This window comes from Hyla sarda, chromosome 1 (genome assembly GCF_029499605.1).
Source record: "Hyla sarda isolate aHylSar1 chromosome 1, aHylSar1.hap1, whole genome shotgun sequence".
NCBI classification, from domain to species: Eukaryota; Metazoa; Chordata; class Amphibia; order Anura; family Hylidae; genus Hyla; species Hyla sarda.
Window position 1 is genome coordinate 393,079,057 of NC_079189.1, and position 469,691 is coordinate 393,548,747.

General features: G+C 43.3%; 6 protein-coding genes across 9 annotated transcripts; 5 read left to right on the forward strand and 1 right to left on the reverse strand.

Annotated features, from left to right (window-relative positions):
• The first annotated feature begins 20,073 nt into the window (after window positions 1–20,073).
• On the forward strand, window positions 20,074–50,208 carry RABGGTA (Rab geranylgeranyltransferase subunit alpha). Of its 2 annotated transcripts, XM_056525740.1 has the most exons (17): window positions 20,074–20,202; window positions 23,078–23,108; window positions 26,965–27,075; window positions 27,549–27,673; window positions 29,967–30,154; window positions 30,250–30,447; window positions 31,340–31,423; window positions 32,367–32,449; window positions 33,578–33,670; window positions 34,158–34,260; window positions 34,340–34,391; window positions 34,596–34,684; window positions 38,387–38,475; window positions 40,604–40,720; window positions 42,833–42,946; window positions 46,120–46,207; window positions 49,981–50,206. In XM_056525740.1, exons 2-17 carry the CDS (start codon window positions 23,106–23,108, stop codon window positions 50,127–50,129), a joined length of 1,686 nt encoding a protein of 561 aa, XP_056381715.1. In that variant the 5' UTR covers window positions 20,074–20,202; window positions 23,078–23,105; the 3' UTR covers window positions 50,130–50,206. The 2 variants fall into 2 exon arrangements, with proteins under 2 accessions (XP_056381715.1, XP_056381725.1); XM_056525750.1 differs by lacking the exons at window positions 20,074–20,202; window positions 23,078–23,108 and having other exon boundaries at window positions 27,062–27,075; window positions 29,972–30,154; window positions 49,981–50,208.
• Window positions 50,209–159,921: 109,713 nt separating this feature from the next.
• TGM1 (transglutaminase 1) lies at window positions 159,922–178,323 on the forward strand. Its single transcript, XM_056552243.1, has 15 exons — window positions 159,922–159,971; window positions 166,870–167,263; window positions 167,425–167,613; window positions 168,157–168,375; window positions 168,498–168,616; window positions 170,303–170,410; window positions 170,500–170,674; window positions 172,436–172,574; window positions 172,737–172,840; window positions 172,951–173,039; window positions 173,892–174,045; window positions 174,303–174,587; window positions 175,328–175,488; window positions 175,800–175,936; window positions 176,998–178,323. Exons 2-15 carry the CDS (start codon window positions 166,879–166,881, stop codon window positions 177,137–177,139), a joined length of 2,406 nt encoding a protein of 801 aa, XP_056408218.1. The 5' UTR covers window positions 159,922–159,971; window positions 166,870–166,878; the 3' UTR covers window positions 177,140–178,323.
• Window positions 178,324–207,480: 29,157 nt separating this feature from the next.
• GMPR2 (guanosine monophosphate reductase 2) lies at window positions 207,481–241,658 on the reverse strand. The gene is made up of 10 exons (XM_056525764.1): window positions 241,556–241,658; window positions 235,360–235,452; window positions 225,161–225,280; window positions 224,658–224,741; window positions 224,363–224,536; window positions 222,558–222,639; window positions 217,437–217,543; window positions 214,768–214,810; window positions 208,285–208,444; window positions 207,481–207,963 (listed from the first exon to the last, which is right to left on the reverse strand). The coding sequence occupies exons 2-10, from the start codon at window positions 235,444–235,446 to the stop codon at window positions 207,777–207,779; spliced, it is 1,044 nt and encodes a 347-aa protein (XP_056381739.1). The 5' UTR covers window positions 235,447–235,452; window positions 241,556–241,658; the 3' UTR covers window positions 207,481–207,776.
• NEDD8 (NEDD8 ubiquitin like modifier) lies at window positions 241,626–252,132 on the forward strand. Its single transcript, XM_056525778.1, has 4 exons — window positions 241,626–241,733; window positions 243,117–243,164; window positions 248,728–248,810; window positions 251,865–252,132. The coding sequence occupies exons 1-4, from the start codon at window positions 241,716–241,718 to the stop codon at window positions 251,947–251,949; spliced, it is 234 nt and encodes a 77-aa protein (XP_056381753.1). The 5' UTR covers window positions 241,626–241,715; the 3' UTR covers window positions 251,950–252,132.
• A 406-nt stretch (window positions 252,133–252,538) lies between these two features.
• On the forward strand, window positions 252,539–281,954 carry TM9SF1 (transmembrane 9 superfamily member 1). Of its 3 annotated transcripts, XM_056525804.1 has the most exons (7): window positions 252,539–252,649; window positions 252,751–252,900; window positions 273,264–273,580; window positions 279,405–280,005; window positions 280,107–280,292; window positions 280,469–280,742; window positions 280,885–281,954. In XM_056525804.1, exons 2-7 carry the CDS (start codon window positions 252,840–252,842, stop codon window positions 281,276–281,278), a joined length of 1,833 nt encoding a protein of 610 aa, XP_056381779.1. In that variant the 5' UTR covers window positions 252,539–252,649; window positions 252,751–252,839; the 3' UTR covers window positions 281,279–281,954. The 3 variants fall into 3 exon arrangements, with proteins under 3 accessions (XP_056381779.1, XP_056381788.1, XP_056381795.1); XM_056525813.1 differs by lacking the exons at window positions 252,539–252,649; window positions 252,751–252,900 and adding an exon at window positions 264,751–264,967 and having other exon boundaries at window positions 280,885–281,953; XM_056525820.1 differs by lacking the exons at window positions 252,539–252,649; window positions 252,751–252,900 and adding an exon at window positions 267,278–267,422 and having other exon boundaries at window positions 280,885–281,953.
• A 5,533-nt stretch (window positions 281,955–287,487) lies between these two features.
• Window positions 287,488–463,978, forward strand: IPO4 (importin 4). The gene is made up of 30 exons (XM_056525792.1): window positions 287,488–287,702; window positions 298,890–298,976; window positions 305,214–305,293; window positions 332,335–332,376; window positions 341,662–341,791; window positions 347,033–347,212; window positions 347,314–347,379; window positions 351,381–351,482; window positions 357,560–357,643; window positions 361,555–361,728; window positions 362,211–362,264; window positions 372,178–372,287; window positions 376,731–376,839; window positions 385,686–385,815; window positions 408,400–408,513; window positions 408,723–408,836; window positions 408,944–409,067; window positions 409,391–409,502; window positions 410,708–410,814; window positions 422,063–422,140; window positions 422,528–422,585; window positions 422,889–422,994; window positions 423,122–423,315; window positions 423,397–423,441; window positions 449,046–449,171; window positions 452,585–452,793; window positions 457,488–457,620; window positions 458,948–459,052; window positions 461,025–461,094; window positions 463,512–463,978. Exons 1-30 carry the CDS (start codon window positions 287,637–287,639, stop codon window positions 463,640–463,642), a joined length of 3,240 nt encoding a protein of 1,079 aa, XP_056381767.1. The 5' UTR covers window positions 287,488–287,636; the 3' UTR covers window positions 463,643–463,978.
• The last annotated feature ends 5,713 nt before the right edge of the window (window positions 463,979–469,691 follow it).

A 469,691-nucleotide genomic window follows, 5' to 3' on the forward strand; every position in this document is an offset into this window, starting at 1 on the left:
CACTTCCCCTGCACTTCCTTACCGGATCTTGTTGCCATTGTGCCAGTGAAAGCGTTTCCTGTGTGTTCCTAGCCTGTGTTCCAGACCTCCTGCCGTTGCCCCTGACTACGATCCTTGCTGCCTGCCCCGACCTTCTGCTACGTCCGACCTTGCTTCTGTCTACTCCCTTGTACCGCGCCTATCTTCAGCAGCCTGAGAGGTGAGCCGTTGCTAGTGGATACGACCTGGTCACTACCGCCGCAGCAAGACCATCCCGCTTTGCGGCGGGCTCTGGTGAAAACCAGTAGTGACTTAGAACCGGTCCACTAGCACGGTCCACGCCAATCCCTCTCTGGCACAGAGGATCCACTACCTGCCAGCCGGCATCGTGACAGTAGATCCGGCCATGGATCCCGCTGAAGTTCCTCTGCCAGTTGTCGCTGACCTCACCACGGTGGTCGCCCAGCAGTCACAACAGATAGCGCAACAAGGCCAACAGCTGTCTCAACTGACCGTTATGCTACAGCAGTTACTACCACAGCTTCAGCAGTCATCTCCTCCGCCAGCTCCTGCACCTCCTCCGCAGCGAGTGGCCGCTCCTGGTCTACGCCTATCCTTGCCGGATAAATTTGATGGGGACTCTAAGTTTTGCCGTGGCTTTCTTTCCCAATGTTCCCTGCATCTGGAGATGATGTCGGACCTGTTTCCCACTGAAAGGTCTAAGGTGGCTTTCGTAGTCAGCCTTCTGTCTGGAAAAGCCCTGTCTTGGGCCACACCGCTCTGGGACCGCAATGACCCCGTCACTGCCTCCGTACACTCCTTCTTCTCGGAAATCCGAAGTGTCTTTGAGGAACCTGCCCGAGCCTCTTCTGCTGAGACTGCCCTGTTGAACCTGGTCCAGGGTAATTCTTCCGTTGGCGAGTATGCCGTACAATTCCGTACTCTTGCTTCAGAATTATCCTGGAACAATGAGGCCCTCTGCGCGACCTTTAAAAAAGGCCTATCCAGCAACATTAAAGATGTTCTGGCCGCACGAGAAATGCCTGCTAATCTTCATGAACTTATTCACCTAGCCACTCGCATTGACATGCGTTTTTCCGAAAGGCGTCAGGAGCTCCGCCAAGATATGGACTCTGTTCGCACGAGGCGTTTCTTCTCCTCGGCTCCTCTCTCCTCTGGTCCCCTGCAATCTGTTCCTGTGCCTCCCGCCGTGGAGGCTATGCAGGTCGACCGGTCTCGCCTGACACCTCAAGAGAGGACACGACGCCGCATGGAGAACCTCTGCCTGTACTGTGCTAGTACCGAACACTTCCTGAGGGATTGTCCTATCCGTCCTCCCCGCCTGGAAAGACGTACGCTGACTCCGCACAAAGGTGAGACAATCCTTGATGTCTACTCTGCTTCTCCACGTCTTACTGTGCCTGTGCGGATGTCTGCCTCTGCCTTCTCCTTCTCTACTGTGGCCTTCTTGGACTCTGGATCTGCAGGAAATTTTATTTTGGCCTCTCTCGTCAACAGGTTCAACATCCCAGTGACCAGTCTCGCCAGACCCCTTTACATCAATTGTGTAAACAATGAAAGATTGGACTGTACCATACGTTTCCGCACGGAGCCCCTTCTAATGAGCATCGGATCTCATCACGAGAGGATTGAACTTTTGGTCCTCCCCAATTGCACCTCGGAAATTCTCCTTGGACTTCCCTGGCTTCAACTTCATTCCCCAACCCTGGATTGGTCCACTGGGGAGATCAAGAGTTGGGGGCCCTCTTGTTCCAAGGACTGTCTAAAACCGGTTCCCAGTAACCCTTGCCGTGACTCTGTGGTTCCTCCAGTAACCGGTCTCCCTAAGGCCTATATGGACTTCGCGGATGTTTTCTGCAAAAAACAAGCGGAGACTCTACCTCCTCACAGGCCTTATGATTGTCCTATCGACCTCCTCCCGGGCACTACTCCACCCCGGGGCAGAATTTATCCTCTCTCTGCCCCAGAGACTCTTGCCATGTCTGAATACGTCCAGGAAAATTTAAAAAAGGGCTTTATCCGTAAATCCTCCTCTCCTGCCGGAGCCGGATTTTTCTTTGTGTCCAAAAAAGATGGCTCCCTACGTCCTTGCATTGACTACCGCGGTCTTAATAAAATCACGGTTAAGAACCGCTACCCCCTACCCCTCATCTCTGAACTCTTTGATCGCCTCCAAGGTGCCCACATCTTTACTAAATTGGACTTAAGAGGCGCCTATAACCTCATCCGCATCAGAGAGGGGGATGAGTGGAAAACAGCATTTAACACCAGAGATGGACACTTTGAGTATCTGGTCATGCCCTTTGGCCTGTGCAACGCCCCTGCTGTCTTCCAAGACTTTGTTAATGAAATTTTTCGTGATCTGTTATACTCCTGTGTTGTTGTATATCTGGATGATATCCTAATTTTTTCGGCCAATCTAGAAGAACACCGCCAGCATGTCCGTATGGTTCTTCAGAGACTTCGTGACAATCAACTCTATGCTAAAATTGAGAAATGTCTGTTTGAATGCCAATCTCTTCCTTTTCTAGGATATTTGGTCTCTGGCCAGGGACTACAAATGGATCCAGACAAACTCTCTGCCGTCTTAGATTGGCCACGCCCCTCCGGACTCCGTGCTATCCAACGCTTTTTGGGGTTCGCCAATTATTACAGGCAATTTATTCCACATTTTTCTACCCTTGTGGCTCCTATCGTGGCTTTAACCAAAAAAAATGCCGATCCCAAGTCCTGGCCTCCTCAAGCGGAAGACGCCTTTAAACGACTCAAGTCTGCCTTTTCTTCGGCTCCCGTGCTCTCCAGACCTGACCCTTCCAAACCCTTCCTACTGGAGGTTGATGCCTCCTCAGTGGGAGCTGGAGCTGTTCTTCTACAGAAAAATTCTTCCGGGCATGCCGTCACTTGTGGTTTTTTTTCTAGGACCTTCTCTCCGGCGGAGAGGAACTACTCCATTGGGGATCGAGAGCTTCTAGCCATTAAATTAGCACTTGAGGAATGGAGGCATCTGCTGGAGGGATCAAGATTTCCAGTTATTATTTACACCGACCACAAGAACCTCTCCTACCTCCAGTCTGCCCAACGGCTGAATCCTCGCCAGGCCCGGTGGTCTCTGTTCTTTGCCCGGTTTAATTTTGAGATTCACTTTCGTCCTGCCGATAAGAACATTAGGGCCGATGCTCTCTCTCGTTCCTCGGATGCCTCAGAAGTTGAACTCTCTCCGCAACACATCATTCCACCTGACTGCCTGATCTCCACTTCTCCTGCCTTCATCAGGCAAACTCCTCCAGGAAAGACCTTTGTTTCTCCACGCCAACGCCTCGGAATCCTCAAATGGGGTCACTCCTCCCATCTCGCAGGTCATGTGGGCATCAAGAAATCTCTGCAACTCATCTCCCGCTTCTATTGGTGGCCGACTCTGGAGACGGATGTTGTGGACTTTGTGCGAGCCTGCACTATCTGTGCCCGGGATAAGACTCCTCGCCAGAAGCCCGCTGGTTTTCTTCATCCCCTGCCTGTCCCCGAACAGCCTTGGTCTCTGATTGGTATGGATTTTATTACTGATTTACCCCCTTCCCGTGGCAACACTGTTATTTGGGTGGTCGTTGATCGATTCTCCAAAATGGCACATTTCATCCCTCTTCCTGGTCTTCCTTCAGCGCCTCAGTTGGCTAAACAATTTTTTGTACACATTTTTCGTCTTCACGGGTTGCCTACGCAGATCGTCTCGGATAGAGGTGTCCAATTCGTGTCTAAATTCTGGAGGGCTCTCTGTAAACAACTCAAGATTAAATTAAATTTTTCTTCTGCATATCATCCCCAGTCCAATGGACAAGTAGAAAGAATTAACCAGGTCTTGGGTGATTATTTGCGACATTTTGTTTCCTCCCGCCAGGATGACTGGGCAGATCTCCTTCCATGGGCCGAATTCTCGTATAACTTCAGAGTCTCTGAATCTTCCTCCAAATCCCCATTTTTCGTGGTGTACGGCCGTCACCCTCTTCCCCCCCTCCCTACCCCCTTGCCCTCTGGTCTACCCGCTGTGGATGAAATTTCTCGTGACCTTTCCATCATATGGAGAGAGACCCAAAATTCTCTCTTACAGGCTTCATCACGCATGAAGAAGTTCGCAGATAAGAAAAGAAGAGCTCCTCCCGTTTTTTCCCCTGGAGACAAGGTATGGCTCTCCGCTAAATATGTCCGCTTCCGTGTCCCTAGCTACAAGTTGGGACCACGCTATCTTGGTCCTTTCAAAGTTTTGTGTCAAATTAATCCTGTCTCTTACAAACTTCTTCTTCCTCCTTCTCTTCGTATCCCTAATGCCTTTCACGTCTCTCTTCTTAAACCACTCATCCTCAACCGTTTTTCTCCCAAATCTGTTCCTCCCACTCCTGTTTCCGGCTCCTCGGACATCTTCTCTGTCAAAGAGATCTTAGCCTCTAAAAAGGTCAGAGGGAAAACTTTTTTTTTAGTGGACTGGGAGGGTTGTGGTCCTGAAGAGAGATCCTGGGAACCTGAGGACAACATCCTAGACAAAAGTCTGCTCCTCAGGTTCTCAGGCTCTAAGAAGAGGGGGAGACCCAAGGGGGGGGGTACTGTTACGCCGAGCGCTCCGGGTCCCCGCTCCTCCCCGGAGCGCTCGCTACACTCTCCCCGCTGCAGCGCTCCGGTCAGATCCACTGACCCGGGGCGCTGCGATTCCGCTTCCAGCCGGGATGCGATTCGCGATGCGGGTAGCGCCCGCTCGCGATGCGCACCCCGGCTCCCGTACCTGACTCGCTCTCCCTCGGTCCTGTCCCGGCGCGCGCGGCCCCGCTCCCTAGGGCGCGCGCGCGCCGGGTCTTTGCGATTTAAAGGGCCACTGCGCCGCTGATTGGCGCAGTGATTCCAATTAGTGTCTTCACCTGTGCACTTCCCTATATCACCTCACTTCCCCTGCACTTCCTTGCCGGATCTTGTTGCCATTGTGCCAGTGAAAGCGTTTCCTGTGTGTTCCTAGCCTGTGTTCCAGACCTCCTGCCGTTGCCCCTGACTACGATCCTTGCTGCCTGCCCCGACCTTCTGCTACGTCCGACCTTGCTTCTGTCTACTCCCTTGTACCGCGCCTATCTTCAGCAGCCTGAGAGGTGAGCCGTTGCTAGTGGATACGACCTGGTCACTACCGCCGCAGCAAGACCATCCCGCTTTGCGGCGGGCTCTGGTGAAAACCAGTAGTGACTTAGAACCGGTCCACTAGCACGGTCCACGCCAATCCCTCTCTGGCACAGAGGATCCACTACCTGCCAGCCGGCATCGTGACAGTAATTGTCCACTTATGACACAGGGTCCACCAATGTAGTAAACAGCCCTTCCCCTAGGCTAACTGCCTTGGAGCCTTTGAGATTTCTTGAGATTACTTTTGGGCTTTCTGCTATTTATAATTGTGGTGTCCCGGTACTGTATTTGATACTGTACCTGGTGTGCTGGGTCCCCAAAGTCAGAGTTCCTTGGTACCGTTGGGGTCCGCTTGCTGAGTTAACCCCTAGTCACCTCTTCGTTCTTTAATTTTATGTGTTACATGTATATAATTAGTGTAATGTATTGATCTATATAGTGTCTGCAGGACCTTAGGTCACATGACTAATGTTTCTACTGTTATGGTATGCTAAAGGACCTTCCAGGTCATGTGGGTAGTCACATGTTCTACCATAATCCTTTGTGTAAAGGACTGACAGTTGGGAATAACCAATCAGCTCAAGGCCAGCCCCTGCCCATATAAGGGAGCTGCCAGCCAATCCTTGCTCTTTTTTCTTTTGCTCTTCTCTTGCTCTCTTGCTCCTGAGCTGGAAAGCAAGCAGCATCTCTTGGGTTCCGGACTATCAGAGAGAGAAGATCCGTTCGATTTACCAGGCAAAACCAGGCCTGAAGCCTAACAATCCCGCAACTTACTAATTGTGAGTTACTAAATCAAATCCCCGCTAAAGCTTGTGTGACTGCTGGACCTAAAACAAATCCCCTAAATCCAGCGAAAAAGCATAAATCAATCTCCAGAGCTTATACTCACAAGGTCCCAACCAACTGTCAGGATCCTCATAGACTATACATATGTAAAGACTGTTCCTGTTTTACCTCTGCAAAAAATCTGCAGTAAAGTTTTCTACAGTTTTCTGAATCTCCGGTTGTGGGCAATCATTTATTCCTCCCTATTGTTCTTGGGACGGGTGGCGATATTGAGAAGCCCTCACCCTAGCGTCATGACAGTTAAGGGTTAAACCAGCACCCTTTCATCACTGCACAGCTACACCACATATACCCTATACCCCCACAAGCTTAACACATAATAAACTATACATAACTGCATAGTAAACAGTTATTGCAATGATAGCATTAAATAATTCATATTATGTCCAGACAGAACAGCAAGACGAAGGATCGAGTGGGGGAACATGAAAGTTATTAATGAAGTGACATATTATTATCATTTATATACACCTTAGAAAAACACTGGCCAACCTCTTTAATAAGAAATAACAGACTATTTGTGAATGTACCCAAGAAATGATAAACTCCAGCAGTAAGTCATCCACTCTGCAGCCAGATTCGGGTGGAATTCTTCTGGGCCCACATAGTTCATTGCTAGTTTACCTATATGGCATCGCTGCTGGCTCTTAAATTACTCTGCTGTATATTGTTTTGCATATTCAGGGATTAATAAAACAAGAAAATCGTTCATAGACATACATTTTGACATGCAAATAGTTTGTTTTTACAGTAAGCTAAAAATACACATGTATATCCCTCGTAAATACTAGTATCAGTATTTCATAGATTGACTTCCACTTTCTTATTTAACCCCTTAACGATGAAGGACGTATATTTACGTCCTCCGCCGGCTCCCGCGATATGCCGCGGGGTCACGCGGTGTCCCCGCGGCATATTGGGTCGGTCCCAGCGGCTATCAATGGCCAGGACCCACGGCTAATACAGGACATCACCGATCGCGGTGATGCCCTGTATTAACCCTTCAGACGCGGCGATCAAAGCTGACCGCCGCGTCTGAAGTGAAAGTATCCCGGCTGCTCAGTCGGGCTGTTCGGGACCGCCGCGGTGAAATCGCGGCATCCCGAACAGCTTACAGGACACCGGGAGGGCCCTTACCTGCCTCCTCGGTGTCCGATCGACTAATGACTGCTCCGTGCCTGAGATCCAGACAAGAGCAGTCAAGCGCCGATAACAATGATCACAGGCGTGTGGAGAATTGAAAGGGTTATGATTTTTAAAAGGTAAGGAGGAAAAAACGAAAGTGCAAAAACTGAAAAACCCTGCGTCCTTAAGGGGTTAATTTAGATTTTTTTTTTATAAGTTAGCAATGATCAGCATTATTTCCAAGAAAGATGGGGGACAACTATAATTGTCGGTGCTCCATATTTTCGGCTTATGATATGCCAAGAAACTTGCATAAAATGCCATGTTCCACATTTAGTTTTTCCCACTTTTTGCACCTTGCTATTTAACAGTGACTCTATTTAACAGTGTTCAGAAAAGAATGTGTGGCTTTGTTAACTCGGAAAATATGTCAGATTTTTGACACTTAAAACTGGTAAAGAAAGATGGCATAAAGAATACTTAAAGATGGCATAAAGAATACTTAAAGAGGCACTGTAATTATGAATTTTATTTTATATTTTGTAGTACTACTGATAAATAACTTTTTTTAATATACATTTATTATTATTTTTTTTTAATTTTACTAAAAATCTATCTTTATGCAGACAGACTACTCTGTATTTTGCAGCATACTGAATACCGGCCGTAAACTGTGTTGGTATCCACTGCAGCATTCAGCTGTTCACAAACTGCAACTCCAATGATAGGAGTTTTAGTTTTACAACAGCTGGGGGTACAATCTTTGTAAAACTCTGTTTTAAAACTGTGTATTCTCCAGCTGTGTAGCCTCCAGCTCTTGCAAAACTACAGACAAATGATCTTTGGGCATGCTGGGAGTTATAGTATTGCAACATCGAAAGGCAACACTGCTCTAACACAGTGCTTAACAAACACTGCAGCTCTAGCGGTTGCAAAACTACAACTCCCAGCATGCTTGAACAGCCAAATCCTCCACTGTACCTCCACTGTCAAGAACACTGTCTTGTCCTTGCAGATTTCCTGTGTCTCTGTGCTGAGGTAAAATACAGGAAGCGTGGGTGGAACAAGCAGGGCTCTGTGCAGGCTCTTGGCTTGTCAATCAGCCCGCTGTGTGAGCCGGGGGTGTGTCACAGAGCCTCAGTGCACAGAACAGCTAGTTGTCAGCTCTGAGGAGTGAGGGAAAGAAAGGGAATGTCCCCTCCTCTGAACTGCATGCAGTGTGAGCAACATAAAAAAGGGAATTATGAGCCATAAAAAGGATGAAAACAAGGAGTTAAGCACACAGACAGGATCGGCACTAGCTAAAGAGTAAGCTTGGAGATATTTTATCTTGTGACATGACTTTAAAAGTGTATTTAGAAGAATAGATTGCACATTTAAAGGGGTACTCTGGTGGAAAACAAATGTTTTCAGATCAACTAGTTCCAGAATGTTAAACAGACTTGTAAATTACGTATATTTATAAATCTTACTCCTTTCAGTACTTATCAAATGCTGTATGCTAAAGAGAAAGTTGTATAGTATTTTCCAGTCTGACCTCAGTGCTCTTGGCTGCCACCTCTTTCCATGTCAGAAACTGTCCAGAGCAGGAGAGGTTCACTATGGGGATTTTCTTCTATTCTGGACAGTTTCTGACAAGAACAGTGGTGGAAGCAGAGAGCACTATGGTGAGACTGGAAATAACTACACAACTTTCTCTGTAGTGTACAGCAGCTGATAAGTACTGGAAAGATTAAGATTTATAAATATAAGTAATTTACAAATTTGTTTAATTTCATGGCACTAGTTGATTTGAAAACATTTGTTTTCCACAGGGGAACTCCTTTAATAGTGCTGGGTGAGGGGGCTAGGGGGCAGTATAACACAAAAAACTCTAAAACCCACTAATGTTGGTGCCCACTGCAGAGGTTCCTGTTCTGTGTCAGGAGGAGGGGCAGATCTCCCAGCCACTCCTAGACTGATATGAAGAGCCCTGTATATCTATCAAGGAGGGGCTGTGAGGTTAGAGCAAGCAAGGAAGCGTACCAGGCTGTGGCACATGAGCAGCTCCGCTCCGCTTCCTGGACACTTGGCAGAGAAATAAAAAAGGCGATTTTATAAGTTTGGCAAACATCCTCAGCTCTAGAAAAGGTACAGTTTGATTTTATACCCCAGCACCTATTTAATGATGTCAGCAGCAAATACAGCTAACAGATTCCCTTCAAATGGGCCTGGTCATTTGGAAAAAACTTTGACATGTTCTCTCACAATGTAAGTCTATGGAGCATGTCTCGATCACGTGACTCAGGCGAGCAGGGAGAAGAAAGCACAGCAGAGCTAACTTATCCCAGCTGGTTCTACTGATCCTGAGTGTTCAGACCTTCGCTGATCAAAACTTTTGACATTTCGCAAGGAAACTTTTTTTTTTAAATGACAGGTACCCTTTGAGGGAATGTGCACATAACGGACTTTCAGTTGGATTAATCTGTTTGTTATCCTTATAAGAAACACGAGAGCATACCCTTGGATTTCTTACGCAGACTTCATAAGCAGCGAGGAAAAGTAACCAGACTACTGTTCTAGCCCATCAATATGACAATTTATTATTGCTGCAGACTCCGCACGGAAATGCATTGCAGTCTAGGAAGGCAATGTCCGCACAGAGGTTTTCAGTGCGGACATTAGCCTGTGTGAACATAGCCTTACACATGCATCCAGACACTGATTTCAAGAAAAATACTTGTCTATTTTTCAGCCTCCTCTTCATTTTAAGTATACTTATGTTCACACACAGTTTTTTGATGCAGTTTTTCTTTCAGGTTTTTTTTTTAGATAAAGAGAGAAGTGGCTTAAGAAGCGAAGGGAAATATAAAGGAAGGACTTTAACTTCTCCATCCCGCTGGATCCACTTCTGGCTTTGGCTCAAAAAATGATTAAAGGAAATTTTGCTTTAATTGCTGCATTGAAACAGTGACTTGTCATTTCTTGTGGGTGGTTGTGAGGCTCCCGTGGTGCCTTAGGTCTCCTGCTCTGGTCTCCAGGTGTGATCATGCCTCGGGCGAACGATTCGCTGAGCAGCAGTATGACACAGCTCAGGAAGAGGATCACACCAGAGGCCAGCACACTGGAAGCACTGCGGGAGGGCTGGAGGTGAGTACAGGTTTATTTTTTATATATCACACAATGGACATATTACCCCTTAAAGGCTAGGGACTCCGCTCGAGATGTACACTGCTCAAAAAAATAAAGGGAACACTTAAACAACACAATGTAACTCCAAGTCAATCACACTTCTGTGAAATCACATTGTCCACTCAGGAAGCAACACTGATTGACAATCAATTTTACATGCTGTTGTGCAAATGGAACAGACAACAGGTGGAAATTATAGGCAATTAGCAAGACATCCCCAATAAAGGAGGGGTTCTGCAGGTGGTGACCACAGACCACTTCTTATTTCCTATGCTTCCTGGCTGATGTATTGGTCAGTTTTGAATGCTGGCGGTGCTTTCACTCTAGTGGTAGCATGAGACGGAGTCTCCAACCCACACAAGTGGCTCAGGTAGTGCAGCTTATCCAGGATGGAACATCAATGCGAGCTGTGGCAAGAAGGTTTGCTGTGTCTGCCAGCGCAGTGTACAGAGAATGGAGGCGCTACCAGGAGACAGGCCAGTACAATAGGAGTCATGGAGGAGGCCGTAGGAGGGCAACAACCCAGCAGCAGGACCGCTACCTCTGCCTTTGTGCGAGGAGGAGCACTGCCAGAGCCCTGCAAAATGACCTCCGGCAGGCCTCAAATGTGCATGTGTCCACTCAAATGGTCAGAAATAGACTCCATGGGGGTGGTATGAGGGCCTGAAGTCCACAGGTGGGGGTTGTGTTTACAGCCCAACACTGTGCAAGATGTTTGGCATTTGCCAGAGAACACCAAGATTGGCAAAATCGCCACTAGTGCCCTGTGCTCTTTACAGATGAAAGCAGGTTCATATTGAGCACATGTGACAGACTGCTTGCAACATCCTTCAGCATGATCGGTTTGGCGGTGGATCAGTAATGGTGTAGGGTGGCATTTCTTTGGGGGGCCTCACAGCCCTCCATGTGCTTGCCAGAGGTAGCCTGAGATCCTCAGACCCCTTGTGAGACCATATGCTGGTGCGGTTGGCCCTGGGTTCCTCCTAATGCAAGACAATGCTAGACCTCATGTGGCTGGAGTGTGTCAGCAGTTCCTGCAAGAGGAAGGCATTGATGCTATGGACTGGCCCGCCCATTACCCAGACCTGAATCAGATTGAGCACATCTGGGACATTATGTCTCGCTCCATCCACCAACGCCAGATTGCACCACAGACTGTCCAGGGGTTGGCGGATGCTTTAGTCCAGGTCTGGGAGGACATCCCTCAGGAGACCATCCCTCAGGAGACCAATGTGGAGGCCACACACACTACTGAGCCTCATTTTGACTTGTTTTAAAGGGGTTCTCCGGTGCTTACACATCTTATCCCCTATCCAAAGGATATGAGATAAGATGCCTGATCGCGGGAGTCCCGCAGCTGGGGACGCCCGTGATCATGCACGCTGCACTCCGTTTGTAATCAGTCCCCGGAGCGTGTTCGCTCCGGGTCTGATTACGGGCGACCACCGGACTGGCGGCGTGTGACGTCATGCTCCGCCCCTCAATGCAAGCCTACGGGAGGGGGCGTAATTGCTGTGGAGACTCCCGCGATCAGGCATCTTATCCCCTATCCTTTGGATAGCGCATAAGATGTGTAAGCACCGGAGAACTCCTTTAAGGACATTACATAAAGTTGGATCAGCCTGTAGTGTGGTTTTCCATTTTGATTTTGAGTGTGACTCCATATCCAGACCTCCATGGGTTTATACATTTGATTTCCATTGATAATTTTTGTGTGATTTTGTTGTCAGCACATTCAACTATGTAAAGACAAAAGTATTTCATATGATTAGTTCATTCAGATCTAGGATGTGTTATCTTAGTGTTCCCTTTATTTTTTTGAGCAGTGTATCTGCTATTTTGACTGGAATGGACAACGCAGCAGACAGCGCTTTTGAGTCTGATTAAAATAGAAAAAAAGTCACAAATGCATTCACTAGATGACTCCATGCGGGCCATTGAAAGAAATGGTGCCTGCTGCCCTTTATTACCGTATAAGGCGACAAACTTCTAAAACATGGCCTAAGAGATGTGCGCCTCATGATGTATCAGACAAATCCAGTGGCAGAGGGACTTTGCTAAAGACTGGCATCTGAAATGCCGTTCTTAGTAAATTCCCCCCCAACATGTGTTTTATCTGTTTTGGTGAGTGTTTTTATTTATTAATTTTTTTTGTGAAAAACCAAAAGCCTCTTCTTTTATAGCAATCCTCAGCAGAGTGGTTTTTAGCTAGTGAATAAACCCTAACTTACACGTTCAACTGGAAAAAAAATCTTCGTTTTTGTTTTTTATTTCTTATTCCCAACTGAAATCAATATGATAAGGATATGGGGGGCGATTTATCAAAACCTTTCTAGAGGAAAAGTTTCCCAAGGCAACCAATCAGCTTGCTTCTTTCATTTTTAACAAGGCCTCTGCAAAATGTATGTGGTGTGTGAACAAGCTTGTATTGTGGCTGTTTTCTTTTCTTTTTACTAGCACCACATCGCCGCCTGCTGGTCTTTAGTGCATGATGCATGTGGAATAGGTTTGCTTGGACACTGAATTCATGCAATTTTTACAAATAAACATTTTTTTAAAAATTATTTGACAAGACTGAGGATCATGAAATTAGAGGCTGAGTGTTTCACAACCAGGGTGCCTCCAGCTGTTGGAAAACTACAACTCCCAGCAGGATGTCTGGGTATGTTGAGAGTTGCAGTTTTGCACCAGGCAGAGGCACCCTGATTGGGAAGCACTGTGTTAGGCGTTCACACATGCATATTTTTGCTGCAGATCTTCTGCAGATTTTGCTGCCCATTGACTTCAATGAACAGCAAAATCTGCTAAAGCAAATCTGCAGCAGAAAATATGTACATTAGGGTACGTTCAGATGTACAGGATCTGCTGCATATTTTCTGCAGTTGATTTTGCTACCCATTAACTTTAATGTGTAGCAAAATTAGCTGCAGAAAATATGCAGCAGATCCTGTACGTGTGAACATACCCTTAGGGTTGGGTCACATGTAACAGATCCGCAGTGTATTTTACGCTACGGATCCACCAGTGACCCGACCCATAGTTTGCCTCCAGCTGTTGCCACAACCCCCACACCTGTGTGACTGCTTGGAGTGGCAGATTGCCACTGCAAGCAGGCCAGGGGGGGGGGGCACAGCAGCCACACGGGGCTGTGAGTTCCTGAGTCACGGAGCAGAAGCTTTAACAACAGCTGGAGGTAAACCATGGGTCTGGTCACCAGCGGTTCTGCAGCATAAAATACACTGCGGATCTGTTACGTGTGACCCTACCCTTAGGGAGTATTCTCACACACTGGATCTGGAGTTGGTAAAATTCGGTTGTGGATTTTACAAGGCAACCAAAAATGCCTTGTAAAATCTGCAGTTGCAGATCCACAATTGTGGATTTTACAACTTCAAATCTGCATCCTTAAAGGGGTATTCCAGGAAATAAAAAATTTATATATATCAACTGGCTCCAGAAAGTTAAACAGATTTGTAAATTACTTCTATTAAAAAATCTTTATCCTTCCAATAATTATCAGTTGCTGAAGTTGAGTTGTTCTTTTCTGTCTGGCAACAGTGCTCTCTGCTGACATCTCTGCTTGTCTCAGGAACTGCACAGAGTAGAAAAGGTTTGCTATAGGGATTTGCTTCTAAACTGGACAGTTCCCGAGACAGGTGTCATCAGAGAGCACTTAGACAGAAAAGAACAACTCCACTTCAGCAGCTCATAAGTACTGAAAGGATTAAGATTTTTTAATAGAAGTAATTTACAAATCTGTTTAACTTTCTTAAGTTTTTGATATAAATAAAAAAAAAGATTTTTCCTGGATAACCCCTTTAACCACTTAAGGACCTAGGGCGTATGGATACGCCTTGACGTCCTGGTACTTAAGGACCCAGGGCGTATCCATACCCCCGTGGGAATTTCGGTCCCCGCCGCGCGCCGGGCGGGGACCGTGCCGGGGTGACTGCTGATATCAATCAGCAGACACCCCGCGCAAATGCCCAGGGGGGTCATCAGAACAACCAACCCCCCCCCCCCCCGTCGGCGAACGGCGCAAATCGTAAGTGAATTCACACTTGCGATTTGCGCCGATTCCGGGTCATATGGGTCTATGGTGACCCGGTGACCCGGAATAGAAGGGGGATAGCGGTTGTCTAAGACACCCACGATCCCCCTGTAGGCATAGGAGTGAGGTGGCAGGGTTGCCACCTCTCCTATCCCTGCTATTGGTCTGCTATTGATCGTCAGAGGCGACGACGAATAGCAGACCGGGGGTGGGGGGGTTAACTTTCGTTTTCCCGTCCTGCCCACCCACAATAGGCGGGGCAGAACGGGGACCTGAAGGGGACGTCCACTTACCCGTCCGGAGGCTGCGGCGACGTTGATCGGCGGGCAGCGTGACCTGCGTCTGAAGAGGACGGCTCCCGGGATCCTACAGAAGCCGGTAAGTTGATCTGGAGGGCTACAGTCTGAGACTGTGGTCTCTAACTGTAGCCCTCCAGATGTTGCAAAACTACAACTCCCAGCATGCCCAGACAGCTGCTTGGGCATGCTGGAATATGTAGTTTTGCAACAGCTGGAGGGCTGCAGTTTGAGACCACTATACAGTGGTCTCTAAACTATATCCCTCCAGATCTTGCAAAACTACAACTCCTAGCATGCCCACATAGCTGTTTGTTGTCTGGGCATGCTGAGAGTTGTAGTTTTGCAACATCTGGAGGTCCACAGTTTGGAGATCACTGTGCACTGGTCTAAAAACTGTAGCTCTCCAGATGTTGCAAAACTGCAAATCCCAGCATGCCCAGAAAGCAAACAGCTGTCTCGGCATGCTGGGAGTTGTAGTTGGATACCTCCAGCTGTTGCATAACTACATCTCCCAGCATGCTCTTCGGTGATTAGTACATGCTGGGAGTTGTAGTTTTGCAACAGCTGGAGGCACACTGGTTGGTAACAGAACCTAACTGAAGGTTTTCCAACCAGTGTGCCTACAGCTGCTGCAAAAGTACAACTCCCAGCATGCACGGTCTGTCAGTACATGCTGGGAGTTGTAGTTTTGAAACAGCTGGAGGTTTGCCCCCCCATGTGAATGTACAGGGTACATTCACACGGACAGGTTTACAGTAAATTTCCTGCTTCAAGTTTGGGCTGCGGCAAATTTTTCGCCGCAGCTCAAACTCCTAGCTGGAAATTCACTGTAACACGCCAGTGCAAATGTACCCTAAAAACACTACACTACACTAACTCATAATAAAGGGTAAACACTACATATACACCCCCTTACACTGCCCCCCCCCCCCCCCAATAAAAATTAAAAACGTCTTGTACGGCAGGGTTTCCAAAACGGAGCCTCCAGCTGTTGCAAAACAACAACTCCCAGCATTTCTGGACAGCCACTGACTGTCCAGGCATGCTGAGAGTTTAGCAACAGCTGGAGGCACCCTGTTTGGGAATCACTGGTGTAGAATACCCCTATGTCCACACCTATGCAATCCCTAATTTAGTCCTCAAATGCGCATGGCGCTCTCTCACTTCGGAGCCCTGTCGTATTTCAAGGAAACAGTTTAGGGCCATATATGGGGTATCTCCGTACTCGGGAGAAATTGCACTACAAATTTTGGGGGGCTTTTTCTCCTTTTACCGCTTGTGAAAAGGAAAAGTTGGGGGCTACACCAGCCTGTTAGTGTAAAAAAAAGAAAAAATTTTACACTAACATGTTGGTGTTGCCCCATACTTTTTATTTCCACAAGCGGTAAAAGGCTCAGGAATGAGAGCGCACCATGTACATTTGAGGCCTAAATTGGTGATTTGCACAGGGGTGGCTGATTTTACAGCGGTTCTGACAAATGCAAAAAAAAAAATACCCACATGTGACCCCATTTTGGAAACTACACCCCTCACCGAATGTGACAAGGGGTATAGTGAGCCTGAACACCCCACAGGTGTTTGACGAATTTTCATTAAAGCTGGATGGGAAAATGAATATCTTTTTATTTTTTCACTAAAATGCTGGTGTTACCCTAAATTTTTCATTTTCACAAGGGAAAATAGGAAAAAAGCCCCCCAAATTTGTAACCCCATCTCTTCTGAGTAAGAACATACCCCATAAGTGAATTTAAAGTGCTCTGCGGGCGAACTACAATGCTCAGAAGAGAAGGAGCACCATTGGGATTTTGTAGAGAAAATTTGTCCGGAATTGAAGGCCACATGTGTTTACAAAGCCCCCATAGTGCCAGAACAATGGACCCCCAACACATGTGACCCCATTTTGGAAACTACACCTCTCACGTAATGTAATAAGGGGTACATTGAGAATTTACGCCACACAGGTGTCTGACAGATTTTAAATTTTTCATTTGCACAGCCCACTGTTCCAAAGATCTGTGGGTGTAAATACTCACTGCACCCCTTATTAAATTCTGTGAGGGGTGTAGTTTCCAAAATGGGGTCACATGTGGGGGGTCCACTGTTCTGGCACCACGGGGGGCTTTGTAAACACACATGGCCCCTGACTACCATTCCAAACGAATTCTCTTTCCAAAAGCTCAATGGCACTCCTCCTCTTCTGAGCATTGTAGTTCGCCAGCAAAGCATTTTACGTCCTAACATGGGGTATTTCCATACACAGAAGAAATGGGGTTACAAATTTGGGGGGGCATTTTCTCCTATTACCCCTTGTAAAAATGTAAAATTTAGGGGGAAAACTGCACTTTAGTGTGATTTTTTTTTTTGCCATTTACACATCCGATTTTAACGAAAAGTTGTCAAACACCTGTGGGGTGTTAAGGCTAACTGGACCCCTTGTTACGTGCCTTGAGGGGTGTAGTTTCCAAAATGGTATGCCATGTGGTGTTTTCTGCTGTTCTGGCACCATAGGGGCTTTCTAAATGTGACATGCCCCCCAAAAACCATTTTAGAAAAATTCACTCTCCAAAATCCCATTGTCGCTCCTTCCCTTCTGTGCCCTCTACTGCGCCCGCCGAACACTTGACATTTTACTCGAGAGAAATTGGGTTACAAATTTTGGGGGCTTTTTCTCATATTACCACTTGTAAAAATTCAAAAACTGGGTCTACAAGAACATGCGAGTGTAAAAAATGAAGATTTTCTCCTTCACTTTGCTGCGATTCCTGTGAAACACCTAAAGGGTTAACACACTTACTGAATGTCATTTTGAATACATTGAGGGGTGCAGTTTTTATAATGGGGTCATTTGTGGGGTATTTCTAATATGAAGGTCCTTCAAATCCACTTCAAAACTGAACTGGTCCCTGAAAAATTCCGATTTTGAAAATTTTGTGAAAAATTAGAAAATTGCTGCTGAACTTTGAAGCCCTCTGATGTCTTCGAAAAGAAAATACATGTCAACTTTATGATGGAAACATAAAGTAGACATATTGTATATGTGAATCTATATATAATTTATTTGGAATATCCATTTTCATCAAATTTTGGAATTTTTCACCAAGAAATGATGCAAGTATCGACAAAATTTTACCACTAACATAAAGTAGAATATGTCACGAAAAAACAATCTCGGAATCAGAATGAAAAGTAAAAGCATCCCAGAGTTATTAATGCTTGAAGTGACAGTGGTCAGATGTGCACAAAATGTCCGGGTCCTTAAGGTATATTTGCGCTGGGTCCTTAAGGGGTTAACCCCTTAACGACCAAGGACGTATATTTACCTCCTTGACCGGCTCCCGCGATATAACGCAGGGTCACGCGGTGACCAAGTCATATCGGGTCGGTCCCGGCATGTATCTGATGCTGGGACCCGGGGCTAATAGCGCGTGGCAGTGATCGCGGTGCCTCGCACTTTTAACCCTTTAGACGCGGCGTTCAAAGTTGAACGCCGCATCTAAACTTGAAAGTGAAAGCTGCCCGGCTGCTCAGTGGGGCTGATCGGGACTACCGCAGAGAAAATGCGGTGTCCCGATCAGCTGGGACACGAGCGGAGTTCCTCTTACCTGCCTCTGGCGTGTCCCCTCGGCGATTGATTGCTCCAAGCCTGAGATGCAGGCTTGAGCAATCGACTGCCGATAACCCTGATCACTGCAAAGTTATGGCTTTGCAGTGAACAGGGTATAAGATCAGTGTGTGCAGTGTTATAGGTCCCTATGGGATCTATAATACTGCAAAAAAAAGTGTAAAAAAAAATGTTAATAAATGTTATTTAACCCTTTCCTTGATAAAAGTTCAATCACCCCCCTTTTCCCATAAAAAAAAAAAACACCATGTAAATAAAAATAAATATAAACATATGTGGTATCGCCGCATGCGTAAATGTCCGAACTATAAAAATATATAATTAATTAAACCGCACGGTCAATGGCGTACGCGCAAAAAAATTCCAAAGTCCAAAATAACGTATTTTTGGTCGCTTTTTATTTCATGAAAAAATGAATAAAAAAGGGATCAAAAAGTCCAATCAATACATACCGCCCCCATATGCGGAAAAATAAAAAAGTTATAGGGGTCAGAAGATGACAATTTTAAATGTATACATTTTCCTGCATGTAGTTATGATTTTTTACAGAAGTACGACAAAATCAAACCTATATAAGTAGGGTATCATTTTAACCGTATGGACCTACAGAATAACGATAAGGAAGCCCCCAAAAGTTACAAAATGGCATTTTTTCTTCAATTTCGTCGCAGAATGATTTTTTTCCGTTTTGCCGTAGATTTTTGGGTAAAATGACTGATGTCACTGAAAAGTAGAATTGGTGGCGCAAAAAATAAACCATCATATGGATTTTTAGGTGCAAAATTGAAAGGGTATGATTTTTAAAAGACGAGGAGGAAAAAACGAAAGTGCAAAAACAGAAAAACCTGTGGTCCTTAAGGGGTTAAAGGGGTACTCTGCCCCTAGACATCTTATCCCCTATCCAAAGGAGATGGGATAAGATGTCAGATCGCTGGGGACCCCAGGATCTCGGCTGCAGCACCCACCTGTTGCGGCTTCCGGAAACACTGGAGGCTTCGGCTTCCGACCAGGGTGACGTGAGATTGTGATGTCACGACTCCGCCCCGTGTGATGTCACACCCCGCCCCTCAATGCAAGTCTATGGGAGGGGGCGTCACGTCACGATCTTCCGTCACCGTGGTCGTGAGGCGTTAGGATGAGAGCCTCCAGCGCTGCCGGAAGCCGCATTAGGTGGGTGCTGCAGCTGAGATCCCGGGGGTCCACAGCGGTCGGACCCCCGCGATCTGACATCTTAACCCCTATCCTTTAGATAGGGGATAAGATGTCTGGGGCGGAGTACCCCTTTAAGGTAAGATTTTGCTTCCCATTGACTTCAATGAGTGGCAAAACCTTCGGGTTAGGGTGTATAAACACTTACAGTATCCTGTGCATATTTGATGCTGTGTTCAGGTCAGTTTACATTGAAATCTGCAGCATCAAATATTGTGTGAATAGACCCTTAGGCTTTAACACATTCCAATCCCATCCATGTAGTACAGCCTCCTGTTCACATACTGGGGAGATACTGCTCTCTTCGCCACACCCTTACCAGTGCTCCAGGACCTGTAGCTCTCCAGCTGTGGCAAAACTACAACTCCCATTATGCCCTATCGACCTTCGCATGATGGGAGATGTTGTTTTGCAATAGCTGGTGAACCTCCTGTTAGGAAATACCTCCCTCTAATATGGCCTAATAGGAGGCCATAAATACATCAGACGGGTTACTCGCCCCGTTATGCCTGCCTCTAGTGACGCTACTACTCTACACAGCAGCCTCTGCTTCTCTCGACCAATCACAGCTCGTGTCTGATTCCGTGACGTAGAGATTGCTAGGTGAAGCCGGGCTACTATTGGTCAGTTCTCCTCCCGGGAGGCGGAGCTTGACTCCTGTGGACGTCTGCGGGAAGTGGGAGAGTGCACCTTCCGGTACCGCAGGTCCTGAGCCGGCTGTCAAGCAGGTGGGTGAAGGCTGTCATGGCCTGTCATTATTCTTTAGTAGCGCTGAGGTGTCGTTACGTGGTCAGCTGTGCCGTGACGGATAACTGTAATGTGTATGGGGCGGTGTGCTGTACATACTATGGGTTATAGCAGTGTTTTCCAACCAGGGTGCCTCCAGCTGTTGCAAAACTACAACTCCCAGCATGCCCGGACAGCCAATGGCTGTCCGGGCATGCTGGAAGTTGTAGTTTAGCAACAGCTGGAGGCACCCTGGTTGGAAAACACTGGGTTATAGTGATGACTGTTGGGGACCCTGCATTGTATGTATAGATACTCCGAGGGGCAGGATCCAGGACACCTATGTGTCATGTCCCCTGGAATAGTTTTTTGACTATCTGTATAAAGCAGAGGTTTCCAACCAGAGTGCCTCCAGCTGTTGCAAGCCTACAACTCTGTGCACACTGGGAGTTGTAGTTTTGCAACAGCTGGATGCCCTCAGGTTTGGAAACACTTTAGTGACAGCTCCGACTGTAGGAGGTTTCCATTCACTGACTTTATGAAATGGTTACCCTAGTGATACACCACTTTAACCCTAAGGGGCTGTTCACAAGTGCGTATTTTCTGCTGTAGATTAGCTCCAGCAGATTTTGCTACCCATTAAAGGGTACCCTTCATCCAAAAAAACGTTTGATATATTATAGATTAATGTATGCAGAAAAACTTTCCAATTGCATGTTAAAATATGCTTCTTTCTATTAAATTTTCCACTTTGAAAAAATGACCACTAGGGGTCTCCCTACCAGTCCTTTTTTTTTTATAGATTTCAGACTCATGCAGGAGTCCTAAATCTTAGACTGCAGCCGGGACACAGACAAGCTCAGCACTGCTCCCTGCCAGGGAGTTTGTCTGTGTCCCGGCTGCAGTCTGAGATTTAGGACTCCAGCAAGAGTCTGAAATCTATAAAAAAAAAAAAAAAAGGACTGGTAGGGAGACCCCTAGTGGTCATTTTTTCAAAGTGGAAAATTAAATAGAAAGAAGCATATTTTTTAATAACATGCAATTGGAAAGTTATTCTGCATACATTAATCTATAATATATCAAAAGTTTTTTTGATGAAAGGTACCCTTTAAGGTCGATGGGCAACAAAATCTGCAGCAAATCTGACCATACCCTTTAACTATTTTCCTTCCCAGCCATGATCTGTAGTATTCATTGGTATACTTTTGGGGTAGATGGGATCGTTTGATCGCTTTTTATTCCATGTTTTATGCTGTGCAGAATAACTATACTTATATTTTCATAGTTCAGACATTCCTACACAGCAATACCAAATATGTTAATTTATAAATAGGAGAATATGGGGGTAATATTTAATTTCATTAGCAGGGGACTATATATATATATATATATATATATATATATATCTCAAAAACCTTTTTGGATGTTTTGATTTTTTGGGGTCTCCCTAGGGGAAAATGGAACATTCAATTTCTTACACAGTACACTGCAATTCTGTTGTATTGCAGTGTACTGTCATATTTACAATGTGCAGGCTGTACTACTGGAATTAAAGGGGAACTTTGCCCATTGCACATCATATAGAAATATAAACATTTACTTGCCTGTAGTGCTCTTGTGGTGCCTTCGTTGTCCTGCTTCGGTCCCTGGCTATGATCCTCTTCCTAAGTGCCATACGGCCCCTTAGCCAATCACTGGCAAATGTGGGACATCACTGCGACCAGTAATTGGCTGAGGGGCAGTGTGATACTGTGAGCACCACTGAAGGCATCATGATAACCCCTTTGACATGGCTGCCATGACAACCGATAAGGCTATGTTCACATCAGCGTTAGGGGCTCTGTTAGAAGCTCCATTCGCTGATTCAGTTGAAATGATGGGAGTTTAGTGGAGAAGAAAATGTTTTTTTTTTCTTCCTCCCACTAATATGCTAAAAAATACGGGATGTAAAAAAAAAAAAAATCCTGACCTGACCCCTTTTAAGGTGAATGGGACCTGTCAGGATCTGTTGCTGATCAGTCATACCCACCATCCAGCTGTATACATTTTCAATGTGAAAACCGTACAGAACCGTATTGAAAACCGTATGCATTGACTCTCCATTGGAACCATATGCCAAAAGATGCATCAGGTTGTTTCCGTTTTGCATCCTGTACGGTTTAGTAAAAATTTTTCCCGTACCCAAAACCATAGCCTACCACGGTTTTTGGTCCAGGTGAAAAACTGTATTAAACCGTATACTTTGTACAGTCAATGGGAACTGTACAGAACCATATGTGCGTACGGTTCCATACGGTTTTCACCATACGGTTTTTGACTTCCACAGTTTTTTTTTGGGGGGGGGGGGGGGGAATTTCAATCAAACAAGTGAAACTTTATTCATAATGGAGTGAAAAGTAAAAAAACGGATGCAACTGGACATCATTTTTTAAATCGTAAACGGTTTTTAACTGTATACGGGTTAACATTTGTACACACATTTTGGTAAAGTTTAGTCCGGTTTTGAGGAATCAGTTTTTCATCAAAAACCTGATACGGGAACTGTATTGCAAAAACGTGGTGTGAATGCAGCCTTATCAGTGTATGTAACGGAACTCCGTAACGCTGATGTGAACATAGCCTAAGTGCAGTAATCTAATACAGATTTTATGTGGACAGATCCACAGGTAAAATCTGCAGCAACTCTGGCCTTATGCTGAAGCTAAGGTGTATATTAGTACATTAGTCTTCTCCATAGAGTTTTAATATAATTTCATAAAGGCTTTGGAAATATTTTTAAATAAAAACAATAATACCCTATTTTAACTACTGATTTATGAGAAACAAGACTAGATCCATGATTTTCTGTCATATCTAACCATGCTTTGTCTATTGCAGGTCTTCTGTCCCTAACACCTGGAACACAATGGTATGTCTGACTTCTCCCAATGTCCTTTAGGTCCCTTTTATGTAGAATAATGCTGGCAGAACAGAAATATAGAAAAGATTCTTTATTGGAGGGAAAATCCTTTCAATACATAATACATGTGTAATCGAATTTACCAGGTAAAAGGCTTTAGCTGCTGTATGCCCAGGGCAATAGAGCCCATGTATTATAATTGGTGCAGACTGTATTTACATGCCCCATAGAGCACAGGACAAAAGGAAGTTCTTTAAAGAGAAACTGTCACTCGTGTCATGCTGCCCAAACTCAATGACAGATCAAATCTTTCCCTATTTGAATATAGGGAAAAGTCTGTCAATCAGGGCTGACAGACAGGCCAGATGACTCGTAGTGCCGTTCCCAAAAGCCTGAATTGCCAAAACGTTTTGGATTGAATCATATATCATTGTGATAAGGTAGCCTGGAAGTGTTTCATGCAGACTGTAGTTCTGGCAGCATGAAATTAGGGGCAGGTTACCTTCAAAGAGTTGTTAAAGTGGTAGACCCATGTAAGAATTTTTTTCCAAAGGATAGAGGGTGGTGGTTGGGGGGGGGGGGGGGCAGGGGGGGGGGTTTATGCCCCTAGCAGTTGGACAACCTGTGATTAGACACTTATCCCATGTTCTTTGGATAGAAGATGCATTTTACTATGTGGGACTACTCATTTAAAGGGTTACTCTGCTACCCAGTGTCCGGAACATTGAGTTCCGAACGCTGTGTGCGGGGGCTTCCTTGTTTGCGCCCATCATGTAATGTCACGTCCCGCCCCCTCAAAGCAAGTCTATGGGAGTGGGCGTGAAGGCCGTCGCGCCCCCTTCCCATAGACTTTCATTGGGGGGGCAGGCCGTGATGTCACGAGGGGGCGGGCGTGAACATGGAAGCTCGCACACAGCATTCGGAACTCAATGTTCCGGACGCTGGGTAGCGGAGTAACCCTTTTAATTGTGCCCAAACTGGTGGATAAAACCCCCCAAAAAACTATACTTTCTTTCCTCGCTCCCCCGTCACTGGCTTTCAGATAGAGCCAGTTCCGCCGCTCAACATTTGTAGGCTTGGGGTTAGCATGTGGAGTTCCCCACTCCACTCAGCAGTTGCAGGGGGGTTCTACGTCATCTGTTAATGGCTGAGAAGGCAGTTACACATGCTGACCCCAACCCAAAGAGTGCTGCTCAGCGGGACTGGGTACAATCACAAACGTTGAGGTGGGTGAGTGAGTTGGTTTTGTTTTTTTTGTTTTTTTTATTTAAACCATCTGTCTGAACACAGTTTAAATTTACTCCTCCTTGGTAAATAAAAAAAATTCTCGGCACTCACTGTTACTAACAAAACTTCTCTTCCATGTTTGTTCACACAACAGAAATACATACAGTAGTACGCAGAATGCGTTTTGGCAATAGCCGTTTATCAACCATTATTGCCGAAACGCGTTCTGCGTACTACTGTATGTATTGCTGATGTGTGAGTAAGAAGTTTTGCAAGCAACAGTGAGTGCCGAGAATTGTCTAATCTCCGGGCACCACGTCGATACCAGTGCCGACCTCATCTGTTCCTATATTCTCAATTTACTCCTTGGACCGGAGCACCCATTTAATGGTAGTGATATAAGGGATAGAATGTTCTACATTGGTACTCCTTTAGTTTTGTTGCACCATGGCATTAAATGGGCACTCTCATTAATATGTTAATCCTTATATGAAAATAAAAATGTTTCTAATATACTTCTATTTTTACATGTTTAATTTTTGTTTGAATTACCGGCCACTAGGGGTCTCCCTACTAGTTCAGACTGCATTTCCACCCCCTCATGTGCACTGAGTTTAGACTTCTGCTGGTCGGGCAGAAGTACAAACTCCAGAAATGCAATCTGGACACAGCTCGCTCTCTGCCTGTATATGAAACAGGCAGAGAGCGATCTCCTTGCACGGGCGCACACCCAATTTGAATATTGCCGCCCCCCTGCCTCTCCTCCTGATACTGTACTCTGAGCCCGCAGCGCGCGCGACCCTTAGAGCAGTGCGGGCATAGAAAGAGATGAAGAAGGGCGGAAGTGAGTCTCGGCAAGCTTCAGATGACGTCATGTCTGCAGGACCACACCCCCTTCCTCCCTCACACAAGCTCAGAAGGCATACAGGCCTGTATAAAGGTACAAAAATAAAATAAAATAAGCATTAGTGACCGCATGAGTCAGATGTTTTATGGACAGATTAGTTTATGATAGGCACTCTTTTTAATTAATATTTTTCCACAGTAGAGAAGAAATGAAAGGCTGCACTCACCATCAATTTCATCTGTGCTTTATTAGGATTCACAGCATGGGGATATACATCAAGCTAATGCTTTCACAGGACGAGCGACATATATTTTGCGCACCTTGCGCATCCTTAGGAACCAGATGTCGCTCGTCCTGTGAAAGCATTAGCTTGATGTGTATCCCCATGCTGTGAATCCTAATAAAGCACAGATGAAATTGATGGTGAGTGCAGCCTTTCATTTCTTCTCTACTGTGGAACAATATTGGATGTCTTACTGCTAAGGCTTATCGCACCACCCTATTAGTGCTTGTCAGAGTTCATCTACCATCTAAGGGGCCATATAATGGACATGATGAAAAGATTATAGGAGTGCCAGTTAATCATCTCCTTTTGGAATCTTTAATTAATATAATGCATGGGAACAGTAACAAGGCAGCATGTTTGTGCGAGGGTTTAATCTAATCTTCAATGGATCCCTTGGCAGGTACTTTGTACTTATAGCCCTGCAATGATGGCCAGAATCCTTGTGATTATTTTAGGATCTCCTAATCTCAAAATGCTGATGCTTAGGTAGAAAATCTTGTAATGTTTTTTCCCCATTTAAATGTTATTACTTTTTGTTTTTGAATTTAAAGAATGTGTTTGTGTCTGCTATATTTGGCATAGTCTGTTGGCAGACAGTCCTTAAAGGTTCTAGCCAATGATTTAGGACTGGAAAGTAGCAATTTATTAATTGTTTAGTTGTCCTGCTTAAATACGTCAATAAAATATGGCAAGGAGCATGCGTCCAAAATTTCAAAAATCTAAAAATGATCAAACCAAGGTTACTCCTCTTCCCATCTTGAAGTAAGGTTTAGGCCAGGTTCACGCTTAAGAAGCTCCAGATGGAAAACATCCGGCCAGAACTAGTCGGTGCTAGTACCACACAGATATTGTCCCCATAGACAGCAATGTCTGTGGAGCGGATTCCACCAGAACATTTGAGCAGGTTCGATGTTCTGGTGGAATTTTTTAATCAGAATTTTCTGTCTGAAATTCCGACCAGAAAATTCTGCAGTGTGAATGGGTTCACAAAAAACCCAAGGACATCACGCCCCCTCCCATAGACTTGCATTGAGGGGGCATGGCCATGATGTCACGAGGGGCGTGGCTGAGCCCCGCAGCACAAAAAAAGCATTCGGAACATTTACTTCCGAACGCAGGCCAGTGGAGTACCCCTTTATGTGGTGCTATGGGGCTTCTTATTTTATTTTGGTGCTGTGCCGGTGGAATTCTGCAGCTTGTCACCATCTTTTCCTACTTCGGTGACGTCCTATATATTAGGCTAGAGCTAGATCACTTTCTGGGGGAACGTGGGCATTTTTGGGACAGTAAGTAAATGATAAATTTGCAATTTGCTGGAGCAGCAAAGAGAGAATTATAAAAAAAAAAAAATAATAAAATTCCAGTTCACGATAACTTCCCAGAATGAATAAGGTTATTGGAGGTTTCAGTGGGTGGGCTATGCCCATTCTGTTTTGTTCTATGATTTCTCTGCACACCCCATATTGGCATGATCCTCATCTTAATGTAAAAATGTTTATGTTCAGCACGGACGGATTAAAGTGAAGACTACTTTGGAGCAACAGGAGGCTAAGCGTAAGGAGAGAGAGAAAAAATTACAACTCTATGTTAGTGCCACCCAGGCTGCGCTGAATAAGGTGAGTGTGCACTTCTAATCTAACATGCTTTTTCCATTTTGCAATGTATTCATTATTATTTTTATTTTTTACTGTAATTTTTATGAAAGAAATTTTCAGAAGTACAAATCCAAATAACGTGAAAATAAGACACAAATAGCATCATAAAGGGTTGAGACCCTTAACAGTTAGAGTGTAAGAAATAGCAAAATGATGATGATAGGGAGGACCAATGAAAACATATAAATCTAGATAAAGGCTATTTAGTTGTTTGTGTATGTTTTCTGAAACTTGACATATATATATATTTTTGTTGAGGAGATTGGCTAGATACCTGTCAATTGCAGTTTAGTTGTAAATGATCTTTCTTTAGCTGCCTTTTCAATAAGAAAATATTTTATTACCCTGGGTTTTAGATTTTCAATTTTCTGTGTCTTCTGAATTCTTCTGTAGGTATCTGTGATTTCATGACAGATTTTTGTTGTTTCCTCCAGCGAGAAGCCGGACAGTTGGATAAAGAAGCACTAGAAATAACAGCTCAGATATTGACGCTAAACCCAGATTTTGCCTCATTATGGAACTTAAGAAGAGAAGTTTTTCTTGCACTTGGTGCTGACAGGTGACATTTCTATCTGTATCGCTATTATATTGTACATGCTGCTAAAGGTGAAATGTTACCACAAAAGAGCAATTTCCATCTGTGCCTACGTGCTAACATGTGTTCTGTAGGTTAGCAAGGATGGGGGCAGAAGTTATACTTGACTGCAGGATTATACTTAAGCTCTATACACAAAACAGATACATTTTAATGAAGGCTCGTTGCAAAGGTAGACATACCCTGTTAACTCCTAAGACTGTAGAAAGCCACAGACATAAATGTAGTGGCAAACCTGACCCAAATCATGCAGAATTAGGTAAATCCTTGTGGATCTGTCAGCTTTGTACCAGGTAGAGAGATTAATTTTATTATATTTGTAGCAACTTAAGGCTAGGTTGACACTACGGAATACGGGGACGGCAACTCGGAACCTCCGTACTGAATTATTCCATCTGGAACTTTGCAAGTGTGAACCTATTCTATGAGTCAAACTGATATGCAAACTGCAGTACCTCCTCCCTTTCCTTTTTACCCTGCTTTGGCTGACTGACATACAGGGTTGGAAGCCGAGCACTGTACAGTTTGACTCTTCATCTGCTACAAAAAGGGTGCTTTTATAACTTTACAAACAGCGATTAGTAAAACGGTATGGTTAAAGGGGATATCCATTTATGAGAAACTTATCCCCTATCCACAAGGATCCCCTATCCACAGTGTCTAATCACTGGGTGTGCGACCGCTGGAATGCCCCCCATGATCTCCAGAATGGGGCCTGGTTTTCCCGCTTTGATTTGGATAGGGGATACATTTTTCATAGCTGGATTAAACCATTTAATTTTATTCTCCTAGTATCTATCTTCCCCCCCCCAAAAAAAGCAGTGTGCTTATCTTAGCAAATCCCTGGCTCTCCTGTGGTGACTGATCAGGGTGGACTAAGGAAATGTCACTTTTTACCAGCTTCCAGCGATTGCATGTTGACCCATGTGACTGCTGTAGCCTGTGGTTAGCTGTAGGCTAGTAAACAGAGACTGGCAGGAGACCAGGGAACCATCCTCAAAGGGGGCTAATAGGGGATGGATGAGATGAGTATAGTTTTTTTGTATGTTAAACTGTAGATTTTGCTGTGGATCCACAAGGATGAATGTTCACATGTACTGCATACATCGTGAAATTGATGCTGCAGATTTCATGCTTAGTTCTGCTATTTATTCAAATTGATTTATGGTATTTTCACTAGGGCTGAAACAACTAATCGATTACTCGGCAACTAATCGATTATGAAAATAGTTGTCATCTATTTTCAATATCAATTAATCAATGGTCGATTAGTTGCTCAGCCAATTTCTAAAGTTCACAAACACTTAGGGATTATCACTATGAATATATGCAACTGTGGTCCTCGGCAGCCTGTTTAAGGAAGAGGGGGCCCAGCACACATGATCTTCTGCTTCCTTCAGCTATTGTGAGTCCCCGGTTGTCAGGCTCTGTGCTAAAGGCCAGACTTTAGCAATAGTTGCAGAGAGAAGATGGAGAAAGTTGAAGATTATGTGGCTGGCCCCCTTTTCACTATATAGGCTGCTGGGGCATGTAGGATGGACAACCAGGGGATGTACTGCCCCTCCTTTCTGTCCACAGGTGAGTAACAGGGAGGGGGGTATAGCCCTTACATGGAAAAAAAGGAAAATTATATTTACGAGAATGATTATATGTATTTAAATATAAAAAGCTACTTCTCGTACCCTCCACAAAGCTCAGCATCTAGCTGATCCCACAAACTCTCTCTTAACACACAATGCATCCCTTACCTAAAACACACAGAAGACCTTAAGTCCGATCCCCTCCCCTCAGTACCTCCCTCCCTAATCTAACTCGCAAATTATCTTCTTCTCCACTAATGTTATTTTTATCCGATTAGTCGATTAATCGGCCAACTAATCTATTAGGAAATTAAACGTTAGTCGCAGCCTTAAAGGGGTACTCTGGTGGAAAACTTTTTTATTTATTTTTTTGCCAGAAAGTTAAACAGATTTGTATTGCTACTATTAAAAAATATTTTTCCTTCCAGTACTTATTAGCTGCTATATACTACAGAGGAAAATATTTTCTTGTTGGATTTCTTTGTTGATTTGTTATGCAGCAGAAACTCTGCACATTTTCTGCTTGTGAACGTACCCGTGAAATTTTCAGCATTAGAATTTGATTGCAGATTTCTTTCTCAGCTGTGTAGACTTTCTATCTCATGTAGTAGACCCAACTGTTCAATGGTTAAAGCACATAAATACTTTGTTGTTGTGTTTTTTCATTTGTACTTGAGGTCAGATGAAGAGATGCGATCCCTGTACTTGGCAGAGCTCTTCTTTCTAGAGAGCTGTCTACGTGTCAACCCAAAATCTTATGGCACATGGTATCATCGTTGTTGGGTCATGCAGCATATGCCAGAACCAGACTGGTCAAGGGAGCTTACACTTTGTAATCGATTTTTGGAAATTGATGAAAGGAACTGTAAGTAACTCTTGACACGAGACCAATCTTGTATAATATTGTGAAGTTATTTGTAACGTTTCCTTCTTATCTGTCCTTCTATTATTGTACCACAGTTCATTGCTGGGATTACAGAAGATTTGTTACTCAGTCATTTCATGTTCCACATGCCGATGAGCTGGAGTTTACTAGCAGCCTTATCACCAAAAATTTCTCCAATTACTCGTCTTGGCATTATCGGAGCAAGCTTCTTCCCCAGATTCATCCAGACCCACAGCATCTAGGCCGAGCGACTGAAAAAGTGTTACTATCAGGTGAGAAGACAAGACATTCTTGAAAAGTGGTTGACAAGACTGTGTTCACATTTGAAGAGGATCCCCAGGCAAATGTCTCACAAGTTACCAATAGCAGATCAGCAGGCTGCTGACACTCCTGAATGAAGTGAATGAGAGCTGAACTGGATTACCCTTCCCAGTATCGGCCACTGCCCAATGTACATAGAGGAGACTTCTGGCTCCATAAATTGTGTTTACATCTGGGCTCACCTGAAAAGCTGATCAGAGGTGGGGTTTGGGGTGTCAGCACCACCAATAAGCAATGGGTGGTCTATCCTAGGGATAGTTATCAGTGACCTTTGCCCAGAAAATCATTTAAGGGTGCACTCCCACTTGGCGTATACGCAGCGTATTTCAGGCTGCGCAAAATTTACGGCAGCAGCAGGAAATACGCATTCTTTGCTCACTATAATACACACAGGGCTTTCCGGCGGCAGCCCTATATGTGCAGTGAGTTTTGGAGGCGGAGCCGTGCATCACAGTCATGCCGGCACACGGCCCCGCCTCAGAAACTCACTACACACATAGGGCTGCCGCCGGAAAGCCCTGTGTGTATTATAGTGAGCAAGGAATATGCAGCATATTTCCCGCTGCTGCCGTAAATTTTGTGCAGCGTGAAATACACTGCTTATATGCCAAGTGGGAATGCACCCTAAATGTTGAAACCTTTTTGAGGTTCTGGAATGTGCAGGAATATCCACTCCTGTTAGTATAGACAATACATGCTTCTGTATATAAGGTATGCTGTAATATGAACTTGACTGCTGTGGTGGTGCAGTTATTATAGTTCTTCACTTGGTTGATATTTTGTGTTTTTTTGTGTATGTATGATGTGCATTGTAATATATTTAGTTTATATTTTTTTTTATAGAACTAGAACTGGTACAGAATGCATTCTTTACAGACCCAAATGATCAGAGTGCCTGGTTTTACAATCGGTGGCTTCTTGGAAGAGGTGAGCACCTTCCTTAAAAAGTCTTCCCTGGGGTCAGTCGTTCATCATATGTTACTGACTGCTTGTTTAGGCAGCTGATTAGGCACTTTCAGTAAACTACTGCTGAAGGATCCACATAGCAACCAGGACTAATGATGTTTCATTCAACCCCTAAGTTGGTTAAAGGGGTACTCTGGTGGAAAACATTTTTGTTTAAATGAACTGGTGCCAGAAAGTTAAACAGATGTGTAAATTACTTCTATTTAGAAATCTTAATCCTTCCAGCACTTATCAACTGTTGTATGCTACAGAGGACATTGTATAGTTCCTTTCTGTCTGACCACAGTGCTCTCTGCTGTCACCTCTGTCCATTTTAGAAACCGTCCAGAGCAGGAGAAAATCCCCATAGCAAACCTATCCTACTCTGGACAGTTCCTGACATTGACAGAGGTGTCAGCAGAGAGCACTGTGGTCAGACAGAAAAGAAATTCAAAAAGAATAGAACTTCCTGTGGAGCATACAGCAGCTGATAAGTACTGGAGGGATTAATATTTTTTAATAGAAGTCATTTACAAATCTGTTTAACTTTCCGGAATCAGTTGATTAAAAAAAAATTTTTTCCCACCGGAGTACCATCCAGGATTGGAAAAGTATAGCTGCATTCTTCCAGAAACAGTTCCACACCTGAGGTATTACAACTCTTCTCTATTTACTTCAATGCAACTGAGCTGCAATACTACACACAAACTGAGGACTAGAGTGGTGCTGTTTCAGGAAGAAGGAACCTATTTTTCTTGTATCCAGGACAGCCTTCTAATGGAATCTATAAGTAACATTTCTGCCAAAAATGTTTTCATGGGAATATGTCATGTCATGTTTTGGGATTTCCCCTAATACATTTGTTTAACATGCCCCCAATTGCCCTCAAATCTTTAACAATAATTTTTGTCCATGTATTTTCCAGCTGATCTCCCTATTTCTATCCGATGTATCTCTGTTGATGTACCTGGTGCCTGGATATCAGTAACTTTTTCTCAACCAGTTTTAGTAAGTATACATTCAGTGGTACATGTATAATAGAGCTATCTTTTTTACTATGAAATTTACTTCTGCATAAAGTAATATCATGTTGGCTAGTTATTTCTTTACTAAACCAGTGACTGCTGTCATAGGAGCATAGAACATACGTATTATTGCTCCGTTTTGTATATATAGCTGTAAAAGGACTACCATAGAGATACATGGGGCCTTCACCGTACCTCTGAGAGACTAAAAAAATTGTAGTATTTTGTCTAGATAAAAGAAACAACTTGAATGAAGCACAGGGATTTTTGCCAAAAAATGTGTATTACAATATATATATAATAAAGTTCAGTACAGTATAAAGAAACTACTTAAGCAATAGAAATCAATGCCATACCAAAAATTAGACAAAAGATGGCAGCGACGCTCACAGTATCAACACAGCAACCAATTAATACCTAAAACAACCACTGCTTGATAGCCCCGTGTTGGGGGGGGGGGGGGTTTGGTTGGTTTGGGGGTCAGGTGAGCTAAAATGGCGGTGGAGGGTCCCCTTACCTGCCTGGCTGTATTAGTGGAGCACCGATCACACTGCACAAAACTATGCAACAAACATAGCATTGTACAGTATATGCACTCACCCTCACTACCACCCTCACTTCATGCTTTTTGGTGGATGAGGTGGGCTTGTTAGCGCCATGTTGAGTCTTGTAAGTGGAAGGGACCAAGGAGGAGCAGCGGAGGAAGAAGCTGCAGGCTGGCCGGGAGAAGGTGAGACAGCCGGGATATGAGGGAGATCCTCTGTGCTGCTGTCAGCGGGCTGCGTAGTTTCTGTTGTGCTCTCTGCAAACTTCTTCCTCAGCTGTCTGTCACCTGATAAGCTGCAACGTCTGGAGGTCCATAGTCTGCAGTCCACTGCTCTACAGTGTGTACATATATAAAAAAAATAACAATGCCCCGGCCAGCCATGTCAGGAGCTGCTGTGATTGACAGACAGGGAGCTGCGCTGTGCTTGTCAGAGTCCCGGCTGCACTGAGAGTTTGGACTCATGCCAAGGCGGCATGAGTCCGAACTCTGAGAGACTTGCGGCCAGGACATGTAGGGAGACCTATCTAACTAGACATATGAGTCTTTGTCTCCATTGTGTTTTAGGTAAACAGCGATCTGATTCTGATTATTGATGAAAAACCAATAATGATCACATGGAAAACACCAGATGGAAGACAGAAGCCAAGTTTACTCTGGGTACTGCAAGCACTTTCTGAGCACTTTGTTTAGCACTATGTCTAATGAGCATACATTTTTTTTTTTTTTACATATTACTTTACATACATTTTTTTTTACCAACTTGTCACATTTTTCTCTTTATCATATGTTTTTTAACATTGTAGTCACAGCACATTTGAAGACTAGGGCATACAAATTTGGCATATATATTGACAAAGCTCCCAGTGCTTATTCCAAATACATTTGCAGTGGAGATAAAGTAAAATAAAAAAACTTACTGCATGTTGCTTTTTTTTCATAACAATGGGACACTGTAATACTTAACGCTTATACAGTGGCAACCATCACAGCCTGTTGTCAGAGTAATGCGCTAGGAAATTCTTCCCATGTATATTTCCGTGTGACGACTCGAGCACACTGTTAACATAGCCTTACATCCATCATACGTTCTAGCATTCACTGCTTCCAGTGTATTTCCTCATGTGTGTTTCTTTATCTTTGATAGATATGTAAATATGCCAAGGAGCGTCTCAGTGACCATTGTCAGCATAACTTCAAAGTTATCTGGAAAGATGGGGAAGCTCAAAAAGAGTGTGTGTTATATCCAGGTAAATACCGCTGAACATAGGTCAACAGGAAATAAAAAACTGAGAATCTTCTACAATTGTTTTGTTTCTTTTACTATAGGAAAACGGAGTACATGGGTCCGAGATTCTGCTTCAGAGGATAAGATCTTCAGGTAAATGTTGTTTATATAGGACTTTATAGTAGGAGCAGTTGTCTTGCTGTCTAGTCACATTTATTGTTTGCAAGGATTTTAGTCCCATAGTAGTGCTGCTCTGCTCTGTGTAAACAGGGTCTTACAATTTTGGCTGATTGATGTGGCTTTCTCTGTTCATACACCTAGAAGGAAAACATAACTGTAAAATGTTATGTTTTCCAGTTTGGAGCTCTCAGAGGGAAAGAGCAATGTATTGCAGCAAGAATTACAGTCTTGCAAGGAGCTGCAGGAGCTGGAACCTGAAAATAAGTGTACGTATGTTTAATACTCTACAGGAAAAATGAGTACGGTGAAATTCTTTGTGCGTACAAGTTCAGTTGTTTGCTTTAATGTCAGTATTTTGAAGTCTAAATCAGCTGAACAATAACCTTTAGTGCCAATTATGAAGCACCTAAGAACAATCATACCAAATTCCAAAGTAGAAAAGCATGAATGGTATAACTGTCATGGATAATAGATATTTGTGGGTCATGATCTTTACAGATTGGTAAGAGAGAGGTCGCTAGATAGCAGTAATTCTTCTTGCCTGCACTGTACTGATGGAAGTCCATCAATCCTTGCTCACAATTTTGTAAAGCACAAATCTTATATCATACCAGTGGCATGAAAAATTACGTTGGTAAAGGTGTCTTATTCCGAACATTAAAAATGAGACTAAAGGGAAGAAGAACTCAAAGCCAAATGGGCAGCCTCAAGCACCATTTATGTGGAATGTATTGTCAATTATTCTGACCGTATGCTGGTATGTGGCTACACAGGACAGCTACTCTAAGCTAAACTGTGATGTATATTTGTGTTGTCGAAAGATAGATTTATGTATAGTTTAATAAAACAAGATGTTGATACAGCAAGCAGTGCAGAAACATCACCTGCTTGTATATTTTGTTGTATCCGAGAGATGTTAGGAAAGTAAACCAGATAATTCTCTAACTGGCCATCCCATAAGCTATCCCATTCTACTCTACAGAGATGGGGGCTATTGCACTGGTATAAGAAAGGTTTGTATATAAGCCAGTCAACCCTTTTAATGCCAGTTTTCCCTACAGATATCAGCTAATAGTTAAGGGTCCGAGCAGGGGGAGTGCTTTGTGATCTGATCTGCCATTGTCACAGAACTTTTTGCACAAATAGGAGTTGTCCAAAGAGGAGCAGCTCCTCCAGCACAAAAAAAGATATAACCTGCCTGTGCTAAACTTCAGGGGAGCGTGTCGACACAGCAGTATGTCTTTTTACCCACTTGAAGAAAGCAGTCGGTCTTGCAGGGAACAGTACTATATTGCAGCTGCTGCATTTGGTTATACCACACCTGCATATATTGGTCAGTGGATGCACGTTCTTATAGCAACATTGTGCAACCATTGGCTACTGTGTGCTGGCTTGGTGGTCGAGGGACAATGCTCCACTTATTAAATGGAAAAAAAAACCTTTTCTTTCTGTAGTGCTTCTGAAAATATATTATAAGAGAAAATGAAAGTATTCATTATAAGGGTATGCATGGGATCATTGGGTCATAGGGTTTACTGAACCTTAAATATGGTAGAAAGAAATAACAAGCGTTTTGGAGATAAAAGGTTTGACATATATTGTTTTGTAATGCCGTTAGTACCCTGTAGGTGTCACCATCTGCACAGACTGACTTGGTGTATTGTAACCCAGCAGCAAATGTAGAGCTGTGCATTCATAGATGTAGTCACACACTGACTAATAGCATTTCTGATAATTGTACTGCCAAGAATTGTAGATATGGTCATATAATAAAATATTTTTATAGCATCTGGGATGCTAAAAGCATTCTGTCGTATTGTCTCATTATGTCTATAATGTGCTCTAATCTACTGACAGATCACATTAAAAGCCCCCACCTTGTGCCCATGATTGTGGAGGTAGCTTTGTTTACTAGATAGCTAAATATTCATATCCTATGATATATGGCAAAGATGTGTGTGTTTGAAACAGCCATAAATGTGCTCTATCCTTGGAGAAGCAGGACATGCACGTGTTAACAAATGGTGCCTCCTTTGCAGGCATGCTGGCACACTCCCTGAAATGATCTATATTTATTTATATCCCATTCCTAGAGCTTGAGACAGCGCTGCCAAAAACAAACCCTCGCCCAGCCCCCTGACCTGCTCGTAGCGGCAATCTGCCGCTCTAAGTAGCCACACTGGGGGCCTGCGAGTCGCCGAGTGCACTCAGACATCGCAGCTACATTGTGATTTCTGAGTGCACTTGGCGACTTGCAGGCCCCCAGTGCTTGGAGCGGCAGATTGCCGCTGCGATCAGGCCAGGGAGCAGGGCGGGGGGGCCGGGTTTGTTTTCAGCAGCAGCAGGATGCATAATATTGGATCTGCAGCGTAAAATACCTTGTGGATCCATTACGTGTGACCCTACCTTTTAATGTGGGTAACATATATAGTAGTTTGGAGTAGCTGTATTAGATCAGTGATGCAGATGCAAAATCATAGGATGTTGCAGAATCTTGTAATACCTTTTTTTATTGGACTAACAGTATTGTGTAAAGGCAAGTTATCGGGAGTCTTCCCTTTTATCAAGTCAAAAGCATTTCTGAGCACATAAGAAGAAAACACATATGTTACATCTTATGGCCCAACTTAGTGTGATTTCTCCACTGTGCTCAGGAATGCTTCTCTCTACACAATACTGGTTCTGTAACATTCTATATTTTTTCATATATATATATATATATGCATGGTGTATTCTATTGGCGAGTCTTGACTAATGGGCATGGGTACCATAAACATATTTTTATCCTGTGGATATACCACACATGTCCAAGATGGAAACTACCTTTAGGGTAGAGTCATTCGTAGCACATACCCAGCATATTTCCCATTTTGCAAAATCCACTGCTTAGCAGGAAATAAGCTGCATATTCTCCTATGAGCAGACAAACAGGCTACCCGCAGTAGACCTGTGTGCGCAGTGGGGTTTGGAGGTGGGCCAGTGCGTTACAGTCACGTTGGCATACTGGCCCCGCCTCCAAATCCTACTGCTCACACAGTGCCACCGTGGGTAGCCCTATGTGTCTGCACATAGGAGAATATTCAGCGTGTTTCCCACTGCACAAAATTTTGTGGATTATGTACAGCATCAATTACTCTGTGTATACGCTTTGTGTGACCCTACCCTGAGGGTGTATTCACACATACAGTATTTGCTACATATTGTACGGAATATTTTCTGCAGTTGATTTTGCTACCCATTGACCTCAGTGGGTAGCAAAATTAGCTGCAGAAAATATGCAGCAGATACTGTACGTGTACACGTATGTACCCTTAACAGGCTTTATTTGCAGATTCTTATGTGTATGTACAGAATACATGCAGTTACTATCAGCAATGCTTTAGACAATGCTTTCTTTCTCATGCTGTCACAGCTTGTTCTAAACCTTTTTATTTGCATGCTACTTGCCCTTTACATATATATGAGAATCTGCATCTTGCAATCCTTATACTTTGACATCAATTATATGATCCAGAAGTATTATTTTTGACTCCTGCTGTGTGTTGCAGGAATCGTTGAACTTTTTGACCAGTTAAATGGGTTGTGACATAAACACCAAAACACTCTTGTTAGCATATTGATTGGAACAGGTAAAAAGTGCAACACATCTACAACATAATACGCATGTTGTCGATTTGCAAGTTTGCAGCATACCCTAAAATCTGTGCAGATTCTTACATGTTTGTGGGGTTTTGAAGAATCCATTTAGTAGTATTGTATCTTGCAGCACAACATACCTAGTCACTGTCCAATGTGGCTCTGTCCTTCACAGTGTATCCAGTATAGACTATCCTGTGAGAAATCAATTAGCAAACATTCCATGAGAGAAAAAACTTGGCTAGGCCTTACTTGAATTCTGTGGGTTATTAGTCTACAAATGCTGTTTTATTCTATCACCTGATTTCTCCTCTATTGCATTTTATGTCTAGGGTGCCTACTGACTATAATTCTCTTAATGCGTGCCCTGGATCCGTTACTTTATGAGAAGGAGTCTCTCCCTTATTTCAATACTCTCAAGGTATATCATCATTGTGTTGAGAATTTACTGAAAATGCTGTATTTCTAGTGCTATATTATTTTCATGGTTCAAAAAATGTAAAAAGAAAATATTGCATTGTCATAATATCCAGACTCATTACTTAGTTGAAGCACCTTTTGCAGTGATTCTAGCCTGCAGTATGATGCCACAAAGTTTACTCACCTGGATTTTGGGATTTTCTGCAATTCTTGTCCGCGGATCCACTCAAGTTTTGTCAGGTTGGATGGGGACCATCAGTGGAAGTCATTTTCAGGTCAGGGCTCTGGCTGGGCCACTCACAGACATTCACAAGGTTGTTCCTAGGGCACTCCTGTGTTGTCTTGCCTTTGTGCTTAGTTTTATTGGGGAAGATTTATCAAAACTTGTGCAGAGGAAAAGTGGTACAGTTGCTCATAGCAACCAATCAGATTGCTTCTTTCATTTTTCAGGGGCCTCTTTAAAATTGATTGGTTTTTATGGACAGCTGATCCAATTTTCATCTGCACAGGTTTGGATAAATCTTCCCCATTGTGGTGTTAAAAGGTTTACCTTTTGGCCCAGTCTGAGGTTCATAGCACTCTTTATCATGTTTTCATTAAAAAATATATCTGATTTATCTGCTATATTGCTTTCTTCAGCTTTCCCTCAACACCGACCATTGTCTCCCTGTCCTTACTGCTGAAAAACACCCCCATAGCATAATGTTGCCCCCACCATGCTTCACTGTAGGAGTGGTGTTGGGTAGGTGATAAGTGCCTGGTTTTCTCCAGACATGACACTAAGAATTAAGGCCAGAAAGTTTTATCTTGGTTTTATCAGATAAAACCACTTCACCATAAAGCCCAGGTTGGTGGAGTGCTGCAGTGCTTGTTGGTCTTCTACAACTTTCTCCCATCTGCACACAGGATCTATAGAGCTCAACCAGAGTGACCATTTGGTTTCACTTCTTCCCGATTTCATGTGGGCGGCCATCTCTAGAAAAAGTCCTGTTTGTTCAAAACTTCTTCCATTCAAGAATTATGGAGGCTACTGCGCTCCTTCAGTGTAGCAGAATTTTTTTGGACCCATTCCCAGATCTGTTCCTCCACAAAATCCTTTCTCTGAGCTCTACAGACAGTTATTTCCACCTCATGGCTTGGTTCTTGGTCTGATCTGCATGGTCAGCCATGAGACTAATCTAGTCAACTGAATTTACCAGATGACTCTGATCAAGTTATAGAAACATCTTAAAAAGAAATGGGAGATCCCAGACCCAACTTTCAAGTGTCATAGCAAAGGTTTATGTATGTCCATACAAAATGTTAGTTCATTTTTTATTTTTTTCCATACATTTGCAAACATTTATAAAAATTTTGTTTTCACATTCTAATTATGGGGTAATGAGTTCAGATTAAGGATGGAAAAACTTTTTCATGTTAGTACAAGGCTGTAACATAATAACATTTGAAAAAATAAAAGGGTCTGAAGGCCATTTTGATTAGCGATTGGCTGAGCGGTCATTTCCATGTGTGCCCTCTGTGGCAAGGACAAGGCGTCATCAGAATGACGGCATCATGGCATTGAGGTAGGTATTTTTTTGTTGTTGTTGTTTTAGTCCAGTATATGCGCTATTCAAAAAAAGTGCTGGACAACCCCTTTAAGAAAACATATTGACTTATCTAACAATTTTGATCATTGTCAAGAAATTAGAAGAGAATGCTGTAGAACTACTGTTTGCTTGTGAATTACAATCACTGCTGATTCTATTTAACAAACATTAGTTTCAAAGTTGTTCCACAGCAGTTTTATAGGGGTGCAAATAATATGAATTTCTTGTTCACAAAGTAGTTTATGGAGGGGGATTTGTATGTTCTCTTATTTGTGGGAGGAAAGTAGCCCAGAAACCAGACAACCAGGTCACTGATTGTCTGCCCTATGTGACATTAGATTTGTTTCTGTTCATTGTATTTAGTAACCGGATGTTAGTATGAAGCAATAGTTTGAGAATTCCATTGAGGTGTGTAATTGTTGATGGATAGCAAACAATGTGGACGATTACATAACAGGGGTCAAACAATCATTCCACCCGTTGAAGAAAAAGTATCAATTGTGCTGTTAACTTTTTTAACTGTTTTATATTTTATCACAGGTTGTGGACCCTATGCGTTCCGGTTTCTATGATGACCTGCGCAGCAAGTTCCACATGGAAAATGCCATTTTAAAAATGGAATATGCAGATTCAAATGTGATCATTGTTTCAAATAAGGTAAAACAACAATAACCAGAAACTCCTGGGCTGAAGCCTAAAGTAAAAAAAATAAAATTATTCCTATCCCACCCCATAAACTTAGATTTTATTAGGTATAAAATAAAATTATGGCATATGTGATCCAAGAAATTAGGTAAAATTAAGTGTCACTGTACACGGGGATACTCCCTATAGTTATACAATAAGGTAATAAACCACACGCATTTATCATTAGGTGCCTACTGTAGACACAGATCTACCCTTTTACACTGCCTGTCTAATTTACACTCTTGCTCAAAATTTACAAAAGTTGTGCACATCCGTTTGATAAATTTTGCGCAAATATAGAAACGCCCCCCCTCACTCTAAAGCTTTATAAAGTACACAGAATGTCTGGGTTTAAAAAATATGTAACTTTGCTAAACAATCTGTCCCCTTACTTCTACATCAGTGTTTACCAACGAGAATGCCTACAATTGTTGCAAAGCTTTGCAACAGCTGGAGGCACCCTGGTTAGTAAACAAATTAGTGTGCGGCACGTGTATGGAGCAGAGCTGAATGTGTGATTATGTTTATGCATGACCACACACATACTCAGCTCTGCTGCATACACACAATCACACACTCAGCTCTGCTGCATATCACAATCACACACTCAGCTCTGCTGCATACACATGATCACTCAGCTCTGCTGCATACACACAGTCACACACTCAGCTCTGCTGCATACACATGATCACTCACTCAGCTCTGCTGCATACACACAGTCACACGCTCGGCTCTGCTGCATACACATGATTACTCACTCAACTTTGCTGCATATACACAATCACACACTCAGCTCTCCTGCATACACACAATCACACACTCAGCTCTGTTGCATACACACAAGCACACACTCGGCTCTGCTGCATACACACAATCACACACTTAACTCTGCTGCATACACATGATCACACATATACATAAACCCAAAAGTCATACCTCCTTCTCCCTCTCTGCACATACAGCTGTATGGTCACCATGGTTACATTCTACACAGGTGCAATCTCCTGCACTGATCAAGAACAGCAGGAGTTTGAATTTTATACGTATCTACAGTCTGTACAGACCAGAGTCTAATCTAAATATGTATTACATATTGCTGGACTTATTCTTGTAACATTTTAAGTGTCCTTCTTTATGGTGTATATTTGAGCAATAAATTCAGAACTTGGGCAAAATTTGTGCGTGGGAAAAAAAAAAATAAAAGACGCAGTTTATAAATCGATGTCCACCACATAATCATCTCTACCGTACACCGTGATTTAGAATTCCACTTGTAAAGTTCTATCAAAAATTATGTAAAAAAACATGCAAATATAGACAGTGAAAACTGTGTAGATATAATGATAAATGCCCCCTCTTAAATATAAGTACTCAGAGGCTGCAGAACTCTGTATCTGATACGCCACAGTGCTATCATTAAAGTGTAGACATTAGCTTCTTTAAAGGGTACCTCTCATCAAAAAAACTTTTGATATATTATAGATTAATGTATGCAGAATAACTTTACAATTGCATGTTATTAAAAAATATGCTTCTTTCTATTTATTTTTCCACTTTGAAGAAATGACCACTAGGGGTCTCCCTACCAGTCCTGGCAGCAAGCATTTCGGACTCATGCTGGAGTCCTAAACACTATGAGCTGCCAGTCTGCTTTGTTCACAAAGGAGAACACTCAGAGCTGCCAGCCTGCTTTGTTCACAGCCTGTTTGGCTGTGAACAAAGCAGGCTGGCAGCTCTGAGTGTTTAGGACTCCAGCATGAGTCAGAAATGCTTGCTGACAGGAGTGATCGGGAAAAATACAATAGAAAGAAGCATATTTTTCATTAACATGCTATTGGAAAGTTATTCAACATTCATTAATCTAAAATATATCAAAAGTTTATTTGATGAGAGGTACCCTTTAAGAGGCTAGTATTTGGTTAATGTTGGTCTGTTGGCCTCTTATGCACCCTTATGGTTTTTGCTTGGAAATTAAGGTAATGCAGATAATGTAGAGTCATATAAAAGCAGAATTAGTTATAGAAATATATTATCATTATAGATCTTTATTATCATTATCTAGTATTTCTTTTTTTTCCTCAGGATCTGACAAGATTGTATCACCTAGACCACTTGCTATTGGTCAGTCATTTGTGTCTGTCGAATAATAAGCTTCGTACTCTTCCCAGTGACTTATCCATGTTACGACATATTGAGGTATGTGTCCAGTGTTTTTTAGTTGTATTGGGGATTTTCTGTTAAAGGAGAACTCCAGCAAAAATTAACTCATCACCTTTCCACAGGATAGGTGATACATAGCTGATCGCCGGGGGTCTGACCACAGGGACCCCCCACAATTTCCGGAACAAGACCTGGCTCTAAGTGAGGAGCATGTGCTGCAGAGGGCACGCGCTCCATTCATTTCTATGGGAGTGCCGAAAATACTCGAATAAAGCATCATAAGTGCTCCCATAGAAATGAATGGAGCGCGTGCCATCTACCAGTAGACGACACACGCTCCTCACTGAGAGAGCCGGCGCCCCGTCCCAGAGCTTGTGTGGGGGTCCCAGCTGTTGGACCCCCAGCGATCAGCTACTTATCCCCTAACCTGTGGATAGGGGTGAAGTAAATTTTTTTCTCTGGTTTTCCTTTGAATTATTGTACATGGCTATTTAGTTATAGGTGCTTATCAGAGGAGCTACAGTTTTTGAACCTCTAACAAAATGTTTCCATGTAGGGATTCCTTATATTGTTTACAGTAAACGTAAAATCCAGAGCTACAGCTGTCTTCTGTGGGACCCCTAGCCTGGTTGGAAAAAGGATGCTTTTCTAGGATTCATAAATTGTATAATACTATCCTGCTGGTATAGGCAGATGTATAGGCTCGCACACTGATGCCTGTTACTTTTCTTATGTCCGCTTGTTGCGCTGTTATTCTGAAAAACTGAATAATAGTATTGTGCAAATGAGAGCATTTGGTGAACTTGGAGCTTTACTTAGCCTTTATGTGCATTGCTTTGGCTCCAGGGGAGATTCATTAATATACAAAAGTGTATACAAATATACAAAAGGTGTTGTTGCTGGAGCTGACTTTGTGGTACAATTAAGGGCTTAAAGTAAAACTGTCACTTGTTTTTCTCCCGCACTATCCACAGGTACTGATGGATAGTGCGGGAGACGCTGATTAAAATGAGCCCTACTTTGTCCAGATTTGCGCCGCTGTTCTCCCGCAATTGTAGTTTTATTATCTGTTGAAATCTTCCTGTAACTGGCACGGACGGGGCTTCAGCGCTTAACTGCCACTGATGTCAGCGCCGCTTATGAATATTCATCCCCCCTTCCCCAGTTAGGAGTGGTGAAGAGAGGGAGAACTGGAGGGAGGGGGGGTGAATATTCAGTGCCAGTTAAGCGCCGAAGCCCCGCCCGTGCCAGTTACAGGAAGATTTCAACAGATAGTAAAACTACAATTGCGGGAGAAAGACGGCGCAGATCCGGACAAGGTAGGGCTCATTTTAATCAGCGTCTCCCACACTATCCATCAGTACCTGTGGATAGTGCGGGAGAAAACAAGTGACTGTTTTCCTTTAAAAACATTATGCAAATGAGAGTAATTGATGAGATAGGGGTGTTTTTAATCAGTTTTTCAGATTATTAACGCAATGGGCAGACATAAAAAAAAGTTTCCCTTTAAAGGAATATTCCCATCTTGTGTTGGCTTCTCGGTCCTCTGCGGCCTGTTTGCGGCCACCAGAGGTCACCTGATTTGTATGTATGCAAGCTTAACTTTAAACAGCACCCAGACGTTTTCACTTAAAAGATTTAAATAAAAGAAAAACCTCATCAAAAGATTTCAGCTCTCTATATAGAGTTATAGCTTTAGAACTTCCAGAGTTTACTTTATCTTCTTCCAAAGCTGTATGGTGGCAAGAACAGGCTGACAAATTTGCACAACACATTTTGTATATTGCAGTAACTGAAACATCACAACTATGTCCAGATTCTAAAGTCAGATTAACTTGATTGAAATATGAAATATTTTGTCTTATGGGCATTACTGCATTTCAATCTGTCAAAATCTAAATCTGTAAAATTGTGTGCAATTTTATGCTGTCTTCTGTTGCTTCCAAACCCTTATGTGAACTTAGTCTTATTAGTCACATGATCCTTTAGGAGGCTTTTCTTGTATCCTATATTTATTCAACAGCCACCTACATGTTAAATTGTTCATAGGTACTCCACAATTAGTGATTTAATTTTAACATGTATTGATGTGTGGAACAACACATAACGTCTGCACTCTGGAGCTCCCACATGTCCATCCATTACAATCACAGATCTCTGCTCATTGACCATATTTCACTTCATTTCAGTGTCATCAGTAAGGAAACCCTTATGCACTGTAGTGCCCTTAACATGACATACTTCATAAAGTTCAAAAGACCATCAAGTTCAACCTATTGTGTCTCTGTGTTGATCCAGTGGAAGGCAAAAAACCCTGAAACCATGATGCCAATTGTCCCATACCAGGGGAAAAATTCCTTCCTGACTCATATATCAACTCTCTCGATAAATCTAGTATCCATCACCTGTAATGTGTATTCTCCAGAAATGCATCCAGACCCCTTTTGAACTCTTTTTTTTTTTTATGAAGTTCACCATGACCACCTCCTCAAGCAGAGAATTCCATAATCTCACTGCTCATACAGTAAAGAACCCCTGTCTGTGCTGGTGTAGAAACCTTCTTTCCTCTAGACGTAGAGGATGCCCCCTTGTTATAGATACAGTCCTGGATATAAATAGATCATGGGAGAGATCTCTGTACTGTCCCCTGATATATTTATACATAGTTATTAGGTCGCCCCTAAGCCTTCTTTTTTCTAAACTTAATAACCCCAATTCTGATAATCTTTCTGGGTACTGTAGTCCTCCCATTCCCCGTATTACTCTGGTTGCCCGTCTTTGAACCCTCTCCAGCTCCACTATATCTTTCTTATACACTGGTGCCCAGTACTGTACACAGTATTCTATGTGTGGTCTGACTAGTGATTTGTACAGCGGTAGAATTATTTCCTTGTCGTTGGCATCTCTGCCCCTATTGATCCACCCCATGATTTTATTAGCCTTGGCAGCAGCTGCCCGACACTGGTCACTACAGCTAAATTTACTGTTAACTAAGACTCCTAAGTCCTTTTCCACGTCAGTCGTCCCAAGTGTTCTCCTATTTAATACATAATCGCAGCCTGGATTTTTCCTCCATCTTTCCTCTTTCCATTTGTCTGTGTTGAACCATTGTACTGTGCAAATACCACCCACACTGAACTGCTGTTGTCTGTGTCCTTGTGGCAGTAGTTGTCGTCGTTGTCACACTTCCTTGCTTTTTTTCTTCTAAGGTGCTTGAAGTGGACAATAATGAAATTTCACATCTAGAAGGAGTGTGGAATTTGCCGAAGCTTGAAGAGCTGTCTTTGCAGTTTAATAGTATCCTTTTCGATCCATCGCTTGTTTTTATTTTCACTTCAAAGGTTTCTCCAATGCAAAGCCACAGCTATAAATAATCGCCAACTACTTTCCCTTAGACGGTAACCTTGGGTGGGGATGGCAGCTGATTTCCTGTGACATGGGCTCCGCCTATTTGATGAATATGTTTGTTGGTGTATACATATCCATACAGTATATGACGAAAACTCTTCACCTTAGTTTTGCATTGTATTTAATTATTCGAAGTCCTTCAGGTTTTCTAATGAATAATCCATGCAAGGGCTGAGATTTCTCTGCAGCGCCTTAGGTAGTTTATGCAGCTGCTTAGCAACAGGCCTATTGGGAAAGGAGTAGTCTGGTATACTAGGTAGCTGGGCAGGGAGGGATTTGGTACAAGGTGGAACTGAGGAAGAAAGATATCATGTAGCACACTTTCATTGGAATTGGAGAATCAGAGGTCTGGTAAAAAGTGGACTAGATTAGTGTAAGTCAAGGAGGATACTGTTTTAGTCTTTATTGTGGCCAGTATTTTTAGCCAAAATCAGGATTAAAAATGACACCATAATGTGTTTTGGTCGAAAAACTGTTCACTCTTCCAACATGTCTGCACTGACTCTCTTAGGCCTCATTCACACAGCAGAATTTTTGAGTGGAATCTTGCAGGAATATTCAGCTTGGTAATTCCACTGCAGCAGAGGGATTCTTTGTAGCAGAATACCCAATACCGGCGTCTGCAGATCCATTGAACCGTTCGATGTTTCTGCAAACTCTGCTCGGAAATGCATTGCCGTCTGTGAAGATAGCACAATTCCGAGCAGTCCTAGTGCCGCTGATTCAAGCAAATGTGCAGAATTCTGCCAATTTTTGGCTTTGTGAACATGATCTTAGTGCAAACTTTTTTTTTCATTTCTGTCAGTAAGTTGTCCAGTAAGTCGGCCAAAGGCTGTCCTGGAATGCTGGTAGTTTTTCAACAGCTGGAGGCCCCCTCTTTGGGAAACAATGGCCGAGATGGATGTGATTACAGACAAGTGCAGATGTAACATTGTCTGAATAACTTCCCAAATCCACATATACAAAGTCCAAAAAAACACTTTTCCATGCCAACATAGCAGCATTTAGGAGTTAAATACAGTCATGGCCATAAATGTTGGCACCTCTGAAATTTTTTAAGAAAATGAAGTATTTCTCACAGAAAAGTATTGCAGTAACACATGTTTTGCTATACACATGTTTATTCCCTGTGTGTGTATTGGAACTAAACCAAAAAAAGAGGAAAAAAAGCTAATTGGACATAATGTCACCCCAAACTCCAAAAATGGTCTGGACAAAATTATTGGCACCCTTAACTTAAAGGGGTACTCCAGTGGAAAACTGTTTTTTTTTGTTTTGTTTTATTTTTAATCAACTTGTGCCAGAAAGTTAAAGGGGTACTCCGGTGCTTACACATCTTATCCCCTATCCAAAGGATAGGGGATAAGATGCCTGATCGCGGGAGTCCCGCAGATGGGGACGCCCAGGATCATTCACGGGGCCCGTTTGTAATCAGTCCCCGGAGCGCCTCCGCCCCCGTGTGACGTCACGCTCCGCCCCTCAATGCAAGCTTACGGGAGGGGGCGTGATAGCTATCATGCCCCCTCCCGTAGGCTTGCATTGAGGGGTGGAGCGTGACATCACACGGGGGCGGAGGTGTGACGTCACACGCCGCCGGCCCTGCGGTCGCCGGTAATCAGACCCGGAGCGAACACGCTCTATGGAATGATTACAAACTGGGTACCGCGTGCATGATCCCGGGTGTCTCCATAGGGGATAAAATGTGTAAGCATCGGAGTACCCCTTTAAACAGATTTGTAAATTACTTCTATTAAAAAATCTTAATCCTTCCAGTACTTATTAGCTACTGAATACTACAGAGGAAATTATTTTCTTTTTTGGAACACAGTGCTCTCTGCTGACATCTCTGTCCATTTTAGGAACTGTCCAGAGCAGCATATGTTTTCTATGGGGATTTCCTCCTGCTCTGCTCAGGTCATGATGTCAGCAGAGAGCCCTGTGTTCCAAAAAGAAAATAATTTCCTCTGTAGAATTCAGCAGCTAATAAGCACTGGAAGGATTACGATTTTTTAATAGAAGTAATTTACAAATCTTTAACTTTCTGGCAACAGTTGATTAAAAATAAATAAATAAGTTTTCCACCGGAGTAACCCTTTAATATTTGGTTGCACACCCTTTGGAAAAAATTACTGAAATCAGTCGCTTCCTATAACCATCAATATGCTTCTTACACCTCTCAGCCGGAATGTTGGACCACTCTTCCTTTGCAAACTGCTCCAGGTCTCTCTTATTGGAAGGGCGCCTTTTCCCAACAGAAATTTTAAGATCTCTCCACAGGTGTTCAATAGGATTTAGATCTGGACTCATTGCTGGCCACTTCAGAACTCTCCAGCGCTTTGTTGCCATCCATTTCTAGGTGCTTTTTGACATATGTTTGGTGTCATTGTCCTGCTGTAAGACCCAAGATCTCAGAAGCAAACCCAGCTTTCTGACACTGGGCTATACAGTGAGACCCAAAATCCTCAGATTTCATGATGCCTTGCACACTTTAAAGGCACCCAGTGTCAGAGGCAGCAAAACAACCCCAAAACATCATTGAATCTCCACCATATTTCACTGTAGGTACTGTGTTCTTTTCTTTGTAGGCCTCATTCCATTTTCGGTAAACAGTAGAATGATGTGCTTTACCAAAAAGCTCTATCTTGGTCACATCTGTCCACAAGACGTTTTCCCAGAAGGATTTTGGCTTACTCAAGTTCATTTTCGCAAAATGTAATCTTGCTTTTTATGTCTCTGTGTCAGCAGTGGGGTCCTCCTGGGTCTCCTGCCATAGCATTTCATTTAAATGTCAACAGATAGTTCGTGCTGACACTGATGCTCCCTGAGCCTGCAGGACAGGTTGAATATCTTTGGAACTTGTTTGGGGCTGCTTATCCACCATTTGGACTATTCTGCGTTGACACCTTTCCACAATTTTCATCTTCCGTCCACGCCCAGGGAGATTAGCTACAGTGCCATGGGTTGCAAACATCTTGATAATGTTGCGGTCTGTGGACAAAGGCAAATCTAGATCTCTGGAGATGGACTAGCAACCATGAGATTGTTGATATTTTCCACAATTTTGGTTCTCAAGTCCTCAGACAGTTCTCTCCTCCTCTTTCTGTTGTGCATGATTAGTGTGACACACACAGACACACAATGCAAAGACTAAGTGAACTTCTCTCCTTTTTATCTGCTTTCAGGTGTGATTTCCTGTTACTTGCCCCAGGTGAGTTTAAAGGAGCATCACATGCTTGAAACAATCTTATTTTTCCACAATTTTGAAAGGGTGCCAATAATTTTGTCCAGCCCATTTTTGGAGTTTGGGGTGACATTATGTCCAATTTTTTTTTTTTCCTCGCTTTTTTTTGGTTTAGTTCTTATACACACAAAGGGAATAAACATGTGTATAGCAAAACATGTGTTACTGCAATCCTTTTCTGTGAGAAATACTTCATTTTCAACAAAAATTTCAGGGGTGCCAACATTTACAGCCATGACTGTATACTATTACTAAATAGTATATGACCATATTACAGACCAGTCTGGAATAAAGCGCCAGTAAACTTCTATAGAACTACTCTGTAGCATTGCAGATGATTCAAGTATTAGCATGTGTTTATAAATTGTCTCTGTGTAATTGTCAACTTGTAACCTTATTTTTCCTTAGAGAAGTATCTCAGAAATAGAGAATGTTTTGACCCTCCAACCTCTTTGTAGCTGTCCTCGACTATCAGTCCTGCGTTTACAAGGAAACCCCATCTGTGAAATAGCAGATAACCAAGATCAGCTGAGAGCTCTTCTACCACATGTGGCCCTTATTGAGATGTGACCTATTTATTATGCCAGTTATTAATGTCACAATATAAATAAACTATTTCTGTTGTCATTTTTGGCTTTTACGTTGATTTTTTTTTTAAAGGAGTGGGGACTTCACACTTTAGGACAGATAAGTTATTCTGACAACAAAAGAATTAGGAAAGATTACAATCTAGACAGCTGGGAATTCTCGTGTATGGAAAAGCTAGGCTTATGGCTAGACTATTCTCAAGAGTTTTTTTGTTTTTGTTTTTTAAATTATATTTAGCTTTTTTTGTTTTGGTAGCTACAGCATATTGGGGCCCAGTTACCACCTAGATTTGTGTTTACATGTGCACTTGTATATCTTAGGAACATGTCTACTATGAATACAGCTTTGTGGATGCCATGAAAAAATAGTTGAGAATCATAAAACTACAATGTACCCTACTAAGTGCAAAAGTTACATAACATATTTTTACATCATGGCCTTTACATGATACAGTGGGGATCAAAAGTTTGGGCACCCCAGGTAAAAATTTGTATTAACCCCTTCAGGACCAAGCCCATTTTGGCCTTAAGGACCAGAGCGTTTTTTGCACATCTGACCACTGTCACTTTAAACATTAATAACTCTGGAATGCTTTTAGTTATCATTCTTATTCCGAGATTGTTTTTTCGTGACATATTCTACTTTAACGTAGTGGTAACATTTTTTGGTAACTTGCATCCTTTCCTTGTGAAAAATCCTAAAATTTGATGAAAAATTTGAAAATTTTGCATTTTTCTAACTTTGAAGCTCTCTGCTTGTAAGGAAAATGTATATTACAAATAAAAAAAAAATTTATTCACATATACAATATGTCTACTTTATGTTTGCATCATAAAAGTGACGAGTTTTTACTTTTGGAAGACACCAGAGGGCTTCAAAGTTCAGCAGCAATTTTCCAATTTTTCACAAAATTTTCAAACTCACTATTTTTCAGGGACCAGTTCAGGTTTGAAGTGGATTTGAAGGGTCTTCTTATTAGAAATACCCCACAAAAGACCCCATTATAAAAACTGCACCCCCCAAAGTATTCAAAATGACATTCAGTCATCATTTTAACCCTTTAGGTGTTTCACAGGAATAGAAGCAAAGTGAAGGAGAAAATTCACAATCTTCATTTTTTACACTCGCATGTTCTTGTAGACCCAATTTTAAAATTTTTACAAGGGGTAAAAGGAGAAAATGTATACTTATATTTGTAGCCTGATTTCTCTCGAGTAAGCACATACCTCATATGTCTATGTTAAGTGTTCGGCGGGCGCAGTAGAGGGCTCAGAAGGGAAAGAGCGATAAGGGGATTTTGGAGAGTACGTTTTTCTGAAATGGTTTTTGGGGGGCATGTTGCATTTAGGAAGCCCCTATGGTGCCAGAACAGCAAAAAACCCTCACATGGCATACCATTTTGGAAACTAGACCCCTTGAGGAACATAACAAGGAATAAAGTGAGCCTTAATACCCCACAGGTGTTTCACGACTTTTGCATATGTAAAAAAAAAAATATTTTTTTTCACTAAAATGTGTGTTTCCCCCCAAATTTCACATTTTTCCAAGGGTTAATAGCAGGAAATACCCCCCAATATTTGTAACCCCTTCTCTTCTGAGTATGGAGGTACCCCATAAGTTGACCTGAAGTGCACTATGGGCGAACTACAATGCTCAGAAGAGAAGGAGTCATATTTGGCTTTTTGAGAGCAAATTTTGCTCGGGGGGCATGTCGCATTTAGGAAGCCCCTATGGTGCCAGAACAGCAAAAAATACCCACATGGCATACCATTTTGGAAACTAGACCCCTTGAGGAATGTAATAAGGAATAAAGTGAGCCTTATTACCCCACAGTTGTTTCACGACTTTTGCATATGTAAAAAAAAAAAAAAAATTTCCACTAAAATGTGTGTTTCCCCCCTAATTTCACCTTTTTGCAAGGGTTAATAGCAGAAAATACCCCCCAAAATTTGTAACCCCATCTCTTCTGAGTATGGAGGTACCCCATAAGTTGACCTGAAGTGCACTATGGGCGAACTACAATGCTCAGAAGAGAAGGAGTCATATTTGGCTTTTTGAGAGCAAATTTTGCTCGGGGAGCATGTCGCATTTAGGAAGCCCCTAAGGTGTCAGAACAGCAAAAAAAACCACACATGGCATACCATTTTGGAAACTAGACCCCTTGAGGAACGTAACAAGGGGTACAGTGAGCATTTGCCCCCCACTGGTGTCTGACAGATCTTTGGAACAGTGGGCTGTACAAGTTTTCATTTTCATGGACCACTGTTCCAAAGATCCGTCAGACACCTGTGGGGGGTAAATTCTCACTGCACCCCTCATTACATTCCGTGAGGGGTGTCGTTTCCGAAATGGGGTCACATGTGGGGTTTTTTTTTTTTTTGCGTTTGTCAAAACCGCTGTAACAATCAGCCACCCCTGTGCAAATCACCTCAAATGTACATGGTGCGCTCTCCCTTCTGGGCCTTGTTGTGCGCCCCCAGAGCACTTTGCGCTCACATATGGGGTATCTCTGTAGTCGGGAGAAATTGCGTTACAAATTTTGGGGGGCTTTTTTCCCTTTTACCTCTTGTGAAAATGTAAAGTATAGGGCAACATCAGCATGTTAGTGTAAAAAATAAAAAATTTTTACACTAACATTCTGGTGTAGACCCCAACATTTCCTTTTCATGAAGGGTTAAAGAAGAAAATACCCCCCAAACCTTGTAACACAATTTCTCCCGAGTACGGCGATACCCCATATGTGACCCTAAACTGTTGCCCTGAAATACGACAGGGCTCCAAAGTGAGAGCGCCATGTGCATTTGAGGCCTAAATTAGGGATTTGCATAGGGGTGGACATAGGGGTATTCTACGCCAGTGATTCCCAAACAGGGTGCCTCCAGCTGTTGCAAAACTCCCAGCATGCCTGGACAGTCAACGGCTGTCCGACAATACTGGGAGTTGTTGTTTTTCAACAGCTGGAGGCTCTGCTTTGGAAACAGTGGTGTACCGGATGTTCTTATTGGGGGAGGGGGGCTGTTTAGGGGTATGTGTATATGTAGTGTTTTTAACTTTTTATTTTATTTTGTGTTAGTGTAGTGTAGTGTTTTTAGGGTACAGTCACATGGGCGGGGGGTTACAGCGAGTTTCCCAGCGCAAAATTTGCTGCATCTCAAGATGCGAGAAACCCACTGTAAAAGCCTCGCCCATGTGAATGTACCCTGTACATTCACGGGGGTGGCGGGGCGGGGGGGGCTTTCATCAGCTGTTGCAAAACCACAACTCCCAGCATGCATGGTCTGTTAGTGCATGCTGGGAGTCATAGTTTTGCAACAGCTGGAGGCACACAGGTTAGGAAACACTGAGTTAGAAACAGACAATGTTTCCCAACCAGTGTGTCTCCAGTTGTTGCAAAACTACAACTCCCAGCATGCCCAGACAGCTGAAGGGCATGCTGGGAGTTGTAGTTCGGCAACATCTGAAGGGCCAGATGTTGCTGAACTAAAACTCCCAGCATGCCTGGACAGTCAGTGCATACTGGGAGTTGTAGTTTTGCAACAGCTGGAAGAGCACAGATTGGAGACCATTATACAATGGTCTCCAAACTGGGGCCCTCCAGATGTTGCAAAACTACAACTCCCAGCATGCATGGTCTTTTAGTGCATGCTGGGAGTTATAGTTTTGCAACAGCTGGAGGCACACAGGTTAGGAAACACTGAGTTAGAAACAATGTTTCCCAACCAGTGTGTCTCCAGCTGTTGCAAAACTACAACTCCCAGCATGCCCAGACAGCTGAAGGGCATGCTGGGAGTTGTAGTTCGGCAACATCTGAAGGGCTAGATGTTGCTTAACTAAAACTCCCAGCATGCCTGGACAGTCAGTGCATGCTGGGAGTTGTAGTTTTGCAACAGCTGGAAGAGCACAGATTGGAGACCATTATACAATGGTCTCCAAACTGGGGCCCTCCAGATGTTGCAAAACTACAACTCCCAGCATGCCCGGACAGCCAAAGGCTGTCTAGGCATGCTGGGAGTTGTAGTTTTCAGACTCCTAGAAGCAGCAGTGAAGATCTTCACTGCTGCCTCTGAGGACCACATACTTACCCGTCGCTGCTCGTCCACGTGGCCGGTCCCGCGCTGCTCCTCGGTCCCGCCGCTGGATCAGGTAAGTCCGCCGGTCCCCTCGTGTCCCCCCCCCTATCCTGCAGGTCCCCGCGAGCCCCTGCAGCGCTTCGTCCCCCGTTCTGCCCGACTTCCAGGGGCGGGCAGTGCGGGGGATCTGAACTTTCACCCCAGATCACTGTGATTGGTCCACTGGGACCAATCACAGTGATCGCTGACCAGGACCATCAATTGATGGTCCTGGGGGTGAAGCAGAAGTTGTCCCCTGCTGGAAACAGCGGGACTTCTGCCAGTTAACCCGTGCGATGCTGCGCATCGCCGGGTTAACTGCATGTCATTTATAAACGCCGGGATGCGCGAACGCACTGCACAACCCGGCGTTTATATATGACATTCTGCGGGAAGGGGTTAATGTGCATAAAGAAGCCAAGGAAAGATGGAAAAAATCTACAAAAGGCATCAAATTACAGATTAGACATTCTTTTAATACCGTATATGCCGGCGTATAAGACGACTGAGTGTATAAGACGACCCCCAACTTTTAGTTAAAATATAGAGTTTGGGATATACTCGCCGTATAAGACTACCCCTTCTACCGCGATGTACAGTACCTTGTAGTTCCCCCCACATCAGGTAGGCAGTATAGTTCCCCCCACATTAGGTAGGCAGCATGTTCCCCCACATTAGGTTGCAGTTCTTCCATATTAGGTTGGCAGTTCCCCCACATTAGGTTGCCAACTCCCTCACATTAGTAGGCAGTTCCCCCACATTAGGTTGCAATTCCCCCACATTAGGTTGTAGTTCCCCCACATTAGGTCGGCAGTTCCCCCACAATAGTAGGCAGCTCCCCCCACATTAGGTCGGCAGTTCCCCCACAATAGTAGGCAGCTCCCCCACATTAGGTCAGCAGTTCCCCCACAATAGTAGGCAGCTCCCCCCACATTAGGTCAGCAGTTCCCCCACATTAGGTCAACAGTTCCCCCACAATAGTAGACAGCTTCCCCCATATTAGGTCGGGAGTTACCCCACATTAGGTCGGGAGTTATCCCACATTTGTAGACAGTCCCCCCCCCCTCACAGACATACAGCCTCCAGCCATATACAATGTACGGCTGGAGGCTGTATGTCTGTACTGCCCCCACAGTGTTCTGATTACCGCTCCTCCGGCCCGGGGTCACCATCTACTGCTATGGACCATAGCAGCAGTCCCGGGCCTGTAGGGACGGTGACCGGATCACTGAAGAAGATGACACGCCGCCGGTCACTCACCAGGCCCCGGACGGCGTGCGTCCTCCTGCGATGGGCCTGCGGTCCTCCTGGTCCTCCTGCGTCTCTATGGTCGCAGGAGGACGTCACTGACGTCCCGTGCGTACAACCATAGAGGCGGAGAAGCGGAGTAGGACCGCAGGAGGGCGCGCGCCGGTCGGGGAATGGTGAGTGACCGGCAGACATCCCTATGTTCAGAAAAGATCTTTCAGGACACAGGGATGTCCCGCATTGGAAAAGCTATGATTATCTGCTCTCGTGATACTAAAAACCAGGGTGCCTCCAGCTGTTGTGTAACTACAACTACCAGCATGCCCGGACCGGCAAAGGCTGTCCGGGCATGCTGGGAGTTGTAGTTTCACAACAGCTGGAAACACCCTGGTTTTTAGTATCGGTAATTAGTTTTTATCTGCTCTGGCCGGCCCCCGCACACGGGAGCCGGCCCGGGCAGATAGTCATAAGTTTTCCTATCCCAGACCCCAATACCCGGCGTATAAGACGACCCCAAACTTTTCCGAAAAAAAGTCGGGGTTAAAAAGTCGTCTTATAAGCCGGAATATACGGTATGTCAACAAAAGTTAGATTTTATTTCTATCATTTACACTTTCAAAATAACAGAAAACAAAAAAAATTTGTCTGCAATAGTTTGGGCACCCTTTGGCAAGTATCACAGCTTACAAATGCTTTTTTAGCCAGCCAAGAGTCTTTCAATTCTTTTTTGAGGTATCTTTGCCCATTCTTCCTTACAAAAGTCTTCCAGTTCTTTGAGATTTCTGGGCTGTCTGTCACGCACTGCTCTTTTAAGTTCTATCCATAGATTTTCAATTATGTTGAGGTCAGGAGATTGTGAAGGCCATGGCAAAACCTTCAGTTTACGCCTCTTGATGTAATCCCCCGTGGATTTCGAGGTCTGTTTAGGATCATTATCCATTTGTAGAAGCCATCCTCTCTTTAACTTCAGCTTTTTCACAGATGGCATCAAGTTAGCATCCAAAACTTGCAGAAATGTTATTGAATCCATTTTTCCTTCTACTCGTGAGATGTTCCCTGTGCCACTGGCTGCAATACAACCCCAAAGCATGATTGATCCACCCCCATGCTTAACAGTTGGACAGAGGTTCTTTTAATTAAATTCTGTTCCCCTTCTTCTCTAAACGTACCTTTGCTCATTCCGGCCAAAAAGTTCATTTTTAACCTCATCAGTCTACAGAACTTGTTTCCAAAATGCATTAGGCTTGTCTATATGTTAATTTGCAAAGTTCAAACGCTGATTTTTGTGGTGAGGATGTAGAAGAGGTTTTCTTCTGATGACTCTTCCATGAAGACCATATTTGTACAAGTATCTCTTTATAGTGGAATAGTGTACCACAACTCCAGTGTCTGCCAGATCTTTCTGGAGGGATTGTGCAGTCAAATGTGGGTTTTGAATTGTTTTTCTCACAATCCTGCGAGCTGTTCTGTCTGATATTTTTCTTGGTCTTCCAGATCTTGCTTTAACTTCCACTGTTCCTGATGACTGCTATTTCTTAATTTCATTCCGAACAGAGGATATTGACATCTGAAAACGTTTTGCTATCTTCTTATAGCCTTCTCCAGCTTTGTGAGCGTCAACTATTTTCAGTTTCAGATTTCTAGACAACTGCTTAGAAGAACCCATGGTGCTGATTGTTGGGGCAAGGTCAGATGACTCTGGGCATTTAAAACCTTTGAGATTGACATCACCTGGTCTTCCCAGATGATGACTGAGAACAATCCATGACACTGGCAGGTCTCAGCTTTGCAAAGGGGGCAGTAAATGCTATAAATTCTGCAGGGTGGCCAACTTTTTCCAATGCCATTTTTTTGTTTTCTGTTATTTTGAAAGTGTTTGAAATGATGGAAATAAAATCTAACTTTTGTTGACATATTATAAGAATGTCTAATCTGTAATTTGATGCCTTTTGGAGATTTTTCCATCTTTCCTTGGCTTCTTTATGCACATTAACCCCTTAACGACGAAGTACGTAAATCTACGTCCTGGTGAGGTGGTACTTAACGCACGAGGATGTACATTTACGTCCTATGCATAACCGTGAGCATCGGAGCGATGCTCACGTCATGCGCGGCAGGTCCTGGCTGCTGAATCACGCGGATGTCCGCCATTAACCCCTCAGATGCCGTGATCAATACAGATCACGGCATCTGCAGCATCGTGGTACTTTGAATGGATGATCGGATCGCCCACAGCGCTGCTGCTGCGATCCGATCATCCAGCATGGCAGCCGGAGGTCCCCTCACCTTGCTCCGGCCATCTCCCGGGGTCTTCTGCTCTGGTCTGTGATCGAGCAGAGCAGAAGATGACCGATAATGCTCATCAGTGCTATGTCCTATACATAGCACTGAACAGTATTAGCAATCGAATGATTGCTATAAATAGTCTCCTATGGTGACTATTAAAGTGTAAAAATAAAAGTGAAAAAAGTAAAAAATAAAAGTGAAAAAAATTTGAAAAACCCCTCCCCCAATAAAAACGTAAATTGTCCCATTTTCCCTATTTCACCCCCAAAAAGTGTGTATACATATTTGGTATCGCCACGTGCATAAATATCCCAACTATTAAAATAAAATGTTAATGATACCGTACGGTGAACGGCGTGAACGTAAGAAAAAAGTCCAAAATAGCTGCTTTTTTAGAACATTTAATTCCCAAAAAATTTATAAAAAAAGTATTAAAAGTTTTATATAAGCAAATATGGTATCAATAAAAAGTACAGATCACGGCACAAAAAATTAGCCCTCATACAGCCGCTTATACGGAAAAATGAAAAAGTTATAGGTCTTCAAAATTGGGGGATTTTAAACGTACTAATTTGGTTAAACAGTTTGCGATTTTTTTTAAGCGCAACAGTAATAGAAAAGTATATTTTAATCGTATTGACCCAAGGAATAAAGAACATGTCATTTTTACCGTACATTGTACGGCGTGAAAACGAAACCTTCAAAAATTTGCAAAATTGCGGTTTTCTTTTTAATTTCCCCACACAAATAGTATTTTTTTGGTTGCACCATACATTTAATGGTAAAGTGAGTGATGGCATTACAACGGACAACTGGTCGCGCAAAAAACAAGCCCTCATACTAGTCTGTGGATGAAAATATAAAAGAGTTATGATTTTTTGAAGGCGAGGAGGAAAAAAGGAAAACGGAAAAATAAAATTGTCTGCGTCCTTAAGGCCCAAATGGGCTTTGTCCTTAAGGGGTTAATACAAATTTTTACCTTGGGTGCCCAAACTTTTGATCCACACTGTCCTATAGCTGACTACATGGTAAGGTAATAGAGCAGGTTTCACTGTTCTTTAAGCCAGTTTTACTCTATGTTTTGCTTCTGTGGTTTAGTTTACCCTCAAGTGACTTTTCTCTTCTGTACCTATTTGGGAGTGGATATTGCTGCAGTGTTTACTGACATTTTTTTCAGAAACTTTGAGGGAAGGGTTTTGGTTAATAAATGTTTATTGGGTGTAGTCGAGACTAGCTACAACCCATTATTTTAAAGTAATTATGCTGTCCATGGACTTAAACCTTAGAATGAAGAGGGTGGTGTTCATTCCTGATTCTCACTCCTGCACTTGTTCCACCTGTTTAGAACTTGGAAATAACACACCCAAGAGAAGACTTCCTTGTGAATCAGCACTAAAAAGTGTCTGGGTTCACATACAGCAGGCAATAGGATGAGTAGCTTTTATATGCAAGCACACGTGTAGTTATACAAATGATATTTAGGTTATAGTCTTCTACAATATTTGTGACGTTTGCATCTACTGATCTGATCTTGTCTGCTAAGTCAACAGTAAAAATATTTTAATGTTTCTTACCACGTGTAATGAAAGTTTATTTTGCTTTTGAAATGACCAATGACAGTAAGAATGCAAGCTTATATTTGGAATTACTTTGTGTAGAAATTTTTACCTAGTTTTGCAGCTGTACATATTTTTGAACTTGAATAAAGAGAAGACTACAGAGAAATAAAAAATAAATAAATAATAATATATAATTGATGTCCACCACTGAGACCCTGACCAAGCAAAACTTTGTTGTTTCTTAAAGCGGTCATCCACCATAAGGTGATCTTAGTCCGTACCTGCCAGACAGTAATGTACATGTGTAGGACGGATCAATGCTTGTCGGCTAAATGGCCATGTCATGAGATTACCATAACACTGTAGCTAGCTTTTTGTGAACTGGTATTTCCTGTTTCAGTTTTCTTCTTTTGCCTACAAATCCCATAATTCCATTTTCCTCCCTCCCACACATCAGCCACCCCACCCACTGAAACATAAATGAGCTGCATCCATTCAAAAGACCTGTGGTTTTCAATCAGGGTGCCTACAGCTGTTGCATTAGTTGCAGATTGATCTCTCTCCCACCAAGCGATCCCTCCTCCCATTGAAGCAGACAGGCTCCCTGTCATCAGCTGACTAGTCAGTCAGGTCTCGGCCACATTGCAACCTGGGAAAAATCTGAGGCAAGTCATTTTGTATGCTGGTAAAAATAAATATTGGGGTGAAAATCACATAAGAATTGTGAGAAAACAGTCACACCCAGGTACAGACACTATAGTATGAACTACACTAACTTTACAGCCCCTGTAGCATAGTCAAATAAAAAAAAATCCTGGAATACCCCTTTAATTATTTTTTATTTAATTTTTACATTTGGCCTAAAAATAAGCTGACACTTCCTGTTCTGTAAAGCTCCTTCACGGACCAGAACTCTGTTAGGAATACAGTGAAAGGTGACAGCAGTATATAGATTTCATGGGATACGACCAATCACAAGATCAGCCTGGTCACAGAGCATGACTTATAAATTCCATAAAAGTGAATAGGGTATGGTTCATAGGGCTTGCTGTAAAGCATATAACTAAATGCTGTTTAAGGGTGCTTTCACACGCTATTTGTTTTTGCGGGTTTGCCGCTGTGTATCTGAAAGGGGGGCGGGCTCTTCTCGGCTGTCCGCAGCAGATTTTCCATGGAGGAATTTACGCTGTGGAAAATCCGCTGCGAGCCCCAATGAAGTCAGTAGGGACTGCGGCGGATTTTCCGCAGCGTAAATTCCTACGTGGAAAATCTACGGACAGCCAAGAATAGCCCGGCCACTTTCAAATACGCAGCGGAAAACCCGCAAAAACAAATAGCGTGTGAACGCACCCTAAAGCAGCTCAGAAAAGATGGCTGCCCCCATAATAATGTTCTAAAAATGAAGTGAAACATGTTTCAGTATCTGTCTCTAATCGATGGAAACAAATCTAGACAACACATTACCTTTAAATGGAATGTGTCATGAGAAATTGGCCCAATAGGCCAAGATATGTTTTCAATTCCACAATAAACTTTACCGTATATACTCGAGTATAAGCCGAGTTTTTCAGCACGATTTTTCGTGCTGAAAACACCCCCCTCGGCTTATACTCGAGTGAACTCTCCACCCGCAGTGGTCTTCAACCTGCGGACCTCCAGAGGTTTCAAAACTACAACTCCCAGCAAGCCCGGGCAGCCATCGGCTGTCCGGGCTTGCTGGGAGTCGTAGTTTTGAAACCTCCGGAGGTCCGCAGGTTGAAGACCACTGCTGCCTTCGACATCATCCAGCCCCCTCTCACCCCCTTTAGTTCTGTACAGTACTCGCCTCCACTCGGCGCTGGTCCGGTGCTGCAGGACTGTCCGGTGAGGAGGTCGTCGGGTGGAATAGTGGTTCCGGGCTGCTATCTTCACCGGGGAGGCCTCTTCTAAGTGCTTCGGGCCCAGCCCCAGAATAGTCACGTTGCCTTGACGACGACGCAGAGGTACGTTCATTACCAATGTACTTCTGCGTCATCGTCCAGGCAACGCCTCTATTCCGGGCCCGCAGCGCGGAGAAGAGGCGCCCCCAGTGAAGATAGCTGGCCGGAACCACTATCCCACTGGACGACCTCCTCTCCGGATAGCCCTGCAGCACCGGGCCAGCGCCGAGCGGAGGCGAGTACTGTACAGAACTAAAGGGGGTGAGAGGGGGCTGGATGATGTTGAAGGCCGCAGTGGTCTTCAACCTGCGGACCTCCGGAGGTTTCAAAACTACAACTCCCAGCAAGCCCGGACAGCTGATGGCTGCCCGGGCTTGCTGGGAGTTGTAGTTTTGAAACCTCTGGAGGTCTGCAGGTTGAAAACCACTGAGGGCGGATGATGACAAGAGGATGATGAAGGGGGGGTGTGGGATGATGAAGGGGGTGTGGGATGATGAAGGGGGTGGGGATGATGACAAGGGGATGATGAAGGGGGGGGGGTGGGATGATGACAAGGGGATGATGAAGGGGGGGGTGTGGGATGATGACAAGGGGATGATGAAGGGGGGTGGGGATGATGACAAGGGGATGATGAAGGGGGTGTGTGGGATGATGACAAGGGGATGATGAAGGGGGGTGGGGATGATGACAAGGGGATGATGAAGGGGGGGTGTGGGATGATGACAAGGGGATGATGACAGGTGATGATGATGAGGGTCTGGATGATGACAGGCGGTGATGATGATGAGGATGTTAATGACGGGGGTCTGGATGATGACGGGGGGGACGATGTATTTCCCACCCTAGGCTTATACTCGAGTCAATAACTTTTCCTGGGATTTTGGGTTGAAATTAGGGGCCTCGGCTTATACTCGGGTCGGCTTATACTCGAGTATATACGGTATTTAAAAAATGTGCAAGATAAAAGAAAGCAAAGAAAAAAAACCTCTCTTGTATATAATCATTAGAGAAACAACATCCATATCTGCATAGCACTGATACAATAAGACTCATGGTAGAAAAGGAGATGAGAGAGAATAGGAATTTCAGGTGTGAGAGTTGTCATTGGACTACAGAGGCAGAAAAGGTTATAAAGGGTTGGTGAATTGTGTTTAGCTGATCAAATAGCATGCAGTGTTTCATAAATAATAGAGAGATAAGAGATCCTGTTGTGAGTAATGCTGGGGGGTCAATGTGTACTATCGCCTCCATGAATATTATTCAAATTCAAGTTGTTTTTTTTACACAATTATTAAGAATTCGTACTAAGATAAACACCTATATTTCTTCTGGTCAAATGTGGGGGGTTTTTTCAGGCAAAATTGGGCTGACGTATTAATGTGTCCAATGTGAAGAAATTGAGAAAAAAATAAACACTTTATTTCTTATTTTTCTTCCTATTGTAGCAACCAATAAAATGGACCTTCACAAATCATTTCTATAAACCTTCACAAGCTTCATTCATTGGCTGCCTCCGTTAACCAGAATTATGCTTCTGCATGAAGGCTAAAGGCTTTTATGTCTACACAAAAGATGTCATATATTTTCCCAAGATGCAAGTTTTTTTTTAAACTAACCCAAGTAGAAAAATCATAATTTCACCAGCTATCTGTCAGACTAGTAAATTTTATAAATGCACTTGTGCCTTATGCACACTCTGCGTGTCTTCAAAGGGGTACTCCGCCCTTAGACATCTAATCACTATCCAAAGGATAAGTGATAAGATGTCTGATTGCGAGGATCCCACCACTGAGATCCTACCGCGATCTCTGCTGCGGCACCGCAGTCATCTGGTGCATGGAGCAAACTTTATTCCGTGCATGATGACTGAAATCTTTTATCCCCCGCTGTGCCCGAGCTCTAAAACTATACATAATAACCTTTCACTTACCTGCCTACGATCCCCCGTTGCTCCGATATCGCCGTCCCGGTCTCTTCCACTTCCTGCAGCTCGGTGACTTCACTCTGCGCTCAGCCTATCAGCGGCCACGACGGGACATTGCTGCGGCCGCTGATAGGCTGGGCGCAGAGTGAAGTCACCGACCCGCAGGAAGTGGAAGAGACCGGGACCGGAGAACGATACGGCGATATCGGAACAACGGTGGATCGTAAGCAGGTAAGTGAAAGGTTATTATGTATAGTTTTACAGCCCGGGCACAGCGGGGGTTAAAAGTTTTAGCTTAGAACTCCTTTAAGGGTTGGAGTTCCCCCTTTAACTCAGGCCTCCCCAGTTATATAGCTGCAATTGGGAGGCCTTTGCTGTCCATCTTTTAACATTACACTTCTCTTATCTCCACTGTCTGAAAAAGAGTATATGTATTCGAAATGTTGCATTCAAACATCACATACACAGCTACAGTACTTTTGGGATATAATCCATAAAATAAGAAATGGCTGTTGAAAACTCACTTCCGGTGTGTTGCCTTCTTCATATCTATTCTTATGCTTGTAATTTTTTATTACACCCAGGTAAAAAAACAAATATCCACCATGCCATAAAAAAAATAACTTCATATGTAAAGGGATAGTTCATGCTGCCCAGGATTTATTTTCAACAATTTAATAACCTACTTATAAATGTCAGTTGTGTTTAAAAGCAGGAGCTCGTGCACTGCAGTGTTTAGATGCTTCTAATACCACAGTAATGAACACACTTGTCCAGAATGTCATTCTCCACTGCATTCCTCCATCTACAAACAAAGCAATTACTATTAAGATATTATCCACAAAAGTGACCACGGAAACAATTCAAACTATACAAACACATACATATGTTTGAAAGTAGAATGCAATCATAACATTTATGAAGTATAATCAGCTCATAAATAAAATCTTAAATGGGCACTGTCAGATAAAAAAACTTTTTATATGTTGTGTATCATGGCAAAACATTACCCTTTCTAATTTTCTAATATACTTTATAAGAAAATTGTATTTCCTTTTTATAGAGTTCATTGCTTATAAAATCATGGCTTTGTCCAAGCTGAAGCACAGGTATGGACAAAGTCCAGTAAGTGAAGTAGGGCTAGCACTCCTCTGTGCTCTCTCTTGTCTGATAGCACTCCTCTGTGCTCTCTCCTGTCTGATATGACTCCTCTGTGCTCTCTCTTGTCTGATAGGATAGGGTGAGCACAGAGGAGTACTATCAGACAAGAGAGAGCACAGAGAAGTTCTATCGGACAGGAGAGAGCACAGAGGAGTATTATCAGACAGGAGAGAGCACAAGGGAGTCATCTCAGACAGGATAGAGCACAGGGGAGTCCTATCAGGCAGGAGAGAGCACAGAGGAGTGCTATCAGACAGGAGAGAGCACAGAGGAGTGCTATCAGACAGGAGAGAGCACAGAGGAGTCCTATCAGACAGGAGAGAGCACAGAGGAGTCCTATCAGACAGGAGAGAGCACAGTGGAGTCCTATCAGACAGGAGAGAGCACAGTGGAGTCCTATCAGACAGGAGAGAGCACAGTGGAGTCCTATCAGACAGGAGAGAGCACAGAGGAGTCCTATCAGACAGGAGAGAGAACAGAGGAGTCCTATCAGACAGGAGAGAGCACAGAGGAGTACTATCAGACAGGAGGGAGAGCACAGAGGAGTTCTATCAGACAGTAGAGTGCACAGAGGAGTACTATCAAACAGGAGAGAGCACAGAGGAGTGCTAGCCCATCATCACTTACTGGACTTTGTCAATGCCTGTGCTTCAGCTTGGACAAAGCCATGATTTTATAAGCCATGATTTCTATAAAAAGGAAATATATTTTCTTATGATGTATATTAGAAAGGTTAATGTTTTGCCAAGATGTGCAAAATATAATAAGTTTTTGTATCTGACAGTGCCCCTTTAAATGATTTTGCACATGCAAAAATAAAAATCCCCCCCCCCTTCCTAAAAGACATAAACACATGGGACAAGATTGTGTGAGAACACTGCATAATTTCATAATCTATAGTAGTTCATATACAAAAAACCTTGCATCCATGGAGAGTAAATATGGATGGTGGATGTTAATAATGTAAAGTGGCTGATGGCAAAAGGGTATTGGCCAAATAAAGTTACTAGTGCTTTAGGCAATAAGTACTATCCCAATCAGATACCTAACAGTAATAGAATTTAGCAGCCCACACTGGTATCAAAAACAATTAAACAGTATTACCCAAGTTTTTGTATAACACAAACCAACCAACGTGTAAGTGCAGTGGAGTCCACAGTGTCCTCCCACGGACACCACTGCACTTGCACTTTGGTTGGTGTATATATATATCTATATATATATATATATATAAAAACAGGAGAATACAGCAGCACACTGCTAGCACAGATACAGATAAAACATGAAATGCTATGTTGCTACAATGCAAAAATGAAAAAATTGAGGTACTTTGCTCATCATTTGGCCAAATAGTTTGGACCATCCCCCAGCGATAAGGTGACCTCATTGGGACGGACCCTACACTGTGAATGTGCCTCTGTGCAATCAGTTACCAGGCTTGTAAGGTCTAGAACATCCAGCTCCTTATAAAGATGGGTGGGGTGCAGGAGCCAACATGGAGGTAGCCACTCCCCCATATGTATAACACAAAAAAGGATTAGTTGGCCAGCACATACTGATAACAAACTACTGCATGGACCCAGCATACAGGTGCACACTGCTAGGCTAAATATACATAAACAGGAGAATACAGCAGCACACTGCTAGCACAAAGATACAGATAAAACATGAAATTGCTACATTCACAGTGTAGGGTCTGTCCCAATGAGGTCACCTTATCGCGGTGGGATGGTCCAAACCATTTAGCCAAATGGTGTGCAAAGTACCTACATTTTTTCATTTTTTGCATTGTAGCAAAATAGCATTTTGTGTTTTATCTGTATCTTTGCGCTAGCAGTGTGCTGCTGTATTCTCCTGTTTATGTATATTTAGCCTAGCAGCGTGCGCCTGTATACCGGGCCCTGCAGTAGTTTGGTATCAGTATGAACTGGCCAACTTATCCTTTTTTGTGTTATACATATGGAGGAGTGGCTACCTCCATGTTGGCTCCTGCACCCCACCCATATTCATATATATATATATATATATATATATATATATATATATATATATATCACATATTTATTGGATGTAGGGTTACATTGTTCTCATCGTGAAAGCCTGTGACTCCCAGACATAACAGGGTTAAACTAGACTAGCCATCTCTGTTCCCTATGAAAATTAAGCTTTGTTTCCTGCCCAACTATCTTACCTTTCATTCTGTGACACATGACATCTTTTACAACCTTCTATGCTATGTGTAACATGCATACTCATGGATAGATTACATATTTTAATATCTTCTCACACTTATCCCAAGCAACAATGAAAGACAATCATAAATACACACCAATCTACTTTATAGCAAAGCATAGGTAGGTAAATAAAAATGAAAACTTCCTTGTGCTTTCATGGGAAGGAACTGTGAAGTATTTCCATGTAAGACGCCATTTACTGTACAGACTTTGCCTGCTTTCTAATTCGGAAGCCTTTAGGGTATGTTCACACGTGCAGATTTTGCTGCAGATTTTCATCAGTAGATTTTGCTACCCATTGAAGTTAATGGTTTGCAAAATCAGCTGCAGAAAATCTGCAACAAAATATGCACTTGTGAACATACCCTAAATGTTTGTCATATTGATGATCTTCATGGAGGAGCTACTTGGTCTCCTCAATTGGACGTTGCTATGTCCCCCAACCCCCCACCCCTCAGAACTGAGCTAAACTTCAACATCACCGTGTGAAAGGTCCTAGACGGGCTGTGGAGACGTTTCTACAAAACTACAAACGTTAGCTTCATTCAAATGCAGTTAAACATAAGTTTTGCTGCACGATTTTCTCTAAACCAATGTTTTACTACATGGATTGCATTCATAAGTATTGTTTTCACCACCCTTTTTGCCCATTTTGCTACTGTTACAAACTGGAATTCAAACAGATTTTTGCCATTTGATCAACACAACACGCATAGTACTTTGTGCGAAATACCTTTTATTGTGATACAAATCAATATTTGGTAGAACCACCTTTCGCTACAATTCTTTGCAGTTGGAGTTATGTTTTTAACAGCTTTGCACATCTTTTTGCCAAAAAATCTAAAGCTCAGTCAGAGTGGATTGGAGACCGTCTATGAACAGCAATTTTCAAGTCTTGCCATAGATTCTCATTTGGATTTGAGTCTCTGCTTTGACTGGCCATTGTAGGACATTAACACGCACTCATTTCATTGTAGCTCTGGCTGAATGTTTAGGAGTTGTTATCCTGTTTGAAAAATGAACCTCCGTTCTAGTCTTTTGCATTTGGATTTGGCTCAATCCATCTTGACTGACTAGTTTGGTGTGCTCAAAGTCATGGGCAGTGTTGGGTTTCCATCATACACAGCATTTTGCCTTGAGGCCAAAAATGTCAATTTTGGTCTCATCTGACCAGAGCACCTTCTCCCACATGTATGCTGTGTCTCCCACATGGCTTTTGGCAAACTCCAAACAGGATTTTTTGTAACTCACTTTCAACAATGGCTTTCTTCTTGCCACTCTTCTAAAAAGGCCAGAATTGTGGCATTCATGACTAATAGTTGTCTTGTGCACTTATTTTATAACCTTGATTTGTGCAGCTCCTCCAGAGTTACCATGGGCCTCTTGGTTGCTTCTGATTAATTTTATCCTTGCCCGGCTCGGTGAGATGTTCAAAGCTAGGATATCCTTTTTTTTTTTTTATAAGCGAACCATGCTTTGTACTTCTCCACAACTTTATCCCTGACCTTTCTGGTGAGCTTCTTGGTCTTCATGCTGCTGTTTGTTCAGTACTGCTCTGTGCAAACTCTCTTTACAGAACAGGTGTTATTTGTACTGAGATTAAATTGCAGATAGGTGGACCATATTTATTAATTATGGAACTTGGGAAGGTAATTGGTCGCACCAGATGTTTGTTAGGGGTTTCACATTAACCCCGTAAGGACCAAGCCCATTTTCACCTTAAGGACCAGATCAATTTTATTTTTGCATTTTCGTTTTTTCCTCCTCGCCTTCGAAAATCCATAAATCCTTTACATTTCCATCTACAGACCCATATAAGGGCTTGTTTTTTTGCGTGACCAATTGTACTCTGTAATGAAAATGTACGGGAGGGAATTTAAATGAAAACCACAATTTTGCGCATTTTGGAGGGTTTTGTTTTCACACTATACAGTTTACGGTAAAAATGACATGTGTTCTTTATTCTTTGGGTCAATACGATTAAAATGATACCCATGGCTAGATACTTTTATATTTTTGTACCGCTTAAAGAAAATTCTAATCTAAAATCGCCCTATTTTGACCACCTATAACTTTTTCATTTTTCCATATATAGGACGGTGTGAGGGCTAATTTTTTGCGCTGTCATCTGTATTTTTTTTAGATACCACAATTGCATATATAAAACTTTTAGCTAATTTTTTATAATTTTTTTTTAAATAAAATGTGACAAAAAAGCTGCATTCTTGGAATTTTTTTATTTTTTACGTTTACGCCATTCACCGTACGGGATAATTAACGTTATAGTTTGATAGTACGGACATTTACACACGTGGTGATACCAAATATGTTTATTAAAAAAAATTACGCTTTTTGGAGGTTAAATGGGGAAAAACTGACAATTTTCATTTTTATTGGGGGAGGGGATTTTTCACTTTTTTTTAAGTTAAGGGGTTAAAGGGGGTGAATACATATGCACTCTACACTTTTCAGATTTTTATTTGTAACTAATTTTGAAATCCTTGGAACATGTTATTTAGAGATTCTCTGGTATTGTGCCAAGGGACTGGCTCTAGGTCTTCCCCAGGAAACTATTGACCGGTAAGTTTAACGTGCATTGTGGGTAAATTGTTTGAAGGACTTATAAGGGATTACATACAGGAATACATAGGGGATAATAGTATTATAAGTGATAGCCAGCATGGGTTTACTAAGGATAGAAGTTGTCAAACCAATCTAATTTGCTTTTATGAAGAGGTGAGTAGAAGCCTTGACAGAGGAATGGCTGTGGATATAGTGTTTCTGGATTTTGCTAAAGCGTTTGATACTGTCCCTCATAGACGTCTGGCAGGTAAGTTAAGGTCTTTGGGTTTGGAAATTTTAGTTTGTAACTGGATTGAACACTGGCTCATGGATCGTACCCAGAGAGTGGTGGTCAATGATTCGTACTCTGATTGGTCCCCGGTAATTAGTGGTGTACCCCAAGGTTCAGTACTGGGCCCGCTGTTGTTTAATTTATTTATCAATGATATAGAGGATGGTATTAACAGCTCTGTTTCTATCTTTGCAGATGACACCAAGCTTTGTAGCACGGTACAGTCTATAGAGGATGTGTATAGGTTGCAAGATGACTTGGATAGACTAAGTGTCTGGGCATCCACTTGGCAAATGAGGTTCAATGTGGATAAATGTAAAGTTATGCATCTGGGTACTAATAACCTGCATGCATCGTATGTCTTAGGGGGGATTAAACTGTCAGAGTCACTGGTAGAGAAGGATCTGGGTGTACTTGTAGATCACAGACTACAGAATAGCATGCAATGTCAGGCTGCTGCTTCCAAAGCCGGCAGGATATTGTCATGTATCAAAAGAGGCATGGACTCAAGGGACAGGGACATAATGCTCCCCCTTTATAAAGCATTGGTACAGCCTCACCTGGAATATGCTGTTCAGTTTTGGTCACCTGTCCATAAAAGGGACACTGTGGAGTTGGAAAGGGTGCAGAGACGCGCGACTAAACTAATATGGGGCATGGAACATCTTAGCTATGAGGAGCGATTAAAGGAGTTACAATTGTTTAGTCTTGAGAAGAGACATTTAAGGGGGGATATGATAAACGTATATAAGTATATTAATGGCCCATACAAAAAATATGGAGAAAAACTGTTCCAGGTTAAACCCCCCCAAAGGACAAGGGGGCACTCCCTCCGTCTGGAGAAGAAAAAGTTTAGTCTCAAGGGGCGACACGCCTTCTTTACTGTGAGGACTGTCAATTTATGGAACGGTCTACCTCAGGAACTGGTCACAGCAGGAACAATTAACAGCTTTAAAACAGGATTAGATACATTCCTGGGACAAAATAACATTAATGCTTATGAAGAAATATAAAATCCCATCCCTTCCCCAATATCCCGCCACACCCCTACCCCTTAATTCCCTGGTTGAACTTGATGGACATATGTCTTTTTTCGACCGTACTAACTATGTAACTATGTGTGAAAAAATGAACCCTGTGGTACATTCCTAGTGTTTTCTTCTTTTAGTCACTGGATGATGACTTTTATTCCTTATCCAAAAGCCTATGGCAAAAATGTGATTGTCCATGTGTTAAAGGGTAGCTCCCACCATCCTATATATTTTTTTTCTGTCCCTGCCTATTGCCAATCTATCCCTAATCCCATCCCTGCTTTTATTTTTTTTTTTACTATATTAAAAAGAACTTTTTGTCTGCCTGGTAGCGTGCGCACTACCAGGCAGACTTCCCCAGCAGGCACCATGTCACTGATGCCTGCTGGGGGGCCGACTTCTGCCCTTAGTTCATCTATTCAGCTATTGGCTGTCAAGGCATGCTGGGAGTTGTAGTAGTGAAACAGGAGGGAGACCCCTAGTGGCCGGTTTTCAAACGTAAAATACACCCTCAAAATGAAAAAATAAATAATGAAAATATATTACAGATATGTTGTAGTATATAAGTACTACAACATATAAAATAAAGTTGGTGACAGTGCCCATTTAAGTGTTGTAAAAATTAATGATGTAATTTCCTGGACCATAAATAACAACTTTACAACTTACTCTTAACATTTAATCCCTTAAGGACTCAGGGTTTTTCTGTTTTTGCACTTTCATTTTTTCCTCTTCACCTTTTAAAAATCATAACCCTTTCAATTTTGCACCTACAGACATATATGATGTCTTTTTTTTTTTTTGCCAAATCATTTCTACTTAGTAATGACATCAGTTATGTTACTGAAAAAAAATGCCATTTTGTAAATTTTGAGGGCTTCCATTTCTACGCAGTGCATTTTTCGGTAAAAATGACACCTCCTCCTTATTCTGTAGGTCCATACAATTAAAATGATACCCTACTTATATAGGTTTAATTTTGTCTAACGTCTGGAAAAAATCTTAACTACATGCACGAATATTAAAACTTTTAACCCCTTAAGGACCAAGGACGTACCGGTACGTCCTTGGTCCTGCTCTTCTGATATAACGCGGGGTTACACAGTAACCCCGCGTCATATCATGGCGGGCCCGGCGTCATAGTGAAGCCGGGACCCGCCTCTAATAGCGCGCAGCGCCGATCGCGGCGCTGCGCGCTATGAATCCTTTAGCCGCGCGCTCAAAGCTGAGCCGCGCGGCTAAAAGTGAAAGTGAAAGTTCCCGGCTAGCTCAGTCGGGCTGTTCGGGATAGCCGCGGCTAATCGCGGCATCCCGAACAGCTGACAGGACAGCGGGAGGGCCCCTTCCTGCCTCCTCGCTGTCCGATCGCCGAATGACTGCTCAGTGCCTGAGATCCAGGCATGAGCAGTCATCCGGCAGAATCGTTGATCACTGGTTTCTTATGAGAAACCAGTGATCAACATAGAAGATCAGTGTGTGCAGTGTTATAGGTCCCTATGGGACCTATAACACTGCAAAAAAAAAGTGAAAAAAAAAAGTGAATAAACATCATTTAACTCCTCCCCTATTAAAAGTTTGAATCACCCCCCTTTTCCAATAAAAAAAAAAAACACAGTGTAAATAAAAATAAAAATAAACATATGTGGTATCACCGCGTGCGGAAATGTCCGAATTATAAAAATATATCATTAATTAAACCGCTCGGTCAATGGCGTGCGCGCAAAAAAATTCCAAAGTCCAAAATAGTGCATTTTTGGTCACTTTTTATATCTTTTTATGATCAATAAGTCCTATCAATGCAAAAATTGTACCGTTAAAAACTTCAGATCACGGCGCAAAAAATGAGCCCTCATACCGCCCCATACACGGAAAAATAAAAAAGTTATAGGGGTCAGAAGATGACAATTTTAAACGTATTAATTTTCCTGCATGTAGTTATGATTTTTTCCAGAAGTCCGACAAAATCAAACCTATATAAGTAGGGTATCATTTTAATCGTATGGACCTACAGAATACATATCAGGTGTCATTTTTACCGAAAAATGTACTACGTAGAAACGGAAGCCCCCAAAAGTTACAAAACAGCGTTTTTTTTTCAATTTTGTCGCACAATGATTTTTTTTCCCGCTTCACCATAGATTTTTGGGCAAAATGACTGACGTCATTACAAAGTAGAATTGGTGGTGCAAAAAATAAGCCATCATATGGATTTTTAGGTGTAAATTTGAAAGAGTTATGATTTTTTAAAGGCAAAGAGGAAAAAACGAAAATGCAAAAACGGAAAAACCTCCGGTCCTTAAGGGGTTAAAAAGGTCCTCTTCTGACCCCTATAACTTAAAATTTTTCCACATACCGGGATGTATGGGACAATTTTTTTGTGCCATGATCTGACGTTTTTATCTTTACCATTTTTCTTTTGATCAGACTTTTTGAGCACTTTTAATTCATTTTTAATTCAGTGTTTTTGGCGGTCAATTGCTCAAGTCTGGATCTCAGGCTTGGAGCAATCAATTGCTGATCGGATGCCGAGGAGGAAGGTTTGGACCCTCCTCGTGTGTCCTCAGCTGATCGGGACACCACGGTGGTCCCGATCAGCACAACTGAGCTGCCAGGATGTGTTTTTTTACATTTTAGAAGGGGGTTAATACCGGATATTACCGCAATCCGTGATGTCTGGTATTAGCCATGGGTCCCGGCTACCATTAGCTGCCGGGACTGACCCGGTATGAAGCAGGGTCACCGCTTTACCCCGCGTTATATCGCGGGCACAGGGTGTACAGGTACGCCTTGCATCCTTAAGAGGTTAAACTGACGTTTGTAGACAGATTGATGGAAAGGTATCTTGACAGTACCTGCAGCATAAAAAAAATGCAACAGTGGTTTATTCAAATGGAAAAGTACTTGTGAAAATAAGAACCTTAGCTGGCTGTAGACGAGTAATATTGAACTGTAGATTATTGTAGATTATTGACAAAACCAGTGATAAATCATCTGTGCGGCCAACACAGACATCAGATTTCTAAGCATATTAAGCACTGTTTTTATTTATGGTATATACAGTAAGCCCTTTTTATAGCAATACTGAGAGGTCTATACACTGTAGATATCAGCCGAACAGTTATTTTGTAAATGACTCTGTGATCTGAATGGAGATATGGGAAGGATCAGGTGCAAAAGAAATCGGACATGCCCAATCATTCTTACCCCTAACATCTGATGTTGGGACACTCGTCAGGTCATTGCATTGGCTCCTCCGGCCTATAGTCCGAGGGTTTCATATGATTTTTCAAAACATCCTTTGTACCACATAACGTTGTGAATTATGTAAGGCTGGATTCACTTCACGATTTGAGTGTCCGCTGCACAGATATGATTTCAGAAGCTCAAATCGCCTGAAACTGTATCTGTGCAGGGACAGGTACTGACAGATTAACTATTATGGGGCTGTGGACCCGATCGTACTCTGCTAGTGACTACGTTCTGGTCCTTTTCTCAGCAGGTCAGATTTTTGACACAGACTTCTGAAATCGTTTCTGTGCAGCGGACACTCAAATCGTGATGTGAATCCAGCCTAACAGAAGTGAAACAATACAAAGAGTATTCACTTATCTTTGCTCTCTGGCATGTTATTACAATAAACAACAAGGATTATTAAAGTTTAGTTTAGAAATTTTAAAATGTGTTGATACCAAATATTATTTTTTTTTAAACGCTAAAATTTTCTCATTGTAACTGTTTTCTTAGATTTTTTTTGTACATTATTATGGGGGCTCCCATCTTTCATGAACAGCATTTAGTTTTATGCTTTACTGATTTACTCGATGACATAGGCAACAATAAACAACACCTTTTGACTTAACATGAATTTGAAAATTACTGAGCATTCTCTGTGGTCTTTGCAAAGGTCATTCCACAGGGAATAGCTTTGAGCTTAAAGGGGTACTCCCGGGGAAAACTTTTTTTTTTTATCAACTGGTGCCAGAAAGTTAAACATATTTGTGAATTACTTCTATAAAAAAAATCTTAAATTCCTTCCAGTACTTTTTAGGGGATGTATACTACAGAGGAAATGTTTTTCTTTTTGGATTTCTCTTATGTCACGACCACAGTGCTCTCTGCTGACCTCTGCTGTCCATTTTAGGAACTGTCCAGAGCAGCATATGTTTGCTATGGGGATTTTCCCCGGACAGTTCGTAAAATGGACAGCAGAGGCAAGCAGAGAGCACCGTGGTCGTGACATAAGAGAAATCCAAAAAGAAAAACTTTTTCTCTGTAGTATAAAGCCCCTAAAAAGTACTGGAAGGATTAAGATTTTTTTATAGAAGTAATTTACAAATCTATTTATCTTTCTGGCACCAGTTCCATGGGAGTACCCCTTTAAGCTATTGTAAATGATGTCGCCTTTTGCTGTACTGATCACTTTCCAGCAGCCTCCACCTTATCCCCATAAACAACACAGGAAGTCTCCGCTTTGTTTTAGGCCTAGTGGCCAAAATGAAAACAGTAAGATTTCTGAATTACTTCAAAATAAGAAAATAACATCACAAAAAAATTCTCAAAAAGTATGTTTAGGGTGTAGCGCATATTTGATGCACAGGATTTGAAGTTACAAATGTTATGCTGAAGATTTTAATGTAAACTAAATGACTGAGCACAGCTTTAAATTTGCAGCTTCAAATCCTGTGCATCAAATATGCGCAGGATACTGTACATGTGAATCGACCCTTAAAGGGAAAACCAGGGGTAGCATAAAACAGGTGCAGGCAGCAATCTGTAACAGGCATTTTAGAGAAATCATAGTTAAAGAATGCTGCAAGGACCTCTGTATCGTGGTTTCTACTTACTGCACTTCTGGTTCCTCAGGTTTGCGGTGAAGGGGGGGGGATTGTGTGGTGTCGGGTAAAAGGGGGGTAGGGGTCTATAGATGGGGAGGAGGGGTGAGAGGTCTACAGGGTTTATTTGCTTTTTTTAGATGAGGGGTGGGGCGGATGAGTGTTACCCTTAGCAGTCTATGGTTCCACACAAAAACAAGAAAGAAAAAAACACTCTATTTTCTATCTCTAGTCTGGCCTTTTCTATTCTATCTTGAGAGTCAGATGTCTGGGGCTTATGTTAACTGCTACGGGCCTCTGGTTACAATATTCCTTCTTGGTTGCGGGTTGTCAGTATTCCTATGCAGTTTATGTTTCCATAGTTTGCCTTCACTGGCGTGGAGGGTCTTCCTGATGGTTGGGAATCCGTCCTTACCATGTTCCTAAGGCAGTTGGTACACGGGAGGGGGTGGTGGTCCCTGTAGTCTTGTCTATTTGTATTGTTATAGAGTTTTTTCAGGGGGGTTTCGTAATGTTTGGTCCTGGTGCACTAACAGGGTTCTTTTTTCTTATGACATGTATTCTTATCGTGTATGATCTAATTTTTTACCATCATGCTTATAGTATCCTGGAACGTGAAGGGGCTGAGGTCCCTAAATTAGTGCAGCCTAGTCCTTCGCCATCTGAAACTGCTATCACCAGATGTGGTATTTTTACAGGAACCCACTTGGAGACTGCTGATTTTTTTTAGAATGAAGAAGTGGTAGGTGGGCCGAGTGGAGGGGTCTCCAGTTGTTGACCGCAAGGCGGGGGTCCTTATCCTATTTTTACAAATCTTTTGTGTGTGATGTACTGACGGTGCAATCAGATACAGCGGGGAGACTGTGTAGTGTCCATATTAAAACTGCGGCTGATGAGTTAGTGTTATTTAATGCTTATGGCCCTAATACAGATGACGGCTAATTTTTTACTGATTTGGCCTCCCGTGTACTGATGGGGCAAGGAGGCCAGACTTTGGTGGCTGGGGATTTTAAAGCGGTCATGTATGCTGACGAGGATAGACAGAGTAATAGAAGACTGGTCTTACAACCTCGGAGCTATGATCAGAAGCTGTCTCACTGGGCGACTCAGATGGGCCTTTTAGATGTATGGCGGATCTTGCACCCTGAGGCGTGGTAATTTAGCCACTATTCCCATGCTCATGACTCGTGGTCGAGACTTGAATACTGTTTTGTTCCCTCTTCCCTGCTCCTCAGGGTGTAACAGATTCACATAGAAGACGTGGTGATCTCGAACCATTCCCCATTATTGATCCAGCTGACGGATGTCTTTCCGCGGGCAGGATGGACTTCCTGTGGAAATTCCCCATGGGGTGTGCCCGTGATGAACAATTTCAAGCCCTGCTTAAAGGTTGGTGGCACGGCTTTGAGCAAACAAATAGTACACTTATCTCCACACTGCAACTGTACTGGGATACTGCGAAAGCTGTACTGAGAGGGAGGATTTTGGGGTACTCGGCTTCTTGTAAGCGGAAAATGACCCAACAGATCACTACATTAGGCCAGACTTTATGGCAGGCATACACTGTTTTTCAAGTGTCACCTTCGGAGACTACCAAGTTGGCCTGGTCGGTAGCCAAAGCCAATTATGAATCATGCCTAGAGAGGAGGGATAACTTGACTTATTCTCAGATCGAGGCTACCCTGTTCCGCTATGGCAACAGACCTGGCCGACTTTTAGCCCGTTTTGCTAAAGGTACGTTTCCCTTAGCCCATATTCCTGAACTTATGGACACCTCGGGCACATTCCATAGGGATCCTAAAGCGGTTAAAGCCCTTTTACAGTTGTACTTCCAATCGTTGTGTGCTGATTCGCCCACCTCGGGATCTTCTTCCCGAGATTTGCTGGTGTCTGCCAACATTCCCTCTCTCACTGAGGAGGAGCTGGTGGCCCTGAACGCCCCAGTTTCCGGGGAAGAGCTTGACACGGCCATAAAGGGTCTGGTGGCCAATAAGGCCCCGGGGCCTGACGGCTTTTCGGGAGGCTTCTACAAAATCCTTAAAAGGGGAACTTTCACCAACACTGTTGAGTCTCTACAATGCCTACCTGCAGGGGAGTCCCATTCCTGCCTCCATGAATACAGCTTATATTAAGGTTTTACCTAAACCTGGTAAGGATTTACCCACCCCTGATGGCTACCATCCTATCTCTTTGATCAATGTTGATCTTAAGATGATATCTGAAATATTGGCTGATCACTTGGCGAGGCTTCTCCCGAGGTTGATTTCCCCCTTGCAGGTGGGCTTTTTTAAGGGGTGCTCGGCAGGGGCGAATGTCATAAGAGTGTCATCCAGCTTAGACTGTCTCTGCATTCAAGTCCGGCCATTTTGTCGATCGATGCCAAAAAGGCATTCGATAATGTCAAATGGACCTGGTTATGGAGGGTGCTCCATGCTTTGTGTTCTCTATGCCTCCCCTTTAGCCAGAATATCCACCATTTGGTTTTCTTTCCTCTGCTTTTTCTCCCCAGAAGGGCACCTGCCAAGGCTGCCCCTTATCACCTCTTCTTTTTAACTTGGCCATTGAACCCCTGTCAAGGGTCTTGTCTACCGCTCTGGTCTTTGAAGGTATATTGGTGTGCAGGAAATCGATCACCCATGGCTGGTTTGCGGATGATCTTTTAATTTTAGGTGCCAACCCAACTCTGGATCTTGGAGCGGTTTTCAACCTCTTGTCTGACTTTGTCACCTGATAAAAAAGTTGAGTTTTTCTAAACTGCTATTCCCCCTTCAAATGATACCAGTATTATTGAAAGGCACAGATCTTGCTCTCCTTAATACTGTGTTCACAGGTTCCTCTGGGCCAATAGACAACCTCGTATTGCTTTTCGCAAACTTATGTTGCCCAAAGAGAAGGGTGGCCTTAACTTCCTGGATGTGAGACACTACAATCTCGCCTGCTTATTTAGACATTGGATTGATTGGGTGAGAGGAGGGGAAGAATACTCCAATACTGCTTTAGAATCTGACCTAGTAAGTCCCTGGTCCCTATGGGCTTTTCTGCATACAAAATTTGGTGCGGTCCCTCTCCCAGTACGGGGATCCTGCATAGTCCGAGATACGATAGCGGCATGGAAGATAGGTCAGGCGACTTTGCAACTCCCATTCTCACTTAGTAAACACATGCCCCCGGTGGACTCTCCCAGAGTTCGCCTTTGGTAGGGAGAATGTTATGTTCCGAGCTTGGAGGGCGGCTGGCATATTAACGGTCTATCAGCTAGTTTGCCAGACAGAACCACGTTACCTCGCTTTTGAGGAATTGTCTATGGCTTACTCTCTAGGCCCGGAACATTACCTTCCCCATTGTCAGGTCATGGCTTTCCTGAGATCCCGCCTTTGTGATCGTTCGAAAGAACACACATCCACATCTTTTGACTGTTTTATCTCCTCAGATTCGGGGGTTTCATTCTTTATCCCAGCTTTATAGCTTTCTTCACTCTCTTCATTCTTCCCTTTTTAAATACTGGGAGAGTAAGTTAGGAAAGGAAGACTTGACGATTCCAGTGTTAGAGGGCTGGGCCAAGGTATGCAAAGCTGTTGTTAGTGAAGAGAGATACCCAATTTAGGATAATGCACCATGCTATCTATGGCTTTACTTTCCCTCGAACTCCTGCTCTTCCGGACCGCATAGAGGCCTGCCCAAATTGTGGGGATCCCAGGGGGGAATGGGCGGTATTGGTGTTGTGGATTGTTATTTATGCCTATCTTGCTATCTCCTGGGCCTCTGGCTCAATTGTTTTCCTTATTATGTTTATTGCAAGACCTCATGTTTCCCTCCGGGGAATGTATACATGCTTGTTGTGTTATTTATTTGAAAAAAAAATTATAAAAATTTGTTTAAAAAAAACTATTTGTTAACCCCTTAAGACGCAGTCCTCTTTCACCTTAAGGACTGAGCCCTTTTTCGCAATTCTGACCACCGTCGCTTTACGAATTAATAACTCGAAAACGCTTTTACCGAATATTCTAATTCTGACATTGTTTTTTCGTGACATTTTCTACTTTATTTTGGTGGTAAATTTTCGGCGTTACTTTCATCCTTTTTGGGTGAAAAATCCCAAAATTTCCTGAAAATTTAGAAAATTTTGCACTTTTCTAACTTTGAAGCTCTCTACTTGTAAGGAAAATGGATATTCCAAATAAATTAAATTTTTATTCACAAATACAATATGTCCACTTTATGTTGGCATCATATTTGGACATATTGAACATATTTTAGCTTTTTGAAAAAATTAGAGGGCTTCAAAGTAGAGCAGCAATTTTCAAAAATGTCATGAAAATTGCAAAATCTGAAGGGACAGATGTTACAGAACTACAACTCCCAGCATGGCTGGGCAGTCTAGGCATGCTGAGAGTTGTAGTTTGGCAACATCTGGAGGGCTACCGTTTGGGCACCACTGTAACAGATGTTGCAAAACTACAACTCCCAGCATGCCCAGACAGCCTTCGGCTGTCTGCGCATGCTTGGAGTTGCAGTTTGGCCTTCCTAGTGGTTGCCACAGTAAAGATCACTTTACTTTCACTTTCATTCCCCCCCCCCCCCTGTCGTTTCCCTACCTGAGCCAGGATCTAGCAGTCTCCAGCGAAGATCGGTGGTCCCCAGGCATCTTCTCCTCCAGGTACCGGCCTCCATCTTCTCCCCACGTTCCCCTCGACATCCAGGGGTGGGCAGAATAGGGGGTTGCAAGGGCAAAGTAGAAGTGAATGAGCACAGCACAGAAAAGAAATGAATAAACTGAACTCTGCTGCCCATTCATTTTACCAATTTGTGGAGATATCAGCTCCTAGATCCCACTGACCAAAACTTCTAGCATGTCATTATGAAATGTCAGAATTTTTTGTTAAAGAGATAGGTACCTATTGAAGTCAATGGGTAGCAAAATCAGTTGTGTATTTTGCTATCCATTGTCTTCAATGGGTAGGAAAGTACGCAGCAGCAAATATGCAGCAAAATATGGCATGTACGATTTTCAAACAGGATTACAATCACAGATTACACCTATTTATAGTTAACAGTCTACATCATTCACAAAGGATAGTCACAGCTCCCCCTTCCCCCTTCCTACTTACTGACCAAGAAAACGCTTCTCTAGAAGTCGACTCTAGGCTTAAGGTACCTTTGGTCTATGTGGCTACTGTAAAGCATCTCTTTTAATACTGTTAAAAGCTGCTAATGGCCCAGACCACAATCATGTACAGAAAATAAAGTATACAATCTGAATAAGAATAATAATAATAATAAAGAATTAAAAAAAAAAAAAGGAATTTTTATCAGTAACTGGTTTTATATGTCATCTGCCTCCAGCTTTCTCTACATAAGTGTTACTTTCTATTGTAATCTTGCTTTCAGCTTGTAATAAGAGGACTATTGACCAAGAGCCCAATGTACACAACAGACACTGAAAAGTGGTATTTGGCATACAGTTGGCCATTGAGTGTTTGGGAATTGACATTTATGCAGTATATGTTTATATTTGTAGGCAGTGGCTGCCGGGCCTGACGTGTCACGTCCCTGATGTTGCGCGGAGGTGCCGTCACAGCGCAGAAGGACGTCACCCATCAGTGCGGCCCTCCGACTTCCGCCGAACTGGATAGACACAGGCCTGGTATGCATGTCAAACTAAGTGTAACACCACAGTATGGGAGGGTGTTATTGTATGTATCTCATATATTGGCCCAGGGAGATCAGAGGGGGGAATAATGGTACAAGGGGATTAAGATGGAGGGGGGGGGGGGGGGATAATGGCACAAGGGGATTAAGTATCGCATTAGAAAGGTAAGCACACACCATTATGAAATGCAGTATTTTTATGAATTATTTTGTACTCGGGTCCCCCTCGCGCGTAAATTCCACGCAAACTTCCGTACAAGGGGTACCCATGGACATATTTTTACCCTTTGGGGGTACAGTTGCGAAAAAGTTTGAGAACCACTGACCTAGAGGACTGCATTAGAATTTGGGTCCCGAAAGACCCATTAAAATACATGAGGACGGAATTAAGTATGTTACGTGCAGGAAAGGGCCACACACACTATACCTGCGGGTCCCACAAATTTTTACCACTGGGCAGACCCTTCCCTTCTGCTCTTTATATGTCCCAACAAAAATGGGACATTTGCGAACAGTTGACGGATTATTGAAGTCACTTTCCCTTAATTCAGCTCACCAATCGTCCGATGCGAGTTGAAACTCATTGAGAAGAGTGGGCAACTAGAGTCTTGCTATGCAGGCTCTAGTGTCCAAAGCTTGGCTGCACTGCTGCTGACTCTTTGTATGTCATCTTGTTAGGATACTCATGGAAAACCAGGTATACAGCCGCCTAAGTGCCCCCAGTGTGCTGTGCAACCATAAAGTCTTCTACTGTACTGTATAATACTTGAGGATGCCACCACATACTATCTGACCGCACTCCGAGGCTTTCCCAGGCTCCTTAACGGCATATCTGCTTATAACTGTGTGTGACAGTCAGACCACGTAATGATCATAGGGTCATGGGTCTGACTGTCACACATAGCATACCCAGGCTCCTAAATATATCTGTTCAGTGCAGCAACCACATGGCTGGTTGGCCATCAATACTATCCAGAGGCATAACTTGTAAATTCTGGGCCCCGATGCAAAATCTGCTACAGGGCCCCATGAGCCAAATATTATACTGGTCTCTTATGTGGCAGATGTACTATAGGGCCCCCTTAGTCACCAGGGCCCCACTACGACTGCTACCTCTGCACCCCCTATAGCTACACCCCTGTTTCTAGCTCCAGCACCATTACAGGGACAATTTTATAAGTTTTAAAAAGTGTCTGTGCATAAACTGATACAGCTGTAAGCAGATGTGCCATTTAGGAGCATGGAAAAACTGCGTGAGACATTATCATCTAGCTTTACTATACTCCTGAATGGCACATCTCCTCACAGCTGTATCAATTTATACACAGACACATTTCACAGACACATAACTCATATAATAGTTGGTTGCAGTACTAAGCAGATGTGCCATTTAGGAGCCTGGAAAAGCTGGGGGATAGTGTTAAGCTGCCTGCATCTCAATAACTATATAACTAGGCCATAGGCATCTTTCAGGAAGCTGTGACAGAATGTTTGCGTGAGCAGGCGGGATTGGACACATACATTGCTGGAGTGGATCACACACGTTGCGGGAGTGTCCGGGAGTGGGATTAAGAAAACAGTCCTGTGCAGGGCCCTACTCTGGACTTTTCTTGTATAAAGTAACCCTCGGTCTCAGCTGATCCACTGTAGCCTTATATTACCTGTGAAGTTGAACCAGAGCCCTGCAGCAGATTGCTCTTTTCTTAAGGCGGTATACATTGTTCTCATTCCTTTCACTGCAACAAATACTGCTTCATCAGCATCTGTACAATACTGTATGTTATTGGACGGAATGTTCTCTGTTGTCTACACTTCTGTACTTAGTTTGTAAACACTCCCTTTAGTCAAGTTGGTCAGCTACATAATGCTCAATATACAGTAGGAAGAATGTGAAATGTGTCATTTGTGTTTTCTCAAGCAACTACTAAAAGTTGATATGTTTATACACCAGACTGGTGCCCCAAATCCCTGGCAAAATGCCAGTTTTAACTGTATCTGCATATAGTTGACGCCTAAGAGCCATAGGCTCTTTGCCATGTCCTTCTGTATAAGGCAGACCTTATTCTCCCAGTGAAACATTGTGACTACAGTGTACAACCAAGTTAGCAGGACACATATAGTGTCCTTTGCAGGGATGGGTCCTTAGGACGAAATGAATGTATTGACTATCCGAATATCTGTCGCATCACATGTTGATTTAACTGCCTCTGTCCTATATTGTTCTTATACCCCCTTCCTGGTGCTGTTTTCGTTAAATGTTTATCCTTGAAGTGGATACTTTTAAAAGGTCAATGGACCTGTTGGGGCAAATGTTTGTGGGCATTAAGGTCCTGGGGGCATGGTTTCCCTGCGTTTTATTTACATTTTTTGTTTATCTAATGCATCAGTGAATAAATTCTGAAATATCGTACCACAGTAGAATACTGTACTATATACTATAGTCAGTTAGTATACAAAGACCAGTATTACCAGTAATACCATTATATAAGGCCAAAATAATACTGCCAGATCTGGAACACTGATAGTCCCACTAAACAGTGACTGAATAATACCACCATGCTATTACTAAGTAAACTATTACACAAACACAAACGTCCCCCCGATAAAATGATCGTATAGTGGTAGAAATCAGCTTACGGTTCTCACCTTCTCCTAGTTCCCACGGTGAGTGGCAGTGTACCTTTTCTTTCTTCTCTGATCTAATTCAAGTGGCATGATGAGTGATGCCATCATGAACGCCTGTGTAAGGATACAGTCCTATGCTCTTATAGGCCACAGGTCTAAAGCAGCTTGCAGCCTACTATAGAAAGTGATGAGCCAATGGGCCTTTTTATCCATCACAACTTTCAACTGCACACACATGCTACAGATATACATATTGTTAAAAGCAACGCTTAAAGGGGTACTCCGGTGCTTAGACATCTTATCCCCTATCCCCCTGATCGCGGGAGTCCCGCTGCACACGGCACCCGGTTTGTAATCAGTGTTTGCTCCGTGTCTGATTACCAGTTACCACAGGTCCGACGGCGTGTGACGTCACGCCTCCGCCCCTGTGTGACGTCACGCTCCGCCCCTCAATGCAAGCCTATGGGAGGGGGCGTGATAGCAATCACGCCCGCTCCCATAGACTTGCATTGAGGGGTGGAGCATGAGGTCACATGGGGGCGGAGGCGTGATGTCACACGCCGCCGGCCCCGTGATCGACAGTAATCAGACCCTGAGCGAACACGCTCCGGGGACTGATTACAAATGGGGCGCCGCGTGCAAGATCACGGGGGGTCCCCAGTGGCGGGACTCCCACGATCAGGCATCTTATCCCCTATCCTTTAGATAAGGGATAAGATGTCTAAGCATTGGAGTACCCCTTTAAACGTATGGGGAACAGGACAATACCCTGGATTTTCTTGTGCTAGCACGAAGGCAGTTGTTCCCACTGGCCTTGTAGATAGTGACACAATGCATGGGGGCCATGGACAATTGCCAAGTTTGCTTCTCCCCCAACATTGGCGCGGGGTCATATACATCCTTGCATATGATTAGTTTCTCAATTCCACTTCCACCCTCTTCTGATGAATTTCTGACCATAACCACCTGCACCCGCAACATTTGTGATCAGCTCCCACCAAGTTTTAGTAGTTGCTTGAGAAAACACAGATGACACATTTGACATTCTTTCTACTGTATATTGAGCATTTTGTAGCTGATCAACTTGACCAAAAGGAGTGTTCACAAACTATGTACAGAAGTGCAGACAACAGAAAACATTCCTTCCAATAACATACAGAATTGTATGGTGGTGATAAAGCAGTAAATGTTGCAGTTAAAAGAATAAGCACAATGTATACTGCCTTAAGAAAAGCAAAAAATAAAATAAAATTATAATAATAAATAAAAATTAAATTAAATTAAAAAACAACTGCTGCAAGGCTCTGGTTCAATTCCACATGTAATTGGAGGCTTCAGTGGATCAGCTTAGACCAGGGTTTATTTCATACAAGAAAAGTTCAAAGTCAAGCTCTGCGTGGGACTGTTTTCTAAATCCCTCTCCTGCCCGATCCTGATAAATTTCTGACCGCTACCACCCACTCCCGAAGCTCTTGTGATCGACTCTAGCTCTCGCTTCATCAAAGTGTGCCTCCACCTGCTCTCACAACATGTGTGTCCAATACTACCCGCTCCCGCAACATCATGTATGTCCAATCCCGCCCGCTTCCACAAAAATTCTGTCACAGCTTCCTAAAAGGTGCCAACAGCCTAGGGGATAAAGGTGCAGGCAGCTTAACACTATCCCTCCAGGTTATACAAGCTTCTTAATGGCACATCTGCCTAGTACTACAACCAACATGGCCTCCAGTAATTTACAGGGACTATTATATAAGTTCTGAGGTGTGCCTCTGCATAAATTGATACAGCTGTGAGCAGATATGCCATTCAGGAGCATAGAAAAGCTAGGTCAGAATGAAGGGGTTCTAGTTTGAGACTAGACACTATAGGAACCCCTACTTTGCTGGTAACTCCTAGTTGACTATTTTGTGATACAGTCTAGTAAGAATAACAGAGGAAAGGAATGGCACAACCCAGAGATATAAGAAAGATGTCATGGAAAATGCATGTATTTACTAAAACAGACCAGTCAGAAGAGTTCACAGGTCCTCGTTAAATAGTATTGAAAGCTTTTACAACATCAATGCACTTTCAATAGACTGCTTGATTTTTTTTCTTACTCTCCACAATGTTTCTGTGTGTAACATCCCCCATCTAGACTCACTTTCTGAACGTGTGAAGTAGAATCAGCCTAGACGTGGATAAATAATTGTATCGGGAATAATGTCATCTTGTTTCCTGCCAAAGCCCAGTGCTAATTCCTGTCCCACCAGAAAGTGCTGGAGAAATCTTTTGGCAGTTCCCTGCCACTGTTTTCATGGCTTTTGTACAGAGTTTGCAGTACATACCTCTGATATTTCATAGCATGCCCAGACATTGATATCGTAGGCAGTGTTATCTGTGCACCAAGACTTTAGCTTTGTTATTTTATCCTTTTGGGAATTTGGTGTTCTTATTGAGAGAGGAACACACCTCATATTTTATATTCTATAAACAAGTCAGCTATACATAAATGGATTTTGGAAGAGGTGGATATTGCCTGTTCCTTCAATATTGTTAGGGCTTGTCCACACTGCTGAATTTCCTCACTGCATTTTTTTCTACTTCTTCATGCAAAACCCATGGCATACAAGTAATCTGAAGCATTATTGGGACATTTAGGAAAGAATGGGGTGAGTTTACAGAAAGCTGCCTTGTGCTAAACAATTCCACAGGCAGAGGAGCAGAAAGGTAATGAATAGCAGGTGCTGCAACCTCACTGATTGTGTAATGAGATGTTCTGCAACAGCCCTGGGTGGAATACTGGCAGGATTGCTGCGGGAGAGGGTAGGCAGGGTGGGAGGGTTATGATAAATAGTTGATGGAAAACAATGCATTCTGGGAATTGTAGTACTGAGCAACTGGAAAACCAGGAAAAAACAGAAAGTTCAGGACTAAAGCCCCCAAGACAGGTAAACAATGCCATATGCTTCTGCAGCATTTTCATTCTTTTAACCTGATATTGGAGGTCCCCTTTAATACTCTGTTACTCCTGATGTGTTTCAGATTATATATAATCTTTAGGATGCAGTTTCTCTCAGGTTTTGTAATGTATGGATGGTAACGAAGCAGATGATACAAAGAACAGATGCTTCTATTACTCCTTGTTCTATTGGTTTTGTAAAGTTTCAGGTAAATTGTGTTTTGCAAATAATTGTAGCATGTACTGAATCAGCTGTTAGCTAAGTTATGCATCTTATATCATTACGTATCTGTAAGTCTTGGTTCACAGAGTGATTTTTTTTTCTACGCAAAGCACATTAAATTTTTACAGTAAAAATGCATGCATTTATGTTTTGGTTTTTTTCCTGACAGCAGGATTTCAAAATGTGAAATATTTAGAAATTGGCTCTAATTTACTATGCTAAAACTGACTAGTTTTTTTCAGGTTATCTTAAGTTATTTTTGTGCAAAGCGTCTGCGACATGTCGCCATCACTGTGCAATAGTGTGTGTCAGGAAAATCCGACAAATCTGACATTGCATTTTTAAAAGCCAAAAAAGGGGCTAAACACAAAAGGGGCTAAACACAAAAGGGGCGCGCTCAGCTGGAAAATCCTGTGAATAAATGGCTGGAAATTTTCACCTAGAAAGAACTGGTCAGAAAATGTTCCCGACTTGTAAATCTGTGAATCCCTATAGTAAATAAGGTGGAATCCTACAAGTCTGAAACAACATTTCCCACTAGTAAAAACCCAACACTCTTAGTAAATGAGGCCCATTATCTCTCACCTGTAAAAACCACACTGCCAATACCCACATTGTCAAACAATGACATTCATGGGTAAATGGTATGCTTTTTTTTGTGGTCAAAACCCTATTTTGTGAACCCAACCCAAAGCAGATCCCTTTGTATAATAAGCTGCCTAAGGCTACTTTTACACTGCCACTGTGCCCTGTTTTTAAACGGGATGGGGCACAACGGGCAATAACAGGTCCTGATGAATCCCATTTACTATAATAGGATCCTTCGGGCGCCATTATTTTGTAGCGGGAGTAGTGGGAGAAAAAGACAGCACATGCAGTCATTTTTATCCAGTTATTCCCCCAGGCTCCCCCCATGGCCGCCACACTGTCATGTCCTAACGGCAGTGGGAAAGAAGCTTTATCTATATACAACTGTAATTGCTTAATACATTTAGAATGTTCAGCTGGTCAGCAGTCATTGTAGGGATGACATTACTAGAGAAGTTTCCCTCAACCTTGTTAAAAATTGGGCCAAAAAAAATTGGAGTATGTATGTTTACATCTACCTGGACATCTTACAAAACAACATCTTAAAGGGGTACTCCGGTGGAAAACTTTTTAAATCAACTGGTGCTAGAAAGTTAAACAGATTTGTAAATTACTTCTAATTTAAAATCTCAATCCTTCCAGTACTTATCAGCTGCTGTTTGATCCACAAGAAGTTATTTTCTTTTTGAATTTCCTTTCTGCCTGACCACAGTGCTCTCTGCTGACACCTTTGTCCATTTTAGGAGCTACCCATAGCAGGAGCAAATCCCCATAAAAAAACCTATCCTACTCTGGACAGTTCCTAACATGGACAGAGGTGTCAGCAGAGAGCACTGTGGTCAGACAGAAAGGAAATTCAAAAAGAAAAGAACTTCTTGTGGCTCATACAGCAGCTGATAAGTACTGGGAGGATTAAGATTTTTTTAATAGAAGTAATTTACAAATATGTTTAACTTTCTGGCACCAGTTGATTTAAAAAAAAAAAAAAAATGTTTTCCAGTGGAATACCCCTTTAAGCAAGTACTGTACAGTGGTTTTCATATCATTATTAATAACATAGAAATATATTGGCATGCAGTCACAGCAAAGGCTTACAACCCCTTAGACACTTTAAATAACCATTAATAAGTGAAAAGTTTAACTTTAAATGACACCAGGTCATGACCTTATAACAAAGAAATACCGTAAACCTACGTACACTTTTAGACATATTGTACTTCAATGACCTTCCTGTGTATGCAGGAACTGTAGCTAACCACATGCTATCTAACGCCCTGGAAACATTTAAAAAAAGATAAACAACACTAGAGTTCTATGCATTAACAGGTTTATGTGTTGCAAAAAGCAAAATATTGCATACAGTCCATTTATCTTTGATAATAGCTCTAATATTCCTCACTAAAAATTTGGATAAAAATAAGCCAAGTGTTTCATACGGAATTTCTCCTACTTTACATACTGAATGTCCCATTTACATTTAAAGTCAACAAGTCCTTACTAGTTTTAGCAATCCCCACAGGGCTAGACTGGGCCTTAAAGGGGTACTCCGGTGGAAAACTTATTTTTTTCAAATCAACTGGTGCCAGAAAGTTAAACAGATTTGTAAATTACTTGTATTAAAAAAAATCTTAACCCTTCCAGTACTTATTAGTGGCTGTATACTACAGAGGAAATTCTTTTTGGATTTCTTTTCTGTCTGTCCACAGTGCTCTCTGCTGACACCTCTGTCCATGTCAGGAACTGTCCAGAGCAGGAGAAAATCCCCATAGCAAACATATGCTGCACTGGACAGTTCCTAAAATGGACAGAGGCGTCAGCAGAGACCACTGTGGACAGACAGGAAAGAAATCCAAAAAGAAAAGAATTTCCTCTGTAGTATTCAGCAGTGTATAAGTACTGGAAGGATTAAAACATTTTAATAGAAGTAATTTACAAATCTTAGAAAAAGAGACAAAAATACCCAGACCTCAAGGAAGGTAAACTATATGAATACAATTGAAGGAAACAAGGATCGTGCTTCAATTATAATAGGATATACAGATTTTATAAAAAATTGATATAAAATATAAAATATTCCACCTCACAAGGGGCCCCTTGTGAGAGGAGTAGACAATGACCTGAAATAGACTATCACTGGTAACTAATTAATATCACAGAATGCACTATTAAACTGGAACAGTTAAAGACAAATTGCACTGAAATAGTGAAGGCAAAATATACTGATATGGACTGAAAGAGTTAAAGACCCTTGAATTGCTGGAAAGTCTCTTGGAAATCAGTCCTTTTCACTGGAGAGATGATAATGTAATATTGTAACAAGTTCCTCTTAATGGATGACAATGAAACAATGTTTGGTGAGTTAAACTGAGGAAGTATTAAAGTTCACAGTTGCTAGTTTCACTGTATCACTGTGTCAGGACAGATAACAGGCAGCTTGGTGGTACATTACCGGTCCTGAGAGCGGAAGACTCCCGTGAGGCTGGATTGATCTAGCACTTGGATGGTCACTGCAGGTGGGCTACCTCCGAGTCCCGGCGCTGGCAGGCGTCGGGGATGGACACTTTAAGAGGTGGCACTCGCTGGTGGAAAAAGTCCTGCCGTGGAGACCAGGTCTGTAACAGACCGATAGTAGATGCCTCTGCCTCGTGAAGGTTGCGTGTGATGTCAGTGCCAGCACCTGCAGGATGTGCTTTGATTCCACAGCTCGCTGAGGATCCACTCCAAACTAGATGTAAATTATGGACCGGAGCTGCAAGATCAACAGGGTCGTCTCCGGACCGGACCAGCAAGGCCACAGAGGTATGTCCAGATAGAATTTAAGTGCCAAGTGCAGTCAGTGATAGTCCGCAAACTGACTAGACGCGTTTCAGGGTATATGAATGGACCCTTTCTTCAGTAGTCAAGAAGAAACTGAAGAAAGGGTCCATTCATATACCCTGAAACGCGTCTAGTAAGTTTGCGGACTATCACTGACTGCACTTGGCACTTAAATTCTATCTGGACATACCTCTGTGGCCTTGCTGGTCCGGTCCGGAGACGACCCTGTTGATCTTGCAGCTCCGGTCCATAATTTACATCTAGTTTTGAGTGGATCCCCAGCGAGCTGTGGAATCAAAGCACATCCTGCAGGTGCTGGCACTGACATCACACGCCACCCTCACGAGGCAGAGGCATCTACTATCGGTCTGTTACAGACCTGGTCTCCACGGCAGGACTTTTTCCACCAGCGAGTGTCCATCCCCGACGCTTGCCAGCGCCGGGACTCGGAGGTAGCCCACCTGCAGTGACCATCCAAGTGCTAGATCCATCCAGCCTCACGGGAGTCTTCCGCTCTCAGGACCGGTAATGTACCACCAAGCTGCCTGTTATCTGTCCTGACACAGTGATACAGTGAAACTAGCAACTGTGAACTTTAATACTTCCTCAGTCTAACTCACCAAACATTGTTTCATTGCCATCCATTAAGAGGAACTTGTTACAATATTACATTATCATCTCTCCAGTGAAAAGGACTGTTTTCCAAGAGACTTTCCGGCAATTCAAGGGTCTTTAACTCTTTCAGTCCATATCAGTATATTTTGCCTTCACTATTTCAGTGCAATTTGTCTTTAACTGTTCCAGTTTAATAGTGCATTCTGTGATATTAATTAGTTACCAGTGATAGTCTATTTCAGGTCGTCTGTTTTAGGTCATTGTATACTCCTCTCACAAGGGGCCCCTTGTGAGGTGGAATATTTTATATTTTATATACATTTGAGGTCTGGGTATTTTTGTCTCTTTTTCTAATATTTATTATTGGCACCATAGGTATAGGTGCATTACCCATTTGTCCTCGGTTGGTGATATAATTGTGAGATGCACATATTTTTTCCTCTTTTGTTTCCTAGTAATTTACAAATCTGTTTAACTATTTGGCACCAGTTGATTTTAAAAAAAAATGTTTTTCACCGGAGTACCCCTTTAAAGGTAATGTGTCATCAAAAAATTACCTGTTTTTTAAATCAGGTTTTTATGTTAAAGGGGTATTCTGACTTTAGACTTTTTATCCCCTATCCAAAGTCGCTGGGACCCCCCGTGATTTCCCTACAGCACCATTATTATGTGCGGAGCTGCGTCTTCAGGCTCGGAAATCGGAAATTTCGGGACTGGATACGTGACGTAATACCACGTCACGGCCCCTCCCTTCATATCTATGGGAGGGGGTGTAACGTATCAGATTTGTCGCATAGCCCTAACTTACACGACAAACGTATCCCAGTATGTTTGCAGAGTTCACCGGCTAATGCAGAATTTTCTTTCTAAGGGAACTATCACCCTCTAGTAACTAGCAGCAGGTTATCTTCCTTTCATTCAACGGGTCTGATGGCAGTCTCCAAATCTGCCACTATTGCGGACCCATAATACTGAATAGTAGTGATATTCTCTGAGAATTTCACACAGTGGGAAACCACTGTCAATTACCAGCGTATGAGCGTACCCTGATGCAGAATTCACTGGCAAATGCAGAGTCCACTGGATCCTGCAGAGTTCATTGGCTAATGCAAAATTCACTGGCTAATGCAGAGTTCAGTGACTACAGTCCCATGGAGTCCTTAAAACACTCTTTAGGAGAAAAAAAAGCAGCAGGACAAATGTGGTGTCCCGGTACAGGCCATGTCCTGTCCCTTTTGTCTGGAGTCCCCTCAGCCAGTGTCCCTCCATGTTAATGGAGTCTCCTGAAGGGCTAACCCCTAGTCGCCTCTTAATATGTTGATATCTAATGTATATATTTAATTCATATAGAATACCTCTGTATAGGACCTTAGAGGTCACGTGCCTTTGATTTATGTTATGCTATGGTTTAAGGACCTTTGGGTCATGTGATGTACCCAGAGTTCCAGAGGTCAGGACTGACAGGTTCTGCTGACCAATGAGCTTTGTCCCACCCCCTTAATATATAAGGGGCTGCTGACACTAAACTCTCTCTCTTTAGTTCCGAATTAAAAAGCAAGCACAACTCATAGCTCATCATCAATGCAAGCTAGGCCTGAAGCCTTATCTTCCGCAGCCACTAAACCGTGAGTTATCCAGTTCAAAAGTACTAAAATCCTGTGTGACTACTGCAACTCAATTATCTTCAAACCAGTAGCACAGTGGCTAGCAACTCAAAGCTCATTGTACTTAGAAGTCCCAGCAAACCTGTGAGGAACCTGAACTACGGTCCTCTATACAAAGACTGTTTTGTTACCTGTAGTTGCATAAAATATGCAGTAAAGTTTATTCCGGTTTTCATCAAATATCTGCTGTGGACATTCAATTATTTCTCCCTACCGTTTCTGGGACGGTTGGCAGTAGGACCCTTACCCTAAGGAAACCGCACCCTGGCGTCACGACAACATAGGGTAAATACCAACATACCCTACACTATTACCTGCACCACCTAGTCACCACACAAAGATTGCTGCCGCACATTGAGGGAGAGGATGGCGGACAAACACTTAGCTGACGTCAGCAATATGCATCTGCTATCTCTGCCCTTGCTGTGCGGCTGGCTGCAGCGGGGTATTCCTGTACAGCTTTTTGCTGTCTGTTGTAGGAATGTCTGCTGGCTGCAGCAATGTTTTTCAGGAACGCTCCGAAGTGTCATATCTTGAGTAGGCATGTGCTACACACTCTGCTCCCCAGAATATAACTGTGCTACATACACTGTGTTGCCCGATTATAGTAGTACTATACACACTGTGCCTCAAAATGTATCAGTGCTGCACAATGTGTTCCCTGATTATAATAGAGCTACACTCACTATGTTCCCTGATTATAATAGTGTTACACTCACTGTGTTCCCTGATTATAATAGAGCTACACTCACTGTGTTCCCTGATTATAATAGTGTTACACTCACTGTGTTCCCTGATTATAATAGTGTTACACTCACTGTGCTCCCTGATTATAATAGAGCTACACTCACTGTGTTCCCTGATGATAATAGTGGTACTGTTACGCCGAGCGCTCCGGGTCCCTGCTCCTCCCCGGAGCGCTCGCAACATCCTCGCAATTGCAGCGCCCCGGTCAGACCTGCTGACCGGGTGCGCTGCGATACCTCTCCCAGCCGGGATGCGATTCGCGATGCGGCAGGCGCCCGCTCGCGATGCGCTTCCCGGCTCCCGTACCTGACTCGCCCTCCGTCGGTCTTGTCCCGGCGCGCGCGGCCCCGCTCCCTAGGGCGCGCGCGCGCCGGGTCTCTGCAATTTAAAGGGCCACTGCGCCACTGATTGGCGCAGTTAGTTTAATTAGTGTGTTCACCTGTGCACTCCCTATTTATACCTCACTTCCCCTGCACTCCCTCGCCGGATCTTGTTGCCATTGTGCCAGTGAAAGCGTTTCCTTGTGTGTTCCTAGCCTGTGTTCCAGACCTCCTGCCGTTGCCCCTGACTATGATCCTTGCTGCCTGCCCCGACCTTCTGCTACGTCCGACCTTGCTCTTGTCTACTCCCTTGTACCGCGCCTATCTTCAGCAGTCAGAGAGGTTGAGCCGTTGCTGGTGGATACGACCTGGTTGCTACCGCCGCTGCAAGACCATCCCGCTTTGCGGCGGGCTCTGGTGAATACCAGTAGCAACTTAGAACCGGTCCACCAGCACGGTCCACGCCAATCCCTCTCTGGCACAGAGGATCCACCACCTGCCAGCCGAATCGTGACAGGTACACTCACTGTGCACCCTGAATATAATAGTGTTACACTCACTGTGCGCCCTGATTATAATAGTGCTACACACTGTGTTTCCTGATTATAATAGTGTTACACTCACTGTGCTCCCTGATTATAATAGTGTTACACTCACTGTGCACCCTAAATATAATAGTGTTACACTCACTGTGCTCCCTGATTATAATAGTGTTACACTCACTGTGTTCCCTGATTATAATAGTGTTACACTCACTGTGTTCCCTGATTATAATAGTGTTACACTCACTGTGTTCCCTGATTATAATAGTGTTACACTCACTGTGCACCCTGAATATAATAGTGTTACACTCACTGTGCGCCCTGATTATAATAGTGCTACACTCACTGTGCTCCCTGATTATAATAGTGTTACACTCACTGTGTTCCCTGATTATAATAGTGTTACACTCACTGTGCTTCCTGATTATAATAGTGTTACACTCACTGTGCACCATGATTATAATAGTGTTACACTCACTGTGCTCCCTGATTATAATAGTGTTACACTCACTGTGTTCCCTGATTGTAATAGTGCTACACTCACTGTGGTCCCTGATTATAATAGTGTTACACTCACTGTGCTCCCTGATTATAATAGTGTTACACTCACTGTGGTCCCTGATTATAATAGTGCTACACTCACTGTGCACTCTGATTATAATAGTGCTACACTCACTGTGCACCCTGATTATAATAGTGCTACACTCACTGTGCTCCCTGACTATAATAGTGCTACACTCACTGTGTTCCCTGATTATAATAGTGCTACACTCACTGTGGTCCCTGATTATAATAGTGTTACACTCACTGTGCTCCCTGATTATAATAGTGTTACACTCACTGTGCACCCTGATTATAATAGTGCTACACTCACTGTGTTCCCTGATTATAATAGTGTTACACTCACTGTGCACCCTGATTATAATAGTGCTACACTCACTGTGTTCCCTGATTATAATACTGCTACACTCACTGTGGTCCCTGATTATAATAGTGTTACACACACTGTGCTCCCTGATTATAATAGTGTTACACTCACTGTGTTCCCTGATTATAATAGTGCTACACTCACTGTGGTCCCTGATTATAATAGTGTTACACTCACTGTGCTCCCTGATTTATAATAGTGATACACTCACTGTGCGCCCTGATTATAATAGTGTTACACTCACTGTGTGCCCTGATTATAATAGTGTTACACTCACTGTGCACCCTGATTATAATAGTGCTACACTCATTGTGCTCCCTGATCATATTAGTGCTACGCTCACTGTGCTCCCTGATTATAATAGTGCTAGGCTCACTGTGCACCCTGATTATAATAGTGTTACACTCACTGTGCTCCCTGATTATAATAGTGTTACACTCACTGTGCTCCCTGATTATAATAGTGTTACACTCACTGTGTTCCCTGATTATAATAGTGCTACGCTCACTGTGCACCCTGATTATAATAGTGCTACACTCACTGTGCACCCTGATTATAATAGTGTTACACTCACTGTGCTCCCTGATTATAATAGTGCTACGCTCACTGTGCACCCTGATTATAATAGTGCTACACTCACTGTGTTCCCTGATTATAATAGTGGTGCTACACTCACTGTGTTCCCTGATTATAATAGTGTTACACTCACTGTGCTCCCTGATTATAATAGAGCTACACTCACTGTGTTCCCTGATGATAATAGTGGTACACTCACTGTGCACCCTGAATATAATAGTGCTACACTCACTGTGTTCCCTGATTGTAATAGTGCTACACTCACTGTGGTCCCTGATTATAATAGTGTTACACTCACTGTGCTCCCTGATTATAATAGTGTTACACTCACTGTGGTCCCTGATTATAATAGTGCTACACTCACTGTGCACTCTGATTATAATAGTGCTACACTCACTGTGCACCCTGATTATAATAGTGCTACACTCACTGTACTCCCTGACTATAATAGTGCTACACTCACTGTGTTCCCTGATTATAATAGTGCTACACTCACTGTGGTCCCTGATTATAATAGTGTTACACTCACTGTGCTCCCTGATTATAATAGTGTTACACTCACTGTGTTCCCTGATTATAATACTGCTACACTCACTGTGGTCCCTGATTATAATAGTGTTACACACACTGTGCTCCCTGATTATAATAGTGTTACACTCACTGTGCTCCCTGATTATAATAGTGTTACACTCACTGTGTTCCCTGATTATAATAGTGCTACGCTCACTGTGCACCCTGATTATAATAGTGCTACACTCACTGTGCACCCTGATTATAATAGTGTTACACTCACTGTGCTCCCTGATTATAATAGTGCTACGCTCACTGTGCACCCTGATTATAATAGTGCTACACTCACTGTGTTCCCTGATTATAATAGTGCTACACTCACTGTGTTCCCTGATTATAATAGTGTTACACTCACTGTGCTCCCTGATTATAATAGAGCTACACTCACTGTGTTCCCTGATGATAATAGTGGTACACTCACTGTGCACCCTGAATATAATAGTGCTACACTCACTGTGTTCCCTGATTGTAATAGTGCTACACTCACTGTGGTCCCTGATTATAATAGTGTTACACTCACTGTGCTCCCTGATTATAATAGTGTTACACTCACTGTGGTCCCTGATTATAATAGTGCTACACTCACTGTGCACTCTGATTATAATAGTGCTACACTCACTGTGCACCCTGATTATAATAGTGCTACACTCACTGTACTCCCTGACTATAATAGTGCTACACTCACTGTGTTCCCTGATTATAATAGTGCTACACTCACTGTGGTCCCTGATTATAATAGTGTTACACTCACTGTGCTCCCTGATTATAATAGTGTTACACTCACTGTGTTCCCTGATTATAATACTGCTACACTCACTGTGGTCCCTGATTATAATAGTGTTACACACACTGTGCTCCCTGATTATAATAGTGTTACACTCACTGTGTTCCCTGATTATAATAGTGCTACACTCACTGTGGTCCCTGATTATAATAGTGTTACACTCACTGTGCTCCCTGATTTATAATAGTGATACACTCACTGTGCGCCCTGATTATAATAGTGTTACACTCACTGTGTGCCCTGATTATAATAGTGCTACACTCATTGTGCTCCCTGATCATATTAGTGCTACGCTCACTGTGCACCCTGATTATAATAGTGTTACACACACTGTGCTCCCTGATTATAATAGTGTTACACTCACTGTGTTCCCTGATTATAATAGTGCTACACTCACTGTGGTCCCTGATTATAATAGTGTTACACTCACTGTGCTCCCTGATTTATAATAGTGATACACTCACTGTGCGCCCTGATTATAATAGTGTTACACTCACTGTGTGCCCTGATTATAATAGTGCTACACTCATTGTGCTCCCTGATCATATTAGTGCTACGCTCACTGTGCACCCTGATTATAATAGTGTTACACTCACTGTGCTCCCTGATTATAATAGTGTTACACTCACTGTGCTCCCTGATTATAATAGTGTTACACTCACTGTGTTCCCTGATTATAATAGTGCTACGCTCACTGTGTTCCCTGATTATAATAGTGTTACACTCACTGTGTTCCCTGATTATAATAGTGTTACACTCACTGTGTTCCCTGATTATAATAGTGCTACGCTCACTGTGCACCCTGATTATAATAGTGCTACGCTCACTGTGCACCCTGATTATAATAGTGCTACACTCACTGTGCACCCTGATTATAATAGTGTTATACTCACTGTGCTCCCTGATTATAATAGTGCTACGCTCACTGTGCACCCTGATTATAATAGTGCTACACTCACTGTGTTCCCTGATTATAATAGTGCTACACTCACTGTGGTCCCTGATTATAATAGTGTTACACTCACTGTGCTCCCTGATTATAATAATGTTACACTCACTGTGGTCCCTGATTATAATAGTGCTACACTCACTGTGTTCCCTGATTATAATAGTGCTACACTCACTGTGCTCCCTGATTATAATAGTGTTACACTCACTGTGCTCCCTGATTATAATAGTGTTACACTCACTGTGGTCCCTGATTATAATAGTGCTACACTCACTGTGTTCCCTGATTATAATAGTGCTACACTCACTGTGGTCCCTGATTATAATAGTGTTACACTCACTGTGTTCCCTGATTATAATAGTGCTACACTCATTGTGCTCCCTGATTGTAATAGTGCTACACTCATTGTGCTCCCTGATTATAATAGTGTTACACTCACTGTGCTCCCTGATTATAATAGTGCTACGCTGACTGTGCACCCTGATTATAATAGTGCTACACTCACTGTGCACCCTGATTATAATAGTGTTACACACACTGTACACCCTGATTATAATAGTGCTATGCTCACTGTGCACCCTGATTATAATAGTGCTACACTCACTGTGCTTCCTGACTATAATAGTGCTATGCTCCCTGTGCTCTCTGATTATAATAGTGCTACACTCACTGTGCTTAAATAACAAAAAAGAGAGATGGTCTCAACTGGCAGGCAGGAGGTGCTCAACCCCACATGCGGTTGTGCGTATATACTGGGGGAGCAGATCCTACCCTTGTAGTCTGTTGCTAAGGGTGATCCCCAGCATAAATATGCATACGGTGGGGAATGCCTGCAACAGACTACAAGTGCCACATTAACATCCTACACCAGATAAGCGGTGTGGATGTGTAACAATTAGAATAATAACATAAAGGGATTAGGTACACTACTGTGGTAGATATCAGGCTGGGTTCACACTACGTTTTTCAACTACGGTTCCCGCATACGTTTTCTATCAAAAACCGTATGGGGAAAAAACGGATGGAACAGTATGGGGAAAAAGTAAACTGTATGCGTTTTTAAACAGTATACTGTTTTTAAAAGTGCATACTGTTCCGTCCGTTTTTATTTAAAAAAAAACATACGTTTTTGAAAATTCTGTCCATTTTTAATGGGAGGGGTCTTGGATGGGGACTTTAGGATGCAAATGCGCATGTGCAAAGAAAAAACGCATACGGTTTTTCCGTATGGAACCGTATACATGTGCGTTTCCCATTGAAGTCCATGTTAAAAAAAAGGTGTGCAGTTGCAATACGGTTTTAAAACTGGAGTCAAAACCGTGGTCAAACACGGTTTGGAGTACTGTTTAAAAATGTATTGCAAGCAAACCGTACGCAACCGTATGCATCAGGGTGCATACAGTGTGCAATGCTTTGCCTATGTATACGGTTTTCAATACTGTTCCATACGTTTTCACTAATGAAAATGTATGCGGGAACCGTAGTTGAAAAACGTAGTGTGAACCCAGCCTAACAATGACATTAACACTGATGTTAAAATTGAGACATTAGCCAGTATATCCTTATATGAAGGACATACCTGAGCCCGCAGACCAACGCCAAGGTTTCTCAAGTGGCACGGGACCTAGCACTAATCTACCTGTGCCTGATAAGCAAAACCAGGGGCCAGTGGGCAATTACGGCAGCATTAGGTCCGACTCACAGCTTGCTCCCAGTTACCTCCAGTGTGAACTGGGCACACATACAATGGGAGGAGGGAGGCAGACTATAAGCCCACCCAAGTTGCTGAGTATGTATGCCAGGCTCAGAGGTGAACCTGAATGCAACCTAGAGTGGTAATAAAGGTGCATAAAATATGGAGTTTTACATCTCAAAGCATAAGACTTAAATAACGAAAAAGAGAGATGGTCTCAACTGGCAGGCAGGAGGTGCTCAACCCCACAGTGCTAGGTCCCGTGCCACTTGAGAAACCTTGGCGTTGGTGTGCGGGCTCAGGTATGTCCTTCATATAAGGATATACTGGCTAATGTCTCAATTTTAACATCAGTGTTGAGGGTTAGCTAATGTCATTGTTACATCTACCATAGTAGTGTACCTAATCCCTTTATGTTATTATTATAATTGTTACACATCCACACCGCTTATCGGGTGTAGGATGTTAATGTGGCACTTGTAGTCTGTTGCAGGCATCCCCCACCGTATGCATATTTATGCTGGGGATCACCATTAGCAACAAATTACAAGGGTAGGATCTTCTCCCCCAGTATATATGCACAACCGCATGTGGGGTTGAGCACCTCCTGCCTGCCAGTTGAGACCATCTCTCTTTTTCATTATTTAAGTCTTATACTTGGAGATGTAAAACTCCACATTTTATGCACCTTTCTTACCACTCTAGGTTGCATTCTGGTTCATCTGTGAGGCCGGCTTACATACTCAGCCACTTGGGTGGGGCTTTTAGTCTGCCTCCCTCCTTCCATTGTATGTGTGCCCAGTTCACACTGGAGGTAACTGGGAGCAAGCTGTGAGTAGGACCTAATGCTGCCGTAATTGCCCACTTGCCCCTGGTTTTGCTTATGATGCACAGGTAGGTTAGTGTTAGGTCCGGCACCACTTGAGAAACCTTGGCGTTGGTGTGCGGGCTCAGGTATATCCTTCATATAAGGATATACTGGCTAATGTCTCAATTTTAACATCAGTGTTGAGGGTTATCCAATGTCATTGTTACATCTACCACAGTAGTGTACCTAATCCCTTTATGTTAACACTCACTGTGCTCCCTGATTATAATAGTGTTACACACACTGTATCCCCCTGAGTATAACAGTGCTGCATAATGGTGGTTAGTTATCAATGTGTTCTATTACTTTTTTTGGTGGTCTACATCTGCAAATTTTGTTAACTTTTGCGCCAATTGTGTTTTTTTTTTGCATTTTTTATTACAAGTTCTAAATTCCGTTATTTTGACCTTTTGGTCTTGCTAGACCAGTTTATGAAGTGACAGATGCAGTGGTAACGTATTTATTATCTTCGTGTTTTAAATTTTTGCGCATATTTTTCCGCAAATGGTGCAAAAAAATAAAAAACATAAATCTAGACCACCTCCCGACCAGGTCTAAAAAAAATTACCTGCCTGTTTGCCAAAAATAAAAATAGAAAACATTAAATTAACATTAAACATTTTACCATTAAAAAAATTATTAAAAAAAGATACAGTAGTAACGGAAAAAATAGTATTTAACGAAATGTATCTTTTTAATAACACATTTTTTATTCATTTTTAAACAGGGATCAATTTATGTGTGCGGGCACTAAAAATGTAGCCAACAATAATAAAAATGTAGTGTGTGTGTGTGTGTGTGTGTGTGTGTGTTTTTCACTTTTTTTGTCTTTATTTTTTAAATGTTTTAGGTAGTAATACTACTCCCAGCATGGAACACACTGTTCCATAATGGGAGTAGTAGTACCTGTACTAACTGACTGACCGGGTTCCGTTGCGATCCTTCATAATTTATAGATGCGACCGGCCACTCTTCTCTGATCCCCTGCACTGATGTATATATACACATATTCATATTTCAAGCAGAGAGCTGTGATTGGCCAGATGGTTCCAATCAATATAATATAAATATGTGTAAATATACGTCAGTGCAGGGGACCATGGAAGAGCGGCCACCCACATCTATACATTATACAGGAGGATCACAGCGGGTGTCAGGAGGGACATCCGCTGTGATCTTTCCTTAACTGCAGGTACTACTACTCCCAACATGGAGCACACTCTGCTCAATGCTGGGAGCTGTAGTACCTGCATTAATAGACAGATCGCAACAGATGTCAGGAGTGACACTAGCTGTGATCTGTCTATTAACCCCTTAAGGACCAAGCCCATTTTCACCTTAAGAACCAGGCCAATTTTATTTTTGCGTTTTCGTTTTTTCCTCCTCGCCTTCTAAAATCAAAAACTCTTTTATATTTCCATCTACAGACCCGTATAAGGGCTTGTTTTTTGTGTGACCAATTGTACTTTGTAATGAAACCTCCCATTTTACCATAAAATGTACAGCGAACCCCCAAAAAAATTTTGGGGGAGGAAATTTAAATGAAAACCAACATTTTGCACATTTTGGAGGGGTTCGTTTTCACACTATACAATTTATGGTAAAAATGATATGTGTTCTTTCATCTGTGGGTCAATACAATTAAAATGATACCCATGGCTAGATACTTTTATATTTTTGTACCGCTTAAAAAAAATCTAAAACTTTTTGTACAAAATCAGTAATCTAAAATCACCCTAATTTGACCACCTATAACTTTTTCTTTTTTCCGTATATAGGGCGGTATGAGGGCTTATTGTTTGCGCCGTCATCTGTACTTTTTGTTAGATACCACATTTGCATATATAAAACTTCTAGATCATTTTTTATTATTTTTTTTAATAAAATGTGACAAAAAAAAGCATCATTTTTTGACTTTTTTAAAAAATTTTACGTTTACACTATTCACCATACGGGATCATTAACATTATATTTTGATAGTTGAGACATTTACGCACACAGCGATACCAAATATGTTTATTTTTTTTTAAATTACGCTTTTTGGGGGTAAAATGGGAAAAACGGACAATTTTCATTTTTATTGAGGGAGGGGATTTTTCCCTTTTTTTTTACTTTTTTTTTAAACATTTTTCAACTTTTTTTTTACAATTTTTATGTCCCCATAGGGGACTATCTATAGCAATCCTTTGATTGCTAATACTGTGCAGTGCTATGTATAGGACACAGCACTGCTCAGTATTATCGGTGATCTTCTGCTCTGGTCTGCTCGATCTCAGACCAGAGCAGAAGACCCCGGGAGACGGCAGGAGCCAGGTGAGGGGACCTCCGGCCGCTATGCTGGATGATCGGATCGCCGCGGCAGCGCTGCGGGCGATCCGATCATCCATTCAAAGTGCCGCAATGCCGCAGATGCCGTGATCTGTATTGATCACGGCATCTGAGGGGTTGATGGCGGACATCCGCTCGATCGTTGATGTCGGCCATTACGGGCGGGTCCCCGGCTGCTGCTAGCACCCGGGTCCTGCTGTGTATGACGCGAGCACTGTTCCGATGCTCGCGGTCATACACAGGGCGTAATTGTAGGTCTTGGTGCTGGAAGTCCCGCCAAACCAGTATGTACATTTACGTCCGTGGTTGTTAAGGGGTTAATGCAGGTACTACAGCTCCCAGCATGGAACAGCTAGTAGTACCTGCCATCGTCTTTTCTATTGTAGAGATGTGGAGCAGGTTTCCCCTGAGCTCCGCATCTCTGCACTATACTCCGGCCAGTGATATGAATAGAACATCATTCATTCATATTTCCCTCTGAGAGCGGGGATTGGCTGCAACCATCTGGCCAATCCCCACTCTGGGCGGAAAATATGAATGAGTGATGTGAATTTCTATTCATATCACTGGCCGGCCTGGAGTATAGTGCAGAGATGTGAGCACTGTAGAGAGCTGCTCCGCATCTCTGCTATATTATGGACGATCGCATCGGGTGTCGCATCAGGGCCATATGTCTATTAGTACATGTACTACTACTCCCATCATGAAACAGTCTGTTCCATGCTGGGAGTAGTAGTACTACCTAAAAAGAAAATGAAAAAATTGAGAGAAAAAAAAAGTGAAACATACAAACACACTTTATAAAAAAATTTATAAAAATTTTGTTATAAAAAAAAAAAATTTTGTTAAATACATTTTTTCCCATCCCTACTGCATCCTTTTTTTTTTTTTTTTTTTTTTTTTGATACCCAAAAATGCAATTTCTACTCAAATGCAAAAATGCAGAAAATTGCACTGGGGTTTTTTTATGTGACAAAAATGCAGGAAAAAAAGTTGAATCCTAGCCTTAGAAGCAGGATAGACATGATCTGAAAGCGGGGTAGAAAATGATCTGGGTGCAGATCTGCGCGAAATTTATGATGGTCACTGCGACAATATGATAAATTTGGAGCAGCACAGCCAAAAAAAATAGTTCCACACATAGTGCTTCACAAGTAGCCCTTCAAAAAATGTGCTTTGTGGCCTACTTTGTGATCTGGTAGGGCCGCCCACTAAGATGCTGCCTAATAAGGTAGAATGTAAGTCCAGGCCTGACTTCTCATCTCCCCCTCTTCCCATTAGATCTGTGTGATGTTGCCAAATATGTGGGGAAACAATTCAGAGACTAGTCCATATCTAGGAGTAATGAAAAGTGGAGAATTTGCTCATAGCAAACAATCATGTATTTTGCTGTCCCAAAAAGCTTCTCAAAAATGAGAGCTGAAAAATCTCAATGGGTGCTATGGCGTCCTATTGTATTTAGAAGAGAACAAAAGAGCAGCTCTTCTGGTCAGCTGTCTGGCCAGCATAACATTCCCCACCCTTCTGGTAGCTGACTGTAGTGCAGGTGCACACCCTGATCCCTAGTTTCCATTGAGGAATGTTGACCGGTATGTTTAATAATCTACCACACGTTTAGTAACATCCACTCTATGGAGATTGCAAAACAGATAAAGCTCCTGCATTTCATCAGTGTCGGGAAAGGAATGAAATGCTACTCATTTAACAGCTATCTTCCCGAAGTATGGACTACTAAGAACCACATTACTCGACAGAGCTACTTATAGGATTTTAATGATGTCACCTAAACTACAGTACAAGATGACTATTGTACTTTAATATGCAGGATGGACAAGTATATCCAGTGGGAGGAAACATCATAAAGCTGAAAAGAAATATATTATGTAGGAACCATGTTTTATAGCACAACTTTTACCATGCCCTACAATCAACCCCTTTTATTTATTGCCCCAAAGTGGGAAAACAACATTTACTGTCATTTACTGTGAAGTGAAAGTTCTACTCATTTACCAATGTATATAGACAAATCTTGAGTTGGTTTCTGCATCCATAATGGCTCATTTCCCTATAAATTAGAATGGAACACAAGCCTAAACAATGGGGAAACTTCTACATGTAATGCTGGAGGGGTGGGGGGTGGGGGTTAGTTAGGATAAAAACTCTGGTACTCACCTGTCACTGACCCCTCCCCCTCTAGCACTAAGCTCTTCCTGATTAAGTTTCGACACATAGGAAACACCAAGTCATCCAATTACTAGACATGCAAAATCTGTCCCTCAATTCTAAAACATTGTATGGTCACATGCTGTCATGATCATGTGACCATATCCTCTGTTGGCTTGTTAGATGTAGTTACATGACTTTAACTATATCATACCCACAGGGTGTTTCATTTGGCACTTTCCTAGCAGCATGGTGCGTGTGTTCAAGGTGATATCCTATGACATGAACCTGCACTCATTTGCTGTTCAAATAAAACTTTGTTTATCGTTGGAATAAGCAAAACTTAATTTAACTGCAAGTGAGTGCCGATTCGTGTCTTCTGCATATAACTAATGGACAGGACTTCAAAATAGATGGCCACATTTACATAGAGCTACAGTGTTTTAGAACTGAGGACCCTGGACGAGAAGGATATTAATGAATTCTTTTTTCTATTATACTTTGAATCCAGGAGGAATAAAGAAGAAGATTTGTACCCTGAGAACCCCCTTTAAGACATTGTTCTGTTTCAATGACTAAGTTAGACTTATTTCTATAAAGAACAAAATTGTAGTGAAGACACATTTATTCTTCTACACAGGGATTTGAGTGTAACAATAATGAATTCATTCCTAAATATTAGACTGAAGTAGTTCTTAGTGTGTGGTGAACCATCCATGCCAGTATCACAGCTGACGTCATCCTGTCGTGTACACAGATACGAAGCTGCTGGGTTGGAGCACTGAAAGAATGCTGAAGGTTTCTTTATGTAGTGACACATGTAACCTGAACAAACCCTTCCCAAATGTTACATTGACTTGTTAAGAAGGCGTCATGTGTCTGATCACACGGATGAAACCGGAAATGCAGAATTAACAATTGCTCTTCATGACTCATACAAATCATTTCTACTACCTTTTTGTGAAATCCTCTGAATGAAACACAACTTAATTTAGTTCTGTCTAAAACTTTGCCACCTGTTACCTTCTATTCCTATTAGTCACATTATAAGGTTTATATGTTTTCCTCTTTCTGTACACAATGCAAATTTTTGTAACAAAATTAAGGGATCTGATCAGATAAGGTCCAATAATCAATCTCTAGATCTCAGGCCTTCTTTCATTTCCCTATATAGAACACTGAAGCAATCAATAGAATATACTGTTCTAGGATATTCGCCTAAAGTATTAAAAATACACCCAAAAAAATAAGCGTGATAACTACCACCATTAAAAATATATTCTAAATCAGCTGAACTTAATAGTTGGTCCTTATTATTCACAAGAGGGGAATGTTCCGCAATGTGAACCTTGTCATTGGTGTGAACTGGTCTTCCGCAGACACGTTCATACTGCAGAATTTCAGCGGCAGAGAATTCCGAAGCTGAAACTGATCCGCCAAAAGAATGAACATGTTCCTTTGTTTGGCATAGTTATGCACGTACTGTCAATGGTGACACCGCAGGGCTGCGCAGTCCTCCTGCTCAAGGATTTCAGCACCAGACACCAGATGGACTTTCCGCTCACAGAATTCCACGAGCGTAGATTTGTTGGTGTGAATATACCCTAACAATCATGCAAGGAGCACCCAATCCACAGTGCTAATCTTATTGTACAGGCATAAAGAGAACACAATAAATATAAAGATAATAATGATTCAAATACGCCTGGACACTACAGACATTTCATGCTGATAGCTCCAGAGGCCATAGTAATTATTACTATTACACCTGCCCATAGCTGAGGGCCAGGACAAAAGTGTGTGGGGGGGGGGGGGGGGGATTATAACAATGTTACATATATACACATGGTTGGGACTTGACCTTGAAACTCCAATTGACTTCAAAGGCAGCTTTAGCATGTGTCCACATGGAAAATAAGTGACATGTCACTTATATTTAGTGCAGTTCCCTGTCGAACATTAACAATGGTAAGACAGAGGAACAAAGAGAAAATAGGTAAGGCACAGTGGAGGACTTATAGTCCAAAATGGGTGCACAGGCTCCAAGGGTCCGACTCAAGATCCCAAGTAACTGAAGAATGCAAGGAAGAAGCGGCACTCCAGGGATTATCATCCAAGAAATAATTTATTCACCCATCAGTAAGATGCAATGTTTCGATCCACAATCCGGATCTTTATCAAGCATGAAACCCACCATTAGGTGCAGTATAGTTCCCCCACCATTAGGTGCAGTATAGTTCCCCCACCATTAGGTGCAGTATAGTTCCCCCACCATTAGGTGCAGTATAGTTACCCCACCATTAGGTGCAGTATAGTTCCCCCACCATTAGGTGCAGTATAGTTCCCCCACCATTAGGTGCAGTATAGTTCCCCCACATTAGGTGCAGTATAGTTCCCCCCACATTAGGTGCAGTATAGTTCCCCCCACATTAGGTGCATTACTATCTCTCCACATTAGGTGCAGTATAGTTCCCCCCACATTAGGTGCAGTATATCTCTCCACATTAGGTGCAGTATATCTCCCCACATTAGGTGCAGTATATCTCCCCACATTAGGTGCAGTATATCTCCCCACATTAGGTGCAGTATATCTCCCCACATTAGGTGCAGTATATCTCCTCACATTAGGTGCAGTATATCTCCCCACATTATGTGCAGTATATCTCCCCACATTAGGTGCAGTACAGTTCCCCCACATTAGGTGCAGTATAGTTCCCCACATTAGGTGCAGTATAGCTCCCCACATTAGGTGCAGTATAGTTTCCCACATTAGGTGCAGCATATTCCCCACAGACATACAGCCTTCAGCCATATACAGTGTATGGCTGGAGGCTGTATGTCTGTGTACTGCCCCACTTCAGTGTTCCGACCACCGGTCCTCCGGTCCGGGGTCACGATCTACTGCTATGGCCTATAGACCATAGCAGTAGGTCCCGGGACTAGAGGAGCGGTAGTCGGAACACTGAAGACGACGTGCTGCCAGCTCATGTTGGTCACTTACCATTCCGGCCGGCGCGCGCATCCTCTTCCTTGAATCTCCGCTCCTCCGTTGCTATGGGCGCACGTACGGGACGTCAATGACGTCCCTGCGTGCGCTACTTCCCGGCGGCCCCTGTGTTTTTAAAGTTAACGCGGTGGCCGCTGTAGAAAGGTAACCGGGACACGCCTATGACCATACATATCACCATCTTACTAACGAAATCCTGTATACTTAGACCAATAAGTAAAAGGCCGGAAGAAGTGCATTTCTGTGTGCGTGAAACCGCCGGTAGTTGCCTCTGAGCGCCCCACGCTACCCTGCAAGCCCGCCCGATGGAACAGCCTGAGATGAGAACTGAGTGACCAGAACTTTTGCAGGACGCCTGTCTGTTTCTTATATTTCATTTGAAACCAATAAGTGATTACATACAGTTACATCTTGTGATTCACAGATGACGTCTTCCCTTTTCTTTTCCATCAAACCCAGACTGTAATGATGAATGGCTCCTTTCCCAACTCATCTCCACAGAACCTGCTAGACAAACATTTTTGGCTCCACACTTTACCAGCGCCTATAGCACTCCAAACAGTAATAATAACCTCCTTGGTGTCCCACATAGTAGAGTGGGTAGATAAGTGGTTTGGGGGAAGAGTAGGCTCCCCCATTAGATAGTTAGGTCGCTCCAGTAAGTACAAAGGTCCCTTCATATGGTTTCCCCCATTATGTAGGTGCCACCTGTAGATAGATCCCCCTGTACATAGCTGCCCCCTGTAAATAGTTTATTCCCTGTAGGCAGTAGCTGCCCCTATAAGTAGGTTCTATTGTAGATAGAAGCCCCACTGTATATAGTTGCAGTACCCTGTATATAGTTGGAGCCCTGGTATATAGTAGTAGCAGCCCTCTTTAGGTAATAGTAGCACCAGTCTCCTTTAGGTAGTAATAGCAGCAGTTCCCTATAGGTAGCAATAGCAGCAGCCACCTTTAGGTAGTATAAACAGCAGCCCTCTTTTGGTAGTACAACAGCAGCCCCCTTTAGGTAAAGTAGATGTGTGGTAGAGGGTGTGATGTAGGGCAGATGGAATTAACCTAGGGGCAGATGGCATTAACCCCTTGTATTCATGACGCCAGGGCGTGGTTTATCCTCAATACCACCCGAAGGTATACCTGGATCCTGGGCTAGGCACATTGGGACCATAATGACTCTGACGCCAAGTTACAGACAATGGTAGCTTTACTGAGTGACATATGGTACAATCTATACATTGTAGCCAGGCCCATGGAGGTGACCAGTGACTTCAGAGATCTTAAGGGCTAGCTGGACAATTTAGTGCAGGACACATTGACTTGACAATAGATGAAAGTGACTGACTTGACTTGACAGGGCCGACTTCGCTGTCGGTTACCGGCTCTACCGTAGGGACTGGCTGCACTTCAGTGGGGATGGTGCAGCTGTGCTTGGGGAGAAGATGGCTAGAAGGGTGGTGGAGTGTTTAAACTAGGGACTGGGGGGGGACCTACAACATAGAGGGGGAAGATAGTGTAGATAGAGAAGGGGGACTTATTAATGTACCTGGGGATGGAGCGGAGGGAGGGGTTAGAATAGTTAATAGGGATAGGCTTCATAGAACAAAAAACATGCATCATTGAATTACATGTTGACTAATGCAGGAAGTCTGTCCAATAAAACTGACGAACTGGAGTTGATAATGTCTGAGGAGGATTATGACATAGTGGGTATAAGAGAGACTTGGTTGGATGATAGCTGTCAACATACAAGGTTATAGTCTATTCAGGAAGGATCGGACAAAACAGAAAGGGGGAGGAGTTTGTCTTTATGTAAAGTCCAGTCTGAAGGCCGCACTGCGGGAGGATATATGGGAGGGAAACGATAATGTACAGTCATTATGGGTAAAAATATATGGAGATAAAAAAAATATATATTCTGTTAGGGGTTTGCTATAAGCCACCAAATATAAAGGAAGAGGCAGAAGATCAATTACTGAGGCAAATAAACAAGGCAGCAAATCAATGTGTAAAAAACTGATAAAAGCCGCAAAAATAGAGACAGAAAGACTCATTGCCCAAAAGAGTAAAACTAACCCCAAAATATTCTTTAACTATATAAATAGCAAAAAGGTCAAAAATGAAAGTGTAGGTCCTTTAAAAAATGATGAGGAAGAAATTATACACGGGGATCAGGAAAAAGCTAATATATTAACCCCTTAAGGACCAGGCCATTTTACACCTTAAGGACCAGAGCACTTTTTGCAAATCTGACCACTGTCACTTTAAACATTAATAACTCTGGAATGCTTTTAGTTATCATTCTGATTCCGAGACATATTCTACTTTAACTTAGTGGTAAAATTTTATCGTAACTTGCATCCTTTCTTGGTGAAAAATCCCCAAATTTGATGAAAAAAATGAAAATTTTGCATTTTTCTAACTTTGAAGCTCTCTGCTTGTAAGGAAAATGGATACTCAAAATAATTTTTTTTGGGGTTCACATATACAATATGTCTACTTTATGTTTGCATCATAAAATTTATGAGTTTTTACTTTTGGAAGACACCAGAGGGCTTCAAAGTTCAGCAGCAATTTTGAACTTTTTCACAAAATTTTCAAACTCACTATTTTTCAGGGACCAGTTCAGTTTTGAAGTGGATTTGAAGGGTCTTCATATTAGAAATACCCCATAAAAGACCCCATTATAAAAACTAAACCCCCCAAAGTATTCAAAATGACATTCAGTAAGTGTATTAACCCTTTAGGTGTTTCACAGGAATAGCAGCAAAGTGAAGGAGAAAATTCAAAATCTTCATTTTTTACACTCGCATGTTCTTGTAGACCCAATTTTTTTATTTTTGCAAGGGGTAAAAAGGAGAAAATTTTTACTTGTATTTGAAACCCAATTTCTCTCGAGTAAGGACATACCTTATATGTCTATGTTAATTGTTCAGTGGGTGCAGTAGAGGGCTCAGAAGGGAAGGAGCAACAAATGGTTTTTGGGGGGCATGTCACTTTTAGGAAGCCCCTATGGTGCCAGGACAGCAAAAACAAAACACATGGCATACCATTTTGGAAACTAGACCCCTCAGGGAAAGTAACAAGGGGTAAAGTGAACCTTAATACCCCACAGGTGATTCACGACTTTTGCATATGTAAAAAAAAAAAATTTTTTTTTACCTAAAATGCTTGGTTTCCCCAAAATTTTACATTTTTAAAAAGGGTAATAGCAGAAAATACCCCCCAAAATTGGAAACCCAATTTCTCCCGATTCAGAAAACACCCCATATGGGGGTGAAAACTGCTCTTCTGGCGCACTACAGGTCTCAGAAGAGAAGGAGTCACATTTGGCTTTTTGAAAGCAAATTTTGCTCTGGGGGCATGCCACATTTAGGAAGCCCCTATGGTGCCAGAACAGCAAAAAAAAAAAAAACACATGGCATACCATTTTGGAAACTAGACCCCTCGGGGAAAGTAACAAGGGGTAATGTGAACCTTAATACCCTACAGGTGTTTGACGACTTTTGCATATGTAAAAAAAAAAAAAAAATGTTTTACCTAATATGCTTGGTTTCCCAAAATTTTTACATTTTTAAAAAGGGTAATAGCAGAAAATACCCCCCAAAATTTGAAGCCCAATTTCTCCCGATTCAGAAAACACCCCATATGGGGGTGAAAAGGGCTCTGCTGGTGCACTACAGGTCTCAGAAGAGAAGGAGTCACATTTGGCTTTTTGAAAGCAAATTTTGCTCTGGGGGCATGCCGCATTTAGGAAGCCCCTATGGTGCCAGAACAGCAAAAAAAAAAAACACATGGCATACCATTTTGGAAACTAGACCCCTCGGGGAACGTAACAAGGGGTAATGTGAACCTTAATACCCTACAGGTGTTTCACGACTTTTGCATATGTGAAAAAAAAATTTTTTTTTTACCTAAAATGCTTGGTTTCCCAAAATGTTTTACATTTTTAGAAATGGTAATAGCAGAAAATACCCCCCAAAATTTGAAGCCCAATTTCTCCCGATTCAGAAAACACCCCATATGGGGGTGAAAAGTGCTCTGCTGGCGCACTACAGGTCTCAGAAGAGAAGGAGTCACATTTGGCTTTTTGAAAGCAAATTTTGCTCTGGGGGCATGCCGCATTTAGGAAGCCCCTATGGTGCCAGGAAAGCAAAAAAAAAAACACATGGCATACCATTTTGGAAACTAGACCCCTCGGGGAATGTAACAAGGGGTTAAGGGAACCTTTATACCCCACAGGTGTTTCATGACTTTTGTATATGTAAAAAAAAAAATTTTTTTTTTTACCTAAAATGCTTGTTTTCCCAAAAATTTTACATTTTTAAAAAGGGTAATAGCAAAAAATACCCCCCAAAATTTGTAACACAATTTCTCCCGAGTACGGCGATACCCCATATGTGGCCCTAAACTGTTGCCTTGAAATACGGCAGGGCTCCAAAGTGAGAGCGTCATGTGCATTTGAGGCCTAAATTAGGGACTTGCATAGGGGTGGACATGGGGGTATTCTACGCCAATGATTTCCAAACAGGGTGCCTTCAGCTGTTGTAAAACTCCCAGCATGCCTAGACAGTCAGTGGCTATCTGGCAATACTGGGAGTAGTTGTTTTGCAACAGCTGGAGGCTCCGTTCTGGAAACAGTGGCGTACCAGACGCTTTCATTTTTATTGGGGAGGGGGGCTGTGTAGGGGTATGTGTATATGTAGTGTTTTTTACTTTTTATTTTATTTTTTGTTAGTGTAGTGTTTTTAGGGTACATTCGCACGGGCGGGGGGTTCACAGTAGTTTCTCGCTGGCAGCTTGAGCTGCGGCAGAAAATTTGCCGCAGCTCAAACTTGCAGCCGGATACTTACTGTAAACCTTCGCCCATGTGAGTGTACCCTGTACGTTCACATTGGGGGGGAGGAACATCCAGCTGTTGCAAAACTACAACTCCCAGCATGTACGGTCTATCAGTGCATGCTGGGAGTTGTAGTTTTGCAATCGCTGGAGGCTCCGTTTTGTAAACAGTGACGTACCAGACGTTTTTCATTTTTATTGGGGAGGGGGGCTGTGTAGGGGTATGTGCATATGTAGTGTTTTTTACTTTTTATTTTATTTTTTGTTAGTTTAGTGTAGTGTTTTTACGGTACAGTCGCACGGGCGGGGGTTCACAGTAATTTCTCGCTGGCAGTTTGAGCTGCGGCAGGAAATTTGCTGCAGCTCAAACTTGTAGCCAGATACTTACTGTAATCCTCTGCCCATGTGAGTGTACCCTGTACGTTCACATTGGGGGGGGGGGGGGGGGGGAGAAACATCCAGCTGTTGCAAAACTACAACTTCCAGCATGTACGGTCTCTCAGTGCATGCTGGGAGTTGTAGTTTTGCAACAGCTGGAGGCACACAGGTTGTGAAACACCAAGTTTGGTAACAAACTCAGTGTTTTGCAACCAGTGTGTCTTCAGCTGTTGCAAAAGCTACAACCCCCAGCATGTACGGACAGCGGAAGGGCATGCTGGGTCTTGTAGTTATGCAACAGCCGGAGGCATACTACTTTGGCTGGGGATGCTGGGGATTGTAGTTATGCAACAGCTGGAGACACACTGGTTTGCTACTTAACTCAGTGTGCCTTCAGCTGTTGCAAAACTACAACTCTCAGCAGTCACCGACAGCCAACGGGCATGCTGGGAGTTGTAGTTATGCAACCACCAGATGCACCACTACAACTCCCAGCATGCACTTTAGCTGATTGTACAAGCTGGGAGTTGTAGTTATACAACAGCTGAAGGTACACTTTTCCACAGAAAAATGTGCCTCCAGCTGTTTCAAAACTACAAGTCCCAGCATGCCCATAAGGGCCTGCTGGGAGTTGTGGTGGTCTGCCTCCTGCTGTTGCATAACTACAGCTCCCAGCATGCCCTTTTTGCATGCTGGGAGCTGTTGCTAAGCAACAGCAGGAGGCTGTCCCTCACCTCCTGCTGCTGCTCCACGATGCCGCCGCACAGGTCAGTCCCTCGCCGCCGCCGTCGCTCCTGGGGCCCCGATCCCAACAGGGACGCCGGGGATCGGGGTCCCCAGCACGTGGGGTGCACGTCCCGCACCCGCTCACGTCCTTCGGAAGAGGGGCGGAGCAGGCGCCCGCAGCAGGCGCCCTGATTGGTCGGCCGGGAAACCGGACGACGAATCAGGGCGATCGTGAGGTGGCACCAGTGCCACCTCACCCCTGCAGCTATGGCTGTCTCTGACGGCCCCGATCAGCCAGTAATTCCTGGTCATCGGGTCACTGGAGACCCGATTGACCCGGAATCCGCCGCAGATCGCTGGACTGAATTGACCCCCCTGGGCGATATGCCGGGATGCCTGCTGAACAATTTCAGCAGGCATCCGGCACCGGCTCCCCTCCAGCTAGCGGCGGGGGCCGGAAATGCTCAGGGCATATCCATACGCTCTCGGTCCTTAAGGACTTGGAAAAGGGGGCGTTTGGATACGCCCTATGTCCTTAAGGGGTTAAACAAATTCTTCTCCACTGTATTCACCGAGGAAAATGAAATGCCAGGTGAAATACAGCGAGATAAGGTAAACTCCCCAGTACAGGTCACCTGTCTAACCCAGGAAGAAGTACAGTGCCGCATACAAAAAATCTAAATAGGCAAATCACCAGGTCCAGATGGCATTCACCCCCGTGTTCTAAAGGAATCAGTAATGTAATATACAGACCTCTATTTAATTTAATATTCAGGGACTCTATGGTAACAGGGACTGTTCCCCAGGACTGGCGCATGGCAAATGTGGTGCCAATATTTATAAAGGGGTCAAAACATGACCCCGGGAATTATAGACCTGTTAGCTTATCCTCTGTTGGATGTAAATTGTTTTAGGGTTTTCTAAGAGATGATATTTTGGAATATCTTGATAAAAATAAATGTATTACTTCATATCAGCATGGCTTTATGAGGGATCGGTCCTGTCAAACTAACCTGATCAGCTTTTATGAGAAGGTGAGCTCCAGACTGGACCAGGGGGAATCGCTGGATGTCGTATATCTGGATTTTTCCAAAGCATTTGATACAGTGCCACATAAAAGGTTGGTGCATAACATTAGACGGATTGGGCTGGGGGAGAATGTGTGTAAGTGGGTAAGTAACTGGCTCAGTGATAGGAAACAGAGGGTGGTTATTAATGGTACTTATTCTGATTGGGTGACTGTTACTAGTGGGGTACCACAGGGGTCCGTATTGGGTCCTGTTCTATTTAATATATTTATTAATGACCTTGTAGAGGGGTTGAATAGTGAAGTAGCAATCTTTGCAGATGGTAATAAACTTTGTAAACACAATAGAGGACAGTGCACTGTTACAAATGGATCTTAATAGGTTGGAGGCTTGGGCTGGGAAATGGCAGATGAGGTTCGAAACTGATAAATGTAAGGTTATGCACATGGGGAGGAAAAAACCAGGCTGGGATTATGTATTAAATGAGAGCACACTTGGGATGACTGAAATGGAAAAGGACTTAGGGGTCTTAGTTAATAGTAAACTTAGCTGTAGTGACCAATGTCGGGCAGCTGCTGCCAAGGAAAATAAAATCATGGGGGGCATCAATAGGGGCATAGATGCCCACGGCAAGGAAATAATTCTATCGCTGTACAAATCACTAGTCAGACCACACATAGAATACTGTGTACAGTACTGGGCACCAGTGTACAAGAAAGATATAGTGGAACTGGAGAGGGTTCAAAGACAGGCAACCAGGGTAATACAGGGAATGGGAGGACTACAGTACCCAGAAAAATTATCAGAATTAGGGTTATTTAGTTTAGAAAAAAGAAGGCTTAGGGGAGACCTAATAACTATGAATAAATATATCAGGGGGCAGTATAGAGATCTCTCCCGTGATCTATTTATACCCAGGACTGTATCAATAACAAGGGGGCATCCTCTTCGTTTAGAGGAAAGAAGGTTTCTACACCAGCACAGACGGGGGTTCTTTACTGTAAGAGCAGTGAGACTGTGGAATTCTCTGCCTGAGGAGGTGGTCATGGTGAACTCTGTAAAAGAGTTCAAAAGGGGTCTGGATACATTCTTGGAGAATAATAACATTGCTGGTTATGTATATTAGATTTATAGGGACAGAACGTTAATCCAGGGATTTATTCTGATGCCATATTTGGAGTCGGGAAGGAATTTTTACCTCTAGTATGAGGGTTTTTTTGCCTTCCTCTGGATCAACCTAGTAGGGACTTATTAGGGTTATAGGTTGAACTTGATGGATTCTGGTCTTTTTTCAACCTTATCAACTATGTTACTATGCTACAGACTAAGCTGTGATTTTAACTTACTTGTATACTTGTAGCTTGTGGCTGCAGACTTGACTTGAGGCCTCCTAGGACTCCAGACACACTCTTAGGCTCGACTGCTCCTCAGCAAAGACTCAGGAACTAATAGAGAGAAGAGACTCCTCCCAGGGCTTTTATGGGGGGGGGGGGACTCTGGTGGGATCCCATTGGCCACCCTTAAGTCACCTGGTCACTGATACCTCCTGAGTAACAATCATATGATAACTCACATAACAAATGAAGATCACATGGGAACATTTCTTAAAGGTATAACACTTCTTTACACACTTTACAGCATAATAAATGGCAAAACATATGTACATTAGGGGACGGGTGTAAGGGGGCCCAGAGGACACTGCAGGGAGGCTGCCTGACATGGCAGCAAGGGTACAGGGTAACAACTCCCATACTGGGCCACCAATGCAGCCCCCTTTAGGTACTATAACAGCAGACCCTTTAGGTAATATAACAGCAGCCCCCTTTAGGTAGTATAACAGCAGCCCCCTTTAGGTAGTATAAACAGCAGCCCCCTTTAGGTAGTACAACAGCAGCCCCCTTATAGGGGTTGTGCGCTGCCCTGCAGTTCGGAGCTCCGCTCACAGCGTCCGGAAGTTCATCACTCAGCATTAGGTAGGCAGCAGTTCCCCCACATTAGGTAGCAGTTCTCTCACATTAGGTAGCAGTTTCCCCACATTAGGTAGAAGTTTCCTCACATTAGGTAGCAGTTTCCCCACATTAGGTAGCAGGTTCCCCTCAGGAAGCAGTTGTGGTATCCCAGTACGGGATGGTGTGGCCCCGTACTGTCTCCTGCCCTGTCAGGCAGAGTCCCTGCATGTCGCCAGGGTCCCCCTTATACTATCACAATATTGTATATAGGTTTGCATTATTTAATGTACTGTTTCTTGAATGTTTATACAACATGATTGTTACCCAGGAGGCACTAGTGACCAAGTGACCCACCAAGTGACCTATGGGCTGCTTGCACAGCCCCCCTATATAACCAGGGGAGGGGCTGCAATCTCTCTCCTCTGCTGTATGCTGAGGTCCAGTGCAGTCATCTCAGTGTCTGTGTCCACAGCATTGGAGACCTTAAGCCGAAAGTCCTGCAGCCACAAGTCAGTGATCAGTAAGTCAAGTCATCTTATTGTCAGTCACCATCTCTGTCAAGTCCATCTGTAGTCACCGTGGCCTGCACCAAAGTCAGTCTAATTACTGCAAGTCCCAGCAAGCCTGCAAGGTCCCCTGTGTCACTGGTCACATCCCTGGGATATTTGGCTGTACTACAAACACTAGATCACCTGTCTTGCCTCAGGTACACTGGTAAGGCAAACACAGTAACGCTTTCTCTGGCACAAAGGCAACAAGATCCGGCAAGGAAGTGAAGGGGAAGTGAGGTAATATACACAGGGAGCAGGTGGAAGCTAATCATTGGTGCACTGGCCCTATAAATCTTAGAGAGCTGGCGCGCGCGCACCCTAAGGAGCGGAGCTGCGCGCACCAGGACGTGACAGCCGGGGACCGGGACAGGTGAGTGACTTGGGATGCGATTCACGAGCGGGCGCGTCCCGCTATGCGAATCGCATCCCCGCCAGCAGAGTCAGTGCAGCGCTCCCGGTCAGCGGGTCTGACCGGGGCGCTGCAGAGAGAGGAACGCCGCGAGCGCTCCGGGGAGGAGCAGGGACCCGGAGCGCTCGGCGTAACAGTACCCCCCCCCCCCTTAGGTCTCCCCTTCTTTTTGTCCGGTTATCGCTCCACCAGGGACAAGGACTTTGGGAGCGATTGTGGAGTCTCCTTCTGAAGGACAGAGAAGTCCTGGGTATACACATCAACGACAGGCAGTACAGAAGCAGTGGGAATGGCGAGGGGTGGCAGAGGGTGAAGCTTGGTACGGGGCAGAGTGTTACCAGGACGGAGGCTATGAGGAGGCAAAGCATAGTCCTGATAGGCCTTGGGGAGACCAGGTGTAGGAGGAGGCACTGAGGCTTGCCTGACGGGACTGGAAGCAGACGTGAGGTATTTTTTGTGGCAAGAAGCACCCCAGCACTTGATTTCCCCGGTGGTCCAGTCAAGGGTAGGAGAGTGGCGTTGGAGCCATGGCAGACCGAGGAGGACTTTAGAGGTGCAGTTGGGCAAAACAAAGAGTTCAATTTTTTCGTGATGCAGTTCAATGCTCATGAGCAGGGGTTCTGTGTGGTAACGCACAGTGCAGTCCAATTTCACTCTGTTGACCGAGGAAATGTAGAGCGGCTTGGCGAGACAGGTCACAGGGATGTTGAACTTATTAACAAAAGAGGCCAAAATGAAATTTCCCGCAGAACCAGAGTCCAAGAAGGCCATAGCTGAGAAGGAGGAGTTGGCAGAAGGAGAAAACCGTACGGGCACAGTGAGACGTGGAGAAGCAGACTTCAGACCAAGAGACACCACTCCCACGTGAGCTGGGTGCGTGCGTGCGTTTCCCAGACGTGGAGGACAAATAGGGCAATCCACCAAGAAATGTTCGGTACTAGCGCAGTACAGACATAAATTTTTATCTCTGCGGCGAGTCCTCTCTTCATGGGTCAGGCGAGACCGATCCATTTGCATAGCCTCCTTGGCGGGAGGCACAGGGGTAGATTGCAAAGGATACTGTGAGAGAGGTGCCCAGAGATCAAGGTCTTGTTCCTGGCGGAGCTCCTGGTGTCTTTCAGAAAAACGCATGTCAATGTGGGTGGCCAAATGGATAAGTTCATGCAGGTTGGCAGGAATTTCTCGTGTGGCCAGCACATCTTTGATGTTACTGGATAGGCCTTTTTTAAAGGTCGCGCAGAGGGCCTCATTATTCCAAGACAATTCGGAGGCGAGAGTACGAAATTGGATGGCGTACTCGCCTACTGAAGAATTACCCTGGACCAGGTTCAGCAGGGCAGTCTCGGCAGAAAAAGCTCAGGCTGGTTCTTCGAAAACACTTCGAATCTCAGCGAAAAAGGACTGTACGGAGGCAGTGACAGGATCATTGTGGTCCCAGAGCGGTGTGGCCCATGACAGGGCCTTCCCAGAGAGGAGACTGACCACAAAAGCCACCTTCGACCGTTCTGTAGGAAATTGGTCCGACAACATCTCCAAATGTAGGGAACATTGTGACAGGAAACCTCGGCAAAGTCTAGAGTCCCCATCAAATTTGTCTGGCAGGGACAAGCGGAGGCCAGGAGCGGGCACTCGCTGCGGAGGAGAAGCAGGAGCTGGCGGAGGAGATGGTTGCTGCTGTAGCTGTGGCAGAAGTTGCTGTAGCATGGCGGTCAACTGCGACAGCTGCTGTCCTTGTTGGGCGAACTGTTGTCCAAGTTGCTCAATCTGTTGGGACCACCGTGGTAAGGTCAGCGACAACTGGCAGTGGGACCTCAGTGGGATCCATGGCCGGATCTACTGTTATGATTCGGCTAGCTGGATGTGGATCCTCTGTGTCAGCGAGGGATTGGCGTGGACCGTGTCGGTGGACCGCTTCTAGGGTTGCTACTGGTATTCACCAGAGCCCGCCGCAAAGCGGGATGATCTTGCTGCGGCGGTAGCAACCAGGTCATATCCACCGGCAACGGCTCAACCTCGCTGACTGCTGAGAAGGCGTGGGACAGAAGGACTAGGCAGAGGCAAGGTCAGACGTAGCAGAAGGTCGGGGCAGGCGGCAAGGTTCGTAGTCAATAGCAACAGCAAGAGGTCAGGTACACTGGTAAGGCAAACACAGTAACGCTTTCTCTGGCACAAAGGCAACAAGATCCGGCAAGGAAGTGAAGGGGAAGTGAGGTAATATACACAGGGAGCAGGTGGTAGCTAATTAGACTGATTGGGCCAGACACCAATCATTGGTGCACTGGCCTTTAAATCTTAGAGAGCTGGCGCACGCGCGCCCTAAGGAGCGGAGCCGCGTGCACCAGGACGTGACAGCCGGGGACCGGGACAGGTGAGTGACTTGGGATGCGATTCGGGAGCGGATCGCTTCCCCGCCGAATCGCATCCCCGCCGGCAGAGTCAGTGCAGCGCTCCCGGTCAGCGGGTCTGACCGGGGCGCTGCAGAGAGAGGAACGCCGCGAGCGCTCCGGGGAGGAGCAGGGACCCGGAGCGCTCGGCGTAACATTCATTGCCCCTGCCTAACCCAGGATCAGAGGTATTACCTTCGGGTGGTTAAGGGTAAACCACGCCCTGGTGTCACGACAAGAAGGGGTTAATACCATCTGCCCCTTGGGCCATAACATCTGCCCTGCATCTACCCTGCACCACACACCCCGACACCACACAGTTTCCCCACATTAGGAAGCAGGCTTCCCACATTAGGAAGAAGGTTCCCCACATTAGTTAGCATGTTCCCCACATTAGGAAGCAGTTTCCCCACATTAGTTATGCAGGTCCCCCACATTAGGTAGTATAGGTTCCCCACATTAGGTAGCATAGTTTCCCCACATTAGGAAGCAGTTTCCCCACATTAGGTAGCAGGTTCCCTGCATTAGGAAGCAGTTTCCCCACATTAGGTATCAGGTTCCCCACATTAGGTACCAATGCAGTCTCCCCCCCACCCCCCACCTCCACCCCACACACACACACACACACACAGACAGACAAACACACACACACACACACACACACACACAGACAAACAGACAGACACACAAACTCACCTGGCCTGCGCACTTCCTCTTCTCTCTGATGTCCTCCTGCTCTGGACTGCGGAGGGACGTCACTTGCATGTCAGGGCAACCCGTAATGAGGTTCTACGGGGAGGGGGCTCTACCAGACGGGGAAGGGGGGGATGGTGCTATCGGAAAGGTAGCTGGGGGAGGGTTGTAGCGCGTATGCAGCCGTGCTAAGGTGAAGACGGGGGGGGGGTTTCTGAGCGGCATATATCACCCCATCGGGCTGGTGTCACCCAGTGCGCCACTCCACTGAGCTTGTACTAACTGTTTGGTGGTTTGGTGAATAATAAAATAGCAGCTGAGCAAAACCTACTACATGGAGGGAGCTGAACGTGTCCCTATGTGAACTGTTGTGCTCCCTATGTGAACTGTTGTGCTCCCTATGTGAACTGTTCTGCTGTGAATATAATTAGACTGTATGCATAAATGGGTACCCCACAAAATATATACAGCGGGTGAAAAAAGTATTGAACATCATCATTTTTCTCACTATATTTCCAAAGATGCTATTGATGTGGATTTTTCACCAGATGTTGGTAACAATCCAAGTAATCCATACTTTAAAAAAAAGAAAAAAAAATAAGCTCAGAAATGTGTAGTAATGTGAAATGACTCAGGAAAAAAGTATTAAACACATGAATAAAGGGAGGTGCAAAAAATAGCTAATCCCCCAATTAACATCTATCTTCCAAACTACCTGTCAACCTAGTTACCTACCTACAACCTAACTAGCTAGCTACCTACCTACATGTGCAAAGCAAAAAAGGTACAAGTTGGTCAGCACATTCTGAAACACAACTATTGTAGGTGCACGCTGCTGCGGCTGAACTACAAATACAAGCAAAAGAATTACAGCAGCACACTGCTAGCACAAATCTATAGACACCCTGTTCCAAATTATTATGCAAATTATATTTTTCTCATTTACCTATATAATTCATGTAAATAACAGTCAGCATAATTCTCATGTTATCAACTAATAAGAGTACAATTAAAATTTTATTGAATAAACCACCTAATGATAACAGTATTTTTTTTAAACATAAACAACTTACAATGCACTGTTCCAAATTATTACGCACAGTAAGTTTTAAAACACTTTATAGGTTGTAAAGAACTGAAAATTGTCATTTGTTGTGTTTGCAGCATATTTACTGAAATCAAAAGCTATTTCAATCAAACTTTTAAAAACATTTTAACTTTTTAAACATTTTAACAGGTCACATTACATTTTAACATAGGACCCCTTATTTGATAGCAGCTTCACAAGCCTTGCATACATTGAACTTGTGAGTTTTTGGACAGTTTCTGCTTGAATTTGATTGCAAGATATCGGAATAGGCTCCCAGAGCTGCTGTTTGGATGTAAACTGCCTCCCACACTCATAGATCTTTTGCTTGCGGATGGTTCAAAGGTTCTCAATAGGACTGAGGTCAGGGGAGGATGGAGGCCACACCATGACTTTCTCTCCTTTTATCCCCATAGAAGCCATTGATGCAGAGGTATTCTTAGCATCATGAGATGGTGCATTATCATGCATGAAGATGATTTTATTACGGAAAGCAGAGTTCTTCCCTCTGTACCAGGGAAGAAAGTAGTCAGTCAGAAACTCCACATACTTTGCAGAGTTCATCTTTACACCTTTGGGGACCCTAAAGGGGCCGACCAGCTCTCTTCCCATGATTCTGGCCCAAAACATGACTCTACCACCACCTTGCTGACATTGCAGCCTTGTTGGAACAGGGGGGCTGTCCACCAAAGATCCATGTATTTTTCTGCCCAATGCAGCCATTTCTGCTTGTAAGCATTGGTTAGTGGTGGCCGAATAGAAGGTATATGCACAGTTTCAAGACTCTAAAGAACTCTACACCTTGATGTCGTGGGACTCCAGAGGCATCAGCTCTTCAAATATCTGTTTGCTGCTCTTTTGATCTGATGCATGGATCTGGCAGAAATCTTCCTCAATGTGTCTTTATCTGCACGAACCAAACTGTGCTCTGAATCAGCCACAAATCGCTTAATAGTGCGATGATCATGCTTAAGTTTTCATGAAATATCACATTTTTTCATACCTCATCTAAGCCATTGAACTATTTAATTCTTTTCGGCAGCAGAGAGATCCTTTTTCTTCCCCATATTGCTTGGAAATGGTGCTCTGCTTAATAATGGGGAACACCTTTAGTAGTTTTTCCTTAAATTGGGCTCACCTGGCAATCTAATTATCATAGGTGTCCGAGATTGTTTTCAGTGATCAAAAGAGCACTGAGACACATTGCCATCCATGAGTTAAACTGAAAAACAAAATATTAAATCTTTGTGAAACTTAAATTGAATTTGCAAAATAATGTGGAACAGGGTGTAAGAAATATGATATGTTTGACTTAGCAATACTGCTATGGTGAACAATAGAGGTTTTTAGCTTACCATTTGGCCTAATCGTGTGTACCATCCCACAACGATAAGGTGACCTCATTGGGATGGACCCTACACTATGAATATGCCTCTGAGCATTCAGTTTCCAGTTTCCAAGGTCTGACACATCCAGCATCTTATAAAATGGATGGGGAGCACGAACCAACATGGAGGTGGCCACTCCTCCCACATGTGCAAAGCTAAAAAGGTACAAGTTGGTCAGCACATTCAGATACACAACCATTATATGGACCACGCATAAAGGTGCATGCTGCTGTGGCTTCAAACCCGGTGGGTCCCAACTGCTATCAGCAGCCAGGATGCCGGGCATCACCAATCGGGACAATGCCCGGCATTAATAACAAAGTTGATCGCTGCATCTAAAATAAAAGTGAAACAATCCCGGCAGCTCAGCGGAGCTGATTCGGACCATCGCAGTTAAACTGCGATGTCCCGATCAGCTGAGAGGACGGTGGGATGGCCCTTATCTGCCTCCTCGCCGTCCAATCAGTTGTCTGATGTTTCCAGCCAGCCATGCAGGCTGGAGCAGCAGAGCACTGATCACACTTATCAACACTGCATGGTATAGCCCCCTATGGAGACTAAAAAAGAAGTAAAAGTATAAAAAAAAAGTTAATAAATGCGAATAAGCCCCTAACAAAAAAAATAAACATAATCATATGGGGCATCGCCGCGTGCGCAAATGTCCAAACTATTTAAATATCATTTTAGTTAAACCACACAGTTGATGGCGTACACATCAAAAAAATACCAAAGTCCAAAAGTGTGCATTTGGTGAATAAAAAGTGCACAAAAAGTCCCATCAAAATAAAAATGGTACCGATAAAAACTACAGATCACGGCGCAAAAAAATTGCCCTCATACATCCCTGTATATGGAAAAATAAAAGAGTTATAGGGGTCAGTAATTGACAATTTTAAGCATGGAAAATTTTAACAAATATAAGTTAGGTATCATTTTAATCATATGGACCTACAGAATAAAAATTCTGTGTAATTTTTACAAAAAAATATACACTGCATAGAAAGGGAAGCCCCCAAAATTTGCAAAATGGTAGGAGTTTTTTTTTCAGTTTTGCCGCCACAAATATTTTTTTTTTTGCTTGACTGCAGATTTTGTGGTAAAATCCCCCTTGCTGCCCCATCCTTCAGTGCAAATCGGACAGTTATCTAATCAATAAGATAGATATACACAGAGAAGCATGTGACATACATATCACTCAGTCTCCTCTATAGGATTATACTACACACCAGAAAGTAGCATAGTCAGAGTGGAGGTCTCCGAGTGATGTGCTTGTACAGCTGTTTCACCGTGTGTAGCCATCTTATGAATGGGTTCATCGTCTGAACCGCACTGGAGGATTGGGTAACAAAAGGGCAGGACTTCACCTATATAATCAAAGGGGCACAGCAGGAATAAAGTAACCATAACAAAGTAACTACGTTAACTAAGTTATTACACAAGACTTATCAAAAGTTTTGATCGGTCGGGTGGTCTATAATGGAGTAGTGTAAGTCTATGGAACCGTCTCACTAACATAGTCACAGGGTGGGGAGAGAAGAGCATTGCCACTGTAAGGTACATATATAGTAAATGCTTTTTTCTGCAATCTAGTTGAACAAAGATAGATAATTGATAGATCATTAATAGAAAGATAGATAGATAGATAGATAGATAGATATGGAATAGATGATAGATAGATAGATCTAGATCTAGGAAGGATGCCGCAGCACACAAAAATAGTTCAAGTGCAAAAAAAACTGTGGTTTATTCCATGAAAATACAAGCAAGCGACGTTTCAGCTACCAGTGCAGCCTTTTTCAAGCAACACAATAGTGACCATACAGAGTATTTATATGTAAATGAACAAACACATCAATCAAATAAGTGATACATCAATAAGTGAAAGAAAATTACAAAAGGTGCATTTAAGATATAGGGTCGCTTCGACCACTATAATGACAATATTGCACAAGTGCCCAGAGGTATATTAAAATTAAATTATATATGAAAAAGCTACACATATTGTAGAAAATAGCATTTTAATAATAATTACAACAGGTGAATCAGATAATTAATAAACAAGGCGGGGGCAAGGTGGTCGCACCCATAATACCTGTCTCTATGTGTAGAGCCGTCGTTGCTATGGGTAACAATAGAATCCAAGTGTGTAGTGCATATCTCCGCGCGCCCAGAACGCCAGGAGCGGCCAGGTGACCATCCCACGTCACATGACCTGGGCGCCACGTGACCGCTCCCTGGTCTGTGAATGCGCACAAGGAGGAGAGTGTCAGCGCTGCCATGATGCATAAGGGAAGACCGGGCAGTCGAGCGGCGTGATCCGAGGCGTGTCCAGCCAAGGGCACGAATCAGAGCACAGTCGTGGCCGCACGGTCTGAATATGTATTGAGATAAGCCGTGTGATCATAGGTGCGCCACGGACAAAGGCGCACGCCCGATCACAGGCAGTGTATATATGATCAAGGTGTATGAATACAATAGATAGTGTGGGTGAAGAAACCAATGAATAAAGATGTGTGAGTGTGAATAAAGTGTGTGAGTAAAACATAAGAAGTGATGAAGTGAAAATGTGTGGTGTGAATGAAACGAGGGATAAATAAAATCAAAATAAAAAAAAATAAAAAATAATAAGTAAATAATAAATAATAATAAATAATAAAAAATGAAATTAAATGAACAAAAACCGTGAATAAAAATTAATAAAAAGGTGATAAAATAAGATAGACTAAAATAAAAAATGATGGATATAGAACTTAATGCAATCAAGGCAGTAATCCCGGCTCCACACATAAATGTCACACACATCGGGCTATTATTCGCCCAAACCCCTCGACTGCCCCTGCTCGCCCCAAATAATTGGGGGAGTCACCACGAGGTCCCCGTCTGCGGCATATGTCAGCTCAGGTCCATGGTGGTAGGCTTATGGAGGTGGGTATTTTACCCAGGGCAGCCCCGCGATCATCTATCACTCACTGAGCACGGGAACCAGAAAGTATTTAATGCCATCTATATAAACATTATAAATTAATCGCTAGAGTAAATTAAAGTCAAAATAAAATCCAAATCGAAATAAAATCAAAATAAAATCATATACAATAGAATAAAAAATAAAATAGTAGAGGTATGCAGAATAAAAAGGAACGGGAATAAAAATTAATAACAAATAATAATAAAAAATAAAAAAATAATAATGGCAAATAATTGATAAATAAATAATTAATAAAAAATAAAAAATGAAATAATATAAAAAGTGTAGACAATGAGAATAAAGATAATTAATTATGTGGAAGAAAGAGTGAGAAAAAAAGTGTGATGTGAGAAAAAGAGCATGTGTTCATATATGAAAAAAATGATGTAACTGGGTCAAAATATGTGAAAAATACACTAATAGTGAAGCAACATAACATTTATTTTCACCATAGCAGCACAAAAGAAATGGCTAGCAATTTTCTGTACATATCATATTTAAGAGACTGTAGGTAGGAGTATCTGCGGCCACCTTGTTCCCAAAATTATCTAAAGAGAAAGAAAAGAAAAACATTTAAAAAAAAAAAACATAATAGTATTAAATTATATTTAGGATAGTATATGTAGACGGTCACTACCCTACTCCAAGAGTACATCAATGCATTCTGACATCAATGTTATGCATTGTAAATTTGAGGCGTGGTGGTAAAATCTACATTGAGCCCCCTAGGTCTGAGGGCTTGTGTCTCGAAGATCCATTTAAGTTCCAATTTCTTAAGTTTACTGGTGCGATCGCCCCCTCTCTTTAATGGGGGGACATGATCCACCAGAACAAAGTTCAGATCCCATTCCGAGTGGCCTTGTTCTATACAGTGTTTACCGTGTATCTATAGTGGTTAATACGAGTTTTAAAATCCCATGTGGTCTCACCCACATAGATGAGACCACATGGGCATACCAAAATATAGATGACAAATGTCGAAGTACATGTTAAGTAGTTTTTCAATTTATAAATCTTGCCGGTGGCAGGGTGTACAAACTGGGGTCCCTTCAGCATCTGTGGACAATTGATACACTGGCAACAGGGATATGAACCCCTATTTTGTACGGTTAAATACCGTTGTGTCGAGATACATCTTGATATGTCCGTCTTCACAAGTCTATCCCTGAGGGTGCGACCACCTTGCCCCCGCCTTGTTTATTAATTATCTGATTCACCTGTTGTAATTATTGTTAAAATGCTATTTTCTACAATATGTGTAGCTTTTTCATATGTAATTTAATTTTAATATACCACTGGGCACTTGTGCAATATTGTCATTATAGTGGTTGAAGCGACCCTATATCTTAAATGCACCTTTTGTAATTTTCTTTCACTTATTGATGTATCACTTATTTGATTGATGTGTTTGTTCATTTACATATAAATACTCTGTATGGTCACTATTGTGTTGCTTGAAAAAGGCTGCACTGGCAGCTGAAACGTCGCTTGCTTGTATTTTCATGGAATAAACCACTGTTTTTTTGCACTTGAACTATTTTTGTGTGCTGCGGCATCCTTCCTAGATGTCTGACTTGCTTTGACCAAAGCTCTTTACGCCGCTTGCACCAGCACTATGGTACAATAGGACGTGCTGCTCCAATCTGGTTTTTGTTAGATAGATAGATAGATAGATAGATATGGGATAGATGATTGATAGATAGATAGATGATAGATAAATAAGAGATAGATAGATAAATAAATAGATATATATGAGATAGATATGAGATAGATAGATAGATAGATATGAGATATATAGATATATATGAGATAGATAGATATGGGATAGATGATAGATAGATAGATAGATAGATAGATAGATAGATAGATAGATAGATAGATAGATAGATATGGGATAGATGATAGATAGATGATAGATAAATAAGAGATAGATAGATAGATATGAGATAGATAGATAGATAGATAGATAGATATGAGATAAATAGATATATATGAGATAGATATGAGACAGATAGATAGATAGATAGATATAAGATAAATATATATATATGAGATAGATAGATAGATAAGGGATAGATAGATAGATAGATAAATAGATATATATGAGATAGATAGATAGATAGATAGATAGATAGATAGATAAGGGAAAGATAGATAGATAGATATGAGATAGATAGATAGATAGATAGATAGATAGATAGATAAGGGAAAGATAGATAGATAGATATGAGATAGATAGATAGATAGATATATGAGATAGATAGATATGGGATAGATGATAGATAGATAGATAGATAGATAGATAGATAGATAGATATGGGATAGATGATAGATAGATGATAGATAAATAAGAGATAGATAGATAGATATGAGATAGATAGATATGAGATAAATAGATATATATGAGATAGATAGATAGATATGAGATATATAGATATATATGAGATAGATAGATAGATAGATATGAGACAGATAGATAGATATAAGATAAATAGATATATATGAGATAGATAGATAGATAGATAAGGGATAGATAGATAGATAGATAAATAGATATATATGAGATAGATAGATAAATAGATATATATGAGATAGATAGATAGATAGATAGATAAGGGAAAGATAGATAGATAGATAGATATGAGATAGATAGATAGATAGATAGATAGATAAGGGAAATATAGATAGATAGATAGATAGATAGATAGATAGATATGAGATAGATAGATAGATAGATAGCTACAATAGATCCAAACATTTTATTGTTTGTTTGTTTTTTATTTAATTGAAATTTGCTGTAGTTCCTTGGTGTCATGCCCAGCTGCCATTATGTAAATGGTATGATCAGTTGCAGTGAGGTAGACCCAACCTTCCCTGTAAGGCAAATGACAAATTGATCTAATAAGAAGAATGTTACTATGAAATGGCACATAACCCATAATTTTCATAGTGATATCAATCTTCAATAATTTCACTAATTTGTTTCCCTGATTACTACACCTCTTTTGTCATTACTCATAAGACTCATAAATGGTTAAATATATCCAAAATTGACAGGGGATGACTATCAAAAAGCAATGAGCATTTTAGGATCCAGATAAAGGTTAGCAACCTCTTTGGTGTATTTCCTTGTTTTTTCTGTATATTAAAGTTTGCCAAAAGCTGAAAATGTTGCCCAAACTAAACATTGATAAGATTATAAGTGATAGGTGTCTATAACATCTCTAGCTTAGAAAAAAGAATTCATGCATTTTTTTATTATTCCATTCACTTGTCCCCTAATTTCTCAAAGAGTCTGTAAATGAATGGGCAGTCATCACCCCTGACCATGTGCACATAATGGTTTTGATGCCATATTGGTCATGTAGACTGTCTTGTCTAAGTTTACACTGTTTAAATATTTGACAGTTTTTAATTATCTCTCCCTTTTTTTTTTTATTGTTCTTTTAGAGATGCAACTTAACCTGCAAAAATACAGTAATCATAGAGCTACATGGACAGAAGAATGGTAAAGTAATGGCTGTCTCCTTGCTGTTTTCTTCTTGCACAGTTGGGTGGCAGGGCAGCACCAATATGCAGGGAAAAACGGTTACGCAACACTATAACATTCTCTTGATCAGAGGGTCAGCGTAATCATAATGGGGACATTTATCATTGTTGTCTTTGGAAAGGTTTTTTTTCACTTTGGTTTACTATCAAGGGGGTTGATAAATTTGCCGCACATAAGCAAAAAGCAATAAATCATTTCAGAACACTTTTTGTTTATTTCCTCCCTTGTGAGACTCTCTTAAAAGTGCTATTCAAAGACAGTTTTGCAAGCCAGATCCGACCTGGCTTATGTTTGCGTCTTTTTGGATTGGTTTGCGACCTTCGACTTCCACACCTATGTATGACATCGCACTTCATAAATTCGTTACCACTGCAAAGTAAAAACAAAAAATGGATTAGATTCAGCTGTTTGGTACTTTCTGTGTAGCCACAAAAGTTGTTTGCTTAGGCGCATGTGCGATATTTTGTGCGATTGACGTAAGCAAAAAAAAAAAGCTGTAAATACAACGATAAATCTCCCCCAAAGTGATTGCATATCCTAGATATATACCATCACTTTATGAGATGCAAATATCGTCAGATTTAAATGTATTAGGGAATAAATTGCTTTATGAGCCATTACTATTACTAGTCAGTAGTGGATACAAAAAAGAGACATATTAGGAAAAACTGTCATTCCTATGTTTTGCATCTACTCCGAAATTCCTATATACTTATATCTAATAAAAGTCCCTAACTGCCACTCATTAACAAAAAAAATAAAAATAATGCACCCAAATAGATATGTTAGTTTGCTGCAAAACTGGGCATGCAGTTGTGTCTCAGGCAGATATGTAAATGATTACAGGGGAGGTCTGATTAGACCCTTGGTCTCATCAAAGTGCTTCTCCTGCTGCCCTATAAAAAGGCTCTCAAAGGCTACTTTTGGGTACTGTACTTCTCAGTGAGCAACTTTCTACTTCTATGGACTCGTGGAGAACACTTTAATCCTGCCTGCTGTAGAGCAACACACTGTCCCAACTGCTGGTGGGATGATCTGCGGAGCCATCATCAGTCACCTATAGTAGTGATACGAGGGACACTAACAGCTAAGTGATATGTGTAGGACATCCTGAGGCCACGTGTGTTGCCTCTCATGGCAGAGCTATCAAATGGAATTTTTTCAGCAAGGGTTTCCCAGGAATGTCTTCACCAGATTGTAACACTTCTTTAGCCTGCCTGTTCCCAGATTTATCATCACTCAAGCATTTATGGGACCAGCTGGGATGCCAGCTTCAGCAACCTGTGCAGGATCTACAGCACCAGCTGCAACACCTGTTGGTAAATGTTCTGTAGGATGCCATGTGGAACCTGTGTCCATGCCCAACTGTATCTCATCTTGTATCCAGGCTAGAGGCCCAACAGGGTAATAGAGCCTCCTTTCAATTGTACAGTTTTCCCCAATAAACGTATCCTTTCACTTTAACACCTTAACGACCATGGACGTGTATACACATCCAGGCAGGATGCACGTTCCCGCACCAGGACGTGCATACAAGTCCATGGTTCTTGTGGGTGCTGCCCAGTGCACACATGAGATTGTGGCAGGGACTCGGCTGTAACACACGGCCGGGACCCTGCCGCACTGCCAGGACCGAAGTAAACTTCTGTTATGGAAGTTTAACCCTTACAGCAGCGGTCAGAAGTGACTGCGGGCTGTAAGTGTTTTGACAGAGGGAGTTCCATCTGTCATCCCTGCAGCACCCCGCAGCGCGATTGCGGGGGGCTGTGTGTGATCCCCAGCAGGCAGGACCCTGCTGGATTGCAGGGACCGAAGAAAACTTTGGGTCCCGGCAGTTTAACCCTTACAGCCGCTGTCGGAAGCGACCGTGAGCTGTAAGGAGTTTTGACAGAGGGAGGGGGCTCCATCTGTCTCTCTCCTGTAGCACCCCGCTACAATCACGAGGTGCTGCTAGATACCTAGGCAGCCGGGGGTCTTTACAAGGACCCCCAGGTCTGCCCCGGTTATTGCCTTTTATGCTGCCTGCCAGTGTAAAACTAGCAGGCAGCATATAAATGCAATGCTTTGGAATACTAAGTATTCCAAAGCATAAAAAAAAAAAAGTGTAAAAAAATTATATAATATAAATAAAAGTGTAAAAACAATAAGTGTAAAAAAAAAGTGTAAAAAAAAACGTTTTAAAAAGTGTAAAAAAATTAAGTAATTTTACATGCTGCAGATGCCCACCAGCAGTCACAATAATGAGCTCCCTGCTGCAGCTGGGTAGCTTTGTGTGTCCACTCATAGAGGTCGATTTTCCGCCGGCCGTCATGAGCGGACACACTGAGCTACCCAGCCTCAGCAGTGATCTCACCCTTGTGACTGTCGAGGGCATCCGCGGTGTGAAATATGCTGCGGATGCGCTCTATGTAACCCTACACTGCATCCTGTTCATACTGCATTTCAGCAGTAGTGTTGCTCGCGAATATTCACAATGCGAATTTTATTCGCGAATATCGCATATTCGCGAATTCGTGAATATAGCACTATATATTCGCAATTACGAATATTCTTATTTATTTTTTTTTCACAGTACACATCACAGTGATCATCCCTCTCTGCTTCCAGCTTGTGTGGTGTAAAGAAGGCTCTAATACTACTGTGTGAGACTGGCGTGCGAATTTTCGCAAATGCAAAAATTTGCATATGCTAATTTTCATATAGATACATTTTTGTATATGCTAATTTTCGCATTTACAAATTTTCGCATATGTGAAAATAAAACGTGCATATTACGAATATGCGAATTTAGCGAATATATGAAAAATATTCGTCCATATATTCACGAAATATCGCAAATTCGAATATGGCCTATGCCGCTCAACACTATTCAGCAGTATGTTAGAGGTATCCGTCAGCATCATGTCAAAAAAAGTGATGCTGACGTATACTGTAGTAGCTCCATTTATTTCTGAATGAGACGGGTGCAGTATACATTGGCATCCCTTTTTTTACATGACAACGGACACCTATACTACAGAAATGCAGTATGAATGGGGACTATCACCCAACCCCCTCCCTCCAACAAAATAAACCAGCTTTTTCAAGATTTTTTTTTTTTTTTTTTACGCACAGTGATGGATATATTGGCCAAGAATGGGTGCATATTCCCATAACATGACGAATATATCCATAAGTTACTTTAACTGTCACAGACAGCTGTGCATCACTGCTAGCCGACCAAGGACCGATCAGAGCAGTCCCTGGTCCAGCCAATACACTTGTAGGGGTGCGGTATCATTCTGACAGCTCCGATCCTTTGCAGGCATGTGGTGGGGTCTATAATTCATATAATGATGCCCTGAAAGCCAAATTGGGCTCCTCTCCTTCTTGGTCCTACCAGGCGGTCAGGCAACCAGATATGGCCTAAGTAGGGGTACTGCCCAGCCCGGGACGAACAGCGTCATAAAATATGGGGCGCATTTCCTCCATTTCAAAAGCGACTTACCAAAATTATGTCCCACAAATAAAGAATTTGTGGGAAAAAAAGCTAATTGTCATTTTTTTCCACTGACTTTGAAATAATTCTAACCACACAATAAGGGCTCAATGTACTCACTTTTGCCCTAGGTGAATACTTTAGGGGGTTTAGTTTTGAAAATGGGGTCACTTCTGGGGTTGCACGATGAAGTGCGGCCTATAATTTGTATAATGATATCCTGAAAGCCAAATGGTGCTCCTCTCCTTTTGGGTCCCACAATGTGACCATGCAACCAAATATGGCCTAAGCGGGGGTAGTACCGAACACTGGACGAACAGCATAATAAAATATGGGGCTCATTTTCTACTTTTCAGATGCAATGTACAAAAAAATGTCCCACAAATTATGCATTTGTGGAAAAAAAAAAAGAAAACTGACTTTGTAACCATTCCAGCCACACAAAAAGGACTCAAAGTACTCACTTTAGGTCTAGGTGAATACTTTAGGGGGTGTAGTTTCCAAAATGGGGTCACTTGTGGGGGTTCTGTATGGTTCTGGCAGCTAAATCCCTTTTCAGGCATTAAGTGCGGCCTATAATCCATTCGGCCTAAAATGATGCCCTGAAAGCCAAATGGCGCTCCTTTCCTTCTGGGTCCTACCACGCGGCCAAACCAAATATGGCCAAAACAGGGGTATTTCCAAACACGGGCCGAGCAGCTCAAAAAACTTATAGGGTGCATTTCTTTCAATATCAGAAGTGATGTACAAAAAATATGTCCCACAGATTATGCATTTGTGAAAAAAAGCAAAATTAGAATTTTTAACACTGACTTTGTAATAATTCCTGCCAAAAAACTATGGTGTTAAAATACTCACTCTACCCCCTAGCGAATACCTTTAGGGGTCTAGTTTTTAAAATGAGGTAATTTGGGGGGGGGGGGGTCCTATTTTCAACCACCTTCAAATTTCTGCAAAGAGCACATAAAAAAAAGATATACTTTTAAAATTTTGAAAATTTCAAGTTAAATTGTTAGGCTTCTAATTCATTTAAAATGTTAATTAAAAACAAAAGAAATGCTTTCAAAATAAAGACATCTGAAAGTATAAGTTTCATAAACTATTTGGTAAAAAAGTATAATTATATGCAACCAATTAGTGTTAAAATAGCAAAAAATCTTTATTTTTAAAATTTCATAATTTTTTGCATTATAAAAAAACCTACTAATTATATCGGCTTACTTTTACTATGTACGTGAAGGACAACTTGTGACAAAAAAACTAGGTCAGAATTATCGTGATTGGCAAAACGTTACCAGAGTTATTCTCTAATAAAGTCAGACATCCCCGATTTGAAAAAACAGGCCTGGTCTTTCAGGGGCGTAAAGGTTTATTTGGGTTGGTCCTTAAGGTGTTAATATTGTAATAACATGTATATTATCATAACATCACACATATAACGTTTCATTTGATTCCAACATCTTCTCCTAAGTACCATACTTTTTTTTTTGTCAATGAGTGTACTAATAACTGAGTTAGATAGATATGAGATAGATAGATACAATTTTTGCACTAATTTCCATGTGCTGCTGGTATGTTGTGTTGATTTTAAGCTGTGAGCCACTTACCCAGGCTCCTAACCAGTGTGCCCCATCTACTACATTCACCTTTTGTGTTGTGCTGCTCTCCTGGGAATTGATAGATAGACAGATAGATAGTTAGATAGATAGATAGACAGACAGACAGACATGATAGGTAGGTAGGTAGATAGATATATTGCGACTGCTGGGCGACCACCGTGGTAAGGTCAGCGACAACTGGCAGTGGGACCTCAGCGGGATCCATGGCCGGATCTACTGTCAGGATTCGGCAGGCTGGAGGTGGATCCTCTGTGTCAGAGAGGGATTGGCGTGGACCGTGCTGGCGGACCGGTTCTAAGTTGCTACTGGTATTCACCAGAGCCCGCCGCAAAGCGGGATGGTCTTGCAGCGGCGGTAGCAACCAGGTCGTATCCACCGGCAACGGCTCAACCCCTCTGACTGCTGAGATAGGCGCGGTACAAGGGATAAGGCAAGAGCAAGGTCGGACATAGCAGAAGGTCAGGGCAAGCAGCAAGGATGGTAGTCAGGGGCAACGGCAAGAGGTCTGGAACACTGGCTTGGGACATACAAGGAACGCTTTCACTGGCACAATGGCAACAAGATCCGGCAAGGAAGGGAAGGGGAAGTGAGGTTATATAGGGAAGTGCACAGGTGAACACACTAATTAGAACCAGGCGCCAATCAGTGGCGCACCGGCCCTTTAAATCGCAGAGAGCCAGCGCGCGCGCGCCCTAGGGATCGGGGCCGCACGCGCCAGGACAGAACAGACGGGGAACGAGTCTGGTAAGCGGGCCGGGATGCGAATCGCGATCGCATCCTGGCTAGGGACATTATCGCAGCGCTCCCGGTCAGCGGGTCTGACCGGGGTGCTGCGAACAGGAAAACGCTGCGAGCGCTCCGGGGAGGAGTGGGGACCCGGAGCGCTCGGCGTAACAATGTGCATAAAGAGGCCAAGGAAAGATGGAAAAATCTAAAAAAAAGGCATCAAATTACATGTTGGACATTCTTATAATATGTCAACAAAAGTTAGATTTTATTTCCATCATTTACACTTTCAAAATAACAGAAAACAAAAAAATGGCGTCTGCAAAAGTTTGGGCACCCTGCAGAATTTATAGCATGCACTGCCCCCTTTCCAAAGCTGAGACCTGCCAGTGTCATGGATTGTTCTCAATCATCATCTGGGAAGACCAGGTGATGTCAATCTCAAAGGTTTTAAATGCCCAGACTCATCTGACCTTGCCCCAACAATCAGCACCATGGGTTTTTCTAAGCAGTTGTCTAGAAATCTGAAACTGAAAATAGTTGACGCTCACAAAGCTGGAGAAGGCTATAAGAAGATAGCAAAACGTTTTCAGATGTCAATATCCTCTGTTCGGAATGTAATTAAGAAATGGCAGTCATCAGGAACAGTGGAAGTTAAAGCAAGATCTAGAAGACCAAGAAAAATATCAGACAGAACAGCTCGCAGGATTGTGAGAAAAACAATTCAAAACCCACGTTTGACTGCACAATCCCTCCAGAAAGATCTGGCAGACACTGGAGTTGTGGTACACTATTCCTCTACAAAGAGATACTTGTACAAATATGGTCTTCATGGAAGAGTCATCAGAAGAAAACCTCTTCTACGTCCCCACCACAAATATCAGCGTTTGAACTTTGCAAATGAACATACAGACAAGCCTGATGCATTTTGGAAACAAGTTCTGTATACCGATGAGGTTAAAATTGAACTTTTTGGCCAGAATGAGCAAAGGTACGTTTGGAAAAGAAGGGGAACAGAATTTAATTTAAAGAACCTCTGTCCAACTGTTAAGCATGGGGGTGGATCAATCATGCTTTGTGGTTGTATTGCAGCAAGTGGCACAGGGAACATCTCACGAGTAGAAGGAAAAATGGATTCAATAACCCCTTAAGGACCAGGCCATTTTAAACCTTAGGACCAGAGCGTTTTTTGAACATCTGACCACTGTCACTTTAAACATTAATAACTCTGGGATGCTTTTACCTATCATTCTGATTCCGAGATTATTTTTTCGTGACATATTCTACTTTATGTTATTGGTAAAATTTTGTTGATACTTGCATCGTTTCTTAGTGAAAAATTCCAAAATTTTATGAAAAAATTGAAAATTTTTCTAACTTTGAAGCTCTCTGCTTGTAAGGAAAATGGATATTCCAAATAAAAAAAAATGTTATTCACATATACAATGTCTACTTTATGTTTGCATCATAAAATTGACGTGATTTTACTTTTGGAAGACACCAGAGGGCTTCAAAGTTCAGCAGCAATTTTCCAATTTTTCACAAAATTTTCAAACTCACTATTTTTCAGGGACCAGTTCAGGTTTGAAGTGGATTTGAAGGGTCTTCATATTAGAAATACCCCACAAATGACCCCATTATAAAAACTGCACCCCAAAGTATTCAAAATGACATTCAGTCAGCGTTTTAACCCTTTAGGTGTTTCACAGGAATAGCAGCAAAGTGAAGGAGAAAATTCACAATCTTCATTTTTTACACTCGCATGTTCTTGTAGACCCAATTTTTTTATTTTTACAAGGGGTAGAAGGAGAAAATTTATACTTATATTTGTAGCCCAATTTCTCTCGAGTAAGCACATACCTCATATGCCTATGTAAATTGTTCGGCGGGCGCAGTAGAGGGCTCAGAAGCGAAGGAGCGACAAGGGGATTTTGGAGAGTACGTTTTTCTGAAATGGTTTTTGGGGGGCATGTTGCATTTAGGAAGCCCCTATGGTACCAGAACAGCAAAAAATCCCCACATGCCATACCATTTTGGAAACTAGACCCCTTGGGGAATGTAACAAGGGGTAAAGTGAACCTTAATACCCCACAGGTGTTTCTCAACTTTTGCATATGTAAAAAAAAAATGTTTTCACTAAAATGTGTTTCCCCCCAAATTTCACATTTTTGCAAGGGTTAATAGCAGAAAAGACCCCCCAAAATTTGTAACCCCATCTCTTCTGAGTATGGAGGTACCCCATAAGTTGACCTGAAGTGCACTACGGGCGAACTACAATGCTCAGAAGAGAAGGAGTCATATTTGGCTTTTTGAGAGCAAATTTTGGTCGGGGGGCATGTCGCATTTAGGAAGCCTCTATGGTGCCAGAACAGCAAAAAAAAAACACATGGCATACCATTTTGGAAACTAGACCCCTTGAGGAACGTAACAAGGAATAAAGTGAGCCTTAATACCCCACAGGGGTTTCACGACTTTTGCATATGTAAAAAAAAAACATTTTTTATTCACTAAAATGTGTGTTTCCCCCCAAATTTCAAATTTTCGCAAGGGTTAATAGCAAAAAGTCCCCCCAAAATTTGTAACCCCATCTCTTCTGAGTATGAAGGTACCCCATAAGTGGACCTAAAGTGCACTACAGGCGAACTACAATGCTAAGAAGAGAAGGAGTCATATTTGGCTTTTGGAGAGCAAATTTTGCTCGGGGGGCTTGTCGCATTTAGGAAGCCCCTATGGTGCCAGGACAGCAAAATAACCGCCACATGGCATACCATTTTGGAAACTAGACCCCTTGAGGAACGTAACAAGGGGTACAGTGAGCCTTTACCCCCCACTGGTGTCTGTCAGATCTTTGGAACAGTGGGCTGTACAAAATTTTTAATTTGCACAGCCCACTGTTCCAAAGATCTGTCAGACACCAGTGGGTGTAAATTATCACTGCACCCCTCATTACATTCCGTGAGGGATGTAGTTTCCAAAATGGGGTCACATGTGTTTTTTTTGCGTTTGTCAAAACCGCTGTAACAATCAGCCACTCCTGTGCAAATCACCTCAAATGTACATGGTGCACTCTCCCTTCTGGGCCTTGTTGTGCACCCCCAGAGCACTTTGCGCCCACATATGGGGTATCTCCGTAGTCGGGAGAAGTTGTATTACAAATTTTGGGGGGCTTTTTTCCCTTTTACCTCTTGTTAAAATGAACAGTATAGGGCAACATCAGCATGTTAGTGTAAAAAAATTATTTTTTTACACTAACATGCTGTTGTAGACCCCAACTTCACCTTTTCATAAGGGGTTGAAGGAGAAAAAGCCCCCCAAAATGTGTAACACAATTTCTCCCGAGTACGGCGATACCCCATATGTGGCCCTAAACTGTTGCCTTGAAATACGACAGGGCTCCAAAGTGAGAGCGCCATGTGCATTTGAGGGCTGAATTAGGGATTTGCATAGGGGTGGACATAGGGGTATTCTACGCCAGTGATTCCCAAACAGGGTGCCTCAAGCTGTTGCAAAACTCCCAGCATGCTTGGACAGTCAACGGCTGTCCGGCAATACTGGGAGTTGTTGTTTTCCAACAGATGGAGGCTCCATTTTGGAAACCGTGGCGTACCAGACGTTCTTCATTTTTATTGGGGAGGGGAGGGGGGCTGTGTAGGGGTATGTTCATATGTAGTGTTTTTCACTTTTTATTTTATTTTGTGTTAGTGTAGTGTAGTGTTTTTAGGGTACAGTCACACGGGCGGGGATTACAGCGAGTTTCCCGCTGCGAGTTTGAGCTGCCGCGCAAAATTTGCTGCATCGCAAACTTGCAGCCTGATACTCACTGTAAGCCCCTGCCCATGTGAATGCACCCTGTACATTCACGGGGGGGAGGAACCTCCAGCTGTTGCAAAACTACAACTCCCAGCATGCACAGTCTATCAGTGCATGCTGGTAGTTATAGTTTTGGAACAGCTGGAGGCACACGGGTTGGGAAACACTGAGTTAGGAAACAGACAATGTTTCCCAACCAGTGTGCCTCCAGTTGTTGCAAAACCACTACTCCCAAACATTCTCAGGCATGCTGGAAGTAGTAGTTCGGCAACATCTTTAGAGCCAGATGTTGCCGAACTACAACTCCCGGCATGCTTGGAGTTGTAGTTTTGCAACATCTGGAGGACTACAGTTTGCAGACCACTAATACAGTGGTTCCCAATATGTGCCCTTCCAGATGTTGCAAAACTACAACTCCCAGCATGCCAAAACTGTCCAGGCATGCTGGGAGTTGTAGTTCTGCAACATCTGAAGGGCCAGATGTTACAGAACTACAACTCCCAGCATGCCTGGACAGTAAGGGCATGCTGAGGATGTGCAGTTTTGCAACATCTGGAAGGGCACAGTGGTCTCCAAACTGTGGACCTCCAGATGTTGCAAAACTGCAACTCCCAGCATGCCCAGACGCCAAGGGCTGTCTGGGCATGCTGGGAGTTGCAGTATACAGGGTCCCATTACAGCAATGCATGTCGCTTTACAGCGACGTGCATTGCTGTGAAGGGCCCGACTGCGGCTGAAGAGGAACTCACCTGTCGCCGCCGCCGCCGTCTTCATCGCCGGGATCCGAGTCTTCAGGGACGAGGTAAGTACCGGGGCCGGGCCCCAGCACTCCCCCGTCCCCCGCCATGTCCTCCGATCTTCCTCCCGTCCTCTCCGGACTTCCAGGGACCGGGCAGGGCGGGAGGAAGTAACCGCCCCCCCCCTGCGATTGGTCGGTTAGCTAACCGACAGATCGCAGGGGATAGGAGGAGGTGGCAGGCTTGCCACCTCGCTCCTATACTTCAGCATGGTCCTGGCTGTCTGTGACAACCGGGATCATGCAAAATTACCGGGCGGTCGGGTCCCAGAGATCGCCGACATGGGGGGCCTACATGGCCCCCCTCGGCGTTTGCCCTTGATGCCTGCTGAAGGATTTCAGCAGGCATCCGCTTCCGATCACTGCCCGGCAAGCGGCAGAGATCGGAAATACAACAGGACGTTCTCTAACGTCCTTGGGCATTAAAGCTCAGATAGCGGGGACGTAGGAGAACGTCCTATGTCCTAAAGAGGATAAAATTTCAGCAAATTTTGGATGCTAACTTGATGCCATCTGTGAAAAAGCTGAAGTTAAAGAGAGGATGGCTTCTACAAATGGATAATGATCCTAAACACACCTTGAAATCCACGGGGGATTACATCAAGAGGCGTAAACTGAAGGTTTTGCCATGGCCTTCACAATCTCCTGACCTCAACATAATTGAAAATCTATGGATAGACCTTAAAAGAGCAGTGCGTGATAGACAGCCTAGAAATATCAAAGAACTGGAAGACTTTTGTAAGGAAGAATGGGCAAAGATACCTCAAACAAGAATTGAAAGACTCTTGGCTGACTACAAAAAGCGTTTACAAGCTGTGATTCTTGCCAAAGGGGGCAGTACAAGATATTAACTCTGCAGGGTGTCCAAACTTTTGCAGACGCCATTTTTTTTGTTTTCTGTTATTTTGAAAGTGTAAATGATGGAAATAAAATCTAACTTTTGTTCACATATTATAAGAATGTTTAATCTGTAATTTGATGCCTTTTGGAGATTTTTTCATCTTTTTGTAGCTTCTTTATGCACATTAATACAAATTTTTACCTTGGATGCTCAAACTTTTGATCCCCACTGTAGATAGATAGATAGATAGCAAAACAAAACAGCAGCACTCCGGTTTAGATGAAAGCGTGTCAGGCTTTATTCATCAGATGCCACGACGTTTCAACCGTCTCTCACGGTCTTTGTCAAGCAAATAACATGTGCAAGTGCTTACAATATATAAGGGTGAAACATGTGCAATGGTTTTGCATAATTAATTAGATTACAATATCAAAACAGTGTAAAATACCGTGATCACAAATAATCATAAAACAATATTAAAACACAGTGAATAAAATTCATATTAAGACGCCATAAGGGCGATATACTATACAGTGTTAGTGTCACATACAGTGTATATAATGTCTAAAATCACATAAACTACAAAATGACCCAAAAGGGGGCTATGAGGCCAAAACAATACAATTAACCAAACCCCAAGGCCGTAGCCTGGGGTGCAAAACACCTCAATTTTTCCCCCTAAAACATAACTTTTAATGGTGTATATCTAAAAGGTAACAATTCCAGAAAGTGATAGTTAAAAAATGCAATGTCACATGGGAGGATAATAGTTATTGGAGCAGCATGGCTTCCAGTATACAGGGCTCTGCAGAAGCCCAAACTTCCCAGTTGTGTGTTACGCCGAGCGCTCCGGGTCCCCGCTCCTCCCCGGAGCGCTCGCTTCACTCTCCCCGCGGCAGCGCTCCGGTCACGTCCTCTGACCCGGGGCGCTGCGATTCCGCTGCCAGCCGGGATGCGATTCGCGATGCGGGTAGCGCCCGCTCGCGATGCGCACCCCGGCTCCCCTACCTGACTCGCTCTCCGTCTGTTCTGTCCCGGCGCGCGCGGCCCCGCTCCCTAGGGCGCGCGCGCGCCGGGTCTCTGCGATTTAAAGGGCCACTGCGCCGCTGATTGGCGCAGTGGTTCCAATTAGTGTGTTCACCTGTGCACTTCCCTATATCTCCTCACTTCCCCTGCACTCCCTTGCCGGATCTTGTTGCCTTAGTGCCAGTGAAAGCGTTCCTTGTGTGTTCCTTGCCTGTGTTTCCAGACCTTCTGCCGTTGCCCCTGACTACGATCCTTGCTGCCTGCCCCGACCTTCTGCTACGTCCGACCTTGCTTCTGTCTACTCCCTTGTACCGCGCCTATCTTCAGCAGCCAGAGAGGTGAGCCGTTGCTAGTGGATACGACCTGGTCACTACCGCCGCAGCAAGACCATCCCGCTTTGCGGCGGGCTCTGGTGAAAACCAGTAGTGGCTTAGAACCGGTCCACTAGCACGGTCCACGCCAATCCCTCTCTGGCACAGAGGATCCACTACCTGCCAGCCGGCATCGTGACAGTAGATCCGGCCATGGATCCCGCTGAAGTTCCTCTGCCAGTTGTCGCTGACCTCACCACGGTGGTCGCCCAGCAGTCACAACAGATAGCGCAACAAGGCCAACAGCTGTCTCAACTGACCGTTATGCTACAACAGTTACTACCACAGCTTCAGCGGTCATCTCCTCCGCCAGCTCCTGCACCTCCTCCGCAGCGAGTGGCCGCTCCTGGGATACGCTTATCCTTGCCGGATAAATTTGATGGGGACTCTAAGTTTTGCCGTGGCTTTCTTTCCCAATGTTCCCTGCATCTGGAGATGATGTCGGACCTGTTTCCCACTGAAAGGTCTAAGGTGGCTTTCGTAGTCAGCCTTCTGTCCGGAAAAGCCCTGTCATGGGCCACACCGCTCTGGGACCGCAATGACCCCGTCACTGCCTCTGTACACTCCTTCTTCTCGGAAATCCGAAGTGTCTTTGAGGAACCTGCCCGAGCCTCTTCTGCTGAGACTGCCCTGTTGAACCTGGTCCAGGGTAATTCTTCCGTTGGCGAGTATGCCGTACAATTCCGTACTCTTGCTTCAGAATTGTCCTGGAATAATGAGGCCCTCTGCGCGACCTTCAAAAAAGGCCTATCCAGCAACATTAAAGATGTTCTGGCCGCACGAGAAATTCCTGCTAATCTACATGAACTTATTCACCTAGCCACTCGCATTGACATGCGTTTTTCCGAAAGGCGTCAGGAACTCCGCCAAGATATGGACTCTGTTCGCACGAGGCGTTTCTTCTCCTCGGCTCCTCTCTCCTCTGGTCCCCTGCAATCTGTTCCTGTGCCTCCCGCCGTGGAGGCTATGCAGGTCGACCGGTCTCGCCTGACACCTCAAGAGAGGACACGACGCCGTATGGAGAACCTCTGCCTGTACTGTGCTAGTACCGAACACTTCCTGAGAGATTGTCCTATCCGTCCTCCCCGCCTGGAAAGACGTACGCTGACTCCGCACAAAGGTGAGACAGTCCTTGATGTCTACTCTGCTTCTCCACGTCTTACTGTGCCTGTGCGGATGTCTGCCTCTGCCTTCTCCTTCTCTACAGTGGCCTTCTTGGACTCTGGATCTGCAGGAAATTTTATTTTGGCCTCTCTCGTCAACAAGTTCAACATCCCGGTGACCAGTCTCGCCAGACCCCTCTACATCAATTGTGTAAATAATGAAAGATTGGACTGTACCATACGTTTCCGCACGGAGCCCCTTCTTATGAGCATCGGATCTCATCATGAGAGGATTGAACTTTTGGTCCTCCCCAATTGTACCTCGGAAATTCTCCTTGGACTTCCCTGGCTTCAACTTCATTCCCCTACCCTGGATTGGTCCACTGGGGAGATCAAGTGTTGGGGGTCCTCTTGTTCCAAGAACTGTCTAAAACCGGTTCCCAGTAACCCTTGCCGTAACTCTGTGGTTCCTCCAGTAACCGGTCTCCCTAAGGCCTATATGGACTTCGCGGATGTTTTCTGCAAAAAACAAGCTGAGACTCTACCTCCTCACAGGCCTTATGATTGCCCTATCGACCTCCTCCCGGGCACTACTCCACCCCGGGGCAGAATTTATCCTCTCTCTGCCCCAGAGACTCTTGCCATGTCCGAATACGTCCAGGAGAATCTAAAAAAGGGCTTTATCCGTAAATCCTCCTCTCCTGCCGGAGCCGGATTTTTCTTTGTGTCCAAAAAAGATGGCTCCCTACGTCCGTGCATTGACTACCGCGGTCTTAATAAAATCACGGTTAAGAACCGCTACCCCTTACCCCTCATCTCTGAACTCTTTGATCGCCTCCAAGGTGCCCACATCTTCACTAAATTGGACTTAAGAGGCGCCTATAACCTCATCCGCATCAGAGAGGGGGACGAGTGGAAAACGGCATTTAACACCAGAGATGGACACTTTGAGTATCTGGTCATGCCCTTTGGACTGTGCAACGCCCCTGCCGTCTTCCAAGACTTTGTCAATGAAATTTTTCGTGATCTGTTATACTCCTGTGTTGTTGTATATCTGGACGATATCCTAATTTTTTCTGCCAATCTAGAAGAACACCGCCAGCATGTCCGTATGGTTCTTCAGAGACTTCGTGACAACCAACTCTATGCCAAAATTGAGAAATGTCTGTTTGAATGCCAATCTCTTCCTTTTCTAGGATATTTGGTCTCTGGCCAGGGACTACAGATGGATCCAGACAAACTCTCTGCCGTCTTAGATTGGCCACGCCCCTCCGGACTCCGTGCTATCCAACGCTTTTTGGGGTTCGCCAATTATTACAGGCAATTTATTCCACATTTTTCTACCATTGTGGCTCCTATCGTGGCTTTAACCAAAAAAAATGCTGATCCCAAGTCCTGGCCTCCTCTAGCAGAAGACGCCTTTAAACGACTCAAGTCTGCCTTTTCTTCGGCTCCCGTCCTCTCCAGACCTGACCCTTCCAAACCCTTCCTATTGGAGGTTGATGCCTCCTCAGTGGGAGCTGGAGCTGTTCTTCTACAAAAAAATTCTTCCGGGCATGCTGTTACTTGTGGTTTTTTCTCTAGGACCTTCTCTCCAGCGGAGAGGAACTACTCCATCGGGGATCGAGAGCTTCTAGCCATTAAATTAGCACTTGAGGAATGGAGGCATCTGCTGGAGGGATCAAGTTCTCCTGTTATTATCTACACCGACCACAAGAACCTCTCCTACCTCCAGTCTGCCCAACGGCTGAATCCTCGCCAGGCCCGGTGGTCTCTGTTCTTTGCCCGATTTAATTTTGAGATTCACTTTCGTCCTGCCGATAAGAACATTAGGGCCGATGCTCTCTCTCGTTCCTCGGATGCCTCAGAAGTTGAACTCTCTCCGCAACACATCATTCCACCTGACTGCCTGATCTCCACTTCTCCTGCCTCCATCAGGCAGACTCCTCCAGGAAAGACCTTTGTTTCTCCTCGCCAACGCCTCGGAATCCTCAAATGGGGTCACTCCTCCCATCTCGCAGGTCATGCGGGTATCAAGAAATCTGTGCAACTCATCTCCCGCTTCTATTGGTGGCCGACTCTGGAGACGGATGTTGTGGACTTTGTGCGAGCCTGCACTATCTGTGCCCGGGATAAGACTCCTCGCCAGAAGCCCGCTGGTTTTCTTCATCCTCTGCCTGTCCCCGAACAGCCTTGGTCTCTGATTGGTATGGATTTTATTACTGACTTACCCCCATCCCATGGCAACACTGTTATTTGGGTGGTCGTTGATCGATTCTCCAAAATGGCACATTTCATCCCTCTTCCTGGTCTTCCTTCTGCGCCTCAGTTGGCTAAACAATTTTTTGTACACATTTTTCGTCTTCACGGGTTGCCTACGCAGATTGTCTCGGATAGAGGCGTCCAATTCGTGTCTAAATTCTGGAGGGCTCTCTGTAAACAACTCAAGATTAAATTAAATTTTTCTTCTGCATATCATCCCCAGTCCAATGGACAAGTAGAAAGGATTAACCAGATCTTGGGTGATTATTTGCGACATTTTGTTTCCTCCCGCCAGGATGACTGGGCAGATCTCCTCCCATGGGCCGAATTCTCGTATAACTTCAGGGTCTCTGAGTCTTCCTCCAAATCCCCATTTTTCGTGGTGTACGGCCGTCACCCTCTTCCCCCCCTCCCTACTCCCTTGCCCTCTGGTCTGCCCGCTGTGGATGAAATTTCTCGTGACCTTTCCATCATATGGAGAGAGACCCAAAATTCTCTCTTACAGGCTTCATCACGCATGAAGAAGTTCGCGGATAAGAAAAGAAGAGCTCCCCCCGTTTTTTCCCCTGGAGACAAGGTATGGCTCTCCGCTAAATATGTCCGCTTCCGTGTCCCTAGCTACAAGTTGGGACCACGCTATCTTGGTCCTTTCAAAATTTTGTGTCAAATTAATCCTGTCTCTTATAAACTTCTTCTTCCTCCCTCTCTTCGTATCCCTAATGCCTTTCACGTCTCTCTTCTCAAACCACTCATCCTCAACCGTTTTTCTCCCAAATCTGTTCCTCCCACTCCTGTTTCCGGCTCCTCGGACATCTTCTCGGTCAAAGAAATTTTAGCTGCCAAAAAGGTCAGAGGGAAAAATTTTTTTTTAGTGGACTGGGAGGGTTGTGGTCCTGAAGAGAGATCCTGGGAACCTGAGGACAACATCCTAGACAAAAGTCTGCTCCTCAGGTTCTCAGGCTCTAAGAAGAGGGGGAGACCCAAGGGGGGGGGGTACTGTTACGCCGAGCGCTCCGGGTCCCCGCTCCTCCCCGGAGCGCTCGCTTCACTCTCCCCGCGGCAGCGCTCCGGTCACGTCCTCTGACCCGGGGCGCTGCGATTCCGCTGCCAGCCGGGATGCGATTCGCGATGCGGGTAGCGCCCGCTCGCGATGCGCACCCCGGCTCCCCTACCTGACTCGCTCTCCGTCTGTTCTGTCCCGGCGCGCGCGGCCCCGCTCCCTAGGGCGCGCGCGCGCCGGGTCTCTGCGATTTAAAGGGCCACTGCGCCGCTGATTGGCGCAGTGGTTCCAATTAGTGTGTTCACCTGTGCACTTCCCTATATCTCCTCACTTCCCCTGCACTCCCTTGCCGGATCTTGTTGCCTTAGTGCCAGTGAAAGCGTTCCTTGTGTGTTCCTTGCCTGTGTTTCCAGACCTTCTGCCGTTGCCCCTGACTACGATCCTTGCTGCCTGCCCCGACCTTCTGCTACGTCCGACCTTGCTTCTGTCTACTCCCTTGTACCGCGCCTATCTTCAGCAGCCAGAGAGGTGAGCCGTTGCTAGTGGATACGACCTGGTCACTACCGCCGCAGCAAGACCATCCCGCTTTGCGGCGGGCTCTGGTGAAAACCAGTAGTGGCTTAGAACCGGTCCACTAGCACGGTCCACGCCAATCCCTCTCTGGCACAGAGGATCCACTACCTGCCAGCCGGCATCGTGACATTGTGACACTAGTTAAAACACAAAATTGCCGCCTCTACATGTTTCGCCGTCACACGGCGTTCTCAAGAGGCAATATGTGGCAACATCACTCCAAAATGGCGGCAGGGGGTATTTATAGACCATTCCCCCATCATCATCAGTCAGCGACATCTCTATCTAGCCTATCACAAATATTCTAGTATTGCTCCAATCACGATCCAATAGATATGATGCACTTCCCGAATGCTTCCATTTGGGAACCAATGGGAAAACCTAGAGAGCTCCTTACCTCATCTTCCCTCATCATTCCAATATGTCATGTGATGGGACTACGTAAGCGGGTTCTTCCGCATCATAACAGTGCGCCGCGCACGCGCAGTCTGTTTACCAATGTTACCTTGTCCTCTGTCGGCCGCGAATGAGTCGGCGCATGCGCCCGCACTCAGACACTGTATCGCCTACAGGAGGGCTAGTGCGCATGCTCCTGCACTTAGATGACAGCCTAATATCTATAGTGCAACTGCACTTATATGGAAAGGGGAAGCGAGGTAAAGGAACCTCTAATAGGAGTATGTATAGAGATAAAACCTTAATAGTGATATTAAATAATATTATACTAACCATAGTACATAACAACCATAATGGGTCATATCTTGCGGAATATAAGAAGTAGAGCACTAGTATATTAGATTCCAGAGTAGGTTGGGAATATGTCAATAAGTGAAATAAAATAAGAATAAAATAAAATAAAATAAAATGAAATGTGATATAAATGCCCAAGGTGTAAAGATAAAAATAAGACAATAATAATTTATGAATATAAGGTTGTTACGCCGAGCGCTCCGGGTCCCCGCTCCTCCCCGGAGCGCTCGCTACACTCCTCTCACTGCAGCGCTCCGGTCGGTTCCACGGACCCGGGGCGCTGCGATACCGCCTCTGGCCGGGATGCGATTCGCGATGCGGGTAGCGCCCGCTCGCGATGCGCACCCCGGCTCCCGTACCTGACTCGCTCTCCGTCAGTTCTGTCCCGGCGCGCGCGGCCCCGCTCCCTAGGGCGCGCGCGCGCCGGGTCTTTGCGATTTAAAGGGCCACTGCGCCGCTGATTGGCGCAGTGGTTCCAATTAGTGTTTACACCTGTGCACTTCCCTATATCACCTCACTTCCCCTTCACTCCCTCGCCGGATCTTGTTGCCTTAGTGCCAGTGAAAGCGTTTCCTTGTGTGTTCCTAGCCTGTGTTCCAGACCTCCTGCCGTTGCCCCTGACTACGATCCTTGCTGCCTGCCCCGACCTTCTGCTACGTCCGACCTTGCTTCTGTCTACTCCCTTGTACCGCGCCTATCTTCAGCAGCCAGAGAGGTTGAGCCGTTGCTAGGGGATACGACCTGGTCACTACCGCCGCAGCAAGACCATCCCGCTTTGCGGCGGGCTCTGGTGAAAACCAGTAGTGACTTAGAACCGATCCTCTAGCACGGTCCACGCCAATCCCTCTCTGGCACAGAGGATCCACTACCTGCCAGCCGGCATCGTGACAGTGGTGCCGAAACCCGGGAACGAACCAGGGACCTTTAGATCAATTGTATAAACAATGAAAGATTGGACTGTTCCATACGTTTCCGCACGGAGCCCCTTCTAATGAGCATCGGATCTCATCACGAGAGGATTGAACTTTTGGTCCTCCCCAATTGCACCTCGGAAATTCTCCTTGGACTTCCCTGGCTTCAACTTCATTCCCCAACCCTGGATTGGTCCACTGGGGAGATCAAGAGTTGGGGGCCCTCTTGTTCCAAGGACTGTCTAAAACCGGTTCCCAGTAACCCTTGCCGTGACTCTGTGCTTCCTTTTCTAGGATACTTGGTCTCTGGCCAGGGACTACAAATGGACCCAGATAAACTCTCTGCCGTCTTAGATTGGCCACGCCCCTCCGGACTCCGTGCCATCCAACGTTTTTTGGGGTTCGCCAATTATTACAGGCAATTTATTCCACATTTTTCTACCATTGTGGCTCCTATTGTGGCTTTAACCAAAAAAAATGCCGATCCCAAGTCTTGGCCTCCTCAAGCGGAAGACGCCTTTAAACGACTCAAGTCTGCCTTCTCTTCAGCTCCCGTGCTCTCCAGACCTGACCCATCTAAACCCTTCCTATTGGAGGTTGATGCCTCCTCAGTGGGAGCTGGAGCTGTCCTTCTACAAAAAAACTCTTCCGGGCATGCTGTTACTTGTGGTTTTTTTTCTAGGACCTTCTCTCCGGCGGAGAGGAACTACTCCATCGGGGATCGAGAGCTTCTAGCCATTAAATTAGCACTTGAGGAATGGAGGCATCTGCTGGAGGGATCAAGATTTCCAGTTATTATTTACACCGATCACAAGAACCTCTCCTACCTCCAGTCTGCCCAACGGCTGAATCCTCGTCAGGCCAGGTGGTCTCTGTTCTTTGCCCGATTTAATTTTGAAATTCACTTTCGGCCTGCTGATAAGAACATTAGGGCCGATGCTCTCTCTCGTTCCTCAGATGCTTCTGAAATTGAACTCTCTCCTCAACACATCATTCCTCCTGACTGCCTGATTTCCACTTCTCCAGCCTCCATCAGGCAAACTCCTCCAGGAAAGACCTTTGTTTCTCCACGCCAACGCCTCGGAATCCTCAAATGGGGTCATTCCTCCCATCTCGCAGGTCATGCGGGCATCAAGAAATCTGTGCAACTCATCTCTCGCTTCTATTGGTGGCCGACTCTAGAGACTGATGTGGTGGACTTTGTGCGAGCCTGCACTATCTGTGCCCGGGATAAGACTCCTCGCCAGAAGCCCGCTGGTTTTCTTCTTCCTCTGCCTGTCCCCGAACAACCTTGGTCTCTGATTGGTATGGATTTTATTACTGACTTACCCCCATCCCATGGCAACACTGTTATTTGGGTGGTCGTTGATCGATTCTCCAAAATGGCACATTTCATCCCTCTTCCTGGTCTTCCTTCAGCGCCTCAGTTGGCTAAACAATTTTTTGTACACATTTTTCGTCTTCACGGGTTGCCTACGCAGATCGTCTCGGATAGAGGCGTCCAATTTGTGTCTAAATTCTGGAGGGCTCTCTGTAAACAACTCAAGATTAAATTAAATTTTTCTTCTGCATACCATCCTCAATCCAATGGACAAGTAGAAAGAATTAACCAGATCTTGGGTGACTATTTACGACATTTTGTTTCCTCCCGCCAGGATGACTGGGCAGATCTTCTACCTTGGGCCGAATTCTCGTATAATTTCAGAATCTCTGAATCTTCCTCCAAATCCCCGTTTTTCGTGGTGTACGGCCGTCACCCTCTTCCCCCCCTCCCTACCCCCTTGCCCTCTGGTCTGCCCGCTGTGGATGAAATTTCTCGTGATCTTTCCATCATATGGAGAGAGACCCAAAATTCTCTCTTACAGGCTTCTTCACGCATGAAGAGATTCGCGGATAAGAAAAGAAGAGCTCCTCCCATTTTTTCCCCTGGAGACAAGGTATGGCTCTCCGCCAAATATGTCCGCTTCCGTGTCCCTAGCTATAAGTTGGGACCACGCTATCTTGGTCCTTTCAAGATTTTGCGCCAGATTAATCCTGTCTCTTACAAACTTCTTCTTCCTCCTTCTCTTCGTATTCCTAATGCCTTTCATGTTTCTCTTCTTAAACCACTTATCATTAACCGTTTCTCTCCCAAATCTGTTCCCCCCACTCCTGTCTCCGGCTCCTCGGACATCTTCTCCGTCAAAGAAATTTTAGCATCTAAAAAGGTCAGAGGGAAAACCTTCTTTTTAGTGGATTGGGAGGGTTGTGGTCCAGAAGAGAGGTCCTGGGAACCTGAGGACAATATCCTGGACAAAAGTCTGGTCCTCAGGTTCTCAGGCTCCAAGAAGAGGGGGAGACCCAAGGGGGGGGGGTACTGTTACGCCGAGCGCTCCGGGTCCCCGCTCCTCCCCGGAGCGCTCGCTACACTCCTCTCACTGCAGCGCTCCGGTCGGTTCCACGGACCCGGGGCGCTGCGATACCGCCTCTGGCCGGGATGCGATTCGCGATGCGGGTAGCGCCCGCTCGCGATGCGCACCCCGGCTCCCGTACCTGACTCGCTCTCCGTCAGTTCTGTCCCGGCGCGCGCGGCCCCGCTCCCTAGGGCGCGCGCGCGCCGGGTCTTTGCGATTTAAAGGGCCACTGCGCCGCTGATTGGCGCAGTGGTTCCAATTAGTGTTTACACCTGTGCACTTCCCTATATCACCTCACTTCCCCTTCACTCCCTCGCCGGATCTTGTTGCCTTAGTGCCAGTGAAAGCGTTTCCTTGTGTGTTCCTAGCCTGTGTTCCAGACCTCCTGCCGTTGCCCCTGACTACGATCCTTGCTGCCTGCCCCGACCTTCTGCTACGTCCGACCTTGCTTCTGTCTACTCCCTTGTACCGCGCCTATCTTCAGCAGCCAGAGAGGTTGAGCCGTTGCTAGGGGATACGACCTGGTCACTACCGCCGCAGCAAGACCATCCCGCTTTGCGGCGGGCTCTGGTGAAAACCAGTAGTGACTTAGAACCGATCCTCTAGCACGGTCCACGCCAATCCCTCTCTGGCACAGAGGATCCACTACCTGCCAGCCGGCATCGTGACAAAGGTGAATAAACAATCCAACTGTGCAAAGGTGAGTATAGTAATAAAAAATGTATATATATATATATATGTGATAAGTGGTGAAAAAATTAAAATTGCAAAAATAGATAAATGTGAAGACATAAGTGTAAGATGAGTTTAGCCACAATTACACACCAATTTTTAAAATGTGATAAGTGCTTTATTTGTGTCTGGCCACATATCGACAAATTCCCAACCCTCCATATGAATGTATAGCTCTCAGTCTGAGATGATGATAAAAATATTACAACTAGTAGACTATAGATAACCATTATTTAAATAGATTGCCATTAGGACTGTGAATTTACACAATCTGGATGTAACATAAATAAATCCTGAAACAAAATAAATAAAAAACAAAAGATATATTTAATAATGCTACAGAAATGCTGAAAAAGAAAACCCTTCATTAAGGCCACTTGGCGCCTGACTATGTAGCCTCCATATCCATTTAGCCTCCTCGCGTAGGAGGGACTTGTCAATATCTCCTTTCCGTGGTCCTAACTTCAATTGACATAGACCCACAAATCTTAAGTCGCTGATTCGACCTCCATTTAGAGCTCTCATGTGTCTGGATACTGGTGTGTCTTTTCTCGTCCTAATCGAGCTAAGATGTTGCGATATCCGCTTGCGAAATTCCTGTGTCGTCTTGCCCACGTACCACTTGGGACATGGGCACTGGGCTATATATATGATGTTATGTGAACTACAGTTAATAAACTGTCTGACTTCATATTGGTGGCCGTCCACAGGATTTGTCACTTTTTTGGTCTTATTAATCTGTTGGCAGAAACTACAATGCCCACAGGGGAAACAACCCGTTGTGGTATTCCTCAGCCAACACTGCCTTGTGTTTGTTATGCCCAAATGACTATGGACCAGCTGGTCTTTTATGCTGGGGCCTTTCCTAAAGGTGATACCAGGAAATTTTCCAATCACCCGTGCCAGATCCTCATCACGTGTGAGTAGATGCCAATGTCTGCGCATTATTGCCATCACCTAATCGGTATGTCCATCGTAAGTGCCAATGCATCTCACTTGTTTGGATGTGTCTGTTGACCGCGTGAAGGTAAGTAGAGCATTCCTATCTGCTTGGCATGCCCTCTTATACGCCGTTTTCAAATGTTTACGAGGGTATCCTCTATGCCTAAATCTCTCATACAAATTTTGACTTTCCCTCTGAAAGTTCCTCTCCTCTGAACAATTCCTCCTCGCCCTGAGGTATTGGCCACCCGGAATACTCCTCTTCAGGGACCCCGGATGCCAACTACCCCAGTGCAGGAGCGAATTGGTAGAGGTGGGCTTGCGGAAAATATCCGTCTGTAGATGGTTGGACTCATCGATATAGATGTTAAGATCCAAAAAAATGGATAGATCGCCCACCTATCTCGGAGGTAAAGGCCATCCCGATGTTATTAGCATTAAGTTTGTCAACGAATTCCTGATAAAGGGTAATTGGCCCGTCCCACAACATCAAAATGTCGTCAATGTAGCGACCATAAAATAAAATGTGCTCAGTAAAAGAAATAAACTCATCAGAAAAAACAATAGTGTTCTCCCACCACCCTAAAAAGAGGTTAGCATAATTAGGTGCACAAGAAGCCCCCATAGCAGTGCCATGTGTTTGGTGATAGAACGTGCCATTAAAGGTGAAATAGTTATGTGTAAGAACAAAACTAAGTAAAGATAGAATGAATTGGTTGTGCTCGTGAAAGAGTGTGCTCTTTGTGCTTAGAAATGTTGAAACTGCCTCTATACCTAGCTCATGCCGTATGTTGCTATAGAGGCTTTCCACGTCAAGGCTCACTAATATCGTAGAGTCCGTTACAGTAATATCATTAAGTTTCAATACTGTATCTTTAGTATCTTGTAAAAAAGAAGGAAGTGCAGTGACAAAAGAAGAAAGTGCGTGATCCAGATAGATACTACCACCTTGTGTGAGACAGTCATTCCCAGAAACAATAGGTCTACCCCTAATGGGATTTGTGTTTTTGTGCACTTTAGGAAGTGCGTAAAAAGTTGCAGTGGTGGGGCGGGGATTGAGCATAGCTTGTAATTCATCTTTCGATATCAGGTTTTTTTCTTTGGCTGAAACGAGAAGTTCTCTATACTCTTTCAAATAGTTATCGGTCGGGTCAGAGGATAACACCTCATATTTGGTTTCGTCAGATAATAGTGACATCACCATTTCAATGTATTTGTCCTTATCCATAAGGACGATATTACCGCCCTTATCGCTCGGTTTAATTATGAGCGAGTCATTACTCCTCAAAGTAGCCAGAGCGTTTTGTTCTTGTGGGGTTAGATTTGAGTTGACCAGTTCTTTGTTAGGGCGGATACTCCCCAGTTCTTTGGTTACAATATCCACAAAGATTTCTATATTGGGGTATTGTGAGAAACATGGGGTCAGCTTAGACTTCGGTTTCATGTTAGTCAAGGGGGCTTCAAATGATGCCGGGGCTCCTTCATTTTCCAACAGTAGTTTGTGCAGCTGATTTCTAACAAATTCATCCTGCTGTAATTGTGTCCTGTCATCACTCTCTCTTAGAAGATGCCATTTATGAAGGGCTAACTTCCGTGCAAATAAGTTAACATCCTTCACCCAGGTGAATAGATCGAATTTAGGTACTGGAGTGAAGGATAGGCCTCTCTTCAAGAGTGATGTTTCGACATCATTAAGGATGTATGTAGACAGGTTGAAAATCTGTAATGTATCACGAACATTGGCACTAGTGTATTCATCCTCTTCCATTATCAGAACATCGCTGGTGGGGGGAATTGTATCCCCGGCATTCCTAAAAAATGCTGGTCGGTGTTCACACTTGTCTGCATGGGGGCTGATGTTACAGGCATAGGGCCCCTTGGAAATGGGGTACCCGGTGTCATGGCCCCCAGCACATTGTGTGTTCCCTGCCCTGAACTCGTTTGTGTCATTGCCCCATCTGGCATTGTAGACAGAAAAGAAGAGGAGGAGGGCAAGGGTACAATATTTCCAAGCTGAGGGCGTGCTCCTTGGGAGGTGCCCTGGTTTGGAAAGAGGCATGATTGACTCAGGTTGGTAGATGGTCCCAATTGTCCTTGAAACTGCGGTCTAGTTATTGGAGCTGCAATTGGTATGGTAGGGCGTTTGGCCTGAGAGTGTCTAGACTTGTATGGTTTAGTCTTTCTCTTATAGTGAGGACGTTGGGTGTTATTCGAGTCAGACAGGAAGCCTTCTGTTCCTGATGTTTCTGACTCAGAGAAATCTGTTTGTCTCTGAGTTTGTTGATATGAATAATTAGGTCTATGTTGTGGGCCTGACTTATTAAGGCCCCGGTAGGAATACACCTGGTTGTTTGCAAAATCGGTATAGTCTCTAATGTATTTTTTATGCTTTTTTTCTTTGATTTCGTTTTTAAACTGATCAAGATGAGTCTGTAACTTAGCCTCCAATATAGTGTATTCAGGGTGGGAGGCGAGGCCCTGAATGTGTTTTAGTTCAGCTTCCAATTCGAGACTAACTTTTCCCAGATGCTTCTTCTCGTATTCCAACAAATACCCTATCATTCGTAACGAATTATCTGTGAGCACTTGTTCCCACCCTTTAATAAAGGACTGGTCCTCACGATGTGAATTGGGTACTATAGGGATACGGAGGCCTCTATATACAATACCCTGTTGGGCATAGGTCTCTAGGCTTTTAACTTCCCACCACGACCTAATATACTTTTTATAGGTCTTAGAGACGTTCTTGAACGCCTGTTGTAGATTATTATGTTCAGGTGGTAATTTCTCAGTGGAGAAGAGTTGTAGGGCTTCAGCAGCATAACTTTCAGCATTAAATTGTTGTGACAAAAAACCTGCCATAACAATGGCTAGGAAATGATGGGGTCTAATGATGAGAACTAAATCTCCGATACTAATCCAAAAACTACAAAATGACCCAAAAGGGGGCTATGAGGCCAAAACAATACAATTAACCAAACCCCAAGGCCGTAGCCTGGGGTGCAAAACACCTCAATTTTTCCCCCTAAAACATAACTTTTAATGGTGTATATCTAAAAGGTAACAATTCCAGAAAGTGATAGTTAAAAAATGCAATGTCACATGGGAGGATAATAGTTATTGGAGCAGCATGGCTTCCAGTATACAGGGCTCTGCAGAAGCCCAAACTTCCCAGTTGTGACACTAGTTAAAACACAAAATTGCCGCCTCTACATGTTTCGCCGTCACACGGCGTTCTCAAGAGGCAATATGTGGCAACATCACTCCAAAATGGCGGCAGGGGGTATTTATAGACCATTCCCCCATCATCATCAGTCAGCGACATCTCTATCTAGCCTATCACAAATATTCTAGTATTGCTCCAATCACGATCCAATAGATATGATGCACTTCCCGAATGCTTCCATTTGGGAACCAATGGGAAAACCTAGAGAGCTCCTTACCTCATCTTCCCTCATCATTCCAATATGTCATGTGATGGGACTACGTAAGCGGGTTCTTCCGCATCATAACAGTGCGCCGCGCACGCGCAGTCTGTTTACCAATGTTACCTTGTCCTCTGTCGGCCGCGAATGAGTCGGCTCATGCGCCCGCACTCAGACACTGTATCGCCTACAGGAGGGCTAGTGCGCATGCTCCTGCACTTAGATGACAGCCTAATATCTATAGTGCAACTGCACTTATATGGAAAGGGGAAGCGAGGTAAAGGAACCTCTAATAGGAGTATGTATAGAGATAAAACCTTAATAGTGATATTAAATAATATTATACTAACCATAGTACATAACAACCATAATGGGTCATATCTTGCGGAATATAAGAAGTAGAGCACTAGTATATTAGATTCCAGAGTAGGTTGGGAATATGTCAATAAGTGAAATAAAATAAGAATAAAATAAAATAAAATAAAATAAAATGAAATGTGATATAAATGCCCAAGGTGTAAAGATAAAAATAAGACAATAATAATTCACCTTATATTCATAAATTATTATTGTCTTATTTTTATCTTTACACCTTGGGCATTTATATCACATTTCATTTTATTTTATTTTATTTTATTTTATTCTTATTTTATTTCACTTATTGACATATTCCCAACCTACTCTGGAATCTAATATACTAGTGCTCTACTTCTTATATTCCGCAAGATATGACCCATTATGGTTGTTATGTACTATGGTTAGTATAATATTATTTAATATCACTATTAAGGTTTTATCTCTATACATACTCCTATTAGAGGTTCCTTTACCTCGCTTCCCCTTTCCATATAAGTGCAGTTGCACTATAGATATTAGGCTGTCATCTAAGTGCAGGAGCATGCGCACTAGCCCTCCTGTAGGCGATACAGTGTCTGAGTGCGGGCGCATGCGCCGACTCATTCGCGGCCGACAGAGGACAAGGTAACATTGGCAAACAGACTGCGCGTGCGCGGCGCACTGTTATGATGCGGAAGAACCCGCTTACGTAGTCCCATCACATGACATATTGGAATGATGAGGGAAGATGAGGTAAGGAGCTCTCTAGGTTTTCCCATTGGTTCCCAAATGGAAGCATTCAGGAAGTGCATCATATCTATTGGATCGTGATTGGAGCAATACTAGAATATTTGTGATAGGCTAGATAGAGATGTCGCTGACTGATGATGATGGGGGAATGGTCTATAAATACCCCCTGCCGCCATTTTGGAGTGATGTTGCCACATATTGCCTCTTGAGAACGCCGTGTGACGGCGAAACATGTAGAGGCGGCAATTTTGTGTTTTAACTAGTGTCACAACTGGGAAGTTTGGGCTTCTGCAGAGCCCTGTATACTGGAAGCCATGCTGCTCCAATAACTATTATCCTCCCATGTGACATTGCATTTTTTAACTATCACTTTCTGGAATTGTTACCTTTTAGATATACACCATTAAAAGTTATGTTTTAGGGGGAAAAATTGAGGTGTTTTGCACCCCAGGCTACGGCCTTGGGGTTTGGTTAATTGTAAAATCACATAAACAATATAGCAGAGGGAGGAGTCGAGGGTAGTTCTGGCACTGCCTACTCACCAGTTCGTTTGTAAACATATGTCTCGAGGAACGCCATGGTTGCTTCCGTTTCTCTGTGTGCGGCTAGACCGGAAGAAAAGCTCCAGTCATGTGATGCTCATGTGACATTTGTATCTCGCACAGGCGCACTAAGCGCCATAGGGGTGCAATGACCCGCAATGCGTGTCAACGTTCTCTGCGCATGCATGCACTCAAGGTGCATCAGGGTATAATTAGATGCCGTAGTCACGGGCGCATGCGTGCTCCCTCTAAGCTCTTACTCAGCACCATTTTTGACTAGGGAATTCTTACCCAAAATAATTAAGGGTCCAGAATCATGCTATTCCATTCACACTGGCACAGCAATCTCCCAGGTCCCCAACCCCATTAGGCAGCGTTGGGACTCCAGCACTGGATACCCCATCAGTACCAATTTACCACAGCCGAATGAGTGACCCCTGGACAGGGATCTAACTCACTCGTGCCGCAAGTATTGTGGAGGGGACCGGCCAATCGGCTCTTGTTTGGGAAAAGTACCACATATGCGACTTCACTCAAGGACCCAGCTTAGAAGAGTGCAAGCATCAAGTACCATGTCCCTGGCATCATACCTTGCCCCACACAGAGAAAAGTCGGCATCCAAAGCAATAGGGATAGTATAATATAAAATATTAATAAAGTATTTTGTAAAAGTTATTCGTATAATTCTTGTTCTTTCATGTTGTTATTCTGGTGAGGGGGCCGCCATCCTCTCTCTCTCCATCTGCATAAAAAGAAGATACATTGATATGATTGATAGATATGGAATAGATAGATATATATGAGATAGATAGATATAAAGATAGATAGATAGATAGATAGATACATTGATACGATTGATAGATATGGAATAGATAGATAGATATGAGATAGATAGATAGATAGATGATAGATATAAAAATAGATAGATAGATGATAGATATAAAGATAGACAGATTGATAGATAGATGATAGATGATAGATAGATATGTGATAGATAGATAGATAGATGATAGATATAAAGATAGATAGATTGATTGATAGATAGATAGATGATAGATAGATGATTGATTGATTGATAGATAGATAGATAGATAGATGTATATCAGCTCTTGTGACCAGGACCCTCACTCCTCATGTTTAAATAATTAGTTTATAATTCTGTAATGTCTGATTTTTGTCTGATATGTACCCTCATTATTGTAAAGTGATATGGCATATGTTGGCACAATATAGATAAATGTAATTATTACGGATAAACATAGGCAGATGAATGGATAGATTACACTTGTGTTATTAATGGCCTTTGCTAAGGACATATTGCTGACACTGCACAGGTATTATCGTGGGAAAGAAGCCAGTTATTGATATAGTATTAGTGGGTATGTTCCATTGTTTGATTTGATGTGGCAATGGGACACATTGTCTTTCACACAATTACAGGATACGGGCACTTGAGTGTCACACAATGAAAGGTATATGCAACGCAGTGAGAGGATAAGGTGTGTAACAGTATGAGGTATGAGAGGCCCTCCTATGGGTGTGAGGAGATGAGCGCTGACACTGTTACAAGTTGCACATTCCAAGCATTCCAATTATTTGGCATAGCACGATATGGGAAGGATTATCTTATGACGTGGGAATCATTTCATTTTTTAGTTCCACCCCTTGATTTATAGACACCCCCAACAACATAAACCACACTTGGAGGATCTGTCATTATACACACAGCAGCTGAGCAAGGTTAGTACCACTTCAACTTTACAATATGGGATGTGTTTTATATTCTGTTCTTAATTCGAGAAGCTGTCACGTCATGAGACATGAGAGTTAAGTAGATGCAGTTGTATCTTTAGACTGCTAGCTCTTGGGAGAAAGATTATCTTATCTTATGCTTTGTTTCCTTTTAACATGTTCCCACAATTTCACCTATTTTACACGATCATACTAATGGGGCTTTAGAATAATAAGACTCAAATTACAATGTGTTCTCGGTGGATTTTATAAACTTCTAAGTTAACTTAACGCCAGGTCCTCTCGTATAGACCAACAATGCAGCCCCATAGTGTTACATGTCATTTGTGCTGCATGAATAGATAGATGGGAGGCTATGCTGGAAGTTTAATCTGCTCCGATAATGTAGCATAAACATAACAGTGTGGGAAATATGAAAGAAATCAATGTATTCCACAAGCTTGTCCTATATTACATTGCGTCTTCAATATTGGCATAAGCAACAAAGAAGCCTCTCTCTCTAACAAACAGATGTCCCATGAGGCTGAGAGGCCCACATCTTCCCTAGTCATCTGCCCCCCAGAAGATAAGGCTATATCAAAGAACTAAGACAGAGGTCTACCTAGCCCTCATCGGGAATCCTCTGGTTTTGTCTTAGTGTGATTGTCCAGTACATATGTCCAGTGTGATGCTATTAAAACGCAACAAATCTGGTCCATTCCACGCCTCTTTAAAATACATAGAAGGTGCCGCATATAACACCTTATTTGTAAAAGCCCTACTTAAAGGGGTACTCCCGAGGAAAACTTTTTTTTTTTTTTTTTTTAAATCAACTGGTGGCAGAAAGTTAAACAAATTTGCAAATTACTTCTATTAAAAAAAATCTTAATCCTTCCAGTACTTTTTAGGGGCAATATACTATAGAAATGTTTTCAACCACCACAGTATATTTCACAGAAATAAGTTGAGAAACAATGCAGAACATACATAATATCACAGAGTGTTATAGGGAATGTATCACGTAGATTCCTGGTGGTCATGTTCTGCTTTTTTCTAATCTGTTTCTCTTTTGTTATTGTAATATTTTTACAATTCATTGTAGTACATGAAGCAGCTATCTTACATGAGCTGTTTGTTACAGAATCTAGAGCAGTGGTCTTCAACCTGCGGACCTCCAGATGTTGCAAAACTACAACTCCCAGCATGCCTGGACAGCCAACGGCTGTCTGGGCATGCTGGGAGTTGTAGTTTTGCAACATCTGGAGGTCCGCAGGTTGAAGACCACTGATCTAGAGCATTCACTTCTGTGGGAGAGATTCCTATGCTGTGACCTATACAGTGGGCATTGCAGAATAGTGTGTGCGTGTATATGTGTGTGTGTGTTTAAAGCTTTGACCACCATCTATTGTGCATGGTAGTTGATAATGTGTCACCATGTTACCGTGTCACCTGTCTTATGTGTGATGACTTCCAGAAAGTTTTCTCTACAGAATAAGAAGGGTATCTTCTCTGGTGGAAAACGTTTTTTTTTTTAAATCAACTGGTGCCAGAAAGTTAAACAGATTTGTAAATGACTTCTATTAAAAAAAATCTTTACCCTTCCAGTACTTTTTAGCAGCTGTATGCTACAGAGGAAATTCTTTTCTTTTTGAATTTCCTTTCTGTCTGACCACAGTGCTCTCTGCTGACACCTCTGTCCATGTCAGGAACTGTCCAGAGGAGGATGGGTTTGCTATGGGGATTTTTTCCTGCTCTGGACAGTTCCTGATACGGGCATCAGGTGTCAGCAGAGAGCACTGTGTACAAGACAAAAAAAGATATTCAAAAAGAAAAGAATTTCAATCTGTAGCATACAGCTGCTAAAAAGTACTGGAAGGGTAAAGATTTTTAAATAGAAGTCATTTATAAATCTGTTTAACTTTCTGGCATCAGTTGATTTAAAAAAAAAAAAATGTTTTCCACCGAAGTACCCCTTTAAGCTTAGTGGCTAGACTAAAAACTGTAAGATTTCTGGATTATTTCATATTGTAGATAGTAAAATAAAAACTTAGAAAAAAACATTACCAAAAATTCTTAAAAACTTGATTTAAACTAAAGGCTTTTTACTGATGACACATTCCCTTTAAAAGGGAATATGTCAGCAGTTTTGGGCCGATGACAGAACTTTATAGAAGGCGGGGAGAGGATTATAATCACACGTTGTGTCCTGGACATGAGAAGAACGTAATTCAATGTCCATTAGGGCGAGTGCCCAGGAGGCAGGTCCTTCATGTTACAGCTCTAGAAGTCTCCTGATGGATGCTTAAAACTGCTGACAGACTCCCTTTAAATGTCAGCTACATATGAGGATGGATGGAAACAGGCAGATGATCATTTTGTGTTATTTGTATTGTAGATATGCGAGATTAGAATGGTTATAATGCCCCAGTAAAATCTCATTTAAGCTGCCAGTTGGTACGTGGATACTGACAAAAAGATAAACAAACCCTGGCCCATTGAGTTTAATGGATCACACGCTCAGTAGACTGCCATTTTAAGTACTGCGCAAAATAAGTATATGAATGGGAAATGTATCAAATGTGCCTACATGTGGTTTATAATACTCCATGAGCCTGCCACAAGTACGCCACAGTATATAACATATCTTTTTGTGGGTATCCCAACATAAACCTGACAATGGAGAGAAAAAAAACTCCATGTAAAGGGGGCCTACATCTTGGAAATAAGGAAAAAGAAAAAACAACTCAACTAGAGATGAGCAAACTTCCAGTAATTCGATTCATCATAAACTTCTCGGCTCGGCAGTTGCTGACTTTATCCTGCATAAATTAGTTCAGCTTTCAGGTGCTCCGGTGGGCTGGAAAAAGTGGATACATTCCTAGGAGAGAGTCTCCAGCCCACCGGAGCCCCTGAAAGCTGAACTCATTTATGCAGGATAAAGTCAGCAACTGCTGAGCCGAGAAGTTCGTGACGAATCAAATTACTGTAACTTTGCTCATCTCTAAACTCAACAGTAACCATATATTTTATTTACTATGTATAAAGAGGAGGCTGAGAGGGAAGAGATTTATAAACTGTAATAACAGGATAAAATATTCTGAAGTGTTTCCTATCAATTATAAATAACATTCTTTGAAATAATACAGTGTAATCTTTCTATACCTTATCTGTATTCTGTTTGTAAAGCATGTAGAATTCACAACTTGTTCTTTAGAATAGTATGTAGGCCAGAAATCAACTCTCATGCCCTAATAAAGAAGTGGGAGACACGTTTTTACAGCAGCAGTTGTGGTGACGCATCCCACTTCCAACATATCTACCTGATCATTATGCGAGTCATTTATACATAAAATAGTATACAGCTAAGACAGACAAGACCTGTTGTACTGGCTTTTATCTAGTTGGGTTAGTAAAAAAAACATGGAGTGGCATGTGATATTTTTACAAATATGTCACACCCAGTACCATTTTGTCAGATGAAACTAAATCTACGTTGGTGTATATCATAAACTAATGGTACATATGTATGTAATAGCAGGTGTGTATGAAACAGCTGAAACAAGCAATTTATTCTCCATGTTAATCGGAGGGGCCATGCTATTTGGAGATGGGATTGTTAAAGGGGTTACCCGGGAAAAAACTTTTTTTTATATATCAACTGGCTCCAGAAAGTTAAACAGATTTGTAAATTACTTCTATTAAAAAATCTTAATCCTTTCAGTACTTATGAGCTTCTGAAGTTTAGGTTGTTCTTTTCTGTCTAAGTAATCTCTGATGACACGTGTCTCGGGAACCACCCAGTTTAAAAGAGGTTTGCTATGGGGATTTGCTTCTAAACTGGGCGGTTCTCGAGACACGTGTCATCAGAGATTACTTAGACAGAAAAGAACAACCTTAACTTCAGAAGCTCATAAGTACTGAAAGGATTAAGATTTTTTAATAGAAGTAATTTACAAATCTGTTTAACTTTCTGGAACCAGTTGATATATAAAAAAAAGTTTTTTCCTGGATAACCCCTTTAACATAAGTGCATCCATACAGTTCTGTGCAGCATTGTCTGCAGTAAAGGCTATTTACATAACACACTTATAGTTTTGCTTTATAAATGTAATCATCCCAGTACATTCATGATCTCTGCAGGAAATGATTCTGTCTCCTACCTTGTCTGTATATATGTAAAGTGTGTATATGGAAAATATGTATACGTCAGGATCAATTTGTTAGAATAGCCTGGTTTCTTTCTTGGGTCAGGTTCGGGGAAAAAGCAACCATGTGAGACTAAAGTTGGTTAATCAGCTCCTCCCAGCTCGTCTTCTTGGTGCTGCACTTTATTACATGTATGTATGTGATAAGATATGAGAGCACTTATGTATCTGGCCGGCAATTTATAGTGAAAGTACTAGATAAAAAGCAAAAACAAGTTAAAGGGAAAACCAAAGTACATCTCAAGAGTGTTGTCGCCTTATTTCTAGACATGTAGCATAGAAGAATCAGGGGGCACTCACCACGGTATACTGTGTGAACAGGAACTTCTTTATTGCATGGTGCAGTTACAACTTAAAAGCAGGCAGACAAGGACGCCAAACACCGGAGGATGTTAGGGTGCGTTCACACCACGTTTTTGCAATACAGTTTCTGTATAAGTTTTCTATGTGAAAACCGATACGGAATTGTATTGGAAAATGTATGCATTGACTCTCCATTGAAAACCGTATGCCAAAAGATGCATCAGGTTGTGTCCATTTTGCATCCTGTACAGTTTTGTCAGTTTTTTTCCCGTACCCAAAACCGTAGCCTACCACGGTTTCTGGTCTGGGTGAAAAACTGTATTAAACCGTATACGTTTTTTTTTTCTTGGAATTTCAATCAAACAAGTGAAACTTTATTCATACTGGAGTGAAAAGTTAAAAACGTATAAATTTTTTTCTTAAAGAACAGATGCAACCGAACAGCATTTTTTAAACTGTATACGGTTTTTAACTGTATATGGGTTAAAATTTGTACACACATTTTGATACAGTTTAGTCCGGTTTTGAGGAATTAGTTTTTCATCAAAAACCTGATACGGGAACTGTATTGCAAAAACGCGGTGTGAATGCACCCGTATAGCTATTTCTCGCCAGGTAACGCCATTTCTTCTGACCACACCTCTGCTCCCATGTCAGGGTGATTAAATCCACCTATCCCTGGGACGTCAGAGCAAGGGGGGTTAACTCTTTATACACAATTAAAAACAAGCAAAATGTGCACAGTTAAAAACAAACAGCAGTGTATAAAAGACATACATACAAAACAGTAGCATTGCATGTATGTCTTTTTTACACCGTTGTTTGTTTTTAACTGTGCCCATTTGCTTGTTTTTAATTGTGTATAAAGTGTTAACACCCCTTGCTCTGACGTCACAGGGATAGATGGATTTAACCACCCTGACGTGGGAGCAGATGTGTGGTAAGAAGAAGCGCTGTTACCTGCCGTGAAATAGCTATAACATCCTCCAGGGTTTGGCATCTTTGTCTGTCCACTTTTAAGTTGTAACCGCACCATGCAATAAAGAAGTTCCTGTTCACACAGTATACCGTGGTGAGTGCCTCCTGATTCTTCTATGCTACTTGGATGTGAACTACTTTCTACTAGGATTGAGCACCCGAGATGGTCCTGTGTTGGGATATTGTTTGCTTCTCACATGGCTGGCTATGTTGTCATTGTGGGACTTGTGCATTAAGGATTGCGGAGCTGTGCCGGCCATTCATACCTTTCTCATGTTATAGATTATTTCTAGACATAGTTTCATTATCTCACTGTCTCAAAAGGTTCATCTAAGTCCTAAAAGCAAACTCAAGAAACTCAACCCTAAATATTGTGTAACTTATACAATACAAAGCCATAAGTAAATTCAGCCTTTAAGTCATATATGGCTCTTAAAAATGCTATACAAAGGAAGCATAATAATCAATACTTTATCAATCATTAATATATTTCCCAGATAGTAATGTTTAACATTACTCAAACTGGAAAACATCCCAAAGAATAGCACACTAAATCCTCTACTATCACTTTTGTTATCAGATCATAGAATTTCTACAATCAGTGTATTCCTAGACCCCAGAATATTCTGCAGATGTGGTTGTCATATAGCAAAGTGAACTTGTGTCACGTGTGTGCTATGACAATTGTGTTCAAAAGTCATATCGTGTGTTGTAACATTTTGCTGAATGTTCAATATGAGGCTCTGAGTCCATGGAGGGGTTTTTTAGTACACAGAAGTAACAATGCATTTTTGTGTGTGTAATGGGAATGGCTGTGATAGCAGAGAAGGGAAGTTACAATGAGGGTGTGGTTACTTGTTGGCAGATCTTCCTTTTTAATTTCATTTCTTATTCTGGCTGTGTAACAAGGGGGTGAGTACAGGGTGCTATGGGGTTAGAGACTGTTACAAATGTGAGTTCAAAATAACAGGAGAAGGGCTGCTCATAGGACTTCTTGTGCTTCATGCTGCCTCTGCTACATATAGGCTGCTTTTAAGCCAAGATTGCTTATATATAGGACTTTTGAAATTGTAGAAAGCTGTTACAGTCTAAGGATTCCAGCTATATATTTAGAAAACTTAAGAAGCAGCTAACTACTTTCCTCTAAGAGAGTGACTTCCTCTACTTTAGAAGTCTAAACTGTCTGCAGTTATGGTGGTACTTGAAGTCTGACAACATAAGGATTTATGAGATAGCTTGTACTGGCATGTAGTCGCAGGAGGATGCTGATGACATGACACATGTAAATGAACTGGCTTTACTAGGGCTATAAAATATGGGCTGTACACTATTAAATACATTTTAGACTCAAATAGATACAATGCAATAAGGACACAAAAATGGGATTCTGCCTTTTGTAACGTGATTCATTATTCTTTCAGAAATAAAACATGAAGAAATCCTGGTGGGAACGATGCTGCTCCTGTTGTTCTAGAGGCGAAGAGGTTGATGATTATGGGAGAGGACCTGGAGGACCAGGATGTAGACCTTCAGACAGAAATATAGATGGAGAATGCATTACAGGGGATGACAGAATTTACGGAGGTGACAGAATCCCAGGTGGAGACAGAATTCCCGGAGGAGACAGAATTCCCGGTGGAGACAGAATTCCCGGTGGAGACAGAATTCCTGGTGGAGACCGAATTCCCGGTGGAGACCGAAGTATAGGTGGTGGAACTAATGGTGGACTTGATGGAAACAATGAAAGACCAAACAGCAGCATCGAACCCGGACAACCAGGAAGCAATAATGATAATCTAACACCAATGCCAACAGGTAAAGATTTATAAGCCCCAACTATTAACCCACAATTTCCATCAACTCATTTCCTAAAGTAATAATAATATTAACCCATCCCCTTTTTTAATAAAAGTTCAGATTTATATATCTAAGCTCCTAAAAACATTTTGTAAGATCTGTCAATTTCGGATTTTCAGGTAACTTGCAAGTTCAAAGTGTTGACTTGCTAAAGGCTCGATCTGGGGAAAATCGTCGGTCCCATCACACTGATGAGTATGAGTGTGATGAACTGATTGTAAGGAGAGGACAACCCTTCCAGATCTGTGTCACCTTCCAAAGGCCATTCAACCCCAAAAGTGACCAAGTCTGTGTCATGCTGCATCAAGGTGAGTTGGAGGCCAATTTATTTTACAGCAGTGACCATTTAACTTAGGGATTTAGAACAAGCTGTTAAATCTCTTGTCATCTGTTCAAATGTCCATTAAACCAGCATATTATTTTAACAGAGTCAACTGAGTCATTAGGAGTTTTACTTGCTTGAATTATTTCATACAGAGGAATCACTATGTTGTAAATTCCTACATATAGAATACATACTTTCATGGGCTGTGATTGGTTTGGGGTTTATGATAGTTTACTGAGTCACACCACTTCTGTTCAGGTTTGAGGAGTTCTCAGTACAAAGATATGTGGATAAGTACAGCTAATGATAATAAGTGGCTTGCTCATAACTTCCTTATCCTTGAAATCACTGCCCATTTATAAGCGGAATGAAAAATATGCTGTGTTGTGATGAGCTACCTGAAATTATACCCTCCTGGATTGTTTTGTAGCAACAATACATCCTCCTATATTTTATGGAAACAGAACATGGTACTTTATGCTTTGTGTTGGGTCATCAATTCAAGTTGGTTTTCATTCTCTTTCAGGAAACTCCCAAGCAATTACCATTCCCTTTATTAAGGAATTTGATGAGGGCGGCTGGGGATGTCAACTGGCTGAAGCTAGCGGCCAAAGCATCATCTTATGGGTGAACACCTCTGCTCAGGCTGCAGTGGGAAAATACCAGCTTAGTGTTAGAAGTGGAGCAGGGACTTACAATGATGCTAAACTGTTGGTCTACCTCCTGTTCAATGCTTGGTGTCGATGTGAGTATGCATTATTTTCATTTGTAATTTATTCCAGTGTCGTTTATTCCAAAAGCCCATTATCTAAGTTTTTGAGAATGTTGTTTCCAACATTAATGAATTACTTTTTCTTTTGCCTTTAGTGGATGCTGTATTTATGGATAATGAAGCATGGAGGCAAGAATATGTTCTAAATGAAATTGGAAGAATTTATTATGGCACAGAACATCAAATTGGAGAACGATCCTGGAATTATGGACAGGTAGAGCAAAAATGCTGTCAGTAGCAGCAGTGGCATCTAATGTATTTGACAGAAGGAGGTTGCCTATGTCAGTGCATCCCGTCACAATTACAGGCCACTGATAGCAAGTTAAACCTGCCTCCACCGAAAAAAAAAATATGAAAAAAATAATGTACTCCAAGCTGGCACCAGTAAAAATTAAAATCTGACCCTCAGAATGCAGCATCCTTTTCCATAAATCATGCTTTTATTTAAAGGGTACCTCTCGTCAAAAAAAACTTTTGATATATTATAGATTAATGTATGCAGAATAACTTTACAATTGCATGTTATTAAAAAATATGTTTCTTTCGATTTAATTTTCCACTTTAAAGAAATGACCACTAGGGGTCTCCCTACCAGTCCTGGCAGCAAGCATTTCAGACTCATGCTGGAGTCCTAAACACTACGATCTGCCAGTCTGCTTTGTTCACAAAGGAGAACACTCAGAGCTGCCAGCCTGCTTTGTTCACAGCCTGTTTGGCTGTGAACAAAGCAGGCTGGCAGCTCTGAGTATTTAGGACTCCAGCATGAGTCAGAAATGCTTGCTGACAGGACTGATCGAGAAAAATACAATAGAAAGAAGCATATTTTTCATTAACATGCTATTGGAAAGTTATTCAACATTCATTAATCTAAAATATATCAAAAGTTTATTTGATGAGAGGTACCCTTTAATAAAATAAAAGTAAGTAATAAAACTTAAGTAATAAAACTTATATATAAAAAATATATGTACTGTATATACCCAAGTTAACTTGATATTGTAGCTGCCTGGCAAAGGGTGAAAAAAGACATTTAAAAAAAATGGTGGAATTCTAAAGATTGGTTAAGGATTCCAATGGTCAGACTCCAATTGATCATAAAGTGCATATCATAGATATTACATTATAACATGGGGAAACCCCTTTAAAAGCTCATCCACACTTTTTGGCTTTGTGATTTTTTCAATGGGCAAAGATCTGCCAAAATAATAGATATACAGAAATTAGATTATCTTATTCTTACTTTGTGTGTGATAAAGGAAATAATTTAAGGGTGTGCTGCAGATAAAAAACAAAAAAACAAAAAAAGAGAAGTCATATTTCTATAGCATTAATTTCTGTTGAATATATTAGTTATGCTTTATTTTGCCCCATTTTAATGCAATTAATGTACCACTAAAACACATCTGTAAAAATTTATGGAGGAGATTTATCAAAACTTGTGGTGCAGTTGTCTATAGCAACGAATCAGATCGCTTCTTTCATTTTTAAATAGGCCTGTGAAAAATGAAAGAAGCAATCTGATTGGTTGTTGTAGGCAACTGCACCACTCTTCCTCTACACAGTTTTTGATCAATCTCCCCCATTATGTTTTATAAACATTAGCTCAGATTTATCATTCTGTCTGGGTTTTGCCCATAGCAACCAATCACAGCTCAGCTTTTATATGCTAATGAGTAGAATTAAAGCTGTGATTGGTTGCTCTGGTAAAAACCCAGACGAATTTGATTTCAGCCAGATGGAAAAATCTGGGCCATGGTACTGCAGTAGGGTCATAATTGCCAAATAACCTCATATGGTAAACAAGTATACTGTAAGGAACATTTCTACTCTTTATAGGTAACGTGTTTTCCGTTATAAAATAATGCCTATATTGAAAACAATGTTCTTTTTCAACCTACAGTTTGATAAGGGAGTTCTGGATTCTGTACTGTACATACTGGATCGAGGAGGTCTTTCATTTGCATCAAGAGGCGATCCCATAAATGTTTCTCGAGTTATATCTGCCATGGTGAGAATCTGCTCAACTTAAATGAGAATCTGAGATATGTCTGCTCTATGTTCCATGATTTACCAACCACCCCTCCTACCATTTTATAGGTCAATTCCATGGATGATAATGGCGTTGTTGCTGGAAGCTGGTCTGGGGATTATGGTGATGGTGTGAATCCTGTTTCTTGGGTGGGCAGTGTGGACATTCTGCTCCGTTATCACCAGACCGGGAGCCCTGTAAAATACGGCCAATGCTGGGTGTTTGCTGCTGTCACAACAACAGGTAGGAATGGGGTCTGCAGTTTTATTTTATTATAAGGCTAAACATTAATAATTTGAGAGCAATTAGTAGAGATTCACAGGGTATTTATTTTACGCCATCTGAATATGTATGTAGAAACCAGAGGTCCTAACTAAGGCTGCATTCACACTTCCTATTTACATAACGGGTGCCGGATACGGCTGGGGGAGGGGCAAACTGGGCTCTCCCATACCCCAGCCAGACCAACGCTGAACTCCATTTACTTTAATGAGCCAACCGGAGTCACCGTTTGACTCCGGTCGGCTCATTAAAGTAAATGGAGTTCAGCGCTGGTCCAGCTGGGGTACAGGAGAGCCCGGTTTGCCCCTCGCCCAGCCGGATCCGGCACCTGTAATGTAAAAACGAAGTGTGAATGCAGCCTAAGATGAATACTTAACTGTTAAAAAATCAGGGCCCTTAAAGGGCAATTCCTTCTTGTTAGGTTCTCCTGAACTTAAATGGGCACTGTCATGAAATCTAAAAATTGATATGTTGTAGTACTTAAATACTACCACATATCTCTAATATACTTTCATTAAAAAAAGGGATTTTAAACCAGTTTAAAATCACTTTTAAATTCGGCAGTGACGCCACTACTGAATTTCGAATCATTTAAGCCTGGCAATGAGTCGAAATTCAGTCGCTGCGGTGCTCGCTCCCGCCTGTCAATCAGACAGGCAGGAGCGAGTGCTTTGAAGGAAGTGGATGCGCGCAGGCTCCCGGGGACAAGGTAAAGTATTATGCGGGGGGGGGGGGGGGGGAGGGGGTGTTGCGTGTTCACCTATACAGTATGCCTCCAGTTTCCCCCCTACAACTCCCAGCATGGTGCCTGCTGGGGAAGTCTGCCTGGTAGTGAGCACACTACCAGGCAGACAAAAAAGGCATTTTTAATATGTAAAAAAAAAATTAAAGGCAGGGAGGGGGTTAGGGATAGATGGGTAATAGGCAGGGACAGAAATATTTTGTTGCACAACCTTTTGAGAAAGTCACTGTGAGCAAAGGAACTCTCAATGAGACTTCTACACATGTGTACAGGTATCTTAGCCCACTCCTCATAAGATACTGCTCCAACTGTCTCAGGGGTAAAGGGTGCCTTTTCCAGGCTGCAATGGACAAGACACAAAGCCTTTGGGAGAATGTTCTTTGGACAGATGATTTATTCTATGTTTACAGATGCAAAAATGAAGCATACAAAAAAAAAACATGCTGCACCTACTGTAAAGCATTGAGGAGGATCAGTTATGTTTTAGGACTGCTTTGCTGCATTGGGCACAGGGTGTCTTGAATCTGTACAGAGTACAATGAAATCTCAAGACTATTAAAACATTCTAGAGTGGAACGTGCTGCCCAGTGTCAGGAAGCATGGTTTCAGTCACAGGTCATGGGTCCTTCAACAGGATATTGACCCAAAACACAGCTAAAAACACACTAGAATGGCTAAAAGCAAAACATTGGACTATTCTGAAGAGGTCTTCTATGAGCCTTGATCTTAATCCTACTGAACTTCTGTGGAAGGAGGTGACAAATGTAGTCTGGAGAAGGTACCCTTTGAACTTGAGACAGGTGGAGCAGTATCTTATGAGGAGTGGGACAAGATACCTGAGTTCAGAAGTCTCATTGAACTTTACAGAAATCACAAGATTTTATCAGCTGGTCACAGGTTGTGGGTGGTTTATCAAACAGTATGGTGGTAAGAATTTCATGCCCACCAGCACTGCCTCATTTGCGCACTTCTACTTTCAGTACTACGCTGTGTTGGAATCCCAGGACGTACTGTAACCAATTTTGCTTCAGCTCATGACACTGATGGAAATCTAACATTTGACGTCTATTTTGATGAAAACATGAAGCCATTGGAGGATAAAAATAGTGATTCTGTCTGGTGAGTTTCAATTTACTTATATACTTCACTGTGTTTACTAAATTTCAATGCACTTTCCATAAATATGCAGTTATAAGATCTAAATTGGTTATTAGCTGTGATTAGCTAGCCAAATAAACTTTAGGAATATGTGTACTAATATTTACATTTGTATCTATTAAGGAATTATCACTGTTGGAATGACTGCTGGATGACCCGTCCTGACCTGCCAGCAGGATATAGTGGATGGCAAGCCATTGATGCCACACCTCAAGAAACCAGCCATGGTAATTGGCAGTCATATAGCCTTTATCTTTGATCCATTAACCCATACATTCTTACAATTTGGATCTCTAGCCTTGGAGTATGCCTCCCTCACCTCACTGTCATTTTTTAGGTATCTACTGCTGTGGTCCGTCTCCTCTGCTCGCCATCAAGAATGGTTTAGTGAATATCAAATATGATACACCTTTCATTTTTTCAGAGGTAATTTTATGTGTGTGTGTGACCTGATGTTGATGAATAATTCATTTTAATTTTGTGATCCTGATTACTATTAAATCAGGTGTTAAAGGAATACTATAGTGCAAAGTAACTTATCCCCTGCAGTTGGCAGGAAGGGGACGTGTCCATCCCCAGCATGATGCCACGGCCGACACGCCCCCATGTATCCCGTAGAGATTCATGGAGGGGGCGTGCCAGCCGCCGTGTCATGCGGGGGCAGAATGCTCCCTTCATGCGGACTGCCAGGGCCCCATACAGGAGATCATGGGGGGGGGGGGTCCCACTGGTCAGAACCCCCCACGATCTATAACTTATTCCCTATCCTTAGGATAGGGATAAGTTATTTTGCTCAACAGTTCCTTTAAGTGATCTTATGCTACATTGTTGCAGTATAAACCAGGCATAGATGTCTTGTGCCAGGTGAAAGGAGCATTCAGCTGTCTGATGATCTATTAGTAGACAATGGTACTGCACACTGGTGATGTAACATGGTGCTCAATGGTACGACTGATGTGTTTAAATAGCGAGTAAAAGCATTACTGTCATTAAAAACGACTTTTGACATGTTGCTCAGACATAGCTGTTGATAGCACTGGGTCTCACTCCTGAGAATTGGTACGACCGTGAGATATAAGCCGGGGAAAGGGGCAGTGGCACGTTCCATTCCCCAGCCGGATGATTCAACCTTTTCTCTGCATTGTACCCTTTTCAGTACTAAGAAGTAGTTCTAATGTTACTCAATACTATATGTAGATTTTTATTGTAGAATAGTCCACATTGTTTTCAAAAGGGGGTGTTCATTGAATGAGACTTAGCTGTCTGTTATGTACACAGGTGAATAGCGACAAAGTCTTTTATCAGCGACAGCCAAATGGGAAATTTAAGAAGGTCCATGTGGAGGAACGAGCAGTTGGACATTGTATCAGCACCAAAGCAGTGGGATCTAATGCAAGAGAGGACATCACTTACCTGTACAAACATCCAGAAGGTAACCAGAGAACATCTTCAGTATTGATAGAGGCTCAAAATGAATAATTTAAGTAGATTTAAAAAGTACCAGTTTGGTTAATCATATAGAATGTTTTCCGTTGTCTTTTCCAAAGCAACCACTTTATTATTTCATCTGTGTTTGCAGCTTATAGGATACATCTCATAGCATCAACCGTAGCCAATTTTTTTTTATATAAGGAGACCTACTTACTTTTAATAATAAACCTTTCCTAACTAATATCTTTATAACACCAGGATCTGCAGAGGAGCGTAATGCAGTAAACACAGCTGCGCAATATGGCAATAAACCGTTGGCAGAGGTGGAGGCAGAAGATACAGGAGATATAGCACTGTCCGTTGAGTCACAGGATGGTGTATCCATGGGCAGTGACATTGATGTCCGTATCTCATTGAGGAATGGTAGCGGAAGCCGCCGCAGAGTGTCTTTATCCATGTCCATTGCTGTTATGTATTATAATGGAGTCTGTAAAGAGTCATTTAAGAATGAAGAGTGTAATGTAGTGCTGAACCCAGGGGAGGGTAAGTTATATCAAGTTATTTTTTGTATATTTTTTAATGTATTATGTATAACTGTATGTATTTGCACAGTAAGATAATAGTGATAATATTTATTTATATAGCACCAACAGATTTCCCAGCATTTTTCAATTTTGGGGTATCAAATAAAGACAAGTATCAGATATTACACACTAAATATTCAAGTGTGAAGGCCCTGCTCGCGAGAGCTTACACTGGATGAGGAATGGGACAAAAGGCAGAAAGTGCTTTATTGATACAATGGTCCAGCCATGTTTTATAAATAGTATTATCTTTATGATGTCAGGGAATAGTATTATGACATGAAGCTTTCACTCAAAACCTTAAAGTTTGGGTGTGACTGCAATGTTCCACATGTAATACCATCATTCTTCAGGAAGATGGATATGGGGACTTCCTGGATAGACTTTGACATTTCCTTGGGCTGTGTATGGGCGTTAATGCACTGCATCCCGCAGATACATACATCAGGATCCCAATAAAAAAGGGATGCCGGTGTATACAAAGGCGCACTGCAGAGGGCCACATTCACTATGTTCAGGCCGACCTATTGTCACGTTAAAAGCAGCTCAACTGTTTGTGGATTTACATGTTGACAAACAAAGTTTTGAATATCATGGTCTATTATTACCGTGTTTTTATGACAAGCTATTGTAAAACAGGTGGTCAATATACTCTTCTTGAACAGGGGATTTAATAACTCTCCAATTTCTCTTGTGTAGTCAAGGCAGTGGGAATGAGAGTGACTTACAATGAGTATCGTGTACAACTGGTGGATCAGTCAGCCATGATGTTAACCGTGTCTGGAATTGTGCAAGAAACTGGGCAGAAATTAGCCACACAACACACGTTCAGGATACGGACCCCAGATCTCATCATCAAGGTATAAAATCTTCTATGTGTTTGTAAGATATAATAGTAAAATAAATATAGAATAGGCTAGGACATCTGTGTTTTCATCTCACTACTGTGTAAAAGGAAGAAAGTGACAACTTCTCTGGAATCCGCTAAATGATGGTCAGGGTACTTATATTAGTAGGTTGCAGGGTGGATACCTAGAGGTGCAGATCAGAATACTTGGCCAATAAATTGGTTTATATGTACTTTAAGATATACAAAATAGAAGGAAATATTTGGTCGTAATATTGTACTAGCATAAGTACTGAAACTCATACTACGATATCACCATTACAGGTTCGTGGTGAAGCAGTTGTTGGTCAACAAATCGAGGCAGACATCATATTCCAGAACCCACTCCAAACTACTTTGCACAATGGCTGCTTCCATGTGGAAGGACCTGGCCTGCAGAGGCCAAAGGTCGTACAAGTTGGGTAAGTAAATCACTCTGATTTTTTTGTTCTCAGTTTTTATCCACAGAGTTTACAGCGGATATTAAGTAGTATACAGTTCTTAGGTGCTGGCAGTATTCATTACCAGATCACTGCTGTATGGCAGTATATAATCTAGCTAAAAGGCAATGAGACCTTAGATTCAATTGGTGGAAATGTAATTCTGCTCTATATAAATACCATGTTAGACTGTGCATATAGTTTTATGTTGCAGAATATTACAAGGACACTGGTAGGCTTGAGGGGGTTCAGAGATGAGAAACATCATTCATCTAACAATGAAAATAACAAAGATTAATGACAGACTACAGAAGCTAACACTGGAAAAGACCTACATATAAATTATAAAAGATTTACATAAAGATCTCTGGGGAAAAAAATATAAGTAGGAAAGTTTCACTGCCAAAGGGTATGGGATCGGCTACCCTTACTTATTATAAATAGTATCAGTAAATAAACCTCTTAGATTCTGTTCAAACATGTTTTTACTGGCTCATAATGTCAGAAAATTTTATTTTCAGCCTGTTTTTTGTATATGTATTTTGGCATGTAAATGGCCAGAAAAGCACAGCCATTTGGAGGGGGGGGGGTGTTTTGAGATGGAAAATGGTGGGTTTGGGCTATTTTATGAAACAAAAAAGTTCTAATAACTGTAAGAACAGAGCATGAGGCTATGTTCACACACCATGTTTTGAGTCTCACTTTGGGGGACATTTATCATTGTATTTAGAGCTATTTTGTTGTGTATATTTGGCGCAGTGTAGTTTATTTGCGCCTTTTGTGCGACTTTTCATTTAGACATTTTTAACAAAATACTGTGAGAACATAGCCTAAAGTTTTTGATAGTGGGAACTATGCTTAGATCTGCCTAAATTGCTTTAGTTCAGTTCACCAACAAAACATTTTCAGTTATTTTCAAATATTAAGGAAATGAACAGGTTAATTTCTAAACCTGATTTTCCCCATGAGAATATCTTGTCGTATCCTGTCTGTTTGACAAAGCCTCTTTGTCTGACGCTATGTACACTTACTTTCTCCTACAGAGATATTGGGCCACTGCAGACTATTTCTATCACCGAACGATTTACACCTCGACGTCCAGGCCGGCGCCAGCTCATGGCAAGCTTTGAGAGCAATGAGATGAGTCTAGTACATGGAGTCACTGAAATTATGGTACAAGGATGAGCTGATTCTGAGCCAAGTCCAGTTTTATTTGGAGCCTAACTGTATTACACTGTTCAGTATTATTTGATACCATGGGAGCAGAAAAGTGTCCTCTGACTGAAAGTATACTGAACGTACATTACTCTTCTTTAGTATACCAGGATTTCCAAAAGGACTAATGTGACATATTGCAGATGTGGCAGCTGTGTGACTGTGAACACTTGCCAGTATCTCAAAAAAACGGTATGCAATTTCTTTAATTTGGTTTAAGAAGCCAACCAATATGATGTCTAACATATTGGAGTAAAGCCTGTACTCCTCAGTTAAATCTATTCTATTTATGTATTTGTTGTTGTTGTTTTTTTTTTTTTTAAATAACTAAATGTGTCATTTTACAAGTATGTGGTATTCACATACATATTAACATGGGACATTGGACATAAATAGTAGAGAAAGTCAAAGCTATTGCAATTCAAATTTGAATGCAACACAATTTATTATTGGAACTTTTTGTTACATTTGGGGGTATAGCAAAATCCTTTAGTATGGAAATCCAGGCATAAGGAAGGAATATTCAATATATTACAACTGTGAGCCTAAACTCATTATTCTGATATCTGTACATACCTCTAGCAAGGTGGTAAGACTCTGATCACTCTACATACTCGTCTGCCCATCCTGCATTTAAAACCCTTTTCTCCTATCCATTCCCTTATACCTGACCAAAAAGCTGGTTACTTTACGTACATATTGTATGTCCTCCGGAAATGCAGTCTTTTTGTAATATGAAGGTAATAATGTTATGACAGTCTATGATTAATTTATCCTCCCACAAGGTACAGATGTAGCAGAGTTGTACCAGGCAGCTGGGGTTGTAAAAAAATTAAAGGATTGTGGTGGGCTTACCTGCAGTCCTGATTTATACATTGTAATAGCACAATGGCTTGAGCACAATACCACAATGGTTTGAGCAGAAAATACCTGGTCATCGTATGCCAACTAACAGAGCCAGCCTGCTACACCTGTAGGTGTAATACGCATGTCTTCATAGGGTGTACCAAATTGCTGTGTTTTACTAGTCTATATCCATTCCTGTGACGGATATGTGACTGCATAGACAGACTGTGATAAGAAAAAGCACTGGATTTATCTGTGCACTTTTATTTGTTAAATATATATTTTATTGTTTCAATAAATATTTTATATTAACCTCTAAGTGTTTTGCATGATTTGTTTTGTGATTGAATTGAATCCTAAAAAGGATACAGGTATTGGTTTCGCTGATTGCAAAATGAATATTGTACATAGGGCAAAAATAATGTTGTACATTTTTATTTTTGCACTAATTGTGGGGGTTTTTTTTTGCATTTTTATTTCCAAGTTCTAAAAGCCGTCATTTAGACCTTTTGGTGTTGCTAGACCATTTTTTGAGAGAGAGGGAGTGAGAGAGAGAGAGGAGAGAGAGAGAGAGAGAGAGAGAGAGAGAGAGAGAGAGAGAGAGAGAGAGAGAGAGAGAAGATGAGAGAGAGAGAAAAGGAGAGAGAGAGAGAGAGAGAGAGAGAGAGAGAGAGAGAGAGAGAGAGAGAGATGAGAGAGAGAGAAAAGGAGAGAGAGGGGGTGAAAGAGAGAGAGAGAGGGGAGAGGGAGAGAGAGAGAAGAGAGAGGAGAGAGAGAGAGAGGGAGGGAGAGAGAGGGGGGAGAGGGGGAGAGAGAGAGGGGAGAAGGGAAGAGAGAGAGAGAAGATGAGAGAGAGAGAGAAGAGGAGAGAGAGGGGGAGAAAGAGAGAGGGAGAGAGAGGGGAGGAAGAGAGGGGAGAGAGAGAGAATAAGGCAGAGAATAAGAATGTTTAAAGACATATAAAGTTAAAAATTTAAAACAAACGTGCAAAGGAAAAGTAAAGCAGTTGTCCATATGAAACAATCAGATATATTTTTTAAGGTACAAAAAAGGAATGGTAAAGATGTAAGAAACAATAAGATTGTTAGCAATGGCCAACATCTCACAATTTCATGTGTCTAAGTTTAAAAACATATTGGACAAAGTGATAAAAAAAAAATACCTGTTCAACTAAAACCTCCCGGCAAGGTAAACCACTACTCAAATGTGAGGGAGACTCTATTTGCAGACCTTCTTTTAGACATTAATTTGCCTTAAAATTAAAAAGTACCCTTTTAAGTAAAACAGAAAATCTGGTCTGTTATAATGCAAGTGGAAAAAATAAGTAGACAAAGACTAAGGACCCAGGCCAGCACAGGACAATGTTTTTTTTATTTTATGGCAATACGGATGACGTGTTTCGGCATGCACTGATGCCTTCCTCAGGTCCAATTATACAGCACACCCAGATGCTGTCAGGCTAGTACGGAGTATTGGTTAGAATCCTGTGAGCTTGTTGTGCCGGTGTGGTGAGAGATGGGTCTTTAACTGTTCACCTCTGCTGCCAAGTTCAACAGCTTCAGATAGAAATGCTAGATGTCTCGTTTGCTATGTGGCTACTGAATATAACATATAAAGGTTTCATTATATGTCAGTAGACAGCCAAACATAGAAGTTCTTTATGCAACTTGCTTCATATTACACAGACAATTATAAATTACAATCATTCTTTAGGCAACTGTATATGAGGATAAGAAATGTCCAAAGAACTGTCTCCCCTTTGCCCCTGTCAAAGTATCATCCCCACCTCCCTGTTTTCTACTATTTTACTGTAGACAGATTTTCTTGGCTTTGCTCCTCTGTCCCCTATCTCACTGACTGGTATTTTAGACTTGGCAAGAAGGCTTTTAAAGCATGGCACTACAGCAGCTGAACTATGCCACCAGGACTCTGTGGACCCACATAAACTTGGATTTCCTAGGATTTTGTGGCAGATATCCAACATTGGCCAGTACTTTTACTGGAAGAATTTGCTGACAGACTTCCTTTAAACTGGAAAATGCAGTACAGTCTAAGTCAGTGTTTACCAACCTGAGTGCCTCCACCTGCTGGAGGCACCCTAGTTGGAAAACACTGGTCTAAGTTCTCATCAAATCAGCAGTACTCTTTTCTCAGTCTGAGAATTCTTCCTACACAGCCTCTGGCTCTGACACATCCATTTTAATCAGTTTTGCAGGATTAAAAGTAAGAACTGTCATCCATACACAACAGTATGTATTTGTCATGCTTGGGCCCACAAACCATTCATGCATACCAGGGAGGAGGCTGGGGTGGGGTTGACATACAATATACTGTAGAACAAAAGGTTCCCTCAAAGGTGAGTGTCATAAAAAGAGACAAAGTTTATAAACAAACAAGCTTTAAACACAGAAAGCTTTGCTAAGCACCAGAAATGGTTGGCAAGAGATCAAAAAATATGCAAAATATCCCTCTTTTATGGTGGAGATCATATTAAAGGATATTAAAGGAAACCCATCAGGATGGTTTGGCAGCATAATATAGTAACAGACACAATGCTTATGCTGAAATGTACATAAGATTACAAGTACTTACATCCAGTAGCATGCTGCATGTGCCAAGTTGGAAAATGGGGAAGGGGTGGGGGAGGGGTTTACAGTATCTCACAAAAGTTCCACCCCTAAGTGGAAATGTCCAAATTGAGCCCATTAGTCATTTTCCCTTTCCAGAGTATGGGATCCATTAGTGTTACAAGGTCTAAGGTGTAAATGTGAAGCAGCTATTCTAAATTTAGTGTTATCGCTCTAACACTCTCTAATACTTGTCACTGGAAGTTCAACATGGCACCTCGTGGCAAAGAACTCTCTGAGGATCTAAGAAAAAAGAATTGTTGCTCTATATAAAGATGGCGTAGGTGATAAGGAGATTGTCAAGACCCTGAAACATAGCTGCAACACAGTAGGCAAGACCAAACGGTGGTTTCACAAGACGTGTTCAACTCAGAACAGGCCTTGTCATGGTCCACCAAAGAAGTTGAGTGCACATGCTCAGCGTCATATACAGTGGTTGTCTTTGGGAAAGAGACGTATGAGTGCTACCAGCATTGCTGCAAATGTTGAAGGAGTGAACGGACAGCCTATCAGTGATCGGACCCTACGCTGCACATTGCATGAAATTGGTCTACATCATCCCAGACGGAAACCTCTTCTAAACATGAAGCACAAGAAAGCCTGCAAACAGTTTGCTGAAGACAAGAAGACTAAGGACATGAATTACTGGTACCAATGTGTGTTGAGGTAACATGGCCAGCATTTGGGGGGGGGGGACCCGGGAAGTTATCCAGGTCCCCCATCCAAAAGGGGGCCCCTGAAAAGCATTAGGTCAATACTAAAACTACTGCATTTTGCTGCAATTTGCGCAAAATGGCGGTAAAATACTGTGGCGTTAGTATAGCTCTAAAGCTGTCCGGGCTGCAGAGAACCTATAGACATCACAAACAGACTTACTATTGATCTGCTAGGACCTGCGATGACTCCTGATGATGTCTTGGAAGATCCATAGTAAGTCTGTGCTGTGTATGGGCTCTGTGCGATGGAGTAATGGAAAAAAAAGAAGAAGGTAATATGGGAAAGTATGGGGGAGGATAAATATTGAATCACAGCCCAGATATCGCTGCCTACCCAGTGAGGAACCACTAACAGATACTGTGGGGGGTGATTTAAGATTTTAACTCCTTGAGGACACAGCTAATTTAGATTTTTGCCATAACTCTATTTTTCCATCCACAGACCCATATTATGCTTGTTTTTGCACGAGCAATTGTATTTTGTAATAACACCTTTCATCCTACCATAAAATGTATGGCGCAACATCAAAAAAATATTATTTTGTGGGGAAATTGAAAAGGAAAACGCAATTTTGCAAATTTTGGAGGATTTTTAGTTTTTATTCAGTGCACTTTATGGTAAAACTGACAGGTTCTCTTTATTCTGTGGGTCAATATGATTTAAATGATCCCAGTATTACACCCTTTACTATTATTATACTGCTTTTAAAAATACTTTTTTTAACGAAATAAGTTTGTTTAAAATCGCCCTTTTCCGACCCTATAACTTTTTCATATACGGGGCAACATGAGGGCTCTCTTTTTTTTTTGCGCTGTGATCTGTAGTGCAGTAAGGAGCATGAAGGTGGGCATTACACAGTAGGGGGCACAACATGGGCATTTGTACAGTGTGGGGCATTAATAGCTCAAACTATTACTATGTAAAGAATAAATTGAGTGCTATTACTAACAGGCAGCACTGAGAAGATCACTGTTATAGTATATGTGGGTGCAATTACTGACAGGCAGCACTGAGAAGATCACTGTTATAGTATATGTGGGTGCAATTACTGACAGGCAGCACTGAGTAGATCACTGCTATAGTATACATTGGCGCTATTACTAACAGGCAGCACTGAGAAGATCACTGTTATAGTATATGTGGGTGCTACTACTGACAGAAAGCACTGAGAAGATCATTGTTATAGTATATGTGGGTGCTACTACTGACAGGAAGCACTGAGAAGATCACTGTTATAGTATATGTGGGTGCTATTACTGATAGGCAGCATTGAGAAGATCACTGTTATACTATATGTGGGCACTATTACTGACTAGCAGCACTGAGCAGATCACTGTTATAGTATATGTGGGTGCTATTACTGATAGGCAGCACTGAAAAGATAATTGTTTTAGTATATGTGGTCGCTATTACTGATAAGCAGCACTGAGAAGATCACTATTATAGTATATGTGGGTGCTACTACTGACAGGAAGCACTGAGAAGATCACTGTTATAGTATATGTGGGTGCTATTACTGATAGGCAGCATTGAGAAGATCACTGTTATAGTATATGTGGGCACTATTACTGACTAGCAGCACTGAGCAGATCACTGTTATAGTATATGTGGGTGCTATTACTGATAGGCAGCACTGAAAAGATAATTGTTTTAGTATATGTGGTCGCTATTACTGATAAGCAGCACTGAGCAGATCACTGTTATAGTATATGTGGGTGCTATTACTGATAGGCAGCACTGAAAAGATAATTGTTTTAGTATATGTGGTCGCTATTACTGATAAGCAGCACTGAGAAGATCACTGCTATAGTATACGTTGGCGCTATTACTAACAGGCAGCACTGAGAAGATCACTGTTATAGTATATGTGGGTGCTACTACTGACAGGAAGCACTGAGAAGATCATTGTTATAGTATATGTGGGTGCTACTACTGACAGGAAGCACTGAGAAGATCACTGTTATAGTATATGTGGGTGCAATTACTGACAGGCAGCACTGAGAAGATCACTGTTATAGTATATGTGGGTGCAATTACTGACAGGCAGCACTGAGTAGATCACTGCTATAGTATACATTGGCGCTATTACTAACAGGCAGCACTGAGAAGATCACTGTTATAGTATATGTGGGTGCTACTACTGACAGAAAGCACTGAGAAGATCATTGTTATAGTATATGTGGGTGCTACTACTGACAGGAAGCACTGAGAAGATCACTGTTATAGTATATGTGGGTGCTATTACTGATAGGCAGCATTGAGAAGATCACTGTTATACTATATGTGGGCACTATTACTGACTAGCAGCACTGAGCAGATCACTGTTATAGTATATGTGGGTGCTATTACTGATAGGCAGCACTGAAAAGATAATTGTTTTAGTATATGTGGTCGCTATTACTGATAAGCAGCACTGAGCAGATCACTGTTATAGTATATGTGGGTGCTATTACTGATAGGCAGCACTGAAAAGATAATTGTTTTAGTATATGTGGTCGCTATTACTGATAAGCAGCACTGAGAAGATCACTATTATAGTATATGTGGGTGCTACTACTGACAGGAAGCACTGAGAAGATCACTGTTATAGTATATGTGGGTGCTATTACTGATAGGCAGCATTGAGAAGATCACTGTTATAGTATATGTGGGCACTATTACTGACTAGCAGCACTGAGCAGATCACTGTTATAGTATATGTGGGTGCAATTACTGACAGGCAGCACTGAGAAGATCACTGTTATAGTATATGTTGGTGCTATTACTAACAGGCAGCACTGAGATCACTGTTATAGTATATGTGGGTGCAATTACTGACAGGCAGCACTGAGAAGATCACTGTTATAGTATATGTTGGTGCTATTACTAACAGGCAGCACTGAGAAGATCACTGTTATAGTATATGTGGGTGCAATTACTGACAGGCAGCACTGAGAAGATCACTGTTATAGTATATGTTGGTGCTATTACTAACAGGCAGCACTGAGAAGATCACTGTTATAGTATATGTGGGTGCAATTACTGACAGGCAGCACTGAGAAGATCACTGTTATAGTATATGTTGGTGCTATTACTAACAGGCAGCACTGAGAAGATCACTGTTATAGTATATGTGGGTGCAATTACTGACAGGCAGCACTGAGAAGATCACTGTTATAGTATATGTTGGTGCTATTACTAACAGGCAGCACTGAGAAGATCACTGTTATAGTATATGTGGGTGCAATTACTGACAGGCAGCACTGAGAAGATCACTGTTATAGTATATGTTGGTGCTATTACTAACAGGCAGCACTGAGAAGATCACTGTTATAGTATATGTGGGTGCAATTACTGACAGGCAGCACTGAGAAGATCACTGCTATAGTATATGGGGGAGCTATTACTGATGGGCAGCACTGAGAAGATCACTGTTAGGCCATTTTCACATGTTGGAATTTCCGTGCCGGATTCTGCATTGGAATTCGGCACAGAGATTCAGTTGCAGCATAGTTCCGTTGAATTCAACAGGATTCTGCTGCTCTGTGCACTCGGTGAAATTTCTGTGCCAGATGTTTCCGGCACAGAAATAAAATTTTCCGTGTCCGCACAAAGAATGAACACATTCATTCTTCGCGCAGAGTCCGCAAAGAATGCATAGTCGTCTATGAGACGGAGCATTCCTGTGCAGTTCTAGCGCTGGCATATTATGCCGGTGCCCCGCAGATTGCGGAATATCCGCACAGAGATGCTCTCTGTAGACATTCCGTCGTGTGAACATAGCTATATAGTATATGTGGACGCTATTACTGATCAGTTGAATTGAGAAGATCACTGTTTATCTGTGTAAGCGGTGACTATTACTGTATAAAGAACAAGGTGACAGTATTAGGTTAGGGCTACATGGCAAAAATGGGTTGCACTGTCAAAGATCGCCATGTTGTTCTCAGCTAATGTAAGTAAATGTAGAGAAACCCAGCTCAAATCAGTTATTAAAAATGTATGGCTTTCTGTGACCCTGTGGTTTCCTGTGACCATACATTTTATGATGCCGTATTGCGCTGGATTTCTGTACAAGTTGCTGTTGCTTCACAGATGTCCGTGCACTTCATTCTTGCAAAGAGGGGAGCTGAGCTGATTTGCACTTATTGGTGTCACTTTGCAACCCCCAAATTACCACAGCCACAAATTCATCCTGGATGGAATTATTATGTTTTTCTTGTTGTAGTCACAGCCATTTGGGGTTTGCAGGGCAATCTCATTTACTCACATTAGCTGAGATGCAGCACTATTCAGGGAGCGCAACATAGTGATCTTTGATCACGCAATCTGGGGGCCCCATTTTTTTTTTTTTTGCCCAGGGCCACACTTAGTCTTAAACCGGCCTTGCAGCAACCAGTTGAGGAGTACAAATGTGTCTTACTTACAGTAAAGCATGGTGGTGGCAGTGTAATGGTCTAGGGCTGCATGAGTGCTGCTGGCACTGGGGAGCTGCAGTTCATTGAGGGAACCATAAATGCCACATGTACTGTGACATACTGAAGCAGAGCATGATCACCTCCCTTCAGAGACTGGCATGCAGTATTACAACATGATAATGAGCCCAAACACACCTCCAAGAAGACCACTGCTTTGCTAAAGAAGCTGAGGGTAAAGGTGATGGACTGGCCAAGCATGTCTACTTACCTAAATCTTTCTGAGCATCTGTGGGGCATCCTCAAATGGAAGTTGAGGGAGCAAAAGGTCTCTAACATCTACCAGCTCAGTAATGTTGTCATAGAGGAGTGGAAGAGGACACTCTGGTGAACTCCATGCTCAAGAGGCTTAAGGCAGTGCTTAAAAATAATGGTGACCACACAAAATAATGACACTTTTAGCCCAAATTAGGGTGGGTTCACACCACGTTTTGATGACCCCGCCCCGATCTCTTTCATTTGAATGAGCCGACCGGGGTCATATAGTGACTCCAGTCGGCTCATTTTTGCCCCGTATCCGGTTTTCTGACCGAACCTAAAACCGCTGTATACCCAGCCGGACTCGGCCTTGATCTCATTCATTTGAATGAGCCGACCGGAGTCATATAGTGACTCTGGTCGGCTCATTTTTGCCCCGTATCCGGTTTTCTGACCAGACCTAAAACCGCGGTATTCCACGGTTTTAGGTCCGGTCACAAAACCAGATGAAATATAGGAAATCCAGGAATTAGTTAAATCTCTAAAAAAAAACTAGCTTGCAGGAACTTTTGGAAAGTCCATTTTAGGCCTGGTTTTTATTGAATGAAAGTCAGGATTGGCAGTGGGACCTTTCATTCTGCTTCCTGTGCCACCTCAGGTTTTCAGATGAGCCCTCAGTAGCACAGATGTTGAATTCAGCTGGTTTCTGGGTGTTAAAACTAGTCACTTGTGTCGGATAACACCTTTTAATATGTAAATGAGTACATTTACATATCCATTGTCTGTATACTCCATTTCACTAAGATGTGGAGTCACAGACAATGGACATGTAATTTGATCTGGTGAAGCCCCGCCCCCTGTGCGTGATTTACTGAATTAAGCAGAAGATCTGCTAGGGGGCATATCTCAGAACCTACTGGACACATTAAGTGACCCTCGTTGGACTGTTCACCCACACTATATGCCAGTGTATTGGGTTTAGTGTGGGTGAACAGGCTGACAGTTTTCCTAAGGGTGTACTGGGTGGTGCTGTCTATGAGGACATGACATGGAACTATTTAGGGATTACATAAAAATTCAATGACACACAACAGAGGCTTACTCAGGATTTTCTCAAAGGGGGAGAGTGGGGGGGGGGGGGGTTAAGAAATTTATGATAAAGCACTGGCCATGCTGGGAGTGTTTCTTACATCTCCTACTACAGCTAGTTGAGCAGAGGATGTGGCTTTTGGTTATCTGGAAGAACGTTTATGAGACTCCCTTTCTGGTTATAAAGACTGGGTTCTCCCTGAACACAGGTAGCCACAATCTCTCCTAAGAAAAGACAGCAGTACTCTACACAACCTGCCTTGTGCTGCTGTGCTGGATCTCAGCGCAGGGACAGGCAGGGCAGACTGTACAGTTCAGCAGACTTTGCTGAGCACACAGTCACATCCAGTGACGTACAGGCTGAAGTTGTTCACGTTTCCATCTCTCTGATGGTCTCAGGATGGCATTAATACTTTAATAGTGCCATCCTGCAACTTCCTCCAATATTAAGCCTGCTGCTACCCACAGCCTACTCATAACTCTAGCTATACCCCCAAAATATTGCCAAATAGATTTTACCCCAGATAACAATCGTGCTCAACACAATAATAATGCTTCCTTTTGTACCCCGCACAATAATAATGGTCTATTACTGGCACAGTCACACTTAAAGGGGTTTTATTCGGGTTGATATGTTTGATGACCCATCTTTTGGATAGGTTATTAGTTGTTGATCAACGACATGCTGACACCCAGGACCCCGGATTACTGCATAGTGGCCAGGCCTTGTTCCTACAGTTCATCTCCTGTTCATTTGATGGGGAGCTGAGCTGCAGTTATGCAGTTCCACCACTACACAGTGAATGGAGAAAACTGCTTCTGTCCCTGTTCACTGTGTAGTGCAGGTGCCATCCAGTTGAAGATAAGCCATTCATAAATAAGCCCACAAAACTCCTTTAACTGTGCCCACTTTTGTGTACGCAAACAGTTATAGTGCCCTAATGCAATAGAAGTACCTACAATGCAGCAATAGTGCCTCCTTAGTGACCCCATACAGTATACACTCTTCTGACAATAACAGTAACTTCTTGATTAACAAAGCAGCTCAGGCACCTATTAGGCTCCTTGCTATAGCATAGTATTAAACTAAATCAACATCCTAAGGACACGTGAAAGGATTATTAACAGGATATCAGGGCCAGTTTTTACAAAAAAATTTAGTTTTATCAACTTTTTGCATCATAATTTAGTCATTATCTTAAATGTCATTATCAGTTTGCCAAAACAATTCTATATAGTTCCCCTGAAGGGCGTCTATAAACATCAGATGTATGTATATGAGTTCTTCAGAAAGCAGAGCCCGTTGACGTCTCACACTAGTGATGCAATCTGTGTGGGAGATTTTGCTTCCATCATTGACTTTAGTCACTTTACATTACTTTGATTTTATGAGAATATTGTAAGGGATTGGTGTAACCCTCCCTTTACGTTATTCCTAGTTATTTGCATGCTTTCATAAGTCACCATGCTTAAGTCTTATGTTAACAGTCAGCTAACAAAAGTGTGAAATGAGAAGCTCCTATTTACACAGAAGATTACTCAGGACTAGACAGGTTGTTACCTAGATACTACAACAACAAACTGTGTGCCTAAGTAGGAAATAAGGCATGTCTCAAACTGCAGCAATTCCATATCTAAAGGCATTAGTGTACTCAATTGTGCAACATCATGGCACAACTTTGTGTTCTGTCGCTAGATCGTGAGTCGGACAGATTTACACAAGAAGCACCTGGCATCCCTGAGAGTCTGTAGAAATGGCTGGTTCACATCTATTCCACAGTGGTATGCCTGGAGATACCTTTAACCCCTTAAGGACGCAGGGTTTTTCCGTTTTTGCATTTTCATTTTCTCCTCATCCCCTTCTAAAAATAACGCTTTCAATTTTGCACCTAAAATTTCATATAATGGCTTATTTTTTGTGCCACCTATTCTACTTTACAGTGACATTAGTCATTTTCCCAAAATATCCATAGCGAAACGGAAAAATCTTCCCTTTATTCTGTAGGTCCATACGGTTAAAATGATACCCTACTTATATAGGGTTGATTTTGTATTACTTCTAAAAAAAATCATAACTCCCTGCAGGAAAATATATATGTTTAAAATTGTCATCTTCTGACCCCTATAACTTTTTTATTTTTTCATGTATGGGCCGGTATGAGGGCTCATTTTTTGTGCCGTGTTCTGAAGATTTTATCGATACCATATATTTTTCATCATATAAAAAGTGACCAAAAATACACTATTTTGGACTTTAAACTTGAATTAACGATATATTTTTATAGTTCAGACATTTACGTATGCGGCGATACCACATATGTTTATTTTTATTTACAGTTTTTTTTTAATGGGGAAAGGGGGGTGATTCAAACTTTTATTAGGGAAGGTGTTAAATGATCTTTATTAACTTTTTTTTCACACTTTTTTTTGCAGTGTTATAGCCCCCCAGTGGCTACACTGCACACACTGATCTGCTACCCAGATCATTGCCTTGCATTGACAGGGCAAACATCAGTGTTATCAGCGGTTTATTGCTCAAGCCTGGATTTCAGGCTTGGAGCAATCAATCGCCGATCGGATGCGACGGGGGCTATTTCACCGCGATGGTCCTGATCAGCCCAACTGAGCTGCCGGGAAGCTTTCACTTTCAATTTAGACACGGCAATCAATTTTGAACACCGCGTCTAAAGGGTTAATAGCGCGCGGCACAGCGATCAGTGCCGCACACTATTAGCCAAGGGTCCCGGCTTTCATTACTGCCGGTACCGACCCGATATGACATGCAGGGCGTACAGGTACGCCATGCGTCCTTAAGAGATTAAATGTATGTTGTAGTATGTCACTTTTGGCTATGTTTTGTCCCCTGTCTACAATTGTTTTGTGCACACACCACTTTTCTGGAACATATACTTTTTCCCATACAATATTAGCGATAGAGATGAGCAAGCCGAATCCCACTTACCCCTATTCGACCTGAACTTTGGGATTTTTCCTGCTTGGTGAACACTCAAGCTTTTACCGCTTCGGCTTGCGCGAGCCGGTAAATAACGCAAAAAAAAATGAAAGCATGTTTTTTTTGGCGGATGGAAGAAGCAGGGTGGGCAGGGGGCGGTGAGATGATGTAGGGAAAGCAGCAGATCTACTCAACCCAGGTCTATTATGTGATTTGCTGCTTACTGTGTCAATCAAGCACAAAGCCCAATATGACACAGCCAAGGACACAGTTAAAAAGGCACTGATGTAACCCACAACCTTCAGAGCGCTGGGAACTTCTGCAGAGAGCAGACAGAGAGAGCAAGACATAGGAACAGTTAGTGGTTAGAAAGATAGAGACTGAGATACAGATAGCAAAGAGAGGAGAAATAGGGACAGTTAGTGATTAAAAGAGAGATATAAAGATTAGAAAGAGAGAGATTAAAAAGAGAGAACAGCATACAGTATTAGGAGGGGACATCTTAATCACAGCCTCTGAAGGGGTCATCTTTTGCTACCACAAATCCACAGGCTCATACCTGCATATACCTGAATTGAATAGTGTTCCTGAACCAGCTCCAGTGAGGTGCATTGATCTGTGCCACCTACCCACAAAGCATATTCAAATGGCACCTATATACCTATAGGGCCTGTCAATACAGTAGTGAATATAATAGATTTATGCAAACGCCTTCAGAATGCATTGTGCTGTCATACCACCCAAAAAGCTTGTTTAAGTTACACGTATCTAGCCTGTAGTGTTATATGGTTCTGGTACATTTAATATTGTTCCGCAAACACCTTCAAGTACTTATTGTGCTGTCATCTCTGCCAAGTAAAAAGCCTTTAAAGCATTGAAACTTAGATTTGACAAGTAGGTTGGTGAAAAATCACCAAAAAAGGATAAAAGTAACCCAAAAAAACATATCTTGAAAACGAGTTGTTGGACAGGGTAGAGGGCAGAAGACCCTCGCCATGTTCTCTGCAAGTAAAAATTTTTGTGGCAGTACTAGTACAGGTAGTGGCAACAGAAGCCAGGTGTCGTGTGGTAGTCGCATCAGCCATCCCAAGTTCTCACTGTCTGAGAGAGGTTATGTGGTTTCACAGGATGATCCGACTTTACTGGAATATTTCGGTCATACGACTTCTGAGGAGGAAGACTCTGACAATATGATTGTAAGCCACCGGCCAGTGGATTCCTTCGTGCCTACACTCACATGGGGAAGTGAAAAGGTAAATCCTAGAGGCTGTGCTTGCTCATCTCTGGCTTTGCCATCCCCCCGCCCCCAGGATATCACTAGCCACAAGGAGCAGATGAACGGGGACAGTCAAACTTCTTCAGTAGTCTTGTATGGAATACAAGACTACTGAAGAAAAGGGCTGTGGCCTTGAAACGCGTCTAGTCCTCTGCTTGTATTTACCCCCATTGAGAACTGTTCCATACTTTGTACTATTCCCACACCAAGGAGAATATTGGGACTAGCCGCAGCTGATGGGATTGGGATGGCCATCCAGGTCTCTCATCTGCCGCTGATACGGACATCCTTGGAGCCAGATCATTGTGCTGAATGCACGCGCCCCAACTGTGTCAATTATCTATGCTGAAGGAACGCGACTCTGTTCACAACTAGACGCGCTGCCAAAGCGCGCTCCCACTGTGACCCTCCGAACACTGTTGGCTTGCTTTGCATCTCAGGATGGCTGGCATACTGCAGCCGTAACAAGAGGCTGAAGCCCTAACAGAACGTGGACCAGGTGAGCGATGCATAGCACCACACTATTTGACTTATACTGCGATAGCATTTTCATGCACTTTATCATTAACTGCTTCCACTAACTTTGCGGAACTCTTTTCAGACCATCTGCTATATGGCCATTTGATATTTATGGAACATACGGACATTCTCATTTGTGGGGACTATCTCTAGTATCTAGTATTTTTATACCAGTTATTTGTTTTATTCTATTCATTTATTTATTATTATTATTGCCGTTAAATCTGCGCAAAGGCACTGCGTTAGATCTCAACTATATACATTTCTGCATTTATCTTTAATAAATTGTTTTAAATGCCATTGGACATATCACTTTCTTTCCACTATTTTTTCTACATACCTTTGAGGACTGGTTTCTTGTACACTGTTTTAAAAAATGAAGGGAACACTTAAACAACACAGTGTAACTCCAAATCAATCACACTTCTGTGAAATCCCACTGTCCACTCAAGAAGCAACACTAATTGACAATCATTTTCACATGCTGTTGTGCAAATGGAACAGACAACAGGTGGAAATTATAGGCAATTAGCAAGACACCCCAAATAAAGGTGTGGTTCTGCAGGTGGTGATCACAGACCACCTAAGTTCCTATGCTTCCTGGCTGATGTTTTGGTCACTTTTATATGTAAGAGGTGCTTTCACACTAGTGGTAGCATGAGATGGAGTCTACAACCCACACAAGTGGCTCAGGTAGTGCAACTCATCCAGGATGGCACATCAATGTGAGCTGTGGCAAGATTTTCTGTGTCTGTCAGCGTAGTGTCCAGAGCATGGAGGCGCTACCAGGAGACAGGCCAGTACAGCAGGAGATGTGAAGGAGGAGGAGGCCATAACAGGGCATGAACCTAGCAGCAGGACCGCTACCTCCGCGTTCTAGCACTGCTAGAGCCCTGCAAAATGACCTCCAGCAGGCCACAAATGTGCATGTGTCCACTCAAACGGTCCGAAACATACTCCATCAGGGGTGGTATGAGGGCCCGACATCCACAGGTGGGGGTTGTGCTTACAGCCCAACACCGTGCATGACATTTCGCATTTGAAAGAGAACACCAAGATTGGCAAATTCGTCACTGGCGCTCTGTGCTCTTCACAGATGAAAGCAGGTTCACATTGAGTCTGGAGATGCCATGGAGAATGTTCTGCTGCCTGCAACATCCTCCAGAATGACCAGTTTGATGGTGGGTCAGTAATGGTGTGGGGTGACATTTCTTTGGGGGCCACAAAGCCCTCCATGTGCTTACCAGAAATAGCCTGACTGCCATTAGGTACAGAGATGAGATCCTCAGACCCCTTGTGAGACCATATGCTGGTGCGGTTGGCCCTGGGTTTCTCCAATGCAAGACAATGCTAGACCTCATGTGGCTGGAGTGTCAGCAGTTGATGCAATGGACTGGCCCACCCCTTAACCAGACCTGAATCCGATTGAGCACATCTGGGACATCATGTCTCGCTCCATCCACCAACGCCACGTTGCACCACAGACTGTCCAAGAGTTGGCGGATGCTTTTCTCCAGGTCTGGGAGGACATCCCTCAGGAGACCATCTACCACCTAATCAGGAGCATGCCCAGGCTTTGTAGGGAGGTCATACGGACACGTGGAGGTCACATACACTACTGAGCCTCATTTTGACTTGTTTTAAGGACATAATATCAAAGTTGGATCAGCATGTAGTGTGGTTTTCCACTTTGATTTTGAGTGTGACTCCATATCCAGACATCCATGGGTTGATAAATTTGATTTCCATTGATAATTTTTGTGTGATTTTTCAAAACAGGGTCACAAAGAAATACATCTCAGGTTCAAGATTATAGTGTGCCACAACCTAAATGTGGGGGTGAAAGGCAGGCATTACTCAAGAAGTGTGAACTAAAGTGGATATTCACATTGAATACACTGAGACCAAACAGGTTAAATGTGAAGTTTAAAACACCACAGAGTTGTGAATAGGTGAAGCATTTTTAAATATAGACCCAAGTGTGTATGTATTAGCATTGGTATAGCTTGTACAATGAATACTACTAATATATTTTCTATTGTCTTCTTGTTTTGCAGAAGGAGATGGAGGAGTTGACATCACTTACTGGAATTTTAGTGATTTCTTAATGTTACTACTGTTGCCAATAAAAAAAAAAATTCTTTAGGTTGTTTATGTGCTCATTCCTCTTTAGATGGTAAGAAGCGGAACAGATCATGCAGTGTAAGGGATGTGTATATATTTCTAAATCTTACCATAAAGTTCTTTTAAATCTGTATAGGGCATTAGTTGCTGCCTTATAACTCCTTGAGATTTTACGGATGTGTGGTTTTCATATGATCTGACCGAGAGGGTTTAATATGGATGTACTTACACTGGAGCTGAGGAAGGGACATGGCCACCGATTTGGTGGTGGTGTCCATGACTCATGCTAGGGATGTTGTCTGTGACTATAGTAATCCTGTGGGCTCCTTTTAAGTTTTAGCAGAACTCTGTAAGTTTGCTGCCCACAAGCTATCTACAGGGTGGACCATTTATATGGATACACCTTAATAAAATGGGAATGGTTGGTGATATTAACTTCCTGTTTGTGGCACATTAGTATATGCGAGGGGGGAAACTTTTCAAGATGGGTGGTGACCATGACGGCCATTTTGAAGTCGGCCATTTTGAATCCAAACTTTGTTTTTTCAATAGGAAGAGGGTCATGTGACACATCAAACTTATTGGGAATTTCACAAGAAAAACACTGGTGTGCTTGGTTTTAACGTAACTTTATTCTTTCATGAGTTATTTACACGTTTCTCTTTGTTTACAGCCATTGACATGTCGTCGAGGTTAACACTTTAGGAGCGAATAGAAATTGTGTTGATGTCTGGTGAACGCAGTAACCGGGTCATTGCAGCAGATTTCAATGCAAGATACCCTACGAGACCACCCATCTCCCATGCTACAGTTAGCAAACTGCTTGCTAAGTTTCATGAAACTGGTTTAGAGTTGGAATTGCCAAAATGTGGACGCATGAAATTTGTCACTAATGAAGAAACATCAGTGGCTGTCCTAGCCTCATTCAGCAAGAGCCCACAGTGTAGCACTCATCGCATGTCACTGGAGAGTGGTATTAGTCGAACATCCCTTTGGCGGATATTAGCTACTCACAAATGGCACCCTTACAAACTCTAGCTACTGCAGCATCTCAACGAGGATGACCCAGATCGGCGCACTGAATTTGCAGAATGGGCAAAACAAAAATTGGAACAGGACCCTCAGTTTATGCAGAAAATTTTGTTCAGTGATGAGGCAAACTTTTATGTGAATGGTGAAGTTAATAAACAAAACCACCTCTATTGGTCTGACACTAACCCACATTGGATAGATCCCTCCAAGACTGTTGGAACACAAAAATTTATGGTATGGTATGGTATATGGGGTGCAAAGATAGTGGGGCCATTCTTCATCAATGGAAACCTCAAGGCCACTGGATATGCAAAATTGCTACATGATGATGTGTTTCCCCCCTTTTGCACTGAAGTTGACATGTTCCCTGAGTTTTTCCAGCAAGATGGTGCACCACCACATTATGGGTGTCAGGTTCGAGCATTCCTAGATGAACAGTTTCCTGGAAAGTGGATTGGTCGTTGTGGGCCAGTTGAATGGCCCCAAGGTCTCCCGATCTGACCCCCTTAGACTTATCTTTGGGATCATCTGAAGGCAACTGTCTATGCTGTGAAGATATGAGATGTGCAGCACCTGAAACTACGGATACTGGAAGCCTGTGCTAGCATTTCTCCTGCGGTGTTGCTATCAGTGTGTGAAGAGTGGGAGAAGAGGGTTGCATTGACAAACCAACATAATGGGCAACACATTGAACACATTTTATAAGTGGTCAGAAACTTGCAAATAACTCATGAAAGTATAAAGTTACGTAAAAAAAAAGCACATCATTGTTTTTCTTGTGAAATTCTCAATAAGTTTGATGTGTCACATGACCCTCTTCCTATTGAAAAAAGCAAAAGTTGGATTCAAAATGGCCAACTTCAAAATGGCCACCACGGTCACCACCCATCTTGAAAAGTTTTCCCCCTCACATATACTAATGTGCCACAAACAGGAAGTTAATATCACCAACCATTCCCATTTTATTAAGGTGTATTCATATAAATGGCCCACCCTATATTTAGAAACAAATTTTAAATGATATGCCCTGTGCATCAGCTCCTTGCCTTGCTATGTGGTGTGCATCCCTCAGCTCACTCATTCCTGCTTAGGCTGGAGTGTAATCTACTGAGCTATTGATTTTCCCTATTTCAAGATGGCCACGATAGACACTGTTGAGGGGGCTGAGCCTGTGCAGTAGATTGTCAAGCCTTACTATAGTGAAGATGACGCAATTTTATGATTGGTTAATTGGTTAAACATGACGCAATGCTATGACTGGTTGATTGGTTAATCATATAAATACATCTATGAAGATTAAAATGATTGAATCAAGGACAGGGGTCACCATCTACCAGATAATTAGGGAGATGGTTGTGGCTATGGCGCTGTTATCTTATAAATGGTAGGTATAATGTGTGCAATTAAACTCTGAACATATAAGTAAAGGCGCTTTAGATGGCTATGCTGAATTCACAGTGATTTAAATATTGATTGCGATCATACAGGTCAGCCCACTGCTTTGCTCAGTTGTACAGATATTTGTATGTGATACTATTTATGACCTGGAACAATGCTGTTTGAGATTTGTAGTGCACACTGAGGCTTCTGCAGAAACTGAATAGATTAGGGTTTGTGCTCTGCCTGCTGTGGAGGCTATTATAATATGAGAAGGCTTATTTTTGCTTCTGCAGGATTGCTCTGGCTCCTGCTCACACTGTCTGTCTCTCTCCAGAATGCAAGCAGTGGCACGCTACATGCCTTTAAAGCTGTGTAGAAGACACTACTCCCTTGCTGTCTTCTATTGGCCTGTTAGCTGTTAGACAGAAAAGAGGAGAATATACAGAGAAAAGAGGGGTATACAGACAGAAGGGATATACAGAGATATACAGAGAAATTAAGGGGTATACAGAGAGGGGGGTATGCAAAGAGGAGTGGGGTATGCATATAGGAGAGGGGGTACACAGAGAAAAGAGGGGGTATACAGACAGGAGAAGTGATATACATAAAAAAGGGGGTATTCAGAGAGCAGAGGGGGTATACAGAGGCACATCCTCCACCCATTTAATGTAAGCTTAGGTAAATGGACTAGGTTCTACAGATTGGAGTAAGATATACGCCTGCATCAGTTTTGTAAGATTAGTGATACCCAGGAGCAATTCGACATCAGAAAAGGCAGGAGCGACTTCCAGGAAGCCAAACTGGGCATGAACTGCATGTCTCAACTGGAGATACTGGAAAAAGCACTCCGAGAGGCTACAAAGCCCAAAGAGGCACCTCCCTCTGCTGCAGAAAAATGTATCTGAAGCCACTTCACATTAATGTTAGTAGCCCTACCTGGCATAAACACGATCTGTTCAGGATGAATGAGAGAAGTGATAAACCTCCCCCCCCCCCCCCCCCCCCAAGACTTTTCGCCAGGATTTTCGCCAGAATTTTGATATCAACATTGAGTAGGGAAATTGGGCGATAGGAGTCCGGCACAGTTGGATCCTTGCCTGGTTTGAGCAGAACTACAATTAGAGCCTCCCTCATTGAGTCCGGAAGCACTCCCGACTCAGAAGCCCCCCGAGATTCAACAACAAGTCCCTAAACACCCCATTAATAGCCACCAAAGCCCCCTTAACACCCTGGATATAGGGAATCGAAGCCACTGGGTGACTCTCCTTTGGTAAGTAAGCTAGGAGTTTCCTGTTTTTGTCCCTGAATTTAAAGAGGGCAGCTTCCCTATCCACCAATTTCTTTTGAACCCGATCCCTCTGTAGAATCAATAAGGCTATCTGTGGGAAGGATCCCAGATCACTGCCGCTTCCAGCACACCTGTCAGGCCCAAGGCCTGATTATGGAAACATACATGTGTTTTATAATTGTATTTGTGTATAAACTAAGACCTGGGGGTGAGGGTCATTCAGATTGTGTGTTTGTGAATTGGAATTTATTGGGGGTCTGGCTGTTTGGTATCTCCTTTGAAGTCATGCACCCCGATCCCATCATATAATCAAACAGATAAGGGGTCAGGAAGAGAGATGCCCCACCTGGTGGGATTAGAGGGGAGGGGGGGGGGGGATGGAGTTTCCCTCCAAAGAAGCAGAGATAAGATTTAAAATGCTGGACTCAACTGGTGTTCAAGGCTGTGCCCAAAGCTGACAAGAGCTGGACTCTCACTGACAAGGACGGCTATACCATCATGCTGTAAGAACTTCATCTTTTGTTTTCTGCACTTGCCTTCCTAAACTCTTTCATATTTTTGTAACTGTATGTCATTTGTTTATTTATATATATATATATATATATATATATATATATATATATAGCACTGTGATACCTTTTATCAGATAAAATGTTTAATTAATCAGCTCTGGTCTTTGATCTCTAAATATAGGAGCTCACCTTTCTGAAGGCAGCTCTGGTGGAAATACGTTTATCTAAGGGTTAATTTGGTGACTTTCTGGGACTAGTAATGGATACCAAGAGGTCTGGTGGCCTTAACCCTTGCACCATCACACTCTTTCTAGCGTCTTAGCTGGACAGATAGGGTGTGATCGTGACAACTCGCATGTGCCATTCTCTGTCCAGCCACCCCCGCAATAAAGGCCCCCCTTGCAGTTGCTTTATAGGCATCCCACTGAATGAGGATATTAGGGTGATGAGCATTATGTTCCCAGTAACAGCTATGGGCGACCCCCAAAGCCTTTGACACAGTGTCAGCCTGGAGCCATCCTGGATGCATCCTCCATACCCTAGAAGAGGGGCGGGGGCCTAGATTAAGAGTAAGAACAATAGCGGAATGGTCTGAGATCCCTCTAATAGTATATAGAATGTCGCTTACTGCAAGCAAAAGTGAAGGCAAGGTCAAACCGAGAAAACGACTTGTGTACTGAAGAGTAAAAGGAAAACGTCAAGTCAGTCGGCTACTTCCATCTTCATACGTCAGTGAGACTCAATGCCAGGCACCAGGAATTGAGAATGGAAGAGCCGGGGTTAGCAGGACTGGTGAGATCAACCAATGGATCTGGAACAGCATTAAAGTCACGTACAAGAATAGGATTAGATGGAAAGGAGGTCAACTTTGCAGTAATCACATCAAGAACATTTACACAAAAAGGCAGAGGAATATACGCAAACTCAGGGTTAAAACTAAAGGAAACAATGCAAGATGACAAATCTACCAAAATGGTCACATACCACATGAGAAATCACCAAAGGGAGGGACTTAGACACCAACACAGAAACCCCTCTCGCATAGGTAGAGTAGACAGAATGATAACCCCTCGCAACCCACACCCGCTTAAGGGCCAACACCTTTTGTACCATAATGTGCATCTCTTTGAGGCAAATTAAATGAGGGTCGTGCCACTTGACAAAGTAAAGACAAAGCGCCCACTTGAATGGAGATTTAAAGGGGTACTCCGGTGAAAACCTTTTTTCTTTTAAATCAACTGGTGGCAGAAAGTTAAACATATTTGTAAATTACTTCTATTAAAAAATCTTAATCCTTCCTGTACTTATTAGCTGCTGAATACTACAGAGGAAATTATTTTCTTTTTGGAATGCTCTCTGATGACATCACGAGCACAGTTCTCTCTGCTGATGTTATTATAATAATAATAGCGCTTTATTTATTGTTGTCCTTAGTGGGATTTGAACCCAAGTCCCCAGCACTGCAAGGCAGCAGTGCTAACCACCGAGTCACCATGCTGCCCTCAGCATACATCTGCTATGCATGGTTGCTAAAATGGACAGAGATGTCAGCAGAGAGCACTGTGCTCGTGATGCCATCAGTGTTCCAAAAAGAAAGGAATTTCCTCTGTAGCATTCAGCAGCTAATAAGTACTGGAAGGGTTAAGATTTTTTAATAGAAGTAATTTACAAATATGTTTAACTTTCTGCCACCAGTTGATTTAAAAGAAAAAAAGGTTTTCACCGGAGTACCCCTTTAAGACCCCGGACATTCCAACTAACAATCCTAAGGGACTCAATCATGAACAGGTAACAGAGAGATGGACAGGAGTAATAAGGACTCAGCCCATTTTGGCCTTAAGGACTCAGACAATTTAATTTTTACGTTTTCATTTTTTCCTCCTCGCCTTCTAAAAATCATAACTCTTTTATATTTTCATCCACAGACTAGTATGAGGGCTTGTTTTTTGCGCGACCAGTTGTCCTTTGTAATGACATCACTCATTATATCATAAAATGTATGGCGCAACCAAAAAACACTATTTTTGTGGGGAAATTAAAACGAAAAACGCAATTTTGCTAATTTTGGAAGGTTTTGTTTTCACGCCGTACAATTTATGGTAAAAATGACGTGTGTTCTTTATTCTGAGGGTCAATACGATTAAAATGATACCCATTATTACATACTTTTATATTATTGTTGCGCTTAAAAAAAATCACAAACTTTTTAACCAAATTAGTACGTTTATAATCCCTTTATTTTGATGACCTATAACTTTCTTATTTTTCCGTATAAGCGGCGGTATGGGGGCTCATTTTTTGCGCCATGATCTGTACTTTTTTTTGATACCACATTTGTATATAAAAAACTTTTAATACATTTTTTATAATTTTTTTTTAATAAAATGAATTAAAAAAGTAGGAATTTTGGACTTTTTAAATTTTTTTTCGTTCACGCCGTTCACCGTACGGGATCATTAACATTTTATTTTAATAGTTCGGACATTTACGCACGCGACGATACCAAATATGTCTATAAAAAATGTTTTTTACGCTTTTTGGGGGTAAAATAGGAAAAAACGGACGTTTTACTTTTTTATTGGGGGAGGGGATTTTTCACTTTTTTTTTACTTTTACTTTTACATTTTTTTACATTTTTTTTTACACTTGAATAGTCCCCATAGGGGACTATTCATAGCAATACCATGATTGCTAATACTGATCTGTTCTATGTATAGGACATAGAACAGATCAGTATTATCGGTCATCTCCTGCTCTGGTCTGCTCGATCACAGACCAGAGCAGGAGACGCCGGGAGCCGCACGGAGGAAGGTGAGGGGACCTCCGTGCGGCGTTATGAATGATCGGATCCCCGCAGCAGCGCTGCGGGCGATCCGATCGTTCATTTTAATCGCGAACTGCCGCAGATGCCGGGATCTGTATTGATCCCGGCACCTGAGGGGTTAATGGCGGACGCCCGCGAGATCGCGGGCGTCGGCCATTGCCGGCGGGTCCCTGGCTGCGATCAGCAGCCGGGATCAGCCGCGCATGACACGGGCATCGCTCCGATGCCCGCGGTTATGCTTAGGACGTAAATGTACGTCCTGGTGCGTTAAGTACCACCTCACCAGGACGTACATTTACGTCCTGCGTCCTTAAGGGGTTAAGACCCCGGACATTCCAACTAACAATCCTAAGGGACTCAATCATGAACAGGTAACAGAGAGATGGACAGGAGTAATACGCCAAGCGCACACAGCAACAGGGAGGTATTCCCGACACACACCCCACGCACACACACCACACATAACAGCACACTGGGCATAAACACAAAGAAAAATAAATACAAACAGGCAAACACGAACATTCCCAAAGATTTCCCTGTCTAACACTAAAGGAAAAAAGTGCAGACCTATACCCTAATCGCTAACTAAATATGGGCAGTAGCAAGACTAACTAGCTAAACACTAAACCTATCACAATCACTCACACCTTCCAGGCATATAATAAAAAACCATAACATCCCAGCATGAGAATAACTAGGGCCAGACTCACTAAAGAACTATACCCAATCCGGAGGACCCTACAGGGAAAACACGAACTTGGGGAGGTCCTAAACCAATAGGGGAACCTGACTCCACCAGTCCAGCGTCTTTCAACAGAATCAGTCCGGAGAAGTGGCCAGAGGAGCTGCATCCACCCACTGCAGAGCCACAGTCGGAGATGTAAAGAACTTTGTGGAGTTGCCATCCACTACACTCAGCCACGCCGGAAACAACATAGCATACTCGTAACTCTTTGTGTGCAGCGGCAGACGACCTTCGTTAAACCGAGTCCTTTGCTTGCGGAGTTCCACAGAAAAATCAGGATAGAAGGCCACTCTGCTATCATTTAACCGCACCTCTCCTTCTCCTCTCCTCCTGCTCACAGCTCTCAGGATAGCATCCTGGTCTATGTGTTTAGCCAGAAATGGTCAGGGTGGACCACCAGGAGGAGGCAGTCTAGCAGGAACTCTGTGAGGTCGTTCAACTGTGAAGTATGGAGAGAACGTATCAGCAGGCAGGATTTTCTTCAACCAGGACTCCAAAAAGGCCACAGCATCAGAGCCCTCAGCTTTTTCCAGAAGGCCCACCAAGCGTATGTTGTTGCGGCTAAGAAGATTTTCAAGGTCGTCAGCCCTCTCCACTACACCCTTATCTTGGCGGTGAAGAACTGCAATTTGCTCAGGAATGGGATGCAGCGTGTCCTCCATCGTAGAAACTCTGCGCTCCACCTCCACCGTACGCTCCCTGAGTTCTTGTGTCTCATGGCGAAGAATAACAAAGTCTTCTCTCAGTTCATCCACCTTAGAGACCATCATAGACTGACAGGTGGTAATAGCAGCCAGGCCTCCCACTAAGGCCCGTAATGGTGACTCACACCAGCCAGCTATTTTCTTTAGAAGCCCAAAGCAGCCCGCAGGAAGCCTCCGGACACCTCCCAGACCCAACTTTCTCCCACGGGCATACAGAAGAGAGCTCAGGACCGCTGCTCCTCCTGTCAGCGCCTGGAGCAACCACACTCCACCGCCGACCAGCGGGATTCCCGGCCAGCCAGCACAGTCAGCAGGACCTCTGGGCAGCCTATACACCTAGTCTAGGTGAGTACCAGCCCGCAGGGTATGAAATAGCAGGATAAATATAGCCAGTACAGCAGAAGCTCCGGAGAGTGTGTCTGGTCAGCTCCCCATCCAGGCCACATCCCCCTCTGTCAGTTAGGGTTTTTAACTAAAAAAATTTATCTTGACTTGTCCGTAAGTCACCAATAATAAGTAGGCAGTTCAGTGCCCATGAAAGCAAATATGTGCAGTTGCTTTATCAAATATGACAATTACCAAATACCATATAAATCACATCAAATATGTTCAATACTAATACTCATGCCTTGACTTTAGTTATGAAAAGAAGGAAGTTACTTAGACCGAGACTATTACATGCAAACATACAGTTTTACTTCTCATACCTGTATGCAACCTTTGGATTTTTTTACATGTTAACTGTAAATTACTTGAGAGAGATTTTTATTTTTAGTTTATTAGTGGACTATGATTGTGATAACAGTGCCACCCAGGGGTAACTAGTGGTAAATGTTTTGCCTTGTAAGCGGTTGTTCTAATGATAATGGGGGAGATTTATCAAAACCTGTGCAGAGGAAAAGTTGCCCAGTTGCCCATAACAACCAATCAGATCGTTTCTTTCATTTTTAACAAGGCTTCTGCAAAATGAAAGAAGCGATCTGATTGGTTGCTATGGGCAACTCAGCAAGTTTTCCTCTGGACAAGTTTTAATAAATCTCCCCCAATGTTGTTTATATAATTCCCTATACATGAATAATTTTTGATAGGAGGTAATCAGTGTTTACCCCAAAAACCCCCACTGATCAGAAGAATTAGGGGCCCCTTCATTGTGAACACTGGCCCAATGGCTCTACCTTATGTGCAGTCCTAACTGGTACTTCAATATCATCCATACTTTATAATAGCTGAGTACCCAGCGTTGCTTGGGAAACAGCGATATATATCTGCTTCACCAGACAGATAATCTCTTTAGGAGACTGGGAAAGCTAGGGGTGAAGTGAGCCCTGCACTGTGTAGTGCCTCCAACCTAGCTTTCCCAGTCTCCTGAGGGGAATATCTGACAAGGTAGCCCTATTGGAGCTCTTCAGGAGATCGGGAAAGCCGAGTGGCAAATATACTATGTGCCACCCAGCTTTCCCAATCTCCTGAAACCCCAGAAGTGATAGGCTGCTGGTCCTCCCTGCACTTCAACACTGCCATGCACTCTTCCTGCCCCTGCACTCATGTGTTCTCCCCCCCCCCCCCCCCCACACACACTTCAAAAAGAAGTGTGCATACTAGACTAGACTAAGGTGAGGAGATTCAAAGACTGAAGGAGTGTGAATTATGTTGGGGAGGAAGTGATTATAAAGCTCATAATCACACTACCGTGAGCCTAGAGTTTACACATAGGGGGCTGAGCGCCTGGCAATGTTTGGGAGTCTCATAAAGATTGAATGGAGCACTGGCTGCACATGCAAGGTAAACTAGGGGACATTTCAACTCTGTTCATTGAAGAGTTAGTCATTCTCAATTCTATGGTTAGGGAATAACTTTTGAATGTGGAATACCCCTTTAAAATACAAAGGACTTGCAACGGAGCACAGAATTAAACAGAATTCAGAAAATGTTTTGGCAGCAGGATTTTTTTTTATTTGCAGGCATTCTTTTTGTATAAAATACACAATAATAGCTGCTAATATTTAACTATAATGTATTTTCTAACACAATACATTCAACAAATGCATAGCAACTTACATATGTGGATATTACTAGAAACTTACATTTTCTTTAGAGCTGTGTTCTAGACAAATTCAGACAACAAGCTAGCATTAAAGAAGCACTCCTGTTCCCCCCCCCCCATATAATGCACATCACTAGTTCTACAGCCCCATCTGTTTTATTTCAGCACAGTTGTATTCACAGCTGGTACTCAGGTATCTCCAGCACTCCTAAAGACAATGCATGGAGCACACGCCGACCCACCACTCCATGCACCAAGTCAGGACTCGTTCTAGAGAGCACAGGGGAACCCATGAGGTCGGACCCCACTGTGATCAGACTACCTTTGAAATACAGGATAGCATCATCACCTATCAGATCCCTCCTACTAGCTCTCAGACCCCTCCCAGCTGTATACTGCTGCTACCTCTATGGGATCTGGATGTATAGTAGTTATACACCTTTCCTGAAGCTGTGTTTACACATTGCGCATTTATCTGTTTTCAGTAAACATTTTAAGTGTGAAGACATTCTAAATACTTCAGATCTTTATAAACACCTCAATTGTGAACATCGGTTAAATCATTTTTTACCTATTATTTCTATTAAAATGCACTTTGAAGAAGAAATTGCATCAAAACTGCACATAATGTGAATTGACCTCAACTCGCTTATGAGTCTAATCAGTCCACCAGCAGCCAAATTAGATGAACACAAGTGAAGCAAAATGGTGTCCAGCTCCCAAACGATTAAAAGTTCAAACTTTCACATTTTTCTTTGTTTGTAGCCAAATTAGATGTGTGGTGAACTCCACATCTAAAGCGAGAGGATTCATGGGAAATTTAGGCAGCATTAGAAAATCCTTTCAGTGATGGAATTGCAACCAGTGTGGAAAATGTATGCCTGCCAAATCAGCTAAAAAAAAAAAAGGAAGCACAAGACATACACAAGAACCTCTACATTATTCTCCAACAATAGCCTATGCTGCACTATATAAGCACAAAAATTATAATTTCTCTGAGTGCTTCTTTAAATAAACCAACTTACTAGAAAGAAATCCATTATTCATTAATCCATTATTTTTTCTTTTGTTAAAATATCAACTTAAGTTAATTCTAACATTTAAAGCACATAAAGCTAACAAACAATACACATAGCTATACTGCAGAAATAATAAACAGCAGCATAAACTGGCCCTCGCACAGAAATGTTGCATGTAGGAAACCCACAATGCATTTAACATTACGGAAAATGTGAGTCTTTCAGACCAGGTGTGGAATGCCAGACAGTGTAAGGCTGGGTTCACACTACGTTTTGTCCCATACGGGAGCGCATACGGCAGGGGGGAGCTAAAATCTCGCGCTCCCGTATGTGACCGTATGCGCTCCCGTATGTCATTCATTTCAATGAGCCGACCGGAGTGAAACGTTCGGTCCGGTCGGCTCATTTTTGCGCCGTATGCGCTTTTACAACCGGACCTAAAACCGTGGTTGACCACAGTTTTAGGTCCGGTTGTAAAAGCGCATACGGCGCAAAAATGAGCCGACCGGACCGAACGTTTCACTCCGGTCGGCTCATTGAAATGAATGACATACGGGAGCGCATACGGTCACATACGGGAGCGCGAGCTTTTAGCTCCCCCCTGCCGTATGCGCTCCCGTATGGGACAAAACCTAGTGTGAACCCAGCCTAAGCCAGTTAATAGGCAGGTAGCCCTAGGCATACATAAGAACTATCAGTAGTATCTAGTATATAATATTTGGTTCAATGACTTATAGTGAACTAGTCATATTAAACATGCTGAACTATATGCAGGTCAGCTGAGCAGACTAAAGTAAAGTTTTGTGGGAAAAGACTGTATAAGACATGCAATTTATTGAAGAGTGTACTCCCTATTGCATTATGAATCCAGTGGGCAGTGACAGATATCTCTGTATGCAGGAGAAGGTAGCATTTATTTAGTGAAACTACCCACTGGACTTATAAGCACAGATTGGGCAGGCATTCAAACCAATAAAGGATATGTAATAGCGAAGATTCTCCAACACAATTATATTTCTTTCTACTCAGCTGCTTGCACAATATGTTGCCTGCCAATAGCAGCATATTTAACATATAAGGTTCCTTTAAAATAAAAGACAATGGACACTGCAGACTTTCTTTATTCAATTGTAAGTATTTTTTTTAAATAAAACATATTTACCATGATTTGTTATAAAAATTTAGAATCACTCCTTTATGTCTTACATTGCAATGCAAGCTGATGGATGTTGCTCAGTACTCTCTGAACCTAAGTCTGAAGCCCCTCCTTCTGTATGCCCAGGAGGAAGATATGTATGCTTTCAAGTCAGACATGGTGCTCTCTGCTGCCACCTCTGTCCATGTCAGAAACTGTGATGTGGATTTGCTCATTCTCTTGACCGTTCCTGATTTGGACAGAGGTGGCAGTGTGTCTGTGTCTACAGCAGATGATAAGTACCAGATGGCTTGAAGTAATGACCTGGAAGGATACTTTCCCTCCCCCGTTGTCTCGTTGGCTAACTTTGGGTAACAAATATGTCCCGTTGTACCAGGCTCTTTATGTAAGTAGTAGGTGCCCTAAGAAATTTTACAAGGTTTCTGCTGGATGTGTCGGCTGTCCCCCTGGCTAGAATATCCCAGTAGGCTTTCTATAGTGTGGTGCTGCTCTTTATGTGCGGGGAGGGGGGTTGGGGTTACCGGGATGTGTGCTTGAGTGTTTGTGAGTGTATTTGTCTGTGTTGGGCTTCCTCCGGTCGGGTCTCAGAGGCACCCTTCTGTCCTAATGGTGCACGTTTTAACTTACACTGAATCTCTGTTTTTGTGATGAAGCCTGTCACTGGGACCTATGGAGGCTGTTGTTGTATATGTTTTACCTTGTTCCACTTTGTTGGTGGTGTTTGTTAATTAAAATGCAAAACTTAAATAAATACTTTAAAAAAAAAAAAAGTACCAGAAGGCTTGAGACTTTTAAAAATAAATGTTTTTTTTTTCTTAAGTACCCCTTTAAGTTTATTTGGTTGAAAGATGCTTAGATGAATTATTAGATAGGAGAGTCAGGATCTGCAGACTGACCTGTCAGAGAACATGTTTATTGAAATGAGCATAGAAGCTTGTTTTATATTTTAAGATATTAAAGCTACAAAAGACAATCTGTTCCAAATTTTTCAACTAAACCAATTGTCAACATGTATTATTAAATAAAATCCATACAATGAAATAAAAAAGGTCTGCAACAGTGTCTACAGTTTTAACTGTTAATTAGTAAAGAGATTAGAATCATGGGTTGCTAAATATGGGGTTAAGTTGTTGAGTTACTCTGATGAAAGTTGTTCTTCTGCTTAGCTCCTTTAGCTTGGCAGCTCCTACATAGGTGCAGGTAGATCGAATTCCTCCAAGTACATCTTTAATTGTATCTTCCACATTACCTCTGAAAGGGACCTCCACAGTTTTTCCCTCAGAAGCTCTAAAAAAAGGGCAAAAAGCAGATTCAGGTTACAACTGTTAGGCTAAGTTTCCACTTGGTTTTTTTTCTGGCAGTTTTTGGATATTTGCCACTGCAGTCTTTGAGCCAAAGCCAGAAATGTATTCAAAAGGAATGGGGAATATAATGGAAGGACTTACACTTCTCTTCCACTTCTGACTTTGGCTCAAAAATTTCAGTGGCAGTTTTCCAAAAACTACCAGAGAAAAAAAGTGGAAACTTAGCCTTACACTTACATATGCACACCAAGCTGTGAGGATCTTGAGTAGGAACACAGTAAAGAATGAATGTCATCATAACTACCTATATTCTGCCACACCACCAGCATGCTTCTTCATGGCTGTCTCTGAACTCATGCCATAGAATAATTTATACTTCTTCCCATTCTTCTCAATGACTTCACCTCCACATTCAGTGTGTCCTGACAACATACCCCCCAGCATTACAAAGTCAGCTCCAGCTCCTAAAACAAAAATGCATGGACATTTTATTACACTGAAGTTAGTCTTTAAGGACTTTGCACAATTTTGGGACAAAACTTGCACAACAACAGAATAACCATAAATGTTTTTTTCTACATTTCTTAATTCATAGTCACATTACTGTGAACTTGCCTTTACATAACACATATGATCACCTTTGTACAACATTAAGGGTCCGTTCACATTAAGACAATTCAGTAAAATTGCGCCAATCAAAATGGTTTGGAATTGTCACTTATGGCCCCGTTCACACTACGGAATTCTCGTTTTTTCCTCCTCCCCTTCAAAAAATCATAACTCTTTTATATTTTCATCCATAGACTAGTATGAGGGCTTGTTTTTTGCGCGACCAGTTGTCCATTGTAATGCCATCACTCACTTTACCATAAAATGTATGGCGCAACCAAAAAAAATACTATTTGTGTGGAGAAATGAAAAAGAAAACCGCAATTTTGCAAATTTTGGAAGGTTTCGTTTTCACGCCGTACAATGTATGGTAAAAATCACATGTGTTCTATATTCTTTGGGTCAATACGATTAAAATGATACCCATGATAACATACTTTTCTATTACTGTTGCTGTAAAAAAAAATCGCAAACTTTTTAACCAAATTAGTACATTTAAAATCCCCCTATTTTGAAGACCTATAACTTTTTCATTTTTCCGTATAAGCGGCGGTATGAAGGCTCATTTTTTGTGCCGTGATCTGTACTTTTTATTGATACCATATTTGCTTATATAAAACTTTTAATACATTTTTGATAAAAAATTTTTGGAATAAAATGTTATAAAAAAGCAGCTATTTTGGACTTTTTTTTTTATGTTCACGCCGTTCACCGTACGGTATCATTAATATTTTATTTTAATAGTTGGGATATTTACGCACGCGGCGATACCAAATATGTATATAAAATATTTTTTTGACACTTTTTGGGGGTGAAATAGGGAAAATGGGACAATTTACGTTTTTATTGGGGAGGGGGTTTTTCTAATTTTTTTTACTTTTATTTTTACACTTTAATAGTCCCTATAGGGAACTATTTATAGCAATAATTCAATTGCTAATGCTGTTCAGTGCTATGTATAGAACATAGCACTGATCAGTATTATCGGTCATCTTCTGCAATGGTCTGCTCGATCGCAGACCAGAGCAGAAGACCTGTGGTAGGCAACGGAGGCAGGTGAGGGGCCCTTGTCTGCTGTTCTGGATGATCGGATCGCCGCGGCAGCGCTGCGGGCGATCCGGTCATCCATTTTAGTGACCGCGATTCTGCAGATGCCGTGATCTGTATTGATCACGGCATCTAAGGGGTTAATGGCGAACATCCACGCGATCGCGGATGTCAGCCATTACCGGCGGGTCCCTGGCTGCTATCAGCAGCCGGGACCTGCCGCGCATGACCCGAGCATCGCTCCGATGCTCACGGTTATGTATAGGACATAAATTTACATCCTTGTGCGTTAAGTACCAGCTCACAGGACGTACATTTATGTCCTGCATCGTTAAGGGGTTAATCCTTAAAGGGCATTTAAGGCAATCTATCAGCAGGTTAGAGCACCCTAACCTGCTGGTACAGACTTATAGGGCATGTCACACTGATCATGATGTTACCTTCTTTCGGATGTGCCATTTTTTCTGTAAAATGGAGTTTTATAATCATGTAAATTAAAACCTTTAACTTTAGTTTAACCTTCTGCAGTGATGTAACTTGAAGGCCACTGTGAAATCTCTCTCGCAGTGACTACATTTTGCCTTCAGAATGGCCTTTAGGTTGCATCACTGCAGAGGGGTATTGCTGTCTAACATAAATGGAACAAAAAGACTCCAGCTGGCAAAAGAGAGCACAAATTGGACCAATAAGCAATGACAAAACATTGCCTGGTCAGATGAATCCAGATTTAATTTGCACCATGTTAATGGGAGGGTCAGGATTTGGTTCAAGCAGCATAAATTAATGAACCATTCCTCTAAGGTGTCACCAATTCAAACTGATGGAGGTGACATAATGGTGCGGGGAAAGTTTTCTTGGTGCACTCTGGGACCTCTGATACCTATTGATGGAGTTCTGAATAGTAAGGCTCACCAGAGCAATTGTGGCTGACCAATTTCATCCTTTCATGAAACATGTTTACATTACAGCAGGAGCACCCTTTCAGCAGGACAACGAACTAAGCCACAAGGGTCGTAAAGTCATGGATTGGTTTCAGGAACATGACATCAATTTTCCTCGCTCCCCTGGTTTTTACAGTCCCCAAATCTTAATCCAATAGAGCATCTTTGGCATTAGGTAGAATGGGTTGTTAAGAAAGTGTGTCTGGACCTCTTTTTAATTTGTCCTCAAGAGCCAATATTACTGCAATACGATTTTAAAATTTCAAATTCACGCTAGAGCAATAATACAACACTTATATGAAATCATAAATTGGCCATTCAGTGTACGTTGGGGCCATTTATTCTGGTACAGATCTAATCTTAACCTCTTAGCGACATTGGGCATACATGTATGGCATGGCCGCCTGATACTTGGCACACCATGTCATATATGTATGTCATGCAGTGCATTATTGCGTCTATGAAGAGAGCGCAAGAGCTGCACTCACTACATAGACCAGGGCCCGGACGTCATGATTTCTGGAGCAGAAGAAGAGTGCTGTTGGGGACCGGAGTAGGACACCTGAGGCACCACCGGAGCGCAGAAGGTAAGTGAAAGTTTGTTTTCTATAAACTTTTGAGGGCCAAAGTTTTTAAAAATCCCCCTCCCGCTGGATAACCTCTTTAACCACAAGGAACTAGGAAGAGAAGCGCACCGTGGACTGCAGCGGGACAAAGGAGACACTGGGGGAGAAGCTGAAGGTAAGCAAATGTTAATTTTTTATACCTCACAGAACGGTAAATTTGATTTAAAAAAAAAACTAAAACTATTTCGGAGTACTACTTTATAACATTATCCTGTACAGTAAACGGCATAAACAAAAAAACAAACAAAAAAAAAAACAGAACTGCAGATTTATGGTCACATCATTTTTCAGAAAACAATTATTAAAAAGAGATCAAAAAGTCCAAACTTTTAATTTTATTGAATCCACCCCCAATAATTTTTGTTTCACCATACATTTTATGATAAAATAAAAAGTGTCATTGGAAATGCAAGTAGCCCCCAAGCCCCCTCTTGAACTTTTCTGTGCTGACAAAGCATGCAAACGCAATGTTGTACTTATTGTATGCCCCAAAAATGAACCATTATGTTTAATAGCATAATAGTATGATGTCCGCCATGTTATGCATGTTTTAAATATGCATAAGTGGGGTTCATGTTTGTAAATTCTCACTGAAGAATAGAGCCATATTCTCTAGACGACACTACTACAATTCAGCCAAGGTAAAGGGGGGGGGGGGGGGGGGGGTTGAGATAAGAAACTGTGAAATAATTATGTCTTATCCGAATGAATATTAGTTCTTTATACATATGAGGTAATCAGTAGGACATATGATATTGTCATATAGTGTTAAGTAATGTAAAGGACATCAGTATATATATCTATTATCTTGTATATGATTCTTACTAGGAGTATTGCCAAGTGCTTGCATTCCTAAGACATGGTGGGAAGGTAATAGTGTCTCAAGTATAGACTTTAATAATGAGACCTTGTCCTAAGCTGTGCTAGTCTTGTGAATGTTATTCTGACTAACAATTGATTACCCATTTGACTAGACAGAGAGAGAGAGAGAGAGAGAGATTCACACGTCTGTGTGAAAGAGACCTCCATGGTATCCTTATCATTTCTATAAATTTGTGAGAAGTGTCTAACTGATAACTATGTCTGGAGATCCACCATAGTTGATTATTTAGAAGTGTCAAACTTCATCCATACTTCTAATTTAGGGTCCCATACGTCATGTGTGGAATGTGGGTTTGAAACCAACTTTGGACAGTTAACCCTCACTGGTAATGATGCTGATTGCTTATGCAATGGCACCCCCTAGTGTATGGGTATTTGACATTACACCCACAGGAAAGGCATTATGGGTGATATGCATAATGCATTCTGGCTATTATAGTGATGTCATAGTCATTACCATATGTACACGCCCAACCTACATTCATAGGGGAATTCCAATTTAGGAGGGTGTGTCTAACTAATGAAAAAGTCCGTTAAACCAGATGTTAGGGGGACTAGGAAAATACACAAAGAAGAGACCTGGGGACACCTAGAGCTAGAGAAAAGATTCATACAAAGATTAAGAAGTCTGTCACTGAAAGAGGTCCACAAGATGGAAGCCATGAAAGCCATGATATCATAGATCCCAGCAAGCCGGATTGATCACACGCTACAGACTATGGCTACCCATGATGATGCGATTATGGACCATTCAGCTTTCCTAGGAACGGAAACGAGATTCTTACTTGGACTTGGTAAGAGACACAAAAATGGTATTCCATTTAATTAATACTAATTTGGATAATGTGGATGGAATTATACCATTTAGATTGGCGAATAAACTAATTAAATAAAATAATTAATTATCTCCATATTGAGATTATAGTCTTAGGATGTTCTGTATTATAGATTCTAACTGCAGAAGAGTCTATTTTCAAGATCTATAAGAAAGCATTGAACGATTGCTTATAGATGTTGATAGAACGCCTATACTCACCAGCCCAAGTGTTATAAGTAAATTCCCACACAGGGAAAATATAGTCTAGCGAGGTCATATATCTCTGCTATCAGTCAGTCAACTAACAAGCATTTAATGTTTACTAACATATCTAATTGATAATAATTTGCATATATCATTGTGTTTGTTACTCATTTATGTTTATAACCAATAAATCTGCATACTTTTATAATACCTGTGTATTATTGCATATTGCAAAACTACATCCTTAAGTGTTAATGTCATCCCGTAATAAAAAAGAACTTGTTGATATCTTAGGAAATAGTCAGACTCAGACTCACTAGCGCTGGTGTGCACTCCTCCTGAGCCGTTCGGACCAGCCGCAGGAGCGCGCGCCAGTGCTCCACTGACAGCCTGCGCTGACCTCGTCTGTGTGAGTGCCTGCCGGCACCCACAATCAATCTCTACTAATATTGCAGTGACGGAGCAAACTTTCAGTAAGGATTGTAACTATAATTCTGTTATTACAGGTGAAAAGACTGTTTAAATACCATCTGAAGCAGACTCTGATTTGCCTTATGAACAAACTACGTTAATATATACAGATTTTGGCCGGATTATGCAATCTTTGATACGTGCTACCTATTTTATACCCAGCAGTGCGTCTATTGCTTAGTGTATTGTTTAAGTTAATTATTTTATCAGTTTTCCTCCCACAAGGGCCCTGTGAGAGGACACTACATTTATATATTGTATGTTTAATATTTTAATAAAACAATTTTTATATGTTATTGAAGCACAGTCTCTGAAATAATTCTTGTCATGCACCAGTAAATTCAGGAACTGACCTTGAGGTTTGGGTATTTCTTTTGCAATTAAAGCTGTATATCAGCAGGCGTTATAGAAAGTCTATGGCTACATGCACAATTATACAGGGAGGGTTGAGAATCCTTAAAAGAGTGTCATATTAAGAAAACCCCTGTTCATATAAGCTGTTTGGGAACATAGTGTGGGAGATTTATCAAAACCTGTCCAGGGGAAAAGTTGCTGAGTTGCCCATTGCAAACAATCAGATTACTTCTTTCATTTAAAAAAAAGGCCTCTGAGAAAGGAAAGAAGCGATCTGATTGGTTGCTATGGGCAACTCAGCAACTTTTCCTCTGGACAGGTTTTGATAAATCTCCCCCATAGACATCACAAAGGGGACACCATTCTATGAGCCAGAACACTCTGGCGTACTTGAATCCAACTGGCTGCTGCATGAAAAATGTCTAGCTAAACAAGGCTTTTCTTTACAGAATCAATTTATTTTTTCCAGGGCCTTATTTACTTTGCTGCAGCAATGACGTGCCAGTATAGCAGTCAACACTGCAGCCAATCATTGGTACTACAGAGGCCATTGATTGCTTACATGGGTTTTTAGGCATGCCATGTAAACAAAGCACAGTGGGGAGGACTAGAGTGGTAATGGTAGATAGAACTGGTGAGTATAGCTGCTTTCATTTTTATTCTGTTTGTCATTCCCCACAATTTCCAGTGGTGAATAACTCGGAAAAAAACCTTAAACCATCCACCAAGGCAAAGTCATACACATATAGCTGGTAAATTTAAGAAGGGATGTAAAGTTGAGTATGTATTAGCAGCTATTTATTAAAATATTACTTTGCTTAGATTTAGAAACTTACCAAAAGCTTTGGCCACATCACCTGGACAAGTACAACCCCCATCCTGAAACCAGAAAATATTAAGCTTTTTGTGATTCTGTACAGCTTCTTGCCTAACTGCATTGTCAACATTGGTATATATATATATATATATATATATATATATACACACACACACACACACATTTGTTGCAGAATCTTGTAATACCTTTTTTATTGGACTAACAGTATTGTGTAAAGACAAGCTTTCGGGGATCCTCCCTTTATCAAGTCAAAAGCATTTCTGAGCACATAAGAAAACACACAGGTTACATTGCACAAAATATGCAAGGGTTGTAAGATGTTACCAGTGTGTTTTCTTCTTATGTGCTCAGAAATGCTTTTGACTTGATAAAGGCAGGGCTCCCAAAAGCTTGTCTTTACAAAATACTGTTCGTTAAATAAAATAAAAAAAGGTATTACAAGATTCTGAAACATTCTATGATTTTACATCCGCATCACTGGACTAATATGGCTACTCCAAACTACTATATATATATATATATATATATATATATATATATATATACATACACACACACACACAATGGGGCAAAAAAGTATTTAGTCAGCCAGCCATTGTGCAAGTTTCCCACTTAAAAAGATGAGAGAGGCCTCTATAATTTTCATCATAGGTATACCTTCAAATATGAGAGACATAATGAGAAAAAAAAAATCCCATTGTCTGGTTTTTAAAGAATTTATTTGCAAATTGTGGTGGAAAATAAGTATTTGGTCACCTACAAACAAGCAAGATTTCTGGCTCTGACAGACCTGTAACTTCTTCTTTAACTCTGTCCTCCACTTGTTACCTGTATTAATGGCACCTGTTTGAATTTGTTATCAGTATTAAAGACACCTGTCCACAACCTCAAACATACAAAAGAGAACAGGGCGCCCCTGGATGGAACCTGATGGATGAGCTAGTGGAGATCCCAATCAAAACGCACTCACCTGTGCGAGTTGTGCAAATGGAGGCACAACACTCAATGCGCTTGATCAGGAATCCTGTGATAGCGGCTGCTGCGGCTCCCAGCGTCCAGGTGCAAATATAGGTAAAAGGAGATCCAAGAAAGGGAGATGAATAGCGCTGCCACAAGAAATATGTATAAGGTAACGACGAAATGCCTGACGAAAAAGCCGGAGCGGCTTTGAAACGCGTTGCTTGGATCCCGTGTGTGCAATAAATTTACCTTATACATACTTCTTGTGGCAGCGCAATTCCTCTCCCTTTCTTGGATCTCCTTTTATCTACAACCTCAAACATTCACACTCCAAACTCCACTATGGCCAAGACCAAAAAGCTGTCGAAGGACACCACAAGCAAAATGTAGACCTGCACCAGGCTGGGAAGACTGAATCTGCAATAGGCAAGCTGCTTGGTGTGAAGAAATCAACTGTAGGAGCAATTATTAGACAATGGAAGACATACAAGGCCACTGATAATCTCCCTCGATCTGGGGCTCAACGCAAGGTCTCACCCCGTGGTGGTAAAATGATCACAAGAACGGCGAGCAAAAATCCCTGAACCTAGTGAATGACCTGCAGAGAGCTGGGACCAAAGTAACAAAGGCTACCATCAGTAACACTACGCCGCCAGGGACTCAAATCATGCAGTGTCAGACGTGTTCCCCTGCTTAAGCCAGTACATGTCCGGGCACGTCTGAAGTTTGCTAGAGAGCATTTGGATGATCCAGAAGAGTATTGGGAGAATGTCATATGGTCAGATTAAACCAAAGTAGAATTTTTTGGTAAAAACTCAACTCATCGTGTTTGGAGAAGAAAGAATTCTGAGTTGCATCCAAAGAACACTATATCTACTGTAAAGCATGGGGGTGGAAACATCATGCTTTGGGGCTGTTTTTCTGCTAAGGGACCAGGACGATTGATCCTTGTAAAAGGAAAGAATGATTGGGGCCATGTATAGTGAGATTTTGAGTGAAAACCTCCTTCCATCAGCAAGGGCATTGAACATGAAATGTTGCTAGGTCTTTCAGCATGACAATGATCCCAAACACCCCGCCCGGGCAACGAAGGAGTGGCTTCGTAAGAAGCATTTCAAGGTCCTGGAGTGGCCTAGCCAGTTTCCAGATCTGAACCCCATAGAAAACCTTTGGAGGGAGTTGAAAGTCTGTGTTGCCCAGCAATAGCCCCAAAACATCACTGCTCTAGAGGAGATCTGCATGGAGAAATGGGCCAAAATACCAGCAACAGTGTGTGAAAACCTTGTGAAGACTTTCAGTAAACGTTTGACCTCTATAATTGCCAACAAAGGGTATATAACAAAGAATTGAGATGAACTTTTTTGTTACTGACCATATACTATTTTCCACCATAATTTGCAAATAAATTCTTTAAAAATCAGACAATGTGATTTTATGGATTTGTTTTTTTTCTCATTATGTCTCTCATAGTTGAGGTATACCTATGATGAAAATTACAGGCCTCTCTCATCTTTTTACGTGTGAAAACTTGCACAATTGGTGGCTGACTAAATACTTTTTTGCCCCACTGTATGTATGTATGTATATATATATATATATATATATATATATGTGTATATATATAAATATATATATATATATATATATATATATATATATATATATACATACATATAAATGTTCAAACACATGCATATGAACTCTCACCGATATAATATGGCCGTTCAGTCCATGTGCTGCATCTGCACACTCAATCACAGCACTCAGTTGTGGATATCCAACTCCTGTCTTCTTCCGGGTTGTGCACACAGAACCTAATTGAAGTTGTAAGAAATGTGAAAGACTAAATCACCATTGGGTTAACATAGTAAGAGACAAAGTTTATGTCTTATAAAATAATCCCTGTCCATACATCATATTATGGAAAATGGAAATCATAGAGAGGGGTCCTATGCTCGGCTATTTACTTGTGTACAATGCATAACTCCAATGACAACAGCCAATTGCCAGGAGACCTGTGGCCATCACCTTCATGAGACAACCCCTTCGATGCTCAGAAGTGAAAAATAACACAAGTTTCTATAGAAACTTAGCCATTTCCCTTTGAGGGTTAGTGAACTAATCCCATAGCAGTGTATTTTACATTGTAACAGTAAGTTTGCATGGACACAAAATAGGTACCGGCATGTCACCTTTACATAACAGTCTGTCTCAAAAATGTTATGCTGCTTAGAGGGTCTAAAGAGGATTTCCAATGAATATTACATCTACTGCTAAATCAGTTGATAAAGCAGTACAGTTATTTTTGTCTACATTATGTATATTTACCATCACTTGTCCTTCAGCAACATTTGTTTTATTTCAGATAAGGGCCGGTTCACACAACATTTGTAGTGCACGGGAACTGGATACGGCTGGGGGGAGTGAAAACCGGGGGGCTCTTGTATCCCAGCCACACCCGGCCCGTATTTCAATGAGCCGACCGGAGTCAAACGCTAAGTCCGGTCAGAAAACCGTATACGAGACAAAAATTAGCCGACCGGAGTCAGCGTTTGACTCTGGTCGGCTCATTGAAATGAATGGGTGTGGAAATTTAATCAAAAAACTACTTGTCCACGGGACTAAAATGGAGCAAAATCTACTTGTCCCTCATGACAATCCACCTGTCTGGCCAATTTTCACTTTTACACTCTCGTTTTTTTCCTCCTTGCCCTATAATAGCCATAACTAACTACTATAATTTTTATATACTACTTTTAATTTTTCCATAACATATGCTCCGAAACAAAAAAATATATTGGTGAAATGAAATTGAAATAGTAAAAGATAATTTTGCAAATTTGATGGTTTTCTTTTATACGCCATTTACCTTCTGGTTGAGATAACATGTTATTTTGATACTTTAGGCCGGCCTGATTACAGCAATACCAGATTTGTATAGTTTCCTTCCTGTTTTACTAATTAAAAAAAAAAATCTGAACTTTTTTGAAAATTTTTGAATTGCCATTTTCTGACCCTTGTAGCTTTGCTTTTTTTTTTTACTTCACATACGAGGCTGTATGAGGGCTCATTTTTTTGTGCCATAATTTGTTTTTTGTATCAGTACCATTTTGGTTTGGTTTATTTTTATTATGTTTACATGTTTTTATATAGGAAAAGGGGGTGATTTGAACTTTTAATATGGAAGGGGTTAATGTGTGTCTTTTAAACTTTTATAACATTTTTATTTTTTTACACTTTATTAGTCCCTTAGGGGACTTATAGGAGGAATCATTAGATTCCTCATACAGATCAATAGAGTTCTATTGAACTCCATTGATCTTTGTACTCTGCAATCCATTGATAGAACCTAGTAGTCCAGCCAGGCTCTATCAATGACAGAGCCACGGACCTAAGGGAAGCAGAGGTAAGACTTCTGGTTACCTCTATAGCGGATCGCCCGCCCCGCGATTGTGCTGCGGGGGGGGGGGGGGGGGGGGGCGATCCAACCCACTAACCCACCAGGGAGCATTCACATGTCCCTTTAGACCCCGCTGTCAGCTTTGACAGCAGCGATCTAAAGGATTAATAGCCAGCCACGGCGATTGGGATTGCTGCATGCTGGCTATTAGCGGCGGCCCCCAGCTACTGAAATCAGACGAGGGCTGCAGAGTGTGGAGCGAGCACGAGTCCTGAGCTCGCTCCATACACCCTGAGCGCCGCCGTGCTTGTCGGAGCTTTCAGGTCCGGCCCTGCTTGTCCGAAGCAGGGCTAAGGAGAAAAATGCACCTGCCTGTCGCTCGAAACTGCATGTTCCGGGCGTCAGGCGATAGGAATTCCATATCCGTTATTATTCTAATTTGGATCAAATGTGGCTCAAATCTTCTAGCATCTAATGGTTATAACAGGATGTCAGAATCGGACTTCCTATGGACTACAGGATTACATCATTACCCACCAAATCCCTCCTACTTGCTCCCAGATCTCTTCCCACCCCTACTAGATCCATCTGATATCGCTATGGGATCAGGATATATAGTAATTATGCACCTCCCCTAAGGCTGTGTTCCCACATTGTGTTTCTTGCTGCTTTTTTTTTCCTGTGACTTTACCCAAATCATGGGGATATTGTCTTTTTTTTTTTTTTTAATCTGATGTGGGAAAATCACTGCAAAAACAGCCAAAATGCTGTTATATTGTATGAAAAAATTAAGTAGAAATTCAACATGTGAACATAGGCAAAAGTAGTAAAATTTTCATAAAACACCTTGTGATTATAGGGCAAATCACTTTGGCAATATTTCTTTAAAAATGCACTTTACGTAAAAAAAAAAAACGCATCAGAACTGTGCAGTGTGAACTGACACTAACCCACTTGGTTGGTCTAATAAGTTCACCTAGGTGATCTTTAGCACTAGAAGCCCGATAAGATGACTAGCTGCAAAAATCAAGCGCCCCTGTCAAAGCTAAAGGATTTATGGGAAATGTAGGCTGCATTACAAGACCCACATCATTGTGCATTTGTAATGGAGTCTATCCAATGCCTGCCACATCAGCTAAAAGAGGTAAGCAAAAAGCATACACAAAAAGCTCTACATTATTCTCTAATAGCCTATGCTTTAAGGGTATATTTACATGTACAGTATCCTGCACATATTTGATGTGCAGGATTTTATGCTGCAGATTTTAATGTAAACTGAATGACTGAACATAGCATCAAATCTGCAGGTTTAAATCCTGCACATCAAATATGTGCAGCAATTTGGTAAAAATATTTATCTTTTAGGTAGATATTGCATTTTTGCTGTTTTGTTACAGGGACAATTTTTTTTTGTAGAAGTCACAACATATCCATATTAGTTGTCACCTTGGATAAGCTTCTGAATTTACAACACACTAATAGGAAGCCCTCTTTAAATTGCAAAGGAATGTCTTCCTAGAAAGTGCATGAGAACGAATTATGTTTTTATTTTTATTTTTTTATATGACAGTACAGTATAAAGTCAAATACATACATGACCATGAATCTTTACATATATATGCAATCTAGGACTTGGGATTAGCACATTTTCTCAACCAAATGTTAAAAAGGGACACCTGTGGGCAGTTTTAAAAAGTCACGATTTTTTTAATGTCCTTTTGGGTGACCTGATATTTGGCTGTATACAGTCATGGCCGTAAATGTTGGTCCCCCTCAAATTTTTCATTAAGTATTTCTCACAGAAAAGTATTGCCTTAACACATGCTTTGCTATACACGTTTATTCCCCTAGTGTGTATTGGAACTAAACAAAAAAAGGGAAGAAAACAAGCAAATTGGACATATTGTCACAATCTCCAAAAATGGGCTGGGCAAAATAACTGGCACCCTTAGCTTAATATTTGGTTGCACACCGTTGCACACCCTTTGGAAAAATAACTAAAATCAGTCGCTTCCTATAACCATCAATAAGTTTCTTACACCTCTCAGCCGGAATGTTGGACCACTCTTCCTTTGCAAACTGCTCCAGCAATTTTAAGATCTCTTCACAGGTGTTCAATGGGATTTAGATCTGGACTCATTGCTGGCCACTTCAGAACTCTCCAGCGCTTTGTTGCCATCCATTTCTGGTTGCTTTTTGACATATGTTTGGGGTCATTGTCCTGCTGGAAAACCCAAGATCTCGGACGCAAACTCAGCTTTCTGACACTGGGCTGTACAGTGCGACCCAAAATCTGTTGGTAATCCTCAGATTTCATGATACCTTGCACACATTTAAGGCATCCAGTGCCAGAGGCAGCAAGACAATCCCAAAACAGCACTGAACCTCCATCATATTTCACTGTAGGTACTGTGTTCTTTTCTTTGTAGGCCTCATTCTACAATGATGTAGAATGATGTGCTTTACCAAAAAGCTCTATCTTGGTCTCATCTGTCCACAAGATGTTTTACCAGAAGGATTTTGGCTTACTCAAGTTCATTTTGGCAAAATGTAGTCTTGCTTTTTTATGTCTCTGTGTCAACAGTGGGGTCCTCCTGGGTCTCCTGCCATAGCGTTTCATTTTATTTAAATGTGGACGGATAGTTTGCGCTGACACTGATGCTCCCTGAGCCTGCAGGACAGCTTGAATATCTTTGGAACTTGTTTGGGGCTGCTTATCCACCATCCGGACTACCTTGCATTGACACCTTTCATCAATTTTTCTCTTCCGTCCTTGCCCAGGGAGATTAGCTACAGTGCCATGGTTTGCAAACTTCTTGATAATGTTGCGCACTGTGGACAAAGGCAAATCTAGATCTCTGGAGATGGACTTGTAACCTTGAGATTGTTGATATTTTTCAACAATTTTGGTTCTCAAGTCCTCGCACAGTTCTCTCCTCCTCTTTCTGTTGTCCATGATTAGTATGGCACACACAGACACACAAAGACAAAGTGAACTTGAACGGCCATGACTGTATCTGCAACAGTTGGGTGGGAGTGAACCAGGCCCAATTCACTCTACCTCTGTCTTATATTCACACCCTCTGAGCTTAGCATTCACACCCACCTGACTTTTCATAAACTTGATTTTTTTACACTGACCACAGTCCTCTTTAAGATTACCGAGTATGTCAGTGTACAAACAAAAACAGCATTTCAATGTATTCAGTCCCTTATAATGTTAATGGTAGCTATTCGGGAAGAAAGCAGTACTATTGTCCAAAGCAGGATATCAGGTAAGGTAAGTTATAAATTTCAATTTCATGTATGTGCCAAGAGCCCTGTTATTCCTCTCAGTACACCTTTGTCTTTATTTCTTGGAGCGTCAAGATCTTTTCTAGCCAGTGATTTCAATTTTTTACAGCATTATAAAATGAAGCAAACAGTACCTGGCCCTATTCCAACCTTGATTATATCTGCACCTGAAAGGATTAATTCTTCAACCATTTCTCCAGTTACAACATTCCCAGCCTGAAAACAGAAATCACATGTCAGTAAATGTAAAACTAGAAAAACATAGCCTCAATTCTCGATACCTTGTAAGGAATGACACTTTTGTTTAGAATAAAGATTTTCATATCATGCATAAAACAATGTGTTATACAGACTTGTACGTGTTTTACATTTTTGTAAGTAAAAAAAAATAATAAAACCTATTGAAACAGAAAAATAAACACTTGAGCTAAAGTTACACTGCGGAATGTCCACCCAGAAAATTTCTGGGCAGACATTATGCAAGACATGCTGGCGCTAGGACCACTCAGAAATGCGTAGTCTCCACAGAGAGCAATGCATTTATGAGTGGATTCTGCAAAAAGAATTGACCCGTCAATTATTTTTGCGGAGGCCGGAATTGGAATTTCTACGGGATTCTGCTCTGAAACTCCCCTGTGGAAATTCCGCCTATAGCCTTAGGGTGGACTCACACTGTGCATTTGTTTTCTTTTTTTTTTTTTTTTCCAATAATAAAGTTTATTAAAGATTTTAAAAATACAAAGTAGTAAATGTGCAAGTGACCAAGGGGCCAAAATATGTGGTGCACATGCGCCAAAAAGAAATAGACAGGTAGTATGGTAAACAAGTCATATTAGGAGCAGTAACACTAGTCTTTTAGGACTCCAACATGACAACAATAAACACTTAGGCATACACAGCAGACAATAAAATATCAGCACCTAGTCTGGCACAAGTATTCCTACAAGAAAAAGAGAAGAGCAAGAATAAATGAGAAAGGGAGAAGGCTCCCAGGTAGACCGGAAGGAAGACAGGAGGAGTTGGAAGGAGACAGAAAAACACAGGCAGAGAGAGAAAGAGAGAGACAATAAAGAGGACTAACCTTTCAGCACGGTGCACTGGCGAGAACCCCAACATCGGACAGACTGACATCATATGTAAGGGCACACGCTCAAGACATCAGTCAGTAGACATTTCTTGAGAGTTCAAGTGGAGAGTTCTGTATGTGTCAGAGGAGAGAAAGGATATCCACGGTCCCCATATGAGATAGTGTCTCTCCACTTGCCCTCTGGAGTCTGCCAGCAACTCCTCCATCCTATGTAGATGGGAGAGTTCCTGGAGCCAAGAAGTGAATGTGGGAGCAGAGGAAGATTTCCACAATCGGGGGATGACCGTACGAGCTGTGCATTTGTTTTCATTTAAGCCCCTTAGGACAGAGCCCATGTCATCCTTAAGGACCGTCAATTTTCATCTTTGCATTTTTCCTCCTTGCCCTTTAAGATACCTATTTTTTTTTTCTTCCATTCACAGAGCCATATGAGGGCTTGTTTTTTTGCGGGACCAATCGTACTTTGCAATTTTGCAAGTTTTGGGGGTTTCCTTTTTAAGAAGTGCACTTTATGGTAAAACTGACATGTGATATTTATTCAGTGGGTCAATACCATTAAAACAATACCCATGTTTACATGCTCTTCTATTATTGTACTACTTTAAATCAAACTTTTTTGACAAATATGTTACACAATTGAACAGATGTAAAAAATTGGTGGTGCTGGTTACAATGCAGTTTAATCTTTTTCCTATTGACTTTCATTACATAGGGAAAAAAAATAATTGCAACCTATCAGTTTTTTTGCTGTACACAATAGTGTAGTTGACTATGTAGTAGACAGAAACAAAAATGCAGTATGAACCTATCTTTATCAGTTACAGACATGCAACACCATAGTGTATGTCTTACCATGATTGTGTGCTTAGGGAACCTGGCTCTTACATCTTTCACATGCTGGACAAACTGTTCCGAATATCCATTAGCTACATCAAGGCAGATGTAACGGATCTGAGGGACAGCCATTAATACTTTCTCTAGTTGCTGAAAGTCAGATTGGCCTGTACCAGAGCTTATTGCCACATTCTATGGGACATTAAAAAAAAAGATATGGTAAGAAAATCAGACATGTAGACTACTGGAAGAAAATATTTAGGAATTCACACTGTTCTACATGAAATAAAAACTACAGAAAACTATTACTTACATCAAGACATTCTGGGGATGTGGCAGCAAATTCCTTCCACTCTTCAACTGAATAGTGTTTATGTATCGCTGTGAAGACAGAAAACTGAAAAGAAAACTATTATTAAGAATACTGATAAACATTTGTACTACTTTCAGACCTTTTATGACAAGGCACAAGCTGTGCCAGTCAACTGTAACCAGATATCTGAGGAATAGCGGTTGTTCTACACTTGGTTGCTCTGAATGTGACATCAGAAATTAAGCTGCTGCAGCATAACAACTCGTGGCTACCTCAAGTGAATCTAAATCACAAATGTACAAAATGATGTACCCTAAGTTTAATCACAATATGACCAACACTGTACAGGTTTAATAGTAAAGAATGTAATCATAACTGAGAAATAAATAACATTTCTTACACTCATGCTTTACCAAAATCATTATTTGTAACTATAAATAACGATATAGTACTACAATTGATACACAAAATATATTACTTTTTCATTGTAGACACTTCCTTACCTTGCAGAGGGCTCTTGCCATCTCAAAGGTGCCCACTGTGTCCATATTGGCAGCAATTATTGGAATTCCTTGATAACTCTGACCAGAATTCCTGAATGTAAAAGAACGAGAAAGTTCCACCTAGAAACAAAACGATAATAAGTTAAAGAATTACATAAAAAAAATACACCAATAAAATAATCACATAATATCAACATGTAGTAACTTCACCTTTGAGTTTCAGATGTGGACAGATGTGGAGCTTAATGCAACCTATCTATCTTAATATCAGTACAGATGTTTGGTTTGTCTGGTATATGTAAAACTGCTGTTATTGCAAAGTAAATATTGTTTTGCTGGGTATTAAAGAGTACCTGTCACTAAATAAACTTTTCTAAACTAACTCAGGCTATGTTACCTAAATACTCCTAACACTCCCCTGCCCTTAAAAATTTTTTAAGAGCTTTAAAAAGCTCTGTATCTTATCATTCCTCTTGCTCACATAGTGTGAGCTGCGAGCAGGAGGGTGTGCCCCAGTAGACGCTACATCACTGAAGCCTGCTGGGGGGACTGCTTCCACCTTCACTTGCACAGAGCCCTGCTTGTCCTCAGAGTACAGAGCCCTGCTTGTCCTCAGTGCACAGAGCCCTGCTTGTCCTCAGTGTACAGAGCCATTCTTGTCCTCAGTGTACAGAACCCTGCTTGTCCTCAGTGTACAGAGCCCTGCTTGTCCTCAGTGTACAGAGCCCTGCTTGTCCTTAGTGTACAGAGCCATTCTTGTCCTCAGTGCACAGAACACTGCTTGTCCTCAGTGCACAGAGCCCTGCTTGTCCTCAGTGTACAGAGCCATTCTTGTCCTCAGTGTACAGAACCCTGCTTGTCCTCAGTGTACAGAGCCCTGCTTGTCCTTAGTATACAGAGCCATTCTTGTCCTCAGTGTACAGAACCCTGCTTGTCCTCAGTGTACAGAACCCTGCTTGTCCTCAGTGTACAGAAACCTGCTTGTCCTCAGTGCACATAGCCCTGCTTGTCCTCAGTGTACAGAGCCCTGCTTGTCCTCACTGCACAGAGCCCTGCTTGTCTTCAGGGTACAGAGTCCTGTGGGGTATGCGAGTGAGCACAGCGCTCCTGCTTGTCTGATTGACAGCTCGTCACGTACTCAGCCAGCGCTCTGCGATTTCGGACTCACTGCCAGGCCGACGCGAGTCTGAAATCAATGCAAAAGCTTGCGGCCAGGGACTCCTAGGGAGACCCCTAGTGGCCAGATCAAAATGAAAATACACCTAAAAGGAAGCATTTTTTAAATAAAATCCTATTATTAGGAAGTTGTTCTATATACAATCAGCTATAACATATCAATTTTTTTTTTGATGAAAGGTACTCTTTAATTCGCAGCCCAAAAATTTTTGCAGCTTCTAATGGTGTTTGAACAAATTATGGTATTTTGGGGATGCTGAATCCAAAACTTCCATCAGTGTTGCCAATCTGGCTCTAGTTTTTGAGATCATCTCTTTTAATTGTTCACTCAACAAAATGTATTTAAAGGGATACTACGCCGCAAACATCTTATCCCCTATCCAAAGGATAGGGATAAGATGTTAGATCATGGGTGTTCTGCCGCTGGGGACCCCCACGATCTCCGTGGGCGCAGCGGCGTTGTAAAGAACGCACACCCCCTCCATTCCCTTCTATGGGAGGAGGAATGACGGCTACATCATAAGATGTTTGCGACGGAGTACTTTAGGAATATAAAAATTGTAACGGGCAACAAGTGTGGACTTGCTGTGCCACCTAACCAGTTTGACTTTGGACCACTCCTAAAGGCATTGTCTAGGTAGACCACTACTTTTCACTGTAGGGGGCTAGAAGGTCACTATCTCTGGGAGAGTTTCTGGTATAGGTGGTGGCTGGCTCAATGGGCCTAGAGATGCTGGTTCAAGAAGACATGCAGAAATGTGTGCAGGTACTGGCTAATGTCATGAATTAGCAAAAAACATGTGTGGTGAATGGGCAAACAGGTTAAGGCAGGGGCAGCACAGGTTTGTAGTAAATCAGGCTAAGGCTATGTTCACACTGAGTAAATCAAGAGTAATTCACGCCGAAAAAATTACGGGCGGAAAAAATAATTTTATTTTCGCGCAAAATTTGCGTGCAATTCGAATTGCGCGCGGAAATGGGGGAGAAAGAAGTCAAGGGTTTTTCAGCCCTTTCCGGTGAATTGCGCACGAATTCTGCGCAAAAACGATGTTGGGCGGAATTTTTTTACCATTGACTTCTATTGATTTCTACTAGCGGATTCTGCTTGAAGAATGAACATGCTCATTCTTCAAGCGGAATGGAATTCAGCGTCGGAATTCCGCTAGCAGAATTTCCGCAGTGTGAACAGGACAACAGAAATAACATTAAAGTCAATGGGCAGAGGAAATGTGCATTAATTTGGAGCGGAGAATTCAAGAGGAATTACTCTTGAATTACTCTGTGTGAACGAGCCCTAATGCCAAACACAGGAGAGGACAATGTGGTACAAAGGAAATGGCCAGCTCATAATACATAACACTAGCACAAAACACATTCACTGGAACACTAAGGAACCTTATTGCACACACAGCTTAGTGAGAGTGATGCTGCTTGATATAGGTGATGCTCAGTGGGGACTGGCTGGGGCCTAGTTTTGGGTGTGCATACTGGCCTTTTAAATTAAAATGGTAGCAGCAAGAAGAGGAGTAGCTGAGGCATGGAGAGATGTCTGCCAGGAGGTGAAGCACATAGCCAGGATGAACTGTAGGTGTTAAAAAAAGGTTGCAATGGTCCTGCAAATGCTCTGCTATCATAAGCACCAGTGATGTATTCAAACAGCATTTTTAAAATATAAATTTGGATTTTTGTCGTTCTTTTAGAGCAGTGTTTCCCAACCAGGTTGCCTCCAGCTGTTGCAAAACTACAACTCCCAGCATGCCCGAACAGTCTTTGGCTGTCCGGGCATGCTGGAAGTTGTAGTTTTGCAACAGCTGGAGGCACCCTGGTTGGAAAATATTGTTTTTTTAACCCCTTAAGGACACAGCCAATTTCCTTATTTCGAATTTTTGTTTTTTCCTCTTGGCCTTTTCGGAGACACAGGAGGGAATTTATCATGGTGTGTTTGATGTACATGTTTTGTTTTGTTTTTTAGCCCGTTTTTGTTTCAGTGTATTTCATGTGGCTGGGACTAATTTATTAACAGGTTGCCAATAGCAGTAGCATAGTGCCAAAAGGTAGTGTACTTGGGACCATGCTCTGTCCATTTCCTGGACGTATACGCTTGGAACAAAAAACATGGTTGACATGATGCCGATGAACAATCCAAAAGTGCCCTGAAAACGGGATGTAAATGGGGTCTAACATGGCACAGCACAGATCATTCTCATGTAATTATGTTCGTAGATACAGTATTTGCTGCATTCAGTGATGTTTAATGCAGCTTTAAGTACACAGAACACTGACTTAAATAGCAGTCTCTGTCTCCGGTCTAGTTGGAATGCAAAATATTAAAGGAAATCTGTCATCAGAATCACCCGCACTAAACCTGTTACACAGGCTTGTAGTGCTGGTGATCCTGATTAAAATGCTCCTTACCTGGTTAAAAATGGTTCAGCGCTTCTTAAGATATCTATATTTTTCGTTTTCTGTTATTCCCTGGCTTGGGACTCAGTGGGAGGTCTTATCATCTGGGACTCGGCCACACGTCATTCTAGCTGGGCGGAGCTGCCGCCTGGCTCATGAATATTCATGAACTTATCCTCCTGGTCTAATTCTTCTTTCTCGGTCTAAGTTCATGAATATTCATGAGCTGGGCGCCCACTCCGCCCAGCTAGAATGACGTGTGGCCGAGTCCCAGATGATAAGACCTCCCACTGAGTCCCAAGCCAGGGAATAACAGAAAACTAAAAATATAGATATCTTAAGAAGCGCTGAACCATTTTTAACCAGGTAAGGAGCGTTTTAATCAGGATCACCAGCACTACAAGCCTGTGTAACAGGTTTAGTGCAGGTGATTCTGATGACAGATTTCCTTTAAGTAAACCCCTACTCATTTTACAGGAGAAAAAAAGGTTTCCATGGAATCTTTGGATGCATGCAACAGGAGATTTTTGTACATGGGAACCACAGAATAAACACAGAAGTTCTCATGAGTTGGGGTTTTATAATTTTACAGGGAAAATGTTTGTTTTTACAACTCCTTTAAAGCATTAAGTCAAGATGTAAAAAAGTTTAGATTGCACCTGAGATACGCTGCGATCGCTGTTATAAGCTGGCAAAGTGTGCGTATCACTCCTGAGGGAAGGCTGGGGAGTGAAGACAGATCCGGTGCGATTTAAACTTTTGACATGTTTTGATGCAATGTCAAAAGTTTTTTTTTTAAATGACAGTACTGCTTTAAGGGCCCCTATGAATACATTTATTTATTCCCTTAAGACATTCAAGACCACTGATATTCTCCCTCGATTTGGGGCTACATGCAAGCTCTTACCCCGTGGTGTCAAAATGATCACAAGAACGTTGAGCAAAAATCCCAGAACCACATGGGGGGATCTAGTGAATGACCTGCAGAGAACTGGGACCAAAGTAACAAAGGCTACCATCAGTAACACACTACGCCACCAGGGACTCAAATCATGCAGTGCCAGACATGTCCCCCTGCTTAAGCCAGTACATGTCCGGGCTAGGGATCGATCGACTATCAGTTTGGCCGATATTCACTATTTTGGACATTATCGGTATCGGCAATTACCATGCCGATATGCCGATAATGCCACGCCACCCCCCCCCCCCCCCCGCCCCGCCGGCCAGAGACCGTCGCCTTTGCCACATTGTCTCCCCCATCCCCGGTTTTATAATTTCCTGTTCCCGGGGTCCGCGCTACTTTTGGCTCCTGCGGCCTCCTGCGCTATTGCTGTGCACTTCGCAATGACGAGTGACGTCTTCAACGCGACGTCACCATCAGTGCGCACAGTGACAGCTCAGGACGCCGCCAGAGCCAGAAGTAGCGCGGACCCCGGGAACAGACAATTATAAAACCGGCGATGGGGAAGGCGATTATAAAACCGGTGATGGGGAAGGCAATGGGGCAGCGGCGGTGGTTGGACTAGGGAGGACCCCACGACAGGCAGGGGGAGAGAAGCAGGTGGCGGCGGTGGTCTCTGGCCCCACAAGAGCCGATATAGTTCATTGATTTAAAGCCCCTGCTTTAAATCATTGATCTGCAGCGGCTTCTGCGGGGCCGGGGGGGGGGGGGGGGGGGGGCGGCAATAGCCGATAACTTATACCGGAATATTGATATAAGTTATCGGCTATCATCCTCAAAGTTCACTGATTATCGGTATCGGCCCTAAAAAATCAATATCGGTCAATCCCTAGTCCGGGCCTGTCTGAAGTTTGCTAGAGAGCATTTGGATGATACAGAAGAGGACTGGGAGAATGTCATCTGGTCAGATGAAACCAAAGTAGAACGTTTTGGTAAAAACTCAACACGTCTTGTTTGGAGAAGAAAGAATGCTGAGTTGCATCCGAAGAACACCATACCTACTGTGACGCATGGGGGTGGAAACATCATGCTTTGGGGCTGTTTTTCTGCTAAGGGACCTGGACGACTGATCCGTGTAAAGGAAAGAATGAATGGGGCCATGTATCGAGGTGAGTGAAAACCTCCTTCCATCAGCAAAGGCATTGAAGATGAAACGTGGCTGGGTCTTTCAGCATGACAATAATCCCAAACACACCGCCTGGGCAATGAAGGAGTGGCTTCATAAGAAGCATTTCAAGGTCCTGGAGTGGCCTAGCCAGTCTCCAGATCTCAACCCCATAGAAAACTTTTGGAGGGAGTTGAAAGTCTGTGTTGCCCAGCGACAGCCCCAAAACATCACTGCTCTAGAGGAGATCTACATGGAGGAATGGGCCAAAATACCAGAACAGTGTGTGAAAACCTACAGAAAACATTTGACCTCTGTCATTGCTAACAAAGGGTATATAACAAAGTATTGAGATGAACCTTTGTTATTGACCAAATACTTATTTTTCTCCATAATTTGCAAATAAATTCTTCAAAAATCAGACAGACAATGTGATTTTATGGATTTTTTTTTCTCATTATGCCTCTCATACAGTGGGGATCAAAAGTTTGGGCACCCCAGGTAAAAACTTGTATTAAGGTGCATGAAGAAGCCAAGGAAAATTACAGATTAGACATTGTTATAATATGTCAACAAAAGTTAGATTTTATTTCCATCATTTACACTTTCAAAATAACAGAAAACAAAAAAATAGCATCTGCAAAAGTTTGGGCACCCTGCAGAATTTATAGCATGCACTGCCCCCTTTGCAAAGCTGATGTAATGTACCTGGATGAGGATATCACGGAGCAGGTAGTGGATCCTCTACCTGTGCATCTTCACCAGAGCCGCAAGGCAGGATGGATTTGCTGCGGCAGGCGACACCAAGGTCGCTACCCCCGATACGGCCAACCACAAAGGCAACCAGGCAAGGCGAAGTACAGGAGGATGAGACAGAGGCGTAGTCAATGTAGCAGAAGGTCAAGGCAGGCGGCAAAGGTTCGTAGTCAAAAAACGTAGCAAGTAAGTCTGGTAACACGAATAGGCAAAACAGGCAATAGGAACGCTTTCTCTTAGGCAAAGTGCACTGAAAATCCGGCAGGGAAGTGTGGGAGGTGCAGGGACTTTATTAGTTAGTGTCAGGTGCAAACAGTAATTAAGGGCGTACTGGTCCTTTATATCTCAGAGCTCCGTCGCGCACGCGCCCCTAGGAGACGGGGGCGCGCGCGACGGGGCCGAGACACAGGAGAGGAAGCGGCAGCAGTACTGGGTGAGTGACGGGCGCTTCCCTCGATGCGCATCCTGGCCCCGCCGGGAGTAGGAACAATGCCCTCACGCCCGACATGTGCGGCCGGAGCGCAGGCAGTAACAGTTGAGACCTGCCAGTGTCATGGATTGTTCTCAATCATCACCTTTGCTATAAGAAGATAGCAAAACATTTTCAGATGTCAATATCCTCTGTTCGGAATGTAATTAAGAAATGGCAGTCATCAGGAACAGTGGAAGTTAAAGCAAGATCTGGAAGACCAAGAAAAATATCAGACAGAACAGCTCTCAGGATTGTGAGAAAAATAATTCAAAACCCACGTTTGACTGCACAATCCCTCCAGAAAGATTTGGGAGACACTGGAGTTGTGGTACACTATTCCACTATAAAGAGATACTTGTACAAATATGGTCTTCATGGAAGAGTCATCAGAAGAAAACCTCTTCTACGTCCTCACCACAAAAATCAGCGTTTGAACTTTGCAAATGAACATATAGACAAGCCTGATGCATTTTGGAAACAAGTTCTGTGGACCGATGAGGTTAAAATTGAACTTTTTGGCCGGAATGAGCAAAGGTACGTTTGGAGAAGAAGGGGAACAGAATTTAATGAAAAGAACATCTGTCCAACTGTTAAGCATTGGGGTGGATCAATCATGCTTTGGGGTTGTATTGCAGCCATTGGCACAGGGAACATCTCACAAGTAGAAGGAAAAATGGATTCAATAAAATTTAAGCAAATTTTGGATGCTAACTTGATGCCATCTGTGAAAAAGCTGAAGTTAAAGAGAGGATGGCTTCTACAAATGGATAATGATCCTAAACACACCTTGAAATCCACAGGGGATTACATCAAGAGGCGTAAACTGAAGGTTTTGCCATGGCCTTCACAATCTCCTGACCTTAACATAATTGAAAATCTATGGATAAAGCTTAAAAGAGCAGTGCATGACAGACAGCCCAGAAATCTCAAAGAACTGGAAGACTTTTGTAAGGAAGAATGGGCAAAGATACCTCAAACAAGAAATGAAAGACTCTTGGCTGACTACAAAAAGCGTTTACAAGCTGTGATACTTGCCAAAGGGGGCAGTTCAAGATATTAACTCTGCAGGGTGCCCAAACCTTTGCAGACGCCATTTTTTTGTTATTTTGAAAGTGTAAATGATGGAAATAAAATCTATCTTTTGTTGACATATTATAAGAATGTCTAATCTGTAATTTGATGCCTTTTGGAGATTTTTCCATCTTTCCTCGGCTTCTTTATGCAAATTAATAAAAATTTTTACCTGGGGTGCCCAAACTTTTGATCCCCAATGTAGTTGAGGTATACCTATGATGAAAATGACAGGCCTCTCATCTTTTTAAGTGGGAGAACTTGTACAATTGGTGGCTGACTAAATACTTTTTTCCCCACTGTACAGAAAGCAGAAATTTTGTGGTAAGTATATATATATATATATATATATATATATTTTTTTTTTTTTTTTTTCTTTTTTTCTTTTGAGGAATATTTTATAATCTTGACCCCAATCAACACCCACATAATACAATGCTTATCCGTATGGTAAAATAATAGCACAGCTGTACTCAACTGGCAGACCGCCATCACCAGTCATTCGTACCACCTGCTGGCTTTCCCTCATTCATTTGTATTGGTGTCTTTAAGTCCATAGAGGTACAATCCATGTGGTGGCACAGTTCATGTGTGGCAAAGTTCAAGAGGGGGCAGAGTTCATATGCATGCAGGGTCCATGAGGGAGCAAAGTTGATCTGGAGGTACAGTCTATGTGAGGGCACAGTACAAGAGGAGGCACAGTTCCTGGGAGGGCACAGTTTATGAGGGGGCATAGTTCATGTGTGGGCCATGTGGTGGCACAGTTCATGTAAGGGCATAATAGCACAGTTCATGGGGGCATAGAGGCATAGTTCATGTGGGGGCACAGTGGCATCATTCATTAAGTTGGCACAGACACCTCATTCCTTGTTTTAAGTGAAACAAAGATATAATTATTTGGTACAGGGCACAGTGTATGTCAATATTATACCAGGTGCACAGTGTGTGGCAATATTATACTAGAGGCACAGTGTGTAGCAGTATTATATCAGGGGCACAGTGTGTGGCAATATTATACCAGAGGCACAGTGTGTAGCAGTATTATATCAGGGGCACAGTGTGTAGCAGTATTATATCAGGGGCACAGTGTGTAGCAGTATTATATCAGGGGCACAGTGTGTGGCAATATTATACCAGAGGCACAGTGTAGCAGTATTATATCAGGGGCACAGGGTGTGGCAGTATTATACCAGGTGCACAGTGTGTGGCAATATTATACCAGAGGCACAGTGTGTAGCAGTATTATATCAGGGGCACAGTGTGTGGCAGTATTATACCAGGTGCACAGTGTGTGGCAATATTATACCAGAGGCACAGTGTAGCAGTATTATATCAGGGGCACAGTGTGTGGCAGTATTATACCAGGTGCACAGTGTGCGGCAATATTATACCAGAGGCACAGTGTGTAGCAGTATTATATCAGGGGCACAGTGTGTGGCAGTATTATACCATGTGCACAGTGTGTGGCAATATTATACCAGAGGCACAGTGTGGGGCAGTATTATATCAGGGGCACAGTGTGTAGCAGTATTATATCAGGGGCACAGTGTGTGGCAGTATTAAACCAGTTGCATAGTGTGTGGCAATATTATACCAGAGGCACAGTGTATAGCAGTATTATATCAGGGGCACAGTGTGTAGCAGTATTATATCAGGGGCACAGTGTATAGCAGTATTATATCAGGGGCACAGTGTGTAGCAGTATTATATCAGAGGCACAGTGTATAGCAGTATTATATCAGGGGCACAGTGTGTAGCAGTATTATATCAGGGGCACAGTGTGTAGCAGTATTATATCAGGGGCACAGTGTGTGGCAGTATTAAACCAGTTGCACAGTGTGTGGCAATATTATATCAGAGGCACAGTGTGTGGCAATATTATACCAGAGGCACAGTGGGTAGCAGTATTATATCAGGGGCACAGTGTGTGGCAGTATTATACCAGGTGCACAGTGTGTGGCAATATTATACCAGAGGCACAGTGTGTAGCAGTATTATATCAGGGGCACAGTGTATGGCAGTATTCTGGTCGTACAGTGAACAGCAGATTTATGACCTCCACATTTCAGTCGCTCTTGTTCTTTAACCAGCAATATCTATTCCTATTATGAGGTTGCTAGGCATGAACCAGGCCTTAGTATTCAGCTCGCTCTTTCACCAAATGGCAGACCTGGATAAGCGGACCCTCACTAAAATAGTTGAGTACCCCTGTAATAGCACAAGAACATGGAAATGAATATGAAAGAAATGCTCACCTCACCGCGAGACTTCAAAGTGCTTCTCTTTGGTCTAAGCAAAACATCTTTAAAATCAAGTTTGATATCATTGTCTATCCGTGGCATGATTACCTGTAGACGAGGACACACAATTATACCCCTAAACATTTAATACAGATAGAGTAATATTCACAACATAAAAGGATGTATTAGAAGAGAAGCAAATGTTAGTTATTTAGTATATTAGTCATAAAGACTGAACAAGCATGTAAGGGAGTTGGGTAATAAAAGTACTTACAAAAAAAAGAATCCCAGTTAAAGAGGTATTTCAGTTTCAGCAGGAAAGGTCATTCTTTCTAATGAAAAGTTACATTTCCCATAGTTTTCAGGATCTCTGCTTGCAGTCATTCAATAGAATTCCTTACTGGTTACCCCAAGTGGATAAAGAAAACTGTTCTTGTCAAGTGACATTTCGCTACAAGACACAGGTTGGAGGATATGTATAAAAGTGCCGAAAGGAAAAACTTTTTTGGTGCCCAAAGCAACCAATGCTTTCAATTCTGCTTGTTAAAAATAAAAAGTTGCACTGTAACTGGCTGGGGAGGGTTAACAAAGACAGTTTCATTAATTTGCCCATTGTGTTGATCATATGACCAAGAAAGTTTTTTTTGTCAACTGAAAATCGCAAGGGTTGTTTGACAGCAAGCAGAGATCTTACAAACTGTGAGGAATTGGAACAGAAAGTATATTGGCAAATATAGGGCTTTTCATGATACAAAGAACAACCTTTATTTGCTATAACCAGACCACCACTCTAACCCCAGTTGATCCAGAAGAAGAAAGCAATGGAGGACAGGAGAAACAGAAAACCTAGAAGAAAGAAAGGTGATACTGAAGACATAAAATCCTGGCAAAGAATGGAATAACCTCAGCTAACAATAGGTAAAACCCTTCTGATTTGTTGGAGTTCATCAGTATGGAGTTTAAGCAGCAAACTGGATACAACTGGATCTAATACTGAACTGAGAGCAGGGCTATTCCCTCAACACCCCCCCCCCCTCCTCTCATTTCTATTTAGGATAATATTATCTATATCCTTAGTACCAGCTAAGATTATGCTGTTATAGGGGAGTCAGGCTAGGTTTCCACACAGGCTTATTCTGGCATTTATTTGGAAAACTGACACTGCAGTTTTTGAACCAAATTCAAAAAAGGATCCAGTAGGAAGGAGAAGTGTAAGTCCTTCCTTTATATGTCCTATTCCTATTGAATACATTTCTGGCCTTGGCTCAAGAACTGCAGGGGAAAAGATATCCAAAAATTGCTAGAATAAAACCTGTATGGAAACCTAGCCTTAGACTGTCTCCCCTTCACCCCTACAGACCATCATCTGAAGCCAGTGATATCTCATACTTTTTTTTACTTTTCTTATTTTCTTAATTTAGTCTCTTTAGTTGCCTGGCATGTATATAGTTGGATCCTAGGCCCTATGTATCTGATACCCTTACATGATGCTATATGTGTCTTCTTCTTTTATTTGACGCTTCTTTTGCTTGATGTGTTATTGTTATGAAAAACTTAAAAGAGATCTGCACTGTTATACACTTATCCCCTATCCGCAACATAGGGGATAAGTGTCTGATTGCAATCTCCTGTAAAGGGCTCTGCCACACAACATGCTCCCCTCCATGTATCTCTATGGGAGAGACAGAGATGCAGCATTAGTGCATCCCCGCCTCTCTCATAGAGCTGTGTGGAGGGGTCGTGAGGTCGACGACACGCGCATTAGGCGTGGCAATGCCTGGTCCCCCTCCTACAGGAAAGCGCTGGGAGTCCCAATGGTCAGAACCCCTAAGGGATGAGTGTCGAACACTGCAGTACTCCTTTAACCCCTTAAGGACCCAGCCATTTTACACCTTAAAACATTAATAACTCTGGGATGCTTTTAGTTATTATTCTGATTCCGAGATTGTTTTTTCGTGATATATTCTACTTTAACATAGTGGTAACATTTTTTGGTAACTTGCATCCTTTCTTGGTGAAAAATCCCCAAATTTGATGAAAAATTTGAAAATTTTGCATTTTTCTAACTTTGAAGCTCTCTGCTTGTAAGGAAAATGGATATTCCAAAAATATTTTTTTTTTATTCACATATACAATATGTCTACTTTATGTTTGCGTCATAAAATTGACGTGTTTTTACTTTTGGAAGACATCAGAGGGCTTCAAAGTTCAGCAGCAATTTTCCAATTTTTCACAAAATTTCCAAAATCACAATTTTTCAGGTACCAGTTCAGGTTTGAAGTGGATTTGAAGGTTCTTCATCTTAAAAATACCCCACAAATGACCCCATTATAAAAACTGATCAAAATGATATTCCGTCAGCGTTTTAACCCTTTAGGTGTTTCACAGGAATAGCAGCAAAGTGAAGGAGAAAATTCACAATCTTCATTTTTTACACTCGCATGTTCTTGTAGACCCAATTTTTGAATTTTTACAAGGGGTAAAAGGAGAAAATGCATACTTGTATTTGTAGCCCAATTTCTCTCGAGTAAGCACATACCTCATATGTCTATGTAAAGTGTTCGGCGGGCGCAGTAGAGGGCTCAGAAGGGAAGGAGCGACAAGGGGATTTTGGAGAGTACGTTTTTCTGAAATGGTTTTTGGGGGGCATGTTGCGTTTAGGAAGCCCCTATGGTGCCAGAACAGCAAAAAAAAAAAAACACATGGCATATCATTTTGGAAACTAGACCCCTTGAGGAACGTAACAAGGAATAAAGTGAGCCTTAATACCCCACAGGTGTTTCACGACTTTTGCATATGTAAAAAAAAAACTTACCCCATAAGTTGACCAGAAGTGCACTACGGGCAAACTACAATGCTCAGAAAAGAAGGAATCATATTTGGCTTTTTGAGAGCAAATTTTGCTCGGGGGCATGTCGCATTTAGGAAGCCCCTATGGTGCCAGGACAGCAAAAAATACCCACATGGCATACTATTTTGGAAACTAGACCCCTTGAGGAACATAACAAGGAATAAAGTGAGCCTTATTACCCCACAGGGGTTTCACGACTTTTGCATATGTAAAAAAAAAACTTTTTTCCACTAAAATGCGTGTTTCCTCCCCAAATTTCATATTTTTGCAAGGGTTAATAGCAGAAAATACCCCCCCCAAAATTTGTAACCCCATCTCTTCTGAGTATGGAGGTACCCCATAAGTTGACCTGAAGTGCACTACTGGCGAACTACAATGCTCAGAAGAGAAGGAGTCATATTTGGCTTTTTGAGAGCAAATTTTGCTCGGGGGGCATGTCACATTTAGGAATCCCCTATGGTGCCAGGACAACAAAATAACCCCCACATGGCATACCATTTTGGAAACTAGACCCCTTGAGGAACGTAACAAACGGAGTCTGTTTCTGACCGTTTGAGTGGACACATGCACATTTGTGGCCTGCTGGAGGTCATTTTGCAGGGCTCTGGCTGTGCTCCCCTTGTACAAAGGCGGAGGTAGCAGTCCTGCTGCTGGGTTGTTGCCCTCCTACGGCCTCCTGATGTAGTGGCCTATCTCCTGGTAGCGCCTCCATGCTCTGGACACTACGCTGACAGACACAGCAAACCTTCTTGCCACAGCTCACATTGATGTGCCATCCTGGATGAGCTGCACTACCTGAGCCACTTGTGTGGGTTGTAGACTCTGTCTCCTGCTACCACTAAAGTGAAAGCACCGCCAGCATTCAAAAGTAACCAAAACATTAGCCAGGAAGCATAGGAACTGAGAAGTGGTCTGTGGTCACCACCTGCAGAACCACTCCTTTATTGGGGATGCCTTGCTAATTGCATATAATTTCCACCTGTTGTCTGTTTCATTTGCACAACAGGATGTGAAATTGATTGTCAATCAGTGTTGCTTCCTGAGTGGACAGTGTGATTGACTTGGAGTTACATTGTGTTGTTTAAGCGCTCCCTTTATTTTTTTGAGCAGTGTATACATCTGTATGATGAGTGTGCACGTTCAGGCAAACACCAGAAAGATTCCCACCTACAAATTGGCAATTGCAACAGAGCTCAGCACTTGGGAGTGTGGTATATTGTCACTTTTGAGCATTGCCATATGCCGAGAGTAATGTTGGCTGGCAGAGCAGGTGAATTCAGGCCCATCCTGTGGATAGGAGCTCACCTTTAGGGTACGTTCACACATGCATATTTTCAGCAGCTTATTATTTTGCAGTAAAAAATCTGCAGCAAAATACACATGTGCGAATTTACCCTTATATTACCCTTCACACACAACTGAAGTGATTTAGTGAGCATACCCTAAATCTCTGAGGTAAGGCTGGGTTCATACTGTGTTTGTGCTTCCGTCACAGGTATCCATCCGCATCCTGCCATCAAAGAATGTATAATGTGGCAGGGAGCAGCAGATGACATTCACAGGGCTCAAAAAAAGTAACTCAGTGACTCCGTTATGGATGTATGAGCTATTTTAGGCGGACTCAAAAAGCGTAGTCTGCTGTACTGTCCAGTCAACTTAAAGGGGTACTCTGGTGTTCCAGTGTTGGGAACATTTAGCTCAGAACGCTCGGAGCCGGAGGCTGTGTTTTTGATGTCACGGCCACACCCCTTCCATTCATGTCTGCGGGAGGGGGCGTGTTGGCCGACACGCCCCCTTCCATAGACATAAATCGAGGGGGCGTGGTGTGATGTCATGAGGGGCGTGGCTAGGGGATAAGTGTCTGATCACAGAGTGTCCAACAGCTGGGACCCGCAATTGACTGTATAGGGCCCCAGCTATTTACCTGTCCTGGACGAGAGTGAGTGACAGGCCGCTCAGCCAATTACCGGCTGCAGCGATGTCCCAACTCTGCGGGTGACTAACTAAGCAGGCCGATACTTGTTCTATTCGATAGGGGATAAGTGTCAGATAAGTTCCCTGGAGTACTCCCTAAAAACAGTGCATACATTACTTTTTGAACAATGTTACTAAGCGACACAATTCGGCCACTGAAATGAACTGCCCCCTCTGCCCACTGTTACTCTATACATGAGAAACACGTTTTTTGGCAGTATGAGGACATATACCCGACACACTGCGTAAATACAGTGTGGATCGAGCTTAAGCACTATTTTTTATTTTACCAACCAGAAACCCATTGAATCCCATGGGGATCATCAGGCTTAGCGGGTGCTTGTTGTGCAGCAGATCCCCCCTTTTTTTTTTTTTATCATTATGATAATTATAATTTTTCTGCTTCCAGATAAAGTGGACAAGTAGAAAAAAAATGAAGATGTGAGCATAGCCTTAAAGGGGTACTCCCGTGGAAACCTTTTATTTTTTAAGTCAACTGGTGCCAAAAAGTTAAACAGATTTGTAAATCACTTCTATTAAAAAATCTTAATCCTTCCAGTTCTTATTAGCAGCTGTATGCTACAGAGAAATCCAAAAAAGAAATGCATTTCCTCTGATGTCGTGACCACAGTGCTCTCTGCTGACATCTCTGTCCATTTTAGGAACTGTCCAGAGCAGGAGAAAATCCCCATAGCAAACATATGCTGCTCTGGACAGTTCCTAAAATGGACAGCAGAGGTCAGCAGAGAGCACTGTGGTCACGACATCAGAGGAAATGCATTTCTTTTTTGGATTTCTCTTTAGTATACAGCCCCTAAAAAGTACTGGAAGGATTAAGATTTTTTAATAGAAGTGATTTACAAATCTGTTTAACTTTCTAGCACCAATTGATTTAAAAAATAAGAGGTTTCCACGGGAGTACCCCTTTAAGGCTATGCTCACATCTTCATTTGTTTCCTGCTTGTCTACTTTATCTGGAAGCAGAATAATTATAATTATCATAATGATTAAAAAAAACTAAACGGGGGATCTGCTGCACAACAAGCACCCGCTAAGCCTGATGAACCCCATGGGGGTACCCCTTTAATACTACTTCTATGTGGGTACATGCTGGGGCAAGGGTTGCCGTCCAGTGACCTTGCAGATATCAAGGTCATACTATCTTCTCCACTAAAGTGACATTGGGCTACAAGACCAAGGTGAGGACAGGAGAAAGCACATGACAGCTAATGTCATACATGAAGGAAAGAAGGCGGCTTGTCATGAAGAACACACGAGAACACGGAGGAAGCAATGAATCACGGGAAAGAAGGTGCATATCGGTATGACAGGCGGCGGAGAGCATAAGATAGCGAAAAACAAGCAAAGCCGGAGCAGTATACACACCTATTACTTTACGTACACCTACGGAGCGGTAACGAGCGTTGTGACGTCACGCCTCCTGTCACTGGTAACTTCCTGTGACCTGGGCATCTGCTCCGGAAGTGATTCGGCATAGAGGAAGGCACGGGTCTACCGCAGTGAGGGATTCACAGAAGCCGCCAGGATGCTGATTAAAGTGAAGGTGGGTGTCTAGCGGCCTGTATTGCCGGTAGCCTTATCCCGACGGGCAGCGGGGGGGACGGAGAGCATAGTAGCGGCTGTAGAAAGTGATGACGACTACGTGCAGTGTATTGGGTGTACAGCGGCGGAATCCATTGATCTGAAGTAATATATATCTATGCGCCATGTAGTGATAAGGGATGATGAGGAGGGTGGTCCGACTCTATGTTGTAGGGATTATATATTATAGTATTGATCGGTTTTCTTACTGTTACAATAAATCTTATAAAAGTAGCTGTATCACCGATGGCAGCCATAGATGTGGGGTTAAAGGGGTATCGCCATGTAAGCGCCTTATAGTGAAGGAATGGACTGCTTGTCATGGACCAATCAGCTTTATAGTCGCCTATCCTGTGGATAAGAGCTTTTGAAGATGGGACTATTGTTCCAATGTTGGAGATTGATGAATGAAGAGCAGCAAGATGCCTTCTTACAATGCTGTATTAGTCCAGTGGTCTCCAACCTGCAGACCTCCAGATGTTGCAAAACTACAACCCCCAGTATGCCCGGACAGCCAAAGGCTGTCCGGGCATGCTGGGGGTTGTAGTTTTGCAACATCTGGAGGTCCGCAGGTTGGACACCACTGTATTAGTGAGTCATAGGGGCAGAACCTGGTGGCTTCTTCCCCACCCTGCCAGCCCTGATTGCTCTATACCCACACAGAGATAGAGAGAGCTCTATTAAAGGTGTATTCCAGGAAAAAAAACGTTATTTTTAAATCAGCTGGCTACAGAAAATTAAACAGATTTGTAAATTACTGCTATTATAAAATCTTAATCCTTCCAATAGTTATCAGCTGCTGAAGTTGAGTTGTTCTTTTCTGTCTGACAACAGTGCTCTCTGCTGACATCTCTGCTTGTCTCAGGAACTGTCCGGAGTATAAGAAGTTTGCTGTGGGGATTCACTCCTATTCTGGACAGTTCCGGAGACGGGTGTCATCAGAGAGCACTTAGACAGAAAAAAAAAAACAACTCAACTTCAGTAGTTAAGTACTGGAAGGATCAAGATTTTTAATAGAAGTCATTTACAAATCTGTTTAACTTTCTGGAGCTAGTTGAGGGAGATTTTATTTATATATATATATATATATATATATATATATATATATATATATGTGTGTGTGTTTTTGCCTGGAATACCCCTTCAATCCAGATTTGTTGAGGCGAGGGAAGCAGTGGGAACCAGTGACTTGTCTTCATCAGTTAGAACTGCTATTTGCCATCATATTTGCTCTAGATATCAGTCTGACTGCTCAGTGGTGATTGTCATTATTTTTCTCATATATATAATGTTATTTTTAGTTCTTTATGGCTGTGTGCATAATGATTTGCTATTGTCATTCTAGACGTTGACTGGGAAGGAGATAGAAATTGATATTGAACCCACTGACAAGGTATTGTACCTCGCCGCCTTCTTCTACTGGTAAAAGGTTGTCTCAATTTATTTTCCTCTGTGGTGCCTGTTGCTTATACAGTGCTCTTGTTAACAAAACAACTAGTAGAAAACATACTGGCAGTTTAAAGGGGTATTCCAGGAAAAAACTACCGTATATACTCGAGTATAGGCCGAGTTTTTCAGCACGATTTTTCGTGCTGAAAACACCCCCCTCGGCTTATACTCGAGTGAACTCCCCCACCCGCAGTGGTCTTCAACCTGCGGACCTCCAGAGGTTTCAAAACTACAACTCCCAGCAAGCCCGGGCAGCCATCGGCTGTCCGGGCTTGCTGGGAGTTGTAGTTTTGAAACCTCCGGAGGTCCGCAGGTTGAAGACCACTGCGGCCTTCAACATCATCCAGCCCCCTCTCACCCCCTTTAGTTCTGAGTACTCACCTCCGCTCGGCGCTGGTCCGGTCCTGCAGGGCTGTCCGGTGAGGAGGTGGTCCGGTGAGGAGGTGGTCCGGGCTGCTATCTTCACCGGGGAGGCCTCTTCTAAGCGCTTCGGGCCCGGCCTCAGAATAGTCACGTTGCCTTAACAACGACGCAGATGCGTCGTTGTCTAGGCAACGCCTCTATTCCGGGCCGGAAGCGCGGAGAAGAGGCGCCCCCGGTGAAGATAGCAGCCCGGACCACCTCCTCACCGGACAGCCCTGCAGGACCGGACCAGCGCCGAGCGGAGGTGAGTACTCAGAACTAAAGGGGGTGAGAGGGGGCTGGATGATGTTGAAGGCCGCAGTGGTCTTCAACCTGCGGACCTCCGGAGGTTTCAAAACTACAACTCCCAGCAAGCCCGGACAGCCGATGGCTGCCCGGGCTTGCTGGGAGTTGTAGTTTTGAAACCTCTGGAGGTCCGCATGTTGAAGGCCGCAGTGGTCTTCAACCTGCGGACCTCCGGAGGTTTCAAAACTACAACTCCCAGCAAGCCCGGACAGCCGATGGCTGCCCGGGCTTGCTGGGAGTTGTAGTTTTGAAACCTCTGGAGGTCCGCAGGTTGAAGGCCGCAGTGGTCTTCAACCTGCGGACCTCCGGAGGTTTCAAAACTACAACTCCCAGCAAGCCCGGACAGCCGATGGCTGCCCGGGCTTGCTGGGAGTTGTAGTTTTGAAACCTCTGGAGGTCCGCAGGTTGAAGACCACTGAGGGCGAATGATGAGAAGAGGATGATGAAGGGGGGGGGTGTGGGGATGATGAAGGGGGGTGGGGATGATGAAGGGGGGGGTGTGGGATGATTACAAGGGGATGATGAAGGGGGGATGTGTGGGATGATAAGGGGATGTGTGGGATGATGACAAGGGGATGATGAAGGGGGGATGTGTGGGATAAGGGGATGTGTGGGATGATGACAAGGGGATGATGAAGGGGGGATGTGGGATGATGACAAGGGGATGATGAAGGGGGGATGTGTGGGATGATAAGGGGATGTGTGGGATGATGACAAGGGGATGATGAAGGGGGGATGTGTGGGATGATAAGGGGATGTGTGGGATGATGACAAGGGGATGATGAAGGGGGATGTGTGGGATGATAAGGGGATGATGAAGGGGGGATGTGTGGGATGATGACAAGGGGATGATGATGAGGATGTTAATGACGGGTCTGGATGATGACAGGGGGGGATGAGGTACTTCCCACCCTAGGCTTATACTCGAGTCAATAACTTTTCCTGGGATTTTGGGTTGAAATTAGGGGTCTCGGCTTATACTCGGGTCGGCTTATACTCGAGTATATACGGTATTTATTTTTTTTATCTTTTTTTTATTATCTGGCTCCAGAAAGTTAAACAGATTTGTAAATTACTTTTATTTAAAAAAATCCTTAATCCTTTCAATACTTATCAGCTGCTTAAGTTGAGTTGTTTTGTCATTCACACCACATTTTTGACATACAGTTCCCATATCAGGTTTTTGATGAAAAACTGATTCCTCAAAACCGGGCTAAACTGTATCAAAACGTGTGTACAAATTTTAACCCATATACGATTTAAAAAATGATATCCGGTTGCATCCGTTTTTAAGAAAAAAAATAAGTTTTTAACTTTTCACTCCATTATGAATAAAGTTTCACATGTTTTGATTGAAATTCCAATAAAAAAAACTGTGCAAAGTCAAAAACCGTATGGAACCGTACGCACATACGGTTCCCATTGACTCCCCTGTTAAAAATAAATAAAAAAAAGTGTACTGTTTAATACGCTTTTTCACCCTGACAAAAAACCGTGGTAGGCTACGGTTTTGGGTAAGGGAAAAAACTTAAGCAGCTGATAATTATTGAAAGGATTACGATTTTTTAAATCTGTTTAAAGGAGTAGTCTGCACCAGAGTACTCCTTTAAACAGATTTGTAAGTTACTTCGATTAAAAAATCGTAATCCTTTCAATAATTATCAGCTGCTTAAGTTTTTTCCCTTACCCAAAACCGTAGCTCTGTCCAAAAAAATGAAAATAAACCATCACTCACCTTCCTGGGTTCCCGCGGAGCTCCACTACAGCTGATCAGTCCTCTGGTCCATCTTCTTCATACTTCTGTGTGAACGAAGCGTCACATGGCGCTCAGCCCATTATGGGCCGAGGCAGAACATCGCGGTGGCCGGCGATAGGCTGAGCACCATGTGATGCTTCGTTCACACGGAAGTATGAAGAAGATGGACCGAAGGACCGATCAGCTGTAGTGGCGCTCCGCGGGAACCCAGGAAGGTGAAGGGTTTATTTTCATTTTGTTTGCAGCCCGGGCAGGACGGAGCAGTAGTCTGCACCAGAGGACTCCTTTAACCAGTTGATATATACATTTTTTTTTTCTGGAATACCCCTTTAAGTTGGTATGTAGATTGTGAGCCCCATTAGGGACACGAGTGAGCTCAATCTTTGTACAGTTTAGCCCATTGTGTATTATCGACAAATCACAGGTTGCGATTCTAGTTTACTTAAAGTAGCTGTCATCAAACCCTATGTTCTAAACAAACGCAGATTATATTCCCTAACTACTCCTAACACCCCTTCCTACCCTTAAAAAATTTAACTTTAAAAAGCTCTGTATCATACCTTTCCCTTGCTCACATTGTGTGAGCTCTCGGCAGGAGAAAGTGGGCGTTCCCCAGCAGGTGTGACGTCACTGAAGCCTGTGAGAGCTGTGCCTCGCCATGCCCTACACGCACTTCCTGAGTTTGGTCTCCTGCTAGGTCGGGAGGAGACCAATCTAACTGTTTGACTTGCGGCAGGGAACAGAACGGAGCCACATAGTGGTGGTTTTTCAATCACGTTAAAAATATATAAAGGTTGAGAATTTTAACAGCAAGTGGATAGCAAAGTGTCTTAGAATTACATAAGGAAAAATATATTCAAAGTTTAGTGACAGGTACCTCCACCTTTGTTTCTGAGCTCATCCACAGTTCTGGCTGTATTTTGGTGTTACATGAGCAGCGGCTACTAGGTGTCTGCCACAGCCAATCGCCTGAAAACAGAGCATGGCCGCTAATAACGCTGCTCATCTAACACCTGAACTCCAACCACAGTCAAAACAGAGAATCAGTAGATTATTGACAGATATGGGGACACTAATGCAGTCACATTATGTGACATGTGGCATCCTGGCTCCTAGATTCATAACAAATTTGTCAAGCCCTGTTCTATATAAATTAATACGATGTTGGTTGACGGGACACAGTAATTACAGTGGTGACCTCAGGGCTCTCTGTCTGGAAGCCCCACAGAGAATTAACCCCTTAAGGACAATGGACGTAAATGTACGTCATGATGACGTGGTACTTAACGCACCATGATGTACATTTACAAGCCGCCATGACTGTGAGCACCGGGCGGGTACACGCGTCATGTGTGGCAGGTCCCGGCAGCTATCAGCAGCCAGGGACTCGCCGGTAATGGCGGACATCCGCGATCGCGCAGGTGTTCAGTATTAACCCCTCAGATGCCGTGATCAATACAGATGCGGTACTTTCAGTGCGGTACTTTCAATGGATGATCCAATCGCCTGCAGCGCTGCCGCGGCGATCCGGTCATCCAGCATGGCGGCCGGAGGTCCTCTCACCTGGCTCCGGCTGTCTCCCGGGGTCTTCTGCTCTGGTCTGAGATCGAGCAGACCAGAGCAGAAGATCATCAATAATGCTGATCAGTGCTATGTCCTATACATAGCACTGAACAGTATTAGCAATCAAACGATTGCTATAGATAGTCCCCTATGGGGACTATTAAAGTGTAAAAATGAAAGTAAAAAAAGTGAAAAATCCCCTCCCCCAATAAAAATGTAAAATGTCCTTTTTTTCCCATTTTACCCCCATAAAGTGTAAAAATAAATAAATACACATATTTGGTATCACCGCGTGCGTAAATGTCCGAACTATTAATATATAATGTTATTGATCCCGTACGGTGAACGGCGTGAACGTAAAAATGCTAAAGTGCAAAATTGCTACTTTTTTGTCACACTTGGTTACAAAAAAAGATTAAAAGTTTTATAACCACAAATGTGCCATCAATAAAAAGTACAGATCATGGCGCAAAAAATGAGCCCTCATACTCCCGCTTATATGGAAAAATGAAAGTTATAGGTCGTCAAAATAGAAGGATTTTAAACATACTAATTTGGTTAAAAAGTTAGCGATTTTTTTATTTTATTTTTTTAAGCGCAACAATAGAAGAGTATGTTATCATGGGTATCATTTTAATCGTATTGACCCACAGAATAAAGAACACATGTCATTTTTACCGTAAATGTTTACTCGTCATTGCGGGCTCTCCCTGCCTCCCCCAGTCCTGAGTCGGATACAACAATCAAATTAATATTCATTTATTCATGTTTGCTCATCTTAGCAAACTCCTATGCTGCACTGTAATCCAATCGGGATCGCAGGAGTGCGCATGCCCACTTTGTGATCAATACAATGCGCCATGTGACATATTTGGACCTATCGTAGCATGCATAATTATGCTAGCATACGGAGTATGCTTATTCACAAAACAGTTTACACATTTATCCCTTCTACTTCCTTCTATTTGCTTCTACTCTTGACAGTTCCTGACACAGACAGAGGTGTCAGCAGAGAGAACTGTGGTCAGACCGAAAAGAAAAACTCAACTTCCTCTGTAGTACAAGCAGCTGATAAGTACATAGAAGTAATTTTACAAATCTGTATAACTTTCTGGAGCCAGTTGATCTGAGAAAAATTGTTTTCCACCAGCATACCCCTTTAAGCAAAAGAAAGCTGGTTTAAGATGAGCAATCTTAAGGGGAAACTGACAGGTTGTTCCATCCGCACTAAAGCCAGTACACTTGGTTATAGTTTGAGTGGACACCTCCTCCACCTAAGCCCACCCACTTTTTTTTAAAAGTAGTGTAGGTGGTGCAAATAGGATAAAAAATGTGCATGTTCATTGCATAGAAATGAACAACCTATATATGCCAGAAATCTGTCTGTCTGAGACCAACCTGATGACAGATATTTTCGGAACAGTACCTACTTCTTTTACTTCCTTTCACCAATTTTTATTAAATAAAATTTCCTATGCAGGTGGAAAGGATTAAAGAACGAGTGGAAGAAAAGGAGGGAATTCCTCCACAACAACAGAGGCTCATTTATAGTGGAAAGCAAATGTAAGTATTATTTGCACCCCAATACATTAACGTTGGCCCAGATATTAGTTTTTTTTTTTTTTTTTTTAAGACAGTCCGGTTTTGCTCAGAACAACCAATCACAGCTTAGCTTTAATTTTACTATAGCTTGTTAACCCCTTAAAGACGCAGCCCTTTTTCACCTTAAGGCCTGAGCCCTTTTTCGCAATTCTGACCACCGTCACTTTACGAATTAATAACGCAAAAACGCTTTTACCAAATATTCTGAGATAGTTTTTTCGTGACATATTCTACTTTATTTTGGTGATAAATTTTCGGCGTTACTTACATCCTTTTTTTTGTGAAAAATCCCAAAATTTCATGAAAATGTAGAAAATTTTGCATTTTTCTAATTTTGAAGCTCTCTAATTGTAAGGAAAATGGATATTCACAATAAATGTTATTTTTCTTCACAAATACAATATGTCCACTTTATGTTGGCATCATAAAATGGACATATTTTTGCTTTTTGAAAAAATTAGAGGGCTTCAAAGTAGAGCAGCAATTTTCAAAAACATTCATGAAAATTGCTGAATCTGAAGGGACAGATGTTACAGAACTACAACTCCCAGCATGCCTGGGCAGTCCAGGCATGCTTAGAGTTGTAGTTTGGCAACATCTGGAGGGCTACCATTTGGGCACCACTGTTACAGTGGTCTCCAAACTGTGACCCTCCAGATGTTGCAAAACTACAACTCCCAGCATGCCCAGACAGCCTTTGGCTGTATGGGCATGCTGGGAGTTGCAGTTTGGCCTTCCTAGTGGTTGCCGCAGTAAAGATCGTTTTACTTTCACTTTCAATTACCCCCCCCCCCCCCCCACCCGTCGATTCCCTACCTGATCCAGTATCCAGCAGTCTCCAGCGAAGATCCAGGGTCCCCAGGCATCTTCTCCTGCAGGTACGGCCTCCATCTTCTTCCCACGATCCCCTCGACATCCAGGGGCGGGCAGAACGGGGGGTTGCCATGGCAACCCCCTGTCCTGCGCTGCTATTGGTCAGAACTCTGTTCTGACTAATGGCAGGGCATAGGAGGAGATCGCAGCTCTGCGACCTCACTCCTATCCCTTAGGCTGATCGGGGCTGTCACTGAAAACTCCGATCAGCCCTATTTTCCGGGTGATCGGGTCACCAGAGACACGATCAGCCCAGAATTGGAGAAAATCGCATGTCTGAATTGACATGTGATTTTCTCCTATCATCGACATTGGGGGGGGGGGGGGGGGTCTCAGGACCCCCCTGGGCGATGTGCCGGGGTGCCTGCTGAATGATTTCAGCAGGCATCCCGATCCGGTCCCCAACCGCCTAAATGCACTAACCTTTTTAGTTTTGTTTTTTCATCCAGTTTTTTTATAAGCCATGATTTTTTTAAAAAGGAGATAAAAATGTTTTATAAAGTATATTAGAAAGGTTAATGTTTTGCCAAGATGTACGACATAAGTTTTAGTGTCTGACAGTACCCATTTAAGATATTAAGGCTGAGCTGTGATTGGTTTTTATGGGCAAAACCAGACAGTTTGGGTTTCAGGCAGATTGATTTATCTGGGCCTTACTGTAGGGTACAATTCATAAGTTATATGTAAACTAGGTGCACAGTGACGTTCTGTAAAAATAGGGAATATGTCAATTTTAATGGTTATGGAACCTTTACAATAAGACTGGAACCCCCCGTTCTTAAATTTTTCTTTCATTTTTGCTGAATGTAAAACCTAGAACTGACAGCTATAACCTTTAACCCCCTTAAGGACACAGTCCAGTTTGGCCTTAAGGACACAGCCAATTTCTTTTTTGCCTTAGTTTTTTTTCGCCTCGCATTCTAAGGCTGGGTTCACATATATCAATTGTCCGGCACAGTTTCCCTCCAGTGTGCCCCAGAGGGAAACTGATGTTAGAACTGAGCCCATTCATTTCAACGGGACAGTTCAATCATCCAACATCTTAATTTTGGTTGGACATGTTGGAGGGCACCAAACAGGGGAACACAGACTGCTGCTTTCCCCTGTCCGCCGTCAAGAAACAATGGACACCGGATGCTATACAACTGATTTTTTCATCAGTTGTGTAGAGATATAACTATGCTGGACATATGTGAACCCAGCCTAAGAGGCATAACTTAACTTTTTTCATTTACAGACCCATATGGGGCTTGTTTTCTTGTTTTGTACTAATGACATCACTCATTTTACCATAAAATGTATGGCACAACCAAAAAATATTTTGTGTGCTTAAATTGATAAGAAAACCACAATTATGCAACTTTTGGAGGGTTTTGTTTTTACACTGTACACTTTACGTCAAAACTGACATTTTCTTCCGTAGGTAAATACGATTAAAGCAATTTGTAATAGAAATACGATTTCTATTATTGTACTGCTTTTAAAAAAATTATTTTTTTAAACAAAATTATTTAAAAATTGCCCTATAACTTTCTTATTTTTTCCATATACAGGGCTAATGTTTTGCACTGATCTGTAGTTTTTATTGGTACCACGTTTGCGCATATATCACTTTTTAATTAAAACTTTTTAAATTTTGTTTGGTAAGATGGGAATAAAGTAGTAATAATTTTTCATTGGGGAGGGGCTTATTCACTTTTATTAAAACACACACACATATATATTATATAATTGTAATTTTTTTTTGTTCCCATGTGGGACGATTTATTGCAGTATTTTGATTGCAAATACTGAACAGTGTTATGTATAGGCATAGCACTGATCCGCATGATCTGCGGTCTACATCTCTGGTCTGCTAGAAGGCAGACCAGAGAAGAGCGCAGCAGGCAGCCCGAGCAGGTAAGTGGAGCTTTGCTGACCATATTAAAACATCAGACCCCCTTAAATGCTCCATGGGTGGTCCCGTGTGTATGTACACCCCCTACAATAATATTTTTGTAAAAAGAGAGCCTATAGTTACCTTGAGAGACTCGACTAAAGGCAAAATAGAATATGTATTAAGATTAATTTTGCATTGGAAAAGTTAGTTGACTTTTTATGGTATAAAATCCCTTTTTGGTTTTGTCTTTTTCTTTGTCATAGGAATGATGAGAAGACCGCTTCAGACTATAAGATCCAAGGAGGTTCAGTTCTACATTTGGTCCTTGCACTTAGAGGGGGTTGCTGAGACATCACTAATTCCCTTATGCAGTCCTTTTATAAGTTTCAGCTGTTGAGGTATCGCATCCCGAGGTCCTGTGGTGTAGGACTGTTATCTCCAAACCTCTGCCAGCTTGTTTGTATAATAATGAGATTGTGTTGTTACGGTGTGTTATGTATGTTTGCCCTAAAATAAATGCTCCTCCAAATATTCCACATGTCAGTTGATTTTATGATAGGCCATTTAAAAAGTAAGGTGGTTCAAGGGTTTTTATTTTTTGTTTCTTTTTAAACTTCACAGCTCACCCAGTTAGACTTAGGATAAAAAACAAGTAGAAAAACCAGCGCTCGGGGACGGTTCGTAAGATAACAGTCAAACCATATTATGGTATATTATCATTGGGGTAGACTTACTTCACTAGGGGAGATGTGTAGGTGGAATAGCCTTTCACATCATCCCCTTCCAGGAGAGTTGTACAGAATGGCCGGGCAGCCCGTGGGTATGTAGAATAGGGTTTATTGTGACGTGTTTCGGAGGGCTTACAGAATCGCCTCCTTCCTTCCAACAGGTTGTATGCTTGAGGAAGGAGGCGATTCTGTAAGCCCTCCGAAACGCGTAGCAATAAACCCTATTCTACCTACCCACGGGCTGCCCGGCCATTCTGTACAACTCACCTGGAAGGGGATGATGTGAAAGGCTATTCCACCTACACATCTCCCCTAGTGAAGTAAGTCTACCCCAATGATAATATACCATAATATGGTTTGACTGTTATTATCTTACGAACTGTCCCCGAGCGCTGGTTTTTCTACTTGTTTTTTATCCAAGATATACGGACCACGGTTCTGTGATTCTGGCTCACCCTGCGCCCTCCCTAAGGGATGTCCACATGACGGAGATTGGTTCAGTTTATAAGCATGAAGAGGACTCTAGGTGTTAGTGGGGGATCACTGTCCTGTGACCTCCCACATACACCGGGTGAGTACACACCTCTTACACTTTCATTGGTTTTTGGGATTCGAGCACCGCCCTTTTTCTTTTTACCTACTATATTTTCCAGTTAGACTTAGAAACAACTGGGCACTTCTTGTTTAGAACATGTAGCAGTCACCTTAACATAACTAACATAAGATGCTATGTTTGTGGATATGCCATACATAGTTATGAAGAAAATACCCCTTTAATGATGTTCCCTGTTTTGACTTTGACCAAGCCCCGTCTTTTTAATTTTTTTCCAAATCTGACATATGGGGACCTGCCATTCTCACAGCTCTGCGCAGCTAATGCTAGTGTCGTCGACCTTACTAAGAGGTTGATGGACACGCCCCCTCCATTCAGCTCTATGGGAGAGGCGGGGATGCACAAACACTGCATCTCCCCCTCTCACAGAGAGAGACATGTTGGCCGTGGCATCACGCTGCAGCCGACACGCCTCCTGCATGGGCAGTTGAGGCCCCCTAAAGGAGATCGTGAGGGTCCCAGCATTTCGACCAGTAACTGTATTCCAGTAAGCAGAGCAGTCCATTAAAAAAGTCTGAACACTTTTTAGGCTATGTTCACATGGTGGAATGTCCACACGGAAAAGTTTCATGTCTATTCTTTGTCGACTCCTGAATCGGGATTCCTGCGGGAGATGAAATTTTGCGGTGTGAATGGGACAGTGGAATCCCATTGAAATGTATGGACTAAAACTTCATACAGAATTTACATGCGGAATTCAATGCAGAATTCCATGCAGAAATACTGGCGTGTGAACATGGCCTAAGGATATGAATTACTGGAACCATGTCCTGTGGTCTGATTACACCAAGATAAACTTATTTGATTCAGATAGTGTGAAGCGTGTGTGGTGGAAACCAGGTGAAGAGTACGACAAGTGTGTCTTGGCTACAGTTGAGCATGGTGGTGGGAATGTCAGGGTCTGGGGCTGCATGAGTGCTGCTGGCACTGGGGAGCTGCTGTTCTTTGAGGGAACCGTGAATGCCACATGTACTGTGACATACTGAAGCAGAGCATGATTCCCCCCCCCCCCCCCCCCCCTATTCCAACATAACCCCAAATACACCTCCAAGATGATCACTGCCTTGCTAAAGAAGCTGAGGGAAAAGGTCATGGATTGATCAAGCATGTCACCATATCTACACCCTCTTAAGCATCTGTGGGGCATCCTCAACGGAAGGTGAGGTAGTGCAAGGTCTTTAACATCCACTAGCACCATAATATTGTAATGGAGGAGTGGAAGAGGACTCTAGTAGCAACCTGTAATGCTCTGGTGAACTCCATGCCCAACAGGCTTAAAGGGGTACTCCGGCCGTTAAAGGGTAGCTCCCACCATCCTCTTTTTTTTTTTTTTTTTTTTTTCTGTCCCTGCCTATTGCCCATCTATCCCTAACCCCCTCCCTGCCTTTATTTTTTTTTTAATTATCTTAAAAATGGCATTTTGTCTGCCTGGTAGTGTGCTCACTACCAGGCAGACTTCCCCAGCAGGCACCACGTCACTGATGCCTGCTGGGGGCCGAGTTCCGCCCATAGTTCTCAGGACAGGGTGCCTCCAGCTGTTTCACCACCACAACTCCCAGCATGCCCTGACATCTATTTGCTGTCAGGGCATGCTGGGAGTTGTAGTGGGGAAACAACTGGAGGCACCCTGTGTTGGAAGACACCCAGCCCCCGACCAATATCGCTCCCCCCTCCCCCTCACCTGTGCCGGACCATGAGCGGGGGTCCGTAGCAAGCAACAAGTGTATGCCCGGCTTCCTGTCATGCCCGTACACTCTGGAAACTGTTTCTGGAGGATTGAAAGTCCTCCAGAACCATAGAGAGAGTTACCAGAGTGTAGGAGCATGACAGGAAGCCAGGCATACACTTGTTGCTCCATATAACGCGCTCCCCCCGGCAATGACAGGACAGAGCTGCAAGGAGCAGTGAGGAGGCGGCGTATCCCCACTGGAGCCGGGGCTGTAAGCAGAGGTAAGAGCCATGTGCCTCCCTGCTGCAGGGAGAATATGCAGCAGGGAGGCGGCCAGTGTGAGAGTCCAGGGAGCCAATGCGCAGCCCTGGATTTCACTGTGCTCGCTCTCGCCTGTTTGATTGACAGGCGGGAGCGAGCACCGCAGTGACTGGAATTTTCGACTCATTTGCCAGGCTCAAATGAGACTAAATTCTGTAGTGACGTCACTGCCGAATGCATTCGGCCACTAGGAGGGCGACCCCTAGTGGCCGAATTTAAAAGTGATTTTAAACTGGTTTAAAATCACTTTTTTTTTATTAAACTATATTAGAGATATGTTGTAGTACTTAAGTACTACAACATATCAATTTTTTTATTTCATGACAGTGCCCATTTAAGACATCTTATCCCCTATCCAAAGGATAGGGGATAAGATGTCTGAGGGCGGGACCCCCACTATCTTTCATGCAGTACCCTGCTATCATCAGCCTCTGGAGCGAACATTGCTCCGGGTCTGATGAATCATGATCACGGGGCTGGAGTATTGGGACGTCCCGCTCTGCCTCCTCAATGCAAGCCTACGGGAGGGGGCGTGGCGGCTGTGAGGTCAAGATACTCTGGCTCCGTGATCGTGATTCATCAGACCCGGAGCGATGTTTGCTCCGGAGGCTGATGATAGCGGGGTGCTGCATGAAAGATTGCGGGGGTCCCCAGCAAGGAGACCCCCGCGATCAGGCATCTTATCCACTATCCTTTTGGATAGGGTATAAGATGTCTTAGGGCCGGAGTACCCCTTTAAGACGGTGCTATGAAAGAAGTGGCCACACAAAATATTGACACTTTGGGCCCAAGTTGGTCACTTCCACACAAGAGTGTTTTGTTGCCAAGGTTTAGAGATTAAAGGAGTACCCAGTGGAATTTTTTCTTTCCTCTGTGCTCGGGCTGCAAAAAGAGCAATATCAAACTTTAAAGAGTACCTGTCACCAAACAAAACTTTTAATATTTTGCTCCTTATGTAAAGTCATGGCTGTAAATGTTGGCACCCCTGAAATTTTTGTAGAAAATGAAGTAACACGTTTTGCTATACACATGTTTATTCCCTTTGTGTATTGGAACTAAACCAAAAAAGTAAATTGGACATAATGTCACAAACTCCAAAAATGGGCTGGACACAATTATTGGCACCCTTTCAAAATTGTGGATAAATAAAGATTGTTTCAAGCATGTGATGCTCCTTTAAACTCACCTTGGGCAAGTAACAGTTGTGGGCAAAAATCACACCTGAAAGCAGATAAAAAGGAGAGAAGTTCACTTAGTATTTGCATTGTTTGTCTGTGTGTGACACACTAAGCATGGACAACAGAAAGAGGAGAAGAGAACTGTCTGAGGCCTTAAGAACCAAAATTGTGGAAAAATATCAACAATCTCAAGGTTACAAGTCCATCTCCAGTGATCTAGATTTGCCTTTGTCCACAGTGTGCAACATTATCAAGAAGTTTGCAACCCATGGCACTGTAGCTAATCTCACTGGGCATGGACGGAGAAGAATTTATAAAAGGTGTCAATGCAGAATAGCCCGGATGGTGGATAAGCAGCCCCAAACAAGTTCCAAAGATATTCAAGCTGTCCTGCAGGCTTAGGGAGCATCAGCACGAACTATCCGTCGACATTTAAATGAAATGCTATGGCAGGAGACCCAGGAGGACCCCACTGCTGGTACAGAGTCATAAAAAAAAAGCAAGGCTACATTTTGCCAAAATGAACTTGAGTAAGCAAAAATCCTTCTAGTAAAACGTCATGTGGACAGATGAGACAAAGATAGAGCTTTTTGGTAAAGCACATCATTCTACTGTTTACCGAAAATGGAATGAGGCCTACAAAGAAAAGAACACAGTACCTACAGTGAAATATTATGGAGGTTAAATGATGTTTTGGGGTTGTTTCGCTGCCTCTGGCACTGGGTGCCTTGAATGTGTGCAAGGCATCATGAAATCTGAGGATTACCAATGGATTTTGGGTCACACTGTATAGCCCAGTGTCAGAAAACGGGGTTTGCGTCTGAGATCTTGGGTCTTCCAGCAGGACAATGACCCCAAACATATGTCAAAAAGCACCCAGAAATGGATGGCAACAAAGCGCTGGAGAGTTCTGAAGTGGCCAGCAATGAGTCCAAATCTAAATCCAATTGATCACCTGTGGAGAGATCTTAACCCCTTAAGGACCCAGACCATTTTCACCTTAAAGGGTTACTCCGCTCCCCAGCATCCGCAAAATTCCACCTCACACCAGAACATTGAGTTTCAGGACGCTGTGTGCGGGCTTCCATGTTCAGGCCCGCCCCCTTGTGATGTCACGGCCTGCCCCCTCAATGAAAGTCTATGGGAAGGGGGTGCGATGGCTGTCACGCCCCCTCCCATAGACTTGCATTTAGGGGGCGGGACGTGACATCACATGACTGGGCGGGAAATAACGAGGGGGCGGGCGTGAACACGGAAGCCCGCACAACAGCGTTCAGGAACTCAATGTTCCGGATGCTGGGGAACGGAGTAACAATTTAAGGACCCGGCCATTTTTTGCACATCTGACCACTGTCACTTTAAGCATTAATAACTGGGATGCTTTTACATTTCATTCTGATTCTGAGATAGTTTTTTTTCGTGACATATTCTACTTTATGTTAGTGGTAACATTTTGTCGATACTTGCATCATTTCTTGGTGAAAAATTCCAAAATTTTATGAAAATTTTTTACATTTTGCATTTTTCTAACTTTGAAGCTCTCTGCTTATAAGGAAAATGGATATTCCAAATAAATTACAGTGATCCCCCGACTTATGATGGCCCCGACATATGATCATTTCAACACAGAGCATCGTATGTTGAAGGCAGCCTCGACATATGATGCTGCTGTGTGTCGGGGCCATCGTACAAACAGCTATCTGACAGCGCTGACAACTTCAGCAACTGACAGATAGTTGTTTAATGTGCCCCGTTCTGCCTCCTGTTACTCACATGCTGTCCTGCTAACTCACTCAGGCTTCCACTGTGAGCTCCGTGTAAGCCCCCCCCCAGTGCAGCCATAGCCAATAGCCTGCAGCATCTTGCTGCAGGCATCCAATGAGCTGCTGGCTGCCCTCCCCTTCCTTTCCTATAGAGCTGTAGTCGGCAGGATCGTAATGGAGGACATTCTGTCCCCCCTGAAGGTATTTAAAGAACTGTACAGTACTGTATGCAATGTCACACATCACATACAATACATATACACACTATACACCCCATACATCAATGTTTCCCTATCAGTGTGCCTCCAGCTGTTGCAAAACTAGAACTCCCAGCATGCCCAGACAGTCAATGGCTGTACATGCATGCTGGGAGTTGTAGTTGTGCAACAGCTGGAGGCACCCTGGTTTGATATACACTCCCCATACAATGGTCATCCCAGAACCAATTAGCAGTTTCCCATAGAGATATGTATTCAACATACAATGGTTCCGAGGCCCCAGAACCAATTACCATTTTTACATAGACATATGTACTCGACATATGATGGTTTCAACATATGATGGTTCTCCTGGAACCAATTAATATCATATGTTGAGGGACCACTGTATATATTGATTCACACATACAATATGTCTACTTTATGTTTGCATCATAAAGTTGACACGTTTTTACTTTTGGAAGACATCAGAGGGCTTAAAAGTCCAGCAGCAATTTTTCACAAAATTTTCAAAATCGAAATTTTTCAGGGACCAGTTCAATTTTAAAGTGGATTTGAAGGGCCTTCATATTAGAAATACCCCATAAATTACCCCATTATAAAAACTGCACCCCCAAAGTATTCAAAATGACATTCAAAAAGTTTAACCCTTTAGGTGTTTCACAGGAATAGCAGCAAATCAAAATCTTCATTATTTACACTGGCATGTTCTTGTAGACCTAGTTTTTGAATTTTTTGAAGGGGTAAAAGGAGAGAAATCTTCCTAAAATTTGTAACCCAATTTCTCTCGAGTAAGGAAATACCTCATATGTGTATGTCAAGTGCTCTGTGGGTTCACTAGAGGGCTCAGAAGGGAAGGAGTGACAATGGGATTTTGGAGAGTGAGTTTTCTGAAATGGTTTTTGGGGGGCATGTCACATTTAAGAAGCCCCTATGGTGCCAGAACAGCAACCCCCCCCCCCCACATGGCATAGTATTTTGGAAACTACACCTCTCAAGGAACGTGTTTGAAGACTTTCCGTTAATGTTTGATGTGTAAATACATTTTTTTTATTTTTACAAGTGGTAATAGGAGAAAATGCCCCCCCCCCCCCAAATTTATAACCCCATCTCTTCTGAGTATAGAAATACCCCATGTGTGGACGTCAAGTGCTCTGAGAGATCTTTGGAACAGTGGGCTGTGCAAATGAAAAATTAAATTTTTCATTTTCATGGACCACTGTTCCAAAAATCTGTCAGACTCCTGTGGGGTGTAAAGGCTCACTGCACCCCTTATTACATTACGTGAGGGGTGTAGTTTCCAAAATGGGGTCACCTGGGGCGGGGGGGGGGGGGGGGTGGTCCACTGTTCTGGCACTATGGGGGCTTTGTAAACACACATGGCCTTCAATTTTGGACACATTCTCTCTCCAAAAGCCTAATGGGACTCCTTCTCTTCTGAGCATTGTAGTGCGCCCGCAGAGCACTTTATATCCACATATGGGGTATTTTCTTACTCAGAAGAAATGCGTTTGCAAATTTTTGGGGGCTTTTTTCTTATTCTCCCTTGTGAAAATGAGAAATTTAGGGTAACACCAGCATTTTAGTGAAAACATTTTTTTTCATTTTCACATCCAACTTTAATGAAGGGGTGTTAAGGCTCACTATACCCCTTGTTACATTCCGTGAGGGGGGAAGTTTCTGAAATGGGGTCACATGTGGGTATTTGTTTTGCATTTATGTCAGAACCACTGTAAAATCAGCCATTCCTGTGCAAATCATCAATTTAGACATCAAATGTACATAGTGCGCTCTCACTCCTGAGCCTTGTTGCGCACCTGCAGGTCACTTTACACCCACATATGGTGTATTTCCGTACTCAGGAGAAATTGCATTACAAATTTTGGGGGTCTTTTTTTCCTTTTACCGCTTGTGAAAATTAAAAGTATGGGGTAACACCAGCATGTTAGTGTAAATTTAATTTTTTTACACTAACATGCTGGTGTAGACCCCAAGTTTACCGTTCCATAAGGGGAAAAGGAGAAAAAGCCCCCCAAAATTTGTAACACAATTTCTCCCGAATACGGAAATACCCCATATGTGGCCCTAAACTATTTCCTTGAAATACGACAGGGCTCCAAAGTGAGAGAACGCCATGCGCATTTGAGGCCTATTTTGGGCATTTGCATCCGCAACCAAAATACCCTACGGCAGTGTTTCCCATACAGGGTGTCTCCAGCTGTTGCAAAACTCCCAGTATGCCTTGACAGTCAGTGGCTGTCCGGCAATACTGGGATTTGTTGTTTTTCAACAGCTGGAGGCTCCGTTTTGGAAACAGTGCCGTACAAGACTTTTTATTTTTTTTTTATTGGGGGGGGGGGGGGAGACTGTGTAGGGGTATATGTAGTGTTTTATTTTTATTTTGTGTAGTGTAGTGTTTTTAGGGTAAATTCACATGGGTGGGGGTTTACAGTGAGTTTCTTGCTGGGAGTTTGGGCTGCAGCGGAAAATTTGCCACATTTCAAACATGCAGCAGAAAACTCGCTGTAAACCCGCCCGTGTAAATGTACCCTGCAAACCTCCAGCTGTTGCAAACTACAACTCCCAGCATGCACTGACAGACCATACATGCTGGGAGTTGTAGTTGGAGGCACATTGGTTGCGCAACACTGAGAGTTTGTTACTTAATTCAGTGTTTTACAGCCAGTGTGCCACCAGCTGTTGCAAAACTAGAATTCCCAGCATGTACAGTCTCTGTGACTCTGTTTCACAACCAATGTGTCTCCAGCTGTTGCAATTGACAGTCATTGACAGTCGAAGGCATGCTGAGAGTTGTAGTTTTGCAACAGCTGGAGGCACACTGCCAACCCACCGCATGCCATTTGGTAGTCTGTGCATGCTGGGAGTTGTAGTTATGCAACAGCTGGATGCACACTTTTTCACAGAAAAAATGTGCCTCCAGCTGTTGCATAACTACAACTCCCAGCATGCACAGACTACCAAAGGGCATGCTGGGAGTTATAGTTGGAACTCCAGCTGTTGCAAAACTACAACTCCCAGAATGCCCTTTGGCTGTGCATGCTGAGAGTTGTTGCAAAGCAACAGCAGGAGGTGAACAGGCCTCGCCTCCTGCTGTATCCTGCCGCCTGCACCGCCGGGACCATCTCCGCTGCTGCCACCGGGACCGCTACCGCCGCTCCTGAGGGGACCCCCTGCCAGACCAGGGAAAGGTTGGAGACCCCCGCCGGCCCCGATCGCCGCCCAGCAGGACAGTGACCGTTCCGACCAATCAATCACGTGATCGTGAGGTGGCACCAGTGCCACCTCACTCCTGCTTTTTTTCTGGGTCACCAGAGACCCAATTGACCCTGAACTGCTGCAAATCAGCGGTCTGAATTGACAAAATGGGGGTGGGGGTTGTCTCGGGACCTCCCTGGGCATTTGCATGGGATGCCTGCTGATAGATATCAGCAGTCATCTCGGTCCAGTCTCCACCCGGCGCGCGGCAGGGACTGAAATTTCCACGAGCGTACTGGTACGCCCTGGGTCCTTAACTACCAGGGAGCCAGGGTGTACCCATATGCCCTGGGTCCTTAAGAAGTTAAAATTGCTGTTGCCCTTCCAATAATAGAGACCTGGAGCAGTCCAACATTCCGGCTGAGAGGTGTAAGAAGCTTATTGATGCTTATAGGAAGTGACTGATTTCAGTAATTTTTTTCCAAAGGGTGTGCAACCAAATATTAAGTTAAGGGTGCCAATAATTTTGTTCAGACCATTTTTGGAGTTGGTGTGACATTATGTCCAATTTGCTTTTTTCCCTCCCTTTATTTGGTTTAGTTCCAATACACACAAAGGGAATAAACATGTGTATAGCAAAACATGTCTTACTGCAATCCTTTTCTGTGAGAAATACTTTATAGAAAAGTTTCAGGGGTGCCAACATTTATGGCCATGACTGCAATTATAAGACACTTTGCTATTTACTTGATGTTAAAATTCTCAACCTTTATATGTTTAATGTGATCGAAAAGCAGCCACTAGGTGACTGTTCTTTTCCCTGCACAAGTCAAACAGTTAATTTGGTCCCCTCCCGACCTGGCAGGAGACCTAACTCAGGAAATCCATTTGGGGCATGGCGAGGCACAGCTCTCACAGGCTTCAGTGACGTTGGGCCTGCTGGGGAATGCCCACCGATTGGCTGCTAAGGGCAACTTTTCCTCTGCACGTTTTGATAAACCTCCCCCAATTGGTATACCACAAAGTAGCATCTAGGCCAGTATTTCCCAAACAGAACTACAACACCCAGCATGCCCGGACAGCAAGAGGCATCTAGACCGGTGTTTCCCAAACGGGGTTCCCCCAGCTGTTGCTGCAAAACTACTACTCCTAGCATGCCCAGACAGCCAGGGGCTGTCCTGGCATGCTGGGAATTGTAGTTTTGCAACAGCTGGAGGCACCCTGGTTGGTAAACACTGGTCTAGACAATGCTGTGAGCACTGCATGAAAGAGGTATGTGGAATCCCAATGGGAATTAGGGGCTGTCTAGACTTTCTATTGAACTCCATCTCTCGCCATGCGGACAGAATGGGGCGTGATCGTGCTTAGCATGCACTTCTTGCTTGTTCTGAACATCCAGACCCCCCAGAGTACATTTTTGACATGACAGAAGCTTCTTAAAGCTACAGTGCCCATTTAAAATCTGTATGTGTTGCATGCCAGTTTTACCCTCTTGTTGTCTTACTTTGGCCGCAGCATGTAACTTGTATTCTGCTTATGTGAAAGATCATCATAGTGTGGTGTTCCAACATGTTGCAAAATTCCAGCTCCCTTAATGGGAATTAGGCTATGTTCACACAGCAGAATGTTTGCATAGAAAATGTCCATGCAGACTTTCCCCCAGCAGTGGAGGGCTGGCATGCTCGGCATGTTCTGCCGGACTGTTCGGAAATGCATGTCTTATTGATGGCAATGCATTTCTGCGCGGACTGCGTAGAAAGAATAGACATGTTTATTCTTTTTTTGGACACTGGAATTTTTATATCTGCGCCAGATGTGAACAGTGCAGCAGAATCCCATTGATATCAGAGAGACTCTGCTGCTGCTGAATTCTAATGTGAAATTCCACACAGAAATTCCATCGTGTGAACATACCCTTACAGTTTTGAAACAGCTGGAGACTTGCAAGTTGGGGAACACTATTTTAGTGTATAGGGAAATGACATTTATACAATGTGGTTGAAAACTAAGGGTTTGTTTTTATTTTATTTTTTTTCTAATCGCTTTATGCGATTAGTTGTGAATTTCCATACCAGCAGTTGTAGGGGGAAAAAGACGATAATACGTAAAGAAGATGTTTCAAAACCCGTACAATCGACTGGGGTATTGTCTCCTCGAAGAGACTGCCAAACTGACATAAACATATCTATAAGGTTAGGTTCACACTGCTTTTGTGCCCCCATTAGTCGGATCTGTCAGCATCCCACCGAAAATGGGATTCCGATGTATACTATTGGCAGGAGCAGCTGACCCTATTGATTTCTATGGCTGAAGTCGCCTAGTAACTCTTTGCAGGACATATGCGCTATTTTCAATAGACTCAAAAATGCAGACTGCTGTGCTTCTGAAATAGTGCCTGAATGTCCTGAACTGAGTTACTAGGCAACGCTGTTCAGTCATAGAAATTAAAGGAGATATCCAGTGCTGAAAAACGTATCCCCTATCCCAAGTTTTCTCCTGTACGGGGCCCCGGGAGCCCGCAGGAAGGGGGGTTGTTGACCACCGCACAAAGCAGCAGCTGACACACCCCCTCAATACAACTATATGGCAGAGGCAATCTCCGGCTCTGCCATAGCGATGTATTGAGGGGGCGTGTCAGCCGCTGCGTCATGCGGTGGTCGACACATGCTATCTGGCCAGCGAGCTGGGACCCCGTACAGATCGCGGGGGGGCCCCAGCGGTCGGACCCCCCGCGATCTAAAACTTATCCCCTATCCTTTGGATAGGGGATACGTTTTTCAGCACTAGACGACCCCTTTAATGGGGTCCACTGCTCTGTTCAACAGTATATATCCACATCCAATTTTAAGCAAAATGCCGACATATGCAACTAACAGAAGCAGTAATATAGTGTCAACCTACCCTGTGCCATGGGGAAAGAAAAATAGGCAAAGTAGCAAGTTATACTACCCCATTAGTCCCATGTCAGTAGCCTCTCACCTAGCCAGCCAGCACCCTGCTCTCTACTGATGAGGGGCATTAATCCCCAGTCATGTTCCAAAGCTCTGTATGAATTACTAACTGGAAGGAATGGTACTACCAGTGAAGAGCAGGCATATTCCCTTTTGGAGTAGAGCTACTTTGCCCCCTTTTACCTATGGATTCAATGATACATGATTTATAAGACTCCAAGAGGTATGTTCTTCTTTCAGTGCAGCACAATAGAGAACAGGCCACCCTCTTCTGACATCAGATGTCATATTCGGTATCGGCCGATCCTGTGACGATCAGATGTGTCATACAAAGAACCCTCCTCATTGCACATGTCAGCAACCCCTTCCAAGCCGTTTCTGTAACGACCCAGTGGCAGCACACCTCAATGCTGATGAGTGACAGCCGCAGTACCGCCCACCTCTAGGACACAGCTGCTGACGTGTTCGGAGCGGCTACCTCCGTGCCTAAAGGACCCCTGTACTGTGGCACTGTGTACCTGGGGTAATGCGGGGTGCGAAGTGCGCTGCACATAGCCAGCAGTATGACAGGTCTAACTTGAATGTAAGGACTATGGGGAAAACGTGAGAGTGTCAAGACGCCGGATCAGGCGGGCTGCGGGCGACCTCGTGACGTCACGAATGTAGAGGACCCCGGGATCTGTCAGAGAATCCTAGAGCCCGAGTGCAGGTAAGAAGTGGGCAGCAGCCTGGTACCTTCGGTACATCGCTGCCAGCCTCCCCGCTCATGGCACAGCACCCGGTAGTCACCCGGTAGTCTTCCCTACCAGCAGATCTGCCGCGTATACCAAGCAGTCACCTGGGCACCGTGACCAGGAAGTGACTCCTCTCTGTCACCATAGTGTTCATAGGTTACACAGTGACCTGGGAGACTACAGTCATGCCTGACAACTGCAGGGGATCTCAGGGGCAGGACCCCCCAGTGCATATCCCAGGAACCAAGTAGATGTTGGTGCCTAACTTTTTCTATTGATAATAAAATATTGTATTGCCAGTCTACTGTAATAAAACAAGAAAGCTGGCTACTGGGGTGGTCTTACTGGCACCTGTAGGCAGAACTACCCTATAAGAAGGTAAAGAGGCTCAGAATCAATCTTCAGAGCCTGAATTCTATGTCTTGTTGCGCTATTTTCTGTCTGTATTACAAGACTGGAGGATTGGCAGGCTACACCCACTAGAGTGGCACAAAAGAAGCATACCTGTGCCAGGGACAGGATCTGCCTACATAGAAACATAGAATGTCTCTGCTCATAAGAGCTATTCAGACCATCTAGTCTGCCCAATATTCTCAATCATATCAATAGTCCCTGGCCCTATCTTATATGAAGGATAGCCTTATACCTATCTCTATCTTATATGAAGGATAGCCTTATACCTATCCCTATCTTATATGAAGGATAGCCTTATACCTATCTCTATCTTATATGAAGGATAGCCTTATACCTATCTCTATCTTATATGAAGGATAGCCTGATACCTATCCCTATCTTATATGAAGGATAGCCTTATACCTATCCCTATCTTATATGGAGGATAGCCTTATACCTATCCCTATCTTATATGAAGGATAGCCTTATGCCTATCCCTATCTTATATGAAGGATAGCCTTATGCCTATCTCTATCTTATATGAAGGATAGCCTTATACCTATCTCTATCTTATATGAAGGATAGCCTTATGCTTATCCCTATCTTATATGAAGGATAGCCTTATACCTATCCCTATCTTATATGAAGGATAGCCTTATACCTATCTATATATTATATGAAGGATAGCCTTATGCCTATCTCTATCTTATATGAAGGATAGCCTTATACCTATCTTATATGGAGGATAGCCTTATGCTGATCCCTATCTTATATGAAGGATGGCGTTATGCTGATCCCTATCTTATATGAAGGATAGCCTTATACCTATCTCTATCTTATATGAAGGATAGCCTTATGCTTATCCCTATCTTATATGAAGGATACCCTTATGCCTATCCCTATCTCATATGAAGGATAACCTTATGCCTATCCCTATCTTATATGAAGGATAGCCTTATGCTTATCCCTATCTTATATGAAGAATGGCGTTATGCTGATCCCTATCTTATATGAAGGATAGCCTTATACCTATCTCTATCTTATATGAAGGATAGCCTTATGCTTATCCCTATCTTATATGAAGAATGGCGTTATGCTGATCCCTATCTTATATGAAGGATAGCCTTATACCTATCTCTATCTTATATGAAGGATAGCCTTATGCTTATCCCTATCTTATATGAAGGATAGCCTTATGCCTATCTCTATCTTATATGAACAATAGCCTTATACCTATCTCTATCTTATATGAAGGATAGCCTTATGCCTATCTCTATCTTATATGAAGGATAGCCTTATGCCTATCTCTATCTTATATGGAGGATAGCCTTATGCCTATCCCTATCTTATATGAAGGATAGCCTTATACCTATTTCTATCTTATATGAAGGATAGCCTTATACCTATCTCTATTTTATATGAAGGATAGCCTTATGCTTATCCCTATCTTATATGAAGGATAGCCTTATACCTATCTCTATCTTATATGAAGGATAGCCTTATGCCTATCTCTATCTTATATGAAGGATAGCCTTATGCTTATCCATATCTTATATGAAGGATAGCCTTATGCTTATCCCTATCTTATATGAAGGATAGCCTTATGCCTATCTCTATCTTATATGAAGGATAGCCTTATGCTTATCCCTATCTTATATGAAGGATAGCCTTATACCTATCTCTATCTTATATGAAGGATAGCCTTATGCCTATCTCTATCTTATATGAAGGATAGCCTTATGCTTATCTCTATCTTATATGAAGGATAGCCTTATGCCTATCTCTATCTTATATGAAGGATAGCCTTATGCTTATCCCTATCTTATATGAAGGATAGCCTTATGCCTATCTCTATCCTATATGAAGGATAGCTTTATGCCTATCTCTATCTTATATGAAGATGGTGGTCTGAGGAAGTGCGCCTCGCGCACGAAATAGCTATCACCGCTACGTGGACGGCGTCCAAGTCCTCCCTTGCCTTGTCTGTTATTATGCTGCACTTTATGGAATAAACAAGTTTGTTATACTACGATACTGGTGAGTGCCATTTACCTTCTTTCATTGCTGCATTCATATGGACTGTTTTCCAATAAATTGAGCACCCCAGTTCGGATTCACTGCAGTCGTCATTTCCAACACAGGTGCATATGAACTTGCCAAAAGCCACAATAAGCAGTGCTGTGTCGAACGCAATCCCTGCATTTACCGTATCTTATATGAAGGATAGCCTTATGCCTATCTCTATCTTATATGAAGGATAGCCTTATGCCTATCTCTATCTTATATGAAGGATAGCCTTATGCCTATCTCTATCTTATATGAAGGATAGCCTTATACCTATCCCTATCTTATATGAAGGATAGCCTTATGCCTATCTCTATCTTATATGAAGGATAGCCTTATACCTATCTCTATCTTATATGAAGGATAGCCTTATACCTATCTCTATCTTATATGAAGGATAGCCTTATGCCTATCTCTATCTTATATGAACAATAGCCTTATACCTATCTCTATCTTATATGAAGGATAGCCTTATACCTATCTATATCTTATATGAAGGATAGCCTTATGCCTATCTCTATCTTATATGAACAGTAGCCTTATACCTTTCTCTATCTTATATGAAGGATAGCCTTATGCCTATCTCTATCTTATATGAAGGATAGCCTTATGCTTATCTCTATCTTATATGAAGGATAGCCTTATGCCTATCTCTATCTTATATGAAGGATAGCCTTATGCCTATCTCTATCTTATATGAAGGATAGCCTTATACCTATCCCTATCTTATATGAAGGATAGCCTTATGCCTATCTCTATCTTATATGAAGGATAGCCTTATACCTATCCCTATCTTATATGAAGGATAGCCTTATGCTTATCCCTATCTTATATGAAGGATAGCCTTATACCTTTCTCTATCTTATATGAAGGATAGCCTTATACCTATCCCTATCTTATATGAAGGATAGCCTTATGCCTATCTCTATCTTATATGAAGGATAGCCTTATGCTTATCCCTATCTTATATGAAGGATAGCCTTATACCTATCCCTATCTTATATGAAGGATAGCCTTATGCTTATCCCTATCTTATATGAAGGATAGCCTTATACCTTTCTCTATCTTATATGAACAATAGCCTTATGCCTATCCCTTGCATTCCTGTTCTCCTTTACAGTCTTCTCTGTCCCCAAAATACAGGAAGAAAGTCACTTCATTTAGAGATACACCAGTGTTTTGGAGTTGTCATTACTTGGATGATGTTATTTCACATGTAGTTCTATTTCTGTCTACAACATAGTTTCCAGATCTGATGGATTAAGTATTACAGCAATGGTCCCCAACCAGTAGCTCAGGAACCACATGTGGCTGGTGACCCCCACATTATGAGTTATAGCCATATGTACATTATCAGTTGACATTGTTGCAGGCAAATCCTAACCAGCAAATAATGGCAACTTGGTATAACACAATTTTTTTTATTTTTTTTTTACTGTGGATAAGAGCTATTCAGACCATCTAGTCTGCCCAATATTCTGAATTCTGTCAATAGTCCCTGGCCCTATCTTATATTCTAGATAATACAACACTACAACTCCCAGCAAGCTCGCACAGCCGTTGGCTGTCCGGCCATGCTGTGAGCTGTAGTTTTGCAACAGCTGGAAGGTCCACAGTTTGGGGACCACTGGTATAACACCACTGTCAAAATTTCAGTTTGCAAAGTCATGATTTTTTTTCTACATATATATATATATATATCACTAATAGTCCAATTGGACCTTTATCTATCACTTTAATAGATAATTTCATTATTACTTGTCCAAAACTTCAAACAAAACCTCCTTCATTATGGGGGGCTCTACATCTAAACATTGTACACCAAAAACCAAACTCCAATTTGTGTTTAAACAATATTTTTTTATTAATGTTACATTTTAAAATCCATATGTAAAGTATGACAGGTTTTGACTCAATACTAAATAGCAGAGTCACATAGGAATACTGATATACAGTGGTCCCTCAAGTTACAATATTAATCGGTTCCAGAACGACCATTGTATGTTGAAACCATTGTATGTTGAGACCAGAACTCTATGGAAACCTGGTAATTGGTTCTGAAGCCACAAAAATGTCATCCAAAAATAGGAGAAAGTGAGGATTAAAGAAAAATAAGTAGATAATTAATATAGATAAAGCAAATATTTACATATAAAAGTAACCCCTTAAGGACGCAGCCCTTTTTCACCTTAAGGACTGAACCTTTTTCGCAATTATGACCACCGTCGCTTTATGAATTAATAACGCGAAATCGCTTTTACCAAATATTCTGATTCTGAGGTTGTTTTTTCGTGACATATTCTACTTTATTTTGGTGGTAAATTTTTGGCGCTACTTGCATCCTTTTTTTGGTGAAAAATCCCAAAATTTTATAAAAATTTAGAAAATTTAGCATTTTTCTAACTTTGAAGCTCTCTACTTGTAAGGAAAATGGATATTCGCAATAAATTTTATTTTTCTTCACAAATACAATATGTCCACTTTATGTTGGCATCATAAAATGGACATATTTTTACTTTTTGAAAAAATTAGAGGGCTTCAAAGTAGAGCAGCAATTTTCAAAAATGTCATGGAAATTGCTAAATCTGAAGGGACAGATGTTACAGAACTACAACTCCCAGCATGCCTGGGCAGTCCAGGCATGCTGAGAGTTGTAGTTTGGCAACATCGGGAGGGCTACTGTTTGGGCACCACTGTAACAGTGGTCTCCAAACTGTGACCCTCCAGATGTTGCAAAACTACAACTCCCAGCATGCCCAGACAGCCTTTGGCTGTCTGGGCATGCTGGGAGTTGCAGTTTGGCCTTCCTAGTGGTTGCCACAGTGAAGATCGTTTCACTTTCAATTTCCCCCCACCGATGATTCCCTACCTGAGCCAGGATCCAGCAGTCTCCAGCGAAGATCCCGGGTCCCCAGGCATCTTTTCCTGCAGGTACGGCCTCCATCTTCTTCCCACGATCCCCTCGACATCCAGAGGCGGGCAGAATGGGGGGTTGCCGTGGCAATCCCCTGTCCTGCGCTGCCATTGATCAGAACTCCGTTCTGCTAATGTCAGGGGATAGGAGGAGATCACAGCTCTGCGACCTCACTCCTATCCCTTAGGCTGATCGGGGCTGTCGCTGAAAACTCCGATCAGCCCTATTTTGGAGAAAATCGCATGTCTGAATTGACATGCGATTTTCTCCGATCGCCGATATGGGGGTGTCCCTGGCAGCAGGCATCCCTGGGCGATGTGCCGGGATGCCTGCTGAATGATTTCAGCAGGCATCCCGATCCGGTCCCCAACCGGCTAGCGGCGGGGACCGGAATTCCCACGGGCGTATCCATACGCCCTCAGTCCTTAAGGACTCGGGATGCAGGGCGTATGCATACGCCCTGTGTCCTGAACAGGTTAAACAATGTCCTATGATATTTGCTTTCTACCTGTGCTTGTTGCTGGGAGTTAGTTATATCATAAAAGGATTGTCCCACTATTAACACTTATCCACAGACTAGAAGAGAAGTATAATAGGCTGTGTTCACACTTTGTGTTTTAACATGCATTTTATGATTTGAGTGGTGAACACTCATGTCTCTCAATCGGTTGGAAACGCATGTTAAAACATAAACAAACCTACGTATACAGCCCTTTGAGGCTAAGTTTCCACTTGTTTTTTTTCTGGCAGTCTTTGGAATACTACCACTGCAGTTTTTGAGCCAAAGTCAGAAGTGGATCCATAATGGAGGAGAAGTATAAGTCCTTCCTTTATATGTCCTATTCCTTTTGAATACACTTCTGGCTTTGGCTCAAAAACCACAGTGGCGGTACAGTGACCCCCCCCGACCTACGATCATTTCATCATACGATGGCCTCTCAGAGGCCATCGCATGTTGAAGGCAGCATCAACATACGATGCTTTTGTATGTCGGGGCCATCACATAAACGGCTATCTGGCAGCGGAGACTGCTTCAGCTGCCGCCAGATAGCCGTTTACGGTGCCCCGTGTGGTCCGCTGACGATCACTTACCTCTCCTCGGGGCTCTGGCACGTCCTCTTCGGGATCCCTGCATTGTCGGCGCTCTCCATCGTCGTCATCACGTCACTGCGCACACGCCGTCCCATCATCCAATAGGAGCAGCGTGCATAGCAACGTGATGGCGGCGACGGAGAGCGAGGATGCCGGGGAAGCAGAGGCCTTGCCGGAGCGTCGGGACACCATAGGGACGCGGCGACAGCGATGGAAGGCGACATCCAGGGCAGCAGTGACGGTCCAGTGCGGCGGGGACACGTCAGTATAACCTCCAATACCAGTGGTCTTCAACCTGCGGACCTCCAGATGTTGCAAAACTACAACTCCCAGCATGCCCGGACAGCCGTTGGCTGTCCGGGCATGCTGAGTGTTGTAGTTTTGCAACATCTGGAGGTCCGCTGGCTGTAGACCACGCAGGTTGTAGACCACTTTGGTTATACCATTTGTTCATGGATTGTGTCACATATATTTTTCAGTGTTTTCTTTTTTTTCTGTTTCATTATTGCCTTATACGGAAAAATAGCTTTTATATTAACAATTTCTCTAAAAAAAAAAAACAGACAGCATTCTCAAGTCTGCTGTCCAAATGGAGTAGTGGACACACATGCACACTGTTACTCCATTTGTTGTTTATAGGAGCTTTCGTTGCCTCTTTATTTCCCCCCCTAGTTTTACATGTGTTATGGCTGTACTGCATCTGTACTTTATGGGACAGTTAAAGGGGTACTCCGGTGAAAACCTTTTTTCTTTTAAATCAACTGGTGGCAGAAAGTTAAACATATTTGTAAATTACTTCTATTAAAAAATCTTAATCCTTCCTGTACTTATTAGCTGCTGAATACTACAGAGGAAATACTTTTCTTTTTGGAATGCTCTCTGATGACATCACGAGCACAGTTCTCTCTGCTGACGTTATTATAATAATAATAACGCTTTATTTATTGTTTTCCTTAGTGGGATTTGAACCCAAGTCCCCAGCACTGCAAGGCAGCCATTCTAACCACTGAGCCACCATGCTGCCCTTAGCATACATCTGCTATGCATGGTTGCTAAAATGGACAGAGATGTCAGCAGAGAGCACTGTGCTCGTGATGTCATCAGTGTTCCAAAAAGAAAGGAATTTCCTCTGTAGCATTCAGCAGCTAATAAGTACTGGAAGGATTAAGATTTTTTAATAGAAGTAATTTACAAATATGTTTAACTTTCTGCCACCAGTTGATTTAAAAGAAAAAAGGTTTTCACCGGAGTACCCCTTTAAGTTTGTGTTGGACCCACCCAGTAGGTGTTTCTAGTATGTCCATGTGGTTTTGAATTGTCTGTGTGTAGTAACATGTATATGGATGCGGTGAACAAGATTGTAGTACGCTCGAAACGTGTGAGGCTTTTATACATGCCATGCATTATGCATTTAAGATGGAGAAGTGGAGTCTATGAATGAAAGATTCAGCTACACTGTGCACATTTTTAATGGCAGATGTTTCTGTGGTGGAAATCCGTATTCCGGTGTCCACTTTAAGAACAGACATGTCTATTCTTTTTGCGGATTTCGTTCAGAAATGCATTTCCATCTATGAGCATTTTCAAGCAGTTCTAGTACTCCCACTGGAACATTCATATGTAATTAATGTCCGCCCGCGTTTTCCGCATGTTTATGGCCGTGTGAACATGGCCTAACAGGGTGAACCCTGAGGAGTGCATCCGTTTTCTAAAGTATATTGGTAATACTCTCTGCATATTAATTTTTTTAGACTGTCCTTTTTGTATTTCTATGTGCTTTAAATGAACTGTATTTTCTTCCTTTTTAGACATGTATGTCTTGCACTCTTTTGCTGTTCTTTTTGTGTGGAGTATGCTTCCTTCACCAATAACCGGGGACAATCGATACAAGCAAGGTGATACGGTTGTGCTGTATGTAAATAAAGTGGGGCCATATCATAACCCACAGGAGACTTATCACTACTATCAGCTGCCAGTGTGTGCCCCCACACAAATCCGTCACAAGAGCCTAACCTTAGGAGAAGTGCTAGATGGAGATCGGATGGCAGAGTCTATGTACAAGATAGCATTTCGAATGAACGTGGAAAGAGAACCCCTTTGTGAGCTCAAGCTGTCTGTGAGTCAGGTAAGACATCATATCTGTCCTAATATTATGTATCGCTACAGTTCCTTCTATACAGGTTTCTTTGTCTTTGCAATACAAAGCACTTTTTGTTGCTTGTATCTCATGTGTAAAAATATTTTATAATGGTTTTTTATAAAGTTGCAAGTAAAGATGAGCGAACTTACAGTAAATTCGATTCGTCACGAACTTCTCGGCTCGGCAGTTGATGACTTTTCCTGCATAAATTAGTTCAGCTTTCAGGTGCTCCCGTGGGCTGGAAAAGGTGGATACAGACCTAGGAGACTCTTTCCTTGGACTGTATCCACCTTTTCCAGCCCACCGGAGCACCTGAAAGCTGAACTAATTTACGCAGGATAAGTCATCAACTACCAATCCGAGAAGTTCGTGACAAATCGAATTTACTGTAAGTTTACTCATCTCTAGTTGCAAGCATTTGCCAAAGTACAAACAATAAAGTAGGACATGCCTCATTTACATGTACTGGCAATTATAGTGTGGAGAAGATGCAATGATAAGCTGCTAATTGAAAGTCTGATTTTTCTTCCTCTGTGATATACAGTATTAATAGCACTAAATAAAGTTTAAGTTTTATGCATAATTGGTCCATGTAATGCCCTTGACAGTTAAAGGAGTATTACGGTGCGTTCCCACTTGGCGTATACGCAGCGTATTTTACGGCAGCAGCGGGAAATACGCTGCGTATTCCTTGCTCACTATACACACAGGGCTTTCCGGCGGCAGCCCTATGTATGCAGTGAGTTTTGGAGGAGGAGCCGCGTGTCACAGTCACGCCGGCACACGGCCCCGCCTCCAAAACTCACTACACACATAGGTCTGCCGCCGGAAAGTCCTGTGTGTATAGTGAGCAAGGAATATGCAGCGTATTTCCCGCTGTTGCCGTAAATTTTGCGCAGCATGAAATACGCTGCGTATACGCCAGGTGGGAACGCACCCTTAAAGTGTTTTGTAAAAAATATGCTGCTGGGGTGGAGGGAAAAAAAAAAAGCCATACCTACCTCTGTTCCCCTTCTGGTCCCCCGCAGCTCCCGCTTGGCTCTTTCCAGTCCCTTGATCTTCTGTCTTCTTCCTGCTTTCAAGACGAGAGCCTGCAGGTCCTGCCCATAGTTTCAGAGGCAGGAAGAAAACAGAAAATCAGGGGCCTAAAAGGAGCTGAATTTGAGCTATGGGGGGGGATTAAGGGTAGATTTGTGGGTTTTTGCTTTTATTTTATTTTTTTCCACCTAGTGCTGGGCGGTATGACCAAAATGTAAAAGAGTATTTTTGTACGTTATGGCGATTCCACGGAATTTAACGGTATCCCCCCCATGCTGGGGAACTAATCAAATGTGACCCGCGGGCGCTGCTCTGCTTCTCTAACCCACCCCCAATGAATTATCAGCCACAGCGCTGTGCTGTCCCCCACATCAGGGAACTAATCATATGTGAACCGCAATCGCTGCTCCCCCCGTCCTCCTGTGAGCCGCCGGCGCTTTAAATGAATGAGTTACGTGCCGCTGCGCTGGAAATGATTAATAAAGGACATCTGTACTGATTAATTTTACATATTCCTGTGCCCGGGCTGCAAAAATAAACAAAATAAACTTTGACTCACCTTCCTACGTTCCCCCGTTGCTCCGGTATCGGCCTCGCTGTTCTCCGCTGCAATCTTCATGCTGCTTCCTGGGGATGGGAACGTCACAGAGCCATCAGCGTATCACCGGCCGCAGCGATGTCCCACCGGCCGGCTTTTTACATGACATGATAGGCTTAGGAGCCGTTCCCGTCCCCAGGAAGCAGCATGAAGATCGCAGCGGAGAACAGTGAGGCCGATACCGGAGCAACGGGGGAACATAGGAAGGTGAGTCAAAGTTCAAATCAGTACAGATGTCCTTTATTAATCATTTCCTGCACTGCGGCACGCAACTCATTCATTTAAAGCCCCGGGGCTCACAGGAGGACAGGGGGGAGCAGCGCCCGCGGGTCACATATGATTAGTTGCCCGATGTGGGGACAGCCGCTGCGGTTGATAATTCATTCATTCTAAGGGGGGGAAGGGGCCTGACCGGTATTGCGGTATAGGAAAAATTCATATTATACAAAATTAAAAAAACTGTATTCGGTATGAACTGGTATATTGCCCACCACTATTTCCACCCCCCCCAAACAGCACATCATTTTTAACAAAACATTGGAATTCTCCCTCAACCCTGCTATGATGTCATAAATCTAGACAGGGATCATTTAGTACTGTTCCCGCCTGCCAGATCGCTGTGTACTTAAAGGGGTACTCCAGTGAAAACCTTTTTTCTTTTAAATCAACTGGTGGCAGAAAGTTAAACATATTTGTAAATTACTTCTAATAAAACATCTTAATCCTTCCAGTACTTATTAGCTGCTGAATGCTACAGAGGAAATTACTTTCTTTTTGGAACACTGATGACATCACGAGCACAGTGCTCTCTGCTGACATCTCTGTCCATTTGAGCAACCATGCATAGCAGATGTACACTAAGGGCAGCATGGGGGCTCAGTGGTCAGCACTGCTGCCTTGCAGTGCTGAGGACTTGGGTTCAAATCCCACTAAGGACAACAATAAATAAAGCATTATTATATTGCCAGCAGAGAGAACTGTGCTCGTGATGTCATCAGAGAGCATTCCAAAAAGAAAAGAATTTCCTCTGTAGTATTCAGCAGTTAATAAGTACAGGAAGGATTATGATTTTTTAATAGAAGTAATTTACAAATATGTTTAACTTTCTGCCACCAGTTGATTTAAAAGAAAAAAGGTTTTCACCGGAGAACCCCTTTAATAAGTGCTGTGCACAGAACTCTGGAATATTGGATACTGGGTAGCTGCTGGGCCTCGCATACCCAGATCAGCCCTGCACATCAGCAGGCGGTTTTCCCCCTGTAACTGGAGCTAATATATCAATTACAGTGGAAATTGGTAATAAAAAAAAACTAAAAATGAAATGCTGTTTTGAAATTAGGTCTTTTAAGACTTTATGGAAAACATATGTAAACATTCGGTAAATAAATAAATTAAAATGTAATGAAATGAACACGATGTCCTTTAACTGCAGATTGTCAGCTTTAATTTGAGGGTATTTACATCCAAATCAGGTGAACGGTGTACGAATTAAAACAGGTTGTATTGAAGCCTCCTACTTGTTAAAGGACCAAAAGTAATGGGACAGAATAATAATCATAAATCAAACTTTCACTTATTAATACTTGGTTGCAAATCCTTTGCAGTCAATTACAGCCTGAAGTCTGGAACGCATAGCATCACCAGACATTGCTGGGTTTAATCCCTGGTGATGCCCTGCCAGGCCTCTACTACAACTGTCTTCAGTTCCTGCTTGTTCTTGGGGCATTTTCCCTTCCGTTTTATCTTCAGCAAGTGAAATGCATGCTCAATCGGATTCAGGTCAGGTGATTGACTTGGCCATTGCATAACATTCCACTTCTTTCCCTTAATAAACTCTTTGGTTGCTCTTGCAGTTTGCTTTGGGTCATTGTCCATCTGCACTGTAAAGCACCGTCCAATAAGTTCTCAAGCATTTTGCTGAATATGAGCAGATAATATTGCCCGAAACACTTCAGAATTCATCCTGCTGCTTTTGTCAGCATCACATCATCAATAAATACAAGAGAAGCAGTTCCATTGGCAGCCAAACATGCCCACTATGCCCTGACACTACCACCACCATGCTTCACTGATGAGGTGGTATGCTCAGGATCATGTTCCTTTCCTTATCCATACTCTTCTCTTCCCATCACTCTGGTATAAGTTGATCTTGGTCTCATCTGTCCATAGGATGTTGTTCCAGAACTGTGAAGGCTTTTTTAGATGTCGTTTGCCAAACTCTAATCTGGTCTTCCTGAGGCTCGCCAATGGTTTACATATTGTGGTGAACCCTCTGTATTCACTCTGGTGAAGTCTTCTCTTGCTTGTTGACTTTGACACACATACACCTACCTCCTGGAGGTGTTCTTCATCAGGCCAACTGCTGTGAAGGGGGTTTTCTTCACCAGGGAAAGAATTCTTCGGCCATCCTCCACAGTTGTTTTCCTTGGTCTTCCGAGTCTTTTGGTGTTGATGAACTCACCCTGTGCATTCCTTCTTTTTAAGAATGTTCCAAATGTTTTTTTTTGGCCACGCTAATCTTTTGGCTATCTCTCTGATGGGTTTGTTTTGTTTTTTCAGCTTGCTTCACTGCTTTGACAGAAACAGATTCCAAATGCAAATATCACACTTGAAATGAACTCTGGACCTTTTATCTGCTCATTGTAATTGGGATATTGAGGAAATAACACACACCTGGCCATAGAAGAGCTGAGAAGTCAATTGTCCCATTACTTTTGGTCCCTTAACAAGTGGGAGGCACATATGCAAACTGTTGTAATTCCTACACCGCTCACCTGATTTGGATGTAAATACCCTCAAATTAAAGCTGACAATCTGCAGTTAAAGCACATCTTGTTAGTTTAATTTCAAAAACATTGTGGTGATGTATAGAGACAAAAATGTTAGAATTGTGTCGATGTCCCAATATTTATGGACCTGACTGTATACAATAAACAATACGTGAAGAAAACTTAAATTTTCAAATAACGTCTAAATGACAGCTTCTGCCCCCCCTATTGTTGCATCTAGTGCTATGGCTCCAGTCCATCCCAATGGCTTTGTTTACACAGTTACAACAAAGCCTTTCCTTTTATACCTACATTATGTCTGCAACCAATCACTGGCCACCATGGTCTCTTGCTGCCTACTACTGAGGCTAGATAAATTTGGTGCCTATAGTCTATTTTATTGTTAATTTATCACGACAACAGGTTGTATACAACTGCATATTTCCCATTGCTGTGGGGGAAAACATTCATGAAGTTGCATTTAGAAACAATTTTTATATACTTGATTTAATGTGTTACTGTCATTAAAAACAACTTTTGGCATTTTCTATCATACATTTATAAAGTTATTGATCACACGGTTCTCACACCTGCTGCGATTGCAAGTTACTAGCTGGGGAAACAAGCAACATTGTGCTCGGCTCCGCAGGCAGCCGAGAGATCCGTACATTTTAGGCTTCACAGCTACTGAACGTTCCCCTTGGCCACTAGAGCCCAACACAGTTCGGCTCCTTAACCAGTTAGTGACTAACTTGTGAAGGGGCCACACTTTGTTGGGCTATAGCGGCCGAGGGAATCCAAAGCCTAATTTGCATATCTTTGTAAACTATGGTATCTCGGCGCTGAAGTGGTCGCCTAACTAATGAGAGGAATGCACAGATTCAGAGTCAATAGTCTTATAATTGTCATGCCATTACCTTATACCCTAAAAACCTGCTGATGGCTCCACTTTAAGAAAAGAGCTGACCAAGCAGGATTCTTTCATAGAAGAAATTATATTTTACTTTATGACTTGTACATTAATAGTAATTGAATGAATTCTAAAAATATCCTAGATAAACTGGTTGGTAAATTCCTCCGTACTCATTCCGCTAGGGTGGCTTTACACGTTGTGGTAATTGTATACCATTACAGTTTGCTTTGGAGCATTGTGGCATGTCCTGTTCTGATTGAGATCCCGAATCTTCCTCCATATTCAAAAAATGTTTGATCTTAACAATGTGCAATCATTACAGATTAGCTTACATCTTAAAATATGGATCCAGGGTGCTACTGATCCATGAATCATCCATAAATCCAAGATAGGAAGTCTCTAGAAGTAATCCATATATATAAAAGTATAAACAATTGTTTTTGGAATCTTTTTACTTTTCACTAATATACAACCTTCTTTTTTTCCTTTAAGGTAGAGGAGCTGCGCCAGGCCATAGAGGAACTATACTACTTTGAGTTTGTTTTAGATGATATACCAATTCGTGGTTTTGTAGGCTACATGGAAGAGAGTGGCTTTTTGCCACACACTCATAAAATTGGCTTGTGGGCTCATCTTGACTTCAACATCGAATATAACGAAGACCGTATCATATTTGCCAACGTGAGTGTCCGAGATGTGAAACCGTTTAGTTTGGACGATGTGAGGGAGCCTCTCAGCTTGACTCACACTTACAGCATACGGTGGTTCCCCACAACTGTGACCTATGAAAGGCGTGGTGACCGTCTTAGAGACTCTAGCTTCTTCCCCAAAAGCTTGGAGATTCATTGGCTTTCCATCATTAATTCCATGGTGCTGGTTTTCTTGCTTTTGGGATTTGTGGTGATTATACTCATGCGTGTTCTTAAGAGCGACCTAGCACGGTATAACTTAGATGAGGAAGGAACAGATGACATGGAACAGGGAGACAATGGATGGAAGATTATTCACACAGATGTTTTCCGTTTCCCACCTTATCGAAGTCTCCTTTGTGCTGTGCTTGGAGTAGGTTCCCAGTTTCTTGCACTTGGAACAGGTAATATTTAGGTTGATCTTTATGTTCTTTCTCTCAAACATAGATTTTCAATGACTTTTTAGTTTCCTGCATCATTAATATATTGTCTCTTCCCTCCTTAGGTATTATAGTAATGGTTCTTCTTGGCATGTTTAATGTGCACAGACATGGTGCTATCAATTCTGCGGCTATCCTACTATATGCACTTACTTGTTGCATTTCTGGCTATGTATCAAGTAATTTTTATCGACAGATGGGCGGATATCGTTGGGTGTGGAACATAGTCCTGACTACTAGCCTTTTCTCAGGTAATTGAATTTTATAGTACTTTCTCTATTACTTATTCAATCACTGAATAATAAAATCTTGCTGTTTTTTAATCTTTTTTGTACCTTATTTCTGATCTAGAAAGTCAAGGTAACTATTTTCTAAGTTGTCTTTAACTCATAACACCATAAAGTGTTTTTTTTTTTTATATCCGCAGCTCCTTTTTTCTTTACTTGGAGTGTTGTAAATTCAGTTCATTGGGCCAATGGTTCGACACAAGCCTTACCAGCAACCACAATCCTTCTTCTCCTTACTGTCTGGCTTCTGGTTGGATTCCCACTTACTGTAATTGGAGGCATTTTTGGTAAAAATAGTGCAGGAAATTTTGAAGCTCCATGTCGGACTAAGAACATTGCAAGAGAGATTCCTGCTCAACCCTGGTACAAGTCTGCTCCAGTCCATATGGCCATCGGTGGATTCCTGCCATTCAGGTATGAGGACTTTTTCACCTCTCTTTCTCAGCTATTGTTACTGACTCGCCCATATTTATGCTTGTGCAAATATTTGCTTAGATTGTTCTGCACATTGTAGCTTTTTGTCTCTACTTACAATTGTCTCTTTTTTTCTTTCCAGTGCCATCTCTGTGGAGCTGTATTATATTTTTGCTACAGTGTGGGGACGTGAGCAGTACACACTGTATGGAATACTGTTCATTGTATTTGCCATCCTACTAAGTGTTGGTGCATGCATTTCTGTGGCGCTGACATACTTCCAGCTGTCAGGTGAAGATTACCGCTGGTGGTGGAGGTCCATTATGAGTACAGGATCCACTGGAGCCTTCATCTTTCTGTACTCTGTTTTCTACTACTGGCGTCGCTCGAATATGTCAGGGGTTGTTCAAACTGTAGAGTTCTTTGGCTACTCTTTCCTTACTGCTTATGTTTTCTTTCTTATGCTTGGAACAGTCAGTTTCTCAGCATCACTTCGATTTATCCGCTATATATACATTAACCTTAAAATGGACTGAGGTAGTGAGCCAGCGATCGTTTTTGTGCTTTAAATGCTACGTATGGAACTATGGACCAAGTGTGAAAGAGACGAAGAGGGGCCGGAGATCATTCTGATGCAGGTAGAGGGATGTATTCCAATAACTGACATGGGGAGCTGGGAGAGGCATTCACATGGAAAATTATTTAGCACAAGGAATAAAGATTGGAGAAAGGATAAAGATTGCTGTCAAATAGTGAGAGATTTTAAAGGCAAGTAGAATCCTGAGATCAGAAGTATTTAAAGTACGAGTGTACTATAGGTCTGCAATCCTTTGTGGAAAGGTATGATAGACACCTGTTACTTTGCTGCAAGTCTTTTTCCATTCCTGTTTCTCTCAGTCTGCAAAATGTTTTTAACTGTAAAGAATGCTTCCAATGCCTTCCCACCTACCTGTCCTAATCCAGTCTCCTGTGCTGCTGCACAAAGAGAAAAGTCTGTTTATCACAGTCCTGCATTCCCTCTGACCTGTACAATTTGTCAGGAGGTCTACTGGATTGGATCTGGCCTGTCTTGTTACATAGTCTTCTGGGTTTTCCTTGGCCTGTCAGACGGTCTCTCGCTCTCTATTGGACTTCTGTACAAATATATTTATATCTTTTGATTTTCCTTTTTACAAAATAAAAAAATATGTATGAAAACATTTCTTATTTTAGTTATATTTTTTTAGGGAAGTATGGGAAATGTATGTTATTCTTTTATTAGTAATTTAAACTCATATTTATGGTTCATGTATACGGCTATTTTATAGCTCCATTAATGAGTCAGGTATATTTAGTGCCAAGGATCGGTCCGATTCCAGCATTGGCAATAAATATATACATAGATTATACACTGAGCTCTAATATGGACTCATGAACTTTTAGTTCCTATATCATTTACTCTTGCCTTTATAATTGTATGAAATGCGTAAGACCAGTGTCAAGTACTACAAGATGTCAAGATTTTTTTGATTTATGTTTCTGTTACATTAATTCTTCCTGAGTTGTGACAAGGGATTTTACTTCTCCTACTGCCATTATAGAAAATGTAGATGTAGTAAAGGTATCTACCAACCAGGAATTCGCAGATCTCCCAATCAATTGTTACCGGAGGATACAGGGGGAGTGAATAAAACTTAACTTTTAATTGTATACTAAAAACTAATACACAATAAAGTGAGTGTACTGTGGATACTGGCTGGTTAGGCCTTTCCACCAAAAAGAAGCAGAGAGTGAATAAAGACACACTGTTAAATAAATTAGGTACCAAGTAACATAGTGTATTACGGAGAAAAATTGACTATCCCAAATAGAGTATAGTCCCCAGATAATGTCCGATGCGTTTCGGACACCAGTAAAGGTGACCTCCTCAGGGGCTGGGTGGGATGTTACTATGTTACTTTGTACCTAATTTATTTAACAGTGTGTCTTTATTCACTCTCTGCGTCTTTTTGGTGGAAAGGCCTAACCAGGCAGTATCCACAGTACACTCACTTTATTGTATATACATTTTTAGTATACAATTAAAAGTTACGGTTTATTCACTCCCCCTGTATCCTCCGGTCCTACTGCCATTACAAATCCCTTGTGAGTCCCCTCCATGGTGCACAGCTATTTCTCATTCTCCCCATAGGGTAGAACCAGAGCTGGGTTGTTTGCTAACAGTTCTCACATCTAAACTTCCTTTCCCTTCTCTGGCCAATCACACCTAACCTAATGTCCTCTTTTGTGCAATGACATAGTGCTGTTGAGGGTCCACTGTAATGAACAGGCTGGCACTGTACTGGGCTGATAGTTGCCTATTGCACAAAACAAAACTACAACTCCCAGCATGCCCGGCTGTGTGAAGTGAATATTAATTAGCCGGGCCAAGCGCTGAACAGTACTGGCGTCACTGTGCCAGAGGCAAGGATCGTAGCCCTGCACATGTCCTAGACTGCTTATTTGCATATTCAGAAAAATAAAGATATCTCCTCAACAGAGCGATGGATCCGGACACAGAGGCACCATCTTAATCAGTGTCACCCACACTACCAGCCAGTTCAGCTGGTTAGTGCAGGTAAAACTTGTGACAGATTTCCTTTAACCCCTTAAGGACTAGACACATATGAGTACGTCCCTGCGCCCTGGGTCTTAAGGACCAGGCACGTACTCATACGTCCGTGGGAATTTCGCATCCCGCCGGGCGGGTTGCGAAACCAGATGCCTGCTGAAATCGTTCAGCAGGCGTCCGAGGCAAACGCCGAGGTGGGTCCTGAGACCCCCCCCCCCCCCCATGTCGGCGATCGCAGAAAATCGCATGTCAATTCAGACATGCGATTTTCTGCTATTCTGGGCTGATCGGGTGTCTGATAGTGAAAATAGTGATGATCTGACCTGTCAGTGACAGCCCAGATCATCTTGCAGGGTAGGAGTGAGGTCGCAGTGATGCGATCTCCTCCTATCCCCTGGCATTGGTCAGAACTGATTCTGACCAATGGCAGAGCAGGACAGTGGGTTGCCATGGCAACCCCCGTTCTGCCCACCCCTGGATGTCGCAGGGAACATGGGGAGAAGATGCCTGGGAACAGCTGATCGTCGCTGCAGACTGCTGGATCCTGGCTCAGGTAGGGAAGCGACGGGGGGGGGGTAAATGTAGCCAAACTGTAGCCCTCCAGATGTTGTCAAACTACTACTCTGAGCATGCCTAGACTGCCCAGGCATGCTGGGAGTTGTAGTTCTGTAACATCTGTCCCTTCAGATTTAGCAATTTTTATGAAATTTTTGAAAATTGCTGCTCTACTTTGAAGCCCTTTAATTCTTTCAAAAAGTAAAAATGGCCATTTTATGATGCCAACATAAAATAGACATATTGTATTTGTGAATTAAAATAAAATTTATTTGGAATATCCATTTTCCTTACAAGCCGAGAGCTTCAAAGTTAGAAAAATGCTAAATTTTCATGAAATTTTGGGATTTTTCACCCCCCCAAAAAAGCGTTTGGTAAAAGCGTTTAAGAGATATTAATTCTTAAAGTGACAGTGGTCGGATGTGCAAAAAACGCTCTGGTCCTACAGTGAAAATTGGCCTGGTCCTTAAGGGGTTAAAGGACATGTCTCCCAAGGCCCGCAAGGAGTGTGGGGTCCTCCTGTCATGACTAGTTACCTTGTTCTTTTTGGTTTTTAACCCTAATATTTTTTCCGAAAAACCCAATCATTTCAGAATAAATCATAGTGTGCTGTATTACCGAACCGTGACTGTTTCATGCTATCTGTGATTCAGATTACTTCGCTTTTTCCCGTACACGATAAGGCCAAGCCACATTAAATCATGGTTTACAATTAGTTATTTTTAACCTGTACTTACTTTGCAACATGACCAGTGTCCTATTATATCCCCATAGGGCCCCCATACGATTCATGTCAACAATATATATACATGGGCACAGACATGAGCACATATATCTATTTTGACTTAATGGGGTTGGCCACCTTTCATTAAAGGGGTTGTTCAGGAATAGAAAATCAGAGCTAATTTCTTACAAAAACAACAGCACACCTGTCCTCAGCGTGTGTGGGTATTACAGCGTGTCTACATTTACTTAAATGGAGCTGAGCTGCAATAAACAAACAGCTGAACCATGTGAGAGAGGCGCCAGACCCCTGCAGCATTTACAGAGTAGGTCAGTAATTTATACTATGGACATGCTACGCTCCAGTGCAGGCCATGTGAGGAAGGAGGGGGAAAAAAGGAGTTGTCATACTCCTAAAGGAATGCCCCCAGCCTTCTGAAAACGGCAGGGAAACTGGGCACCCCTATAGAGAAGAAAATATGGGATATCCTATAAAAATATATATGTGCAGAATGGTTTTAGGGCTAATTACTACACCAGCTGGTGAATTTCTGGAGATTTTACAACTAATGACGCTTTTACAAGATGGGAAAATCCCTTTAAATGAGAAGCTTACTCATGTGATGAGCCTTCACTGCAGCCCCACTGTGTAATTATTAGGGATATACTGATACTGGTATCGAGACCAATACTGGACATTTGCACGAGTACTTGTAGTAGTGCAAATGTCCTCGATAACTAATCCGATACCTGCAGGCGGAACCCCTGCCGGCAGTTACCATGGAGGTGCGGCCGGCCGCCTGCACGGATCACCTTAAAATTTTTAAACAGCGATCAAGAAGTCCCATCAAAACAAAAATAGTTCCGATAAAAACTACAGTTCACGGCGAAAGAAATGACCCTCATACATCCCCATATACGGAAAAATAAAAAAGTTATAGGGGTCAGAAGAGGTCATGAGTGGCGCCTGACCTCTGCCCTGGTGCAGGCGGAGTGACGTCACTCTGCCTGCACCAGAGCAGAGGATGAAAGATGCAGGAGGCGAGTATAAAGTTTTTTTTTTGTTTAGTATGGGGGGGGGGGGGAGGCGGGACCTGGGAAAGCTATGTGACAGGCAGTACACAGTGCCATGTGTGGAGTCATAAAGTTTTTTTTTTTTTTTTGTATATATATTAAAAAGCCCTTCCCCTAATAAAAACTGTATCGGTAACAGGTATCGGCGAGTACTCGGTCTTAAAAAAAAAAATGGTATAGTGACATCCCTAGTAATTGTGTAGCTCCGCCACCTGATCTTACATGCCTATGGCTCCTATATCTATAAGCTGGCATCCAGACAATGGGCACCTTCATTACACACCCCAGTCTCTGCCCGGACCATTCCCAGTCACTTAGCAAAAGTAATTTTGGAGTCATGGTACCCATATGTGTCCTGCCATTGACAGCCTGCCTGGACGGCTTCGATCTGGAACTGTATTGCCTTTAGTGACAAATCCAGGTTCTGTTTGAGATCTGACAACAGTCGGGTTTGAGTATGGAGACCTTGTGGAGGATGCTTTAATCCTGCCTTTGCTCTGAAGTGACACACTGTCCCAACTGCTGGTGGGATGATCTGGGGAGCCATTGTCATAGTAGTGAAATGAGGGACACTAACAGCTAAGTAATATGTGTAGGAGATCCTGAGGCCACATGTTGCCTCTCATGGCAGGGCTTCCAAATGGCCCCACACACAGCCAAAAGGGTTTCCCAGGAATGTTTTCGACAGATTGCAACACTTCTTTTAGTGGAATTATGTGTGGACTGCTTTTCTGCCCGCAGTGAGGGTGAGGATATGAAGTTAGTAAGTATCCCCTGCCGGCCCCGTAAGTAGTCCCCTGGGTGGGGAGCTATACTCGCCTAGTCCTGTCTTCTCCAGATTTAATCACCTCCCTCAGTGTGACTGACAGCCTGTGTCACCACTAAGCAGACTGAGGAGAGCGGTGATGCGGGCCGTGCCTGGGCTGTCAATCATGCTAAAAGGGCATTATTACAGCCGGACAAGACAGAACTAAGTATAGCTCCCCACCCAGGGGACTACTTACAGCGCCTGCGGGGAAGACTTTCTAACTTCATATCATCACCATCCCTGTGAGCAGAAACGTCTCCCAGGGATGGCGAAGAAGAAGATATTACAATATATAACTCGATGCTACACCTTATATATGGTAAAATCTTTACTCTCTCAGAGATGTTCCCCACAGGCCCCATATCCATCTCCTGGATGCTCCATTGGGTGGAGGCTCTGCCGCAGATATGTATCCCAACTCCCAGAAAGCGGAGGCTCTGGATCGGCCTGTCGAGCGCAAAAAGGTAACATGGGTAAGGGACCACAGGAATATAGGTGGACACGCACGAAACCCCTTTACATACCTATGACCAGGGGTTAAGACCTGGGTTAAAAAAGTGTGGGAACTCACCCAAGATTTCCACTCAAGGGCTGGTCCTGCAGGACTCTTGCTAATGGGAATGATGTTCCTGCTGTGGAAAAAGTGCAGGAACTCCGTTCCCATGCGTTCCTGTAGGACTTGAGCCGTGCATATGACCCTCTTTTTACATCTATACATGAAAACTGCATTGCACCCTAGGTATCAGCCTATCCCGCACACCCCATATTTTAGCCCTAACTATACAAGAGAGAAGCTTGAGTTATTTACATAAATTTACACAGAACAGACATTCCTGTGAAGTCTTGATAGTTTAAATAATATTATAACAACAATAAATGAACTTTTATTTTAGTCACATTTTTTATCTAATAAATAAGTGACAGCTAGTCCATCAGGGTTTATCTGACGTATTCTGACGCTAGTCTGAGCTTTTACACTGCGCGCCCATCATTTGTTACTTGTGAGAAACGTTGCTCCTCCCGGTCAGCAGATGGCGCTGTGTTCTGTCCTCGCTCGGCCTGACACCCACGTGGAGCAGTCAGTGGCAGCTGGGTTTGGCAGGACGGATATTCCTTTCTGGGTAACGGGAAGCCGCCTGTCACCATGGCGAACATACTAGAGGCCATACTGACTAATCTCCTGCAGCCGGACAATGCTGTCATCCAGCAGGTAGTGTGTGGGGAAGGGATGCTGGCAGGAGATGGGACATGGTGTCAGGAGACTGCTCCAGGGATGCTGAGCCCTGAACATGGCGGGCACAGATGTGACAGTACTGAGGGGACGCAGCTGTCCTAGCATGCTGACTTCCTCGCAGCTGAGGGTTTGGCACAGAAATGTCCTCTAACAGGATATCAAGCATAGAAGGCAACATCCAGTGCCTCAGCTCGGTGAACTCTGCCAAATCACTGCTTAGGTATAAAGAAGCCCTTACCTTTATTTTGGGGGGGCTGGAGGGCATTATCTGCCAGAAAATGAAGGGGCAATGGTGGCAGTCCCTCGGTGATGGTGGCTTGTGTGGCACCATAGTCTCATGGCGGCCCAGAATAGTCCCTAATGGCTGTACTATCTGTTGCTAGGAAACCACCTGACACTTCCTGTATTAAACATAGCACCACTGTCCTCTATTTCCTGCCGTACCAATGAGGTATTTTTGGTGCATTACCCAAAAATATATGCATGATGTATAGTGATCCCTTATCTTACAGTGGCCTCAACATACAATGGTCTTTTCTGGACTATTGTAACTTGAAACCAGACTCAACATACAATGTACAGACAGTCCAGATCTGTGATACCTGTCACAACTGGAAGAACTGACCAATCAGAATGGGCAATTCACTGGTAAAACCCCTGTATTACTGAAGCATATGCACTGAATTCCTGTCTGGTAGCGCCCCCTACAGTACAGGGAGAGGTACTACATGTTCTGTACTACTCTTTACCTGTGCCACAGTTAGCTGCTCCTTTGGACACCAGGTAAGGGCGGCTCCATTTTACTTTTTTAGGACATTGCGTGTACTGTACAGGACCCTGAAGAAGCTCCTGTCCTCTACATACAGTGATTACAGCTCCCAGCAGCACTGTTATACACTATGTAAGGACTTGCTTTATTTAATCCTCACTTTTTCCTATTTTTGGATGACATTTTGGTGGCTTCAGAACCAATTACCAGGTTTCCATAGAGTTATGATCTCAACATACAATGGTCGTCCTGGAACTGATTGATATTGTAACTTGAGGGACCACTGTATAAAGCTGGGTGGGGTACTGTAAGGAAGGTATATGGACATAATTCTCAGCAGACCTATTTACTATAATTCAGTGGTCTTAAAGGGGTAGTCCAGTGGTGAAAAACGTATATCCCCTATCCTAAGGATAGGGGATAAGTTTGAGATTGCGGGGGGTCCGACCGCTGGGGCCCCCTGCGATCTCGCTGTACGGGGGCCAGGCTCTCCGGACAGATAGCGGGTGTCAACCCCCGCACGAAGCGGCGGCTGACACGCCCCCTCAATACATCTCTATGGCAGAGCTGGAGATTGCCAAAGGCGGAGGTCGACACGCCCCCTTCTCATGGGCTGTCAGGGCTCCGTACAGGAGATCGCAGGGGGCCCCAGCGGTCGGACCCCCCATGATCTCAAACTTATCCCCTATCCTAAGAAAAGGAGATAAGTTGTTCACCACTGGGTCACCACTGGACTACTCCTTTAAAAGTAAACTGCCAGATGCAAAACTATAACTCCAAGCATGGCCTAGACAGCCAATGGCTATATTGGTCAAAATGTAGTCATCTAGGGCAGTGGTTCTCAACCTGGAATACAAGTACCCCCAGGGGTACTTGGCAGTTCTCCAGGGGGTACTTGAAAAATAATCAGTAATAGTAGCCACAGCCACTGGTTACTGGTCTGAACACTTAGAAAGAAATGGTAGGCTGATGTCACTGCACCGAGGGGCAGGACAGCAAAGGGGAAGCGGGGAACCCTGGGCTTCTGTGGGCAGAAACTACTATCAGTTTTGTTGCTCCATTGCCCCTGCAGACCGGGGACCTTCTTCTATAAGCCATAGCAATAGATCCCCAGACCAGAGAAGCAGTGGAGCACCAAAGCGGGACAGTATGGTGGCCTACAACTATATATGGGGGCAGTTTGGGGGCTACAGCTATATTTGGTGGCACAGAGGGGGCCTAACAACTTTATGGGGATTCAAAGCGGGAACTATTACTGTGTGTGACAATAAACATGGGGAGTTTGTAAATAGGTGGGTATTGTACTGCAGAAAGGAGCCTAAAATGTTTGTTTGGCTGGTTCTGTGGAGTAGTCTTCTATGGGAGAAATCTTAATGGCGATCTAGGCCAGATAGTGAAGAAAAGAAAAGTAAACTACTCCAGTTAGAGAAGACGTCACCTGTAAATTGGGGGACTGGGGAGATTGGGAGAGGAACAGGAGGCCTGTTATAGAGGAAAGTACAGCATGTGAATTATACTATGATCATTACAAAATGTCTAATTTGGGGGTACAATTTTTTGGTAATGGGCTGTCAAGGGGTACTCAGGTATAAAATGGTTGGGAACCACTGCTCTAGGGGGAGATTTATCAGAACTTGTGCAAAGAAAAAGTTGCCCATAGCAACCCATCAGATTTCTTCTTCCATTTTTAAAGAGGCCTGTGAGAAATGAAATAAGCGATCTCATTGGTTGCTATGGGCAACTGGTCAACTTTTTATCTTGACAGGCTTTGATAAATCTCCCCCTAGTGAATAGGTTCTGTTTATTTCTCAATAAAATAAAAATAGGAATTCAGTCCTCAGCAAAACCCCTATACAAATATACAGGTGTTAGCGACTTTGTGCCATCATTACTGTATTGCCTAGACAAATTGCCTTTATAAACTGGATTATGCGACACCTGTATCGTAGGACTTTCCATTTATTCTTCTAGGACATTTGCAAGGTTTTTTTTACAGGATCAACCTCATAGGATTTGAACCATCTATAAGACTGTCATTATATACAGGATATTTTCCATTTCTTCTCTTTTTCTTTGTTACAGGACATGTATTGTTCGTATAGGGTTATTTCTTTTACACGTGATGTCTAAAGATAACAAAGAGATTTTGATACGTATCTCTAGACACACTACCATTATCAATAAGTGTGTCAATTTATGCAACAACCATTAGATTACGAGTTATAGTAGCTGCTATGCTCATGAGAATTGTCGCTCTATAGTGATATGCTGAATTGTTCTTTTATATTAGAATTTTATTATTATATTGCGCTACCGTAGGGCCCTGCGGGAAACGCTCTGTTTTTTTTACAAATCTGTTTAATGTATCCTATATTGTGGAATAAACACATATCTATTGAACTGTCTTTTCTTTGGGTAAACAGACATCCACCCAGATACTATATTTTTATAGGGGTTTTGCTGAGGACTGAATTCCTATTTTTATTTTACCTAGTATTTTCTTGTTCTCATAGGGTGAGAACATTCAGTTAACCTCGCACTCCCAACACTGTGAGCTGTACAATATCTTTATACATACCTGTTTATTTCTCGACTGTATTCTTTTATTTTGCTCTTAAAAGCATGCAAAATAAAAGTATACTGTGGGAAATTGCACTGAACCCACTCACTATTAGACTAAGTCATTAAAGGAGAAATGTGGTGGAGAACTTTTGGTAAATGCAAAGAATTTTCAGCTCACCTCCCTTCGGTCTTGCGCGAATCCCAGCCTGGCCCAGCTTCATATGTAACAGTAAAGAAAGGTAGATGATCCAGCAATTGCTGGATCACCTACCTTTCTTTGGTGGAAAAATTTACCTTCCCCTGTTCCCGGGCTGCAAAAACAAAAAAGAACAAACTTTAGCTCACCTTCCTACGTTCCCCCCGTTGTGCCGGTATCGGCGTCCCGTTCCTCCGGCGCTGCTTGGCTCCCTGCTGCTTGGCTCCCTGCTGCTTGGCTCCCTGCTGCTTGGCTCCCTGCTGCTTGGCTCCCTGCTGCTTGGCTCCCTGCTGCTTAGGCTTCTTCCATGACAGGGCACTCAGCCTATCACTGACCGAGGCGGGACATCGCTGCAGCCAGCGATACGCTGACCGCAGTGTGATGTTCCAAGGATAAGAAGCAGGGACCCGAGCAGCGGTGGAGGAACGGGACGCCGATACCAGCACAACGGGGGAACGTAGGAAGGTGAGCTAAAGTTTGTTCTTTTTTCTTTTTACAGCCCAGGCATAGGGAAAATTAAGTTTTCAGCTGCATTTTTCCTTCAAAATGAATGAACCTGCTGAGGTATATGTTGGTATATTTTTTTTGCTGGTATCCTGATGTGTACCAGAGACATACAGCCAGAGCATGGTATGAGCCTAACCTAGTACGCGGCAGTACTAGGTGGCTGAAATAATTTTCCATGTTTGTAAATCTTCAGGTTCTAGAACAGGGTTTTCCAAACAGTGTTATAAGAATGCAAGGAGAAATGAAGTGGACGGCAACTCACTTGTGTCCACAGCTTCTTTATTAGCTGATATGGGTGCAATTCAAACAGGTACAGTCAGAGCGAGATTTTGCGTTACACGCTTCTTCCAGTTCACTACTTGTGACGTGGTACCGGCACGGCTAAATACGTCACCATTCAGTTTACACATAGATTTGTCTGTTCTCAACCAGACGTGTGCAACTCAACTGGTTACCCAAGGTGCACGTCCGTCTGTAGGAGAACAGTCGTTGCCTAGCTGCCACTTCTCCAAGGTCAGTGTCATGTTCTATAAGATGCCAATGGCGTCTTATGGCAGACTGAATAATTGTATTCATTGAGGAATGCTGAAATGAAAAGATAAACCTTTTTGTCTGATGTGGGGCTTTTTTTATGCATCAAGAGTTGACTTGTCTATTACCCCTAGCTTTCTCCAAAGCCCACCTCACTTCTCCGATGGAGTAACCTCTTTCGACTAACTGAGTGGTGAGTTCCTATGCCTGTCTTTCAAAACTGTGGTCATTATTATTCAGACGCCTGAGGCGGAGAAACTGGCTATAAGGAATAGCCTTTTTGACGTGAGGGGGCTGATAGCTTTTATAATAAAGCAAAGGGTTGGTCGCAGATTTTTTTCGGAACCCTGTCATGACCAAGCTACCATTTGCTATCTCCACCCTCACGTCAAGAAACTCGAGAGACTGGTCTCCAAAAACTGATGTAAATTTCATGTTCATCTTAAGATCTTCATTAAGCTATAAACTGTGTAAACTGCAATGGGGACCCAGACCAAACAATGAACACATCGTCAATATAACGAATAAATGTGACGATGTATGCAACAAAAGGATATTTAGAAGAAAAAATATCCAGTTTTTCAAAAGCTGCAAGAAACATATTTTCAAATGAACATCCTACTGGGGTCCCCATTGCAGTCCCAGAGTCCTGGCAATACCATTTGTCTTGGAATCTAAAGACGTTGTGAGACAGAATAAACTGTAGACTTCTGCATCGTGCAGCTGATGATGGGCCTCCTTAATATACTGCTCCCTCGTCATCACCACGATATTACCTCCTTTGTCCGCCTTGCGGAACACTACGTTTTTCTGCGTTTTTAACCATTTAAGGGCCTGCTGCTCTCTGGGTTCAAGGTTATTGGTAACTTCAGGATAAATTAATGATCTAACATCGCTGATAGCGAAATTACTAAATACCTCCAATGACCCCCCCTGGGGTAAGTGGGGGGGCAAAAAACTGATGGATTACCCCCTACAAATGGTGCAACTTCTGGTATAGCTTCAGATGTATAATCAGGCCACTCATCGGCGAGGCTACAGAGGATTTCAACTCCCTCACCCACATCTTGGGTGAGGTCAGTGACCACCCTAAAACCTAAAGGGCCCACCTCTGCTGGTATGTCACCAGGTTTTACCTCTGGTATACCCATGTCTTTTCTCGAAAGAGAACTTATGCTGATTAAGTTTGCGAACAGATTTAAACAGATCTATTTGGAAGTCTGTAAAGTCAAAAGTCTCTGTGAGGCAGAAATGAAGTCCATAGGACAGGACTGTTAACCTCTTAAGGACCAAGGACGTTCCAGAACGTCCTGGTGTTTCTCCGGTCTCTGCCACGTGCCGGGCAGAGATCGGAATGGCATTCCTGCTGAAATCCTTCAGCAGGCATGCCGTGCAAATGCCGAGGGGGGGTCCCGGGACCCCCCCCCCCCCCATGTCGGCGATCGCAGAAAATCGCATGCCAATTCAGACATGCGATTTTCTCCTATTCCGGGTTGATGGGGTCTCTGGTGACCCGATCACCCGGAAAATTGTGATGATCTGACCTGTCAGTGACAGCCCAGATCATCCTGAAGGGTAGGAGTGAAGTCGCAATGCTGCGATTTCCTCCTATCCCCTTCCATTGGTCAGAATTGATTCTGACCAATGGCAGAGCAGGACAGAGTGTAGCCATGGCAACCCCCAGTTCTGGCCACCCCTGGATGTCGAGGGGATCGTGGGAAGAAGATGGAGGTCTGTACCTGCAGGAGAAGATGCCTAGAGACCCTGATTGTTGCTGGAGACTGCTGGATCCTGGGTCCGGTAGGGAAACTGTGGGGGAGGGGGGAATTGAAAGTGAAAGTAAAGTGATCTTTACTGTGGCAACCACTAGGAAGGCCAAACTGCAACTCCCAGCATGCCCAGAAAGCCAAAGGCTGTCTGGGCATGCTGGGGGTTGTAGTTTGGCAACATCTGGAGGGTCACAGTTTGGAGACAGATGTTGCCAAACTACAACTCTCAGCATGCCTAGACTGCCCAGGCATGCTAGGAGTTGTAGTTCTGTAACATCTGTTCCTTCAGATTTAGCAATTTTCATGAAATTTTAGAAAATTGCTGCTTTACTTTGAAGCCCTCAAATTTTTTCAAAAAGCAAAAATATGTCCATTTTATGATGCCAACATAAAGTGGACATATTGTATTTGTGAATAAAAATACCATTTATTGGGAATATCCATTTTCCTTACAAGCAGAGAGCTTCAAAGTTAGAAAAATGAAAAATTTTCTAAATTTTCATGACATTTTGGGATTTTTCACCAAAAAAGGATGCAAGTAACACCGAAAACTTACAACCAAAATAAAGTAGAATATGTCACGAAAAAACAATCTCTGAATCAGAATGATAACTAAAAGCATTCCAGAGTTATTAATGTTTAACCCCTTAAGGACCAAGGGCGTACAGGTACGCCCTTGGTCCTGCTCTCCTGATATAACGCGGGGTTACACAGTAACCCCGCGTCATATCATGGCGGGCCCGGCGTCATAGTGAAGCCGGGACCCGCCTCTAATAGCGCGCAGCGCCGATCGCGGCGCCGCGCGCTATTAACCCTTTAGCCGCGCGCTCAAAGCTGAGCCGCGCGGCTAAAAGTGAAAGTGAAAGTTCCCGGCTAGCTCAGTCGGGCTGTTCGGGATAGCCGCGGCTAATCGCGGCATCCCGAACAGCTGACAGGACAGCGGGAGGGCCCCTACCTGCCTCCTCGCTGTCCGATCGCCGAATGACTGCTCAGTGCCTGAGATCCAGGCATGAGCAGTCATCCGGCAGAATCGTTGATCACTGGTTTCTTATGAGAAACCAGTGATCAACATAGAAGATCAGTGTGTGCAGTGTTATAGGTCCCTATGGGACCTATAACACTGCAAAAAAAAAGTGAAAAAAAAAAGTGAATAAAGATCATTTAACTCCTCCCCTATTAAAAGTTTGAATCACCCCCCTTTTCCAATAAAAAAAAAAACACAGTGTAAATAAAAATAAAAATAAACATATGTGGTATCACCGCGTGCGGAAATGTCCGAATTATAAAAATATATCATTAATTAAACCGCTCGGTCAATGGCGTGCGCGCAAAAAAATTCCAAAGTCCAAAATAGTGCATTTTTGGTCACTTTTTATATCATTTAAAAATGAATAAAAAGTGATCAATAAGTCCTATCAATGCAAAAATGGTACCGTTAAAAACTTCAGATGCGCAAAAAATGAGCCCTCATACCGCCCCATATACGGAAAAATAAAAAAGTTATAGGGGTCAGAAGATGACAATTTTAAACGTATTAATTTTCCTGCATGTAGTTATGATTTTTTCCAGAAGTCCGACAAAATCAAACCTATATAAGTAGGGTATCATTTTAATCGTATGGACCTACAGAATACAAATCAGGTCTCATTTTTACCGAAAAATGTACTACGTAGAAACGGAAGCCCCCAAAAGTTACAAAACAGCGTTTTTTTTTCAATTTTGTTGCACAATGATTTTTTTTCCCGCTTCACCATAGATTTTTGGGCAAAATGACTGACGTCATTACAAAGTAGAATTGGTGGCGCAAAAAATAAGCCATCATATGGATTTTTAGGTGTAAATTTGAAAGAGTTATGATTTTTTAAAGGCAAGGAGCAAAAAACGAAAATGCAAAAACGGAAAAACCTCCGGTCCTTAAGGGGTTAAAGTGACAGTGGTCAGATGTTCAAAAAACACTCTGGTCCTAAGGTGTAAAATGGCTGGGTCCTTAACCCCTTAAGGACGCAGGACGTAAATGTACGTCCTGGTGCAGTGGTACTTAACGCACCAGGACGTACATTTACGTCCTAAGCATAACCGCGGGCATCGGAGCGATGCCCGTGTCATGCGCGGCTGATCCCGGCTGCTGATCGCAGCCAGGGACCCGCCGGCAATGGCCGACGCCCGCGATCTCGCGGGCGTCCGCCATTAACCCCTCAGGTGCCGGGATCAATACAGATCCCGGCATCTGCGGCAGTGCGCGATTTGAATGAATGATTGGATCGCCCGCAGCGCTGCTGCGGGGATCCGATCATTCATAACGCCGCACGGAGGTCCCCTCTCCTGCCTCCGTCCGGCTCCCGGCGTCTCCTGCTCTGGTCTGTGATCGAGCAGACCAGAGCAGAAGATGACCGAAAACACTGATCTGTTCTATGTCCTATACATAGAACAGATCAGTATTAGCAATCATGGTATTGCTATGAATAGTCCCCTATTCAAGTGTAAAAAAATGTAAAAGTAAAAAAAAGTGAAAAATCCCCTCCCCCAATAAAAAAGTAAAACGTCCGTTTTTTCCTATTTTACCCCCAAAAAGCGTAAATTTTTTTTTTTATAGACATATTTGGTATCGCCGCGTGCGTAAATGTCCGAACTATTAAAATAAAATGTTAATGATCCCGTACGGTGAACGGCGTGAACGAAAAAAAAAAGTCCAAAATTCCTACTTTTTTAATACATTTTATAAAAAAAAAAATTATAAAAAATGTATTAAAAGTTTTTTATATGCAAATGTGGTATCAAAAAAAAGTACAGATCATGGCGCAAAAAATGAGCCCCCATACCGCCGCTTATACGGAAAAATAAAAAAGTTATAGGTCATCAAAATAAAGGGATTATAAACGTACTAATTTGGTTAAAAAGTTTGTGATTTTTTTTTTTAAGCGCAACAATAATAGAAAAGTATGTAATAATGGGTATCATTTTAATCGTATTGACCCTCAGAATAAAGAACACACGTCACTTTTACCATAAATTGTACGGCGTGAAAACGAAACCTTCCAAAATTAGCAAAATTGCGTTTTTCGTTTTAATTTCCCCACAAAAATAGTGTTTTTTTTATACATTTTATGATATAATGAGTTATGTCATTACAAAGGACAACTGGTCGCGCAAAAAACAAGCCCTCATACTAGTCTGTGGATGAAAATATAAAAGAGTTATGATTTTTAGAAGGCGAGGAGGAAAAAATGAAAACGTAAAAATTAAATTGTCTGAGTCCTTAAGGCCAAAATGGGCTGAGTCCTTAAGGGGTTAAAGGGGTATTCCAGGCCAAAACTTTTTCTTATATATCAACTGGCTCCGGAAAGTTAAACAGATTTGTAAATGACTTCTATTAAAAAATCTTAATCCTTCCAATAGTTATTAGCTTCTGAAGTTGAGTTGTTGTTTTCTGTCTAACTGCTCTCTGATGACTCGCGTCCCGGGAGCTGTGCAGTTCCTATGGGGATATTCTCCCATCATGCACAGCTCCCGGGACGTGACATCATCATTGAGCAGTTAGACAGAAAACTTCAGAAGCTAATAACTATTGGAAGGATTAAGATTTTTTAATAGAAGTAATTTACAAATCTGTTTAACTTTCCAGAGCCAGTTGATATATATAAAAAAAGGTTTTGCCTGGAATACCCCTTTAAGGGGTTAAACAGTCAGGTGACAGTTCAACCCCAGATAAGTTAATAACATTATTAGTAGGTGTCTTACCCAGTTCCATTATTGTCTCCAGGACACTTGCTTCCGCTTGTTTTCTCCTTTTGTATAGCCCAGTTCTTTTTTACATGGCCCCGCCTTGTTCTCTGCCTAAAGGAGCATTATGAGCATTGGGAGGTTGGGCATTAGAAGCAGTGCCAGGGTCGTCGGAGACACTGGAATTAGAGTCGGTGGTCCAAAACTCTTGAGACTTCTTATGGGGGTAACGTTTGAGTCTCCTCTGTTGTTTGTTACTCCCCCAATCAAACACTCTTCCCATCTCATAATCAGTCTTGTCTCATATGAATGTCTCTTTTTCTGTCTTTTATGTCTGCCTGTGTTGCCAACATTTTCATTTCCAATCTCTTGGTAAAGGTGGTGGTAGTAAATATGATGTGCATGAGATTCAAGAAATGTAACTGGTGGGCTTCCTTCCACTCTAACAGGAATCCTTCATCCTCCAAAAACTGAGATGGCTCTTTAAATGAGCGTAAGCCCCGAGGGACCCGCTGACATTCATTATATGATCGTAGAGAGTTAATGGACCAGAAGAGCCTCACCTCTTTTTCAGCCAGAGAGGTGACTCGAACCTCTAGAGATCTAGTGCTCAGTAATTGCAGTTCTTCTTTACTGTCTACCTACATAAAGAAAGTAGCTGCGTCCGTGCGACCCATCTTCAGTGCGGTCCTGGCGTCCTGAGGGGGTTCTTCTTCCATATCCATATGTGGAAGATAAGTGGCTATCCAGTATAAGGCGTGCTCCAGCCCAAAAGACAACACTTGCACTGCTGCTGGTGTCAGCCGATACTTAAAGGATCCCATCGAAAAAGACGCACTGCAGTCGCGGTAGCAGTGCGTCTTTTTTGAGGGGATCCGTTAAGTGTCGGCTGACACCAGCGGCAGTGCCAGCCATTTTTCTTTTACACATTTTCCAAACAGTGTGCCTCTAGCAAATGTAAAACTACAACTCCCAGCATGCCTTGACAGCCTTTTTAAAAGCACTGGCATCTATTAGATACATGACTAGTTATCTGTAATATATTACAGTTAAAGTATAACATGACAAGGCATAGACCCCCCCGGGGTAACTGTTACTTTCTTTTTCAGGCCACTGCTCAGCTGAAAGAAGCTGTAAAGGATCCATTGATTATTCCTGCACTGTGTGATATACTACGAGGTGCCCAAGACCCACAGGTATTAACATAAACTGTGAAGACATTGAGGATATAGGTTGTTTATAGCCCTAGGTGCTATTTAACGCAAGAAGCATACTTGGGGTCCATTCACGCTATGGAATTAAAGGACACCTGTAGTGTTCTGAACTTTATCCCCTATCCTTAGGGAAAGGGGGCGTTCTGTCTCCGCATGACGCGGCAGTCGGCACACCCCTCCATGAGGTGAAGGGGCGTGCGGGCTGCCGCGTCATGCGGGGACGGAACGCCCCCTTTCCTGTACATTGCCCCGGCCCCGTACAGGAGATCGCGTGGGGCCCCAGCGCTCGGACCCCTGGCGATCTAAAACTTATCCCCTATCCTTCGGATAAGGGATAAAGTTCAGAGCACTACAGATTTCCTTTAACTGCATGATAATTCTGCGTGTAATCTGCATGCAGCAGACTCCCATTTATCTCAATGTATTCCTCTGCATTCACGCTGCCTAAATTCCATAGCAGAACTATCCATGCAGAATTGTGTTGCCACAATCCTCTGGTGGTTGTCTCCTTGTGTTCTTTCCTCCTCGAGAGCACAAGGAGATGGCAGTTAAATCCAACTGCCCCATCCTTTTCTCCCCTGACATTGTCTGTACTGTATATTATCTATAACAGTTCTTTAACCTGTGGCTCTCCACCTACTGTAAATACCATTATGTCCTGACAGACAGAGACTGTCAAAGCATTATGGGAATTGTAGTTGTGCAACTACACTTGTTGCTTTCTCCAGGCTCTATTTATTGTACATTTTTCCCTCTCACAAAATAAAAGCAAAATTCTGTGTTTTTGCTGCAAGATTGTAAAAATCGCAGAAAAAAGAACTGGCATGACTGCTGTGTAAATAGTCACATATGCAGTTTATGGTTTAATCTTTAGAATTATAATGCATTGTGAGACCTCTTGGACATGGGTCATGTAGGAGTAACAGGTATTAGACATTGCAATAAATTGATAAAATCTCTTAGGTAGGACAGTTATTTTAGAAATTAAAGAGAATCTGACAGCTAGTTAACCCACACAAAACCCATTATACTGGGTTAAAGTGCAGGTGAACTGCTGTAAAATAAGGGCTTACTCACTGAAATCCATAGGTTATGCTTGTAAACAGCTTTATTCCTAATGCGCCCCAGCTCTCTGTGCACTCAACTGCAGCCTTCATTAGCATAATAATGAAGGGGCAGGGCCAACAGGGGAATATGGAGGAATCAGGGGAGCTCAGCAAGCCGGCTCCCAGTCTCCAATGCATCTGTGCTTTAGGAATTAAAGGGGTACTCCAGCGAAAAACATATTATCCCCTATCCAAAGGATAGGTTAGGGGCTAAGATGTCCCCTGTTCTGGCCGCCCCGAAGATCGCAGGGGTCCCCAGCGGTGGGACCCCTGCGATCTCCAAGGCGAAGGCCGAAATACAGAAGCTCGGTGCGTCCGTGTTCGTGACGTCACTCCACACCCTGTCTATTCATGTCTATGGGAGTGGGCCTGACGGCTAGAACGTAGCCGTCACGCCTCCTCCCATAGACATGAATGGAGGGGGCGTGGCAGCTGTAGTCACAAGTCATCCTGCACGGAGCTGAATTTGCTCCGTGCACGGATGACCGGGGTGCCGTGCAGGAGATTGCGGGGGACACATGGAGTATTTCGTGGGTGTCATTCTTATCCATACACTATATCTGCAGACCTCTGTTGACATCAATACTCAAAATTTTATTTAAATATTAATTAGGGTTGTCGAATTAGCGCAGTAATAACACCGTTAACGTATGTTACTTTCAGTACAACTAATTTTTTTATTAAACGATTAATGCCAGGAGCAGTAAGGGGCCAGTTTTTGCTGTAGGCAGTACCCCCAGCACTTACCATGGAACTCTTCTTTATAAAATGTCCTATGGGGGAGCATGTGGCATACATGTCACTCTGCCGCCTCCACTCTTTGCTGGAGTGCAGTGTAATGCTATAGAGGTGTGACGTGAATGTCACATGCTCTATCATAGGACGCCATGTTCTAAACTGGGTAGCAGAGAACGGGAAAAGTAGTGAGTAAGTGCTGAGGGTGCTACTTACAAAGCAGGCTATTACTGTCTGCAAGGGGGCTGTTACTATCTCTAAATCTATGTTAGGGAACACTAACTTCCTTTGCTGAACTCCTGTGCTGTGCCAATATTATATCTGCTGTTGCAGATATAACACTGCAGATTTACCTTCAGAAATTATGCAGTATTTGTTCCATGTGGACTAACCCTAAGGCTATGTGTACACAGCGCAAAATGTCTGCAACATTTACATGTTTTGGCGGCACTTGGACCTCTCGGAAATGCGCCGTCTCTATAGACAGCAATGCATTTCCGAGTGGAAACAATGAACAGGTTAATCTGGATTTCCGCAGCAAAACTTTCGCCTTATGCACCATGTAGCAAACTCCCATTGAAATCATTGGGACTCTTCAGAGATTCCACCGTGTGGACATTACCTAAGGGTAAATTCACACGTGACAGTGATCACTATATTAGTTTATTCTGGGATGTTGATGTAATCCATAACTCTATGGAAAACTGATAAGTTTCCTAAGCCCTTGTGCCATCAACCCAAATTAAGTTTCCTGAGCCAGTGCCATACTTGCCGAATGCACTTTTGGCATACATGTAGGCAGAATGTAGTAAGAGGCAAAAAAATATGTGGCCATAGTATGTTAAAGAGAAACTGACAGCTGGTTCACCTGCACTAAACCCCCCTTCCCATAGACTTGCATTGAGGGGGCATGGCCATGGCGCTACACCTGACGCGCTAAACGAACGCCGGGTGCAGCAGGGACCCGGATAGGGGATAAGATGTCTAGATACGGAGTACCCCTTTAAATTAAAAAACAAATGCTTTCAAATCAACTGGTGCCAGGAAGTTAAACATCTGAAAATTGCTTTAAAAATCTTAATCCTTTAGTATTTATCAGCTGCTGTATGCTCCTCCAGAAGCTGTATAGTTTTTTTTCAGTCTGACCACAGTGCTCTCTGCTGCCACCTCTGTCTGTGTCAGGAACTGTCCAGAGTACAAGCAAATCCCCATAGCAAACCTCTCCTGCTCTGGGCAGTTCCTGACACAGAGGTGTCAGCAGAGAGCACTGTGGTCAGACTGGAAAGAACTATACAACTTCCTCTGCAGCATACAACAGCTAATAAGTACTGGAAGGATTTTTATATAGAAGTAATTTACAAATCTTTTTAACTTTCTGGCACCAGTTGATTTGAAAAAAAAATAAAAAATGTTTCCACTGAAATACCCCTTTAATGTGCTCATGCAATTGGTGCCACCCCTCCTATCCCTGCTATTGGTTGTCCAGAAGCGACGACCAATAGCAGATCGGGGGCAGAGGGGTTAGCTTTTGGTTTCCCTGCTCTGCCCACCCACAATAGGCGGGTCAGAATGAGGAAACCGATGAGGACCGGCGCCGAAGTCCACTTAGCCATTGGCGGAGGCGGTGATCCGCAGGCGGCGATGACGTGCGGCTGGCTCCCTGGATCCTACGGAAGCCGGTGAGTTGCCTACCAACATCTGGAGGGCTACAGTTTGAGACCACTATACAGTGGTCTCTAAACTATAGCCCTCCAGATGTTGCAAAACTACAACTCCCAGCATGCCGAGACAGCTGTTTGGGCATGCTGGGATTAGCTTTTTTTCAACAGCTGGAGGGCTACAGTTTGGAGATCACTGTGCAGTGGTCTCTAAACTGTAGCCCTCCAGATTTTGCAAAACTGCAAATCCCAGAATGCCCAAACAGCAAATAGCTGTCTCGGCATGCTGGGAGTTGTAGTTGCGTACCTTCAGCTGTTGCATAACTACATCTCCCAGCATGCCCTTCGGTGATCAGTACATGCTGGGAGTAGTAGTTTTGAAACAGCTGGAGGTTTGCCCCCCATGTGAATGTACAGGGTACATTCACACGGGCGGGTTCACAGTAAGTTTCCTCCTTGAAGTTTGAGCTGCGGCAAATTTTTCACCGCAGCGCAAACTCATAGTAACATAGTTTATAAGGTTGAAAAAAGACCAGAGTCCATCAAGTTCAACCTATAACCCTAATAAGTCCCTATTGAGTTGAGTTGATCCAGAGGAAGGCAAAAAAACCTCATACTAGAGGTAAAAATTCCTTCCCGACGCAAAATATGACAGTCAGAATAAATCCCATTTTTTCCCTAGAAATCTAGTATACATAACCAGCGATGTTATTACTCTCCAAAAATACATCCAGCTCCTTTTTGAACTCTATTACAGAGTTCACCATGACCACCTCCTCCGGGAGAGAATTCCACAGTCTCACTGCTCTTACAGTAAAGAACCCCTTAACGGGAAACTCACTGTAAACCTGCCAGTGCAAATGTATTCTAAAAACACTACACTAACACAAAATAAAGGGTAAAACACTACATATACACCCCTTACCCTGTCCCCCAATAAAAAAACTTATTGTACTGCAGTGTTTCCAAAACAGAGCCTCCAGCTGTTGCAAAACAACAACTCCGAGCATTTCTAGACAACCACTGACTGACCTGTTCTGGCACCACTGGGGGCTTAGTACATGGCCCCCGACTTCTATTCCAAACAAATTATCTTTCCAAAAGCTCAATGCCGCTCCTCCTCTTCTGAGCATTGTAGTGCGCCAGCAGAGCACTTGACGTCCACACATGGGGTATTTCCATACTCAGAAGAAATGGGGTTACAAATTTTGGGGGGCATTTTCTCATATTACCCCTTGTAAAAATGTAAAATTTGGGGAAAAAAATGCATTTTTACACATCCAACTTTAACAAAATGTTTTTTTTTTTTTTGTTCTGGCACCATAGGGGCTTCCTAAATGTGACATGCCCCCCAAAAACCATTTCAGAAAAACTCACTCTACAAAATCCCACTGTCACTCCTTTCCTTCTGAGCCCTCTAGTGCACCCACAGAGCACTTGACATACATATATGAGGTATTTTCTTACTCGAGAGAAAATTGGTTACACATTTTAGGAAGATTTCTCTCCTTTTACCACTTGTAAAAATTGCAAAAACTGGGTCTACAAGAAAATGTGAGTGTAAAAATGAAGATTTTGAATTTTCTCCTTCAATTTGCTGCTATTACTGTGAAACACCTAAAGGGTTAACAAACCTTTTGAATACTTTGAGGGGGGAAGTTTTTATAATGGGTATTTATGGTGTATTTCTAATATGAAGGCCCTTCAAATCCACTTCAAACCTGAACTGGTCCCTGAAAAATTCAGATTTTTTAAATTTTGTGAAAAATTGCTGATCTACTTTGAAGCCCTTTGATGTCTTCCAAAAGTAAAAACATGTCAACTTTATGATGCAAACATAAAGTACATATTGTATATGTGAATCAATATATAATTTATTTGGAATATTCATTTTCCTTATAAGCAGAGAGCTTCAAAGTAAGCAAAAAGGCAAACTTTTAAATTTTTCATCAAATATTGGAATTTTTCACCAAGAAATTATGCAAGTATTGACAAAATTGTACCACTAACAAAGTAGAATATGTCACGAAAAAACAATCTCTGAATCAGAATGAAAAGTAAAAGCATCCTAGAGTTATTAATGCTTAAAGTGACAATGGTCAGATGTGCAAAAAATGGCCGGGTCCTACAGTGAAAATTGGCTGGGTCTTTAAGGGGTTAAAGGAGTACTCCAGTGGAAAATTATTTTTTTTAAATCAACTTTGCCAGAAAGTTAAACAGATTTATAAAATACTTCTATATAAAAATCTTAATCCTTCCAGTACTTATCATCTGCTGTATGCTCCACAGGAAGCTCTTTTTTCTTTTTGAATTTATTTTCTGTCTCACAACAGTGCACCCCACTGACACCTCTGTTCATGTCAGGAATTGTCTAGAGTAGGAGCAAATTCCCATAGCAAACCTATCCTGCTCCAGACAGTTCCTGACATGGGCAGAGGTGTCAACAGAGAACTGTGGTCAGACAGAAAAGAAATTAAAAAAGAAAAGAACTTGCTTTGGAGCATACAGCAGCTGATTAGTAGTGGAAGGATTAAGATTTTTAAATAGTAGTAATTTACAAATCTGTATAACTTTATGGAGCCAGTTGATTAAAAAAAATAAATATATATTGGAATACCCCTTTTAAGATTACTGGTGTGATTGTACATTCTAATAGTTTTCTTCTTAGTTGGGACAGTAGTCGCAACTTTTAAATATTGTTAATTATTCGTTTGATACAGATTCGACAGTTTGCAGCAGTTTTATTACGTAGACGTTTGATTAAACTATGGAAAATGATGCCTGTAGATCAGCAAGAAGGGTAAGTACAAAAGATCTGACCTTCTGGTAATTCACATTTAATGTAATATCCCCCCCACAGAGTTCTGTGTGTGGGCCCTCTGCCTCATTTCAGATTTGCTGAAAATTTTGAGTTTTCTTATGTTTTCCCTAAATTCCATTAATTTTAGTGGAAATCCGCTAAACTGCCACAACTATCACTATTATGAAATGTTAGGCGTGTTTGCAACCCATTTAATATACATGGTCATTTTTAAAAATCGTTTTGTTGCATGATTATATCTTGCAAGTACTTATACAAATCACAGAAATCCAATGTGCATACACAGAGGGCATACACCTCTTTTGAAGAGTAAGTCTCGAAGTGATTTGATATTGTTTCACCAAAATGAAAGACTGTAGTTGCTGATGTTAGTATTACTGTGCCAGCCAGAATGCCTCCTTCGTGCATCAGTCACATCCACCATTTACAGCTAAAATGACCTAAGTTCATTCTGGAGAAATCTGTAACCTAGGTTCATCGGCGAGCTCTACTCCCTTACTTCACGTGAAACATCATTCTATACAGTGTCCATTCTATTCACTGGCTGAATGCAGAGATTATTTCAGCTTTCTATCCCTATGTGCAGGGATAAAGCAGTTAAGCTCTTCAACCAACTCTTTAACACACTGGCACCACAGCACTTTTTTGGAGGTGCATGCAATTTACTACATTTTCTTTTCTTTTACAACATCCATGGTAGTGGACAAATAAAATGGTAGTTTGGTTTGCTACGGGAATTTAGTTTCTGAGTTTCATAATTTTTTTTTTTTGTTTTTTTTCTTGGTCTCCCTATGTCTAACCACAAAGTTACCACAATTGGAGATTTCCCTAGTCCTAATGATGGAAAATATGGATTTTATTAAAGGGGTATTCCGGGCAAAAACATCTTATCCCCTATCGAAAGGATAGAGGATAGGATGTCTGATCGTGGGGGGCCCACCACTGGGACCCCCGCGATCTCCCTGCATAAACCTGCATTCTTTGCATAGCTGCGTCTGCAGTTTCGGAAACTGCCGGGCTTCCGAGACGGGGACGTGACGTCACGCCACGCCCCCTTCATTCAATTCTATGGGAGGGTGCGTAACGGCCGCAACGCCCCCTCCCATAGACATGAATGGAGGGGGCGTGGCGTCACGTCCCTGTCTCGGAAGCCCGGGGGTTTCCGAAACTGCAGACGCAGCTACGCATAGAATGCGGGGTGCTGCAGGGAGATCGCGGGGGTCCCAGAGGTCCCAGAGGCGGGCCCCCCTCGATCAGACATCTTATCCCCTATCCTTTCGATGGGGATAAGATGTTTTTGCCCAGAATATTCCTTTCAGGACGGGAGAAGAACATTATTGCATTTCTTTCTTTACTATAACATTTAGCAGTAAAGCACGTTGACAATAGAAACCATGAAAAAAATTCAATGGTACAGTAAAACATGCTATGACTGACTAGCCAATCAAACAGTATGCAAGGTTATAAAAGTCCTTAACGTCACTAATTATCCCTCTTTCTTTGCTGACGGAGGAAAACTTGTATAAGGAACATTGAAAACCAGTGCCAATGAGGAATCTTGAGGTAGAGGAGAAGATTCGCCTGAGAATCCAGAAGAAGGGCCAGAATCTTGGGAGATAAAAAAGATCCTGGAACACTTTAAACAGGTTTAAGGATGAAGGAATGGAGAATTGTGATGAAGAGTAGAAGACCGTAGAGATGAAAGATGAGGTCTTAAAAATATTAATACGCTGAAATAAATATAAGAAATAACATATTAAGTTAATTAATCCTAGGGAAGGAATCTATGAGAGGGATAATGTTCGTCTCCTGTCCTTAACGAAATCCATATTTTCCGTCATTAGGACTAGGAAAATCTCCAATTTTATTACAGGACCGGAGACTTCACATTATTGCAAGTTTAAAGCTTTAATAATAAACATTATGATAAATAATAAAATAAAATAATCTCATGAGAATATATGGTAAATGAAATGATTGCCCTAGAAACATGAATATCTGGCTTAAAATAAATTTTTTAAATGGGGATTCTGAAGACCAATCTGCTGTTTTAAGAATGTCTGATAAAGAAACACCAGATTGAAACAATTTGGTGGACATAGCTCCTCTGGTTGAATGAGCATTAAATATGGAAATATCTATACCTGCCATAACCATGGATTGTTCAAGCCATCTGGTTAGTGTAGGGGAAGATACTGATAGGTGTGGTTTGCAATAGGAAATCAGTAATTGCGAAAAAGAAGGTCTTCTAAGCAAAGAAGTTCTTTGTTCATAAGATTTTAAACATCGTACCACACATAGTTTAAGATTATGTGGGAAAGAAGGAAAAAATATTGAGGTTAACTTGTTTTTAGTACATCTGGAAATTGAGAATTGTACTCCATTGGGAAGGTATTGTTTTTGAGATAGATCGAGAGCTCTAATATCAGAAATTCTTTTAATGGAAATTAGGCATAGAAGAGCCGTGAATTTGAATGGGAGCAGTTTCAATGATAAAGAATCATTGTCTTCTCATGAGGAAAAAAGATTTAATCACATCCCAGGTAGAATATTTGGGAAGAGGAGGTCTTTTTAACCGAATACCTTTTCAATAATTTACATATGAGTGTTTTTCCCCATTGGAATGGAGTCAATAGGGGAATGGTAAATGGAAATGGCTGATCTGTAAAGATTAATTGTACGGTATGCCTTACCAGCATCAAAAGAGGCAGCCAAAAAAATTAAGAATATGAACTAAAGGTGTATGAAAGGGATCCAAGTCCCATTGTGAGCACCAATGAACCCAAACTCCCCAGGCCAATCTATAAGCCGTTTTGGTACCTGGAGACCAGGCCTCGGATAAGATGAGCCTAGTTGAGTGAGAAATTTCAGAGTCATCAATTGATGGCCAAAAGTTTCCAAGCAATCAGGGTTAGTTGGTTCGCTTGTATCAATGTGTGTGGGTTCCCTGAAGAATCGAGGAGAATCTGGGGGTATTGAAGGAAGAATCCTCGGAAAATCTGATCTCATCCCCAGAAGTTGGGGAAACCATGATTGCATCGGCCACCATGGAGTGATCAAAATCAGAGTAGATTTGTTGATGATTACGTGTAGAAGGACTCTGGATATCAGAGAGAACAGGGCAAAAGCATATAGTGTTTCTGTAGGCCAAGTTTGACGAAAAGTGTCCACCCCAGAAGAATCTGGATCTGGTCGCCACCTGAAAAATCGCGGAATTTGTCTGTTCAGATGAGAAGCAAAAAGGTCTATTGAACAAGGACCCCAAAGAGAGTCTATTTGTTGGAAAACAACAGGATCCAATTTCCAGTCGCTGGAATCGGAGAGAAAACTGGAGTTCCAGTCTGCTACTATGTTGGACAAACCAGGTAGATATTCTGCTTTCAGAATTATGTTCTTCTCTAGGCAAAAATGCCATAGGTCTTTTGTAATGTTGGCGAGCAATTTTGATTTTGTACCTCCTAGGCGGTTGATGTGTTGGTCTGCAGATATATTGCCCATGCGAAGAAGAACACCGCAATTGGAATGATGTTTCATGAAGCTTTTTCGGGCAAAGAATCCCGCTAGAAGTTCTAGACTATTTATATGGAGACTGGATTCGAAAGGAGACTATTTTCCTCATGTGGATTGATGACCGCATTGGGCTTCTGGAGAAAGTTGAATTGCATCGGGATAAGTAAGTCCGTTCTTCAGATGACTGATTTTCAATTTTTGAAGTGCCCTGTAATGTAGAGGGGCTGGGAATATAGCTTGGATTGAAGCCGAAAGCAGTCCCACGATTCTGGCTATGAATCTCAGGGATACTAGGTCCTTGTTGAGAATGGAACGGATCTCTTTGCGTATAAGTTTGAGTTTTTTGAGAGGAATACTCAATATGGCAGTGAGTATTCATATGAAACCCACATATTCCAGTTCCTTGGATGGAGTCAAAATTGATTTATCTTGATTTATAAGAAAACCCAGGTCTTGAAGGAGAGAGAGTGTCCATTGAGAATGGAGATGAACCAGCTGCAGGGAGGACGCCATCATTAGAATATCGTCCAGATAGACGATACGGCATAGATTTCGGGTCCATAGAGCGGCCACAACGGGTTTCATGAGCTTTGTGAAGCACCACGGAGCTAAAGAAAGTCCAAATGGGAGATATGTGAACTGCCATAGTTTTTTCTGTCAAAGGAATTGGAGATAAGGCTGGGAAGACTGGTGGATGGAAACTGTCAGGCATCCTTCAAGTCTAACTTTACAAGCCAATTGTCATGTATTAGAAGGAATCCATCTGCTGAAAGACCTCCTATCTTGAAATGGTTGGATGTTAAAAAAATCAGAAAACGATTGCTTACGAAACATTGTTGGTGTAGGAGTATTGGAATTATTGCCTGTTTTGACAAAAGTTCTTGAATTTCCGAGTTTTCTAAATTCTGGTCTGATAGAGAAAACTGAATAGGGTGTGGGAGAGGATGTTGGATGGGAGGAGATATAAAACCTATTTGGTATCCCAGTACAGCATTCAGGATCCATTAATCTGAAGTCAAAAGTTTCCAATGTAGGGGTAGGAGAAAACTTACCTGAGGGTGGTCTGGATCTACCAAGTCCGCGAAGACCTCTTGCCCTCCATGGTCTGCCCCTGTATTGCGAAAATGGGGTGTGTTGGGTGGAGGGAATTGGATAAGATGATGATCCTCTGTCAGTATTGTGCGAGGGACCTCTTTGGGGTAATCTATATTGAGATGACTGGCCAGGAAAGTGTCCCTTTCCTCTCCCGGCCTTCCCAAAAACCTTGGGATTAAATACTTTTTTAATTGAAGTTTGGGCTTTGTCTAATGACTAGAATAGACCCACATATTTTGAAATATCCTTGATGAAATCTTTTCCGAATAGGAGACCATTAGTAGGTGATGTGGAGTCATTATTAGCCAAATGGGACAATTGTGTGTCTATTTTCATCAGGATTGTGCGTCGTCTCTCTGCACAGAATGCCGAATTGGCGTTACCCAATAGACACATGGCACATTGTGCCCAACCTATAAGTATCTCAACATCCACTGGGACTCCTGTGGAAGTAGATATCTCAGCCAAATCTAGAATTTTCGTGATAGGCCCAAGAATGTCTAGGAATTTATCCGGAGAGGATTTAAAGGAACTGTCCAAGTCATCTTTTTGGATGTTTGCCTGTTTTTAATAAATATCTTACCAGAATTTGGTCAACGTCTGGTGTCATGGCCGCATAAGGAGGGTTAGCGGGTAAGGTGGGTCTCTGGCATTCTGCCCGTAATTTATTATGTGCTGATTTGTCCAACGATTTACGTATCCTCTTGTGGTGGTGGTACCCACTCCCCCGATCTGGGGTGCTTAATATGAGATGGATCAAAATAGGGTACACCACTTCCATCTAAAATGACCTCATCTGCTTTCTCAGTTATGGGAATATTAGTCACCATCATCAGAATCCTCTGAATAAAATGCTATATCCTTATCAGACTCGTCTGAAGTTATGGTTGAATATTCACTGGAGGATTCTTGATAAGTCAGGCTTGACCTGTTTTGAGGCTTTCTTGGCCCGTTTATGTTCTTCCTCACAGGTGGAGGGTCCGGAGTGCATTATATTGGCACCAGTCAAATTGCTACTAGCATTAGAGTAGCCTTCAAAAGAAGCCTGACCATCTCCTTTGTGGTGTTTTGAGGAGGGATGGCCGGTAAGGGTTAAATGCCTCTTTTTGGCCTAATGTTTACAGCCTTTGGAAGGTTTGTGTGACTCGTCTGCAGACCAGAATTTATCTGAATGAGGTGTCTTTTGAACTTTGGATTGTGACATAGCAGTAGTTGCAATTCTAGCAATAGAATCTTGCATGGTCAGCGTGGCTGATTGAACCGCTGACTGAACTGATTCATTGACCAATAACTAAATCTGGTCATTGGTAAAATAGTCTGAATCTTTGTCATTGGATTTTCCTTGAAAGGACATATTGATAGAATATCAGAGTATATAATGAAATACAGTGGTCCCTCAACATACGATGGTAATTCGTTCCAAACGACCCATCGTTTGTCGAATCCATCGTATGTTGAGGGATCCGTGCAATGTAAAGTATAAGAAGCTGTACTCGCCTGTCCCCGTTGCTCCGGACCAGGTCTTCACTGCTCCCGATGCTGTCCCAGGGGCTCCCGATGCTGTCCCGCTGCTCTGGTGTCTTCTTCGCGATCCTCCGGCTTCTTACGCATCTTCTGCAGGGTCCAGGCCTCGCTTTCTGGTGACGTTATTACGCTGCTGCGCCGGCACGGCGTGCGTAGTGACGTAATAACGACGCCGGAAAGCAAGGCCCGGACCCTGGAGAAGATGCGCGAGACACCGGAGGATCGCGAAGTGGACCCGGAGCAGCGGGAATAGGTAAGCGAACCTGCCAGGGATGCTTAAACTGCTATCCGACAGCAGCTTAAGCATTTTGCGCTGTCGGATAGCAGTTAATGCGATGGCCCCGACATATAAAAGCATCGTATGTCGATGCTGACATCGACATGCGATGGCCTCTGAGAGGCCATCGTATGTCGATTTTATCATATGTCGGGGCCATCGTAGGTCGGGGGGGTTACTGTATGAGTAACTGGATGGTCAGTGTATATTTATATTAAAAGACAGGGGAAAAAGAGTGGGGGAGGGAAAGAAAAGAATACAGTAACCCCCCCAAAATGCGATGGCCCCGACATATGATCAAATCGACATACGATGGCCTCTCAGAGGCCATCGCATGTCGATGTCAACATCTACATACAATGGTTTTATATGTCGGGGCCATCGCATTAACTGCTATCCGACAGAGCAAAATGCTTAAGCTGCTGTCGGATAGCAGTTTAAGCATCCCGGACAGGATCACTTACCTATCCCCGCTGCTCTGGGTCCACTTTGCGATCCACTGGCGTTTTCTGCATCTTCTCCGGGGTCCGGGCCTCGCTTTCCGGCGTCGTTATTACGTCGTGCTCACGCCATCCCGGTGCCGCAACGTTATAACGTCACCAGAAAGCGAGGCCTGGACACCGGAGAAGATGCGGAAAAAGCCGAAGGATCCCGAAGAAGACGCCGGAGCAGTGGGACAGCATCGGGAGCGGTGAGGACGCTGTCCGGAGTGGCGGGGACAGGTGAGTATAATTTCCAATACTTTACATTGCACAAGTCCCTCAACCTACGATGTATTCGACAAACGATGGGTCGTTTGGAACGAATTACCATCTTAGGTTGAGGGACCACTGTATATAATTATCGCAGGAGGGAATTTAGAATTTTAGGTACACACACACACACACACAGAACTTTGTCACCAAAGAGAATTATTTAGACAGACTAAAATAATGGTTGAGAGCACAGCTGGGAGTTGTGTAGGAGAGCTGACAGTCAGTGCTAAGCCTCTGAGGAGAGGAGATAAGGAACCGACGTCTGTGTGAAGAAGTAGTAGCGCTGACAGCAATGAGTTGTCTGACAGGAACGCTCTGAGGTGAGTTGTGCAAACTTATATGAATACTGAGAAGCGCAGCGCGAGTGGAGATTAGGTCACGTGACCGGCTAGTCAGGCAGATAGTTGTATAATATACAACGGGAGTTGAATGAAGAGGGGAGAAAAAGCAGTGAAAAGATGAGATTGTATGAAATATGGAATATGTCAGGGTGTGAATGAGCTAAGGAAAGGGTAGAGATGAGCGAACTTACAGTAAATTCGATTTGTCACGAACTTCTCGGCTCGGCAGTTGATGACTTTTCCTGCATAAATTAGTTCAGCTTTCCGGTGCTCCGGTGGGCTGGAAAAGGTGGATACAGTCCTAGGAGACTCTCTCCTAGGACTGTATCCACCTTTTCCAGCCCACCGGAGCACCTGAAGGCTGAACTAATTTACGCAGGAAAAGTCATCAATTGCCGAGCCGAGAAGTTCGTGACAAATCAAATTTACTGTGAGTTCGCTCATCTCTAGGAAAGGGATATAAAGAGAGAATATAAAGGGAATTTTTTTTACATGAAAATAAATATCAATATAAATTGAATGTGTATATCAAGGGAGAATGCTAATATGAATGGTTTGATTTAATAATAATAATAATAAATATAATGAATTTATCACAATTAATATGTGAGAGAGCAAAATTGTGTTGTACTTATCTTTGCCAGCAGTAAAAAGAGGAATAATTAGTGACTTCAAGGACTTATATAACCTTGTATACTGTTTGATTGGCTAGTCATCAGTCATAGCATGTTTGACTGCACCATTGAAGTTTTTTTCATGGTTTCTATTGTCAAAGTTCTTACTGCTAAATGTTATAGTAAAGAAAGAAATGCAATGTTAGTCTCCTGTCATGTAATAAAATCTCTTTTTTTTTTTACTGCAGAATCACGTTGTCCCCAATCCTAGACATTTCGGCACAGTGTAACCTAAAATCTACAGGTGACCTCTACTGAATATGCTGTAGAGTGGATGGCGCTAAGGGTTAAAAAGGTTCTACCTGGGTACATACGGCTACTAGGGGTGTGAATCGCCAAGAATTTGGCGATTCGATTCGAATCGCGATACCAGTGTGGCGATTCGATATATCGCGATATATCGCGATACCGTCTAGGTGACGATACATCGCGATATATCGCCCACCTGGGAGCATTCATAGATCCCAATAGACGCCGCTGTCAGCTTTGACAGCGGCGATCTAGTACTCCGGTGCTCACTTTTCTCATGTTATCCTGTCCGGGCTGCAAAATAAAATAAAACACACTTTATCTTACCTGCCAACGAGCCCGCGGAGCTCCGGTACAGGTGTTGGGTCCCCGGGCTGTATTCTTCTTACTTCCTGTTAGTCCGGCACGTCACATGGAGCTTCAGCCTATCACCAGCGGAGGCGGGACATCGCTGCGGCCAGTGATAGGCTGAAGCTCCATGTGACGTGCCGGACTAACCGGAAGTAAGAAGAATACTGCCCGGGGACCCAACACCTGTACCGGAGCTCCGCGGGCTCGTTGGCAGGTAAGATAAAGTGCGTTTTATTAAAAATTCCACATCCCTAAAAGAATCGATTCAAAAATATTTTGAATCGATTCTGTATCGGCAAATGAAAAATCGCGATTATCGCGAGAATCGATTTTTTCTTACATCCCTAACGGCTACCCAGGTTAGAGAGAGGGTATCGGCCGTTGATGACGTCCTTTTCCCTGCAAGCTGCTGTGTCAAAGTAAAGCTGGTATAATTCTGAAAGAGGGATAAAAGGCAGAATGTAGATGTGTTTTAGTACGACGGAAGATAGAGAAGATAACTCCCTGAGGAGTACATTGTCTGTGTGATATATCAAGAGATCTGACATCAGAGACGCGTTTAATTGAAATAAGACAGAGAAGAACTGTAAGATTTAAAGGAGAGAAGTTTAAGGCTGCTTTCACACTATGAGCATACATCCGTTATTAAATGTCCGATTTCTGTGTGAAAAACGGATGGATAATAACAGATGAAATAACGGGTGCTAACAGATGAATAAATATTCGTTAACCCTTTCAGGACCCATGGCGTACCGGTACGTAATGAAGTCCACTCCTCTAACAGCGGCAAGGACCCGTGGCTAATAGCGTGCATCACTGATCGCGGTGCTGCGGGCTATTAACCCTTTAGACACGGCGTTCCGAACAGCTGTGAGACAGAAGGAGGGTCCCTTACCTTGCCTGCTGGTGTCCGATCGCCGAATGACTGCTCAGTGTCTGAGATCCAGGCATGAGCAGTCAAGCGGCAGAATCCTTGATCAATGGTTTCCTATGAGAAACCATTGATCAATGTAAAAGATCAGTGTTTGCAGTTTTATAGTCCCCTATGAGAGCTATAACATTGCAAAAAAAAAGTGACTAAAGATCATTTAACCCCTTCCCTAATAATAAGTTTGAATCCTCCCCCTTTTCCCATTTAAAAAAAACAGTGTAAATAAAAATAAACATGAGGTATCGCCATGTGCGGAAATGTCCAAATTATAAAAATATATCGTTAATTAAACCGCACGGTCAGTGGTGTACGCGCTAAAAAAAATCCAACGTCCAAAATAGTGTATTTTTGGTCACTTTATAACATGAAAAAATTAATAAAAAGCGATCAATAAGTCCTATCAATACAACAATGGTACAGCTAAAAACGGCGCAAAAAAAGAGCCCTCATACCGCCCCATACGCGGAAAAATAAAAAATAGGGGTCAAAAGATGACAATTTTAAATGTATACATTTTCCTGCATGTATTTATGATTTTTTCCAGAAGTACGACAAAATCAAACCTGCATAAGTAGGGTATCATTTTAATGGTATCAACCTACAGAATAAAGAGGTGGTGTAATTTTTACCGGAAAAAAATTTACTGTGTAGAAACGGGAGTTACAAAATGTTTTTTTTTTTTTTTTTTTTTTTCAATTTTGTCTCTCAATGATTTTTTTTTCCGTTTCGCCGTAGATGTTTGGGTAAAATGACTGATGTCATTACAAAGTAGAATTGGTGGCTCAAAAAATAAGCCATCATATGTATTTTTAGGTGCAAAATTGAGTTATTATTTTTTCTCATTTTAAAATCTTTATTCAAGTTTTACAATACAAAACGGACACCACACAATAGGCTATGACACAAGAGAAACATTGCAGAGGAGAAAGTGTGGGGAAAACATAGTTACTAGTCGAAGCAATCTCTGCATCCTGGAAAAAACAGTAACTAATTGAACCAAAAAAGGTAAACGGATCTTAGAATATAGTAGGGAAGGGTATAGCTATCCGAATGGAGAGTATATAGGTAGTGCATCCATTATGGGTGCGGCCAGTCAGATATTAAACTGTAGGTAGATGTAATATGTAACGAACTATAGACCCCTCTTTACTGTCAAAGTAATAAACTTTCCATATGAGTACAATTGACAGTGTCTTAGAGCTGACAAACAAGGTGCAAAAGAAAAAAGACCGTTACCCATATATCAAACACAAACAAATTGGTTGAAACAATCAAGAGTATTAATATTAATGTAGCAGTACATCTTAAAGACTGTCGGCTCGGAGCAGCCGCTCCGATCAGCACCTAGAGAAGGCCAAGTTGGCTTGTGACATTATGTGAACTGGAGAAGGCGGCGAGGCAAAAAGGCAAAAAGCAGGCGGGCAAAAAGCAAGAGAAAGTGTAAGCACTGCGTGAACAACACGTGGTGCATCTCCCTTGGGAAAAGATAGGGAGGGGAGCAGATGGGACGTAGCGGAGTCAGGGAAGACAGTGAAAGATCATGTGGAAGGACTTCAGCCAGTATGCATTCCCAGGGGGACATAATGTGCACTGTGCTTCCACACCTCCCACCTCTTTTGGAAACAGGGTTCAGACAGGTTAGCCAAGGCGAACGCTCTTTCATAGTCATAGGAGAGGTTTACGTTGGCCAATATTTCAGATAGGGTAGGCACAGTAGGAGATTTCCAGTGCCTGGTAATGAATAATTTAGCTGACATGAGGAGGTGTGCAATCACAGTGCGTGAGTCATAAGGGATCTCATCCAGACCAATCATTAAGAGGGCCATTAGAGGAGACAGTGAGAAGGCTATCCCCATCATCCTAGAGACCACTAACTCGATCCCTCTCCAAAGATTACCCAGAGCAGGACAGTCCCAAAGGACGTGCAGCAAAGTCCCCTCTCGTCCGCACCCCCTCCAACACCTCTCTGAGCAGGCAGTGTCTATTTTGTGCAATCTGTGGGGTGTAAAGTACCACCTATGAATTGTCTTAAACATTGCTTCTTGATGGTTTGCGCATTTGAAGCTATCTCTAACAGTCTGGAAGGCCAGTTTCCACTGTTCTAAGGAGATCGAGACTCCAAGTTCACTCTCCCAACGGGACATGAATGGCAGAGGGACGAGTTCCGTCTTTCCATTCAGCATATCATAGAAAAGTGTAATCCCACCCCTCAGGGGGCCCGATGATCCCAGCGAGCCTAGCATTCTCGGAGGTAGTCTAAAAGAGCGTAGCCATCCCGTGTTAAGTAGGCTTCTAATCTGAAGGCTCTTGTAAAATTCCGTATGTGGGATGTTGAAACGATCTCGAATTGATGGGAAATGAACTGTGCCTGAGTCATCTAAAATGTCTTGTATGTTATGAATGCCCGCAGCTTTCCACAAAGAAAGATCCAGGTCAGGTATGTGTAGGAGTAGTTGCTCAAGGGGGATAAGGTTAGCAGGACATTGGGTTAGAGTGGGAAATTTTGTAATGCTAGTAGCCCAGATCCTGTCCGTGACATTAATTGCTGAAAGAGGGGTGGGAAGAGGTGGTTTATTTGCTAGGGGAGCCAGAATTCTTGATCTTAGGGAGCAATCCGTGCTGTGGGCTGTCTCAACAGATACCCACAACTTGTTGGAGTTCCCCGACCACCAATGTGTCATCTGTTCTAGAATAGCCACCCTATAGTAATCTTCCAGGTCTGGTCTGCCTAGGCCTCCCATTCCCCTATGGTGTGTCATGACTCGCCTAGAGACCCTAGGTCTCTTATTCTGCCAGATGAAATCATCCAGCAGCCTGTTAGCAGATTTAAAGTAGGATTGGGGAATGGCTATGGGGAGAGTTCGGAAGAGGTATAGCATCTTCGGCAGAAGCATCATTTTGAATGCCGCAATACGGCCGAACCAGGATAGCATGCGTTTGTCATAGGTAGAGAGAAAAGTGGACAGAGCGGAAAGGAGCGGTAGAAAGTTGGAGGCAAACAGAGAAGAGGAGGGTGAGGTGAGTTTAATACCCAGATAGTCAACAGAGTGACGCTGCCAATCTAAAGGAAACCGGGGGCGGAGGGACTCCAACAACTCGATGGGGAGTCCTACTGGGAGTGCCTGAGTTTTGGTGACATTCAACTTATAGTACGATAATTTGCTAAAGTGGTCTAGAGTCTCAAAAAGAGAGGGCAAAGAGGAGGCTGGGTTTGTCAAGGTCAAGAGCACATCGTCAGCAAAAAGTGCTAATTTATGCTCCCTGTCCCCCACTGTAATCCCCGAAATGTTCTGGTGTAAGCGAATCGCTTGGGCTAGGGGCTCTATAGCAATGAGAAAGATCAAGGGCGAAAGGGGGCAACCCTGTCTGGTTCCATTCGACAGGGTGAGCCGGCCAGAGAGTGCTCCATTAGTAAAAACCTTCGCCACAGGGTTAGAGTACAAAGCCTGTATAGCGGAAACGATAGGGCCCTCAAAACCAAAGGCCCTTAGGGCAGAAAAAGCATAAGGCCAGCTCACCCTGTCGAACGCTTTCTCCGCATCCAGGGTCAAAAAGATCGCAGGGACTCCCCCACCCTCACAATGTTGTAACAGGGAGATAACCCGCCGTGTATTGTCGGGGGCTTGGCGACCCAGTGTGAACCCTACCTGCTCCTCCCCTAGTAAAGCGGGCATAAAGGACCGAAGACGGGCCGCAATCACCTTCGCGTATAGCTTAATGTCCCCGTTAAGGAGTGAAATAGGGCGATAATTTGAAGGCAAGTCAGGGGATTTGCCAGGCTTCGGGATAGTAGTTATGAGGGCATCTAGCATATCTGCTGGAAGAGAGCCCGTCTCTACAGATGTCGTGAACACTAGGTGTAAGTGAGGGAGTAATATGGGTAAGAATCTCTTATAGTACTCATTGGGGAGACCATCCGGTCCCGGTGCCTTGTTGTTGGGCATAGTCCTAACAGCGTCAGTTATTTCCTGAGGGGAGATAGGTCGATTTAGAATAGATAAAGCAGAAGGGGAGAGTTGAGGGAGATGTAAAGAGGCAAGAAAGGCGTCAATGTCAGGTTGAAGAGGCTGGGGACACGAGGGATCTTGATTAAGATTATAGAGTGCTTCATAGTACTCTTTAAAAGCGTTTGCTATTTGTCGGGGGGAGGTTTGAGGCTGCAGAGTAGTAGGGTGTTTAAGGGTAGAGATACGCTGCTTGAGGAACTCAGGTTTCAGTTTTTTCGCTAGAAGTGATCCTACTTTATTGTCATGTACATAGTAAGATAGTTTAGACTTCCTAAGTGATTTCTCGTAGTCATGCAACAAGAGTCTCCTCATATGCAGCCGCTCGGCCCGCAGATGTTCAGCAGTGTCTCCAACATCACCAGCTGGGGACGAATGCTGAATGGCCTCTAAAGCCCTGATCTTATTAAGGGACTCGTTTAGCTCAAGTGTCCTACGTCTTTTCAGGGTGGCCCCTAACTGAATAAATGCACCCCTCACCACCGCCTTGTGGGCCATCCATACTGTTGTGGGATCGACGTCAGGGGTCGTATTCAGGGTGAAGTATTCTGTCAGGACGGTTTCTAAAAAGGAAGCATGAGTGTTGTTTGCAATGAGGTGGGAATTGGCACGCCACACAAAATCTGAGTGTTTAGGGAAAACATCCGATATGGTCACAAAGACCGGCGCGTGGTCTGACCACGTCCTAAGACCAATGTCAGACCCTGAAATTCTATCTAGTAGGGGCCTACCTATCAGAATCATGTCTATGCGGGAGAAAGAATGAAATCTAGCTGAGCAGTGTGTGTAACTACGCTCTGTAGCATGCTGCAGTCTCCATATATCAAAAAGGTCATGAGCCATTAGGAAATTTGTTAGTGAAAAGCTGCGAGTGCTAATATTGGTGGAGCAGTCTAGAGGAGGAGACGCTACTGAGTTAAAGTCTCCACACACCACCAGGGAACCCCTCCGGATCCTGTCCACCTTCTTCATCAATCTCAGTAAAAAACGACCCTGACCTGTATTAGGAGCGTATAGATTCACTATAGTGTATTCAATATTATCAATGAGACCCACTATGATGATGTAGCGACTTTGAGGATCAATCACTGTTTGCTGTATGTTGACTGCAAGATTATCGCTAAACGCTATCAGGACCCCCCGTTTCTTCTTGACATATTCAGAAGAGACAATAGTTGGGAACTTTCTATGACGCAGAGGTGGGGGATGAGCAGAGGACACATGTGTCTCCTGGATGCACAGTATATCCACAGGATTGCGCAACGCCTCCCGCCAGAGAAAGTTTCGTCTCTGAGGACTATTAAGTCCGTTCACATTTAGGGACATCACCTTCATACCCATAACCACTAAGTAGGAGTCAGCTAATAGGTGCGGAGGAGGAAAAGGAGCCAGAGATGAGGCGGTGGGATGTGGAGGGGAGGGGGGAGAGTGGCAAAATAATAACGAAGAGCGAGTAAGGGGGAGAAGAAGAGGGAGAAGAAAAAGGGGATGCACCAATGCAGCAAGACTCACCCGCCGCTCACCGCCCCCTCCAGTCACAGGACGCCCAGTCAATGAAGCTGGTGTGGAAAGCACTGCAAGCCAAAGAAAAAAAAAAGTAAAAGCAAACTAACATGACAAAAACAATGGAGTAGATATCAACAGACACCTATAATTCGGGAACGTGAAAAATAATCAACTATAGTATGTACTAAGCAGCTAAAGCCATAGGGGATAATACGCTCTCAGACAGGAGACAACCAATCTTGGCAGTGAAGGTCTGTAGTTGACAGCTCACAGTCCGGCTTAGGGAGGCGCCGAGGGTCCCTGGTCAGGGGAGCGGGGCCGTGAATCGAAGCGTCCAGGAGCCTCAAGGTCCCATCCATTTAAAAGCTCATGTCCCTCCGAGACCGAGGAGATGGCGTGCATCCTGTTGCGGTGTTGCACAAGGAGCTTCGTGGGGAAGCCCCACCTGTAAGGGACCCCCATCTTCCTGAGTTCCTGGGTGATGGGGTTAAGATTCCTCCTCGCTCGGAGTGTGGCAGCTGAGAGATCCACGAAAAGCTGGATACCCTCATAAGGCGCTGGAAGGGATTTGCTTTTCCTCGAAATACGCAGGAGTGAGTCCTTAGTCTTAAAGAAAGTGTAGCGGGCCAATACATCTCTCGGAACTTCATCAGGCAAAGAACTTGGTTTAGCCACTCGGTGTGCCCTGTCAATGCTGTACTCAAAGGGCTCCAATTCAGGTAGAAGACGTTTTGTCAGCTCCCTTACATAGATTGACAGTTGAGAGCCTGGGATCGTCTCAGGGATGCCCCTGAATTTGACATTGTTTCTCCTGTTGCGGTCTTCTGAGTCCACCAGTTTCTCCTGTACAGCTGCAATCTTGTCATCTAGTGCGTTATGCGCATCCACCAGGCTATTGTGGGCCACAGCAAAGGCTGCCATCTTAGATTCGGTATGGACCACTTTGCGTTCTAAGGCCTTAACCGAGGAACTGACAGGCGTTAGCAGCGAAGCGAAGTCCATGTGTAGGGAGGACCGGAGTAGCTGCAGCATCTCCTTCAGAGTCGCCTCCGAGACCGTTCTGTTAGAGGCCTGATAAGAGGCGAAGACATCCTCTCCACTCACCCCTCCGCTAGCATCTCCTATGGGGTCAGCGGTCCATGGGTCCTCTGTGGCAGCAGAGAGCCTCGGTTTTTGCTTAGCCGGACTAGCAAGGGGAGAAGAGGCACAGCGCTGTGGTGGTGAGCTAGATTCAGCCTCCAGCAAGGCAGATACATCACTAGGCTGTAGCGGTAGGGTATCGTCTTCTCCCTCCGTCGCCATTTCCTGGCCGGGGTCTGTGGCGACAGCCCAATCAGTCGGCAGATAGCAGGTAGGACCGGCTCTGGAGGGGGACATGGACCCAGAGGGGTGATCAGAGGTAGTCGCAGCCTGGGAAGGGGTCCCGAGGGATGTAGGCAGGGTAGGACTCACTGTGTCAGCGCCATAGCGAGAAGAGGCAGCGCCATCCTTGTTCCCTCGCGCCGAATCCGAGCCCGGAGCAAAAAAGTGCTTTAAAGTCTTATGTTCTCCTGGGTTGGTCGTCCTTTTCCTGCTCCAAGTCGCCATGGTGCCGTGTAAGCACCTGGAGTCGCTGGGTGAGTCGCTGGCAGGGAGAAAGTAGCTTTATCCCACGGGCTTGCTGCGGAGCTGTACAGTTAAGCGGCCATCTCGTCTCGCGGCCAAGCCACGCCCCCGAGTTATTATTTTTTAAATGTATGGAGGAAAAAACGAAAAAGCAAAAACGGAAAAACCCCTGCTGACACTATGCGCTGCTAATAGAAATACTTTTCATTCATAGCGCTGCAGGGGTATATGTATATAGAAGTGCTGGGGGGGTGCAGACATATAGCTTTATCTGCCCCCCACAGCGCTTCTATATACATATGCCGGCGCTGCACTATGAATGAAAAGTATTTCTATCAGGCCGGCTGCTGCTAGAATGCTTTTCATTCATAGCGCAGCGGTGACATGTGTATGTTGATGGCTGCACTGCGAGGGCACATTATACATGCGTTGGTGGGGGGGTATATATTTATTAATGCGCCGGCGGGGGGGTATACATTTATTAATGCGCCGGTGGGGGGGTATATATTTATTAATTCGCCGGCAGGGGTTGTATGCGCTGCAGGGGGCATAGTATAGATGGCTGGGGAGCTAGATATATAGGACATATGTCCATCCCCCCCCCTCCTCCCTTGCAGCGTTATATATCTTGCCCCCCAAAGTGCTTTTAAAATACATATGGCCCCCTGCTACTCACAATGTTAATTTTTTTTTATCTCTCGCTGAGAGCCCTGAATTGCTTCTCGGTACCGGACATTCAGGGGTCCCTGCGGGGAATTTAAAAATGAAAGTTAAAACACACCATACATCGCAGGGTTGCGGAGCTTGCCGCCCGCTCCCCTGCTTAATAAGTTCTGATCGCATCGGTTCTCTGAAGTGAAACCTGGTGCGATCAATCCCTCAGCCCCTGTACTACAACCCCCATCATGGAACAGATTCTGTTCCATGATGGGGTAGTAGTACAAACACTAATGTAGCCTCTCCAGCTGTCTGCAGACTCCTGCAGCCAGGGAATTACTACTCCCATCATGGAAATAAGTCTGTTCCTTGCTGGGAGTAGTAGTAGTCCCTCAGCACTGCAGGAGTCTGCTGATGTCACCTCTTCTGAGCATGCTCAGAAGTAATAACGGATATTATAAACAAGGTGCAAACGGATGACATAAAGGCTCCTCCGTTTGCCATAGACTTCAATGTTAAAAATAATGGCCGTTAATTTACCCGTTTCTTTTGAGGGGCGAAAAATTAGTGCATGTCCCGTTATTTCTCCCGTCACAACTAACAGCCGTTATTCATGACGGGCCATAACGGTTCATAACGGCTAATAAAAAAAATCCCATAGACTTGAATGGGATTGTTTAACGGCCGTTTAACATGGGTTTTCTGACGGACATTTGTAACGGATTAATTTTTATATTGTGAAAGCAGCCTAAGAGATAATGAATCATTATCATCCAAAGAAGTGAACATATTTAAAATATTGAAATCCCAAGTGGAAGTGTATTTAGGTAGAGGAGGATGTCGGAAACGAATGCCTTTAAATAATTGACAGATTAAAGGATGTTTGCCAATGGGAATGGAGTTTATAGGGAAATGTTTGGAAGAAATTGCAGAACGATAAAGATTAATAGTCCTATAGGCTTTACCATAAGATGCTGAAAGGAAATTTAAGATGTGAGAGAGAGGTGCTCGTAAGGGATCCAAATCCCGTTTATCGCACCAATGAATCCAAAGTCTCCAGGCCGATCGGTAAGCTTATCTGGTACCCGGGGCCAGGGCATCGGAAAGGATGTCTTTAGTCGATTGATAAAATTGTAGTACAGGTCTTGTTGACCTCAGATCAACCAAGCGACCAGAGGTAATTGATCGGATAGAATTAAAGGATGACAATTCCCCTGAGGGTCCAGAAGAAGATTTGGGAAGGATGGAAGAATCCGTGTAAAAATCTATGAGAAGATGTAAGATTTGAGGAAACAAAGACTGAGTTGGCCAAAGCGGGATGATTAGAACCATTGTGGTTTTTTGAATTGAGGTTTGAAAGAGAACCCGAGCAATGAGATTGAAAGGGGGAAAGATGTAAAGTATCATCTGAGGCCATAATTAAAAGAAGGCGTCTGCACCCAAAGCCTCTGGATCTGGATGCCAAGTGAAGAAAAGAGGAAGTTGAGTGTTGAGACGGGAAGCGAATAGGTTCATATGAAGAGGGCCACATAATGTATTGATCATTGGAAAAATTGAAGGATGAAGTTTCCAGTAGCTGTCATCCGTCAGGTAGCAAGAGTACCAATCCGCTATGGAGTTGGAAATTCCTGGGAGGTATTTCGTTTTCCGGACAATGTTCCTGTCCAGACAAAAATGCCAGAAGTCCTTGACAAAATCTGCAAGAATTTTGAAAGTAGTACTTCCCAAATGATTGATGTATTGGACAACGGATATGTTGTCCATGTGAAGGAGTATACAACAATGGGAAGAATTTTTTGCAAAACTCTTTAAGGCGAAAAAGTTCTAGGCAATTTGTGAAGAAGGGATTCTGAAGGAGACAATTTCCCTCAGGTAGAAAGGGGGCCGCAATGAGCGCCCCAGCCGATGAGACTCTCAGCAGATTCTATAATGATATCTGGATTCAGATGAAATATCGCTTTTCCATTCCAAGATTCTATGTGAAAAAGCCACCAAAAAAGTTCCTCTTTTGTTTTGGAAGAGAGACAAATCCCGTCTGAATAACCGAGACCCTTTCTTAAGTGGTGGATCTTCAATCGTTGGAGAGCTTTGTAGTGAAGAGGAGTGGGAAAAATGGCCTGAATCGAGGCTGCAAGAAGACCCACAATTCGAGCTATCGTTCTCCGAGAGATAAGATCTTTGAGGAGAATTTGACGAATCTCCTTCCGAATGGTTTTCAATTTCCTTGGAGGAAGACTCAGTGGTCAATTGAGTATTGATCATAAAACCCAGAAATTCCAGTTCTTGTGAAAGAATGAGAACTGATTTTTTGAAATTGATGCGGAAATCCAGGTGAGTCGGGAGGAATAAAGTCCAATCCATGTGAATCAAAAGAAGATCTTTTGAATGTGCAATAAGTAGAATGTCGTTGTGGTAGATTATAAGACGAACCCCGCGACTTCGGAGGGAAGCAACTACTGGCTTCAGAAGTTTTGTGAAGCACCAAGGGGCCGGAGAGAGACCGACTGGGAGACGAGTAAATTGCTACTTTTGACAAAGGATGAATCGGGACCGTAAGATAAGCATCTTTTAAGTCTATTTTGATTAACCAATCGTCTTTTTAATAAAATGTTTCTTAGGAGATGTATGACGATATGTGTATAAGGATACTGTATAAGGCTAAGTTTCCACTTGGTTTTTTTTCTGGCAGTTTTTGGAAAACTGCCAATGCAATTTTTGAGCTAAAGCCAGAAGTGTATTCAAAAGGTATAGGACATATAAAGGAAGGACTTGCACTTCTCCTCCCTTATGGATCCACTTCTGACTTTGGCTCAAAAACTGCAGTGGCAGTTTTTCCAAAAACTGCAAGAAAAAAAAAAAAACAAGTCGAAACTTAGCCTAAGGCTGCATTCACATCTCGTTTTTGCAATACGGTTCCCGTATCCGGTCTCAGTGAAAAAAAACCCGCATAGAAACGTATTTCAAACCGTATGTATGGACATTTCATAGAAAACCGTATGCCAACCGTAGCATCCGGTTGTGTACGTTTTGCATCATTTTAAGTTTTTTTTCCCGTACACACAACTGTAGTCTACTACGGTTTTATGTCCGGGTGAAAAGCCTGATACAACCCGTATACATTTAAAAAAAAATGGTGGTCTATGGGAACCGTACTGAACCGTATGTGCGTAAGGTTTCATCCGGTTTGCACAATAGGGTTTTGCAGTTTGCTCATGCGCAGTGCACACCAAAAGTTCTTCCCACAAATTGGAACAAGAACTTTATTTACTTAAGGGCAAACATAAAACCAAATCCGTTTTTTTCCCTAAAAAATGTATTAAACCGTATGCAACCGGACATCTGTTTTCAAACCGTATACGGTTTAAAACTGTACAGAGGTATATACGGTTGTACACGGTTGTATACGGTTCGGTCCGGTTTTGAGACCTACGTTCGTTTTTTTTTTTTTTTTTTTTACAAAAAAACCTGATACCCGAACCGTATTGCAAAAACGAGATGTGAATGCAGCCTAACACTGTAGCGTGCAGCCGGCTCTGACACTCTGAGGCGAATGTCAGAAGCCCGTCGAAACCTGACAGGAGATCACCTCACTGTGACGAGCTCTCGGTGAAGAAGATGGCGGCTGTGACTCAGCAAGATAAAGGAGAAGAAGGGGATGAAAATAAACAACGGAATAGAAGATAGAAGATGCTGGGGATATCGGAAGATGCGGAGATAAGCCGGGTGAGTAACATAAGAAGAATATGAAAGGTAAAGATACATTTTTAAAACAATAGGGAAGAAAAGGAAAATGTATAATATGGAGAAATGGCATTAATATCCGGAGCAAAAGGGAATATCCATAAGAATCAAGGAATGAAAATAAGGGAGAAATAAAATTGGAAAAATATGATAAAAGGATGGAATATGATAAAATAAAAATATATATTTTATATACTATTCTGAATAAGCATGAATATATATATAAATCAATAAATTAATACAAATTAAGAATTTTAATAAGTAGAAATGAAAAAAAACTAAGTATAATTTTATAGGGAGCAAAAATTACTGATCTGAACACAACTGCTGAGCAGCAAAGGAGGAGGAAGTTACCTGGGCGACAGTTGCCTATATGGCATACGCTGTGAACTGATTGGTTATTGTTATAGTGCAGCATACTAAGTTGCATCCTGGATATTATGTTTGACTGCACTTTATATGTAAAATAAAAAAATCTAATACATACAGTACTTATTTGCTGCTGAGTTCAGTAAAAGAAGTTAGGAGTGTCTTGGCTTGACTTAAAATTCATTTTAAACAGCATCACCTACACTATTAACCTTTATATTCAGGTTAGTTCAGGTCACGTTGCTGTCAGTGTGTCTTTAATTTATGTTTAAGCTAAAGCCAAATAACTTATTTCCTTTGGCAACTGCTTTAATTTTGGAGATCAGCAGTTGTCTTAAATATTAAACTTCACACATGTACTTACATAATATAGCAGCATAAACCTCATTTGATGAGGACTGTCCCCTCCAATACACTCTTCAATCAGCTCTTTGTTGGGGACTTGTCCAGGAAAAACAACTCCACTGAACTCCAGGCATATCTCCACCGGCCGTCACACCCCATCCCATAGACTTGCATTGAGGGGGCGGGGCGTGACATCACAAAGGGGGCGGACTTGCGACGTAACGAAACTCCGTCCACGTAGGCTTGACCCTTTAGACACGGTGCGGACATCGCTCTGTGCAGATTCCGCAGGTTGGTGTCTCCATTAGAGATTGCAGGGGTCCCCAGCGGCAGGACCCCCACGATCAGACATATTATCCTCTATCCTTTGGATAGGGGATAAGATGTCTTAGGGCCAGAGTACCCCTTTAATGCAGAGAACTGGGAGGTGTGTGCAGCCTCAGCCAATCAGACATTGAATCTCTCTGCTGCTCAGAGCAAGAGGGTGGGGCTGACAGAGCAGAGCTGCAATGATTGCTGGAAGATGTAGGCAAGGGGAAGGGAGAAGGATGGCAAAGAATATCAAGCAGCTGGAGAAGAGAAGAGACCACAGGAGCAATGCATATCAAGCAGGATGGTCTACGTGGAACATATGCAGGAAGTGTGTTGGCTTTGGAGCTTTTTTTTATTAAATATATACTTCCCTGGAGTACTCCTTTTAAAGTAGGTTGTACAAGTTATTTAAAAAGCAAAGCAAAAACATTACAGCCTACTATTATGATAAAATAACAAAATATAGTACACTATACTTACCTATATACCGTACTTACTATATTTAACCTTGATAAGCCCAACACCTCTGTTATAGTGTACCCTGCTGCTATTTTGTTTCCTGTTTGACACATGTTCTGTACTACTCTGGGCACCTTAAAATCAATCCCTGGCTTTAGTAGTAGTCAGCACAAGGTCACCAAGGTCTGTGATTGACTGTAGTGTATCACAGTGGGCACCCCGAACCAGGGAGGACTGAAGCAATTGCACTAGACACAACATGGGTAAAACATGTGAGTGTAGTATAGTGCATGTGGTGCAGGCTGTCATTTTTATATATAATTTTTTATTTTATTTTTTATATAACTCGGACATCCCCTTTAAAGTGTTAAGGACCAAGGGCGTACAGGTACGCCTTTGCTCCCTGGTACTTAAGGACCTGTACGCCCGTGGGAATTTCGGTCAAGGGGGTCCTCAGAAAACCCCAGATCCCCGCCCCCCCCCCCCCCCCCCCCCCCCCCCCCACACACACACACACACACACACAATGTCGGCGAAATGAATTCACACTTGCGATTTGCGGCTATTTCGGGTCATACGGGTCTATGGTGATCCGCTGACCCTGAAAATAAGGGGGATCGCGGTTGTCCAAGACACCCACGATCCCCCTGAAGGGATAGGAGTGAGGTGGCAGGGGTGCCACCCCTCCTATTCCTGCTATTGGGCATCTAGAAGCGACATCCAATAGCAGATCGGGGGCGGGGAGGGGTTTAACTTTTATTTTCCCCGTTCTGAACGGCGCCAAAGTCCACTTACCCTGCGGGCGAGGCTGCGGGCGACGATCGGTGTCGGAGATCGGCGGGCGGCATGTCGTGCTGCTGGCTCCCTGGATCCGACGGAAGCCAGTAAGTTGCCTCGCAACATCTAGAGGGCTACAGTTTGAGACCACTGTACAGTGGTCTCTACACGGTTGCCCTCCAGATGTTGCAAAACTACAACTCCCAGCATGCACAGACAGCTGTCATGCTGGAATTTGTAGTTTTGCAACAGCTGGAGGGCTACACTTTGGAGATCACTGTGCAGTGAACTGTGGCCCTCTAGATCTTGCAAAACTACAACTCCCAGCATGCCCACATAGCAGTTTGCTGTCTGGGCATGCTGGGATTTGTAGTTTTGCAACATCTGGAGGGCCACAGTTTGGAGATCACTGTGCAGTGGTTTCTAAACTGTAGCCCTCCAGATGTTGCAAAACTGCAAATCCCAGCATGCCCAAACAGCAAACGGCTGTCTCGGCATGCTGGGAGTTGTAGTTGCGTACCTCCAGCTGTTTCCTAACTACATCTACCAGCATGCACTTCGGCGATCAGTACATGCTGGGAGTTATAGTTTTGCAACAGCCGGAGACACACTGGTTGGAAAATACTGAGTTAGGTAACAGAACCTAACTGAAGGTTTTCCAACCAGTGTGCCTCCAGCTGTTGCAGAAGTACAACTCCCAGCATGCACGGTCTGTCAGTGCATGCTGGGAGTTGTAGTTTTGAAACAGCTGGAGGTTTGCTCCCCCCCATGTGAATGTACAGGGTACATTCACGCGGGCAGGTTTACAGTAAGTTTCCTGTTTCAAGTATGAGCTGCAGCAAATTTTTCGCTGCAGCGCAAGCTCCTAGCGGTAAGCTCACTGTAATCCTCCGCAAGTGCGAATGTACCATAAAAACACTACACTAACACATAATAAAGGGTAAAACACTACATATACACCCCTTACTGTGTCCCCCTAATAAAAATGAAAAATGTATTGTACAGCAGAGTTTCCAAAACGGAGCCTCCAGCTGTTGCAAAACAACAACTCCCAGCATTTCCGGACAGCCACTGACTGTCCAGGCATGCTGGGAGTTTAGCAACTGCTGGAGGCACCCTGTTTGGGAATCACTGACGTAGAATACCCCTATGTCCACCCCTATGCAATCCCTAATTTAGTCCTCAAATGCGCATGCGCTCTCTCGCTTCAGAGCCCTGTCGTATTTCAAGGAAACAGTTTAGTGCCACATATGGGGTATTTCCGTACTCTGAAGAAATTGCACTACAAATTTTGAGGGTCTTTTTCTCCTTTTACCCCTTATGAAAAGGAAAAGTTGGGGTCTACACCAGCCTGTTAGTGTACATTTTTTTTTTTTTTTTTTTATAACACTAACCGGCTGGTGTTGCCCTTTACTTTTTATTTTCACAAGAGGTAAAAGGAAAAAAAAGACCCCCAAAATTTGTAACACAATTTCTCCTGAATACAGAAATACCCCATATGTGGGCGTAAAATGCTTTGCAGGCGCATAACAAGGCTCAGGAGTGAGAGTGCACTATGTACATTTGAGGCCTAAATTGGTGATTTGCACAGGGGTGGCTGATTTTACAGCAGTTCTGACATAAACGCAAAAAAATTAATACCCACATGTGACCCCATTTTGGAAACTACACCCCTCACGGAATGTAACAAGGGGTATAGTGAATTTTACTCCCCACAGGTGTTTCAGGAATTTTCATTAAAGTTGGATGGGAAAAAAATAAAAAATAAATAAATTTCACCAAAATGCTGGTGTTACCTTAAATTTTTCCTTTTCACAAGGGAAAATAGGAAAAAAGCCCCCCAAAATTTGTAACCCCCATTTCTTCTGAGTAAGAACATACCCCATATGTGGATGTAAAGTGCTCTGCGAGCGAACTACAATGCTCAGAAGAGAAGGAGCGCCATTGGGCTTTTGAAGAGGAATTGAAGGCCACGTGTGTTTACAAAGCCCCCATAGTGCAAGAACAATGGACCCCTCCCACATGTGACCCCATTTTGGAAACTACACCCCTCATATAATGTAATAAGGGGTACAGTGAGCATTTACGCTCCACAGGTGTCTGACAGATTTTTGGAACAGTGGTCCGTGAAAAATAAAAATGTAACTTTTCATTTGCTCAGCCCACTGTTCCAGAGATCTGTCAAACGCCAGTGGAGTGTAAATACTCACTGCACCCCTTATTCAATTCTGTGAGGGGTGTAGTTTCCAAAATGGGGTCACGTGGGGGGGGGGGGGGTTCACTGTTCTGGCACCACGGGCGGCTTTGTAAACACACTTGGCCCCTGACTTCCATTCCAAACAAATTCCCTTTCCAAAAGCTCAATGGGGCTCCTCCTCTTCTGAGCATTGTAGTTTGCCAGCAGAGCACTTCAGAAAAACTCACTCTCCAAAATCCCATTGTCTCTCCTTCTTTTCTGAGCCCTCTACAGCGCCCGCCGACATATACACATGACATATACACATGACATATACACATATAAGGTATTTCCTTACTCGAGAGAAATTGGGTTACACATTTTTAGAGGATTTGTCTCCTTTTACCTCTTGTAAAAATTCAAGAACTCTGTCTACAAGAACATGCGAGTGTAAAAAATGAAGATTTTGAATTTTCTCCTTTATTCTGCTGTTATTCCTGTGAAACACCAAAAGGGTTAACACACTTACTGAATGTCATTTTGAATACTTTGAGGGGTGCAGTTTTTATAATGGGGTCATTTGTGGGGTATTTCTAATAAGAAGGCCCTTCAAATCCACTTCAAACCTGAACTGGTCCATGAAAAATTCTAATTTTTAAAATTTTGTGAAAAATTGGAAAATTGTTGCTGAACTTTGAAGCCCTCTGATGTCTTCCAAAAGTAAAAACATGTCAACTTTATGATGCAAACATAAAGTAGATATATTGTATGTGTGAATCAAAATATAATTTATTTGGAATGTCTATTTTCCTTTAAAGCAGAGAGCTTCATAGTTAGAAAAATGCAACATTTTAAATTTTTTCATCAAATTTTGGAATTTTTCACAAAGAAATTATGCAAGTATCGACAAAATTTTACCACTAACCTAAAGTAGAATATGTCCCGAAACAACAATCTCGGAATCAGAATGAAAGGTAAAAGCATCCCAGAGTTATTAATGTTTAAACTGACAGTGGTCAGATGTGCAAAAAACGCTCTGGTCCTACAGTCAAAATTGGCCTGGTCCTTAAGGGGTTAATAATGCAGCAAATTTTAAAAGCAATAGAAAGCTGCCAGAACTAATGAATGAACAGAGCCTTTTTATTTTTTCTTTATTTTTCTTTTTAACCACATTATCATCGTCCTTTTAGGTTTGTCCATATGTGTTATGGTTTTGCTTAGTACCCATTGGTTCTCTGAAGAAACTGTTTTACAAATGCAGCCAAGGACTTTGTCACTTTTTAATAATGCCTTGTACATGTCAATTTTCCCTTTTTTTGAAGTATTTCATACTTTTCTTAATCTGATTGTCTCTTTATTTAGGGTGAAGTCCCTTTTGCTAGAAGCTATTCCAAAGGAACCAGAGTAAGTAAAAAGTGTTAGTCATTATTGTTAATATGTTAATACAAACATGCTGTTTATTCTGGGACAGAATGCACAAATATATTATAGAATGTGTAACATATTCTATTAAAAGGCTTATCTACTAAAAAAATTTTTTTAAGAAATATGCCCAGGCTGTATAATAAAGTAAAAAAGCCTGTAGCATCTCTTTGCTTTCCGGAGTTTTAGATGCTACATGACAACACCACACTGCCAATCACTGACTGAGGTGGGACGCTGCTGCGGCCAGTGATTTGCGGTACAGGGATGATCAGTGGAGACCGGTGCCTGATACCGCATGCTACGGGGGAGCGAGAAAGGTAACCATAGGTTTTATGTTGTTGTTTTTTTTTTTTTTTTTTTTTTTTTTTTTATTACACAGCCTGGGCACATATCTTATGGGCACATAAAAAAAAAAAACATTTTTGCTGTGAAATACCCTTTAACTGGTTGCCGACGAAGGACGAGCCGGCTCTTCCTAATCAGCGAGTACTTGCCGCGTTAGGACAAGCAGGCTCGTCCTGAAGCTGAACTGTCACAGCATGTAAACACGCTGTGACAGAGAAGTGACTTCAGCTGTCATAGACAGCTGATGGTCTCAGACATCGGCCGCGGGACCCCCCCTCGGCTGGCCCCTCCCCCCGATTGCTGTGATTGGTCAATCAATCCAGATTGACCAATCACAGGAAAGGCAGTTGAAAAAACTGCCTTTTACAGCTCCGATCTCCTCAGTGCAGGGAGATCAGTAAGCAGATTGGAGCTGTTTGAGCTCTGTGCGAAATAAAACATCACACAAGCCCACACAGACCCCTATAACCCCCCCCCCCCCCCCCCCCCCCATACTCATCCTAGTGCTCCTGTCTAGGTGACATCAGCTGTCTTGGACAGCTGATTGTAACCTTGCAATGATTTCTGCAAACTGTGTGCATGTTTATGTTGCTAAATTACAACTCCCTGTTGGCTGTCAGGGCATACTGGGATTTGTAGTTTTGCAACATCTGGAGGGCCACAGTTTGGATATCACTGTGCAGTGGTCTCTAAACTGTGGCCCTCCAGATGTTGCAAAACTACAACTCCCAACATGCACAAACAGCAAACTGCTGTCTGGGCTTGCTGGGAGTTATAGTTATGTGCCTCAAGCTGTTGCATAACTACAACTCCCAGCATGCCCTTTGGCTATCAGTGCATGATGGTAGTTGTAGTTTTGCCACAGCTGAAGGCACACTGGTGAGGAAATAGTTAGGTAACAGAACCTAACTCAATGTTTCCCCACCCGTGTGCCTCCAGCTATTGCAAAACTACAACTCCCAGCATGCACGGTCTGTCAGTCCATGCTGAGAGCTGAAGTTTTGCAGCAGGTTGAGGTTTGCATGTGAATGTACAGGGTGCATTCACACGGGCAAGGGTTTACAGTAAGTTTCCCGCTACAAACTTTAGCTGCGGCAAATTTTTCACCACAGCTCAAACTCCCAGCGGGAAACTCTCTGTGAACCCCCGCCCATGTGAATGTACCCTAAAAATACTACACTACACTAACACAAAATAAAGAGTAAAACTCTACATATATACCCCCTTACACAGTCTTCCCCCATAAAAATTCAAAAAGTCTGGTACGGCACTGTTTCCAAAAAGGAGCCTCCAGCTGTTGCAAAACAACAACTCCCAGAATTGCCAGACAGCCATGGACTGTCCAGGCATGTTGGGAATTTTGCAACAGCTGGAGACACCCTGTTTTGGAAACACTGCTGTAGGGTATTTGTGGTGGCAGAGGCAATTGTAATGCTTGCATCCGGGTCTGCCCCTATGCAAATCCCTAATTTAGCCCTCCTATGCGCATGGCGCTCTCTCACTTTGGAGCCCTGTCATATTTCAAGGAAACAGTTTAAGGCCACATATGGGGTATTTCCATACTCGGGAGAAATTGTGTTACAAATTTTAGGGGGCTTTTTCTCCTTTTACCCCTTATGAAATGGAAAAGTTGGGGTCTACACCAGTATGTTAGTGTAAAAAAATAAAAAATTTTGACACTAACATGCTGGTGATGTCCCATACTTTTCATTTTCACAAGAGGTAAAAGGAAAAAAAGCCCCAAAATTTGTAACGCAATTTCTCCTGAGTACGGAAATACCCCATATGTGGACGTAAAATGCTCTGTGGACGCACAACAAGGCTCAGGAGTGAGAGTGCACTATGTACATTTGAGGCTTAAATTGGTGATTTGCACAGAGGTGGCTGATAGTTGCAACGGTTCTCACATAAACGCAAAAAAAAAAAAAACCACATGTGACCCCATTTTGGAAACTACACCCCTCAAGGAACATAACAAGGGGTACAGTGAGCCTTAACACCCCACAGGTGTTTGACAAATTTTCATTAAAGTTGGACATTTTTTTTTCACTAAAATGCTGGTGTTACCCCAAATTTTTTTATGTTCACAAGGGGTAATAGGAGAAAAAGCCTCATAAAATTTGTAACCCCATTTCTTCTGAGTATGGAAATACCCCATATGTGGATGTAAAGTGCTCTGCGGACGCACTATAGGGCTCAGAAGAGAAGGAGCGCCATTGGGCTTTTAGAGAGAGAATATGGCTTGAATTGAAGGCCATGTGCCTTTACAAAGCCCCCATGGTGCCAGAACAATGGCCCCCCCCCACATTTGACCCCATTTTGGAAACTACACCTCTCACAGAATGTAACAAGGGGTACAGTGAGCATTTACACCCCACAGGTGTCTGACAGATTTTTTGAACAGTGGTCCATAAAAATAAAAAATAAAATTTTTCATTTGCACAGCCCACTGTTCCAAAGATCTGTCAGACGCCAGTGGGTTGTAAATGCTCACTGTACCCCTTTGTTGCATTCTGTGAGGGGTGTTGTTTCCGAAATAGGGTTACATGCGGGTGGGGGGGTCCACTGTTCTGGCACCATGGGGGCTTTGTAAACGCACATGGCCCCCGACTTCTATTCCAACCAAATTTTCTCTCCAAAGCTCAATGGTGCTCCTTCTGTTCTGAGACCTGTAGTGCGCCAGCAGAGCACCTTACTCGGGAGGAAATATGGGGTATTTCCTTACTCGGGAGAAATTGGGCTTCAAATTTTGGGGTCCATTTTCTCCTATTACCCCATGTGAAAATGAAAAATTTGGAGTAACACCATTATGTTAGTGTTAAAAATCGAATTTTTCATTTTCACGTCCAACTTTAACTCCTTAACGACGAAGGACGTATATTAACGTCCTGCTCCGGCTCCCGCGATATGCCGCGTGGTCACGCGGTGACCCGGCGTCATATCGCGGCGGACCTGGCGGCCATCAACGGCCGGGACCCGCGGCTAATACAGGACATCACCGATTGCGGTGATGCCCTGTATTAACCCTTCAGACACGGCGATCAAAGCTGACTGCTGCGTCTGAAGTGAATGTGAAACTATCCCGGCTGCTCAGTCAGGCTGTTCGGGACTGCCGCGGAGAAATTGTGGCATCCCGAACAGCTTACAGGACACCTGGAGGGACCGTACCTGCCTCCTCGGTGTGCGATCAGCGAATGACTGCTCCGTGTCTGAGATCCAGGCAGGAGCAGTCAAGCGCTGATAACACTGATCACAGGCATGTTAATACATGCCAGTGATCTGTGTGAAAGATCAGTGTATGTAATGTTATAGGCCCCTATGTGAGCTATAACACTGCAAAAAAAAAAGTAAAAAAAAAGTGTTAATAAAGATTATTTAACCCCTCCCTAATAAGTTTGTATCACCCCCCTTTTCCCATTAAAAAAAATAACAGTGTAAAAATAAGCATATGTGGTATCGCCGCGTGCGTAAATGTCCGAACTATAAAAATATATCGTTAGTTAAACCGCACAGTCAATGACGTACACGTAAAAAAAAATCCAAAGTCCAAAAAAGCTTATTTTTGGTCATTTTTTACACCATTAAAAAAGGAATAAAAAGTGATCAAAAAGTCTGATCAAAACAAAAATGGTACCGATAAAAACTTCAGATCACAGCCCAAAAAATGAGCCCTCATACCGCCCTGTACGTGGAAAAAGAAAAAAATTATAGGGGTCAGAATAGAACATTTTTAAACATATAAATTTTTCTGCATGTAGTTATGATTTTTTTCCAGAAGTACGACAAAATTAAACCTATATAAGTAGGGTATCATTTTAACCATATGGACCTACAGAATAATGTTATTTTTACCGAAATATGCACTGCGTAGAAACAGAAGCCCCTAAAAGTTACAAAATTGCGTTTTTTTTCTTCGATTTTGTTGCACAATGATTCATTTTTTTTTTTTTCGTTTCGCCGTGGATTTTTGGTTAAAATGACTGTCACTGCAAAGTACAATTGGTGGGGTAAAAAATAAGCCATAACATGGATTTTTAGGTGGAAAATTGAAAGGGTTATGATCTTTAAAAGGTAAGGAGGAAAAAACGAAAATGCAAAAACTGAAAAATCCTGCGTCCTTTAGGGGTTAATGCAAAACTCTCAAACACCTGTGAGGTGTTAAGGCTCACTTTATGCCTTGTTACATTCCTGGATGGGTGTAGTTTCCCAAATAGTGTGCCATGCAGGTTTTATTTTGCTGTTCTGGCACCATGGGGGCTTGCTAAATGCAACATGCCCCCCAAAAACCATTTCAGCAAATTCGCCCTCCAAAATCCCACAGTTGCTCTTTTCCTTTTGAGCCATGAACACTTTGTCAACATATGAGGTATTTCCATACTCGAGAAAATTGGGCTACAAATTTTGCGGGAATTTATTGCCTTAAAACCCTTGTAAAAATGAAAAAATGGTTTACATGAACATGTTAGTGTAAAAAATGTATATCTTCATTTTTCTCCTCCACTTTGCTGCTTTTCCTGTGAAGGGTTAACAAACTTTCTGAATGTAATTTTGAATCCTTGGAGGCGTGCAGTTTCTATAATTGGGTCATTTGTGGGGTATTTATCACAGAAAGGCCCCTCAAATCCACTTCAGACTTTGATTTTAAATTTTTCGCGCAAATTTTGAAAATTCCTGCTATACTTTAAAGCCTTCTAATGTCTTCAAAAAGTAAAAACATGTCAACTTTATGATACCAACTAGAGATGAGCGAACTTACAGTAAATTCGATTTGTCACGAACTTCTCGGCTCGGCAGTTGATGACTTATCCTGCGTAAATGAGTTCAGCCTTCAGGTGCTCCGGTGGGCTGGAAAAGGTGGATACATTCCTAGGAAAGAGTCTCCTAGGACTGTATCCACCTTTTCCAGCCCATCGGAGCATCTGAAAACTGAACTAATTTATGCAGGAAAAGAAATCAACTGCCGAGCCGAGAAGTTCGTGACTAATCGAATTTACTGTAAGTTCGCTCATCTCTAATGCCAACATAAAGTGCATATATTGTATTTGTGAATCAATATATACCATTTTTCAGCACGATTTTTCGTGCTGAAAACGCCCCCCCTCGGCTTATACTTGTGTGAACTCTGCCTGTCAATCCCTTCTCAGTGGTCTTTAACCTGTGGACCTCCAGATGTTGTAAAACTACAGCCATCGGCTGTCCGGTCATGCTGGGAATTGTAGTTTTGAAACCTCTGGAGGTCCGCAGGTTGAAGACCACTGCGGCCTTCGTCATCATCCAGATGGGAAGGAAGGGTGAGCTGGTTCGGGCCATCTATGCTGCAGGGACCGTCTGGTGGGGAGAGTTAGTCGTTCCGGGCTGTCCATTTTCACTTGGGGGGGCCCTCATCTCTGCACTCCAGGCCTGCCCCGGACTAGTGACGTTGCCTTGACGACGATGACGCGCATGAACGTCCCTGTGCATCGTCGTCAAGGCAACGTTACTAGTCCGGGGCAGGCCCGGAGCGCGGAGAAGAGGGCCCCCTGGTGAAAATGGACAACCCGGAACGACTAACTCTTCCCACCGTACGGTCCCTGCAGCATAGATGGCCTGGATCAGCTCACCCTTCCTTCCCACCCAGGGGAGGTAAGTAGAAAACAAAAGGGGGGGGTCTGGATGATGACGAAGGCCGCAATGGTCTTCAGCCTGCGGGCCTCCAGAGGTTTCAAAACTACAACTCCCAGGGTCCCCGGACAGCCAATGGCTGAAGGGATTGACAGGCGGTGATGATGAAGGGGGTCTGGATGATGACATGCGGGGATGATGTATTTCCCACCCTAGGCTTATAGTCGAGTCAATAACTTTTCCTGGGTTTTTGGGGTGAAATTAGGGGCCTCGGCTTAAATTCGGATCAGCTTACAGGGATGTGGAAATCCTATAGCCCGACGCCCGGGACAAGTAGTTTTGGGCGCCGGGCAGGTGAATTGTTTATAGATTTAGCCCTGTATCGGGCAGGGACAGACAGACTTCCCCCTTATTTTTCTTTAATGTCGGTGTGAGGTGCAGGATCCGATGGAAGTCTACACCTCACACCGGCACTCAGAGTGTATGGAGGGGGCGGCGGCCTCCAGCTGACTGCAGAATCCCCTTATCTCCCCTCCCGGAGGATGGAGGACGCAGCTCAGAAGACACAGCAGGGTGAGAGAGAGGACATAGACAGCTCCGTACACAGCTCCATCCCCCGCACACAGCTCTATCCCTCCCCCTCCCCTGCTCTGTCTAGACAGGATCTAATCCACCACGGGGAGGTTGCTTGTTTGCACGGGGAAAACACAGAGCAGGGGGGGACACAGAGCAGGGGGGACGGAAATCTCTCCTCACACCGGCCGGGACTACAGCTCTGATGTCCACTCATGGCGGCTCAGGTGAGGAGACCGAGAATGCAGGCGGCGGCAGGAAGGGTGGTTGTATATGTAGGGTGTGAGTGTATGTGTGATGTGTGTATGTAATGTATGATGGGGGGGGGGCAGCGGCAGGTGTATGTATGATGTGTGAATATGTATGGTGTATATCAGTGTTTCCCAACCAGGGTGCCTCCAGCTGTTGCAAAACTACATCTCCCAGCATGCCCTGGGCATGCTGGGAGTTGTAGTTTTTCAACAGCTGGAGGCACCCTGGTTGGGAAACACTGGTGGATATGTATGGTGTGAGTGTATGTGTGTATGATGTCTATGTGTGATGTGTATGTAATGTATGATGTGTGTATTAATGTCTAAGTGTGATGTGTATGTATGTGATGTATGATGGGGTGGGCAGCGGCAGGTGTATATGTATGGTGTGAGTGTATGTATGTATGTAATGTTTGATGTGGGGGGGGGGCAGTGGCTGGTGTATGTATGATGTGTGCATATGTATGGTGTATATGTATGGTGTGAGTGTATATATGTGTGATGTGTGTATGTAATGTATGATGTGGGGGCAGTGGCAGGTGTGTGTGTGTGTGTGTGTATGTATATGGGGGCAGTGGCGGGGGTGTGTGTGTATGTATATGGGGCAGTGGCTGGTGCATGTATGATATGTGTATGCATAAATGTTTTGTATAGGAGCAGACGGGCATTAGGGCAGTTGTGCCATCTAATTTTATTTATTTTTAGTGGCACCCGCACTAAATTGCACCCCCAGAATCCCGCCCCCTTCATACTCACCCGCCAACCAAGAGCCCCACGGATGCACACAAACACGCCCGAACCAAAACTACAACTCCAAGCATGGTGGACCATAACCTAAACTGTAGAACTATAAAGTGCAACATGCTGGGAGTTGTAGTTTTGGTTCGGGTCAGCTGCAGAGCCATAGGCTGTATCAAGGCATGCTGGGAGTTGTAGTTACTAACTGTAATTCCCAGTATTCCTTGACACAGACTATGGCTCTGCAGCTGACACAAACCAAAACTACAACTCCCAGCATGTTACACAATAACCTTAACTGTACTATACAGTGCAACATGCTGCAACACCCACACAACCATAGGCTGTATCAGGGCATGCTGGGAGTTGTAGTTATCTAGTAACTAAATGCAACTTCCAGCATTTTCTGACACAAAATGCAGCACAAACTGGAGAAGCAGAACACCCCCCCCCCCAGTAACATAAGTCCCTATTGAGACTGAAAAAAAGTGATTAAAATATTTTAAAAAGTGCCTATATATGTGAATAAGCCCCTTTCCTAATAAAAGTTTCCAATTTTCTTTAAATAAAAATAATGTACAAAAATAAACATAAGTGGTATCGCTGCATGTGGAAATGTCCAGGCTATTAAAATATGATGTTAATTAAACCGTACGGTGAACGGTGTAAATGTAAATAATAGTCCAGAATTGCTCATTTTTGGTCACTTCATATTAGAAATTTTTTATAAGGTGATCAAAAAGTTACATCTAGACTTTTCTGGGCTTGTCTCGGGTGTAAGAGGATCTACAGCTCTCCCGCCTCTAATAGCCCGGCATGCTGCGATCGCCTATTAAACCATTAGATCACCGCTGTCAGCAGTGTCTAAAGGATCTTATATCCATCCCTGGTGGTCTAGTGGGGGGATCAGACTATTTTGGTGGAAATTATTTTATCTGCCAGGACAAGTGGATTTTCTTGAGGGACAAGTAGATTGTGTTCCGCTTAAGTCCCTTGGACAAGAAGTTTTTTTAAAAAATTTCCACACCCCTGGCTTATACTCAAGTATATACAGTAATTTATTTGGAATGTCGAGTTTCAAAGCTCGAAAAATACAAAATTTTAGAAATTTTCATGAAATTTTAAGATTTTTAACCAAGAAAGGATGCAAGTAACGACAAAAATTTACCACTATGTTAAAGTAAAGATGTCACGAAAAAACTATCTTGGAATCAGAATGAAAGGTAAAAGCATTCCAGAGTTATTAATATATAAAGTGACAGTGGTCAGATGTGCAAAAATGGGCTGTGTAAGGTGAAAATGAGCTGCGTCCTTAAGGGGTTAAAGCGATACTCCGGTGGAAAACGTAATTTTTTTTTTTTTTTTTTAAATCAACTGGTGCCAGAAAACAGATTTGTAAATTACTTCTATAAAAAAAAAAATCTTAATCCTTCCAGTACTTATTAGCTGCTGAATACTACAGAGGAAATTCGTTTCTCTTTGGAACACAGTGCTCTCTGCTGATATCACAAGCACAGTGCTCTCTGCTGACATCTCTGTCCATTTTAGGAACTGTACAGAGCAGCATATGTTTGCTATGGGGATTTTCTCCTACTCTGGACAGTTCCTAAAATGGACAGAGATGTCAGCAGAGAGCCCTGTGTTCCAAAAAGAAAAGCATGTAGTATTCAGCAGCATTATGATGGGATATATGGTTGTGGTAAAGTTTCATCACTTTGCCAAGATTACTGCTTTAATAACTTATTGATGGTCTCAGGCACAAAGTTCGATGTGCTATTGCACAGCTCTCTGCAGTTATTCTGAGAAATGAGAAGTTGGAGCGCTGGCCCCAGTTCATCCAGTTTGTACTACAGGCATCTCGCAGCAATATTCCAGAACAGAGACAGGTATGTCTTAATAAACACTCTTTGGGTTTACACTGTATCATATACTCCTTCACCTTTGGTTGATTCACTTTTTAACCTTTTTCATATCAGATTGGCATAATAATATGGAAGAAATTGTTTTATTTTTGTTCACTTTTAAAATGTTAATGTTACTTTCTCGGTCGGCTCCATTGGGGGACAAAAGAGACCGTGGGTTTATCTTGCTGCTACTAGGAGGCTGACACTAGGCATACAAAAAGAAAGTCTGTCCCTCCTGGCAGGATATACCGTGCCTACTAACCCTGAGCTAATCCGTTTTAGCTTGGTGTTAGTAGGAGGCAGTTCTTCTTTTTTTATTTTCTAGCTAGGGACTGTATTAGCTTTTTTCTCCCTTTTCTTTTCTCTTTTTTTAGGTGGGGGTTCAGGAGCATGGCGCTACCTGTTCCCCCATATGCTGCTAAGAGGCACAGGGCATAGAGTATGCACTGTTAACCCCTTCCCGCCATTGGCCAGCACTTGGGGTTGCACCTTGGGTCAACCTCCTCGCTCGTCCCACTGTCTCAGCCTGATGTGATGCAAGTGACAATAGTTGGCTGAAGACCTCTTAGCTGAGAGTTGGCGGGTTAAGGGGAGTATGTCCCCCATTTTTTTCCCCTGCCCTTTTGCCGGGACCCTGTCACCTAGGACCCCTGGAGGACTGTGGAGCAGCTCCCCCCCACTTACTTCCATCTGGCGCTTCCTAGGCGGGGGGACAGTTTTGCAGCAGCCCAGTGCGCCGACTGTGGCTCCTCTCTGATGGGCTGCATTTTCGTGCGGCGGGGAGGGCATTATTTAAGTCCGCGGTTGCGGCCGGCTCCTGAATTTAGCTCCGCCCACTCCCCGTACTCCGGGCGTGTGGCAAAGAAAGCATTGGTTGAGGCCCCGGCTGCGGCCTGCTCCGGAGATTGGCTCCGCCCACTCTTCTTTTCCCGGCCGCACTGGGAGGGGGGGTCATATTCTAAGTACCTCCTCCCCCTCCTCCAATGGGGCGCCGTACAGGTCCTTGAGTTCACCATCCTTCCTGGCCAGTGCAGCTTGTTCCGCCCCCTTCTCCTTTTCTGGCTCAGCGTGCAAGTTCTCCTCAGTTGCTGCTCCAACCACAGGACAGCTGCTGCCTGCTTCTTCAGCTCCAGCCACAGGACACAAGACAGCTGCAGCTTGCTTCTTCAACTCCGGCCTTGGGACACAGGACCTTGGTGAGATTGCTCCATTTTCTTGGCAGTCTACTCTTACTAGCACCTATATCTGACCCCAGACCCGAACCTCCCCCCAGACAGGCGGCCACAGCCCTTGTCACTTATTACTCTTGTGTGGGCTGCAAGACCAAAATGCCCGGTGGTTCGATTGAGTCTACCTGTTCTGCCTGATCTACCTTGCTCACCATTCCTCCCTCCCCCTCTCAGGCCGCCCCCCTGGAACGTGCAGTTTCCACTCCACCCCCAGATTGGGCTACTTCCCTTTCCCAGTCAATTTCCGAACTGGCTAGGGTCTCCAAAACCGTGGTTTCTGCCTTGGAACGGTGTTCCCTGTACACGCTCTCCAGGGAATCTCGCTCAGTATCTCCTGACCCCCACTTCCAGCGCTCTCACAAGCGCCCTTAAGTGGTTTCATCTGGTTTCGCATTCTCTGGAGGGGCCGCAGGGGGATTTCGGTCCTTCCTTACCTGGACGATCTTTTAATCAAAGCTCTGTCCCAGTCCCAAAACTTGGAGAGCCTTCATCTTGCGGTGCAGACCCTGTCCACCTTTGGCTGGGTGATCAACTAGAAGTCCAACCTTTCTTCCACTCAGTCTCTTATCTTCCTGGGTCTCCGTTTCGACACAGCGGTTGCTCGGGTTCGTCTTCCGCTGGGCAAGGGGCACTCACTATCGGAGGGTGTCCGTCCCCCTTCTGTGGTGGCTCCACTCTCCCTCCTTCTCCAGGGCTAGTCTTTCCTCCCCCTCCACCGGCAGGTCGTCACGACCGATGCGAGTCTCCTGGGCTGGGGAGGTGTTTTTCAGGACCGGACGGTCCAGGGTCGATGGTCTTCTCTGGAGGCTTGCCTCCCCATCAATCTTCTGGAGGAGCTTCGTGCCATTTTTCTTTTTCTCCTTCGTTGGGAACTGCTCTTTCAGGGTCTCCCTGTTCTAACCCAGTCGGACAATGCCACGGCGGCACGCGCAGTTGCTTAGGAGGAGGTTTCCAAAATTCTCCTCTGGGCTGAGACTCTAGTTCCCTCCATCTCTGCGATCCCCATTCCGGGAATGGAGAGTTGGGAAGTGGACTTTCTCACCCGCTCCTGCTGATCTGCGGTCTTTGGGGAACCCCAGACGTCAATATCTTCGCAACTTGCCACAACAGACAGGTTCCTTGCTTTATTGCGAAGTTCCGCGACCCTATGGCTCTGGCAGTGGACACGCTCGTGATCCCGTGGTCATCCTTCAGCCTTCCTTACCTCTTTCCTCCCCAGGGTTCTGAGGAAACTCAAGGCGGAGGGCGTTCCCGCCATTCTGATAGCTCCAGACTGGCCAGACGCACGTGGTACGCCAACGTACCTCTGTGTCTTCCAGTACTTCCCGATCTGCTCTCCCAGGGTCCTCTCTGCCACCCTAATTTACTCTCGCTGCATTTGATGGCGTGGCAGTTGAAACCGCGGTTCTTAGATCTCGGGGGTTTTCTACCAGGGTGACGCACCATGCTTCGGACTCGTAAGCCTACTTCCGCTAGGATTTACCATCGCACTTGACGGGCCTATTTGCGATGGTGCGAGGCTCAGTCCTTTTCTCCGGTTATCTTCTCTTTTCTGTGCCTTCTTGCAATTCGGTCTGGATCAGCGCTTGGCACTTAGCTCCCTTAAGGGCCAAGTGTCGGCTCTTTCTATTCTTTTTCAATGGCCATTGGCTTCAAACTCTCATGTCCGCACCTTCCTGCAGGGCATGGCCAATGCAGCGCCACCATTCAAGTTTCCCACCCCTCCTTGGGATCTCAACGTGGTGCTTGGCGCTTTGAGGGAAGCTCCGTTTGAACTCTCCGGGACGCTTCTCTTGGCATCCTTTTGTGGAAGGTCGCCTTTCTCATTGCGAATACCTCCATTAGGAGGGTCTCCGAGCTGGTGGCCCTTTCTTGTCGCTCTCCATTCTTGGTCCTTCATCAGGACAAGGTTGTGTTTCAACCTCCTCCCTCTTTCTTGCCCAAGGTAGTTTCCTCCTTTCACGTGAACGAGGAGATCGTTCTTACTTCCTTTTGAATGGCTCCGTCAAACTCTTAAGGAGCATTCCCTGCATTGTCTGGTTATTGTTCGAGCTGTCCAAATCTATCTTTCCGTCACCTCCTCCTTCCGGCAGGGTGACTCTTTCTTTGTGATTCCGGAGGGTCGTCGCAGGGGGCTTCCAAGGCGACAATTTTGCTGTGGATCCGTTCTGCCATTTCGGACTCGTACTGTTGTAAGGGGAAAGTCACACCTTTTCGGGTTGCTGCGCATCCCACGTGTTCCATTGGGGCTTCTTGGGCGCTACGCGATAAGGCTGCAACCTGGTCGTCCATGCACACTTTCACTAAATTCTACCAGGTGCACACTTTTGCGGGTCGCAAGGTGTTGCAGACGGCAGTGGCTCAGTCTTCTGCCTGATTCTGATTTGGGTATTTTTCCTTCCCCCGGGAGTGCTTTGGTACATCCCACGGTCTCAGTGTCCCCCAATGGAGCTGACCGAGAAAAGTAGATTTTTTTTTTTTATGCTTACTATAAAATCTCTTTCTCGGAGGATCCATTGGGGGACACAGCAACCACCCATTTGTTTTGGTTGCTATGGTTGTTTTCTGTCTAAGGGGTTGTTTTCGGTTCCTTTTGGTCTGGTTCCCTCGGACACATGCTGGTTTCTTTCTTTGTCGGTCCTCTCCTACTGCTTTGGGACTATATTGATTTAGCTCTGGTTTCAGCCTCTTAGTTGGCAGCAAGATATACCCACGGTCTCTGTGCCCTCCAATGGATCCTCTGACAGAGAGATTTTACGTTAAGCATAAAAAAATCTACTTTTCATATAAAAAAAAAATAACATATCAACATTTTTGATTAGTCTGGGTTCTGAAACCTCTACAAATCTCTAGATAAAGCTGGGAAAAGCATAGCAGATTACACCCCTGATAATTTCAACAATTTTCATTTATAAATATTTGAGTGTTTGGATCAGCAACTTAATTTTGAGAGATCTACATCAAAACAAATCTAGACAGATGCATACATTTGGGCACCCCAACAGAAATATCCCATCATTATTTAGTTGAGCCTCCTTAAGAAGAAATAACGGCCTCTAGATGTATCATATAGCCTATGAGTGTCTAGATTCTGGAAGAAGGTATTTTGGACCATTCCTCTTTGCAAAACATCTCCAGTTCAGTTAGGTTTGATGGTTGCAGAGTATGGACAGCTTGCTTTACATCACACCCCAGATTTTCAATGATATTTAGGTCTGGGATGGCCATTCCAGAACATTGTACTTGTTCCTCTGCATAAATGTCAGAATAGATGTGGAGCAGTGTTTTGGGATGATGTCTTGTTAAAATATCCAACCCCGGTGCAATTTCGACTTTTTGACTGATACATCTACATCATTCTCAAGTATCTGCTGATATTGAGTGGAATCCATATGACCCCCAACTTTAACAAGACTACCAGTACCGATACTGGTCACATAGCCCTACAGTATGATGGAACCTCCACCAAATTTTACTTTGGGTAGCTAGTGTTTGTCTTTGAACGCTGTGTTCTTTTGGCGCCATGCATAACGCCCCTTGTTGTGACCATATAACTCCGACTTTGTTTTATCAGTCCACAGCACCTTCTTCCAAAATAAAGCTGGCTTGTCCAAATGTGTGTTTGCATACATGCTGATCCAAACACCCAATTATTTGTAAATGAACATTATGGAAATTGTCGGGGGTGCCTAAACTTTTGCGTGCAACTGTCTTAAGACTCTCAATCCCAGGTGTGGAATATGAATCTGGAGATCATTTGTCTTGTGAATATGCCATAAATGTCCCAAATGGGAATGCAACTTTAAATTATTTATGCATTAACTAGTCAGGAGATTTTGTCATAGAACATGAACGAATATTAAGGGTGTTTTTTTTATTTATTTAATGTTTTAACATATAAACTGTTTCTGCCTTGGGGCTTGTATTTTCATTTGCACTTTAGTTATTGTTGTGTTGGTTCTATGTGGTTTTTCTTTGTTTTTTTAAATTTCAGGTTGGTGTCTTGGTTCTGCGATGTGCTCTAGATCTCACTGCGGAAATCTTCCGGCCCCACTTTCCAGATTTAATTAAACTTTTTAACCATACTCTTGTGGATCTTCAGAATGCACCTTTGCTGTTCTATTCTATTCAGTCTTTGACAAGTATAGTGCCCAAGCTGGTTGGCAATGAAACAGTAAGTACTGTGTAGCACAAAACCTCTGAGTTTTAAGTTTGCTTTATTCATACTTTCAGTTACTCTGGGAGTTTTTTAAACTTTAATTCTATTTTATTCAGAATATATTGAGGTCTTTGATCCCAAAGTTGGTGACAGCAATCAAGCAGCTAATACAGGTTAATGAGGTAAGATTTAAAGTCCTTCGTTTAAAGTTGCTTATAATAAAAAAAGTAGAACCCAACATTTCTCTTAAAAGTTGTTGGAAATAAGTGTCAAATTTCCCGTATGGAGGCCCGGCTCTCCTTATTAATGGCGTGTCAACCACCGCATAAAGCTGTGGCCGACACACCTCCTCCATGCATCTCTATGGGAGACCCGGAGATATAGTGTTCAGTATCTCTGCCTCTCCCATAGAGATACATGGAGGGGGTGTGTCAGCCACAGCTTAATGCCGTGGTCGACACCCTGCATTCATGCAGAGAGCCAAGGTACTGGGCAGGAGATTGTGGGTTGGGGTGGTGTCCTAGCAGTCAGACCACCTAATCAGACTCTTATGCCCTATACTGTGGATAGGGGATAAGGTTTGATATACTGGATTACTCTATTAATGTAAATTTTTAATTAGACAAAGAATCTGTCAGTGTTGCCTATGTTTTCATTTTATTTATTTTAGTCTTTCTTTCAATGTTTGTCTTTTTTTTTTTTCTTTTTTTAACAAAACAATAAGGGGGTGCAAGAAGAAAAAAGAGTAATGCAGTAAACAGTGGATGAAAAGTATATTTGCACAATATATCCTTTAAAATATTGACTAAAACTGATGAAAGCAAATCAGGAGGACAGGCCTATGCACAGTACTCAACTACATTATATCCAGATGTACCAAACTACATTATATCCAGATGTATTCAACTACATTATATCTAGGTGGCTTGAAACTTTTCTTTGGTTTCTTGTTAGAAACTACATGCAGTGGAGATCCTCTGTGTGGCACAGAAAATTTTATAAACAGAGAAATAATGTCAAAATGTGAAGAGCCGGGTGTAATATGTCACCAACTTTTAACAGTAGTGTGGGTATTTGATAAACCCTAAATACAGAAAGTCAGAGGTTAAAAAATACCATAGGGGAATCACTGTAAAAAGACGAAATATCCAAAAGAAAATGCACCAAAACGTAGCCTTTACTAAAGTTGCTCTTGAAAACCTAACAATGTTCTACAAAAGGGGGAATTAAAAACCTATTGGTGGGGTAGGAGGAAGGGGGGGGCCCTGTTATGCCCTAAAGAAAAAAGGAGACCCGGCCTTTTGGAGCACTTGCCCAATAAGGGCAACCCTGACCTGAAGACTTAGATCCTAACTTCATGGTACCCTGATTGCTAGAAATATACTGTATAGGAATTCTCGTACCCTGGGGGTCTTTTTATTTATTGATTTATTCATTTATGTATATATTTACACACACACACACACACACACAAAAGCCAAGAAACACAGCACCAGTCAGGTCATGGATCATTAAAAAACTGGGTTGTCATTATTGTCCCAAAATCAGAGCAACGTTTCTGCAGTAGTAGCCTTTATCAAGCATAACATAGTTGTGAACAAAGTGCATTTATATATTCAACAGATACAAATCATTGGATGTGACACAAGTGATACAAATATGTGATTAAAGAGACCACACCTCTGCTGTAATTTCATTGGTTTAATCATCTGTCATTATTAGTGATGTCAGGTTGGCATAGTAACTCAACATATACAATGTAATAAATATTCATATAAAGTGCCCAGTGCTAAAATACATATAGTATAAAACATTATTTTACAGGTACCTTCAGCGTCAGCCATATATCCACAGCGATCATCTCCACAACAATACCGATCATCATATTCACATAGTCTGCGCTTGTTTGTAAACATACTCACTGCGCATGTGACAAGCGGGCTCCCACGTCAGTAGGTGTCACTTCCGCTGTTCACCATACGCTATAGAGTATGTCAATCATATGTCCGTCATACACACTATAACCTGCGGTCTGTGCGGCTGCGCGGATGATATCCGGAGATCGCCTGGTTCTATGCCACATAACGCGATCATTCCGGATAGCCGTGCACTCAACGCGTGTCCAGGATGTTTGTGCGACTGTGCGGACAAGGCCGGCGATCGCACCGTTCTGTAGAACATATTGCAATCGCAAGAGCTAGCTGCGCATGCGCACCCACTCTCCTGTGATTCACTGATAGTGGATTACTTGACACTAACATATATATATATATATATATATATGTGTGTGTGTATATATATGTGTATATATATGTGTGTATATATATATATATATGTATATATATATATATATATATGGAAAAATACTTATTTTTCAATTCAATATAATACATATAAGGTGGCTGTGATGACGGTGTATTCGGCTGCGCTGAAGGACCTTCACAGCAATAGGTGCTTCCCATGACAGAATACAAATAATCAAACAAACATTAAAATCACAAAAAAACAATGTAGTTGCATTTATATACTGAACAGGAGACAAAAATAAAAATAAGCATAAATGAAAAAAATTAATAAAAATAAAGAAAATAAAGACATGAAAAAATAAATTGTTTAAGAATAAAAATAATAAAAAAATTGTGTAGAAATAAAAATGAAAACAAACATAAATATAAAAAAAATTATATTTATGTTTGTTTTCATTTTTATTTCTACACTTTATTTTTATATTTTTATTCTTAATTTTTTTTTATATATTTTTCATTTATTTGTATTCATTTTTTTCATTTATGCTTATTTATTTTTATTTTTGTCGCCTGTTCAGTATATAAATGCAACTACATTGTTTTTTGTGATTTTAATATTGTTTGTTTGATTATTTGTAGATCACTACTTCCCTTCAATTCCCTGGTTGGACTTGATGGGCGTATGTCTTTTTTCAACCATACTAACTATGTAACTATGTAACTATTCTGTCATGCGAAGCACCTATTACTTTGAAGGTCCTTCAGCGCAGCCGAATACACAGTCATCACAGCCACCTTATATGTATTATATTGAATTGAAAAATAAGTATTTTTATATATATATATATATATATATATATATATATATATATATATATATATATATATATAATGTTTATTCTATAGAATCCTAAATAAAAACAAGTCAATATCATCGTTTTGTGTCAATTGCAGTTAGTGCCAAGTAATCCACTATCAGTGAATCGCAGGAGAGCCGGCCTTGTCCGCACAGTCGCACAAACATCCTGGACATGTGTTGAGTGCCCGTGCGCGGCTATCCGGAATGATCGCGATATGTGGCATAGAACCACGCGATCTCCGGATATCATCCGCGCAGCCGCACAGACCGCAGGTTATAGTGTGTATGACGGACATATGATTGACATACTCTATAGCGTATGGTGAACAGCGGAAGTGACACCTACTGACGTGGGAGCCCGCTTGTCACATGCGCAGTGAGTATGTTTACAAACAAGCGCAGACTATATGAATATGATGATCCGTATTGTTGTGGAGATGATCGCTGTGGATATATGGCTGACGCTGAAGGTACTTGTAAAATAATGTTTTATACTATATGTATTTTAGCACTGGGCACTTTATATGAATATTTATTACATTGTATATGTTGAGTTACTATGCCAACCTGACATCACTAATAATGACAGATGATTAAACCAATGAAATTACAGCAGAGGTGTGGTCTTTTTAATCACACATATGTATCACTTATGCCACATCCAATGATTTGTATCTGTTGTGTATATATAAATGCACATTATTCACAACGATGTTATGCTTGATAAAGGCTACTACTGCCGAAACGTTGCTCTGATTTTGGGACAATAAAGACAACCCAGCTTTTTAAAGATCCGTGACCTGACTGGTGCTGTGTATCTTGGATTTTGTGTACAAGTTTCCTTGGCTGGCTGCATGGGTAAGCACAGGCACAGAGGTCGAACCCCCGTGCTGTCTCACACATCTCTTCTATATATATAATTTTTTTTTTTTTTATAAACTAATTGTTCTAACCCATCCATAGGTTTGTTCCAGGTTTACTCTTTACCTTTGTTGGCTTTTCCTGGTTGCTTCCACTGTTTAATGAAATCATTGACCACCGCGTTTTTTCAACTTTTTATCATTTTTTTTTTTATTAGGTCCAGGCCTGTGAAGCAATGGAAGTATTTGAGGAACTTATGGAAAGTGAAGTGTCAGTCATTGTTCATTACCTGACAGAGGTTATTAATTTCTGTCTTGAGGTAAGACATAAACCTATTTCAAACAGGAGCATGCACAAAATTGTGTCTGTTTGAATCAATGTGCATGGTTTATCTCCAGCTCCCAGACTCCGCCCTCTCTCCCAAGATAAAGTATTATCATCTACTGTCTCGGCAGATGTGGCTGGATCTTGTATTTGGGCTCTAGCTCTGCCCCTGAATATCACCACCTCTGACCAGCCCCTACAGTCTGTATACATATATATATATATATATATATATATATATATATATATATATATATATATATATAATCTTTATTGGGACATTGAGAGAGAATGAGGTGTGTTTACAGCACTGGGCAGAGTTTATCTCCGGCCGCAGCGATGTCCAGGCTTGACTAGTGATACGCTTAGTGGCAGTGTGACGTAACGGGCCCGGGCACCAGGAAGACTAGGCCTGGGCCCGTTACATCACACTGTTGCACAACATGCCACCAGCCGAGGCTGAACATCGAGGTGGCCGGCGATAAGCTCAACACAGTCTGACGGGTCGGGCCTCAGAAATCAGAAGAAGACTAGGGTTCAGAAGACAGAAGAGCAATATCGGCACTCTGGGGGAGTGTTTTAGGGTGAGTTAAAGTTTTGTTACTTTTATTTTTGCAGCCGGGCAGAATGGAAAAAGTGGAGTACCCCTTTAACAAAGAGCTTTCTGATTATATAATGGTGTATATCTTTATCAGAGGTTAGAGGACTATTAGCCCTCAACAAGAACCTGACAAACAAGGTAACAAGAGGATAAAAGAGGGGGGATGTAAGCTTCAAACACACACACACATATATATAGTAGCTAACTGGTTGAGTTATCTAAAAAAGTAAGATGAGGCTGCTATATCTCTTCATATTAATTTAGCAAATGTTTGATAAGGCTAACAAAGCGGTCATTAGCCATGACCACTCCCCCTTTCCCTTATTCCACCACCCCAAACACCCTTCCCTGGCCTCCCTTAAACCCCCTTTCACTTCTCAGAGTTGGGCCACCAGGATGCCTATTATGTCTATTAAAATGCATTTGTGTGGTTCACATTGACTATGTACCAGATGTGGAATTCTTATTCCCCTATGGATGCTCCCTTCTGGTATTTAAATATATAGCTGAAAAAATATATTTCTGTTCTTTGTTCAGTTTAACTTTCTCTCAACCCTTTTCAGTCTTCCTGTCAAGGCTGCAGAAATACACCCCCACAACATGATGCTGCCACTACCCCCCATGTTTCACTGTAGGGATAGTTTGGGAAGGTGATGAGCACTGCCTGGATTCTTCTAGACATGATGCTTAGAATTGGGGCAAAAAGAGTCCTTTTGGTGCTTTTCTTCATCATTCGAGTTGGCTTTCATGTGTCTTTTACTAAGGGGAGCCTTCTTTCTGGCCAATCTGCCATAAAGCCCAGATTGATGTAGTTTTTTGGGGATGGTTAACCTTCTGGAAGTTTCTCACATCTGCACACAGGCACTACCATTGGCTCTTCTTCCCCTACTGCTTAGTGTGGTGGGGTCGCCAACTCTAGGAAGAGTCCTGGTTGTCCCAAACTTCTTCCATTTAAATATTATATTGGCCATTATGTACCCTTCTCTAGATCTTTGGTTACACACAATATTGTCTCTAAGCTCTACAGGCAGTTCTTTCTACCTCATGGGTGGTTTTTGCTCTGATATGCACTGTCGGCTGTGAGACCTTTTATAGACAGGGCAGTGTCTTTATAAATTATGTCCAGTCACATGAATTTACCACCGGTGACTTCATCTAAGGTGGCGTAGAAACCTCTTACATATGACCAAGAGGCACCAGAGCTAAATTTCATGTGTCATAGCTTGAAGGGTCTAAATACGTAAAGGGCTACTCTGCCCCTAGACATCTTCTTCCCTATCCAAAGGATAGGATATAAGATGTCTGATCGCAGGGGGTCCCATCGCTGGGAACCCCCACGATCTCTCCTGCAGCACCCTGTGTCATCTGCTTCATGGAGCGAACTTCGCTCTGTGCCTGATGATGGGCGATACAGGGGCCAGAGTATCGTGATGCCATGGCCCTGCCCTCTCATGATGTCACGCCCCACCAACTCATTACAAGTCTATGGGAGTGGGTGTGATGGTCGCTACGCACCCTCCCATAGACTTGCAGAGTGGGGCGTGACGTCACGATACTCTGGCCCCTGTAATGCCTGTCATCAGGCATGGAGCGAAGTTCGCTCTGTGCAGCAGATGACACAAGGTGCTGCAAGAGAGATCGTGGGGGTTCCCAGCGATCAGACATCTTATCCCCTATCCTTTGGAGTGCACTTAAAGGGAAACTGACAGCCAGTTCACCCTTTGGATAGGGGACAAGATGTCTAGGGGCGGAGTACCCCTTTAATTCTCATCATGGAGTATTGAGGGCAGATTGGATGGGGGAAATATTGATTTATTTTTATTTTAGCATAAGACCACGCAACATTACAAAATGTGAAAAAAGTGAAAGGATCTAAAGATTTTCTGAATGCATTGTATACTTGAGACATACAGTGCCTTGCAAAAGTATTCACCCCCTTGACTTTTTTCATATCTTGGTGCCTCACAGCCTGGAATTAACATGAATTGTTTGTGGATTTTGATTATTTAACTTACAGAACATACCCACAACTTTGAAGATGTATTTTTTTTTTATTTATTTATTGTGAAGCAAACAACAAATAGGACAAAAAAAAGTCAATGTGCATAACTATCCCCAAACCTTTCCCCTAGTCAATACTTTGTAGAGCCAACTTTTGTGGCAATCACAGCTCCAAGTCACTTTGGATAAGTCTCTATGAGCTTGCCATATGGGATTTTTGCCAATACCTCCTTGCAAAACTGATCCAGCTCCTTCAAGTTGGATGGTTTGCGCTTGTGAACAGAAATTTTTATGTCTGACTTTCTGTGTGATTTTCTGTTGGATTGAGATCTGGTCTTTGACTAGGCCATTCCAACACATTAACATGTTTCCCCTTCAAACCACTCAAGTGTTGCTTTAGCAGTGTGTTTGGGGTCACTGTCCTACTGTAAGGTGAACCTCCTTCCTAGCCTCAAATCATACACAGAGTGGTACAGGTTTTGCTCAAGTATTATCCCTGTATTTAGCACCATCCAACTTTCCCTCAACTCTGACCAGTTTCCCAGTCCCGGCTGATGGTGTTCTTTGGGTGATGTGATATGATGGGTTTGCACCAGACATAGCGTTTTCTTTGATGGCCGAAAAGTTCAATTTTAGTCTCATCAGACCAGAGCACCTTCTCCATACATTTTGGCAGTCTCCCACATGCCTTTTGCAAACTCACAATGTGCCTTTTTGTTTTTAACTGAAAGTAATGGGTTTCTTCTGGCCACTCTGCCATAAAGCCCAACCCTATTGAGCATACGGCTTATTGTCCTCCTCTGTACAGATACTCCAGTCGCTGCTGTGGAACTCTGCAGCTCCTCCAGGGTTACCTTAGGTCTCTGTGCTGCCTCTATGATTAATGCCCTCCTTGCCCGGTCTGTGAGTTTTGGTGGGCGTTCCGTCTCTTGGCAGGTTTGCTGTTGTGCCATGTTCTCTCCATTTGGTTATGATTAATTTGATGGTGCTCCTGTGGATCATCAAAGATTTGGATATTTTTTTATAACCTAATCCTGATGTGTACTTCTCTACAACATTGTCCCTTACTTGTTTGGAGAGTTCCTTGTTCTTCATGGCAGTATTTGGTTACTGATGCTTCTTGCTTAGGTGTTGCAGACTCTGGGGCCTTTCAATAAAGGTGTGTATATGCAATGACAGATCATGTGAAACTTTGCACACAGGTGGACATTATTTCACTAATTATGTGATTTCTGAAGGTAATTGATTGCACCAGAGCTTTTTATGGGCTTCCTAACAAAGGGAACATACGCACATGCCAATTTTCTGTTTTCTATTTCTAAACAATAGTTTTAGGCTCCTTACACACTATACTGTTGCTCCGTTACAAAGACCCATTATAATGTCCCGTTTAGAAAAGAGAAAAAAGCAAATTTCCAGCTTCTATAAAAAAGAGTACATTTTATTTCAATCCTTTAAAAAGCATGCAAAAAATATAAAAGTGACCCCCTTAAAACCCAAGGGAAACGCTGACGTGTTTCGGTTTATTAATAAACCTTAGTCATAGAGATATTCATATGTGGGAACCTGTTCCTCTCTTTATACCTGTAGTAAATGTGGTTTAGGAAAGTACAAGGTCCACCCACCTGGAGGGTGGGGGCAATCCAGTCATTAGTCAGATGTGTGTGAAAATTCACACCTGTGTAATAGATCAGGTAGGAAGGGAGGAACAAAATAGAGAATATTCAAAAAAGTTATAGGTATACATCACAGCAGTATCAATATTTTAACTTTTAACTAAGGTCATTTTTGTAGTTGAGTCCTCGGGGGAATCTGGTATCCAGGCAGAGGATCCAAAACGCATCCCGTCTGAATACCAGCTTCCCCCAGTCACCACCTCTGTTAGGAGGTTTAACCCTCTCTATCCCTTGTATGCTTAAACTGGACAAATCGTCTCCATGTTGTTCAACAAAAGGTTTAGTAAGTCCCGACATGGAGCGTTGAGTCCTGTTCAGATTGTGCGGCATATGAAGATGTTCCTAGAATAATAACCCTCACAGGTGACTCTACTTCATAAAGAACTTACACTAAACGCTATGGTAAGGCATGTGCAGGCAACAGCTTATTACATGCTGATAGTTGCCACCCCCGCCACATAATCAAAAATCTCCTTATAGGGGAATTTGTAAGAGCCAAGAAAGCTTTGTCTACACAACAAAATTATCTCCACATGTGAAGACATTATCCAGTGCCTCACAAATAGAGGCTATAAAAAAGGTGACATTAATAGAGCAAAGAACATTGTAAACGCTAAACCGGAAGGTGATTATCTAGAAAATTGAAAGAAAAACTAAACAATATTTACCTACTTTCAGCACTCTTTACAGTATACATTTCAGCAAAATCATTCTTCATCATTTACCTGTATTACACTATGATGAGAAACTCTCAAATATAATAAAGGATGGTATCAGAATTGTCCCACGAAAATGGAAATCCTTATACAATCAATAGAGATGAGCGAACTTACAGTAAATTCGATTCGTCACAAACTTCTCGGCTCGGCAGTTGATGGCTAAATAGGGGACTATTTATAGTAATCATTCGATTGCTAATACTGTTCAGTGCTATGCATAGGACATAGCACTGATCAGTATTATTGGTCATCTTCTGCTCTGGTCTGCTCGATCGCAGACCAGAGCATGGACCTGTGGAAGGCAGCGAAGGCAGGTGAGGGGACCTCCGTCTGCTGTTCTGGATGATCGGAACGCCGCGACAGCGCTGCTGGCGATCCGATCATCCATTTTAGTGACCACAATGCTGCAGAAGTCGTGATCTGTATTGATCACGGCATCTGAGGGGTTACCGGCTGGTTCCTGGCTGCTATCAGAAGCCGGGATCTGCCGCACAGGACCGGAGCATTGCTCTGATGCTCGCGGTTATGTATAGGACGTAAATGTACGTCCTGGTGCGTTAAGTATCAGCTCACCAGGGCGTACATTTACGTCCGGCGTCGTTAAGGGGTTAAAAACTGCCGTTAAAAAATTCCATTTGATTTTTTTTCTCCCGTCACAAATAACGTCCTTTAGTCATAACTGGCTATAGCGGGTGAGAACAGATAATCAAAAAATCCCATAGACGTGAATGGGATTTTTTTTAACGGACGTTTTTAAGGGTTTTCTAAACGGGACATAGTAACGGGTCTTTGCAATGGAGCACCAGTGTAGTGTGGAAGGAGCCTTATTTTTATATTTTTCTCATTTCACTTCACCAACTTAGACTATTGTGTTCTGATCCATCACATAAAATTCAGATTAACAAAACATTGAACTTAAGGCTGTAATGTACCAAAATACGGAAAAAAAAGGGGGCTGAATAATTTTGCAAGGAACTGTAAATAAAAAATCCACAGTAATGTAAAGGAGCATTTTTGAGAGTATTTTCCAATTTTATGTGGCTAAATGTTACTTTGTTCTGTTTTTCTTGTGCAGATTGCTATAAACAAATCACTGTCTGATAACCTCCGTGTGAAGGCTCTATACTGTATTCGCTTCCTCATCAAACTAAAAAGCAAAGTGAGTTGGTTAATGACTGGCTTACATTCTCTAATATTTAGTGAATAGCAACCATGTTGAATTGGAAATTGAGTGCACCTAAAGGGAAACTGACAGCCAGTTCATCCCCACTAAACCCAATACAAAGGGCTATAGTGCAAGTGAACCAGATTACAATGAGTTATAACATAATTACCCATTGTTTCAGGCTCCATTGCTAAAAGCCTATTGGTAAAGGAGACCAATACAACGGGTATCTACGGAACTGGTCAGCGGATCCGGGTAAGTGATACCTTGTTGTTGTTCGGTTCGCCCACACTATAAAGCTGTGTATTGAGTTTAGTGTGGATGAACATGCTGTCAGTTTTCCTTAAAGGGCCTGTCTCATTTATTTTTTTAAATATATTAATACAATTGTCATGTAATATTATTTAGGTTTATTTGAGTATTAATTGTGTATGTAATGTATTTTAAATTTTATTCACTTATAAAGTTTTTACTGGGGGCTGCCATTACCAGAGTAGCTGTGATGACGTCACTTAGCGACAACTTCACAGCTGCTCTACGGCTGTCCCTGGACATAGGAAAGTCCAGTCGGAGCCCGTCTCATAGGGGAACATTAGGGACTCAAATCCCCTGTTCTGCGCATGTATGTCATGAGCAGAACAGAGCAGGTGTCCGTCACGAGAGGAATCTGAGAGAGCAGCGCCATGTTATTGAAGTCCGGAAGCAACGGCTCCCGGACCTCCTGGCAGGCACTCTCCCTCAGCTGTGGTCACCGGGCTGTCATCTCCCCGCAGCTAAGCCAAGGATAACTGACAGCCCGGTTACTACTCTCCCACCATCTGTCTCTTCCCTCCTCGTCTCCTCCACACCTCCCCCATCCTTCTCACCGCCTCAGGTTCTGTCTTCCCAGCCCGGTATTCTGTTAAATCCAGGCAATAAATATTCTTTCAGCCCGGCACCCATACACTGTACTGGCCGTGGGAGCGACAGTGCTGATACGTCATCAGCATGTGCCTCTCTTTCACGGCCAGTGTTAGTGTACTGGCGCCGGCTTTATAGTTTTATTGCCTCCAAGCAAGATGCCAGGGAAGACAGATGCAAGGTGGAACTTCGCAGAAGCCGAGGTGAGGAGGAGGGAGGGGAGTTGATGAAAGCATTTTTCAACTGCAAAACTTCAGCTCCCATCATGCTCCGACCGCAAAAGTCTGTCTGGGCATGCTGGGAGTTGTAGTTGTGCAACATCTAGAGACACGCTGGTTGGGAAACACTTCTCCAAACAGTGTGCTCCCTTCACACCAGTGTTTCCCAACCAGGGTGCCTCCAGCTGTTGCAAAACTACAACTCCCAGCATACCTGGACAGCAAAAGGCTGTTCAGGCATGCTGGGAGTCATAGTTTTGCAACATCTAGAGCAGTGTTTCCCAACCATTGTGCCTCCAGTTGTTGCAAAACTACCACTCCCCAGTATGCCTGGACAGCCATTTGCAGGCAGTGAGGAGCGGGCAGTGAGGAGCGGGCAGGGAGGAACGCAGGAGCGGGCAGGGAGGAACGCAGGAGCGGGCAGGGAGGAACGCAGGAGCGGGCAGGGAGGAGCCGAGGACCGGGCAGGGAGGAGCGGGCGAGTGGGCAGGGAAGAGCGGGCAGGGAGGAGCGGGCGAGCAGGCAGGGAGGAGCGGGCGAGCGGCAGGGAGGAGCGGGCAGTGAGGAAAAGTTAGAGCAGAAAAGTGTGTGAGAGACTTTTGGTAGTCTGCATTTATCAATCACTGACAAAATGGCTCTGGCTAGTGGACTACAGATTCCCATCCCCTGCTCTATTTGCATACAGACACAAGAAGGACTTGCAGGAAAGAAAGGCCACATTTTACAGCAATTCCTTTCTATTCATCTGATTCCTCATGTTAGCTCCCTCTGCTGGTCAAGAGTGGGAAATATGACAAGTTATTTTTTAATTTTTCATATTTTGTGACAAATAAAAAATGTTAAAAATATTAGCAAAAATATTTAAAAAATTTGAAAAATGTATTAAACCTCTAAAAAAAATGTTTTCACAAAATTTGGTTACACATTCCCTTTAAAAACAATTTCACCTTATTTGGTGTGAATTATGTTAAGGAAAAAAATGCAAGTTGACCAAAGACTTTGCGTGACCTGGAGACATTTAGCCAAAATTCCATCTGCTAAATGCCTGGTAATGGTCCGGACAGAGATAAGGGTGTGTAACGGATGGTGGACAAGGAAAATGTGGGAGCTGCTCATGCTTGTTGGTCCTCTTTACTGGAAGTCAATCTGGACTAGAGCCCTGCATTGGGATTGGGACCCAACGCAAAACGTGATGGCGTGGGCGGTCAGAAGGTTGCTGTGGGCGACTGAGTCACTGAGGCTGTCTCAGGATTTTAGGATTTGCGGAACCTGCAGGCATAGCGCCCGACCGCCTGCAGCAGCCTCCTGACCGCCCACACGTTTTGGGTTGGGTCCCGCAGGATCGCAATCCCAATGCAGGGCTCTAATCTGCACTATCCGGAGCCTGTTAAGCGTGTGTGCATCTCACATAACCACTGCTCCCAACACCCCCATACAGCTTGGTCAAAATGGCCTAGATAGTGGACAGTTCATGTAATGGGCCATCCTGCTTCTTTCAGTCCAATCATATGCCATTTCTTAAAGTCTGTGAACTGAGTGTAATGTCTTTGAATGAATTGTATAGGCATGTTTAGCAGTCAACAATCTCTCACAGAGAGGTACACTACCCAAAAGTAGACTCTCAGGAGATTTATCAAAACCATTGTAGAGGTAAAGTTGACCAGTTGCCCATAGCAACCAATCAGATCACTTCTTTCATTTTTAAAAGGGCCTCACATAAATGAAAGAAGTGATCTGGTTGGTAGCTTTGTGCAACTGGGCAATTTTTCCTCTGCACAGGTTTTGATAAATCTCCCCCTAAGGGTATGTTCACACTACAGTGTTTGAACAGAATCAGCGAGCGGAGATTCAGACTGGCAGGCGGCGGCGGTAGGACCGCGCGGCACTGTGTCGTCCCCATTAACGGCTATGCAGTGCTTGCGGACTTCCGTGCAAAAAATGAACATGTTCTGCGGGAATTCCGTAGTGTTAGCATACCCTAAGTCTTTTTTTTTTTTTTTTTTAAATAACAGTGGGAAAACCACTTTTACGCCCGATTGTGGCAAGACCCAGGTCTTATCAGTGTTATTAGGAATTTAAAGTAAACATTAGGGCAAAAGGTTTTTCATACAAAATGTTTAGTAAGTGCTTGTAATAAATTGCCTCTAAGTGCATTGCCACATTGTAGGGTGCATTCACACCACATCTTTTAATTACTTTGACCGGGTGGGAAATGTGAAAACTGGGCGCTCCCGTATACCAGCCGCCATCTCATTCATGTGAATGAGCCAACCGGAGTCAGATAGTGATTTCAGTCGTCTCATTTTTGCCCCGCATATGGTTTTCTGGCCAGACTGAAAACGTAGCATACCACGGTTTTCTGTCCGATTAGAAAACCGTATACGGGGCAAAAATGAGCTCCAGTCGGCTCATTCAAATGAATGAGATGTGGGCCGGGTCCGGCTGGGATATGGGAGCGCCCAGTTTTCACATTTCCCAGCCCGATCCGGTCACCGTAACTACAAAATGTGGTGTGAATGCACCCTTAGTTTCTGCTTGGGCCAAATTAAATATCATCATCTGGAGCTTTATCATTAGCCAGGGTGAAGACCCTCTGGAGAACTCGGCACATCTTTGTATTATACAGACATTCAGTTGTTTTCAATGACGACCTTGTGATATTTAACTTTTCCTGTAGTAGTGCTAGGGGTTCTTGCTAAGAACAGGGGATTTTGTAACACAAACAACCTAGATAAGGCTACTATGTTGTTCTTACATGTCCTTTTCATATTTATATCTGCCTTTTAGTCCATATTGAAGCAAAAGCTGCTGCCTCAGATTTTGAATGCTATTTTCCCTATCATGTGCACTGAGCCACCCCCTGGGCAGTTGGATCCAGAAGATAAAGAGGATGATGATGATGATGATGAATTGTTGGAAGAAGAAGCAGAGATGCAGTTACCTAAACACTATGCAGTCCAGGTCAGTCCCAGAAAACCTAAACTTACTGTAATGTTTCACTTTACATATTTCTTTCAGGTGAAATGGTCTTTTAATGTTTCTTTGGGGACTTTAATTGAAAACTTCACAAGGCCAGTGAAGCATAAGGGTATGTACGCACTGAGGAATATCTTTCTGAAGAAATTCCGGGCGGACATATGGTGTGCACCAGGAGCTGCCGGCATCAGTTGGTACAAGGACCAGACATACACCGCCTCAATTGATGGCATTTCAGTCTGCCGAAGGGGAAGGAACATGTTAATTCTTTCAGCGGATTTAGAATTTCTGTGGCAGAAATTCTGCAGTGAGCCACAGTGCAGCATTGAAAACATTGAGAGGCTGCTGCAAGAGAAATTTTGCCCGGAATAAACCCAAGCTAATATTTCTCGGTATACACACAACCTCTGTGATAATGCCTATGTCACTACTATACTGTTATTATTATAGTATTTTTTGTATTACAGGTGATTGATATACTGGCACTTCATCTACCTCCTGAGAAATTGTTTTCACAATTGGTATGTAAACATGATTGCTTACTCTGATTCATCATATTTTGTCCAATAAAGTTATTTATTTATTATTTATAAATGTTTTCATTTTTTTAATTTGTCATCCTTAATAATTGATCTCTAGAAAGAATTTGTCTTCCATTTGTCCATTGGCAGTACAAAAAGGGTAAATCCATTTCTCTTTTCTTACTGGACACAAGATTCTGACCATTAATTAACCTGGAAGGAGAAGAGAGTAGCGGAGATCTGCCTAACAGGGAAGCTTTATTTTATTTCTAAAGTAACTCGTCCTTACCCGCTCAGCCCTTTCTGGAACCCTTAATGCAGTCGGGATGGCTTAAGCCAGAAGAGAAACCTAACATGCAGTCTAGGTTTTAGTCAGCTTATAGGATGGATCCGGGGACTTCTAAGTCTTGGGAAGCTCAGATGTGGCGGTTGCTAGACTCTCTCGAATAGGTCGTTTTCTCTCCTTACGGTATGTTCACACTGAGGAATTGGAGAGGAATTTACTCAAGTAATTCTGCTCACTTATTAATCTTCCAATTATCCTTAAATGAACATTCCATTGACTTCAATGGACTTTCCGCTGCTCTGTTCACACTAAGGAATTACTGCTAGGTGGAATAGAATTTAGCATCAGAATTCTGCTGAGTATTGAACATGTGCATTCTTCATTCTTTTTACTGACCACATGAGTTTTGTGCGGAACTCAGAAATTCTGTACAAATTCCGTGGGAATTTGGGAGAAAATGGCAAAAATCAAGATTTCTCTGACCAAAGTTATTCCTCTTCAATTCCGCTTCAATTCATCAGTGTAAATATACCCTCAGAGATCAGATGGATAGGAGGGCAGAAGTGTCTATTCAGTGGCCACTCAGCATGCAAAGCCTCTGTTTCATCAGTGTAATTCGCAAGAGCTCTCGGGATCTGGCTTAGCCACTTAACTATGGATCACCAAGAGGGGTGCCCTGGGAGGACATCATACGCAACATTCTTAAGATGTAGTTGGGGGCAAATTTTTAGGCAGATTTTCCTCTAGGCATTCTAGGCCTGAATTCCAAGATGTTACAAAGCTCTTCTGACAGCTGAAGACATGGCTATCTGAAGAAGTGGTCAGGAGATGTCCCTTCCCAGAATTATTTTTGTTCAATACATTTCCAGGCATGCAATATTTTTTGGTTACCATATAATTCCTATCCTAGAAGGGAGAAACAAGAAGAAAAATCAAGGAGTGGACACACCTGTTCCCACAGCAACTTCCCAGATAGAACAGGAATTTGCTGTGGGAACAGGTGTGTCCGCTCCTTGCTTTTTCTTCTTGTTTCAGTCTTGATTAAAATCAGGTGGAGAGGACAACTCTTCACCAGAGGAAAGTGTAGCGGCAACCAAAAAGAATTGAAAGTTTCAAGGTGTTGGAATAGAAGTGAGTGGTCAGGATCGGGCCACTCACAGAGTTTAAGTGCTTGATTTTTATTTGTGGAAAGTCCATTATATTTTGAAAGGGTACTGGCAGCCGCTCCCCAATTTTTTTGTATTTTTTCACCCTATCCTAGAAGGGCTAAGTGACAAAAAAGGTGTTTCTTTTCCTCCGTCTTTAAAGGGGTACTCCGGTGCTTAGACATCTTATCCCCTATCCAAAGGATAGGGGATAAGATGCCTGATCGTGGGAGTCCTGCCACTGCACGTGGCACCCCGTTTGTAATCAGTCCCCGGAGCGTGTTTACTCCGGGTCTGATTACCGGCGACTAGAGGGCGGGCGGCGTGTGATGTCACACCTCCGCCCCCGTGTGACATCACGCTCCGCCCCTCAATGCAAGCCTACGGGAGGGGGCGTGATAGCTGTTACTCCCCCTCCCATAGACTTGCATTGAGGGGCGGAGCGTGACATCACACGGGGGCGGAGGCGTGACGTCACTCGCCGCCCCCGCCCTGTAGTCGCCGGTAATCAGACCCGGAGCGAACACGCTTCAGGGACTGATTACAATCGGGGCGGGACTCCCACGATCAGGCATCTTATCCCCTATCCTTTGGATAGGGGATAAGATGTCTAAGCACCGAAGTTCCCCTTCGACTTAAGTTTGGTCCTGGTAGGAAGCAGTTTAGAAGAACTCAGCACAGAATAAACTTCATGCAGCAAGGCAGGCAACAGCATCAGAAGTCTGGAGGGGGCAAATCAGTGTTTTGACCTCAACCCTCCTCTCCTTCTAGTTGGAGCCAGACTGTCCACTTTGCCTCAGTCTGGTCTCAAACAGCTGCTGACTCGTCGGTCACTCTTACAGCTCAAAGAGTTACCACCGAATAGGTTCTTCCTCAATTTGGTCATAACACACTTTTTAATCTCATAGAAGACATTCTTCAGAAAGCTTTGGAACTGGTCCCTACCTCTCACAGAGGTTTTAAGTGTTATCCATACTGTCTGCCAGAGAAAACATGGAGATTACTAATAGACTTTTCTGAATACATACACCCTGAATATCTTCTTCACTATGTATGTCTTATTCCATATCTAGATGATTGGCTAATCATGGCACATTCGCGGGATTGTGTAATCAGAAATGTTTAATTTACCATTTCAGTTCTGAAGAACCATGGCTTTCTTCTCAACACCTAGATATCCCACCTTACACCTACAAGTCTAGGCTGGTTCCTGGGGTTTCAGATAGCCTCGAAGTGATTGGAGACAGAGGCCTCTCTGTCAGTTAATCAGAGAGTTGAGGGCTATGTGTCTAACCCTGTATCGCTTTTTTACTTGCTTGCAAGTTTCATGTTCACTCGGACTACCTCCTGCCAGTATACTACAGCAAAAAGGTGGTACAAGGTCGGCACAGATGATGAATGAATGCAGCTTGTTGATAATACCTTGGGAGTACAAAGCAGTACAAATCAGAGTCTCCCTGATCATGCAGGCAGACCAGCTCAACAGGAAACTTGTGAATCCAGCAGAATGGAGCCCCCATCACAAAGTCTTTCATCAACTACTATTGAAATTCAGCAAACACAGAATGGATGTCATGGCTACCAGAGCCAATCAGAACTTTTCAATGTTCTACTCCATCTATTGGAAGGATATCATCTGGTCAGATTATCAATCTCAAGGCACAGCAGATTCCTGTATTTGTTTCCCCCGTTTCTGCTTATTCTGAGGATATTCATCAAGATCGAGGAAGAACAATCCAGTTTCCTAGCAGTACTCTTCCGGCGCAGAAGCACCTGGTTCCAACATGCATTGAAGCTGTCGAAAGGTTGCTTTTGGGAGATTCCCCTTTGCCCAGCCCTACTTTTTAAGGAAGGACTCTGCCATCCAGCCCCAGAGATATTCAGATTTACAGCCTGGCTCATGAACAGTTGACCTTAAGATCTCAGGGTATGTCAGATATTCCGGCCTCACAGAGACCTTCTACACTGAAAGTTTTCAGATTTTTCTAGGCTGTAACAAATTTACGTCAAACTTTCAAGGATCCAGTACCTCCTTGAGATTTGCCAACCGTCCTGGTTGCCCTTAAAGGTCCCACCATTTAGCCACTTGGTCAAGCCAACTTGAAATTATTGTCCTGGAAGGTGTTGTTTCTAGTAGCTGTCACTTTACCTTAAAGAGTGGCAGAAATTCTAGCTCTTTTAAAGCACTTTTTTTTTTTTTTTTTAAAGGTTCAACAGGAATGTTTTGGGCTACGTTTAAATCCTACTGTCTGTTCCAAAGTCATGTCCCCTTCTAACTACATTCAAGCATTCAAGAGGTATTTAGATCTGCGGATTTTCTTTTCATTCTGTGTTCTGGACCAAAAAAGGGAAATCCGCCTCTAAAGGCAATGCTGGCTCGATGGATTAAAGACACCATTTGCTTTTGCTATTTCTTTGTAGGCCTAGAGGCTCCACTGGGAGTCCGGGCACACTCAGCTAGGGCAATGTCCACTTCCTGGACGGATTTGGCTCATGTATCTCTGGACCTAATCTGTAGAGCTGCTACATGGGTGCCAGTCACCTTCATCCTACAAAATGGATATCACAACAGAAAAGCTTTCTTTGGCATACAAGTGCTGGAAGAAGCAAGTACTAAATCGCACACTTTTTGTACATTGCTTGTTGTTATATCCTTTTGTGATCTGCCAAGTGACAATTTGAAAGTTGAAGTTGACTCACCAATTTTTTTTCTTTCCATGAGTCCGGAGGCAGCACTAAATCCCTCCCCTAATAAATTGTTGTTGCTTAATACTTCATGTCTTTTATCGGTCGGCTCCATTGTGGGACACAGAGACCGTGGGTATATCTTGCTGCCACTAGGAGGCAGACACTAGGCATACGAAAAGAAAGTCGGCCCCTCCTGGCAGGATATGCCCCACCTACTAACCCTGAGCTAATCAGTTTTAGCTTAGTGCCAGTAGGAGGTAGACACAGGTCTGGAGTTCTTCAGACCTGGTCCTCTTTTTTTTATTTTTATTTTATAGCTAGGGCCTGTTTGTAAGTCCTTTTCTCCTGTTTATTTTCTTGTTTTTAGGTGGGGTCCAGGAGCATGGCGCTACCTTTTCCCCCATATGCGGCTATGGGATACGGGGCATTGAGTATTCACCGTTAACCCCTTCTCGCCAGTGTCTGGGGTTGTACCTTCGGTCCAGGTCCCCCTACCTTCCCTGCTGGTCCTGCTGCTTCAGCCTGATAGGATGCAGGTGACCATAGCTGGCTGAAGACGTCTTAGGTGAGTATGTCCCCCCCCCCCCCTTCTCCCCTCAGAACCTCTTCACTGGACCTTTTCCGGGGGGGAACACTGTATTTTACTTTCTCCATGGGGTCAGGGTTAAGATGCCGGGCTTCCTCCCTCTCTGCACATGCCGGGGGGTAGCGGGGCAACCCCCCCGCCAGCACTTACTTTATAGTTTCACATTAGGTGGCCGATGTTTCTGCGGTCGCGCGGTTTACTTTAGTTTTCACCCGCTTCTCGGGCAGGTCGCACGGCGGGGAATATACTAATCGGCGCCGAGACTTAGCTCCGCCCACCCCACGTGTTACGGGCACGCTGGCGGGGCTCCCGCCCTCCTCTCTCCTGCAACCAATAGCTTCTGTGCACGCACCAGGGGTCACTGATTCCCCTATCAGCTCGGTGCGTGCACTTCTGTGGGTCATTTGCTGGGTGCCTCCCTCTCCTACTCCATAGGGACGCCGTTCTGATACTGAGGCCACCCTCCTCATGGGTCAGTGCAGCTGGCACCTCCCCCCCTCCTCCTCCTCTGCCTGCTTGCGTGCAGATTCAGCAACTACCTGCCTCTTCAGCTCCGGCCGGGACACAGCACAGCTAAAGTCTGCTTTCCTGCTCCAGCCATTGGGACACAGGACCTGGGTGAGATTGCTCCATTTTATTTGCTTCTTTCTTATCAGCACCTATGTTCGACCACAGACCCGAGCCTCTCCCCAGACAGACGGCCACAACCTTAGTCACCTACTACTCTTGCGTGAGCTGCAAGACCAAAAGGCCCAGTGGTTCTACTGAATCCTTCTGTTCAGCCTGCTCCACCAGGCGCACCATCTCTGACCTGGCTAGGGACTCCAGATCAGTGGCTTCGGCCTTGGAGCGGTCTTCCCTGCGCACGTCCATCAGGGAGTCCCGCTCAGTCTCTCCTGACCCCCACGCTCTCACAAGCGCCCTAAAGTCCTTTCATCAGGCTCTTCTCCAGAGTCATGTAATCGGGATAGACATTCTTCCCATAGATCACACTCCTCTTCCCCGGCTTGTCGGCAGCGTCCCCACTCTAGGGGCCGCTCCCCCGGTTTCCATCTCAGGTCCCAGACTCCTCGCTCAAGTTCTAATACGCCTCAGTCTAAGGCTACCTCCGCACGTTCCCACTCTCCCGGGGAAGTAGCGGATGACTGGTCGGAATCCACCTATCCACCTCTGATCATGAGGACCACTCTGCCATGTCTGATTTGGTGGACCGCTTGGCGTCAGCCATCAGGGAAACTTTTCACCTGGAGGACCCAAGAACTTCGGATCCTGATCCATAAGTTTCTTTTCGCCGCTCTCAGCGTTCCCCCAAGGTTTTCAGTTCTCATGCTGAATTTGACGCCTTGCAAGATGCAGCTTGGAAGAATCCGGACAAACTATTTCAGAGGACCAAGAAGATTCAAGCTCAGTTTTCCTTTTTTTCCAAGTGGACGACACCACCGGCCGTAGATCCTCCGATTTCTCGTCTGTCCAAATCTACTACTCTGCCTTTAGCGGACGCAGCGTTCTTTAAGGATCCGGCGGACAAGAAGATTGAGAACTTGGCAAAGTTTGCCTTTGAAGCGGCAGGTTTGTCTTTGCTACCTACCTTTGCTTCTGCCTGTGTGTCCAAGGCTCTTTCAGTTTTGGCTTCTCAGCTTCACCAAGGCATCTTGTCAGGTGTTCCTCGGGAGGACTTGGCGGACTTCGCTCGTCAACTCTCTCATACTGGACTTCCTCTGTTTTTCAGCCCTGGAGTCCGCCCGATGTATGGCCTTTGCCTAAGGTAATGGTTGCAATTTGTCGCTCCATGTGGCTGAAGGCGTGGGGGATGCAAATGCTGCTTTTAAGAAATCCCTCACTGAGTTGCCTTTCTCCGCTACTTGGCTCTTTGGGGAGCGCCTGGACAAGATCATATCTGAAGCTACTGGATGTAAAAGCTCTCAGCTGCCGCAGAACAAACCTCGCTGCTCCGATCCCCGTCGGAAGACTGCTTCCTTTTGGCCCTTTCGGGCCTTTCCCTCGGGTCGTCCTCCCAAGCAGACTCCCTCCTTCAAGCGCTTCCTTCCTGGAAGTCATAAAACTGTTCTGGCGGTTTCGTGGCCAAGTCCGGTAACTGTAAGCCTCCCTCCTCCTGAAGGGATGCCCCACCCATGTCCTCTTCTCGGGAGGGCGTCTGTCTCTTTTCCGAGACGTTTGGCTAGCACAGGTTAGGGACGTCGCATCTGATGGTTAACGGACAGAGTTTGCTTATTTTTCCCGGGATCGTTTCTTCCGATCTTGTACTTCTCGTTCCTCTTCTTTGACCGCGGCCTTTCAGGTTGCTTTACGTACCCTCCTCCCTCATTGAGTGATCGTTCCGGTTCTTCCAGGGGAGCGTTTTTCGGGGGTTCTACTCTTTTTTTTCCCCCAAGAAAGGGGGCTCTGCCCGCCCCATTCTGGACCTCAAACTGCTCAACCGCCACCTGCTCCTGCGCCATTTCTGCATGGATTCCCTCCGCTCGGTGGTTGCGTCCATGGATCAGGGAGAGTTTCTTTCCTCAGTGGATATCCGGGATTCTTACCTGCATATCCCCATTAACCCCGCCCATCAGCAATTTCTCCGCTTTGCCATCCCTGTGGGTAATTTCAGTTCGTGGTTCTTTTTGGCCTGGCCACGGCTCCCAGGGTTTTTACCCAAGGTTATGGCGGCAGTGATTGCCATCCTTCGGACTCTTGGGATCTTGGTTCTCCCTTACCTGCATGACCTTTTGATCAAAGCTCCTTCCCGGTCCCAAAACTTGAAGAGCCTTCATCTTACGGTGCAGACTCTGTCCGCCTTCGGCTGGGTGATCAACCGGGAGAAGTCCAACCTTTCTCCCACTCAGTCCCTTGTCTTTCTGGGTCTCCGTATCGACAAGGCAGTTGCCCAAGTTCGCCTTCTGTCAGACAAGAGGCGCTCCCTATCGGAGGGCGTCTGGCATCTACGGCGCCCCTCTACTGTTCCAGTTCGCTTCTGTATGGAGGTGCTGGGCTGGATGGTGGCGGCCATGGAGTCTATTCCCTTCGCCCAGTTCCAGTGTCGTCCCCTCCAGCAGGCCATCCTGGCCTGGTGGGACAAGTCAACGTCCACTCTGGACTGCCGGATTCTCCTGCCCCCCCCCTCAGTTCGTCGGTCTCTTCTGTGGTGGCTCCACTCTCCCCTCCTTCTCCAGGAGTGGTCGTTTCTCCCCCTCTACTGGCAGGTCGTCACGACCGATGCGAGTCTCCTTGGGGAGGTGTGTTTCGGGACCTAACTGTCCACGGTCCGTGGTCCTCTCAGGAGGCACGTCTCCCCATCAATCTTCTGAAGCTCCGTGCCATTTTTCTTTGCCTCCTCCGTTGGGAGATGCTTCTACAGGGTCGTCCGGTTTGAATCCAGTCGAACAACGCCGTGACTGTTGCATATATCAATCGACAGGGCAGCACGTGCAGTTGCTTGGCGATGGAGGAGGTCTCCAGGATTCTGCTCTGGGCCAAAACTCTAGTCCCCTCCATCTCAGCTATCCACGTTCCTGAAGTGGAGAACTGGGAAGCGGACTTTCACAGCCGCTCGCCTCTGCAGATCCAAGGGAGCGGTCTCTCTATCTGCAGGTGTTTGCGCAGAGCTGCGATCTTTAGGGAACCCCAGACGTGGATCTATTCGCGTCTCGCCACAACAGACCGGTTCCTTGCTTTGTAGCGAAGTCCCCCGACCCTCTGGCAGTAGACGCACTCATGATCCTGTGGTCGTCCTTCAGCCTTACTTGCCTCTTTCCTCCTGTCCCTCTACTGCCCAGGGTTCTGAGGAAACTCAAGGCGGAGGGTGTTCCCGCCATTCTGGTAGCTCCAGACTGGCCCAGACGCGCTTGGTACGCTGACGTAATTCAGCTGGTTGCCGACGTACATCTGAGTCACCCAGTTCGGCCCGATCTGCTCTCCCAGGGTCCTCTCAGCCACCTCAATTTACTATCGCTGCATTTGATAGCGTGGCGGTTGAAACTGTGGTTCTTAGATCTCTGGGGTTTTCTACCAGGGTGATTCGCAGCATGCTTCGGGCTCGTAAGCCCTCTTCTGCTAGCATCTACTATCACACTTGGCGAGCCTGATTTTGATTTGGGTATTTTTCCCACCCGGGGTCTGCTTTGGTATGTCCCACATACTCTGTGTTCCCCAATGGAGCCAACTGAGAGAAGTAGATTTTTTTTATGCTTACCGTAAAATCTTTTTCTCGGAGGATCTATTGGGGGACACAGCACCCTCCCACTTGTATTTGTTACTATAGTTCGGTTTTCTGTCCGGGGAGTTTTCGGTTCCTGGTTTCTTTCTTAGTCGGTCCTCTCCTGCTGCTTTGGGACTAAACTGATTAGCTCAGGGTTAGTAGGTGCTTTATATCCTGCCAGGAGGGGCCAACTTTTTTTTGTATGGCTAGGGTCAGCCTCCTAGTAGCAGCAAGATATACCCACGGTCTCTGTGTCCCCCAATGGATGCTCTGAGAAAGAGATTTTACAGTAAGCATTAAACAACTTTTTCTGTCTCTGGGATTTTTTTTTATATGCTTCTAGGTGGGAGGTGGTTTGGGTTAATTAGTTGCAATAATAGTTGGAATCATCTGTCCAGTTGGAAAAGGAGAAATGGATGAACCCTTTGTATGCTGTCTTAGAAAGAAATTTAACTTAAATCATACAGTTTTGTTTCACTTCATTCTATTGTATTCAACTTTATCATTATATAAGTTGGGCTGGGTTACCTCTGCGGTAATGGAGTCCGTCCATAGGTATATGTCAATATACAGTTAAAGGGATTTTTGAGTCCTGCTAAATAAAAGTATATGCGCAAGCCTACTGCAGTTCATCCAGTCTACGTACATTTAAAAAAAATATATATAATAGACTCCATTAATAACACAATGTGGACCAATTCTTATTCCACATTCTAATATAATATCTGTATCAATTCCTTACCTTTCCAAGATCTTTCCTTGTAGTCATATGAGGGAAAACATTAGAGAATTCATAGAAATTTCATTGAAAGTTTCTATTGGATGCTTGCTGCTTCCCTGAAACTCCATATTCTGAAACCGTTATGCATCTGGGTAAAATTTTTTCAATATTTCCCTTTGTTCTGTCATTCCTTGTGTAGTTTTTGAATATAATAATAATATTTTTCATTGAAACATATATAGTTCTGTGTTCATTAATATATGTATTTTCTGCCAATTCTCTTTTCAAGACTCCACTCATGGAGCCGTGCCTTCTTAGTTCGAATCCCTATGAACGCAAAGCTGGTCTTATGTGCCTTGCAGTATTAAGTGAGGGCTGTGCAGATCACATCCGGAACAAGTATGTATACCAAACAAGTTCTCCTTGGTCTAATGAATGAACCATTTTCATTTAATTACTGGTTAGGTTCCCCTCTGTGTGCCTGCAGGCTGCATTTGGACTTCCCACTGTTTAAACTGGAAGGTGTAGTTCCCATCTGTAGTTTACATTACAACCACATGCGCTAGCTGTGGCTGCTAGTGCTGCATGTAAGAGCCCCCTAACAGAGGTTTAATTTTCAATAAAATTGTGATTTAAAAACAGTTGCTGCTAGGCACAGCAATTATTGGCAGGCTATGTTCAAACTGCTTTTCTTATTCCCTGGGAAAGCTTATGGCACACATGGCATATACATATTTAGGAACCCCATTGACCTAATGGAATCCAAAATAGTTTCTATTACTTTCTGTCCTAAAGTACATCGGTATGTGTTTTGTGTTTTTGTATTTTTTTTTTTTTTTTTTACTCTAGGAAAGCTTAGTAAATTTTTAACGTGGGAGACCAGTGGCCACATTTGTATGTCACTGCTTCCTCCTAAGAGGTATACATTATGAAATTTACAAGCATGTACCTCAAATGAAGACTCAAGTGAGACCTAAGTAACTATAAACCTCACTTTTGAATGCCCTGCCAACCAGCTCAGCCTCTCTTTTTCACAAACCAATCCACTGACAACTTTCTCTAGGATAGGAATTTTTTTGAGGTTGAAACTTCTTTCTTGGACAGAAAATACTTGTTCAGATTTTCCTCTATGGTCAACAGCATAATTATGACTGTTAAAGGAACTCTGCATTATATGGAATAATCCTCCATCAAAAAAGGCATATTTCCTTCTGGCAACCAAAGCACTGTAAAAAAAATTTTCATATCCCAGTGATCAAAGAGGTCCTCTAAAAAGAATAGTGTAACGGACCGTTTCTGCACACAAGGGGTTAAAAACCGTTTAGGTGATAATCCCCTTTTCGGAGACACAGGCACAGCTACTGCAGAACACCAAACTCCCGAACTGGATACAAAATAGCACTCCAATCTGGAACCTCACGAATAGCTGCTAACAGACGAACTGGAAAAGCTCCCAAGCGGCTTACACTCCTGGCAATCAGTCTCTAACAGCATACAGTGAATCCCCCCAAGAACGAGACAAGGCTCTGTGTTGAGGGTCAAGCAGTGGTCTGAGGTGCTGGCACACCCAGCCTGGTTTTATTACAGTCTTTTCAAATACAGGACCGCCCACAGGGAGGTATAAAACAACCAATCACATATCAGTTACATCCCACATATTCCCTCCCCTTATCCTGAGAGGAAACTCAATTACACATACAGTTAAAACATACTTTTTACCCAACTTTCATAACTCTAAAACCATACATCACATTCACATAAAAATAATTCACAATCACAATATTCACAATCAATTCATTCAGGTGAACAACATATAAAAAAATGGCATGAATCAGACCAGGGGTTCAAAAGTTAGTAAAGTATCTTTTGGGCCCTGGCTGGCACATGGCTATCTGGCTCAAACTGGTTCCACAGAGCCCTCTGTCCTGGAGACAATGGGAAAATAATCCAATTATATCCAGGGATAGAGGCAGACTCCATTGAGCACATGGTTGCAAAAAGACACAAAACTACACAATGCCACAATTACTACATAAAGCATATACATGCAACATATCCCCAGATAGCTTAGGTCTGAGCGCACATTATCAAATGGTGCTCAGACCACATACATACTGTTCAATTGCCATGGAGCTAATGTCTTTCCCATAGTCTCATTATATGAATGGGCTCCATGGCATAGCTATCTGGGGTATCACCGCTCACACAGGGCAAGTACCGAATGACCCCACTGTATTTAAAGGGCCAGAATGAGTGACATACACTTTGGTATGGCTGAATACTGTTTTTAAAGGGCCCAATCTCCCAGGGCCATAGTCCAAAGGCAGCAGACGGGCAACCAGGCTTCTCCAATGCAATGTGGCGAGATTGGTCTCGTCACAAATAGAGATTCCCTGATAGGTCTTTTTCAAAGCCAGAGCACCTAAACAGAATATATTCATGAAAATCTGTGAAAAAATTGTTCACTTTCCCAGCAGTAGACCCTCCAGTCTTTTGCATGGCTAAGCATACTCTGATGGTTGCAGATGCTTTCTTCTACTAGCATAATTTTGACTGTAGGTGAAGCAAAAAGAAATACGGAGGCACTCTGGTTATCAGCGGTGACTTCTTTATTCCGTTACAGGTCACGGATACAACACCTGGCCGACGACCAGGGTCGGCCAGGTGTTGTATCCATGACCTGTAATGGAATAAAGAAGTCATCGCTGATAACCAGAGTGCCTCCGTATTTCTTTTTGCTGCGTTTGGATATTGAATTTTTCTGGATGAGCACTGGGATGGAGCGATTGGTGACATACTGTCTACGTGTTGGCTACAATACACACAGGACTGCATGAGGTGCGGTAGTGCAGAATAAGCTAACTTCTATGACGGACTAATTGACTGTAGACTGGAATCCTCACTGAATCTTCCTTGACATCCTGACTGCAACAGTTCAAAATGTTATCAAGAAGTTTGCTACTTGTGGAATTAAGAGCCTTCCAGGCGTGGTAAAGAAACCACATACAACATCCAAAGAATTTCAGGCTGAGTTGGAGACATATGTTGTCATGGTTTCAACCCAAAACATTTGCCACCTTCTGACCCAAACAGGGTTCAATGGGCAAAGACCATTGCTTAAAAAGGAAAACCTAATGGCTTACCAGGCACAGTGGTGGTAATTTGGTAGCCTATTGAAGAAAATTGGATGAGCCCCTGTTCCCAGGCCTCCAGCAAGTCTAGTTCTGCATAAAGGTGGGGGGGGGGCCCACCTCAGCCAACCTCAGCCAACCCAGCTGGAAGGAGAAGGGGATTTCCTTATCTGAATAAACATCTGACTTTCCCATGTTAACTGGGTATGCTAGATAGTCTCTCTAAGCTACAAGGCTGAATTTTCTTCTATGCCCCAAGATATATTCCCCTGAAAACATTCTGAATAATTCCCACAAGTTCTCCTTAGATGTCCTTTGCTGCCCAGTTTCTTTTCCCAGAGTGGGTAGTTGTCCTGGTCCCTCTGCAGGAATGGTCCTTCGAATCTGAAGATTATCTACATGTAGCTCAAAGTTCATTGCTTCTGGATTGAATTGCTGTGTTTGACCCCCTTCATGACCCAGCGAATTTTGATTTTTGTTTTCCTCCTTACCTTCTAGGAACCATAACTTTTTTATTTTTTTTCACTGACAAAGTTGAATTTAGAACTATTTTTGGTGGGACAATTTGTACTTTTCACTGGTACACTTTGTTTTATCTAATGTATTACGAAGCAAAAAAAAATGTAGGGCAAAATAAAATAAAAAAACACTGGCACCCCCCAGCCCAAAAGGGACTGGACCTGGCGATTGATGAGTGCGTGCTGCAGCTGGCATGCGGGCAATTAATTCCTATAGGAGCTTCATTCCTATAGGAGCACTGAAAACACCAGAGTACAGCTCTCGGGCATCATCGGCACTCCCATAGAAATGGGAGCGCGTACCATCTACTGGTAGACGACACGTGCTCCTCACTGAGAGTGCTGGGGTCCTGTCCTGGGGCAGACCCACTGCGATCAGCTACTTATCCCCTGGGCTAGGTGATATGTTATTTTTGGCCACAGTACTCCTTTAATTGTGTATGACTGCATCTGTATAACGATTATTCTTCAGATCATAGTTTGAGTTGTTCAACCGTCAATCTATTTTTATCTGTCTATGGCCACCTTAACAAATCCAGGTAGTTCAAGGTGTGTGGTCCCCTTGGTAGTCTATTCTCCATATGTCATGTAATAAAATATAGCCATCTATCCCACCGACATTGGACATACCACCAGAGTTCAGACAGTCAATGCCACAGCAGTTTCTTACCTAAACCAACAAGGTGGCATCTGTAGCCATGTCAAAATCCTAAGGTGGGCATAGCATAGGTTAGGGTTTTTCCCTCCAAAGAGATTGTTTTCATTAGATTCTTATTTTTGTCACATTTCTAGTGCTTCTTTCTGATTCTTTAAATGTTTGTTTAAAGCTGCTTTAGCTCAATGTCTACCAAGGGGTACAGTTAAGTGCTAACATTCTTTTGCTTACTGCCAATTTCCTTGTGGCATTGGCTAAACCTAATGTCCTAATCATGTGTCTCCCAATTATTGGGGTTAGAAAATGATTTTTTGGTGATAAAGAAAGAACCTTTATTTATTTATTTTTTTTCAAAGCATCAGGAGGAATTGATATATCATTTCTTACTCAAACTGGTTGTTTACGACATCTTAGTTTACGGTATTTAATATATTTTAATTTCGGTTTTATTTGCACTTTATCAGTTTTTTCTAGTTAAAACATACATTTATACTTTTAGCAGCTTTCCAGTTCAGTATTTTTTGTCTCTATTTTGTAGACATCTTCAGTCTATGCTACAGCTGGTTTGTCAGGCCATCACAGATGAAAATCCAGTAGTCAGGAATGCAGCACTTTATGCATTGGGGCAGTTTTCTGAACATTTACAGGTAAAGTTTGATGTTTCTTTTTAATTATTTTTTTAATATATATATGTATATAATATATATGTGTATATATACATACATACATATATATTTTTTTTTTTGCCCAGAGGTTTGTTTGTTTTTTTCTCCTCTAGTTCGGCCATCAGTATTAGATCAGACAGGGTCCAATACCTGGCACCCCCCACTGACTCCACTGGCTCCACTGACCCCCCACCCCACCCCACTGACCCCACTGGCTCATCCCCTATCCGCAGGATAGGGGATGAGCTTTAGATTGCTGGGGCCCACCGCGATCTCCTGTACGGGCACTCTGCTCTCCACTGAAGCAGCACGTCTCAACCCCGGCCCGAAATGGGGGCTGCCATGCCCCTCCGTTTATCTCTATGGGAGAGCCGAAGATAGCTGAATGGCTCTCCCATAGAGCTATATGAGGAGGCTTGGTGACCCCCGCTTCGGGACTACTTCTTTAAAGAGACTGCAAGGCTTGTGCAGGCTCCATAGCCTCCTCAATATTTACTAGTGCCCATCTTTGGATGTGTCATTCTTTAGTAGCAACAGTGCAAGCAACTGCAGTGTTGCCCTTTTGGATGGGACCACATTAAAGCAACCTTTTTAAACTACTGATCAGACCCCCTGCCTATTTGATATTCATGGTCCATTTTGAAGAGTTGGATAACCCTTTTAATATTAATAGCCTATACTTACGATAGGCCATTAAAGGGGTTGTCCGATGGAATTTTTTTTCTACTGTCCCTAGGCTGCCTTATAAAATAATGAAACTTTATCTTTCCTTTGTCTGCTCCCTCGTAGCTCTGGTATCATGATGCTCTGTCTGCGGCCGGTGACACTGCTTTCCCCCGAGTGCAGTGTAGTGTAGTGCCTACAGCCGGGGTCTACAGTAGTGAATGGCTGAGCGGTGCTGTTACTTCATGTTTACAGCTCCAGTGAAGAAGACTGTCAGAGGAGACCATCCAGAGACTGGGTGCCCTAAAACCTGAGCTAGGAGGGAGCAGAGGGAGGTAAATTCAGTTTTTTTTAGGCAGGCTGGGGACAATTGGAAAATTGGACAATTGGAAAAATTGGACAATTGGAAAATAAAACATTCAACAGGACAACCCTCATAATATCTGAACAGTGGAGTTTCTTACAGCAGCCCCAATAATTAGCTGATTAAAAGAGCTGCGACACTCGGATAGGTGCTTCTAGCTCTTCATTTCCAGGCACAGCTCTGTAAAATGTGAAAGCTTTAAACTTCCTCACCTGAAATAAAGTTTTGCGCAGTAACATGTTTTTTTTAACTCCAGACAGGTGAGTGAGATCAAATATGCCTAGTACACAGCACTAAGTGGCATGGGCAAAACCATGATTTCATGAATGTATGCAATTACTGTAACCCTGAATCTGAGGGCATTGAGATGGGATTGCTCATTGCGGGGGTCCAACTGCTAGGGCCCCTCGAGATCACCGGGATGGGAACCCGGCGCTCTCAGTGAGGAGTGCCAGTAGACTGCACGAGCTCCATTCATATCTATGGGAGCGCCGATGATACCCCAGTGCTGTGCCCCCCCCCCCATCCCCCCCGCGATCAGCTACTTATAAGTCAAAAAGCGAGAAAGATTAATAGAAGGCACTCATGGTTCAGATGGCGTGCAAGTTTCTTTATTCGGGATGCATAAAATCTCCAACATTGGGACGCCGGGCCAAGTTTAAAGGGGTACTCTGGTGAACTGGTGGCAGAAAGTTAAACATATTTGTAAATTACTTCTATTAAAAAATCTTAATCCTTCCTGTACTTATTAGCTGCTGAATACTACAGAGGAAATTCTTTTCTTTTTGGAATGCTCTCTGATGACATCATGAACACAGTTCTCTCTGCTGACGTTATTATAATAATAATAACGCTTTATTTATCGTTGTCCTTATTGGGATTTGAACCCAAGTCCCCAGCACTGCAAGGCAGCAGTGCTAACCACTGAGCCACCATGCTGCCATTAGCATACATCTGCTATGCATGGTTGCTAAAATGGACAGAGATATCAGCAGAGAGCACTGTGTTCGTGATGTCATCAGTGTTCCATAAAGAAAGGAATTTCCTCTGTAGCATTCAGCAGCTAATAAGTACTGGAAGGATTAGGTTTTTTAATAGAAGTAATTTACAAATATGTTTAACTTTCTGCCACCAGTTGATTTAAAAGAAAAAAGGTTTTCACCGGAGTAAGATGCCTGATCGCGGGAGTCCCGCCGCTGGGGACCCCCGGGATCATGCACGCGACTGATCATGCACGCGACTGATTACAAACGGGGTGCCTCGTGCATGATCCCGGGGGTCCCCAGCGGCGGGACTCCCGCGATCAGGCATCTTATCCCCTATCCAAAGATGTCTAAGCACCGGAGTACCCCTTTAAAGAAGTATCATGGTTAAAGCCATTACGCTCCTGATCTCCGGCGCTTCATTAGACCACGCCTACCTTGGAGCAAATGGCCAGGTAAATACCATCTGACCTGTCACACTTCAAGGTGTAGGCGTTAACATCCTCTATGTAAAACAATTACATAAAAAATGAGAAGATATCAATGAACACTTGTCAAACTTATCATCGCAGCAAACAGTTTTGAGCATAGTTAAATGACCACCTGAGCAAATATGAGCGGGACTTGTGAAGCATCGGATTTCTCAGGAAAAAACGCTCTGGTCTAAACGGTGATTCAGACCCAATCCTCCCTGCGCGTTTGTCCTGAGGATCCATCTAGCTTGGCATTGCAACAAGGTTTTGCGCTTGTCCCCGCCTTCAGAGCTTGTGATTTTCTCTATTCCAAAGAAAGATAAATCAGAAGTAGATCCGTTGTGTATTTCATTAATATGTGATATAAGCCTCGGAGAGCCTTTTCCTGTTTTAACCGATGCTACATGCTCTATGAGGGCATTGGCGAATGAGATGGGATCGCTAGTGGCGGGGGGCCCCTGCGATCACAGGGACGGGACCCCAGCGTTCTTAGTGAGGAGTGCGTGTCGCTTACCAGTAGACTTGACGAGCTCCATTAATTTCTATGGGAGCGCTGATGATGCCCCAGTGCTGTACTCTGGTCTTTTCGGCACTCCCATAGGAATGAGCGCCAGGTCCCGTCCCAGTGATCGCGTGTGTGTGTGTGGTGATCAGCTACTTATAAGTTACACTGCTCAAAAAAAATAAAGGGAACACTAAGATAACATATCCTAGATCTGAATGAATGAGTTAGTCATGTGAAATACTTAGCTTTACACAGTTGAATGTGCTGACAACAGAATCACACAAAAACTATTACTGGAATTCAAATTTATTATCAACCCATGGAGGTCTGGATATGGAGTCACACTCAAAATCAAAGTGGAAAACCACACTACAGGCTGATCCAACTTTGATGTAGTGTCCTTAAAACAAGTCAAAATGAGGCTCAGTAGTGTGTGTGGCCTCCACGTGCCCGTATGACCTCTCTACAATGCCTGGGCATGCTCCTGATGAGGTAGCAGATGGTCTCCTGAGGGATGTCCTCCCAGACCTGGACTAAAGCATCCGCCAACTCTTGGACAGTCTGTGGTGCAACATGGCGTTGGTGGATAGAGCGAGACATGATGTCCCAGATGTGCTCAATCAGATTCAGGTCTGGGGACGGGCGGGCCAGTCCAGAGCATCAATGCCTTCCTCTTGTAGGAACTGCTGACACACTCCAGCCACATGAGGTCTAGCATTCTCTTGCATTAGGAGGAACCCAGGGCCAACCGCACAAGCATATGGTCTCACAAGGGGTCTCAGGATCCCATCTGGGTACCTAATGGCAGTCAGGCTACCTCTGGCAAGCCTCCCAGAGAAATGCCACCCCCACCATTACTGACCAACTGCCAAACCGGTTATGCTGGAGGATGTTACAGGCAGCAGAACCTTCTACACGGCATGTCCAGACTCTGTCACGTGCTCAGTGTGAACCTGCTTTCATCTGGGAAGAGCACAGGGGGCCAGTGGTGAATTTGCCAATCTTGGTGTTCTCTGGCAAATGCCAAAGGTCCTGCATGGTATTGGGCTGTAAGCACAACCCCCACCTGTGGACGTCTGGCCCTCATACCACCCTCATGGAATCTGTTTCTGACCATTTGAGTGGACACATGCACATTTGTGGCCGCCTGGAGGTCATTTTGCAGGGCTCTGGCAGTGCGCCTCCTGCTCCTCCTTGCACAAAGGCGGAGGTAGTGGTCCTGCTGCTGGGTTGTTGCCCTCCTACAGCCTCCTCCACGTCTCCTGATATACTGGCCTGTCTCCTGGTAGCGCCTCCATGCTCTGGACACTACGCTGACAGACACAGCAAACCTTCTTGCCACAGCTCGCATTGATGTGCCATCCTGGTTTAGCTGCACTACCTGAGCCACTTGTGTGGGTTGTCGACTCCTTTTCATGCTACCTCTAGAGTAAAAGCACCACCAGCATTCATAAGTGACCAAAACATCAGCCAGGAAGCATAGGAACTGAGAAGTGGTCTGTGGTCACCATCTGCAGAACCACTCCTTTATTGGGGTGTCTTGCTAATTCCCTATAATTTCCACCTGTAGTCTGTTCCATTTACACGAAAGCATGTGAAATTGATTGTCAGTCAGTGTTGCTTCCTGAGTGGACAGTGTGATTTGGCTTGATTGACTTGGAGTTACATTGTGTTGTTTTAAGTGTTTCATTTATTTTTTGAGCAGTGTATTTTTGCCAGAAATCTCCTTTTAAAGCGTCATCATATCCCAGAAAAAAAAGTTATATCTTACTCAGTACCTCATTCTGATCATGTACATAGAACTTGTGTGTCTAGCTTCTGTATTTCTTTTAAAATCAGCTTATATCAGATCACACTGAATTTCCATCTTCTCTCAGGCAGGGTGCGTGTCCCTCTTTTGCCCTCTCACTGTACATGACCAAACTTCCTCACTGTGTGTCACTGAACTGTCAGCCAATCACTGCACTCTGCTCTGTAACCTTTTCCTCTCTGGTTTTATGCTGCACATGTTACACAGAGAGGAAGAAGGATTACTGGAGTTTGCCTGCTGTTCTCACACACTATGTAGTAGAGCCCTGCACAGGACTGGTTTTTCAATCCGGCTTGATGATTTTTTTGTCCAATCCCGTTCGCTTACATAGGAATTTACAGATACTAGGGTGCAATGTTCTACACATACTGCTATACATGGGGGTATGTCTGAGCATTGCACTCTAGTATATGTACAGATGTGAATAGCAGTGACTGTGCAGACTCAGAGGCCCTGGGTCACTGACCAAAGCAATGCTCCGCATATACCCCCACCTGTATAGGAATGTACACCACACACTGCTATACACATGGTGGGTATGTGCAGACTGCAGAGCATTGCACCCTAGGCCTAGGGGTTATAGAAGTCCCTAGGGTGCAATTCTCTGCAGTCTGCACATCCCCCCCCCCCCCCCATGTGTATAGCAGTGTGTGTATGTACATTCCTATACAGGTGGGGGTTTATGCAGAGCATTGCATTCTAGTCTGTACTAGAATGCTCACCACATACCCCCACCTATATAGGAATGTGCATAGACACACACAAAGCCATACACATGGTGGGTATGTGCAGGCTGCAGAGCATTGCACCCTAGGGTCTGTGGAAGATTCTAGTGTGCAATGCTCTGCGGTGCACTTTTCCCCGTGTGAATAGCAGAGCAGACAGAGGCCCTGGCTGGGAGGATCACCAGATGCAGTCACTTACATACCCATCTGGGGCAGCAGCACTGGGCACTGTGTGTGAATTGGTGGCAGCTCTGACCTACCAGGCCGGCGGGAGAAGATGGAGTACAGAGTAAACGATCCTCCAGGGCAGGCTGAGCGTGCCACAAAATGGCCGTGCGGTGGCAGCAGGGGGATGAGACAGGACTGGGATGAGCACTGTGAGACAGTCACTGAGTCAGACTTATATTGAGGCTGCCATGGTGGTGCGGGATTTTGCAGTATTTGCGCCTGACTGCTCGTCAGCAGCAGCCTTCTGACCGCCCGCTCGTTTTGGGTTGGGTCCCAATGCAGGCCTCTACTATGTAGTAAAGCTAAATGACAAGCAATATGGCTGTCAACATTTATGTTATCCAACTTTCCCATGCTTTCTACTGGAGTGACACACTGTAACAAACCTCTTCCTTATGTAATCTCCTTAATACTGGGATGACACACTGTAACAAACCTCCTCCTTATGTAATCTCCTTAATACTGGGATGACACACTGTAACAAACCTCCTCCTTATGTAATCTCCTTAATACTGGGATGACACACTGTAACAAACCTCCTCCTTATGTAATCTCCTTAATACTGGGATGACACACTGTAACAAATCTCATCCTCATGTAATCTCCTTACTATTGGGGTGACACACTGTAGGAAACCTCCTCCTCAAGGAATCTCCTTACTACTGGGGTAACACACTGTAACAAACCTCATCATGTAATCTCATAACTGTTGGGATCACACATTGATAACACACAGTAACACCCCCTTCCTCATGCCATCTCCTTACTACTAGGCTGGCACACTGTAATAAACCACCTCCTCGTGACATCTTTTTACTACTGAGGTGCACATTGTAACAAACTACCTCCACTTGCCATCTCCTTAACCCCTTAAGGACCAAGGACGTACCGGTACGTCCTTGGTCCTGCTCTTCTGATATAACGCGGGGTTACACAGTAACCCTGCGTCATATCATGGCGGGCCCGGCGTCATAGTGAAGCCGGGACCCGCCTCTAATAGCGCGCAGCGCCGATCGCGGCGCCGCGCGCTATTAACCCTTTAGCCGCGCGCTCAAAGCTGAGCCGCGCGGCTAAAAGTGAAAGTGAAAGTTCCCGGCTAGCTCAGTCTGGCTGTTCGGGATAGCCGCGGCTAAACGCGGCATCCCGAACAGCTGACAGGACAGCGGGAGGGCCCCTTCCTGCCTCCTCGCTGTCCGATCGCCGAATGACTGCTCAGTGCCTGAGATCCAGGCATGAGCAGTCATCCGGCAGAATCGTTGATCACTGGTTTCTTATGAGAAACCAGTGATCAGCATAGAAGATCAGTGTGTGCAGTGTTATAGGTCCCTATGGGACCTATAACACTACAAAAAAAAAGTATAAAAAAAAGTGAATAAAGATCATTTAACTCCTCCCCTATTAAAAGTTTGAATCACCCCCCTTTTCCAATAAAAAAAAAAACACAGTGTAAATAAAAATAAAAATAAACATATGTGGTATCACCGCGTGCGGAAATGTCCGAATTATAAAAATATATCATTAATTAAACCGCTCGGTCAATGGCGTGCGCGCAAAAAAATTCCAAAGTCCAAAATAGTGCATTTTTGGTCACTTTTTATATCATTTAAAAATGAATAAAAAGTGATCAATAAGTCCTATCAATGCAAAAATGGTACCGTTAAAAACTTCAGATGCGCAAAAAATGAGCGCTCACACCGCCCCATACACAGAAAAATAAAAAAGTTATAGGGGTCAGAAGATGACAATTTTAAACGTATTAATTTTCCTGCATGTAGTTATGATTTTTTCCAGAAGTCCGACAAAATCAAACCTATATAAGTAGGGTATCATTTTAATCGTATGGACCTACAAAATACATATCAGGTGTCATTTTTACCGAAAAATGTACTACGTAGAAACGGAAGCCCCCAAAAGTTACAAAACAGCGTTTGTTTTTCAATTTTGTCGCACAATGATTTTTTTTTCCCGCTTCACCATAGATTTTTGGGCAAAATGACTGACGTCATTACAAAATAGAATTGGTGGCGCAAAAAATAAGCCATCATATGGATTTTTAGGTGTAAATTTGAAAGAGTTATGATTTTTTAAAGGCAAGGAGCAAAAATACGAAAATGCAAAAACGGAAAAACCTCCGGTCCTTAAGGGGTTAATACTGAGTTGGCCCATCTCCTTACTACTGGTGTACATGTTTCTGTATAAGGATGAACATGCTATGGAGAGAGCTGTGCACTGAATCATTCTCCTTCTTTCACTCGAGCTGCAGAGGGGGGTGAGATCTTCACACAGGGAGCGCATACAGACTAACAAAGCCCCCGCTTTCACTTTCTGTATTTGCTGAGACCCTGCTGTTGCTACAGTCAGAAAGACCATAGTAACAGGTGTGGGACGTTTTATGAGGACCTCTAGTGGCCACTTTTATAGGAGCAGTTTTATAAGGAAAACTGTGAAAAAAAAATAATGAAATAGTATTAGAGAGATACTTATTTTCTATGGCTCTCTTGTTTTCAAAAATGTAGTTTTGGTGATAGTGGCCATTTAAAGCTTGGTGTATGATATGAAGTTGTGTAGCATACTTGGCGTAGTGCAGGGAAACCACTACTGCTTCTCATCCTTAGACTATGTTACAACCATATTTTCTGTGCCACCATATTGTTTTTTTCCGGTGTACAAGAACGATGTAGAGTAGAAATTATGCGTGTATGTCTGCTTTCCTTTTGAGAGTGTGGGTTTGTGTAATTATTTACCAAAAGTTAATACCTTTAGGGAATTATCCAGTCTAAAAAAAAAAAAACGTATCCCATATTAGACCACTGGGACCCCCCTCAATCTTCGTCCCAGCTCTCCGCAGGAATGAAGAATGTTAACCATGGCACGAAGTGGTGGCTAACAAGCTCCCTCCATGCATCCCTATGAGAGAGCCATAGATACACTTATACCCTATACTGTGGATAAGGAATATGATTATTTATTTATTTTAGACTGGACTACTACATTAATCCTTCTAATATATCTGACATGTATTCTTGTACCTGCTCTTGCCAGTTTTAATTATAACATCTTGCTTCTGTCTTTTTCAGCCGGACATCAGTGGTTATTCGGAGTCTGTGCTTCCATTGCTCTTGGAGTATTTGTCTCGTGTGGATCCATCTCATACGGCTCACCTTACCAAGGCTTACTATGCTCTTGAAAACTTTGTAGAGAACTTAGGTAGGAGTTGTGTAAAAAAAAAATTTCCTGTATGTTTTGCTTCATTACACATTACGACACATAGACAGCAGCACAACAGTTTTAAGGTCATAGCAATACTATACAATTTCCATAAAATTTTCAAGAAACAGTTAGGCAACAACTATATTAATAGGGACAAAATAGTATAATTAAAAGTGCACATGATTTAGAGTAGTAGGTGGGGAAGCTGTTGCACAGAAAAACACTGTTCTTGTAAATGAGCAGAGACTCATTTATTGCTAGGAAACACTTTAGGATAGGCCAAAAATGTCCGATCAGTGGCCATCTGACTTCAGGCACCCCTGTTAATCAGCTGATTATAGGAGGCAGCAGAACTCGTGGCTTTTTCCACTTAAAGCAAACATACCGGTCATATCACAGGAAATTCTGAAATTCAATGCTCAAGAGGGAGCGTATCTGTGGTAAGCACTGAGCCCGCCCTCACTACTGGGTCCCTTGATTCAATCTCTGCAGGCTGCTCTGTAATCCCCTCCTCTCTGTTTTCAGAGAGGCAGGAAAGGAGTAAGGACAGATGAGTGTCCTCACTGTCCTCACTTACTGGACTTTGTCCCAACCTGTGCTTTAGTTGGGTCAAAGATCATGCTGCAGCCAGACAAGATTATGTACTGGATGGTATGGGGGACGGACTTTTTTTTTTTTTTTTCTTTCTTTTTCATAAGCCATGATTCCTATGAAAAGGAGCTGAAATGTTTTATTATTAGAAAAGTTCATATTTTTTAAGGTGTACAAAATATAAAAAGTTTTTGATTCTAACATTGTCCTTTTCATATTGGGCACTGCTTTGTAAATTTAATAGTGGTTGTAATTGGTATAGCAAGATATGCCATAAATGTCTCATATAAGCAGATGCCACCTCTGGGACTCACGCCAGTCTGAAATGAGTATTCCCTGGCACTGCTCAGCAGTCAACATTTCTATGTAGTCATTGCAAACATCAGGCATCCGTGTACACCCCTTCTATAAGTGGACCTAATAGTGTTTCTGCGTAGGCTCTTTTCACTAGTCAGGGAAACTGACATTGCTACATATTTATTGCAAACATGTAGTTTCCAAATTACCCCATTCAATAGGCAAAATAATTGCCACCACACTCCCATATGTTCAACCAACCCAATGTTTCCTTACCCTTACTTTCGGTCTGGCAAATTAAGCCACACACTTTGGTCATGACACTTAAAAGCCGAGCGCCGATTGGTTGTTGATTGGCAGCAAAAACTGATTGGCAACTTTTCTTTTAGACAGTTTTCATAAAAAAGGACCTATGAGTGCTATTTGGGACTTGTGGTACTGTATGCCTGAATAGGGGAGTACTACTTTTATACACTTGAGAATTGGATACTGTTATCATTGTGACATGAATGTGGTTGCATTGTCTGCCTTGGAGGGATATATCCTGCTCTTTAATAAAGCAGTTTTTTTAAATATCAAATTCAAAGCTTTATAGAATAAGTAACAGAAGCCGAAAGGCTTGGAATACAGAATATAGAAAACCAGCGGAGGTTAAACGGGTAACATAAGAAACAACACATCAGCATTATTGTCAATATGTAATCCTACCGCAGGCACAGTCAGGACGGAAACGGTCTATACAAGAATAACTATTGAGAACAAATGACTAGTGCAATCAATGATGGTGAACAAACAGGCCGCTAGGGCGACAAAACAAGTAAAACAGTAAACAAATGTGGAATAAAAGAGACAGGCAGGGGCAAAGGGGAGAACTTGTAAGAGAGAAAAGAAAAAAGGGAAGTGGGGGGGGGGTGGGTAGAGTGGAGGAATAGGGAAAGAGCGGAGCGTTGCAGGAGGGCATCAGCAAGTAGAAGTCTGCCTTAGGGGGCAGATACAGTAGGAGCAGTAGCACCATAGGTGAGGTTTTGGGGGGATTCCACCAAAGACAGCCATGGGTTCCAGCGCACTAAGAACTTGTCAGAGGAAGCACCCAGCTCCGCCATGCATGCTTCCATGCTCTGTATATGTGAAACCAGTCAGTCACAGAAGGGGGAGAGGTCGATTTCCAGTGCCTGGGGATAACCTGTCTAGCGGCCGCGAACAGGATATAGGCCAGGCCTTTACAGAATGACTTAGAGGGACCCGGTAGCATGGACAAGAGCAGTACAGCGGGAAAGGAGGGAAGGAGCACACCAGTGACCGCCTGGATGAGAGTATTATCACCGACTGAAAAGGGGCCTCTTTTTTTTTATATACAATAAAACATAACTTTTAATATCATACAAAAAGTTTAACCTAGCTCTTAAACATATAATAATAATATGTGCAGCACAAAAAAATGTGTGATACCGATAACAAAAAAGTGCATGTGGATGTCTGGAGACGATCACTAGCAACGCTAGTGTTAAGCTAAAAATAGGTTCCAAAATATATTAGTACATTAGTCAATGCGTTTCAACCATCTGATTTTTATGGTTTAATCAGGGAACCAGTCAGACCTATTATTATAGATAGCTACAGAGGGAAGAATAATCCTTACATATAGTCAACCAGCTATAAAAGATACAGCTAGATACAATGTACAAAATCAATGTATCCCAAGCTACCCCAGTCTGCAACACAGCAACAACACAGTTGTAAAGATATATCAATCAGTGATTATAATTGCAGTATATAGTTAATTAACAGAAGTAGCAGGTTATTCACGTAGATAACTATATCTAAGGCCTTTACAGAGGGACTTAGAGGGACCGGCAGCATGGACAAGAGCAGTACAGGGGGAGAGGAGGGAAGGAGCACACTGGTGACAGCCTGGATGAGAGAATGGACCGATGACCAAAAGTTGGAGAACAGGGGGCAATAAAGCCAAATATGAACAAGAGGGCCCCCAGGTTGACCACCCCTCCAGCACACATCATGAACCGAAGGATAAAAAAATATGCAGCTGGAACGGGACACAGTACCAGCGAGAACTTAAAATTGGTCTCCTGTAAAGCCACTGAAACGCAAGACTTATGGCAGAGCAGAAAAGAGATTTCTCAGTCAGTAGCGCTAGGTGTGGTCAAGCTCCATAAGCCAACCCCGCTGATAGGAAAGAAGGTCATGGGAGTCTCTGCTATTAAGCAAAGAGTAAACAGTAGAAACCATATGCGTCGGTATGTCCAAGGCCAGACAAAGACCCTCAAAGGCATAGGTCTCCCTATGAAGATCACCCGGTACCCGCCATGTGTCATAAAAATGCTTAAGCTGGGCATAATGAAAGGTGGTCAAGACCGAAGCGGAGGAAGCACTCAAAATATCTGACAATGAGCTCAGCGACGACGACTGGAGGACCCAGGTCAAGGGAAGGGCAGCAGTAGCAGGGAAGGAGATAAAGTCCGGATTGCCCACTAACTGAGTCATAGGACCAAGAGGTTTGAACAAGCCCGTTCTGTAAAAGTGACGTAGGCACAACTGGACAACTGTGGAGGCATAGGGCATATAGGGAAGGAAAGCAAAGGATGATTTTTTTCCCTATCGCCAATGATGGCACCTTTGGAGAGACTGCCTCCTTCCTCAGGACAAGGAAACAGGAACTGGAAACAGTTTGCATATAAGGACCATAGGAGCTGCTATTCCCCAGTTCTGTTTCCTGTCCTGTGGATGGTAACCGGGACGGGTCCCGGACTTACCGGGCAGTTTGCATGCAAGTATGTGGACTGTGGGGGCCCTGGTCTATTTGAGACATACAGGGTACCTGCAAGCGGCTTAAAGTCCTTCGTATGGGGGCAGCCGCTAAGTCTGGGCGACCTCTCCCCGTCTCGCGCATGGCGCGCGTCTCCCGCTCCCTCCGGCAACGGCATGCAGCCTTCTCCTCCTCCTCTTGCGGTGCGGCCTAGCGTTCGCGATCCGGTGGAGTTCGTTTCCGGGAAGAGGGGGGGCGGAGTCTGCGTGCGCATGCGCGTACATATTCAGCGCGCGTAACGTCAGTGCGCTTTCACCGGGAGGAGAAAGGGGGCGCTGCAGCCTATTCTAAGTACCCGGAGAGGGAAGTCTTTGCGGCTTCTGACCGGGAAGGACGGAATCTGGCGGGGATTTAAAAGGAGGGGCGCCCAGCCAGTCCAGTACCTCTCCAGGATCCAGGAGAGTTGCTTGCTCCAGGTCAGTGACTTATGGAACAAGCGACCCGCATTGAAATGGAGCCTGCTGTGACAGCCGAACCGTTACTATGGTGGTGTAAGGGGACACCTGTCCCATGAAGTCTTTTTTTTGCAACCTTTTAATGGTAGTTTTTGTTCATTTGTTTTAGGCTAAGGAAAGCCTAGGAAGGCTAAATATAAAAGTAGAGTGTGTTCTTTGTAGAAAGAAGTTGGATCCAAATGATTTAAGTTCACATTGTGAAGCCTGTGTTAAAAGGATTGTGGAGGATGTGTCTCCGTCTTTCTCCAAAAGTATGCAGGAGGTAGTCAGAGAAGAGATTAAGGCCTGTATGTCTACTTGGTCATCCGTGCCGCCAGAGCCTAGTTATTCCACTATAGCCATCCTTTCTTCTGTACCTGGTTGTTCAGAGCAAAGAGATTTTTTTGAATTTGAAGAGGGTGATTTGGATGAAGAGTCAGAAATTTTTGAGGAAGTTCATAGCGGTGCTCTTGTTCCTACTGAAAATGTGGACGGTCTAGTCAGAGTGGTTAGACCTACCATGAAGCTTGATGATAGGATTGAGCCTTTATCTGTGCAAGATTGCCTTGCACCCCGCAAAATGATTGGTTTTCTAGTGCATGACTCTTTGACCTCGATTATAAAGTCTGAATGGCAAAGACCAGATAAGAGAAATACTATAGTACCGAGCATTATTAAGAGAAAATATCATTTTCAGGAAGAATTCACCGTCAATTGGGATAGGTCCCCTAGAATTGATCCACCTGTAGCTAAGATGTCTAAAAAAGCAGCCCTACCTTTTGAGGATGCCGGCTCTCTAAGGGAGCCAATGGACAGAAGGGCTGATGGATTTCTTAAAAGAGCCTGGGAAGCAGCAGCAGGCTCCTTCAGGCCAATTATTGCTACCACATCTGTGGCAAGATCCTTAAAGGTCTGGATTAATCAGCTGGAGGAGCAGATCAGGGATGGTGCTCCTAGAGACCAATTGCTTCAATCTATCCCTACCTTGGCAGCAGCGGCAGACTTTATTTTGGATGCTTCTGCAGAGACCCTAAGACTATCCGCTAAAGCCTCGGCCTGTGCCAACTCTGCCAGACGGGCTATTTGGGTTAAAGAGTGGAAAGGAGGTGATCTTACCTCCAAATCTAAATTATGTGCTATACCCTGTTAAGGTTCCTTTCTTTTTGGGACTGATTTAGATCTAGTCTTAGAGAAAGCAGCGGATAGGAAGAAGGCCTTTCCCTTAATCCCTTCCTTTCCTATCCAGAACAAGATGCCCTTTCGAGGAAGGGTGGAATTTCGGAGAGGTTCATACAGGGCCAGGCAGTGGCGAGGCCAGAGAAGAAGAGGTTTCATGTTCACTACCCCTGAAACCTCCAAGAAGTCCAGTCCGGTTTAAAAATTGTTTTTTCAGGTCACCCGACTCCCAGATTTGTTTCAACAGATCTCTGAAGGTTTCTAGAGAAACAGGCTGCCCTGGAGAAAGAAGTTTTTTCCTTGATTCAGAAGAGAGTTCTGATTCAGGTTCCGGAAGAAGAGCGAGGTCTGGGATACTACTCCACGCTCTTCCTGGTAAAGAAAGCCCAATGGCTCCTTCCGCACTATAATAAATCTCAAGCTATTGAATCGTTTTCTGAAGTACCACAAATTTCAGATGGAAACGATTCAATCAGCTATCCTGAACCAGAACTGTTTTATGGTCACCTTGGACTTGAGGGACGCATATTAATTATCATGTCCCGATTTTCCAAGGTCATCAAAAATATTTAAAGGTGGCGGTAGTCTTGGGAACCTGTCTGTTCCACCTCCAGTTTCAGGCGCTTCCCTTTGGCTTATCGCAGGCTCCCCGAGTCTTCACCAAACTTATGGCCGAGGTGATGGCCCATGTAAGAGAACAAAATATAGTCATAGTTCCGTACTTAGACCATTACCTTGTGGTGTCAGACTCGGAGGAGCTCTTGATTCGGCAGGTTCTTCAGACTCAAAAAATTCTGTTGAACCTAGGGTGGGAAGGGAATCTAGACGAATCCCACCTGGTCCCTTCTCAGGTATGCACATTCCTAGGGATAGGCCTGGATTCCACCCGTCAAATATCCTTTCTTCCCCAATCCAAGGTGATTTTGGTCAGGCAGAAGGTATCTCAACTACTGAAACTAAAGGAGCTCCCCATAAGGGAGGCCATGTCTGTCCTGGGCATGTTAACTTCTTGTAACCCACCGGTTTTATGGGCTCAGTACCATTCAAGGAGGCTACAGGGACAAATCCTGAGCCAGTGGGACGGAGTCCCCGATTCATTAGACACTTACATGACCCCTTCAGCCCAAGTAAAGAGGTCCCTTCTCTAGTGGGTAAATCCGACGAATCCAGAAAAGGGCATTTATTGGGTAAAAAAGAGCAAATTTTGCCTTACTACAGACGCAAGCCCCTGGGGGTGGGGAGCCCACGGAGAATCCTTAATCCTTCAGGGTCAATGGAGTTAGATTTCCAGGGAATCTCAGAACCTAAGGGAATTGTAGGCAGTCCTGTTCGCCATGTCTCAATCCGTTCCTCTGCTTGGCGGAAAAGACCTAAAAATTCTGTCAGACAATTCCACAGTAGTTGCCTACTTAAATCATCAGGGGGGTACCAGATCCCCTTCCCTCATGAGGACTTGTCATCACATCTTCAGACTGGCAGAGATGCATCTCAGCTCCTTGTTTGCTCTCCATCTAAAGGGGTCTCAAAATCAGGTGGCGGACTATCTCAGCAGACATCGCCTGAACCAAGGAGATTGGGAGTTAGATCAGATGATCTTTCTCCAGATCAGCCAACGTTGGGGTACTCCCTGCATAGATCTGTTCGCCTCAAGGGCCAACAGGAAAGTAAAAGATTTTTTCTCCCTGTCACCAGCGGATCACCCCCTGGGGATAGACTCTTTTTCACAGAGTTGATGCAGGGGACTTCTTTATGCCTTACCTCCGGTCAGGTTACTTCCCAGAGTCCTAAGGAAGGTCAGAGAGGACAGGGCGAGAGTAGTGGTCATTGCCCCATTCTGGCCCCGCAGGGTATGGTTCACCTGGTTGAGGAAGATGTCAGTGTCAGATCCCTGGATCCTTCCAGAGTCCCCGAACCTTCTACATCAAGGTCCAGTTATGCATGCCGAGACCTCCAATCTGCATCTGACGGCATGGCGGTTGAGCGGGGCATCTTAGAACAAAGGGGTCTTTTTGATCGTGTTATTACTACTCTGTTGGCGAGCAGAAAAAAGGTAACTTCTCAAATTTATTTAAGAACTTGGAAAGCCTTTGGTAGATTCATGCAAAACCCTATTGATGTTCTTAAAACTCCTGACATCCCAAAAATATTAGATTTTTTACAAGCGGGTCTAGATAAACAGCTTAGACCCAGTACTTTAAAAGTTCAAGTGTCAGCACTTAGTGCTCTTTTTGATTATAAACTAGTGGAACATCCCTGGATTAAAAGATTTCTATCAGCAACAGTTAGGATGTCTCCGGTGGTTAGACCATTGGTTCCACCTTGAGACTTAAATATTGTCCTAAATAGTCTCACCAAAACTCCCTTTGAGCCATTAGTTGAGGTTCCCTTAAAGATTCTTACCTTTAAGCTTGTGTTTCTTTTGGCAGTCACATCCGCCAGGAGGGTTGGGGAAATTACTAGTTTCTCTATTAACCAGCCCTATTTGTCTGTCTTTAATGATAGAGTGGTGTTGTCTCCTGATCCAGCCATTCTCCCCAAGAGGGTCTCTGACTTCCATAGAACTCAGGTTGTGATTCTACCTTCCTTCTGTGAAAATCCTAAAAATGACAAGGAAAACGAATTCCATTGTCTAGAAGTTAGGAGATGTCTTCTTCATTATTTGGAGATATCTAAAGATTTGTGCCTAAGTTGTTACTTCAATTCCAGGGGCCGAACAAAGGTAGAGCAGCTGCTCCTAGCACTGTAGCGAGGTGGATAAAACAATCCATCCAGCTAGCATACGCTTCTGCAAATCTAAATCCCCCTTCAGGGTTTAGTGCTCATTCTACCAGATCAGTTTCCACATCCTGGGCAGAGAGAGCCTCAGCTTCTATTCAGCAGATCTGCAGAACAGCCACCTGGAGTTCACCACATACCTTTTACAAACACTACAGGTTGAATCAAATGAGAGATGAGGAGCTTTCATTTGGTCGTAAAGTTCTCCAGGCAGTAGTCCCCCCCCTAATTATTAGTCTAGTCTACTCACTCTCCAAAGGTGCCATCATGGGCGATGGGGAAAATATAAATTTACTCTTACCAGTAATTGTTTTTCGTTGAGCCCATGATGGCACCTACTAATTCTCTCCCATGTTATATAAATAAAAAAATAAATAAAAAAAAGGGGAGATATATTAATATTTCCTAGCTATGTATGTAGGTTATGGTTGATTATTATTCGTTGATAAGTCCTTTTGGGTTCTTACTCATTGATACTTGCTTAAGAACTGGGGAATAGCAGCTCCTATGGTCCTTATATGCAAACTGTTTCCAGTTCCTGTCCTGAGGAAGGAGGTGGTCTCTCCAAAGGTGCAATCATGGGCTCAATGAAAAACAATTACCGGTAAGAGTAATTTATGCTTTTCCAGTAGGAAGGGCAGACCCAAGGGAGAGAGGTGAGAGGAAGAGGAGAAAGGGTCGTTTCTAAACGAACCCAGACATTAGAATGGGCATAGTGAAACCAGTCAAGAATCCGGGAAGCGGAGGCTGCTAAGTACTAATAATAAGAGTCAGGATAGGCCAGGCCACCATCCAGTTTGGGTTGGAACAGGACACAGACGGCGACCCTATGGGGAGAGTTAGACCAAATGAATCTGGAGAAAAAGGAAGAGAAAGGCCGAAAAAAAAGCTTTCGGAAGTACCACTGGAAGAGTCTGGATAGAGCAGGCAAGAGAGAAGGTTCATTTTAAGAATATCAATACGCCCAATCCAGGAAAAGTCCTTAACCACTTATAGGAGAACTCCAGAATATAAAAATTGTCCTCCATACTGCCGGCAGAAAAAAAATAAAGATGTACATATACCTTCTTTTGCTCGTCCGGTAACCGGCTCCGGTCTCCGCCGCGATCCCCTTCCTGGTTGCCGATGGTCGGCGAGACATACTGCACTCTCTGCGAGACATAGTGCGTCTCTGATGGCCCCGATCAGCCAGTAATTCCGGGTCACTGGAGACCCGATTGTCCCAGAATCGCCGCAGATCGCTGGACTGAATTGTCTGGCGATCTGCGGCCATCGCCGACATGGGGGGGCATAATGACCCCCCTGGGCGATATGCCGCGATGCCTGCTGAACGATTTCAGCAGGAATCGGGCACCGGCTCCCCTCCGGCTAGCGGCGGGGGGCCGGGAATGGACAGGACGTATTCCTACATCCTCGGTCCTTAAGGACTCGGAAACGGGGGCGTAGGAGTACGTCCATTGTCCTTAAGGGGTTAAGGAACAATCGTATTATACGCCGATAAGCCGCTGCAGTTCAATGATTTAAAGCGGACGCTTTAAATTAATGAACTGCAGCGGCTTTGCAGGTGCAGAGACAGCCAGCGCTGCCGGCTTCTCTGCCCCTGCCTACCCTGGGGTCTAGATCCCTGCTGCCGGCCCTTCTCTCCCCCTGGCTATCGGCATCGCTGCCCGTTCTCTCACCCTGACTATCGGTGCCGGCGCCCTGTTGCCGGCGCCGATAGGGGGAGAGAAGCGGCGCCAACAGCCAGGGGGAGATAAGGGGCAGCGGCACCCATTGCCGGCGCCGCTGCCCCGTTGCCTCCCCCCATCCCCGGTTGCATAATTACCTGTTGCCGGGGTCGGGTCCGCGCTGCTTCAGGCCTCCGGTGTGCGTCCCCTGCGTCGTTGCTATGCACTGCCGCTTCTCTCCCCCTGGCTATCGGCGCCGGCAATGGGGCACCAGCACCGATAGTCAGGGGGAGAGAACGGGCAGCGGCGCAGATAGCCAGTGGGAGAGAAGCGGCGGCAGCAGGGCTCTAGACCCCAGGATATGCAGGGGGAGAGAAGCGGGCAGCGACGGCCTCTCTCCCCCTGCCTTTCCTGGAGGTGTATCGGGTGTATACACGCGCACACACGCACCCTCATTTTACCATGGATATTTGGGTAAAAAACTTTTTTTACCCAAATATCCTTGGTAAAATGAGGATGCGTGTTATAGGCCGGTGCGTGGTATACCCCGATAAATACGGTATTTATATTTCACTTCACCAATATTTTTTTTTGTTTCGGAGCATATGTTGTGGAAAAATTAAAAGGTATCATTATAGTAGTTAGTTATGGCTATTATAGGGCGAGGAGGAAAAAAACAAGAGTGTAAAAGCAAAAATTGGCCCTGACAAGTGGATCGTCATGAGGCACAAGTAGATTGGGCTCTGTTTTAGTCTCATGGACAAGTAGTTTTTTATTAAATTTCTACACCACTGTACTTGTTTTGATAGGTGAGTGCTTCCTTTTATAGGAACCAGAAATGAATTCTGTTCTTGGGGTAATACACGCTAGGCTATTGAAGTGCTGCTTTTCTAAGTGTGGGAACTGTGTATGCTGCTGTGAGCTTTGCACTTTTTGTTGCATTGCATGCTTTGTAGGGATATTTTCTGCTCTCCCGTTTGTACTTTAACCCCTTAAGGACCAAGCCCATTTTAACCTTAAGGACCAGGCCAATTTTATTTCTGCATTTTCGTTTTTTCCTCCTCGCCTTCTAAAATCCATAACTTTTATATTTCCATCTACAGACCCATATAAGGGCTTGTTTTTTGCCTGACCAATTGTACTTTGTAATGAAACCTCTCATTCTACCATAAAATGTACGGTGAAGGGAGGAAATTTATATGAAAACCACAATTTTGCACATTTTGGAGGGTTTCGTTTTCGCACTGTACACTTTACAGTAGAAATTGTGTTCTTTATTCTGTAGGTCAATACGATTAAAATGATATCCATAGATACTTTTATATTTTTGTACCGCTTAAAAAAAATCTAAAACTTTTTGTACAAAATCGGTAATCTAAAATTGCCCAATTTTTACCACCTATAACTTTTTCATTTTTTCGTATATAGGGCGGTATGCGCCGTCATGTCTACTTTTTATCGATAACACATTTGCATATATAAAACTTTTCGAAAAATTTTTATAAATTTTTTTTGGAATAAAATGTGTCAAAAAGCTGCATTTTAGGACTTTTTTAATTTTTTACATTTACTCCGTTCACCGTATGGAATCATTAACATTATATTTTGATCGGACATTTTTGCACGCGGCGATACCAAATATGTTTATTAGAAATGAGCGAACTTACAGTAAATTCGATTCGTCACGAACTTCTCGGCTCGGCAGCTGATGACTTATCCTGCATAAATTAGTTCAGCTTTCAGGTGGATACAGTCCTAGGAGACTCTTTCCTAGTAATGTTTCCACCTTTTCCAGCCCACCGGAGCACCTGAAAGCTGAACTAATTTATGCAGGATAAGAATCAACTGCCGAGCCGAGAAGTTCGTGACAAATCATATTTACTGTAAGTTCGCTCATCTCTAGTGTTTATAAAAAAAAAATAAAAAAATTACGCTTTTTGGGGGTAAAATGGGAAAAACTGACAATTTTCATTTTTATTGGGGAGGGGGTTTTTCACTTTTTTTTTTACTTTTACATTTTTCACCTTTTTTGATTGCTAATACTGTTCAGTGCTATGCATAGGATGGAAGCAGGTGAGGGGACCTCCGTCCGCCATTACAGATCATCGGATCGCTGCGGGTGATCCGATCATCTATTTTAACTTGCGCATTGCCGCAGATGCCGTGGTCTGTACTGATCACAGCATCTGAGGGGTTAACAGCGGACATCCGCGCGATCACGGATGTCGGCCATTACAGGCGGGTCCCCGGCAGCTGATAGCAGCCAGAACCTGCCGTGTATGACACGAGCACCGCTCCGATGCTGGCGGTCATACACAGTATGTAAATGTACGTCCTGGTACGCTAAGTACCGCCAAGGCAGGACGTACATTTACCTCCGTGGTCATTAAGGGGTTAAAGTGTGTGTCTTGCTCTCATGTTATGGTGTTTTTCAGAAACTCTGGTCGGTTTTGTGATACGCCATGTGAAATAGGTTTTTGATCCACCAGATTCTTATTATAACCTGATCCAGCTATGGGGAAGTCATTCTACATATTTTACTTGTAAGGACTAGTGAGGTCCTTTTACTGGATACAAGTGTTTTAAATAAGGAGATTTTTTAATCTCTTTCTCGAAGGATCCATTGGGGGACACAGACAGTGGGTGTATCTTGCTGTCTCTAGGAGGTGTGACACTATGGTGATAAAAAAAAAAGTCGGCTCCTCCCAGCAGGATACACCCGCCTTCAGGCTCTGAGCTAGTCAGTTTAAGTTCCAGAGCAATAGGAGGAGAACAATAGGTCAAGGAAAAACCCAAAACTTTCCGAGAACCAGAAGAAAAAACATAACTGAACACACCCTTGGACAGAGAACCAAGGAAAAAAAAACAAAAAAGGGCGGGAGCTGTTTCCCCCAATGGATCCTTCGAGAAAGAGATTTTACGGTAAGTGTTAAAAAATCTCCCTTGGGTGGGCAGATAAGTAATCAGGCAGACGGCTGATCCACTGCCGCCTTCAACACCTTACGCCCCAGGGAAGCATCAGCCGATGCGAAAGTATGAACCCGATAAAACCTCTAGAAAGTGTGCAAAGACGACCAGGTAGCCGCCTTGCAAATCTGCGAGGCCGAGGCTCTAGTCTGGAGAGCCCAGGATGCCCCAACTGAACGAGTGGAATGAGCCACAACCTTGAAAGGAGGAATCTTCCCCTTACAGCAATAGGCTTCCGAAATGGCAGACCGAATCCACCTAGAAATGGTGGCCTTGGAAGCAGGTTGTCCCTTGCGACGACCTTCCGTCAGGACGAAAAAGGAATCACACTGACGAAAGGAAGAAGTGATGGAGAGATAAGACCGAACAGCCCGAACCACGTCCAGCTTGTGCAGTAAGCGCTATCTAGGATGAGAAGGAGCCGGGCAAAATGACGGGAGGACAATATCCTCATTGAGATGAAAGGCCGAGACCACCTTAGGTAAAAAGGAAGGGTCTGGCCGGAAAACGACCTTGTCGTGGTGGATCAACAGAAGCGGAGAACGGCAGGAAAGGGCTGCCAATTCATACACCCTCCTGATGGAGGGTGATAGCCACCAGAAACGCCACTTTCCAAGAAAGGAGGCGGAGAGACACTTCTCTAAGGGGCTCAAAGGGTGCACCCTGGAGGGCACTCAGAACCAAATTCAAGTCCCAAGGGGGAGAAGGTGACCGATAAGGAGGAACAGCGTGCGCCACTCCTTGCAGAAAGGTCCGGACATGAGGGTTATAAGCCAGGGGCCGCTGGAAAAGAACAGTAAGGGCCGAAACCTGACCCTTAAGAGAACTGAGAGACAACCCCAGTTCCAACCCCGACTGCAAAAAGCTGAGAAGATGGGGAACAGAGAAGGTCACCGGGGAGAAGTCTTGTACTTCACACCAACGAAAATAAGACCTCCAAGTATGGTGGTAAATCCTTGCAGAGGAGGGCTTACGAGTCTTGAGCATGGTGCGAATGCCTTGGGAAGAGAACTCGCGGGCCCTCAAAACCGCGGTCTCAACCGCCACTCCGTCAAATGCAGCGACTGTAAATTGGGGTGGCAAAGAGGACCCTGAGAGAGCAGGTCCGGACGGAGCGGAAGGCGCAGTGGAGCGTCGTCCAGGAGCCTGACTACGTCGGCGTACCACGACCTTCGGGGGCCAATCTGGAGCTACCAGAATGGCGGGGACGCCCTCTGCCTTGAGCTTCCACAGCACCCTGGGAAGGAGCGGAAGAGGAGGGAACAGATAGGGTAGGGTAAACCCTGCCCAAGGAATCACTAGGGCGTCCATGGCCAGAGCCAGAGGTCCACGTCCGGAATGCCCCAGAGGTCGCAGAGGTGCGCGAAGACCTCTGGATGTAGAGACCACACACCGGGGTCGGGTGAGGACCGACTGAGGAAGTCCGCTTCCCAGTTGAGCACCCCCGGGATGTGAATCGCCAAAATGGCCGGAACCTTGCTCTCCGCCCAGGAGAGAATCTTGGTCACCTCGGCCATGGCTGCCGAGCTGCGAGTGCCGCCCTAACTATTTATGTAAGCCACGGCCATGGCATTGTCCGACTGAACGCGGACAGGACAGGACTGAAGATGGGACTCCCAATGAAGAAGACAAAGAAGAATCGCCCGTAATTCCAATATGTTTATCGGAAGAAGGGTCTCCTGGGGAGACCAGAGTCCCTGAACCGTCCAATCTCTGAACACGCCGCCCCAGCCAGACAGGCTGGCATCCGTTGTAACAACCTGCCAGTGAAGGGAAAGAAACGACCGCCCTTGGAGAAGAAGGGGGGAGCGGAGCCACCAGAGCAGAGACTGACGGACCCTGAGCGGGAGAACAATCTGATGATCGAGGGACAGAGGAGACCTGTTCCACCGAGAGAGAATCGCCAGTTGGAGGGGACGGTAATGAAACTTGGCAAAAGGTACGGCCTCCATAGTTGCCACCATCCGACCCAGGACTTCCATACAAGTGCGGATGGAGACTGATACCTGGGTCCGAAGGGAGCGGACCGCCGACCGGAGCGCCAGACGTTTGTCCAGCGGAAGACTAATTCGGGCAGAGGCCGTGTCGAAAAGAAGTCCCAGAAAGGTTAGAGACTGGGTAGGAGAGAGGACTGACTTGTCCTGGTTGACCATCCACCCGAAACTAGTCAGTGTGTGGAGAGTGATTCTCCAGAGTCTGGGCCCTGGTTGGAGCCTTGATGAGAAGGTCGTCCAGATAGGGTATCACTGAGATTCCCCTCGACCGTAACAGGCCCATCACCGGCGCAAGGACCTTTGTAAAGACCCGAGGAGCCGTGGCTAGACCGAAGGGGAGGGCTACAAATTGAAAGTGCCCCTCCGGAACCGCAAAGCAGAGGTACCGATGATGGCCCGGAAATATGGCACATGTATGTATGTAATATTGGCACATGGAGGTAGGCATCCTTGTAATCCACCGATGAAAGGAACTCCCCTTGTTCCAGGGATGCCACTACCGAACGGAGGGTTTCCATTCGGAAGTGGCGGATGAGAAGATGAAGATTGAGACGCTTGAGGTCCAAAATTGGACGCACAGAACCATCCTTCTTGGGGACCACAAAAAGATTTGAATAGAAACCCTGAAAACGTTCTCCTGAAGGAACAGGAACGATAACCCCCTGGAGAAGCAGAGACTGGAGAGCCGCTCGAAACTGCTTCGCCAGAGGAGGAGACCGGGGGGCCCGGGATCGATAAAAGCGATCCCTCGGAAGGGATGCAAATTCGATCCGGTAACCGTTGGACACCACGTCCCTGACCCAAAGAGTCTTGAATGTGAGAGGTCCAAATGTCTCGAAAATGTAAGAGACGACCTCCCATCCGAGAAGAAACCGCGGGTGCGGGCCTCACTTCTTGCAGTTGTCTGATTTGGGCGCAAAACGGCCGGACCGGTTGGAGTTCGACTTCCAAGACGGGCGAGCCCGGAACGAGGGAGCCTTCTTGTCCCGCAAGGGCGCCTGCCCGGATCCCTTGTTGGAGCTGGAGGTCCGAAAGGAAAAGGCCTTCCTTTGGAAAGTAGGGCGAGCCTTATTTTGAGGTAACAAGGAACTCTTACCTCCCGTTGCCTCGGAGATAATCTCATCAAGGCGTTTGCCAAAAAGACGGCCACCCGTAAAGGGAAGTTCAATGAGAGTTCTTTTGGAAGCGGTATCCGCATTCCAAGCCTTAAGCCACATAGGGCGGCAGAGAGCTGCTAGATGACCCACAGCATAGGCAAAATCCCTGGCTTTAGAGCATTGGAGAGCCAAAGCAGATAGGTCCTCCGGGGGGGATCCCGCTAAGATATCCGGACTGAGCTTTTGGCACCACTCCGACAGGCTCTTAGACACCCATGTGGAGGCGAAGATGGGAAGAAGAGAAGAGCCAGCAGCTTCAGTGGCAAACTTCGCTAAAGATTCTACCTTCTTGTCCGTGGGATCCTTGAAGGCAGCGGCATCTGCCAGAGGTAGTGTAGTCGCCTTATTGATCCGGGAAACTGGTGGGTCCACTGAGGGAGGAGAAACCACCTTAGTGACAAAGACCTTGTCAAATGGATAGCTATCTTGAATTGTCTTGATTCCCGGGAACCTCTTGTCTGGATGTTTCCATGCGGTCTCCAGAATGTTGTCAGTCAGCTGGAGAGCTGAACTTCTGAGGTGCTGGCTTAGCACGATGAAAGGATACTCCTGGATTGACATCCGAAGATCCTGGGTCCTCTAAGTGAAAGGTGTCTCTCAGGGCTGTAACCAAAGAGTTAACCATTGCAATTTAGTCCGGGCGGTCCTCAGTCAGATGCCGGCTCAGAAGCCTCATCCACCAGTTCGCCAGGGGAATGAGAATGGGTAGAGGCAGTCCTGGAGGGGGGGCGACTCTGACCGAGAACGCTGCTCTGGCATGGCAGAGCGGCGACTCCGAGAATGTCCTCTGGAGGAACGCTCACGTCTACTTGATGACTCATTGGAAGAGTCAGACGAGGCACCCCTAGGACGCTTGTGAGAGCGTGAAGAATGTGGGGACGAGGAGCGAGCCCTTCCAGAGGTCCTGCGCAGGGAAAACCCCTTCAAGGCGGACACCACTTCCCGGGAGGCCTCAGCCACCGAGCGGGAGACTTTGTTCAAGTCAGCCATATACTGGGTCAGGGAAGAAACCCAGACTGGGGGACCGGGCCCAAGGTGGCATCAGGGGGTCTGGTGGAGCAGGCAGGACAAGTGGGCTCAGCAGAGCCAGACATTTTGGTATTACAGTGCTTACAGAGATAGTAAGTCACTGAAGTTCCAGGTCTCTGTTTAGAGGGAGGAACAGCTTTGGGAACGGACATAATGAGGGTAAAGAAGGGAGATAGGAACTTTCTCACCCTAGTCTGTGTCCCCTGTCAGCTGCAGTGAGGAGACTCGCTCTGTGCAGCTAGAAAGAGAGTGAACAGGCCAGCCAATAGGAAGAGAGGGGCGTGCCTGAAGTAAATGACCCCTTCCTACTGAAATTCGCACCCACAGCGCTGATTGGAGGCTGATTCACGCCTCTGAGCTCTCCCAGCCCCATGGGCGGAGCCACAGACCGGCCGGGAGAACTGTCATGGCACCCGCTCCTTGCCCCGAGCGCACCTGTCGCTCGTTTGTGCGCTTGGGGGAATAGAGCGGGCGACCATCACCGGCAGAGACTGCCGGTGAAAAGAAGCGCCTGGCTCAAGCAGCGCCGCGGCTGTCAGACGCTTATAAGGCGCTGCCGGCAAAGTGAAACTAAGCCGGCGCTGAGAGCGTATAAGGCGCTGTTAGAGACAATGTCAAACACACACACGCACACAAGTGAAGTGCCGGAATAAGGCCGTAGACACCCAAGCACACACACACACACAAGAGAAGTGCCCCGTATATGATGCCCCTTCAGGTGCCACTGCTCCCCCAAAAATAAAGTGCAGCCCCTGTAAGTTAGCCCCAAAAACTAAAGGGTGGGCCAAAACAGGGGGTCTCCAGCTGCTGCGAGTCCGTACCTGTGGAGAAAAAAGGGAGAAGTACTTGCCTCAGTCAGAAGAACTCACCTACTGGAGTCTTCAGTCAGCATTAGTTACCTGCATCACGCCTGGCTGCTATGAGCGAGCGAGGCGAGCAGGGAAATAGGGGGACCCGGACCCGTGAGGTACCACCCAAGCGCTGACCGTTGGCGAGGGGGGGGGGGTTAACAGCGCATATACGCAATGTCTGTGCCCCCTCACTCGCAATGGGTAAACGGGGAACCGCAGTCCCTGAGTCCCCACCTGAAAACAGAAAAGAAAAGGAATAAAAAACTAACACGTCCCTAACTAGGAAAACAAAAAATCAGAAGACCTGGTCTGGAGCAACCCAGACCATGTCCACCTCCTCATACACTAAGCTTAAACTGACTAGCTCAGAGCCTGAAGGCAGGTGTATCCTGCTAGGAGGAGCCGACTTTTTTTTTATCACCATAGTGTCACACCTCCTAGAGACAGCAAGATACACCCACTGTCTGTGTCCCCCAATGGAGCCGATAGCAAAAGTTTAATTTAGTAGAAACTTTAAGCTATACTGAAGGTTTAGTAGTTCCTCCCTTCCCTGGCTTGTTTAATAAATTTTTTTGTTGTTCTCTAGGGTCAGTTTATCCTCTTGTACAACTTCCATTTTTTGCCTATCCTCTCCAGGATTTTCAAGCAGATCAAGGCTGAGGGCATACCAACAATTCTAGTGAATCAGACCAGACTTGTCTGACATGGCACCCCAACAATATCTATTTTCTGACCTATGTTCACTGGCAGCTGTCTCCCAGGATTGACCTACTGTTCAGATTTCCACCACCTCAGTTTTGAAAATGTTTAATCAGATAATTGAGTTAATCATAACAATCCTTACTTCCCTTCTCATCTCACAGCTATTTGGGACATCAGCCTGTTCCTAAAGCCATGTGGTCATGTCCCCAGCTTCATCATGCTAGTTAGTATTTTTTTTTTTTGCTGGCTGTCCCTTCCATCCAATGAGTGTCTGAGTTGGCGTACCTTTCTGCTGTCCTACATCCGGTTTTCTTTGTATTTTAGACCTGTCTGTCCATCCACCAGTCTGAATTTCTATATATCTTTCCAGATGACATCCAAGGCTGCCAATATTTCATAGATCAGAATGGCCATTTGTGGGGCATATAGCACTAAAGGCATAGTTTCTGTTCGTATTCCACAACACCTGTGCTGGCTTCTTGGCCGGTGTGGCACCAGGCTGCAAACTGGTCTCTTCCCTATTCTTTACACAGTTCTATAGGGTGCACACTTTGGCATCACCAAATGCTTTTGCTTGTCACTAGGATCTGTGGGCAGCGGTGCACTTTTTCTGTTATTTTTGTGTCTGGAGGTTCACAGTTTGCAGGTACACAGTCTCTCTCCCTCTTTTCTGGACATAGCAAAGACTAAGCCCTGCCCCCCTCCCTATGTTATGTCCTGTTTTTTCTGTTACTAGAGACAGAATTCGCATAACAGCAGTGAACACTAGTATGAGTGACCAATAATTTAGAGCTGTGTATTGTGGTAAGGAGTTCTTTTTGGTACATTAAGTGATTTACAGACAGAGAGACTGACAGTGCCCTCTCTATCGCTCCATTGGACACCCGTTATGTGGTTTCAGGGAGCAAAGTACTTTTGGCACATCCTGCAGAGGTATTATTATTGTGTATTGTACAAGTGATCAAGTGTCAAAGAAAAAGTTAAACTAATAAATATATATTTTGTAAAAAAAAAAAAAAAAAAAGACACTAGGGCTGCATGATATATCGCAATCAAACCACGATAATTGCAGATTACGATATAGCCCTTCCCAAAATGTTGCGGTTATCTAAATGGGAGGAAAAATAATGGGCCTCACACTGGAGAGGCCAGGCCACACGGAAGCCGACAAGCAGGTGAAACATTGGAGCAGAGCTGGGCTCCGGCGGCAGCTTTAGGCTCAGCTCCCATTCAGCGCAGCCCACCCCATCATTGTGCTAATTACTATTTCTCCTACCAGCGCTAGGACTGGTAAAGGGGTACTGCAATGGAAATTTTTTTTTTTTTAACTCAACTGGTGCCAAAAAGTTACAGATTTGTAAATTACTCCTATTAAATAATCTTAATCCTTCCAGTACTTATCAGCTGCTATATATTCCACAGGAAGTTTAATAGTTCATTTCTGTCTAGCCACAGCTCTCTTTGCTGACACCTCTGTCTGTGTCAGGAACTGTCCAGAGTAGAAAAGGTCTATGAAGCAAGTTCAGGAGCTGAGCTTGCTTCATACTGGCTAATGCCGGGCATTAATGATCCAGGTGATGTCTGGCATTAACCCTTTAGACGCCGCAATTAAAGTTGACCGAAAACAAGTGTTTGTAGCTCAGTGGTGCTGATTCGGGCACCCGCAGCAAAATACACGGGGTCCCCATCACCTGATAGGATGGGCAGAGAGTCCCTACCTGTCTCTGTCCTGTCTGATTGGCATTCCAATAATGCAGGCAGCCTGTAGTAATGGAGCGCAGATAACACCGATCAATGCTGTGCTATGGCACAACATTGATCAGTGTCTGAAATCAAAAACGTTGCAAATTATAGTCCTCATGGCAGTGTGTTTTTTTTTTTTTTAAACAGTGTGCCTCCAGCTGTAGCAAAACTACAACTCCAGGCATGCTGGGAGTTGTAGTTTTGCAACAACTGGAGACAAATTGTTTGGAAAACACTGCAATGGGGACCAAAAATTTAGTAAATAAAAATTATAAAACTGAATAACCCCCTCCCCTAATAAAAGTTTTAATCACCCTATTTTTACCGCACTTGTAAATAATATAATGTAAACAAAAATAATAATAATGAAGAGAGCAACAGCGGGAGGCACCTAACTAAAACACCCAAAGCAATCAATAGGATATATAAAAAAATAAACAAAAGTCACAACAGTTCAAAAATAGGACAACTGAAATAGGCGGTGGTGCAGGTATATCGATAGAGTAAATACTGGAATAATGAGGAGAAAATTTTTAAGAGAAAATCCAGCAACTCACCGCAAAAGCATTCAGTGAATGACAGCCACTATGGATGTCCGGGATCTTGGGGGAAGCTCAGAGGCTACAAACTGGTGTGTTTCGTGCAATCAGCACTTCTTCTTTTATACATGGTATTGCATAATACCTGAACTTAAAAATATAACATTAATTGTCATTGGTTTATACGTAAAAAACAAAAACAAAATACCAGTATTGCAAATTTTTACTCTCTTCACATACCAGAAAAAATGAATAAAAAGTGATCAAAAAGTCCCATCAAAACAAAAATGGTACCGACAAAATCTACAGATCACAGCGCAAAAAATGAGCCCTATACATATCCTGTATAAGAAAAATTTTAAAAGTTATAGCAGTCGGAAGAGGCCAATTTTAAGCATACTCCTGTTCACAAAAAGTTCAAATTTTTAGGTAGTAAATTAAAACAGAATAAGAATGGGTCATTCTTACCGAAAAGTGCACTGCTTTGCTTTTTTCTTTCAATTCCCCCCCCCCCCCCCCCAACCAAACCCCCCCAATTTTTTTTATCTCACTGTAGTTGTGGTGTCAAAACAAGTCTTTATGTGAGTTTGTAGTTGGGAAATAGAAAGGTTTATGGTTTATATCAGGTGAGAAAGAAAAAAATGAACCACCCTTTCCCCATTCTTAAGTGGGAAGTCACTTACACCCAGTGCTTCCTTCCATGCGGCTGCGCTGCACCATAGAGCACAGCAACAATGCCGGAGAGTGTGCAGACTATACCAGGCACATGAAATGCAGTGGAGGAATTAAATTAATTTCTCCCCATTTTATATGCAATCACCTCTCTATATTATGATCAGTCAATGAACATTAAATTAAATTGGGGGGTGTTGTCTATATCAGATAGGGGGATTGGACACGAACTGGGCGGGGGGGGGGGGGGTCTTGGGGGGGGAACATCCTTTATTTATTATATCCCAATCTTATATCTAAATCGCAATATCTCCTCCATAATCGCACATTTCCCCAAATAGACCTTCCCTTCGCCCATTCCAACTTAACAGATAAGAAAATAAAACCTAATTGGTATCCCCACACTTATAAAGGTCCAAACTTTTAAAATATCATTTATTCTGCAGGGTGAATGCAGTTTCTTCATTTGGAAAGTAGTAAACCATAACAAAAATGATATGAATTTGCACACTGATGATGACCTGCAAAATAAAGTTAACATGACATTTTGCATGGTAAAATCTGCAAAAGAAAAAATCAAATGGCACAATGACTTTTTGTATACCACACAGGAAACGTCATAGCAACAAATTGGCAGAATTACTGTTAGCTTGTTTGCGTTGTTTTTCCCCCTTTTTTTTTACATCACAGCCTGTTTATATTATATTGTGTAACATTTTCTTTGATTTTATGTACATAAAAATTGTGCCGTTAGAATCACTGTCAGAAAACAAGCTCTCATATACCGTATTTGAAAAGATGAAAAAAATTATCAAATGGTTAAACATAAGGAACACAGCATTATTTAATTGGTAACAATAATGTTTAAGGCTGAGTTCACCAGTTTCCCAGTTTGGCTTAGTATTTCTTATCAGTATTTGTAATCCAAGACCAGGAGTGTGTCCAAAACAACCAAACAAGGTACAAATCATTTTCTTAGCTTCTATAGAAATGACCTAAGGAATAAAAATCTAAGTGTAAGATAAATTCTACACAACAAAGTTTTATATCTGTTACATCAGAAACTAAGTTGTACTTGTGTGAGTGTGAATGTAACTAATTTGTAATATATGTGGGCAGTTTAACAATCTTTCTAATACAAAGTATGCAATGGTGTACTGCAGGTAGTAAGATTGAGCCATACCTTCCTACCTTGATGGAGCGAATATTGAGATCTCTGAGCAGCTCAGATAATGTCAGGTTGCAGGAACTTTCCGTGAGTGCGCTAGGTGCCATTGGTGAGTATGCATACTTCAACATTTTAATTTGTAATGGTAGGGAAGGGGGCACAGAAGGTCAGCCTTTTCGACAGTTAAGTTGTTCTTTTCTTTTGCACGAGAATGTAGCCACCATCTTCTCTTGCTTAGGCTTTTGCTGCCCACTTATGTATTTGGACCCTTACTTAACTTTTTATTTTGTTTTTGGTTTTATTTTATTCTTTTGTTAGCCAACGGAGCAGAGCAATTGCTTTGCCCATATTTTCCTCCAATAATAGAAGTATTAAAAGTTCATTTGACACAGACAGCAGAAGAAGGAAGACCTGTTCAGATTCAGTGTTTACGTGAGTAGAAATTTTTACAATTCTTAATGCATTAGTTATGACCTGATAATTGGTTTCTTTTTAACATTTTTTTTTGCTTATATATTTTTTTCATTTCTAATTGCCAGAAACCCTTGGGGTTCTGGTCTACGCATTAGGTAAAGATTCCTTTCTACCATTGGCAGAAGACTGCTGCCTCCTCGGGCTCAACTTGTGTGACAGAATTGATGATCCAAATATGAGAAGCTGCGCGTAAGTTTTAGGACTCCAAATGGTGGCTAAAATGTTTTCAAATGCAAGCAAAAAAAATGTAATTCGGCTCTTACATTTTTATATTGGAGAGTCAAAGGGGCTTTAGATTTACTGTAATTTACTTTTTTACTTAGTCTGTATACAACAGTTTTCAAAAATATTAGTGAAATAAATGTTTCATAAATTGTGCATTACTTCCATCTGAACCACATCCACTCGATAAATGGAACCGCTCTTTAACAGGATACACTTATGCAACCTAAGTGCTTTATCATGCCTGTTTTGTTATAAAATTGAATTTGCAATTATCTGTATTCTTACAGCTATAGTCTGTTTGCTGCTCTTTCTGGAGTTATGGAAGATAATATTTCTCATCATCTTGAAAAAATTACAACTATGATGTTACTGTCTCTAAAGTCAACGGAAGGAATAGTGGTGAGTTTAAAATGGGAAAATATTTTGTATGCATCGGTGTATGAGAATTGGGCCAATAAACACCCCAGGTATAGAGTTTCTATTTAAAAGTAACTTGTCAGCTCTAGATCATGTTCAGAGCTCTGGTGTCAAAGAGGCTGTGCTGAGCCACAGCATACATGCCTCCTCATACTCCCACCCCTGCTCTGCCTTGATTGACTAATGTATGGGGTTCCTCATCAAGCACTAAAACTGTGAATGTCAATCAAGGCAAGTAGGGGAGGGAGAAGGTGTGCATTTTGTGATTCAGCACAGCCTCTTTGACACTTGAGCTCTGAGTACAACTTAGAGTTGACAGATTCCCTAAAACATTGAAAGTGTAACCTCATTAAGAACACTGCAGCATGAATTATTTTATTTCCCTGTCAAAACAGTAGTCTTATATTTCTTAAAGGGGTACTCCGGTGGGAAAACATTTTTTTAATCAACTGGTGCCAGAAACTTTAACAGATTTGTAAATTACTTCTATTAAAAAATAGTTATCCTTCCAGTACTTACTAGCTGCTATATACTACAGAGAAAGTTCTTTTCTTTTTGGATTTCTTATTTTTTTCTGTCCACGGTGCTCTCTGCTGACACCTCTGTTCGTATCAGAAACTGTTCAGAACAGGAGCAAATCCCCATACCAAACCTATGCTGCTCTGGACAGTTCTTGATACAGACAGAGGTGTCAGCAGAGAGCACTGTGGACAGAAAAAAATAAAGAGATCCGAAAACAAAAGAATATACAGCCGCTAATAAGTACTGGAAGGATAAAGATTTTTTTAATAGAAATAATTTACAAATCTGTTTAACTTTCTGCCACCAGTCCACCGGAGTACTCCTTTAAAATAGATTGACAGATTTCAATTGATGGTAACCCTAGTGTTCCCAAACATTGTAGAATCCACTGTCCCTCACACTTCTTAAGTGCACCTCGCTTAAGAAATATATACTCAATTCAGCTTTTGATATCTGATATATCTTGGAGTATTAGGGTCTAACAATTCTGCCTCTATTATGTTTTCAGCTTGATATAAAAATTTCTTCATTACCAATTTGTGGAACTCCAGTGGAGGTAGATCTTCAACATGTCCCATATTACAAAGTTTCTGGGGGAACGCGTTTTAAAACTCATATGTGCACTAAGACTATATTTCTCTTATTTTTTTCATTTAAACCAAAAGGTCCAATATAATGAGAATCGCTCCTTCATGTTGTTTGATGATGAAGCAGATGAAGAGGATATTGCCATTCATGAAGAAGAGGAGGAGGGAGATCCAGATATTGAAGGGTATGCTCCATTTACTTGTTTTAAGCAATGCTCTTCTAAAGTAGCAGCTACTTTAGAATTAAAATGTATTTAACCCCTTAATGACAAGCCCATTTTCACCTTAAAGGAGTACTCATGCGCACACTTTTTTCCTTTTATCCCGTCCGGGCTGCAAAATAAAAGAAAACACACTTTCTCTTACCTGCCAACGAGCCCCTGGAGCTCCGGTACAGGTGTTCGGTCCCCGGGCTGTATTCTTCTTACTTCCTGTTAGCCCGGCACGTCACACGGAGCTTCAGCCTATCACCGGCCGAGGCGGAACATCGCTGCCGCCGGTGATAGCTCAGCACGTCACACGGAGCTTCAGTCTAACAGGAAGTAAGAAGAATACAGCTCGGGGACCGAACACCTGTACCGGAGTGTACCGGAGCTCCGGGGGCTCGTTGGCAGGTAAGAGAAAGTGTGTTTTCTTTTATTTTGCAGCCTGGACGGGATAAAAGGAAAACAGTGCGTGCCGGAGTACTCCTTTAAGAACCAGGCCAATTTTATTTTTGCGTTTTCGTTTTTTCCTCCTTGCATTCTAAAATCCTTAACTCTTTTATATTTCCATCTAAAGACCCATATAAGGGCTTGTTTTTTGCGTGACCAATTGTACTTTGTAATGAAACCTCTCATTTTACCACAAAATGTACGGCGAACCTAAAAAAAAAATTTTTTTTTAGGGAGGAAATTGAAATGAAAACCCAAATTTTGCACATTTTGGAGGGTTTTGTTTTCACACTATACACTTTACGGTAAAAATGACATGTGCTCTTTATTCTGTGGGTCAATACGATTAACGTGATACCCATGGCTAGATACTTTTATATTTTTGTACCGCTTAAAAAAATCTAAAACTTTTTGTACAAAATCAGTAATCTGAAATCGCCCTATTTTGACCACCTATAACTTTTTCATTTTTCCATATTCTATATATGGGGCTCATTTTTTTGCTCCGTCATCTGTACTTTTTTTTAGATACCACATTTGCATATATAAAACTTTTAGATCATTTTTTATAAAAAAAAATTTGAATAAAATGTGACAAAAAAGCAGCATTTTTGGAGTTTTTAATTTTTTACGTTTACGCCATTCACCGTACGGGATCATTAACATTATATTTTGATAGTTCGGACATTTACGCACGCGGCGATACCAAATATGTTTATTTAAAAAAAATTACGCTTTTTGGGGGTAAAATGGGAAAAACTGACAATTTTTATTTTTATTGGGGGAAGGGATTTTTAATTTTTTTTTTACTTTTTATTTTGAAATTTTTCAACTTTTTTTTTTACACTTTTTGTGCCCCCATAGGGGACTATCTATAGCAATCCTTTGATTGCTAATACTGTGCAGTGCTATGCAGAGGACACAGCACTGCTCAGTATTATCGGTGATCTTCTGCTCTGGTCTGCTAGATTGCAGACCAGAGCAGAAGACCCCGGGAGACGGCCGGAGCTAGGTAAGGGTGGGACCTCCGACTGTCATGCTGGATGATCAGATCCCCGCGGCAGCACTGCAGGCGATCCGATCATCCAATCAAAGTGCCGCAATGCCGCAGATGCCGTGATCTGTATTGATCACGGCATCGGAGGGGTTAATGGCAGAGATCCGCGTGATCGCGGATGTCGGCCATTACGGGCGGGTCCCCGGCTGCTGCTAGCAGCCGCAACCTGCCGTGTATGACGCGAGCACCCTTCAGATGCTCGCGGTCATACACAGGATGTAAATGTACGTCCTGGTGCGGGAAGTCCTGCCAAACCTGGACGTACATTTACGTCCGTGGTCGTTAAGGGGTTAAAAGAGTGGGTCATGACCTTTTGTGTCAATAGTTTTTATGTTAAACATATTTAAGTATTTTAGTGTTTTTTTTTTTTTTATACAGTTTTTATTTTTGCTACCAATTTTATTACAAAAAAAAAATCACAACTACATGCACGAAAAGTAATAAGTTGAAAAATGTCCTGTACTGACCCCTATAACTTTTTTATTTTTCTGTATAAGGGGCTGTATGAGGGCTCATCATTTTGCACCGTGATCTGAAGTTTTTATTGGTGCCATTTTTGTTTTGTTCTGACTTTTTGATCACTTTATTTATCCATTTTTTTAATCACAATTAATAAAAAAAAATTATGGTACAAAAAGTGACAAAAAATACGCTATTTCTCAGGCACTTTTCATTGGTGGACACCTATACTGATGGGTATATGCTCTTACCACTAGGGGGCGCTGACATTAGGAAAAAAGTCTTCTCCTCCCTGGCAGGATATACCTGCCCACTGGAAGTGAGGTAATCAGTTTTAGCTAGTGTCAGTAGGAGGCAAGACACATGTCTGGGAGCTCTCTCTCTCTCTTTTATTTTCTTATTTTCTAGTTAAGTATGTATAATTAGGTTTACATATGGCTCCTTCATGCCTTGTTATGTTTCTGCAGGGTTCCTGGGGGCTACGTCCACCCAGTACCTTGACCGCTGCCAATGGGCGGCATTTCCCCACTCCTACTGTACCTGGCGCACTTTGGCAATCCTCCTTCCAAAGGGGGTACGGGGATCAGGGAGCTTGGCATGGTCTGTACCTGAGTTTCATCTCCACCACCCCTTCTTTTCCCCTCCACCAGGGGAACTGTTTCACTGAGCACTTTCTTCTGCCAAGATGGAGCCATCTCTCTCTTCCCCCCTACATGGGTGGGGTGCCTGGCTGGGCCCTTGTTGTTTTTTTTTTTTTTCTGAGAACAATCAGAAGAGTTTTTCGCTGGCTATGCTTGTGTGCTTACTGCCCATGATTGCAGCCTGGCTCCCCTCCTGTTTCTTGGTTATGTATGGCTGCTCATGAAGCCAAGGGACTCTCCTCTGTAGGAGGAGTTTATGCAATCATGTTTGGCTCAGTGACAGCCGGTCTAGCGTCTGTTGTTTGGTTCCTGCCATTGCTCTCCTCCTCCCTTGGCGCAATTCCCTTTGACAGTGTCAGTTGCGCTTCACTGAAACAATGGCCTTTTGGGTAACCTTCTTGTGCCCAGAATCTGGGAGTTCCAGCTGGGTTCCCGTTTGCTTCCCCCTCTGTTCCCATCCTGATGGAATGTTGCGCAAAGTACTCTGGTCCGCTCAGACCGCTGGGGTCCAAGACTGGTTAGTCTCCTTGTATTGGGCACTCTCCTTTACTGCTGTGGCGTGCCTTATTTTCTAGGTCCGCCCTCCTGGTTCTTCGGGCCTTAGTGATGGTTGCAGTCTCGGGCGTGTGTAGTAATCCTGCCAAGCCTTCTCCACGATCCCATTTGTGGAGCGGTCTTTCTGTGCCGCCCTTCTTGTCTTGACATAGAAGTATGTCTCCCGGAACGTTTTACAGATGTTGGGTTTGCTTCCCCTACTGGGGTAGAACCTCAGGGTGACTCGGGAGCTTCCAGATCCTATGTCGAGAACTCTGTTTTTTCCGGGATGCTCGTTCTCAGGATGTTCCGCTCTTTTTTTTTGGCGATGTACTCCGGAGATGGCGGGCGATCCGGTCTGCCGGATTTCACCAGTCGGGTCAATTTCGGCTTATGTGTGGATGTGGTTTCTTTCCTGTTGTCAGGCTCTGTGTCATACTCTCCGGGTCCGCTTTTCCCCACTGGGACGTTCGCTCCTTGCCTCTGGGACAGTGGTTTTTGGAGCATACATTTTTTTTTGGGTTCAGGACTTCAATCTCCTACACCATGCCTCTCTGGAGACAGTTTCCTTCTCTCCCTCTTTTCCAGAAGTCCTGGTCTTTACCTTGATTGTGCCTGCCTTTGACCCAGACATCCGCAGCTCTCCCTGGCGTTTTCTCGCCATGTTCTCTGGTTTCAGTTGGTTCAATGTATGGGGTTCTCTTGACGTTTCCTTTTCCTTTGTTTATCAGCCAAGCTCTCCCTCTGGCTGGTTCAGTGCTTATTGGAGTTGTTTTTCTACCTCCTTCCAGGTTTGTTACGGCCCATCAGGTCTCCAAAATGCCCCTTTGTTATCTCCCTATGTGATATATTGTTTTGGAGGACGGTCCCATCCTTTGGCATCCTAGTCCATCTTCATGGCCGGCGGGAACTGCCGGACCCACAGTTCCAGGCCTCTGTTGCCTTTTGGCCCAGGGTCTCTTCCGTGAGCCTTATGGAGTCTGGGGTTCAGCCTCCAGATTGATTCCCTTCCTTTGGTGGTGGTTCTTTGCCACCCCAGGGACTCTGGGCACTGAGGACAAGCAGGGCTCTGGGCACTGAGGACAAGCAGGGCTCTGGGCACTGAGGACAAGCAGGGCTCTGGGCACTGAGGACAAGCAGGGCTCTGGGCACTGAGGACAAGCAGGGCTCTGGGCACTGAGGACAAGCAGGCTCACACAGCAGGATGATTGACATACCAGGAGCCTGCAGAGCCCTTCTTGTTCTGCCCACACTTTCTGTATTTTGTCTCCCTACAGAGACACAGGCAATAGTTGCAGGGACAGCATTTTTTCACTCAAAAATATACACTTTTATTTAACCAATGTATATTACAAATATACATATGTTATCTACATTATATAAAAGTTTTTGCATACGGCAGGTACACTTTAAATGAGGAGAGGGGGGACACGAGAAGTCAGCATAAGGGGACACCACATTAGAGGTCTGCCTGCCAGGCACAATGATTTATCACACCACATAAGTACCTCAACTTTTTGCATTTCTAGGCTTTGTCATGGGGTGTGGCTAAATAGTGGACTAGAGGGTGTGTATGACCATTCTCACTAGTAAATGGATAAATGCAGCACACCAAGTTGATGAAATCAAAAATACTTTATTCCATGATGTAAGAACAATATTTCAGTAGCCTCACTAAATTTCTCAAGCTTGAGAAAGGTATCGTGAGGCTAGTGAAACCTTGTTTTTACATCATGGAATAAGCCACCATTTCCATTTTTTATTTCATCCACTTGTATGGTTGGACCTGGTATTCGCAGTACTATGCATGTGTGCACCCCTCTATTTTTTTCCACATTTTTTTTTCAAATTTTTTTCTTTTTTGGTTGTTCTGCTTCAATTTGGACTTTGCATTTTTTTTTTACTAAATATATTTCCAAAGGTGCTTTTGACATGAAATTTTCACCAGATGTTGGCAACAACCCAGGTAATCATTCCATACAAGGAAACCAAAACAAATAAGGCTTCTTTCACACTACTGTCTTGTCCCTGCTTTTTAACAGCAATTTTTGTGCTACAAAAGGTACTGCAAATAAAGTAAAAATAACGGTACATAACGCGTGCTAACGGCTAAATAACGTCCGTCAAAATAACAGGTATATTCATCCGTTAAGACCCGTTATAAGATCTGTCATGTACCGTTATAGTCCGTTATTTTATCACCGTTTTAACACTTCTGCCTACAGACTTCCGCAGTCGGGACTACTACCAACATGGAACAGACTTGTTTCCATGATGGGAGTAGTAGTTCCCCGTCTGCGGGAGTCTGCCAGTGGCTGTGAAGGCTACATTAGTGTTACGCCCCCTCCCATAGGCTTGCATTGAGGGGCGGAGCGTGACGTCACACAGGAGCGGAGGCGTGACGTCACACGCCGTCGGCCCTGTGGTTGCCGGTAATCAGACCCGGAGCGAATACGCTCCGGGGACTGATTATAAACGGGGTGCCGCATGCAAGATCACAGGGTTCCCCACCGCGATCAGGCATCTTATCCCCCATCCTTTGGATAGGGGATAAGATGTTTGTCTAAGCACCGGAGTACCCCTTTAAAGAGTTATCAAAACACTGTACCTCCAACTATTCCAAAACTGCAAGTACCAGCATTACAGGACTTCCAAAGGAAGACACACATGAATGAAATAGGGAGATCTAAGTTATACACTCGCCATATTCTTTGGTGGTAGAGTACAGGCAATCTCCAATAATCATTCCTCCTTTCTGTGTAACATGTACAGCATAAAACCAGAGAGGAAAGTTTTACGGAGAAGGTCTGCTGGACTCACTCAAAGAGTAGTAAGTCAACAGAGTGAGGAAGAAATATGAGTCATGCAGAGTGCAGGCAAGAGAAGCACGCACCCCCTCCACAAGAGAGAATTAAAAAGACAGGGAGCAGCATTAATATGTTATTCTTTTAGTGAAATATGGCTGATAGAGACATAAAAATTACACATACATGATCAGTATTAGGTACTGAGTAACATATCAGTTTTTGTTGGATATGACAGGTAAACTTTAATGGTATAATGATGTAGCAAGACAGAAAAAAGTTGCACTCACCCAGACTGTAGTTTCAAATGCAAAGAGGTTTAATCTTGCAAAAAGCTGTGAAAGTACAAAGGATTACAGATCCATAGCGACGAGTGGGAACCGGCACAGCTCTCAGACGCGGGGCACACCACTGAAGGCTACTAGTTGCGCGTCACTACGTATACATAACCGTATACTACGGTTTTAGGTCTGGTCACAAAACTGTATACGGGTAAAAAATGAGCCGACCGGAGTCACCACTTGACTTCAGTCGGCTCATTAAAGTACGGGAGAGCCGGTTTGCCCCTCCCCAGCCAGATCCGGCACCGGTAGTGTAAAAACGAGATGTGAATGCTGCCTTACACAAATAGAACTTCCTAAATTAGTGCAAAGGTAGTTTTTTATGCATACATTTTCTATCTGTTCTATATGTTCCAATGTCATTCATGTGTGTCATCTTTTGGCAGTCTTGTAATGCTGGGACTTGTAGTTTTAGAATAGTTAGAGGTACAGTGTTTGGATAACTTTTTTTCTACAGCAGTGTTGCCTTCAGCCGTGTGCCTAGAGCTTTTGCAAAACTACAACTCCCAGCTATTTTTAGAGAAGAGAAGTATATTAGAAAAACTATTGTTTTGCCAAGATGTACAACATATACAACCTTTTTATGTCTGACTGTGCCCATTTAACAACTTATCCCCTAACCACAGGATAGAGGATATGGGAAATATTTTTCTTTCTCCTCTTTGGTTTATTCGGCTTTCTGTCCAGTCGGGGTATGTATATGACGTGGTAAGACATTGTGCCTGGCAGGTAAACCTTTTGTGTTATGCAGGGAGTTCTTTTGTGTCCCCATCTCCCTATTTAATGTCTTTGGACCTTATGTATTATGTGCAGTAATTCCTATCTGCCTTTAGGAGTATGAAGCTTGAGACCATGTGTGGGTTTATGTTACACTTTTGCCTGCCATGATTTATCAGTCTGTCCCATCCACATTTTTCTACGTGCGCATCATGGTACCTTAATGAGATTTATTTTAAATTTACGTTTTATTAATTCTAATGATATTTAATAAAGAGTGATTTATTTTGTGCATTTTTTGGGGCTTTGGCCTTCTGAAGTGGAAGATGGTGTACATAGAGAACTGGAATTTAATAATGAATCTGGGGTGAAATTAATCCATAGAAAAAGCATGGGGGGGATTCCCTACTTCCTTATCTTCTGGGGACTTCTACCTAAAGAGGATATTCCCCTACCTGCCTAATGGGGAGAGAGAGAGATTTCTGGTGGATAGATGTACTAGGACTAGGCTAAGCCAACCACGCACTACCTACTACATACCTTCTACAGTGGCAAAGGTCGGTGCTCAAGCACACAGGGATCCCTTTGTGGCACTGGCCTGTTGAGTTTGACCATGGTTTAGACTGACCGCCACTCTGGCACTTTTTTTCCCTGCCCACGGATTTGCACTGGGGACATGTTACAATATTCTTGTGCTGGGCCGTGTAAGACTGTCACCCATTGCTCTAAAATGGAATCCAGTATTCCAGCAATAGGAAGGGATGTCATTATGGTGACCATTGACCCTCAGGCTGCCTTTTTTCACCTCCCAGTCCATTCTTTGTATCAGAAATTCCTGAGGTATGCTATTGTTCATAACCAAATAGTCTCCTAATTTCAATTTAGTGCCTTACCATTTGGACTATTTTCTGTTCCTCTTAGATTTTATCAAGTTTATGGCATAGTAATTTCTCAGAAATCAAAGTATCAATGAAGCACACCACCTGGATAATCCACTCATGGTAACTTAATCAAACACTCCATCAATCTATTTTCAGATTACCTAGCAAGGATATTAGAGGTGCTGAAAATCTAGGGAAAAAAATCTAAGACAAGTCTTTCTGAGAGAAGCCATCTGTCAGTTCAACAACACTCCTTAAATTTTCCTTAAAAGGGTACTACCGTGCTGACAACTTATCCCCTATCTAAATGATAGGGGTTAAGTTAACTAATCGTGCGGGGTCCCGCTGCTGGGGACTAGGGATCGACCGATTATCGGTATGGCCGATATTATCGGCCGATAATCACAATTTTGGGCATTATCTGTATCGGTATCGATAGCGGCAGGCCCCCGTCTGATCAGGCAACTTATCCCCTATCCTTTTTCTCTATTTTAGTCGCACAAAAAGTCGCACAATGGGGTTTATTTACTAACGTGATCCCGGCTCTTTTTTTGTCGGGTTTTGCACCCATATTGTGTCGCACATCCCTTGCGACACAATTTGCGACAAAAAAAACTAAACACTCCATTTTACAAGAAAACCCAAAAGGGGGCGTGGCCTCGGGACAAAGTAGGCCTGGTCCCGACAGTTTTGATAAATCCCAACATATTTACTATGGTCTCCACAGAAAATGTGGTGGATTTGAGCTGAGAAAAACCCGACAGATCAGAACATGTGTAAAAGAAGCAAAACGTAGGGAAAAGTGCAAAATGTAGGGAAGCATTAGTAAATACCTTGGGAAAATACCAGTCGGAAATCAAAACCCACAAAGAAGCCTACACTCCGCTCTTAGTAAATAAACCCCAATGTGTCCATGTGACTTTTTGTGCAACAATCGCTTTAGAAAGGTTTCAATTTTTTTATCCATGTAGAGCACTTTGTGTAGTGGTCACTAATTTACTAATTGCAACTTTTTTGCCAATATCACAAAATTGTCGCATGACAGAAATAGAAAGTTTGTCAGGTCAAGTCAGCCCTGCCCTATATATTTCTGTGCGACTTTTCAATCAGGGTATATGCGAATTTTTGCACAAAAAGTTGCGCGTCCCCACAAAAAAACTTTTTTTTTTTTTTTTTTTTTTAGAAGTTGCATCAGCGAAATTTATCAAAGGCCATGCACCCTTTGATAAATGTGGCACACATCGCCAACTATCATCGCAACTTTTGTGCTTGAAAATAGGTAAGACTTCACGCCACTCTTTGTAAATGTCCCTCAGAATTCTTGGGGAAAGGGACGGGCAAGTATACCTGTATGTTATGTTCCCTGCAGTCCCAGCAAAATCCCTTAACCTTAAAAAAAGGGGTCATTCCGTAGTGGAAGGCCTCTACCATTGCCTAGTAGACATCCAATTATTAAGCAGTTTTAGGACTGTATTATTTTAATCCACCCATTTTATTACATATGTTCCACCTGAATCAGTATGGGCAGTATTTGGATACATTTGAAGAGGCACCAAGGGATGTTAACAATTTATTATGACTGCCATTGCTGCATCTAATTGTTATACTGGCACTATCCGACCTTTCAAACACTTAGATTATTCCTCACGGTTTTTATCCAAAATAAGTAAGATGCCTTGGGAAATTTCTGTGCTAAAGGGATCTGGAAACTCATTAACATGCATTTGATGCAGTTTGTTTTTTGTTGTGCACCAACACATGCAAACAGGGCCCTATATTCCCTTGACTCTGTTGTTTTTTTCCTCCCTACTTCATTCCTCCTTTCCTTCCTCTTTCCTTCTTCCTCCAATAATGTTTAACATTTACTGAATGTTATTTTTAATCAAGAGTTATTTTTATCTGCATGTTTAGAACTTCCCCTTTGTACTTTGGAAAAACTAGTACAAATATGATGTGTATCTACCGATAAAATCGTAATTTCTTTACCTGCTAAACATGTTCAATAAAAACAGGTTGAGGTGATGAGCTATGGTCGCACCTTGAGTTAATATTTCTTAGGGACACACTGTTTTTGGCTCAAAAGTCCATTGCCTTGGAGTGGCAGAGTCCCTACACTCTGAGTGGAAGAAGCTAATGAACACCACTGTCACCTATGAGTATCAAGTCTTTAAAGGGGTTATCCACCATAAGGTGATTTTGTCGCAAAAAAAAGTATGCGGTTGCAGTATGGTTTTTAAACCGGAGTCAAACCGTGGTTCACCACGATTTTGTCTCTGGTTTAAAAACCGTACTGTAACCGCATAATTTTTTTTTTAACATGGACATCAATGGGAAACGCACATGTATACGGTTCCATACGGGAAAAACGTATACGTTTTTACTTTGCACATGCGCATTTGAATCCTAAAGTCCCCACTCAAGACCCCTCCCATTAAAAATGGACAAAATTTTCAAAAACGTATGGGTTTTTTTTCTATAAAAACTGACGTAACTGTGTGCACTTTTAAAAACAGTATACTGTTTAAAAACGCATACGGTTTACTTTTTCCCATACTGTTCCATCCGTTTTTTTGCCATACGGTTTTCTTTAGAAAAACGGATTGAAAACAGTATGGCAAAAACGTAGTGTGAACCCAGCCTAAGATTGACTTTCGGGTCCCCCCTTCCTACCCTACCTCTTTCAGTTTCTCCTTCCTTTATATTATTTGGTGCGGTGGTCGAGCGTGGAGACTCATCTTTGTGTTTTTGTGTCATTGACTTTTCTGTTATGTTCTGGCCTATGTTGTTGTCAATTGGCCCTTGGCCAGTTAACATTTGTTGTCTCAGGCCCCACCGCTTGTAGTGGGAAGGTTAAGTGTACATTAACCTGCTGCAATTGATCTCCTTATGTATCTTTCCCGACCGACGTGCCGGTAGGCAGTACTTCACACTTGTCTGGAAGATGTACGCTGCTTTGTATTCTCTTGTTTATTCATATTGCAATAAATGCAAAAAAAGCAGGTTGAGGTTAGGTTTACATCTGCATTGTAGATTCCTTTTGGGGCCCCTGTTGCACAATCTGTTTGAGTAATAAAAAACAAAAACAAACGCTGTATGCAGTATTTGTCCCTATAGATTCCTGTAAAATTATAATAAACTAGTGGAAATTGCGACGGACCCCATTAACATCGGGCTTTGTTCATGTCTGTTGCGCAGCAGTCTGGCCAACTCAGTTTGCAGTGCTGATCAGAATCTGCAATGTAGGCCCAGAATGGAGCCTCCAATACAGGAATTTTAGCTGCTGTGCCTTTTGATATAATGAATGTAAATGATAGCATATGCTTATTATGATATACTGTGTTTGCAGGTTTATTGTGGAGAATGCATTTGTTGATGAGAAAGAAGAGGCATGCTCCTCTCTAGGGGTGATTGCCGTACATGCCAGGTAACTTTTAACTTCCCTTCAATTCCTGTTTTGGTCCAGCACCCTCTCCTTCCTCCTGTCCCTGTTGATTCATACCCTTTCTACCAACCATCACAAAACCCTTTAAAAAATATTTAGTAATATGATTGTTTCTTTTCTCCCCTCCATTTAACTTTTTATGTTTTCCCACTCAACCACTATCTCTGACTTTTTTCTTTATTTTGCTCTTTTTTTTATTTTTATTTTATCTTCATCTTTTTGTATGAACATACTTTCTTTTATACTTTCACTATCCATTATAATTTCAACATTTCTATCTTTTAATACTTCATATCGGTTTGCCTCCCATGATGCAATTTGTTTTTTTTACATTTTTTTTTTACGTTTTGCTTTCAATTTTTCCTTCAGCTCTTCATTTTTCCCTTATCTTGACTCATGCTTCCAGGAGGTATTTAAACACATTGAGGTAAGAATCCAATATTACTGCTGCATGTATTATAGGAGTTAAAATAATGTGGTGTGTGTGGTCTCTAAAGTAGCAAGAGGCAAAGTTTTTTTTACCTATTCTAGTAATATAGATAATGTGCTCTACATTACACTTCAAGGGGTATTACGAGTTAAATCACTTATCCGTTCTTGAGCATCCCATCGGTCAGACCCTCACCATATGACACTGTTATTTAACTAGGAATACTCCTTTAGGCTGTCCAGTGCTTTGGTCTTGCTCTTCTTGCTTCGTTTGTAATTCTTAATCTTTTGTCTGTCCCAGTCACCGCATGCCAGTGTCCGAAAAGCTGCATATGAAGCTCTGGGAAAATTTGTGTGCTCGATGCATCTTGTGTGTCAAAAGAACCCCAGTGATCCTAATGCAGAAGGTGAGATTTACTTTTCTTTTTTTTTTTTTTGCACAAGTATGGTTTAGCAAAAAAAAAAAAAAAATACATATCTATCTTTTTTTGGAATGAAATGCTCTGATTTCCTTGGGTCCATGTTTTCTGGCAGTTCTGCTTCATCTTCTGGGAGTTGTCATCCCTACCTATCTGCAGGGTGCAGTGCAAGATAAAGAACGTGAAGTGGTGATGACCATCCTAGAGTCTTTAAACAGTGTACTTAAAGATGTAAAGGAACCCTGTGTAAGAGGACCTGAGCAGCTTGAAAAAATTTGTGATGTCATCAAAGCAGTGCTACAGAGCAAGGTATGTGACTTCAAAAGCAGTATCTAAACAATGCAGCATAATAAAAATAAACATTGCCTAATTTTTGTTTTAAACCTGCAGATTGCATGTCAAGATGAAGCTGAAGATGGAGAGGATGAGCAACAGGTAAGCAGACTGTTTTCGTTATTTTATTTTTATTTTTTTTTAATTTAATATCCAACTGTTTAACTTTTTTTAAATAAGGAAATTAATTAATAAATATTTAAATATAGTTAACAATAACTGTACTGTTTTAGTCAAGTTGACTTATGAGTGACCAATATTGGGCTGCCAATACTTTTATTCAGCTACAGCAAGTGTATCCTAATGCAAGATCTGCAGTAGTGTTGGCTTGTGTACGAACAGTTACCCATTTTTAAAGGTGCCCATACACCTTAGACATTATTGATTTATAGCAGCATCTGCACTGTAACCCCTTTCTTGCTGCTGTTTATCAGCAGTTCATTGCTTAGACTAGGCCTGCTGTTGGGATGTAACCCTATCCCTGCTTTGATCCTCTGTTTGTTTGTTTTTCTGCACACATAGGGGAGATTTAGTAGAGAAAGAGTGGTGCAGTTGCCCATATCAACCAATCTGATTGCTTCTTTCAATTATCACAGGCCTCTTTAAAAATGTAAAAAGCGAGCTGATTGGTTGCTATGGTTGCTATGGGCAGCTGCACCACTCTTCCTATACACAGGTTTTGTTGCAAACCCAGAGCATGAATAACTGTGTTCTCTTGCCACATATCTATAGTAGTGTACTGTAAATTATCCCCCCGTACATTGCCAGCCTGTTTAGTCCAGTGCTCTTTTTCCAGCACTTACTAGTCATAGCATAGAGTGTAAGAGAGCTTTTGAGTAGTTGGGTTCCTGTGATTGCCAGCAGTATCCACACTTGGACTTCCTTTTCCTTACTTTTGTCGCCAGACAGCCCAGCTCTGACCACACCCCCTGAAATGGAGAGCATGAAAAGTAGCTTTGCACCATAATGGGGACTCCCAGGAGCTCAATAGCAGCAGCAGTGAGAACACTAAAACCACCTTGTCACCACTCTGAAGGGTTAATGTAACAAAGTGATGAGGGTTTTTAAAATTATTTTCAAAGTACATGTATGCTTGAATAGCTGTTTTTAAATTAAACTAATGGTCTAGAATCCATACATTAAGGTTCAGCGAATAATCAATGGTAATAGTTTGTTTGCATAATGTTTTCTTTGTCCTTGGCTTGCACATGTTCCAGTGCACTGTATACTGTCCTTATTGGCTTAGAAATTTGGAACCTTAAGAGGCTGCACAGACTATCCAAAGCTAGAATAGACCATGAACATACTGCAATGAAAGGAGGGAGGAAGTAGAATAAGACAATGGCACCTATACTTAGTAAAATAGGGGCCACCAGTTTCTTGAAAGTTCTCTTTTCTTCAAGGCATATATTTATGATTGATTCCCTGTTTCCCATTGTGCTGTGAAATAAAGTGGTGCCAAGGACTAGTCCAATTGAAAGGAGCAGCCAGTCAAAGGGTCTTTTTGCATTAATATGCATAAAGAGGCACTGCCATTTCTCACGGTCACATTCTGATGATATTTCAAAATATTCTGGAATCATATGCTTGCCGTATAAAGCAGCAATTAGCCAACAAGTTAAACTTAGAAGACGAGATTGTACAGAAAGAGGTGTTTTAGCCATAGATGTGCCACCCCACTTGTTCATAAGCGATCGACTCCACTCTTCACTGAAGCATATCCATGGAATCAGCAGAGGAATAGATCGATAGGTCTCATTTTGAAATGATAGAAATCTCAGGAACACAAATTCTGTTCTAGGAGGCAGTACGCAGCCACCAAACCATAAACACAATAAGAACCCTGTAAGAGAGCAGAAGAAAGTTAAAATACACCTGCATTGTGAATGCATACATTTTTTTTACACTGTTTGTTAAATTTACAGTGGGACATGAAATTCGTGGTTTATATACGGGTTGGGCAGAGTTAAAAGTTACTACTCGGCTTGTTTATTTTTCAACTTTTTGTTTTTAAATAAGATCTTTTTTGGTCAAAGATAGTGCCACCTATAAACAAGATATTAACAAGATTCCACAGTTAAAATATACATTGGATGTTGAGTAACTTGTTTTGTTTATGTTGTGATGTGAGATTAAAAATGTTACTACCAAACAGTTACAGCATTGTGGGAGCCAGGTGAGAATAAAGGTTTTATCTGCTAGGGAACATATTTGACAATGCAATGGAGCTAAACTGCTGTCTGTTTCCAAGGGCAACCAGCAGAATAGTTTTTATTATGTATATAAATGGAGAAAGATGTGATGTCCCAATGTAGAATACACACATATTTTTTAGAATATCCCCCATTTTTTAGTTGTATCCACAAACCTTTAAAGGGGTATTCCAGGCAAAAACGTTTTTTTTATATATCAACTGGCTCCGGAAAGTTAAACAGATTTGTAAATTACTTCTATAAAAAAATCTTAATCCTTACAATAGTTATTAGCTTCTGAAGTTTTCTGTCTAACTGCTCAATGATGATGTCACGTCCCGGGAGCTGTGCATGATGGGAAAATATCCCCATAGGAGCTGGACAGCTCCCGGGACGTGAGTCATCAGAAAGCAGTTAGACAGAAAACAGCAACTCAATTTCAGAAGCTACCGTATATACTCGAGTATAAGCCGACCCGAGTATAAGCCGAGACCCCTAATTTCAACCCAAAATCCCAGGAAAAGTTATTGACTCGAGTATAAGCTTAGGGTGGAAAATACATCATCCCCCCCTGTCATCATCCAGACCCGTCATTAACATCTTCATCATCATCATCACCGCCTGTCATCATCCAGACCCTCATCATCATCCCCTTGTCATCATCCCACACATCCCCCCTTCATCATCCCCTTGTCATCATCCCACACATCCCCCCTTCATCATCCTCTTGTCATCATCCCACACATCCCCTTGTCATCATCCCACACATCCCCCCTTCATCATCCCCTTGTCATCATCCCCACCCCCCTTCATCATCCCCTTGTAATCATTCCACACACCCCCTTCATCATCCCCACCCCCCTTCATCATCCCACCCCCCCCCCTTCATCATCCTCTTGTCATCATCCCACACCCCCCCCCCTGTCCGGAGAGGAGGTCGTCCGGTGGGATAGTGGTTCCGGGCTGCTATCTTCACCGGGGCGCCTCTTCTCCGCGCTTCCGGCCCGGAATAGAGGCGTTGCCTTGACAACGACGCAGAAGTACGTTGGCAATGAATGCACCTCTGCGTCGTTGTCAAGGCAACGTGACTATTCTGAGGCCGGGCCCGAAGCGCTTAGAAGAGGCCTCCCCGGTGAAGATAGCAGCCCGGAACCACTATCCCACCGGACCACCTCCTCACCGGACAGCCCTGCAGGACCGGACCAGCGCCGAGCGGAGGTGAGTACTGTACAGAACTAAAGGGGGGTGAGAGGGGGCTGGATGATGTCGAAGGCCGCAGTGGTCTTCAACCTGCTGACCTCCGGAGGTTTCAAAACTACAACTCCCAGCAAGCCCGGACAGCCGATGGCTGCCCGGGCTTGCTGGGAGTTGTAGTTTTGAAACCTCTGGAGGTCCGCAGGTTGAAGACCACTGCGAGTGGAGAGTTCACTCGAGTATAAACTGAGGGGGGTGTTTTCAGCACGAAAAATCGTGCTGAAAAACTCGGCTTATACTCGAGTATATACGGTAATAACTATTGGAAGGATTAAGATTTTTTAACAGAAGTAATTTACAAATCTGTTTAACTTTCCGGTTATATATAAAAAAAAAGTTTTTGCCTGGAATACCCCTTTAAGGAACAGATTGTGGTTGATGATTGAGTTATCCCGCCATTACCCACTTTTTTACTTCATTTTACATTAAAAGCATGAAGTAGGTGCTTATCTCCACCTCCCTTTACAACAGTAATGAACTAGGTGTATCTTGTGTATCCTTCTTACCAAAGTTGGATAAAAAGATTTAATGTGTTTGCCCCACTGTCAGTCCTAGAGATGAGCGAACTTACAGTAAATTCGATTGGTCATGAACTTCTCGGCTCGGCAGTTGATGACTTTTCCTGCATAAATGGGTTCAGCTTCCAGGTGCTCTGGTGGGCTGGAAAAGATGGATGCAGTCCTAGGAGACTCTTTCCTAGGACTGTATCCACCTTTTCCAGCCCACTGGAGCACCTGAAAGCTGAACTAATTTATGCAGGAAAAGTCATCAACTGCCGAGCCGAGAAGTTTGTGATGAATCGAATTTACTGTAAGTTCGCTCATCTCTAGTCAGTTCCATAGAAAGTGAATTGAGCAGTTGCCACGCAAGCACATTACTGCTGCATTCATAATGGACACTCGGTCATTTTCTTGGTGGGGGGTCCTGGTGGTCAGACTCCCACTGATTATACATTTATCACCTAGGTCTGACCAATGGAGTTCTGACCACCATTCTCCAGAATAGGGCACATCAACTTACTCATCCTTGGCGCACTCCAGCCCTCGCTCTCTGAGAAGTGCTGGAGTGACAGCCAATCTGCGGCTGTGATGATAGTTCTATTCTATTGTCCGGAGTGCACCTAGAATAGGTAAGAAGCCGTGTCCCATACTTCAAGCAACTGAACTTATCCCCTATCCACAGAATAGGGGATAAGTGTATGATCGATCTCCTGTACTGGGCCCGGCTACTTACCTGTCCTCGGCGCACTCCAGCTCCCATTCTCAGAGACAAACACAAGTGAAACCTATTGGTTGAGCTTGCTGTCACTTGCGCTTGTCGCTGAAGGTGGGGGCCAGAGAGCGGTTTAAGAGACCTTCAGAGACAAGCGCAAGTGACAACAAGCACAAAGCGCAAGCCGGGCCCAGTAAAGGAGAATGGCCGCACCCCGTATGGGGATTGTGGGGTTGACCAGTCAGTCAAATCCCCTGCGATCAGACACTTATCCCCTATCCTGTGCGTAGGGAATACATTAATTTCCCCTTGAGTACCCCTATGACTCCTTAAATGGTAATTGGGGGAGATTTATCAAAAATTGTGGATAGGCAAAGTTGCCTAGTTGCCCATAGCAACCAATCAGATTGCTTCTTTAATTTTTCAGAGGCCTTGTTAAGAATGTAAGAAGCGATCTGATTGGTTGCTTTGGGCAACTGGGCAACTTTGCCTCTCCACAGGTTTTGATAAATGTCCCCAATTGTGTTTTCAAGTCTTTTCACTGTCTTTGTGAATCACTTAATTTACCAAAAATGACTTCTAGGGAAAATCTGTTTCTAGTAACAGAGAGAGGAAAACTGAGCCTAGGAAGTGGGTGTGGGTATTAGCATGTTCTATGTACTAGGGAGAGAGAGAGTCAGAGAAAGTTTGGGCTCTTTGGGGGAGATTTATCAAAACCTGTCCAGAGGAAAAGTTGCCCATAGCAACCAATCAGATTTCTTCTTTCATTTTTAACAAGGCCTCTGCAAAATAAAAGGAGCGATCTGATTGGTTGCTATGGGCAACTTTTCCTCTGGACAGGTTTTGATAAATCTCCCCCTTTGACTGCAAACTGAGGCTTTCAACATCCTCCAGAGGATCTGAACTGTTTTTGGAAGAAATTTGCTCTTTTTTTCTATTCTTTGGAAATGCCTAGAGGATGTCTAGCAGGCTGTACAAGTGACTCGTCGATATTACAGATCATGCATAGCACTGAACAGCAATAGCTGTCAAAATATTAATATAACTGTAAAGCAACCAATGTAAAGTAACAAAGTTAAAATATATATATTTCCCTTGATAAAAATTTTATCCACCCACTCTTTTCTATTTTACAATTTTAAAAAATTTATAAAAAAAAAAATGAAAAAAAATCCAAAAACATATTTTGTATTGCCACATGTGGAAATGTCTGTACTATTAAACATTATGTTAATGATCCCATACGGTGAACAGCGTAAAGATAATAAAATACCAAGAAAATAAGTCCAAAATTACTGATTTCGGTGGTCACATCACATCCCAGAAAAAAAATGGAATAAAAAATCAAAGTGTCACATGTTCTCAAAAGTGATAATAATAAAAACTGAAAATCAGAATAGAGCAGTTTTATATATTTTTTTTTAATGCAAAAGCAGTACAATAATAGAATGGAAAGGGTGGTATCATTTTATTTGTATTGACCCACAGAATAAAGATAACATGTCGGTTTTATCATAAAGTGACCCCCCCTCCCCCCTCAGAAGTTTTAAAGGTTTTATTTTTAATTTACCCCCACAAATTATTTGTTATATTTTTTTGGCTGCGATGTACATTTTAGGGTAAAATGAAAGGAGTCATTACAAAGTACAATTAGTTGCGCAAAACGTAAGCCCTCATATGGGTCTTTAAACTGGAAAAAAAAATTGTTAAAGAATTGTTAATAGACAAGAAGGAAAAATATCTAACCATGTAAAAATGAAAATTGGCGGTGGCCTTGTGTTTACTCTTTGTGATTTAAAAATTACATTCTTGTGAGTATTATTCTATCCTGCAGAAACTCTGGTACCTTTATAATAGTGTTTTTCAGCACAAACCACTCAGTAATTCGTTCTTAATTGTAGACATTTACTATATTAGGTGATTATGTAATAGTATATATCTTAAAAAATATCAGAGGTCGGTCAGAGACTTCCAAATGATAGGTCAGTAAAGATAAGAACTAGGTCAAAGTCCAGATCAGCAATTGTTGCTAGGTTGAATCGTAAAAGGGAATGTACAAAGTGTACTCTTTCTAACTTTTTTTAAGCTATAATGTTAGCATGATAATATAAATATGCTCTAGATTTATCTTGCACTCACTTTACAAGTAATAATTGTCATCCGTTGTTTAAACAATAATGTCATGCCTTCTGTCCACTTAGCTCTGCATGTGAATTCTCTGATAAAGTCAATGAATGGTATAAAACTGTAGAAGATATATTTGATAAACCTCAACAACTATAGTAATCGCAAACTAAGTCATTTATAATGACTCCTAATGTGTGATAGTGCATGACTTACTTTAGTCACTTATGGTTGGCTAAAGCAAATACTGCTTGCTCAGATTTCTTTTCTGACAACCTCGGTTTTATGGCAGTAGTAGGCAGGAGGAACAGTCATGATCACTTCAGCAATGAGAACTACATTAGGAAAAGTGGACCGTGCAGTCAAATGTTTTCTCTATAAACAACTTATGTTTATAGTTCAGATGTAATATAAACTTTGAGTACAAAGGTCCTAATGTGACTATTTAACATAAGCATGCCCAAACCCTACAAACTACATACAATTAAAAACTCTTTGAAAGGTTTGAACATGAAGTATAGGGCGTTGTACAAAGATACAAATGTAAAGCCACTCTTACCTGTGATGACTGTATCCGTCATTAGCAGGATAAGCAGAGAGATGGTGGATGACTGACTGTGAGCTTCTCGTAGGAAGAGCAATGGCAAGAAATTGAAGAAGCATTTCCCAAGCTGCATACATAGGACAGTCTCTTGTATTTCCATTCTGCACACTTTCTGCAGTTTCTTAACTGTAGATGCACAACCCTTACAACTTCATGACTGTCTGTCCCAGAAGCAGGTTCTTTCTCTGTCAAATTTGTGTATGGGGGGGGGGGGGGGGGATTCTCAGCAAAAACTTGTTTGTCTAGGTTTGCTTTACCTTGTCTACTCCCACTCCCCTTACCTTATCACAAAATACAAGGTTTTTTGCTCATTTACAAATCAATAGGATCTGTTTTGGGGAGTTTGCGACAGTGACCCAGCCTTTCTGCTGATAGGAACCCATTCCGTGATTTGCTGTAATGTATCCGTGTTTATTCTTGGCTTACGTCTCTCTCTCGCTCGTTGCATATTTGCTCTTGAGGTAATTATCCTGTAGAGCAGGTAGATCAGCCAGATCAGGTGGAGGTTGTCACTACCCTGCAGCTGCCTCTTAGCAACTCCTACTGGCAATAAATTTTGTTGTTGTTACACCCAACTGACCGTTTCTAGCTCTTGACACCTGTTCAGAGATAATATGAAATGTGTAACTTCGAATTGCTAGAAGCATACAATATTTCCCAATAAAATAAGTATCACTTATTTTCTACTTCATGTGTGTAGAATGTTTTGTCTCACTTGAAGTATTATTTAGTTCCTTCCATTCACTTTGTAGGAATGTTTATGCACACGTAAAACATATTCAGAATGCCAGACAACATTGTCATCTCTCAAGTATAAGAGAATTATCATCATTAGGAACAATTATGGTACTCTCTTGTATAGCTGTTCAGGATTGCATTAATTGTTATAACTGTAGTGGTGATCATGGCAGTGGAAGTTATGATAACAGACAGAACTAACCACGGACTGCTGTAATCGAACACTTAGCCGTGGCCCCACCCTTAAGACCTGTTATTTGTTTACGCATGCAAATAAGACCTTTTCACACGCCAATGTTTTTATAATTATTTAACATCAGTATTTTGTAAGCCAAAACTAGGAGTAGATCCTATACAGAGAATTAGTATAATTAAAGTGTTTGCCCTCCCATTTTGGACTCGCTCCAGGTTTTGGCTTACAAATAGCAATGTTAAATACTACTGTATCAAAGTGTCCTAAGATTGGATTTACACGTAGTATGCTGGTCAGTATTTTAGCCCAGTCAAAAGCACAGAAAAATCTGCAATCCAATCCATTGCAATTTTTTTTGAATCCAGCCAATAAGCCTGACCTAGATAAAAGTCAGCCAAATCAGACCATTTTGGTCGTTTTAGCTGACCACCTTCTGTAAAAATGTGATTGGCCAAGCTGTATTTTTTTAGTTGTTGTCGGCTGAAAAATGCAGGATGTGCTGAATTTTGACAATCATGTGACACCTTGCTTGAGCTCACTGTGGTTTAAAAAAATAAATAAAAAAAAAGTGATGTGACTAGTCTGGCATGTTGCTAAATGATCACACAGGACTTAGAACAGCCATATTGTGGCCACCGGGCCATGTGTATGGCCAGCTGAAATGTAAATCTGATTGCCAAGTAGCTTGAGGTGTGTCATGCATTGACATGCTTGTTAAAATGTACCTGACTGAGGATCAAAACTCAAAGCAGACCTGAAGCATACCTCATAAGTTTCTCTTTTTTGGAGATGCAGCACCTGCTTTTGACACACAACCTTATTTCCCTCTAAGAGAACCTAATTTCTCTAGCGGCTCCATTGGGGGACACAGACCTTGGGTATATGCTGTTGTTGCACTATAGTAACAAAAAAGTCGGCCCCTCCCAGCAGGATATACCCACCTACAGAGCCTGAGCTAATCAGTTTTAGCTTAGTGTCTGCAGGAGACAGACGCTGGTCTGGGACTTCCAAGACCTGGTCAAAAAAAAATTTATTTTCCAGATTAGGGACGTTTAGTTTATTTCCCTTTTCCCAAGTCGTCTACATGACAGCACCCGGAGATTTCATCTGCCTAATTGAGACAGAATAAACACAGAGTTTAAAACCCCACCCCTTCCTCTCCATACCCAGTGTTTTTCCTGTCCCGATTAGGGAAGGAACCTCTGAGAGTGCAGGAGAGCGCTCTTCTGCTAGCTACCTATATTATGCCGGCGGTTCCCGTCCGAGATGAAAAAGATTTTTCCTTTTTCTGTCTCCCCTTGCGGCACCCAGGCGGTCTTATGCAGGGGAGACGCAATAAGGGCCGGATCGCAGTCCTTAGGTCCTGCCTTCTGGTCCCGCGCCGACCGGCGAGCAGCGGCATCGCTAAACCGGAGGACTCTATGGTAAAACGTCACTTCCGGTGACGTAGGAGTCCTCCGGAGGGCACATCTGGCCTTGTGTATGGCGTCTGATGTCACACCTGGCCGGAAGAGAGGCGGGGATTTCAAAATCCCCATGTATATAGGACTCAGGAAGATTACAAGCGGTGCTTACTCTAGAGGAGTAAACTCTACCACTCCGCTACCACAGCCGACGCCGCTAACACCGCAGAGACCAGCTAAAGCACTGCAGTTTGCTACATCCTATTATCCACCACAGGATATATTGTAAGTACTACTGATACTGGTTCATTTTTTGGGCCTTTACCAGGGTGGATTTCAAGCCTCTATGGCCATTCCCTTAAAGGTGCTATCTGTCACAGCGATTTGTGCTGCTACAGTCGTTTTTCCATGATGTCTACACCAGTCAAGGCTGCTGAGGTTTAAGCCCGTGCAGATCCAAGTAACCGTGAGTAATGAGGTCCTATAGGGTTTGTACCCGGGCCTATCTTCTGAACTACTGTCTGATCCTCTCCTCCCTTTATATTTTAGGGAGAAAAGGATACTCCTTTGATTTCCGTAAAAACAAAATCTAAAATAAGAAAATTTGTAATAAGGAACCTCAGGTGTCTTAAAAAAAAAAACGTTATGTAAAAGATGTGTTGCCAATTTAGTCTCGGAGGAAGCTCCTGATAATATGAAAGATATTAGATCAATGATTCATAATAAATCCTCTCCTTTAAGTCAGGCGGTCCCGTCTGGATCTCAAAAGATCCAAACAAAAGCTAAGATGGTCTATTTCTCCGACTCATACATACATCATACATCTCATCAGGACATCGAGGAGGGTGAATGTGTAGACAGCCCACAAGAAGAGGATACGAGTTAAAAAAAATTTTTGTTTAATCCTGAGGACATTGAGGAGCTAATTAAAGCCGTTAGAGCCACCGTTAATCTTGAGGAGGTACAAGAAGTTAAAACCATTCAGGATGAGTTATTCGGGGGTCTATGTGACCGTAAATCTCCCTCCTTCCCTGTTCATCCGAACATTCACAAGATCATTAATGACAAATGGGCTAGGCTAGATAAGGGGTCCTTCATTCCTAAGGGCATTAAGAGACGTTATCCTTTTGCTGAGACTGACTCGTCTAACTGGGACACTATTCCAAAAGTCGACTCTCCCATAGCCAAGGTGGCCAAAAATATCTCCTTGCCATTCGAAGACTCTTCTCAGTTAAAGAATCCAATGGACCGAAAAACAGAGTCTCTTTAAAAAAAAAAAAAAATCTTGGGAGGCAGCAGCTACGTTGCTTAGACCTAATGTAGCTTCCACTTGTGTAGCTAGAACCTTGGAAGTATGGATTGACCAACTTCAGCTACACTTACAGGGGATACCCCTAAAGAGGATATAATTGCAAGTCTCCCTATTCTTAAAATGGCTACCAATTTTCTTGCGGATGCATCGGCACTGCTGTTCTGTCTAATATTTCTAGAAGGGTGCTCTGGTTAAAATCCTGGACAGGGGATGTTACCTCCAAAAACAAATTGTCCGTCCTTCCGTTTCATGGACAATTAGTTTTTGGAGCTGTCTTAGATAATATTTTGGCTAAGGCCTCGGACAATAAAAAAAGGTTTTCCCAAAGAGAAAGCTCAACCAAAAAAGACCCCCTTTCGCCTCTTTTCTCAGACTAATCAGCCCTATAGAGGTAAGGGCAACACAGGCCGTTGGTCCTACAGAAAGGGTGGTAGAGGAAGAGGCTTCTTGTTTAACCCCAACCAGTCTACTGCTGGTGGAGGTAAACAATGACACCATTCCGGTAGGGGTGAGACTGTCATCCTTCGCCCCTATTTGGGAATGAATGATTCCCAACCCTTGGATAGTCAACATTATCCAAGAGGGTTACCGGGTAGAATTCTCCTCTCCCCCTTCCCCAAGATTTGTGGTAACCAAATCCCCAGGCTCCCTAGCCTTAATCCTTCAGGGGGTCCAGAATCTATTTAGTTTAGGGGCAGTCCCAAAAAACCAGAGGGGTTGAGGTCATTATTCCCATCTGTTTCTAATCAAGAAGCCAAATGGGAAATTCAGGACTATCATCAAAACAGACTAGTTACATACAGGAAATTCAGGATGGAGACAGTGAGGTTAGCCATTCATCTCATAAAAGACAGTGCAGTCATGGCCACAATAGATCTCAGGACGCGTATTACCACCTCCCTATCCACATAGACTCACAACCCTTTCAAAGATTCGCCGTCCATTGGGACAGAAGAGTCTGCCTTTTTCAATTTGTTTGTCTGCCCTTCGGGCTCTCCTCGGCCCCCCGCATTTTCACAAAAGTGATAGTGGAGGTGGCGGCTGTTCTCAGAAAGGAGAAAATTCTGGTAATACCTTACTTGGATGACATATTGATCGTGGCGGACTCTGTTCTTTACCTAAAAGAACATATAAAAAGAACGGCTCAGGTCCTTCAAGATCTCGGTTGGATCTTGAACCTAGACAAATCCGACTTACTACCAAGTTGCAGGAAGGTCTTCCAAGAGGATTCAGTAGCACAACAGTCCTTCCTTCCCAGAGAAAAGATCCAAAAGATACAGGATCAGATTCTTCTACTTCTTACTCTCAAAAGTTGTACTCTAAGATTTGCCATGTCTGTGCTAGGATTGTTAACATCCAGACCCCTCCGGAAATTGATTCTAGGGGTATGGGACTAAAAGCAAACCTCCTTAGACAAAAAATATCCCTCTTCCATCACAGTTAAAGACCCAGCTAAGATGGTGGCTTTCCCTCCAAAATCTTGTAAGGGGTGTACTCTGGCATCAAACAAACCCCAGGATAATTACCACAGAAGCCAGTGCTCAGGGTTGGGGAGCCCACTCAGGAAAGCTTTCGGTACAAGGGAAATGTAGTCCCTCTCTCGAAAACAGGTCAGGAAACCTGAGAGAGTTATTAGCCATCTGGATGGCTCTACTGGACTTGGAACTGTATTGCAAAGACAGACATGTCCTAATTTACTCAGACAACACAACCGCAGTGGCGTTCATTCGTCATTGGGGGGGGCCTCGCCACTCAGCCTTACAGTCAGTCTCGGGTCAAATATTCTGTTGGACAGAACAGAATATACTTTCCATCTCAGCAGTTCATCTCGGGGATATGGAACATCAGAGCAGACTTTCTAAGCCAACACTTTATAGATCCGGGGGAATGAACACTAGCCGACTCTGCATTTTCATCAATAGTCAACGCCTGGGGTCTACCCCAGATAGATTTATTTGCCTCCAGGAAGAATCGCAAAGTGAGCAGTTTCTTCTCTCTGAATCCCAGAGACTCTCCAGTGGCAGTGGTGCTCTAGTTCAACAATGGTCTTTCAGCCTGGGATATGTCTTCCCTCCAATAGTCCTAATCTCCAGAGTACTACAAAATCTATGAGTGTGGAAGATCCAATACGGTTTCTCCCTCGTCCAGATCTACTAACCCAGGGTCCAGTCCAGCACAGTCAGGTTCATACCCTCAGCTTAGCGGCCTGGAAACTGAGAAGCTCCTGCTAGAAAGAAAGGGTTTCTCTGAAAAAGTAATTAACACCCTGCTAGCCAGTCGCAAGTCTTCCACCTGTAAGAGCTATTCTAAGGTTTGGAAAAAAATACATTTCTTGGTGTGGGTCTTCTTTTTCACTTGAATCCCTAACATTCTTAATACTTAATTTTCTGCAAGATGGCTTTGACTTAGGTCTTTCACTTTAAAGGTGCAGGTTTCAGCCCTCAGTGTTCTTTTCCAAATGAAATTAGAAGATGATGGTTGGGTGTCTAGGTTTATTAAAGCCTCTGAGAAACTTAGGCCTAGAATTACAAACCTCTACCCTCTGTGGAACCTTATTGTAGTCCTTGAGGCCCTCACTGAACCTCCCTTTGAACCAATAGAGTCTATCTCTATCAAATTACTTACCTTAAAAACTGTATTTTTGGTAGCAATAACATCTGCACGTAGAGTCAGGCTCTCTCTACTTTACAGCTTTTTTTATTATAGTCAGGGATGATAGAATCGTCCTCAAATTAGACACACATTTTTTACCGAAAGTATGTTCTTCATTTCATAGATCCTAAGATATTGTTATTCCTTCCTTCTGCTGAGCTCCTAAGAATGATCAAGAAAGATCGTTCAACTGTTTAGATGTAAGGAGAGCAGTGTTACAATATGTACAAAAACCTTTTTCTCCAGTTTGCAGGTCCTAACAAAGGGGAAAAGGCTTTCAATAGTTCTATTGCGAGATAGATCCGCATGGCCATCTCAGACGCCTATTCGGCAAAGGGAAAAAATCCCCCTCTTGATTTAAAGGCTCATTCTACCCATGCAGTCTCTTCCTCATGGGCAGAGAGAGGTGGAGACTTTGGCTAAATTTGCCTTTGAAGCTGCAGGTTCATCCCTTCTTACTGCCTTTGCTTCTGCCTGGGTTTCAAAAGACCTTACGGTCTGGGTTTCCCAACTCCGACAGGGCATTCTTGCTGGGGCTCCCTCAGAGGAATTGGCTGATTTAATTCTCCAACTTTCCAAGGCTGGAGACTTTCTGTGTTCTGCTTCCATGCAGTCTGCCTGCTGTGCTGCCTTTACCACAGGCAACCTAGTGGCCATCCGTCGATCCATGTGGCTTAAAGCCTGGGACGCGGACGCCTCTTCCAAGAAGTCTCCCACTGAGCTTCCCTTTACTGGCTCTCGGCTCTTTGGCAAGTGCCTAGATGAAATTATCTGGGAGGTGACTGGTGGAAGAGTTCCTTATTACCTCAAAATAAGGCTCGCAGTACGGCTTCCCGTCGCAAGTCAACCTCTGGTCGGTCCTTTTGGACCTTTGGTGCCAATAGGGGGGCCAGGCAGGCGCCTTCGAGGAATAAGAAGGCTACCTCCTTCCAGAACGGTCCATCCTGGAAATCGGACAACCGTTCCGTCCGTTTTGCGGCCAAAGCGGGCACCCGCAAACCTACTTCTGCCTGAAGGGATGCCCCCACCCGCATATTTTTCTCGAGTGGGAGGTTGTCTCTTAATCTTCTGGGAGGTCTGGACCGCGCATGTGCAGGACTCCTGGGTCAGGGACGTGGTATCCAATGGTTACCGGATCGAATTTGCCTCCCTGCCAAGGGATCGCTTTTTTCTTTCCCGAGCTCCCCGGTCCCCCTCTCTGACAAGGGCTTTTCGGGGTATGCTACAGTCCCTCCTCATCCAGGGAGTCATTGTCCCGGTTCCTCCCATTGAACATTTTCGAGGGGGGACTGTACGCCCAATCTTGGACCTGAAACGCCTCAACCAGCATCTTCTCCTTCGCCATTTCGGCATGGAGTCTCTCCGTTTTGTTGTGGCGACCATGGATCAAGGGGAGTTACCTCCCCATGTTCCAATTTTCCCAGGACACCAGAGGTACCTCTGCTTTGCTGTCCCGAAAGGCCATTTTTATTTTGTGGCTCTCCCCTTCGGCCTGGCCACTGCTCCGAGGGTTTTCACAAAGGTCTTTGCGCCGGTGATCGGTCTTCTACAGACCAGAGGTGTCTGTGATTCCTTACTTGGACGACCTCCTGATCAAGCCTCCGACCAGAGCCCAGAATCTGGATAGTCTCACCCTCACCCTTCAGGCCTTGTCTCATTATGGCTGGATGGTCAATCAGGACAAGTCCAACCTCTCTCCCACCCAGTCCCTGGAGTTTTTGGGGTCTCCAGTTCAACACGACATCTGCCCGTCGGCTCCAGCCAGACAAGAGGCTGACTCTCTTGTCGGGGGTTTGCATACTTCGGAACTCCACCCCCGTTTCCATTCACTTTTGCATGGAAGTCCTGGGTCGAATGGTGGTGGCCATGGAGGCCGTTCTGTTCGCTCAGTTTAATTTCCGGCCCCTTCAACCGGCGATTCTATCCCGGTGGAACAGGTCTCCTTTGTCTCTTGATCGCAGGATTGTCCTTCCTCGATCGTCTCGCCGGTCCCTTCTGTGGTGGCTTCACTCGCCCCTACTTCTTCAGGGGCACTCCTTCCTGCTCCTCCCCTGGCAGGTCAGTACAACAGAGGGCAGCCTTTCGGGTTGGGGGGTGTTTTCCGGGACCGGACGTAGTGCTGGGCGATATGACCAAAAATGAGTATCACGGTATTTTTCTAAAGTATCACGGTATTTCACTGTATTTTTTTTTTTTGGCATTGAGACTTGCATTGAGGTGGCGTAGCGGAACTAAATGGGCTTTTGGAACTAAATGATCTGAACACTGGGGCAGTGGAGTACCCTTTTAAATAGATGTAACAAACAACCCTACAGCCTCCAGCTGTTGCAAAAATACAACTCCCAGCATGTTGGACTATATAGTAGTGTATAGTATAGGTCAGTGTTTCCCAACTAGGGGTGCCTCCAGCTGTTGCAAAACTACAACTCCCATCATGCCCGGACAGCCATTGGCTGACGTCACGGCGTAGCTGCGTCAATGCAGCGTACTAGGCCGGAGCCTGCTCGGAGTGGAGAAGAGGACCCCTGGAGAAGGACAGCCCGGACCGGTTCACCCTCCACCCGGAATGCCGCCGGACACTACAGGAAGGATGGGTGGCCCGGACCACACCCCTATTACGGGTAAGTTTAATTTTTTTTATTGACTCGGAGGGTGGGGGAGGGGCCCGACTGGTATAGCGGTATGGGCAAAAATCCATACCGTGGCAGAAAAAAAAAACCTATCTGGTTCATACCGGTATACCGCCCAGCACTAATCGGACGGTCCAGGGCCTTTGGTCCCCCAAGAGGCCCTTCTCCCAATCAACATATTGGAACTGAGGGCAGTCTATCTCTGCCTGTTACATTGGGAGACCCTTCTTCAGGGCCACCCTGTTCGTGTCCAGTCGGACAACTCCACTCCTATGGCGTACATCAATCACCAGGGCAGCACTCGCAGCTCTGCGGCGATGGCCGAAGTATCCAAAATTCTCCTCTGGGCGGAACTCTGAGTTCCACCCATCTCGGCGATTAACATCCCGGGAGTAAACAACTGGGAAGCAGACTTTCTCAGCCAATCCTTTGCCGACCCCGGCGAGTGGTCCCTTCATCCGGAGGTATTTGCGGAGATCTGCAACCTCTGGGGCGCTCCAGACGTGGACCTCTTTTGCGTCCCACCACAACCAGAAGATTCCACTCTTTGTGGCAAAGTCCCGGGAACCCCGGACTCTGGCCGTGGATGCTCTGGTGATTCCTTGGTCGGGCTTCGCCCTACCCTATCTGTTCCTTCCTCTTCCTCTCCTCCCCAGGGTCCTGAGGAAGCTCGGAGCAGAGGGCGTTCCCACCATTCTCGTGGCTCCGGACTGGCCTTGGAGGGCGTGGTACGCCAACGTAATCAGACTTCTGGACGATGTGATGCTGCGCCTCCCGATTCGTCCACACCTTCTCTCTCAGGGTACCCTTTGCCACCCCAATTTACTGTCTCTGCATTTGACGGCGTGGCAGTTGAGAACGCGGTTCTGAGGGCACAAGGTTTCTCAACCCAGGTGATTCGCACCATGCTCAGGCCGCGCAAGCCCTCCTCCGCAAAGATTTACCGTACCTAGCGGTCTTATTTTTATTGGTGTGAATCTCAGTCTTTTTCTCCAGTTGTCTTCTCCCTCCCTGACTCCTTTCCTTTTTGCAGTCGGGCTGGAGCAACGATTAGCTCTCAGCTCCCTGAAGGGTCAGGTCTCGGCCCTCTCCATTCTCTTCCAGTGCCCTCTGGCGTCCGATTCTCATGTTCGGACTTTTCTTCAGGGAGTGGCCCACAAGGTTCCTCCTTACTGGTCCCCTACACCTCCTTGGGATCTGAAAGTGGTCCTTGGTGCTCTTCAGGGCGCTCTCTCTGTACCCTTCAGGGAGGTTTCCCTTAGTCTCCTTTTCTGAAAGGTGGTGTTCCTTATTGCAATTACCTCTATCAGATGGGTTGTAGAGCTGGCGGCTCTCTCTCTTGCCGCTCTCCCTTCCTGATCATCCACCAGGACAAGGTTGTTTTTCGTCCGGTCCCGTCTTTTTTACATAAGGTAGTTTCTGCCTTCCACCTCAATGAGGACATCGTCCTCCCGTCCTTTTGCCCCGCTCCATCTCATCCCAAGGAGTGTTTGCTCCATAACCTGGATGTGGTGCGGGCTGTACGAATCTACCTCTCTGTCACTTCTTCCTTTCGTCAATGGGACTCCTTTTTTGTTATTACGGACAGTCGCCGTGAAGGACAACCTGCTTCAAAGGACACCATTTCGTGGTGGATCAGGTCTGCCATTTCGGAAGCTTACCGAAATTCCACGCGTTCTGTCGGAACTTCCTGAGCTCTCCGTAACCGGGCTTCGGCCTCACAAGTCTGTAAGACGGCTACCTGGTTGTCCTTGCACATTTTTACAAAATTCTACCAGGTTCATACCTTTGCATCCGCTGATGCTAGTCTGGGCTGTAAGGTGTTGCAGGCGGCGGTGGTCCACCTGCCCCCTGATTGTTTTCTGTGCCCACCCTAGAGACGGCTTTGGTACGTCCCAAGGTCTGTGTCCCCCAATGGAGCCTATAGAGAAAAGAAGATTTTTTGTTCTTACCGTAAAATCCTTTTCTCGGAGGATCCATTGGAGACACAGCTCCCACCCTTTCTTTGGTGTTCCTGGTTTGGTTACCTGTCCAAGAGTGTGTTCAGTTATTTTTTGCTCTGTGGTTACCTCGGACTGTACTTGGCTTTTCTGACCTTCGGTCCTCTCCTACTGCTCTGGGACTAAACTGATTAGCTCAGGCTCTGTAGGCGGGTATATCCTGCTGGGAGGGGCTAACTTTTTTTGCTACCATAGTGTCAAGTCTCCTAGCAACAACAGCATATACCCAAGGTCTGTGTCCCCCAATGGATCCTCTGAGAAAAGGATTTCACGGTAAGGACAAAAAATTCCTTTTTCTGGTTCCTAACTTCATATTAGACCCTACTAAGTATTTTGTTTCTTTGTTTAATGGTATTTGGGCCTTGAAATGTCTATTCAAATAATTTAAAGGGGGATAGGAAAATAATTTAAAGTTGGGTAGTCTAACTGGTGGCACTCCCACTGATCACAAGAACACAGACAATTTTTATTAATAATTGTTCCTGGGATGAAATGTATAGACTTAACTTGTGCGGCCACTGTTCAATTTATACTTTATGGGCCGCCGAATAGATCAGTGCTCAGAAATGTTCGGTAGCTCTGCTGTAGTGATCGGACCCTGGCCAATGAAAACTTACGCCATAGGAAATGTCAAATTTTTTTTATTTTTTTTTTAATGACAAGTACACCTTAAGCTTATGATATGTATAAAAAAAAGTCTTTGACCATCCAAAATGTATGTTGATGGAATTTTCATAGTTTAATTTATACCTTTTACCAAAGACTGCTTTGAGAAAGGTGTTCCTGACCTCCCAGAACACAAAGCGATTTTATTTTGGGGGTTGTTTTTGATTAAAAAAATATTCTACCATTCACTACATATTAACAAGAAAATGCGAATAGTCGACTTGTTGTCCTATCTATTCCCTTCCCATACTGCCCTTCTTCCCCTACACCCTCTTTTTCCCTTTTTTTTTTTCTCTCCATTCTTTCGGTCTATTACCCTAAAGGTGCCAATACACTTTACACTAAATTAGGGCAAAATGCCAGTTGGTTCATCTGTCTATCTAAGGTATATAGTGGATTCCCAATTCAGGAAGAGGAGAGAAAGTTTGGGCATGTTGGATTTCGGCCGGCCAACCCTTTTGTTCTGGGAGGGAAAAGCCATGTCCATTGCTGACTTTGCTGAGTGTTTGTGTATAACAGTGTTTCCCAACCAGGGTGCCTCCAAATGTTGCAAAACTACAACTACCAGCATGCCCAGACAACCGTTGGCTTTTTGGGCATGCTGGGAGTTGTAGTTCTGCAACAGCCAGAGGCACCCTGGTTGGGTGAGGTATGGGCAGAGAACTGTTGGCTGAATGAACATTTGTTCGTCAGTTCTTTATAATACTCCTCTATGTTAAAAATATATTAAACTCTCGTCTTTCTATTCTTGTTTCTAATCCCTCCTTTTATTTTATTCCTTCTGATTATTATGAGTGTGGGGATGGACAGGAAACTTGCTTAAAAGGACTGCTGCATTTGTTATCTTATCAGGCATGAGACCTATCCTTTGTCATCTCTGTTTGTATAGAGAAACTCCATTTACTTTTTTCTTTATCCATGTTAAGTAAGGTCCTGGGTGACAATTTGAATGACTCTATATTACCTTTTCTATAAAAGGTGATTAAACATAAAAAACTTTATAGCTTTTTGGCTTTTATCTTACATTAGTGAGTACAGCTCTCACATTTTTGTAATTTTATTATATCTTTTCATGCGACAACACTTTTCATGCGATAACACTAAATGACACTCTGCTACAATGTAAAGTAGAGAATGCACAGTCTGTATAACAGTGTTTATATTTGCTGTTCCCTCAAAATCACTCAACACACAGCCATTAATGTATAAACCGTGGCAAAATAGGTGAGAACACCCTTAAGTGAAAATATCTAAACTGGACCCAATTAGCCATTTTGCCTCCCCATTGTCATGTGACTTATTTCAGCAGAATGGGAAGCAGGTGTCTTAAATTTGGTGTTATCATTCTCACACTCTCTAATACTGGTCATTGGAACTTAAAGGAAAACAGTCAGCCAGTTCACCCACACTAAACCCAATACACTGGGTTATAGTTATTGTGAACAGGAGTCTCTAAAGGTTTCACTTACTTTGTAAAGTTTTGTTGCCACCGAGTTAGCATCCTCAAAGTGTCATACTTCACCTCCTTTGTTGCGTCCCCCCCCCCCCCCCCATGTTGCATATTCAGCCCCCGAGGTCCGCCCCCTTGTTGCATATTCATTTATTTGGGTTCCGGAGGAAGGCTTCCTTGTTGCACATTCTTTTACTGCTACTCCATGTCTTAGTGATGTGGAGTTATATGCCTCCTGAGCGCAGCGCTCTGTGTTCAGAGTGTATGCACTGAATTTTTTACCCAGCTCTCACCTCCTGAGGTCAGGAGAGCTGCTCTGCGCTGCGTGCCTGCGCCGGTCCCTCACTACTCCCAACTTCCGCTTAGCAAAGCGTTATATGGGGTAAAATCTTTTTCCTCACCATACCCGGGGGACGCTCTTGCCCCCCAGGGATGGTGAGGATATGAACTTATAAACTAGTCACCGCCGCACCCGAAAGTAGTCCCCTGGGCGGGGAGCTCCTTTCACCTAATCCCGTTCTTCGGTTGGCAGAGATGCCCTTTCCGTTTGTTTGATGGGCTGCGTCATCGCTCTGCTCACTGAACAGACGGAGCAGAGCGATGACACGGCCCGTCAATCAAGTGGAAGGGGTGTCGCTGCCAGCCGAAGAACTGGACTAGATGAGAGGAGCTCCCCTCCCAGGGGACTACTCACGGGCGCGGCGGTGACTAGTTTATAAGTTTATATCCTCACCATCCCTGGGGGCAATAGCGTCCACCGGGAATGGTGAGGATAAAGATTTTACCCTATATAAAGCATTGCCAAGCGTTATATAGTGTAAAATCTGATGATTGGTTCCCTTTAAACATGGCACCTCATGGCAAAGAACTCTTTAACCCCTTAAGGACTCAGGGTTTTTCCGTTTTTGCACTTTCGTTTTTTCCTCCTTACCTTTTAAAAATCATAACCCTTTCAATTTTCCACCTAAAAATCCATATTATGGCTTATTTTTTGCGTCACCAATTCTACTTTGCAGTGACATTAGTCATTTTACCCAAAAATGCACGGCGAAACGGGAAAAAAAATCATTGTGCGACAAAATCGGAAAAAAACGCCATTTTGTAACTTTTGGGGGCTTTCGTTTCTACGCAGTGCATATTTCGGTAAAAATTACACCTTATGATTATTCTGTAGGTCCATACGGTTAAAATGATACCCTACTTATATAGGTGTGATTTTGTCGCACTTCTGGAAAAAATCATAACTACATGCAGGAAAATGTATACGTTTAAAAATGTCATCTTCTGACCCCTATAACATTTTTATTTTTCCATGTACAGGGCGGTATGAGGACTCATTTTTTGCGCCGTGATCTGAAGTTTTTATCGGTATGATTTTTGTTTTGATCGGACTTTTTGATCACTTTTTATTCATTTTTTAATGGTATAAAAAGTGACCAAAATACGCTTTTTTGGACTTTGGAATTTTTTTGCGTGTACGCCATTGACCGTACGGCTTAATTAATTATATATTTTTATAGTTCGGACATTTACGCACGCGGCGATACCACATATGTTTATTTTTTATTTTTTTTACACTGTTTTATTTTTTTATGGGAAAAGGGGGGTGATTCAAACTTTTATTAGGGAAGGGGTTAAATGACTTTTATTAACACTTTTTTTTTACATTTTTTTTGCAGTGTTATAGGTCCCATAGGGACCTATAACACTGCACACACTGATCTCCTATGCTGATCACTGGCGTGCATTAACACGCCTGTGATCAGCATTATCGGCGCTTGACTGCTCCTGCCTGGATCTCAGGCACGGAGCAGTCATTCGTCGATCGGACACCGGGGAGGCAGGTAAGAGCCCTCCCGGTGTCCGATCAGCTGTTCGGGACGCCGCGATTTCACCGCGGCGGTCCCGAACAGCCCGACTGAGCAGCCGGGTCACTTTCACTTTAGAAGCGGCGGTCAGCTTTGACCGCCACTTCTAAAGGGTTAATACCGCACATCGCCCCGATCGGCGATGTGTGGTATTAGCCGCGGGTCCCGGCCGTTGATTAGCTCCGGGACCGACGCGATATGATGCGGGATCGCGGCGCGATCCCGCTTCATATCGCGGGAGCCGGCGCAGGACGTAAATATACGTCCTGCGTCGTTAAGGGGTTAAGGTTCCTGAAAAAAAGAATTGTTGCTCTACATAATGATGGCCAAGGCTATGAGATGATTGCGATGAGCCTGAAACTGAGTTGCAGCACGGTGGGCAAGACCATACGGCATTTTTACAGGACAAGTTCCACCCAGAACAGGGTGCATATGCTCACCGTCATATCCAGAGGTTGTGTTTGGGAAATAGACCTATGAGTGCTGCCAATGTCGCTGCAGAGGCTGAAGGGGTGGGGGGCTAAGACCATATGCCACACACTGTATGAAATTGGTCTGCTTTGCTGATAACCCAGAAGGAAGCTTCTTCTAAAGATGAAGCACAAGAAAGCCTGCAAACAGTTTGTTGAAGACAAGCAGACCAAGGACCTGGATTACTGCAACAATGTTATGCGGTTCAATGAGACAAAGATACATTTATTTGGTTCAGATTGGGGATCAACCGATATCGATTTTTTTAGGGCTGATACCGATAATCTGTCACCTTTCAGGCCGATAGCCGATAACTTATACCGATCTTCCGGTATAAGTTATTGGCTATTCAACCCCCCCCGGCGGTGCAGAAGCCGTTGCAGATCAATGATTTATTGCGGTGCCAGAGACCGCCGCCCGCTTCTCTCCCCCTGCCTGTCCTGAGTCTAACCACCACAGTTGCCCCATCGCCTTCCCCCCCCCATTCTCTGCCCACATACCGCTGCCCCATTGCCTCCCCCCATCCTCTGGCCACATGCCGCTGCCCCATCGCCTCCCCCCCATCCTCTGCCCACATACTGCCGCCGCCCCCCACCCCGCCTCCCCCATCCCCGGTGTTATAATTACCTGTTCCCGGGGACCGCGATCCTTCTGGCTCCGTCGGCGTCCTGCGCTGTCACTGTGCACACTGACGGTGATGTCACGTTGGGGACGTCACTCGACATTATGCAGCGCACAGCAGCAGCGCAGGAGCCAGAAGGATCGCGGACCCCGGGAACACGTAATTATAACACCGGGGATGGGGGGAGGCGGGGGGGCGGCGTTATGTGGGCAGAGGATTGGGGGGCCGGCGGTATGTAAGCAGAGGATGGGGGGGAGGCGATGGGGCAGTGGCATGTGGCCAGAAGATGGGGGGAGACAATGGGGCAGCGGCGGCGGTATGTGGGCAGAGGATGGGGGAAGGCTATGGGGCAGCGGCGGCGATGGTCGTCTCTGGCCGGGGGGCGGGGCATTATCGGCAATTGCCGATACCAATAATGTCCAAAATCGCGATTATCGGCCGATAATATCAGCCAAACCGATAATCGGTCGATCTCTAGTTCAGATGTTGTCAAGCATGTGTAGTGTCAACCAGATGAGAGTACAAAGACAAGTGTTTTCTTGCCTACAGTCAAGCATGGTGGTGGGAGTGTCATGGTCTGAGACTGCTTGAATGCTGCTGGCACTGGGGAGATGCCATTCATTGAGGGAACCATGAATGCCACATGTACTGTGACATACTGAAGCAGAGCATGATCACCTCCCTTCAGAGACTGGCACGCAGGGAAGAATTCCAACATGATAACCCCAAATACACCTCCAAGATGACCACTGTTAGAAGCTGAGGAAAAAAGGTGATGGAATGGCCAAGCGGGTTTCCTGACCTAAACGCTAAGGAGCATCTGTGAGGCATCCTCAAATGGAACATGGGAGAGCGCAAGGTCTCCAGTGATGAATTTTAAAGCTCTGGTGAACTCCATGCCCAAGAGGCTTGAGGTAGTGCTGTAAAATAATGGTAGTCACACAAATTTTGACACTTTGGGACCAATATGGACATTTCAACTTAGGCTCCTTTCACACTAGTGATTTCTCCGTTATTGAAGTTCCGTTGCATGCTCCGTCACGATTTTCGTCGAAAACCGGCCATTACAAAACCCCTGACGGCCGCGACTAAATCGCATTGCAGCCTATGGGGTTTTGTAACTGCCCGTTTGCACCCGTATATGCCCGTAATTCATTACGGACGTGATACAGTGACGGGACATTGTGGCGGAAAAATTACTGCATTCGCCGAAAATTGTGACGGAACTTCAATAACGGAGAAATTACTAGTGTGAAAGGAGCCTTAGGCGTGTACACCCTTTTGTTGCCAAGATTTAGACATTAATGGCTTTTTGTTGAGCATACACAACATTAAACACTGTTATATAGACTGTGCACTCACTACTTTACATTGTAGCAGAGCCTCATTTCTTCAGTGTTGTAACATGAAAATATATAATAAAATATTTACAAAAATGTCAGGGGTGTATGCACTAATGTGGCATACTGTACATATGTACACCAAATAGGATTTTAGCTTGGTGTTTAGGAGAGAGTCTACAGGCAGAGCCATGAAAGACTCTGAACAGCATTGGCCAGGTTGCATTGTAATATATATGAAAGCTGCTGAATCCAAAAGGTTGAAAATGTTTTCAATAAAAGCCTGTTTTATTTGAAGAGCAATAAAAATAAGTTAATTTGTGTCCAAAGCCTTTGCGAACATAGATACCTATTATATTAGCAGGAGGCTCACTGCATGATGCATAGCCTTTTTCACTTACTAGCCATGGCAGGTGAATTGGTGGAGCTCTGAACTATAAATACATGTATGTATGTCAGTATACAGTGATATGAATGTACTACTTGTGGAGGAGGGGCAGCAAACTGAATCTGTACCAGGTGAACAAAGCCTAGCTTTGTTTTCTGGCGCAAAGCCTAACTCCTATTTGTTTTGTGGTCTTTAGGTTATGTTTACATCTCTGTTGGAGGATCCACCAGATGTGAACAGAGCCTCATTGTTCATTTTGAATGGCTTCCAACACTGGCAGTGAAAATACAAATCTTATGTAAAAATATAGAGTAAAGAAAAATGATGCAAGAGTCTCAATTCAGTGCCTCGAAAGTGTCCAGACGTAAATATTCTAAAGGGTACGTTCACACGTATGCAGATTTGATGCACAGGATTTTCTGCTACAGATTTCAATGTAAACTAAATGACTGAGCACAGCTTATCTTCAGTTACAAATCCTGCGCATCAAATCTGCTCAGGATCCTGTACGTGTGAACGTACTCAAATGCAGAAAATTGTGTAATTGTAAGTTGCAAAAAGTGATAGAGCTTGTGTTTTTCTCTCAGGCAGAGATGGATGCAATGTTGATGGAGTCGGCAGGGGAAGCAATTCCTTTGGTTGCTGCTGCAGTTGGTGGTGTGACATTTGCTCCATATTTTGCAAGTTTTCTTCCACTGCTCCTCAACAAAACAGTAAGTTTTATGGCGTTCATAACTGTTTATATGTATATTTGTTTCATATGCCAAATATGAAATAGTCATTTGTATACAACCACAGTTTGACTGTTTGCCTACACAGATCAGCCATAATGCTATTATTGTGGAGGTCCTCCTTGTGCTGCCAAAACAGCTCTTATCTGATGTGTCCTGTGGAGCTGATTTTCAACTGATTTTGGCTGTGATGTTATCAAGTCAGTGACTACCACAGCAGTCCACAGAGTGTTTTTAGAAGTATTGGTTCATATGGCATCTAAACAGCACTTGCCTGACAAATGATCTGCACAGCTGAGCAGCTATGACACTAAACAGTGAGAAAAGCATTCCTTTAGCTAGTGACCCAAGACTATGCTGCGCTAACTGTACTTGTGCACTCAAGAAGGCGCAGCAACGCATGCTTTGTTCTACTGTATACTACAATACCATGAGACTGGCATAAAGGGAACTTATGTCAGTCATGTGCTGCCTGACTATGGTCTACAGGAGGATGTAGCTAATGGAAACAGGCCTTGGTAGGATAAAGGCTACATGGAAGGCCTTTCACAATGAATGCTAATCACTTTTTTAAGTCCTGACCCGCTTATCGTGTTTGCTTTTCCTTTGCTCCTATAGTATTCCCTTCATCGTAACAGAAACCCCTTTCCTTGTCTCCTCTCTCCTGGACAGTGCTGGCGGGCACCCCTCTGTTGGTTGTAGTTTTTTTTTCTTTTTCAATAAATAACTCTTTATTTTTCATTTTTAATAGGTTTTTCATTGTTTTCCTGGTTACTCTCCTTCTATTCCTCAGCAGTTTGTCTCCTTTTACTGAATTCTGAGCAGATCAGTTAGCATTCTGTTTTCATGCACCTCAGTGAGTTTTGGGCACCCATGATTCCTTTGTATGTAAACCAATTAAACCTCCTTTGAGCAGTTTTGGTAGATAAAAACCATAACCTACAGGAAACCCCACAAGACCCACCATTTTGGAATTGCTTTGGTCCAGTTATTTAGTCATCACAATTTATCTCTTAGACCCTCATGCTTGGATCCTCATGTTTTTCCTGCTTCTAACACAACACTTGCTGCCTAATATATCCCACCCATTGTTCGATGGCATTGTTATCAGATAATATTATTAACCTAATAATATTAGTAACTTTTACCTGTTAAAGGTTTAAATGATATAGCCGGTCAGAGTCATGACTGATCCATGAACAATCACAGGTAAAGGTATCTGTGCCCAACCCATCACTCGCGGTACTCGCCAGGGGTGCCCTTTATCTCAGGTCTTATTCGCATTGGTAATGGAACCCTTGGTGGCTAAAATAAGGGCAAACCCTGATATAAAAGGAGTAACAATTTCGTCCTTAGAGTATAAAACGTCACTTTTTGCGGACGATTTACTTTTGACGATCACTGAGCCCCTGGTGTCCCTCCCTAATCTGTTCTCTCTTCTTGATTCTTTTTCCGGTTGCTCTGGCCTTCAAGTTAATGCTTCTAAGTCTGAAATTTTATACTGTTATCCAAAGGACTCTTATTTCCCTTAACTTCGGTTTTAAGGATTCCTCTTCGGGTGGTCTTTACCTAGGGGTTAAGCTTACCCCCTTGCTCCAAGAGTTATATGCTAAAAATTACCCTCCCCTTTACTCCTCTGTGTGCTCAGACAGGGCGAAATGGGACTACCCCTATCTCTCCTGGATCGGGAGAATTAATGTTGTTAAGATGGTGATCCTTTCCAGATTGCTGTATTTGTTCCGCTCTTTACCTATACCTATTGTTAGGTGAGACATTATGGCACTCCAGAAGGATGTCTTCGCTTATGTCTGGGCGCACAGACGACCCCGCATTGCCCGCCCCGTGATGCACTATGGTCGGAGGGTTGGTGGCCTGTCGGTCCCCCACTTTCTCAAGTACTATTATGCGGCTAGGCTGGCAGAGTTGGCCCTTATTAATGTCCGGCAGGGGGCGCCTTGGTGGGTTACATTGGAGGAGTCTTTGTTACTCCCTCATTCCTTCATGCTCCATCTCCGATTTGCTCCCTTCTTCGGCGTTGGTTGTCCTTTATTCGCTGTCTCTCTGGCGGCAAGTACGTTTTAAGTTTCTGCTGCAGTCTTCCGTTTCCCCCTCCTTCCTTTTCTTTCTAACCCTCTCTTTCCTCCTGGTATCACCCCCACAAGTTTTTCATGGTGGATCCAGAATAACCTGCTCTGTCTTCACAATCTTACCAGACGACAACAGCTTTACACTTTGGACCAATTTCATATTGCACACTCTCCACCTCCCAGTGAGTTTCTCCGCATTAGACAGATTTTTTCCTTCTATAAGGCTCTACTCCCTGCAACATCGCTGATTTCCCCGACATTCTTTGAGACTTGTATGCTGTACATGCCTGAAAGGGTGGGATTACTATCTTTGTTGTATGCCCATTTGAATGCCCCCCCACCTGGCGGGAAGCTGAAGTTTACGATCGAATGGAAACGTGACTTGAGCACTACCCTGTCTCTTGAACAATGGAGAGGTTGTTGCGAAACCTTGAGTCAAGGAAGTTGGCAGGTGTTTCTGATGGAGACGGCGCTTAAGGTGCTTCACAGGACCTATTTGGTCCCGGCCAGATTACATACTTTATACCCACTTTTCTCACCTATGTGTTTTCGTGGTTGTGGCATGCTCGGCACGATGTATCATGTGTGGTGGTCGTGCCCTGTGGTGGCTTCTTTGTGGGCTAGGGTCCACGATCTTTTAACCTCTCTTTTTGCATGTCATATACCGGAGACACCTGCCTTCTGTCTGCTAGGCTTAAAACCCACCAGAATGAAGTTCAAGACTTTCCGTTTAGTTCAGCTTATTCTCCTGCCCACCTGGATCCATATAGCATCCCATTGGAAACAACAATCCCTACCTTTCTCGGGGGTTTTACAAAGAATTAATACTATAATGTTATATGAGAAACTGACTGCAATTAGGGAGGATGTGGTATCTCGTTTTGAAGAGGTGTGGGAGCCCTGGCTCACTTCCTCTCATGGTCATGATATGCGCCATAGCCTGTCGTTGTACTAACTGTATGGGTCTGTGCTCCCGCCCGGGACGGTACTTTGTACTTACATTATACGATGTCTGATGAAGTATTTCCTGTATGTCTCCATGTACACCACTGGTTTGATTCACTTTTGTGGGTCATGTTGATCTTACATCATCTAGTTTATTGCTTGTACCTGTGTACACATCTTTTTGAATCAATAAAAGCTTCATGGTTTGACCATTAAAGGTATCTGTGCCGGAGGTCTTCAGTTAAAGCCAAAAAATTGACCATTCACTGTAAATATTCAGTTTTTGAACTGTAGGGATAATCTAATGTACAGACACTTGCATGATGATCATACTAAACCCTGTGAATTTTCCTCTCCACACAGAAGTCCAGTTGCTCTCCTGCAGATAAGTCTTTTGCAGTTGGTACACTTGCTGAATCCATAGTAGGTCTGGGAGAGGCGACTGCTCAGTTTGTGGCGCAGTTATTTCCTGCTCTCATCGCTGGAGCCCAGGATGTAGATGATGAAGTTCGCAGTAATGCCGTATATGGACTTGGGGTGCTTGCAGAACACGGAGGCGCAGCTATGCTTAAGTATCCTTGGTTCTTTGTAAATGTCTGCTCTTGCCTGAGGGTTGCATTGTCTTAACTTGCACACACACAGTTTTAGATCTGTTTAACATCTTTAAAAGACCTGTTCTACTTATTGCTGAAAGTGGGTTGCACAGGAAGTCTTAGTTCTTGCAAATCTGTACAGCTGATGAATGACTGTAGATCTACGGAGAAAAGTTTCAAGCAGTTATTTAGTGGGGATTAGGTCAGATCCTATAAGTGTAGGTCTAAGCAGCTTGTTCAGGTTCCTAAGAGCTGTAGTAAATTGTGTTTGGGTGGACTGGTTATTAGATAATGCATTCTAACAATTACAGTCTCACATCAATAATATACAGTAGGGATGTCCCAATACCATTTTTTTTAAGACAGAGTATGAGTACTGATACTTTAATTCTATTACTCACCTATACGAATTATGAGTACTTTTATTTTAAAGGGAATCTGACACCAGGGTGACGCGGTTTCTGACACTGCTTACCGTGCTGATATGTGGGTTCCTTGTTGTGTGCAAAGGAGGCGGCTGCTGTAGTATGAGCAAAGATTTCTCTCTTCTCCATTGGGCAGAACAGGGAATTTGCATTGGCGGTGAGACCGATGTCTCCAGAACGATTGCGCTGATGTTCACATGGTGAGCAGCGGTAGAAACTGGGTCACCTGCACTATCTACCTATGAATTCAAGTTAGTGCAGGTGACTCTGCTGTAAGATTGCCTTAAATAGTAGGTAGTATCCTCTTGCAGGTAGTATAGAGAATTGCAGACAATAGTTGCAGCCCCCCTGTAGCCCGCAGCCCCCTTGTAGACAGCAGGCCCCCCCCCCCTCCTTGTAGACAGCAGCCCCCCCCCCACTCCTTGTAGACAGCAGCCCCCCCCCCCACTCCTTGTAGACAGCAGCCCCCCCCCACTCCTTGTAGACAGCAGCCCCCCCCCCCACTCCTTGTAGACAGCAGCCCCCCCCCCACTCCTTGTAGACAGCAGCCCCCCCCCCACTCCTTGTAGACAGCAGCCCCCCCCCCTCCTTGTAGACAGCAGGCCCCCCCTCCTTGTAGACAGCAGCGCCCCCCCTCCTTGTAGACAGCAGCCCCCCCCCTCCTTGTAGACAGCAGCCCCCCCCCTCGTAGACAGCAGCCCCCCCCCTCGTAGACAGCAGCCCCCCCCCTCGTAGACAGCAGCCCCCCCCCTCGTAGACAGCAGGCCCCCCCCTCGTAGACAGCAGGCCCCCCCCTCGTAGACAGCAGGCCCCCCCCCTCGTAGACAGCAGGCCCCCCCCCTCGTAGATAGCAGGGCCCCCCCCCCCCCTCGTAGACAGCAGGCCCCCCCCCCCTCGTAGACAGCAGGCCCCCCCCCCTCGTAGACAGCAGGCCCCCCCCCCCTCGTAGACAGCAGGCCCCCCCCCCTCGTAGACAGCAGGCCCCCCCCCCCCTCGTAGACAGCAGGCCCCCCCCCCCCTCGTAGACAGCAGGCCCCCCCCCCCCTCGTAGACAGCAGGCCCCCCCCCTCGTAGACAGCAGGCCCCCCCCCCTCGTAGACAGCAGGCCCCTCCCCCCCCTCGTAGACAGCAGGCCTCCTCCTCGTAGACAGCAGGCCCCCCCCCCCTCGTAGACAGCAGGCCCCCCCCCCCTCGTAGACAGCAGGCCCCCCCCCCTCGTAGACAGCAGGCCCCCCCTCGTAGACAGCAGGCCCCCCCTCGTAGACAGCAGGCCCCCCCCTCGTAGACAGCAAGCCCCCCCCTCGTAGACAGCAGGCCCCCCCCTCGTAGACAGCAAGCCCCCCCCTCGTAGACAGCAGCCCCCCCCCCTTGTAGACAGTAGGCCCCCCCCCTTGTAGACAGTAGGCCCCCTCCCCTTGTAGACAGTAGGCCCCCCCCCTCCTTGTAGACAGCAGCCCCCCCCTCCTTGTAGACAGCAGCCCCCCCCCCTCCTTGTAGACAGCAAGCCCCCCCTCCTTGTAGACAGCAGCCCCCCCCTTGTAGACAGCAGCCCGCTCCCCCTTGTAGACAGCACGACAACAGCCCCCCCTCCTTGTAGATGGCAGGACCCCCCTGTAGACATTAGTAGCAGCCCCCATGTAGACCACAGCACCTCTGCAGACAATAGTAGCAGATCCCCTGAATACCGCTGCCCCGTTCTCCCATCCGCATCATGGCATCCTATGGAGGAGCATCTGACATACACGTCACTCTGCTTTCTCCGTAGCGTTACGCTGGGGCGCAGTGGAGGATATGGAGTGACGTGTGTTGAACATGCTACTCCATAGGAAGCCATGATGCGGATGGGAGAACGGGGCAGCAGCAGCAGGTATTGAATTTGGTATCGGGGACGAGTCCCTGATACCATGCAAATGGCTAGTACGGGACAGGTTTGACTCTGATCAGGCCTCGCCATGGTCGACCAAAGAAGGTTGAGTGCACATGCTCAGTGCCCTATCTAGAGGTTGTATTTGGGGAAAAGATGCGTGAGTGCTGCCAACATTGCTGTAGAGGTGGGAGGGGGGCTGTCAGTGCTTAGACCATATGTCCCGCACTGCATCAAATTGGTCTGTATGGCTGTCATCCCAGAAGGAAGCCTCTTCTAAAGATGATAAACAAGAAAGCCAGAAAACAGCTTGCTGAAGACAAGCAGACTAAGGGCCATGTCCTGTGGTCTGATGATATATAAAGAGAAGATAAACACAGCTATAACTGCAAAAAAACAGGCAGCGTCTAACCAAAAAGTAAACACTTGCAGTTAAGCCCTAACGTGGACTCACCGGGTGTAAGTGCAGGGCAGCAAGTGCGTACTGCTGTCCTTTCACAGCACATATATGCCTGGAGAGTACATCACATATATTGTTAGACAATCCTTTCCCATCAACCAGTAAAAACTGCGAAGAGCGTAGTCTTTCTGACGGATCTAATTCAATTGTTCTGGATAGAGAAATACAGTAAAAAGGGAAAAAACAAAAGTAGCGCTCACTTCTTTTAGAATCCTAATACATACAGTGTGAGCACAACTATAGACTTCACTGTGGGGGGAGAGGGGTTGGGGGCTACATACTTAGCTCACTTCCCCCTCCAAGATGGCCTTCAACAAGTGTACTTCTTATAATTCCAAAAGCAAGGTGTAAATGAGAATAGATGGGTACTTCCCATCCCCATGGAGGGCTCTGGGATTTTAACTTAAGATAACACAGCTTACAACATTATATATAACCTAGGTGGGTACAAAATACACAGCAATATCAAGGTAGAAAACTAAAAAATAATAAAAAATAAAGGTAGGGGGTGGTTTATCATGGAGGGGGCAGTGAACTGGAAGGATTATAAAATTTTACAAGATCATGAGAGGTGTTCTTTAAACATTATTGAGCATCTGTGTGGCATCCTAAAACGGAGGATGGGAAAACTCAAGATCTCTAACCTCCACGTCATGAAGGAATGGAAGAGGACCTGTGAAGCTCTGGTAAACTCCATGCCCAGGAGGCTTAAAGCAATGCTGGAAAAAAAATGATGGCTACACAGAATACTGATACTTTGTACCCAATTTGAACATTTTCACTTAGGAGTTTACTCACTTTTGTGGCAAAGATTTAGATATGAACCCCTAAAGGACAGTTGATTTAAATGTACTTCCTAGTGCCCCGGTACTTAACGCACCAGGACGTACATTTCCGTCCTGTACATGAAGGGAGTGCAGGAGCTGTGCTCTCTTCATGCCCGGCTGCTATCAGCAGCCAGGGTCCCGCTGGTAACAGCGGACATCAGCCATTCAGAGTAAGGAGCAGTTTTGCCTTTCGGTGGACAGAAAGTGCAGGTGTTACATGTACTCTAAAATCTTGGAATCGGGTTGTATTTACCTGCTGGCCTTGTTATAAACCCATCAGAGCCGAACAGTAATGTATACACATAACAAACATCCTACACCAAAGAATTCAAGTAGAATCATAGTTTCCTATGCACAGCATTTAACCTCTTCATAATCTGTTGATGGGTTGGTGTGGGAAATAAGCACCAGGCTATCTAGTCTCAGAGAAGGGGTTTGTGATGGCGAAAAACCAGCACCAGAAACTCCTAATATTTTACCCATCATTGTAGTACACATGTGGGGAACAAAACATATGGGTGCCCTGACTTAATAATTTGTTTTGGGTCTAATTATATATTGAATGAATTTATAGATTATGGGGGAGACTCATCAAAACCTGTCCAGAGGAAAAGTTGCTGAGTTGCCCATAGCAACCAATCAGATCGCTTCTTTCATTTCTCAGGGGTCATTTTAAAAAATGAAAGAAGCGATCTGATTGGTTGCTATGGGCAACTCAGCAACTTTTTCTCTGGACAGGTTTTGAAAAATCTCCCCCTATGTATTTAAGATGCATATAAACGGTGACACAATTAAGTATCCTAAAATGTGAAGCAGTTTGTGATCACACTTTCTACTGAACCATGTAACAGAACCTGCTTTTCCTATTTTGGTTCCCAGTATCAAATAGTGCCATAAAGTTGATTAACCAGTCAGCTGCCTGATCCCATACTTGTCTTCTTAAACTAGGTGCATCCAACCAGTGCTTGGTCTAGTTATATTAGGGGTGTTCTTAAACTTCTGGCATTTTCCCTACTATGAAAATAGAACCTAAGATATATTTTTTTGTATACACATTGTTGTACATCCATACTTGCCCTTCCTTAACAAATCTGCAGAAATTTCCCAAAACTACTTACTATATTATCCTCTATAATTATCTCTGAGAAGAGTGCACGAACCGTGGACAATGTGTGCGGGGCAGTAAGTCGTATGATTCTTAGACATCCTGAAGGTGTTCCTGTGGAGCAGGTAGGGGCCTTGTTATTCCACTTCCCTTCCTAGGTAACTTTTTACCTGGTGTATAAATTCTCTTAAAACTTTAATGAATATTAACCCCTTAAGGACTCAGCGTATTTTCATTTTTTCCTCATCACCTTCTAAAAATCATAACGCTTTCAATTTTGCACACAAAATTCCATATGATGGCTTATTTTTTGCGCGTATGGGTCGGTATGAGGGCTAATTTTTTGCACCGTGTTCTGAAGTTTTTATCGGTACCATTTTTGTGTTGATCGGACTTTTTGATCGCTTTTTATTCATTTTTTTCATGTACGCCATGGACCGTGCGGTTTAATTAACGATATATTTTTATAGTTCGAACATTTTCGCATGCAGCGATACCACATATGTTTATTTTTATTTACTGTTTTTTTTTATGATTCTAACTTTTATTAGTGAAGGGGTTAAATGACCTTTATTAACTTTTTTTCACTTTTTTTTTGCAGTTCTATAGCTCCCATAGGGACCTATAACACTGCACACACTGATCTTTTACCCTGATCCCTGCAAAGCCATAGCTTTGCATGTATTAGTGTAATAGGGGGTTGATCGTTCAAGGTTGTAGCTCAGGCTTGGAGCAATCAACTGCCGATCGGACCTGACTGAGCAAGGTATTGGGGCCTCCGCTCGTGTCCTAACTGATCGGGACATCGCGATCAGCCCGACTGAGCTGCCAGGAAGCTTTTACTTTCGTTTTTGACGCAGCGATCAACTTTGATCGCTGTGTCTGAAGGGTTAATAGCATGCGGCACAACGATCAGTGCCGCGCGCTATTAGCCCAGGGTCCCGGCTATCATAAGCGCCAGGACCGACATGGTATGACGCAGGGTCACGGCATGACCCCGTTTAAGACACCGGTACCCGGCGCAGAGCGTACAGGTATGCCCTGAGTCCTTAAGACTTAAGACTCAATCTCTCCATTTATTCTCTGGCTTCACCAGACTAGCTAACCCCCCTTCCCCCTTCTTTTTACATTGCCACTGCTCTATGTCGATTCTTCTTTGAAGAGTCTGTGCAGAGCAGCTTAGAAGTGCCAGTGATAAAATGGACCTTGGTTGACACAACTGGTTTTGCAATATCTCAGCAGAGAACAGTTGAAAAAGCCTTCTCAAAATAAACTTTGTTCTCAGTCTTCTGGTTAGAGCTTTATGGACAATGTCAGAACGCTTTTTTTTTTCCCACAGTCCCTTATTATTATCTAGAGGTACATGTCTATCCAACTCAACCTGGTTTACTGGACCTTTTAACAGTGATCCATTCATGATTTTGCATCTTAACATTCTTTTTCTGCCCTTAGGTGTTTCCAGTGTTAATCCGTTCATTGCCACTGAAGGAAGATTTTGAGGAGAACTGTACAGTGTTTAAGTGCATTGCATTCCTGTATGAGAAAAATCCTTCACAGGTATATTTAATACAAGCCTTATCTACAAAAATACAGCCTAGATGCCCTAAGAACCCCCTTATGTTCAGTATTCTATTCAATTTTCTTCCCAATTGGCACCAGCATAAATATATATATATAATATATAGGTTAGGTTCTCAATATGAGGTACAATTAGCAGGTGGTACTTGGTTTAAAGTGGTTATCCTGGATTAGAAAAACATGCTGATTTCTACAGCACCACATCTGTCCTCAGGTGGTATGTGGTATTGCGTCTCAGTTCCATTGAAGTGAATAGAACCATATTGTCATACCTCATACAACCTGAGGACTGGTCTGGTGCTGTTTTGGGGAAAAAATTGCTTTGTATTTCCACTACTGGATAAGCCCTTTTAACCCCTTAAAAGGGTAATCCGATGAAAAACAATTGTTTTTTCAAAACAACTGGTTCCAGCAGTAAATTTAAACAGATTTGTAAATTACTTGTATTAAAAAAATGTTAATCCTTCCAGTACTTATCAGCTGCTGTATGCTACAGAGGAAGTGGAGTTGTTTTTTCTGTCTTACCACAATGCTCTCTGCTGACACCTCTGTCTGTGTCAAGAACTGTCCAGAGCAGGAGCAAATCCCCATAACAAATCTTTCCTGCTCTGGACAGTTCCTGACACAGACAGAGGTGTCAGCAGAGAGCACTGTGCTCAGACTGAAAAGAACTACTCAACTTCCTCTGTAGTAAACAGTAGCTGCTAAGTACTGGAAGGATTAAGAATTTTTAATATAAGTAATTTACAAATCTGTTTAACTTTCTGGCACCAGTTGATTTGAAATAGAAAAAAAGGAGGGGGGGCGGGTTATAATCGCGGTGCCCGCGCTCAGCCGTATTCGGGAACCGTATTTAATGTATGTCTATGAGCCGACCGGAGTGAACCGCAGCCTCCGGTCAGCTTCGTTTTCGGCCATATGCGGTTTCCCGACCGTAGGCAAAAACGTGGTCGACCACATTTTTGCCTGCTGTCGGGAAACCGCATACGGCCGAAAACGAAGCTGACCGGAGGCTGCGGTTCACTCCGGTCGGCTCATAGACATACATTAAATACGGTTCCCGAATACGACTGAGTGCGGGCGCCGTGATGAAGTCCCGCCCCCCTCCTCCCAGCCGTATACGGGAACCGTATTTAACGAAACATGGTGTGAACCCAGCCTTAGCTGGGTTGTTGCCAACATCTGGTGAAAATGTCATGTCACTAGCACCTTTGAAAATATATTTAGTGAGTAAAATGCAAAGTCCAAATAGAAGCAGCACAAAAAAGAAAAAATGAAAAGAATTTGAAAAAAAATGAAGAGGGGTGCGCGGATGCATAGGACTACGATTACCAGGTCCAACACAATAGTAAATAGATAAATGCAGCACACCAAGCAGATTGAGAAAGTTAGAGTGAAGCTACTGAAATTTAGTTTTTATATCATGGAATAAAGTATTTTTGATTTCATCCACATTTACTAGTGAGAATGGTCATACACAGCCATGCTACTACACCCTATGTAGAAACCTGAAAACTCATCTGTCTCCTAAAACATTGTAGTCTGTCATTCTGCCATCTGTAGGATTGAATGCTGATCTAAGACTACTATATATATTAAGTCATATAAACTCATCTTTCTCTGTGCACTTAGGATGTTTCTCTTCCTTTGGTTATGTGGAATACTAGTAGGTTTTCTTTGAGGAAATCTGGTGTTGATTCTTGAGTGAGAAATACCTGTCTAACTGGACCTTCCAGAATCATTGGTGTTTATTTCACCTGCAGCCAGGTGCCTGTTAACAGTCCGTTGTAGAAACAATACGTCTGCAGTATGAAACCAGTCTGCTCAGGGTTAAATCTGCTTCAATACAGCTGTACGCTTCACAGAAAAGATCTAGCATGTTTCTAAGTCCGGCTCATATGCATACAGAATGCATGCCTTCTTTTTTATGACCTATCTTTCTTCAATATAGATTGCTGTATACATGAATGACATTGCTAGAATATTGGGTCATGTCTTGGGAACAACAGAGATTATACCAGGTATGACTGGCAATTTTTTTTATATTTCTTTTCCCAATATTTTTTATTATAATTTTGTTACCAAATGTGTCATTGTGGGAGAATCTGTTCTGCACGGGGTAGGGCATCAGATATTTAATGTACATTTTTCCATCATTTAAAGACTTGGTTATGTTCCATCACACTGTTGCCTTTTCCACATACAGTTTTTGAACACATCAAAGCCACTTAGTTATACTAGTGAATTTTATTCTAGCGCTAGCAGTTATTCCGTATATTGTTCAGAATTCTGTAGACATCTATCCATGTCAGTACTTGCGTACAGGTAAAATGTTTGTTAGGGTCTATTCTGGAATAGCAGTTGAGATGTGGTTTACCTCAGATTGCTTCGGTATCGCAGATAGCTAACGTTAGGCTCAGTAAAACTGCAGAACCGCACCAGGAACTGCTTCTTAACTGCTACATCAGAATACACTCTTTAAATAGTCATACACCAGACCCGCAGTTAAGGCATCCATGAAATCTAAAGATCCCATCTATTCATGTACTGTGTGTCACATGTGGAATACCGTGATCTGTGTAATAATTGTGAACCAGGATATGTCACTGTGACAAAGGGAAAATAGATCTGTATTTGGTGTGTCCACCAGTGTTACCTGTATTTACCTGGCTTTCATCATAAAGAACAGTGATCAGTGCTCTCTTCCTGAATAAGTATAATAATAGGAAGTAGACATATGTACAATACCTCAGAAAGCATTCAGACCCTTTCACATTTTTCACATTTTTTATGTTAAAGCCTTATGCTAAGATTAAAAACAAATCAAGTTTTCCTTCCATCAATCTGCACTCAAAGTGAATTTTAGAAATGTTTACAAATTTATTAAAAAGGAAAAACGAAAATTTCATATTCAGACCCTTGAAATTTAGCCCTGGGGGCTCCTTCACATTGCCATCGGGCTATGTTAGGTTGCGCTCCGTCTGCAGTTCCATCACAATTTTTTTTTCTCCGAAAAACTCCTGTAAAATTACCAGTTCACTGGTAAATGCAAGTGAATAGGGTCTGTCAGGACCCAGCAGTAGCAGTTTGCATCCAACCCGTTACAGGGTCCGTTCAGCTCAAGCAAAAAAAAGCCGTACGGACCCCAAGTAGGTCAGATGCAAATGGCAATGTGAACCTAGCCGAAGATGTTTTAAAAAAATAAATAAATAACACCCTGTCTATATAAGGTCTAACAGCTGACAATGCATATCTGAACAAAAACCAAGCCATGAAGCATAACTGCCTGTAGAGCTCAGAGTCAGGATTGTGTGGAGGCACAGATCTGGACATGGGTAGAAAAAAACTATTTTTGCTATGCTAAAAGTTTCCAAGAGCACTGTGGCCTCCTTAATCCTCAAATGGAAGAAGTGTGCAACATCCAGGACTCTTTCTAGAGCTGGCTGCCTTACTAAACTAAGTAATCGGGGGAGAAGGGCCTTGGTAAGAGAGGTGACTAAGAACCCAATTGTGAACCCAGCTCATCACCTGCCCAAAATCATCACTACAGGAAAGCAAGATGGAAGCAGCTTCCTGCTGTGGAAGTGTTTTTCGGTGCTGGGACAGGAAGACTAGTCAGGGTTGAGGGAAAGCTAAATGGAGCAAAGTACAAAGATATCCCTAATTTTTACCTAATCCACAGTGCTCTGCTTCACAGGAGTGAGTCGTTTAGGGATATACAGTGGGGCAAAAAAGTTTTTAGTCAGCCACGAATTGTGTTCTCTGTTTGAGAATTAGACTTTGACTGGCTTTGTCTAGGGAAGTTGTCACTACAGGCAAATGTATTATAATGGAATGGCTGTCTATGTATTTCACCAGGGTGAGGTCTGTAGCTGGTAAGTAACTATCCTATGTGTCTCATAGCGGGGGTACCCAACTATGTGTTCTCATAGTGAACCTAAATTGTAATGGGCTTTCCAACACAGCAAAACTTTGCATTGATATATTCTGACACCCATGGCTATTTATCCTTCAGACTATCTTACATTTTGATTACTTTTTAGTCCATTTTGTTTCCCGTTGGAAAGAAAGGTGACAATTTTTTTCCTTTTTCATTTGCGAGCACAATTACTAGTATAATACACTGCACTACTAATGTAATGTAATGTATTGCTTTGTATCTACCTCTGGCAGGATCTGGTAGTGGTAGTACCAGGGCAGACCTTGGAGCCCTCCATAGGCCCCTGGCTGCACCCTTAACCACTCATGCTTCCCTTCTAGACCTATTGATGCCTGTGTGTCATGTTAAGGAAGGGTTAAAAGCTGGCAACATAGGATTAACAGACCTGGCAGTCAAGAGGGGGGTGCATATTTGTTGGGTATTGTGATGCCTTTGTTCTGTTACACAATATAAATCAGTACCTGATTGTGTTTTGTCTCTTTGATATCACTTTTGCAGACACAGAGCAAATCCTAGTTATTCTATTGAGAAATGTGGCCCAGCGTTTTCCCCAGGAATTGCAGAATGCTGTGATGTCTCTTCCTGATGAAACATCTTCCAAGCTTCGCACAGCTCTTGGCTGTGACTAAAGACCTTGTTGCAGTAAGTCTGCCCGTGGTTCAAATAAACTTCCAGTTGTGTAATCCTTTCACAAGAAATTCTGTCATGCTACAAAGTGTTTCCTGACCACAGGAGGACTGGACAGGATGGTTTCCAGTAATGTTCAGTTTGCAGTTGATAGTTCCAGTTTGCACCCTGGTTCCAGAGGACTCTGTTCTTATGAGAAGAGAAGTTTGTTGACAGACACTAATATAAAGTTTCTGTACATCTCTATGGTGGGCTATGTGGAATGCATTTTTACTACAAAGCTTTGCCTTTGCTGTTCAAACTAAAGCAATAAAATGAGATGTTTTGTTCAAACTATAAAAGTTCCAGATTATTCTTGAATATGACCACGTTTTATTATGACAACTCTCTTCAACATGAGTGGGAGTAACTTTCATCCATATAATCTTTGTATAATGAAGGGCTAAGCAACTTACCTTAAGGTCAATGTTTTACCCTAACCTCTAAATGTGTCAGAAAAATGGGTTGTGGCGTCTGTCACACTCAAGCAAAATGTGGGCAGGGCATTGTTGCACAATACTTGAGATGATAGAAATAGCATTCTCTTTTTCGTGGTATAGTTTAGACCACTTTTTTTAGAAACTGCAATCATTTCCTACCAAACATATACTGAACATAGACCTTCATTGATAGGGATAGGGGAGAAGAGTTTTAGGAGTAGAGTACCCCTTTTAATGCTAGTTTAGCCAACAGTTGTTTACCCCCATTCCCTCATACAAATGCACGCTTGAATGCGTGTTTTAAACCAGAGATGAAAGAAAGCAGAAGCCAGACACCTCTCCCAGCCACTTATCGCAATGGAAAACAAGAAGTTTGGGCTTTGGTATTCTACATTCTCGATCCTTCTGTTCCCAGTATGATCTTTTGGGGAAAGTCAGGAGGCCCTCCTACACATTAGACAGTAGTATTGTTAAAATAAATTGGCAAGTTTGGATAGGTTGTGCCTTTCCTAATGGATAATGGTTCAAGAAATCCAACATAAGGGTTGTTTACACTACGGAATCTTTCCGTGTAATTACGCCATGGAATTGTGCTAGTAGATTCCGCTGCACAAACTAGCATTGGCTTGAATTGGTCTTCCACTGACCCATTCATACTATGCAATTATATCAGTGTAAAATTCTGCCGTGGTAATTTACCCGACAAAAGAATGAACATTTTCATTCTTTTAGCAGAACGATGTGCATACTGCTTTGCCTTCAATAGCGAGGCCCTTATTTACTAAGAGTGGAGTGTAGGTAGGTTTCTTTGTGGGTTTTAATTCCCTACAATTTATTTTCCACGGTATTTACTAAGATTTCGCTACATTTTCCACTTTCCCCCTTTTTTTTTTTTACACATGCTCTGATCTATAGGGGTTTTAACCACATTTTCTGTGTAAACCTTAGTGAATATGTTGGGTTTTTGTGAAAATGTTGACCACACCCCTTTCCCAACGGTCATGCCCCTTTTTCGTGTTTTCTTAGCAAAATGGAGAATCTGGCACACAACCCGACAAAACAAGTCGGGTTTGCAATAGTAAATGAGGCCCAGAATCTCCTACCCAGTATATCTCCTAATAGCGTGAACATACCCTAATGCTGAAAGCATCTGCTAATGAGAAGGTTGGTTTTAAATGAATGGTAGACAACCAATGACCTGGGCTATCAGTAAGTCACTTTGTGGCCTCTGAATTTCATGCATTCTTCTCGTCTTTTTACCAGGCTGGACTTACAGACAGCTGGTCTTCACCTTTTTTTTTTTTTTTTTTTTTTTAAACCAAATCTCTTCCTGCCAAAAATCCCATCTTCTAATCAAAACACTGTTGCTGGGGAAGACAGTTTGTCTCCAGTCAGAATAACTGTTTGGCCCGTCAGCTTACAGGCAGATATGGGATACTAAAAATAGGTGAAGAAAGCCAGCAAAAGCACTTAGAAAAAAAAACTTGCCACTTTTGGGGGTTTACAGATTACAACAGGCAAGATTTCTCTCCTTTTACCCCTTGTAAAAATTCAAAAACTGGGTCTACAAGAACATGCGAGTGTAAAAAATGAAGATTTAGAATTTTCTCCTTCACTTTGCTGCTATTCCTGTGAAACACCTAAAGGGTTAATACACTTACTGAATGTCATTTTGAATACTTTGGGGGGTACAGTTTTTATAATGGGGTCATTTATGGGGTATTTTTAATATGAAGGCCCTTCAAATCCACTTCAAAACTTAACTGGTCAGACTTTGAAAATGTTGTGAAAAATTGGAAAATTGCTGCCTTTGAATCCCTCTGGTGTCTTCCAAAAGTAAAAACACGTAAATTTTATGATGCAAACATAAAGTAGACATATTGTATATGTGAATCAATATATAATTTATTTGGGATGTCCATTTTCCTGATAAGCAGAGAGCTTCAAAGTTAAAAAAGTCAATTTTTTTCATCAAATTTTGGAATTTTTCACCAAGAAATGATGCAAGTATCGATTAATTTTTACCACTAAATAAAGTGAATATGTCACGAAAAAACAATCTCTGAATCAGAATGAAAGGTAAAATCATCCCAGAGTTATTAATGCTTAAAGGGGTACTCCGGTGCTTAGACATCTTATCCCCTATCCAAAGGATAGGGGATAAGATGCCTGATTGTGGGAGTCCCACCGCTGGGGACCCCCGTGATCTTGCACGTGGCACCCCGTTTGTAATCAGTCCCCAGAGCGTGTTCGCCGGCGGCGTGTGATGTCACGCCTCCGCCCCCGTGTGGCGTCATGCTCCGCCTCTCAATGCAAGCCTATGGGAGGGGGCATGATAGCTTTCACGCCCCCTCCCATAGGCTTGCATTGAGGGGCGGAGCGTGACGTTACACGGCGGCGGAGGTGTGAAGTCACACGCCGTCGGCCCTGTGGTCGCCTGTAATCAGATCTGTAGCGAACACGCTCCAGGGACTTATTATAAACGGGGTGCCGCATGCAAGACCACGGGGGTCCCCAGCGGCGGGACTCCCGCGATCAGGCATCTTATCCCCTATCCTTTGGATAGGGGATAAGATGTCTAAGCACTGGAGTACCCCTTTAACCCCTTGGGGGAAGGAGCCCATTATGACCCTAAGGACGGGAGCATTTTTTGCAAATCTGACCACTGTCACTTTAAGCATTAATAACTCTGGGATGCTTTTACTTATAAATTTTATTCTGAGATAGATTTTTCGTGACATATTCTACTTCATGTTGGTGGTAAATTTTCGGAGATACTTGCATCATTTCCCGGTGAAAAATTCATTCATTTGATGAAAAATTTGAAAATTTAGCATTTTTCTAACTTTGAAGCTCTCTGCTTGTAAGGAAAATAGACCTACCAAATAAATGATATATTGATTCACATATACAATATATCTACTTTATGTTTCCATCATAAACTTGACATGTTTTTACTTTTGGAAGACATCAGAGGGCTTCAAAGTTCAGCAGCAATTTTCTAATTTTTCCCAAAATTTTCAAAATCGAAATTTTTCAGGGACCAGTTCTCTTTTGAAGTGGATTTGAAGGGCCTTCAAATTAGAAATACCCCACAAATGACCCAATTATAAAAACTGCACCCCTCCAAGTATCCAAAATGACATTCATTAAGTGTGTTTACCCTTTATGTGTTTCACAGGAATAGCAGCAAAGTGAAGGAGAAAGTTCAAAATCTTAATTTTTTACACTTGTATGTTCTTGTAGACCCAGTTTTTGAATTTTTACAAGTGGTAATAGGAGAAAAAGCCCCTAAAAATTTGTAACCCAATTTCTCTCAATTAAGGAAATTATTCATATGTGTATGTCAAGTGTTCGGCGGGCGCAGTAGAGGGCACAGAAGGGAAGGAGCAACAATGGGATTTTGGAGAGTGAATTTTGCAGAAATTGTTTTTGGGGGGCATGTCACATTTAGAAAGCCCCCATTGTGCCAGAACAGCAGAAAACCCCACATGGCATACCATTTTGGAAACTACACCCCTCAAGGCACGTAACAAGGGGTCCAGTGAGCCTTAGAACCCCACAGGTGTTTGACGACTTTTCGTTAAAATGTAAATGAAAAAAAATTTTTTTTTCACTAAAGTGCAGTTTTTTCCCCAAATTTACCATTTTTAAAAAAGGTAATGGGAGAAAATGCCCCCCAAAATTTGTAACCCCATCTCTTCTGAGTATGGAAATGTCCCATGTTAGGACGTAAAATGCTTTGCTGGTCCACTACAATGCTCAGAAGAGAAGGGGCGCCATTGAGCTTTTGGAAAGAGAATTCGTTTGTAATGGTAGTCAGGGGCCATGTGCGTTTACAAAGCCCCCCGTGGTACCAGAACAGTGGAGACCCCCACATGTGACCCCATTTTGGAAACTACACCCCTCACTGAATTTCATAAGAGGTGCAGTGAGTATTTACACCCCACTGGCGTTTGACAGATCTTTGGAATAGTGGACTGTGCAAATGAAAATTTACATTTTTCATTTTCACGGACCACTGTTCCAAAAATCTGTCAGACACCTGTGGGGCGTAAATGCTCACTGTACCCCTTAATACATTCCATGAGGGGTGTAGTTTCCAAAATGGGGTCACGTGGGGGGTCCATTATTCTGGGTCTATGGGGGCTTTGTAAACACACGTGGCCTTCAATTCTGGACACATTTTCTCTTCAAAATCCCAATGGCGCTCCTTCTCTTCTGAGCCCTGTAGTTCCCTTTACATCCACATATTGGGTATTTTCTTACTCAGAAGAAATGGGGTTACACATTTTGGGGGGACTTTTTTCATATTTTTTCTTGTGAAAATGAAAAATTTAGGGTAACGCCAGCATTTTAGTGAAATTTTTTTTTTTTTACATTTTCCCATCCAAATTTAATGAAAATTTGTCAAACACCTGTGGGGTGTTAAGGCTCACTATACCCTTGTCATGTTCCATGAGGGGTGTAGTTTCCAAAATGGGGTCACATGTGGGTATTTATGTTTTTACGTTTATGTCAGAACCGCTGTAAAATCAGCCACTCCTGTGCAAATCACCAATTTAGGCCTCAAATGTACATGGTGCGCTCTCACTCCTGAGCCTTGTTGTGTGCCCGCAGAGCATTTTACACCCACATATGGGGTATTTCCATACTCAGGAGAAATTGTGTTACAAATTTTGGGAATACCCCATATGTGGCCCTAAACTGTTTCCTTGAAATACGACAGGGCTCTGAAGTGAGAGAGCGCCATGCGCATTTGAGGACTAAATTACGGATTGCATAGGGGTGTTCTACGCCAGTGATTCCCAAACAGAGTGCCTCCAGCTGTTGCTAAACTCCCAGCATGCCTGGACAGTCAGTGGCTGTCCAGAAATGCTGGGAGTTGTTGTTTTGCAACACCTGGAGGCTCCGTTTTGGAAACACTGCCGTACAATACGTTTTTCATTTTTATTGGGGGGGGGGGGGGGGACAGTGTAAGGGGGTGTATATGTAGTGTTTTACTCTTTATTATGTGGTAGTGTAGTGTTTTTACGGTACATTCGCACTGGCGTGTTACAGTAAGTTTCCCGCTAGGAGTTTGCGCTGCAGCGAAAAATTTGCCGCAGCCCAAACTTGAAGCAGGAAACTTACTGTAAACCTGCCCGTGTGAATGTACCCTGTACGTTCACATGGGGGGGGGGGGGGGGCAAACCTCCAGCTGTTTCAAAATTACAACTCCCAGCATGTACTGACTGAGGAGTTGTACTTTTGCAACAGCTGGAGGCACACTGGTTGGAAAACCTTCAGTTAGGTTCTGTTACCTAACTCAGTATTTTCCAACCAGTGTGCCTCCAGCTGTTGCAAAACTACAACTCCCAGCATGTACTGATCACCGAAGGGCATGCTGGGAGATGTAGTTATGCAACAGCTGGAGGTACGCAACTACAACTCCCAGCATGCTGTTTGGGCATGCTGGGATTTGCAGTTTTGCAACATCTGGAGGGCTACAGTTTATAGACCACTGGACAGTGATCTCCAAACTGTGACCCTCCAGATGTTGCAATACTACAAATCCCAGCATGCCCAGACA

Excerpts from the sequence above, each read along its gene's own strand:
- TGM1 (XM_056552243.1), top strand. The coding sequence starts at position 166,879 with ATGAAGAAATCCTGGTGGGAACGATGCTGCTCCTGTTGTTCTAGAGGC. Across the intron at positions 168,376-168,497 it reads GTTCAATGCTTGGTGTCGAT|TGGATGCTGTATTTATGGAT; the intron begins GTGAGTATGCAT and ends TTTTGCCTTTAG. Across the intron at positions 170,411-170,499 it reads CTCGAGTTATATCTGCCATG|GTCAATTCCATGGATGATAA; the intron begins GTGAGAATCTGC and ends ACCATTTTATAG.
- TM9SF1 (XM_056525804.1), top strand. The coding sequence starts at position 252,840 with ATGAAGAGGACTCTAGGTGTTAGTGGGGGATCACTGTCCTGTGACCTC. Across the intron at positions 280,293-280,468 it reads GACTACTAGCCTTTTCTCAG|CTCCTTTTTTCTTTACTTGG; the intron begins GTAATTGAATTT and ends TTATATCCGCAG. Across the intron at positions 280,743-280,884 it reads GGTGGATTCCTGCCATTCAG|TGCCATCTCTGTGGAGCTGT; the intron begins GTATGAGGACTT and ends TTTTCTTTCCAG.
- RABGGTA (XM_056525740.1), top strand. Across the intron at positions 30,155-30,249 it reads GGAAATTGATGAAAGGAACT|TTCATTGCTGGGATTACAGA; the intron begins GTAAGTAACTCT and ends ATTGTACCACAG. Across the intron at positions 31,424-32,366 it reads TCGGTGGCTTCTTGGAAGAG|CTGATCTCCCTATTTCTATC; the intron begins GTGAGCACCTTC and ends TGTATTTTCCAG.
- IPO4 (XM_056525792.1), top strand. The coding sequence starts at position 287,637 with ATGGCGAACATACTAGAGGCCATACTGACTAATCTCCTGCAGCCGGAC. Across the intron at positions 422,586-422,888 it reads AGGTATTTAAACACATTGAG|TCACCGCATGCCAGTGTCCG; the intron begins GTAAGAATCCAA and ends TGTCTGTCCCAG. Across the intron at positions 461,095-463,511 it reads AACAACAGAGATTATACCAG|ACACAGAGCAAATCCTAGTT; the intron begins GTATGACTGGCA and ends TCACTTTTGCAG.
- NEDD8 (XM_056525778.1), top strand. Across the intron at positions 243,165-248,727 it reads ATATTGAACCCACTGACAAG|GTGGAAAGGATTAAAGAACG; the intron begins GTATTGTACCTC and ends TTTCCTATGCAG. Across the intron at positions 248,811-251,864 it reads ATTTATAGTGGAAAGCAAAT|GAATGATGAGAAGACCGCTT; the intron begins GTAAGTATTATT and ends TCTTTGTCATAG.
- GMPR2 (XM_056525764.1), bottom strand. The coding sequence starts at position 235,446 with ATGCCACGGATAGACAATGATATCAAACTTGATTTTAAAGATGTTTTG. Across the intron at positions 225,281-235,359 it reads CTTTGAAGTCTCGCGGTGAG|GTGGAACTTTCTCGTTCTTT; the intron begins GTGAGCATTTCT and ends TTTTGTTTCTAG. Across the intron at positions 224,537-224,657 it reads CATCCCCAGAATGTCTTGAT|AATGTGGCAATAAGCTCTGG; the intron begins GTAAGTAATAGT and ends AATGTCCCATAG.